This window comes from Balaenoptera ricei, chromosome 19 (assembly GCF_028023285.1).
Source record: "Balaenoptera ricei isolate mBalRic1 chromosome 19, mBalRic1.hap2, whole genome shotgun sequence".
NCBI classification, from domain to species: domain Eukaryota; kingdom Metazoa; phylum Chordata; class Mammalia; order Artiodactyla; family Balaenopteridae; genus Balaenoptera; species Balaenoptera ricei.
In genome coordinates, this window is record NC_082657.1 from 48,043,999 (window position 1) to 48,620,714 (window position 576,716).

General features: G+C 41.9%; 1 protein-coding gene and 1 long non-coding RNA gene across 8 annotated transcripts; one reads left to right on the forward strand and one right to left on the reverse strand.

Annotated features, from left to right (window-relative positions):
* The first annotated feature begins 37,063 nt into the window (after positions 1 to 37,063).
* Positions 37,064 to 289,054, forward strand: ZFHX3 (zinc finger homeobox 3). Of its 3 annotated transcripts, none has more exons than XM_059905642.1 (10): positions 37,064 to 37,173; positions 123,387 to 126,178; positions 131,582 to 132,078; positions 185,613 to 185,844; positions 239,337 to 239,444; positions 265,954 to 266,087; positions 266,239 to 266,439; positions 276,036 to 276,138; positions 277,420 to 282,822; positions 286,871 to 289,054. In XM_059905642.1, exons 2-10 carry the CDS (start codon positions 123,433 to 123,435, stop codon positions 288,496 to 288,498), a joined length of 11,052 nt encoding a protein of 3,683 aa, XP_059761625.1. In that variant the 5' UTR covers positions 37,064 to 37,173; positions 123,387 to 123,432; the 3' UTR covers positions 288,499 to 289,054. The 3 variants fall into 3 exon arrangements, with proteins under 3 accessions (XP_059761625.1, XP_059761626.1, XP_059761627.1); XM_059905643.1 differs by lacking the exon at positions 37,064 to 37,173 and adding an exon at positions 47,622 to 47,916; XM_059905644.1 differs by lacking the exon at positions 37,064 to 37,173 and having other exon boundaries at positions 124,919 to 125,002; positions 125,154 to 126,178.
* Positions 280,935 to 453,878, reverse strand: LOC132354058 (uncharacterized). Of its 5 annotated transcripts, none has more exons than XR_009499165.1 (9): positions 453,683 to 453,878; positions 298,557 to 298,703; positions 290,532 to 290,693; positions 288,312 to 288,499; positions 286,333 to 287,993; positions 285,757 to 285,840; positions 283,995 to 284,691; positions 283,763 to 283,906; positions 280,935 to 283,227 (listed from the first exon to the last, which is right to left on the reverse strand). It is a non-coding gene; the product is annotated as an uncharacterized LOC132354058 (long non-coding RNA). The 5 variants fall into 5 exon arrangements; XR_009499164.1 differs by having other exon boundaries at positions 280,935 to 281,271; positions 281,755 to 283,906; XR_009499166.1 differs by having other exon boundaries at positions 280,935 to 283,898.
* Between the last annotated feature and the right edge of the window lie 122,838 nt (positions 453,879 to 576,716).

Genomic DNA, 576,716 nt, shown 5'->3' on the forward strand with positions numbered 1-576,716 from the left:
CCAATCCATCCGTCCCCCACCCCCTCTCCCCCTTGACAACCACAAGTCTGTTCTCTATGTCTATGAGTCTGTTTCTGTTTTGTAGATAAGTTCATTTGTGTCATATTTTAGATTCTACACAAAGTGATATCATATGATATTTGTCTTTCTCTTTCTGACTTACTTCATTTAGTATGATAATCTCTAGGTCCATCCATGTTGCTGCAAATGGCATTATTTCATTCCTTTTTATGGCTGAGTAGTATTCCACTGTGTATATATTCCACATCTTCTTTATCCATTCATCTGTTGATGGACATTTAGGTCGCTTCCATGTCTTGGCTATTGTAAATAGTCCTGCAATGAGCATTGGGGTGCTGTATCTTTTCAAATTACAGTTTTCTCCAGATATATGCCCAGTTGTGGGATTGCAGGATCATATGACAACTCTATTTTTAGTTTTTTGAGGAACCTCCAAACTGTTTTCCATAGTGGCGGCACCAATTTACATTCCCACCAACAGTGTAGGAGGGTTTCCTTTTCTCCATACCCTCTCCAGCATTTGTTATTTGTAGACCTTTAATGATGGCCATTCTGACTGGTGTGAGGTGGTACCTCACTGTAGTTTTGATTTGCACTTCTCTAATAATTAGCGATGTTCAGCATTTTTTCACGTGCCTTTTGGCCATCTGTATGTCTTCTTTGGAGAAGTGTCTATTTAGGTCTTCTGCTCATTTTTGGATTGAGTTTTTTGTTGTTGTTATTGCATTGTACGAGCTGTTTGTGTCTTTTGGAAATTAAGCCCTTGTAGGTCACATTATCTGAGGCAAAACTTTAAGCACTGATAGGGAAAAGTGTCCAAGAGAGATTGTTGGGTGAACAAAAAAGCAATTTGCCAAACAAGAGGTTTAGTATGATTGCATTTTTATAATAAGAACACTAAAACTACACACACACACACACACACACTCACTCACTCATTCACATTTATATGCACATAGAAAAAAAGTTTGGCGAAATACACATGAAACAGTTACAGGACCATTCTCCAGAAATTCCTCAAGTCCTGTGGAAAAACCACCCAGCTCCATCCCTCAAGTCCTTGGGCTGGCTGTGGAGGGTCCTCTGAGCACCTTGTGCTGTAACAACAGAGGTGCCTCCAGCCAGGCAAAAATCTCAAGCTGGTGCCCTTCGGCTTGTTAGCTGCACCTCTGCGCCTGCACCACCAAATCTCCAGGAAATGCCCCCTAGCATGGCCTGCCACTTCCAGGCCCACACAGTGCCCCTCCCCATAGCCACCGGGCCTGTGGGGCAGGCAGGGTCATTACTGAGTTCCAAGAAGGGAGTGTTTATTATTGTTGTCAGTTTGATGCTGATCCCAAAAGGACCTAATCAACAGGTAATAAGACCTCATGGGAGCGATTAGAAACCTCAACTTTAACCCCGTTATAACCACAGCAGAGACGACTAGACTCACTGCAGGACTGTGCCCCTTGCGAACAGGGCCTGATGGGGAAGAGATGGATGGGGAAGTAGGAGGGACAGCCGGAGAGGTACTGGTGGGTGTGCTCAGGGATGGGCTGAAAAGGGAATCTGGGAGGAGAGGGCACATCTAAAATTGAGTCTGCCCAATAATATCCATCATCATCATCATCATCATCATCATCATCATCATCATCATCATCATCATCATCATCATCATCTTGCTTAACCGAAGAGCTGTGCTAGGTACATGTGGTACAAAAGTAAATAAGCCAGGGTCCTGCCGCCAAGATGCTCACAGACATGAGAGTAAAGACTTGCAATATGATAGGAGCTACACTACAGGATAGGTTTATTCAGGGCACAGGGCTGGTACAGAGGCGGGAATTATCACCCTTGTTGGGTGAGTCAGGAAAGGCAAATGTGTCAGTAAAGTGATATCTCATAGTATGTAGTCGTGACAGCGTCTGGTGGTTGCCTAAAGGGCCTCCATTTAGACACCCGCTTGTAACATGGACCTCTCTGTGTCTTCGAAGCTTCCTTAAATCCTTTTACTTTCTTTGTAAGGCTGGATAGAAATAAATAAAACTAAGTAGTAATTAATTTAAAAGTATATACTTAAACACTTGCTTTTTGGTGTTGCAAGTGACTCTACTGGCCAACCAGTGAGATAGAAAGTTAGAACTAAAGTGAGATAGAAAGTCTCATCCATTAGCAAAACTTAATAATGCCTGATAAGATAACAGTGTCATGACCATTTCTCATTACCCACATAGTGACAAAGTGTGTTGTTACATAATTATCACATGAGAACACCCTTGGAACGGAACCGACTGACTACGCACAGGCACACCGCCATCGCTGTCGATGGATAGTTGATAGATGTTTTAATTACTTAACGTTTCCAAAGCAGGGCCTCTGTGATGAATGATGGAAACAAAGAAATGAAGTCACATCTGCAAAGGCCAAATCAGCCCCCAGTTTTTTCCAACTTGCGTAGAATTGCAACAGTTTTTCTGGTTATTGTTGCACAAGATTTTGCATCTTGCATAAAACTAGCTGCAAATGTCACATTGGCCATCTTGATTAGGCCCAAGAATACAATAAACAGGGTGAAATTGGACAGCAGGATGGCAGCCGTCTCAGTGCTCAACCTTTCATGGCCCTTAGAGAAGGAGAGTTTGTACATTTGCAACTTGCTTACTCCTGGGTTCCCACTCTCCTTTTGTTAGAACAAAAGTCCTGGAAACCAAAAGCTGACACCATACAAAAACCAGTGTACATTTAAAGTCTTCGCAGAGCTGGTAAAGAACTTCAACTTCATTAAATGGAAAATTATACAGATTCTTCTTTCACAAACATTCATCCAGGGCTTCCCTGGTTCTGCAGCGGTTAAGAACCCGCCTGCCAATACAGGGGACATGGGTTCGAGCCCTGGTCTGGGAAGATCCCACGTGCCGCAGAGCAACTAAGCCCGTGCGCCACAACTACTGAGCCTGCACTCTAGAGCCTGCTAGCCACAACTACTGAAGCCTGCGTGCCTAGAGACTATGCTCTGCAACAAGAGAAGCCACCGCAATGAGAAGCCCGTGCACCGCAATGAAGAGTAGCGCCCGCTCGCTGCAACTAGTGAAAGCCTGTGGGCAGCAGCGAAGACCCAACGCAGCCAAAAATAAATAATAAATAAATAAATAAATTTTAAAAAATAATAAATTAATTAATTAAAAAAAATTCATCCAGCCACCTAGCCCCTGGCACTGGGTGCGGGGAAAAAGAACAAGATCCTTGCCCTTAGAGAGCTTGCACTCTAATTAAAGGAAACAGAAATAATCAGAGCATGATGAGAAAGGTCAGGCAGCAGCAGAAGCTCAGGGAACTAAGAGGAGACAAGCCTAACATGACTTGGGGAAAGGGGTCTGGGAAGACTTCAGAGGGCCATGTGATCTGGGTTTTGCATGATGGAGGGGATTCTCCTGGTTCTGGGGCTGGTGTTCCAGGCAGAGGGGACTGTGTGTGCACAAGCACAGAGGTTGGAGACGGTAGGTCAGCATGTACATGGTGAAGTGAGAGAGATGAGGAGTCAGAGGGTAGACTGAATCCAAAGAAATCTCAATCTTAAAGGTCTTGAAGGCCACGAGAACAAATTTTGACCTACAAGACCAGGGAAGTGTTTTTGTTTGTTTGTTTGTTTTTGTTTTGTAGAATTAGCAAACAGAAATTGTTAACAAAAAAAAAAAAAACCAGTGGCCGAGGATATATTTATGTAAGAATTTGTGTCACCAAGCACAGTGAATGGCTGGGTATTGTAAGCTGATATCTGGTGGTCACGGTCCCTCTGCAGGACACTTACATCATCTCATGTGCTCTCAGAATGGCCCAGTGACAGACATATTGGACAGGCCCCTGCCTTCAGGGAGCACACAGTCAAGTGAGGGACAAACTCCACAGTGTAATGATGGAAATGAACATGAAACACTGTGGGAGCACATTGGGGGACAGAGGGCAGGGTTGAAGGGACGGCCAAGGAAGGCTTCCTAAAGTCAGTGAGACTTGAGCTATGTGTTGAAAGTTGACTGGGACTTAGCCAGGTGGAGAGAGTGCAGAGCAGGTCAACACCTCAAGTCAGCTGCAGCCCAGAAGCGGTTGTTCTCTGGATGCTCTGTTTGTTCCCACTAATTTTTTTTTTTAATTGGAGTATAATTGCTTTACAATGTTGTGTTAGTTTCTGCTGTACATGCAGTGAATCAGCTATATGTATACCTATATTCCCTCCCTCTTGGACCTCCCTCCCCCCGCCCCGATCCCACCCATCTAGGTCGTCACAGAGCACCGAGCTGAGCTTCCCGTGCTTTATAGCAGGTTCCCACTAGCTATCTGTTTTACACATGGTAGTGTATATACGTCCATTCTAATCTTCCAATTTGTCCCACCCTCCCCTTCCCCCTCCTATGTCCACATGTCCATTCTCTACGTCTACATCTCTATTCCTGCCCTGCAAATAGGTTTACTTTACTCTGTATGACAGACTCTAGGTCCATCCACATCTCTGCAAATGACCCAGTTTCGTTCCTTTTTATGGCTGAGTAACATTACATTGTCTATATAGCTAAGTCTATGAACTGTAAGTCAGCCTGCCTTAATTGGTGAGCATTTTTCCAGAGTCCCTCAAAAAGAAAATGTCCTCAGCACTTCACTGAGAGATTTGCCCAAATGGTCATATTTAAATCCATACGTAGTACCTAATTCCAAGGTGTGGAAACTAAACACATCATTTTGCCCCATTATTTTGGAAAGAGTTTCAGTGGCTGTCCTCTGGAGACCCACCTAATGCTCCAGGTGGAGACAGATGTCTTTCATAATCTCCCCTATCAATTGACTTTGTGCCGCAGAGACTTGGCCAGTTCTTCCTTTGAGGTCACATCACCAAATATTCCATGAGAAGCCATGAGACAAGGGGTTTGGCAAGAGACATCAGGAGACCCCCCCAGTTACCTTGGGACTTTAGCCAAATCACTAAACTCCTGGTCTTGGTTTCTATGTCTTTCTCACAGTATCCACCAGAACAACCCTAGTTTGGTCCGCAGATCCAGAAAGATGATCTTATGTAAAAAAAAAAAAAAAAAAAAAAACCTCTGTAAACAAAAGTTGTTATTTCATCAAACCCAGAAAATGGTCATCAAGCTCTTAGAATTTTCCAAGTACTGTGATTGGGACAGAAAGAGTTATGAGACATAATCCCCACCCTGAGGAGTTCATATACAAAAACAAATGAACTGTCATGCAACATGAGATGTGCTATCATAGAGGGAAGTTCAAAGTGCTGGGGAAACATGGATGAGTAAGTGTCTGCAAACTGGTGGGGGAGGGAGAAGAGGGGAGGGGGAGGGAACTTCTGTAGGACATGACTCGGGGTGGGGGGAGGTGAGGGCCATCCATCTGCTGACCATTTTTTAATTTTTTTTTTCCTGCTCACCAGCCGAACTCACAGAAATTAGGAAAAGAAGAGGGAAAGAAACTAAATGAAGCTCACAGTTTGGTTACTCGCTAAGGGTTTTAGTGAGCAGTTTGATGGTGAAATCCTGGAAATTACCAACAGTGAAACCGAAGGCTTCTCTCCAAGTGTCCTTTGTCCGAATTCTCCTTGCCCCCATCCTCAGGTGTAATGGGCTGATTATTATAGTGAGATGGTGAACATGTAGCTAACATCTCAAGTCCTCAAGACAATGTTCCCAGGAAAAGGTATTCCACTGAAGGGACCCCAGATCAAGTAGAAGCAAAAGGTCCATTGCAGTAACACCAAGGCATGGCAGGTGCTAACGGCAGACTGAGGGACCCAGATCAAGCTGAGCATGTGACCTGTTCCCACTCCCTCCCTACCCCCAGCCCCACTTCTGTTTCTGCTGGGAACAGGATGCACAAAGCTCACCTCTTAATATTTCCAAATAATGCCGCTTTAAGAACCTGGTTGGCTGGTGTGTGACAAAAGTTAAAAAAAACCCTGACAACAAAAATTACTATTCAAAGTAAAGTATTATTTTAGGGTGACATTATTTTTTAAATTCACATTTTTTGTTTGTTATAACATGTAGCAGTTCTGTGAACACATAGATAAGAGGATACAATAGATATTTGACAGTGTAGTTCTCAGAATATTTGCATATCCAAGAGATTATTTCAGCAAGTATACTTAGACTGACCCTATTAACCATTCATAATATTTTGTCTTGAATCCAATTCACACTCTGTAGACATGTCCAATTCACATTTCAGCTCTTATGCTGTTTTCCCTCTTAGACTTTATATTAGGAAGTAAATCCATAACATCAAATTTCATGACAACCTCTGCTCTGGCTGACATGATTGAAGGGAAATTTCACTCATGCCAGGTTATTCTGTTTCTTAATTTGTTCTTTATCATACTTGTGAAGCAGCGTGTTTTATCAAGTCCAATATAGAGAATGGAACCTACTGGTGCAGAATTCACAACTGGCACCAGCCTCAGTGACGCCAGAAGGTGACTACAAGAAGTGCTCTTAGGTGGCAGTGCTGACAGGATGGCTGGAGAGTAATTACCAGGCATGAATGGCTTTGCCACGTGTGCCCAGGCCAGCTCTGCCAAGCTAACAGGCAGAGCATTCAAGATGAAGGTAGATCAGTGTATATAATGGCCAATGACCTTTAATGAAAAAATGTATTAGTCCCTGTATACTAGGGACTCAGTTTGTTATAGACCAATTCACAGCCAAAAGCCAGAAACAATGCTCATAGACAAAAGCTAGAAACAACCCAAATGGCCATGAACAGATGAATGGATAAACAAAATGTGGTATATCCATACAGGGGAATATTATTCAGCCATAGAAAGGAATGAAGTTCCCATACATGCCACAACATAGATGAACCTTGGAAGCGTTATGCTCAGTGAAATAAACCAGACACAAAAGGACAAATATCGTGTGATTCTACCTGTATGAAATATCCAGAATAGGCAACTCCATAGAGACAGAAAGTAGATTCGAGGTTTCCAAGGGCTGAGGGCAGGAGGGAGTGGGGAGTTGATGCTTAATGGGTACAGAGTCTCTTTTGGGGGTGATGAGAAATTTTGGAAATAGTTACTGGTGAGAGATATGCACCATTGTGAATGTAATCCAGTGATTCACACCACTGGATTGTGCACTAAAAAAACAACCATACAATGGCAAATTTTATGCTATATATATTTTACCACAGTGAGAAATTAAATAATTATATATATAATTACTTAGTTAATATATATTTTTAAAAAGCTGCTTTCCTAACGTCAGGAGGTTGAGGGTTGTGTTCTCAACTTCTACGTACAGACGGAGGGAAACAATAAGCCCCGCTTCAGATGGTCACGGGGCCCCTACGGTTCTAACGCTTACAACCTCCTGACATTAGGCTAGCTAGCAGCATTGTTAAACATTATTTAATTAATATATAATTATTTAATTTTTTTATTGTGGAGATATATGTATATATATCCACAGGTAAAATCTAAAACCAGACAATCGATTTTTTTTGAAAAAACCATGAAAGCGGTACACGGGAAATTAAGCAAACTGAAGGAAGAAAACACAGTAAGCCGCCATCTCAGAGCTACACAATTCAGACTGTCCCAGAAAGAAATACCTCTCTTATCTTGCTCTTGCCTGGGCTTCCCTGTGGACGTGGGTATTTGTTTACAGCACATACCCGTGGCCGCCTTTCCAGACCTCATCTCCCACGTTTGGGGCGACGGCGCCTGTCTCCCCTGGCTGAACGCTCCTCTGTGCCAGCACGCCTGGCGTGAGATGAGGCTCCAGAAGCCAGCTTGCTCCTGGACGTTCTGGAGGAGCAGTGGTAACACGATGTCACACTCTCTGCCTGCTCCTGGCCCCGCTTCCTTCCCACCATCAGAACATTGGCTTCAGCTCCTACCTACTGGGAATTCTGTGTTTTCACTGGTTGAAGAGCCATGAAGGGCCCCCCGGAGACGGCCTGTGGAAGGTGGGGAGGTCTCCTGAGCTCTCGGGCCGTGAAAGACCTGCCTGCCTCTCAGCCTCCAGTTCCTACTTGTTGCCAGAAGGAGAAAGGGCTAATTTCTGGAACCGTTCCGGGAGCCCAAACACAGCACGGGCAGCAGGAGCAGGCGGGCGGGCAGTAAAGTTTCCAGATCCCGGGGGATGTAATCACATTCTCCAACCAGGTGCTGGCAGGCAGGCTTGTGGCTTCCAACCTTCTTGGCCCGAGGCCAGAGTTTCCAGGCTTCCCTCCACCCTTGAGCTCCTTCCCATCATCTTTCCAACCAGAAGCTTGTTAACTGTTTTCCTGTGCTTTTATCCAGATTTCAAGGCACCCTCTGTGTGTTAAACTTCAAAGAAAGTTTGCTACAGTAAGTGCAACGCTGTACCAAGGGCAAGCTCCAATCAGCTCTGTTGAAAATGGTTTTGTTCAAATGAATGGGGCTGGGACTCTTTCCTCTCCCCCCTCCCCACCCTATTTCTTTCAAATGAAATTGCATTTGTGTCTGGATTAAGTTGCCTGGTATCAATCCTGAAATTTTTAAAGATGAAAAGCAGAACAGCCACACAGTATTTAAAATGTGAAATGATTACAAAATGGCACCGGGCCAATGTTTATGAATCATTGAATATGATCATAAAATCATAAAAAATAATCACCAAAAGGTAAATAAATTACCCAGCTTACTGCTTATTTTCACGTAGGGTCTGACACAAAAGCAGCAGCCATGAATGATTTATACCTGTTTTAACAATAATACTCATTTTACTGAAAGATGGTCAGCACTTGGGCTGCTGTGGGCAGCATGCCAGTTGTCGAAAGGTTAATGTTTCAGCAGCAATACATTAAATTATGAATAATACCGGTCCCAAAATGGAAGGTTATTAGCTCAGTATGCTTAATTAGCCCAGCTAGAACTTTGCCATCAAGTAGCAGTGCCCATTACTGCAGCACTAGCCGTGATGGGAAATGGCAGCTTTGGGACTCTAATGCCAGGAGCGGGGGCAGGTAGAGGCAGGAGGGGTTGGGGGGGGGTCCTTTATTTTCTTTTCACTCAGGGCACCATTATGAGAAGCATCTCCGAAGCTGGTTTTCAGGCTTTTGAACTCTCCCGTGAAGTCTTCCCAGCAGGAAAGAGCAGAAATCACTTGGGAGGGGCATGGTACTTAGTGTTGCAAGCCATGATCTGGTTCCACATCTGCTTGTTGCTGCTTAACTTGGGACCTGCCAGTGACACAGGGGACCATTCACAGGCTGGGCCAACCCATCAGCGCTCATCCAACATGGGCATTTATTGAACAACTACTGCCTACCAGGCAGGCACGTGCAAAATGGTTAATGAGACCAACACGTTCTTAGGTGTAAGGGAGGGGAGAGCCCTTAAACAACCAGCTATGCAATTAGTGCCTTAATTACAGCCACGTGACAGCCAGGAAGGGCAGGCTTAGAGCTCCAGCACCTGGGCTGGAGTCAGGGTAGAGGTTTTGGGAGAAGGCTTCCTGAAGGAAATACCATTTGCTCTGATCTCTAAAGGGTGAGTAGAAATTAGCTAGCAGAACGTGCAGGAAAAACTCTTCCAGGCAGGGAATAGCTAAACCATGCCAGAGTCTCCAGAAAGGACGGTGCTAGAGAAGCATGCAGGCCCTGCGTAAAAGGAGTATTGGCAGCGCGTTTGCCTGCCAGGGCCTTAAAAATGCTATTGAGCACCTAGTTTGTGTGGGCGTGTGAGTCTGTGTGTGCGTATGTGTCTACACATGGCCTCACAACCACCCGACTTCCTCGCCCCATCCTGGCTTTGCCCTGCCAGGTGCTCCAGTTTAAAACTCGCAGTTTACAGCCAGGGGTACGGCCAGGACTCGCCCATGCCCTGCCGGCTACATCCCCACTGTCTGCACCACCGCCCTGCTCTACTTAGTACTATTAGTAGCTTGTTTTCCTAAGCCCTAAAATTCATTTTCTTTTCCCGCCTCGCTTCCAGAAAAATAAATAAAAGTGAACACATCACTCATTTAAGACGAGGAATGGAATTTAGGTTGCGTTTTTCTTTCTATTTTTATGATTAGTTAGAATTTTCCTGGGAACGCCGCCAGGAGGGCATTATGGTGAGATAATGTCCTGTATTTAATCAGTGCTGCAATGGTGAACTGTGTTCTGTGGGGAGAAGGCGAGTTAACGCATCCTTCTCTGTCTTGTGTGTCTTCAGGATACCACGGGTTAGCCCAAGATGAAGACAAGGCCGAGAGGCGGCCGGGCTCGGGGCTTGTGTGACGGCCCACGGGCGGACAGGAAGCCGTCGTGACTCTCTTCATGCAGGACCCATCAGCCTTGAGAGCCCTGAAACCCCCAAAAGAGCGGAGTGAAAGAGGCCCCCAAAGTGACGGGCCTTGGTCCTGCATCCGGGGGACACTTCGGCCGTCTTCCTCCGCAGCCTTCACACAGCCTGTCGGCCCGGACACGCTTCTTGCTTTCACGCGGGCCTCCCGCCCCTTTGCAACCCGCCCCGACACCACGTGCGCAGGGGAAGCACCAGGCTTCTAAGTGCACCTGGAGGTCAGCCACAGGTAGGACAAATTGGCTCCTTCACTCCGCGCGTGCGAGGCCGTCCAGAGACCGCCCCCCCCCCGACCCCGACCCCGGCCCCCCGCGGGAGGCGATGGTGGTGGTTTACAGGTTTGCGAGTGGCTCTAGTTTTCCAAGATGGTTGTTCCATCGCTGAAGAACGAAAGAATCCCTGGCAGTGGTAAAATAGAAACAGATATCTTAGAGAGATGGCTTAGTGAAATGTCTCCAAGGCAGGAAAGAGGAGAATGGATTTAACCTCAAGGAGGGGAGCCTGGCGGATAGGCGGATGGATGCAGATTGTCCTTCCTGTGCAGTTAGCACGGGTGGCCGGGAAGACAGGAGCGTGGGGTCACACAGAGCCTTTTGCATTTACTGTCGTCCCTTATTAAATGCGGGGTCTGCGGGAGCCGACTGTCCGGGGAAGGGCAGTGGAGAGCACAGGGTGCCCCAAGCAACCCATAAATAGCAGGGTGAAGACAAAGTGTGTACTGCTTAGCCTCATGAAGCCCATATAAGTGCTCTCCCAGGGTGCGAGAGAGCGGGAGCGTGCGGGAGCCGGCCTGCCCGTGTCCGGGGAATGGGAGTCCCAGACCCGCTGTTCGCGCTTGGCTTGACTCTATGAAGGCGTCTATTTGATGGAACGTACTGGAACAGTTCATAGCCAGCCCAGCAAACCTTGTGTGGAGACAGAGCTTTCTTTTTCTCTTTCCTTTTCCTGTTTGCAGCGAGAATGAGGCCTTTCTCTTCTCGGCCCTTTGCTCTCCCCAAAGTTGTCTCACGAGGTCATTGCCAGCTGACAGACTGCCTTTCAGTGCAAGGTTTGGATGGAAACAATGCCCTGTTTTCCATCAGGGCCCAGGGCTGGTGAAGCTCTGGGCCTATTCCTGACCAGGATGCCCTGTATTTAAATGGGTTATTGTTTTAGCAGGGCTATCGCTTTCTATAGACAATTTGGTCTATGTGATGCAAGACTTGCTTCTTCTAGTTTGTGTGTGTGTGTGTGTGTGTGTATATATATATACATATATATTACCATATATATGTACATATATATGAACATACATATACACATACATCAATACTTAGTGGCAGAAAGGTGGTTTAAGATCATCATGTTTACGTTCAAGCCAGGTTCGGCCACTCACTCGCTGTGTGTCCTTGGGCAACTTACTTACCCTCTCCAGCCGGGCATTAGCATCCTCAGTTCAGACAAGTCTACCTACAAGATCCCTTCTCGTTCCAACATACTTTGACTCTGCGATTGCAAGATATTACATTACCATGTTCAACGACGAGCTTAAAAGCACTTTCTCTGAATAGCTTATCCATCGACAGAACTGATTTCTAAGAGCAGTGAAGGATGTTTGCTGAATGTTCTATTGAATCTCCTGAACGCTGAAGTTAGTGGTTTGCAGAAATGAATGGCAAGGAGTGGAAAATAGAAGAGATCTGTGTTGTCAAGTTCGGAGATCTTGAAAAATCCTCATAGTTGCACTCAGGGTTGTCAGCTACAATACTCTTTGTCACCAACGGATAATATTTGGAGAATTAAGAAGCACTTTCAAAAGCTGCATATTGAGGAATATCTGAATGAGGACCCAGCTCTGCAAACTCTTTCGCTGGATGAGGAATAGCCAACAGATAAAAGCAATTCACCAAAACTAAGGTTAACTATTTTTCATTATTAATAATTATCAAATAACGATAATATCACATATCGGAGGCCTCAGAGGAAGCTGGTAGGACAGTGCCGGAACTTAGCAAGGCCCAGCCTCTGGGGTGCTAGGCGCCCTCTGGCATAGCCAGCCGCGGGCTGGTGCTGGCTGGCTCTGCAGAACTGTCGCCAGCACAGAACCATGCACTGGCCTTTCAGGAAGCTAAGTGACTAGCTGGGCCAAGAAAGAGGGATTCCCCAGGGTTCTGCCAGTAGCTGCACTGGGGATCACAGCCCTGCAGCCACTAACAACCATGGCCCACTCCTCTGTAGATCTCCCGAGATGGTCTGTCCCAGGCTGGCTGGCCAAAATCCCTTTTGGAAGAGCCTGACACTACCGTCTGCCTGCTTAGAGGTCTTTACTCCTTCTTTAACCTACTTCTTTCCTTCCTTCCTTCCCTCCACCAGCATTGATTGAACATATACTATACACGGTAGGCACTGGGTAAGGCACACAGTACTCATGTACTTAAACAAATGGTCCCTGAGCGCAAAGTACTCTCTGCTTCACGAGTGAGAGAATCAAGTAGACAAATAATCACCAATATATTTTAAATAGAGTTACGTACACTGAACTTGGAGAGCACAGAGCAGGAAGAAAGTAGCTCAGCCTAGAGGGTGTCTCAGAGGAGATGTTTTGGGTAGGTATTGACAGAGAGGGAGAAGGCATTCCCAGCAAAGGAAACACAGTCTATTGAGAAATCACGGGTAGATATTTTGTGGGTCACATCTGGGATTTAGGCAAGAATCGAGGCTGGAGATGAGTTCAGGGATCCGCAGCCTCAAAGCAACCACAGCCTGGGTTCAGGAATATTTCTTCATCCTTACACCCTGCAGACAATTGCCCAGGCCTGGACATTGGTGGGGGAGAATCTCCAAACCTTTCCAGTCATTGGTAAAAAAAAAAAACCTGATGATCATTATTAAAGCCTGCAGTTCAGTCTCTCAGGGTGACATCCTGCCTCAGGCTCTGTGTCTGTAAGGATGGGAGCTCTGCCTGGTTCACTCATCCTATCCAGGAATGAATCATGAGTCAGAGGACTTCTGAGACCTGTACCCTGATTCCTAACAGTACAGTCAATGCAGGGTCCATGGATAGTGTGGGCACCACATCCATGATTTAATCACAGTGGAGTCCTTGATGTTTCTTGCATTACACTTTTGATTTTTTTAAATTTTAGTTTTATTGGAGTGTAATTGATTTACAATGTTGTGTTAGTTTCAGATGTACAGCAAAGTGATCCAGTTATACATATACATATATTCATTCTTTTTTAGATTCTTTTCTCATATAGGTTATCACAGAATATTGAGTGGAGTTCCCTCTGCTATATAGTAAGTTCTTGTTGATTACCTATGTTATATATAGTAGTATGTGTATGTTCATCCCAAGCTCCTGATTTATCCCTCCCCTTTGGTAACCATAAGTTTGTTTTCAATATCTGTAAGTCTGTAAATAAGTTCATTTGTATCTTTTTTTATATTAGATTCCACATATGAGTGATATCATATGATATTTGTCTTTCTCTGTCTGACTTACTTCGCTTAGTATGATAATCTCTAGATCCATCCACGTTGCGGCAAGTGGCATTATTTCATTCCTGTTTGTGGCTGAGTACTATTCCATTGCGTATACGTACTACATCTTCTTTATCCATTCCTCTGTCGATGGACATTTAGGCAGCTTCCATGTCTTGGCTATTGTAAATAGTGCTGCAATGAACATTGGGGTGTATGTGTCTTTTCAGATTATGGTTTTCTCTGGATAGACCCTTTGTTCAATGATATAGTTGATTTCATGTTGACCTAACTCTCTCCTTTTTGATTTCTCCTTGGTAAAAGATATGCATTGATTGAAGAGATGCAAGTGCATACTAAAGATGAAACAGCACCTTTGCCTTTGGAAGTAGGTGTATGGCTATGCAGCCTCCTGAGATCCAGGCCCGGGGCTGTATTATATCCATAGGCAGAGGCCCCACCCAAGCCTAAGCCTTCCCATGAGCCACACCCTTCTGCTTCCGGCTCTCTCTGCCTACACCCCTCCTCCACAGCCCTCCTGTAGAGATTAAGTAGAATGACCTCCCTTTCAGGACCTATGCAGGGCCAAGACTCTCCAATGACTAGCCAACGTGGCCAGCACACTAGGGGTTAGAAGACCACCCTTCTTGTGATAAGACAAGCTCCTATTAGCAGTTCTATCTTCTGAAACAGTTGTCTCAATATTCCTGATCTCCTGAGCCTATACATTGGATGGCCTTGAACTTCAAGACCTCCTTGTTAATGTTTTAAATCTCGTGTGATTACCTGGATTTGTGGTCCCACAACCTACTCTGAGCCCTAATCCTCATTTGCCCTGCTCATTTCTCCCTTGTGCTTCTCCATGCCTAGACTTGACACTAAGACAGACTTCATCCAGGTGACTCCTCTTGTGTTCCAGGCTATATGTAATCAATGCAGATGGTAAGTACAGGTATATGAAATAAAAGAAATGGAAGTCTGGCTTGGTTGATAAACTTTCTTGTCCCTTACAATTTAAAACATTTTCTGATCTTTGAACCACATTAAATCTCATAGGTTATTAGAATTTGGTGACACTTACCACTGGAAAGAGCCCAAATATTACTTTGACATGAACAAAGTAATCTTGTCCATGAAAGAAGGTGTATGAATGCCATTTGCTTATAGAGTCCTATGGGGTTCTTGTCTGTCATCCTCCATTTTTAATTAGAACTGTAATCATCTCTCAAGAGGCACCTGGAGGCTTCATTAAATCTACCAGCTTCCCTATGATTATAAAACTGGCGAGGTTTAAAATCTTGGCCATATCAAAAATACTAGGAATTTGGGGTAAATGTATCTGTCATCTAAGGGCTGTAGGTAAAATGAGTTCCCCTTTCATTCCTATAGAACCGAGACTTTCCTGCAGTCAGCAAAAGAACCCAGCACACTTTGCAGTTGGTACATTTGCTTCACGTCCACCTTACATTCCTGGAGCCTTCCGTTGTCCAGTTACATCTTTATTAGCTGTTGCTCATAGCCCTTTTATGACCATGAACGTGGCTCATTGATGCGTCTTGCATGATTCTACTGAGCCTTCATTCTTCCATCTGCAGAGAAGGAAGTTGCCCTCTGAGTGGGGTTCACCAAGGCTCTTTCCAGTAAGCTACTCTGAGGTCAAACCTATAGCTATCAGGAGCATTCTAGAACCTCTCCACTTCCATTCAGGCTGCCATCCAAACCAGTGCACTAGGTAGGGCTTCCAGCCTTGGTACCCTCACCTCACCATGGAACTGCAAAGTATCTTATAGTGTTTGTCACCTGTGAGTTACTTCACAGACCCACAACAGGTGATTACATGACCCTTTGTAATGAACCAGTCTTTCCAGACTTGGGCCTAGAGGCATAGCTATAGATCAGGGATTCTCAGTAGTGGTATTCTTTTTTTTTTTTTTTTTTTTTTTTAAATCATTTAAAAAAAAATTTTTTTTTTTTAAAGGAATTCCTTTATTTTTTATTTATTTATTTATTTATTTTTGGCCGTGTTGGGTCTTCGTTTCTGTGTGAGGGCTTTCTCTAGTTGTGGCGAGCGGGGGCCACTCTTCATCACGGTGCGCGGGCCTCTCACTATTGTGGCCTCTCTTGTTGCGGAGCACAGGCTCCAGACGCGCAGGCTCAGCAGTTGTGGCTCACGGGCCCAGTTGCTCCGCGGCATGCGGGATCCTCCCAGACCAGGGCTCGAACCCGTGTCCCCTGCATTGGCAGGCAGACTCCCAACCACTGCGCCACCAGGGAAACCCAGTAGTGGTATTCTTGATGCTTTTTAAAAAATTTTTATTTTATATTGGAGTACAGTTGATTAACAACATTGTGTTAGTTTCAGGTGTACAGCAAAGTGATTCAGTTATACCTATACAAGTACCTCTTCTTTTTCAAATTCTTTTCCCATTTAGGTTATTAGAGAATATTGAACAGAGTTCCCTGTGCTATACAGTAGGTCCTTGTTGGTTATCTATTTTAAATATAGTAATGTATACATATCAATCCTGAAAATTTTTATTGAGATAATTGCTCCTGGCATTTTGAACCAGATAATTCTTTGTTGGTAGAGAGAGGCTGTCCTGTTCACTGTAGGATATTTAGCCACGTCCCTGCCTCTACCCACTAGATGCCAGTGGCACCTGTCCCTCAGTTGTGACAAGCAGAAATGTCTCCAGACATTGCCAAATGTCCCTGGGGTAGGGAGGCAGACACACCCTCGAGTTGGGAATCACTGCTCTAGACCTCATGCTGTGTGGGGCTATGTGACTCTTCCAGTGGAATAATGTTCCGGAGTACTTGTGGAATCTTCTCTGGCCTCTAAGAAACAGGAAAGACAAGACCTGACCACGAGGGAAGTCACTTGACCCAAGGAAACTGCAAGATTTTCCACCATTCATTTATAGTTTTTTACCCTCACTATCTTATGTATCAGAGAATTACTCAGATGTATTAGCAGTTGTGATGTAGGGAGAAGCTAGATTTCCTTGTCTAGCCATCTCATGTCCTACGGAAACACTTGTCTCTGTCATCACAAGAGGTCTTGTTAGAAAGCCCGTAAGAAACTTTATCTGCTTGTTATGCTGACTTTGGTGGTTCCACTAAGCCAAGGGTTTTTGGAAACGCCGTTTCCTGTGTCTCATTTGGCCATTGCCACAGATTCTAGTAAAGTTGTGATGTTTCAGAAACTATGTCATCATTTCTCAGTGTTTACATCACACTTCATTTCAAAGAGAGCCTTTATTCTAACAAGCTCATTTGAGTGAGTAGTGACTAAGAGCAACATCTGGGCCTGTGGAGGTCTGTCCAGGCCCACCACTTCCTTCGTGCCTAAGAAGCGTAGTCTCCCAATATTCACTGCAGAGTCTGCTTTCATCTTGCACAAAAAGTGAAAGTAAATCAGTGGGAATAAAATGTAAAATCCATTCATTCACTCAAAGAAAAGTTACCAAGTAGGACGCTGTGCTAGTTACTGTGAGATATTTAGAGACACATAAGGCACAACTTCAGAGTTCAAGAGCTCTTTGTCTAGTAGTAGAGTCAAATGTGGACAAGAACATTCACAATACAAGTCAAGGGTCCTAGAACCTAAGTGCCATAGGTGTTCAGAACAAGGTCATAGGAAAAGAAGGTGGATTCTGAACACTGCCATCCTTTGCCTGGCCACAGATTCTAAAATGCATGTGTAAATGGCCTGTGAGAATGTTTCATTTCCCTCTTGGACAGGGTTAGTATAGACCGGTGGATCAAGGAAATATGGAAGACAAAAAATAGCTGGGCTTTCCTGAGGCACTTGGCAAATGACAAGTTGTCCATTTATCTCATGGGAAAGAAGACAAAGTATGAGTTTGTTAGTAATTGGTTGACTGTCGTCATTGGTGTCAATGTAAAGAGAGATTCCCTGTGCTATGACCTTAAGGTTTTTCATCTTGATCCATGTGTGGTTGTCATAAAGTCATATGTTGAGGATGAAGAACTCAACAGATTTTGATAAGTTGGGGCAATGCAGCAGATCTAACAAGATAAAACATAAAACAAGAAAATAGAAGGGCTTGTCTTGAATCTGAAAACCCATCTGCACGAAGAGAGGGGCAGGGGGCCAGACTTGGCAACAGATGTTTCCCCCAGATTTTGTGTGCATTAAGAATCATCTGGGGGACTTCCCTGCTGGCGCAGTGGTTAATGCAGGGGACACGGGTTTGAGCCCTGGTCCAGGAAGAACCCACATGCCGTGGAGCAACTAAGCCCGTGAGCCACAACTACTGAAGCCCGCGCACCTAGAGCCTGTGCTCCGCAGCAAGAGAAGCCTGCGCACTGCAATGAAGGGTAGCCCCTGCTCGCCGCAACTAGAGAAAGCTTGCTCGCAGCAATGAGGACCCAATGCAGCCAAAAATAAATAAATAAATTTATATTAAAAAAAAAAAAAGGGCTTCCCTGGTGGCGCAGTGGTTGAGAATCTGCCTGCCAATGCAGGGGACACGGGTTCGAGCCCTGGTCTGGGAGGATCCCACATGCCGCGGAGCAACTGGGCCCGTGAGCCACGACTACTGAGCCTGCGCGTCTGGAGCCTGTGCTCCGCAACAAGAGAGGCCGCGACAGTGAGAGGCCCGCGCACCGCGATGAAGAGTGGCCCCCTCTCGCCGTAACTAGAGAAAGCCCTCACACAGAAACGAAGACCCAAAACAGCCAGAAATAAATAAATAAATAAATAAATTTATTAAAAAAAAAAAAAAAGAATCATCTGGCATGCTTGTTTAAAGTGTGGATTCCCAGGTGTCACCCTCAGATGGTCAGATTCAACAAGTTTGAGGTAGAGCCCAAGAATCTGCATTTATTAAGGCTCCTAGGCCATTCTGTGGTAGAAGCTCTGTAAGCCACACTTTGCAAACCACTGTCTTGAAGGTCTGAGTTGATAGGAAGAGAATTCAACAATGGTTTTGAGTAAAGTGTGATGAGGAGAACAAAGGAGGTAAGAACCCTGCTCTACTGGGCTAGGCAGAGCAGATGTGAATAATTTACACTGAATCTTGGGCCATGACCCTTGAAGAAGAGAATCAAACTAGAAACAGGGAGGCAGAGGGACTCAGAACCAGGTGATGCAAAGAATTGTTGAAGGAACTGACAGTGCCTAGAAAGACCAGAGAGAAGAGGACAGAACCGGAGAAAGGTGATCTGCATAAATTTGCTCTGTATGGCCTCACAGAATGACACTAGAATCAGTGTGCAGGAGCTACGGGGGAATCAAGTTAGGCTCAAAATAGTGACCATCCTTCTCCAATAGGCAGATGCGCACAGGGCTAGAGGTGTTTAGTCATGGACTGGAGAACATGTTTAAATGATTCTTTTAGGAAGTTGGTGGTAAAAGGAAGAGTGGGACGTTGAATAGGTGGTAGGATCGAGGGAAGTTTTGTTTGTTTTATTTCATTTTTAACAGGAGAGAATAGAGCATGTTTAGGTTTCCAAATAAAAATGGATGGATTAAAGAAAACTAGGAGTGGGATGGGGGCAGGCACATGGCGGGGACGGGAGTAGAGAGAGATAAATACACGAAGAAGCAGGGGATTGGATGGACCTAGAAGGGTTGGGCTCTAGAGCCCAGGGAAGATTTGCAGTGGAAGCAAGCAGAATAGAAGAAAGGATGTAATGGTTAAGGATCCAAAGGCATTTTATAGTGGAAAAGGGGGTCCGTGCAAGGTACCTTAGGGTAATGCAACGGGCAAGTTGAAGTTCATTCCAATTATGGTTTCAAGAAACAAGGGGTTGAAATGTGTTGTCCAGAGTTAAGAAAGAGTAGGGTTGGTGAGGGCTTGAGGAATGTGGAAGAAGAGTGGAGTAGCAGGTTTGTGGAATTCGTTGAGGAGCCAGCAGCCATCCGTGATTGGCTATTGCATTGTAGAACGTTTAACAGGGTACATTCAACTCAAGTTCTTTGCATTCCTGCAGTGTTGATCAATCCAAAGGCTTCAGTGAAGAGAGCAGGCAGCTGGGGGTAACATGGGCTGGGAACTGGCCTGGTGGACCCAAGAAATGATTAAAAAAAAAAACAACAACTTAAACTTCAGGCTCACAAAAATTGGTAAATACCAAGCTTTGACCTGTCAAGGGCAATGGGGTTTTCTTCTTCAGAGCCTCTGAATAAATAAGCATCTACCTCCACGAAACGTAGAAACTCTACACTCTAGAGATACTTACTCAGAAGTACTCAAGATATTTGAATTTTATTTCAAGAATGTCACCTCTGTGCTCCCATCTTGGTCTTTACAGAACTGGGGCTGTTCTGACTTTGAGATGGTATCATGCAGCGTGTGTTCTAGAAATAGTGGGCTTTTACTAAGCCCTGAGATTTTAGGAAGTGTGCAGACCCTATGGCCACTGTAATTTATGTTAAGAGGTGTAAGCTATGAGGCTTCTTATATGTTTTCTTCTATTTTTCTCATTTACTTCCTAGTGGATTTGCAATATATTTATGGAAAATAATGGCTTTGACTTGCCTGAAGCTTGCAAGATTGACACAATTGGAAATTCACCATAGCTGTCTTTGGCCTTGAACCCATTCAATTCAGAAATCTTTTCAGATAATACCTAAATCCGTGGGGGAAAACTGAAAACAGGCCTGTCAAAGTAGAGGTCTTAAGCCTTGACCATTTGCTTCCTCGTTGTTTTTTCATGGTCAACTTTTAAATAGTCCTTAAACGCTGGTAGAAATACCTTCTTTTTTTTTTTTTAAGTAAATTCTTTGCAGGGCAGACGTTTTTTATAAGGGAATCTCATTATTGGCTAAAATCATGGGAGAGTAACTTTGTTTTTAAAAACTTGGCAGGACTGAAAAGAAGCAGGATTAATGCCTCTATTTTTAAAAAGCAAAAGGGAAGTTCATAATGTCCTAATCTGGAACTTTACCTGAAAAAAAATCACCAAATCATTTCTAGAATAATCTATAGTGAATACAGTGTTGGGAACCTATATCACTTGACAGAATAAGTCCTGTCAAACTGATTCATTTCCTTCCATGAAAGAGTAACAAGATTTTAGTAGATTGAGGGGAAATGATAAATGTAATCTATATTTTATTTAGCAAGATGCTTGAACCTGTTCCATCCAACATCTTGGTCGATAAATTCAGAAAATTTGGGGATTGCATTAGATGTCCAGGGGGCAACTGAGCACCTATCCTGGGGTCTGGATTTAATGGCACGTCCCTTTTGAGAGGCTCTGCAACAGAGGAGAAGTTACCTGATCTGCTTTAAGAGGAAGAAATGATGGCAACTTACTCCAGAAGGACCCTTTGAGTCCTGAAAAATGTATCTGATGTGTTCATCATTCATGGTTTTGATTATGTAGATATGCTCAGAAGATCAGTTATGAATATGTATGTTTTTGTCAAGTAAAATGGATGCTGGCCGCTCACAGTCATTCATATATCCTGCTTGTACATCCTTCTGAAAATTCCCCAAGAACTTCCTGACAGAACTGGTTCTCAGGCTTCTCTGTCACCAAAGGGGAGGGGGAAAAAATAAGAGGAAACAATAACTCTGAAAGCAAGTGAGATGTGTGGAAATAAATCTGTCAGACTCTGTAATTCCAAAAGGGAAAGATACTTCTGGAAATTCTATTCCAGCCTAGGAAAGAGTCTGTTGCTAGAAATGGTGAGGATATTATGCTGATGATTATTTCTCGGATGTACATATGCCCTCTGCTGCAGGGAACCCAAGTACCTTCCTAACTTGTGTCATTTTTTAACTACTAATCTTCCCAAGACCCCACCTGAGGAAGTCTGGTGGGTGCTTGAGCTCCTCATATTTCAGTAACTTTATGGCCGGAATTGGGTATATGAGATACCTGTATATGGAGAAAGTTCGTCCTTGATAATATATCTTAATCTCTGCCTCATTTCCCAATACTAACAGATTTAACCCAGTGCCCAATAATACCTAAAAAGAGTATTTTAGCTTTGTTGAGGGCCCTCTAGTTTTATGCAGCACTTTCACCATCATTCGATCTTCACACTCCAACCCAGCAGTGCAGACAGGCCAATAGTATTGGGATAATGTTCAGCATTTCTACTGTGTATTGAACACACGCCATGCGTCAGGCATTGTGCTAGACACGTTACATGTACCATCTCATTTAATCCTCCAACAACCCTGTGGGGTGTGTGCTGTGATCTCCATTTTACCGGGAGGAAACACACACGAGGATCAAGTGACTCACTGGAGGCCATCCATCCCTTAGTGGCAGAGCTGGGACTAGGACCCAAGTCTTATGTGATCTTTCCGCTCTCTACATTTTAAGAAAAGATCTTGATTCTTCCAGGTAGTTAAGGAGTTCTTTCTCATATTTGTTTACCTTTCTGTATGCTTTTAAATCTGTTTATTGATTTCTATGTTGTACATCACTGCAATGTGCATCCATCTCTAGCTCACCATCTTTCTTCATGCCTTGACCATAAGGCACATCTGTCCTGAGCTGCCAGCATCATCTCCCTGATGACCTGCCCTGAGCAGATTAGGAGAGAGAGTCTATCTATGGTTTAGGTACCAGCAAAGTACTTTCTGTTCTGTGGTCATTTGCCTTAAGAGCGAGAAGTATTAGGTAACTAACTCATGTTTTTAAAAATAGGCTGATGATAAAAAGCGATTGTCAATCCACTTTGTGTTATTGTTATGCCATCTTGGCCCGGCCCACAGGCTCAGCAGTTGAGATTGTTTCTTTTAATAAGTAATACTAGAGTAAATATTTTTTTAAATAAAAATAAAGAACCAGATCTCAGAAAAACACTCAGTGGAAGTCTTAAACGTTATTCATTCATTCTGTCTTTGTTAAGCATATCTCTATGCCCAGAACTGTTTTCATCCTGGAATCATTAGCAATTCAGTGTCATCTCTGTCATCCTCATCGTCGTCATCATCAACATTATCATTAATCTCCTCTTCACCATGGGCACATCACTGAGTACCAATTAGCACCGTGGGCATTTATGGAGATGTGTACAGTGTAAGCGCCATATGGTGCCTACCCTTGGGGGAAGCAGGTGGGGTGACCCATAACAAGAATACAAATCTATTCATAAATGCATGTGCATTTTCACGTCATCACAGGTACTGAGTAGTGAAGCAAATGGGTCTTATGGATGCTGTTTTGCCGCCTGTATAAACTAATCCAGGAAGTCTACCCAGAGAGCTGCATATGAGAAACTAGATGAGGTTGACTTCAACACTGGGCCAGGGGGCGGGGTCCACGTGAGGAGGTGAGCCTGAGCTAGACTCAAGGATGGGGAAAGGACTTCCCACACATCCTTTCCCAGATCCCTCCAAGTTGAAAGTTGCCATATTGAAAGATCGAGAACACTTTTATGTTTTCTGCATAATTCCCATCGCCTTATGTCACCTCTCTCTACCACTTTGGGCTTCGCTTGGGTAGTGTAAAGTCCGTGCCACAGGCTTCTCCAGCCCACGGCCGGGAACCTGTGCTCCATCTTATTCTTTTGTACTTTAAGTCAGGGAGGGCTCCATAAATATTCATGGAGATGATAAGAATGGCATTGAGACTCTCAACACCACTTTATGCAGGTTCTAAAACCACAAAAATCATTGACTTGACCCACAGAGCTATCTGCCTAATTGACAACTCAAAACAGCAAGTCCTTGGCCTATAACATTTGGAAGTTAAAATTAGAACTTCTACAACATATCGAAAGTTCTGGATTTCCAGCATGTCTGAAGAGGATTTAGATCCTGACGTGCCTGAAGAGACACATCTATAACCAGACCTACTGAACCAGACCCTTCTGCCAGTATTGTACACTGATCTGTGACAAGGCCTCCAAAAGGTAACGTCATAATACTTGAATGCTCTCCTTGCTGGCTGCCAAGGCCAGTTTAACAGTATTGGAAGTGTTTCTCCAGAAACAGGAATGCATCTGAACATTGAAGACCAGTACTCTTTTAACGTTGAAAGTCCCTTCTCTAGATTTTACTAGGGTCCTCCAACAGGATGTTGTATTTCTGATTTTCCGTATAACCTGGTGGTAAACTTGCCCACGAAAGCACGTCCTCCCTTAGAGTCCCACCTTTATGCGTGTTGGGGATTATGAGTTCTCACCTTAAGTAATGATTGCTTAATAACCTCACTTTTGCGTGACCGTCCCATTCCCCCTTCTACCTCACTGCCCCATCCCGAACTCTAACATGTATGAACTCAGGAGAGAACAGCCTGGGGTGGAAGGTGGGAGCAAAAGGGCAGGTGAGAATCTGCATTCTGCCCCTTGGCCAGGCCAGCCATTCCCTGCGATCGCCCCGGTTGTTTTACCCTCCGGCCTCACCACCTCGTGGTCTACTTTTGAGGCAGTTTCCAGGGACATCACATCTCCACCTTTCTGTAAGGATAAATAAACAGTTTGAGGCTCTCGTGTCTTTATTAAACATTTCCTCTAAACGGCATGCTTTGGCTGTGTGCCCACATGAACCAAGAAAGCTTTCTGGGAGCAGCCGAACCCCAGAGCCCGGCCACACGGTTCCTCGTCTAAATAGCCCTTTGAGCAGGCAGGAGGCAGCTGCGCTGATCTCCGCCCTTCCTCCCTGACTCCTGAGTCTTCAGAACTCCCTGGGTCCTGGGCTGGAAGGGTGCTGAGAAGCCTCCTGGGCCCCTGGCAAAATGAGGAACAGCAGCCGAGAAGAGACCACGACCCAGTTACAGGTGCCGCCTCTGCACAGGCTGCTGGGGCCTGTGGTCTGGCTGTGGGGAGGGAAGGGCGCCCCTGCCTGCAGCAGTGGTGGAAACGCGGGAGAGGAAAGGCAGAGAAGAAAGAAATAAATAAGGCCTGTTTGACCAAACCCCCAACACCTAAATCTCTAAGCCCACTGGAGCAGGAAATTGAGTGGCTGGACAGAGCAGCCTTGCTCTGCCCTTCCCCCATCCTTGGTCTGGAAGGTTTTCTAGGCCTTACAGACTTTTTTTTTTTTTAAGAAATCTCCAACCTATAGAGAAAGAGGAAGTGTATTTTTAAAACAGAGTGAAGACTCAGTAGCCACAGATCTGAAAGAGAATGAAAGGGGAAGAAAGGCTTGTGGAAGAAGGGAAAGGAAAAGGGCCTACAGAAGAGGGTCTGTGTGTGTGTGTCCAAGACAGCTTAGGAGACAGCCTACAAGGAACAAGAAAACAAAGGGAAGTGTGACACGAGAAAGACAGAGAAATAAGTGGGAGCAGGCGTGAGTGGTGGGGGGAGGAGGCCGGTGGCGGAGAGAGGCGGGCAGAATGGATGCCGGAATGCGGCCGAGCTGGGAGGGAGGGAGGGAGGGAGGCTGCACATGTGTGAGAGAAAGACAATGATGTCAGCATTTCCTTCTGGATTGGTCACATGGTCCTTGCCAGGTAAACAGACTGGAAATAGACTCCATAAAGGCCGAGCCTGCTGGGGGAGAGTGGGAGGCCCTGCCACTTCACCCTTTCCTCTCTGTGGCGTCCTGAACAAGCCGGTTTTTTTCATGTTTGTGACAAGGTGGTCTCGGAGTGGAATTGCATTTTTACGAGCCAAGGAACATGACTCAGGGAGGGAAAGCTATTTGCTTTTATAATTAGCTCAAGGAGTTAAGAGACATTTTGATTTTAAAAAAGAACAGAGGTGGGGTGAATATAAATTTAAGCTCAGATGCTGTGTCTTGGGGGGTGGATTGCTTATCCTCATTTGTCTCCTTTGGAAGAGGGTCAGATGGGTCTCGATGAAGGATGGATAGGAAGGCTGCAGTTTAGAATGAAAGGATCAGATGCTGTGATTATCAAGATTAGGAAAAAGAAAATGCTAACAGACTCAAGGTGAATATATTAAAGGAGTGTGATACAGCTCAGTAGTGACCATGGTGCCACAGGAGGAATGGAGACCCCGTGAAAGAGATGAGGTGAAAAAGACAAGTTACTGTGACTTTCAAACAGAGTTGTTGTCGTTGTTTTTTTCCCCAAAATGATGGTTCCCAACCCAAACAGGGCAGAGCATTTTAGAATGGCAAAAGCATGTCTGGAAACTTTATCTGTAAAGCAAAGTGGATGGAACAGGTAATTTTTCCACTTGGAAGGCTGTAGAATCCAAAATGGTAGGGGTGGGGAGAAGAACATGGCTCTTTCTTCAAATTCCTGGAAATAGGGCCTTTGCATCATGTTGCAATAGCTTATTTAGGTCATTCTTTGAATAATTTTGAATTGAAAGGAGCTACCTTATTTTGGTCATAATTTTCTACGTCCTTGTGGAAATTTGGCCAAAGCCTGTGGGAGGGAGGGTGGCCAACTGTCTCAGTCTTCCAGGGTTGAGGGCATTTCTGGGATGCAGTTTTAAATCTAGGATAGTCTTGGGACCAGTTGGTCATGGTAGTGGGAGGCCTAGTCTAGTGGACATAGAAATAATAATTCGTCCCCACCCTGCTCCACCAACAAACAAAACAGAACTCTTTCACTCTTTTTCTACTCATTTCTTCCTCTCTCCCCCATCATTCCTTCCCCTCAACTTTTCTTGATCCTTTCAGAGCAGGGACCCCTGCAAGACGAATTTGAGCGTATGTGACTGTGTACCTGGACTTGGGAGCCGGCAGAATACAGCTGAGGTGAGCAGTTGGCTTTAGTTACCCCTGGAAAAAGGAAGGGAGAAGAAAACGTTCACCCTTGCTGCTTCTGCTTCCTCCCTGCCTTCCGCTTCCCCCATTCATTGGAGGGGGGGGAGGGGTCCATCAGTGCTACAAGTGTACTTTCAGCCCTTGGGTTGAAAGATAGATATTTGATACCCCTCTCCGTTAACAAAATACGTCACTCTGACAAGACTCCCAGCCCAGAGTTATTTTTGCAGCATTATGTAACTGGATTCCCTGGTCAGGAGGACTTCCTTAACAAGGCTTTCAGCAACCCCTCCGTGGGGGCCTGGCCAGTCCTGCCCAATTACGCACACTCACTCTTGTGCAGTTTCCGCCCAGGTCAACCCAGTGAAAGCCAGTGAGGAGACGTCAGCCCTCGCTGCTGACCTGCTCACCGTATCCCCATGCTGTAGAGCCCCTAGAAAGAGTGTTTCAGTGCCTGGTGGCCAGAGTTGGGGGAAGACTCTCCCATGGCAAACCTCAATATCCACACAGCAGGCATTCTTGTTCGGAGGGAGCTGCAGGCTGGCTGCAGCACAGACCCTCCCCTGTGCCTACGCTTCCACCCGCCCCACCAAGGCCCGCAAAAGTGAGCTCCTGGGGCCAGCCCTGAAGGGACTAGGAGACACTCCAAAGGCCTGCCATTTGGATGTCGCTGCCGTCTCTTCTTCCCGGTCTTCTGGATTTCCTCATATTTGTTCATGAGTAATTGGTCATCTGATCATCCCTTCCTGTTAGGCTGCTGACTCACAGAAGTTAGAAATTTGTCTGAGCTTCAGACACAGTAAGAAAATTTACCAAGAAAAACAAAAGGTCGGGTATGAACTTCTCCTGGTATGGCCACCGTAGGCCTACAAATCCAGGGGTATACTGGGCAGCTGTTTCGGGGTGACAGCATGCTGCCGTCCTCCTGGGAGCTTGTTCATGCTGTTGTGTTTCATTGTCATTTCTGTCTTTTGGCCTTGAGACAACATCCTCCATGACCTTCAGTAGCCCGTCTCCTCGCCTTGGATCCAGTCCGGAATCCATACCAAAACCAAAGAACCCATCCCACAGTATTTTTCTTTCCCTCCCCTCAGCCCACGGCACCTCACCTCGTATCTCTCTTTTATTTTCTCTTGAGTCCCTGGTTCTCCTATCTTAACAAGAGGCAGACGGTATAATAGAAATAGCTTTAAAGCCAGATGGAGCTGGGTTCACATTCAAGCTAAGCCCTGAATAGCTGTGCGATCTTCATCTCTGAGTCTGATATTTCTCATCCATAAAATGGGACTAATAATACCCATTTCCCAAGGCCACTGGCAGAATTGAATACAGTAACCTATAAAGTGCCTTCCAGGGGACCCACACATAGTAGGTGCTCAATAAATGGCAGGCCTTCAGGGAGGGAGGAGGGAGGAAGAGGAAAGCGCCAGTTTGCCAGGTTCCTGAGAGCTAATTTCCATCTCCTTTCCTACACCATCGATCTCCCACGGGAATGCCCTTTTTAAGGCTGCTGAAATGAGTCTCACTGTCCTTTGTTGGGGGGCGTGGGTGCGGGAAGCAAAGAAATGCTCGTGGTCTCAGCCTCTCAGCACACCAGCACAGGGTCCCTGGGATAGAGACCCCTGTGGCTGGTCCTTTTGGGAAATCTTCCCAGCCTGAAGGATCTGTCTTCCCCCCACGCCGGCCCCCCTTATAACCAAGGTCTCCCTGCAGACCCCTCCAATGCTAGGCATTATGTTCAATATATTAGCTCTGGTTTTGTCTGCGCCAAGTTGCAGGGGCCACCAAGTACCCAGAGCAAAGGGAAAAGGGATGAGTGTGGTGTCTCACAGAGTATCCGCCTGTGTGAACCAGGTGGAACCGGCACGTGAGGGATGCTGAGGGCAAACTGAGGTATAAATAATGGGGAGAGGAGGCAAGAAGGTTCCCTGGAGGCGGGGGTGGGATGGGAATAGCCACCACCCGGGGGCACCTCTCCCTGAAGGGCACAAAGGCCAAGAGCTAGTGACTTTGGCTGTACCTGGAGTGCGGGCTGGGCAGGGTGGAGGAGAGCCTATGGCAGCCGCACCACTGTTCCAGTTGGCAGAAAGCCCTTCCCTGAAGACTGTGAGTTTAACCTTTAGCATTCAAGTGTCGGAGCTTAAGTGTCGTTATGAGCAATTCTTCCTGCTGCAGCGTTCCCAGACTGCGGGAAGAGGGGTCGGCAGAAATCCACCCGCTTTCCTTTTTCTTCCCAGACAAAACGAGAGGGAGGGAGACACGCAGAACCAAACACGCAGACACAGGCACTGCTCAAATCGGGCCCTCGCTAACCCTAAACATCCAGTCCCATCCCCTTGGCCAGTCTTGTTTCTCCAGGCCTGAGTGTCTCCCAGGGGGTCCCCCACTCCCAGCTCCCCTGGGGCTGTGGGGTTCAGAACCACCCTCTGGCCCCCCAAGCCTCCGCTGGGAGTGTTGCCTGGGAACCCCGCCCCTTGCTCTCTGCAGCTGGATCCAGGGCCCCCAACTGCCCCCAGCTTGGTGGCCCGCAGGTTGGGGTTGGGGCACCTGTGTCCTGAAAGAAGCTGGGAAGTCTGGCGTGGGCGGTGGAGAAAGGATGCCGTCGAGCGGCCCGGGGTGGGGAATGGGATGCAACGGGGACAGGCGCTGGGCCTGGGCGTCTCAGGCCAAGCGCAAGAGGTGCGCCCGCCGCCGCCACGCCCTCTCCTTCCCAGGTGGCTGCCGGCGCTGGGCGTGGTGGTTTTCTGGGGGGGGGGGGGGGGGAGGGGGGCGCCTCGCAGGGTAGCTCCAGTTGCTCCGCGGGGGGTCATTTCCCCCCCCCCCCCCCCAGAGCCAGCCGCCGTGCTTTGCGCGCACCTGTGAGGGTTGCCCAGGTCCCAGGGCAGCGGTTCTGCGCCGTCTTAAGTTCCCCAGCTGGCCTCTCCAGGGGCCTGAGCGCCCGGGCTTCCTGTCGGGAGCTCGGAGCCGGCGGGAGAATAAAGCTTTCCCGAAATGGGGCTGGGTGTGCCAGACTTTAGGGACGCGAGCCCTGGCTCAGTGAACTGTGTGGTCAGTGTCTCGGGAAACTGTCGGGATCCTTGAGGTTGTGGTTCATGGGAAGGAGGGAACAGCGCAAGGTCTCTACCGAGCCCCGGGGGAAGGAGAGCAGCGGTGAAAAGCGTGCGCCCTATGCCCGGGCCAGAGGAAGGTGGCGTCGAATGTCCCTGCTGCCCCACTGGGCCTTGGAATTAAACAGGGAGGTGGCTGCGCCCACAGGGGACCGCTGTCTTGCCCGTTGCCCCGGCACAGGCTGGGCCCGCAGGACATCCGCGGGGAGTCCAGCTATAGCCAGAGCCCCCCGGGCCTGGCGTGCACTGGACTCTTCGAAGCCCGTGGGGCCGCGCGGCGCTCTCCGCCCGCCGGCCTTAACCAAGCGCTGGTTCCAAATTTCGTGCCATCCGTGTGCAGGAAGATTGGGTTTGCCTTTTTCTCTATTTCTAAGAATAGGAAACAAACGAATTGGAAAATTTTTGCTCTGGAAAAATATCTGTTCGATGTCGTTTGGTGCTTAAATTGTCCTTGGATTTTTTTTTTTCCAGCTTCGTTTGAAAAAAAAAAGAAAGTTGATGTGCGTCCCAAACCTTGTTTCTCTTTAAACCGTCCCCTTAGACGTGCAGTCGGTTGCTGCAGATGTTTTCTGGGGCAAAGCGAGTGAAATGCAATGGGAGGGGGGATGAGGACTGGGACTCTCTCATTTTAAATCCCATTACTGTCTTTGAGGAGAAGCACAAAAAAATCAGGAAAAGATGGTTCGTCCCCCACTGATTTCCCTCACTTCAAAGATCTCCCTCACTCCTTAAATCAGAAATATTATGGCGCTAGGTATTTATCAAGAAAAAAAATGCACATGTTTCTTCAGAATATGTACACGGTATAGGTCCCTTTTTACATTTCTCAGCAAAAAAAAAAAAGGGGGGGGTGGATATCAGGCACTCAATTCCTTGGCTATTAAACAAGCCATGCCTGCAAGAAACGCAGGCATCGGGGGAATGTTCAGCCTCGCATCCCTCCATTAGCGCACGCTTGCGTGTCTGCGTGTCAACAACGCACGTGCTACCATGGGCACCGACTCCCCACGCCGGCCCCAGCAGGCTCTGGGCAAATGGGTGCTAGGTCCCAGTTACGCGGTCGCCGCCTTGCTCCCCAGCCCGCCGCCCGTGCCTCTCAAGGATCCCTTTTTCTGCCTCCGTCTGGCGAGTCGGAAGCCTCGATCATTCCCCGCCAAGTAGCCCTTGGAATTCCCTAAAGCGCATGTAGCCTGACCGAGGGTCTCTTGTCCTCGAGTTGTTCACTTTGTTACGTTAAGATGAGGTTAGTTCTCTCTCTGCTTCACCCGCCCCAGGCTTTAGATGTAGTGCAAACTTCTGGTACCAGGTCACCAAAAGGGGAGCCAGCGCTTGTCAGTGGTGTGGGCGGTGCGGAACCTAGGAGAGCCACCAGCTCCGAGGCGCCTCCTGCCCCAAGGCTGGAATTCAGATTTCTATTGTAAAGAAGCCGAGGAAACTGGGAATCTGACTCAAACCCTGGAACTGACTAATTGCCCTGCATTTTCACAATGCGCCATGTATGCGAAATGAAGGGCAGGCTTTATCATTTGGAACTCTTTCAAGGACCCGGGCGCTCCAAGTTTGGGGCTAATTCTTTAAAGGTTTTACTTCTGAGAAATAAGGAGAAAAGAATGAAAGAATGAAATATACCCACAATCCATGTACTGGGGATGGCACTCAAGAGTAGGTTGTGGTCTCTTTTGAATCGGGAGTTCAAAAGGAAAAAAAAAAAGTCTGTTCCCTCCCCCTTGCCCCAGGGATGAAACCTCTCTAGATTCTAGCGGCCAATTTGGTTTGATTTCCGCGGTTTGGAGGCTCTGGTGGGGTAAAGGGCGGCGGGGCTCGGAAGACAGACCTCAGCTGCCTTCTGGACCAGCTGGTCCGCTCTTGGCTCTGGAAGCAGAAGCTGAAATCGGGGTGATTCACCCTCGCCCTGGCAGCTGGAGAGAGCGTCTGGGGAGCGCGACGCTGAGCCTCCCGGGCCGTGCCCTTGTATGTGGACCTCCTAGCTCCCTCCTCTCCCTATCTACTCTCGGCACCCCCCACCTGCCTGCTGTCCCCTAGGGATCTAGTTCCCCTTTCTGTCATTTCGAGCCAGTTCTTTTCCCACCAGAAACTCCTTTTTCTTGGAGTAACTTTCCAAAAGAGCTGTCGTTGTCCTGAAGTCCAACCTTGTGGGGGTGGATTTGGGAAGCCCTTTCTCAATTAAAGCTCCTTCTCTGGGCACCGTGTACATGCCCCTACAGTCCCTAGGACATCACCTGGGCACTGAGACCCACAACTTGGCTCACCCGGCCCAGCGCCAAAACAAAAGGGGACTTCAGTCGCTTTTCTCTTTTCCAGTGAAACGCCTCAGAAACAAATCTGAATTTGGTTTTTGGTTATCTTGCAGGCATGAAATATATTTTCACAAAAGTATTCTTCAGGCTGCCTTAGATGCGGGGTGGGGGGGAAAGCTTTTGACCAAGAATACGGGCACAAAGCAAGAAGCTGCAAGTAATGGACACCACTGTGTACATCCGCTCTTGACTGTGAGGAGTGCAACCCGAGTCTGAGGGACTGGTGCCAGCATCCAAAGTCCCCCATTCTGCCAAGAGCACCCCTGATTTCTACAAACAGAGAGCATTTTCTACCCAGACCTAGCTGCTCACCATCTGGTGCCTTAAGAGCAAACTTTCTGATTTGGTGGTTGAGGCTCAGGGCACCGTGGTTTCACCGTAGGACAGAGTTGCGGGTGGAGCAATTCTGGACGCTCAGAAGCACCTCGCCCTGCACCCCTAGGAGAAAGGGGGGAACTGTTCGATTTGTCTGGGGGTCAGGAGGTGGGCTGGGGGGCGCGGGGAGGGAACGGATGTATGGAGCGCCAAGTGCCGGGCTGCCTCTGTCTCCTGTTTCTCCCGCCCTACCTCATCTTCTGCCATTTCCAGAGGCAGGAGAAAGGTGATCTCGGACTTGACCCCTAAATCACAGCTGCTGGTGGCTGCACCTCGCTCCGGGATGAGCGCAGCCCCTTCCCCGGGCTCGAGCAGCTTAACCCTTTCGTCCCCGCGGCGCTCAGGGGCCGACGGCAGCGGCGCCTCTGACCTCGGCACTGCGGTACAGCCCGCCTCCTCCGCGCGGCACCTTGGATCCCACTAGGAGACCACAAAAGGGCGAGACTGCGGGGCGCTGCAAGCCTGGGGCACGGGCCGGGCGGCCCAGAGCGCTGCCGGGGAGCCGGAGGAAAAGCCGGAGTTAGCGGAACGAAGAGGGATGTTTGGATCGTGTTAACTACCCAGACAGATGCACTTCGGCATGTCTGCATTTATGGAATCCATATGTTGTCGTGGCAAATGAGAGGACAGCAACACGTACATACAATAGACTTAGAATAACAATATACATTCAGAAAGGGACCGCACATTCTTCACCCTGCAACCCTTCTCTTAGATCTAGCTCTGGAGTTGTACGGAGAGGCAGCGTTTCAACCTCCCCTGCCTCCACACGGGCTTTTCTTTTTCCTTCCTCCTCCCTTTTTTGTTTTTGTGTCCCCAGTCCCCCAGCAGAAGAGAACCCAGGGCCCAGAAGCTAGGCTCTTTGGGAGTGAGATCTGCTAAGATCAAGTCCATCTCCCTTCTCCCTTAAAAAAAGACTGGCCCATCGCATGTTTTAGCCCTTGGAGCAAATAATAGCTGCTCACATTGAAAACTGACTCTGAAAATTGCAGGGGAGCAGATTCTTAATCAAATTTGCCATCCATATCTTCATCATTAAACCAACATTTCTATGTTATAGTTGCAAAAAAGTAGCTTCAAACAGATCTGGAAACAGAAACCCTCAGCCGGAGAGCACAGCTCTGTACAGTACCTGCATTTATGTACACCTTGTATATTTGTGTGCACATACATTCATGTGCACACAGAGGCAAAGACATCTAAAGTCATTCAAATGTATATTTATGTACTCATTTATGCATATATCTTTGTGGTTATGTATACATCCATTCATTTGAGCAAGAGCCAGGGAAATATACATATCAATGCAATATTTAGCCTACATTCCACTTTCCCTCCCTACTGTAAATGTCTTAAAAACAGATTGGTCTAAAATTTTCTGTCCTCTTGCCAGCTTAATGAAGGATTTAGATTCTGAATTTCTTGGTTCCTTTTTTCATTTTGTACATAAATAATCCATATAGATGCTGGATTATCGCCTGAGCATTATTCAATCATATGAGCTTGGTACCTCTCCTCCTTATAACGAATTCACTCAGTAAAATTAGCATAAGTATTTACCAGATTAAGCTGACATTTTCCTATATTGCAACACGAAATACATTTATATCCAGAATTTCCCTCAAATCGCCTATACCACTGGAGAGACTGATTTCCTCCATGCCGTTTTGTATATGATACAAGCTACAAGTTCGCTTCTAGTACTAGTTACATTTTTAAAAGAATATAAATGCATAGCATTTAAGTGAGATTTCAACATCTACAAGGAGAAATTGAATTCTGGTACATCTTCAAAAAATAAACTAACAGATTTATGAAGATTCATGAAGACAGATAAATAGGAAGCAAATATACTCCTGAGGGTCTGAACAATTTTCCTTACCTGACGTATAATGGAAAAATTCAGAATTTACCAGTCTTCTTTCAGTCAGCTACACTTTACACTGACCTGCACTTTGGACTGAAAGGGAAAAAAAAAAAAAAAAGATTAACTGTTGCCAATGAAAATTTTAAAATAATAATCAGAAACTGGACAAACTGAAGGTAAAAATATACAATGGCTATGATAAAGATAAATATTTATTTAATCAAAGTAGAAGTTGTGTTTGGGCTGTAGGAATGTTTCATCCTTCCCTTAAAAAAAAAAAAATCAAGAAAGAAAAAAGCCAGAGTCTTTGCAGACTCCTGGAGAGTTCCCATTGTCCAGGGCTATCGAGAGCCCAGAATGGCATTAACCTCACAAAAGACACATTGTGCAGGGGACAAAAAAAAGCCCCTTCTTCTACAATAACTTTTAGCTTTTTTATTTTTAGAAAATGACAAAGGTTTTGCAAGCACTGACTGGTGAAACCTGTAGCAAGCCAGGCTGGACTTGGCTTTATTGATCTACTGTCCCGCGTGGAAAGCAGCCAGGAAAAGTTTGAATGGCAATCCAGATTTGGCTCATAGAGAGGAAACCCCCGATTTTTCTAAATGTATTTTTTTCCTAAATAAAACAGCATTATTCCCAGAGTGAATTCAGAAGGATTAGATGAGGTAACCCTGCAAAATCCTAAACCGGTTTTCTCCTCTTAGTCTTGACTAAGAAGCTGCATGCACTTAAGAGCACTGGAAAATCTCTCAAAATGAAGAATTCCCTTGTAGTCAAACAGATTTCCCGATTAATTCCCCAATTCCTTCTAAAATAAATAATCCAGCTAGGCTGGGACAAAAAAATTTTTTTCTCTAAAAAATATGTTTTAGTGCGTATTCTCTCTCTACCTGATGTTTACAGAGTTCACGAATAATGCCTTCAAAAACATAAATGTTGTTTTTACATTTGTGTGCAGATCACTTAAAGTGCAAATTGCATTTTATTTTATTCCAGACATTGTAATTTCAATGGTACTAGTTCATATTTAGAACTTACATAAATACATACTTGTCATTTAAAAAAAATCTATTGCAGTAGCAGTGATGGTAAGGCTAGGATTTGAAAGGGGGGGAGAAAAAAGGGAGAGAGAGAGAGAGAGAGAGAGAGAGAGTCCTGTTCTTCCTGCGTTTGTTTGCTTGCTTTTTGGAGGTATCATACACCCGCCTAAGTGATGGCTTTGATGTACTGGGAATCGGTACAGTAGCAGGGTCCCTGGTTGCTGTCTTTGATTCTAGGGATCTCCTTTGGGCTCTGGTGGGATGTACCGCTCCTAGTCTTTATCTGAAATCCATCCTCTCATTTCAAGCCCTTTGGCTTCGAGACTCTGCTCCAAACTCTTGGAGGTAGCTATGAGACTTTTTTTTTCTTTTTCTTTTTTCTTTTTTCTTTTTTTTGGCATTTAGGGAAGGGGTATGTAATCCGCCTCCCCCCATTCTAGACCTTTCCTCGCTATTTAAATATATTGGCTTTCTTTCTTACGAATTTAGTCTGAAATTATTTTTCACTGCCTTTATTACATCCCTGCTTTTGATGGCAAAATAGCTTCCTGTGTTTTGAAAACATCTGCTTTCCAGGTTTTACACGAGAAAATTGATTTTACTTTTCTCTTAAGTCCAGAAAGGTAGAAAGTTGGACTTGTTTCCAAGTGCAACTTTTCCTTTTCTTGTCTTTCCTTGAGTTACCCCCTTTCAGTTCTGATTCACTTTCCCCCTTTTACTTCTAATCATCACTCCCCCCTTCCCCTCTCCTAAAGAACCAGAGAAGATTGATTGCGTCTTATTTCAGAGGACAAAATTAACATATTATATCTTTTTTCGTCTGGTCTATGGTACGGTTAAAGTTTTCTCCATTTGTCCTCTGATTTGGGGGGGGTAATTTTCCTCCTTTTAAAAAAAATCTCCGATTTGCAATTTAAAGTGGCCTCTATTCTAAGTCTCTGCTGCTTCCCCGCTCTTTCACTTAAATCTTTGCTTTAAGCTGTCCCACTCCATTATTGCCCCCCCTTACTCTTCTTTGAAGATGCTCTCTTCCTATTTAATTTAAACATTGCTGCGTTTGCCTAAAAAAGAAAGAAAAAAAGAAAGGGGGAAAGAAAAAACAAGAAAGAAAGAAAAGAGAGAAAAAAGAGAAAGAAAAAAATCTTTTAAAAAATCTTAGCCAGGTTCCTATTGTTGCTTCTCTGCATTTCTCTTCTCGGTGTGTGTGTGTGTGTGTGTGTGTGTGTGTGTGTGGTGTGTGTGCGCGCGCGCGTGTGTGTGTGTTTTTAATACATGCATAAACTTTTGGTGCCTCTCTCTCTCTTCCTGGGCTCTTCTCCCATCCTCTCTTCCTGCTCTTCTCGCCCTGCTCATCACTTTCCCCTGGTTTTTTTTTTTTTTTTTTCCCTCCCTTCCTCCCCTCTGCCTCCCTCCACCTCCTCCTTTTCTTTTTTGCTGAATCTTATTGATCCAGAAGGTGGCTAATTAGCCCTTCCCGTCGTGCCTGGGTAATGAAGCACATGCGCACTGAATTAATCACAGCCATTTTTTGCAGGAAACTAATTAGCAGAATAAAGATCCAAAGACTTTTTTTTCTTTTCACTCATCAGCTCCCACTTCCAGCGCGTCCCCTCCGACCGCTGCAGCCGCCGCCGCCGCCTCCTCCTCCTCCTCCTCCTCCCGGCCGCAGCCGCCGCCGCCACCGCCTGCTTTGCATCCCAATTACAGCCTAGAGCCGCTGCCGCCGCCGCCGCCGCTTCTCCTCCGTGGCCCCTGCCCGCTCCGGGGGCTGTAAACTCCCCGCCAACCATGCTGCTCGGCGGCAGCGGCGGCGGCGGCTCCGGCTCCCCGGCTGCGGCCGCCTCCCGCCCCGGGCTCCGCCGAGCGCGCTCCAGCTCCGCCGCCGCCGCCGCCGCCGCCGCCAGCAGCGCGTCCTCCGCCGCCGCCGACCCCCGCCAGCCGCCGCTGCTGCCTTGATGGGCTCCGCGGCCCGAGCGCCTCTTTTCGGGATTAAAAGCGCCGCCAGCTCTCGCCGCCAACGCCGCCGCCAGCAGCGCCTCTGCAGCCGCCGCCGCCGGAGAAGCAACCGCGTAAGTGGCAACTTTTCCCTCTTTTTTTTTTTTGCCGCCGCCGCCGCCGCCTGCTCCTCCTCCTCCCGCCGCCACCGCCCGGACGCGGGGCTCCTCGGGGCGCCCGGGCTGCTTTGCATGGGGCTCGTCCTGCCCCCTCCCGGCTCCCGCGCCCGGCCGCCGCCGCCCGCGCTCCCCGCGCCCGCGCCCTGCTCGCTCGCTGCGTCCCGCTCGCCTTCCCCCTGCGCCAAACTTTCTCTTTCTCTTCTTCTTCCTCCTCCTCCCGCCGCCGCCGCCGCCGCCGCCGCCGCCGAGCCCGGGCCGCCCCCTCCTCCCGGCCCCCGCGCCACCGCCGCCGGCGACCCCCGGGAGGGTGGAGGCGCCCGGGGCGAGGCCCGCGCGGCGAGTTTGGAGGCGCCGCCGGGCAGGGCCGGCCGGGGCGCGGGCCGAGGGCGGGAGGGCGGCCGGGGTCCGGGCGCCGAGACAAAGGCGGCGGTCGGCGGGGGGGGGTCCGCGGTGCCGAGCTCCCCCGCCCTCGGCCCCCAACTTTGCCCCACCCCGGGAGGCGCCGGGGCCCCGGGCTGAGCCGCGGCGCGGGGCGCGCACCCGGCCCGGAGCCGTCGCTGCGGCTGCCGCAGCTGGCCGGCCGGCCGGGCGCCTTCCGCGCCAGGGCTCCACTTGCTGGGAACGCGGCCGCCGGGCCGGAGCCCCGGGGTCCGAGAGCGGGCGAGGGGGCGAGGCGGCAGCCCGACCTTCTCTACCTGCGCGCTCTCCGCCCTGCCCCACTGGCAGCGCCGCGAGCGCCCTGAGGGGCCTCTGCCCTGGACACTAGGGGCTCCCGGGGGCTCGGGGCTGCGCCGCCGGCCGGTACCAGACCTCGCCTGGCCGGCCTCTCCTTGGCCAGCTGAGTTGAGAGACATCAGAGGATTCCTTCTTCTATTTTTTTCCCCCTCCCTTGTTTTTTGTTTCTTTCCTTTTCTTTTTCTTTCTTTCTTTTTCTTCCTTTTTCCCTTTTCTTTCTTTCTTTTTTTTTTTTTTTGCTCACGCGAATCTGGGATTGTTTACGTTCCGTTCCCCACTTTCACTCTCGTCCTGTTCCACTCTTCTTCTCCATGTATTTTCCCCATTAGATGCAAAAATCACGTTCCTGAATTTTGCATTATGCATTTTCATGTACATCTTTTTGCATATCTATTGCAGAGTAGAGCTAAGTGTATTTTATGCCGGGTATTTAAATTGTGTATGGACTCAGTAGGCTCCTTGTGGAGCTGTTGAAAAAATACATTTTACTTTGCAAATTAATCTGTTGCTCAGACTCTGACTTTTGCAAAATGTTGTGCAGTTCCTTCGACTGTGGCAAATTCTTTGATTACAAGTGCTTGCAAAAATCACCCACTCTTAACTTTTCCCCCTTGTTGCTTTGAAGTAGGGTAAATATGACAATTTTTATTGGTCTCAATTATTGAAACTTGATCTATGGACTATATGGAAGAAGGAGGCTGATTGCCTTTTTCTGGCCTCCAGTTCTAGTGACTTTTAAAAGGGTGTTTGTTAAGTACCTTTGAAGAATATGACATACGGTGATCGCTTGGCTGTAATGCAAATTACAGAACATAAATTCACTTTGGAATTAAAAAAAAAGACTCGAGCCCTTTCAGTGGGGACACTTGAGGATTTATTATGTTTTTTAAAAAATTACTTTTTTCTCCCTAGTTGGGAGAATGGCTAGTTCCAGACCAACTTATTTGGAGGTCTATGGAAAGAGGCTTGGGAAATGGGAGAGGGGAGAAGATTGATCACAATCTGCATAATCGATAGGGCAGCCTGCTGCAATCTTGTACCTACATTTACTGTAAATTTCTACAGTATCTGCAGCGTGGGTGCTCCAGTGCCTTGCTCGGCTTCTTGGAGCAGATTTAGAGGCAGTACAAGCAGAATTTACTGCCAGCCCTCCGGAATAATATAGGGGAAGGCTACTGGATTGTGGCTCATTTTAAACCTCCTTCATAGTACTGTACATTTTTTTTTGGTGAATCTGTTTACATGTGAGGGTTTCGGGTACTGAACCCCCAAAGTGTAGGTATCCTATAGGTTGGGAGTGGAAAGTATTGGAAGGGGGGTTAGGAGATGGGAATTCACTTATTGAATCACCACTTCGGGGGTCCTCTGCTTATCTTATAATGTGAAATATCTTTAACAAGTGCAAGGAATTTAGAGTGAGGAATATGAGAGAGTAATACACCAGAGACTGAAGCAGTGTGAAAAGTAAGGATTGCTGTGTGTGTGCATGAGAGAGAGAGAGGGGAGAGAGAGGGGAGAGAGAGGGAGAGAGAGAGTGAGGGAGAGAGAGAGAGAGAGAGAGAGAGATAATACAGACACTTATCTTATAGTCAGACTTGAAAGCTTGGTGGTAGGTGAATCCATATTTGGAGATGATTTTGAAATAGTCTAGCAAATGGTGCATGAACAGGATTTCGTAAAAAGTGTGTAGGGAGTCAGTTTTGAAAGGATTGCCGTTCGGGGAGATGAGGTGTGGGCAGGAAAACCCACTCTAGGCCAGCAGCCTTCCTCTGTCTGTGTGTCTCTTCCCTTCCCCCTCCCTGAGTTCTAGTTTTTAATTACTTAATGCTGAAACGCACAGGGCTTATATAAATATTTGCAAATGCTCTTTCCTATTGATTTCTCTGGATAAACTGCCCTGCTCAGGTCCAGAGAGGAGGCAATTCAGATCTGTGGACTTTTTAAACATACAAAGTCTCTGGAGGAGGGTTGGTTTGTGCACGTGTGCGTTTATGGGTAGAGTTGTAGACGTGAAGATTTTGGGGGGCTGCAAGGAGAGTTCAGGCTCCTCTGGGCTGGAGCTGGCCCCAAGGCCTGGCAGTTCTGACAGATGCCTGTGTGTGTGTGTGTGTGTGTGTACGTGTACGTGTGTACAGGTACATACTGTGCGGGGGGGGGTCTACCCTGGGGGAGTCTGAATGCATATGCACTTACAGCACCTCCCCCCCGCCCCCCATTAAATATGGAGCAGTTTTCCAGGGCTCGGTGACTGCCTTCTCCTCAGGGTCACGTTGAGTTCGAATCTGACCTAAGGTGCAGGAATCCTGCAATGGGGAAATAAAAGAATATATAGAATGGGGTCAGGTCAGCTGCTCAGAGGCCAAAACCCCTACAGCTGCTTTGATTTTATTTTTTTGTGTATATTTTAGGCTCCTCCTGCCATGTTACAAATTGGGCCTCCCCCTCTCAGGTGTTTGCTCTGTAGCTTAAAGGCACCAGAGCCTCTGCCTGCTTAGATGTCTGCTTCCAGCAAGAACAGAAAACCCACGATACCAAATCCAAAACAAAACAGAGGAAGGAGGGGGAGGAAAAACACCCCTATTGAGTTCAGGCAAATAAGGTTGGGTCTCCAGATCCGATTACAAAGCAGCTCTGAATATGCAAGACAGCACACAGGACCTGTTATTCCAGTTACAACAAACTATTAAAAAAAGAGAGAGAGAAAAGAAGAGGCATGTTTAGGTCGTAATTTGTTAGTACAAGGAAAAGAATCCCACATAAAGCTGCCGTTTTCCCCCCTCCCTTTGCTGGCTTCACATAGAATTCACTCACCCTTTTCCGATTTGTCTACTGTATAGGTTCTTTTATTAAAATCTTTGGGTTTAGGAAGATCGCTGCAAGCAACACATTTTCTGTATTTTTTTTTCCTTTATCTTAGAGGAGAGTTGGCAGGGGTTCTGTGGTTTGCAGTTACACAATATGTTATCATGTTTTTAATCACTAAATCATTGCAGTGGTTATAGATTTACAGTCTTGGGGTATTACAGAGAAGAGCAAGGCGGCTATATGTATGCTTTTAAATTACACCAATGTAAACTGAGTACAGCAGCTGTGAATATGGTCGGCAGACTTCATCCCTCCTCCACCCCCAAGCATCTTCGTTCTTTTTCCCTCTGTGATTTTTTTTTTAATTGTTCAGTTTGCTTAAAAGAACCATCCCCCCTCCTATATTCCTTTTCTCTTCATCCTCCCCCACAAAATATTTTTATTTCAGACTTCTGACCCAAGGTAAGGTGGAATTGAAACTCTTGAAATATGACTTTGGATCAGGGAGTATAGTAATAATAATTTAAAAAGTGGATTTCCTAAGAAATCCTCTTGGTTTTCATACCCATCTCCTGTAGAGGGATGGAGGGCGGATTGCAGATCGTGAGGTGGGGTGGCCAGAGTGGAGGGAAGGCAGGCTTGTGGCGCTTGCCTGCCTGGAATCTCCAGTGTCCTGTCACTGTGAGCCCGCTTTCAGCTTCTGTTTTTCATATTATTATGTAACAGAATCCTTGGCAGCATTAAAAATTCAGTATTACAAGCTGATTGTAATGCTGCCTCATTAGACAGCACTGCCTGGCCTTGTATTAAGTGAAACACAGAGCATGGCTTTTAGATTATAAACACCAATAAATATTAAGGGTCAGCAGAAGGGGGAAATAGTCAGCTGGGTTTTTGGCCCCTTCTGGTTTTATATCCCTTCCCATCTTCCCTTCGTCATCCCCCCTCCGCCCGCCCCTCCGACCCTGGGCCTTGATAACTGTCATCTGTTTTCTTGGGATGCTGATGTGTCGACCTTGGTGACATTTTAGGAGGGCTTTTTATAGAGTTATCTTGTATACACAAAAGGTTTGGAAGTTTGTTTTGTTTTGATCTGCAATAAACAGGCCCTTCACTTTGCTGATGTCATTTCCGTTCATATTTGAGTTGTTTATTGTGCTTCTTCGCAGGGCCCTCTCATCCCTACCCCCACCTTGCTTTTCAGCCAGAGTCTGTGGCCGCCTGGGGAAGGGGGAATGCGTTCCTAAGCTGCCAGGTCTGGGTTCAAAGGCTGAGGGTTGCGTGTCACTTGTGTCGTCCTAGGGTTCGCCCGCTGGGGAAGATGTTTCTAGCTTCGAATCTGGTTAAGCACTCCGACATCCACTTGCCCTGGTATTTTCATGGCATGCAGTGATTCACCTCAGCTTCCTTTCTTTGAAGCACCCCCCCGCCCCGCGCGCGCGTGCACACACACACACACCCCCACACACACCTTGTCTATGTCTTTAGGACATCCTTATTGCCCACATCTCCATGCAACGCCCCCCCCCAAAAAAAACACCACCTAATCTCGTAATGATGACTTTGATTCAGTTGCAAATCTGAAGCTGGCTTTAGGGACTTCATGCTGTGAAAAAAAGAAAACGTTTCCAGGCGTTGCCCCACAGTCTCGCTGCAACCCCGCACCTTCTATCCCTGTTCAGTTTTTCTTTTTCTCCTTTTGCATTTTTCTGTTCCCTGCCTTTTCATAGATGTAAAGGCTATTCTGGTGTTACTAAAAATGACCGTAATGACCAGTGTCTCTTATTTCTATGTGATCCACAATCGGAATACCCCCTCCTCAAAAAAAAAAAAAAAGAGGGTGGGGAGAGGAAGGAGGAAAAACTGAGTGTGTAGACCCCCAAGGCTTTCCTCTAATAGGATGATGGGTTTTAGGTTAAAAAAAATATTATTGTTTTGTTCTTTTAGGTTTAGAAATAATAGGGGGAGAGGGAAAAGCAGTCATTAGGAAGTTCACTGAGCTGCTTTCCAACTAAGACGGGTGAAAAATGAACCTGCATTGACACTTGGCTCCATGTGAAAGCCCCAGTAACCTCTCCCCCCTTCCGTTGCCCTGGCCTTTTGTTCCTGGAGAACGGAGCTAAGGTGCTTTTTCTCCCAGACCAAAGGCAGCAGGCAAGGAGTCCCCTTGTGTGCGCATCGCCTTTAGATGGCCTTCTCATGGTAATTGTCAATGCAGACTCCCCCAAACAATTGCTCCAGGGAGACACAAAAGCAAAAACATTTGTCCTATTTTTTTAACCTCTTTGTTTTAGATTTTTTTTTAATCCATTCTTTAAATTTCACAGTTTCTATTTGTCTGCAGAGAGACAAACGGAACAGCATGAAGCAAGCGCATTTTACCATAGGCCTCACTGGCAATTGGAATGGCCTCAATAGAAATCCAGATTCTTAAAACACTGGCTGACTTGGAGGAGATGTGAAATTTCAGCTTGGGGCTCTTAAGTGAGATTAGCACAGATTTTGAACAAAAATGCACTAAAAGGAACAGATAAGACAATGGGATGCTGGAATCATTTAGGGGAAGTGTGAAAAGGGTCACCTTTTGTTTATCTCTTAGGATCCTGCCCCAAGAAGTGGTCGCTTGATGGGAAGGAATTGCAAATCCAAATGCAATTCTTCATTTAAAAAAAGATCTGATTCTGGTCGTTGTGCTATTGGTGTGTCGTTTCAGTGTTGGTTTTAAAGCACTGAACCAGTGTGGGGACTGCTGGTACGCACTGTGGGATTGATGCTGTGTTGAGAATTTTTTTTTGAAACTGCGATTGATATAGAGAGGCCATATCCCCTCCCCCCTTTTCTTTCCTCTCCCGTTTCCTTTTTCCTTTCTTCTCCCTCCAACCCGCTTCCCCTCCAAGAATGCAGTGGTTTGCATCAGGCTGAGGGCAGAGGGATGTGTCAGACCGTGGGGATGGCCTGTGAACAGAATAGGAGTCCACCTCTCTTCCCTGGCCCTGAACAAAGCACCTCTCTCCTGTAATGTATGGGCCCTGATTGCAGTGTTGTCCTTAAGCATCTGTCTGCCTTTTTTATTACAATTCTCAATTTCAAGATTTAGAAACACAAATATAAGAATCCCCCTGGGTATAAAAGTCTTGCATGGCAAATTCTCTTTGCCCTTTCAGAAATAATATTTTTGTTTAAAAAAAAAAAAAAAAAAAAGAGCGCAAGCTCTTTACCTGATGTCTTGAAGCTGTTTTAGGGCAAAGTCTTTGTTTTTGCTTTCTGAAAACTTGGCCTTTGTAACTTAAAATTGAGGAAAGCTCTTCTCTATCACAGGTTTAAAAAAATGGTTCCTCATTTGTGTTTTTTCTAGATGTGTCATTGACAGCTTTAGGGTCTGAGCTGAGGAGGGTGGGGAAGTGAACCAGATACGTTTCCACCTACGATTTGGGGGGTAAAAATTAATCTAGGGAATTAGCGTTGTAGCGAGAGATGGAGACCTTGAGGTTTGTGACAGAGAAATGTGAATCAAAACATGTTAGGCCTTGGCACACCAGCCTCCAGCGGTTCTGAAGGTGAGCGTGGGCTGTTCTGAGGAAGGCCTGCATTCTGTACCATACCCAGGAGGGCCTGGCCACGCAGTGGGTACCAGGCTCCTAAGTATAACTGCCTAGAAAGGATGGGGTGAATTCAGGACATGCAGAGCAGTTCAGCTCCAAATGGATCCTTGCTTATTTCAGGGACTTTTGTTTTTGTTTTGTTTTGTCTTGTGCCCTCTTCTGGCTTTTTCTTTGTTAAAGCCTCAGGGTTATTTAAGCACTAGTTTTAAAATCAACGTGTATGTATAATTTAATAAAAATAGAAGGATCTGAAAGAATACACAAATCCGCCTCAACCCAGTTGTGCTGTGAAGATAGAGCCCAGGTTTAGCTAGAAGTCAGCGGGCTGACATTCGCTGTCTCTTAGCTCAGAGATCATATTTACCTTTGCTGAAGTGAAAGGAACAGCATTGGCGAGTGAGTGTATATGTGGAGTGAGTGAGTGAGAGAGAGAGAGAGAGAGAAAGAGACAACCAGTTTGGCTCGGATGGGATCTTTGTAATTTACCAGCCAGCTAAGTAAGCATTAGGGGGCTGGCCTCTGGCTTGGAGAGTGGCTAAGGGGAGGAGTGAGGGAAGGGCTAGCATTGCCTGATTTATTTTTAAATATTTATCCTTTTGGCTGTTGCCAGTTACGCTTTCCAGATGAGACGAGACTAGTTATGGAGAGCTGGAAGGAAAGAATTGCCTTTTCTGAGAGTGGGTTTATTTGTCAACAGTTTTCAGGACGGAGAGCGCCGGGCTGTCACTGCTGGGTAGGCCGTAGGTGTCACGTCAGGCAGCTGCCCTGGGAAGAGCTGGGGCCTTTCAGAGCTGGGGGACAGAATTTGTAACATGTATGTCAGAGAAACTGTTGATTCCATATGGAAGTGCAAAAGTTGCAAATTCCCTCTGAAAAGGTATTGTTTTGATTAGCGATGGAAATAAGTTTTGGTCGAGGTAACACACCCGCTTTTGTGTGATCCTTTATATTCCTGATGATCTAGAGGCCATAGATTACTGGCCTGTGGATTACCTGTTAAATTTGTGTCTGTAACAAAGGCAAGCCTGACCAGGCCTCACTGTGTCTGTAGCTGGTGTCGGATTAAGATAAAGGAAAGGGACTCAGGGTCACTCTCAGCTCTACGTGTCAGGACTCTGAGGTGCAGCAGGCAGATGCAAGTGCCTGCCACTTGGGACAGGCGGTTTCAGGACAGACCCCCTCAGAGCCTTCTGCCCAGAACCTCCACATACTTCCAGGTTGCTTTGTAGCTGGTTCTTTGGGCTTTCTAGCTTTCACTGTATTGAAAATATTTATCTGTTGGCCCACCAGGTTCATGATGTCACCAGATTAGGTTTTCCCCTGTTAACAAAAGTTAAGACAGAGCAGCAAAATTCGATTTTCTGGGAGTATAAACATTTTCGTATTGTCGTTAATTTATCTGCTGGGCCGTGGGTTGCTTCCAGGCAAGAATGGGGGCCTAGAGTCTTCATTCTCCTGAAGACGTTTCCAGAGACATCTCTGAGTTGTGTGCGCCGCGTTACTTGCGTTATCGCTAGCATCATCATCTACGTGTATTATTCATAGTCACTTTTTCAATTAAATTATTCATTAGTTTTCTTTAAGGTGTTCTCAACTCATGTGGCTAACATAAATAATAGTGTGTTTTGAAAACACCACCTGTTCTTGGGCCTGAAGTCAGGCGGTCTGGAAACAGCTCTGCAGTGGCCATACTCTGGTTTACAAAATCATCCTCCACTTTCCTTTTCCTATCTTCACTCCCCCCCACCCCCCCACCCCGTCACTCTCTCATGTGTGACAGAATTTGGCTTGTGCTCTCCTTTGTCCCTAATCGGACATGATTCCCTAGAGGCAGTCTTTTCTCCCTGGGCCCTAGCTGGAAAAAAATTTTTTTTTGGAGTCTCTTTTTTGGACTAAAATGTAGAGAGGGGTTGTCCTTCCCCAACAGGTAAGATAGTTACGTTAATCTGAACCCGAATTATATTGTGCAAAATGCCTTCTAGTTTTCACCATCCTTTTCTCCTGCATCAGTGTGTGCTTAATGCTAATACGATTCCATACATACAGCTCTTCGCCTCGTGAGCTTATTATATTTCTAACACTTGCACGGTTCATTATTGTGCAGTCAGAAAGGACTCTCAAGGCTCTGGGGCCAGCCTGGGTGGGTGGCTTTCAGAAAGGGTAAAAGCAGGTGCCTTTCTGTGCTGAGAATCGGGAGTAAATTCAGACCGAGCGTGGGATTCTGGCAGGGAGGACAGGGGACTTCCGGTGAGATTTCTGTGGCGCTGCCTTTTCATATCGGAATGGAGAAGGTGAACCTGGGGAGATACAAAAGTGTCCAGCGATTACTTTGACTACCTGGGGTAGCCGCATTAAATTTGACCCGGGGGGTAGAATCTTCCTACGCAGGGCATGATCTGTGCCCTTATCTGTGGCTTCTTAAGGCATCTTGTTTAAGACCCTAAGGTTAACTGCAGACTGCGACTTTTCTTCCTCTCTTTATGTCTCTTTTTTCCTTTTTCTCCCATGAAAAACTCTATCCTTAAACTCTCAGTGGAGAGCAGGGGATGTTTTTATAAGTTTCTGCAGCTGAAAAACAGAAGTGCTTTGTAAAGCAGTTAATAGGATGGGTGTGTGTTTCAAATAAATTCCTGTCCACATTGGCTAATGTCCCCATGCTAGAGTGGCCTGGCAGTGACGTGGCTGGGGCCCAGAGACCGATGGCTTCTGTTCGGAGGCCCCAGGCTCCTTCTTGTGGCCGAGGGCATGTCCCTTTCTTCTCGCCGTTTTCTAGGCCGGCCCCTGACTTTTGATGAGTGAGGGGTCAGCGCCTGGGGAGGACCGTGCTTTGTTCCCGCCGGGCCGGTTCTCCGCGCCGCGCAGGCCGAGCCGCCCGGGGCTCCGGTCCCCGGGCGCGAGGTTCGGCCTGCCCGGAGGCCCGTGCTCGGAGCGCGGCCGAGTGCTCGGGCCTCGCGCGCCCGTGTGTGTCCCCGTGTTCCCGCGGGCGCGGCCGCCGCCGAGCACCCGGCCTGCGCCCGGCACGACTGTAGATGTCAGGCTTTGCCCGGGGAGCCGAGCGGCGGCGGGGCTGTGAGTTTCAAATTAACCTTCCGCTTTGTTGCTGTGTAATGCGGATCCCCGAAGGCCCCCCGCCCCGCCCGCCCCCCTTCCCCGGGCGGTGCGCGCTGCAAACTGCGAGTTGAGCTTCATTTACATAAAGCGATTCCGGGCGGGCGGGCGGCCGAGCCGGCAGCGGGCAGGCCGGCGACCGGGACGCGAGCGCCGCGCCCCGTGGGTGAATCTCCGCCGCGCGCTCGGGGACCCTCCCTCCCGGGGAGGGGCGGCTGCCAGCCCCGGCCGCCACCATGAGCCCCGCTCCCCTGCCCCGGGCCCCCCCGCACCCAGCCAGAGCCACCTCGGAGCCCCGGGGGCAGCGGGAGGTGGGGAAAAGGCCGCCTGGGGTGGGTAAGTTCGGGGCTCGGGTGCCGCTGGAGTTTCCCATTGTCGCGCCTGCCTCAGCCCCCGGACCCGCGAGTGCCTCCTCCCTCCGGAGGTGTGCGGAGCCTTTGTGTGCCAGGTGAGTGCAGCCTCCCTCCCCCGCCCGCCCTCCGAGTCCGCGCAGCCGGCCTGGAGCTGCGGGCAGGTGTAGCGAGTCTTGGCTGAACTTCCCATTCTCTTGGGGCGTGTGGGGGAAGGGCAGGCTGGATGCACCTGAACTACTAGGACTCCAATTGGAACCGACCTGGGGCGAGAGCCTCTGAATTCTGCTGGGCACGGAGTACAGACCTTCCTCCTTCCCTCCCTCCCTTCCATCTTTCCTCCCCCCCTCCCCCTCCTCCGGCCTTCCTTATTTTGCTTTTGGATTAGTTCCTGCCTTCTGAATATTTGCGGTGCTGGTGTCATTTAGAAGTTTGAGTTCCTCCGCCTAAAAATGCACCCTTTTCATCGCGAGAGAAGTCACTGGCCAGTTGGAAACAATGTAAAGAACGGGCTTATTGGGGAGTAATTAAAGGGAGAATCAGAGTTTGGGAGCTGGAAAACACCTTTGGAGATCGATTTGTCCACCCTCAACTTTGAGTCTGTTGGCACTCTGGAAGAACAGAGCAGCGTTCATTTCCGTGGGGAGGGGGGTGGGCAAGAGGGAGAGCTGAGACGTTTGTCCTGTTAAAAGAAGAGGAAGGCCCAAGTTAGGTCAGTAGCAGAAAAAAAAGTAATCGTGGCAGTCTAGAGGGAAAAGAACTTTCTGGAAAATGGTCCTTTTTGCTTTGGATATACCTGTGTTATAATGATGGGAAAATGCCTAGAGGGCAAAGATCACAGCCCATGCCTGGTGTAGTCCGAGAGTGCATTGCCTGGCACAGTGGTGCACAGTATATAAACTGGTTTAAATGAAACTGGCTAGCAGGTGAATCCAAGAGGGTCCTCCCCCCTCTCCCCGCCCTACATTTGTGTCCTTTAGCTGGCCTTGAGGACTCTAAAAGCCACTGACAGATAACCTCAGAGAGGACAGATGGCCCCACTTGGACACAGGGAGAAGGCCTCTCCCTCAGGCTGGGGCCTGCATGGTGGAATGCATCAAGGCAAAGCAAGGAAAACAACCTTAAGCCTTGAAGGTAGATAGTGAGAAAGTTACACGTTATCTTATTTCATTCCCATGCTTTGAGATCCTTGGGGAAAGGTCACTAAGTAAATAGAGTATAATTTAGAGCTCATGCTAGCTGAGGAACTTCGTTGCTTTGCCATCGAGCAGCAGGTGTGTTTGTAGAGTTGGCCCCTGGAGTCCCCTCATTCCTAAATTCAGGAGGTGTCAAACCTTCATGTTCTTTTAATGGCTGTGGTTTCTGGATAGGTTTCAAGGGGAAACCCTAAAAATCACGAGCTCCAGTAGGCTGGGCTGGAGAGGGAAGCCTGAGTGAGAGGGCAGAGACTACATGGGAGAGGAAAACATACACCTTCCAGGGTAACCTGATCAAGAAAGGCCGAGGCCAGGAACACGGGCCTGTTCCTTGTTATCAGAACAGCCACTAGCGGCATGAGATTCTGATTCCTTCTTGTTACCCAACGCAAAAAGCAATTAGGGGACAGAGGTGGTGGAATGTGAGGGAAGTCAGGAGACTGGGGTTCTGAATAATTTAAGGGTTTCAAGAATAGGGTCATTGGAGAGAGGTACATACCTGGATGTTTGCACACCTGTATTTGTGTTCATTCTCTTTTGTGGAGACCCCGAAGGCCCCCTTTCAGAGGCATGTGGCTATGAAGGCCAAGAGAAACTTTTCCTCTCCCCTTTCCTTAAATTACGGGACTAAGGAGATTGTCTGCGTTTAGTTTCCAGCATGTTTTCAGAGAGCGTGTAAGTGCCTCTCAGAATGGGCTAGGGTCACACTTTGTTCTTTTATTTAATTACACAAGTATTATTTAACAACATGGGGCAGATGCAGAAGCAAGCACTTTTACACTTTAAAATCAGTCCTTTTGGAATCACAAGGAATTAAGTGACTTGGAGACCTTCTGTCTTGATGACATGGGTCACCTCCCTTTGCCAGCTCTCTTTTGAAATGGCTGCATTTTCTATGGGATAGAGCTGCTATTTTCCAGTTCTCTGGAGAACAGTTTTGATTGACAGGGGACTATTGAGAAACACTTGCTAACTCTTCCAAAATAGAAAAAAATCTGAGCTGCTTCCCCAGCCACCTGAAACTTTAATTTTGGTTTTTCCCTTCCATCTTTTATTTGCACAAATGAATACTCAGGGAGAGTGGAAAGGACCCAAATAAAACAGTATTCTCAGCAGGCCTCTGTTTGGCTCTTCCCAACAGGACAATGCCGTGCCTGCCTTCTTGCTGTTTTGGGGTTGGATTTAACTGCTGTATCAGCTCTGTGCCAACTGGACTGCCCAGTGGCAAGGCGCTAAACTAAGCAAGATTTCAGTTTTCATCATTATGACTTTAACTGATGATTAGTAGACACTCCCAGGACAGTACTGGCTCACCTTGGGTGACCCAAAGGTTGTTAGTTCATTAGAATAAATCTGTGATTGCAGGCTACTAGTAAAGTCTTATCTGGGACTGGTGATGATTTAGCTTGGTTCCTTCAGTTCTAGTCACAAGTGGTGTCCAGAGAGCATGTCCTTATTTTCACTGTGTGCTGTTGTTCCTTTTGCACGTTGGGCTTTTTTTTTTGTTTTTTGTTTTGCTTCTGAAGTGTTCAGAGTGAGAGGCTAGAAATATTCCAGGGCCCAAAGCATATCTTTATCTAAGAAATAATTTTTATTGCAGGGTTGCAACAGTCTCATGTTAAAAAGTAAATATTTAAGTGACTAAGCCACATTTAATAAAAGGGTAGGGACTTGCTCTAAGGGAAAGAAAGTGAACTGTCTTCACACCCACTTTTTAGAGTAGCTTAGGGTTTGTCTCCTCCTCTTACAGGGGAGGCAGTGGTGATTCTGGCCTGAAGAAACTTGCAAGCTCCATCTCACACTTCCCTGTATTACAAAGATAATGCACCTGATGCTGAACGTTAGTAACCTCAAGAAATACAGTATGTGTTGTGGTTTATACTTGCATTTGTTATTAAAATGGTTGCTTGCTCTTAGCCTGGCCCATTTCTGTAGTGCTTGGGCCTGTTGGCCTTCTCTGGTTCCCAAGGCTGGTGTAATTCACCAGGATAGGGGCGTTACTGTAAAAATACAACGTGAAGGCAGATTCCATTACAGTGAACTTCAGAGGGCTATCGAAATGTTCTGGTATGAGATTTTGGTTGTAATGGTGGCTGTTAGAAATCACAGCAGAGCGCAGAACTACCGTCCTCTGCCTGGGTTTGAAACTGTGGTCAGGGAAATGGAGACCTAGTTTTAATAGAATCCAGATAAGGGAATTCCTTTGCAGGAGCTAATCTCAATCAAATATTAAAAGGTGCCTGTTCTGTCCAAAGCAGTGTCCTGAGTCCTTAGACTGCTCAAATTGAGGAACAAACACACAGAAGCTAAGATTGAGTCAGACTGCCCCCAGGGAGAGACCCAGGCAAAAATCTTGGCTCACTGGCAAGCCACTCTCAAAATCCAGATTAAGGAGGAAAACTACAAAATCAACAACTGTCAGATTTCTTTTCTATATGATTTAAAGTTGGCTGCCAGATTGTTCTCTTTGAACATGTGCGAACTGACAGTCAGATGTTAGAGGGTTGTTTTGTTTTGTTTTGTTTTGTTTTTAGCTAATAAAGTAAATGACTCATATGAACAGGAACTGGGGAATTGACAGCAGTATTGTGCTAAAGCTTCAGAAGCAGTGAGGCAACTTGAATGCTTTTTTCTGGTTTTCATTCTTTGGGGCAGGGGACAAGATGGTGAGGACAAGGCAGTGAGTGGTCTAGCAGTGACGGGTGTGTTTCTAGAGAATTCTTTGCCTAAGGAAGGTGGCTTGGCTTACTTGTCACTTTTAAAGGTGATTTTTTGTTAGATGTTTCCGCCCTTCTTTCACCCTTAATTCCTGGAATTTCTTGCTTTTTGCAAGGATAAGGGTGTGAATAAAAATAGGGAAAGAGACATAGAAAGTTTGCTAAGTGGCAAATTTGACTTCATTTCAGAATAAGACTTCTGTGCTGTTGGTTTTAATCCCAGACAGGGCCTCTTAGCAAAATGCCTGGGCTTAATCTGCCTTTTGGGTGAGCCCTTCTCCCTTCCCACAGGAGGGTCACCATGCAGTCTTGTCAACATGGGGATTAATGCACGGGAGGTTTTGATGTGTACCCCTCCAGAGAGGCCTTAGCTGGCCTCCTGGGGGTGGGGGTGTGTCTTAGGTGATTCAGCTGCTTATTCTTTGAATTTTGGTATTAACACATGTGCCGCCTCCAAGATTTTTCCATCCTCTTCCCTCCCTGAAGTCAGTCTGAGGCTTCCAAGGAAGGGAGGAGTGGGGTATGCAAAACATGTGCTCCCTTCCCACCCGCTGCCCCTTCTGGCTGCTGCAGGTTTGGGACTGAAGCCATCAAACCCCCCTTGCAGGCTGCTCCTCATGAAGATGGGGAAACCCCCGAGCCCTCTCTCCTCCTATTCTGCTAATCACATAATGGCCTTGAAGGCTTTCTTACATGATTATCTTGTCTTTAATTTTAAGTGGGTCTTTTGGGGCAACAGTTGGGAGTTTGTGGAGTATCTTCTGTCATCTGTAGGCAGACTCTGAACTGGGAAAACTGGCTCCATCGGACGCTGTGAAAAGACGGTGGAATTTTCATCTGCTGCCGATTTCACGCACTGTCCTGAAAGTGATTTCGGCCACAAACCTTTGATCTGAGAGTGAAACTTGCCCCCCCTCGTGTGCTTCTGGAGGCAGGAGTTGGTGGCTGCTCAGACCTCCTACTCTTTGTGTGTGTGAGTGTGTGTGTGAGTGAGTGAGTGTGTGTTTGTGTGTGTGTGTGTGTGTGGTGGGGGTGAGTTAGCTAAAGAGAAGGGCTGAACTACTTGTGGGTCTTTGGTGGTGGGCGAAAAAGCAATTTTGCTGGGTTCTTGGTTGTGCCTGATTTTATCCAGGAATGTGACTGGAGAAAAATTCTTCTGGGAGTCTATTGGTTGAGCTAGATTTTGAATGAGAACTGTTGCCCGTGCACATCTCTGTTGTAGGCTCTGCATTTCCATATGAAAATTCCAGTTCACAGCCGGCTCTCTGTCTTCTTTGAGTCTCCTTAGTGGAGAGGCCAGAGTCAGAGTCAGATGAGCTGAATGAAGACAGGGGGGCTTAATTCGATACTTGAGTTCAGGCCTCATCTGCCCCCCCCCCAAAGTTATATATATCCCTGTTCAGATATGAAGTCTCGATCCAGTATATAAAAAGCTCTGTTCAAGAGTTTAAACTCCTGTAAGCCTGTAAGAAGTACATATGTGTAGCCGTCAGCTTACTTGCTTTCCACACTTATGGTTTCGGAGCGGCCTATTTTGGACAGCTTTTCTCTTCCTGACATGTTTGTCCAGTGAAAATATGCTAAAGAACACGTGTGTGCCTTTTTTCTCCTCCTCAGCAACTTTCCTGTCTTTTTTTTTTTTTTTCTTTTAAACAGTTTTTCTTAACTGCTCAAACAATGTAAGCCTCTTCCACCATTTCAGGCCCTCTTCCTAAAATGCTCTTTGGCTCGGGGCCTTGGTTCTTAATGTGCATTTGGCTGGTAGGGGGAGTGGTTTTTGCTTTCCTTGTAACATTGCCGCGTTTCCCCGTGGAACATCTGTGTCGTTGCTAAAGCGTCAAGTCAACTTGTGGATGCTTAAAGAAGAGGCCCGTGGATTCAGTGTGTGTTAGAAGGCTGATGTCACTGGAAAAGCAGCTGCTTTCAAACTGCTCTTAAAATGTAGTTGCAGGTAAAGAATGGCAGGGGTGAAAATTCTGGGGGTTCCCCCACTTTTTCAAAGAGGAGGTGAAGCTGGTTTTTCCTGCAACAGGTATGAAACCAGAGGTAGAGGTATCTTTGGGGAAAGCAGAGAACTTTTACACCTTTTGGGAAAGGACTGTCAGTTTATTTTTCGCTTGCTGGGGAATCTAGTGTTTGTCCAGACGTTGGAGATATTGTCTGATAAAGGAAATCCTGGTGCAAACTCCTAAGTGTCTAATTGGAGGAGGTGCGATCTTGCTCATTGGTGAAAGAAATGAGATAATTACAAAATACAACAGGGTAGGGTTCAGGTCAGGATCAGAGTGCTGCTTATGAGTCAGCCCTTGAAATGGGGGTGCTGGTGTCCACACTCTGTTGTCCTGGGAGAAGCAGAGATGAATCAAATGAGCCTGCTTTTTGGGAATTCTGTTCTGCACTCTGCTCTAGTCTGGGACCCCTCTGCTGGGGTCGTAGGCGTAGGGCCTGGCTCTGTTCCAGCCTGACGGTGTGACTGTGGACCCACCATGCAACCTCTCTGAGCCTTATTACTTCCTTTCTCTGCAAAATGGGCATAATGCACACCTCACACCTAAGAGTGGGAATGAAATGAAATAGAAAACAAGTCTTCCCGGTGCATATTCGGTAGCCTCTCTACAAATGTTAGTTCCCATCCGCATGTCCTTTCCTTTATGTTTCTTTTGTCCCCGCCGACGGCCCTGGCTCCCTTGTTTCCCAGCACCCTGGAAGAAAGAAACTAAAAGGTCCAGTGTTTCTTCTGTTCTTCCCTTAGGGGCTGGGAATACAGCCAACTCTTTTTGACATCCTGCAACTGCGATCAGGAGTGAAAGGGTCTGAAATTGACACAGTGTCCCCATCCTCCCCAACCCTCCCCTCATGTGCCCCCCCTCGCCGCCCTCCCCCCACCCCCCAAGCTGGCAGGCGGCCTTCGAAGTGAGCAGCCCACTCAATGACCCACCTAGAGAGGCCTTCCCGGGCTGGCTTGTATATGCTAATAGGCCTGACTTGTCCTGGCTTGTTTGTCGTGATTTGTGGAGGCATTTATATGCAAATACTATCAACTTGCTGAGTTAATTATCATTTGCCCGCCCCCCCCCCCCCCCCCCCGCTGCCTTCCTGCACAGCTTCCCAGCCGGGCTCCGCGAAAGGGGCTGTTCACATTCATCCTGGAGCTCTTCCTGTCTTGGCCTCCTCCGTCCGCTGCCCTGTCCCCTTCCTGTCCCTGCAGGCCCGCTCACAGCTGCCTCGCTGCTCTGCCGCCCGGCGCAGGAACCTCTGTGGTCTGGGCTGGGGAACTGGGCATGCCAGTGGCTTGCCCAGTTCGGAGCCTCCGCGAGAGGCGTCACTCTGCATGCGGTGCGGGGTCAGGCTCACGTTGCACGGAGCTTTTAAACCCCATTTTCTACCGAGTAGCCTGAAACACAGCTGCCCAGACCTTTCAGCCCTTGAAACTCAGTTCTCAGTCTGGTGAGAAAATGAATATAGTTTTTAACGTTATTATCATTACTTTCATTTTCCCACATCGTGAATACCACTGAGACCTGTACCCAATCCTGAGCCCTGCAGAGAAGCCATTTTGCAAAGGGATGCCCCCCCCTCCAGCCCCCCCGCCCCTGGAAATCTGAGTATTAAAGGTGTGGTTTCGTGGACCTCATCTAGTCCTTGCCCGGTTGTGTGTGGGCATGGTTGACATTTGGGTTTGATAATTTTTTGTTGGGGGGGGGGTGTCCCTCACTTCTTCAGGTCAGATGCCAGCAGTGCCCCCCTGCCCCCCAACTCCCAATCAAAAATGTCTCCCGGAATTGCCACTGTCTCCTGGGGAGGAAGAATTGCCCCTCCCCCCCCCCCCCAGTTGAGCACCACTGGGATAGACATTGCATTTGCTTTTCTTGGATAAAAAGAGGGCAGCTTCCTCCCACCTCCAAGTTAGACATACTTGTCAGGCATCCTCTGAGATAGTGATTTGACATAGCTGATATCAGATGTTGCCATTTGCTTAATTTTATGGTCTTTTTAGCATCTAAAAATTAAGACTCTTTCCTTTTAGGGCATGGTCATGGGCTGGTGTTTGAGGTTGTAACATTTTCGTCCCCTGGAGGGCCAGCCCATAGAAATAGAACCCATATGTAATTGTACACTTTCCAGGCATCACGTTAATAAAAAGTAAAAAGATACAGGCGGAATGAAGTTTAAAATGTCTTTTTTTGCACAACCCACAATATCCCCACAACATTCTCAGCTCAGCAGTTGGGACTCGCCCCGTTTCCAGAGCTCAGGAGCAGTGTATGGGCAGTGGCCACCATACTGGACAGGTCAGCCCTATCTGGGATCATTCTGGTGGTTGCCGCCATATTGGACAGCTCAACGATATCTAGGATGATTCATGCCCTTTCCAGCTGTGGGATCAAACCATTTTCTACAGTTCCTGAGTCTGGGAGAAAGTTTTTTTCTTTCCTTAAAAAAAAAAAAAAGGCTTTGTGTTTATTCTGTGCAGCGTAGGGCCTTGGCTGCACAGATGCAGCTGTGTGGTGCGGAGGCCGAGGCAGCGGGGCCTCTAATCTCTCGGGAAGCTCCCCCGGCCTCCGTGGGGGAGCACCCTGGGCCGGGCCTGGGAGGAGGATAAATAATTCCGAGGGCTCAGTGTCCTCTCTCACACCGCACAAACTAATGGTTCGGGTTAATTTTGTGTACAAGGTCCCTTTTGTTGGAGAAGGGGGTGAAAGTCCGCAGCTGTGACCGGAAACAGGGGAAGGGCCTACTGGGATGACCTTGTTTCGGAAAGTCTAAATGGAACACTAATGGCAGAGATCTAAGACGGGTGATGTATGTGTGTGTTTGACTGGGCCTAAAGATAAGGTGAAGAGTATTTTAAAAGTTACTTTAGTGCAACCTCCCAGATAACCATAGGCGGGAGGCCAGTTACAATTTATGGCGAGCTGGTAGTCAGGCCTGTGTCTTGGCCTCATTTTATCTTTTGAGTCCAGGCTCTGTAGCTTAACTGGTGGTGCTCTGTTTGTTTATTTTATCTTTTTTTGGAGGGGGGAGGGCAGTGGGGGCTGGTCAGGTTTTGCAGTGAAGCTTAGTGGCATTTTATAATGCACAGAGAGCCGTTCATATTTCTGCCCCTGGGTGCTTTGGGACGTGTCACTCCTTGCTGTCCCTAATAATAATGTCCCCTGGGCGTTGCACTGTAGAGTTTCCAGTAGCCCGGAGTGCAGGCCCACCCCTTGCACGGTGACACAAGCTTGCCAAAGATGTGACCAGGGCAGGAGGTGTGGAGTCCTTAATATAGCCCCGAGCCCCAGGTTTCTTTCATCTCTGAGGTCAGTCAGCCTTTTCCTGTTGCCTCTAGAGGCACTGGGCCGGCGTCACTGGGCCGGCCGGCATACCCGGCACGCTTTGCTAGTGAACAGGGCGGCTTTGGGTGGCGAGTTCCTGGCTGTTTCTGGACAGCAGGTGCTCCAGGGGTATCTTCCGACACCCGATGGGATCCCTGCACTGAGCCATTTCCTCAACGCTCCCTTTCTTAGAACTTAAAGAGATCCCAAAGGTTACGAAGTCCCCACGACTGGATGCTCTCCTTCCTACCCCAGTATCCCAAGGGAAGGACCTTGCAAACTGCTCCCAAGCTTTGTTCTTGGAAAATGTATGATCTTGAGCTCGTGGGGACTCTGCTCCCCATGATGCATTTTATCATCGGGTTGCAGCATTTGCAACAAAATCTTGCGTATTTCTTATTTGCACTTTGACTAGGTACAGGTTTCTTTGGGGGGGTTCTTTCCTGAGGGGCGGTAAGGATAAAATAGGAAGTTCTTCTGAGTTTTGGACCTATCTACAAAAATAACCTCTTGATTGGTAGATTGGAGTAGGTTTGTGGATAACTTTTTTTTTTTTCTGAGGGTGGTTGATGGCGGTCTAAGGTTCCTTCAGACTTTTCATGTTACCAGTCCCGTAAGCCACTGCCATCTGCTTTAAAATTTTTATTTTTTCATTTTAAATCCTCAAAGACAAAGGGACCTGGAAGCTCAGACTTGTCCTGCCACATTCCTGAGTAATTTGGTTTTGATTAACCCAAGGAGAAAAGTTGGTTTCTCCTAGCGACCGAGGGGATCAAAGCACCAGGAGGGGCAGTTCTAATACACGCCGTCCCCCCTCTTCTCACTCCCCCTCCCTGGGCGTTTCAACCTTCCCCCTCTTTAGAAAGCCTGAGCAGCAGTTATTTCCACTTTCTGACTCTCAGAGAAGTGGAAGTGTGTCACAGAGCTTTGGATGGACAGACTGGGGAGAAATAGCTCCCCCCCCATTCCTTTCTTCCTAAACTCCTTTTCCCCCCACAAAGCTGCAAAGCACATTCCTGTGCTAATCCTGCTGCTGGAGGAATGCAAATGGCTGTAATTGTGTGCCCCAGGATGGGCCTTCCGCATCTGTGCAGCTTTTCTTCTTTGAGGAGGTGGCTAAAAAGTTCATTTACATGGAGAAATGAGACTGGCCTGTGATCCCTCGTGGTAGGATGGGCACTGTCTCATAGGAGAGGGGCCATGTCTGTGTGCTCTGCCCCTTGCTCCCCTTCCCTTCCCATTTTATAGCGTGTGTATGTGAGGGTGGGGTGCGGCTGGGTACCAGCCTCCTGCTGGGCATATTTTATGGGAAGGGCAGTTAAAAGAGAGAACTCTGCTCTCCATAGTGAGAAAGGCAGCTGGAGGAGGAGGCAAGCCTTGTAATGGGCAGTCCTTGTATTACACCACAATAAACAACTTTTTACTATTTTTCAAAGAAGATGATTGGTCTCGGACGTGACTGATAACATTTTGAAAGAGGGTGTGTCACTCCACTGGCCTTGTCTAGCTTCTGATGCACATCTGACCTTCTACCTCCCCCTCCCCCAACCCATTGCCAAATGGCAAGTGTAAGTGATTTGGATACTAAGATTTTTTCAGCACAATTAGAGGTATCACTTGGGAGTCCGTACGTTGTAGCTTCAGGCGGGGATGCTCAAAATCGACAAGAAAATTCTGTCTCAGTCCTATTCAAGAACACTTAACTCCTGGCTGAGTCTGAAGTTGAAAGACAGACTGAGTTTCTAGAATAGCACCATCCAATAGAAGTACAGTACAGGAGTTACATATATAATTTAAAAATTTCTAGTACACACATTAAAAATACTAGAAGGAAACCGGTGACATTAATTTTATTTATATTTTCTGTAGCCCACTCTATCTGAAATGTTATCATTTTAACATGTAATCAATATAAAGAAAACTATGAATGAGACATTTTGCATCCTTAAAAAAAAATCCCACGTGTATTTTATACTTAGAGCGTATCTCATTTCGGACTAGCCCCCTTTCCCCGGCTCAGTACCCCTGAGGGGCTAGTGGCTGCCTGTCCACAGGGCAGGGCTGGCATTTCAGGATGCTGCGCTGGGCTCGTCTGAGGCATTCGATTGGTGGAGCCGAGTCAGCCGCCATCTCTCGTGACCAGCTGCTTCCACTTACTGGGGTTCAGGGGTACAGGCTGCATCTATCTACACAGTTTCTTCTGTAAAAATCGCCCAAGTCTGCTGACATCCTTACGGGATTGTTAGGAGGCAAAAAATGTGACGTTGCTGCGCAAGTGTTTTTTAAACTGTTTCCTGACACGCAGGTGGGTGGAGGAAGTACCCACCTGGCTTTTGAAGGCCATTCCAAACAAAGAACAGCAGCAGTGGCAGCAAGGTGGTCCCAGCCCCGTGGGAGAGGGCAGGACAGCCTTCACATGTTTGAGTTCTGGTGGGTTTATTACAACCGTCTTATTGCTTTACGCGTCACCCCTTGCTTTTTTTGTGCCCTCAGAGTGGCATGGCTGCGGGGAGCTTCTGGAAGCCATCCGCTTCACCCTGTCCGCGGTGGCTTACTAGCCTGTGGTGGGACGGGGACCTGGGACGTGTGGGTGATCAGTGCACTAGTGCACTGTCCTCTCTGACACCACACAGGCTTCCTGGTTGGTTGACCTGGGCCGAGGCGGTGTGTTGCTTGGAGGGGCCTGTCTTTTGGAAGCTCCCACGCTGCCTAGGCGCTGCTGTTGCTCGTCTCCAGTCCCAGCAAAAGACCCCTTCTCTTCTTCCCTTAGTGTTGGTTCGAATTTCTGACTTTTCACGTTATCTTGATGCCACACAGCGGAGCCCTCTTTCACCGTCCAGGGCCAGTGGTCTTCCCTAGTTGGAGGTGGAGAAAGAGGGAGGCAAAGGGTGATAAGGAAAAATCAGAAACCGCCTTGCACATGAGGATAAGGGAAGGGATATGACAGAGGCAAGAAGTCCCACCCTAGACTTTTTTATTTTTTTAAGGCTGTTCATACGTTTCTCTTGTTCGCTCCTGAAGGGACTTCTTCTCAAAGTTAGAGGATTTAAGTCCTACTGACATTACAGCCCCGATGAGTAAAGCAGCAAGGATGGCTTACGCCTGGCTTCTGCTGGCGGAGAGAGCAGCTGTAAACCTGTCCCACAGAGGATGCGCCTTCTTGCTCAGTGGCGGTTAAGTGCTGGGGTTTTCTCACTATTGATCTCAGCGTTCCTTAGTCGATGCGTGTGATAAGAACAATCTTCCTTCACCATCGCTGTGCCCAGGGCACACAGCCAGCCTCGGCCAATCCGAGGCCCTCCTCCAGGAGGACAGTGGGAGGTGTGCCCCTGGTAAGCTGAGAGGCGGGTGTGGGTTTGGGGTTTTAGGGAAGGAGGTATCTAATTCCCTCAACGGGCCGGCCTCCTGTGCAGGCAGGAAAAAGCCTGTGAAAGTGTGAGGTTGCGTGGCCCCGGCGCCGGCCTGTGCTGGGGCTGGAGGAGTGCAGCGGTCTGACCTTGGGTGAAAAGTTCAAATCTGCATTTAAAAGGAGTGCCAGGACCTCCCCCCACTTTTACCCCCAGTCAAGTTGAAACTGTTTGTGTTTTAGAGGATATGGTCAGGCCTTGCGCCCGGACATCAGACAGCTCCTGGTTCCCTTGTGCCACAACCTGCCGATGCGGGAAGCTGTGTGTGTGTGTGGGAGGGTCTTTTGTAAGATGTCATTCTTGGGTAACAACAATTCTTGAGGGACACCACCCCCGACTGGGCGCCTGGGGGAGTCGGAAGCTTGTTCCTTGGTCTGACGCTGGGTGTTTAACCCCTTTCCCCATGTGCTCTTGGCAAGGCCTTTCCTTTTCCGACCTCCTCCCTCCAAGGCCACTGTGGGTGGTGTGGAGGCGCTGGCAGGCCTGGGGGAGGGGGGAGGGGGGAGGCAAGGTGACGTCTGGTGGCCACGGTCCCCTCTCCAGGGAGGGGCTGCTCCCTGTCTTGGCCTTGTGGTTTCGAATGCTCTGCTGGGCCCGACTGGGGCTAGTCGGCCAGCCTCCTCCTCCTCTGTGCCCATTGGCAGTCCTGAGCAAGGGGTGCTCTGTACTTTTCTGGAAGCTTCTGTGGCCTCACTGGGTGGAATCAAAATGGGGCCGCACGGGGTCAAGGAAGGCGCGGGCTTGGGGGTGGGGAGGAGCAGGGCTGGTGGGGTGGGAAGGGGAGCCTGGCCTCCACCGGTCTTCAGTCCAGGAGAAGTGACAGAAGTGCCGTGGCAGCCTTCTTCCCCTCCCCCCTCCCCCCATCCTGCTACCCCGCACAGAAGGGGGTCTGGTCACAGCCGCCCGGAAACCCCTGCACTCGGGCCCTGATCTGTTTACTCGAGCATTAGGTGAATGTAAACAGTTCAACCTCTCCGATTTTATATCCCTAAAGGGTCTGAGTGTGAATACAAATGGGTATTAGGCCCCTGCGGTTTCAATGACTGTCCCCACCCGCTCCCTTGCTAACTAGCAGGTCTTTAACCTGCCCAGAGGAAGATAAGGTCCTCGGCAAAGCCCAGGGCTCCGGGCGCCTCCTTTTTCTTTTCTTTTTGGTTTTGAATGCTGAGATTTAAAAAGTGGTTTTGGGAGGCCTCCATCTGTAGGAGTAAATGTTGAAGAGAGCAGAGAGAAGGGCTTCTGTTAAGGGGAAGTCTGTAGTTATTTTGATCTCTTATTTGGGGAGGAAGAGAAGTTTTCTGTGTTCCCCTTACTTTGTCAAAAGCGCTTGTGAATGTTGACTCTTTGGTTAAAGTAATACTTTTGCACTGATCAGGTGGTATCGTATATCTTTGTTTCATTCTTTCTGAATCTTTTTTCTTATTTAAAGCCTAGTTGGGAACTTAGGCTTTTGGACACTCCTCCCTGTAAGAAGGGTGATCTCTAGGGAAGGATCTTTCAGGTGGGTTTAACACATCTTATTTTCTCCTCGACTGGGGTGGGACACATACATTTTTGTTTTCTTCAGGAGATCATGGGAACTCAAAGTCTTGAGGGTCATGCCAGGTCACTTTACTCACAAGGTTCTAGAATATACATTCTGTTAGGGAGCTGGCATTCCTTCTGAAATCCCAGCACCCTCACTCCCCCACTCCTGACTTCTCCCACTCTACTCCCCCTGCCCCACCCAGTTCCAATAAGGGGCTCCCTTATTTGCAACCAGAGGGCCGTCATGACCCGCAGAGGAAGGAGCAGAACGTCCCCCCCCCCACCCCCGCCTCGTACGTTTGCGTTCTGGTTCATGTGTTCAAGGCCCGGGCAGTTCTGTTCCTGTGGTGGCTCTGAGTCCAGTCACGCCATCACAGGGGCATTTTAATTAGTAGTGCCTTAGTCATTAGTGAGTTATTGTTTTTGTCTGGAAACGCTTAAGTACTGTTTACTTGATGTCTCAACGAAATGCAAAACAGCAATTAAGCAGAAATTTGTTGTATGAGGCAGGAGCCAAAATGGATTGTCAAAAGCAGGTCGTGGTTCCTCCAGACCAAGTAAAATCGCTCTTCCCTTTGGCATCCTGATAACTGGAATGCTCCAAGTCCTCTCTTTCTTCAAGACCTGCCCCCTGGAGTTATCTGATAGAAATACTCCAGAACGTCGTGTCTTCCTGTGTCCTGCCTTCGTTGGTGTGGATAGTTAGGTTTGGTGAAGTGTTAATGTTTACCTTTTTCCTCCCTGGGCTTTTTGTCCACTACCTGGGATATTTCAAAACCCTTTCCAATGAAGATTATTATTCGTGAAAACTTGCATATCCTTGTGTGCTGGTTGATGGAACTTGAGTCTGTTTTCTTTATGCTTCTTGAGACCAAGTGCCATTGTTAGTCTGATAGCTACTTCGCGACCCCTTGAGAGGGTTGGGATGCTGGGATAGATATCCCTTTTACGTAAGAAAATCTTTTTTATAGATTGGTGAAAAAGAAGCTAAAATGAAGAATTCTGGCTGAGGCGGAGCCGGAGAGGCACTAGAATGAAAAGAAAACAGGTGCGTGTGAATTGCCTGCAACTTGGGCAAGAATCATTGACCCCCAAAGGGAGGAGTAGCTCCTTGCTGAGACAGACAAATAGACAAATGGCCTCTGCTTTGGTAGGATTCCCGCCCCCCAGAATCCAAGGTTCATGGAAAATGGAATCATGTGAGAAGGCTGAGGGGCCATCTAGGGGGTCAAGTTAACTCTAAATCACATCATCCTGGCTTCCATTCCAGGAGACAGGTTGATGTAAAAACTCTTGGTACCAAGTTCGTCATTGGGGACCCCAGTTTCTAACTGGTCAGGCTCTTGTCACTCCCTGTCTCTCTCTCTCTCTCTCTCTCTTTTTTTCTTCTTTCCCCTTCAAACAATATCTTCTGACTTCCAGATTTCTGATAAATTGATAAGAGGCATTGCGTGAGTCAATAGAGCTGTAGACACTTTGCCAATATAACCCTGGCTCTATTGATCTGCCAGTAAATTAAAGTCTTACTTAGAGGCTGCCGATATTTCTAATCTCCTGCCTCACCAATTACATCCTCCCAGCTACCTGGAAAAGGGGACTTGAGCCTTTGAACCTTTATTTGTTGTTGTTGCGAGCGGGCCGCTGTCCTTCCACGGGCCTGGGGGCGCTTGCCTGCTTATCAGGTAGGAGAAGGGGGAGCATGGAGGAAAATGAGCCAACTTAACTCCTTGCCTGGGATCGGTTTTCATGCTACAAGGTTCATTAGTAAAAATTTCTGGAAAACAAATTCCATCATGGTGGTCACGAACATTTTATCGCAAGTCTGCAGGTCACTCTTACCCTTGACTTTGCCCCAAGTTTGGAGGTAGAGAAACTTGAGAGTAGCTGCTATTGGGGGTCTCCCTGGCATGTTTCCTGGCTCGCTCTCACTTGAAAAAAGTGCCGACAGCTTTCCTCTTGCACTGAGAGAGAAGGAGAGTTAGGATCAAAAGCTGGATTATTAGTGTTTGTCACTTCTAAAAAATGCCCAAGAGTTTGGAAAAGAACAGAGGAGGGGTGCCCAAAATAGGAATGGCTGGAGGCCCACGTATGTGCTTGCTGCTTTTTTGGGTTTTGTTCTGTAGCCGTTTTGCGTTCTCATTGGAGCAGAGGCCCAGGGGAGAGAGAATTCCCTTCTTTGTCCATTGTCACTCTTACCCATGGTGTCCCCTCTGCCACTCCCCTCTCTGCCTTCTCACTCACTCGTTTGAAGTCAAGTAACAATAACAACTGCTTCAAGAAGTCACCCTGGAACAGTGGGGCTCGTCCAGTTCCCTCCTGGGGTGCCCACTTTCCACGATGGCGGTGGGAGCAGATCATTTGTCTGATAAGCTCTTTCAAGTCCTGTTTATGTGGTTGACTTCGGGAGGAAATCTCCAGGTAAATGCTGTGTTCTCTCTAATACTCCAGAGCAAAAAAATCAATGGGCGGGATAATTTCTCCTTGTCCAGCACACACTTCTCATGTGTTTCTTTCCCGAGCGGCGCTCAAAAAAATTTCAATGATAAAGCCAGTCCTGGAGTCCCATCTCTTCCCCCAGCATTCTTCAGGAGGACGCATGAGGAGGTGCCTGGATCCCCTTTAGGAGAAAGAACAGCTCAGACCCTGGGGCCTGGGGGGTCTTCCCTCTGCCTTCTTCCTCTGCTTACCTCTCACATGGGAGATTTGAGTGCTGAGCTAGGGTCAGGTAGTGTGGGAAGCTTGGTCCATCCGCTGGCTGAGTTAGGGATGGACGGAAGGTGCGCCCGGGGGTCCTGGGGACCCAGGAACTGGGTGTGAGGCGTTAATGGCCTCCCCTTCTGCCAGAGGGTGACTGGATTGGTGGCCCGCGGGGGGGCGGCAAAGGATCCTGCTTCAGGGCTGGTTAGGTCGCCTGGAGACAGCCTCCCCATGCGTTCCCTTGGCTCCCTTGGGCTGAGTGAGTGAAGAAGATGTTAGACAAGGAGAAACCCCAGGAGGTTGGGATTGACTTTCCCCTTTGTTTGGATTGCATTGTATTGTAGGAGGTGTTTAAATCTTGTTCACACCTGTCGAGGCTGAGGCCTGGCTTTGAGAGCGGTTTGTAACAAGACTTCTGTTGTTGTTGCCCAAAAGGTTTCTAGCTCACCATAGAGGAACTTTATTGTAGCAACTTGTTAATGTTCAATTAGGCAAATTCTGGGTGCCCCAGGGCAGTGGAAGGGCATGCTGGCTCTCCCTGGCTGCCCACGGCCCCTGTCGGCAGGGATGGGGCGGGAGACGCAAAGTCTTGGCCGCGGGCTCCTCCGGGGGCGACAGGTGGGGCCTTGGCTGAGGCTGCGCAGTCCTTCCGAGGCGTCTGAGGTTGGTGGCGGGGGAGCGAGCAGGTTGATGCCAGCCCTTCCGTGTAACAGTCTTCTCCTGTCTGTCGGCACTTGCTGGCTCTCCCACTCCCACCCGCAGGTGTGGCACCAGCTGTGCATCATGCCCAGTCCTCCTGTGGGTCGGGAGGAGGGAGGGAGGACCCCAAACCTCACGTGTGGCGGCTCCGGCATCCTGCTGTCCCAGGCTGTGGAACCCTGTTATCTTTCAGAATCTGAGCCTGCCTGGCCACATCTGGGGATGTTCTCTGGCTTTGGTCCTGGCGTGATTCCTCTTGAATGACTGTCCCATACCTCGATGGGCAGTGTTTTCCAGCTCCTGGTAGACTGAGGTCTTGACTGTGGAAAAGGAAAAACAGGAAGCGCATTTCTCTTATGGGAGGTTTTCTTAGAGGTTTCTGCCCCATGAACATGGTGGGCTGACAGTTGTCTTTTCACAGTGGAGGAGAAGAAGCTGGAGCTTGAAGGGATTGGAGTTGTGCTTCTAAAAAAGGCAAAAGGGAGACGCTCAGAGGGTTCCTACTCTATCCTGTCCTCCCCTGGCCCACTGTCAGGGTGCACCTGGGACCTGGCAGCCGGGAAGGAGGTGGGAGGCGGGTGTGGCTTCCCCACCGGGGCAGGGAGTCTTTTGTGCTGGTGAGGCCTGGCTGTAAAATATTGGCCCCCGTGGCAGCCTCTCGCCACGCTGTTGAGCGATGAGGAGTGCGGGGCAGCCGGCAGTGTATTAAACACTAGTTGAGCACAGGAGGGGCAGTATATCACAGGAGAGAGATAAGCAAAGTTCTCTGATAGTGGATCAATAAAGGTTAGTGACATCATATCTCAAAGTGAGAGAACCTGCTTTCTGCACAGCCATTTATCAGATCACAGCCTGGAAGGGCCTTAACCCCTTTGTGGCCACATTTCTTCTTACTGAACACAGAGAGACAGAAACTCCTTCTGGGAGCTGGGGGGTCCACTCACCCCAACACTGTATTTAACGACACTGTTAAATACACGTGTGCTGGTTTTGGACATAAATGCCTTCTGCAGTTAGCATATTACTCCCACACTGGCTTGGGCGTGCCCTGTGCGTTTATGGAAAGTTTCTTAACTTTGAAATTTGTGCAGAAATTCCCATTAAAAGGCAGTGCTTCTACAGAAGTCTTAAGACTCGGCCAGCGTGTTATGGGTGCACAGCTGTATTGATGTTGGACACTTGGGGGCTGGAGTTTGTGTTTGGTGTCGGATGGTCAAGCAGTTTCACTGGACGAGACTATTACAATTGTAATGAGCCTGAGAATGATTTGCCCTTTTTGCCTGTGGTGTTCTAGATATTTACAAGTCTCCCAGTGGGCTGGGATCGGCAAACTATAAGCCTGCAGGCCAGATGTGACCCAACGCCTGTTTTTGTATGGTCTTCGAGCTAAGAATGGTTTTTACCTTTTTAAATGGTGGGGGGAGTCCAAAAAAGAATGTTATTTCATGACACATGAAATTACGCAAAAATCGTACTTGTGTCCGTAAATAACATTTGGAAAACAGCCAAGCTTGTTCGTTTACGTGTTGTCTGTGGTGGCTTTCATGCTACAGTGACAGAGCTGAGCGGTTGCAGCAGAGACTGAATGGCCCACAAAGCCGAAAATACTTACCTAGCTCTTTACGGAAAAAAGTTTGCCAATCTCTAGTCTAGCCTCTAATATCAAATCCACTGCTAACTAGCTGTGTGACCTTAGGTAAGTCACTTAACTTCTCTGTTTCATTGGTCTCTGTAATAAAATCTTGTCTCTTGCCTACTCCAGGGTGTTCTGAAAGTCAAATGAAAATTGGTGAGAGATGCGTTTGAAAAATAGCTTGTGTTTGCACGGTATTTATTATTAAACTAGCAGGACCCTTCAGCATGTAAATCTATCTAAGACTGCTAGGATGTGGGGACTTGCCTTGTTGAAACCTAGTACCTGGCGTGATAGTTAGAGCTTGTCTCATCCCTGCGTTGTGTTGGGTGAAGTTTGAGTTTCTTTGTCTCTCTGAAAACTTGAAGACATGCAGCTTCCCAGAGTGAACATCTTTTGCTTTGCAAGGGAACATCAATTTTCCTCAGCGACTGCTGAGATTTTTATCCTTAAAGAGTTGGATCACTTTTCTTTCCTTCCCACCGGTGATTTATAGATGGAGAGAGCAGGCCTTTTCCTGTAGGTCTCTGGCTGTTTATCTTTTAGGTTGGGCTCTGACAATATGCTGGCTGGGTTGTTCGCATTGGCCGGGGCATTTGGGGGCGAGATGCCAGTTCCAGGGCCCAGGGGTGGTTGGGGGACGGGGCAGGCCGGAGATTCCAGCCCAAGGCTAATGGGCTGATGTCCAAGTGGAAAGTGTATTTTCATTGAGGAAGTGTAGGTATTAGTGGAGCCTGGATTACTGTGTGATTGTGCTGTCAATACTGCCGTATTGAGTCTGTGAGAGCCCGCACAATACGGGGAAACACTTAGCTCACTACTGCTGCTTATTGAGAAGCCAATAGCAATTTACTTGCTGACACTTGACATCAAATCCGTTCCCAGAGGTGGAGCTCCCGCAAACGACAATGGAGCTCCGGCTTATTCCCGGGGCCCTCCCACCTTGGGGGCCCGGCGGGGGAGCGATGGGGGAATGCTCCTGTTTAACTTTCAGAGCTGACAAGACGTTTTCTTCTCCTCCTAATCGCTCTTGTCCGCGTCTTCTTTCAACAAGTGCTCAGTGGCCCCCTCTTCATTCCTCCTTGGGGTGTGAGTTTTCTACATGTGGGAACTGTCTCCTCCTCTTCTTCACAAAAAAGTTGGTTCCTTAAAATGGATACGTGAGGAAATCATATGAGGGACAGGGCCGAGCAGTGTCTTTAGGAGATGGGCGGGCATCTGGGGGAAGGCCAGGAGGGTGCTGCGTTGGGGAGTAGAGAGACCCCGTGGTACCCGGGGCAGGGGGCTGGGCCTCCCTGTGCCCAGGGGCTTGGTGGGGGGGCTGGGGAGGGGGGGCGTGTGACTCCAGAGCTGCTGGGATCGGGCACAGCTGGACACTCCATTCCTTCTGTAACTAGTCGTGTGGGGTGTGTCTGCAAAGCGTACCGCTGCTTGATGTAGTGTTTTTACATGGCCACGTCATTTAGATGCCTTCAGACCCCAGATTCTTCTCCCAATAGTCAGCTTTCAAATCAGGGCAACTGGATTCTGGGAGGCATTTGGGGGTGACCAGCCCACGGCTCGCATTGGCTGTTCTGGCCTCACAGAACGCCGATACCACTGAGTTTTGTCTCTGTGTCCCCGTGCCTCGGGGCCCAGTCCAGAGATCTCTTTCCTAGTGTGTTTTACATGGATTTTTCTGCAGCCACGTCCTGCTGGTTGGGTGAAGGGAGAATGAGGCTTGCGTTGTGATGGTTGGAGAATCTCAACCCCTATCACCGTCACCGTGGATGGTGCTGTTGCCTGTGGGTGGGGGAGGGAAAGCAGGGGGAGGAGGCCCAGGCCTGTGGGATATCGTGAGGCTCCGTGGAGACCGGCCAGTAACTCCCTGGAGTCTGCTGCCTTCACATGGAAGGTACCGCCCGTGGGAGATTGCCCTGCCTCACTCCTTCCTTGTCCCTCCCTTCTCCTACCTTTCCCTGCTCACCCGGCCTCCTCCTTCCTCTGCCAAAGACTCAGTTATTTCATTCACCTCAAGCAAAGCAGAGCAGCGTGGAAGTGAGATGAGGGGCCTCTGACTGTTTTACCTTTTCTCCAGTGACCTGGATCAGACCCAGCGTCTGATGCCGATCAAGGCAGCCTGTGCCTCTGCTCTTGGTGATGCACCATGCCGGGGACGATGCTATTTAATTATGATAATGCTTTGTTATAGGATAACTTTCTCTCAGAAGATGACAGCACTTAAAGGAGGTCATTCTACCCCGTTTACAGAAAGCTGGTGTCGTTCCCCGCACCCCCCAACCTTGGGCCTGTCCAGAAATGGATGTGTCACTCAGAGCTCTTCTGCTTTCTGTCACCGCCTAGCATAGATGAAGTCACATTGCCTTGGACCGACACGATGGTGTCTGCTGTAAGAGTGACCTTCTGGTTGCTCCAGGCTCCGGGATCAGCGTAGGTGGGGGCAAAGCAACACGAAGTGCGCCTGGTGGTTTTGAGGTTGTGGACCTGATCTGTGATTCCACCAAACTTCAGATGCTCTCTTTAACCCTTGCCGAAGCCCTGCTTTCTTTAACACAAAGGGACCGTCTTGAAGGATGCCTTAGGGGTCCTTCTCGGTCCAGATTACCATGGGAGGGAGTCCGGAAGGTGCCTGGACCTGGCAGGGGCGGCAGGAAGCGTTCTCGTCAGCACGGCGACATTGCCCCAATTCCTGGGGGAGGTTGAGCTCGATCTGGCTGTTCCTCGGCTGGTGGTCTGGGTGGATTGAACGGCAGGGGAAGGTCCACGCAGGTGGCCGTGCTGGTTCCTGACCAGTGTGAAGATGGGAAGGCCTTGGCTTTGTCCAGGACGGGTTAAAGGCTTAGGATCAGGTAGGTGCAGGCTCACACGCCTTCTGGAATTAAGGGTGGGACTTTGTGCATTCATTTTCATCTTCAAGAGACTCTCCAAAGTCTGCAGCTATTACTCTGACACCTGCAGTGAAGACCTGTGTTTTAGTAACGTCTGGGGAGTTGGCCTGGTGTGCTTATGTCATTTCAACTTAAGTTTCTGGGACTTGGCCCTTTTCTTCAGCCTCATTCTCACAGGCCCCATCCCTTTGTGGCTGGACTCCTGCAGGTTCTGAGGAATCTCCAGTCTACCCATCCTCTGCCTCCAGGCAGCCTCTATCTGGAGATTTCAAAGCCGTGGCCTGCAGGCAAAACCTGGCCTAGAGACGAGTTTTGTGCAGCACCTATGGTATTTTAAAAATAGACATATTTCAACATAAAAATCTGGATTGGAACCTTCTCCTGGAAAAAAAAATGGGGGGATTTGGTACTTCTCGGACCTTGAGGGCAAAAGCCAGCTAGAGCAGTGACTGCCCCTCTTAGAAAGGACGTGTGCTTTTTAGGTCGCCAGGGTGGGTCCCTGTCACAGGTGTACCTTACACCTGGCTAGCTCGCTCACCTATGTTCCCTGCTGGTCCTTGTAGGTATGTGCTTTCTGGGGTCACTCTGTGTACACATTACCACAGAAACTCTGTTGCAGTGGTTCTCAAAGGGGCCGATTTTCCCTTCCCCTCGTCCCAGGGGGACATGTGACAATGTCTGGAGACACTTGTGATTATCATAACTTGGGGGGAGATGCTACCGGGATCTGGTGGGTGGAGGCCAGGGGTGCGGCTAAGCCTCCTGCAGTGGGCAGGACAGCCTCCCACCCCCATAAGAACCGTTCAGCCCAAGGCGTCGGTAGTGCCAAGGTCAAGAGACCCTGCCCTCTTTTCTTCCTCCTGTTCTCCTGATCAGGAGCCCACAGTGGCTCCTCGATCGATGCCTAGCATTTTCCACCTGCCTGCAAGGACTTGGGAGCCCTGTGGCCGTGGGGCCAGCCCCTCCCCGCTCGGCCTGCTTGCCCCACTGAAGCTTCCAGGGTCGGGGCTGCGCTCCACGTTGCTGCCGCCTCTGGCCTCAGGCTCCTGCCTGCCCTTGACCTTTTGTCCACTTTTTCATCAGATGTTTGAGGACGTCTCCACTGTTTTAGGCGCTGGCACTCCTGCAGTGGGGGGAGGGAACCATCCTTGTCTTCATGGAGCTTATGCTCCCTCAGTATACGTAATTAGTAAGAAAAATGCAGTGTTTTAAAAGAGGTTAAATGCTATGGAGAAAAAGCCGAGCAGGGGAAGAGGGAGTGCCGTGGAGGACAGTGGTTTGCGGGTGAGGAGGGCCTCGGGAGGGGACGACGCAAGAGCAGAGGCTGGAGGGAGTAAGTGATGGAGAGAGTTCTGGACGGGGAGAAGCTCCTTCAGGGATCCTGCGTGGAGCGCGCCTGGCGTGTCTGAGGAGCAGCAGGGAGGCCCGCGTGGCTGGAGCGGGTGTGGGAAGGGGACGGGGTATATCCTGTAGGGCCTTGAAGGCCACTGTGAGGCTTTCCCCTCTGCTCTGAGCCAGGTGGCCGTTGCGGGGGGATTCGTCCGCAGGAGTGACGTGACCAGGCTGGCACTGGACAAGCTCCCTCTGGCAGCTGTGCTGGGCGGAGGGTGGGAGCACGGAGACCAGAGGGAGATAATTGCAGCCAGCTGGGCAAGAGGCGGCTCTGGCCAGGGCCCTCGTGGCGCAGGGGTGAGAAGTGGTGAGTTAGTGTCCTGTGGCTGCCAGAGCGAACACTCATAAGCCGAGTGGCTTACAACAGCAGAAGTTTGTTTTTTCACGGTTCTGGAGGCTCCAAGTCTGAGATGAAGGTGTCAGCAGGGCCGTGGTCCCTCTGAAGGCTTAGCCAAGGGTCCGTCCTAGCTTCCATTGGATGCCAGCAGTCTTTGGCATTCCTTGGCTTGTAGCTGAATCCCTCTAATTTCTGCCTCGGTCTTCACATGGCCTTCTTCCCTGTGTGTCCTCTTCCATTCTGAGGGCACCAGTCATTGGATTTGGGACCCACCCTCATCCAGTATGACCTCTACTTAATCATACCTGCAAAGAGCCGATTTCCAAATAAGGACACATTCTGAGGTTCTGGGTGGACATGAAATTTTGAGAGACACTATAAGCGGTCACCCTTTGAATGTATGTCGAAGGTGGGGTGTGGGGCAGGAGAGAAGGTGGAGGAGTCAGGGATGCCTTGAGTGACCGAAGGATGGCTGTGAGCTTGGCCGGGCCCCTCGCCCCGGAGCCGCAAGCACCACCCGTGGGGTTGCATCTTTCCTCGTGGCTCTAAGCCCCATCGATGTTTTATTGAGCTACTACATGTGCACTCGGCGTCACTGTTTAGGACCCTGAGTTAGCCACTCAAGTATTAAACTGTTTAATTCTAAATAAATTCTAAATAGAAGGGAGAGGTGTCACATCTGTCTGAGGAAAACGGGAAAGGAATTTAAGAGGCTTCATTTTTCAAAGCCCTGGAGCCTGTGTCCATTCCACTAATCCGCACAGTTGTTCTGTAAGGTATGCAGGGTTGGGACACGTCATCTTTTCTGGAAAAACCGAGAGGCTAAGTGTCTTAAGAGGATCACCTAGCAGTTGGTTCAGATCTGACTTTGAACTCCAGTGGGCAGGCAGGGCATCAAGTGGAAGAGTGTTGGGGGGATGGAGTGGGGGTGGATCGTAGGGAGACGGTCTCTGCTCCCTGCCCCCCGCCTCACCCCAGGATGGCTCAGAATCCAGACAGAGGGAGGCCTCAGAACCACCTGAGTGCATGATGGGGACTCAGCCTCTGAGGGCCTGTATGAGGAAGGGAAGCACGAGCTGTACTCCTCCTCTTCAGATGAGCGGGCTTTTCCATAGTTGGCAGAGTGTGTAGAGAAGAAGGACAGATCAAGATGAGCTTCTGGCCGGAAACTATTTCATGTAGGAACCAGACATGCTGCAGGCAATTCTCACGATTGGTTTGTTGGCTGGTATACAGGTGACCCTACCAGGAGAATGTCTTGTGCTCTCAAAGGCTCTGGTGTTTGAGAAACCAGGGACTGGATTCGTGCTCTGCTTTTACCTAACTGTGTGACCTTGGGAAAGTTACTTGGACTCCCTGGGCCTCGATTTCCTTGTGGGCAAAATAGAATCGGTGCTAGTACCCATCTCACAGGTTGTCAGGAGAATGAAACCAAGTGTGCAGCTAGAATGTTTACTGTACTTCCTGGTGCATAAAGCTATAGGTGTTAATTGTGCAGTTACACTTCATGCTTTGTAATGTTGTCCCCACTTTTAGCTAGATAAAATAAGAAAGAAAAGGACCATTGACCATGCCTGTGACTCCCTAACCTTACCCTTAAACTAGTCAACATTTGAATGGAAAAATGTCTAGCCCACGTAGGACAATCACTGAGTCGAACCCAGCATTGGAGGTCTGAACTGATCAGTGCCACTTGATTTCAGTTTCGATAACGTTATTGCCGAGTCCTGGTTGACAAGCGCTGCCGAAGTCAGCATGGTGGGTCTGGCCTGGGCGGCTGGTTTCTCAGTGGTTTATTCCACGTGTTCTACGTTTCCCACTTTCTGTGTGTTTCAGAAGCTGTCCCATACCGTGAGGCCATTCCTGGCCCTTCGGGCTGTGTGGGCAATGTTTTTCTTTCCAAATTTAAGATGGAGACCTTTTGTTTTGAAACTCCTTGTAAGAAATCAGAACTATATCTTTATTTTTTCATAGAACGATAGCAATGTTGGGCCTCTTTATGGTTTCCCTGGGCAATCTCCCTTTGATCTGATCTGAAATTTGGTCTCGATCACCAGGGAAATGTTCTTCCAATGTAAAGTTTTTGTATGTGGGTCATTATATTTATTTAAACAAATTTTAAAATAAAGTATCCTGACATCTCTGTAGAGTAATCGGGGTGTTGGTGCCTCTCGTACTGGTGACAGTGGCCTTTCCCACGTTTCTGGGGTGTCCTCTTTCTTTCTCTTACATGCTCAGCTCCCAGACCAAGAATGTGAAGGGTCCGTGTGAGATGTTGCAGGGTAAAGTGGATTTTGTCTTTCAGTGATGATAAGGAGTGGTGATAGTCAATTTCCATGGAATGTCCGCAGCTCTTTCGAAAGGTTAAAGAGGTCGGTTTCCGACCCAAGCAGAGTTGGAACGTACATTTTTTTAAAAGTGTTTATGCCCTGCCAGGAATGGCAGACAGCCCTCTCATTTTTCTTACCAGCGGACTAAGCAAATAAGCAGTCCCAGTTGTGGGTAGATGGAGGGAGAGATCTTGAAAAGGCTGTAGAGAGAGGGGATGGGGTGGGTGAGCCTGAGCGTGTTATGAGAACCGGGGCGCGGGGGCGGGGGCAGAGGAATCTCTCTAGGAACTGGGTCAAGCCTTGGATGGAGCAGTTGCTTCCTGCTCGTAGTGATGACTCACACTCTCCAGGTTCATGCCCTTTAGAGCAGGAAGGTCTACACAAGGAAAATGTTAACCTGAGGGTGCAGATGCAGGCGGTGTGGCGCAGTCGCCCGGGGTCAGTTCAGGTTTGGACAGGAAAGTGCTGCTCCCTCCATGCTGCAGTGAGGCTGGGAGGGGCCCGGGGTGGGGGTGGGGGTCTGGGCAGAGGCTTCAGGTGGGCACACTGGTGGGGAAGGATGGGTGTGTGTTTAGATGTGGTGGGAGGGTGGCAGTGGCCGATCAACCACACAGCTCATGGACACACACACACACACACACACACACACACACACACACACGCTGGTGCTGATTGAAGATTCCAAGGCCCTTCTGGGGTTTAGTGTTGTGCCTGAGGGCCACTTTCCTGGGTCTTTAAAGATCAAGTGGGAGTGAGGCAGACATTTACCGGCTGCATTGGGCCACTTCCCAAGATCAACTGGCCACAAGATCCTTGCCTCATAGGGATCGCTTTGTAAAGTCACAAGCCGATTGAATCCCAGCTCTGACTGGAGACAGGCTGAGAAAGTGCCAGATGTATTACTGTGTTGCTCTCACGTCCAGTGACGGTGTTCAGGACTCTTGGGTGATGCGTCTGATCTCGTGGAGCGCTAGGTCTCCTGGGCGCGTGTTCCTGGAAAGCTTGGTCAGAGTCTTCGTGGAGCCAGAAACTTGGGCACCAGCAGTAGGGCACAAGCAAAGCTGGATGCCGAGTTAGTTTGGGCTTGGCTTGAGGAGGATAACCTTTGAATGAGAAGAATTGTAGCTTTGGGGATAAAATCGTGGCAGAGGAGGATTGGGGAGTTCAGCGCTTAGAATTTACGGAGACTGGCTTCTGTCTTCAAGGGAAAGAGCGGCTTCAGATTGAGAATGTGGCAGCACACACCAAGCGTGGGTTGATTTAGCTCAGGAGCCCGTAAAAACTTCAATTAAAGAAAATTCTCATCATTTATTGCCTAAAGTCAGTTTTTAAAATAAGATTAAAACTCATGAAAACATAGGTCTTCCCTCCCCAACCCCCTTTAAAAAACCCAGAATTTTCTGGCTAAATTGGGGAAATCCTTCCCAGAAAAGAAGGAAGTAAAAGTAGGGGCAAAAGGAGGGTCCGAAGACCTGGATGGGAGCTCTGTGCTGGCAGCAGGCGTCTTGGCCTGGTGGGCTCATGGCCCACCTCATCCGCAGCCCATAGGACAGTCCCTGGCACACCGGAGCCACTCGGATATTTGAGTGCATGGGTGGGCCGCTCCCTAGACAGGCTCCGACTGGGGGGTGCTAAGCTGGAAAGGCTCTTTGTGCGGGACCACGATTTCTAGCACCCTGGAGTCAAAGAAGTCAGCTGCAGATCAGAGAGCCTCAGGCTAGTGTGTTGAACAGAAGAGAAGGCAGTCTTGAGACATAAGGGCAGCCGAGCCATAGGTGGGGAGCCCAGGGAAGCGCAGTGGAGAAAAGTATCAGCAAAGCCTTGGGGGCTTGGCGAGGGGAACCTTTGGGATGGGGACTGGAAACCATTTGGAGCACTTTCAGATACTCCTTCTAAGTATTCCTGTGGCCAGTGGAGGATGTCTTCTGGGACATCTTCTCATACCCGCCTCCCTGAATAAAAACAAAATCAAGATGCCCACCCCCACTCCCGTTAATCCGAGCGTAAAAGAACCCAAACCATGTCTTGAGATCACAGCTAGTTGCCCATCCAGCCTTTGGTATTCCTTTGTCATTTTTAAAGGCGCTTTAGAGCAAAAGAAGTATTCATCTAACTCTCTGGGGAGTTGAAATTGGGTAGGGTCCCAAGTGAGCTCATATTGTAGTGGAGAGATTCCGCCCCAGAGCCACCCTGCCCTCACCAGGGCGTGATCCCACATCCGTGGGCGGCACAGAGAACATGCTCGGTTCACGTAGAGGTTACAGAGTGGCTGTAAATGGACATTCGTATAGAAGAAGAGGAAATTACTGGAATCAGAGCTCTGGTGCAAGGGCTTTAAAAGAAGGCCATAAATTAGTCGTAAGAGCTAAGGAAGATGGGATTCTATTTCTAGGGCTGGTTTATTTTGAGGGGGGCATAAGAAGAAGCAGTAGATAAAGAAAGAGAAACTGGTCAAGGAGCATAAAGATTTTGAATCTTGGGCAAATTAGACGCCAGTTTTCCCAGAATTCACCTTCTCTTGGACTTTGAATATTTGAAGCTGCATCTTTGTTAAGCAGAGGCTGAATGAGAATCCTTTGTGGAAGATGGGTGAATTTTTTTTTTTTTTGACTACTTCACCTTGTTTCAAGTAGCTCCTTGTACATGTGCACTGAAATCGCATGTTTAAATCCTACTGAGGAAGCCTAGTTACCCTGACCCTAAACATTGTAACACAGTACTTCATGTTACCTGTTAAACAAAAAGGAAATGGGCCAGACTGGGAGAGAGTAAACAACTTGGAGGATTGGGAGAATTAAGTAGTATATGGGTGTGGAGGGTTAAGCGGAAGGAAGGTCTAACTTGTGATCGAAAGCAAGCCCAGGTAGACTGGAGTAGGAAGACCCTGGTGGGATCCTGCTTTGCACAGTCAGTGAGAAGAATGCACTTTGCGCGGAGGCCAAGGTGGAGCGCAGACGCGTTTCATTGCTCTGCGGCAGGATAGCCTCCACTCTCCATGTGTGGCCGGTCTTTGTGTGGCACGTTCAAGGCGCCAGGCCTCGATTTGGTCAACAGTGGCCTGTACCTGTGTAGCGTGTGAAACCCAGTCCTGGAAAGCTGGCTCCTGCAGGTGTTGGGCAACTGGGGCCGGCCAGCAGCCAGCTTCTGCCGTGTTTGGCTGCCTGGCTCACGCCTCTCAGGTGCTGGCGAGATGGCGAGATCCAGTGGCCCCAGGCTACCACTGAGGTGGGCAGGACGCCACCACCTTCCCGAGCCTTCCTCCTCTCTTTGTCTGCGTGAGCCCAGTGGGCATGGGCCTGGGCTTTCCAAGGCTTCAAGCTGGCTGCCTGGCATCGAGGTGGGACTTCAGGCCGGCCCACTTGTGGGATCCGTTGGGCGAGGTTGGCTTGGCCCGGCTTCTGTCCGTTTGATAAAAGGAACTTTGGATCTGGGGATTCTTGCCTGTAGATTTTTTTTTTTTTTTTTAGTCCAGTATCTTCTATTAGATAAAATCAAAATATCGTACACATATAGTCTTGTTTTAACTACTGGTCTTCTATTGTTCTCATGGTTTATTGTGGATATTTATGAATCTCAAACACAGTAGGCTAGGATGGGAGTCTTTTCCGTCTAATGCTAAGATGTTCCACTGAGCACTACCCTCAAGTCCTAACCCTGGCTTATGGCATCGGGGGCCTTTGGGTCTCATTTTTGGTGATGGAGAAGGAGAGGATTCAGCTGGCTCTTCAAGTCCAGAGAGGAAGGTTTCGTGGATCCCAGTGAGGATGACTCATCCTTGAAGTTCAAGGGCGTTCTTGGTTCTGTGTGTTTATTATCACAGCCCCCTTTCTCCAGAAGGGTCGTATCAGTTTCCTATTGATGTCACTGCAAATTATTGGTACCCCAAACTTCATGGCTTAAAACAACATCAGTTGATCGTCTTACTGTCCTGGAGTCCAGAGTCCAAAATCAGTTTCAGTGAGCTAAAGTCAAGGTGTTGGCAAGGCTGGTTTCATCTGGAGGCTCTGAGTAGAGAACCTGTTTCCTTGCATTTTCTAGATTCTGGAAGCTGCCCCTGTCCTTGGCTCATGACCCTTTCCTCACATCACACCACCTGTTGCTTCCATCATCACATCTACTTCAGTCTGACTCTGAACTTCTCCTGCATCCTTGTTATAGGGACCCCTGTTATTACATGCGCCACCCCCCATCATCCAGGATGATCTTGATCCCGTCTACAAAGTCTTATTTGCCATTTAGGGTAACACGTTCACAGGTTCCAGGTATGAGGACAGAGACATCTTGGTGGTGCTGTTAGGCAGCCCACCACAGGGGTTCTTGGAGGAATCGGTGCAGTCAGCAAAGAAGGAGAGGCCCACACGGACCCGGATGGAGTTAGATGGCAAAGCTCAACCAAGTATCCCTGTGGAAACTGAAGCAAAGGATGCCTGTTCTGGCAAAGGAGGTTCCCTGGGGAATGAGTGGGAGGCTTTGTGGTGAAATCTGTTAGCTTCTCTCCTCGCCAAATAATGTGATATTGTTTTGTTAGATTGTGGTGAGGCGCCAAGAGTAGTATTTGAGAGAGAGTTTACAGAGGGTTCTTGAGGAAGAATCCTAGAGATGTACGATTAAGAGCAGAGGTTCAGGGGGGCCCAACAACACTGCGAGGTCAGTCGTAGGGTGCAGTAGGCAGCGGGGATGGGTGGGCTGGAGGACTCCCACCCCACTGTGTTTCTTGCGCAGCTCCTCAGGCTGGGTGCCTCCCCTACGTGAGCGCCAGGTCTGTGGCATGTTGTTCCTGTGTGCTCGGGTGGTGGGCCTAGTCACCGGACCATGGCTTTTTTGGCAGCCTCAGAAGGAAGCATGTTCATAGAATGGGGACATGTTTCTAGAACCACCATGGATACATTTTCTGCTAGAAGTGATAGTGCAAAAGGCACTTCATTCCTTGGCCAGCCCCTGGTGGTATTAGTTTGAACTATGTGGAATTGCTCTTTTTTGTATTACATTAGAGTGATTAAATATCACTATGGAGGAAGGTGTTAGGTTCTAGGTAAAGATCTTAAAGGAGCAATTTTGAAACAGGTGTAGGGTAATTAGTGCCCAGATCATGTCATACATGCCAGGATCTCAAAAACTTGAGGTCAGAATGATTTCTATGACATTCCTCTTTTTAATATCCAATTGCCAAGATTAAGAAATAAGTGGCTTCACCCGAGCTCCAAGGAGGACTTACGGGATGGAGGCCAGTTGCTGCCCTAGCACGTGGCCACCGTCAGACACCTGCCGTGGGCTTGGGCCGTGACCCGGTACGGAGGTGGGTGGAGCTGAGATGGTGACACCAGTGCATCGTGGGGTTAAACGGGAGTTCAGGGCTCTCCGCCTACTGTTGGTTGTACCTGTTCCACCAGATGGGTGGTGCTGGAGAACTGAGGTCGAGTTGTCAGTCGGCGGCGGTGGCTTCAAAGCGTAGTTGAGAAGACTGCTCCTTCAGGCGCCTCTAGTTTTAAGTGGCGGTGACGTCTGATTGTAGCTTGAATGTGCTTGATGAGCTAGTAGCATGCCTCTCTCTGAAGATGGTATTTCAGTCGTGGTGGAAGAGGCACGCTCCTCAGGCCTGGACAGCAGCCGCTGGCTTCTGCTCCTTGATAGACTCTCACCTGGTGCCACTGGAATTCGTGCGAAACACCCAAGGAACACCCAGAAAGGGCATCCCACCAAATCGAGTTGAAGGGCGTCTTAATTCTCCTCGCATCATCCCAGCATTATTTTGGGGGTGGGTTAGCTTAAATCTTAAAACTCCATCCGGGGGACTTGTGACATTGAAATGCTGTGTGTTAGCCGGAGGGTCTATGACTTGATTTTAATGACTCCTTATTTCGCGTGGAGCCCGTGTGCCAGACAGCCTGCCCGTGGAGGGCGTGGTTTCCAAAGACGGACACGGAGTGTTCGGCCAAGTTGAGACTTCTGGCTGCCAGCTCCGTCCTTTTATGAGGTGCCTAGAGTCGGTTCCCCCGAGAGGAGGAGGCCGAGATGAGGTAACCGGGCTCCGCAGGTCAGCAGGGGAGGTCCTGCTTCGGGGCGACGCGCGGGCAGTCTGATAACGCAGCATTTTCGCTTTAATGCATCTTAAATGTGGATTATACTATTAATTACTGCTGGACAAAAAGGGATTAGTGCAGCTGGCCTGCTGTCCCCCTGTGCACTTGTACACTTGCCCTGTGCTCGGAGCGGCCAAAGGGCAGTAGGTTTTCCTGTCATCTGTCTTTTGTTTTAGCAGCAATGGCTGCTGAAGCTCCTGCGCTCACCAAGTCAAAAGGGAGTGAATGGGGCGCCGTGCAAAGTCCTGAACTCCATTTTGGTACCGGGGCGGTCGGTGGAGGTGGGGCTCTTTCCTTCCCTGGAGTTGGGTGTTCTTCACCAGGCTCCGCGGGTGTCTGTCTGGTTGGCTTGTCCCCAGGAGGGAGAGCCTCTTAGCTGTCAGAGGGCCTTGCCCAGTGCTTCCCACGGGGCTGCGCCTCCATGGGTGCTGTCAGTGGAAGTCCCAAGGTGCTGCGTCCTTTTATGAATTTCTTAAAGGGCCCAGGAGAGTACAGAGGATGGCTGTGACCTCTGCTGCTGGCCTCCTCTAGTCCCACTGCCAGGGTGGAGATCTTAGTAGCCAGCAATGAGCTCATACCTTGTAATTTGAGACACTCTGAATTCCTCAGTCTTGCTTGTACCATCTTATGCTTGTATAAAATGGTATAGATTTTAAGTGATCTATGATTACATTTTATTTTTTTTCCCATATTCAGGCTAGTATACTCATTTTTCATCCATATGGAATGAATTTTTTTTAAATAGATGAGGCATTAAATAACAACATCTCAGTAATAATACTCCCAGGAGTACATAACGCGGTAGTGTTTGCAATTACACACAGTGTAATCTGTTGTGTGTGCAGGCGTGTGGGCTTTCTATTTACTGGCATCCTTCATTATATGGTAACATAATATACAGAATTTCCCAGTTGCAGAAATTAGAAAGTGGAAAACAGATTTCTTCAACATAAATTGGAAAACTGATTTACAGAGTTGGGTTATTTTCTTTTCTTTTTTCTTTTTCTTTTTTAACTTGGTATTGCAAAGTTTGTGGGAAACGAGTTGACAGTGGCATAATGCTTAAAATCATCACTTAATTGAATTAATTTGGGATTTAAATTCATTTTAAGTAATAAGATAAGACTGCAACAACCAAGATGCACAATATGGGGCATTCCTAAAATGGGAAAGCCGTGGTGAGGAGGTAGAGGAAACTGGGAAGTCTGCTATCTTCTTAGCTGTACATTCAGGAATTTCAGGTTTCAAAATAGTAGCCTGATTGAAACCTGACTAAACGTTTTTTCTTTCTTTTTTTTTTTTTGTACTTTCTTTGCCTTGAAGCTCTTAGTTCTTCTGAACTTGGAGATTTCAGAATTAGAGATCATTTTTTTCTCTTCCCTTTTCTAGCCCCAGATGTTTATCATCTTGGAGCCAAGTCTTGCTTAATAAAACCGATCTCTAAATTTCATCAAAGTATGGAAATTTACTTGGTTATATACTTAGTATATCTGGGATGGTTTCATTCCATTTATTGAGAGATGGCTTTACTTTTTAAATTAATTTTTAAAGAGGCAGTACATGCTCATAATATTTTCAGAAGGTACAGAAGAGAGTTCCTTTTCCCTCTCTTCCCGTGCTGCCTGCCCCTCAGTCACTCAGTTCCCCAGAATCACCTGCTGTTATATCCCTTCTGTAACACATATACTTGGATACAGCCATCACAGCTTTATATAAGTAGTTTTTTTTTTTTTAAACTAAGCATTAAGTAGTGTTTTCTGCTTAAGAGTTTTTTTCCCCCTTGCCAGAGTTTCTTCATATTCTTTCAGAGATGTTTTTATCCTCTATAGAATACTTAATATTAAAAATATTAATGAAATCCAGTTACTTGAAAATTAAGAAATATTCTCCTGTATCACCTGAGTCAAAGAGGAAGTACTGTTACAGAATCGTCAGGAAATACTGAGAACTCTATGTATCTAAATGTATGGGTTGTTACCAAAGTTTTATTCAGGGATGCATTCATAGCTTTAAATCCTTTCATTATTAAATAAGAGAAAATGAAAATAAATGAATTAAGTATTCAACTTAAAGTTGGAAAGAATAAAACGAGCCTAATAAGGTGGAAGTGATGTCAGTGAGTTAGAAAACGAAGAAAACATTGAAGTGATCAGTCTAAGAGCTATTTATTTGGGAAAAAGTCAAGGAAATAGACTAAACCACTATCATGTCTAAGAAGAGAGAAAATAAACAAAATAAACAACACTAAAAATGCGTTGACGCGATAGAAAAAAAGAGTAACAAATTAAAAGTTATATTTGAAATAATTATTTTATAATATAAAAATAAAATATAGTAGCTTAAAATACAGCAACTTTGAAAATCTCAGTTGACATGTCTGTTCTAGATGAATCAGAAGTCTGAGTCTTTAAACTAGGAACTAGGGAAGAAACTAAGCATTAAAAAAAAAATGATACTTCCAAAGAGGGCTCTGGATGCGTGCAGTTTAATGGATGAATTCTTTTAAACTTTGGGGGACAAAATAGGTAATTGCTCAATAAACTGTTTCAGACCATAGAAAAAGAAGTAAAGCATCCCAGTTGATTTTACAAAGCTAGCACAACTCCGGGAACCAACATCACTGCAAAGATTACACAAAAATAAGGCTGAAGATTGAGCTCAGGCACGAGTATAGATGCAAAAATGCCAACTAAAACAGTCACAGCTTGAATTCCACAGTATTTTAAAAGAATCATGACCACATAGGGTTTATCCCAGAAATGTAAGAGGGGCTTAAGATTAGGATGTCTATTCTCCAAATACATGGTGTAAGTAGAACAAAGAAGAAAAACATATATCCAAAAAGGCATTTGGTAGTTCTCTATTCTTATTTCTAGTTTGCTGAGAAATTTTTTTAAAAACTTCACAACAAAGAGATTGCATTAATTCAATGAAGAAACCAGCAGCTCCAACAGTTGGAGACTTAATGGTGAACCAAAAGAGGCAGCATAATGAAATTGGGGATAAAACAAAGATTGCCCATTGTACTCATTTCTTTTTCTTGCCTTGTTGCATTGGCCAGGATATACAAACCAAAGTCAAATAATGTTTAAAAAGAAACAATGTAAATTATTTGCAGGTGTTACTGTCTTCCTAAAATAACCCAGGACACATTCACATGGAATTAAGTACAGAGTTCAGTTACAAAGTAAAATTTCAAAAATCATTAGCTTTCTCGTATACCAGGAAAACTCACTTGGAAAATATTAGAGACCACTCAGTGGAATGGAATCAAATAGAAATGTGTCTGGGAAAGGTAGCATTTCAAATAAGTGAGGGGAATTAAAATAATAACAGCTCGCATTTTCCAGTACTTCTAAGTGCCAGGTGTTATGTTAAACACTTTTTTTTTTTATGTTAAACACTTTTACATGAACTCATCTCATTTAATCTTCACAAGAATAGTATGAGGTGGACACTACATATAGTTCCTTTTCATAGAGGAGGAAGCTGAAGTTCAGAGAGTTGAAGTAGCTTACCCAGTCACGCAGACTTGAACACTGATCTGATTGGCAACAAAACCAGTGACCTTCATCACTGTGCTTTACTGTCTCTAGTATTATGCAATTATGCAGTAAATAATTATAGGACAGTTAGATAAACAAATAGGGAAAACTTAAGTTGGAGCCATTCTTCATAGTGTATGTTACCATACATTCTGCATGAATTAGAGAGGTATAAGTAAAACTAAAATCACAAAAGAGCTGGAAGATAAAGTATAGGTGAATATTAATCTGAATGTGGGGCAGGGAGGGATATTAGGCCTGACTCTTCTGGTAAAGAAATCACAACAGAAAAAACTGATTTACTACATTAAAAAAAATTCTTTATGCTGGTCACTAATAGTAATATTTAAAGGCATATGACAAACTGGGAAAAGATATTGATGACATGTAATTGACAAAGTTTGTCCTAAATATCCTTAATATATGAAGAGCTCTTAAAATCAATGATAGAAAAAGATAAGAGAAAAATGAGCAAAGAATACAAAATGAGCAAAGAATACAAATGGACAACTTATATAAAGAATGTATTTAGATTGCCCATTTGAAGAACCAAATGATAGCTCATTGGTTTAACTTATTTGTTTACTAGCAAGATTGAGCTTTCTTGTTTTTTTCAACCAAGATTTTTTTATAGAGCAAATACCCCGTTATGGTGAGGGAGTGGAAAAATCGGTGCACCCTTTCTGGAGGGTAGTTTGGTAGTGTATGTCAAAAAGCTTTAAAATAAGATTTATTTAAATTTGTAGCTTGTCTCACCATGAATTACTGATTCTTCTTACTCTGTCCTATCTTTTCTACCATAGCCTATTTTGCCTAATAAAATACTAAATAGTACTGTTTAGTATTATTAAAATAATTTTCTAAATTAAACTTAAATAATTTTTAAAACTTAAAATAATTTTTAAGTTTATTACCCTTGATTGTCTCCCCTGCTAGAATATAAGCTTCACAAGAAGCAGAGATCTTTGTTTTTTCACAGATTTATCCCTGATGTCTAGAATAGGACTGGTGATCCAGTACCTTCATGTGTAATAAAGAAATCACCAATTGTGCAAGAGGAATTTATAAATAAAGATTTTCATTACACACATTTATAATACTGAAAAATAGCAACCATCTATATCTCTCACAGGGGATTGATTTAAACTGTGGTGCATCCGTATGGTAGATTCTTATGTGGTTTTTTAAAGCTCCTGTCTCATGGTTAGGAATGTGGGGAAACAGTGATGTTAAATTACATGAAAGGAGGCTGTGTGTACTATAGGACTTCAATTTAATTTAAAAAATATGCATAAGGGAGAGATTGAAGGATACCTATAACAGAATATTAACTTGAGTGGTTACAGCTAGGTGGTAGAAGTACAGGCTACTTTTAATACTTGGTTTTCTGAACCCTGAGTAGTGAATATCTGTTACCTTCATAATAAAAAATACATATGTCTAAAAGTTAGTGAGAATGTAGGATCACTTGAATTCTACTGGTCTATGGCTATGTCTAGAAATATTTTGGAGATTATTCAATCTTGCGAATTAGCAAGAGCCTAATTTTTAAAAAGTCAGCAATAATGCTTCACAAAATGTCCTTAGGCTACTTTGTCTTAATTATTTATGATCTTAACTGTAAGTGTCTAGAGTATGTGTTTGTAAAAATAGTGGAAGTCTTAGTCAGTGATGTGCAAGCTTGTGGAGTCCTCCTGGAGATGCACGAACACCTCTGCCTATTCAGCTTTCTTGACGGAAATGTTGCGTTGTCTTCCTGATGTGTCACAGAATTTCAAAGTACACTTAGATTGCACGTCAGTGTGAGCCGAGGATGAGGATTTTCAACTCCCACGTTAACCAAGGGGCAAACGGTCTACCTGCTGTGACCCACCACTGTGTGGAAGGACTTTGGGGGATATGCATAGGAGAAGCTGCCAGGTTAGAGGGGACATGTCAAGTGGGGACCAGCTGCCACAGAATGTTAACATTGGTGCCAAAAAGAGAAGACCAGGGCTCCTGATGACTTTTCCTAGCCAGCAAATCAGAAGTATGTTCAGTATGTTTGGGCTGAAGTTTCCCAGATCCCTAAGAGTCACATGCCATCTTGGCCAGCATTCGAGTTCCATCTCTGCTGCTTTATGACTGTGCGTCTCAGTTTCTTTATCTGTAAAAGGAGAAGGTTACATTAGCTCCTCTCTTCACTGTGCTTTCAGATCTGCATTCTGAAGGAATCCCGTGTCTTTTTATATTAAAGCATGTATTTTAGGTATGTATGTGTCATCTGTGGTGATGGAGAGGCCCAGTGAGTATTGTCATTTCCTAGCTCCGTGGGCCCAAAAATGAGCTTGATAGCTGAAGCTGCGTGGTGAGGGGAAAGTGCCTATAAAGGATCAGTCTAGCCTAAGTGAGAATCCCAGCTCTGCCACATACTGGCCAAAACTTTCTCCTTTTCATTTGTAGCATGGAGGATGTATTCGTCATCTACTGCTGCATAACAAATTACCCCTGAACTTAGTGGCTTAAAACAACAAACAGTTATTATCTCACAGTTTCTGTGGCTCAGAAATCTGGGTGTGGCTTAGCTGGACCCTGTGCCTCCAGATCTCTTGTGAGGCTGCTGTGAAAATGTCCACCAGGGCTACACTCTCATCTGAAGGCTTGGCTGGGGAAGGACCTGTGTCTGAGCTCATTCATGTGTTTTTTGACAGGATTCAGTTTCTCGTGGGCTGTTGGATTGGGGGCCTCTATTCTTGTTGGCTAGGGGATGCCCTCAGTTTCTGGCCACATGGGCCTCTCCTTAGAGCAGCACACAACATCGCACTTGGCTTCTGTTAGGGAGAGCATGGAGTGTACGGAAGACAGAAGCTACAGTGTCTTCGTAACCTCATCCTGGAAGTGACCTCTTGGTAGCCTGTTGGTTAGAGGTGCATCACTGTGCACAGCCCACACCGAAGGGGAGGGGGCTACACAAGGCTGTGAATACCAGGAGGTGAGATCAGAGGGGCCTGCCCATGAGGAGTTGTAAGGACTGAGAGTGGAGGTGGTCTTTTAAAGTGTCAGGACGTCTTAGGCGCTCAGAATTAGCTCCTACCCCCATCCCTAACCCTTGTTTAAGAACTGCTTTTCTTAAGGATAGTCTGTGAGGTTGAGTGGAGTAGGTTAAAATGGGGCGGGTAGTCTCATTACACGATCTAATGTCTGTTCACCGTCTTCTTACACTGAAGCCTTGAAGTGTCTGTTGGCCAGTCTGTTAGACCCATGACTCCTCATCCCACGTCTGCTGGTGGTGGCATGTCTAGCGTAATTTGAGAGGGAAATGAGTGTTTGGCCGATGAAAAGTCCAGTGTGTGTTTCCGTGGGTTAGGCAGCTATTTGGGGGAACGCCCGGGAGCTCTCTGGGAGCCCATGGGTCAAAACAGAACAGCCCTCCGAGGCTGCCCCTTTTTGTGTCTGAATGCCACCACCTCTGGAGTCGAGGAGGTCTGCCTGGCACCCCCTCTGGGTAAGGGACACTCCAGTGGGTTGAGCTTGGGTGCCAGACATTGCCACAGCCCTAGGAAATGAGTAAGAAAAAAAAATCCAAAGCAGAGACCTCCCCCTAGAACAAGCTGAGCTTTGTGCGGAACAGGCTCCAAATATGAAAAGACCATTGTTCCCGGATGGCTTTTTAATTAATGCTCACCACTCACACCCATCAGCTCGCCAAGAAGAGCCGCCTCCTTCCTTCCTCTCCCCGCGTGCTCGTCCCCTGCTCCTCTTCCCAGGGCCCTGGGGACAGGTTGAGAGACCCTCGGGGGTGGGAGGATGCCAAGAGCAGGGTTGACAGAGAGCCTTCCCCTCTTTCCTCCTGCCGGGCTTAGAGGGGGAACCCTCCACCTGTTGGAGAGCAGCCCTCTGCGTTTCCAGGTTCAGGAGCCAGGCTCGTCCCCTGGGGGCTCCTGGAACAAGTCCCGGCCTCTGCCGTTCCAGTCCTTCCTCCCAAGCTTCACGTGCACCTTCTCTTGCCCGAAGCCAGAGCAGCGAGCCAGAAGTGAACAGTTTTCTGTACGTTTCAGTTTTCTTTTGGTGCTCCTGGTCTGGGAGCTGAATCTGGATGGATGAGCCTGCAGAACGTCTTTAGCTTTCTAGTAGTGCTTTCTAGATCAAACCCTCTACTCCTCTGGATAGGGCGGATGTAAGTGCAGGGAATGGGGCTGATCTGGGAGACGAGAATTCTACCGTTGCACTGCCAGTGCCTTAAGGGGCTGATTTGGGAGTCGCTGCGGGGGCAGTGCGTCTGGTGGCTCAGTGGGACCCCCTCCCCACCCTCTGTTCCAGCCCTGGCACTGGGAGGTGTGCTGGCCCAGACCTGACTTGCATCATGATGAGAATCCACGCAGGCTGGGCGCCCTGTTGGGGTGCAGCGCTCAGGACAGACGCGTCACCTCTGAGCTATGGTACTTAAAGTAGCTCTGTGCCACTCCTGCACAGATCTGGACTGCACAGATCTGTTACCAAGTTTTCTGGTTAACAGTTGCTGAGAGCACGGCCTCAACATTTTTATCTTCTGTGGAAAATTTTCCTTCTGTTTACAGGCAATTCCCAAACCCGTGGATTTGTCCTGTGCCTATTTATGCCTTAGGATTCCACAGACGTGCCCTCAGTCGATTATTCTGCATAATTTTGTATCTATGGTGTATACACATCTTGTGCAACCAGGGCAGAAATAATTCAGTGTGATCTTGAGTTAGAAGTGGGGTCTGTCCTAGCGGAGAACACATCAACAAGGAGCCATCGATGTGGGCGCCAAAGAGTTAAATACACGTCACCGGGAAGATGGTGAATTTGCAAGTTACAGGGTTACAAGGATTTTAAATTAGGGAACCCCAGGGGGTTTACTTGAATGGTGGACAAGCCCTGGAGAGAAGATCTGATTGACCAGATAAGTAGTACACGATTCCTTGAAAATCAGTTCACTCCAGTCCCAGCCAGCTTCAACTTCTTGACATGTCACCCAAACGTAATTGTAAATGCCGTGGGAAAGAATCTTGAGTAGGGGTGAGTTCTGTGAAGTCTGTGACTGGGAAAAACAAGTATGAATTATTACAGTGAGGCCAGATTAGAGTTGTGTTTTAGGTTCTCATCAGCAGAGGATGGCGACGCTTTTGAGACTCCTGCAGTATGGTAGCCGCCAGCCACGTGTGACCACTGGGCACTTGAGATGTGGCTGGTCTGCGTTGAGCTGTGCTGTAAGTGAACACGCACAGGTTCGCAAGACTTAGTATGAGAACAAGGGAGGAGATACCTTAGTAACATGTAGATGGATTGCACTGGAAATATTTTATTTTATTTTATTTGTTTATTTTTGGCTGCGCCACACGGCATGCGGGAGCTTAGTTCCCCAACCAGGGATTGAACCCGTGCCCCCTGCAGTGGAATCACGGAGTCCTGACCACTAGACCGCCAGGGAGGTCCCTGGAAATGATATTTTACACATACTGGTATTAAATAAGACATATTTCAATTAATTTTACTTGTTTGTTTTTTCCCCTTTTTTTAACATGGCTACTAGGAAATTTAAAATTACATACATGGCTCCCATTTTAGATGAGGGATTTTTTTTAACATCTTTATTGGAGTATAATTGCTTTACAATGGTGTGTTAGTTTCTGCTTTATAACAAAGTGAATCAGTTATACATATATATATATCCCCATATCTCTTCCCTCTTGCAACTCCCTCCCACCCTCCCTATCCCACCCCTCTAGGTGGTCACGAAGCCCCGAGCTGATCTCCCTGTGCTATGCGGCTGCTTCCCACTAGCTATCCATTTTACGTTTGGTAGTGTATATATGTCCATGCCACTCTCTCACTTTGTCCCAGCTTACCCTTCCCCCTCCCCATATCCTCAAGTCCATTCTCTAGTAGGTCTGTGTCTTTGTTCTAGATGAGGGATTTAGATGAAGGATGGCTAAACAAGGGAGACCCAGAGATATGCTGGTTTTGGTTCTCGGTCAGTGAACTTTGAGGAAAGTCAAGTCTGGCTTCAGTTGGGAGTACTGTGACTAACGCCACGGGAGACGATCTGTGTTTGCTTTTGGGGTGAACCCGTCCTAGTCAGAAATTGGTTTAGACTGTGTCCTCCTGGCTGTGGTTGGACTGTGAAGGGATGAGACAGATGCTGTGGCCGGGAGAACGAGTCGCCCCAAGTACCTGGGGAGGCCTGAGTGCCATGAGATGCGCAGAGGCTGTGGGCCTTAGCCATGGCAAGCCCTCGGGGAGGTGGGGGAGGGTGATTACTCAAGAGCTGGAGCAGCCCTCCAGGGTGCAGAGCTCTTGCTCAACGGTGAGACCTTTAAGGGAAGACACCATTGCTCAAACGAACCTCTGGACCCTCTGAATCCAATCGTTCCAGTTTACACAGGCCCACGGGCAAGACAGCACCGATTAATTCTTCGGTGGTATTAAGATCTTACCCCACAGTCATGGACAGGAGTCCCAGAGCAGTTCCACATACAGCCTGTTTGTGAAGTTGTGCCTTTATATAAAGCAAAGCTAGATTCCTGTTGGCGATTTCCTTTCTCAGCAGGGTTGGGGAGGGTCCCTTCTGGAGCAGGGCCCAACAGTTCTCTTTCTGGAGCACCAGGTCTTGACCTCCTGCATGGAGGGAGCCCGGGAGGCTTTCTCGCTGACAAGGAATGTCCAGCCTCGCTATTGGCTTTTACCAGCTGAGGGGTCAAGGGTTCACCATCCCAGTTGTCAGTAGTAATATCTAGAGGGCTCGCAAAGCGAGATTGACCTTAAGCTGCTTTTAAGTTTGTCTTTCTTGTGATCCTGCATCCAGAGTACTGGTCAAACCAGTCCGTATCTGGCTGATTATTATCAATAAAGTAAACTTAACTCTGTGGCCAGAAACAGTTTCTAGCATCCAGCAGCTTAGATTTACCCGGTGAAGCTGCCATAGTGACTGAGGTTTGCATTTCACGGAGGGCAGTGCCTGTAAAAGTGAGAAGTCGGGGCCATTTCTGCACAGAGGGGGGGACCAAAACCCGCACCCCTCTTGTAGACGCACAGCCAGTTCCGAGTCTTTCACTGGGTTGGTCTCTTTTCATAGAGAGTCTACGGATAGTTGTTAGCATATTGGTGCTTGAGAATGAATGGGTAACCGTGTGGGCTGTCGATTCCTACCTTTATTATTGAGAACCTGTGTGGTGCTGGCTGGTGGTCTGCACACAGTTTGCAGAAGGTAAAAAGCCACAGTCCCTGCCTGCCAGGAAACCATGTCTAGTTGGACTAATAATTATCCACACAAAGTATTACGTACAGTGAAGGGCACAGGAGAAGCAGAAGAACCTGTGAATAAATATGCATAGTGAAGAGGAAGGCAAGGATAGCACAGCGCCTCTTGAACAGAAAATTGAGAAATTCCGGAGCCTAGTGTTTATTTGCATTTTCAGTTTGCACTGTTCTCAGATGAGCCCATTGGCCCTCTTAACAATCTCGGAGGTCGCTTACTCTGACCAAGACATTCCTGGTATTTGCTGGTGAGCTGCCAAGGCCCCTGTGAAGTTATGTGATTCACCCAAGGTCATGCAGTTCGGGAGCATCAGGACTCCGCGTGGGGCTGGGGCTGATTCTTGGGTTTTTGCTGCACACCACGCCACATCCCTCGCCTACAGTTTCCGCAGAATTTTGGAGAGCTCTGAAGGCTGACTGGTCGCCTCTGTGTGTTTCACATGAGAGGAATATGGGGGCTGGCCTCGGGGAGAAGAATATGACAGCTGTATTTGTGAGTGCGATCAGAGGGTCAGAAAAGGTGTCCATCAGAGAGGTTTGTGCCAGTGGTTTAATTTCCTTTATTTCAGGACTGGAAGTTATTTAAATTACTTTATAGACTTCCTGTTTCCTTGCAAGAGCTCATTAAGTCCAGGCTGAACTGCGCCTTGCTGTAATGGAGTGCCTGGACCCGCAGTTCCCATTCCGTCCTCTGGGGGCCCCACGTTGGCGAGGACGGGCTGAGGTTGGAGGAGAGTCGGGGCAGCCCAACCCTTTCACTAGACATCCAGTTATGACTTGACTGACATTGGTGGTCTTCCTCAAGGATAAAGAATTACCCGGCACTCTGGACTCTATAGGCTACTTTCTGGACTTGTCCATTTCACCATTATGTTATGGAGAAGAGGGAGGCCCGTCTCATCTGGCCATAGGACCTTGCCTACATTTTTGGTGATTAGATGTGATGTTAGAAGCTGATGTGTGTGCAGTAAGGCTGAGGATTTCCCTGGTGATCAGGAACACGAGGCGGCGTAAGTGTGGATTACCTTAGCGCTCTCTCTGTTACTCGACGGAAAAGGGTTTCCGACAGGGATTCCAGAATCGCACTACAGCTTTTGAACCCTGCTCAAAGGCAACTCTTGAAGAGATGTGTATTTGACTAGATGATTTACCTTTAAACTTGCCAAGAAGAGAATTTGTGGTGACCAGGAAACACCCCTCGGCCCTTGTGCATCTATAACTGCTCCATCATGGGGAAAGCTGCCCCTACATTCAGGGCTGAGTTTGTGGGCAGAGTGCTAATCGGGAATAATAGCAACAACAAACAGGTGTTAGGAGGGAGCATAAATGGTGCCACCATCTAGAAGCTGCCGCTAGCTCCCTTTGTGGACCGGCTGTGATGCAGAGAACCGTGCTGCTTGCCTCCGTGCACCTGGGGACAGGTGGGGACGGTGGAGGTGGATGGGCCGCCACATCCAGGCCTTCTTCCACTCAGTGCATTTTACTTCTTGGTTTGAAGTTGTGTTCTGCGCTATATATCCTTTTTTTTTTTTTTTTTTTTTTTAAATTTATTTATTTATTTTTGGGTGTGTTGGGTCTTCGTTTGTGTGCAAGGGCTTTCTCCAGTTCCAGCGAGCGGGGTCCACTCTTCATCGCGGTGCGCGGGCCTCTCACTGTCGCGGCCTCTCTTGTTGCGGAGCACAGGCTCCAGACGCGCAGGCTCAGTAATTGTGGCTCACGGGCCCAGCTGCTCCGCGGCATGTGGGATCTTCCCAGACCAGGGCTCGAACCCGTGTCCCCTGCACTGGCAGGCAGACTCTCAACCGCTGCGCCACCAGGGAAGCCCCTATATATCCTTTTGGTACTCAGTATATACTCCGTTTCAGCAGGTCCAGAAGGTCTATGGGGGAATCCCACACCTGGCAGTTGGGGAGGGGCATCTTTTCTTACTAACAGCCAAACAAGAATCTTTCTAAAAAGGGAGGTAATACAGCGACTTAAATGTAACCTGAGTCCGACTTGCGTGCCTAAGTGCATGCTGTCTTAAATATTCATTTACGACGTTAAGGTTTGTAATTTCTTCATAAGGAATTTTAAAATAATAAAGATGACCTGGTAGGCAAAATTCACTGGTATTTTCTAAAAGCTTTTGATAAGGTTCCTCATAAAAGATTAAGAGAACAAAACCACAGTGTGGCGAGAAGTCCTTGTTGTGGATTGAAGAATGGTTAAGTCATAGGGAACAGCAGAATTGTGGTGGAGACCCACTGCTTGGCGCGGGGAGGGGTTAATAGAGGGGTGTCTGAGTCTGTCGCTGGGGTCGGAGTTATTAAGCGTATTAACTGTTTGGAGAAGGAAATGGAGGGTGAATTGGTGCAGTTGGCTGCTGCTACCTTGGTTTTTGTCACTGGTTTCAACTCGGAGAGTCTATACCGCCTTGAATCTACTGGGGGGTGAAGCGGTGCAGGGTCAGAGGAAATGAAGTTTGCGGAAGCCTGTGACGTAACTCAGATCCGGCAGAAAGTCTAGTCCACACGGAAGAGCTGCGGCGCCCCGTGAAGTCGCTGCCTCTGCTGAGGAAAGAGGTCCAGGAGTTATCACGGGCAACAGCAGTTCAGTGATGTGGCTTTTTTGGTACAGAGCAGATAGAGGAAATGGGGATGGGGTGGAGTTGGAAAATAAAGGGTTTCCTTTATTTTTGTGCTGTCGGGTGTCTTACTGTCCTGCTGTATAGGAAGGAGGGACACTTTTTCAGTCTTTCTGACCATGGTATCTTTTGTGCAGTTAGGTTTATTTTTAGAGTCACAGTAAGGGCCGTCCGCTGTCCATGGACATGCTGCCTCTTGAGTTCTCGGTGGGGACTCTGCACGCTACTGTGAAACACGTTACATACACTTGCAGGCTGCTAGTGGGGTCGGCCCGTTGGACAGGTCTGGTTGAATTACCAGATCTGAGCACATGATCATGCAGAACCCTTAGGGCAGGCTACCAGCCTGGCACCTTGAATATTCTTAAGTTTGAGGGGGGCACCTAAAGATCCTAAGTTTGAGGGGTGCGCTTTTGGGAGTGAGTGCGTGCAAGCCAGCTGTGGAGCTGCCCTTGTGCATCCTGCCTTTTTGCATTTCTTTTTGCTACCTCGTTAAGGCTACTTGCTGTGATCCTTCTGTGGCTGAAATGAAAGTTTCTTGTGCAGGGCCATCTGCCTCCAGAGCTGGTGCTTTCCTGAATGGGCTCTTCCAGGCAGGCCATGGATTCCTTTCTTCACCCCTCTTCTTTATTTGCGGATTTCCTTTTGTAGCTGTCTCTTTCCCCGGGCCCCACTTTTAATTAAAACCTGGAAAAGTGCTGGCCTCCCTCAGAAATGTTGCTGAGTCCCTCCTTTTGGCTGTGAGCAGATGCCTCTGTGTGGATTGGGGTCCCCAGCAGCCCCCCACCCCATCGCCCTGGGGGAATTTTTGCAGTCTTGGTCCAGCATAGTTAGAAGCTGCAATTACTACTTGGTAGCTAATTACCCGGCCTCACATTAGATCAGTTTACAGAGGGAGCTTGGAGCCTGTCAGCGAAGGTCAGCCTGAGGTCCTCTCGCTAAACAGCCCTCTTGTGATAGCTGTACAAGGAAAAAGGCATTAAGGGGGAAGACTGGGGACCAGCTCCAGGCTGCAGGGTCCTTGCTGGGGTGGGGGGGAATGGGAGAGGGAGAAGAGCCATGGCTGACTAAAGGGGTCACGGAGGCTGGTAACCCTTCTCACAGCCTTCCTCAGAGAGCCTGGAGGAAGGTGCGGCCCTTTCATTGAGAGGCTGTGCTTTAGAGAGGGCACGGTAGATACACAGGGGAAACCAGGATGTGCCCGCCGCTGACTTTCAATGCTTGACTCTGTTAGAGAGGTTGGTTCAGCCACACACAGCCTCTAAGAGGGGAAGTAGGGCCTAAGAGAGAGCTCCCCAAATGTGGAGTGTCCTTTTTGTTATGTCTTTTTACTACCTGTATTACATCATTTGCTTAGAAATTTTTCTTCTTGTGGATTCCCCTATTAAAACCATAAATACCTGCTCTAGCATCATCCCAAGCAGTGATATCAGAAGAATCACAGGTTTGGGCTAGTTGTATTGGCTCAAATAAACATTAAGTAGGTGACGATTCAAATTTAAAATGTTCACTCACGCATCACCTAGCCTATGGCCAGTGGTGCTTGTAGGACATGCTGGAAAATAATGGTGTGAAAGACACCAGTCCAGAAGTGTGAGTGTTTGTTTTCCAGGCCAGCATTGCTTTCTCATGAGATGTGAAACTATGGGTGAGTCTCCCTGCTTCTCTGAACCTTAAAAATGAGGATGCAGTCTCTCTTAGATTTTATGCGAATGAAACAATTTTATGCACAGTCTGTGTGTGTGTGTGTGTGTGTGTGTGTATAAAGGTTAATAACTAAAACATATTAAGCATTTACTGTGCTAAATACTTAAGTGTCTTATTAATCCTTACAACCATATGGGGCAAATATGATCTCTACACCCATTATAGGTATGATGAACCCAAAGTAGGTTAAGAATTTGCAGCTTCTCAATGGCCTCTGTGCTGGAATGCCAGCTCAGGGCATATGCTTGTAGCCTGTTGTATACTATACTGTACTATACTATGTATAGGGATTTTTATTTATTTATTTATTTGTCATTGACCCACTTCAAGGTGTTAGTTTAGAGCCCCTCTGACAGCTGCTTGTGGGGTGTAGCATTAGATAAAAATCATTTGACGTGAGAAGTGGAAAGATTAGAGTGTTCACCTCCTCATGGGTGGATCTCTAAATTTCCTCAGCAGCTGTGGCACGGTCCTTAGTGCTCCATTCCGGTCGTCTGTTCAGCCCTTCACTGGTTGGGACAGGCCTGGACTTCACCGTAGCTCCCCCGCTTCACATCAGGGCCAGATCAGTACGCAGTTGGTGGGCACCCGGCAGGCAGGGGTACGATGCGTTATGTTGATAAAGGGCTTGCAGCCCGAGCCCTGGGCTTCGGAGCAGTTTCAGAACTCTGTGTTCAGTCTCACTGCAGGTACGCGGTGTCTCCCCAGCACCAGAGGCTGTGGCACTGCCAGGACCCTGGAGGACACTGTGCCATCCTGACCCTCCGAAATAGTCGAAGGACGGTGGGTGCTGGGAGGTGTCACGTGGGCCCCTCCATCACCTTGAGTGGCACTGCTGCCCCCTACACTATTGTGGTCAGGGCTGTGTGCCCCTCTTTGGATTGGCTGAGTGTGAAATGAGCCCTAGCATGTTTTGTTTTGTTTTTTTAAATAATTTTATTATTCCTTCTTTTATTTCCGAAGTCTTTTTTTTAAAAAAATTATTTATTTATTTATTTAGTTTTGGCTGCGTTGGGTCTTCGTTGCTGCATGCGGACTACTCTTTGTTGCGTTGCGCAGGCTTCTCATTGCGGTGGCTTCTCTTGTTGCGGAACACGGGCTCTAGGCGTGCAGGCTTCAGTAGTTGTGGCACGTGGGCTCAGTAGTTGTGGCTCGCGGGCTCTAGAGCTCAGGCTCAGTAGTTGTGGCGCACGGGCTTAGTTGCTCTGCGGCATGTGGGATCTTCCCGGAGCAGGAGCCCCAGCATGTTTTGATTTGTATAACAAATGTGCAGAGAGGAAAAGAACCCCGGGTATTTTTTAAGTTAGGAAAGTTCTCCTGTCGGGGTTATTGAATGGGCTCTGGAAGCTCTGTCAGCTGAAGGTTTGGAGGCGGAACCTAGGCCTCTGCCACATGATTCCTCTTCTCTTCCTGGGCCCGGGGAGCCCCCGGCCTGCGTGTGAAACATGCCTTACAAAACTATTTTACTGAACTTCCACCCGCTGGGTGCTGACTAACACCACTTCCCCTCATATAACTTCACATTTGTGTAATTAACATATAATTTGATACCTGGAAACTCATGCTGGGTGGAGCTGGAAAGGATTACTCAGCTTTTAGCAATCCAGACTCTTGGTTTATACAGCGCATGTGCTGCGTCCTGGTTCTGCTGTTACTGCTGACTTGTTTTACCAATATCCTTGCTATATTAATCCTTCCTTCTGTCCTGTGAAGATGAGTGGAAATGATGATACAGTGTTTTTTTTTGTTTTTGTTTTGTTTTTGAAAGGAAGACTAGTGACTTTTATTTGCATCTGAGACACGGTCAGAACAAGAAAATGTCACTGTTGCCTAAGACATGTTGGGGGCAGGTAGAAAAGGGTTTTCTGGGCTGCAAGCTTCCATGAAGATCTTAATTATGTCTTCTCTCAGGCCTGTCTACAGCAGCCCCAATTATTCCATGAAGGCACCACTGAGATCACAGCAAGAGAAACCAACATTCTGGAGATCTCGCTTAACAATTTTTCGTCATTGCTTTTTCTTACAATACTACAGTGAACTACTGATAAAACACTGGCAGCATGAAAATTTGGCCCCAAAGTGCCGCCAACAGACCTTTGGCAGTGGGGAGCCGTGGTCAGCGAGCCAGACCCGCGTGGGTGACGCTTCATTCCCTCCGGCCGGGGTCAGGGGGCCTTTCCCCCTTCGCTTGAGGTGCGAGCGAGGGGATCGGGGCCGGGCGCGCAGGCCTGGCCTAGGGCGGCACCTGAGCCACAGGGCAGGGGGCCGGCAGCCGCTCCCCGAGCGCGCTCCTCGCCGAGGCCTGACTACCAGCGGTGACAAAAGTGTGCGCCTTGTTCGGAGGGCGGAGGTCAGGGGCCCTGCGCCGCCTCCCGCCTCCCGGCGCGCGCGTCGCAACCCTTATCAGGCCCTCCGGGACCCGGGACCCGGGACCCGGGACCCAGGACCCCCGGAGCGCAGGATGCCGGAGCCTCCGAGCTCCCGGGCAGGCAAAGGCCGTCCGTGGCGTCCTCGCTCACTCTTAATATTTTAACAACTCAAGGGTTGTGGACTGCCTGCCTCTCGAGCAAACATGTTCTTAACTTTCTTCTCCCATCGGCTGGTGGAGTTCAGTGGTACCATAGTTTTTACTTCCCGTTTCTTCGTGAAGGCAGTGCCATCAGTATTAAAAAAAAAATGCAGTAAGTAATTATCAGGGAAGAATAAAGATGAAAAATTAGGACGATTTTGCAATTTAAATTTAGAGTGTATGCTGATGGTTATAAGTTTTTTTTGAGAAATTACTTATTGTGTTGACATGTATTAATGTGGGGGGGGGGAATCACAGTTCTTAATATACGTGATACCTGCCTACTGAAAGATAAAAAGGCTGGGTGAACTCTGACCCAGAGCTGAGAATCAGCATAGTTGAAAGCCAATCAGGATATCTTGAAAATAAATCTGAATGTTCACATGCCTTGAAAGAGGACATTTAGTGCAGCACAGATGGAAAATCGTATCTGATGTGAACTCAAAGGAAGGAAAAGAGTGAATCCCTTAAACATCAGTAGTCACAGCTTTCTGATCCAGCGGGTTGAGGAGGGTCCAGAGTCCCGGTCCCAGGTGAGTGTGCTACAGGGGAGGCGGGAGTGGGGAGAGTAGCCCGGAGGCTAGCCGTTTGTTCCCTTCCATGGATGGTGCTTGTGAGTCTCTCAGGGTTTGAGAACTTGACTCTGGAAAGCTTCTAAATTTGTTCCTAGTGGGTTGATTTATTTTGTTGAGGTCAAATTAGAACTAATGGCCCTGATGGTTTACAATGCTCCTAAATGGTTCTTAGCACTTAGGAGGGCTTGGCTGGCCGTTGTGGGCGGGTTTCCAAGTGTGGACCGTATCGTTCCAAGGGTGTATTTTTTGTTGAAGTTTTTGTTGAGAGTACAACTTATGTGTGTGAGTGAGGTTAAAAGGTAACAGCAGAATTAGTCACACTTAATATTCAACTTTCTCTTGGTATCAGAACCAGGGATGTGTTTGTGAACACGGGCCCCGTGGGCATTTGGTGCGTGAGCAGGGCATCTAGCTGGGAGTTAGTAGTTGATGACCGTTTGTCCTCTGCCACTTTGCCTAGGAGTGTATCATTCATGAAACTCAGTAAGAGGGAAGCCTCAGATTTCCTCCTGCCATTTCTGGTTGCCAAGCAGTTCCTGTAAGAGCGGGTAACCAGGTTAAACGAATCTCGGTGCATCCCTTCCAGCCATGCTGTGGTATCTGTGAGTTCATGGCAAGGTCTTTGGCAAGGGGATTATACTCTACATAAAATTGGCTCCAGTCTCCTGATTTCTGTGTGATTGTGAGTAGGCAGAGCAGACAGGTGTCTACAAAGGAGCTGCATGTCTCTACTGGTCCACAGAATTAAACCGTGCATGTGTGCGCACACAGGCAGGCTCCGTGGGCAGTGATCTCCCAGAGCTGCTGGGGGCAGCTGACTCGGGAGAGAATCAGGAGGGTCAGGGCTAAAGTGCCTAAGCTGAGGTCGTGGTGCAAGGTCAAGACAGGAGCATTGGTTAACGATTTCTCCATGCTTTGATTGAAAAGAAAGAAGCTGCCTCCAAATCATCTTTCTTTGGCTCATCAACTCTCAGAGCAGTGCCCCTAAGTTGCAAATGTGGTTTTGAAGGTCAAGTCCAGTCAAATTCTGTTAAGGGTAAAATCCTGATGGTCACTATGGCCTGAGCCAGCGTTATTCAGGGCTGAGTGAGAAATGGGGGCTTCTATTGCTAATGGCATAACTACTGGCTTCTTCTCAAAACTTGGGTTCCTTTTTTTCTTCTTGCACACTCTGAAAACACACTTTTAGTATATTTGCAAGCTTTGCATCCTGAAGCTGCCATACTTACTCTCAGGACCCAGTGAGTTTTCCCTAGAACAATTTGAAGAGCATTAATGCTGTCTGTGAGATGCTTACTTCTGTTGAGAAACATTTCCACATTCATCTAGTTCATCTTGAAAATAGTATCACAGCATGTGAAAATACTATCACAGTCATCATCAACAGTGCTATTAATCCAAAGACTTGGGTCTCAAGGCAGATAGCTGTGTTTATAACCAAGGTGTTAATTCCACTGTTAATAAAACGGAGCTGTTGCACTGGGCATGAATAGAACTCGAGACATGAGCCCAGTGTAGTAGCCAAAGTCACCCCTGAGTTGTGTTGGCAGAAAGGCATTCTAGAATCAGCATTTGACTGTGTTCAGTTGGTTCCGTGGCCACCAGGTTCTCCAGAGAAGTTTTAATTACAAACCAAGGTGATGTGGTTTCTTAAACGTGCTGTAACAAATGGATGTTAGCTCAAGAAGCCCTGAGCAGCCCCCTCCATCAATGAAACCCCATAATTATCGCATGGCGGGCTTTGAGGAGGAAATCTTAACGCCCTGAGTGTCTAGTCGGCTGTGCTTCCGGCCTCCCTTTCCTGAAGTTGGGGGCAGGGTGAGGGTGTGGAAGGTGAGCCCTTTCCTCAGAGGCCCCTGAGAGTCATGACACACCCAGGACAGGCTCTGGTGCTGTCCCAGGGAGGAACATATTCATAGCCTGGGGGTGAGGTCTGCTTTTTGGAGATGGGCCAGGGGTGGAAGTTTGGGAATGGAAGATCTTGAAACGGCAAATCTTTATTAGTTTTGTAAACAGCTTTAGGAAGCACTGGGAGCATCTTGCAGGGACCCTGCAATTATCATAATAAACAGTTTTATCATCTGCTTGGCAATCAATACTGTGGCTTATGCTGCTTTAGTATCTCAGTGGTATTGATTACCTTAACAACTGTGCTGCGGTCAGCTTCCATTAACCCCTGCTCTGCCGGCAGGGCCTGTGCCTTCCCTGGTTGGATGGAAGACTGTTCTGGTTCCAGCCCAAGCAAGTGCCAGAATTTGAAGGCCTGCCAGGGAGTCATACACAGCTTTTATCTCAAGGTGCCCAACAGAAGGAAGGGTTTTAAACAGGGAAGCTAATGCAACTTTTAAAAGGCATTTCGTGTGTGTGTGTGTGTGTGAGTGTGTGTGTGTGTGTGTGTGTGTAGACAGTGTATAAAACAATTATAGCAGTGGGGTTTCAACTGTGACTCGGGAATTTTTCAGTGTTAAGAGCTAAAATCCTGATTCTTCCGTGCCTTGGCTATGTCTAGTGGTCCTCTCTACTCCACCCCACCCTTCTTCCCACGATGGAACTGAGGACTGCAGTGCTGACGCCCTTATGTAACAGGCATTCCTGGGACGCTTTGAGCACTTTGGTTTGTGTACCACATTTTACTTTTAGAGAGAAACCGCTTACTTGGGGACATCTAGTTCTAGGATTCAGGTTCCTCCGGACCAATGAGTGTCTGAAGTGAAATGGTTGATCATAAGATGACAGAATGCTGGAGATGGATTTTGGTGCCACTTTAGATTATGTCACTCTCACTGGCTATCTCCTGTCTCTGGTCTGGTTCATGTTTACATCTCCCTTTTCTCCTGACGAAACAAACGCAACAAGGATACTTAGCTCTAGGGAGCAACTGGGATGGAGTCCCCAGACCCAGCCTGTTGTTAAGGGTTAGGTAGTGGTAAGTGACAGTCATCCAGACACTTTCAGGACAAGATCTTGGTAGCAGCAGTCGGGGTGATGGTGGTTTGTGTGTGTGTTGACTTTCTATGTCGTTTTTGTCTTGTAACTGCTATATTTTGTTTTGCTTTAAATGAGAAATACGTATATTTGTGTATGCATATGTATGTGTCTGTATATATATATGCATGTATGTATATATGTATTCATATATAAAATGAGTATAAATGAAGCTGGGAGGGAGGTGAGCTTGCACACCATATCCAGCAACTTAACCCCTTTGGCCCAATTTTAATGCAAGCTGTCATGGGGGTCTTTATAGACCAAACAACACAGGTGCTGTTCAACCTGAGTGACATTGACCTCTAGTGAGAAGCCAGGTACTACACCTAGGAGTCAGTTTTAAAAGTTGGTGAGTTTCATGGAGTCTCTGGGGAGTGGAGGAGGATGAGATGGTAATAGTTGGACCAGGGGGAGGGCGAATTGCTTTGGCAGCTGTCACCTTCCTGCCCTTCTCGCCAGGCTGCAGCCTCTGGCTTCCTTATCCCTCATGGTTACCCAAGAGGATCCAGGAATGGAAGTTTATCAGATGGAGAGGAGGCCAGTAGGTATGTGATGAAGGCAAGGGCTGCGGACTGAGCTTGGAGAAGTGTAGGTAGGTATAGACAAGAGGGTTGTAGGTGTATGGGATTCCAGGTCATGAGATTCAAGTCCCAAGCAGAAAAGAGTCCACATAAGAGAGGGTCAGGAAGCCAGACTATAGAGTCTGGGCAGCAAGATGTAAGGCTGTAGACTCTGTCTGGTGAGGCCCAGGGTAGTAATAGCAAGACATGACTGTGGTATCCAGCCACAGGCTTGATGAGCAGGGCTGAGCCCACAGATGGCAGTGAGTAGATAGGCCTGTGCAGGTGAGAGAATGGCCCCAGAGAGTAATGGTGGGAAGTTGGTGGGAGTGGTCCTCCTGACAAAGTTGAAGAGTCTACCCAGGGCCATAGCTTAAGCAAGCTTTCCCTCCTGACCCCACCCTACCAGGTCACCCTCTCTCCAATTGGGATGTCAAGGGATCCCCATCACTGTCTTGTATTCTGGACCCACCCACTTCTGTCCTCAATCTCTCTTTGCGCAGACTACCTTGGTTGCACAAGTTGGAAGGTTTTATTTTAAGCATAATGTTCTTCCTAAAATGTCAGATCAGTTAGGCTTAGAGGGTGGGCAGTGGTTAAGTTGACCAAAGTTCCACTGCTTTCCATTATGATAGGGACTGTAGCTCAAAGGGCTCCACTGTGACAGAGGCAGAGGGTAGACCAGATGGCCCTTACCTATAGAGTAAGCAACATTCATGATGGGGATGAAACCCCCATTTTTAGTTTTATGTAGATTTGTGCACTTTGATTGGGTTATAATGCAGTAATACTGTGGCCCAAACCACCCTTTGCATTACCCCACTGGTCTTAACTCGAACTCTGCATTGATACTAGCTCTTCTAAGTTTGACTTCATTCATGAGGAGCTCCTAGATGTTGACAGCTTTTTACTTTGCTCTTTTCACAAATAGCTCTTTGAGCCATGTGGTCAGACTTTACGGCAGTAATATTGTCTATGTGGTAGAGAATGTTTTAGAGGGAGTCACATTCTGTGTAAAATTTTAAGACTTAATGTCTTGCATCAAGGTTCTTGGCTGTGTGGAGCAACCCAGTATTTGGTGTTATTTATAACTCTGCTTTTTAGGTGTGAGCAGAGCAGTGACATATCTTTTTCTGGGTCTTTGGTGTACTCAGATTTTTTTCTCATTTAGAAGATGAAATGTGATCTTTGAAGGGTTTGGAAAGACGATTCTTTTTCGAGAAATGATGTCTTCATAGAGAAAAGAACACTGGAGTAGAAACTGGAGAATGGATCCTGGTTCCTGATTTGCAACTAACCAGTTGGTGACCTTGGGAAAGAATGACTCATAGTAGTTGCTCTAATGTTTTAGAATCTTTTTAAGCCTGTAAAATCTGAATTATGGTTCCTAGTCTGTCTACTTAACAAGACAAGATTGTTGGTGGTCAAATGAGAAATGAATATAAGAGTGTTTGAAAATGTATAAACCACCATATAAATCAAAGAAGCATTGTTATTTGTTCCTGGGGAAGTTGGTGCTGGGTGTGACTATTTTCTTGGTCAAATGCTAATGCTACTGTGAAAGTTTTTTTGCAAAGAGTATTTCCCAGGAAGCTGTAGCATGGTGATAGATGTGTGTGGGCCAACATATGGCAAGAAGCCCACTTATCATTGGGTCATCCTACTTGAAGATGAGCACAAGAGAACCAGCCCAGTGGGAACCAGCTCAGTTCAGACTTTACAAAGCAATTAAGGTGACTTATATAAAACATTCATACTGAGATGAAAGACAGTGAGCTCAAAAACTATGGTTGTAAACATCACCTCATTTTGTAAATTCACTGGAAGTGTTTAAAATTACTTTTTAACCCACTAAATCAACCAGTGGAGGCTTTTAACTTATCAGTGGATGTGTTTTTCTTAATCAGAGTTTGACTCCATGCTCTAAATCAAGCTCTTATGTAATCTTAGGCTGTTACATTGGGCTCATTTTTGCCCAGTAATGATAGTGATAGTTGCCATGTATAAAGTGTCAGGGACTGTGCCCAGAGCATGATGCATATCATCTCTTCGTGTATTAGTGGCAGGGTGGTGCCTCGTACCTTCTAAGGGTAGGAGTAAGGGTGGGGTCAGCAAATGGTGAGTTTTGAACAAGATTTAGAGGAAGCTGGGGCCTAAAGTACTTCTTTGGAAGTCCTTTAGCTCTTCTAAAGAAAGAAGAATTCCTATTTCCTTGAAAAAAGGCTTAGCTTGCCATGAATATGTCAACTCAAGGCTGAGACGCTTGGCTCTGGCCAGTGCAGTTCTTTTTTCAGAAGGTGCTCCTGAACTGGGTAAAGACAGAACTTTCTTTTTTAAAAGGAAAAAAAAAAAGTGTATTGTATAAACAAGAAAATAATATGATGAACCCCATCACTTAGACTTGACAACAATTCACTTTTTGTTGGATTTGTTTAACCTTTTTGTTCATTGGCTTTGATTTTAGAGCTAATGAAAGATATCATGATGCTTCATTATTTTCTTAGGTGATAATAATATTGTGTCAACATAACAAAATTAACACATTCTTAACATCATCAAATCCCAAATTGTTGTTCAAACTTACCTGATTGTCCCCAGAATGGCTTTTTACAGTTGGTTGGTTAGAATGGGTATCCAAATGAGGTCTACCTAGTACATTTAGGTGTTTGGTTCTTAGATCTCTTAATCTAATTCAGCCCCCTCGCCCCCAACTGTAGCCTCCTCCATATGTGCCCCCAAAACCAGCCCATGGATTTTGAAGGATGATGGGGAGTAGCTACGTGTGGTAGCAAGGGCACTGTCAGTGTGGTGTGAAGAAACCCAGGTCCTATTTCTAGCTCTGCCACTGACCAGCTGTCTGACCTTGGATAAACCACCAGCACTCTCTGGGGTCATTATTCTCGTCCATCAAAGGAGGCAGTGAGACTGAATGGCCTCAAACCGAAGCCTTCTTATTATGACCTCCTCGAAGGTACTGCTTGCTACCTAGTCCTTATCCCAATTTTTGTAATTGAGAAATTGTTGGTGCTAAATAATCCTGAGCGATGGACTTGTTCTTTTTCTCTTGGACATTGTGAATAGTGTACCTTAAACAAGGCTATTATGTTTTCCTTCTGGACTTTAAGAAAGCTTAGAGCCACATTTATGGCTCAATGTGTTGGTTATTATTGTATGCATTTTAAGCTTCATTTTTGGCTCAAGTTTCCCCCACTGTTGTTTTTTGTTTCTTCTCTTGCCCTAGCCTCAATTTATGCTATCATGTTGTATTGTGTATTTTTGTAAGCAGTGTGAATAAATGACTGTGTGCTGGGTATTCTCACGTGACTCTGACCTCTCTGCAAGCTCATTCACCCAGGGTCCCTGTCTTATGTAGTCTCTGCTTTGTAGAGCCACAGCTTAGGTGCTCAGTAAAAACTTACTGATAGATTTTCATTTGACATATTGTCCTCACTTACGCATTTCCATTTTTTTTTTTCCGTTTTAGTGGTGAACAGTTGTTTGGAACAGTATTAATTTTGTGTGTGTGGCCTGGTCCTTCTCTGATTCACATTTTATGTGGCAGAATGGCCAAAGGAGGAGGTCTGGTGAGCCACCGGGCTGATGATTGTTTTGTTTTGTTTTGTTTTGTTGGTAGAACTTGTCTTTTTGAGTAGCCCCTTGCTATTTTTTCCCCTTGGTGAGTGAAGCAGTATTTGCTGGGCAAACAGTTGGGGAGGGGGTGTTAACTGCTAAAACAGTAGCCATTCTACGCATTCTGAAGAGTTCACCTCTGGTTCCAGCCTTGGACGCAAGGATCGCTGTTGTTGAGATGTGTAGGGTGACAGAGGTGGGTGTATCAGTCAGTCGTCTGCTCTACCTGGCAAAAAGCAGACCAGGCAATCAGATGTGCTTCATCCTAAGACTCACGCGTGAGTGGGCGAGTTCTCTAGTGGGCGAGTTCTCTCGTTGGCTCTCACGCAGCCTGCCTTTGCTGTCAGGGAGGCTGTGCTAATACTTAGTAAGTCATTGGTCCCAACTGGCTCTCTCCCTTACCTCCCAGGACCTCTGCTTCCGTGACTGTCCAGGAGAGAGAAGGATGTTCCTCCAGCAGCATTAGGGGAGGATCTGTGTCTGTGCTTGTTGAGCCCCTGGCACACAGTAGGCGCTCAATAAATACATGGTCAGTGCCTTCAGGAGCATCTCTGTGAGTGGTTGGGAGACATATTTACAACCATTGCTAGTGGCCTCCTCTTTTCTTGTTTGTGACACTTGGAAAGGGAGCCGTTAAGCATTGGTTTTGAGGGGCTGTGGGGCGTGGTTTTGAGGGCTCCTCTTCTGGGTCCCTGGATGACTTCTCTCTCATCCGCAGAGAACTGCGGTGCCCTTGTTGGTGGAAGGAGTCCTGCCAATGTTCCTCTCCCAGCCAGACACCCTCTCAGGCCGGTAGCGCGGCCCTGATGCTTTCATTCCCACGAGGAGGAGGGCGCTTCCGAGCCTCTGCTCTGTGCAGACCTAGTCCAGAGGAAGGCAGGACCCCTGGGGGGTCCTGGGTGTGGCGAGGAAGTTGAGGCCCATGGCTTGCAAGTTTTCTTCTAATGGAATTTCCCATCACTTACTGCCCTGCTGATTTCTGATCAATGAAAATGAAATTGCATCACCTCCTCAGAGGCTCCACGTATGCCTGCTGCTTCCAGCTGTGTCAGTTCCGGTAAAATAATCTCATCAGGCGTGCGAGAGGGTAATAGGAAATAAAAATAAAAACCCGCAATTAGCAAGAGGCCTTGGAGCTGAGTAACACTTTCCATCCCAGAGGCAGAAGGGCTGGGGAGTGAATGCTTAGGAAAGATTCCCTTTAAAAAAAAAAGAAAAGAAAAATTCCCGGTCTTTTTCTTCTCCCTTCTTTTTCCCTCCTTGCCCTGAACTCTCTCCCGACCCTTTGGGTGGGGACGGTTTAAAACTGTGCGCAGGTTTCCCCTGCCCTTCGTGTGAGGTCAGTAGAATTGCTCCGTGATGGGCACACATGAGGGTGGCTTTTGCTTTTCTCTCTCCCCACCCACCCCACCCCAGACAGGCACCAAAGGAAATACAGAAATTTCAGCTTCTTCCACTGACCTGTGATAGGAAACCAGACGGTTGAGGGGGGACAACTCGAAGCCGAGTTAAAGTTGGGAAACAGGCTTCTCAGAGCTGGTTCATTTTAATTCCTAGACTTTAGGCTTCAATTATCAGCCCATTAAGAACCAGATAACCGCTGCGTTATTCCCTGGAACTTTCAGGACCATGTCGTGAACACGGGGAGGCTCTGTCGGAGGGCGATGTTTGGTTGTGTGGAAGCTGGAGCGTGGGGACAGGCCCGCTCCAGCACCTCCGGAAAGGGCTGGGGGAGGGTGAACGCTGCCTCTGAAATATTCGTGTGTGTGTGTGTGTGTGTGTGTGTGTGTGTGTGTGTGTGTGTGTGTGTGTGTAGCTTCTCAGGTCACTGGCTCCAGCCTAAAGGGGAACTGAGGCCAGAGACACCAGGGTGGGGGGATGCTCAGGGCAGGTGACGATGAGGGAACCTGTTGGATCACCTGAGAGGAGCCAGTGGAAGTGAAATCGCACCATGTCTTGTCAACGTCCAAGGAGAAGAAATGCTTACGTGAAGTCCGGTTCAGTGGTTCTGGCATTTTTTCATAAGTTATTTGGGGGACAGCATGCCTTCATCCTGGGCCATCAGGAAATGGTCCATCTCAGACATGGACCACTGACTCTCATGCAGGTTGAAGGTGAGACCCTTGAGAGGGATGAGCACGGCTGGGGGTTGCGGTAGGGGTGGACCCAGGTGTGAGCACTGTGGTGTCCCCAGCACCATAGGGGCTCAGGGTAATGGCACAACTCGCCAAACCATGAGTTGCAGTAGTTGAGCCATGTTTCTAAATGCAGTGGACATCAGAGGTCCTTACTGGCCACATCTGGTTAATAGAAGGACAGATTCTGGCCTTAGAGCAGGAGGGCTCTGGAATGGGGGGAGTGGTAACCTGGATAACTGTTGATACCGTGAATCCAGCAGCACGTGACGCTCTGTGTCTCTCCCTGCTAGCACCCTGCCCTGGATGGTCGCCGCCGTCCAGGTTCTTACTTTGCATGTCTGAACTCTAGTGAGAGCAAGCTAGTAGGAGTCTGTATTGATAGGAGGGATGCTGTGTATATTGTAGGCACTCAATGAACATCTGTTGTGTGAATGGATAAAAATCATTAGAGCAGCCAGTGAGTTTCTGGCTAAGCATGATTCACAGGAATTTAGAGCTAAGACCAACGGGGCCAGAACCCCAGTAGCCTCTTTATTATTGTGGCCTAAGAAATTGGCTCTGTTAACCAGCCAGGTTGGATTCCCCCAATCTCAGCGTGGCTTAACGCTGCGATCTTTCGGAGCTGCAGAAACAGTTTCCGCCAGCTTGCTCTTGTTCTGGCGCTGTCCAGGATTAGGGCTGCGGGCTGGAAGTTTTGGTGGGAAGAGCCGAACTGTAGGGGTGAGAGGAGAGAGGGTGCCACTTCAGAAGGAAGCTGAAGTTCTCAATGTTAACGTGCAGTTTTCATTTTGTGTGAAAATGATGTTTGTGTGTTTGCACCGATACGTTTCTGTTCTCTGATCTTAGACACTTAGCACAGGGTCTTGATCTACATTGATAACTTTTTATGACTTGAACTGGCAATTCCCCCCCGCCCCCCACCAGGGATCAGACCTAACCAGGGTGTTCAGGAAGCCATTAAGGAAAAATATGTAACCACACTCATTCCCAAACTCAATTGTTCGGTCTTAGCAGTGCTTGGATAACAGACTTTCAAGCATAATTAATTCAAGTCCTATTTAACGTGGCCTTGGTGGTTCTTCACAGCAGCTATTGACCCAAAAGCAGCATTTGGAGCAGCACGAGGAGAAAGACCGCCTGGGCCATTTGTGCTGAGTTTGTGAGGGTGGCATTGTTACCCTCAGTCACTTGGCTCTTCGGGTGGCTTCTGGAAGGTTGAGGAAGTGCAAACGCTGGGATCCTTACACTTGAAGAAGAAATTTTCCTTTGTTGTTTTGCCTAATTCCCAGGGCCACTCTTTGAAGTGGCCAGTGGTAAATAGGTCTCAATGTGTTTTTCTTGATTAAAAGTAACGGTGCAAAGAATTGGCTTCCTAGTTGCCACGTGGCATGGAGAAGGGGCTGTGAAGAGTAGGACACGTAATTAAGTTTCACTCCCCGCACACCCACCCACCCAACACCTAGTTGGCTTTTTAAGCTTTGGAATTTGGAAGTCCTTCAAACACACTCAGGGCGAACAGAATCTGTACCCTCTTTAGTCCGTCCTGAAATCCTCCAAGGTCACCATGACTGCTGTTCCACTTTGCCATAAGGAAGGGAACTGAAATGTAAAATAACTCCTTAGGCCTCTAGGATTTAAGGACTACCCAACAGGAAGTGTGCTTCTCAAACCTTCAGTTGAGTACAATGAAGCTGTTGAGGAGGAAATTCTGTGATGGAATTGCCATCTACAGTGTACTTTCCAAATAGGGAGCTAGGGAGATGCCGGCCGCACACCACCTAGAGGGTATCAGCCGAGGCGCCCCCTTCCTGAGGCCTGGGGAAGACCCCGTGCACTGGCTTTCCACCCCCCTTGGTGCACTTGCCAATGGCTGGGCTGTACAACCTCCATTCCTGCTTTATTTAGTGGTGCCTCTTGCTCCCTGCTGCTTGAAAAGCTGTTTATGCTAACGAGCCAGGGAAGATCTGAAGACCTCGCTGTGCCTGCACTGGTGAGAGGCCCTGTGTGTGTGTGTTGCCCCATTAATGAGCCTTCGAAGGGCAACCCTTGTTTGTCTTGTCATGGTGCCAACTCCGGAGCCTTGTGCCAGAGTGCGCTGCTGATGGCGAGCCCGCCATGTGGCGTTCTTCCTGCCGGGAGGAAAACACACTCCTTTTTCAGAGTCACTTTGGAGATGCGCGCTGAGGGAGACTTTCCTTCCCCAAGGCCACCTCTCCCCTCACCCTTCCCAGGCTTCCCGATCATCCCTGAACGACAGACAGGTGGCAGAGTTAGCGGAGAGCAGGAGTTCCTCTATCTGGGAAGGTTGGATGGGGTTTCCCAGGTGCTGCCACGGGACCAGAGAAAAGCAGCTAACAGGTTATTCATTTGTTCTTGCATAGATCTGATCTATACAAAAGAAAGCTTAAGGCCCGTGGCTGCTTCTACCTGCATCCTGGAAATAGCAAGTGCAAACAAAGAATGTGCTCAACTCAGTTTCTAGTGGGTCTGTGCAGCTTGAACCCCCGCAGTTTCTCCTGCTATTCAAATTAAATGTTCTGCTGACCAAGAACTACTTCATAGGAACCTCTTACCCTAGTGAGCCTAGCGCTGATAGCTCTTTCCATGAGGCAGAAACCTTGTCCATACCTGATTCCCCTCACTCTCCCCTTGAAACCCAGAATTATATTTAGGGACTTGCTTGGCTTCCTGGATTTCTGTTTCATTGACCGTCTATTTAAGGTGGCTGGAATGAGGGCCGCCTCTGTAGACTTCAGAGCTTTCGGATATTTGGAATAGGAAATAATAAATCACAAAATACTGAGGTACTCAGGTGTCGTACCTGAGCCTCAGAATTAGGATGAATGGGTCTTTGGTGATCAATTATATGTAACGTTCAGATCAACACGCTCCCACTAACGTTATTTAAGATGTATCCTAGAGAGAGGGAGTGCTCTTTCTAATCAAGCTAATCATGTTTTAATTCAGTTAAAACTCAATCAAGTTTTTTATCCATCCTGCACGCTTTTAACACTGTGCTAGGAGATGAACAGAATTATAAGCTGATGTTTGCCTTCAAGCAGCTTATCGTCCATTTGTAGAGATAAAAGTACCCAAGCTGCAGCAAGGAGGGAACGTTTTAGTGTCAGTGTGGTGGTGATTACTGTCGGAGTTCAGAGAGGAGAGAGTTTTGTGGGTTTGAGTGACAGGAGGGGAGTTTATTGCCTCTGTGGAACTGGAGCTTGTGCTTCTTAAAGGACGTCCAAGGTTTGGATAAATGTTGAGGAAGAGAGAGAACGTCCACAGGGCCTGGGGCTGCAGAAACAGAGGCAAGAATGTGACGGTGGGGAGGAGACCCTGCTGTTGGGGAAGTGAGAGAGCTGATTGATTAATAGTGTGGTGGTCGATTTCAGAGTGTTTTAAAACCAGTCTGGAGAGCATCAGTTTGAATATGAGTATCAGCTGTCTCTTGCCTGGGACAGGCACTGGGCGAATATGACGGCGGGAAGGCTAGAGTGATCTTCCTTTTCTGTTTTCTGGAATCAAAGATGGTACCGAGAGTTCCATCTGGGGAGCCCAGGGCGTTCAGTGAGGGGCAGTTCCACTTGGACATGTTGAGCCACGCTGAGTGTGGAGTGATGGAAGGCTAGCCGCTTGCAGACATCTTGCGGTCTGCTGGAAGTATGAGATGCATATTCAAGCGATAAGTCAGGAATGGAAATTTTTGTTTTGGGAGTCAACTCATAATTTCAGTAATTGAAACCACAGAAGTAGTTAAGGTAGTTGAGGTACAGAGATAAGAGCAGAGAGCCAAGGGGGAAGAAAGAATGATGGTGGTTAAATACTATAGAACAGAGAGGAGAGACTTCTGTGGGTTAATGTAAGAGGGAATTTTATCAAACAACTGGAAAAGTGCATCCATGGAGGGCTGAAGGGATGGGAAGAGGGGCAGGCAGGGTAGAGGTTGGAGAGGTAGGAGGAGAGCCAGAAAACCATGTCAGAGAAGTGAAGAGGGGAGAAGATTTCAAGGGGACAGTCAGCAGTTTTGAATGCAGGGGAGATTGAAGAGTATTGAAGAGAGGAAAAGAGGAACAACTATTGGTTACCCCAAGAAGGGCATTGGTGACCTTGGAGAGAGGGCCGAATCTTGGAGACATGGGGCCTTCTGACCCCCCTGAAGCAGTGTCCAGCGCCCCCTCCGGAGAGCCTGAGCCTGTATCCTGGGGTGGGGCCCAGCGTCTCTGTGTATCTCCGCTCAGCTCTGTGGTTGGGTGTGCTGCACAGCAAAGCTTGAGAACTGTTGCCGTGAGGCGGTCCAGCTCCCGCTACGCACACAGAGCCGGAGGAGCCAGCTGGCTTTAGAAGATTAGAGTCAGGGAAGTGAAGCCATGGGCACAGTCCACTTGCTTAAAGGAGCTGAGATCCAAGGGAAGGACGAAGCAGCATTGTGTGCTTGGCGGTGTGAGTGGTCAGGCTTCCATTCAGGAGCTCACGTGGGAGTGGAATATGGTGGCCGGTCAAGTGGGACGGGTGGCCAGTAAAACCCTATGAAGCCCTCTTATTAATCATCATGGAAAGGGCAACACACCCCTGCCGTAGAAGTAACAGGCAATTAACAAAAGAAATAGAAATTGCCAATAAGTATCTGCAGATGGGTTCTCTCTTACTAGCAAAAAATGTATGTTAAAATGAGATGCCGTTTCTTGCCTGCCAAATTTACATTTCTTTTTTAACAAAATAATACCCACTATTGATGAGGGTGCAGGAAAATTGAGGCTCGGGTGCCAATGAGCATGAGTTGGAAAGGCTTTCCTAGAGGGCCATTTGGCCTATGCCGGGGAGCCTGAAATATTCCTAGCTTTTGAGCCAGCAGTTACACTTCCAGAAATACGTCCTAAGAAAATAGAGATGGAATGTTATGGGTGAAAGCCTAGGTTTTAAAGTAGGAAGGAAGGCTTACCTGCTTTCGAAGGCTGACTTAGCTAGTATGTGACTTGTATAAGGTATTTAACCCTCTAACCCTCAATTTCCTCATCTGTAAAATGGGCTGTTGAAAGGATCGAATGAAATGATGTCTATTTAAAAAGTGCTTAGAACCATGCCTGGCCCTACTAAGAGGGTAGTAATAGAGCTGCTACTTATTTTTATTATTTTGTTATTATATATGCACAAAGATTTATGAGAGTTTATTGCAGCGTTAACAGCAAAATATTAGGGATTGCCTAAATGTCCAGTAATAGAGCTTAGTGAAATTATGCTATGTCCATAGGATGCAGTATGTATGCACCCATTAATTCTAAGTTACGAAGAATGTTTCATGTCATGGGAACAGTTTAATGCCTAAATTAAGTTAAAGGGGCAGTCCACTTAAGGAGCAGTGTGATCTGAGGTTGGTAAAGATGTGTTAACTATCGATACATAGAAGAAAAAAACCTAAAAATTTTCTACCTCCCAGTGGCTCTCTGGCTGGTGGGATTATGTAGGTGATTTTTATTTCAGCTATTGAGCTTTTCTGCACATACCCCCAAATTTTTAAAATACCAAGTTCATACTCCTTTAGTAAGAAGAAATTATTTAAAATAAGTCTAACATGATGAGATGCCAGAATGAAACTGTTAACGGGCCAGATGGTACATTTTACATCATTTCCTAGCTTTTGCTCCACAGCCCAGTAGGAAAAACAGAGAGATCAGAAATGGGATCTTTTAAGAGGGATTTTTAGGAAATCAGAGATGAAAAGTTTTGGGTGCTGGCAAAAGAAGGCACTGAAGTAGTACACTCAGTGGGGGAAGGTATCCAGTTCAGTGGGGAAAGCACTGAGGGATGGGCGAGGACGGAGAGGCTGAGATACGCACCTGTCAGGTAGGAGGGGCAGTTGATGCAAGAGGGAAGTTAAAGGGGCTGCATTTGGTGGAAGGAGGGGCTGCTTCACATCTGGGAGGAGTGGGGATCCATGTGTTATGGTGCATAAATCCAGGTCAGGAGAGAACCATTCAGGCCAGAGGTGGACAAAGGATGCTGGCCTGTAGTCCTCAGGATATGGTAGAGAGGTCTCAGGGTAGACACTGAGGTAAGTACCTAAGTGTTGGGATAGCTGGTTAAATTGCCCCAAATCCTTTTTTTTTTTTTAAGAAAAACACAGAGAATTAAGTAATAGCTGAGTCATTTCACTTTTTGTTACTGTATTCCTGGGTTTGGTGTTTTTGAACTGAGTGTGTCCGGGTGTATAGTAACAAATTCTCTTCCCCTAAATACCAGCTCATCTCTCCCAACACCCGCAGCCTGGGCTCCTAGACCTGGCTCTGCTTATGATCTCACGGCTCCACTGGAGCCAGAATAATCACGGTAGTTGTGGATTCCCTGCAGAATGGACTGAGCTAGCAGTTTTCATTTCCAGGCTGATTTATGTTCACGCTGGAAAGAGCACAGATGCACTTATTAGCAAACACGAAGCCCAGGGCCTGGACAATTCTCTGGGCCTTCCGGGCAATGGTCCTCCTGCAACACAAGAGACCTGTTCCAGCATGTGTGTGTTTTCTGACCTCGCCATAGTTACAGAATAATTCTTAAGGCTACTGGGAAATTGCTACCAAGAGGATGGAATCTCACCGATTTATGGTTTAACACTTACTGACTTATACGCAGCAGCAATATACAAATACAGTTATTGTATAAAGCACAGAATGGAATTGGATATGGTTCTTCAGTGGCTTCCAAGCTAAACAGATGAGGGTATTATTTCTTTGCCCCTTGAATGAGGTTTCTACTTATCTCAGAATCTAGGTTGCCCTTGGCTTTTTTTTTTTTTTGAGGCCAAGAGGATAGTTTATTCATTGTTGTGTATTTTCGCTAATGTGTTTTAGTCTAGGTTAAGCAACACCCACCCTCTGTAGGTCGCTGGGGTTCTTTTCTGTGGTGGCTGCTCCTGCCATTATATTTAGAATTGCTTTTCACCAAGTTAGGGAAATCTGTCCTGAATCAGGATCATGGGTGTCTTAGTAAATAGAGTGTGTGTTACTTGCAATTCCGCCTGACTTAGAATGGCCGTTTGTCTCCTCCAACCAGGGGGCTCTATCTAGGACCTCTCGGCTGAAGGAAGGGAAGACCAGTTTTCTCTGTCTGTCTGCACCTCCCCGTCCAGCCTCGCAGCCTCACTCCTTTCATGAAGCTGTGCCAGGAATGGATTTCAAATGAAGATAAGGCTAGGGGATCAGGCTGGGTTGGCTGTTTGTAGGTATTTTGGGAGGTTCAACATGTAGAATTCCTGCACTGGACAATTTCTTTTTTCTTTTTCTTTTGATATAATTTCAGATGTACAAGAAAGTTATAATAATAGGACAAAGAATTCTAACATACCTTTCCTCCAGACCCCCCCACCCAAGTTAGCATTTCTAAGTTCTGTTTGTATGTTTGTATTTATGCAGGTCTGTACAGACACACACTCTTACACGTTTTTTTCTAAGCAGTTTGAAAATCAAGACATCATGCCCCTTCACCTCTAAATGTATCAGTGTCTATGTCTTAAAAACAAAGATATTCTCTTATATAACCATACTGCAGTTATTAAAATTAGGAAATGAACATTCATCTACTACTATTACCCAATCTACAGATCTTTATCAGATTTTGCAAGTTGTCCCAATTGTACCCTTTATAGGGAAAGAGAATCCAGATTCTTTGTTATGTTCATTGGTCACGTCTCTTTAGTCCCCTTTAATCTGTCTTTCTGCCTCCTGACTGACATTTCTGAAGAGCCTAGGACGTGTTTTTTTAATAGATCTATTTATTTTTATTTATTTATTTATGGCTGCGTTGGGTCTTTGGTGCTGCGTGCGGGCTTTCTCTACTTGTGGCGAGCGGGGGCTACTCTTCGTGCTTCTCATTGTGTTGACTTCCCTTGTTGCAGAGCACGGGCTCTAGGCGCGCGGGCTTCAGTAGTTGTGGCACGCGGGCTCAGTAGGCACCTAGGACATTTTGTAGACTGTCCCCAGTTTGGATTTGCCTGATGCTCCCTCCATGATTAGACTCAGGTTTTGCATTTTTGGCAGGCATGTCAGGGAAGGGATGTTGTGTTCTTCTCAGTGTATCCTCTCAGGAGGCACAGGATGGCTATTTGTCTCATTCCTGGTGATCCTAACTTTGATCACATGGTGAACGAAGGTGATGTCTGCCAGGTTTCTCCACTGTAAAGTTACTGTTTCTTCTTCTGTAGTTAATAAGTGTCTTGTGGGGAGATACTTTGAGACTGTGTAAATATTCTGTAACTACTCAAACTTTCATCCACCAGTTTTAGTATCCATTGATTCTTTCCTGAATGGGTTATTATGATGATGGTTACCAAATGGTGTTTTTCTAAATCCGTAATTCCCTCTGCATTTGTTAGTTGGATTTCCACCCTAAGCAAGAACTCTCCCTTCTCCCACTTTTTTTTTTTTTAATTTATAAAAGTATGGAATCATGGATTCTTATGTTATGTATTGGGTGACAGTTCTTTACTCCCATGTAACTTTCTTGCTCACATCGTCCCAGGTTCAGGCAGTGAGAGCCCCTGCAGCCTGCTCCTGGGTTCTTTGGTCACACTCTCTTCATTCTTAGAGCACTTCCTTATGTTCTGGCTCAGAAAGATGCCCCACGCTCATCCTGCACTCTCCCTGCCCCAGCCCAAGAACCGGCCAGTTCTACAAGGAGACCTGGTTTCATTTAGAGGAGAATGGGTACACCACACATTTCTTCAACTAAGAGGAAAAGAAAGAATGTGTACAGGGATCATCTTTTTTTCTTCCCTCTCAAAGTGTTATCATTTCTCCTACTGTCTTAATTTTCCCCATGGTTTTTTTAAGCATCTATTACATCTTGGATGTGGACAGTACAGAGGTGAATGAGACATGGAACCTACTCTCAAGCTGCTTTCAGCCTAGTGGCAGAAATAGACCAGTCAACATATAATTACAGCAGTGCGATAACCCCAGAATTGCAATGTGTCGCCATATGCAAAACACTATGGGATCACAGAGGAGGAGGTTAAAGCTGATAAAGCTGACTGAGCAACCCGATGGATCACTAGGAATGAATAGAATCTTCGCATTTCAAAGGACCCCAGAGGCTGCCTGATGGAACCTCCGGCCATGGCAAGATGTCTTTTTTCTCCATTCATGAAACCAGAGTCAGCATTCCATTTGGGAGCTTTGATAATCTAGAGAAAGATTTTCATTTATATTGAGTTGAACTCTAATTTTTTATAAATTTCTCCTCATTACTCCTAGTTAAACCCTGAAGCTAAGTAGAAGACGCGGAACTAATCCTCAGTGTACGTGGCAGGCGGGCCTTCGCGTGGCTGAGGATAGTTGTCTTGCCCTGCAATGGGGACCCCTCTTTTCTTTGCTCTTGAGCTGATCGTGGTCAAGCCATTCATTTGTCAGTACCCCTCTTACGAGATTTCCCCATGTGGCTCCTAACATTCTTCATGCAGGCAGAGAAAATGATGGGGCTGTGATCCTGCTGAGTTTGAACAGGTAGAGGTACCCCCTGTAGCCCAGAGGCCACATTTACGTCTTTGGTCACCATGTCAGCTTTGGGCTGCCACTGAATTTGTAGTGAAGTAACACCTCCAGGGTTTCTTTGCATGAACTACTGTTAATCCAAGTCTCTTCCGTTCTCTGTTGGTTTTACTGCTTGCCTGAACTGAAATACAAGGCTTCCTATTTATCCTTTCAAAATTTCATCTTGTTTGTTTCAGCCTGTTGTTCCAACTTATCGAGATTTTTTTATTTTTTAAGTCCTGATTCCACTAATTAGCATATTAGTTAGTCCTCTCGACTTTATTTACTTTGCAAATTGGTGTATGTGCTTGGTCTTGTCTGCCCCTCAGGTTGTTGATTTAAGTGAAGGGAACCAGGGATAAGGCAGGAATTAAGGCATGTCCCCAGGCACACTGACCTTTGAGTGGGTACTGTATATCCTCCTCTCCCCCCCCGCCCCGCCCCCGCCACCCCATGCTGCGTGGCATGCAACATCTTACCCCAACCAGGGATCGAACCTTGTGCCCCCCTGTAGTGGGAGTGCAGAGTCTTAACCACTGGACTACCAGGGAATTCCCTGAGTGGGTACTTTAGGTAACGGCATCCTCCAGCTTTAAAGTCAGGCAGACTTTATTATTTGAAAGACATTTTGCTACCCTAGATACAAAGAAATGATAAACTTTGGGATACGTTATTAAAATCAAAAAGTACCCCCTACTGCATTTCTCAGATCATTGAATCTAAGTGAAGCTGCTTTTCAGTTTATTTTATGTGGATTTTCTTACTGAACCTGCAGCTAATTGCTAATTCCTCAGGACTTTTTTCTCCCCAGATGCTATTCAGCAACTGTCGACTCTGTTCTAAAACTGTGAGGAACTTGCAGTATATAATCTATAACGTATCCTTTTAAATCAAATATATATATTTATATTTACTTTATCCAAAATGATGACACACATCACTCCTTCCCCTTCTCTTGTTTTATATTACTTCTGAGTGCTTTTTCATATTTAACATTGTATTTATTTGTTTGCAGTCTTTTCCCCACAAGAATGTAAGCTGAGACCTGTCTATTGTTGATTCCCTAGCATCTGGCACATAATAGGTGTGCAGTAAATGTTGAGTTAATGAATGAATGAATGAGTACATTTCTAGATTTATAGTTTCTGGAATCTGCCTTTTTTTTTCTTGAAAGAAGTCAGGATAATGGGCCTACCATACAGTTCTTTGCAACAGCAAAGAACTTTTATTCCCTTCTCTCCTCTATGAAGATATCCAAGTAAGAGAGTCCATTTTGAACTCTCCTCCCCCTCCACTCCCAAGCAAAAAAAAAAGAAGGGCGTGTGTATGAACTGGCAGTGTTCCATTACATAGCAATCCTGATAGCCCATGATCTTAGAACAGTCCCTGGTACCTAAAGATTGAATGTGAATGTCAGATGTTCTGAAGTTCTCCTTGAGAAACAGACACTAAAGAAAAACATAGTAGAGTGGCAAAGAACACAGACTCCACAGCCAGACTATGGTTTTGTCATTTAGGCTGCATAACTGGAGCAACCTCAGTTTTCCCTTCTTCAAAATGGGGATAAAAATAGCACCCATCTCACTCAGGACTTCTCTGGTGGTCCAGTGGTTAAGACTTCGCTTTCCAATGCAGGGGGTGCAGGTTCAATCCCTGGTCGGGGAGCTAAGATCCCACGTGCCTCACAGCCAAAAAGCCAAAACATAAAACAGAAGCAATATTGTAACAAATTCCATAAAGACTAACAATGGTCTACATCAAAAACAAAAAAAAAAAATTAAAAAAAAATAGCACCCATCTCATGGAATGTTATGAGCATCGAGGTGGCATTGAACCCACAGGCCTTACCATGATGCCACACACAGGAAGCGATGACTTCCCTTAAGATGATTTTCATTTTAAAAAGCCTTGGGAAATAAAGGCGCAAAGGAGGAAATGAAGTAGCCCATAACCTCATCCCTTAGCAATTACCGTTGTAAAATTTTTTGATATAAATCTCATGTATTTCCATATGCAGACCTGTATAGGCTTTGTTCACTCAGCATCCTGTGTGATCATTTTCCCATGCCCGTAACTAGTTTCTTTTAAAAATGCTATTTTTTAACATCCTATGGAACGCTATGCACTGTAATTTATTTAGAGAGTACCTTGTTTCCCCAGATTATTTCCATCTCTTTTTTTGGTTATGAACATTGTGATGAATAATCTTATATCTCTATGCATTATCTTGGATTGTTTCCTGGAATGGGGGAATTGCTGAGTCAAAGGGCATGTGCATTTTTGAGGCTTTTGATACCCACTGCCAAATCGCCTTCAGGAAGCCGGTGCTCATCGAATCCCCCTCCAGCAGACCAGGGAGTCCCCGGGAGCCCTCCGGTTTACTTCTCTCTGGCGATGCTGCATGGGTTATTCACGAGGCGGGGGGGCAACAGCTTCTTGCTGTCTCTGCTCTTCTTTGTTTTTCTTTTCTTACCCTTTGTTTCCTTTCTTGGTTTTCTGCCAAACTGCCTCTTGTGAAAGGACCGCCTAATTAACCCTGTGCTAATTAACGATTTAAAATTACACAGTGCGACTGTTCATGTTTAATTCTCCAGGAGCTGGCGCACCAGTGGAGCCCCTCCCCGTCCGAGTGACTGCACCTCCCACCCCGGCTTCCCTGTAACTGTTGCGTGGAGCCCAGTTCTGTCTCCTTAAGGGAATGGGATAAAGCTGTCACATCACATCTTCTCAGTTGAAAGAGGGAGATGGGGGGGGGGGGGGGTGGCGCCCAGGATGACAGGGTGGAGTTTTATAATTTTAAACCATCTTTGAAAAATAAAGACCGATATTGGCAAAGATGCAGGGGCTTTACAGGTAGGTTCCAAGGAAGCTGTAACTTGTGAGAGGAGAAGACGTTAGAACTTTTCTGTGCAAGATGACTTCTCACACGGCAGAGGGAGGTGCCCAGCAGAGAGTGCGAGGCTAGATCCCTCCTGTCTCTTCCCTTTAACTCTCTTACTGGAGAGATGTGCTCAATTGAAATCTAACTGAATTCTTAAAACCACACACACACACAAAAACCCTTGCTGCGTACAACACTGGTGGTCATGAGTAGAGCACGTCTGTGTTTGAAGGGGATTTTGGGGTGTAAATGGCTGGAGGGAAGCAGGCTGCAGGAGGGGTTGCGGGTTTGTGGTGTGTGAGCTGGCCCTGGTGGTACTGGAGGATGAGGAGGGGTGCAGAGCCGCGGGTATGGGGGCTGTGAGAGCACGGGGACCCGCTGGATTCCCAGGCTGCCCTCCGTAACTGAAGATCATTGATTTTACGGGAAACCGTGTTTACAGACAGAGTGCCGATCGACCTGCTGAGTTGACTTCTGCCTCCTTAAGTAAGAACTATCTTTTTCTTATTGACTGGCTGATAAACAGAGTGAAAGGAACTGCCGGCCGGGTAGGAGAGTGGTAGAGGGCCTGAGGTCCTGGAGCTGAAGGATGGGGCAGGGCTAAGAGATTTCTTCATCTCTGTGCTCTGGTCCCCTATTGGCCACCCGCATCCCTGCGCTTCCCAGGGACTGGTGGGCGGGCCCAAGACTGACCCTGCGTGGTTACCTACCAGTGCAGGTCCCAGGCATGGAGGAGCTGGTGGTCTGGTGAAGATGTTGTAAAACAGAACGTGTCTCACTCAAGCTTTAATAATGCACATCCCCTGGGCATTTGTATTAAAAATGCAGATTCTGATCTGAGAGTCTGCGTTTCTCACAGGCTCACTGGTGAGCTCACTGGCCCTGGACCACACGTGACTTAGCAGAGTTGTAAGAGCTTCTGATTGCCCTGGCCAGCAAGCGTTGAAAGGAAGCCCAGAACTGGTGCCTGAGGTCCAGAGTGGGATCCTTCTTTCCCACCAGCATCTCAGTGGGCTGTCGCCCCTGCGAATGAGTGGCCCCCTGTGTGTCCCCTCGCGTGGGGCTAGCGTCACCGTGACAGGCGCATCTGTCTTTGCCTATAAGGTCATCTTTTCTTGACACCTTTTGCTGAGGAATAGAAAACAAAGTTAGGTGAGTTTTTAGAAGTCCCAGTCCCTTAGCTGGATGATTTGTGGAGGAGGAAGAAGAAGAGAGCAGAGCAAGAAAAGCCCACCAATTAATTGGTAAATGCTTGCAGGTTTCTTAGCCCAGTCCAGGCTGGAGAGGAGATTGGCTTTGCTGTCGATACACAAGTCCCTGGCGAAGCATCAAAGCTGTTCTCCTTTATCAATCGTGGCCTCCCCTTCCCGCATGTTCCTGTAACTTACCAAGCATTTATGACATTGATTTTACAATCGGGCTGTTAACCCTCCCGCCCCTTCAGGCCTGCCAACCTTTTTGGCCTGAGCTGTCAATCAGATGTCATCCAGCCAATTATGTGCATCCTTAGGAAGAGCCACCCTGGATTCTCACCTGTATCCCAGCTGAGCCTTGCGAGGAAGTCTCATTGCATTTGCTGTTTGGTTTGGTTATGTTATCTTTGTTTAAAGTCAATATGTCTTTTCTAAGGCACACGGAACCTTGTTGTAATGGAGTTTGAGGTTATATGCTGAGAGGTGGGGTGTGTGTGTGTGTGTGTGTGTGTGTGTGTGTGTGTTTTAAACAAAACGTGACCCGTTCTTCCGAAAAGTTGTTTCTCCTGAGACTTCTGGTAAACCTGCCTCCCCCGTCTTTTCCCGAGGGGGAGCTATTGGCTCACTGTGCAGGCGAGAATCAAGCAATGAAAAAAGAGTGGGAAGATGGGGGTTGGTGGGGAGGGAGACCAAACCCAGCCAAAACCTTCATCCACTGTGTGTGAATGAGATGGTGAGTGGAGAAGCAGCCAAGTGTTCTCCTGGAAGGAGGTGTGGCGGGAGGGTGGCCTGGGATTTGCAGCGAATGGTCAGGGCCGTGCGAGGAGGCGCTGAGTTGCCTGCTGGAGTGGGGCCGGACGGAAGAAATACTCCTGTGATGTTTTTGCCACAGGAGCAGAGCGGTGGCGGGTGATCTGATGTCTCCCTCCCCAGGGACGCAAGGTCTCAGAGGGCAAATTCAGCTTAGTGGCACTTTGGAGTCGGAAACGGAAAAGCCCCAGGGCTGAAGGACAGCTGCTTTGGGTAGCGACTAATAACTAAGAGGCAGGTGTGGAGCGGGGGCTGGCGGAGCCCAGCTGCCATCTCGGCTCGCCGCGAAGATCCTTGACAGCAGAAACCACCCAGCCAGTGGTGAACAGACAGGCTCACCCAGACAGGGCGAGATCCTCTCTGCTGGCGGGGAGTCGGCCCGTTGAGAGTCTGGGCGGTTCTTAGAAACATCAAGCTCACGTTTTGCACCTACATATTTTGAGTCTGAAACCAGCTGAGTCACAAGCAAGGGTGTTCTGTGGGTTGTAGGGACGGGATGGGAATTGGGAGATCCGCCTTCCTCAGCGCCCGGATGGCATTGGCCTCGTTTTTAGATTTAGGCCCTCAGTTTTACTGCTTGTAAAATGGGACGATGTCTCCCAGACTCGGAGAGGATGAATGCAGCCGTGGGCCCTTTTGGGGGCTTCGCAGAGCTCGTCCAGGCCTGCACGCTTGCCCTTGAGCCCCATAGTCCTCAACGCTTCTCCGTGAGCTTCTCAAACTAGAAATCTGGTCAGTAAGAGCAACGGCACAGCTTCGCCTCTAAATCAAATGGCGTATCCCCTCCCAGGTTCATGATCCTTCCTCGAGGGCTGCGAAGTCTTCCTCCTCCTGTCTGTCCTTCCCTGGCGTCCCCCGGGCCCCCAGGCAGTGCGGGCAGCCGGGGTGGCTTTGTGCTGCGATCTGTGTGCAGCGGGGCCGCTGTTCTGTGTCCTCGGCGGGGCCTGGCGAGTTGATGCGGTCCTCCTCCTCCCCTGTGGCTCATCGCCCGGCCCCGACTCTGACGCTGTGCTTGCAGAGAACACAGATTCGAACCCGTCTCCAGGGGTAGAGCTGCCGACAGTCTGAAGACAAAGAGGGATTCTCCTGATGCCCCTTTCCCCGCACCTCCACCCCCGCTCCTGCCACGCACCCCGGCCATGACACCCAGGGGCGCCGCCCACCCTCTGCGCCTCGACGGGGTGGGGCGACGGCCGGGGTCCCCACTGCCCTGTGGTCTCTGTTGTGGGTGTGGACAGAAGCCTGTTAGAGCGCTCTGTGTGGGACCTTAGCCTCGGCCCTCCTAACCTCTTTCCTTTCTCTCTCTCTTCCCCCTCTCTCCCTCCTCTCCCCCTTGCCTCCGCCCTTCAGGTCCGATCGGTACTGGGTGCAATGACAGCTCCACGCAGGCCTTACCATGGAAGGCTGTGACTCGCCTGTCGTCTCGGGGAAGGACAATGGGTGCGGTATCCCTCAGCACCAGCAATGGACTGAACCCAACAGCGCCCACCTCCCCGACAAACCCAGTAGCATGGAGCAGTCCGCAAGCGAGAGCCACGGGCCCCTGGACGGCCTGAGGGCCCCCTTCAATGAGCGCCTCGCGGAGGGCACCGTCCCGGCCGGCCCCGCGGCCGAGCCCGCCGGCAAGGAGGTCAGCTGCAACGAGTGCTCGGCCTCCTTCGCCAGCCTCCAGACCTACATGGAGCACCGCTGCCCCGGCGCGCGCCCCCCGCCGCCCCTGCGGGAGGAGAGCGGGGGCGACAGCAGCGAGGAGGGCGACGAGGAGAGTGACGTGGAGAACCTGGCCGGGGAGATCGTGTACCAGCCGGACGGCTCGGCCTACATCGTCGAGAGCCTGAGCCAGCTGACCCCGGGCGGGGGCGGGGGCGGGGGCGGGGGCGGCAGCGGGCCCCTCCCGTCGCTCTTCCTGAACTCTCTCCCCGCCTCGGCGGGCAAGCAGGGGGACCCTTCCTGCGCTGCGCCCGTCTACCCACAGATCATCAACACTTTCCACATAGCCTCATCCTTCGGGAAATGGTTTGAGGGCCCAGACCAGGCTTTCCCGAATACCTCAGCCCTGACGGGGCTCAGCCCCGTCCTGCACAGCTTCCGCGTATTTGACGTGCGACACAAAAGCAACAAGGATTACCTGAACAGTGACGGCTCTGCCAAAAGCTCCTGCGTATCCAAAGATGTTCCCAACAATGTGGACCTGTCCAGATTTGATGGCTTCGTGCTCTATGGCAAGAGGAAGCCCATCCTGATGTGTTTCTTGTGCAAACTCTCCTTTGGGTACGTCCGTTCGTTTGTGACCCATGCGGTGCACGACCATCGAATGACCCTGAGTGAAGACGAGCGGAAACTTCTTAGCAATAAGAACATCTCCGCTATCATCCAAGGGATCGGCAAAGACAAGGAACCCCTTGTAAGTTTTCTGGAACCAAAAAACAAAAACTTTCAACTCCCTTTAGTTTCCACCGCTAACCTCATAGGCCCCGGACACAGTTTTTATGGTAAATTTAGTGGCATTCGAATGGAAGGGGAGGAGGCTCTCCCAGCCGGCCCTGCCGCCGGCCCCGAGCAGCCCCAGGCTGGTATCTTGACCCCCAGCACCCTCTTGAACCTTGGCGGGCTCACCAGCTCAGTCCTGAAGACCCCCATTACCTCAGTCCCCCTGGGGCCTCTGGCCTCCAGTCCTACCAAATCCTCAGAGGGCAAGGACTCTGGGGCAGCAGAAGGAGAGAAGCACGAGGTGGGCGATGTGGATTGCTTCTCCGAGAAAGCAGAGCCGGCCGAGGAGGAGGCCGAGGAGGAGGAGGACGAGGAGGAGGAGGAGGAGGAGGTGGAGGAGGAGGTGGAGGAGGAGGTGGACGAGGAAGAGGAAGAGGAGGAGGAGGAGGAGGACGAGGGCTGCAAAGGACTCTTTCCAAGCGAGTTGGACGACGAGCTGGAGGACAGGCCCCCCGAGGAGTCTGGGGCCGCAGCAGGTAGTAGCAGCAAAAAGGACCTTGCTCTCTCAAACCAAAGCATTTCTAACTCCCCCTTAATGCCTAATGTGCTCCAGACCCTGTCGAGGGGCGCAGCTTCTACTAGTTCTAATTCCGCTTCTTCCTTTGTTGTCTTTGATGGTGCGAACAGGAGGAATCGTTTAAGCTTTAACAGTGAGGGCGTCAGGGCCAACGTGGCAGAGGGCGGCAGGAGGCTGGACTTTGCTGATGAAAGTGCCAATAAAGACAATGCCACAGCACCAGAACCAAATGAAAGCACAGAGGGGGACGATGGGGGCTTCGTCCCCCATCACCAGCATGCTGGCTCCCTCTGCGAGCTTGGGGTGGGGGAGTGCCCCTCGGGGAGTGGCGTGGAGTGCCCCAAATGCGACACGGTCCTGGGCTCCTCCCGCTCGCTGGGCGGCCACATGACTATGATGCATTCTCGCAACTCGTGCAAGACACTCAAGTGCCCCAAGTGCAACTGGCACTACAAGTACCAGCAGACGCTGGAGGCGCACATGAAGGAGAAGCACCCGGAGCCGGGGGGCTCCTGCGTCTACTGCAAGAGCGGGCAGCCCCACCCTCGGCTGGCCCGAGGCGAGAGCTACACGTGTGGTTACAAGCCTTTCCGCTGTGAGGTGTGTAACTACTCCACAACTACCAAAGGCAACCTCAGCATTCATATGCAGTCCGACAAGCATCTCAACAACATGCAGAACCTGCAGAACGGAGGGGGCGAGCAGGTCTTCAGCCACACGGCTGGGGCGGCGGCGGCGGCGGCCGCGGCGGCGGCGGCGGCCGCGGCCAGTATCGGCAGCTCCTGTGGGGCCCCCTCGCCCACCAAACCAAAAACCAAACCCACCTGGCGGTGTGAGGTGTGCGATTACGAGACCAACGTGGCCAGGAACCTCCGCATCCACATGACGAGCGAGAAGCACATGCACAACATGATGCTGCTGCAGCAGAACATGACCCAGATCCAACATAACCGCCACCTGGGCCTCGGCAGCCTGCCCTCGCCCGCGGAGGCCGAGCTCTACCAGTACTACCTGGCCCAGAACATGAACCTGCCCAACCTGAAGGTGGACAGCGCGGCCCCAGACGCCCAGTTCGTGATGGGCGGATTCCAGCTGGACCCCGCCGGGCCCATGGCCGCCATGACGCCCGCTCTAGGTGAGGCTGACTCCGTGTGTGTCTGTTCTGAGGATGGGAGTTAAACCGGGGGAAGCTGAGAGCGGGCCGAGATCGTGTTGACTTGGTGGATTCTGTCGAGTCCTGTGGATTTGGGGGATCTTTATTTTCTCGAGAGTTGTTTTGTGCTCGACTTGAGCGTCCAGCCCTCACGTCTTTTTCTCAAGAATCCCTTGAACTCTGTGTGAGCCTGTGGAAGGTGATTTGCGTTCAGCAGAGACGTGGTTGCACTCCGGCTCCGCGGGCCGGGATTAAAATATAAGTGTTTCCTCTAGTTTTTGGCTTCGGGTCAACTTTCCCTTCTGTTCCCATTCCCCCTTTCTCTGTCCCTTTCTCGATTTGAAAAATTGCCACAATTCCCCTAAACTTTGGGGTTCCATTAAATATTTATTGAAATGTACAGGAAACGGTAGCTGGAGTTTTAAATAGGGACAGTCATCTCCGGAAGAGGAACGGGAAACCGTAGTGTGTCTTATTTAAATAAGCCAAGGCTGGTTCTGAGCTGACTGGGAGCCACCCAGATACGTTTCTCAAAGCTCTCCAGTGTTTTCACCAGGACCTTGATGAAAGAGATGGGTTCTTTCTCTTTCTTACTTTGCATGAGTTGCCAGTGATCAGTATAGTTGGGAATTAGATGACCCTGGGGCGCCGTGAGGAGTGGTGTGATAGATGAGAGATGACTAAATGCTAAAGTTGTAAATTAAAGAAAGCCCAGTTTTAACATCAGATCCCGGTTAACGGAGCCTTTGTTGCCATGGAGAACACGGCTCTATGTTAGAAGACGCGGGTTGGCCGTTTTACCGTTGGCTTAATAGAGCTAGAACGGGACCAAGAGGATAGGATTTGAATGCCAAAAGCCATGACTCTTTCTTTGTTTAATTTTTAAAAAAGTATTTTATTGGAGTATAGTTGATTTACAGTGTTGTGTTAGTTTCAGGTGTACAGCAAAGTGAATCAGTTATACATATACATATGTTCACTCTTTTTTTTTTTTTGAAGATTCTTCTCCCATTGACAGAGTATTGAGTAGAGTTCCCTGTGCTATATACTAGGTCTTTATTAGTTATCTATTTTATATATAGTAGTGTGTATATGTCAATCCCAATCTCCCAATTTATCCCTTCCCACCCCCCACACCCCCTGGTAACCGTAAGTTTGTTGTCTACATCCGTGACTCTACTTCTGTTTTGTAAATAAGTTCATATGTACCTTTTTCTTGGATTCCACATATAGGCGATACCATATGATATTTGTCTTCCTGTGTCTGACTTACTTCACTCAGTATGACAGTCTCTAGGTCCATCCATGTTGCTGCAGAAGCCATGACTCTTTATGTACAAAGAATCATGACCATTTCTGGGGGAGAGCTTCTGTAGCAAGAAAATGTACAAACCAGTTTCGCGAGGACCAGTGTGATGGTTGGGCCCCTCCTGCCCCAACTACGCGTGCCTCGGACACACACTGCCTGGTCTTCATTCCCTGATCCCGCTAACCTCCTGAGACCAGCAGTGATGTCCTGAATGAAACAGGATACCCTTCCTGACATGGGAGTGAGTTGTTCTCGGCAACAAAGCGTGAGCAAGTGCCTTTATCCTAGGATGGCTTAGGTTCATGCCAGAGGGCTAAACCTCCCCAGTAGGCACGTCTTTATTCGTGTGGTGTTGCAGTGCTAATTGCTGCTGATGAGTTGTATTTCACAGCATTTAATTTGTTGTTCCTACCATGCATTTAAATTTGAATCCTTGCTACTTTAATCTTGTATTCTGTTTTGGAACATTGACCTGTTGATCTTTTCTTGCCAAACAATTTGAAGATGTTTTACCCACTGGATAATCATGGATGCATAGAGATCAGTCATCTTATCCGTCCCCAGAGTGAACCACAGGGGATGCACACCTGGGAGTGGCATCAGTACTCGAAGACTTTTCACTTTTTAAAGCCTATGGGAATTGGGGTTTTCTCGTCTGGAGGTTTAAAATCTTGGGGAGGCAGATCTTGGAGTAAATCAAAGATAATGTTAAGTGGAATGAAGACACAGAAAATGGATGGGTTCATACTGGGTCACAATGAAGACTTTTTAATTACCTTGAAAACCAGTAATTCTGACTAAGGCTTGTATTGAGTGGTAGAGAAATAGTTTGCTTTTAACACCTGCTGTCTGTGAGTCTGCGGGGCATCATGCATTCCGGGCAGATGGCAGATGCACATACATAGAGGATCCAGACTTCATTTCTTAAAGAGAATAGAGTGATAGAGTGCTTCCTTCTGAAGACCTTACCCAGGTAGCCAAGGAGGGCCCTGAATTCCCAGTGTCGCTGCTTGTCAGCCGATGTGAGTCTCTGGAGACCTCCTGTGCCTGCCTTAAGCCACAAGAGCCGTCGAGGTGGAGTGAGGGCGACAAATACTTTATGCCGGAAGCCGGCGTGGGTATGATAGGACGTGTCCACTTGGACCCACAATTTAAGTCGCACGACCTCTGTAGAAGCCAACGTATACAAATGAAAAGAGCGTAACTTTCAGTTCTGTCTGCAGCTCAACTGATTCTTCCTCAGGCCGTTTATGAGAAGGCTGCGGGCGTTATTAGGTATTACTGGGCTCTACAGGGGGAAGGTAGTGTGTGTGAACTACACCCTTGCTTACACAGTTAATGTTCGCATACTGCCTTTGACAGAAACTTCTCCTTCCTGTTATCAAACAGATGCTGATCCTGGGGATGCTTTCTTCCCAGAGGCCTTCAGGGAAAAGTTCGGCACCCTTGGTCTGGTCTGGTTGAATTTGCCTCCATTTGTAGACCAGATATTAGGCTTGAGGCCAGATGAACATCCTTCCAGACATTCCTTTGGACTACAGTTGAGCACAGCACCGAAAAATGGGTAGCTTGCCAAGGCGTCTACATGTTTCCCGAGCAGCCAGCCAGCCACAGGACACCTACATGAGCTTTAAGAGCTCCTCTGATTCTGCTTTTGATTGTAAAAGGTGTCTTTTAATCCCTCTGCCTCTCTGAGGGTGTGCTCATGGGCGGGACTCAGGTACCAGGGTGTCAGCTTCCAGCCTTCAAGTCAGGTGTGTGGGGAGATGGGGCCCACTCCTCTCCAAGACCATCTGTCCGGCATGATTCAAGAGTGGGCACCCGCTAAGTTCTCAATGTGGACGCTCTCCTCCCACCTGCTTGTGAATTGGGTGAGGTTCCTCTATTTCTTGGGGGCTGAATTAGTTCCTTGCAGCCCTAGGATTTGTAGGATTCCAAGCCCTAGGGGTGTTTCTCCAGGGTATAGTTCTCAAGGGAGTTTTGGCTTGCCTGTCGCCCACATTTCACTGCTTCTCTGCTTCTGTCTTTGATTTGCATTTCATTTTAAGAGCTTGGGATGGCAATAGGGACCTATTTCCTCTGCGTGTTCCGAGGACTTCTCATTTTCACTCAGGCATCCAGCAAGTGACAGCTGAATTTCTCTTTAGAGCAATATTGATGTGCTGAGGTTAAATTTAAAAAGTGAAAAAGATCTGATGTTTCAGGTGGTCGGCATCAGAAACAAATATGTGTTTGCTCCTTGTCTTCCCCTCCGGGCAGTTTCTGCTTTCACTGAACACCGCATGTGTTTCACGGATGCTGCCCGGCCTTCGTCCCCATCAAGGGATGGAGCTTTTAGGCTTTTTTCCCCTGTCTCTTTTTCTCTCTTGTCCTAAAAAGAATGTCACAGTTATGGCTCCTCTCACCAGGGGAGATGGCAAGAGAGAAGACAAGCAGCAAGCTTCCCCAGTCTTCTGACACGCGTGCGCAAAAGATTCCTGTGTCTTGCTAGACTGTCCACAGGCTTCAGATGCAGCCACTCTGCTCAGTCAAGTCTGTACTGAGCTGCTCGCTCCAAGTGCCTTGTGTAGCATAAATAAGAAAACCTTTTTTTTTTTTTTTTTAAATAATAACGTCTTTTCCTTGATTAGCCACTAACTTGGATTCTAATCAGTCATTAAAAAAAAAAAAAAATAACCTCAGCCCAACCACATGTAAAAGGTCAAGTTTAAATATCAGTTGGGGAGTGACAGGGGCAGACGTAATAGCTGAAGCGTGCGTATGTTTAGGGGAGAGGCGGAAAACAAGCCGGGGCTCGGCGTTCTGCTTGACTGTTCGCTTCTAGGTAATGGAGGGAAGGCTGCTCTTTCCAGGCCTTTCCCGTGCTATAAATAAGAGCTGAAAGTATCAATTTACCGCCGGTGAATGAGAGCCGGTCCCTGGTTTACGCAGGGCAGTGATGGACTGAGAAAGAGCAGGGGTGGAGAGGGAGGAGCTGAGATTTCTCAGACCCTTTTTTTCAGGACTGTGAGCTGACCTTTGCCTTTCACTGTCCATCTTAATCCAACTTCCCAAACCTGTAACATTTTGGCTGCTTTTTACCTTGTCTGGCACATCAGACGTTTGAGCCTCTGAGCAGGGGCCTATGTACCCTCTAGAGGTTCAACAAGGAGAAGACTGGACCCTCGTCCTAAAGAGGCTACACCCTGATGGGGACACCGGCCAGCATGAGGCTCTGTATGTGGCTGAAATACGCCAAAGGAGAATGTGACATGTCCCATAGTAGACCTACATTCCGCGCCGCGTAGGGGGCTCATGGAAGGGAAATGATCGTACTCTTGGGGAGGTGTGGGAGGAGCCAGTGCCACTGACAGGCAGGTAGGCTGTTGACCAGTGGGGTGTGACGAGGAATAGGGAGATCATTCCCGAAATCTCAGATTTAGAGCTGTGCTGTCCAATACAGTAGCCACTAACCTAAATGTAAATGAATTAAAAATAAATAAAACTAAAAATTCAGTTCTTCAGTTATACCTTAGCCATATTTCAGTTGTCCAGTAGCCACACGTGACTAGTGATTTCCACACTGGACAGTGCAGATACAAAATGTTTCCATCTTCGCAGGAAGTTCCTGTTAGATAGCACTGCCTGAGGTAAATTCTGGGCCCACTTCTGATTCACCATGAAGGCGTGGTGTCTTCAACATTTCAGGGACTGGAGTTTCAGATTCTGTTATGTCCAGTGAATGATGCTTTTATTTCTGTCTTTTCTTGGGTCTGAGCGAGGAGCTGAATTGAAATATTCAAGAGATTAAGTGGTTCCTACGTTCTTCTAGGCGTTCTTTTCCAAAAGAAGAAACAAACAAACAAACAAACATACAGCCTTCCGCACGTTTCAGAATGTCCGTAGGAAAGATGTGAACACATCAAGTTGATTTTTTGTTGCAGTTTTTCCCAGTTAGTAGCACCTTGCAGTGCTTGGAATGGGATCTCTTCTCTGCTGGAACCTGGGTTGAGGGTGGGGGAGGGCCGGTGGTGCCTCAGTTAGGGCTGCCGCTGTGAGCCTGGCCTCTGATTCTCTGCCCTTCTCCTTCCCTGCAGTGGGCGGTGAGACCCCCCTAGACATGCGGCTCGGGGGCGGGCAGCTGGTGTCAGAGGAGCTGATGAACCTGGGCGAGAGCTTCATCCAGGCCAACGACCCGTCGCTGAAGCTCTTCCAGTGTGCCGTCTGCAACAAGTTCACCACGGACACCCTGGACCTGCTGGGGCTGCACATGCACGTGGAGCGCAGCCTCCCTGAGGACGAGTGGAAGGCCGTGCTGGGGGACGCGTACCAGTGCAAGCTCTGCCGCTACAACACGCAGCTCAAGGCCAACTTCCAGCTGCACTGCAAGACAGACAAGCACGTGCAGAAGTACCAGCTGGTGGCCCACATCAAGGAGGGCGGCAAAGCCAACGAGTGGCGGCTCAAGTGCGTGGCCATCGGCAACCCTGTCCACCTCAAGTGCAACGCCTGCGACTATTACACCAATAGCTTGGAGAAGCTGCGGCTGCACACGGTCAACTCCAGGCACGAGGCCAGCTTGAAGCTGTACAAGGTAAGACCCAGGCTGTCTCTGGAAGGGGAGTTCATTGGATCCCCTGGGTGACGGGGAGGGCTGGGGGTGGACAGACACAGAGGGGCTGGTGGCTGGCTGGCACCCTGGCGTTGGGAGGGGAGCTGGCAACCTGGCGGTGGGCTTCAGCCGGGCACTGCAGGGTCTGTGTGTGGGGTGCCTCATTTGGGGGGCAGGTTGTGTTTCCAGCAGCCCGATACTGTACATTGTTTCCTTTACCCTCCCACTGTCTTTAGAACTGGCTTTCCTCCTACCTCACATTTGCCATTTCCCTAGTTCTGGCTTTGCCTTTGGTCTCCTGTGTTTCCCCTCTCTCCTGCAGGCTTTCTGTTCTCCTTTTCCATCTGGTTATTCCCCGTTTTTCGGTCTCTTCTCCCCGGATGCCCCCTGGGGTTCTTTGTTTATGTTTGTTCATTCATTCATTTATTCAACAGGCACACGTTAAGCCCCAGCCATATACCAGGCCCTGTTCTGGGCCTACATCCATACACAAGGTTGACAAAAAGTCCCTTTCCTCCTAGAGCTTCCATTCTTTTGGGGGGTGGAGGGATGGATGAGAAACACAATGGCTAAATTAGATGGTAGTAAATGCTGTGGGGAAAAATAGGGTCAGGTGAGGGGCCCCTTTGTTCTTTTTCGCTCTGCTTCCCGTGTTCTATGCCTCCTTTCTCTTCCTCGTGTTTAAATTTTCCTTCTTCTTGCCGGGCTTCTCCCATCCTCCTCCTCTTACTCTGTCCTCCCTGCTTCTCCTTCCTTCCTCACCCCATCCTTCCTTCCTCACCCCATCCCTCCTTCCTCACCCCATCCCTCCTTCCTCACCCCTCCCTGCCCCCTTCATCCTTTCTCTCAGTCCGCAGACGGTAACAAGGAGGAGGTGCTCGGATACTGTAAATAGTCCTTTCACTGGCATGGCAGAATTGCTCCAGACGCTTCTATTGATTTTCACTGGACTTAAAGCCTCACCTTTTTCTCTAATCATCTCATAATGGCTTTAGTATGAACAATCAGGTACCAATCGCCATAAATCTGCCCAGCCTCCCTCTACGTCCCTTCCACACCCTCTCTCTCTCTTTCCATTTCCCTCCCTGTTATTGTCAGTCTCTCTTCTTTCCTTTCACACCGTTTCCCACATCTCTGGGCCAGCGAGCGCCAGGTTTCCCCTCACCCTGAGCTCCTTCATCCCCTTTCTGCTTATGGTGATTTTAAACGGAGACTCCAAATAAGGAAGACTCTCATCCTCTCCCCATATCGGCCTCTGCTGAGATTGATACGTGTGATTCATTTTACCATTGCTCATTCTCAGCTTGTCAAGAGACCTGTGTAACATGGATGAGAAACCATTTTAGGGAAAGGAGGAGAAAGCAGGCATGAGGTAGTGGGAATAGAATGTTCTGGAATTGACTGCTGACTCTGGCACGGATGGGCTCAAGCATTGCAGAGGGGAGGGTCTGGGCACCAAACAGTCACTCTCACCCCTTGTCCTCTGTGAGCAGGGCCCTCCCTGGATGGCGTCACCGTGTGCCACCCTTGGAAGGAAAGGCTCCTTGCCATCAGTTTAAATCGGAGGTTTTCATTGGCCACAGGGTGGTGCCGGTGTGGTCACGAAAACCTGATGGAGAAACCGGTGGAAAAAAGAGTTTCTAAAGGACCCGACTGAGTGAAATTAGTACAGAGGACCCGGTGTGGCCCTGGAAGGTTGTATGCAGCTTTGATGGAGGTTGTTTAGAGGTGGCACGAAGCTGGCCTCTTCCATCTGAGGAAAAACATTGCCTTTTAGATTATAAAATGCGTGGGGTGGTGATTAACTCTTCATGCTATGGCCTCCAGTAAGAGTGGACCAGCCCTTGGATTTGCTTCTGAAGGGCCTGGAACCTGGAGGATTCGCTAAGTACATACCTTTTTGGTCCCCGGACCTCGTGCACTGGTCACACCTAGAGGGTCGGGCTGTGGTGGTTTCCAGGGCGGATGTGAGGGAAGCAGTTTGAGTGTTTCCGTTTGTGCTTTGCTGAACTAGCTCTGGATGCTCATCCCCTGCCTTAGTTTTCTCATTTTATGTATGTATATATATTTGTGTGTGTTTTTGAAGATGGAGGAAACTCCTGCTCCAAAAAGGCAGCATAGCAGAAGCGTAAGTATTGGGATGCAGGGTAGAAGGTGGGAACCAACGCTTAGAGGGGAGGTGCCCAGGCAGTGCGTTTGGCTGGCACATCTTAGGGGTGACTTCCACCCACATTCGGGGCAGAATCCCCTGTGTCAGGAGCCGAAGGTCGTCAGTCTGGTCTCATTGGGTAACGAGTGTCCCCGTGACTCCGCTGTGGGGGTGGGGAGTTCTCCCACCCACTCCTGGATGTGACCCAGAAACTTCGCATCTCAGTGCCTGCCCCGGGCCTTTCTGTCGTACAGCGTGACTGAGATAAACTCCTCTTGTCCCCGAGGGGGGTCCCTCTCACAGGGTCTTGTGAGTCCTCGGATTTGGGGTGGGGCTTGGAGGTGTTTGAGAGTCAGTTTTTCTCTAGGCCCTGGTGTGGCCTGTGGTAAATGGAGATTGATTGCATGTTATTTTTCCTCTTGCTAATGTAATCCATTAGCCCAGCACATGCATAATCAGTTTAGAGCACAGTTAACTGGATATAATCGAGTTCTTTACTGTCTGCTAGAGAAACAGCTCCAGATGCTGCTGACCCGGGGAGGGCACCCGGCTTCTCACACGCGGCCCTCCTCACTAACCCCTTCCCCAAGGCCTACCCTGACCCCCGCCCCGCTCCCACGCCACCCACCCCATCTTGGTCCCCTGGCAAATTACTCATGATCGGTCGGCGAGATACCCGCACTTGCTTTCTGTTGCATCTGCTCAAGTGGTCGTGATGCATCCGACTTCCTCGTCGGTCTCCCAACCTCTTTCCCCTCCTCTTCCTCTGGCATGCTGAAGGCGACAGAGCAGCGGTCTCGGGAGATGCAGGCAGAAGTGTAGCTTTCCGGTCTGTCCTTGGACACACTGGTCCAGAGTCATTTCTCTTGGTGTCATAAATCCTGGCATGTACGTTGCTGGATTAGGACTGAGCTGTCTGAAAGCATGAGATAATTCCTAATCTGGACCCGAGAGGGTTGGGCTAATCTGCAAAAAGGAGAAACTGGCGATACTCTCTCTCTTGCCTGGCTGGAATTGTCTAGTTTGGATTATTGTGTGAGAGCAATTTTTAAATCGAGATTAACGTTGTTCATCGAATTCTTCCTCCCTGCCTCCTGGAAGTGAAGGGAAGTGTGGGGGTCAGCTGGGGAGCCCCAGGCATCAGATGGAAGCTGTTTCCTTTTTTCTTTGCCCCCAGGTTACTTTTCTGAAGTGCTCGTGATTAAATTCCTTGAGTCTTTTTTTTGGGTCTTAAATAGCGGTGGCTCTGGTCCAGCCCCCAGTGGTCGTATGTCCAGACCCTCAGAGTTGCCGTTATGGGCACTGTGATAGATTGACACAGAGACGCAGCGGGAAGGCCAGGGGCCCCAGTCAGGCTTAGAGGCTGAGCTCTTGGTTTTTTGCCTATAGTGATTCATCTGAGCCGGAATGGAAGTGTGTTGTGGGAAAGATACTTGTCTCTCATTAGGGCTTGAGCTCCAGAACGGGAATTCCTCACCTTACTGCTTTCCCACATAGATGTTTCACTCTTCTCCTAGAGGACCTGCTCCCAGGCCCCTGTCTCCCACTCCTTCCCCCCACAGAGATGCGGGGTGTTCTTGCTTGTCTTAAATAGGGGGGCAGCAGGTACTGATAACGACTGCCCTCCACTCTCCTCCATGCTAGCACAGATCCTGAGTCCAGTTTGTGGGTTCAGAGCTAGTGGGAGCTCTTCTGTGTTTATCTGGACTTGCCTGCTGTGTGGCTTCCCTGGTGAGCTCTCTGAAATTTGTAGTGTTTTCCGCTTGGGGGAGGAGGGTGCAGAAAGGGCAGTTGGAGATCAGTGCACACCTGCCAACTATTAGAATCTGTTTTTCACTTTGATGTTTTTCTTCACCTGAGAGTCATTGGGATGGAAATCCATCAACTTGAGCAGAGAGATTAAGACCCCACCAGAATCTATTACTCAAACAGTTCCCAGCTGAGTTTTCTTTGATTGGGCCCAGCCCAAAAGTTTCATATTAATCTTAAATTATACACAAAGAAGGTTGTCTACCACAGGGTTGAGTCTGGGCCCCATGTGAGCTGCATCGGGCCAGCTAGGCAAACCGAGGGGGAGACGCCAGATCTATTCGGTTTCAAGTAGGAGGTAGAGTATGGCACCAACTGATTGAACAATACTTACCCAAATTCTCCACATAGTGGGCTTTGATGCTTGCCATCCTGTTGGGATTATTCGAGGTAGAATGAAGGAAGAAACCCTCTGTCAGACTCTGCATTACTTCAGAATCCATCTTCTCAGTTCTTTCCCTGACGGGGTTCACTCTCCCAGCAGGGCAATAAATTCACCATAGGATGGATGGACAGATTGGAAGATGTACCAACAAGTCAGACAGAGGTTTGGTTTGCAATTTGCATTCTTCATGCTCCTTTATGGGTGCACGGGGTGGGGGTCTTAGACACACATCGGCACGCTTCATGCCCACAGATGGTGACCGGCAGCCTTTGTCTTGCTTGGAAAGCAAAAAGCTGTCCCTCCTCCCTCCTCCCTCCTCCCTCCTCGTCCTCTCCACCCTGGTGTGGCTTCATGTTTGAAGCCCTGGTACAGGTGCCATCTGGTTTCCATTGTCACTCTGGAACCAGTTTCCTCAAACCTTGCTTTCTCATTAGGTCGACTATTTTTTTTAAGTGCATACTTATGCCTTCTCCTCTCCATACCTTGGTGCTTTCAACCAAAAATGAAAGGCAGGGAATGTTTTCCTGTGGTTGATTTAGAAGGTGTGAAGGGCCAGATGTTTTGGTAAATTTGAACACGTTTCGCCTTCATGCCCTCCATCTCCCAGAGCAGCTGGGGGTCTGAAGTTCATTTCCCTCACTTGATGGCTGGGCTCGCGGGATGGGGGGCTTCTGGGGCTGGGCTGGGAGACTGCGTGCACATGGGCCCCATGGTCACCACTGGAGAGCCCGGGGGGGGCTCTGGCAGTGTTTCTGGCCACACGATAACTTCAAGGGGACTCTAGGAAGGTTGAAAAATCAAATCTTTTTTGGAGGCAGGGCTCGTGTTGGGACAGATTTTAATCCTTCACTGCTGTAGGAATTATGGCCAACATATGATATAGGAACGTGTGGCCATCGCATGGCCAGTGGGTGCAGTGTGAAAGATCGGCACCTCAGTGCAGTCCTGCCCTCCCTCCAAAACCATCCCACCCACCTTCATCTGAATCCCTCTAGTGGGTGCCATTTCATTCAACACATTCATTCAGCTGATTGGCTTTAAGCACAAGCTTTGCCTAGATCCCTCTGGTTACTGCGTTATACACACCTTCATGTCAAGGAGGTTGGGTCATTGTTACCTTTTGGCTCCACGCTTTAGATAACCAAATAATGGAATTGAAATCTTATTAGGTGTGCCCGTTTTTTTAAAAGTCCAGCAGTAAATATGCTACCTGTTGAAAAACCAGTTTCATAACCATTAACCATAACACTTTCCCCTTTTTTCCAGATGCTTTTAGTATTTTTATTTTCTCTCTTTTTTCCCCTGCATCCTTTTTGTGGATGGTAAAGAACTGATCAGACCCCTTTAGATTATTATTGTATTCTTAATTATTTCTTCAAGACTGGCATCCCATGTTTACCTCAAGTGTAAGCTAATAATAAAATGTGGATTCCTTATTTTTATGGTAGAAATTATTAGTGTGAGTAATGTGTGTTCACTGTAGAAAATTTGAAAAATCCAGGGAAGTATAAGAGAAAATAATCATCAGCCTAAACCCCATCATATGACAACATATTTTTATTTCTTTCTTTTTGCATATAACAAGATGCATAAGTCATCTTACAAAATTGGAATTATGCTGCATGTATACAGTATTATACCTCAGCCCTTACATCTTTAAGTATTTTTCAGTACTTTTTAGAATGGAAGTCCTTTTTCTACTCTCCAGCTCTGCTCTCCAGAAACAAATCACTGTTGTTTAGATGATCTCCTTTTGGTTTTTTTTTTCCTATGCTTATACTGATAGAAATATGTGTGCCTGTGTGTACACATACATACTGTTCACTTAAGAAATCTTCATAGACACATGCTGTGCTTTCGGCTTGCTTTTCTCATATAACTGTTTATCCTGAAAATCATTTCACGTTATTACATACTGATCTAGCTCACTCTTTTTAGTGGCTACATAGATTTCCATTTACTGACCAGGTCCTCACTGATGTACATTTATGTTACCTGCAGTTTTGATCTTACAGACAGTGAGGCGTAGGGAACACCTGTGTTCATACATCTCTCTACACTTGAGCTGTTCCAAGAAGTGGGCCTGCTGGGTTCCAGGGTGTCATGCCTGTAGATAGAGTACTTTCTAATGGCCCTTCAGAAAGAAGACCCTGTCAGAATATTATTCACATTGTTAAGAACATTTTAAATATTATTAAGTTTTAAGTATTTTAACTATTTTAAACATTTCAAGTTTTATTAAGAACATTTCATCCCCTCCCTATATTAGGTGATGCTCAAACCCCCGCATGGTGACCGACACTACGTTATTTTTTTGTTTTCATCAGATTGGCAAATTTGTTCCAATGTGGGTCTCTTTAACTGTTAGATAGGGTGAACGTTTTTTCATGCATTTATTGGCTGTTTGAATTTTTTCCTTTTAATATTTTATTTATTTATTTATTTATTTATTTTTGGCTGCGTTGGGTCTTCGTTGCTGCGTGCGGGCTTTCTCTAGTTGCGGCGAGCGGGAGCTACTCTTCGTTGCGGTGCACGGGCTTCTCATTGCGGTGGCTTCTCTTGTTGTGGAGCACGGGCTCTAGGTGCGTGGGCTCAGTAGTTGTGGCTCGCGGGCTGTAGAGTGCAGGCTCAGTAGTTGTGGTGCCAGGGCTTAGTTGCTCCGCGGCATGTGGGATCTTCCTGGACCAGGGCTCAAACCTGTGTCCCCTGCATTGGCAGGCGGATTCTTAACCACTGCGCCACCAGGGAAGCCCGTCCTGAATTTTTAAAGAATATTTATTTATTTTGCTGCACCGGGTCTTAGTTGTGGCACATGGGATCTTCGTTGCGGCACGCAGGATCTTTAGTTGCGGCACGTGGGATCTAGTTCCCTGACCAGGGATCTAACCTGGGCCCCTTGCATTGGGAGCGTGGAGTCTTAACTGCTGGACCACCAGCAAAGTCCCTTGGCTGTTTGAATTTCTTTAGTGGCTTTCCTTTTCATAGCCTTTTCCCTGTATTCATTCATTCATTCATTCATTCATTCAGTTCATTCATTCATTTTGGGGGTTTGGTCTTTTTTCTGATTGGTTTGCAAGAGCTCTTGGTTTATCAGGGCCAACGGTCCCTACTGTGCTGTGGATGCTGCAGAAATTTTTCCGAGTCTTTTATTCATCTTTCACTTAGCTTAATGATGTGCTTCAGCCTACAGAAACTTTTTCGTTTGTATGTTGTCCAATCTGCATCTCTGTTTCTTTATCCTTCTAACTCTTCTCTTTTTCCAGGGAGGCTCTCTCTCGCTGCTCATGTTATAAAATAATAACAGTAATAGCTAGCTCCTATACGACACTTATCGCAAGCAGGTACTGTCATACCTGCTTTACAGGATTAATTGATTTACTCTTCTCTTAACCCACCTGTTTTCAAATGGGGGAACCCGAGGCAGAGGGCGTTACAAGTCACCAGCTAGTGAGTGTTGTTGGAGTGGGTCTTCAAACCCAGGCAGGTGGGCACCACTTGATTGATAGTTTCTTCAATACTTTCTCCCCCTGTTTAAGACTTTAATTTATGAGGAATGTATTTTGTATATGGTACATTGTAGGACTCTGTTTTTGTGTGTTGTGTGATTTAGGACCATGTTTTCTTTCAAATTGGATGGTTGGTTGTCCAACAGATTCTTAAATAGCCATTCTTTCCTTGCTGATGTGAAAAGCCCTGTGTATCATCCCCGGTCTGTAGATCTTACAGAGCACCTCCCGAATACTTCGCAGATTTGGGTCAGTCCACGCATATTTCTGGAGTATTGCTTGTCGAAAGCACTGAGACACAAGAAGAGGGAACACACAGGCGGTTCTCTTTTCCAGGCATGTAAAGCCCTGTGGATAAGATTTCTTCCTCTCTCCTTTTCCTCTTCCTCTCTGGTGCATTCCTCAGGGTGAAATTTCTTGGATTAATTACCTTCATCTCAAATACACCGGGATGAGAGAGTCTCCAGGAGAAAAGGGGGCTTGAAAGAGGGACCAAATTTTTTATTGTTTCTTAATGGAGACTGTGGGTCTCACCTTTTTTTTCCTTTTTTTTTTTTTTTTTTTTTTTTTTTTTTATAAATAAGACAGAGAACAAATACTGAAAGTCTGAGAATTTCCCTTTTCTGAAGTTCTTACTCGGATAGCATGGGGATAGTGTGGCTGTGTCTGCTTATTTCCAGGAGCAGCTGTTTTCAGCTACTGGTGACAAGTCTCCTTTTGGATTCCAGGGAAGGTGTGCCGTGGCCCCGACTCAGGCTGAGGAGCGGGGTCGTCTAATTTCAGAAAATCCAGTAACTACCGCTTTGTCGAAATACTTGAAACCCTCCCACGTCCACTCTCCCCCGCCCCACAAATCCTTGAGCTCAAAGCCCTAGGCCTTCTTGGGAAAGAAAAATCTCAAACTATCCATCCCCTCCAGCCCAGCCCCGTGGAGAGGAATAAGCCATACTACTTGTGGAGTTCTTTGCACGAATGCCACCTGCTGTCTTAGGGTGGTCTGTAACCCTAAGAATTTTGCTGCAAATATTCCATTGCCTCCACATTCCAGAATAATCCTGTGTGTTACAGTTTCCCCAGGTAAACCCCATCTGGAGGAAAGTGGTGCCAGCTAGCAGGGGGCAAAGACCTAAACCCAATTTTGAGTCCTTTCAACTTGCTCAGGACTTGGACTAAAAGGACAAATTTGCATACATTTAGTCCCAACAGGTGTTTCTGGTTCTTTGTTTTGAAAGGGAAATTGTAAGGGAACAATTAAGCATTGTCAGGAACGTTGTCAGAAGGCAAGAGTTTTTAAAGAATTACGTAATACACCTGAACCATAGTCTTTATTCCTTTTTCAACATAACTTGAAACTCTAAATGCTATTTAAGTGTAGGGTGGGAAAGGCTGTTGCTATGAAAACCCTTTCGGTAGCACTGAGTCATTTAATACTTTAATATTTAATAAAATTAGGTTTCCAGCACTTTTTTTTTTTTTTTAAAGCAGCCAGGTTGTAGGGTGAACGTTAAAAATGTTAAAGACAAAAAAAGTCTGTTGCTCACAGAGATGTTGGAGGTTATTGAAACCAGCAACATCAGCCTGGTGACCCTGAGGAGCGTTGAAAAGACCACAGCAGGGACCTCGGGGTCAAGTTGCCAAATGTAGCAAATAAAAATGTGAAATACCCAGTCAAATGTAAATTTCAGACAGACAACAAATAATTTTTTGTTATAAGTATGCACCATAAAATATAATTATATTTACTTATCTGAAATTCACATTTACCTGGGCATCCTGTGTTTTCTCTGGTAACTCTTCCTCTGGATGATGAAGAAATTCTTTCCTAGTGTCCTACCAACTGGCCCGGTGGGAGCGTAAAGAGAGATAAGTGGCTTCCTTGTTGGTAAAGCCTCTGTTTTTTTTTTTAAATGGGTCCCAACAAAAGAGGAAAATTACAAAGGCCTGTAGTGATGATTTCCAATTTTTGTTATTTATAGAAAACTCATATCAGATTTTCACATTTTGTACATTAAATAAAGTGCTTTTCCTATAATGAAATCTGAAATTTTCTCCAGAGCTACTTGTTAAGATCTGCTTTTCAGTAATTTTTTCATTATTTCCTTTTATTTGAAGTGCTTTCATGTTGCACAGCGAGACGGACGGCAGGATGCCCAGGTCAGTTCGTTGCAGTCTTGCCAGAGGCTTCCACTGTCCTTGCTCACGCTTGACTCCTTGGGCCTCTTTCTGCATTGTTATTTGTATGTAAGTGGTAGAAATTCACAGCCCTTGAGCATCGGCTGTTGTACTTGTGCCCTCCCACAGGCAGGACTCTCCGAGGAGACGCTGAAAGTGGGTTTGAATCGCGACTAATCATCAAGAATGATTAAGGAACCTTCTCTAGGGTCTGTATCCTCATTTTGTAAGAGGCAAACTAGTTAGAAGGTTAGAAATGTTTATCTACCGATAGTATTTGATTTGTAACATGTTAATTAGCAGGGCAGGTTCCCAGTCCCAGGACGAGGGCCTCCAAAGCATATCTGGTCTCTTAGGTCAACAGTTTTAACCACCATTTCGTTTGCCGGGTCAGCCTGTGTGTTGGAATGGCGGGGAGAATTTCTCGTGTCCTTGCTGTCTCTGTTGAGTCTTTCTCTTTCTCTCTCTGACCACAGGCTCCTTCTTGAGGATTGTTGGGCCCTTGTAGCCGCTTCTGAGCCAACCTCTGGACTTCCCTGGGTGACGTATCACACCAGGTTGTCCTTCTTTTCCTACAGAAGACAGGGCCCTGTGGCCCCTGGTTCTGGGATGGGAGTGTCCCTGCACCTGTCACCCTGATTTGCTCTCCTGCTTCTGGTTTGGACCCCAGCACTTAGGACACCATTCCCTGGTTTTGTCTATGGGACACCAATAAATGGGAAGGGGATTTCTCCCTCTGGGTCAAAAACATTTATTGAGTCTGATTTTGTGCTGAGCCCTGAAGTAGGATTTTTGACTCAGGCTAATAAATCTTGTAACATGTTACTTAAAAACCTCTTTTGTGTAGGGAGCTCATAGTGAGTGGCACACGCTGGGTGTGTGTTTTACCTCCAGCGTCCGTGCTCTGGGATGGGGACCCCAGCCCCTGCATCTGTCTGTTTGCCTTTCACGTTGCTCTTGCTTCTGAATCTTCGTCCTTTTGGAAGAGTGCCCAGGGAGATATGCCCAGGTGTAGTTCTGAGTTAGGAGAAAATCACTTTCCAAAAACCTGGGGCACACAAGTCGTACCTGTGTGGGGCTGGAACTTTTTTCTGGTCTACCCTTACTTCCTTTCTCTCTTCTTCCAGCCAAAAAGCTGGAAGGATCCCACAACCAAGCACAGCCTTGCTGATACCTGCCCTCCTGTGACAAGTAGGGAGGACAGAATCCTGAGTGACCTCAAGGCTTTTCCAGCAGCATTCTGTCCCCCTTAACTGTTGGAGGAGCACCGGTGTCCCCAGGCCGGGGGTTGGTCTTGTGGTCTTGCGCACATATGTGGATTGTACTCAGTTCCTTTTTTTGGCTTTTATGTTGATGTATCTTAGGGCCTTTGGGACAGTGGGAACAGTCATGTCGGGATTTGGTGTTTGCTCCCGGGTTCCCTTTGGCCCTTAGGAGGGAGGGCTGGGTCACTGCGGAGAACCTGCCGATGAGATGTGGATGTCGGAGCTCCTGGAGATCTAGGAGAGGCTTTGATTTTATTTACGGCAGAGGCTGGCCTGGTGGCATGAACCCCGTCTCTCTTTGGAACACGTTTTGCTGATTTAAAATAGGACTCATTTGAGTTCCTGACTCCTTGTGAACCTTTGACTGGCGTGGGCCAGGAAGGTTCTCTGAGCAGCATCACGTGTTTCTCCTGCACTCCGCGTATGTGTGGGGGGGATAAAGGGTCACCCCAAATGGTCACCCCCGTGCCAGGGTGGTTTTCAGGGTGATCTGCCCCCCTCTGCTGGGCCTTCCCGTTTCTGGATCTCCCTTCTCCCACCAGCTCTCTCGCTTTCTGAAATCATTAAAGGTAGATGGAGCCTGGGGAACATTCCTAGGTTCTTCCAGGCAGCTGGGCCAGGAGGCGCGCGTCCCGGGACCGTGATGTCCTCAGTGTCCTAGACGTGAGTCAGTGAGTGCGACCCTGCAGCCGGCTGTGCTTTAGGAAGCGCTGTGGCGAGCGATTTGGCTGGAGGCATCTGCTTGTGTGTGTTTCTTTCACTTCTGGTTTTCAGATTAGGATCCAAGCATTTTTCATTATTATTATTTTTTTGTCCAGTCTGGGTTTCTGTTAGTGATGGCCACAGCTGCCAGTGTGGGAAGACCAAACCATTTCTCCAGGGACAAGAGTTCTGTAAAGTCAAGTCCAGTCTCGTCGTGTCCAACTTTGAATCCGTATCCCACCTCTCCATCTCCATCATCTTGCTGCGATCGTTTGCATTTCTGGGCCTTCGCCACTTTGAGTTTATCCAGAGTTCAGGCTCGGGGCATCTGTGGGTTTGTTCTGAGGTGGCGAGTTCTTGAGTCATTCTTCCTCTCTGACTTTTTCCTCTCCGATGTTCTAGCACCCAGAGGACCCCAAAAGTCACCGAGACACTCCTTCTGCATTCTCAGTGCCTCCCACAAACGCTGTCACATGCTTTTCTGCCTTGCCTAGTCTACTCTTTATTCCTCTTGGTACATGGCATTTGGAATAAAATCTCACCTGGGGAGGTCTCAGACAGCAGCGACAAAGCCCAGCTCCACTGAGGGGAGACTAATTACACAGCTAATTAATCCAACAGATGTCACTGTAAATGCTCGTTTCTTTGTAATTTGGATCTACATCACTGAGATAGGCTTTGGGCCCCGCTGGAAATGTCCTTTTTTATCAGACTTTAAGGAATAGCATATTTCCGGCCTCGCCTTTATGCTCTTGTGACACATCCCTGGTTTTCCAGAAGGCTCTCCCCCACTACTGCAGCCACAGATGGTATCTCTGCCCTGAGTGCATGTCACACCGTTTGCCACCAGGCTTGTCTCTTGTCTCATGTTGTTAGTTTGTTTCTCCAACTGGTTTGTAAACCTCTTCAGAATGTCAGCTGCCTTAACCGGTGTTTATCTCTCGAGAATGCACCACGACACAAGACAAGCAGACACCCAGAGATGGTCACCAGTTTCTTTCCCTTTGCTTCCTTGTCTTTCCTGCAAGCAAGTTTGTTTGTGATGAATGCAGCTGAAGAGTGTTTGAAAGGGACCATTTTGATATCAGATGGTGAAGAAGCATAGAACACCTGTGATTTGGTTAGTGAAATCGAAAAACTCACAGATGGAACAACCAAAGGGTTCTTGGAGGTGGGGGAGGGGTGTCAGGAAGCAGGAGGGAGGTGGTGATTTTGTTCCCTCCCTGCTCAGTGATATGAGTGGAACAGACAGGATGCAAGGCTCTGCTTTCTGCAGGCGGCCTGGGGGCGCTGTGCGCCATCGCTGGTGGTCCTGGGCCGCAGGCTGGCAGCCTGTGCCTGCAGAAGCTGACTAGTTCCTAGTGGAGTATTGCCACCCGCCCGAGGCCGTGATGACTGAGTTCTGTTTGCTAACGTCCCCTTGACCTCCCTTGGTCATGCCCGCCTGTGAGTGAAGTCACAGTGTCCCCTCCTGGCTTCCGTGACACCAGTCTTCTGGTTTGTCTTGTCCCTCTCTGGGCCGTCTCCTTGGTCCCCTTGCTGGCTTCTCTTCTGTTATTTACAGTAAATGCTAGAGTCCCCAGGGCTTGGCTCAGGCCCTCTTCTTTTTTCTGTTTGTAATTCTCCCTAAGTGTCATGCTCAGCTTTTAAACAACATCTCCCTTCTGGTGACACTGGAATCACGGTCTCGAAGCCTGGGCTCTCCTTCTATCTGCCTCTGTACTGAGCCCTTCCGGTGAATGTCTGATAGTTGACTCCTCAGACTTAGCATGGCCTGAAGAGAAGTCTTGCTGACCATGTAACTCCCAAGCCCCTTTCTCCCCTGGGCTCCCTTGGTCAGGGCCATGCCAGTCTACCATTTGTTCAAGCCTGACAGCCGGGGGTTATCGTGGCCACCTCCTTTCACTCCCCTGTAGCCAAATCATCACTACGTCCTGCTGACCCCACCTTCAAAATATGTTTCCACCACCTTCCCCGTTGTCTCTCACTGTGTCAGCTCTGTCCTGGCCGCTACTCATGCCCCTTAAAATCCACTCCCCATGCAGTGATTTCATGAAGAGGAAAATCAGGTCATGTCACTCCCCTGCAAAGACCCAACAATGGCTTTCCATCCCACCTAAAATAGAAGCCAACCTTTCTACCCTGGCTAACAAACCTCCTTGTGACCTGGGCTCCACCCGCCATACCAGCCTCATCTTATAACACCCCCTCCCCTTCCCATGACACTTCAGCCACACTGGCCTTCTCACTGTTCCTTCAGCGGGCCAAGCTGGTACCTCCTGCTGGGCCTTTGCACTTGGGGTTCCACTGCCTGGAATGTGCTTCCTTGACCTCGACATCCAGCTCTAGTCCTCAGGGAGGCTTCCCCTGACCACCCACTCTCAACTAGTGACTGAGAGTAGCTCCATCTGAGTTTACTTCTCTGCGTTGACAGTTACTATCTATTTTTCTTATTCATTCATTTATTTATTTGTCTACCAAAAGATCGGCTACCTCGGTTGTCTTACTAATGGCTATATCCCTGGCATTTAGAACAGTGTCTGACTCCAGCTCAGTATATACTCATTGAATGACAGAAGTACTAGCAGAACGTGCCCATGGTTTCTCCTCTGCTCTAGGATCTAGTATAGCAGTGTAGTCTGAACACTTGGCTTTACATAATTGAGAGTCCAAAAGCACATGTCAGAGTAAACTGGATGTCATGTGTGGACCAGAGCTTTCCAGAGCTGTTTATAAGCATGTTACTTACCGTCAATTTTGTGCAGCTTTTTTCTGTATTGACCCACTGGGAAACAGTCCTGGGACTATTGTGCAGCTTGTGTCCAAGTATTTTGAAAATTCCCACATGCAGCTGGCCTTGGCTCCGTGTCCCCAAATTCTACCAGCCAGAATCACACCTCTTTTCACTCAGCAGTCATAGAGATTGATGTTGAGGTAGAAAAAGTGGTGGCACTTTCCTCCTACTTCATATTATAGTCTATTTTTATAGTGGTCTTTTTCCTCTACTCAATTACAAGACCCTTTACAGCAGGATTTGTTTATTCTTATCCAACTTTGTATCCTTCCCAGTCCTGCAGGTATTAGATAGTCAGTCAGTGTCAATTGAAGATTTGATACCAAAGACAAAAATCTAAAATATAGAAACTTAAAGATTAGGCTCAGTCCTGAAAAGGCTGCTCCTTCTGTTTCCTTAGAATCTGCTCTGTTCACTCTCCAACTCTTTGTGTCTAAATGATGCTGGTTAGCCCCATATCTGGTTTTCTCCAGGAGAACCACGTGGCAGAATGTATTCCCAGTAAGAGAGGAACTCCAGTCTCCTTCTCTCCTCCTGCCCCACGTTCAAGCTGCACATCTTTGAACACCTTTAAGGAGCAGGATAACGTACTGGCTTCTTTAGGGCTGTGGTCTTAAACTTTGTAAACTTTGTTGACTAGAATACAAAAAGAGATACATTTTAATTGGTGACCCAGCACATACATATAGAGAGATATTTTATATATGTAGCTGAAACAAAAGTTTTACAAAATAATTTTATCCTTACTACATGTGCTGCATTCTGATACTTTCTTTTCTATCCTATTCCTTTTTTTTTTTTTTTTTTTTAACACAAATGCTGGTTGTATTCATGGCATGGATTTTATGATTCACTAATGCAATGACTCTCTACCCAGGGAGGAGAGGCCTGCCTGGCCCAACCCTCAGAGATTCTGATTTCGTAGACTGGGGGTTTCTAATAGCTCCAGGTTCAGAACCACTGCACTGAAGGATCAGGAACTGCAGTTTGAAAAACATTGTCATGCAGGACACAAAGAAGAGTTGATCGGTGCTGGCAGATGTGTACACCAAAGTTATCCAAGTCTGGAAGGAGTTAGAGGGAGAGAGAAATCACAGCCAATTGGTTAGATCAGAACAGACCTCCTGGAAGGAGGGAAGCTAGAGTTTGTTTGGGCAAGCTTTGAAGAGGGAATGATCACATAGACGGGCAAGCTGGACAGAGGACAAAGGCAGATTCATCTCTTCTACATACTAAACCCGAGGCCGTAATTCTAAACTGATTTTTGTTAACTAGTCCTTCCTTTCATGCAGTGTGGTGGTCACTATAACTTCCCCCAAAAAAATCAGTGTGAGCCAAACATTTCCTACTAGTAACACACTGGAATTGGGGCCTCTTCAGTATTGTATTAGTAAGGAAGTCTGCTCAAATAATCTGTTAAAATAATAAAAAATATTTTTAAAAAGTACCGCATAAACAAATATTGAACTATAGTTAACACCATGTGTGCTAAAGTATTTGCGGGGACTGGGGGGGCAGGTGTAAAGTGTATTTGTCTGCAGTTGACTTTGAAATGCATCAAAAATGGAAGCTTCATTGATAAATGGATAAAAGGATATTATATTTATAAATATATAGCGCAAACTAATATATATACACACATATATATGTACATATACATATACAAACTAATATATATACACATATACAGACTAATGTGTGTGTGTGTGTATGTATGTATATATATATATATATATATATATATATATATATATATACACAGAGCAAAGTATTAGTTTTAGCATCTGGGTGATAAGTGTCTAGTATATGATTTTTTTTCAACTCTTCTCTATTACTGAAAATTTTCATAATACAACATGAGTGTAGAATACTAAAACCTGATGGTTAAGTGGTATTTCTACTCTGAAGTCCACACGTGGAGGCTGCAGGTTCACTGTGAGGTCTCTTCTCCACCCGCACTGTCCTCCCCTCTGCCTTCCCACGCAGATGTTCTGTTGTGTCTCTGAAGGTAGGGCTCAGGTATTTCTCTCTTTTTCAGGCAAGCACATATATTTCGCTGGAGGCAGAAACCCTCCCAACTGAGAGGTCTCAAACCACTGCAGGAGAGGCAGTGGGAATTGAACAGGCTCTTGGTCATTCCAGAAGTTTCAGATGCTCACTAGATGCCAGGCGCTAGAAAACTTCCAGATAGGCTGCCCACGTGTCTGAGGGGAAAGCCAGGTAGCTCTTGGGGTTTTAAAGAGAGAGGGGCTCCCTGGTGTCAGGCTGCCTGGGTTTGAATCTTAGCTCCCGCCCTTCACAGATGTGTGGCTTCGGACGTGAAACTTAATCCCTCTGTGTTCTTCCACTGTGAAACGGGCTCCTGAAACGACCTGCCTGGTCGGACTATTGAGCGAGTTAAATGTGATCCTACGTGGGACGTGCCTGCAGTGTAGTCGGCACACGGCACAAAACAATTTGCTCTTCTCTAACAGTGCCACTTTCCTGCGTTAGATTTTCCGTTGTCTTATGTAGACCACATAATTGAAGTTATTTTATAATTTGGTTTTCATTAGTTTTGAACTTGGCATGCTTTTTGTTTGGGGGACAGAAAGGCTGGTGGGTTTTTTTGGTTTGCAGGAGGGAGAAAGAATTTCCCTGGAGAGATGTGACCAATGAATGTGTAGTGAAGACTTTGGGCAAGTAATTTAACCTCGGTCAGTCAGCTGTGGTCCCATCGGAAGAATGAGGGGCTGGGAGGGACCACTGAGTTCCCTTTCAACACTAAGAGTGTGTGTCTGCAGGATTTTTTTTTTTTTTAATGGAATACATCAGTCTCTTCTATGTAGTGCAGCGAGAAGTGATCTAGTGAAGTACTTAGGAAAGTTAGAAAGTGATCCAAGTCCAGCTTTATTTTGGCTACTCCTCCTTCGACTCCTTCTCTGAGACGTGCCTAACAGGTCTTCAGCTGGGAGAGGAAAGAGCAGTGAAGTTACTTTTACCGACATAATTTTATAATGTTGTCCTGCCTAACCTGGGGGACCTTGGGGACTTCAGAATTTGATTTTTTTAAGCAGGCCTACCCTGCCAGCCCCAATACACCCATATTTCCCTTGCGTGACCAAAACTAGGTGCAAGTAAGAATTGAGGCTTGGAAACTGGTTCAGAGTACACGGCACACTCAGAACTGTGGTCTCTGTTTTTCCCCTTCCCTTATATACATTATTTTCTGATTAAAGCTAATGCAGATTCACTCTAAAGAAATTATAATCCAGAAATGCACAGCATGGAGGGCAAAGATTGAAAAGTGAAGGTTACATTCTAGTTAAACGGGAATGTATTTGGCTTTGGCGTCTCTTTAACGTCTTGTATTTGTGCCTGTTTATGTTTTGTAACCTTGGCAATACCACAGACTATCGTAAAGGGGGAACAGCCTCTGAACACAAATGAAGTATTAGCCACAGCTGCAAAGCTGCCTTACCCACCTTGCCTAAGTGAGTTCATTTATGTTGAAAACCACAGTGTTGGTGGCACGGATGGCTTAACATTGCCTTAGGACTCTTCTTTCAGTGTTTACATTTGTGTCCCTGCTTGTGGCTGTACCACCCCAGCCTCCATTCACTGTAGCGAACACCTGCAGTCAAGTACATAAAACGTTTCCATGGCAACTGTTTGTTATCCATTAATTTACAATATTCCAAAATTTTTCTTCAGCTGAAACTTTTTTTTTCTTTAAACTGTGCATTCCTCCTCTTCCTTTATTTGTACATTGGAAGTTAATCTCCAAGTTATGGATGTTTTCTCCCTACCCCACCTCTTTTGAAAGCTGATTTTTTTTTTTTTTTTTGGTTATGGCTAAACTTGGGATCTCTGATTACAGCTCTGAGTCAGTAAGTGGGAAGAGAGGCCTCCCTCCTTGATTTGAAAGAAACAAGACTTAATGTGAAACAATCTTTAACATCTGAAACGATGTGCAAAGTATGTGCAACAGAAAAATCTCACCAAGTTCATTGCCTGCCTGATGATTAGATCAGCATGAGCGGATCTGGCAAGTATACTTGGGAAACAGAGCAGCTTTTTGTCATTTGAATGGTGAATTTAATGGCTACTCTTGAAGACTGCGTTTGGGCAATGTACGTTTCACGCTGGTGTCCAGAGGCCTGTAAGGAATGTATCCACGGCTGATGTTTGGGAACACCTACGAAATGAAATGCAAATCAACGGCAGTAACGTGCTAAGGTTGCAAATTTGGACACAAATGAGGAAATGCAAAAGGAAGTTTTGCATAGCAACACTCACTTCACATGTGATGATTACTACTAACTATGGTATTCTAATACGCAGGATGTGGGGCATCATTATGCCACACAATTATTACTCCTTGGGTGAAATTTTACATTTTATAACTATCGTATGAGAGTCTTTTGCATTTCTTACACGCTCGGATGTAGGTAATGATTCTGTCATTTATCTTCAGTATAATCATAACCTTCCTTATTTTGGAAACGTACAGGCATTATCTTTGTTTTCCTCCCTAGTAGGTTTTATGGGTATTTCTAAATGTTATCGACTCTGAGCAGTTTTTCCCAGTTGACAGTGGCAGGTGAAGGCAAACGCTAGTTTGGTTTTGTTGCTGGACAGCTTGAATTAACTGTTGTCTTCCTAGCTATTTCAGTTTTGAAGTGTGTCCTGGTCATTTTGGGCGTTAGGACTTTTGCTCCTTGTGTCCTGGTCCTTTTGGGTGTTAGGACTTATGTTGGCTTCCAGATATACTTTGGACTGAGAAAGCCTGTCTGTAAGAGTAGATCAGACAGAGTTCATTACCCTCCCCCCCCCCCCCCCCGCAATTTAAAAAATAAATTTACTTTTGTTTTCCTTTGTTTTCCTCCAATTCTAAATAGTTTGGCAAAGATTTTTAAGAAGAACCTTACAGAGACCACTCCTCTCTCATGGAATAATATGAAGAGTGGACAGGAAGCTGTGTCTGTAAGGGGAGTAGGTGTGAAGTATGTTATAGAATATATATGTGTATAGATGTGTATTTTAAGTGACGCTTCCTTTTCCTCTTCTCCCCCTCTTCATGCTGGGGGTCTTGGAGCCCAGCACATCCCTGTGACTGCAGTTGATTCAGCATAATTGATGCGGTCTCATTTCCCACAGCTGATGAGGATTATATCAGCTCGGTTTAACAGTCTCATTTTCTGCTCCCAGTGCACACTTGTTTTAATGTGTTTCAGCTAATGAGGTAGAAGAGAGAACAAGGTGTCACTGTTTATACACAGACAGTGAGCTTGTGTGGAGAGCCCTGCTGCAGCCCACGTGGCCCTGGGTGTCCTCAGGGGCGGGTCCCACAGAGCAAAGCCACCTTTTGGGAACATGTTTTTTTTGTGGCTAAAGATAATGATCATTAGCCATAAGCTTCGCCAGATAGTCTTCTTACTACTTCTCTCTTCTCGGTGTGTCTCTCGTGTGTCATGATGAGAAGTTAAAAGTTGTCTCAGAGCTCAGGGTGCAGTCGAGGGCATTGATCAAAACCCACGCCCCCGCCAAAAAGCTTCGTTAAACTCCAAGTTCCATCCCCCAGCCCCAGGCCCCTAGGTGGACCCTTCCCCACTAACGGTCAGTTCATTTGAAGTAACTCAAGTGAGACCGTTTTCAGAAGTCCAAGAGCAACCATACCTGTGAGTGGGGAACGCTGAGAGTCTGAAATAGGCACTAAGAATTTGTATTTTATGAGCTATGGGTCAGAACAGTGTTATTGGTAGGGATGGTGGAAGAGATGGAAGAAACTTCCAGGGTGATTTTCTATGAGCGGGGGTCTGGTCTGGGTCATGACTTGGCTGTTGCTTCTTCGGGAGGTGGGGCGCGCCGGAGGTTGGAGGCTGGTATAATCGAGGTACAGATGCTGCCGCCCTCCTTCCCTCCCTCCCTCACCCCTTTCTTCAAGCTGCTTGGTGAGCAGGTTCCTGTCTCAGGGCAGCCAGGAAACCGAGGCTGGTGGGCCTTTTGCACGCATTCAGATCTCCAGCTTCTGGACACGTGGGAAATAAAGGGGGTGTGAAGGGGGCGGGGGCACAGCAGAGGGGACCTTTCCCTCTTTGGGACCACCCTGAGCCCCTTTGTGGAAGGACACACTCTCGTGCCTCCGACGCCCTCTCCTGCCATGTTTCACTGAAGTCCTTTCCTTTCCCTCTCTCTGTCTCTCTCTCAACGTGGAGCGCCCTAAATGGTTAAACCTGTCCCCTGGCCTTGGCGTGGTGCCAGCCCCATGGGGCGCTGCGCCGGGCCGGCTGAGGCCCCCAGCACATCCCGCCTTCCCGAAGGCACAGCAGCCGTGGGTTTCAGCAGGAATTAAACAATTACTAAGTCTTGGTCCTCCCCACCTTCCGTGGATTGACTCTATAAATTGTCAGCCTGTTGACATTTTAATGCGAATTATGTCATGTGGTATCCCCTTTGATTTCGACATGCCTCAGTTTGTAAATACATGAGCCACTGAAAGGCTTGTGGTTAGTGTACACTCCGGAGGCCTCGGGGTTTTTGGTGGGGGAGAGAGCGCGGCGGAGCGCGCAGTGCTGGGAGTGTGCCTGGCGTGGGAAGCCTTTCACAGCTACCCCGGGCGGCTTGGAGGGCAGGCGGGCTGTGCACGGGCCCTGCTGGGAGCCCCAGCGCCATGCTGCTGGCCTTCCGGGGCACCAGGAAGGCCACCACTGCCTGTGGTACCAAATCACAGGGTATTTTTATCACACGCATTGATGGCTGAGCGTCTCCCCAAGGTTCCCGTGCAGCTCCGCTCCGCCTTTTGTGAAGCGCGTCACCTCACCCCGCCCCCAGCACCTGGAGAAGAACTGACTCATTCTAGATAAGAGAGCAAGCCAGGAGGGCAAGGGAGCGTTACCCGCAGCAGGTGTTTCCCTGGAGAAATGATTCCAGAAGGCTTTTTAAGGAAATGATTGATGGCGGTTGAGAAGTTGAGGAAGAAGAAAGGTGTAGAGTAAGGATGATTAAGATGTAGAGAGGAAAGAGGAAGACTCGCCATTTGTGCGGGAAAGGAACGGAAGATTCTGAATGTTCAGCTCCCAGAAGTGAAACTAAGGGAAGAAATATTGAAGTAGATTTTAAGAGGCAGTTTTCCAGTGAGAACAGTCCAGAAACCCTGTGCTAGGACTCTGCTCCAGCTCACTGTTCTTAACACCCTATTTTCCAGCTTCTGATCTCTCCTTATTTCCTTTAAAATTAATAAGCCTGGAGGCGCTGACTTCTTGGCGATGCCTTGTCTGTAGAATGTCAGTGCTCAGAAAAGTTAGAATTAGCCATTTTGAGATTGGATGTGTTGTGCCTGGAGGTGGTTGGCCGGGATGACATCATCGATAGACCCTAAGGATGGACCAGAAGTAGGAACGCTGGTTTCTGCTTTGTCCACAAGGGGCATGAAATCATTCCTCCTCCGAATCCAGCAACTGCTGGGCCTGCTGTCTGTGTTGCATTTTGGCTGACTTACAAATATGTCATGGGATCTTTAATGGCCATGGGTGGTCGGGACCTATTTCCCACGTGCTGAGTAATTCCAGTTTCATGTGTGAATAATGCCCATATTAAAGCAGTTTGAGCTACACATAATCTGAAAAGGAAGAAAGGACCCAAATTCCTGTTGATCACAGACACTTGCAGCTCATTGATTTCTCCAGTAACTTCCGTGAGGTCTGGGAAAAGTTTTTTTTTTGGATGGATTCTAGATCTTAATTCATTTTTCAAAAGTTGTAACACAAACAAGTGTTTGGAAAGTAGGGTTGCTGCCGAGATCCCTTCTTTTGCCGCCTCCATGGATTTATCTGGCTTTTATTACTTGGGGAAGGAAGTGAGTAAGAGAGTGGGATGGAGTGAGAGAGACAGGAAGAGGGAGTGCGCGCATGTGTGTGTGTGTGTGTATGAGACAGAGAGAGAGAGAGAGAGAGAGAGAGAGAAAGAGACTGCTTAGAAGCACTGTTTAGTTGGTTATCATGAGAAATTATACTTGGTCCCTGTCCAACATCTAGTTAGAGTTTAGCTGTAAGAGTATATGTGAAATAAAATGACAAGACATTATAAGCAGCATGGCCCATAAGAACATTACTCCTTGCTAATCAAAAAGTTCCAATTGATGTTTTTTTCCAAATTAAAAAAAAAAAACAACAGAACAGCGGCTTCCAGCCTTTAAAATGAGCCCTGTGCTTTGTGAAAAGATCATAAAATGTTGCTTGCAACAGGTACATAGGTCTTGGTTACCTGCCTCCTCTATATTAGTCAACTGTTTATATGGTAACAGTTGGAAACATACTTTCAGACACGAATTTAGGGCCCTTTTCAATAACCTGACATGTATTCTGTAGCTTGCTTGGGAGTGGGAGCCTGTGCGTCTTTTCATTTCATTCTTGTCTTCCAGAAGATGTAAAACTTGTGATCCCTGCCCGCCCTTGGCTGGTGCCCATTCCAGCCCCCTAGAAAATTGGTCTGGGATGGATTGGGCCACAAGGTGACAGTTGGTTTCTCAGCCTGTAAATGAGACGAATCCTGGGTGATGGTAGAATTGCAGATGAGGGTATCAGTGAATTTGCTTTTGCTCCTTTCTTCCTTCTTCCTCAGTCTTAGTTCTTCAAAAATCAAGGCAACTCAAGGTGTTGCGGAAGGTAATAGAAGGACCCAGGAAGCGGGTAAGAGTTGTGGGCTGTATTTTGGCACAGGTGGGGACTGGCATCCTGAGAACCTCCATCCTTCACCAGCGCTGTGTGTCCTCGACATTGCACTGTGGTTGGAGCTGTTCAGTCTGACCTGTGACATGCTCGTACCCCGTGAAATTTTCTGACACCCCTGGGCTCTAGAACTCTCTTGCCCTATACAGAGTTAGGGGCCCCGAGATTCCTTTTTTTAAATATTTATTTTATTTATTTATTTTCTTTTATTTATTTATTTCCTTTTGGCTGCGTCGGGTCTTAGTTGCAGCATGCGGGATCTTCGTTGAGGCATGCGGGATCTTTCGTTGTGGTGCACGGGTTCTTTGTTGCAGCGCGGGGGCTCGTCTCTAGTTGTGGTGCGCGGGTTCCAGAGCGCGTGGGCTCTGTAGTTTGCGGCACGCAGGCTCTCTCGTTGAGGCGTGCGAGCTCAGCAGTTGTGGCTCGCGGGCTTAGTTGCCTCGCAGCATGTGAGATCTTAGTTCCCTGACCAGGGCTTGAACCCGTGTCCCCTGCATTGGAAGGTGGATTCTTTAACACTGGACCGCCAGGGAAGTCCCCTTTTTTAAAGTCTAGCTAGCTAGCTGAAGGAATAATTGATGAGTAAAAATGCACAGGACTCGCAGTGACCAAGCTGAACTCGGAGCTGCATTGATGGTGGCCGAGGCTTGCTCAGAAGGAAGAAGCCGGCCAGCCGCTGGGCAGCCGGGGAAAATGGGCAGCGACTGACCCATTTCTATAGCACAGCCATGGCTTTGTGTTCACTCCACATTCCAGCTTGTCCCGGCCCCACAGGTTATTTGCATAGCACACAAACAGCGGATTGTACAATGCATACAGGTATCGCCGGCATTGGCAATGGACCACAAACATGAATGGGATCTGTGTGTCCCTGTTGTAAGACCTTCCCAAACCACCCCCGCTACTTCCTGGACAGAGTTCAGACCTGCTGGGGGGTGGGGGGAGGGCGGTACCCGACCCATCTGCGATCTCACTTCTGAAAATGCATTTATAGAAGGGGTAGGAGGAGATGGGATTAAAATCCTGCAGGAAAGAAGTACCCCAAGGAAGAAAGCCCAGGAGGTTAGTTTAATAAGAAGAGAAAAAAAAGAGGGACGTTCGAGGGAGGCGGGGGATGAATGAGAGAGTGAATGAGAAGGGTTTCTGACAATTAACTAATTCTCCTTGCTCTAACCCATGACAGAATTAATCACACATTAACACACTGACAGCAAAATTGATGTCATATGCAAATTAATAGTGCAGGCTTGGCATTCAACAGCCTGTTGGCTTTTTAAGGCTGGCATTGTAGTTACACCCTCTGGCTGCAGCCCACAGGCTGCTGCATCGGTGCCCACCCCACCCCCCAGTCAACCTGAGAATACCCAGTGCAACTTTGGTGGAACCGAAGCGACATCCCTTCCGCTGACTTGAAACAACTTATGGCAAAACCCATCAGCCATTGCGACTGTTTGCTTCTCATGGAGCGAGAAGAGTCAGGAATAAAACAAGTGTTGGTTAGGAGCTCTTTGGTTCTTACCTCCACCGTAGTTTTCCCAGCAGTGACTACCCTTGTAGGAAAGCAGAGGTAATTTTCTTGAAACACTCCTAGGAAGCTACTGTCGTGTTGCTTTGGAGATGCCTTCATACGAGACACCTTGGGTTGGAGAGTTGAGTTTAGAGCCCGGTCAAATCTAACGTCATTCTATCAACAGTTTTTTGTTATGAGCTGCAAAGTGAAGATCGTCTTGTGTGGCTTCCAAGAGGTTTAACCTATTGAAACCAACTCTAAAAGAGAAAATGGGAGCCTCTTGATGTTACAAAATAAATAACCAACCAGAAGAAGGAACAGTCTGTCTCAGAACATTCTGATGGCTGAGCTTGAGTGCCTGGGGCAAGTGGGATCTAGCCCTGTTAGCGCTGATGACTAACCCACTTGTGAATTCGCCATCTGGGATAATTATTATTTTGACACTTAATGAGTAAGAGCATCACGAAGCAGGCGTTATATGGAACCTAAAGACATGATCCTGCCTGGGAGGCATTCCGGAAAGGACGAGGCAATTCAAACTAGGATAAAAACGGTCAACTGTTCATGTTGATTTCGAATGAGTATTGGCATTTTCTTAGTGGTGCTGATTTCCTTAGGTTTTTCATTAGCTCCCACTTCATCTACTACCAGGGAGAAGGGACTTGAGATTGATGAGGTCAGGACAGAGATCTGGGCAGCAGTGTTGCTGGCTGTGGGATAGTGTTAATTCCTGGGTGTGCTGGTGCTTCTTTTCATTGCGTGTCTAAAACAGCCCGAGACTGACTGCCCGGCCTAAATCAGGGCCATAGAAATGGGGACCCTAGAAAAATCACTGACATAATACTTGATTTTATAAATGAAGTGAGGAGTTTGCCTGTATCAAGGATATAGTATATCCCTTCTATCCCTGATACCCAGATGGATGGACAGATGGATGGATAGATAATGGATGCCAGTTACATATATGTATGTAACATATAAATAGATATACATATAAATACACGCACATATGTGTATATATTTGCTGTAATTTTTATGTATGATATAGTGCCTTAGATACTCCTAATTTCATCCGTCCTTACAGTGTCTTTACCATAGATGGGCTTAATACTCATACCTAAGGGACTTGGTATGGACAGAGCAGGAAGCTAGATTGGGGAGTGGGATTCTGGTTTGTTCCTAGCTCTGGCATGTACCAGCCTCGGACCCTGCCCGGGTACCTTAATAGCATCTGTAAAATGGACCTGTTTGCCTCCCAGAGTTACTAGGATTGGATATTCTGGTAGATGTGAAGGAGTTCCAAAAACAGTACAGCACATAACAATTGAAAGCAAATTTCTTATGATTAATATCTGATCACACAAGATAATTTCATAGATGAAAACCAGATAATGGAAAAGCACCTGGAGTAACAGTGTGCTACGGCCGTATGTGCCATAAAATGTGCTCGGCTGCACCCATGCTTATCTGGCACTAACTTTTACTCCAGTCCCTTTGTTGAAGGTGACGACCCAATGGACCTCCTTGCTGTGACATCCAAGGCTGGCCTAGATGTTGGCCCTTTCCTATACGTGCTGTAGAGTTAGGGTAAGTCCTCGTGTCAGTCATCACTCCTCCCACTTGGCTTTCGTTGGCATAATGGGTTAAGTAGAATGTGGTGAACTTAGGCTGATAGAGAAGGAACGGTTGACAGTGCACAAAGGGAAGGTCCTTTGTCTGGAACAGGTGGGCCCGAGCTGGTGCCATGGTTGGGAGATGAGGGGGACCTAAGCCTGTTTAGCAGAGGGTGATGCCAAATGGAGCGGGCTTGTCAAATTAACTGCAGAGGGAAGAATTGGGGTGCAAAGAGAAGAGTCAAGACGTGGGTGCCTTGGATATCACTGCCTGGGATATTAAAGTTCTGAGGACAATGGGGTGTGCCCTTCTGGTTATCACATCCCTGAAACGTGGAAAGGAAGTCTGCTGTTTCTATCCCACCGTGGCAGGGTGTGAGGTCGCCGGTGTGAATGTGTTCTGCAGATGCTGCAGGGCCAAGGAGAAGGAAGTGAGACCTCCTCCGTAGCTGGTACCCCAAATGCCTTTCGGCGGAGCTTGGTTTGGGGGCTAGTTGCCAGGGGCCCTGGGTCCTGCCACGCCTAACTGGGAGCTGGGCCTGCTTCAGTTTTGCATCTGTGCCTGTGGCCATTTAAATTTTTCCCTGGATGCTGTCTGCTGCCTGCAAGGGTTGCTAGGAAACCGGCAGAGGCCTATCTTCTTCCTTAGGGCAAGGCCCTACCAGCTTCCCGGGGCCTGGAACCGGCATGAATCACAAGCACACAAGAGCCAATCCAGATACACTGGCCTCTCTCTGCCTTGGCCCTTTTCTTCAAGACGCCTTGCCTCCTTCTGGCACATGGTGGCCATTTGCAGCATGGTAGCGTTCAGGGGAAGCCAAGCCACGTCAGCTGTCTCTGTCTTGCCTGTCACCTTGGTATTCAGATGCCTTGATCAGGGGGTGGGGGTAATCCTAAATCCAAACGACAGTGAGGTTCCCTCTGATGATTTTTCTAAGGCCTTTCTCAGGTCACACCTGAGCAGCCCAAACCCCCTCAGCTCTCTGTCCCCCTCTGTCTACTGCCCCATGGTCTCTTGGAAGAGCCCCCTGTATCTCCTGCTTCTCCAGCAATGCCTCGTGCCTTCTGAAGGAAAGAGAAGCTGGATGCATTTGGGCCATGGAGTCCCGGAGGGAAGTAACCGGTCTCATTTCTGTTACGGGCTCGTCCAAGTCCCTAGAAGCCGCATCTCCTGGAGGCTCTGCTGGTTGTTGCCCTGTTACCTGCCTGTGTCGGAGCCCGGTGCTGGGTGTGGGGGGAGGAGGAGAGGGCCAGGTATGGACTTCAGAACTGGGCTCTGGAGTTAAGAGGCAAAGAATGCCCATGCGTTCTGCAAGGGGGTTTTCTTCTGATCTTTGTTGGATTGCTTTAAAACTTAAGAAAGTTGTCTTCTTCCATTTGGAGAAACTGCTCTGCAGGTTCCACACAGACTGGCAGTTTTCCCCCTAAATGTTTATCATCTTCCTAATTGTGAGGGAATCCAGGGGCCAGTGTGTCCTGTTGGTGAGCCTGTAGTTTAGTGTGATTTTCTGCCGATGTGTATCCAAATGTAAAGTGGCCTTAGTCTCTTATGAGGCACTCCGACTTATGGTTGTTGACATGTTTGAAATGCTCCTCATTACAGCGTTGTTTAATTCAAGGTTTCTTTTCTTTTCTTTTTTTTTTAAGTTGGTAAACTGGTCATTTGGACTGCATAAAAGCATTACTGCAAGTTCTTGCTGTGCATTACTATGCAGCTGTTAAAAAAGATGGTGCATATGTATCTTTTAGTTGGAAAAATGGTCTCAACATAGTATAAAAATGTTACATATATAGATTATTCCATTTATGTGAAATTGTGATGTATTCTGCATATAGATTAGAGATGGTCAAGATGGATATTGGCCAGAAGTGTTCATCTTAGTGACAGCATTTGGTGATTTTTACTTCTTTTGTTTCTTTCAATATTGCCTTAAAAAAAAAAAAGATATTTCTTAAAAACCTATTAACGATTTCACCTTTCCAAGGGTTTCTGAACCTGATTGTGCATCAGAATAGGCTGGTGAATCCTTTAAAGTACAGTTTCTGGAGTTTTGCCTATGAGTTTGACGTGAGTCTGGGCTGGGGAAATACAAGGGATCTATGTTTCTGACAAGCTCCTGGTCCTTGAAGGGCATTTAGGAAGTACTGACCCTGATGAAGGAATATCCTCTAGAAATACCTCTAACCAGTAGTCATCGAGTTCTCTTGAGTGTTTCCACTTTCTTTACCTACAGGAGTCTAGGGGCACCCCTAATTGTTAGAATTCTTTCTGTTGAGATACTGTCTACTTTGTTGCCTGCAAGGGTAGAGACAGTTGTTTCTTGTTCCACTCCCAAAAGAGCATCTTCCTGCTGATGTTATTCATTGTAGAACGTAAGTGATACTGTGTGCATTTCGTAACAGGCTGCTTTAAACTTTGCCATGTGTGCTTTTTTGATACCCCTAAATATTTCTCTGTCACTTGATTTTTTGTAGCTGCGCAGGGCAACCTGGCAGGAAGGTGCTGTAGTTTCTATTTAGCTTTGTGCTCCCACCTCTTTTTGTCACTTGTCCCTGTGTGTGTCCCTTTTCCATTCAACTGAGTGCACATCTCTGGTGTTTCTAATTTTTCCTATGAAACGGTTTCCAAGGTCCTTATCATCCCTGTCACCTGCCTCTGACGTGTTTGCCTGTGGATGCGTCTCCTGGGTGACGATGCTTATTGTGGGATGTGGTCTTCTTGGTTGAACCTCACTGGTTGGTTACAGAGTCTTTTCTCCTTCCTTGATATAGACACCGAATCATTAACTTTCTGTTCTTTTATTAAGAAACCAAATCAAACCCTTGGCTTCTGTGGAACGTGTGGTCCCCTGAAATGAGCAGGGTTTTTGTTTTCATGGAGTTGACAATTAAACCAGGCCTCTCTGCCCCCTGAACCTGAGGACAGGACTTGACATTTATTGCTGTTTTCCTTCATCCTGTTGATTGTGTTGTCTCAGTGCTGGCCGCCGTCCCACGTGTGTAATATCTGGAAATGTGACTGTAAAGTTGTCCTCTCTTTCTGTGTATATATATATTTTCGTTTATTTATTTTTATTTTTTATTTTTGAGTTCAAAAGTATTTCTTGTCTATTGTTTTTTTTTTTTAAAAAAAAACTTCTAGAAATGCAGAGAAGCACAGAAGGGAAAATCATCCCTAATCTCACCACCCAAAGATGGTTTTAATTTTAAACATTTTGGCATATATAATTTTAGCCTTTTCTGTACAGATGGGATATTATTATTTTTTAGAATTTGAACGGTGCTATATCTTGTAACTGGCTTTTAACTTTACGATGTTTGATTTTTTTTTGATGTCACTAAATATGTTTATACCGCATGATAATAACTGCACAGTGCACCACTGTATGAAGATGCCGTGGTTTATTTAGCTGTCCCTCCACTTAGCATTCATGTTGTTTCCAATATTTTACTATTATAAATAATATTTTGGTAAATATATCATGTAAATAAACAAATTAGAAGAGCTCTTTCTGTATAAAAACCGCTAAACGTGTGTTTGTTCACTGTTACAGTTTCGTCCGTCCATTTATCATTATCTTTTACTGTTTATGTGTTTTGAGATTCCCAAGTTACAAATTTTTATGTAGTGAAGTCTTTTCATTTCTGCTTCCTTCCCCTTTGTTAAGCTTAGAAATCCCTTTCCCCTGCCAAGATCGTGTTCACTTATGTTCGCTGTTAGTTCTTCTATGGTTTCATGTTTTGACACTAAACTCCATAATCCATCTGGAGTTTATTTTGGTATATGTTGTGAGGCAAGGATCCCTCCATGTTTATTTTTTTCTCAATTAGTTATCCTGCCCAGCCCCACTTACTAAGCAACCCACTCATCCTTTCCTGCAGCGCTTACACATGCCACCGTATCACACACTAAATTCTTATTTGGATCCGTTCCTACACTTTTCTCTTGTTTCATTAATTTGCCTTCACTTGGGCCCATACAGGACTGTTTTAATTACTTTAGTTTCGTATTGCCTAGTATTAAAGTATTATGATTCTCATCAGTCATCTTCTTAAAGTGTTTTAAATTTCACCTGTTCATTGTTCTCTTATGACTTTTAGACTCATGGTTGTGGGGTTCTTTTTGATAGGCAGGACTTCTGTCTCTATTCGCACCTTACTGGAACTGTTAGACAAGAGAGGTCCAGTGAGATCGTTGTGATCTCCTGTAGACATTTTCCTCCAGGTGGACTTTCATTCAGGATCAGTGTCCTTTCAGCCACATTCATGTCCTTTCAGTATGGTAAGAGGCACCCTACCATACTAGAATCAGATCCTCCTGTTTCCTGATTATTCACAAGGATATCATGAGAGACAAAATCAGATGCCATTAATCTCTAATACTCTGCTGACCAACCAGTTCAGTATTAGTCATAAGAGCAGTAGTGGTATTATTTGGGGGGGAAATAAAGGGGAGAGTTAAGGAAAGAAAGATATTAGCCTCTTGTTCTGCACTTGGTGAACGTATGTTTATTTTTCTAATTTTTTAATTTTTTTAAATTTATTTTTTAACTTTTTATCTTATATTGGAGTATAGCCGATTAACAATGTTGTGATAGTTTCAGGTGCACAGCACAGCGACTCAGCTGTACATATACATGTGTCCGTTCTCCCCCCAGACTCCCCTCCCATCCAGGCTGCCACATAACATTGAGCAGAGTTCCCTGTGCTGTACAGTAGGTCCTTGTTGGTTATCCTTTTTAAATATAGCAGTGTGTACATGTCAGTCCCAAACTCCCTAACTATCCCTTCCCTCCACCCTTCCCGCACCAGTAACCAAAAGATCATTCTCTAAGTCCGTGAGTCCATTTCTGTTTTGTAAATACAGTTGAACGTATGTTTACTTCTAGCGATTCATTACTTTTCTAGGCGCTTACAAATATCTGCTTAAGTGATTTTAGGTTTTTGCCACACATCATGCTCCAGTCTATAAGTTTCAGGCTTTGGTGCCATGAAAAATTGGGAAATGTGCCCCTCTTGAATATTATTTTACTGTTTCTGACTGAGGTAAAACCTTGAAATGCATGAGAAGGAATACATTGAAATGTTATGCAGTTACCTCTAGGATGGTTGGTGATGAATGTTTTTTTTTCTTTTTTGAACAGCCCTGAGAACCATGCCTGGCACATAGTAAGCATTCAGATATCCGCTGTTAACAGCACTCCTCTGCATTTGTGTTATTAATTTATTTATTTGCTTGCACCAGGTCTCAGTTGCAGCGGGCGGGCTCCTTAGTTGCAGCTCGCCAGCTCCTTAGTTGCGGCACACGGGCTCCTTAGTTGTGGCACGTGGGATCTAGTTCCCTGACCAGGGGCGGAACCCAGGCCCCCTGCATTGGAAGCGTGGAGTCGTATCCACTGCGCCACCAGGGAAGTCCCAGCACTCCTCTGCATTTAATAAAATATGTCTATGCGCTTTTCAAATGCACACTGAGACTCCGTCTTGAGAGAAGGTGTTTCTGTTTTCCTCTTAAGACCTAGCTCGATGGATGTGTTTAAACAGAGGCCGACCGCGCTGATCTGGGAAACTTACATGGAGACAAGCACCAAAGGCTGTACCTTCTGTTCCCTGTTCTGTAATTCTTGGTATTGACAGAAGACCTGCTGTCTGCCCACTTGTGAGGTGGGATCGGGGTGGTGTTAGAATTGACATAGTTCTGTATTAGTGGCATTTTAAAGGCAAATTTTTGCAGGTGAAACAATTGGAGAACAGTACAAGCAAGAGTTAATGGAGGAGAAATGAACGGGATATTTAGAGAAGACAGTGGTGTGGAGCGGACATCCAGGAAAGGGACATTTATTGCTCCCCGCTTGCTTCTTCGTCGTTTTTCTCTGTGGCGAAAGATAATGGTAAAGATCAGTGTGGGAACTGAGTAATGTGGGCTACTGGGGAAGGCGGCAGCTGTCCACATGTTCCTGGTTCCTTTCTTGTTTTTCTAGAAACAGCTCATTTCCTTGTTTCTTTTTGATATCAGTATATCAAAGAGTTAATGGTTGGGATTAAACAAGCCCACGTTGCAGATCGGGCAGGTCATGGGCCAAGTGTCTTCCCCCGTCTGGGTGGTTGGTCTCTTTCTGTCTTATATCCTCTCTCTCCCCAGCCAGACAGACTTGCTCCAGCCTTGACCTCTGTGCTCTGTTGCTGACTCCAGAAGTGTCTTCTGAGGGTGTTACAGTGAACCCTCAGAAGCATAGGAATAGTCATTGTTATTGGGGGAGGAGATTTCCAAGCTGGTCTCTGTGACACATGGGCTGGGATATCAGTAAGCATTGTGGTCCATGGATTTTGAGCGTCTTCTATGCCTGTGGACGGAGAGGTCCTTTGACGAGCTCAGGTGTCCTGTATTCCCTGCCTCTCTCTAAAGGTAAAGGAGGACTGTCTTCTGTTGAAACCCTGCCCCCACCGCCCACCCCAGAGCATCTTGGTTTTCTTGGGCCTACTTAGCCCGGCAGTGTTGATCCTAGGAATGCCACTGTGGGTGTGCCTCTCTCCAGAGAAGCCTCTGTCCCATTTGGGTCTTTTTTTTTTTTTTTAATTCATTCATTCATTCATTCATTTTTGGCTGCATTGGGTCTTCGTTGCTGCGCGCAGGCTTCCTCTAGTTGCGGCGAGCGGGGGCTATTTGTTGCGGTGTGCGTGCTTCTCATCGCGATGGCTTCTCTTATTGCGGAACACCGGCTCTAGGCGTGCGGGCTTCAGTAGTTGTGGCGCACAGGCTCTGTAGTTGTGGTGCATGGGCTTAGTTGCTCTGCAGCATCTGGGGTCTTCCTGGACCAGGGCTTGAACCCATGTCCCCTGCATTGGGAGGTGGATTCTTAACCACTACACCACCAGGGAAGTCCCCATTTGGGTCTTGACATCTTGCCCCAAGTCACTCTTCTCCATGAATTACACTTTGCTGCTGCATTTGACTGTCCTGAAATTTTGGAGTTGTATACTGAGAAGCAGGATCACAGAGAGCTCTCTAGACAGCATGATGTCTAGAGCCAGGAGGCCAGAGTTCGAATCCTGCCCCACCATTTACTAACTGTGTGGCACTTCATTCCCCTCCTCTTGACTGTGGGCTGGACTTAGTGACTCACTTCTGGTGAATCAAGTATGGAAAGGGAAAGAAAGTAACTTGCCAGTGGAGGAGCCTGGCAGGATCACCTCCTCTGAGTGATGAAGGTTAACCTGACCAGTGATTAGTCATGTTGATGTCATGCCCTCCCCTGCCCCCCCCTGCCCCCACCATGCGATGCAGTAACCTCAATCAAATCTTGAGAAAACATCTGACAAATCAAAATTGAGGGATGCTCTACAGACACCTGACCAGCACTCTTCAAAAGTGACCAGGTCACCAAAGACGAAGGAACTGGCACGGATTGGAGATTAACATCTAAACTCTGTGTGGGATCCTGCTTTGGAACCTGGCACAGAAAAAAGACGTGAGTGGAAAAACGATGTCAATACATAAAGTCTATTCTTCAGTAACAGTATTGTACCAACGTCTATTTCTTGGTTTTGACAAACGTCCCGGATGTTAAGACGGCAGATGTTAACAGCAGGGGAAGCCGGGTGCGGACACGTGGGAACTCTGTACTATCCTGCTCTTCTGTCCATCTAAAATTATTTCAAACTAAGAAGTTTTTTTTAAAAAACCAAACAAAAACAACTAAATAACGCATCATACGTGTTTGTTTGAAAAATGAATCATCGGTTTTAAAGAATGTGAAGTTAAAGTGGAAGGCCCTTCCCCGCCTCCTGTTCTCTGTGGCCACGCCTCTCAAGGGCAGCAACTGTGAACAGTTGGTGTTCCTCCCAGACCTCCTTCTAAGGGCACGTAAACGTTTGTATTAAACATCGTAAAAAGCCTTCTTTTACTCCTATTCTGCTTGTATGCCTTAGACGTTTTCCAAACGTTTTCATTTTAGTACATCAATTTTCCAGATTCCTTTTTGGACACATTTTGGCTCTTCCATAAGACTTATTTAAAGCAGTGTTTGTTTAGCCAGCGCTTAATTTTATTTTCCACTCAGACTTCTAACCCACCCAGGTCCCTTTTATATTGCCTCTGCCCTTGCCCGTCTTACGAAAGCCTCCCAAATTAGCATCATCGGAGAATTTAATTAACTTGCTGTTTACTAACCCTCTCCTTTCAAGATAATTAATGAGGATGTGAAGTGACACTGGGTCCGACACCGCTCCCGGTGGCACCTACCCGGGCGGGCCCCGTGGGGTGGCCATCTCCCTCTTGTTTACCTTTAGCTGCGTGGCCACACTAGGTGCAGGTACAGATGGCAAATGTTTGCTCAAAACCAGGCTTTCCTGCCTCACCTTTTATCCACCCGTTTTTCTGCCTTGTTAATTAAACAAAGCCTCATTTTACTTAGAATGGAATGCTTATTTTTGTGTGTGTTATTCCCTAGACAAGAGTCTACATTACTGGGCTTGAAATTAACTAGCTGAGAGAGTCAAGTATTACAGTTCCCTTTTGTTTCTGTGAAGGTGCCAGCATAGCATCTCCCTGCCCCCAACTTTCTCTTTAATCCAGGAAGGAAGAGGTTATTCTCCACCTAGAATTCAGTGCTGTCCCTGGAACCTTCCAAGACGTGGAAGTGTTCTATATGTTCTCTCACGTGGCAGCCACTAGCCACGTGTGGCTATGAGCACTTGAAACGTGGCCTGCGTGGCTGAGGAACGGAACTTTAAATTTTATTGAAATTAATTCAAATGGGTGTCATCACAAGCGGCTAATGGCTACCATATTGGACCACCACTCTTTGATCTGCCTGGGCTTATCTGTGGCAGATCTGAAATTCCTGGCAGTTTCTGTAGCCTCCCAAGCAGCTTTCTTCTCTGACGGAGAAGGTAAACTGATTTCTCCATCACATTCGGCAAGCTGTGATTAGGAAGGTAAGTTTTCCGAGGGAAAAAGATGTTACTTTCTAAATCCACATGTAAATGACTTGGATTATCCGTGTCACTGAGCGCTTCATTCATGCAGTTAATTGAGAATTGACAGTGTCCTTTTCCCTCAATTACTTCCTGATAGTTCCATGTGTTACAATGGGAGGAACATGGAGCTGTTTTCAAATAGCTATGTTAATGTCCTCATTAATTTTACCTTTTCCTACCAATTAACAAATATTAACTCCTGTGGCAGAACTAAGTTGGCTTCCCTCACGAAGCCACATTCATCCTGAACACCCTTATCGCCCGAGCGCGCTGTAGCTCAGCTTTTCGCCTTCGGTTTTGTGGTCTGCCGCTCCAGCAGAGGCGCTGGTTTTCAGGGGGATCTTTGCACTGGGTTATTCACAGTGTAGCACAGTGTGGCGTCACCAACGCCAATCCAGGATGAGACGACCTGGGGTCGACTTGCACGGCCCCCACTCACAAGCCCCATTCTCTTTTACACATGGCACAGCCCAGTGGAGACCAACCCAGGTGCCCACGGGGGCTGCGCAGGCATCATACATGGGTGCTAGTGCTGCTTGGACAGCACCTGCCCCATCTTATCCAGATAACTGTAAAACAGAGTCTGAAAATCTCAGTTGCATGGGAAAGTCACAGATTTTAAAGTGTTAGTCATGAATCAAGAATTTTTTAAAACTCCCAAGAATTTTGCAGCTCATACCCACAGTCTCCCCAGTTGCTGCCAGTTTGTCATCTTCGGCGTAACTCTCTCCTCTGTCCACGAGACAGTGAAGAAAGGCATCTGTATCCCCTTAATTTCACAAGGTAGTTGTGAGAATCAGTTGAAATAATGAAGGACCAAACCCTTTGAAGTCTCTATAAGGCTACATAAACATAGATGGTGTTACTGAGAGAATGTTTAAATATTTTATTTCTCTAAATCCAGACTTCTTGATCACTCATTGTTGGATGTCAGAATCATTGCTGGCATTCTCCTTTTAAGAGATGCTTAGGAAAGAGAAGCGTGGTGTGCAGGATGATACACAGGAACGATCATGACCTGATTTTTCACCTTTTCGTTTTGCTCCCTGGCTCTTTAAACATGGATTATTTTCATCTGCTAGAGGGCACAGAGGACACCTGCATTTTTATTGTCATTAGCAATTCCGTCATTAGTTTGGTTAAAAGTTGAATCAGTTACAGGTATTGTTTAGTTCTGAATAAATGTATAACCTTAACTCTCACTCATGCGGCATTGTTCACGGTGGTTGTAGACTGAGATGTGGAACTTGAGAACGGGTACCGCCAACTACAGAGCACATTTACACGCAAGTTCTTACGTTCAAATGCCTGAAAACAAGGATGAAGCTTAACTGTTCTGGAGTGATTTCATAATTCTGAGTTAAATGGTACTTGAATTACTACTGACCTTCAGTTTGAAACAGTTTACTTTTATAACAAGTTTGCATGTCTGGCTCTTACTGAGTTTTGACAAGTTGGAAGGAACTTATTTTGCTTAACAAAGTGTGTGTGTGTGTGTGTGTGTGTGTGTGTGTGTGTGTGTTCGTTCTCCCCTCTTCACTGATATTCTGAATGATTGGGTAAATTTTTCTCAAAGTTTTACATCAGGGCTTAGCACATGGCTACTAGATGGAAAAAATCCAGCCAGTTATTTGTTTTTATAAATAAAGTTTTATTGGAACACAGTCCATCATTGCTTTTGTGCTCTGGTGGCAGGGTTAGGCAGTGGTGACAGACCAGATGGCCCTCAGCCTAAAATATTTACTGTCCAGATATTTAGAGAAAAAGTTGGCTGACAGTTGGTCTAGATGATAGAAATACGTCTTTTAAGAGGTTGTATTTTTATGAATTCTGGGGAAATTGTGGACTAAGAAATTATTCTCGCCCCAATCCACCCTTGAAAATGCAGTTGTCAGCTCTGTCGGCTCTGGTGTATTTCTGTGATCTTAAGAAGTTGCTTATCAGGATGCAATGACCCTGGTTTCATGGTAACTAAACCTGCATCAGCTTCCTGCTAATGTACTGCTAGTCATTTTATTCAGTAGACTGAGTAGCTTTCAGTGTTTCTATGGGAAGGACACTGCTCATTAACGGGTATGTTCAGCCTTCAGTTTAGCTAAAATCTGAATGCTTTCTCAACCTGAAACAGTGGGCATTATTCTAAATGTTAAGTAATATAGCTCTCCACAAAGACAGAGTGCTTCCCAGGCATTACAAGCTGTGCGCCATCGTCATTCCTCACCGAAATGCTGTGAAGTAGGTTCTTCGTGTTGCCATCCAGATTTTATCACTGAAGCGGGAAAGGGTGACTCGCTGAAGGTCACATAATAACAAAGCCCACTGGCAATTCGTGTCATCTCGTGAGTCATGTTGGCGCTGGGGAATGCAGCTGACACCAGTGGGACTCACACCCGGGGCTAGCCAGTCCTCCTAACCGGTTTCTCCCCGGCAGAACCGATGATTTCATTAGCGAGGTAAGTGAACGGGTGATCCAGTAATTAATTCGTCGTTGTCTAGACTTAGGACCCCAGTGAAATCAGATGGTGGGGAAGGCTTGCTGAGTCTTCAGGTGCCCCCTCCAACCGATTCTCATCACCCAACGTTTTTTCTTTTAATTCTGCCTGACCATTTATGAAGTACATTCACATTGATTTACTCTCTGGATCCTCAACGGCCCCGCATCGTGTGGCAACCTTATTCCACGTTACACTTGAGGAGGGGGCGCGGTGTCAGAGCCCCCTCTCCCTCGCATGGCTCCCAACTCCCAAGCCTGTGTTCTCGCTGCGGGATGACCTCACTGCTGGGCACGCGGTACGGGGCGCACGGTCCCTGCCTTCGGGGGCCTTCCAGTCTCGGGGGGGGAATATGCCACGTACGTAAAGCCGATGACCGTCGCTCAGGGTTTCAGACGTGCCGTGAGATGGAGGCTTTGAGTTCAGAGGAGAAAGAATCACCGTGGACAGAAATAGGGGCGGAGATGTGATGCTCAGAAAGGGAAGTAGGATCTGGCTGAGCTGGGAGGGAAGTGTGCCCGGGAGGGAGTGGCGTGACCCAGCATCGCACACGCGCGTGCGCACACGCACACAGACACGCACACGCGCCCGAGAAGCCACTGAGGGACTGAGTCAGTAGGCAGCCGAGCTGGCTGGAGATGGGTGTGGTGCAGCGGAGGAGAGGGTGAGAAGATGCCCTGGTGGAGGACCTTTCTCACCTACAGAGAACGATGGAAACAATGTTTAGAGAAGATTTGTAATCTCTCTCATTGTTGTGAAGGAAACAGGAAGCAGGAACGTGGATAGACAAACGGGAAATGAATGAGTCCAAAGGTGGAAGAAAGACCGCTGTAAAAATATGTCTCACCACAAACCGGACTGGCTGTTGGTTCCTCTGGCCTCATGTTATTATAGAGTAATCTGGAAAGGTCATTGAAAAATTTGTATTTTAATACTCTCAGCCTTTAAAGCACCTGCTAAAAAGAGTATCTATAGTCTGTATGAATACAGAGTAGCTTCCTGGATTTGAGATTCCACAAAGATGCCACCTAACAAATTGAGGTGTGAATGAGTGGCCGTATCCTAATACTGTGGCCCCAGGAGGCAACTGCAGGCCGGTTTATATCCAGATGTCACCATGCCCCCGTCACACAGTCCCTACTAACATGCGCAGTGCGTGCCAGAGCATCCTGGTGCCCCAAGGCTGGCAGGATCTCAGCCATCCTCTCCCTAGTCCTGCCTTTCTCCAGCATCCTCTAGACCCGCCTTAAACCCCATCATGCTGCTCAAAGAAATTTCCCCAGTTTTCAATTTTATAGATGCGGTTTTCTGAAACTTGGATTTCACTGAGGAAGATCCCTCATGGTTCTCCAGCAGGTTTTGTAAACCATCAATCTGTCCAGGATGAAACTGTGCCTCCAGCAGGTCTTCTACTGTGGGTCCTTCCCACCTCACAGTGGTTCTTGGATGTGGAAATGGGGAAAGGATGTGTTGGTCAGTGTGGGCTGGTTGATGAAAACCCTCCGTGTATTTCACCATTTAAAAATACGATTAAAAAAATACATCTCACTGACTGCCCTCACAGCCACATTCTGTTGGGAGGTTGAGAGCAGAACTGGGAGATGGTATCCCTGGACCAAGGGTCCAGGGTCTTGGAAGACCCTGGGGAGGGTCTGTCGTAAGTGGGACCAGCCAGTCAGAAGGCTGGCGAGCCCAGAGCTTGGGCATAAACCGGAAGGGGAGGGGGGCACAGCTGGGTGTTCAGCTTCTGAGCCCGTGTGGAGAATGGTTCCTTCCTCACAGGTCCCAGAACTTGAAAATTGATGAAAGTGTAAGACGTAACCAGTTCCTTGGGGTCCAGATAGCAGCAGTTCTCAGCATATAGGAGGACAGGAAACTCGGGAAGAACATAAAGATGTATGTGTCTGTGTGTTTGTTTAAAAAAAAAAAAAGTCCTAATCCTGATTCTTCAAATCTGGAGACAGTCCAGCTGCTCTGTCGTGCATCCTGGGGGTGCCACTCGGCCACCTCCTCCAGATGTCCGAGCACTGTCACGTCACTCCGTTGTCTCTCGTAGGATCTTATGTTTAGAGCTAAACTATGTACTCAGTTGTTTTCATCTACGGAGGCGCGGTGGACACTTGTGAGCTCGTCCTCGGGGTTCTCATGGCCGAGTTACTCCCCCTGCGAGGCATCTGCCCTGTGTGCTCTCCACCCGCGTCTTCTGTGATCGTAGGTGTTCTAGCTGTTTCTCAGTGTCTTCAAGTCTTGCAGCTATTTGTCAGTTTAATAGTAAAAGAACTCTCGTAAAAGAGGATAGCGATGTTAAACCCATGTAAATACAGCAAGGGGTGTAGACGAAATGGAGGCTAGAACGACAGTGACCGACTAAGCTGGCCTCTGGCTGGGAGACATTTGGCTGATTTGGAGGGAGGACGGCCCTTTTGCGATCCATATACTGAAATAACGAAGTCACTAAATACAGCCATTTGTAGTCATTATCTCCTGCCAAAAACCCTTATTTAAACGAGCGGCGTATATTAGCAAACGTATTTGTTCCCTCAGCCCCAGCGTCCCATCTGGGTCATCAAGGACTGCAGAGCCCCGTGTGGAAGTCCAGGGAAGCATTTCCTGAAAAGAATGACTCACGGTGGGCTTGGGTGGGATCACCTGTGCTCTGCCATCCCAGAGGCGAGGAGACGGGGTTCTGGCTCAGGGGTGATGGGGAAAGACTTCAGGCCGAGGCGCTATCTGCCTCCTCTGGTGGCTGTGCAGCCTTTTAGCAGGTGGAGAGGGTGTTGGGGAGAGTTTCCAGGCAGGAGAGGCGCCGAGACCAGAAAGACGAGGGTTGGTGGTTGAGGTGGCAACTGCCAGCCGTCTAGTTGTATGTGGGGCATGGCGTGGAGTGGAGGGTTGAAATCTGAGATGGAGGAAGGGGATTGGACTCAATTAGCTAGGTCTTCAGTGGCCAGCTGAAGACTGAGAGCAGCAGTGGGGCATTAGAGGAGATTGTTTGTTTAGACTTTCAGCCGGCCATCGCTCAGTACCTGCTGTGGGTTGGGAGCTCTGCCCAGAACCGAGATAGAAAGTTGTCCCCACCTGTGAGGTGCTGTCGACAGTGTGGCGGAGGAGCAGGGGGCGGTTTGAACCACAGTGAGATGAGTACAGTGTGGACCCTGCTCCTGGCGGTTTGCCGGCCCAGAGGAGGGAGAGGTGGAGCTGGGAGCTGGGAAGGGCTTCGGAGAAGGAGTGGCCTGGGAGCGGGGACTTTGCACAAGGGAGGGATCTGATCTCTAGCTGTATATTTATTTTCTTTTATTCTGCTCATCCCCATACCTTTAAAAAGACTGTTATTCTCATTTTACTTCATTCACATTATGCAACTGTTAACTTTTGAAATTCAGTAGTGTGACCCACTCCGTGATCTTTTCCAACTAATAAAAATGGAGTTTTCAGATGGGTCTCATTCCTTTGGTTTCATTATTCCCAGAGGCCTTGCATTCTGGAGCAGATGGGTGGTGGGCCCTGATGCAAACCTCAGGGAACATAGAGGTTTTATAGATATATCTTGGGCACTGAACTGTTTCTGATCCAGAAAGGACCAACTTGCTAACTTACTCATCCTCTAAGACGGTGGTTGTCAAATGAGCTTGCATCGGAAGCGTCAGATGAGCTCGGCCTGCACCCTCGAGGCTCCCGTAGACCTGGACAGGGTCTGAAAGGTTCCTAGGAAGTGCTGACGCTGTTGGTCCAGGGCCCACACTTTGGGAACCCCTGCTCTGTCTAAGCCATGCAGCCACTGGGAAAAGGCACTGCTGTATTCTTGGTGGAATGTTCCTTTACATGACCCTTTCTTAAGGACTTCCCCAGTGGGCTGTCTTCCTAGCCAGTCACAGCAGGAACAAGGGTGCAGACACGCAGTGCCCTCCAAGGGAGAAAAGATGGCTCTCCAGACTCCCCAGGAGCCCTCCAGGTTATCCTCATGGGAATTCAAACTCCTGCAGAGCCTGTGCAAATTGCAAAGATGCTGGGCCGGGTGAAGTGGGATTCTAGACTCTTTTTTTTTAAATTAATTTTTTAATCTTTGGTTGCATTGGGTCTTCGTTGCTGTGCACAGGCTTTCTCTAGTTGTGGCGAGCAGGGGCTACTCTTCGTTGAGGAGCATGGGCTTCTCACTGCGGTGGCTTCTCTTGTTGCGGAGCATGGGCTCTAGGTGGGTGGGCTCAGTAGTTGTGGCGCATGGGCTTAGTTGCTCCTCGGCATGTGGGATCTTCCCAGGCCAGGGCTCGAACCCGTGTCCCCTGCGTTGGCAGGCGGATTCTTAACCTCTGCGCCACCAGGGAAGCCCTGGGATTCTAGACTCTTGACTTTCCTCCTCCTTGTCTGTGAGGGCTCACCCATTCTCAGGAACAAAACTCGATCTCAATAGCTGACATCACCTGTGAAGAGTAGCAGATTTGTTCTTGTCCGGCTTCAGTCCGTGGCCCCCCATTGTGGCTGTCAGAAACCAAGATTCAGCCTGGTCTCCCTTCTCTCCTTCTGTGAGAGGCCCCTCTTGTAGTCTGGAAACGGGGTGGGGGGGATGAGGGCCCTAATAGTGACAGCCCACGGGAAACCAGCAGACACCCAGAGATCCCCCAGCTCAACGGGTGCTCCCGTGCTTTGAGCTCACACCCATTGGAATGATTAATTGATGTCCTCCACTCTGCTGGACAATTAAGGAAAGCAGGAGAAGGAGGGAAAAGTCTTCAGTTGGACCTAATTTGGCACCATATTGTTTTCTGTTAATCTATTTTGTTTTCTGTCCGTCTGTCCCCGGGGACGGGTGCCTTGCTGCTTGCTGAAGCATGCATAACTAATGTCCTCATTAAGGGCTGATCTGTTTATCAGGGCCATGCGAGGAAGCCAGCCTGCCAAACCTAGGTGCAAGCAGGGGGCTGTTACCTCCCTCTGGGCCTTAGCCCCACCTCATTAAGCTGGTCCGGGCTATTGATTGGGAGCCTGTGTTTGGAAGAGTCTTACTTACTCCATGCATTATCTTGACAGATTGATCAGACCTGATTGAGAACCTCTTAAAGGAACGAACAGCTGTAATGGGAAAGTTGGACTCTGTCATCCGTTAGGATGATTCTGGGAGCAAGAAGAACAAGTCTGACATCTTGGAGCAATTGTATTTACAATTAACATGGCTGAAAACGATTGCCTCTATTGATCCCCCCTTCCTGCAATTACAGCCCCATTGTTTACATTCCAGCACTTCAGTTATAAAAAGGAAATTCAATAATTATTGCATTATTTAAAGTTAAAGTGCCACAGAGTTTGCTGGCTACGCTTGCTGGTTGATTTAACGTTCAGTAAAATCCATGCTGAGCTCTCCATCTTGAGGCCGAACAGTATCGGCTTTTAATGAGACTTAAAAAGGGGGGGAAGGAGAGCAAAACCTAGTGTACAGGGTGTTTGTCTGGGTTATTTATGGGGGGGGGGAGTGGAAACCTGAAAGCAGGGCAGAGAAACTAGCCGTGTCATCTTTCGCAAAACTGTGTCCCCTCTCACCACGTGGCCGTCCACTCTGCAGCCAGCCGTCTCCTGGTCTCTCGGCTCCACTTCCTCAAAGAAGCATTTTTCTCTTTCTACTCTCTCGGTCCCTTGTCCCCCTCCCACAAGTAACTTATCTTCCTCAACCTTCAACAAAATCCAGATAATTTAAGGAGAAAGGGTGAAATGTCTTAGCAGCCAGAATGAGCGACATCAAAGGCATTTGTTTAGAGGGAATTTTTCTCTCGTGCCTGGTCACTTTCCCATTTTCTGTTTCAAGGGAAGAAATGAAATAAAAATTAAGCCCCTCTTACGAGGAAGAAATCAGCCCTGTGCGTGCCCACTGCCCCCTGCCCATCTCATGCTGGCGGCCTGTGTTCTTCTCTCATAATGAAGGTGATGAGGGTATTAGAGCTTGCGCTCGAGCTCGTGGGAGCTCAAGAGAAACCTCCAGGTTGGAGCCCCAACCAAGTTCATGCTCTCAGCAGCAGCAGCGAGAAAGTTCAAGAGCATGGGGGGAATTTTAAAGACCATTTTATTTTTCTCATATTTGGTGGAAGCTCTCCCGTGGGCTCGGTTCCAGCGAGACATCTGGATAGGTGCGCTCAGCAGGGTGCAGGGCTCGCAAGGAAAAAGTGATGCCTCATGCCTCGCCATCAAGAGTCACGCCTTCAGCCACAGCCCCACGAAATTTTAGACTGCAGGTGTGAAAGGGGAGAGGAAGATGAACAGAGCCAGTTCCGACTTTTATGAAGTATCTGGAGCAGGCCAGTAGCAGGCAGCTGCTTCCGAGTGACTTTTTCATTAAAGGGGTAAATTCTTGTGTGCAGGCGTTGCATGATGTATCGAGTGCAGTTTGCTAGAATCTGAAATACTCTTTGGGAAAAGGCGGGCAGTTCGGAAGTGTTAGGCCTTGGAAATTTTCCTTTGTACGGGGGAATGTCTCCATGTATTCTGACTTAGGTCTCTGTTCTGTGGCAGTTGCTGTCCAAAGCAGCTGTTCTCAGAGTGTGATCCCAGACCAGGGGCATCAGCATCCCGCCAGGAAGATTGTTAGAAGTGCAAATTCTCCATCCTTACCCCAGACCCGGTGAATCAGAAACCCCTGGGGTGGGCCCGACACTCTGCGGCATGACGCACCCCCCCCCCCCCCCAACCAGGTGCTTCTGATGCACGCTCCAGTTAGAGGACCGCTGAGCTGGAACACATCTGCATCATTAACCACCAAGCCCATGGCGGTGTACCTGCCAATCAGAGGTGAGGAAGCAAAATCTGGTCTCAAGGTAGAGAGATGATGCCTGTGCCAGATATTCAGGTAGTCCTTCACACCTTCTGAGTGATCTTCACATTTGTTTGCTCATGTGGTTTTTAAAATTGCCTCCAAGGAAGACAGGGCAAGTATAAACATCTGTATTTTACAGATGAAGTAACACACCTGTTTTGACCACCAGACAAGTATGTTTTTCCTGCTGTGTTGACTGTCATGGGGTTGGAGATACAAATAAGCAAATCCTTCAGAGCGGATTTGGGGAATCGGCGCCATGTCTGCAGCCTTTTCAGCAAAGTTCTCCTTTCCTGGTTCTCACCTGGGATGTTGGCAGATGTGATAAAAGAGCAAGGGTTCTGATTTTCATTATATTGACACCTCGCGGGCAGAGAGATCCAGAGAGAACAGATGGGGTTCTGTGGCAAGGACATGGACCTGGGGTGTGATCCTGGCTCTGCCTGCACCAGCTGCACGACTTGGGCAAGGGACTTAAAATAAAAATTAAGCACCTCTTGTAAGGAAGAAGTCGGTCCCGTGTGTGTGCAATTTCCCCTCTATTTTATAATTTCTGTGCATCGCAGTTTCTTTATTGTCAACGAGGGATTCTTCTTTGGCCTTGGGGGGTGGTGTGGGGGGGGGTGGTTCCCAGGGAGGGGGCAGGATAGATTGGTCATAAGGAGGGAAATGTCAAATAGGTAAATTCAGTAGACATTCATTTCTATTCCTAATCCCCAAAGCTTAACTAGTTTGAAAGATAATGATAGTAATAATAATAGCCTTGTTGATTCTGAAGGCAAGCCGTACATCAGGCACTGTATTACACACTTCGTATGAGTTATCCCGTTGACCTCTCCCAGTGGTGCTATGAGGAGCTTCTGTTACTGTTCCAACATTGCAGATGAGGCAACGGAGGCCCACCCCGTGTGTGTAGTTTGCTGAAGGGAGCACAGAGGGAGGGTTTTCCCTGGCCTGCCTTAGTCCAGAGTTCACCTTAAACCACAGTTATGACAACAGTGTGACATGGAGTTGAATGAGGACCAGCTTGAGTAGCATATATATGGCGGCCTTTGTTTTGTGTGGGGACTTATACCTGTGAGAGCTGGAAAGTAGCGTAAGGGAAGAAGCACATCTTAATGAACTCACTGTTACCAGTGCCCTTGGAGAAGGGCTGATCTTCAGATCCAGGGAGCTTTGGGTAGTTCCTGGAGGATAGTCAGTTTGATGTTAGCCTTGTGGGACCTGCTTGATTGTTTTCCCCACCACATACCTCCGTTGGCTTCCGAGTTTATGTAGATGCTCATTTGACCGTCGTGGAAACTAGCCCTTATTTTGCTTGAGACCTCAGGCTCCGATGGGCCCTTTCCTTAGGGAGGACTCCTACACACCTTATCAGCTTCCTCTCTGTGTATAGTTACGCCACACTCCTTTCTGGAGTTTTCCCAACAGAGGGAAATGAAATCTGTTAGGGATGGCATCAACATTCCACAGGAGTCCATGCTTGTATTTTTCTAGAAAAGATTTCAAAGCCAAGGCCGATACAACCTATAGATTGCAGATTTATGCTTATTTTTTCCATAGAACTTACTATACTTCTGTCAAGGAACATTCATCTTGAGACTTTTGAATGAGGAAATATCATTCATGCAAGCGAGGAGATGCAGGGCTAGAAAGTCTTGACTCTGGCCTTGGAGCTCGGATGCTGAGAGCGAACAGTCATGGCTTGTTCCAGGGCGTGAGGAGACTGGCCTAGAAACTGGAAAATAGGTCAGAGCAACGCAAATGGATTGATCTAAGGGAATATTTTTACTTCCTTTCACGGTCCCTTGTAAATGGTGGTTGGGGCTTATATCTTACGCTGTCTGCTGGGCTCCTGCAGTGAAATAGGACTAAATTAACAGGTGCCGAGGATGAGGGCATGAGTGGGTGAAAAGCCAACATGAAACAGAGAATACGTATATATTTAGGTTGACCTTCCGGAAGCTTTCCTAAGAATGCGACATTAAATTTGGAACTGTAACACAACCCCTGATTAAAAAGATTAACCACCCCCATTCTGGATTGCATTACACCTGAAACAATTTCTTTTTTAGGCATTCAAAGTGAATACCCGGGTCTGGAGAGTCCCGTGTTCCAGAACGCACCCCGTGGTCATTGCAGTGTAGCTGGGCAGCCGTGGGCCTGGCCTCCAGGCCTGGGTTCCTGTCCTGTTTCTTCCATGCTCTGTGGGACCTTGGGGGCAAGGAGTCACATGACTTCTTGGAGCTTTGGGTTTCTCCAAGGACAGGAGCCAAACGCTGCCCACGTCAGGGTGTCATGAGAAAATTAAATGTGTGAAGGTGCTTCCTCAGCAGTAAATGCCATGCACGGGTATGATGGTGAATTAACACCTGCTTCCTTCCTCCTTATTTCATCTTACTGGGTAATTAGCAGCTTCGCTCTGGACCCTCATCTTCCTGTTCCTTCTCACTGGAAGTGTTGGTGAGACTTTCATAGTCCTCACCCCAAGCCCCGGGCTTGCTGTGGCTAACAGTTTTTTCCCTCCAGAGGCCTGATGCAACAGCAGCCTGTTGCACTGGGGACCTCTGTTTTATGGATTGAGAGGCTCTTCTCCCTGCCTGTGCCGGGTTGCACTTCCGAGCTCCACAGGCGTGTCAGGGGCCTTTTTGGACGCCCGCCGTGGGGCTTCCTCTCTGTGATGCGGGAGGTGTCTGGTCTGCCGCTTGCCCGGAGGGGCGCCTGGGAGCTGCTTTACCCCGTCAGGGAGCTTTGCTGTTTGCTTTGCCCTCCGTCCGAGTACAGTTGCGTTGTATCCATGGGAGGATGTGGTGAGCGGGGTGGGCGTTCGTGTGTTCATTGTAACAGTTATCATTCCCCGAGGAACCTTCGTTTGTGAATCGTGTGTTTTCATTTGTGAGTGTGCGTGTGTGTGTGTGTGTGTGTCAGAGTGTACTTTGTCCATTTCTCCTTTAAAGGGGAGGCTTTGACAAAACCTGATCAATATTTTGCATTCCATGCATGAAGAACCAGATGTTAGAAGTTTCCTATTGTTGGGGAGGAGGAGGGAGCCGGGGCCCCTCCAGATTTATAGAAATCAATGTCCTCTGACAGAACTTGGTTAGTTTTCCTGGGAAACAAGTAACAGGAACACATTTTTTTGATTTTCACGATGAATTATTTTCTAACAAGAGCCCTCTTTTCGTCTCTTGGACTTTCATGCGTTGGCCAGGGTGGGCGAGCCCAACATGTTAATGGGGTGGAATCCCACAAATAACGTGGGCTGGCTCCTTTCCTTTCTTTTTTAATTATTAATTTGCTTTTTGCACTCGGCCTCACGTGCCAGGCCTATTATTCAAGGCAGCTCTTGTTGTATTGAGGTCTTTTCTCTTCCAAGTTCTTCCCTCGGAACCAGACCCAGAAGGGAAGACGTGGGACATTGGATGTTTCCATGTCAGCCGCACAGGAGTGTCGCCTGCCAGCTAAACCAGGACAGGACGAGCGTTTTAAATTATAAATGCTCCGACAGGATCAGACAGATGGACAGGAAAGGGTCCCTGACCAGTGTGAGGGAGCCCCGCTTGCTCATTTCCAGCACAGGTGCTGCCCACCTAGTGTGTGTGAATCCAGTTGCTACTCGATTGCTGTGAGGACAGTCTGTTTTCTGCCGCACGGTGGTCAGTTGGAGAAGTTGGAGTTTGTTGGGCTCTTTCTCCGTTTCCATTTATGAGTCACACTGGATACTTATTCCCTTCTTGTGGGTCCTTGTACTTCTCTGAGCTTTCAGGAAGTAAATCCTCTTGCCACGTGTAGAAGTTTCTTTTGGTGGAAACAACAGTACACTTGCAGTTCATATGACCCAGTGTTTTGCAGGCACTTTAAAAAACAGCCAGTGAGATTGGGGGAAAACAAGGAAACCCTAGGCGGTTCAGGGTTCACGGTTATAGGAGAGGCTGGCTGAACCGAGTGAGTTTGGTTGGACCTCGGTTGCTACTCTTCTTTAGCTGGGTAGATCTCCCTTTCTTGATTTACTAGTTGGTCCTGCTTATTCATTATTCATTGGTGGGTAGATGTTGATTTTTCTTGAGTGAGCCAGTGATTTTCACCGGTCCAGCTGGAGGGTGTATTCTCACAATGGTATTCACACTAAAGGGGTGCCCTCCTTATATCCCTTGGCCTGTCTGCCAAGTCACCACCATCACTGCCTTATTACCTGCAGGGTCATGCCCTAGGGTAGGGCATAGTCTCTGTGTGTGTGTGTGTGTGTGTGTGTGTGTGTGTGTGTGTGTGTATATGTGTTTACATAGTGTCTCATGTGTTGTAGATGCCTAGAATTGAACCAAAACCAAACCCTGCTTGATGGGCTCAGTGGCCAGTTTTCTTTGGGTCCACGTGTAGCACACTAACCACAGTTGAAGTTATTGTTCTGTTTTCTTTTTTCAACTGCACACCTGACCCAGTAGAGGTGAGCAGTTAAGAATCTTGAGCACAGAGTAAAGAAATAAATGGAAAAAGCCAAACAAGACCTGGGTCCTCTTTCCCAAGGATGGGCAGCCTTTGTGAGGGGGAGAGTGTTGGGGGAGTCCAGTGTCTGCGTGGGAGAAGAATTTCCTGCCTGCAGAGGAGAGCAAGAACTCTGAAAGGAGGCAGGCAGCTCCTCCACTGAGTGTTCCACTGGGATTTGTGCCTTGGTGGATTCTCCATATATTACAGTGAATTTAATTAAATACATTGTGATCCCAATTGAGGGTATTCTAATTAGCTGGGACAGGAACAAATCATTCTCCCTCTTTCTCCAGATGAAAACATCTACTCTCTTCTGCAGGGAAAGCATGTCCTTGGCTGACTGGCTTGCCCCGTAGAGTCCCCATCGGCCTCTGCAGCCCCATCCCCTCCTGCTGCGTCTTATTAGGCAGGTTCCAAGGGTGGAATTCTGGGGATGGGCCAGGGCATCTTGGGAAGGAGAGGGTGCCTGGCCAACAAGGTCAGGGCATTGACCCACTCAAGACCTGGGAAATGACCAGATGGTGTGGAGAAGGTCACAGAAGTCAGGACCGAGGACCCCGCTGCTCGCTTTGGGCCCCCGTTTGCTGGAGATTGGACAGCCTGAGAATTACCGAGCTTACAAGATGTGGTGAGAACAGGAGCTGTCACATGCAGGTAGACCTCAAGAGACTCCAGTTGTGAGTGGAAGTTTGGGTTGGGTATAATAACCTTTATAAGCAGGTGTTTCCTAGGATGGAAAAATAGTTTATTCTGGATTTTTGTGTGTATGTCTTGAAGAATGAACTTGGAGTGCAAAAGCAAGTTTGGAATTTTGAATTATGCTTCTGTGCAAGTCTCTAAGAGAGGACCCTAAATGTTCCCTGCACTGGGATCAGTGGGAAAGGCCGTGGCTCTGTTTTCCGCACTTCCTTTTATTCTTTTCTCTACCATTTGTAGCATGTAACCATTTCCCTTCCAAAATGGTTCTCACATGGCAGACAGAAGAATTCCTGGTGGCAGTAGAGACTGCCGCTGACCACCATGAGTCAAGTGTAGTGGTTTGGGGACATCATCCTTACACAGTTATTTTTTAAACAGGAGTCCCCAGTATCATGTTTATTTTAGTTCAGGATTTATACAGCCCTGTCACCCAGGAACCCATGGATTTGAGGACAAAATACATCTGACATCCGACAACTCCCATCCAACACTTTTTGGCCATGTTATTCTCTCTTCTGGCTCAGAGACTGGAAACCCCAGCTGTTTGGAAAAGAACCCTCACATCCATATTAAAATTTTATGTTTAAGATTCAGAGCTTTAGTGCAAGGAAGTCCTGTTTCATGGGAAAGTAATGAGAATTTGGGGTTAGGGCATTAATGGTACTTGCTCTGATTTCATAGTTCATGATACCACCAAAATCCCTCGACAGAGCTTACTGCTTTAGATGCCATGGGTATTTTCCCTGTTATCTTTCATTCAGTCAGTTTTTGTTGAAACTTTAATAAATGTCATTCTTCTGGTCTTAGTGATCCAAGACAGCAGTTTCTGGCTCCTGTACAAGTTTCCCGTTCCTCAATCCCAAGCCAAACTCTTGCTCCCAGGAATATCCTGGTGCAGTTTTTGGCTTTCGGGGGTCCCTGTGGAGAAGTCGGGGAGAAAGAGCATAGACGAGCGCATCATTTTCCTTTCCACCTAGCCCCTCAGACTCTCCTTCTCCCCAGGGTTGCAGCCTCCAGAAAACGTTGCTTTGGTGCTTTCCATACTCCTGAAATCCTCTGTGAGGAGCCTTATGTCAGAGGCAGCAAACTGAAGATAAACGATTAAAAAAAAAATCAGCTCAAATTTATTTCAAGAAAAGTAGCTTTATATTTTCAGTTGTTATAATTTGACAGTTAACACTGAGCTTGCTAGTTCTTCAAACTCCTTCTGGTTGTGATTGTTCTAGGACAGCTAGTACGGGGCCGGGGCAGGGAGGGAGGATATTGCTTTGTTCCAAGGTTCTGCACTTGAGTGTGTTAAATCACCCATTTCGAGGACAGAAGGGATTGTTCTCTCTTGGTACCGGTGAAGCCCTTCACTCTGTTATCTGCAAGTTGGCCCCAGAGCAAAAGTTATTATAGTAGTGTAGTTTTTCTACAGCACTCTATTGTTGCATTCGTATTTCCTCTTCCAACGAGGTCCAAACGTGCTTCTGGAATGTTCACACTTTTTCCGTGAACATAGGATGTGTGCATGTGAGCACGTGAGCTTCAGAGCCGTGTCATCCAATAGGAAGTGCTGCTAGGGCCACTCTGGTATTTTCAGTATTAGGCAGAGTGCAGGACATTCTGACTGCTGTGCTTTCTGAGTGTCTCACCATACAGTGTGGACAAGAAAGATATCCAAGCAGGACCAGAAACAGTTATGAGGCATGGGCATCAAATAGAGCAAGTATGGTCAGAAATGAGAGGGGCCGGACAAAGACGTCCTGAGGCATTTATCGTGTACTCTGTGTGGTCCCTTGGGCCAGGCTCTGGGGACTAGAGGTGGGGATGAAGGTGAGGAGAAAGAGGGATGGACAGGTGGAAACATGAGCCCATAAAATACATTATCTGAACTTCCTCCTCCAGAAGGATGCTGGGGGATGTGAGACCCAGCTTCTAGTTCTCTCTCCCACTGACTAGCTGGGTTACCTTGGGTCAACCACTTAAACTTTTTGGAATTGTTTCTCCTGCTTTATGTGCACCCAATAGAAAAGTTCCCTCTTCCCCTAAAATGAACCATTTGGAATGAAGAAGGCGGCCTTCCTATACCAGGAGTGTGTCAGTTCCCTAATTGCTAATAAAAAGGGTCCATAGCTTTCAGCTATATTCTCAAAGAGGCCCCGAAGGGATGTGAACATTGTGCTTGGATAATCTTTAAGCCTTCTCCTAAATGCAGAAGTCTGGAGTCGGCTAACTGTTTTCCATGGCCTCCACTGTCTTGTGCATCAGACTTTATTCCTGTGTGTGCCTGCTTCCTGCCAGCTCTGGGGCTTCTGTGTTCTGAAATCAGAGTACTGTGTTGACACAAACACAACACAGAGTGTAATTTTGACCATCTGAGCACTAAGCCAAATGACCTTGAGATGTTGACAGGGAAACTAGTCTGGAGAAATTTATTTTTCTGTCTTTTTTTTTTTTTAATCCAGGGGAAAACCTAATTTTGGGTTCTCCGAATAGTCTGTAGTTCTAAATACAAAAACTTGAGTCATCTTTCTTGTGAAATAGCCAAACAGCAGCTTTGGCTCTGTGTTACTGACCTAAGATTCTATACAGGTAAGGTGACTATGTGGACCATCCCCTAAAACAGGGGCTGGTCACTTTTTCCGTAAAGGGCCAGATAATAAGATTTTAGGCTTTGCAGGCCAAACAGTCTCTATTTTTTTTTTTAATTTGTTTATTTATTTATCTATGGCTGTGTTGGGTCTTCGTTTCTGTGTGAGGGCTCTCTCTAGTTGCGGCGAGCGGGGGCCACTCTTCATCGCGGTGCGCGGGCCTCTCACTGTCGCGGCCTGTCCCGTTGCGGAGCACAGGCTCCAGACGCGCAGGCTCAGTAATCGTGGCTCACGGGCCTAGTTGTTCTGCGGCATGTGAGATCTTCCCAGACTAGGGTTCGAACCCGTGTCCCCTGCATTGGCAGGCAGACTCTCAACCACTGCGCCACCAGGGAAGCCCCAAACAGTCTCTATTGCAACTATGGAACTCTGGTGTTTAGAGAGCAGCCATAGACAATACACAAATTAACAGATGTGGCTGTGTTCCCATAAAACCCTATTTACAGAAATAAGCAGCAGGGTGGATTTGGCCTTTGGGCCATAGCTTGCCGACCCCTGTTCTAAATAAAGCAGGACACTTTGGAGAGTGGAAGGAGGAACCTTTAATTATTGTGCCAGGAAGACCAGTTTTATACTGGGAGGGTCGGATCCGTCAGCGTTTTCAGCACGCTGACGCGTGTGAGGGAGACGGGAACGAGAGCCAGCTTGGTACCGGTGAAGCCCTTCACTCTGTTATCTGCAAGTTGGCCCCAGAGCTGCTGGGGAAGGACCCGCTGGGAAAACCAAGCAACCCCCGTGAGGGGTCCTTGGGCTGCTGCCAGGGCATGGTGGGCTGGGAGTGGCTAACCCGAGGCGTGTCCCTCTTTATCACCCCTGTAGCACCTGCAGCAGCACGAGAGCGGCGTGGAGGGCGAGAGCTGCTACTACCACTGCGTCCTGTGCAAGTACTCCACCAAGGCCAAGCTCAACCTCATCCAGCACGTGCGCTCCATGAAGCATCAGCGCGGCGAGAGCCTGCGCAAGCTGCAGCGGCTGCAGAAGGGCCTTCCGGAGGAGGACGAGGACCTGGGGCAGATCTTCACCATCCGGAGGTGCCCCTCTACCGACCCCGGTGAGTGGTCTCGCGGGCATGGGAGGCCTGGGGCCGCCCGGGCAGTGGCCTCCTGAGGGCTGCGGCTTGGTGCAGCTGGCCCTCACGTCCATTACCAGCCTCACAGGTGACCGCTGTGTTCTGAAGGGGACACGCAGGGATTGTTGCTTTTCCCATTTTTTAAAGGAACTTAGCACCACACTTTTCTTCAGATGTCACAAGCCGCTGCCCAGGGAGCAAGACAACAGACGATGTTTTGTCCCCTCTCCCCACATTCTTCTGAGGTGCGCTCTAGATTCAGTGTTTTGGTTCAGATCGACATAAAGCAAACGCTAAACGATGTCTTGCTCAGTGTTGAGAATGGGCAGTGTGTGACCTCGAGTCTGGTCTGTAAGAATGAACTTCAGAGAAGATCGAAACATGTGTTTGTTATAAACATTGTGATTGTATTTGAGAGCGACCCAGTTGTTCCTGGCTCAGTGCTGGCTGTTACTTCACAAAGAGGGGGGAGACCTTCCAGGGGAGCTCACCCCACACTTCCGCCTCCACCGTGTCCTCTCACCCGCCGTCCCCTTCTCCTTCCTTCCCTGTGTGACTCGTACTCCCACCGGGACCTCACTCGGTAGAATCTCCCCTCTCTCTTATTTTTTCACCCTTCCAGTCCCTTTCTCTCTGGTTGGGAACACAGGACAGTCACCTGTCTCTTTAAAAACCATTTATGGTTAAAGCCCTCCCTTAATCCTGTGTTCCACTCTCTCTCCAACAGCATCTTCAGATTCTTGAAAGAACACTCTGTGTTGGTCCATCTCCTGTTCACACGTCAGCCTATCATAGCCCGTTTCCTCTCGTCATCAAACCATCCTTGAGAAGGTCACCACTGACTTCGGATTTTCTGAGCCCAGTGGCTACGTGCTGAGCCTTTTTCTTTCTGTGGTCTTTGAAATTGCTGCCCATTCCCTTCTGGAAGCGCCCTTCCCTGGACGTGTTTCTCTCTTGTCCTCCTGCTGCTCCGGACTATCCTCCACGCCACCCCCCAAGCCCCCGCCCCACACCCCGGCTCGTGGTCCTCAGGCTGCCCTACGTGCCGTCATCACCCGGGCACTAGGCCTGGCCCTCGGCTCCCAGCCTCTTGAAACTTTGTCTCCTGGTGTTGGCACGTGCCCTTCACACAGCTTCCTGGACCTCTCATGGGTGCCACCTCATACACGCTGGGCTCACAACTTCCCCTGCAGACCTCTTTCTCCTTCCGAGGGCATGCTGTCGAATGACCTAGCCGGGCTGCAGACTCAGGCCTTTTGGTCTCTCCATTGCCTACCGCATCCTCTCAGCCTCTCACATGTCGTGGCCATGTGGGGACTTTAATCCTAATGTTGTCATTCACATTTTTATGAAGTTTTTAAAGGCAAAAAGTTATATAAACCTTACTGTGAAAAATGGCATAGCCCCTGCCAGTCCCATTCCCCAGAGCACCGCCTTTCAAATTTAATTGTTCCTTTTGTTACTTATTTCCGTATTTCTTAACGAGCTTCTACTACTATTTCTTGATCAAAAAAAATTTTTTTTGGTAAGTTGTACACATTATCTATTGGCTTTCTACTCCAGAAGATGGGGATTTTACTAGTATGCCATCGTGCAAGCTCACACACTCATACCACTCACACACATACCCCCCATAATCCATATGCACTCTCTCTTACACATACACACACAGACACGGTACCCACACACCCCGGCGCCCTACACATTCAATCTTCCCCTCCCTTCATCTTCCATTATGATTAATAATTTGGGGGCATATTAATATTCAGTGTTTTTATTATTCTGACTCTATAAATATTAATCACAGCTGAGCCATGTAGAGTTTTATAATTTCATTTACCTTCTTGTACAACTTTTTTGTTTTCCCTGGTTTTCTAGGTACCTATGATTAATTCATAGCTAACTCTCTGCCAGAGTAGATATTTTCTCATCTCCAAAGGCTCTGCTGTATCAGTTTATCTGTTAGCTTTGTTTCCTCCTGGAGACATCCCTCCCGAGCCCTCATGGACCCCTCTGCCCATGGCTCTTGTCTCCATCACCTGGCTGTAGCTTTGCTCCCTTTTTCCGTATAAATGAAACCGGATTCTCCAGTGATGGGATATACCAAAATTCGAGAATGCTTCCCCCCTGCTAGAGTAGGATTATCACAGAGGAGGGGCCAGTCCTCCCGGCAGTCAGTCTGAATTGTTGCTTAGGGAAAGTACTGTGTGGGTACCAGGATGATTTTTGTCACCTCCAGGTCACTGCAAGACTGACTGTGCCTTCCCATGTGTATTGTAAATGCCTCTTTTGGTTAAAGTTCAGTCTTAATCTCTGGGGCTTGTGCTTCGTGTCTGACCCCATGGCTCTGCATGTGAGCCAGGGACGGGGCCCAGCACCCACAGACATGCCAGTGCCATCCAGCTGTGGGAATCCCTGCTCCCCACTGGGGCATTTTGTCCTGTTTGAGCCTGCCATTCCCTATTATTCTGCTATTAAGTCATTTCACAGGATTCTCCTTCCTCTGCCAATATACTCAGACCTATTTATTTCAGGGTTTAAAATTTTTTTTTTCTTTTTTTTTGCGAGCTCTGCATACATCATTGTTTCAATCTTCCGCTAAAAGCTGGTCCCTTTCGCCCCTCAATTCTTTCTTTCAGTCTGCTCAGAATTCCCTTTTTATTAATGAGGTGCCCCAAACTAAATAGTGTACAGCTGCCATTTCACCCGGGGTCTATGGACTGGAACAGACAGTTCCCTGTTTTATAATGTAATACTCCTATTTATGCAGTTGCTCTGGAATTGCTTTCTTACACCATTGCCTTCTGGGTTTCTCTCATTTAATGCGTATTAGGGTTTTTTTTTTTTTCCTCCTCCCGAAGTGTATGAGCAACTTTAGTCTAGATGATAGACTTCCTTTCTGTATTTCAAAATCCTTTTGTATTGTCTTTGGCCTGGAGTCATGTTTTTGCTCTCCACCCACCTCCCTCCCAACCCTGCACCCCTCCCACTCGTACGCTCTAGCTACGTTTATTTATACTCTTTACTAATGACAAAAGGGACAAATTATTAGATAATACTCATACTGGCATTAACAGTAACTCGGTTCTGTTTAGAAACTCCTTTAAGATAACTCATCTTAAAATACATCCTTTTCCCTCCTGCCGGGAATTGACTCTTAAAAACTTCTTGGAAGAATGTCTTCAAGAAAAGGGACATTGTGGGCCTAGTAGAATTAATACATTGAAGGTCATCAGCTTCAAGTTTTGTAAACACAGACTTTATAAAATACAGGCATACCTCCTTTCACTGTGCTCCACATACTTCATTCTTTTACAAATAGAAGGTTTGTGGCCGCCCTGCATGGAGCAAGTCTGTGGGCCCCGTTCTTCCAACAGCACTTGCTCACTTTGTGTCTCTGTGTCACATTTTGGTAATTCTCGCAATATTTTTTTTTTTTTAAAGAAATCTCCATTTTAATTTTTATTTATTTATTTATGGCTGTGTTGGGTCTTCGTTTCTGTGCGAGGGCTTTCTCTAGTTGCGGCAAGCGGGGGCCACTCTTCATCGCGGTGGGCGGGCTTCTCACTATCGCAGCCTCTCTTGTTGCGGAGCACAGGCTCCAGACGCGCAGGCTCAGTAGTTGTGGCTCACGGGCCCAGCCGCTCCGCGGCATGTGGGATCTTCCCAGACCAGGGCTCGAACCCGTGTCCCCTGCACCGGCAGGCGGACTCTCAACCACCGCGCCACCAGGGAAGCCCCTCTCGCAATATTTTAAACCTTCCACCAGCAAAAAATATTACGACCCCCTGAAGGCTCAGATGATGGTTGACATTTTCTAGCAATAAAGTATTTTTTAATTAAGGTATGTACATTTTTTAGACATAATGCTGTTGAACACTTAATAGACTACAGTATAGTGTAAATGTAACTTTTATACACCCTGAGAAACCACAAAATTCGTGTGACTCGCTTTATTGTAATACTCGATTTATCGCAATGCTCTGGAGCCGAACCTGCAATATCTCTGAGGTATGCCTGTATTCCCAGTTTTCTCCTCTGGAACGTAAGGATTGGGACACTAATCTTCAGCTGGAAACATCATTCATGTAGCATAGGGCAGCCTCAGGGAATCTTTGGGCACCTTTCGGGAGCCCTGCCTATTCTGACGCTAAGCCGCGTGTAAACGGTGGTGCTGTCTAGGGTTTTCGTTCCTGGTGTTCTGTCATCGTCTGGTTAAATGATGGTGTTCTCTCTCCTTTCCTTCCTTTTCTTTCCTCCTCTCTTATCCACATACAAGAAAGTTTTACACAAAAGCCATCAGAAATAACTTCCTTTCCTCCTGTCAGCCCAGGACCTCAGACCCCAGTCTCCTGTCGCCTTCTGCAGGGGGCAGGGCTTCCCTTGCTGAGGCTGATGGAGTGGACTCTGCCGTGGATTCTTCCCAGTGGGTGACAGAAATATCACTTCTTCAAATCTTATTTGTTAACTTAAGCCCACGTGTTTTCCAATCAGTCAGGCTGACCACGTAGCCTGCCAACCCACATGGAAGTGTGGAGAAGGAGAAATTGTGAAGGTCTCCTCTGCCCTTCAGAACTTTGTGGCAGTGGCAGGGATTTACACCCACCACAGGCCCTGTAACCCCTTGAGAGGCCTCATGACCAGACGTAAAGCATCTAGGTCCTGCCCTGCTGCACCAAAGGACTGAGTCTTGGTTGCTGACCATGGGCTAATAAGTAGTCCACCCTCCCCTACACGGTCCTGCTTGTGGTCAAGCTTCACCCTTGCATCAGTGGGCAGCCTGAGTCCTGTATTATGTTGTCTTTAACCGAGGGTGATGGTCTTTGTCCATGCTACAAACACACATGCGCACACGCACATGCGCGTGCACACACACACACAGCCTTCCCATTAAAAAAAAAAAGTCTTTGAATTATACATCTCAGAGAAAAGAAAGTAACCAAACTAGATGAGGTTCACTGCATCCCAACATTTTTTGTGTGTGACCTGATCTTTCCATTTGTGGCTTGAGTGTATTTTCTGCAAGAGCAAGTGTTCTCCTGACTTTGTTGGGACTTGGCTTTTCTGTTTCATCCCCACACACAGATAAAGGAAGAGAAAGCCTGTTGTTGTGGCCACACCCTGGGTTATATCTCCCAGTTGCTGGCTTCGGCTGTTTGCTTCCCCTTAGTTGACCAGAAGCTCTTGCAAGATGGAAAGCTCTCGTAGGTGAATCGTGTGTAGGATCAGCTTCCCTGTTTGCTTATTAAGAAGGCATTTCTGGCTCCCGGGTGAAACTGTAGTTAATTTCACTCTATCAGTGCCCTGGGCTTCCAGAAGACAAGAGGTGCTTTGTGTTTCTGTCCTCAGCCTTCCTCTCCTTTTCCTTCTCCTGTTTCTCTTACCCTCGCCTTAACTCCCTCTTTCACGGAGACGTCGACCTCCGAACATTGCACGGAAGTAATTTAATGATTCTTCATTGAGCACCTACTATGTGCAAGACTTTGAGTTGGGGGCACAGCTGCTGCTCTCCTCTCAGCTTTTGATGTGGATACACTGCATAATATGCCAGCCCAGGCATCCGGGGCAACTGGACGGTGGCTCAGTTTACAGAGAGCACGCTCATTCAGAGTTTAGGGGAATGTTTTGCTTGGAGCGGAAGACGGCGGCCTCCTTCACTGACACATCTTTGGCACTCAAGGTAGTGAATTCCTGGGGTCAGGGAGGCAGACACAGCTGGCCAGGTGATGATGTGGTTTTGGTGACAGCCTTTACTGGAACACTCACCGGCTTCACTTGATGGGTTATTTTTTTGAACCAACTTCCAGGGAGTTCTGCTTAACTCGTACAGTTTAAGAGAATAAGAAAATGTACTGTTTTCCACTTTCTCATTTGTTTTTGTTTTGATTTTTCAAAATTGGCATAAGGCTGCCTTCTGAATATGAAAGGCATTTTTTTTTTTTTTTGGAAATGGCTAAATTATATGCAATTTCAGTGTAATTTTTCTTATAGCACTAAAATATGTTGTGGCCGGTTCTGCAGTTCTGAAGCACTGTTTTCATAAAACCAGAACAGTTATGCTCTTTCCTTTTTCCTTCTAAGTGTCTTGTCCATGGGGTTTGGGAAAAAGTAGGGGTAAAGTATTTCTAACTAGAAAAGTTAAATGTAAAAAGAACGTCAGAACAAATCGGGGTGACTGAAAATTTAAGCACTCATGGAGGAGTAGAGAAAGTATGACTTGATCTGTTTTACATCCATTCCCTGATGAAGGACTGTTTGGACAAAGATTGTGAATTTCAGTGTGCTTTTTTAGAAAGCTGCTTTTCAGTGCAGGGATAAAGAGACATCATTATGTAGCGACATGGAAAGAGAATATAATATTGTTAAATGAAAAATGGAGTTTACAGAATAGCGTATAGTTTGACTCTAATTTTTTTTAAAGCTTTTAAACTAACCATTCTAAGCATAGTTTGTAATTGGCATTTCTGGCTGTTTCATGGGTGGGATCTAATAGAGTGTCAGGCACATGGCAAGAGCTCAAATAGTGGTGGAGCTCATTGACAGAGGTATTAGCAAAATTGCTCACAAGAAACCAAGGGGTGAACCTTGGTTGTCTTTTGTTCATGGAGATAGTTTTCCGTTTGCCAATATAAAGTATACGTAGTTTGATTACTGTCTGATTTGCTTGCATTTTGCATCTACATGAAGAGGACAGGAGTACTTCTTAGGGTGTGTACTGTCTTGTTTTTCTGTTGGAACAGAGTTCCTGATTTGCCTTAATTAGTCCTCTAACAATCTACAAAGGTCAGCGCCAATTGCCTGTTCATTTACATTTGTAATTGTGATGGCTTCTGATTACATATTCCTTGTCTTTAGTCCTTCCTCTAAGTATATGCTAGTGTGTCCTCCCCTCCTCCCACGCATATGTGTGCATGTGCAGGCGTGCATGTGCACATACACACACAGACACCCACACCCCAGGCCAGTGTAGAAGCTAAGGCTCTGTCTCTTCATACAACACAGCTTTGTAGTGATGGCACTGTCTTCCCTGGAACGTCAGAGTCTGTTATGAAGAGGCATCTTGGAGAGGCTGTTGCTTCTAAGCTAGGAATATAATGAAGCCAGAGTCAGGGAAATTACGTGGATACCAGGCAAGAAGTCCAAGAGCCATTATCTAGGAGCTTTCTTGAACTGGGTAATTAAGGGCAATTAAAGTCTTCTGCTTGCTCTCTGCAAAGTATGCTAATGATCTGGTGTGTTGGAAGGTGGACATGGGCAGAGTGCTGGTTCACTGCTGTCCCGTGCTCCTGGTCTAGAGGGGTCCCTCTGGAGACGATGTGACATCACCAGGATAGTCCTTGGGCAGTGGGTTCAGGGTCTACGACCTCCCACCTACTCTGTTTCCCCTCTGTCTTCGCCAGAAGAGATGAGCATCTGCACCAAGACATTCCACCTTTTAGAAATTATCTGAGATCTGGCTGCAGTAACCTGAGTTGCAATGATTATCATTTATTCGCCCTTTGATATTCTGGATCCACCATTTACTAGTTGCTTTATTTTTATGGGAGGGTCAAAGCTGTCGAGGTTTTTGGGTTTTATTTCAGTATATAGCACTGGAGCATACGTTGCCTATATATTGGGCTGTATGTATGGCTAGACATTGCCTGCCCGGTTAGCCCTGTCCTCAGCTGGGGGCTCTAGTTGTCTTGCGTGCTGTCCCCTTGGGTAGGTAGTGGTGTGTGCCCTTATCGCCACCCTGCCCTGCCCACTCTGAGAGGTAGCAACACTGGCTGCTCCCTTCCAGGGAGGGTGATACCAAGGGGCACAGCAAAAAGATAAAAGAAAAAAAGGCGCCTGCTGATGGTAACTGGAATTAGGAGAGACTGGGGGTCCTTTTGGAGGGGGTGGGTATTGAGGGTGAGCGTTAGGGGTCTCTTGTTTAGGGTTGTGAGCATGTCAGAGAGCCCAGAAACACAGGGACCCCCAAGGGAGACAGAGAATGTGATGACACACCAAGTATCACTTCAGTGAAACTTTTCTGCCAAGTCACCTTTGAAAGGGGTATCCAAGGAGCCTGAAAGTTTGCAGCTTGACAGATGAACAGGGCTAGCTAGCCCGTGAGTCGGTGTTTGCGCTGGGTTGGGGTTAGGGTTGTGCACCTGGATTTCCTGTGGGTTGGGGGTGGCGGTAGCGGGATGGAGCGGTCACCATCTACTGTCCTCCACCACGTGGGCAGATCCTCGTCCCAGCCTCTGCACTTCACACCTCCTGTGCTGCCCAAATGTAATTTTTCAAGAGAAAGGAAGATTTGTACTTGTTTTGCCTTTAGGAATGTCTAAAGAATCCATTTCTTGGGCTAGTTATATTAAACTTGTTCCTGACCTTGGTAGGGGGCCAGGGAAGTAGAACACGCATCTGTCTCTTTGCTTACAGAAATAGCTCAAAGCCTTCTTCTCAGAGTTATAGATGTTAAGGAAGAAGCCCCTTCAAACTGTGACCCAATTAGGAGAATTAGAGTCCCACATGATTTTTTCAAACATTGACTCGCAGCGGAAAGTTTTCTGGCCTCCCAAATCAGCATAAGCACTGTCCAGAGCCCCCTGGTGGTTGGGTTTCTAGACCCCTTGAGAGCAGCACGGAGGCTCCTCCAGATTCTCTGTCTGCCCGCTCTGTGCGGCAGCCGCAAGCCCCCCCCGTGGCTGTTTAAGCTTAAATTAATTAGGGTTAAATAAAAATTTAAAGTTCAGTCTCTCTTGTCATACTAGCCAGATTTCAAGTGCTTCTTAGTCACATGTGGTTCATGGCTACCTTGGTGGACAGAACAGATTTCTGGAACAGTTCAGAAGGTTCTGACGGACAGCGCTGGCCGGCTGTGAGGGCGCATGACACACTTACCCTGGCTCTGGGTTCCTCGCTGGGATCCTGCAGGTCCAGGCTGGATTTGGGCTGTACTTTCCATAAAACTCTTTGGCTTCCGTTTTAAAGAATATGGTGCCTACCTGCCACCTGCTTTCTGCCAGGCTGTGTAGGCTGTATTCTTTATTGCTTTCCCATTTCTCTTTTTGCTTTTTTTTTTCCCCCTCAGTTTTTCTCAGTATGGGAGAAATATGTTTTCAAATAGACATTTACTTTTGGTTTTGCCACTTTAGCCTAATCCATTAGCAGTTCTGAGGGAGTTCGGAAGGACTTTGTAAAGATGTATCCTTCAGAGTGGTTGTTAAAGGGCTTTTTATAGTTTTATACCTCAAGACTATATCTTGAGACCTTTTGTGTGTTTGTTAATAAAAAGAGCTATTTATTGCTTTTAAAAGATCCTTGACTTCTGCTCTAATTAGAATATTAAAAATTGGACAGTATGTGATTTTTCTTGGAAAAAGCCTGTCTGTTGTTTTAACTCAGTTTTATCCAGATCTGTTGTCCTCTCATGAAGACACAAAAAGAATCTATGTGCTTTTCTCTCACCATTTTCCTTGGTTTAAAATCCTCTGCTTAGGACAGAGTTTGTCCTTTCAGACTGCCTTAGTTTGCTTAGAGCTGCCATAACAAAATACCGTAGGCCGAGTGCCTTAAACAACAGAACTTAATTTACTCACAGTTCTGGAGGCTGGAAGTCCAAAGTGTTGGCAGGTTTTGTTTCTCCTGAGGCCACTTTCCTTGGCATACAGATGGCTGCTTCTCTTCTTCCATGGCCTTTGCTCTGTGCTCAGCCCTGTGTCTCTCTGTATGTCATAATCTCCTCTTCTTATAAGGACATCAGTCGGGGTGAGCCCTAATCCAATCTAACACTCATTTTTAACTTAATCACGGCCTTAAAGGTGTTTCTCCAAATACAGTCACATCTGAGGTGTTGGGGGTTAGAGCTTCAACGTATGAATTTGGGGAACACATTTCAGGCCGTAACGTTGACTATCTGACATCTGAGGCCAGTGTCTTGTTTCTTTTTCTGTGGTCCTTTTGGATGTGGAAGGAGGGCGGGAGGTGGAGGTGGGCGCAGAGGCGGAGGGCGGTGGAGAGACCCTGGACGCAGCCCTCCTGCAGCATTGTCAGTACCTGCTGGTCCCTCCGTAGCTTCCTGCTCCCGGCGCTTGGTCCTCGAGGAGGGCCTTGGCCTGTGAAGAAACAGAGCAAGCTTCTTGGCCGGGGACTCCAGAGGAGTCCCCTCGTTAGGTCAGGAAAGGGGTCAGAGCACTATGCCCACTGAGCTCGTTGAACCAGGAGTCTTTTCTCACCTGTCCTGGCACAGCCTCTGCTCAGACCTTCCACTGATGAGCCCCAAGGACACAGCCAGCGCCAGGCAGGGATAGTCTCGTGCCTGTGAAACTTGGCAGTCTGCGCCTCGGGACAGCTTGCCCTTGTCGAGGGTTCTCCGGTAGGCTGTCACGTATGAGGCTCTTGTGGGAGGGTCTATAGCAGTAGTGACTCCTCCCTGTCACCCACGGGTGCTTTCAAGGACAAGCACGGCTGCCTTGTGGATTTGTGCATGGTGTTCAGTGGCCCTGTTTGGGTTTTGTCCTGGCTGGAGTAAGTGCCCACCCCCGCCCCCTAGACCTTGCCACCTTCTGTGACCTGCTTTGGTAGAGAATTCTATATGGTGTCTGTTGGCTGGGCTTCCATCCAAAGCATTTTTTCGGTTGCCGGAAGTACGTGCAGGACTCTGACTCCACGTGGTTTTTACCTTATCTGTGTCAGATCCTCCAGGGTGAAGGCCCCAGTGTGTGAGCTTTCACCCGTTTCATTTAGGGCCCACCCCTCACACGTGTCCATAGGGCAGGTGCATCCTCTTCCCCAGCCCTCCTCTTTCCCAGATGCGGATCTGGGGTGCAGGTTTCACGGCCGACCTCCAGAAGGGCCTTCCTCTGCAAGAGTGTAAAGCAAGGCACGTTCACTGCTTCTCAGCCATCATAGGTCTCAAGTCTCCAGGTTCCCACTGTTCCAGACTGTGCTCAGTGCCACGTGTGACTGGTAGCTGCTGTATTAGACGGTGCAGACAGAGGAAAGCATGTCCTTCGGGAGGTTCTCACGGATGGTGCTGCTGTAGACAGAGGCTCAGGGCAGCGCTCTTCCCGGTGTGTCTTGCCTCCTTCCTGTGGGCTGACGAACTCAGCCAAGGGACAAGCAGCGCTTTGCCCCAGGGACAGGGTTCTTCATATCCAGAAAGGAGTATAATCCACTGCCGGATCCTCTCAGGGTAGAAATGAAGAAACCCGTCAGACAGGTGAGAGAAGGGGCAGCAGTTATTTGTGACTCTCCAGCCAGCAGAGCGTAAGCCTCGGTTTTCTCCGAGAACTGGAAATGGTGTGCGCGGTTTTCCTAATATTCAAAACCCTTTTGTGATTTTCTTGTGTGAGTCAATCCAAGAAGGACTGAGGAACCACACAGAATGGAAGGGGCAGCCCTACCCTGGTGGGCTTGGGCGGGAGTCTGTACGAGTGGTTCCCGGCCCGTCCCCGGGAACTGTGTGAGGCGCTTAAGAGATGAGGATACGGCCGGCCATCGGCCATGCGAGCGTGTGTCCGCCCCAGACATTTTCATGCTGCTTTCGTAGTAGATGTGAGCTGGAATTTGGGTTCGTGGGTCTTGAATTATTAACAAAGCAATGAAGTCTGTGTAGGCAGTTAAATTTAGAACAAAATCAAAATTGGGGTCGTGATTTTTGAAAAAGGGAGGGAAAGAAGGTATAAGGAGGATGGGCAAGTGCTGAAGAGTTTGGAAATGAAGAGGCGAAGATGAGGCACAAGTAGGGAGAAGACAGTGTCTGACTTGCCTTGCTTCTTTTAGAAGAGAACCACGGCAGGGGAAGCAGTGACTGGTTTGAGGCCAGAAGTGGAGCTCTTTAATCCTGCACGCATGGGCGTGTCCTTAGTGTGGCCACACACGCTCTAGGCTCTGGGAAAGCCGCCCGGAGAGAATGCAAAGTCTGGACTTTTCCCTCTAGTAAGGGGGAGACAGACACCAGATAAACAAGTAGAGGATGTCAGGTGTGCAAGGTGCTATAAATATAGAGCCAGGCGGGGCAGGGTGTTATATAAGGCGCTCCGGAAAGGTCTCTGGGGAGGTGACATCGGAGCTGAGTGGGAGCAGCCCTGGCAGAGGGCCCAGCAAGTGCACAGCCCCTCGGCTGGTTGGAGGAGCAGCGGGGAAGGCGGGCAGAGGGCTGGCGAGCCGGGAGCTGTGGTCCAAGCAGCCCGGTCCTGTGGACCCTGGCAGGATGCAGGGGGATTTGGAATTTGCTCCCATCAAGATGGGAAAGGTCAGAGCAGGGGAGTGGCAGTGCGACTTCCACTGTTCAGGTTACCATGGAAACTTGACTTGCATGTCCACTGTTGTACAGATGTGAGCTGTCTCCCTCCCCGTCATCCCCAAGTAAAGGAGCCCCTCAGGCAGGGAGGAGAGGGGGCACCACAGGGTGCAGTCTCTGCAGGCTGCTTGTGAGCCAGGATGACCGCAAGGAGAAGGGACTATGTTGACCTTGAACTGCTTAGAAGCCACTTTCTGGGATCAGCGTAGCTCTTTGGAGTTCTCTGGTTTAGCCCAGGGGTCAGCAGTTTTTTTATAAAGCAAAATCCATTTCTGGTGAGTCATCACACAAGTGTGAAGCACAGGACAGACTCGTGTCCTGTAGACTCGAGGAAGGGCTGTCTCTACTACAGCGTAAACACCGTATGTGAGGAAGGAGAAACTGGCTCTGGGCAGGGTACGTGTTAGGATGACTAGAGCGAAGTAATAACCTTCCGTCTCCTCCTGCCCTCCACCTTCTGAGGGGCGTTCACATTCCACACAGCATCTTGGTGTGTCAGAGGGTGATGTGTATTTCCTGGACAAGAATTCCATTTCACTACTTAGTATCGTAATCCAGAAAGTGCTCAGTGCCCTAACACCTGTGTTCTCTTTTTTTTTTTTTTAATTATTAGCACCTTTTAATTATTATTTATTTATTTATTTATTTTTGGCTGTGTTGGGTCTTCGTTTCTGTGCGAGGGCTTTCTCTAGTTGCGGCGAGCGGGGGCCACTCTTCGTCGCGGTGCGCGGGCCTCTCACTGTCGCGGCCTCTCCTGTTGCGGAGCACAGGCTCCAGACGCGCAGGCTCAGTAGTTGTGGCTCACGGGCCTAGTCGCTCCGCGGCATGTGGGGTCTTCCCAGACCAGGGCTCGAACCCGTGTCCCCTGCATCAGCAGGCAGATTCTCAACCACTGCGCCACCAGGGAAGCCCCACCTGTGTTCTCTTGGTGTCCCTGGTGCTGCGTGTCCAGAGGTCATTATCCCGTTCTGGGAGGCTGATGACCTCGCTCTGACTTGCCTGTCTAGCCAGCCTTTGACAGACAGGCCTGATCTAATTCTGCAGCCATTTTTTCTCTCCGTGGACATGTGTCCAGACCCCAGGCAGATCTGAAGACTCCCTTAGAACACATAAGACCAGGAAGATTTGTGCCCTACTCTACTGTTTTCTCTGGGCTTTGCTTTAATCAGGAATGCAGACTGGGGCGTGTGTGTATGCGTGTGTGTATTTCCAGTAGATGGTGTGCAGGTGCAGGGCCTTCATTCCCTTCTGTGAGTCAGTATTACACGGCTAAGTAAATTTAAAATGGGAAATAGTGATTCTTTTTCAATAACGGGGGTCACTCCTCCCCGCTCGTGGCCCTGGTCCCTTTGGGATTGTCAGGCTCGCATTGAAAGGGCCCTGGAGGGAAGGATGTTGGTATATATCATGGATATTTGGAAAGAATGTTTCAGCTACACCTGGCTGCCGTGTGTGAGGACAGATCTAATTTATTTTAAAAATTTGGCCACAGGCAGCTTTTTCTGTCTGTTTCTTTGGGGCAGGGAGGTGGGGACCGGGATTGGAGAGCAGCAGCAAGCTATGGTTTGCATTTGTTTTCTTCCAGATTTGACCAGCCAGCAGAAGAGAGATTATCTCTAACGGATATGAAAGGTTTAATCATTTTAATTTTGTTTTTATTAAAGTTTATCATAACTTTTTCCCCCAACGTGCCCTGGTAGAACAGAGGGGAGAGAAGAGGAGGTAATATAAATATACACAAACCCCCAAGCACTTGGTTAATAAACTCTCTAAGGGGAGGGCCCACGTGGGGAGGAAGTGGCTGGATGGCTGGGGACAGTGGTCTGACCGGGGCATGCCGTGACAACCCTGAAACGTGGCCGGCATCTCCTAAGCTTCCTGGCCCCCCTCCAGCAGACACTTGCCATGGGGAGCTCTTGGTGTTCATTAAAGAGAGAGAGAGGAAGCTTCAACTCTTGTCTTACTCTATCATGGTTCTCAAACGGACTGGATCCCCAAGCCATTTCTAGCTATAAAGAAGCCTAAATTTATAGAGAATAATAGAATTTGCTTAGATTCTTCTACCCCTTATCATAACAATGAAATGTGTGAACCTGGATATTCTGAAGACTTACTTTAGGTCAAAATCCCTGAGGTGTAGTGTATGTTTTATGAAACAGCAAAGTTGGGATAAAAATAGTCTCTAGTGTTTGGGGTAGGAAAACTGTCCTGTGCATGATGGTGAAACAGAGCAGGTAGGATCCTAGAGGAATGGGACTGTTGGCTCATTTTCCGTTCAGGGCAGTAAAAGAAGCTTGTTTCAAAGTGAATTGTCCCAAATCACCTGGGTGTGGACTGGAGTCCCCCCTGGCCTCAGCTCAGTCTTCCCTCTCGTCCGTGGCTGGAAAACCCCATGGAGGCATGACTGTTTGGAATCCCATCACCTACACCAGGTGGGATGTCGCATGGCCTGGGAATGATGACATTGTGTTCACGCCTGTGTTCTCATCGAGGCTGGAAATTGGACTTGCGCACTTCAGCCATTTTTTAAAGCAGTGGGATGAAAGCATTGTCATCTCCTTAAACGTGACTTAAGCAGGTAGCTCACTTAACCTTAATACATACCAGTCTTGAAATTCTGGGATACGTTGAGGCTTTACAGTACTTTCTCTGCCATTGTTGGGTGGGGGGGTTCATCAGTAGAGAAGCAGCTTTCCTAGTGGCGGCTGAGACTCCAGTTCCTCGAATCAAGCAGAAACTGCACTGAGGAGGGTTCGACCCAGCCGCTAGCGTGAGTGAATGACTTGGCCCCTGGCAGGCCGTGTGGGCGGTCACATGCTCCATACAGGTTCCCTTGGGGTCTGGGGGCTTCCATGAGGAGCTGTGTTGGGTGGAAGGCTTCCTAAACCAAGTCTGTCTTCTGAGAAGGAAAGCCAGAGCCAGAGGCTGTCCCAGGTTTGCAGGCATCTGTTGTGCCCAGCAGGCTGTGTCCAGGCAGGAGAGTATACCAGTGAGAGCGCAGCAGCCTGTCACTTTGGAATTGTCTTATGAGAGTGACTTGAACCAGTGAGGGGCAGCTTTCTTGGTCACTGTCAGCTGGGGTTGTGTGAACAGTAGAAATGCACAAACGCAGGCCCATGTCATTCCCTGCAGGCTCTTACCCACAGTTTAGGCAGCCCTCCATGAGAGGAGGAGAGACCTGGCTATTCCACAGAATTTCTAGTTTGTATATGAGGTCTTAGTCCCATATTTTCAAAGCTGTGTAGACTATGAAGACAGTAGAAGGTGGGGAAACAAAAATACATCTCTTCTTTTATCTCACAGCATTCAGCTGTGAGTTGCAGAGGCACCCCAAGAGTGCTTACTTGAATTAGGGGCTTCATTTTCCCTCACATAAGCAGACTTGGGAGGAGAGTAGTCGAGTGCAGGAGTGAAGGCCACGCAGGGTCAGCAGGGACCCAGCTTCCTTCCATCTTTCCACACAGCTGTCCTCGTCGTCTCAGGATGGCCGCTCCATCCGTGCTCTGGGCGGGAGGAAGCGGGAAGGGGAAAGCACAGGTACCACCTGAATTCGCTTCTTCAAAGAGCTTTCCCCAAAGCATCACCCAGTTACTTCCTCCTGCATCTCATTGGCTGGAACTGGTCACATGACACTCTCTGGGCACAGAAGAAACTGGGAGATGCAGATTTTAACTGGGGGTATTGCTGCCCCGAATAAAATGAGTGCTCTGTCACAAGGAAGAGCAGTTATTAGGAAGGCAGATAGGAGCCTCTGCCACACATCTTTTAAAAGATAAGGAGGGGATTAAGTCAACTGTGTTATGAAAATGTGGTGGAAATCTGGGTAGCCATTAGGAATAATGTTCTTGATTAATATTTAAGGATATCGAAGAAAGTTCAATAGACAGGGAAGCAAGACCCAAAATCATATATAATTGTCCTAGTTTCCTTTAAAGTATATATAAATATATTGAGATGTTATCACTGATTATGGGCGATTTTTACTTCCTTCACACTTTTTGTATTTTCAAGATTTTCAACAGTAGGCACTTATTGCTTTTATGATCAGGGGGGAAAAAGGCAAACCTTAAGTGTAAGGAATAGAGAACTTGGTAATTACTATCTTGTATATGAAATATACTTGATGGAAAAAATAAAATGAGTAATAAAGGGGAAAATCTATAAACCTGTAGTGATAATGGAATGATGATGAGTAACTGTAGTGCTATGGATTCATCAAGAACAAATCCCATCATGCTAATAAGATAAAAGGAAATAATGTATGTCAATTCTCATTGCAAAGGGAAGTTGTATTGTGCAAATGCAAACTTATATTCTGGAGGCTTTAAATGTACTTCAGAAACATTCACCATCCTCTCCAAGCGTCGTTTCAAGGTGACTCAGGGGCCGTTCTTTCCCCCATTTTTACTCTGGAAGTACTGGGGCGTGTTGAGCTTTGCAGTTGTTTAAGCCCCTGTTAGTGTAGACACTAGTTTCTGTGGAAAAGTAAGAAAGAAGAGGAGAAATGACCCCTGCCTATTGTCTTTCGGGAGGATTTCACACACACACACACACACACACACACACACACACGCACGATTAACACAGTTCAGGGTGATCCATGGTAATCACTAGATCGTAGGGCAGGGCAATTGAAGATCCTGGGCCTTCTGAGGTGTGGGGAATTCTTGGGTTGAACGACTAGGGAAGCTCCAAGAAGCAAGCGAACCTGTTCCTGGTAGAGTAAGATTCTCGGCGTTCTGGGCGAGTTCAGGAGTTTGGTCGGGGGCCAGGGAGCAGGCCATTCAGCCAGACAAAGGACCCTGGGCAAGGACCACCAGCTGTAGACCCATTTCCTTCCATCATTTGTATCTGGCTTCCTCCGCTCTCCCCTCCACCACGCCAGTCTGCCCCTTTGAGAGGCAGATAGGATTGCAAGTGTGAATATCATCGGTGTATTAAAAACAAATACATCAAAACTACTGTCTTTTCCATAACCTCCTTATCAAATTCTGAGCCTAAAGAGAAATGTTTACATGCGTTGAACCCTGACTAAAAGAAAGACTAATGAGCAGGGATAATATATTGATTTCTGGGCTGTATGTGTTGAGGGGAACTGCAAATGCTGGTGAAAGTTTTGTTTTTATTTAACATTTTCATTAGTAACTTGAAAACAAATAGTAAATGAAATTTGCATACAATCGAAAATATTTATGCAGTAATGTGTGTAATTGCCAATACTTAAGAACACAAAAATATATATAATTGGACTAAAGATGTTAGGAATCTTACTGTATTTTATTTTCAATTTGTAGGTTTGTTTGGTCCATGGTTGTTCAGCAGTTAGTTGTGATTTTGGTGTTTTTGTGAGAGGGGGTGAGCTCACGTCCTTCTACTCTGCCATCTTGTCTCTGCCTCTCAATTTGTACTTTTTAAATTTTTTTATTTTGATGTAATTGCAGACTTACAGAAAAGTAAAGAGTAAAAAGAATTCCCATATATCTTTACCCAGATTCCCCAAATGTTAACATTTTAGCACATTTGCTTTCTCAAGCTCTCTCGCTCTCTCACACACACTTACTGTCTTCATACCTATGTAGGATACACACACACACACACACACACACACACACACACACACACACACGGAGGTATACACATTTTTATTTTTTCTGCCCATTTAAGAGTAAATTTCAGACATGGTGCCATTTGATCTCCAAATATGTTAGTGTGTATTTCCTAAGAACAAGGACGTTATCTTACATAACCACAGAAAAATGGTCAAAATCAAAAAATTAACATTGATACAAAACTACTAGGTAATCTACAGATCTTCTTCAGATTTTCCCAGTTATACCATTTATATGAAAAAAATCCCAGATCACAAGTTGTATTTGGATGTCCATCTCTTTTAAAGTCCTGTAATCTAGAACAGTTTCTCATTCTTTCCTTTGTCTTTTACAGCCTCAACATATTTGATGAGTATAGGTTAGTTAATTTGTAGAGTGTCCTTTAATTTGAGTGTGTCTGATGTTTCCTTATGATTAGAATCAGACTTTGCATTTTGGTAGAAATTCCCCAAAAGTGATGTTCTTCTTCCTAGTACATTGTATCAGAAGGGACATCGTATTGATATGTCTCTTTATTGGTGATGTCAACTTTGATCAGTTAGATATGGTGACAGATAGTGATTACTTTGTTATGTTAGTGAAGAGTCAGTAGTTATGATGATTAGTTATCCATTGTAAAGTCACTATTTTCCCCTTTGTAACTAATGAGAATCTAGTGGAAGGATACATTGAGTATATTCAATAAGGAATTGAATTTTTAAATGGGATTATTTGGAAAAATGTATGGTAATAAAAAATCAATAGGTAGAAATATTTGGCAAAAAGAAAGAAGTATAGTCATTAAAGTTGATTTTTAAAGCTTATGTATTATTTACCAGTTTCTAGAGGATTAAGTAATTTGACAACCCAGAATATTGAAAGAGTGAAAAGAATTTTCAAAAATGCCCCTGATGGTAGAGTGAATGAGGAACACTGAAAGGAACCAAAGAAGTGGTTCTAGTGTAAGAAGGAAGATAAGCGTCAGCTTGGCCAGAGCCTGAAGAGCAGGGTCTTAGGAATGTGAAAGTTGGGACTAGGGTAAATCTGAATTCATTTCTAATTCCACTATCTTTGGAAAACAAGCACCTCTTGACCTCGTCGGTGTGCTCGGATGTGAGTGGGCCTCTGGTCGTGGAAAGCTCCAGCAGGCTGGGTCGGTAGCCGAGTGCAGCGCGCAGAGGGGAACGTGGGCTTCTGGTGGGCATCCTGCCGCGCCGCGTGTCTGGTTGCCTCCTCCGGTCCCGCAGTACTTTACCGTAAGCCCTAGTGAGGGCACTTGATGAGCTTTCCTTTCCTCTCTGCTAAATCGAGTACAGTTCTCCGTGCTTGTTCCTTTCCTCTCCGTCTTCTCCCCTGTCTCTGAGGGGCGCGGGGAGAAGGCCCCTCTGCCCGGGGATGGCTCGGAAGGCACGGCCTCCTTCCTCTTACTGGCTCTGGTGGAAATACGGCCTCCTCATTTTTCTTCTTCTTGCATCAAATTGTGGTCAGCTGTTTCTCCTGTCCATTCTTAGAATTCCTGCCCCATGCTTACCTGTCTTCCTTTCTGGAGGGGATTATTCCTCCCTTCATCTTCAAGGCTGTACGTGCAGTAGGGCCCTGTCTCCCCGACTCCTTAGGTGAACAGAGGTCTAGTGAGCCCTTGGTGGCGCAAAGGAGACGGAGAAGCCGAAGGGGAACGGGACATGCTCTGTGCCCCAGGGGGCTCGCTGTCTAACAGGAAAAGACTCCTAAAAAGACCACTGACGTGGACTCGGCACACTGCTGATGTGGCAGCGCGTAGAGGGCACGGGCCGTTCTCTGTGGCCAGTGTGTGAAGCGTGAGCAGGTGGAGAGGGTGGAAGCAAGTCCCCAGTGGGGCTGGGATGGCCCGTGTTCTCCAGGAGAAAGGGGGTTTGGACTTCTCTCTCGGAACCGGGAACCGTGAGATGCTTGTACTTAGCAGAGTCATGGGACCTGACCCTGTTTTAGGCAAGCAGTGCTGGCTCCTGGGTGGAAGGTGGAAGGGTTTGAAGGTGAAGCTCACGTGAGGTGACAGGTGAGGATCTGCGCTAATGGAATTGGGGAGGGCGGATGGTGGTACGAGTGAGGTACTCAGTTCTGTTTAGGTGGCTCCGTCTGGGAGACATGGAGAGAAGGCAGCTAAGGATGATTGTATGGTGTCTGGCGTGGGTCCCTAGGTGGGTGCCGGCGCTCTAAGTAGGAGAGAGCAAATCAAGATGGCGGTGTGGGTAGGAAGGGAAGTTGTCGTTGAAAGCACTTCATTGGCCTCCTCTCCCAGTTTCTTAATGAATATAATGCTTAATCTGTACCACAGCGTCTTACACGTAATTATAATTATGTACTGTTTATCTCATATTGTTCCGAAAAGATTTGACAGCCTTGTCTGGCTGATTATTTCATATCTGCTGACTGTTCACCCCTAAAATTGTAAACCTCTGTGGAGCAGGGACCGTGTCTTCTGCTGCTGGCGTGGCACCCGGTCCAGGATCTGGGCCGCTGGCGAGCAGCTCAGCCAGTGTCCTCTCGCTGGATCCCTCTGGGTCCTGAGGTCAGCTCTGAGCCTGCCCTGCCCCTCACACTTACTCTGCTGCGTCCCCACTGCTGCTGTCTTTTTCCTGCGTCTCTACACCTTCACCCCCTTGCGATCTTTAGTGAGAACTCGCCAGAAGAACGACCTGAGCAGGTTTGTGCACTGACCGGGGGCACCATCCGAAGAGGAAAGCTGCCACCTTGACAAAAAAGTACTGCCTGGTCATGTACAACATCATTTCTCTCTCGTTTCTGCGAAAGATCGTACTCTCCCTGGGTCCGCTGCTTTTCACCTTGGCTAGAAATTTGACAGGAAATGACTACATGTGCAAAAAACAGATGGTCCGTCCAAAACAAATGTGGATTACAGGTTTAATCTGCTGTCAGCACCAAATGGAGGAAGAGCTGAGCTGCCTGCTCACTTGGCTCCAAGGGGGCACCAGCTCACAGCAGCGCCACAGCGCTGCTCCTTACGGCCCGCAGAGTGGGGCGTGTTTTGTCTTCCGAAAGGTTTTCCGTGTGTCTCTCCATCCTCTGGATAGAAGGGGGACACACTCGAGAGCCAGTACATGTCTCCCGACTCAGGGTGACCCAGAACGCACCTCTCTCGTTTGATAAAGTGCACCTTTCCTTTGTTCTCTTATCTGGGTGATGCTATTCTCGACTTTCCCCGACCCTGCTTAAGAAGTTCTGGTTTTTCTAAATTTAGTGAAACTACTCAGGGTTATCACATAACATGCTACCCTGCTGTCATTCGCTGTGTCGAGTAGAACTAAGGGTGTGCTTTTCTCAGCAGAGTCACAGATGACAGGTTTCTGGAACATTTAGGGCTGGGGCTAAGGATGCCGACCAGATAGTCTTATGCTGGGTTAGTGAGACTTGACACCAGACCCTCCAAACTAAGGAAAGCAAGACATGCTTACTATTTGTAAAATTGCAATGTGTGTATGAGGGGTTGGGAAATCCCACAGCCTATAAGGATGAGACTTCCCCCTCCCCAAAGACAATGGCGACTCATATTCTGCAGAACTTCCTTCCAGAAAGACTATAATTTAGGGAATCTGGATACTTAATGTTTGTCCTGTCATCCCCAGGTCATTTTCTGACTTCAGGGAGAGCTGGGCTGCAGGTTGGCGGGGCTGTGCTTGTATCAATGATGGAGACAGGGAGGAGGGGACCAGGGGGGGGGTTCCACGAAGAAAGGTCGCTCTTGTACACTGAACATTTCCAAGAGCTAAAACCGCTTTGAAGAACCTCTGGGTTAGATTGAAAAAGCCCCGTGAATGTGCTCAGACCTTCTGCTGTGACCCAGCGCCCACCTCCTCTGCTTCTGCATCTCCTCAACTCCAAGGAAACATCTAGGTTCTCTTCCTTTCTCTCGCAGCAAACCTTGGGGGACCTTAGGATCAGACCTGGTTTCGAGACCTTTTAAAAGTCACATGGTAGTTTAGATCCTGGCTTTTCTGTGCTGGCTGACTTTGGTCAAGTTACATAATCCGGGGATTCTTGACCTTTCCAGGTAATCTGATACACGAAATGGTCCCTCACCCCCCAAAAAATGCATGGATACAAAAAATCCCTTGTGTTTACTTCAGGGACCCCCAATAGCACACCTCTAAAGCATCAGTTCTTTTATCTGTAAAAGGGGCACTCATGCACAATTTGGGGTCTGTCTCAGTAATTCTCATATGACAGTTAAGTGAGAGAAGACACATAAAAGTTTCATCCTTAACATGAAGTCTGGCACAGAGCTGATGCACGTTCTTTCTGTCCCTCATTCACTCTCACTCTCCTCCTCTCTCCCCCAAACGGCTGTGCCTTGGCCTATAGTACATTTGCCAAGGCAGTAAAGTTAGTCTCATTTCATTTGGGGATCATTTGTTAGGATAGAGCCCTGCCAGATTTTCATTTTTTTTCTGTCCACAATGATTTCTTTGTTCCTTTTTTTCTCCCTCCTCTTAGGGCATCTCATGGCCGGAAGCGTCGCATTATCTTTTTGGTCTGCAGCTTTCACACACCCATTTCTTTCCTGTAGGAGGGGGTTGAGCTCGGAGAAGCTCCGTGTCTGTTTCTTCCACTCACGTTGTTCTGGAGTCATGCAGAATCTTCATGGTGGCGTTTCCTTTACCCTCGAGGGCAGTGGAAGCCCTGCTCCACATTTCATGCTTCAAACAAGCATGAATGGCATAACTATGACCTTGACCCGCAGGGCACACGGCTCCACCAAGGGATGGAGATACTGGGGCCATTGGTGGAATTGGGAAGAGCCGGCCCTGGCGGTGGGAACACTCGTTTGTTATGGGTGGAAGGTGACCCTGACCTCAACTGTAGCGTCTGGATATTTCCAAAAAGCTTGCCGTGTGGATGATCGATGGCTTTCATTCTTGATTCAGAATCTGAGTTAGGCCACAGTTGTTGGAACTAGTAGTGCTAATGGCCACCGCCAATGTGACTCAGTGACACTGGAGCCATTTGCGAGGTCAGTCATCCACCTGACATGATCGGACTTCCCCGTAGGTTGCCTAGTATGCAGTTTGTCACACATTCCTGTCCTCATAGAGGACATACCGTTTCAGGGAGTGAAAGACAGAAAACTAGACAGAAACCAGTTACACCTATTCTTGTGCCACATTTTTAAAACACAAGGACTTTCGCGTTCTTGCATCTTTTGCCCCTTGGTGACTTCACTTTTTTCAGATAGGATTTTTCTCTGATGTGATCTTCCAGTCCCAGACTCTGGTTTGCAGGGAAGCATTTGGGGCTTCCTCATGGGTGTCAGGTTGTTCTCTTGCTTTCATGAGACTGAAATTCCTGAAGTGTAAGGATTCACTGGTGTAAGGAAATGTGTGTGTGGGTAGGGAATGGTCTTGTTTTACAGACTCAGAGGACTAACATGAGGTCCCACTTGGGACCCGTCCTCTCGTCTGGAGCTGCAGGGCTGCCCGCGTGGCCGTGCTGGCGCTCAGCTACAGTGAGGGGGCCTGTCTGCGTCTGAGGTGCTGCCTGCCCTGGTCCTGGGGCTTACGTTCGCTTTGCTCTGTTACTAATGTGAGTGTTTCCACCACATGCTTAGAGGAAAGACCTAACGTCCCTTTATCTTTGCTGCTATTATTCTTTATAGAGACATTTAAATATGGAGAAGGGGGAGGTGCTGTAGGACAAACAGTCTGTGACAAGACAGCCCTGTAGCTGTAGGGACCAGTAGGTACCAAGGCACTTCCAGAAGAGCCGTGTGGATGTTCACAGCACAGGGGATGTAGGTGTCTGCCAGCCGGACGTGGGTTTGCGTCGTTTGAATGGGAAAGGGAAGAGCAAGGTGTACGCTGGCTAGTTGCTGTTGGCCAGGTAAGAAGAAGGTGAAGAAAAGTGGTGAAAGCAGGGTTTGTAACTTGGGAAAACACTGCGAGGCTGTAAAGGCAACTTGAGAGATGTCAGAGGAGCAGCCAGATGTGGGTAAAGATCTGAAAAGTAAGGGTGACTGAGGGTTTAGCCAAAGGCTGTCCTACGGGGGCAGGGAGACCCACAAGGTGGCAGCTCCAAAGGTGACTTAAAAGTTTATAAATTATGAAGGAGGTGGAAAGGGACAAGTTTTTAATATTGATTAAGTGATGAAAAGGGAAAACAAGAGTGAACTTAGCAAGTTTTTTTTTATAGTTGTTAAATATGTGGATCTGCAACTTCCCACAGGAAAACGGGGACATTCAAACTAGTACCTGATGAATCAGGAAGGGCTGCCCGAGCATCATCCCAGCCCACTCCCTCCGGGGGCCCCGCTCGGACAGGCTCCACGTCTCCCCCAGCTCTAAAGAGAAGGTAGATTTTCTGGCTGGGAATCTGAATCTCTTAAAAATAATGGACAAGGAGCCCAGTATTATTTATCTAAGCAGGGAAGGCTGAGAGGGAGGACTCAGTCTGAAGAGAGGAGGAATGCCGTGCTTTGGCTGCCGGAGAACAGAGTTCTTCCCTTGCCCTGCGAGGGGTCGCAGACATCCGTCACGTGGAAGAGGCGGGCAAGTAAGAACTCTTGGCCCGTCAGAGCCCCCAGGTTTGGGCCTTTGAAATAAGCTTCTCTCCTCCTTGTTTGTGTTGTCATTTGTCACCCATTTCTGTACACCGTTCTCTGAACCTCTTGCCTCGGAGCAGGTACCACCTCTGGGGTTGGGTCCTCCTGACATAAACTCTCCTGACTTCAGGACCATGAACAAGCAGCAGGCAGACAGATGTGTTCTTATGTCCCTGACCAGAAGTGGCCATAATCAAACTGTCCCTGACCAGCGTCCTGCGGGTTCTTGTGTGGCCGGGCAACTCTTTGTAGACTGCAGAATGGTGTCGGTAAAACTCACTCCTGCCCTGGACTCCGCCTGTGTTCTCGTGAAGATGGGGAGCTTCAGCCTGTGGTCTTGTCTGCTGCAATTCACGTGAAGTTAAAGCTATATTTTAACTTCCCTCTGTGTCTATATTTCCCTCAACGGGAGACAGAAAAAAGTGGAGCCTTGTTGATGGACCAGCAGATTTCCAAAGATTCCCACCACAACTGAAGAAGGGAAGTTGCAGAAAGACAGCTGAGGTGGTGCTGGGCGGTGGTCTTTCGTCTCATGCCTCCATGTGGCCTCACTGAGACGATGATGGTTGTCATGGAAACCCACACCCACAGACAGGCCTTTGCCCCATTTCCACCCACAAGGAATGGAATGCAGAGAACTCTCCTGCCTTCTGGACGTGGAGGGAATGGCTGAGTTGGTGAGAGGGAGAAACAGAGGATTGGTCCAACTGTTTATTCATCTGAATTGGATGTTTCTGGGGAGAGTAAGTCAGCATCATCTTTTTGGTAGAAATGCCTTTCTGTGGATTGCTTTTTTTTTTTTTTTTTTTTTAAGCAACCTTAAGGTGCAAGTTAGTTCTCTTTTTGGAAACGTGAAGTTATATTGCCTGGTTGGAGGCAGCCAGTCAACATGTGGAGGGCTTGCAGGGGTGCAGGTAGAAGCCAGCGGGGAGAGCGCGTGGGGGTAGCCTGGGAATGTCCCCGAGTGGCCAGCCTTGCCTGTCTGCCAGTGAGGTGGCCTCGGGAGCCGAGTGTGAGAAGCAGGCAGAGGCCGAAGCTGAGCTGGGCATAGCTTTCTAGATTAGCTCCCTGCAACTGCCCTGTTGGGATTGGCCTGGAGCTGAGCAGGAGGCCCGTCCAGCTTTCTGGAAGCGGAGCCAGCCCTGCCTGCCGGTCAGGGACCGTTCTGCCCGTGCCTCTGCCCTGCACCTCGCCCAGGTTGCAGCAGCTGGTGCCCAGACGGGGCAGCGTGGCCACGTCTCTCCTTTCCTCTGCACAAATTGGAAACGACTAACCTTGCCATATTTAGTGCAGCACTGACGGCCACTTGCCTCTAAGGGGTAATCATGCAGGCATAAATTCGGAAAGTTGCTAAGCTATGAGCAGTCTTATGAGCATTAAAAGTGTCCTCTTTGCCAGAAAGGTCATTCATAACTTGGCTACCCTGCTGATGTACAGTCAGTGATATTGATTGATTAATGTATAAAAGCACCAGATCCATTTGCTTCTATGAAAGCGAATAAAGTGCAGTCGACTCTCTCTTTATTTTCACCTCATCCTTTTGTTTGAAGGACATTTTTTTCCCCTTCTCGTTTGGCCGGCTAGGTTTAAGGGGGTTACAGAAAGCCAGTTTCTGCCAAGTAATATGTTCACAAAGGGAACATTGATTCACATCAGTGTCGCTTGAATTACCCTTAAAGGTTTGCCAAGGAGTTGCTCTTATATTAACCTTCTGTTCGCGGAGGAAGAAATAAATAAATAAGTCATAAAGTGAAGTTCGTTGCTTTGGATTTAGTTTTGGAACTGTTCTAAAATAATTTCTTCCGTGGCTGATTGGGTTGAAGGGCATTGCCCAGAAAGTTCCCTGTTCGTTTTTGAGGTACAGGCTGGGGTGGGAATAAAGGGAAGCGAGCCCACCCCCCTCTGCCTGAGCCCTACTGGGCACCAGATCAGGGAACAGAGGCAGAATTTACTTCCAGGGTAGAGATTAGTTCTGATTGGCTGCCTTGCCTTCAGGCTGAAGCGCTGTGGTCCCCTTCCTTGCTGTCCTAGGCAGTTCACACAATCAGGTGATGGAAACAGCAAGAAAGACCCTCCTTTGTCTGGAAGATGAAGGATTCTGGAAGGCGACTTGGCTTCTCAGCTTTGATGGAATGAGTTAGTTACCCAGTCTTGAGGGTCATCCTAAATTTCCTCGTTCTTTACAAACCTAGCAGGGCAGTAGCCTAAAGCTGGGGAAAAAGAACTCCTCAGCTTTTTGTTTTAACCTCCAATTAAGTGTGGTTAGTTACAGTTGTTGTTGTTTTAATTTTTCCATTAGGCAGGCAGTCTGGAGACTTTCCTGTTCTTGAAAAACCAAAATGGTGTTGGTGGATTCTGAAACCCAGAGCGTATTGATTCCCCTGTAATTCGGTGAGCCTTGGGTATTATATGGGGTAGAGCATTTTGCCAATAATGGGCTCTGTTACTAAGGCTTCTTTCAATGACTTGATGAGAAAGGCCTGGAAGATAGCCCCACACTGGGCACATGTGAGGACATCCATCAGTGTCAGCTGACTGGCCATCTCGGATTCTTCAGCATCTGGCATGACCATTTTCAGAGCAGGAAGCATTTCCAAACAGTGTTTCAAGGAGGCTGGGAAGCCAGGGGAAGGTGGAATTCTGGAACATTGGCTGCACTGAGCTCCCGGGGAGGTGCTGTCTGAGGCATGGCCTGCAGGTGCCAGTGTGGAGCTCCCGTATCAGCTGCTCCGGCAGGGAGTGAACACTGGTCAGTCTGCACGTCTGTTCTTCTAAGCCAGGCCCCGTGCACTTGGCGAAATCTCCCTTGCCAGGCCCAAGCTGTTCATTCACAGGACCCGGCAGAAGGTGGCCGCCTTCTTTCTCTCAAGGCTCCTGCAGATGCTGGAAGAACTAGTTTTAGGTTAGTTCGCGCAGCTCTTGACCTTGGAGAGTGTTGATGGCTGGGAGCCACAGAGGACTTTTCTCTGGGCTTAGGGAGCATCGACACCTCAGTCTTCCCTGGGAATCGGGGCCCTGGGACCCACATGCACCTTCCCTCTGCCCTGGGCGGCCACGACCCAGTAGTGTAAAAGCGGCGGGCGAAAAAGTAGATTGCTGTTTTTCCCCTCCCAGAAGTGGTTTGGGAGTTTGAAGATTTCTAAGCCCCTGAGAATCCCTCCTAGTTAGAAGGAGCCTCCCGGTGAGCTAGCTGCACCTGTCCTGTGCTTTGGTAGAGAGGCGCTTCTTCACTTGGGGGCACCGGAAGGCCCCCATGGCGCCCCCCAGACACTTTGAGTGATCTCACCTGTTCAGCCGGGGGTCGTCCAGGCTGCTGATGGCTTGTGGTCCGTCCGCCCAACGCAGATGCTCGTGTCAGTCTCACCGGCTTCTTCGTTCTAGAGCGAAGCAGGGAACCACAGGCAGACAGGTCCAGGGTCTAGCTTTATAGTCACACGTACACTGTGTCATGAGTTTCTTCCCCTTCATAACAGCCGGAGCTCTAAATGCTTGCTGCCAAGCTAACGCCAAGACCCTGGGGAAGTGTTGGCCCATATGGGGAGCCACACTAACTTTATGTAATTGTTTAATTAAAACCTTGGTTTTCTAATTGCAGCCTAAACACAAGTGCCTTTTGTTAATGAAAGGCAACCTCCATACTTGGTGCTTTTGTGCACAGCGTTTCTTCCCCCCCCCCTTTTTTTCCAACTTGAAAATCGCCATTTAAGTTCCCACCGTGGGGAGCTGGCAGGTGGCGTTTCTCGGCACTGGGGGAGACGGTCCACAGTTCCTTTCGTCCGTCCTCGTCAGCATCTTATCTCGGCTGTGGTTGCCTTTCTGATTTCATATTGCAGTGAATCAAATTTGAAAGCCCCTTCACCTGCTAGAATAATCAGAAAGCCAGAGAGAAAAACCACCAAGTTTCTGTGGCGTAAGCATTATTTTCCGTATTCCTGGTGCAGGAGTTGAAACAGATACGTTTTCATGTTTGCTCTTTAAAGGAGAAACCTTCCCTTGATTTCCAGATGAATCTTGGCACCTTCCCCCCCCTGCTGAGGTGAAAGGAGCTGGCTCAGAGGATATACTGAGAAGGAATCCATTTTCTTTCCTCTGTCTCTGCAGAATAAATTAGAATTTGCCTGATTTAATAAAATGGCTTCATCTCCCTGCCGTCTTCGCCATCTCCAGAGTATTCCTTCTGCAGTGGCCTGCTCTTCTATAATGGATCTCAGCGCCGTATCTCCTTATTACAGGGTAGTGGTTTCATATGTAATGCTTTCCCTTGCACTCTCACGCAGGCACCGTGTCACACATGTGTGCACACGCCAGCTTTGGGGGATCCTGATGGCTAAAGATGCAGACATTTGTCACCAGACCTCATTTTCCCCATTGTCTGGCGTGATGGTTTATAATTGATGTAGAGGTCGGTGCAATTTGTCGTCCGTCTGCCATTAACCCAGCCTCCTGGAGTTGATGTGACCACATCAATGTGTGTATTTTGGGGGGAGGAGAGAGAGGTTGAAGATGGAGGTTTGCAGCGTAAATCTTCTCACTCTGCCCCAGCTCTTTCTCTTTTTAACTGGAACATGTTTATCTCTGTGTGTGGTGGAGTACTTTGCTATCTCCCTGTTGCTCTCAGATGGACTGATGGAAGTTTGTTGTTGGAATTGAGGATGGTTTTTCCGTTTGGACCTCCCCCTACCCCTTAAATTTGTGTTTTAATTTCTATTTCCTAGGTTGATTTTTTTTTTTTTTTTTCTTTCCTTTCCATTCTGACACTAATTATGCCAGCTGCACTGGGAGCCCTCACTGCTGGGAGGTACCCAGCTAAGTGTTAAGAAGGGTTTTAAAAACAGGCTGAACTCTTTCTTAATGAGGCTCAATCGGGCTCTCCTCCGGGTGGTTTTGTTTTGCTGATCTGTCAGTTTTTCAAGGATTTAATTGCACTTTTTTTCGTATTAGTCTTTGAAATTGGCCTATACAATCTTGCTATAAAATAACATTTTTTTTTAAAGCAAAAAGTTAGTAGCTTTTGTTTCCCCTCTTTTATGGTGGCTGGGAATTTTACTTTTTCACTTTCATCTCTCAGGACCATCTTCTGCCAGCCACTCTTGGGACCTAGCAGTAGTGAAGAGCCCAGAATGGAGTGGCAGGAAGGGCCCACAGAGGCCACAGAGCCTGATCTCCAGGCCTCACAGGCAATTTCCGCATTTCTTCGGCTTCTGTCTTTGGGACTTTGATAAATGCAGCTCGGCTTATGTCTCCGCTGCTGGGTCTGCTCTGGGTCAGGGGCTGGGAGAGGCACACCGCTGTTTCTTGAGGCCCGGAAGTGACAGATTCCATCCAGCGGTGTCAGGCCAGCTAACCAGCATCTTGAGTCTTCAACCGTGGGAGGTGGAGGAAAGAAAGAGTCCAAAAGACAGAAGGCAGAAGTCTCCAGGCAGGGGAGGGGGAGAGAAGCAAGGCCATAGCCTTTATGCTATTATCTTTATGGCGTAGAAAAACATGCTTGAAGCAATCAGCATGAAATTCTTAATTGCTTCACTTACTTCTGCGCTCCTCATGGGACAGATTGTGCAAATGCCGGAGCTGCCAGGACCCTCATGTTAGCACACTGTCCCTGCTGCACACACTATTTTTAACTAGTGCTTTGTTTTGCACTTTCTTTTTTCTTCCCAAGGATGCTAATAAACAGCAGAGGCAATAAAGAGCTGCTCCAGCCACCCTGACAGCAGCTACGCTTCTTAGGCCGCGTGCCTCGCTCTTTCTCCCTGCCACCCTGCCTTCTGCTTCCTCTCTCTGGATTTCTTCTTTCCCTCCCATTCGGTCTGAGTTTTGGCTTTAAAAAAATTTTTTTTTTTTTTAAATTTTTGCTTCTGAATTTATCCTGTGAACAAACCAGTTTCCCTTTTCCCTTTCCGCTCCCCTGAGCCTGACTTGCCTCCGTCTGCTCCTCTCTCTTCTGATGTGTATCTTCCTCTTTGAGATTTCCAGTCCCCTCTCATGAGGATGTAAAATCCAAGAACCAGATCTCAGAGATTTCAAAATAAAATAAAAGTAAACTCTGCTTAAAAAACACTTTAGCGGGAAAGCCAGGCTAATTGTAAATCAATGGGTCTTAAAATGCAGCATCGATCTCCAGTTAGAAGTTTGAAGGGGAAAGCAGTAATTACTGCACCAGAAGGTAGTTTTTCCTCTTAGTAAGTTCTGGGCAGAAAGAAGGCTCATTAGGGCAGCACTTTGGAATCTGAGTAATTAGTTTAAAAAGTACTTTTGTGGTGTTATTCCCTTGGCTAGAAATTATTGGAGTCGTCACAGATTTATAGCTCAATTCTGATAAGATTTGATTTATTATTGTGTTTGGTGTGGAAGAACCTTGATACAAAATCACCCAGGTGAAGATTCAGGAAAGTGCGGGTCAGAGTCTTGGGAGCGAAGAGGCTTTTTGAGTAGGGGGGGCTTGATTCTTTCAAGTTTCCGGCTGTTCACTGAGTGTTGAATACGGCCGACTTGGGACCCTAACATGGGAGCCAGTTAGACCAGTCTTGGCCAACCTTGCCGTCCCTCGGCCGAGCGAGCAGAAACCTTAGTAAAGAGAGGTGAGTTTCTTGTCCGAGTGCCTGTTGACATGAAGGTTCAGTGACCAGGTGGGGCATAACGCAGCCATCCTCTGTCACCCAAGGCAGGTCTGCTGGAGGGTAAGTTCCATGAGGGCAGGAATGTCTCCTTGTCCAGTTGGATCCACAGTGTCTGGGACTTAGCTGCAAACTAATGGATATGTTTCATGACTTGGCAAATAACTACATGAACAGACAAGTCTTCTTCTCTTAGAGAGAGAGCTCCTAAGCCCTTGTCTTTTGTGGTGGTGGGGGGGGAGGGGAAACTGCCACGGAAGCTTCTTTCTGGTTAGGTTATCAGCTGCCTCTCTGAGCAGGTCACTCTTGCAGACCAAGCAAATGGCCCTTTCTTAAAGGGACTGGGTTTTTGCTTCCATGGAAGGTCATCAAGAGGTCATTCTGCTCCTTTATGTTTTTATTGCAAAGAAAATACACGACATGAAACAGTACTTTTACGTCAACTATGATCTCACACCGAGGCGTAGCTCGCTCCATTTTGCCGCAGTATCTTTCCCCTGCCAGGGTGGTATGACTAGTGGGTTAAATGTACATCAGAGTGCGTTATCAACTCAGAGCTGTGAGCTTTTAAATTCTTACTAGAAACTTCAAGTTTTCCACGTTCTTTCCCGGAGAGGTTCTCTGAAGTGTGCCCTCCACTGTTGATCTAGTATTATATGTAAGATGGAACAGTGGTTTGTAAACTTTTATTAGTGGAGCCCCCTTTCTTAAAAAATGAAAACTAATTTGAACCCACTAAATAATGTTTTTTTAAAAAGCTTTGTAACTATAGTTATTTTAGGAGTTTAGATTTGTAATATTTGTGCATCAAAAAAAAAAAAAAAGAATAAAGCAGAGCCGATCAACATTTTGATCAAAATTAAGAGTTATGGAAGGTAGTTAAATAGTCTGGACTAAGCTTCTGTTTTGTTTATGTATTTTGTTTTGGTTCCATTATTTTACAAGTCTTCATTCATGTGGAGGAGTAGTTCCAAATGGTAATGGTTTTCAGCAGTGTGCCTGGTAATCTAAATGTCAGAAGTTGTTTTACTCGGAGGTCTACACAAAAACTAGTTAACTGAGCCACACAAGTTAATGCCCTGGCCTCCAGTGTGTTAAATTTTGGCCTATATCACATTTGAGTATGTTTATTATAACAGCGTTTAATAATAACCAGTAGATTTCTTTGATAATGGCCATTCTGGCCAGTGTGAGGTGGTAGTTTTGGTTTGCATTTCTCTAATAATTAGCGATGTTGAGCATCTTTTCATGTGCCTCTTGGCCATCTGTATGTCTTCTTTGGTGAAATGTCTATTTAGGTCTTCTGCCCATTTTTTGATTGGGTTGTTGGTTTTTCTGATATTGAGCAGGGCAGGAGTAGAAACGCAGATGTAGAGAACAGACATGTGGACACGGGGTGGGGGAAGGGGAGGGTAGGATGAATTGCGAGACTAGGTTTGACATAAATACACTACCATGTGTAAAAGAGATAGCTAGTGGGAACCTGCTGTATAGCACAGGGAGCTCAGCTCAGTGCTCTGTGATGACCTGAATGGGTGGGATTGGGGGGAGGGGGAGGGAGGTCCACGAGGGAGGGGATATATGTATACATATAGCTGATTCGCTTCACTGTACAGCAGAAACTAACACACCATTGCAAAGCAATTATACTCCAATAAAAAAATAAATAATAACCAGTAGCTTAATAACCAACTTAAAATGGAACTAGATTCAGAATTTGCAGAACCCCTGCAACATCATGAGATTCCCCAGAGAACAGTTCAGGCACCGTTGCACTACAGGACAGCTACCCTAGAAGTACACTGGGACTCTTGCCATTGGAAGAGCCTAAGGCTGTTCTTGCTGAAAAACATCACCGTGGTGTGGAATGGCTGATGAAGGGCCCCTCGTCTGGGTGTCCCCCTGCCACCTGAATCAGGTGACTGCTGCCACGTGCGGCCTCGTGGCCCCTCCTCTCTCTGCTCTCTGTCAGTCTCCATCCTGAGAGGATGTCGCCCGGCCGGGGCGTCTCTCTCCGGCCCCTGCCTTGGTCTGTTGAGGACTCGCCTCTGTGCTGTGAATATGGAAGAACTGCTGGTTCACGTGGAAAAATGTCACTTTACGTTTATAAATGAGAGGAAATATTTCTACTGTTTATGCTAGAAGCCCCGAGCCGTGCTTTCAAACTCTGAGAATTATGTCCCTCAGCGTGGCCTCGTTGGCCTCCTGTGCTCTGTCACTGCTCTACCCAGAGCTGCTTTCTTCCTCACCCCCCATCTGCTTTTCACCACTTCTTGTAGCTTGTACCCTCTCTCCTTGAGTTAAATGTTTGTGCTTGCAAAGCTTATTAATAGCACCAGCACCGCTGAGTGGAGTAGTGATTTGCTTCCCCTTTTTAATTTAATTTTGGCTTTCAGAAACAAATCTGGAAGAATATTTCAGGCTGCTCCCTTTTGAGGCGAACTCCAGTTAATCCTTTTAAAGCACGTCTTGGGGGGTCAAGTATCCCCCACGTACTCTCCCAAAGCCATAGGCACTTCAGCTCATCCCCTTTGCAGTGGCATACATGCCCCGGTGGTCGCTAGTCATCGGTGGGGTCCAGCTCTAAATCCATGGCTCTGGAACCACCTGACACCCTATCCCTGAGCCTTTTCTAAAACAACCTACCTAAAGACATGTTGCTGCCCAGGGAAATTTTTTTCCCCAGCTGTGACTTGACAATGATCCTAGTGCTGTTCGAAGGATTTATTGAGCACGTTTCAGCAAACATCAGAATGCCACTTGTGTGTGTCAATTTACTGGTGGTGATGGTGGGGCGGCGGCTCCTGTGTGACAAGCCCTTTCCATACTGGAGCTTGGGATTTAAGATGGGCAGGCAGTGATTTCATACAGAGTCCGTCCGTTGGAGGCACTGAGTGAGGTGGATGCCGGCAGGTGTGGTCGGCAGGTGTGATTGTGGACCGGGGGTCTGGGGCGGCTCCCCCAGGTGTGCGGAGGGCGGATGACGGTGGTTTGTGTTTTCAGGCTGGTCCCGTCATCGCCTCTCCCAGTGCCTCGTCTAGAAACTTCTCCCGATGCCCGCAGTCCTGCTGTTTGCTGTAACTGTCCGCAGCCCCTCACACCTGTCCTTCTAGCTTATGTATCCTGACAGAGAGCGGCACTCTTGTCACCAGAGAACATGGAAAGGTGATTTTCGAATGAAAGTGGAGGTGGGGGGTAGGTGTGATTTTTGTTTGTTTGTTTGTTGTCTTGATAGTTGAGCCCCAAGTGGCAGAGAGACGACCTGAAGGGGAGTTGAGAACCAGGAACTCTGCGTGAAGGGGCGCCTGGCGTGGCTTTGTCTCCTATCTCTGAGCAGCGCGGGGAGCCAACGGCAGCCGCCGGCCAGGAATTGATTGCATTAATTGATATGCCAATAAGAGAGCTTGTTACATCCGCCATTGGTTAGGAGGCCAGCTAACAAGTCTGCTGATCAATGGCACCAATAAAGATTTCATCCATTAATGAGCAACATGGTAATTAATGTTATCCATAAGCCAGTTAGCCTGGCGAGCTGTCGCGCTGGTTTGCGCCGTGAGTGGCGGCACCGGAAGTGGCCGGGCAGCCACCCCGTTCGGGGTGGAGTGGGGCCTTCAAGCAGGATCACGGGCTGTGAGAGAGCCTCAGACTCCGGAGGGTTTATTCCGAGTGGAGCAAGGAAGGAGAACCTGGAGCGTGCAGAGCCCTGGCTGAGGAGGCCGGCGGAGTCCTTGCTGGGCCCCAGGCTGGAGCGCAGCTGCGCCCGCCTCGTCCCCCATACCTGCTGGGACGAGAGCGGGACGCACTTTTCTCTTCCAGCCCCTTTGGCTGCAAAGCTTTCCCACGCGAGTCTCTCGGGGCTCCTAGGGGCGTGATGGAATGAATGAGTCCCCGGGTCACTCCGGTCCCAGCTGGGCACGCTCTCCCCAGGGACAGCCCCCATCAGTGGCTCACACGCACTGCCCTGAGCTCCTGGAGGGTGGGCCGTGGCCTCTTCTGGGAACCGTGAACAAGTGGTGAAGTAACTCACATCCCCCCCCACCTTGCCCCAGCCCCCTGCCTCCGTGTTTCACCAGGAAGAAACATTTTGCTAGGAGAAAGAAAGAAAGGAGAAACAGATGATTTGAAGCCATGCCTTTTTCCTTCCCCCTGGTTTTCTGAAATGACATCAGTGGGTTGTTTGCCAAGCATAACCTGGCAGCCCGGCGGCTCTGCCTGACTGCCTGAGATTTCTGGGGACTGTGCAGCTCGCCAGCTCCAGCCGTGGCTGCGTGCCAAGGTGACGTTCAGTGACTAAGCAGAAACGAGGGAGAGGGAGAGAGGGAGGAAGAAGGTATGTGTGGTTGGGGAGCTGGGGGGGAGAGAGTGGTCCCGGGGCTGGGTGTGGCGTGGGGAGATGTGGAGGCATGTCCGGGTCACCCGATCAAGAGGGCGGGTGTCGGGGACGCTCTGGCAGGCCAGGGAGTGTCCCTGTGGCACCGGGTGGGGGCAGGGAAGGGGGGTGTGCAGGGCAACAGCCGCAGATTCAGCCTGGGTGGTGGCCAAAGGGGTCTGACTTGGGAGGGAACCGAATAAGCCGAAGCAAAGGTGACAGCCCCGAGGGCCTGGAGCTATTGAGAAGGAGGCTTAGAGAAGCTTTTATCAGCATCAGGCCCAATACTCCTCAGCGGAGTTTCCTTTGCATTGTTAGGTATTGACCCTCAGAGACCCCTTGTGGGTTCCCTAATTGAAAATTAATACTAGATCAATGCCATGGGCAATTTGCATATTGATCATAAACAACTTTGAAGGCACCAAGTGTGCGCGGCAGATCAATAGGGCTCCTGAGTAGGCTGCAGAGGGAGCACCTCCTAGTGCAATGCACTCCGAGAAAGGTTAATGATTTGGGAAGTTCCTAACTGCTCAGCGCAGGGAACGGCCCCCATACCGCACAGCGTCAGCGAGAGCGATTAGTACGGGGCCCCAGCCGCCTCCCCCCGGCCACCCCCGTCCCCAGCAGAGGGGAGGATGGCTGAGCTGGTGTGAGACAAGGGCTGGCCCTGGGTGTTTTTATAGTTGCCTTTTTTGGTGATGGATGAAGTCTTGGGGCAGTTTATTCTGGGAAGTGTACTGTAGAAGGCCGCAGCCGAGTTAAGGCTCCAGTAATTACTCTGGCCCCTTCCCCAGCACACGGTTCTCCCGATGACTTGAATGGAATGAAATGGGGACAGGGCAACAGCTCCCTTTACCCAGCCTCCTCCGCAGGCTTCCCATCACTGGGATCCCGAGCTCGTGTCCACTTTAAGCTGTGATGGGTTTGGCCCCGTTCTGCATCCTGTTCCATTCACCTCCCAGTTTCTGGCTTCGGGCTCCTCGCCCATCACTCACCCTCCCCTGCTGTGTGCCTCCATGTCCTGCTCTGGCATCAGGTCTCGCCTTTCTGGTCCATTCCCAGCAGGCCTGGGAGGCGCTGGATTCCCAGCAGGCCTGGGAGGCGCTCCTCCAGGTGGCCCCCCTCACCTGCCCCCTGTTCGCTTCTTTTGTTTTCCTCCCTTTCTCCCTCTGGCTCAGATCGGCTCCTCTTGTCTCCTGGCCACAGAAGCAGTGTGTGGACCAGCTACCCTGTAGTTGCTCTGGATTCCCCCATTAATGTTTACAACGAAGCCCAGAACACTTGAGAACCTGACCGCTGATTCTGTCTTCATGCTCCCAGGGTACCTTGAGATGGCTGGTCTGAGGATCGGGGCCAAAGGCAGCCTGAAGAGACAGGTGATGCCTGGCTACCTGGCTCCAGCCCCGACGGTGGGGGGTGGTGGTGCCGGTGGTGGTCGCTAGGGGGAGACGCCTCTTAGGTAGTGGCGAGTAGAGCGGACTTTTTTCCGCAACAGCTCAGCTCCCACCCGCACCCCTCCCCGCCAAATTCATCTCGTCCTAAGAAGAGCTAGCGTTATAATAGCAGCCCTGTCAAGGTCACGTCGCTTTAGATGGTTATTAAGTTTGCAAAGTGTGTTGAAATTCATCGGTGTGGAAGGGCACTACGGTTTCAGAGAAGGGACATGCAGAATGGTTGGTGGATGAATTTCTAGGTTGGAGCTGCAGCCCTTCGGCGCCGTGAGTCCTTCACCCCGTCCTGGCGCTGTCCCTTCACCTTCACAGGGAGGTGCTTTGGACCATGGTGGTCTGGTGGGTACTTCTGGCGTATGGCCGTCAAGCCTGTCTGCGTGCTGCCGCATCAAAGGATGGCCCATGTTCCCTTTCTCCTCTTGGCATTTCGTCACCTCAGGGTCGGCTCCTCCTCACCCCCCAGGAAAGGGAAAGGCTCAAGGAGATTTTATCTGTCTCTGCATTTATGTATTACATGTACACATACTTAGAGAAATACGGTAGCCTTTCCCCCGGGAAGCGCTCCCAGGGCAACTGCACAAGCTGTGTAGGTTGTCCCCACACGCACAGCCCCCTGCTCTGCTGAAGGGGTTGAGCGAGGACCCAGGCCACCCCAGATCTGACCTAACAAACAGGGCGGCAAGTCCGGGGCTATATCTGCCCAGAGGGAGGGGTGAGGAAGGGGAGCCCTTGTTCCGATTTTCACACGAGTACCTACATGTTAGCAGTGCCTCTGGCCCAAGGATGGCAGACAAGGCCTGCAGGAACTTGCCCCCAAGACCCAGCTGAGCTCATCTCTGAGCCCCTCCCCCTCCGCGCTTGCTATTCTTCCGGCAGCCCAGCCCGCCCCCCTCCTTGGGCCCCTGCACTCGCTGTTCCTCGTAGCCTGGAAGGCCTCTTGTGCTCACACCCTCACTTCTTGCAGGTCTGGGTTTGAGTGTCTCCTTCTCTGAACTTCCTCTATGAAATAACCCCTGGGATTCCTTTTGTCCCCTGTCCCTGCTTTCTTCTCCTCCCTCATCAGCGTCTCATAATATGTCCACTTGTCTCGCAGCTTTTTGTCTATCTTGCCCCCCACCTTCTTCCTCCCCCTGCTCCTGGAGAGCAGGGGCTCCTCCTGTCCTGTTCACAGCTGTATTCCGTGCCCAGAATAGGTGCTCCGTGGACGTGCGACGGGCGGGTGAGTGCACGGACGGCACAAGCAGAAGTGTAGCTTCTCCAGGGGCGCCCACGACGGCAGCTCTAAAGGGAGCCAGTTAAGAGCACGGGCCTTGGCATCACCTCTGTGGCCTCTGCCAGTACTTTAACCTCTCTGAGCCTCCGTTTCCTCATCTGTGACATGAGAGTAATAATAGTGTCTGCTTCACTTGAGTGATGACTGTACTACTACCATTATGATTATTATTAGATAATAATGACTTAAGCAAATGGAGGCTTTCAAGGAGCCTGTTGTTGGTTTTCACGATAAGGTCCTTTGCAGTGAAGGATTTTACCCAGGCAGGAGAAGAGGAAGGTAGCCAGCATTTTTGTGATCAGTCCCACTTTGCTGGTCCCTTCCTTCTTCTCTTCCCAATCAGGGCACTTGTGATTATGTCAAAGAAAATGTCACGCAGGCCGAAAGCTCCTGGGGCAGGATGAGGGTGACCTGACGTGGAATGTGGGAGCTCACGGAGGTGGAGGTGGGGGTGGGGTGGAGGGTCGCGGGAGGCTGGAGAGCCCCTGTCAGCTCGATTCTGGGCCGGGTGTGGCCGCAGCCCCGCCAGCCCAGCGGGCAGGTGCCGGGCCGTCCCCGCGCATGTGATTGCTTCATTACGGGTAGCCTTTCATTGGCTTGGCTGCACTGTGCTGATGAACTGAGACTGGGGACAAGAGCACGTAATTGAGGGAAATAAATTCCCATCACAGGCCTGGCTGCAGCCAGAAGTGAGTGTCCACGTGTGTGTGTGTGCATGCGGGTGGGTGGCCAGGTGTTCGTGTTCTTCCCCGGGTGCACCTCCCCTGCCTTCCTTCCCTTCCAGAGCCTCCTGGGCACTGGCTGTGGGCCCCGTGAGCAGCGTCCTTCCAGACCTGCCTCTGTTTCCCCTGCTTGGAGCCTCTTGCATTCCGCAGCACGGTCTTTTCATCCCCCTGAGGGACAGGAACCTGCTGGGGGCTGGGGGTGGTGCACCTGTTCGCACACCTGTTCTTTCTCTTGTTCAATCCATCTCCTTTCGTCTGTTTGTTTGTTCACCTTCAGTCCTGTCTGCGCCCTGTGCTTAGATCTCCATGAAGACGGAGAAGGGGGAGCTCTGGTGCTGCCCTTCTTAATTGAAATCGCATTTCATTCATCTGGGGAATGAGGCAGAGGAGGGGGTGGAGCCGTTTTCCACCGGCAGCTGATTCTCCACGAGACCTGGCTTGAAGATACCAGCTCCACGAATACATAGCACGATCTTAAGAAAGAATTTAGGAACCAAAGCCATTTGCATAAAACTAAACTGAAAACCACATAACCAGCCACATGATTTTAACCACCCCACACACACACACACACACACGCAAAAAGTCCTACTGTAATGCATTTTCTCAATACCAGGAAATTAGTGGCTCAGGTCACCAGAGCATCTGAAGCTGGTCATTACTAATCAGTCGTTTACAGCAAAGAGATTTTTTCTTCTCCTCCAGTGTTTTCTGGGCCTTAAAAGACATTTCCTGGAATCCTGACTGAAGTCAGTGTGTGCAGTGGGCTGGCGATTCGCATAATGGCTGGCCTGGGGTGGCAGGTTGCCTCCGTTACAAAGAAGCACGGGTGGCGTGAAGGCAGAGCAGAGAGAAATGGAGAGCCCTCACTTGACACCCTCTGACCTCAGCCGGTGGAGCTGAATGCTGGAGAGCTGGGACTGAAATTGCAGTCACTTTAGATTATTTGGAGTGAGGAGAGGCAGGGAAAAAAGGGTCTGTTGACTACAGGAAGCTGAATTCTTCCTCTGCTGAAAAGCTTATTAATGGAAGGGGAAAAAGCAATTACTTGGCTTTTGCTAGTTCTCTGTGGCAGGGATTCAGGGCTGCAGCAGCCCCTTGGACCTCACCCTGGATCCAGAGTATCTCTAATGGGCACCACCCCAAGCCATTTGGGGGCAGTACTTCTGGGATCCCCCTCTTCCAGAAAGAGTGTGGAGGCGGGGGGAGGAGAGAGAGAGGGAGAGAAATGGAGGGAGAGGGAGAGAGGCAGACTTGTCCTGTCTTTAACGTGATGGTTTTCCTTTGGGTACCACGTTGCCACTGGCAGGAAGTTAACAGGGTACTATTTGCTTAGAAGCATGCATATCTGTGTTCTTAGGGGCTGGTTTTTGGTTCGTTTTGGTTTGGGTGAGGCCATTTTTATCCATGCTGTGCCTTTTATCTCAAAATATAAAGCAAAACTAGAAGTTGCTTTGAACAGCTGTGGCACCACTATTAGAATCCATTTGCCTCAATATCACAGCTTCAATTGAGGAAGATTCGCGAGGAGCCGGCGTCCAGGGAGCAGGGTGCCGGGCCTCACCTTGCAGTGTTTGTCTGGCTGCGTGAGTGTCACCATGACCGCTTGTTCCCTCCATGGCTGGTGCCCCTTGGCCGCCTTTGGAGACCCTCCTTTGGGCTATCTCACTGTGTGGTCTTGGAGCCCTTCCCTTCTCCAGGCTCTGGTCTCCTAGTTTGTAGAATTGAGGTGCTTCAGCTCCACCAAATCTCTCAAAATAAAGGCAGATCCCTCTGATGACCAGGTTGCTGCAAACAGCCATTATTTCTCTTTCCTAAATCTGTTTTACTCGTGTTCGTGCTTTTATGCCTTTTCCTTGTCTGGACTACCCTACCTATTTTATATTTTATATATTTACATTTATATCGTTTTAGAATTTCTAAAGCACACAAATTTTTGATTTCACTACCTTAGTTGTATCAAGCTAAATTTTATACACCTCGATTTTTTAGTCCATTGACCCATTTTTGTCTCCGTTCTTCAACTTCGTTTTCTTTAAGGCCCAGTTTCTGTCATTTCGTTTCTCCTAGAACAATTCCTGTTCTTTCCAACCTGTCACCAAAGTTTTTTAGTAGTTGAGTCAGTTCATAGACTAACTCTTTTCAAAAATTGAATTTTTTCTGCCATAATATGTATTTAAGATACACTCTTAACCTACGTTTTTTTTTTTTTTTTTTTTGGAAAGTATCTCATTGGTTACTGTCTAAATCCTCCTCTTTATTCCTCCTTTTTTAAAAAAATTTATTTATTTTTGGCTGTGTTGGGTCTTCGTTGCTGCGCATGGGCTTTCTGTAGTTGCGGCGAGCGGGGGCTACTCTTCATTGTGGTGCGTGGGCTTCTCATCGTGGTGGCTTCTCTTGTTGCGGAGCACGGGCTCTAGGCGTGCAGGCTTCAGTAGTTGTGGCGTGTGGGCTCAGTAGTTGTGGCTCGCGGGTTCTAGAGTGCAGGCTCAGTAGTTGTGGCACATGGGCTTAGTTGTTACGCAGTCTGAGGGCTTCTTCCCGGACCAGGGCTCGAACCCGTATCCCCTGCATTGGCAGGCGGATTCTTAACCACTGCACCACTAGGGAAGCCCTCTTCCTCCTTTTTATGTTTAAAGATGTTGCTCCATAAGTGAGGAATCATTCACTTTTTCTTCCTAATCGTTGGACGATCTAACCTTTAATATTGCATTGCATTTTGGCTACTTTTCATTCACACCTTTGGCTTATTTGACTGCTTTTCTTGCTGTAAATATTGGCCTTACAAAATGAAGCAAAAAATTTTGCTTGGTGAGGGTTCCTTTCCTTATTTGCTCTACTTAGGGTCCATATTCACTTAGAAAAAATTGTCCACTTTTGAAAGTTTGAGGAGGATTCTAACTTAAGGATTTCCCTGTGAGAGGTTTCTGGTACTTTCTCCTCAGCTGCAGTGTGCACACAGAAGAACTTAAACCTCCAAAGTTGTTTCTTTAAAATGTAAATGTGGGCTACAAACTTGTATATCTCCCTTATTCCTACCTGTCCCAAGAACCAACTCTTTGTCTCAGAATCGCGCTTTCTGCCCAGATCCTCGATGACTTTCTCATTTCATGGCAACATTTTCTTTCTCTTTGGTTTCATGTTTTAGTTGTTTACAAATGTTCCCACCATTAAAGAGAATGGGTGTGAGTCTAGAATTTAAGTTCTTTGTTTGCCTTGGTGATTGTGACTGTGTGTTTTTTTTTGTTTTTTTGCCTTGAGATATATTGCAGGATAAACTTGGGGGTGTGTAATGGATGCTTTGCTTTTCAAAGGATACCAACCTGTTCTTAGGTCTAAGAAACACCTTATGGGAGGAAAAGCTGAATAGATGCTTACAGGGTCTTAAGGCTGAGACTAAAATACAGTTAGTAGCTCTGGCAGATTTGAGGATGGGCTGCTGTAGCTAAAATCATTGTGAGAGGGCAGGTGTGGTGGCGGGGAGGGGTGGTATCATTTTGTTAAACCGTAGAAAAGGACCATTTCATTGTACAGGATCCAAATTTTTAAAATATAGTCTTTATAGTCAACCATTGGCATAACTTTGGAAGTTTCTAAAAAGGAGGAAGAAGATCCAAGAATTTTCTTTCTCCCTTTGGGCACAAAAGAGCTATACAAGGTGCATGTTAAAAATGACCACAATTTAGCAGTTCCATCTGCTTTTTCTCCCATTAATGCGGGAAAGCTCTTGAACATGAGCCTTTGGATTTTCTCTTTACCTCAGCTTCCTGCTTCACTTTCTTTGCAATTTCCTAGGAAATGTCAACTAAAACATGTTGCTTCTGCTGCCCGGTTGTTTCAGGCTGAAGCCGATTTGGGGACTTGATGGTTTTGGGCACTGGCCAAGTTTTTGACTCTCCACGTGAAGATGCATCCTTCAGTGTCTTGGGTGTGACCGTAAAAGCTCGAGTCAGAGGCAGGTTCTTTGCTGCTTGTACCAGGTGGTGAACACGTGGTAGTCACCTGAGGACTCCCCAGCGTGCTTGGAGGTGTAATACTGTTCTGGGCCACCACCAGGTTCATGTGCGTTTCTAGCACTGCATTCTGGGATGTGTGATGCTGTTACGTTTGCGGTGACCTTTGTGTAGCTTGGGTCTGGCCAAGGGAGGGCAGGGTTATTAGCCAGTGCTTTTCTGGGTACAGCATTGCCTGAAGTCAGCCTGATGTCTGTTTCCCAGATTTGGTTTGGAAAGTGTAAGCCTTTGTTTGTGCTTTGTTTTTATGAATCAGCTGGTTTTACCAGCTGCGCATATAACTGGCCTATGATCATGCAGAGTGAAGCTCATTGACAGTCAGCCCGTCACACTGCGGTCCATGGATGGGAGTAGACTAATATTTCTGCATGCATCCTGTGCTTCACAGGGCAAAGCTCTTTTCTTAATAGGCTAGAGACCCTTTGGACGGTGTGGGCTTCAGTGAGGCCACAAAGGGGCTGGAAACTCGAGTCCCACGTTTGTGTGTCATGTGACTCAAACCCCTGGTGTCGTGGTTTTATCTTTCTCCGTTGAGTGCTATTCATTTGGTGAAATGTTTACCTGTTACAAAATGTTTACCTGTTTCTCTTTCAGTTTGCTTTTTTGCATGTCCTGTCCCCAAATATTCCATCTTTCCCTTCGGCGCTGTCATATCGTGTCTCCCCCGCATTGTAACACCTCGGGTCTGCACGGCCACCCCCTACCCCCCTCCTTGCTATCATTCCCGTATAGATTGCGTCCATCAGCATTGGCGTTCCCGTTACCAGAGCCGTCCCACAAGGTTTCACTTATACCCATTAGGTTCTAATCACCATCATCTAATATCACTTCTGGTACATCCTGTTCATTTCCCATACACCTTCATTTGTGTATAGATGCTTAAGTACACTTATAGGCCTGCCTTGACTTTTTTTTTTCATCTATGTATTTCCAACATTTTCCAAGTAAAAATAAATAAATTAGGAAACACCTCATAGGTTTTGTTTTGTTTTGTTTTGCATTAAGCATAAGATCTCTCTCTGACAAGCCCAGTCAGTTTTGACTCAGAAGGTGATACCAGCCTTCTTTAATGGAAACTGTTAATTTTTTTAATTTACACTTTTTCTATCACTCATGTGTGTTTATGTCTCTTGTCTTCTCCCCTCTAACCATGGAGGCCTGGCAGTGTTTATTTCAAACCGGGTGTTATTGAAAGATGGTTGCTTGTAGGGACTGCTCAGTCCTCACACCTGGAATGTTAAAAAGCTTTCAGGCAGATCTGTTGGGTTGAAAAACGTCCCTGTCTGTAGAGGAGGGGGGATGAGGGGGGAAGTGGTACCCCACCAGAGAGGCTTCCCTTCGTCACCCCCATGTGGTCATGACCCCCCAGTTCTGACTATACATCCAGACACCTTAGATGATGCTTTCAAATCCACAAAATGGTTTATTCTGATGAGCAGGCTTATGAGGCCATTCTTCCTCCATCGAGACCCTCCTCCTTCGCTCACCCTGGCTTTTCTCGCCTTTGCCCATCAGATATTCTGCCGTTAAGACGTTACCATTTACTTTCTGCCCTCCGCCTCTCTTTCTCAGTAGCACGCCGAGTTAGAATCAGTACTTTTCTCCATGACTTTGTTTTTAACGGATGGGGGAGTGGGGAGCCACTCTTCTTGGTTTCAAGGACCTTCTATTTTGCTCGCCTCTTCTTTCCAGAACATTCCAGTTTGGTGTGAGGTTAAACTGTGCAAAATACTGTTTGAAAGAAAGGAGAAAAAGAGAAAAGGACTTGTCAAAATGCATTTGTTAGATCACGTTTTAAATGAAGTACAATTGAAGGTAGTTTTTGTCCAAAGAAAGGAAAAACCCCTGCAAATCCGCTGAGCTCCCAGAGAGCGCACCTCCTTTGTCGTCGCCCTGACATTGAAGTGTAGTTTTTCATGGTTATTTGGACTGGAAAATGGGGGGGAAGGGAAAGATGGGCCTGCGATTATTTCCCATAAATGACAACACAATCACATCACGCTCCGCTACAAACATGCTCGGGGAATTTGCCTTTTTTACATTTCATGTGTGGAAGTAGCAGCAGCAATCACGGCTTTGTAGAAATCCAAGGGAATTAATCCCCGCTGAACCCGGTGTTCTTCAGATTCCTGGGACATAGCTGGATTTCTGGTTTAGTGTGGATTCTGAAACCATTTCAGGGCTTGGGTTTGTATTTTACAAACTGGAACTCACATCTTTCAGTTATTTAAAAAAAAAAAAAAAAAATCTTCCTGGGAATAGCCACCAGGCGAGTCAGCGACATATTTCGTTCCGTTGTGCTTTGTCACCGCACATTGGCTTTCATCCTTTCTGCACTTCTGCAGGGGGCAACCCAGGTGCTTTTGCTGAGAACACAGATAAATGGAACCGGTTGCAATACCGGCTCTAGGTGTTTCCTCCCTTTTTCTCCTCTCGTGACCCCACCCACCCCCTTAATTCTAGCACGGTTTTGACAAGCTGTTCAAATGACCCAGTGGCTTTGCCCGGAAGAGGAGAAACGGCACACGGGAGGACAGCTCAGAGTGGGGCGGTTTTCTCCCGGAGGCCTAGGCCGGCCGTGGCCGCTGTGGACCCATAAAGCGCTCTCTCGTGCCCACGCTCATGTTAGAGGTGAGGCCGAGCGGCAGGCAGATGCAGAGGCTCTCCCAGGCGTGCCTCCTGGTCCTCTCTTTCTCCCGCAGGGCTGCGCACACCGGCTGCAGCTTCCCAGGCCTCCTCAGGCTGCACAAGCCCCATTTTTCTTGTTTCTATCAACAGTGGCCAAGATCTTCAAATATACAAAAGCGTAAATGGTCTCTATTCCCCAATTAGTCATTTTAATAATACCCGGCCTTGCCTTCAGAGTGTTGATTCTTTTAGCCTGGCGCCAAAGCCAGGGGCAGTGGGATGGGGGCGGGAGAGAGGGGCAGGGCGGGTGCGAGGGCCCGCTTCCCCACCCCCGCCCCGCCCCGGCTTTCCTGGCTTTGCCCGCTGTGCCTGCAGAGGCTTCACCTCGGCCCCGTGCCAGCGAGGCTGGCGGCCCTCTACCGCCTCGCACGCTCTGTCCAGAAACTCCAGGCACGGCGGCCCCAGGTGTATTCGGTAAATGAACACCTAGTGGTGCAAAGAATTCTTGTGGTAAAATGGTCACTGAAGGGATCCACGTGAAAAAAGAACATGTCACTGGAGGGTGGGAGTGGGTCTGATCTTTTCCAAGTCCCCTGTTCCTCTCCCGCTCACATCCTCTTGCCTCTCAGAGGACTGAAATTCTTTATACATGACATCTTCGAGAGGGCAGTTGTGTTTAAAACAGCTGGTTGGCACTTTGGTCACACTTAAAACAAAAAAAAAATCCCCTGGGGTGGGGAGATCCCTGTGGGGCTACCAGGCTGACCCCTGACCCTTCACTCCAGCTGGTGGAGAAGAGTCCCCAGCCAGCAAGATGGCCTGGCCTGGTGGAGAGCTTAGACGGCTGAGGAAGTGGGAAGCGCCGAAGACAAGGGCGACCTGGAGCGGGAGACCCACCTCTGCCTGTCCCGTGCTCTGTGCCCCAGACCTGTGGGCGGGTTTGGAGGGGCCGGGCAGGCGGGAGTGCAGGAGGTCAGAGTGCCTGTCGTCCACCTGGAGAGCATACTGTTCACCGAATGCCTTGGACTCCGTTAGTGCACTGGAGTTCTCATGTCTGCTGGGGAAGAAATGGCATCTTATCCTGAGAAGGTGGGAAAGTATCACACTTCTGATGCATAAAGCAGTGCCCCAGCCTTGGAGCCCCTGCCTGCTCCGCCTTCCTACCCTCCTCCTTCACCCCTGCAAGGATTCCTGCCTGGACTGTGTTAGTTGTATCTCATAGTGTTCCGCTCACCAGTGTTGACTCGGATCCTGGGCCCTTCATCTTGTGATTTGACTTTTTCTTCAATTAATCTATACCCTGTTAAGAGGTAGGAAACGGAATGGACAGTGTTTGCCAGCAATTAAAAATAATATTCAGAGGATTACCCGTAAAGGACTCCCAGGGAGGTGTATAAGTTCCCTATTTTATGTGCATGGTGAGAACATGCAGTCACCTCCACCAAGATGCTAAGTCTAAGGACTGATGTGTTAAAAGAACAGTTTGCATTTGTGGTAGGCAAAAAGTACCTTGATTTAAGGGAGAATTTCTGGGGCTGTGGTAGTGTCACTCAGAAAACCTAATGGCTCGAAGCTACCTCTCAGGCAGTTTCCAGCCACGTCATCGGGGCTGGAAAGACACCGTGGAGCAAAACCACGGCATTAACATTTGGAAAGCGTGTTTGGGAATGTTGCGGAGTAGATGATTGCATCCTGAGTCTGGGAGTCACTGTGTGTTTGCGGTATAGCCCAGAGCACATGGAGTGTCACCTACTGATAGGACCTGCGGTCACCATCCGGTGAGACCACACTTGCCAAAAAGTGTCACGAGGGAGACCAGCACACTTAGCGGCCATTCACCTCTCCCTCTGCAGCCTGGAGAGGGAAGGAGAGCTAGGGTGACGAGCTGGGGGCAGCAGAGCCGTCTTCTGTCACCAAGGCAGATCACATCCTGTTACAAGTTACTCTTGTAGCAGAATTTTAATGCACTGGATCTTATTCGAGATAAGTGATCTAGACCTCAGCTGTCATCTTTCATATTGTAGGATTTGATTTGACCTCTATTTGCAAAGTAAAGCGTACACACTTTGTAGAATACGTCCTTCCGGCCATTAGAGGTTTCCTGTGGATAACAAGAGGCCGAGAGGGTTGGGCAAGCTGGACGGCTCGGCCTTCATTCTCCAGTTGTTACGGTCAGTGCTGCAAGAGGACCGCCGATGTAGGCCAAGGTGTCCTACAGTGAGTCTCTAGTTACAGGAACAAGGGGACAAGACACGGTCGTGGAATCCCTCCGCCACCACCATGGAGGCTCCAGCAAAAGTAGCCGCCACCCTCGTGTCCCTCCTGCTGGTCAGAGTGTGCCGGGCCTTTCCCGCCCACTTCGGCGGTTGTCCTTGGTTAATTAGGTTGAAAATGGGGAAAGGAAGAGCTTTAACCCTATCTTCAAAGTAAGCAGATTGGTTATTTTGTTTTTCAAAGAAGAGGTCCGATATACAATTAAAACTTGTTTCTGGTAAACCTCATTCCAGGAAAGATGAGCTTTTAACAAAAGGCTTTTGACAGCTGCAGGCTATTTCATTTTTTTTAATGCCGAATGAAAAATCAATACATTTTTCTGGGTTATACATATTCAGAACAGGCCTGATATTTCCATTATAATGGAAAGTGGGTGTCTGTGCACATCTCGCCTGTCAGAGCTGCACTGCTGCATTTTCCAAGCCACTGCTAAATATTTCAAACCTGATTTGATTGTGGTTCATGACAGCTAATGTTTCTCAGCTCTTGAGCCTGCCAACAGGCAAACGCACTTTAGTTTACCGCCCCCCACCCTCAAACGTTGCTCCCCGCAAAGAAAAGGGAAAGAACAATTTCATTCTTCAGGGATCCCAGACCAGCGTATTATTTAAGTAACGCGGTCGCCTGAGCCCTGGGTACGGACACCCTGGTTCTTAGGAGAATTTCCAAATTTCTATCATGGAAGCCCAGTGGGGGGCTTTGTCAGGTTTGGGGGGAGGTTTGACTTAGTCCACATTATCCTGTTAAGAGTTAGGAACAGTTAGGACTAATCTCAGTCATTGATGGACTCCCCTTCCTTCGCGTCTGTTAAGTGACTTGTAAAATACGCCCAGCGGACACGGACCTCAGCCCTAGTTATTTGGTGAACAGTATCCATTTTTAGCAGCTGGTGCTTTTTTTCCCTGGGTGCCACACTCGGAGTGTGCGCGGTGGTGGCGGGTGCTGACTTTGTGCTGATGCCACCTCTGTTTTTGCTTCTGCCTCGTGCCCCTTCCACAGACCAATTTCCAGGTTGTTCATAAAATCGTTGCAAATCCCCGTGGGGTTGCCAGTTGGCACACACACCTCCTTCGGGAGCAGACGTCACCACAGATTGGGAAGTCATGCAGTCGCCTTCACCAACGTGATAAGTGTAAGGTATGTGAAGAGAACAGTTTGCATTTGGGGTAAGCAAAACCACCTTGACTGAAGGGAAATTTTCTGGAGCTGTGGTATCATCACCCCCAAAACCTAAGCTGTCCTAGGCACCCTTCCCTTTTAGAATTGTATTATCTGCTGAAATTCTTAACACCTGAGGGCTCTGCCCTTAACCAGGAGACATGAGTGAGTGCTAGTGAGCACTGTATGGGAGAAGCAGTTGTAAAAAAGAGGTGGTGATGGAAATAGATTTTTTAAAGGCCTTCAGCCGGTCTTTTACATGAAAGTTGAAGGCAGAAGGGACACCAGACTTCACAATTATTCAAGATGTGCTTCTATTTCCCTAACCCTTTAACATGAAAATATAGCCCAACAGGAGGGCTGCCCGAATTTGAGGGCTACTGTGGGGTTTAGCCACGAAGCAGGCGTCTGTGGTGGGGGTGGTTTGAGGCGCCTCGTCTGGAGTGTCCTGAAGAACAGACCTTCGGTCGGAGCGGGGTCTGCTGCTTCCTGCTAGACCCAGCCGGGCGTGGGGATCCGAAATGACCTCCTCACCCTGGCCCTGGCTGCGCCCCTGAGAAAGCATTCCTGGTGTGTTCCGGTTGGGTTCTGAAATAGTGTTCAATTCTTTGGGGAGAAGAGAGTTTTGATTTTTTTTTTTTGGCCTTAAAAATGGCACAGTGGCTGTTGTCTGTCTTGGGGAAGGAAAGTAACTTTGTCTTCTGAGGGAAAGACAGGATTTTCCAGATAAAACCGGCTTGTCGTCCATCAGGTCTTCACTTGTTCCCACCATCTGTCAGTAGCTGATATTATAGGGGAAAAAACCCCAGACTTCTGTAATGACCCCAGCCAGTTGCCACTGACTTCACGGGGGAGAAAATGCATTCTGTGGTCGGCAGGGAAAAAGCCTCCCCTCTGCTCTGTGCTCTACGAGCGAGTGGGTATCAAATCTACGTTCCTAAAGGGAACGTGGGCCACCCAACCAGCCGCGGGAGCTCAGAGTGTTTCGGAGCTGGATGTCATCCTGCCCCTGGTTCCCACGTGTTCTGGCGTGGGGAGACTCAGGCCCTGCCCATGGGTGCCCAAGGCACTGGTCTTAGCGAGGTTGCTGGAGGCTTTGGGGACCAATAAAACATACCCCACCTACAGAGCACTGTGGGCCCAGGCTGTCCAGACGAATTCATAGTTTATACCTCTGTTTCTGAATCGTTATCTCTACCTTTATTGGTATTCAGAGCTCACAGTTTTCTGGTTACTGTCAGCCTGGGCTTTCATGCATTTTAAAGAGCTATTTTTTCCTCTTGCTGTTGATGATGATGGTATCAAGACAGATGGTGTAACTGCTTATGAATGTCCTATTTTATTTCCCCAGGACCAGACAGTTCACTTGAAGACGTGTATTATTTCCACATGCTCAGGTTAGGCCGCCCAGACGGTGTCTGCCTCCTGCAGCTAGCTGCCCTTCCAGGCCTCGCCATGCAGAGGGCGACACCTGTAGGTCACATGTGGAACTGCAGGGGAGCACCTGCTTGGCTGAATGGGACCTGGTTTTCTAGCTGGGGGTGAGGATACTGATCTGCTTGTAAAGGAAGCTGGCTTGTCCAGGAGTTTCTTAATCATTTCTTCTTCCACCAAGCATATAACAGCTTTTTGGTGTTTAATATATCAGAAATGATAATATTAAATCTAAAAACTTAAAGAGAAGAGGACTTGGTTTTTAAATCTTTAAGAAAAAAAGGAGAAAAAGAAGCAAAAGAAGTTCCTGAGTTAACCTCTATCATCTGCCCTCTCACTGGAGCTCAGCTGCCTTCACTTTTCTGCTTACAGCAGGGCAGGGAGGGAAGAAAGCAAAGACCCAACTAGGCTCATAGAACGAGGGCTCTGGGAATAGTCACAAAGGGCCATGCGGTTTCCTTGCTCATTGCATGAATGATATGCTTATTCTTCAGTCTCTTGTCTCTGGGTAGATTTGTTCAGGAAGGTTCAAAGAACTGAGGTCAGTGCCAGAATGACCATGAGTTCTTAACTCTCTGCTTGGGTGGCTGCAACCACATAATACATAAGGAGAGAGGCACTGGCCTTGGAGCTAGCCTCCCAGTGGGTAAGTTTTTTCCCTCCTCTGCAGAGCAGCGCCCTCAGACACTGTTCATCACATCAGGGTGTTCCCTATTTTGTAGGTGTCAGACTCTCCATCTAGGGTGATAATGTGTGTGTGTCCTGGAGAGGAGGGCCTATTGAATCATCTCTTTGTATAATCACATTTGATTAATGTATGGATACAATACAGATATTTTGTATCGTAGGATATATTGGGGCAGTTGAGTATGTTTTAAGAGAGCTAGCTACTTTGGGTAGACTCAACTTGATATTGATTGACTGAATGCTGGTATAACCTTTCAAAGATGGATTTTGTAATTACAGTGTTGAATAGTTTTAACAAAAGCCTAAAAATGTGCATTGAACATCCTGCCTGAACATAATTAAGATGGTACATATAGCACATTGTGTAACTTGCTTATTATAGCTCAACTAACACTTCGTGTATATTTTTTTCTCCACTGAAGGATGTACCATGTTAATATGGTGCTGTATATCTGACTGACTTCAAACCAGGTTGCCTGATTTTTCTCTGTTTGAACTAGGGGTGGGCGTGGGGAGACTTGATGTTAACTTGACTGTGCAGTGAGACAGAAAGGCAACATAGAAATTATTTGTGCAAGCCTCTTAGTTGGAGAGGAAAATAAGCAGTATCTCCTCTCACCCATGTTCCCCATGACTGCCTCATACATCCCCTCTTGGTGGTAATGAAGACATGTTCCCTAATCCCTAGTTCCATTTTCCAGCTCTTGGTCTTCCAGTGTCTTTTTGGGAAGAGTTAGGAAAATTTGGGTCTAAATAGATACTTTCTTCCTCAAGTGTTTTATATACCCTCTGAGGTCAATTTACTTTGAACTCTTTTTACTTCCTTTGTGAGATGAAATTTAGAAGCTATTTTCTGGAGGGTCAGAGGGTACTACACCTTGAAATGTTGAAAAGTAGAGTTGGGGCTAGAGGGACCTAGGGTGATGTTGGAATAACTCCAAGTTCATGGACCTAGATTGGACCGTCACCTCTGGTCCCGTGGATCTGGTCTAGCGCTGGCCTCGGGTGACAGACGTGGGTGGCTGGGTTTCAGCGTCTCCGCACTCAGGAAGGTGTGCTCTTCAAAGTCTCCTAATAATTTAATCATCAACCCACCTTGGTTTGCCTGCCTTATTCATTCATTTAGCCCTTTCTTTTTTTTCTTTTTTAAACTTTTTAAAAAAGTTTTATTTATTTATTTTTTTGGGTGTGTCGTGTCTTCGTTTCTGTGCGAGGGCTTTCTCTGGTTGCGGCGAGCGGTGGCCACTCTTCATCGCGGTGCGCGGGCCTCTCACTATCGCGGCCTCTCTTGTTGCGGAGCACAGGCTCCAGACACGCAGGCTCAGTAGTTGTGGCTCACGGGCCCAGTTGCTCCGCGGCATGTGGGATCTTCCCAGACCAGGGCTCGAACCTGTGTCCCCTGCATTGGCAGGCAGATTCTCAACCACTGGGCCACCAGGGAAGCCCAGCCCATTCTTAATGAATGTTTTAGATAATGATCCCGAGGGCCAGGAGATCAAGGGAGAAATGTCTCACTTCCTTTCCCTCAGCAACCAGAGAATCATATCCTCTTCATTCCCACTCCAGCAAGTAAGTGACATTTTACTTCACGAGTAACCTAATGTTGGAAATGACCATTCTTCTCCGTTCACTAAAGCATTGTGTGTTGAGCTGGAGAGAATTTCCTTGGTTTGTTTTAAGCCAGTGGTGGGTAAAGAATGGAATGACTTCAAAAGGGAAGAGTACGATTCTGATATAAACTTTTTCTCCTTCTCTACAACTCTAGCTTCTCGCCACGGATGCCTGGCGTGCCCACAGATGTTTGTTTTCTAGACCTCTTCACATTGATGAAATCATATCGCTGATATTCTGTGACTCTTCAGAATATGAATGACTGTAAAAACGTCCCGCCACGGTCTGGCAGGTGCACAGGCACCGAGAGGCCTTATGAGGGATCAAAGATTGGGTCTAGTCTAGTTCAATGCCAGTTCGCAGTGTGGTAGGAGCTAGGCAAGAAGCAAACCTGTGGCTCCTTTTTTGCGTTTGCAAGTGTAAAAGACTTGCATGCGATTTCAGATAATCAGATGGAGTTATTTCCTCAACAGGATTGGCTTTTCAATGAGAAAAGCTCAAATGAGGCATTCAGAACCCATCTGGAAATACCAAGTTTCCGCACGTCTAGAGCAAGTTGTGGTCTCACGCCAACGAGTGGGGAAGGAAAGCCCCCGCCGCTTACCCAGACCTCGCATTGTCCCTAGTGCGGTCGGCATCTCAGGGGCCACTGGGAGGGGAGGCGGGACAGTCATTGGCTGCCTGTGTTTTGTGGTTGGCACTTCTTTGCAGTAGGAGGCAAGAGTCCTTCATCTTCTGTCTACTTTTAATCCTTGACATTTTGTTTTTCTTCTCTTTCAGAAGAAGCCATTGAAGATGTTGAAGGGCCCAGGGAAGCGGCTGCTGACCCCGAGGAGCTTGCTAAAGACCAGGAGAGTGGAGGCGAGAAGGACCAGAGCGAGTGGGCAGGTAGGCTGTGTGGCTGCCCTCCAGCCCCCGGTGCTTCTCCCCTGGCCGAGTGAGGCCGGCAGGTCCGGGGCAGGCGCATCCTTGATCCACCCACAACAGCTAGGCTGGTTCTGTGTGGGTGGGACATGGACTTTATTTTTGCTATTTTTCAGTAGTCACCTTCCTTCTCCTATTATGTTATATTAAGGAATTTTTAAAGTTGTTTGAAATGGCCCCCAAACCAGCTTGTTTATCGAGCGAGCATCCAGGTGTTTGGCCCTGTCCTAGGGGCTGCTTTGTTTTGAGGTCACATTTCTTTGGCACCTCCTCCCCGTTGTTGTTTTGCCCTTGATGTGATTCTTCCTCCGTGGAAGGTCCAGGGCCCCGTCCCACCTGCTCCCAAGCCCCGTGGAGGGATTTGCTGTGTGGAACTGGATCGGTGTCACCCCTGAATCTCTAAGGAGTCAGCAGTGCAGGGTGGGCTTCATCCTGCATGTGGGGGCCTGGGCAGCTCTGCGCGTTCATGGTGTCCTACCTGGGCCTCAAAGGGGAGGCAGGCAGTACAGCCAAGGCAGGAGGATGTCTTACCAAAAGCAGGAGAAATTGAAGAAGTCAGGAAAGGAAGTGCTATTTCTGGAAAAGCTGGTGTTGAGAGAAGGGGCGAATGACCTTCTCGCAAGATGATAGGATTTCTGTATCAAGGGAAAGAATTGCTGAGACTGAGAAGAAGAGCTTAGGTCTTTTTTGAGGAGGAGCAAAGTCTTTTTTTTTTTTTTTTTAACATCTTTATTGGAGTATAATTGCTTTACAATGTTGTGTTAGTTTCTGCTTTATAACAAAGTGAATCAGCTATACATATACATATATCCCCATATCCCCTCCCTCTTGCGTCTCCCTCCCACCCTCCCTATCCCACCCCTCTAGGTGGTCATAAAGCACTGAGCTGATCTCCCTGTGCTATGCAGCTGCTTCCCACTAGCTATCTATTTTACATTTGGTAGTGTATATATGTCAGTGCTAGCAAGGCCATTTCTGAGAAGACTTATCGGGACAGAGAAGTCTCCCAGAAACCACCACCATAATTAGAGGAAATGATATGACAAGCAACAGAAATTATTTTATTTGGTCAACCTAATTCTAACTGCCTTCCATTATTAATATTGTAATACTTTTTTTTTTTTTTTTTTTTTGAGGAAATGTTTACCTTCTGGAGTCCATATTGGTTGGGCCTTTGTTACTTTTCCAGGCATGACTGTTCTTAAATCATGTTCACTGTTGGCCTTTACTATTTAAACAAGGTACAGAATCTTGGAGAGAGGCCAGGGGAGAGCAATGAAAATGACTGAAGGCTGAGAAATATTGCCTCTAAGAAGAGGCTGAAAGAAATTGGGGCTGTTCAGCCCAGAAAAGAGAAATTGGAGTGTAACAGCTTCTAAGTATTGGTAGGGACCCGGCCCCGCAGGTGCTGTGCCGCTGTCCTGCACGTCCTGGGCGTCCTGGAAGCTGAGGGACCGGACGGGCACGCTGGACGAATCTTACCCTCTGTGCTGCTGCTCACAGTCCCCATTTGAACTGGGCTCTGTGGTGTCCAGAGGCCTTTGCTTGAGCTAATACTGAGGGCCACAGTGAGCTAGCTCCCTAGGAAGATCTGGAAGGTGGGACCAGTGAGTAGGGGATGGAGGCCTTCCGCGCTCGAAGGCCATTGAGTGTGTGGGGAGGATTGTCCTGTGTTGCTTCGCATGGATCAGGATCCCAGACTTTGCTGTGATATTAAGATGATGAGATCTAAACAAACTTTGCAGGCAGCAATGTTGAATACACATCTGCCTGGAGGAAGTGAGCTGGGGAAGAGGATTTCACAGACACAGTTTGAAGACTGAGTCACCTTCCAGGCCAATCCGTCCTTTGTTTTCACGATTTGGGTGCCTGGTTTCCTTTTATTTTATTTTATTTTATTTTATTTATTTATTTTTTGGCTGCTTTGGGTCTTCGTTGCTGCACGTGGGCTTTCTCTAGTTGTGGCGAGCGGGGGCTACTCTTCGTTGTGGTGCGTGGGCTTCTCATTGCGGTGGCTTCTCTTGTTGTGGAGCATGGGCTCTAGGCGGGCAGGCTTCAGTAATTGTGGCATGAGGGCTCAGTAGTTGTGGCTCACAGGCTCTAGAGCGCAGGCTCAGTAGTTGTGGCGCACGGGCTTAGTTGCTCCGCGGCATGTGGGATCTTCCCGGACCAGGGCTCGAACCCGTGTCCCCTGCACTGGCAGGCAGATTCTTAACCACTGTGCCACCAGGGAAGCCCACGGGTGCCTGGTTTCTAATCCTGCCTCTGCCATGTACTAGCTCTGTGACCTCACTGCAGGTACCTTTCTGTGCCTCAGTTTTCTCCCATGAGATGGGCATTAAGAAAAGCCCCCACTTCCATGGCATTGCTGTGAGGGTTATTTGAATATGGGAAGCTTGGAACAGTGCCTGGCATATAGTAACTCTGTATCAGGAGGGTGCTTTTGGTTTTATTTTCAGTTTAGTTAAATAAAATGAGGAAACCTAATGGCAGTTTCTCTTCGGGTCCTCCCATTTGAATGCAAAACTGTTGCCAGGCAGTATTTTTTTGAGAAGCTGAGGGGAACAACATAGAAGGATTTCATGGGATGGTGCAAATGCCATGTGGTGCATGTTTCCTGCATTCTGTGTGCTAAGGACACTGAGAGAACAACAAGAAGTAGCAGCCATCCGCAGAGCTCTTACTGTGTGCCAGGCTCTGTGCCGGGCACTTTGTATGTGTTACTCTAATCCTTACACCAGGTTAGAGCGAGCTTTGTTGGGGGTGGTTCAATTAAATCTCATTCGAAGTGTTTACAGTTCAGCGGGGACGTGTCCTCACAGCACTGGCAGACGTGCTGGGCAGTCAGGAGACTGCATGAAGACTTGAAACGAGCACCCAAAAAATCCAGTGTCTTTAATAAGGCTCCACTTTCTCATTCAGTCATTCAAGGAGCATACTTAATCTTTATCCGTATGAGAGAGAGAGGGGGAATGAATAACTCAGGGATGCATCTTGCCAGTTGCACAGTAGTAAAGGGCGAGGGGAAAATTCTTCCCTGACTTCTGCAAGCGATCCTCTTTTGACCTGAAGCATAATTTTGTCTATATTCTTTGAGTGTGTAATGACAGGCTTTATTAAGGTGCTTGGGCCGATTTGATCTTGGAATCGATTTAGGTGCCAGCAACCTCTCCTGAGCTTTCTTTGGGATCCTTAGTATTTTATAAAAAATGTCTGCGTTTGTTCCATTCACTCCCTAAATTGAGCTCTTCCTATCTGATTAAATGTGTTGGGGAGTGCTTCCTCCCGGCAAATAAATAAATAGTGATTTCACAATTTGTCCTGTTGATTAGTGGCTGCTCAGGATTCAGATTAATAATATTTCAAATGGACCTGGATAATTGGCATTTTCTCAGCTATTGATTATGTAGTTTGGGGTTTGGTGCAGGAATGGATAAGCTTTACTAAAATATTTTTTGTTACTTATTTTTACATTGGAATGGGATTCCTGATTTCCATTTATTCATTTCTTTATTCATTCATTCATTCCTTCCTAACATTTATTTTATTCTTTTCTTTAACATCTTTATTGGAGTATAATTGCTTTACAATGTTATGTTAGTTTCTGCTGTATAACAAAGTAAATCAGCTATATGCATACATATATCCCCATATCCCCTCCCTCTTGCGCCTCCCTCCCACCCTCCCTATCCCACCCCTCTAGGTGGTCACAAAGCACCGAGCTGATCTCCCTGTGCTATGCGGCTGCTTCCCACTAGCTATCTATTTTACATTTGGTAATGTATATATGTCAATGCTCTCTCTCACTTCCTCCCAGCTTACCCTTCCCCCTCCCCGTGTCCTCAAGTCCATTCTGCACATCTGCGTCTTTATTCCTGTCCTGCCCCTCGGTTCATCAGAACCATTTTTTTTTAGATTCCATATATATGTGTTAGCATACGGTATTTGTTCTTCTCTTTGTGACTTCCTTCACTCTGTATAACAGACTCTAGGTCCATCCACCTCACTACAAATAACTCAATTTCGTTTCTTTTTACGGCTGACTAATATTCCATTGTACATATGTGCCACATCTTCTTTATCCATTCATCTGTCGATGGACACTTCGGTTGCTTCCATGTCCTGGCTATTGTGCATAGTGCTGCAGTGAACTCTGTGGTACATGACTCTTCTTGAATTATGGTTTTCTCAGGGTATATGCCCAGTAGTGTGATTCCTGGGTCACATGGTAGTTCTATTTTTAGTTTTTTAAGCAACCTTCATACCATTCTCCATAGTGGCTGTATCAATTTACATTCCCACCGGCAGTGTAGGAGAGTTCCCTTTTCTCCACACCCTCTCCAGCATTTCTTGTTTGTAGATTTTTTGATGATGGCCATTCTGACCGGTGTGAGATGATATCTCATTGTACTTTTGATTTGCATTTCTCTAATGATTAATGACGTTGAGCATTCTTTCATGTGTTTGTTGGCAATCTGTATATCTTCTTTGGAGAAATGTCTATTTAGGTCTTCTGCCCATTTTTGGATTGGGCTGTTTGTTATTTTGATATTGAGCTGCATGAGCTGCTTGTAAATTTTGGAGATTAATCCTTTGTCAGTTGCTTCATTTGCAAATATTTTCTCCCATTCTGAGGGTTGTCTTTTGGTCTTCTTTATGGTTTCCTTTGCTGTGCAAAAGCTTTTAAGTTTCATTAGGTTCCATTTGTTTATTTTAGTTTTTATTTCCATTTCTCTAGGAGGTGGGTCAAAAAGGATCTTGCTGTCATTTATGTCACAGAGTGTTCTGCCTATGTTTTCCTCTAAGAGTTTTATAGTGTCTGGCCTTACATTTAGGTCTTTAATCCATTTTGAGTTTACTTTTGTGTATGGTGTTAGGCAGTGTTCTAATTTCATTCTTTTACATATAGCTGTCCATCTATGCACCAGTTATTGAAGAGGCTATCTTTTCTCCATTGCATACTCTTGCCTCCTTTATCAAAGATAAGGTGACCATATGTGCATGGGTTTATCTCTGGGCTTCCTATCCTCTTCCATTGACCTATATTTCTGTTTTTGTGCCAGTGCCATACTGTCTTGATAACTGTAGCTTTGTAGTACAGTCTGAAGTTAGGGAGCCTGATTCCTCCAGCTCTGTTTTTCTTTCTCAAGATTGCTTTGGCTATTCGGGGTCTTTTGTGTTTCCATACAAATTGTGAAATTCTTTTGTTCTAGTTCTGTGAAAAATGCCATTGGTAGTTTGATAGGGATTGCACTGAATCTGTAGATTGCTTTGGGTAGTTTAGTCATTTCCTCAATGTTGATTCTTCCAATCCAAGAACATGGTATATCTCCCCATCTGTTTGTATCATCTTTAATTTCTTTCATCAGTGTCTTATAGTTTTCTGCATACAGGTCTTTTGTCTCCTTAGGTAGGTTTACTCCTAGGTATTTTATTCTTTTTGTTGCAGTGGTAAATGGGAGTGTTTCCTTAATTTCTCTTTCAGATTTTTCATCATTAGTGTATAGGAATGCAAGGGATCTCTGCATTAATTTTGTATCCCGCTACTCTACCAAATTCACTGATTAGCTCTGGTCGTTTTCTGGTAGCATCTTTAGGATTCTCCATGTTTAGTATCATGGCATCTCAAACAGTGACAGTGTTACTTCTTCTTTTCCGATCTGGATTCCTTTAATTTCTTTTTCTTCTCTCATTGCTGTGGCTAAAACTTCCAAAACTATGTTGAATAACAGTGGTGAGGGTGGGCAACCTTGTCTTGTTCCTGATCTTAGAGGAGATGGTTCCAGTTTTTCATCATTGAGAACGATGTTGGCTGTGGGTTTGTCATATATGGCCTTTATTATGTTGAGGTAGGTTCCCTCTATGCCTGCTTTCTGGAGTTTTTATCATAAATGGGTGTTGAATTTTGTTGAAAGCTTTTTCTGCATCTCTTGAGATTATCATATGGTTTTTATCTTTCAATTGGTTAATATGGTGTATCACATTGATTGATTTGTGTATATTGAAGAATCCTTACATTCCTGGGATAAACCCCACTTGATCATGGTGTATTATCCTCTTAATGTGCTGTTGGATTCTGTTTGCTAGTATTTTGTTGAGGAGTTTTGTATCTATGTTCATCAGAGATATTGGTCTGTAGTTTTCTCTTTTTGTGACATCTTTGTCTGGTTTCGGTGTCAGGGTGATGGTGGCCTCGTAGAATGAGCTTGGGAGTGTACCTCCATCTGCTGTATTTTGGAAGAGTTTGAGAAGGATAGGTGTTAGCTCTTCTCTAAATGTTTGATAGAATTCGCCTGTGAAGCCATCTGGTCCTGGGCTTTTGTTTGTTGCAAGATTTTTAATATCAGTTTCAATTTCAGTGCTTGTGGTTGGTCTGTTTATATTTTCTATTTCTTCCTGGTTTAGTCTTGAAGGTTGTGCTTTTCTAAGAATTTGTCCATTTCTTCCAGGTTGTCCATTTTATTGGCATATAGTTGCTTGTAGTAATCTCTCATGATCCTTTGTATTTCTGCAGTGTCAGTTGTTACTTCTCCTTTTTCATTTCTAATCCTATTGATTTGAGTCTTCTCCCTTTTTTTCTTGATGAGTCTGGCTAATGGTCTGTCCATTTTGTTTATCTTCTCAAAGAACCAGCTTTTAGTTTTATTGATCTTTGCTATTGTTTTCTTTGTTTCTATTTCATTTATTTCTGATCTGATCTTTATGATTTCTTTTGTTCTGCTAACCTTGGGGTTTTTTTTGTTCTTTCTCTAATTGCTTTAGGTGTAAGGTTAGGTTGTTTATTTGAGATGTTTCTTGTTTCTTGAGGTAGGATTGTATTGCTATAAACTTCCCTCTTAGAACTGCTTTTGCTGCATCCCATAGGTTTTGGGTTGTCGTGTTTTCATTGTCATTTGTTTCTAGGTATTGTTTAATTTCCTCTTTGATTTCTTCAGTGATCTCTTGGTTATTTAGTAGTGTATTGTTTAGCCTCCATGTGTTTGTATGTTTTACAGTAATTGCTATCTAGTCTTATAGTGTTGTGGTCGGAAAAGATACTTGATATGATTTCAATTTTCTTAAATTTACCAAGGCTTGATTTGTGACCCAAGATATGGTCTATCCTGGAGAATGTTCCATGAGCACTTGAGAAGAAAGTGTATTCTGTTGTTTTTGGATGGAATGTCCTATAAATATCAATTAAGTCCATCTTGTCTAATGTGTCATTTAAAGCTTGTGTTTCCTTATTTATTTTCATTTTGGATGATCTGTCCATTGGTGAAAGTGGGGTGTTAAAGTCCCCTACTATGATTGTATTACTGTCGATTTCCCCTTTTATGGCTATTAGCATTTGCCTTATGTATTGAGGTACACCTATGTTGGGTGCACATATATTTATAATTGTTATATCTTCTTCTTGGATTGATCCCTTGATCATTATGTAGTGTCCTTCTTTGTCTCTTGTAATAGTCTTTATTTTAAAGCCTGCTTTGTCTGATATGAAAACTGCTACTCCAACTTTCTTCTGATTTCCATATGCATGGTATATCTTTTTCCATCCCCTCACTTTCAGTCTGTATGTGTCCCTAGGTCTGAAGTGGGTCTCTTGTAGACAGCATGTATACGGGTCTTGTTTTTGTATCCATTCAGCCAGTCTATGTCTTTGGGTTGGAGCATTTAATCCATTTACATTTAAGGTAATTATTGATATGTATGTTCCTATTACCATTTTCTTGATTGTTTTGGGTTTGTTATTGTAGGTCCTTTCCTTCTCTTGTGTTTCCTGCCTAGAGAAGTTCCTTTAGGATTTGTTATAAAGCTGGTTTGGTGGTGCTGAATTCTCTTAATTTTTGCTTGTCTGTAAAGGTTTTAATTTATCCATCGAATCTGAATGAGATCCGTGCTGGGTAGAGTAATCTTGGTTGTAGGTTTCTCCCTTTCATCACTTTAAATATGTCCTGTCACTACCTTCTGGTTTGCTGAATTTCTGATGAAAGATCAGCTGTTAACTTTATGGGGATTCCCTTGTATGTTACTTGTTGCTTTTCCCTTGCTGCTTTTAATATTTTTTCTTAGTATTTAATTTTTGATAGTTTGATTAATATGTGTCTTGACATGTTTCTCTTTGGGTTTATCCTGTATGGGACTCTCTAGACTTGAATATTTCCTTTCCCATGTTAGGGAAGTTTTCAGCTATAATCTCTTCAAATATTTTCTCAGGCCGTTTCTTTTTCTCTTCTTTTTCTGGGACACCTGTAATTCGAATGTTGGTGAATTGAATGTTGTCCCAGAGGGCTCTGAGACTGTCCTCAATTCTTTTCAGTCTTTTTTCTTTATTCTGCTCCCTGGCAGTTATTTCTACCACTTTATCTTCCAGCTCACTTATCCCTTCTTCTGCCTCAGTTATTCTGCTATTGATTCCTTCTAGAGTATTTTTAATTTTAGTTATTGTGTTGTTCATCACTGTTTGTTTGCTCTTTAGTTCTTCTAGATCCTTGTTAAATATTTCTTGTATTTTCTCCATTTTGTCCAAGATTTTGGATCATCTTTACTATCATTACTCTGAATTCTTTTTCAGGTAGTTCGTCTATTTCATCTTCATTTATTTCGTCTTGTAGGTTTTTATCTTGCTCCTTTGTCTGTAACATATTTTTTTGTCGTTTTATTTATTTATTTTTTGATGGGTGGGGCTGTATTCCTGTTTAGTGGTTGTTTGGCCTCAGGCGTCCAGCACTGGAGTTTGTAGGCAGTTAGGTAGAGCTGGGTCTTGGTGCTGAGATGAGGACCTCTGGGAGCCCTCACTCCAATTAATATTCCCTGGGGTCTGAGGTTCTCTGTTATTCCAGCAGTTTAGACTCTGAGCTCCCACCACAGGAGCTCGGGCCCGACCTCCAGCCTGGGAACCAAGATCCCGCAAGCTGGTCACTGGGGATTCCTCCTATCCCCTTAGGTGTCCGTGGTCTCCCACCGGTGCCTGGTAGGTGCCCTAGTTATCCTGATTTCCTTTGTTATGTCTGTTGTAATGGACCCTCTTTGGGCTTCTTTTATTTAGAAGTCAGGTCTTTTACCTTGAGTGGCAGCAAGACAAGCAGGATAGTGATTTGATGCATGAGAGCATCAATCCCACGGTCAGTGGTTGGGTCCCTGCCACATGCGGGGCAGCGGGCAGAGTTCCACTGATCACAAGTTCCTTGAGATTACAGGCCTTGCCTTCAGGGAGCGTACAACTCTACTGGGTATTTCAGGAACACCCACAGTCATCAAACGGTATTACTATAGGTCAGTGCTGTGTCGATAAAAATGTTCTGCATCTACACTGTACAGTACAGCAGCCACGAGCCACATAGGGCTATTCAGTACTTGCCATGTAGCTAGCATCACTGAGGAGCTCAATTTTAAAGTTTACTTAATTTAAAATTAATTTTACTTAATTTAAATTTCAATGAATTTAAATTTCAGTAGCCTGTGGCTAGCAGCTACCATATTGGCCAGTGCAGGTAGAGATACTCAGAAGGAGCAAAACCAACTTTGAAAGAGTGTGTCTGTAGTTCTCATTGTACTTTCCAGTTATTATTCAGGCTACATTAAGCTGTAACTGCGTGCCAGATTACACCTGTCCTGCCCAGCCGACGTGCCATGAATGGTCACAGATACCGATCTCCATAGCCCTTGGGTTGGCCTGCGGAGGCCGGGGGCTGCTCAGGCCAGGGGCAAGTGCAACTTCATCTGTTGATACTAATTAGCTATGGTTTTCTGTGTGTGCTGCCATATGAAGAAGAGTTGGGCAGCACTGCTTTGTATACGATTATTTCATTTGATTCTCACCCCCAATGCTGTGAAATAGATACTGGAAGGAACCACCCCCTTGTCCCCCCTCCTACCATTTTGCAGATCAGTGAATGGAGCCCGGGAGAGCTCGAGCAAGTTGCCGAAAGGCATACGAGCAGGTTCGGCTTTGCATACTGGCTCTTCCACGTGCTCTTAGGACAGAGTCCAAGCTCTTAGGAGTTCGTTATACATCTCTCCAAGAATGGACTTTTTCAGTCTAATCATTTGATCCCGTTTTCACCCCCATTCTGAGTGTAGAGAACAGCACTCTCCTAAAGTTGTGCAGTGGGAAACAGTAACACGACTGCCACCTTTATGTTCGAAATGAGTGGGGCTGTCAGCCATGAACGTGACTCATAGTAAGGCAGCGTCGTGCTCAGTCTGAAAGCAGGTTGGTGAAGTGGAAAGAACTCTCTATATTTGGAGTCAGGAAGCCCACCACTTAGCCCATGACCTTGGCCTCTGGGAGCCTAGGAACACAGACAAGTGACACCCACCAGCCGCAGCCTGGGTTCCATGATGGGACGTGGTGGCACATGGACAAGTACCTAGTAGACACCTCGGGTCACGTCTGCTCAAGGCAAGTGTAAAGTGCTCCTGTGGGCCACCAGAGGGTGCGGAAAGGGTCTTTGATTCAAAGCCTCTTCCCTAATGCACAGCCGTTTCCACCATCCAACTTTGTGGTTTTCTCTTTTAAAACGTGAAAGCGATCGCTTGTTCTCTTTTAGCAGTGTGGATTTAGTGTGTGTTGTAGATTGAAGAGCCCCCAGTGTCAGCAACTGAACAATAATTAATGCAGTGATTATCCAATCAATCATTAATTGCTATAAATTAAGTGATATACAATTAATGTAATGCTTTATCACCAATAATTAGGGGAAAAAATTGAACCCTTGGCAAAGAATCATAGCAAGATGGTTATTTAAATCCTGTAGCCGCCATGGTTTCTAGCCACGGAGCACTAGGCTGGGTCTAGTTAAGCTAATTTGAGACAAGATGACCTGGGGGATATTGGCACTTTAAAAAACAAACAAAGATGGGGCAACACTCCAACTTAAAATGACAACATGTGATAATGCTTCAGAAATCCCGAACTGATGTCCATGTTTGTATTTTTGTAAAATTTTGGTTTAGAATTGTAGTTTGAGCACTGCTTTTCAAGGGGAATAGCTTGAAGGGATTTTATTTTATTAATTTCTTTAAATCCATGATGCTCACCTAACACACAGCAATTAGTGCAGCGGAGCACCCCTGATTTGAGTCTCTGGAAGACTGCTATTAAAGGAGGCCTTAATGGGCTGGCAAGGTCTGGGCGACTGTTAGGGAAAAGTGTGTTTATGGAATATGGTGCTGGCAGGCATGATTTCAATCGGATTTGACATGTTTAACATAAATGTATAGTGTATGGCTCTTGCTGCGTATGAATAATTCCTGCAGACCCACTGCCTTTCTAATTACTGAGGTTGAAAAAAAGCAGGTCAGGAACATCCTGGTGGAAATCTATTACCAGCCCTCCCCCTCTTCTCCCTGTTGTTTACAGCTTTGTATAAATAGGGATGCCATTGTATGGGGAACTAAGTGCCTGAAATGTAATCTGTGGCAGAGAAAGGAAAGGGGCTGAAACAATACTTTTTTGAAAAGACTGAGTCCATAAAGACAAGACAAGGCATGTGCTGAGAGGAAGCACTCTGCACTATGAGAAGGCAGAAGCCCAGGGCTCAGGGCCCAGTCCTGCCAGTGAGATAAGCCACGTGAACTTGGTCTCTGGACCTCAGTTTCACAATCTGTAAAGTGGCAGGTTTGGACTAAATGGGTTCTTGCAGTTCTGGAACTTATTAAAAATATGATTGGAGGAGGGACAGTTGTACAGTAGTGTAGAATCTTGGAAAACATTAATTTCTAAGGTCAGAATGCTCATAGTTTGCAAGGATGTTCCTGGTCTCTGGCTGGTGGAGAGAGCGTGGATCAGGAGCCTGGATAGAGTTCCCATGGGCCCCCAAGCCTTCTTCCGTGAAGGTTTTAGATAGTACCACACGGTCTTTCTTGGTGGGGCATCAGAACACTGAAGCTCTCACCTGGTCCACTGTTACTGGGGCCCATCTCACTGAGTTGTCAGAGCCCGGTGATGAGGACATCAATCTTTGGAGACTCTTTGGAGACTCACGAGGGTGTCTTTGAGTGGCTCCCCATGTCCCAGCCCCGTCGTTTGCTGGAAGCTAGGCCATTCACTGCCTCTACGAAAATCATTTTGGCCTAATTCTGTGTCCTTTCAGACTTGGTTCCATCTCTTCACCTCACCCAAAAGTAGATTTGTCTTTGCAGTAGGGTACGTGTGAGGGAATGCTGGGAGCCTGGCCTGCATGTCCCCTTTGTGGTTCCCGTTCTTGCCAACGGAATCCATTTTTGGTTTTACGTTTTCACACACAGATGGGAAGTGTGTGGCTAAGTCGGCTTTTCCAGAGTCCACTTGTTCCCTTCCCCCACCTCCACTCCCCACGCTCTTTTTTTTTTCCAGGCCACTTTCAGTATAACTTGGCTGCTTAAGTCACTGCAGGCAGAATTCTGTCTCACAATTGAAAACAAACCATCTGAACTATTTTTATGTTGAGAAGCAAAAATAGATACAGGGTATGGCGTGTATCTGGACTTGCCCGAATTCCAGTAATTCAACCGTCTTGGCTTTGAGAATTTATATTTAAGTCACAAGAGAGATAGGCATCACATCAGTTGAGCAAATATTTTTTGTGCAGATACCTAATGCAGATACGGGAAATACAAAAAAAGTAATTGGAACTCACTTTCTAGAAAGGACGTTATATGCAATCATATAACTATGGTAACAGTGTAGTGAGAATTATCATCAAGGTATAGATAGACAGCAGTGAAAATGTAGATTAAGGAGCAAATTATTTTTCATCGTAGAAAATAACTTAAAGATTTGCATATTATTCTTGCTACACGGCCATGTTAATCTTCTTGCTTTGTTTCAGTTTTAGCTTTTGTGCTGTTGGGGAAAGCACCTCTGTTATTAGAATCATGATCATGATTCTAAAAAAAAATACCATGGTGCCTTTCTCATGGGATATCAGAGCACTTTTCTCAGGCTCTCACATTCTTCCTGGGTCCAACATTATCTTTATTTAGTTCTAGAGAACTAAAACTCATCGATGGGGAACTCCTAGGTGTCAGATTTGTGATCAAACTGCAATTTGCCTTCTGGCTCAGGGATATACTCCCCCGATTATAAAGCTGAAGAACACATAACCTAGTAGCTTTCTCTTACTATACGAAGATTGGAGAAGACTTGAAAATCCTGTTTCTCTAGTTGTCAAACAGAATTGTCACCTCTTTATGGTCAGGGCCATGTGGCATTCATTCATTTTTGTTTTTTGTTTTTTTAAAAGACTGGTTTTTTTAGAGCTGTTTTAGGTTTACAACGAACTTGAGAGGGAGGTACAGGGATTTCCCGTACACCCTCTGCCCTGCTCCCCACCCCCCGACATGCATAGCCTCCCCCATTATCAACATCACTTACCAGTGATGAACCTACATTGGTCCATCCTAACCATCCAAAGTCCAAAGTTTACCTTACGATTCACTCTTGATGTACATTCTGTGGATTTGGACAAATGTATAATGACATAGAACCATCATTATAATATCATACAGAGTATTTTTATTGCCCTAAAAATCTTCTGTGCTCTGCCGATGCATCTCTCCCCAACCCCACATTCATGCATTTTTGTAATCCCTAGCATCTAGCAAGTGCTTAATACTGTTTGGATGTTTCATTAGCAATCAGTCGGTAAAATAGCATAACCATAAACACTTTAAAGTGCAAGTTATTCAAACCTTTCTGCTTTTTAGATATTAAACCCATGGGGTGAGTAGAATTCTTCCACGTTGACTTACAGAAAAGGCGAATTCAGGGTGTCTTTGCGTGTCCTTGAAACCAGGCCTCTCCCCTCACTCTGTGGTTATGTGGCCGCACATGCACCTGTATTATTTACCAGAGATACTTCTAAATATTAAACCATAGCCAACAAATGTTTGAGCTCTCACTGTGTGCTTGACTCTGGTGGGCTTCATGTGCGTAATCTCTCTTGCCAGCCTCCCAGAAGCCCTGTGAGTAGACGTGGTCCTCCCGCTGACAGACATGGAAGCTGAAAGTCCAGTGTAGTCAACTGAAACGCTCAAGGTCACACAGCCGGGACTTGAGCCAGGTTGTGGCAGCCCTGCAAGCCATGTGCTGTGTTCCTTCGCGGGGGAGGGGGTGCGATGCCTCTGTGTAAAGAGAACTTGGCCAGGGAAAGACAAGAGTTACGGAGGAGTGGTGCCCCCGAACTGCCTCCCCCGCCCCTTCACTCACGTCGGCAGTCCTGGGCCTTTGGAGGCTGTGAGCAAACGGAGCGTGGTGGTGAGAGAAACGCTGACGGAAACATTACTCGGTGCGGGGCTCCCTCTCTGTGCTTCCCGAACTCCAAGAGGAGACGTTTCCAGTCTGCTTGGTACTTGAAACCTACAGGGGAAAGTGGAGAGTCATTCCCATTTTCCAGCCCTTCTGGGGACCTGAGTGACGTTTTTCTCCCCCATTACAGATTCTCACGCTCCTGCTGAACCTGAACGAGCGAAGAGAAATCCTCGGCGGGTCCTGGGGAAAAGTTGATTTGTAAGGGTGCGGAGAAGTTAAGGGCAGGGCTCTTTGTGTCTGTCACCATGCTGGACCCAGATTGTATGTTTTTATTGTCACAAGTTCCATTTCACTCTTAAAATTTAGTTAAGTATCTTATGAAGATAGGTTTGGAATGGAGAAAAAACTGGAAGAGTATCCTTCTAGTCTAGGCTCTGGGAGTCTGTGCCGTGTTGGGGCTCAGAGGCTCTGACTAACCTAATTAATATTTGATTTGATGGATGAGCTTCTGTTAATTAACTGCGACCTGGTCCCAGCATGACCCACATCACCTCTTGTTTTGACCTACATCTCGCACCTCTGGACTTTTTCTATTAGTTCAAGTGTCTCTTAGGTTCTCCCTGTTCTAGTTTTTTCCAAGTCCTTGGTTGTCACAATCCTGTAATGAAGCCAGAGGGCAGAGTGATAATGCAGACCCCGAGGTACCCGCCGACCGTGCCCCATCCTCACCGGGCACTGTGACCACAGCTGCAGATGGCATCTGTGCACAGCTCAGGGGCTCTGCAGGGGAAGACAGGACACTCTGGGGAAGCTGATAAGAGGCCACAGGCAGGCAGGCTGATTTGATACCTCAAAGTGAAGAATTGGGTCTTGGCCCCTTTGGTCCCTGGCTTCTGGCACAAGCCGGGCTCAGGGTGGCAGCCCAACGTTTAGAAGTTTTGAATACTCCGACAGCTGATGTTGGTCTAAACGAAGTGGTGGCTGGTGGCTCTGTTTTGACTGGTGGTTCATTCATAAACCTGACACAGAGGGAGTAAGGTATCTTGAAACTGAATTGCGGGATGGCCTTTTGGGAGCGCAAATCAGTGTAGTTAAGCAGCCTTATGCATATTTCAACAAGGAATTAGTACAACAGATTGATGCCTCTGATGTGGGACTCAGCACTACTTTTTCCCCGAAGATGCAGACAAGCAGCAGCAGCCAGCACGCAGCACGGGCCCGCCATCGCACCTTGGCCGCTCGCTGGGAAGCCATAGCCTCACCCCCCATTCCCAGCGTGCTGACTCGTGGACACAGGGGCCGGTGTGGGTCTCTGCATCCTTCCCAGGGCCGAAGCAAAGGGGGCCTCGGGCTGGTGTGGCCTGCAGGTGCCAAGACCTGGGAAGCCAGCACCAAAAAGAGGTTTCCTCTTCCTGCAAAGTGGAAAGAGCCCAGAGGCGTTTGTCCTTTTCACAGAGGTTCTCCAGGACACGTGGAAAGACTGAGACTTTCATAAGCAAGGCAGTCTGTCATTATTCTGGATTACACTGCTAACAGAACACGTAGAGGTTATTCCTTCTGAATTTCTGTCTTTGAAAATGTGTCTGTGTTGGTTTAGAGCAGGCAGGTTCCCTGAGGGACAGCCATATTTAATCTTTCACCTTTGGCCTGAGGGGGAAAACATTGGGCTTTGAGACCAGGCCTGGCTTTTGTCCCCGAGTGTAGATGATGAGAATAGCATTTTCAGCACGAGTCATTTGAAAGTGGACGGCCAGATCCGCCCACGCCTGCAGGCCCCCTTATTTAATTCTAGTCCAGTCACAAGGTGGTATGGTTCCTACGAATTACAGAAAGCTTTGGCTCTGACAGCGGTTCTCAAAGTGTGGTCAGACCACCAGCATCACCTGGGAACTCACTGGAAATGCAGATTCTCTGAATCAGACCTATCCTAGGAGGGTGGGGCCTGCCTTCTGTGTGTTAGCAAGCCTTCCAGGGGATTTCTGACTCACAGTTGAGTTTGAGAATGTTGGGGCTCTGACCGCTGTGACATGCGTGAAGTTTGAGACTTATGTCTCCTTTAACCGGATGGCAAGGCCATGAGCCCCCGCCGCGTGAGGAAGGAACTGAGCTTTCCTAAAAGACAGAAGTGTGTAGAAGAGGCACAAGTCCTGGTCTTGGCCGATGGAATCCCGGATCGCAGGAGTGGGAGAGGAGGAGACATGTGGTCATGATGAAGCGTGATCAGAAACCCAGAAATCTTTTTTTGTTTTGTTTTTTTTACCAGCTTATGATTTAATGAAGGGTATGATAAAAGATACAGATGAACAGTCAGATGAAGAGATACATAGGGCAAGGTCTGGAAGGATCCTGAGTGCAGGCGTTTCTGTCCCCACGGAGTTCGGGTGTGCCAACCTGGAATTTTTAAAACTTTTGGGATTTTTATGGAGGCTTCATCAAGTAGGGATGATGGATCATTAACTCAGTCTCCAAGCCCCTCCCCTTCCTGAAGGATGGGAGGTGAGATTGAAGATCCCAAGCTTCTAATCATGGCTTGGTTTTTCTGGTGACCAACCCCATCCTGAGGCTATCTGGAGCCCACTCAGAGTCACCTCATTGGAACAAAAGATACTCCTGTCACCCAGGAAATTTCAAGGGATTTAGGGGCTCTGTGTCAGGGGGCAGACAGTGAACTCAGGCAATGAAACAAGGATTCCCTTTCCCAGGTTCAGCTACTGATGCTTCTTGGGATGACAGCCCCTGCCTCCTCCTGGGGCGGCCTTCCTGGGATCAGCTTCCAGCCTCTGGGGCCCCCTGTGGATCCCTCTCCTTCTCGCTACTCCCTTTTCCTCAGCCTCCTTTTCAGTCCGTCTGCCCTTTCTAAGATTCTTCTTTTCGCTCCTGTCTCCTCCTCAAGTCCCATCTCCCAAATTAAGTGTCACACATAGAGGCTAGCAGAGGGAATGAAGGAATGCCCGGTATCAGGGGAGGGTGGGGCAAGCCAGAGGGCATGGGGCATCTGCTCCAGCCCATGGCTACTGCATAGGAATGGAGATCCTGTTGCCAGATTTTTCCACTTATCTGGAGGTCCTTGTCCTTCTGCTTTGTATGAAACTCCCTGTTTTATTTTATTTTATTTTATTTTATTTTATTTTATTTATTTTTGGCTGCATCGGGTCTTAGTTGCGGCACGCGGGATCTTTTGTTGTGGCGTGCAGGCTCCTCTCTAGTTGTGGTGCGATGGCTTCTCTCTAGTTGCAGCGCACGGGCTTAGTTGCCCTGTGGCATGTGGGATCTTAGTTCCCTGACCAGGGATCGAATGTGCATCTCCTGCATTGGAAGGTGGATTCTTTTTTTTTTTTTTTTTTTTAAACATCTTTATTGGAGTATAATTGCTTTACAATGGTGTGTTAGTTTCTGCTTTATAACAAAGTGAATCAGCTATACATATACATATATCCTCCCTCTTGCATCTCCCTCCCATCCTCCCTATCCCACCCCTCTAGATGGTCACAAAGCACCAAACTGATCTCCCTGTGCTATGTGGCTTCTTCCCACTAGCTATCTACTTTACATTTGGTAGTGTATATATGTCCATGACGCTCTTTCACTTCGGTCCCAGCTTACCCTTCCCCCTCCCCGTGTCCTCAAGTCCATTCTCTACATCTGCATCTCTATTCCTGTCCTGCCCCTAGGTTCTTCATAACCATTTTTTTTTGTTGTTAGATTCCATATATATGTGTTAGCATACGGTATTTGTTTTTCTCTTTGTGACTTACTTCACTCTGTATGACAGAGTCTGGGTCCATGCACCTCACTACAGATAACTCAGTTTCGTTTCTTTTCATGGGTGAGTAATATTCCATTGTATGTATGTGCCACATCTTCTTTATCCATTCATCTGTCGATGGACGCTTAGGTTGCTTCTATGTCCTGGCTATTGTAAATAGAGCTGCAGTGAACATTGTGGTGCATGACTCGTTTTGAATTATGGTTTTCTCAAGGTATATGCCCAGTAGTGGGATTGCTGGGTCGTATGGTAGTTCTATTTTTAGTTTTTTAAGGAGCCTCCATACTGTTCTCCATAGTGGCTGTATCAATTTACATTCCCACCAACAGTGCAAGAGGGTTCCCTTTCCTCCACACCCTCTCCAGCATTTATTGTTTGTAGATTTTTTGATGATGGCCATTCTGACTGGTGTGAGGTGATACCTCATTGTAGTTTTGATTTGCATTTCTCTAATAATTAGTGATGTTGAGCATGCTTTCATGTGTTTGTTGGCAGTCTGTATATCTTCTTTGGAGAAATGTCTATTTAGGTCTTCCGCCCATTTTTGGATTGGGCTGTTTGTTTTTTTGATATTGAGCTGCATGAGCTGCTTGTATATTTTGGAGATTAATCCTTTGTCTGTTGCTTCGTTTGCAAATATTTTCTCCCATTCTGAGGGTTGTCTTTTTGTCTTGTTTATGTTTTCCTTTGCTGTGCAAAAGCTTTTAAGTTTCATTAGGTTCCATTTGTTTATTTTTGTTTTCATTTCCATTTCTCTAGGAGGTGGGTCAAAAAAGATCTTGCTGTGATTTATGTCATAGAGTGTTCTGCCTATGTTTTCCTCTAAGAGTTTTGTAGTGTCTTGGCCTTACATTTAGGTCTTTAATCCATTTTGAGGGTTTTTTTGTGTATGGTGTTAGGGAGTGTTCTAATTTCATTCTTTTACATGTAGCTGTCCAGTTTTCCCAGCATCACTTATTGAAGAGGCTGTCTTTTCTCCATTGTATATTCTTGCCTCCTTTATCAAAAATAAGGTGACCATATGTGCATGGGTTTATCTCTGGGCTTTCTATCCTGTTCCATTGATCTATATTTCTGTTTTTGTGCCAGTACCATACTGTCTTGATGACTGTAGCTTTGTAGTATGGTCTGAAGTCCAGGAGTCTGATTCCTCCAGCTCCGTTTTTCTTTCTCAAGATAGCTTTGGCTATTCGGGGTCTTTTGTGTTTCCATACAAATTGTGAAATTTTTTGTTCTAGTTCTGCGAAAAATGCCATTGGTAGTTTGATAGGGATTGCATTGAATCTGTAGATTGCTTTGGATAGTATAGTCATTTTCACAGTGTTGATCCTTCCAATCCAAGAACATGGTATATCTCTCCATCTGAGAAACCCAGCACTCTTTATCTAAACCCTGGTTAAAAAGAAACACCTGGGTGAAGGGGAAACGGACCTCTCTGTACTATTCTTGCAACTTCCTGTGAATCTATATTTCCAAATAAAAAGCAAACTAATAACAACAACAGAAACAACACCGAAGAGCTTCTGGTTTTTCAAAGTGCTGACCTATCTGGTTCATCTTTGAGTTGGAGGAGAAAAATAATGAGCCATTCCCCGAGTAGCAGTAATACCCATCTGTAGTATAACTCAAGTTTTCTTTGAAATCCTTCATGGAAACAGGAAGACATGTCTGGTAAGTGGATGAGGCCTGTGTGTCTCGCTCTCCCTACCTAGGCATGTTCTTCTCCTTTTTGAGTACTTCTCTAAAATGCTTTCAAGAGACATGCAGGAGCAGTCTAGCCTGCACTTAACTGAAACCAGGACTGTGTTTTAAATAGAAGGTTCTTACCCTCACGGGGCTGGACTCTGGGCATGGAAGGGTGTAGAGACCCCGATGGGTGCGCCTTCGCCGTGCACAGACTCCTCGATTCCTCTTTGAATCATCTTTAAGTGCTTGGTGGGAGGCAGAGCCGTGCATGTTTAGCGACCAAGTTGGCAGCCGAGCAGACCCTTTAAAGGAACTGTTGCTCTCTGTGTTAGGGAGGGAGAGAATTTAGCTAGCTCTCTGGTCACTTCTCAAGTGCAGTAGCTCTGCAGGAGATGTGAGTACGAAATCCTAGCCTCTCCTCTGGGGAGGGAATTGCAAGCAGATGCCAAGAGCAGCTCCACATTCAGTGACAGTATGAGGATCACAAGTCCAGAGCACAGACTGACCCTCTGGAAACTGTGCATTTCTGCTTTCTAGAGGGGAGTGTGGGGCCTCTGAGAAGCTGAGGGGAAGGGGCTATGGAGAGGGCTCACTGCCCCTTTCATTTCATTTTCATTATGAGCTGAATGACCATTTTCCGATCTGGTGAAGCTTCTGTGACTATCGTGCTGGGGTCGTTGTCCCAACTCAAGCACTGAGTATGGAGCTGTGTGAATGTTTTTTTTTTCTCCTTAGTCAATGGAGATAAAAGATTGCTGTAAATTTCTGGGGCAGGTGGCAAGCTGGTTTACGGAACACAAGGCGATGAGAACCTCTGGCTTACGGAAAGTAGCATGAATTAATAATCATTTAATTGGCTCCTCCATTATGTTGCTGGTTTGGGAGATGGAAGTTTAGATGGAGGGGCTGTCAGTGGTACTTCAGCTCAGAGTCTGATGGTTGAGAAGTGGGGCTGGAGGCTGCCTTTGGCCTCTCCACAAGGATGACATGTCAGGCAGCATCCCAGGGCTTCAGTGGGCTCACCGTGGGGTCCCCAGAAGGAAGGGGGTAGGGGGTCAGCATCTTGGTGAACACCACTTCCGAGAGCCACTATGCCATGAAGAGAAGAAACGCAGAAGAAACTTCTCAGTAACGTGGGCAGCTCAGCACATGCCCAGGATCTCCCCACGGGAGGACTCTGGCCAAAGGCGGGCCTGTGGCAGAGAATGTCCACCATGCCAACAGCACCAGTGGTGTGCTGAGTGATGAGAAGGTCAGTTTTGCTCATGGAACTGAAACTTCCAGTACTTTTGATTGCCATGGAGGGCAAGTTGATGCCTTGGCAAATGATTAGGGAAAGCCAAAAACTGTGTACCTTAAGGTTCCATTTCTACTTCATTTCCAATTTTTCTTCAGGTTTCTTTTTCAGGAGGCAGCAACTCCCCGCCTTCCCTTGCTTCAGAGTTGTATGACCGCATCACTAGGTGAGAAATGAGGCACGTGTTGGCATTAAGTCTGCTGGCAGTACATGGTATTGCAAGTACAGCTCCCAAGTTTTCTGTCAGCAAAATTTCAGTGACTCAGATTTTAGTTTATTAGTGAGGATTAGGATTGGGTGAGAATTTGTTCTAGGAAAAGTGGTTTTATCAGGTGAAGTTAAAGAGACTGTGTTTCTACCATACTTGACCACTTGATAAGCCCCCTAAATTATACTCTTCTTACCTATTCTTCTCTTTTTTAATTTACTTTTTATTTATTTCTATTTGGCTGTGTTGGGTCTCTGTTGCTGCACACGGGCTTTCTCTAATTGCGGCGAGCGGGGGCTACTCTTCATTGTGGTGCGCGGGCTTCTCATTGCGGTGGCTTCTCTTGTTGCGGAGCACGGGCTCTAGGCGCACGGGCTTCAGTAGTTGCAGCATGCGGGCTCAGTAGTTGTGGCTCGCAGGCTGTAGAGCGCAGGCTCAGTAGTTGTGGCACGTGGGCTTAGTTGATCTGTGGCATGTGGGATCTTCCTGCACCAGGGATTGAACCTGTGTCCCCTGCACTGGCAGGCGGATTCTTAACCACTGCGCCACCAGGGAAGCCCCCTTAACCTATTCTTTACAGTTAGTCACCTCTTACCTGAAACCTTACTAGGCTTGTTTTAATTGTTCTATATGCTTAGAACATAATAAAACCACTTCTTGAAAACTGTAAACAAAACTTGCATGAATTCATATTGGCTCTCTTCTCTTCCCTACTCCCTCTAATTAATATGACAAGAGGGGTAAATTTTTAAGCAATTATTTTTAGAGGTTAAATACCCCAAAGCAAATATGTTAAAAACAAAGGATATCTGGAAGTTGACGTCACAGAAATGATTTTTGTTTTTCCTGAGGAAGCCATGCACTGACGACTGTGTCTTTCCCTTTGAAATGGAATTCTTTTGCTTGGAATGTAGAGGAACCTAAGAGAATGAAATGGAGAGTCATGAATCAGGTCTGCCTCTCAGTACTTGCCTTCGTCAGATATAGTGACCAGCCCATCACAGTTTAAGGTGGAATGGTGGCTTTTGGCCCAGAAAGTTGACTTGGAATTTTCTGTACTCCATAACCAGGACATGCCAGTTCCTTTTCCTGCCTCACCAGCGAGTTCAGTGGGGCAACCTTAACTTCTAACAAGTTGAGCAAGTGTTTGTCCACTCCTTAGAAAGTTTGCATGGCGAGGAGTCCGCAGCTAACATCCTGTCAGGCTGTGCTTGGGGTTTGACCCTGCATTCCCCGATATTGTCCCAGTATCCCTCCTGCCTCGCTTTACAGGGTGTGTAATCGATGGCACTCGCATGATTCCTTGCCACGTTTTTAAACCCTCTGAAGTGCCAGGAGCCCAGCATGTTGCCTGTGGAAGATTCATTGCGATTTAACACATATTTTCATATGACATAGCTGCCAAAATGAGGAAAGATTGCTTTAACCAGCAAAGTAAAAAAACCACCTGATGTTGTGAACAGTATGGATCCAAATATCAACCTTTTCATGGACAGTTGAATTTAAATGCTGAACTCTTTAATTATAATATTAAAAGTAATATAACTACATGACAAACTTAGAAAATGGGGAGATGGTCCGTGATGCCATCACCTAAATATAGCAGTCATTTTCTTCCAGTCTTTTTTTCTAATACCTATTTTTTACGAAGCTGTATCACTTTATAATGCATACATTCTTATTTTTTTTCTGATTAACATTCTCAAGGATTTTTCCACATTGCTATCATATGTAATGTCATCTAATACTCAATAGAGTGGCTGTACCATTGTTTACTTAACCGTGCCCTGTTGTAAAATATCTAGATTGTTTCCAGTTCGTTTTGTCATTGCTGTAAAAGCCACTACAGGTAGTTACCCTTGAAGTTGTTACCAGTATAATCCAGTGGTTCCAGGCACTGTTTAAACTATGGCTTGTCCCTGGAGCGCATCTATTTGTGTTTCACTACTGCGACGTCATAATGGCTTTAAAGTGATCAGTAATTAATTTTAAAAGGTAATAATGTTTTCTAGACTGTGACATCACTCTTGGAATTTAAGTTAGAGTTTCGAAAAGTCTTCAAAAAAGAAAACCACAGTACTTTCCCTCTTGGTATTCGTACAACCTCATTTACTTATGCCTACAATGTATGCTAGTGACAGAACTAAAGTAGAAATTGATTTTGGGACTCTGGCCCTTTTGAAGTTGTTCAGAGAGAAGAAGCTTGAGAAAACCTTAGACCGTCGTTGTCGGTAGTAAACCCTCTTCCAGCCTGCTGATGGAGAACTTGTGCGACTGTTTACCCATCTACAGAAATTTTATAAAATCTCTGGTACCATGTTTTGATGGGGATTGACGTTTTAATGTCTGGGGTCAAGCTAGGAGGGGCCTGTCAGCCTCGTTAACCTAAACTCTTTGGAGCAGTCCTCACATCACCCAGGGAAGCACAATGGAATTGTAACTGGGTGTTAACAGACTCCGACATAGGAAAGGCACGGCCTTATCTTTAGAGAAGAAGCCTGGCGAGCTGCAGGTGGCTAATGTCCACTTCTAGACAGATCTGATCTAATAAAGATGCAGATTGCCCCAGATGGAAGGGAGATGAGCCCCGGAAGGTTTTACACCAGTGGATGCAGTATTTCATATCATAGCAGAGCTGCTGTGTTACTCCAGAGAAAGAGGAATGAGTGAGCAAGTGCTGATTTTATTTTTCAAAACACTTTAGAACAGCTCCTTAGCTTGAGCTCACAAAGGAAGCTTTAGAATTACAGAGCAATTTGAGAGTATGAAAAAAAAAAAAAAAAAAAAGGTAATAGAAGTCCCCCTCTCCATGCAGGGGGAAAGAATAGTGGCTTCTGAAACGAGAATTCTCACCTCTGCAACCTCGTCACCATTGATCACGCGTTCAGCATTGAAGGACGAGGGTGGACTCCGGTCCTGTGAGGACGCTGATGCTGCACTGGGTTACACCGGGTTTGCTTTGCAGGGAGCGGGATGAGTCGGGTGGTCTCAGCCTCCGCGCTCGTTCATCCACACTGCTGAGCAGCTGCACGGCTGAAAATCATTCTGAAGGGGGGGGGGGGGGTGTAGCAGGCAGGTTGAGGGCGTTGACAAGGTAGTGTCATGGTCCTGTAAAAGCAAGTGTTGTTTCAGGTCAGGCAGACTAACAAAAAGACGGGGATGGGTGCTTAGAATAGCATCTGTATCTTGGCTTGCCCCTAGGGGAAGGAGGAGCGGAGAGCGGCTCTTTCCTAACTGTAAGCCCCGAACCTAACCTAATCCTACAGATTGGAGGTGGAAATGGGGAAGGTGGAGGATGGCTCTAACAAATAAGCATCTGAAGTATCATCTAATGTCTCCACCCGCCCCATCTTTAGAATGCCTGTGAAAAGCTATAGAAGAGCTAACATATAGAAGACAACCAGTAAGCAGAAATGAAAAATGATGGAGAATAAGGAACCTTCTGGGGGCTGGAAGCTCTTACGTCCCCGAAACATTAATTAAAGACTCCTATTGTGGGAGTGTTCAGGCAGGGGCCCATCACACTCCGAGGTCTAAAACCTGCGACGCGAGGTTTCGCGGGATCAGGTCTGCCGGGGGCTGGGAGACGGGAAGTGGGCCATGGGGGAACCAGACTAGAATGTTACAGCACCTAGTTAATCGGCAGCCAGTCCATCACATTAAATATCCAGCCGTCATGTATTACCTCTCAAGTGAAAATGAATAACTCCCATTAAGAAGAAAATGGGTTTGAAGTCGATTCGAGACAGATTAAAGTACTGTTATGAATGTGTGTTGGGAGGAGGAGGGGTCCGTGTGTAATATGCTTGTCCTTGTACTTTTTAAATAATAGATGTTCTACAAACTTATGTAGACCAGGTTACCAAGATACTGGGGTTAAAGATCAGAAGATGTGCATTCTGGGAAGAGCATCAACTTCCTGGAATATTTCCTGCATCTCGCTTTTTTTTTTTCCAAAATTATTGTGTGGCCTTATGATTTTAATGAATAAAATTGATTTTTTACAACTGTTTATTAAAGCACACATCTGTAATGACAGCATCTTGGGTATCCACGTCAGAACAGATTTCAAAGCTGGAAACACATGCTAGATCACTAGGCTGGATGAGACAGAAAGCAGTTTGACCAAAGAGTAAAAATGAGGCTTTCTAAACCAGTGACCTCAGTGCTGAGTCAGATGCTTTTTCAGTGAGGTAGGGAGGGTAGTGGGTATGTATTGTCTCACTACCATTTTCAGGATTTTTCTTCTTACCACTTGTAGCAAAATTCTGAAAAATGGAGTTCCCGTCCAAAACAAGTGAGAGAGCCAGCCTTAAGATATTGACCAGGTTTTGGAATGACCACATCTGGACCATTTGGAGATTTGTGTTTATACTGGAGGAGCCCTGCTTATTTTTCCTTGTTAAACCCTTTTAGCCCAGCTGTTTTCTAATCAAAATCTTCCAGATCCCTTTCCATGCTTCAGAGAACTCCTTCCGCCAACACTTCCATGCTCACTGTTTGCTGCTTCAGTCTCATGTGACTCTCCTTCCTCATTGGTGTTTTGGTGTTTTGGTGGAGTGGGGTGCAGAGGGCATGTTTCTGGCAAGCAGAGAGGACACTTTCCCTCTGAACCACCCACTCTGAATAAACTCTTATGTCTGGAGCACTGGCTCGATTAGAAGTTGGAGTCACGCCCTATCTAGTTCCACTCTTCAGTTACTTCTTCCCCAGAAGCAAGTAGCTGAACCCAGACTTGATTTTTTTGCACGTATTTGTATGCAGATATCCGTGTAAACCTTTCTCGGGTCCGTCCCATTTATCATGTCTCCTGTGCTGTGCTGTGCTGTGCTGTGATTTCAAGAGCTGTGACAATAAAGTTGGAAGCACATCGTTTATTACATCCATGAAAGCAGAGTGTGTCTGGTACTTGGGTTGACTCGTGGTTGGCAGAGCAGTTGGTGAGACTTTCCCACCCACCCTCATAAGCCAGCAGATTGTGCCTTGACTGGGGGAGGTCAGAATAGACTGTATGTAGCTTAATCCAACTCAGAGCCTTTTAGTCCATTTCTGTACCTTTTTTTCTTAGTGTTCAGTTGTTAAAGTTGTGTAGTGACAGAAATTCATGGGGGACAAAAAGAAACACTTGCTTCTTTTCTAGCATGCCTGATAAATCAGTCCGGATGCTCATCCTACTTTAATTTTGGTATTTCAAGAAAATCCTGTGCTATAAATGAATGTTGATTTTCACCCAACGCAAACCCTCTGGGAGCTGGCCTGGTCTGGCTGCTGTATTACATCTTCTGCTTTTTCTTCCAGCATCATCAAGCCAAGCAGAGAAGGAGCTGACAGATTCTCCTGCAACCTCCAAACGCATCTCCTTCCCAGGTAGCTCAGAGTCTCCTCTCTCTGCAAAGCGACCAAAAACATCAGAGGAGACCAAAGCAGAGCAGGTGAGGCCAGAAGCGGCTGTGCTGGTGGGGGAGTGTTCCAGATAACTGGGGGAAGGGGGGAGTGGAGTCTCGGGTGGGCGGGCTTGGGGCGGACACAGTTGCGGTGGGAACTGAAGATTCAGCCGGAGGGGTGGCTGTGTGTTCCCCACAGATGTACCAGTGTCCCTACTGCAAGTACAGCAACGCCGATGTCAACCGGCTGCGGGTGCACGCCATGACGCAGCACTCGGTGCAGCCCATGCTCCGCTGCCCCCTGTGCCAGGACATGCTCAACAACAAGATCCACCTCCAGTTGCACCTCACCCACCTCCACAGCGTGGCGCCCGACTGCGTGGAGAAGCTCATCATGACGGTAAGGCAGCTGGGAGCAGGACCTTGGGGCTTTTCTTTCCCCAGCGGTCCAAGGTGATGCAGCAACATGGGCAGGACACTGTGTTGCTGGATGCGAGAGCCAGTGCAGAGTTGGAAATGTCAAAGATAGTCCTGTGACCTTTGTTCACCTTAGACTTGGCCCGACTGCGGCCCGAAGGGCTGAATACATATGCATTTCTCAACATCCCTTATCATTCCTCTCTCCCCTCAGGACGCAGAGGCCTATAGTAGCTAACCATTTACATGAAGAAGTTGTTATTCAGATTCTCCAAACCTTTACCGAGCAGGTCATCTTCTAGGTTGCTCTTAAATTCATTATGTCTCATTTCATCATCACAACCACCCTGTTCTATTTAAAAAGTTTGACACGTTTACATTAACGGCTGAGGAAACTGAGGCTCAGAGAGGTTAACTGACTTGATGCCCCTGCAAGTGGCAAAGTTGAGATGTGAGCCCACATTCTCCAACTCGCAGAGTGTAGCCCTGTGACGTGGGAGTTTCTCAAGTGGATGCTTTCATTCTCAACGCAGGAAGATGCTCAGTTGGGTAGCACGTGGCGAGTCATGAACAAGGGCTTTGCATTTTGAACATGATGTTGCGACACCTGCGGGGCATGGCTCTAAGTGGCCACTGTAAACATGGCCCAAAAGATTAGTATAAGGATTTAAATCTAATGCAATGTGAAAACTTCTCAGACTTCTACAGGCGATACCAATATCCTGCATTCTGTGTATGCTTGGGCTGCTGGAAAGCCCTTTCCTGATCACTAGAGGGAAAACCACCAAAGAGAAAAATTCTCACCTCTAACTTCCTTCAACAGTGGAGTAATAAGTTAATTTGATTGCCTTTTCGTGTGAAGATTCCCATGCAGGTCACAGACGTATAACCTCTAGGCATTTCCCATTCCACTTGGTTATGCAAAATTAATAACATTGTAAGTGATGTTTAGTCGTGAGGAACATACATTTGATGATGCATCAAGAGAACCTTAGCAGCCAATGGCAAGCTCTAAGGTGACCTAGCATGAGTTTCATTTCAAGTGTAAATTCACTTCCCATGGGTATTTTCAAATAGACAGACTGGTGAACATTGTTGAAAGGTTCTCTGTAAGTGGAAACTTCCTTTTGTGGATGGGTGGGCTTCTGTTACAAGTTTCCCTGGAATTCTCTCCAGCCTTGGAAACAACAAGGGGGATTTTCCTCAGGCCTCATCATACTTCCCACAGATGGCCGGGAACCATGGGAGCCTGAAGAAACAGGAAGAGATGTGGGGAGGGTGGCATTTTCAATACATCGTTCTTCTGCTCTGGTGATTATTTTTCCTGTTTAATATCAGTCTGGTCTAGGAAATGTGAGCCTGTAGTAATCTGTATGATTGGTTTACATTAGACAGTAAGTTTCATTTATACATCCCTAGGGACTACTATATAAATTATATTTCAAATATCCATTGTTTGTCCTACTTCTATAACAGCAACAGTATGGTACATTCAAAGTAGCAAGTCTCTTGGTCATTATGAATCTTCATTAATCAGCAGAGTCTTTGAGAGGAGGATGGTACTGCTGTGTCTGCTTGGGTACCAATCCCTAAGATATTTTTGGGTGTTACCCACTCAAGCAGTGATTCTCAACCTTTTTTTTTTTGGAGACTCTGGTGAAAACGATTCAGTAGCCTTACTGGGTATTCTGTGCACACTAAAGTTTGACAACTACTATTAAGAACTCTTTCAAATATTCTCCATGTACAAAATTGTGTGTACGATGCCAGAGAGCATAAGGATACCCTAAAATCCATCCATGGAAACAGGTTAATAAACCCTATTTGAGAAGACTCCCTAAGAACATAATTATGTAGGAGAAACACGCTCCCTAAAGGGGCTGTGCTTGGCACCTTGTACAGGAACCCCTGTGTACCTACCTCATTTGCCCATAGCAGACAATGGAGATGTTTTCTAAATATTTCTGGAAAAACGTGCAAATTGTGGGAAATGTGCTGACTATAGGAAGTTCATTTGCTAGCAACAAGAGAAAGTTAATGGATTCAGAAATAAAGTTGAAAGTTGTGGGAAATGTAATCATAAGGGTTTTACACTTGATTTAGAGGCGTATATAAGGATGATTTGGTACCCTATCTTTGCATGAGAAGATGTAGTTACTGCATGGCTGTCAGTGTTGAATTGGTTTCTCAAGTCATGAGGATGGTTTGCATTGAGCTAAATGAAGCAATTCCATCTCGATCCTTTAGCAGAATCAGCAGGAAAAGATGAGCAACCAGGGTTAGAGGGGAGTTTGTGGCCATACCTTGGGGTGAACCCAGCATCCTATTTGAGGACTGGACTGCTGATCTTGGTCTCTACCCTGACAAATTAAATAGTTGCCATTGTCCTTCCTCTGAAAAGTTTGGTGTTAATAAGAAATTTGCAATTGTTTTACAATTTACAAGTGTTTATAATGAACCTGTGGTTAGAATCATGCCCCTGGAGGATATTTTACAGCAATTTTATTAGAAAATTGGCCAAGGGAAAGTATTGGCTTTCTGACGATGTATCTGTTTGTTCCTGGCCAACTAGAGCAGGAAACTCTGAGAAATGCCCCTCAAATCAGAGCTCCATTTCCTAAACCATATCATTAAGGAATGGTCAGTGTTCAGTCATTCATCCTCCAAGAGGAGAAAGTTATGTCTGCTTTATCCTTGAGTGGCTAGGATGAATGGCAGTGAGAGGAATGAATCTTCTTCCTTGCCAGATTGTTTGACTGAGTTCACTGCCTTTGGCTGCAAACTAGGAAAGCCCGGCAAAATCCACCAAACAGACAACTCCTGGCAGACATGGGGTATGTCCAAGGTATCTAAAGCTATAAATTCTGGTAAATACTTTTTGCTGTCTGGGTCCAAGGTCCCAGGATCTGGCTTGAATTGGGTTTCAGTCTCTCTAAAAGTAAATTCCACCCTGATAAATGGAAATAGATTACTTTCTATACAATGTCTTTCCGTTCAGTTGTAAATGGAGAGTGTTTTGAGGAGGCTTCATTTAATAATACCTTATCAGACAGCTTTCAGGAACCTGCAGTGTCTAATATGTCTGTTGCTATGGTAACAGCTGCTTGCTTATGCTCTGCATCTCATATCTGTGTCTTCCATGGGCCCCCTTCTTTTTACCGATGAAGGGGCTTGAAAAATATTCTCCACTGGGAACAATTGCAGCTCTGGCCCTCAGCTATGGAAACTGCACCCATACCACTTCATTCTGCTTGGCCTATTGGAAACAGAGCTCCAAAGGGTGTCTTTACACACGTCATATGAAAGACGGAAATCTATAAAGCTTAAGGCGGTGAGACAGGTGCCCCTCCAGACCCAACTGAGCGACCCGCCCCCAGTGTCAGTTCCATAGAATTCTCACCTATTTACAGAGAAGTCCGAGATTCCAAATTGGTGGTGGGGATATGGGAGCTGCTGCTTGTGCCCTCCTTTTTTTCACGGTTTTAGGGGAGGAGGGTTGAGGGCATAGGGGACAGGTTTCTGGCCCCTAAATGAGAATGGGGGAGACCACCTACAATGCATATCAGTAGCCTTAAATTATTCTGATTGATCACTGCCCTTCTGAGTGGCAGGACACACCACTGGGATCCCGGCGCATTAATACGGGGGAACTGTCTTTGTTCCCCAATCACTTAACAAAGTATGACCTCATGGCAGAGAAGGGGGGTTGGCTCTGGAGCAGCCCAGGAACACCTTTTTCTCTAGCCCTTCATCTTCACGCCCTCTGGTAGTCCTTACTTATTCTGTACGTTTTGTACATGCACGGATTCCCCTTGGCTGCTCCTGGACCTGCACTGCCTGCAGGTCCCCTCCACCCCCAGCCCGCCCCAGCTGTCTGTCTCCTGTGATGTTTTCGGTCAGCATCTACCTCTGCTCGTCGTGTGCCTGTGCATCCGAGTCTCCAGATCAGGCTGGCTGTGCTTGGCCCCCCTGCACTGGGGGCTCTCGGGTGGCCAGCGGCCCTGAGGCTATGGCACCCACTTGGGTACCAGCTCTCACTTTGTCTCCATCTCAGAGGAAGGTAATGAAAATAATCGGGCTTCATTAATTCCAAGCCCTGTGAGATGATAGCCATTTGGAGCCTGTTTGCCAATTAGATGGTCTAAATTAAAAGTGACCTTGGTATACTGCCGCTGCTTGCCTCTCCGAGTCTAATGAAGCTTTTCTCTCCAATTCAGTCCCCTTCTCAGCTCTTTTTTCTCTCTCACTCACTGTGTGTGTATGTGTGTGTGAACTGTTCATATGTTTCCTGTTCTCCCACCTACCTCCTTTTTCAGTCTTTCTCATTCTTAGATTTTAAAATCTGGTTCAGGGCTGCATTTGTTTCTGGCCCATATGACTTGTTAATATGGCCCTACAGTTCTTCCTCTTGGGTTTTAGGTTTAAGAAAAACAAAAAAAGATAAGACAACGACATAGAAGACATTTTAGAAGGGAGACAAGACAAAGAGAGAAACAGCCCTGTAGACTCCGTGGTCCAGCGCCCAGCCTGGCACATTTGGAAGGTAGTAAAGGAAAGGAGGGAGAAACCTCTGCAGCTCTCTCTGCTGCCGTGAGTTGCTGGGCTTGCGGGCTGCAGACGTGCAGAGACCAGCTGGCAGCCATCGAGGTCAGGGGAGGAAGTGAGCAGCCAGACCCTCCCTGGCGCCGTCGGCTTTGGATCCCCCACTAGCTAGACTGCTCAGTTCTGGAAGCGGTTGGCTTTTAACTCCATGCTTCAGTTTTTTGAACAGGACCAGTGCCTCATTCACAAGGTGTAGAGACTGGCCAGGTCTGTGCCAGGAAGGCCTGTGTCTGAGGCTTTCCCTCTTTCTTTCCCTCCATCTGAGGTTCTTCATTCTATTTTTTTTTTTACTGAAATATGAAGGATTTGAGTCTCCTTGGGAGTCTAGGTTTTGGCAAATGTATACTTTCACTTGGAATAGAGAGCCTTTCAGAAAGAAGCTCTACTCAGGCGAGCAGTGCCAAGGCTGTGGGGATGAGGGTCTCAGAGAAACCAAGTTCAGTACTTGCTCTAAGAAAATACCTTTGCTTTCCGGCACGTGGAACTTGTTGGTTGCATTGATCTAACCTCAGAGAGGGTGGCCTTGAGAGGTGAATTTGCATGAACAGTCCCGTTAAGAATTTAGCGAAGTGTATATACCCCTTGGCTGCTCAAGTTGTGGTATTTGGCCATTTCATATCCATGACCCAGAGAAAGCAAGGAGTGGGGAGGGCTCCTTATAATTCCAGCTTCTTCTGTCGAAAAAGAGTCAACATCCGTGGCCCCTCCCAGATGTCACAGTGGGGACCAGACCCGCATCTAAGACTCTGGGTTTTATAAGGTGTGTCCTTGGGGCTTTCAGGCCCACTCACCTCATAGAAACTTGAAAGGCGTTAGTTAAGTCATAATCCAAAATAATGGTGAACTGAACAGGAGGTAGGAACTAGGTATTTACAAACCCACGTCACCTTTCCTAGTAGTTCAAGGGCAATTAACTTGAATCCAGGAATTTCCCTCGAGGGAGCCTGTGATTTCCTGAAATTATCTACAGTAGTTTGTTTTAAAAGTATTTTCTCTAGGAGCCTGCAACTTTCATCAGATTTTCTAATGAGTTTATGATCTCTAGAAGGGTAGTTATTCTGGACGTGAGCTTCTTGGACACAGGGACCCGGTCTTGCTCTGTCTCACAAGCGTGCAGCACGGGGACCTTGTACAAAGTTTAGTGAATGATGGTCAAATGAATGGATGAGCAGAGTCATTTGAGGCCCTTCCTTCTCATCAACTAAGTTGTTTTGGAATGGCTTAAGCGTGAAGATTCTTAGTACCAGTGTGGAGCTCTTCTGTTTCTATCGTCATATGTGTGAATTGCTTGAACTTGAAGATTTTCAGCATCAGAGCAGAACTCCACATTTCTCTAGTTATATGTGAGACTTGTTTACTTGTTAGGAAGGTACTGCACCTGTTCAGATGATATTTTCTTCCTACGTTCCCATCAACTCTGCATGCTTGACTTGGCTCAGAGGGCTGAGAGGAGCACATGTGGTATCCAGATCATCACCACGGAGCTGCTTTGCGTGGTCACGGCCACCGATCTTGAGAGGCTCACATTCTGAGGAAGTAATGGCGCTAAGCAATTGAATTTTCTTACCAGAAAAACTTTGACTTTTGGTTAAAAGTCTGTTTTAATAGTCTGAGGTCCCCTCTATACATTAATGAGTAGAGTATGGGGGAATGTAACTTAACATACTCAGTGTTTATGGGTGTAAGATTATTGGAAGAATCAATCTACATGGATGTCAGTGTAGGAAGTATAGGTGTTTAGACTGATTGTGTACTATTGTCTGGCCAAACCTAAAACTTTTTGTTTGGCTTTTGAGTCTGTGGATGGGAGGGCTGGGGCAGAGAGAGTGAATGTGTAATGCCGCGTACGCTGTCTGTGCAGGGGAGCTGCTGGCAGCATCTAGTCCTCCGAGGGTCTCTGTGGTTTGGGCACGTTTGGGGTGGCTTGGTTATGACGCTGTGGCCAGGTTTTGTCCTCTTACACACTGGCATGCTCTGACGCTCCTAGTGAAAGGGAAGGTCTTTACAGAACTCTGCCCAGCACTGTTGAGCGACTGCCTTTCCCACGGACTTTCAGCCGGTCCTTCAGAGGCTGGCTGGGATAGACTCAACCTTCCACACTGTGTGGCAGCCAGATATGAGTGGGAAACAAGGAGTGCCAAGGCAAGTATTGAAGGAACTCAGCCTTTGGCCAACTCTCATTTTCTTCCGTGAGCAGAATTCCTCAGTGAGCCATTGGCAGGACCGTATTTTTGGCTCTTTACAAAAAAGCGTGGTAACTTTGAGTGATGAGCTTGAGAAGCTGGCAGGAGAGGGAGGAGTGGACACAGACACGGGAACATTAGCGTCCGAGAGCTGACGTGGGGCCCTCCAGCGTCCTGCACAGCCAAGAGGCTTCCATCGCAACCTCTCTGTTCAGACCCATGCGCAGACAGACCCCACCAGAATTTCTAGATCCTTAGGATTCTCTTTAGGGGTCTTCTTCTTTGCCTTTTGGGAATTTCTTGCCCATTAAGATTTTATATACCAAACCTTTTTTGTTTGTTTTCAGGGAGAGGTAGAGGTTGGGTACACTATAGATGAGAAGATGCAGGTAGATAGAAGTAATTATGTAAACACGTATGAGGCAAGACTTAAGGTTTGGAGGCCCAGATTAAGATGCAGAGGAGCATGTGAGGTTGATGATTATATTTTGGGGAGAGTTAATTGATGGAAGGTGAAGGCAGACAAAGAACCGCTGCTTACTGCCTTCTTGAATCCCAATCAGGAATTATGATTAAAGTCGCGGCGAGACAACAGAGGGCTGATGAATTGGTGTCTTTTTTTTTCTTTCTTTTTTGCCGTCATTCACACTTGATTGACTTCAACCTTTCAAGTGCAAAAGTCTCTCTTTTCCATTATTATTCATAGCCATCTGAGTTTTTCTAATTAAAGTGTATGAAAACAATTACTGATCCGTCGTACTGAGTCTGTTAGAGGGGATGTCTGCCTTACTGTAATGTGTATAAAAAGCCCACAGTTTTCTATAATGATGTGCAGCTGAGGTGTTAGATAATTTTATTCTTTTTTACTCTGTAGGGCTTTTTTTTTTTTTCACTTCTCATGATTCATTTTTCATAATTCCTAAAGATCCCAGGAAAGGACTGATCCCGCAGCTACAGCCGAGAAAGGAGGTGTGGGGGGAGTCTTTTTTCCTTTCCCTTTCTCCCCCTCTTGCCCCCAACCTCGTGCTTCCCCTCGGTCGAGGACTGTAAATTAATCGGTGACCTTTCACTTCTTGGATTCCCGCTGGACTCCCCAACCACACTGGTCAGAAATGCTTTCTATTAAAAAGAAAATAGATGGAATGAGTTTGGCAATCTCCGCTCCATTCCTAACGATTCATCCACAGCTAGCCGTAAGCAGCTGCTGGCGAGCTTTGTGTGAGGGTGCAGATGTCTGTGAGAGCAGGGATTCTGTGTCACATTCACCTGCCATGCACCTGCTCTTCGTAAACGCAGTGTTTCTCAGAGCCCTTCTCCGTAGTGCCTGTTGCTTAATTTTTGCACCTACGGGCATCCGGGTTGCTGAGATTATCCTAATACCCTGAAATGTATCGAGGAGTTACCTTTTTGGATTTATGGGGACAGCTGTCTGAGTTTCCTCTAGGAGTGGAACCTACCACGGATGATTCTAGTGAACATGTCAGCAGTGATCTTGAGCAAGGCCAGGATCCTCAAACCGTTAAAAATTAATAGTCATTTATTTTAAATATTTTAAATTTTGAACAGTAATCTAGGTGTTCCAATCTTTGTAACAGCAAGTGAAGATACTATCTCAATAGTTGTGTTTGATGGGAAAGTAATGCCTCCAGGTGGGGCTGGGCGCCATGTAGAAAGGTTAGTGGTGACTGTAAGTTTCTGTTCCTGTAACCTCAGGGTCAGTTTACTTCTCAGGCTGTCATCAAACGGGGAACGATTTCTAATTCATTTGGGAATATCATCGCCAACTACCTTCCCATCCTATAGTAGGCAAAGGGATATTGCTTCTTCTTAAATGAAGAACCTTTTAGCCTTATGTTGGATATTGAGGGCCTCCTATCACGTTAATGGAGGGCAAATGATAACTTGTTTGGACAAGCTTGTGGCCAGATGGCAGGAAAGCCTGGAGAAATAAATGCCGAAAGATCTGACCTTAAATTGTAGCTCTTTTGACCCAGGCTAATTCTGGAGTCGCTGTATTGGGAAACAACAGCCGTGGCCAAGGTGGGGCTGCCCTGTTGTAGAATGTAGGGTGCGGGGCACCCTCTGTGGCTGGGACACTGGCCAGAAGTCCCCTCTGATGCTGTGTACCTCAGGCAAAGACCCCAGGAGAAATCCTGACTGAAGTGAGTCATAAGAAATGCTCATCTGCACTTGATCTCAGCTTGTAAAGGGTTACAAAATGTTGTTTCCTGGAGAATCTGCCAGTGTGTCTGCGTGTCCTTAGCCTTCCCTTTGTTCCCTTCTCTTCTTCTCACCCTTTCCTTCGCTCTTATTCCCCTCCTCTTCTTGCCTGAATACATTCTGAAAACAGTACTACAATGCTCCCTGCTTCAAGATTACAGTGTACTTTACTAGGTATGATTTAATTAGGGCCCTTATTATGTTTTCAGCAGCTTAAGGTGGGCCTTTCAACTTATCTACCTAATTGGTTGCACAAGAAGTTTCACAGCCCATGACAAAACATTGTCAGTGATCAAAGTCAAAATTCTGCATAAAGGAAAAATATTAATAATAAGATTATTCTTCAAGTGTGCACTGCTAATTATGTCCAGAATGTAACCGTAGAAACGCTTTTGACGGATGTGAGCTTTGTCTAATAAACATGAATCTTCAGTGAGCTATGAAAAGTGACACCTCCAGCTTTACACTGGTGAAGGCTAATTTTGCTTATTAAATAATTTTAACACATTTCCCTATTTTGTGTCTCTTTCCTCGCCCTTTGGCTCTCCTCGCTTCTCTACCGCTTGCCCTTCAGGTGACTACCCCCGAGATGGCGATGCCCAGCACCCTGTTCCTCCCAGCGGCTGTTCCAGATCGGGACGGGAACTCCAGTTTGGAGGAGGCAGGAAAGCAGCCTGGTTAGTGTCATTATTCTTGACCCCTGAGAAGAGTAAACAAAATGAAACCTGGGGCCAAAATTTTCATGGAGCAAGAGTGCCAGGAATTCTTTACGATACTCCTAAAAGCTGAACGTAACTTTGCAAGGGATGAGGGGCACCGTTGTCAGCTACTTGATACTCGGGTTCTTGGCATGTATTTGTGTACACACTTCGTATGGTTTGAAGTGAGAAAAAAACCAGGTGAGAACCAGTGGGGTTTTGGTGGACACGTGTCCCCTTAGACTATACAGCGAGGAAGTGACTAACCAGAGAGTCAGCCAGTAGACCCATGACGTATCACCCTAAGCCATCAAATACTCCCTCTCCGAGGACTTAATTATTAGGGACCTGTGGAGCACATGGGTGATCTCAGGGCACTGGATTAGTTGTCTTTCTAGGTGCTATCTATCTGTGCACAGAGCTCTTCTCTGAGACTTCCAGGAGTGCCTTATGGGGGGCAGCGGAGAGGTGCATTTGGAAAGAACACTGTTGTAGGCATAGATGCTGCTGGTGCCCCACGGTGGGTCCTAGCTGGGCGGGGCCTTAGACCTCTGTTTATGAGTCTCTCCTACATCTTTGACACCCTGTCAGCAGCTAAGGTTTAAGTAAGTTGGGAAGAGTTACACCACACTGCTGCCCCACCGTGTCTCCCTTGTGATTTTTCCATATTAGGCAGTGTACAGCTGACCCAAAAAAGGGTCAGAATATTTATGGGTGTGATGATCTCACTGTAGAAAAAAGTTTTAATGTGTTTTCATAATTGGCCACTTGAATGTTCTTTGCTTATTGAATAGAGAGGACAGTCAAAAGTCACGTAATAACAAGAAATGATTTAATGCCTAAAAATATATACATGTCCCCAAATTTCTTATATTACAGTGGATAGCGGTTCTTACAAATTCCCCACAGCTTAGGACAGCATTAATTCACATATTCTATAGGTCAGATCCATGTAAAGGGGGTATCCCTTCAAGCCAGTTCTCGAGAAGTTGAAATGAATATTGTTTAAAAGACAGATTTGTGCTATGGTATAGGCCTACTAGCAGTTGAGGCTTTTTGTATTTCCTTTCCTTCTTCTCTATTCCTGTGCACCTGCTTATATAACACGTGCTCTCAGCGGTGTGGGGCTCTGTGGAGAGTGTGTGTCTGCAGGTTGGTTGGGTATTTCCCTCATCATGAGACTCTGTGTTCATGAGGCCTTGCTGGGTAGACAGCTCTAAGCCTTCTTTATCATTGGGCTTGATTTTTTTTTTTTTCCAGAAACCTCAGATGATCTGGGAAAGAACATCGTGCCCTCTGCCAGCACAGAACACAGTGGCGATGTGAAACCCTCTCCTGCTGACCCAGGCTCTGTGAGAGAAGATTCAGGCTTCCTGTGCTGGAAGAAGGGGTGCAACCAGGTTTTCAAAACTTCCGCCACTCTCCAGGCGCACTTCAATGAGGTCCACGCCAAGAGGCCTCAGCTGCCCGTGTCGGATCGCCACGTGTACAAGTACCGCTGCAACCAGTGCAGCCTGGCTTTCAAGACCGTGGAAAAGCTGCAGCTCCACTCTCAGTACCACGTGATCAGAGCTGCCACCATGTGCTGTCTCTGTCAGCGCAGTTTCCGAACTTTCCAGGCTCTGAAAAAACACCTCGAGACGAGCCACCTGGAGTTGAGTGAGGCCGACATCCAACAGCTTTATGGTGGCCTTCTGGCCAATGGAGACCTCCTGGCAATGGGAGACCCCACCCTGGCCGAGGACCATACTATAATTGTTGAGGAAGACAAGGAAGAAGAGAGTGACTTGGAGGATAAACAGAGCCCGACGGGCAGTGACTCTGGGTCGGTACAAGAAGACTCGGGTTCAGAGCCAAAGAGAGCTCTACCTTTCAGAAAAGGCCCCAACTTCACCATGGAAAAATTTCTAGACCCTTCTCGCCCTTACAAGTGTACCGTCTGCAAGGAATCTTTCACTCAGAAGAACATCCTGCTAGTGCACTACAATTCTGTCTCCCACCTGCATAAGTTGAAGAGAGCCCTTCAGGAATCGGCAGCTGGTCAGCCAGAACCCACCAGCAGCCCTGACAACAAACCTTTCAAGTGTAACACTTGTAACGTGGCCTATAGCCAGAGCTCCACGCTGGAGATCCACATGAGGTCTGTGTTGCATCAAACCAAGGCCCGGGCAGCCAAGCTGGAGGCTGCAAGTGGCAGCAGCAATGGCACCGCGAACAGCAGCAGCGTCTCCCTGAGCTCCTCCACCCCAAGTCCTGTGAGCACCAGTAACACCTTTACCACCACCAACCCAAGCAGTGCTGGCATTGCTCCAAGCGCCAGCTTACTGAGCCAAGTGCCCACTGAAAGCGGAGGAATGCCGCCCCTGGGGAATCCCAGCGGTGCCAACACCGCTTCCCCTTCAGAGCCCAAGGAAGCCAATCGGAAGAAGCTGGCAGATATGATCACATCCAGGCAGCAGCAGCAGCAGCAAGCACAGACCCTGGCCCAGGCCCAAGTTCAAGCTCACCTGCAGCAGGAGCTGCAGCAGCAGGCGGCCCTGATCCAGTCCCAGCTGTTTAGCCCCACCCTCCTTCCTCACTTCCCCATGGCCACGGAGACCCTGCTGCAGCTGCAGCAGCAGCAGCATCTCCTCTTCCCCTTCTACATCCCCAGCGCCGAGTTCCAGCTCAGCCCCGAGGTGAGCCTGCCGGTGACGGGCGGGGCGCTGGCGCTGACGGGGGCAGGCCCAGGCTTGCTGGAAGAGCTGAAGGCACAGGTGCAGGTCCCGCAGCAGGGCCATCAGCAGGTCCTGCAGCAGCAGCAGAGCCAGCTCTCTCTGCCCCAGAGTCACTCTGCCCTCCTACAGCCCAGCCAGCACATCGAGAAGAAAAACAAATTGGTCATCAAAGAAAAGGAAAAAGAAAGCCAGAGAGAGAGGGACGGTGCTGAGGGGGGAGAGGGCAACTCGGGACCAAAGGAATCACTGCCAGATGCCGTGAAGGCCAAAGAGAAGAAAGAATTGGCCCCAGGGGGTAGTTGTGAGCCTTCCATGCTCCCTCCTCGCATCGCCTCGGACGCCAGAGGGAACGCCACCAAGGCCTTGCTGGAGAACTTTGGCTTTGAGCTGGTCATTCAGTACAACGAGAACAAGCAGAAGGTACAGAAGAAGAACGGGAAGACTGAGCAGGGGGAGAATCCGGAAAAGCTCGAGTGTGACTCCTGTGGCAAGTTGTTCTCGAACATCTTGATTTTAAAGAGTCATCAAGAGCATGTTCACCAGAATTACTTTCCCTTTAAACAGCTGGAGAGGTTTGCCAGACAGTACCGAGAGCACTACGACAAGCTGTACCCCTTGAGGCCTCAGACCCCCGAGCCGCCCCCGCCGCCCCCGCCCCCACCGCCACCCCCGCTTCCGGCAGCGCCGCCCCAGCCGGCCTCCACACCAGCCATCCCCGTGTCAGCGCCACCCATCACCTCGCCCACGATTGCGCCGGCCCAGCCGTCCGTGCCGCTCACCCAGCTCTCCATGCCCATGGAGCTGCCCATCTTCTCGCCACTGATGATGCAGACGATGCCGCTGCAGAGCTTGCCAGCCCAGCTGCCCCCTCAGCTTGGACCTGTGGAGCCTCTGCCTGCGGACCTGGCCCAGCTCTACCAGCATCAGCTCAATCCAAGTCTGCTCCAGCAGCAGAATAAGAGGCCTCGCACCAGGATCACGGATGACCAGCTCCGAGTCCTGCGGCAATATTTTGACATTAACAACTCCCCCAGTGAAGAGCAGATCAAAGAGATGGCAGACAAGTCCGGGTTGCCCCAGAAAGTGATCAAGCACTGGTTCAGAAACACTCTCTTCAAAGAGCGGCAGCGTAACAAGGACTCCCCTTACAACTTCAGCAACCCTCCCATCACCAGCCTGGAGGAGCTCAAGATCGACTCGCGGCCCCCTTCGCCAGAACCTCAGAAGCAGGAGTACTGGGGGAGCAAGAGGTCTTCAAGAACAAGATTTACTGACTACCAGCTGAGGGTCCTGCAGGACTTCTTTGATGCCAATGCTTACCCCAAGGACGATGAATTTGAGCAACTCTCTAATTTACTGAACCTTCCAACCCGAGTCATAGTGGTCTGGTTTCAAAACGCCCGACAGAAGGCCAGGAAAAATTACGAGAATCAGGGAGAGGGCAAAGACGGAGAGCGGCGGGAACTTACAAATGATAGGTATATTCGAACGAGCAACTTGAACTACCAGTGCAAAAAATGTAGCCTGGTGTTTCAGCGCATCTTTGATCTCATCAAGCACCAGAAGAAGCTGTGTTACAAGGATGAGGATGAGGAGGGGCAGGATGACAGCCAAAACGAGGATTCCATGGACGCCATGGAAATCCTGACGCCCACCAGCTCCTCGTGCAGCACCCCGATGCCCTCCCAGGCTTACAGCACCCCAGCACCAACGGCCAATACAGCTTCCGCTGCTTTCTTGCAGCTTACATCAGAGGCTGACGAACTGGCCACCTTCAGTTCAAAACCAGAGGCGAGTGATGAGAAACCAAAGCAGGCTGAACCTCCCAGTGCCCAGCCAAACCAGACCCAAGAAAAGCAAGGACAACCAAAGGCAGAGCTGCAGCTGCAAGAGCAGCCCGAGCAGAAGACAAATGCAGCCCAGCAAAAGCTCCCGCAGCTGACGTCCCCCGCTCCGTTGCCCCAGCCTCCTCCGCAAGCGCCACCCCCTCAGTGCCCCTTACCCCAGTCGAGCCCCAGTCCCTCCCAGCTCTCCCACCTGCCCCTGAAGCCCCTCCACACGTCAACTCCTCAGCAGCTGGCCAACCTACCTCCTCAGCTAATCCCCTACCAGTGCGAGCAGTGCAAGCTGGCGTTTCCGTCGTTCGAGCACTGGCAGGAGCACCAGCAGCTTCACTTCCTGAGCGCGCAGAACCAGTTCCTCCACCCCCAGTTTCTGGACAGGTCCCTGGATATGCCTTTCATGCTGTTTGACCCTAGTAACCCACTGCTGGCAAGCCAGCTGCTCTCTGGGGCCATACCTCAGATTCCGGCAAGCTCGGCCACTTCCCCTTCAACTCCCACCTCCACGATGAACACTCTGAAGAGGAAGCTGGAGGAAAAGGCCAGTGCCAGCCCTGGAGAGAATGACAGTGGGACGGGAGGAGAAGAACCTCAGAGAGACAAGCGTTTGAGGACAACTATTACACCAGAACAGCTAGAAATTCTCTACCAAAAGTATCTCTTGGACTCCAATCCAACTCGAAAGATGTTGGATCACATTGCGCATGAGGTGGGTTTGAAGAAACGCGTGGTACAAGTCTGGTTTCAGAACACCCGAGCCCGGGAACGGAAAGGACAGTTCAGGGCTGTGGGCCCAGCCCAGGCCCACAGGAGATGCCCTTTTTGCAGAGCGCTCTTCAAAGCCAAGACTGCCCTGGAGGCTCATATCCGGTCCCGTCATTGGCATGAAGCCAAGAGAGCTGGCTACAACCTAACTCTGTCTGCGATGCTCTTAGACTGCGATGGGGGACTCCAGATGAAAGGAGATATTTTTGATGGAACTAGCTTTTCCCACCTACCCCCAAGCAGTAGTGATGGCCAAGGTGTTCCCCTCTCACCTGTGAGCAAAACCATGGAGTTGTCTCCTAGAACTCTTCTTAGCCCTTCTTCCATCAAGGTGGAAGGGATTGAAGACTTTGAAAGCCCTTCCATGTCCTCAGTTAATCTAAACTTTGACCAAACTAAGCTGGACAACGACGACTGTTCCTCAGTCAACACAGCGATCACAGATACCACTACTGGAGACGAGGGCAACGCGGATAACGACAGTGCGACGGGAATAGCAACTGAAACCAAATCCTCTTCCGCGCCCAGTGAAGGGTTGACCAAAGCAGCCATGATGGCAATGTCCGAGTATGAAGATCGGTTGTCATCCGGTCTGGTCAGCCCAGCCCCGAGCTTTTACAGCAAGGAATATGACAATGAAGGTACAGTGGACTACAGTGAAACCTCGAGCCTTGCAGACCCCTGCTCCCCAAGCCCTGGTGCAAGTGGGTCAGCGGGCAAATCTGGAGACAGTGGGGATAGGCCCGGGCAGAAACGTTTTCGCACTCAGATGACCAATCTGCAGCTGAAGGTCCTCAAGTCATGCTTTAATGACTACAGGACACCCACCATGCTAGAGTGTGAAGTCCTGGGCAATGACATTGGACTGCCAAAGAGAGTGGTTCAGGTCTGGTTCCAGAATGCCCGGGCAAAAGAAAAGAAGTCCAAGTTAAGCATGGCCAAGCATTTTGGTATAAACCAAACAAGTTACGAGGGACCCAAAACAGAGTGCACTTTGTGTGGCATCAAGTACAGCGCTCGGCTGTCTGTACGTGACCATATCTTTTCCCAACAGCATATCTCCAAAGTTAAAGACACCATTGGAAGCCAGTTGGACAAGGAGAAAGAATACTTTGACCCAGCCACTGTACGTCAGCTGATGGCTCAACAAGAGCTGGACCGGATCAAAAAGGCCAATGAGGTCCTCGGACTGGCAGCGCAGCAGCAAGGGATGTTTGACAACGCCCCTCTTCAGGCTCTCAACCTTCCGACAGCATATCCGGCCATCCAGGGCATTCCGCCCGTGTTGCTCCCCGGCCTCAACAGCCCCTCCTTGCCCGGCTTTACTCCATCCAACACAGGTGGGTTCTGCTCCTGGTGACTCTCCCAGTATTAAATAGCCGCCCAATTAGCGCTTGTTCTATGGCTACCACACAAAACCTCCGAGTGTTGGCCTGATAGGAAGCTTCCCTTTTCTAGTTCTCTAACAGCAGTGTAAAACCTCAGGTCCCTTCCACTGAGTCTCCCTAGAGCTATGGTGTACATGACTCTTTGACTTGCCAGTTCAAGGATGGGGACCTTGTGGTTGGAACAGGCTCCTGAAACCATTCTCGTGCCTGGTGTTCAGTAACACCACCAGGGTGTGTGTTATAGGCATGAACTTCAGGGTTCTGGCGTACTAGATCATGGGGTATTTTCAAGACAGCAGTTTCCATTATAGACCCTTCCATTCAGTCCTTGTGGAAATGCAGATCCCATCTCGATGTCTGTTGAAAATATAAAACATTTGAATGTCTAGCTAATCCTGGATTGTGCCTTCTGGAAATTGGTTCAAGAGAATTTAAATCAACTCTTTGCCTTCCTCTGTGGTCCCACCTCCTTTTTCAGAGACGTGCTCTGGCAGGAGAGATGCTACCAGGAAGACGCTCTCATACGGTAGAGCCTTACCCCTGGGGTTCTCTTCCAGTCAGAAATAGGGTGTTAATGTTAGTGTTTTTTGTTTGTTGGTTGGTTGCTTTTGGGCTGCACCACGCGGCATGTGGGATTTCAGTCCTCCGACCAGGGATCGAACCTGTGCCCCCTGCAGTGGAAGCACAGAGTCTTAACCCCTGGACTGTCAGGGAAGTCCCTGGTTTCTAATTAGACTGCCTTTGTACTGGAATGCACTGACCAGGAACTCGTATTGGGCACTGTGGTTCTGAATTATGACATGTTATAGTCCTCTAGACAGACAAAAATGTTAATGGTAACACACCTTCGTTTTCTTCTGCCCGTTTCCCTTTCTAATTCAGAGTCACGTACTTGGTAGTTATTTTTCCACTTCGTAGGGAGTGCCGCGGTTCTTCCTGTGTACCTCTCTTGTTCCTCCTCCTCTGCCCACACCCGTCTTCTCTGAATCCAGCTGTCTTCCCTAAATTGGACTTTCACTTCCAGGATCCTGTGAGACTGAGGCACAAGTTAGCGGGGTCCCTCCACAGCCTGTGTTGACCAGTACACATTCACCAAAGGAGAGCCCCTCAGAGTGCCTCCTTACCTTCAAAACATGGCCCTGTTCCCAGGGGTTGAAGTGGTTCTGCTGCTTCCCAGAGCAGCCCTGGTTTCTGGTTGAATTAAATCCAAGTTTTATAATTTTGGCAGTGTTTTACAGAACGTGAGGGGCTACCACATTCCAGATCCCAGTTTCTTAACCAAAGAGAAGAACAAGAAAAGAAAGCATTAAGATTTAGAAGTCGTTGCTTACATGTGCTGGCAAGTAATGTCACAGAATGATGTTAAAAGTCAGCTAGACGTAAGCCAAGAAAGCGACTATGGAAGGTGGCTGGGCACTGAGCTTCCCTTGCAGCCTGGGACCTTGGAAGAGGGGCTTGGGAAGGCCCAACATTTCATAGTAATGTGAAAATATTAGAATCAAAATGTCTGGTCTATTCCCCTTGTTTTACAGATGAGAAAACTGAGGCCCAGAGAGGTCAAGACCATTCAACGAGCTAGGGTAGGAGCCGGGCTCCCGGTGCTATTACTCCCTTGAAGGCCTCTGGGCTCCCAGTGCTCTGTACTCCTTCCACAGCAGCCAGTATGAGCCAGTCAGTCAACAGGTGTATGTTTCGTGCTACTCAGGTTCTGACCACTTGACTCCAGGTAGGAGGACAGATATGCTCTTAATCATTCAAGGCAGCCAGGCCCGCCCCAGTTACCACCGTCTGACTGTACCACAGCTCCCAGGAGCACTGCATCTGGAATTAGGAAAGAAAGAACTTGTGTTTAATATGTCAGGCCCAATGGTAAGCTCTGTCCATATGAGCTTCCATTTAATCCCTACATCCATCTACTGTGGAAAGCTGAGGTTCCAAGCAGTCAACTAATAGGCCCAATATCACACGGCGATGTGTGTCAGCCACGGTCCATACCTCGTCAGTCCGACTCCAGGAGTACGTGACTCAGCCTCAGGGGGATGAAGTGGCTTGTTTGGTTCTGATCTTACAGATGAGAAAACCAAAGCCACAGAATTATTGTGAGAATGTATTGAGCTACTTTATCTCACATGGCTAGTGCAGAGCCTGGTAAATAGCAGAGGTTCAGTACATGTTTCTTAAAATTGAATCTCTTTTGTGCACTGTCAGTTCAAGATAGGGAAAGTCAGTTCTTCTCTGGAAGCCTGATGCCAGAGGGATGGGGAGATCAATAGGCGGTTCCTTCTCTGCCCCACTGATCATTTGGCTCTGGCTACAGCTCCAACCTAAAACTTGGAGCAAGCCTGTTGCCTAGAAATAGACGAAGCCATGTCCCAAGTTGGAATTCATAATCTGCTTTGTGCCACTTTAACCAACAAGCCTTTACTGAGTTTTTCTAAGTCACACACATCTTCTCCTCTGATTTCAGTCCCTTAAGTGCATTCAGGAAATTGGGTGACTTAATTTCAGTGGTCCCTTTCTGCCATTTTGGAAGAGTAAATTAATGATGTTATGTGATGCTGAGGGGAGCATCCTACTTGGCTATCCAAAAGTTAATGCCTGTTATTTCTGGGACTGGCAACTTGAGGCAACCTTGTTCTCTTCACCCAAAATCTGAGGGTTTTTTAATGCAGTGTGATAGCCCAGGGAATACTGCACCACTGGAGCCAGAAATCAACATTGTCTTCACGTGGGTTGGGCTTCAGAGTGTTTTTTCTCATGAAGACAGTGACTTGTTTGGAACCCCACCCCAGCTTTCTTGCTGAAGGTGGTCCAGATAAAGTAGTGAGGGGCTGTGGGATTTCTGATTTTACATTTTGGTGTCCTCTGAAGAGAAGGGATGCATACCGTCTAGGGTCTTGGATGTGGTCAGTGCTGTCCTTCACCGCCACCTTGCTAGTCTTCATGAACCAGCAGCAGCCCTCCATCACCCTGAAACAAAAGATTCAACCCAGGAGATAGTTATGGGTCAGGGAGGAGGTTAGGCTCTGGGACTGGGTGAAGGCTTTACAGGTAGTGGTAGATTAGGCCTGAGTGTGACTGAGGATGGGGCTGTGCCCTGCGTGCGCCTGGTGACATGGTCTGCCACCCATAAGCAGTGGTGCCTGGGGTAGGTTGTGATGTCTTAGGAATTGCTGGTGCCAGCACTTTGACATTGCTTTTCTCCTCTTCCTGTGTCTGCTCTCTCAAGCATCTGCAGTCCTAATCCTCCTGTATGTCAGTCATTCAAATAGGGGCAGGAGAAGAAAATGCTCATTTTTCCGGTGGACTACAGAATCCTATTCCTAGGTGGTTACATTTTTCAGCAGATCTGTTAAAGCAGATCAGCTGAGCCAAAGCAGTGCCACTGTTGACCTTGAATGGATTGTTTTCATTTCTTCCCGTTGCTCCTCCTCTCTGTGCCCTCCTAACACATCCATTCACCTGCAGCAGTGGAGGTCAGAGAGGCACATGTGTAGAGCCTGTTGTGTTTGTTCAGGTGGTCTTGGTGCCTGGCCGGGTTTCTTGCTTTCGCTCTCTTCTCCAGACAGCTTCTGGTGGGGCCTCTTGACCGTACTATCTCTGTGGGGCTTTTGATGAAGGCCATTGGTTCAGATGGGTCCCGGCTGGCAGCAGCTAGTCTGGGGGCCTCCAGACTAATTGCCTTGGGCAGAGTGAATGGCAGCTGGGAGCACAGCAGAGAAAACATGACCGAGTGGGATGGGTGTGGCACGTTGGGCAGAAGGTGTTGGAAGTTGTTTAGCTGGTATGGGAGGTATGGGAGCTGACCCAGGGCTGGGCCCGGATTAGAATACCGGCTATCCAACCTGGGCCTGGCGGGAAAGCCGTTGGATCAACAGGATCCTCCAAGTTCAAACCTTGAGCTCTTAGACCCTGTGCCAGTGACACAGGTGAAACATCTTGAGCACCAGCCTCAGCACCCCAGAGTGACACGTGATTTCTCTGTCTCCATTCCTTTCAGCTTTAACGTCTCCTAAACCGAACTTGATGGGTCTGCCCAGCACAACAGTTCCTTCCCCCGGCCTCCCCACGTCTGGATTACCAAATAAACCGCCCTCAGCGTCGCTGAGCTCCCCCACCCCAGCACAGGCCCCCACGGCGACGGCCCCTCTGCCAAGCCCCCAACCGCAGCCGCCGCAGGCGCAGCCGCCGCCGCCAGCAGCCCAGCCACCACCCGCGCCGCAGCTCCCGCCGCAGCAGCAGCAACAGCAACGCAAGGACAGAGACGGTGAGAAGGGAAAGGAGAAGGAAAAGGCACACAAAGGGAAAGGGGAACCCCTGCCCGTCCCCAAGAAGGAGAAAGGAGAGGCGCCCACGGCGGCCACAGCCACGATCTCAGCACCGCTGCCCGCCATGGAGTATGCAGTGGACCCTGCGCAGCTGCAGGCCCTGCAGGCAGCCTTGACTTCGGACCCCACAGCGTTGCTCACGAGCCAGTTCCTCCCTTACTTTGTACCAGGCTTCTCTCCTTATTACGCCCCCCAGATCCCCGGCGCCCTGCAGAGCGGGTACCTGCAGCCTATGTACGGCATGGAAGGCCTGTTCCCCTACAGCCCTGCGCTGTCGCAGGCCCTGATGGGGCTGTCCCCGGGCTCCCTACTGCAGCAGTACCAGCAATACCAGCAGAGTCTGCAGGAGGCCATCCAGCAGCAGCAGCAGCGGCAGCTGCAGCAGCAAAAAGTGCAGCAGCCCAAAGCAAGCCAAACCCCAGTCCCCCAGGGGGCTGCTTCCCCAGACAAAGACCCTGCCAAAGAATCCCCCAGACCAGAAGAGCAGAAAAACGCACCCCGTGAGGTGTCCCCCCTCCTGCCGAAACCCCCCGAAGAGCCAGAAGCAGAAAGCAAAAGTGCGGACTCCCTCTACGACCCCTTCATCGTTCCAAAGGTGCAGTACAAGTTGGTCTGCCGCAAGTGCCAGGCGGGCTTCAGTGACGAGGAGGCGGCGAGGAGCCACCTGAAGTCCCTCTGCTTCTTCGGCCAGTCTGTGGTGAACCTGCAAGAGATGGTGCTTCACGTCCCCACGGGCGGCGGCGGCAGCGGCAGCGGCGGCGGCTCGTACCACTGCCTGGCGTGCGAGAGCGCGCTCTGTGGGGAGGAAGCTCTGAGTCAACATCTCGAGTCGGCCTTGCACAAACACAGAACAATCACGAGAGCAGCAAGAAACGCCAAAGAGCACCCTAGTTTATTACCTCACTCTGCCTGCTTCCCCGATCCTAGCACCGCATCTACCTCGCAGTCTGCCGCTCACTCAAACGACAGCCCCCCTCCCCTGTCGGCCGCCGCCCCCTCCTCGTCCTCCGCTTCCCCCCACGCCTCCAGGAAGTCTTGGCCGCAAGTGGTCTCCCGGGCTTCGGCCGCGAAGCCCCCTTCTTTTCCTCCTCTCTCCTCATCTTCAACGGTTACCTCAAGTTCATGCAGCACCTCAGGGGTTCAGCCCTCGATGCCAACAGACGACTATTCGGAGGAGTCTGACACGGATCTCAGCCAAAAGTCCGACGGACCGGCGAGCCCGGTGGAGGGTCCCAAAGACCCCAGCTGCCCCAAGGACAGTGGTCTGACCAGTGTAGGAACGGACACCTTCAGATTGTAAGCTTTGAAGATGAACAATACAAACAAATGAATTTAAATAAAAAAATTAATAACAAACCAATTTCAAAAATAGACTAACTGCAATTCCAAAGCTTCTAACCAAAAAAAAAAAAAAAAAAAAAAAAGGAAAAAAAAGAAAAAGCGTGGGTTGTTTTCCCATATACCTATCTATGCCGGTGATTTTACATTCTTGTCTTTTCTTTTCTAATATTAAAAAAAAAAAGAAAAAACTTAACCCTGTTACATTGTGTCCTTTTGAAGGTACTATTGGTCTGGGAAACAGAAGTCCACAGGGCCTCCCTATGTCTTTGGAGCTTAAACCCCTTGTATATTTGCCCCTTTTCACTAAATGCCCCACGTTGATAGCACAGAGGAGCCCGGCATGCACTGTATGGGAAAGCAGTCCACCTTGTTACAGTTTTAAATTTCTTGCTATCTTAGCATTCAGATACCAATGGCTTGCTAAAAGAAAAAAAGAAATGTAATGTCTTTTTATTCTCAGGTCAATGGCTCACACTTTGTTCTGTTTTCAGAATCATTGTTTTATATATATTATTTTTGGGGGTTTTTTTTTTTTTTTTTTTTGGTTTTTGTTTTCGTTCCAGAAAAGATTTTTTGTTTTGTTAATTTAAAAACGGGCAGAAAGTATTTGAGAAAAACAATGTGAACTGCTTTAGCTTTCTGGGGATTTTAAGGATAGCTTTTCTGCTGAAGCCAATTTCAAGGGGAAAAGTTAAGCACTCCCACTTTCAGAAAAAAAAAAAAAACCCACACACAGAGTGTTGAGGACTTGTAGCTTAAAAAAATAAGTTTTAAAAACTGACTTTCTGTATTTATGATAGATATGACCATTTTTGGTGTTGAGTAGATTGTTGCATTGGAAATGAACTGAAGCAGTATGGTAGATTTAAAAGGAAAAAAAAAAAAAACCTTTTGTGTACATTTAGCTTTTTGTATGGTCCAGCTGACAGCTCCTCATTTGATGTTGTCTTGTTCATTCCTAGCAGATAGATTGCAATCTGTTGATTCACCTAAGCTTTTCTCCCCCTTTGTCCCTTAATTCCACTTTCTCTTTCCTCCTCCCACCCTATAATCTCCCACTTAAGGTAGCTGCCTTCGTTTCTTAGAGGGTAGCTGCAGAATTATTTTATAAAACTAAAGAAAGAATTTCAAAGGGTTCTAGGGGTCATTAGGATCCTCACAGATTATTTTTGGTTGGGGAGTTGAAACTTTTTAAAGGCATATAATTCTAGTTACCTATGTCTGTTAGCCTTGTACATTTATTTTTTATTTATCCTTCCTTTGGTTTTTCTTTTCACCCTTTTTTCCCCCTCCTTGTTTGGTAGATGCTTCAAATATTCTTTTCCTAAACTAAAGCATTTGTTTCGGTTTGTGTAATTGGGCTGTGTGCTTTTCTTTTCTATAAAAGTTTTTGGTTAGGGGTTTGGTTTCTGTGTTTTTGTTTTGTTTTCTTTCCTCTCTCAGAAAAAGAAATTTCATGCTTTAAATAAAATCCAAAGACACACCCTTTCACTGCTGAGGCAGAAAAAAGGGAAAGGGTTCTTGTTACTTGAGAATTTGTTTCTGATTTAAATAAACAAGACTTAGTTTAATAAAAGAAAGAGCAAAACAGAAGATTCCCAGGTTGTTATGTGCTGCTTCCGCAAGCAGAGAGGCAGCTGTTAAAGACAATTCCATATACCAAAAGACACACTTTTTACTTCAAAGTTTTGTCCTTGTGTTAGGCAGTCTGAGCAGCGAGTGATCCAGAGCGCAGCCAACAAAGAAGCAGATAGCAATGTACGTACAGAGAGCAAAAAAGGAACCGTGTGTGAGGCACTTGTGTTTATGTTAATATCCGCATTCCTGTAACACACAACACAACGCAACATACACCCTTTCTCATCTTAAAAAAGCGGTCTGAACTTTGAAAGGAAACCTTTGTGCTGCTATAACGTAGATTTTGGAGACAAATAGATGCTTTGCTGTTTCACCTTCATAACCAAACATCAACAGAAAAAAATCTCCCCTTACCCCGAAAGTGTGAAATCCTTCTCCCCTTCATTCTCTTCCTTATGTTTCAAAAGGGAACTTTGAAGACTGTGAATGCAGGTTCCATCTGGTCACCTTTCGGGCTTCTTCCCCAGTGCTGAAGCCGCTCATCGACTTTGCAAAAAGACTGGAGCATTCCAAGATCTGAAAATGAATTTCTTTTTTTTCTCTTTTTCTTTTTTAGCCGGGACTATTTTATTTTTATGAATTTGTTTTTAGTTTAATGAAAGAGTAGATCCTGAACTGTTGTATATATTTCTAACTAGGCTGACTGATGCACAGTGCAAATTCCTTTTTTAATTGTTTTTTTTTTTTTAAGTAGAAATACTAAAGAATACCATCTAACTATTCATACCAGTATCCAGTCGTAGCATAAGGTGTCAAAAAACAAGTACGCAAAACATTTGCTGTTTTAACAAGCTATTTCTTTTAACAAGAATTCTTGTATTTCTCCCTGTGTTTGAGATGAACATTTTTAAATTTTGAAGTTGTACAGTTTTTTGTTTTCCATTATTTTATCTTGTTTGTAACTCTATGAAATATATATATATATATATTTTTTGCCATTTAACTGTTGTATGTTACTCTGTGTCTGTATCATATAGAAAAAAATTGTTTGTTTTTGGTTCTCTATGTGATACCAATTAACAATTTAACACTAGTTTTACCTGTCAAATTCTGCTAGGTCTTTTCTGAAAACTTTGTTTTTAAAAATGGTAACTGTTTGGTAATAGTGCAATTTCTATCCCTTTCCCTCCCCCCCTCAAGTTCATTTCCTTGTAATTTTGCCACCCCTCCCCAAAGTTTTTTTTCTTTTTTCCTTTCTTTTCTTTTTTTTTTTTTTTTTTTTGAGCTACCATGCCATCCTCCCTCTGTGAGGCAGAGTGACTGTCAGTGTTTCTGTTATGCCATGCCTCGACCTGTGGGTGTGTTCGGCAATAGCAAGGTGGTTGGGTAGACTGACTAAGCATGCTTCTACCCACCACTGTTCCTCAGTGGGGTTATGTGAGTGTTTCAACCTGGAGTGGGTTGCACACTTAATGCTTTCCTCTACAAGTATACCGCCCACATATACGTTCATTCAAAAAAAAAATTCTTCTCAGCATTAACCTAGAAGTAGCAAAGCAGTCGGTGATGGTGAAGCTTAGAGGTCAAACACGAGCTACTTAGATGCCTGTGGGCTGGCATCCACCATGGCTGTGACCAGTATCATTTACAAAGCATGAATTCACTACAATGCTCAACTGTTTAGATCGGTCCCACTCGGAGAATTTACCCCTGTCTGCTGCATAGTCCACAGCTGAATAGGATATCTCAAATCACTTTTTGAATTAGTTCTTCACCTCCATTGATACTTCATATTTTTGGTTGGTTGTTTTTTTTTTCTGAATCTCCACAGTGTGGGTTGGTGCCAGACACCATTCAGTCATAGCACCAAATGGGCCCGCAGAATGGGAGTTATTTCCTCCATCCTCCAAAAAGAAACTTAAGAAGGAAACACATAACACACACCTACACATGCATACACACACACACACACACACACACGGAAAAGTTTAAGTCTAGGAAGTTTTATTTTTAATTAAAAGCTATTTAAAGAGATGAATGTGGCCAAAGTTTTACACAATTGAAAATCAGGTAACACAGACAGCACGTGTTTAAACCTGAGTTTATCAGGCATGGCAGGAAGTTGCAGGAGAGAGAGGCAGAGACCCAAGCCAGTGCACTTGATGTTCATGGACATATTTTTTTTTAAATAATAAATTAAATTAAAACATTTTAAATAGAAGCATAAATTGAGTTGGTTGTTTGTTGGCGCTGAGATACTGCCCACTGTGAAACAAAGCTTTGACTAGTTTGTTTGTTTACTTTCTTCGGAGGGGAGGGGGGCAAGTTTGGGTAGGAAAGAAAGCATACATGAACGTGACCCTGAGGTGAAGAGGTATATGAACAGCCTTTGCAATGTACAAAAAAACAAAAAAACAACAAAAAAAAAACAAAAAAAAAATAGAGCAAGTGAAACCAAAAATGATGTTCTTGGTGTTTTTCTATAATGTAGTCTTGTTAGCTTTTTTGTTACTGTAACAATGCTGATCTCGAACTGTACCAAAATACATGGAGACTAACAGAACCACATGGAACTTTCAAACTGAAAAAATTTGTCACAAAAACTTTGTTGTCATAGTTAAGTTGATTGTAGATGGTAATTGAATATACTCCTTTGAAAATATTTCATCAAGTATGTTTCCTGCTCATTGTGATACATTAAAAAAAATATGAGCAAAAGTTCTTGTCTCTGTCACCAGAGTTTGTGTTTGCATGTGTGAGAAAGAGGTTGATGGCTGGCAAGGTGTAAGTCTGAACAGTATCCTGAGGTTGTGTGGCCAGGGACACTTATTCTGAGGTACACAAGCTCTCTGGTGATTCTAAGTGTCCTTGTATCTCCTGGCACTCATGAAAGTGCAGGAAGTTTTGGTGATGGTGCTGACTAACTTATTTCTTTGAGAAGGGTAAGCCTGAGAGCTTGGATGATATTTGGCCCCAAAGAGCCCTAATAGCATTTCTACTTTTAATTCAAATGTTTATATGAGAATTTTAGATACCTGGGACAACCACAAGCAAGGAAGTTTTGCTGATGATGGGGAAAGAGGTAAGTTTAACTTCTCTGAAATGGGAATTAGATCCAATGTTTATGATGGAAGGATATGAAAGGTGAGCTGAATTAAATGGATGATTGACTACATTTACCTTTCCTAGCAAAGGATTTTTTAAACCCCTGTTAGAGCAGAATTTGAGATAAGAACAGTGTTCAAAACAGTAATAGCATTAGTAATTCCTATATACAAGAGGAAACTTGGCCCTCTTATCAAAAACCCTCCCTTACAGCAGAAAATGCATGACATTCATTAATAGGAGTACATTCAAGATCAGGCCCAAAGGCCTTCCATTCATCTCTAATTTATAGCCAAAGCCCATAAATAATTTACACAACTCTAGCAGTAGGCCTGGATGGCACTGCAAGCTAGCTGTGTTCTTGCAAGGTCTGCAGCATCTGCCCTCAGCCAACAGGGGTCTTTTCTACCCCAGGAGTTGAGCTCTGAAACCCTCTTCTATTGGCTTAGACAGCCATTGTCCACCAAGTCTTTTTTCTTAGTTCCTGCAGCAGGCATTCAAGAAGCAGCAGTGACCCTATTAACTCAACATTTCAAAGAATTCTACAACTGGTACAGGCATTACTAGAGCTCAGAAAGGAAAAGTTGGTTCCCTCACTGGTAGCTGGAACCTCTATGCCAAACAAGTAGTATCACTGTCCCTAATGAAACCCTGCTCTTTCCCCAGGCATTGCACCTTTCTTTTGGGTGTTCCTGCAGAAGCAGATGGCTTCTACCTCAATGTGTTTTCTTGGCTCACAGTTATGTCACTGATCTTTCTTCTGACCCCATGAAAAGGTACAGTATGATAAAAATTGTTCAGACCCAAAGCCACATCTGCCTTTCTAAGCTATAATTATTTTAGGGTCTGGCAGGATCACACTGAAATGTTTTAAATGGAACTAGTTTTGCAGCAAGGTTTTGCTGCTTCAGCTCTTTGGAGGAAGGTGACTACAATTCAAATTTTTCTTAAGGTAAATTTTTAACAAGAAAATAAGCACCTAAATTACATCGAGAGAGGGCTGGGTAAGGGACTCTTTCTGTTACTGAAAAAGCTTTATACTAAAGGGGAAAGAAGTCTTCCAGTCTGGCTTCAATACCATGTTCATGTGGATATTAGTCTCCTTGGAATTAATAGTCTTCCCCCCCTGGAAAATGTGAAACGGCAACATCTTAGTACAGCTGGCTGATATGTGTTAGTCGGGTAGCTGTTTCTAATTTCGATTTAAAGAAATGTCTGTAGTGCCTAGCTCCTGTTATAGACTAATGACCTTACAAATCTCACTTTTAACAAGTTTTGACTTTAAGTTACAAGAGCACAAGCAGTTTAAGAGTCAAGCTGAAGGATGAGAAGTTTGCATCTGCTGCTCTGCTCTGCAGCCTTAATTACAGTAGGACAGATGTGCTTGCTCAGTCTCTGTACATTTCTGCTGGGGGTGGACCAGCCAAGGCTCTAGCAAAACTTGCAAAATTAGTGCTCTCAGGGCCATTAAAATAGACAAAGCTTTCCATTACCTTTATTTCATAGCAAAGATGGTGGGTATTTCCCTTCCTCCCTCCATTCCCTCCTCCCTCCTTTCCTTCCTTCCTTCTTCCTTTCTTTCCTCTCTTCCTTCCCTCTTTCATTCTTTTCTTAACTAGAGGCATATATTTTTTAAATGTCTTATCATGTAGCTTAGATTCCTCTCAAGCTATCTTCTCGAGTTTTTCAATTCCAGGTGCAAAAATAAATTTGTTCTTTATCCTTTATGATTGCTTAATTTCTTATCTATATGGAACAAAGAGACTGTTTAATCCAATTTAGGGATCCCTTATTAATATAAGAATGAAGGGCTTCCCTGGTGGCGCAGTGGTTGAGAATCTGCCTGCCAATGCAGGGGACACGGGTTCGAGCCCTGGTCTGGGAGGATCCCACATGCCGCGGAGCAACTAGGCCCGTGAGCCACAACTACTGAGCCTGCGTGTCTGGAACGTGTGCTCCCCAACAAGAGAGGCCGTGATAGTGAGAGGCCCACGCACCGCGATGAAGAGTGGCCCCCGCTTGCCACAACTAGAGAAAGCCCTCGCACAGAAACGAAGACCCAACACAGCCATAAATAAAATAAATAAATAAATAAAATTTAAAAAAAAAAGGATGAAAGCTTTCAGATGAACTGTTTTACTCTTGGGGCAAGATCCCTTGGCCTGAGAAATGAGTGCTAAGAAACAACAAAGAGTAGCAAGTGACAAAGGCATCAGCAGACATTCTCTGCCTTCCATAACACCAAAAGCTGCTTTGGACACTCACTCTGCCTTGCCTTCCTACGCTCAATACACTGCTCTTTCCAAAAGCCCCCTTACGCATTGCTGCTGTCTTTTAGACCCCCTCTGTAATGCTTTCTATTGGCTTGACACTTAAAATATTTTGTGAAGTTTTGTAAAATTACTTCTTGCTGCTCAAAATGCTCCATAAAGTAGGCAGAGTGGGTGACATTGATCCCAGGTGGTCAGGAGAGTGAGGTAATGAGTGAGGGGAGAAGACACTGACCATGCGTTCAGCCTCTGTCCAGTGTCCCTTCTCCCCACACAGCATTAGGAGAGTGGTCGAGAGAGTGGGCTTGAGTCAGACTGACGGGGCTCCACCACTGTAACTTGGATTGCATTATTACTCCCAGTGTAACATGAGGATAAGGGTACCTGCTTCATAGGTTTCTTGTAAAGATTAAATAAGTTAATATCTGTAAAATGTTTCAAACACTGCCTGGTACATACTGAGTGCTGAATACCTGTTGCTCCTATTATTGTCAGTAATAACTCTCCACTTCTTTGCTGTAGGTCCCTTGTAATTGCAGCTTTTTTCTTTTTAATTAATTAATTATTTTTTGGCTGCATTGGGTCTTCGTTGCCGCGCGTGGGCTTTCTCTAGTTGTGGTGAGCGAGGGCTACTCTTCGTTGTGCGCAGGCTTCTCATTGCAGTGGCTTCTCTTGTTACGGAGCATGGGCTCTAGGCACACGGGCTTCAGTAGTTGTGGCACGTGGGCTCAGTAGTTGTGGCTTGTGGGCTCTAGAGTGCAGGCTCAGTAGTTGTGGCGCACGGGCTTAGTTGCTCTGCAGCATGTGGGATCTTCCTGGATCAGGGCTCAAACCTGTGTCCCCTGCATTGGTAGGCGGATTCTTAACCACTGCGCCACCAGGGAAGTCCAGGAATCACAGCTTTCTAACCCTTGCTTTACTTCACAGAGGGTTTGGGGACTGCAGTTATATAAGTCAGTCCCATCAAGCCTTTGCAATATGTTTATAGCTGATGTTTCCCTGTCTGTACATATCTCAGAGGGTGTAGAGATTTTTCAGGGTGTTTCTGCTCATGAGTTGTACAAGAGGACTGTACTGAGTCTGTGCTTCAGTCTTCTCATGTCCAACTTCTAGTGATTAATTTGGTCAGAGGAAAGGATGGCTTATAGTTTGCTTTTGTTTGCAAGAATAGACATTCCTGCCTCACCATGCCTTGGCAGGTGAGCACTTAAATGTCTGGGTTTACAGAATAGAGTAAATGGAATAGCTTGTGACAATCTGCTCGCTGCCACTGCCTGTTTTGAGGTGGTTTGAATACACAGGTTGGGAGCAGCAGTATCTAAAATGAGACTGTGAGAGTGAATGAATTGTACATGAAACAAAATTGAAAGAGGAAATCACCAAAGGAATGCAGCAAGAGGATCTTTTTACCCCAAAACACAGGAAGAGCTTTTAAAAATACTATTATTCTAGTAAACTGCAAAATAAACATCAGGAAGAGGCATGGGAACAACTGAGTAAAAACTACATTAGCCCAGAGAAAAGGCTTGAGTATAGCCTCTGCATGTATGAACCCATCAGTGACACAGGCTTTAGGAAGCTATGGCTCTGTGAACTTTCTCCATTTTTAATCAGAAACAGTGATGGTACTGGCAATAAGATTGCTGATACTGGTATGAGAGGGCTGGTAAAGGTTATGCAGTATGACTGGTGAGTCATTTTTCCTTTTCTCTGAGGATAATAACATATAAATGAAGCTTTGGCATATTGCCTGTAGATAGGATATTATCATACAGCATCTGCCTTTGATTTCTTTGTTATATGGTTCTAAGTTTGATGTTGTTTGAATAGTTTTCAAAGTCTGATTTGTATTCAGCTAAACTTGTTTCTTTCAGTACTGTAAAGATGTTGCTCCACTGTTCTCTCATTCGAATTGTTTCCAATAAGAAGTCTGCTATCATCCTTATTTTTTAATGTACTTTTTTCCTCTTTTAAGATTTTTTTCTCTTTATCACAAGTTTTATCACATCATGTTATGATGTGCCTTGGTGTAGTTTCATTTATGTTTCTTGTGTTTGGGATTTGTGGAGCTTCATGGATCTGTGAGGTACTACTTTTTGTCAAAATCAGAAATTCTTCAACCATTATTTCCTCAAATCTTTTTTTTTTTTTCTTTTTCTGTCTGCTTCACTCCTTCTCCCCTTCACCTTCAGGGATTCCAGTTATATATGTATTAGACCATTTTAAGTTAACTCATAGCTTACTGATGCTCTGGTTTGGTGAAGTTTCTTTTTTTGGAGGCAGGGCACTCTTTACTCTGTGTGCTTCTTTTTTTGGTAGCCCATACGGGGAATGAATGTGCTTCATTTTTGACCTTCCATGTCTCTACTTAATTTTTGAACATATCACATACAGTTAAAATAACTGCTTTACTGTCATCCTCTGCTAATCTATGTAAGTTCTAAGTTGGTTTGATTATTTTCCTCATTATGAATTGTGTTTTCTTGCCTCTTTAGAAGTCTAGTAATCTTTGATTGGATACCAGTTATTGTGAATTTTACCTTGTTGAGTGCTGGATATTTTTGTATTCCTATAAATTTCCAGTTTATTCTGGGATGTGCTTAAGCTACTTAAAAACAGTTTGACCCCTTCATATCTTATTTTTAAGTTTTGTTGGGCAGGACCAGCACACTAACCAAGGGCTAATTGTTCCCCATTACTGAAGAAGGAAACTTCTGAGAACTCTACTCAAATGGTCCATGAACTTTTTCTGACCCTGTATGTGCATCAGGTGCTGTTCCCTCTTACCTTTTGGGCTGGTTCTTTCTCAGCCTCAAGTAGTTTCCGAACATGCATGCACTGGTCAGCACTTTTGTGAATAATCATGGAGGACCCTGTGAAGATCTCCAGAGGTCTCTCTTCTCTGGTACTCTGTCCTGCAAATTCTAGCTGCCTTGCTTTCCCCAGACTCACCTTTATCTCCTCAGCTCAGGGAGTCTGCTGGATTCCACCTAGGTTCCTCACCCTAAGTTGTAACCTGGAAACTCTCTTTAAGGCAGTAGGGTGGGATAATCAAAGGGCTTACCTTATTTGTTTCTCATCTCTCAGGGATCACTGTTCTTCACTGTGTGGTGTCCAGTGTCTCAAAAACCATTCTTTAATATATTTTGTCTTGTCTTTTTAGTTGTTTCAGCTGGGAAAGGTACATCTGGTCTCTATTGCTCCATCTCAGCTGAAAGTAGAAGTCAAATATAGTTTTTAGATATATATGGTAAGAGTCCTGCATACCTTTCTAAGTTGCTACCTATGCTTATGAAATTTCCCAAAAGGTGTGAATTAACTTAGGACTCTGATTTCCCCAACAGACTTCCCTGAACATGATGGATGCTGACTCACTCTTAGGATCAAAGTTTGAAACTGCTTCATCCTTTTGCTTAATCACACTGATGAGCAGTGAAAGAAATGTAGGTAAATGCATAATTCTGGCCACTTTTTGCCTTGCCATAATGCCACATAGAGTGGAAAAACCAGTTGTTAGGTTTTCAAGTTGTCAGCCCATGAAGCAGAGGTATGACTGACAGTAAAACACTATTTCAGCTCTTCCCCCTTGATATAAGGGTTATCACTATTCATAAAGGTAATTCAAGTAAAAAAAAACCACTTTTATTTCAATGACATCCTTCACACAGATCATTTTTCAGGCTAACTAAATGTGGCGCAAGGAAATCCATTAACTTGGAAGTGTGGTTCTTACTCTGAGATGAATTCATTGCACTCAAAGGGCTTACCTTATAACTAACACAGAAGAATGCTAAAAATTTGGCCTCAGCAGACACTAGCCATTCTTGTGGAAGTCAACTTATATTTGTTTGTTATGTTTATTATTTTGGCAGAAATTTGATCCTACTTAAATTGGTAATATAATAATACCTCCATGATAAGTGAAAAACTTAAGTGTTAACTCATTACCTGCTTTCAAAACTCTCAAGATTTGTTCCAGGGTACCCTTCCCACTATGCTTATCTGCAGAAACTCTGCTCCACTAACACCAGTCTACCTTCCAAACACACCCTGTACTTTTCCCTCTATACTTAAAGCCTTAACTAATGTCATTCACTAGATGACATCTATCTCATCACATCTGTCCAGTCCCTTTTCTGAAAAGATCAATGAAACTAAAAGCTGGTTCTTTAAGAAGATAAAATTCATAAACCTTTAGCCAGGCTCATCAAGAAAAGAAGGGAGAGGATTCAGATCAATAAGATTAGAATGGAAAAGGAGAAATTACAATGGACACCACAGAAATACACAGGATCATAAGAGACTGCTACAAGCAACTATATGCCAATAAAATGGACAACCTAGAAGAAATGGACAAATTCTTAGAAAGGTACAATCTTCCAAGACTGAACCAGGAAGAAATAGAAAATATGAACAAACCATTCACAAGCACTGAAATTGAAACCATGATTAAAAAACTCCCAACAAACAAAAGGTCCAGGACCCGATGGCTTCACAGGTGAATTCTATCAAACATTTAGAGAAGAGTTAACACCTATCCTTCTGAAACTCTTCCAAAAATTGCAGAGGAAGGAACACTCCCAAACTGAATCTATGAGGCCACCATCACCCTGATAACCAAAACCAAAGATACCACAAAAAAAAAAGAAAGAAAATTATAGGCCAATATCACTGATGAACATACACACAAAAATCCTCAACAAAATACTAGCAAACCGAATCCAACAATACATTAAAAGGATCATACACCATGATCAAGTGGGATTTACCCAAGGGATGCAAGGACTCCTCAATATCTGCAAATCAGTGTGATACACCACGTTAACAAATTGAAGAAGAAAAACCACATGATCATCTTAGTAGATGCAGAAAAAGCTTTTGACAAAATTCAACACCAATTTATGATAAAAACTCTCCAGAAAGTGGGTATAGAGAGAATCTACCTCAACATAATAAAGGCCATATATGACAAACCCACAGCTAATATCATATTCAACAGCGAAAAGCTGAAAGCATTTCCTCAAAGATGAGGAACAAGACAGGGATGCACACGCTTGCCACTTTCATTCAACATAGTTTTGGAAGTCCTTGCCATGGCAATCAGAGAAGAAAATGAAATAGAAGGAATCCAAACTGGAAAAGAAGTAAAACTGTCATTGTTGGCAGATGACATGATACTATACTATATAGAAAATCCTAAAGATGCTACCAGAAACTACTAGAGCTCATCAATGAATTCCGTAAGGTTGCAGGATACAAAATTAATACACAGATATCTCTTGCCTCACTATACACCAACAACAAAAGATCATAAAGACAAATTAAGGAAACAATCCCATTTACCATCGCATCAAAAAGAATAAAATACCTAGGAATAAACCTACCTAAGGAGGCAAAAGACCTGTACTCTGAAAACTGTAAGATAAGAAATGGATGACACCAAAAGATGAAGAGATATACCATGTTCTTGAATTGCAAGAATCAATACTGTCAAAATGACTACACTACTCAAGGCAATCTACAGATTCAATGCAATCTTTATTAAATTACCAATGGCATTTTTCACAGAACCAAACAAAAGAATTTTAAAATTTGTATGGAAACACAAAAGATCTCGAATAGCCAAAGCAATCTTGAGAAAGAAAAATACAGCTGGAGGAATCAGGCTCCCTGATTTCAGACTATACTACAAAGCTACAATCATCAAAACAGTATGGTACTGGCACAAAAACAGAAATATACATCAATGGAACAGGATAAAAAGCCCAGAAATAAAACCACACACCTATGGTCAATTAATCTATTACAAAGGAGGCCAGAATGTACAATGGAGAAAAGACAGTCTCTTCAATAAGTGGTGCTGGGAAAACTGGACAGCTACATGTAAAAGAATGAAACTAGAACATTCTCTAACACCATACACAATAATAAACTCAAAGTGGATTAAAGACCTAAATGTAAATTGGACACTATAAAACTCTTAGAGGAAAACATAGGTAGAACACTCTGACATAAATCGCAGCAAGATCTTTTCTGACCCACCTCCTGGAGTGATGAAAATAAAACCAAAATAAACAAAAGGGACCTAATTAAACTTAAAAGGTTCTGCACAGTGAAAGAAGCCATAAGCAAACGAGAAGACAAGACACAGAATGTTAGAAAATATTTGCAGATGAAGTGACTGACAAGGGATTTATTTCCAAAATATACAAATAGCTCACACAGCTCTATGTCAAAAAACCAAACAACCTAAACAGAAAATGGGCAGAAGCTCTAAATAGACATTTCTCCAAAGAAGACATACAGATGGCCAAAAAGCACATGAAAAGATGCTCAACATCAGTATCAGAGAAATGCAAATCAAAACTACAAAGAGGTATCACCTCACACTGGTCAGAGTGGCCATCATCAAGAAGTCTACAAACAATAAATGCTGGAGAGGGTGTGGAGAAAAGGGAACCTTCCTATATTGTTAGTGAGAATGTAAATTGGTACAACCATTATGGAGAAAAGTATGGAGGTTCCTTAAAAACCTAAAAATAGAACTACCATATGATCCAGCAATCCCACTCCTGGGCATATATCTGGAGAAAACTATAAGTAGAAATGATATATGCACCTCAGTGCTTATTGCAGCATTATTTACAATAGCCAAGACATGGAAGCAACCTAAATGTCCACTGACAGAGGAATGGATAAAGAAGATGTGGTACATATATACAATGGAATATTACTCAGCCATAAAAAAGAATGAAATAATGCCATTCGTAGCAACATGATTGGACCTAGAGGTTATCATGCTAAGTAAGTCAGACAGAGAAAGACAAATATCATAGGACATCACTCATATGTGGAATCTAATTTTTAAAAATGATACAAATGAACTTATTTACGAAACAGAAACAGACTTTCAGATATCGAAAACAAAGTTACCAAAGGGGAAATGTGGGGGGAGGGTAAAATCAGGAGTTTGGGATTAACACACACACACTACTATATATAAGACAGATAATCAACAGGACTTACTGTGTATCACAGGGAACCCTACTCAATATTCTGTGATAACCTATATGAGAAAAGAATCTGAAAAAGAATGTGTATATGTATAACTGAATCACTTTGCCTTACACCTGAAACTAACACACATTGTAAATCAACTATACTCCAATAAAATTTTTTTAAAAATTGGTGCAGCCACTATGGAAAACAGTATAGAAGTTCCTCAAAAAATTAAAAATATAACTACCATATGATTCAGCAATTCCAGTTCTAGGTATTTATCCAAAGGAAGTGAAATCACTATCTCAAAAAGATATCTGCACCCCATATTCACTGCAACATTATTTACAATAGCCAAGACATGAAAACAATCTAAATGTCCATCAACGGATGGATGAATGGATAGCAAAAATGTTATGTATATATATGATGGAATATTATTCAGCTATAAGAAAGTAGGAAATCCTGCTATTTGCAACAACATGGATGGTAACCTTTAGGGCATTATACTAAGTAAAATAAGTAAAAGAAGGACAAATATCATAAGATCCTACTTATATGTGGAATCAAAAAACCAAACTTAAAGATATAGCAAACAGATTGGTGGTTGCTAGAGGCTGGGGGAGTGGGTGGAATGAGTGAAGGTGGTCAAAAGGTACAATCTTCCAGTTAGAAGACAATTAAGTCCCAGGGGTGTAATGTATAGCATGGTGACTATAGTTCTGTTAACAATACTGTATTGTAAATTTTAAAATTGCTAAGATAGTAGATCTTAAAAGTTCTTACACAAGACAAAAAACTGTAACAATGCGTGGTAATGGATTTTAACTAAACTTACCTTGGCAGTCATTCTGCAATATACCCATATATGAAATCATTATGTTGCACACCTAAAACTAACAATGTTATATGTCAATTACTTCTTAATAATAATAATAAATAAATGAATACTGATCATATAAAAAATAGCTGTGTAGGTTTTTAAAATACATAGAATTTAAAAACACAACAGTAGCACTTAGGTCTGAAGAGGGTAAATGGAGTTAAAATCCTTTATACTTCTTGTATTGTCCATTAAGCAAGTGAAAGTACTGATCCCCATTAGGCTTTTGTGTGTTAAGAATGATGGTTTTAATTTTTTTTTCCCACACACACACACTGTATTTTATTTTTACAAGAGATAAATAGACTGACACCAAGCATTGTACATGGATGACCACAACAAAAGCAACAATGATTGCAATTACCAAACATGAAACACACTCATACTATGTCATAATATTGACATTCAGTCCAGTAATCCTCCACTGTAACAGCTCCTTTACTTTGCAGTGAAAATTGATTTGTATATTCTTTGCCTCTGAGTCCTTGTGGGATTTTTTTTTTTTAATTCAAACAGAAAGTCACAAAAATTATACTCATCCTCATCAGTTCACTCAGTCCCATGTAATTAATTTTTTTTTATCTTGATCTTTTGTTAGCACTTTTATGAGTTCATCAGTTTTTCATTAGAGTTCTGAAAATGCTTATTCATTCAGTTCAGCAGTATAGTCAGTTACCTGAAACCTGTACTTGTCAGAGTCTTTTCCATGAATTTCTTGAAGATGAAACCCTTTTATAGGAACATATTTGCAAAAGCATCAGAGTACACCTAGAACTGTCTGTAAATGACAAAAGACTTAAAAATGACCATGGTTGAAGATTTGATGAAAGTTCATAATAATGCAGTTGGCAAGAAAATTCGTTATTTCTGAGATATACATTTTAAAGTAATAACTAGGATTATGACTTATAACATTATACCAGAACATATAAGATTTTTAGAAATTTCATGTAATGTCTGAAACATTTATATTAACATATTTCCATACAAATAACCCAATGAAAGTTTAGTATTAGTTGTTTTGTTTGTTTGTTTATACTGCAGGTTCTTATTAGTCATCAATTTTATACACATCAGTGTATACATGTCAATCCCAATCGCCCAATTCAGCACACCACCATCCCCACCCCACTGCAGTTTTCCACCCTTGGTGTCCATATGTCTGTTCTCTACATCTGTGTCTCAACTTCTGCCCTGCAAACCGGCTCATCTGTACCATTTTTCTAGGTTCCATATACATGCGTTAATATACGATATTTGTTTTTCTCTTTCTGACTTACTTCACTCTGTATGACAGTCTCTAGATCCATCCACGTCTCAACAAATGACTCAATTTTGTTCCTTTTTATGGCTGAGTAATATTCCATTGTATATATGTACCACAACTTCTTTATCCATTCGTCTGTTGACGGGCATTTAGGTTGCTTGCATGACCTGGCTATTGTAAATAGTGCTGCAATGAACATTCGGGTGCATGTGTCTTTTTGAATTACGGTTTTCTCTGGGTATATGCCCAGTAGTGGGATTGCTGGGTCATATGGTAATTCTATTTTTAGTTTTTTAAGGAACCTCCATATTGTTCTCCATAGTAGCTGTATCAATTTACATTCCCACCAACAGTGCAAGAGGGGTCCCTTTTCTCCACACCCTCTCCAGCATTTGTTGTTTGTAGATTTTCTGATGATGTCCATTCTAACTGGTGTGAGGTGATACCTTATTGTTGTTTTGATTTGCATTTCTCTAATAATTAGTGATGTTGAGCATCTTTTCATGTGCTTCGTGGCCATCTGTATGTCTTCTTTGGAAAAATGTCTATTTAGATCTTCTGCCCAGTTTTGGATTGGGGTGTTTGTTTCTTTAATATTGAGCTGAATGAGCTGTTTATATATTTTGGAGATTAATCCTTTGTCCATTGATTCGTTTGCAAATATTTTCTCCCATTCTGAGGGTTGCTTTTCGTCTTGTTTATGGTTTCCTTTGCTGTGCAAAAGCTTTGAAGTTTCATTAGGTCCCATTTGTTTATTTTTGTTTTTATTTCCATTACTCTAGGAGGTGGATCAAAAAAGATCTTGCTGTGATTTATGTCAAAGAGTGTTCTTCCTATGTTTTCCTCTAAGAGTTTTATAGTGTCCAGTCTTACATTTAGGTCTCTAATCCATTTTGAGTTTATTTTTGTATATGGTGTTAGGGAGTATTCTAATTTCATTCTTTTACATGTAGCTGTCCAGTTTTCCCAGCACCACTTATTGAAGAGACTGTCTTTTCTCCATTGTATATCTTTGCCTCCTTTGTCATAGATTAGTTGACCATAGGTGCGTGGGTTTATCTCTGGGCTTTCTATCTTGTTCCATTGATCTATGTTTCTGTTTTTGTGCCAGTACCATATTGTCTTGATTACTGTAGCTTTGTAGTATAGTCTGAAGTCAGGGAGTCTGATTCCTCCAGCTCCGTTTCTTTCCCTCAAGACTGCTTTGGCTATTCGGGGTCTTTTGTGTCTCCATACAAATTTTAAGATTATTTGTTCTAGCTCCGTAAAAAATGCCATTGGTAATTTGATAGGGAATGCATTGAATCTGTAGATTGCTTTGGGTAGTACAGTCATTTTCACAATGTTGATTCTTCCAATGCAAGAACATGGTATATCTCTCCATCTGTTTGTATCATCTTTAATTTCTTTCATCAGTGTCTTATAGTTTTCTGCATACAGGTCTTTTGTCTCCCTAGGTAGGTTTATTCCTAGGTATTTTATTCTTTTTGTTGAAATGGTAAATGGGAGTGTTTCCATAATTTCTCTTTCAGATTTTTCATCATTAGTGTATAGGAATGCAAGAGATTTCTGTGCATTCATTTTGTATCCTGCAACTTTACCATATTCATTAATTAGCTCTAGCAGTTTTCTGGTGGCAGTTTTAGGATTCTCTATGTAGAGTATCATGTCATCTGCAAACAGTGACAGTTTTACTTCTTCTTTTCCAATTTGTATTCCTTTTATTTCTTTTTCTTCTCTGATTGCCGTGGCTAGGACTTCCAGAACTATGTTGAATAATAGTGGTGAGAGTGGACATTCTTGTCTCGTTCCTGATCTTCGAGGAAATGCTTTCAGTTTTTCACCATTGAGAATGATGTTTGCTGTGGGTTTGTCATATATGGCCTTTATTATGTTGAGGTAGGTTCCCTCTATGCCCACTTTCTGGAGAGTTTTTATCATAAATGGGTGTTGAATTTTGTCAAAAGCTTTTTCTGCATCTATTGAGATGATCATATGGTTTTTATTCTTCAGTTTGTTAATATGGTGTATCACATTGATTGATTTGCGTATATTGAAGAATCCTTGCATCCCTGGGACAAATCCCACTTGATCGTGGTGTATGATCCTTTTAATGTGTTGTTGGATTCTGTTTGCTAGTATTTTGTTGAGGATTTTTGCATCTATATTCATCAGTGATATTGGTCTGTAATTTTCTTTTTTTGTAGTGTCTTTGTCTGGTTTTGGTATCAGGGTGATGGTGGCCTCACAGAATAAGCTTGGGAGTGTTCCTTCCTCTGCAATTTTTTGGAAGAGTTTGAGAAGGATAGGTGTTAGCTCTTCTCTAAATGTTTGATAGAATTCACCTGTGAAGCCATCTGGTCCTGGACTTTTGTTTGTTGGAAGATTTTTAATCACAGTTTCAATTTCATTACTTGTGATTGGTCTGTTCATATTTTCTGTTTCTTCCTGGTTCAGTCTTGGAAGGTTATACCTTTCTAAGAATTTGTCCATTTCTTCCAGGTTGTCCATTTTATTGGCATAAAGTTGCTTGTAGTAGTCTCTTAGGATGCTTCGTATTTCTGCGGTGTCTGTTGTAACTTCTCCTTTTTCATTTCCGATTTTATTGATTTGCGTCCTCTCCCTCTTTTTCTTGATGAGTCTGGCTAATGGCTTATCAATTTTGTTTATCTTCTCAAAGAACCAGCTTTTAGTTTTATTGATCTTTACTACTGTTTTCTTTGATTCTATTTCATTTACTTCCACTCTGATCTTTATGATTTCTTTCCTTCTGCTAACTTTACGTTTTGTTTGTTCTTCTTTCTCTAGTTTCTTTAGGTGTAAGGTTAGACTGTTTACTTGAGATTTTTCTTGTTTCTTTAGGTAGGCTTGTATAGCTATAAACTTCCCTCTTAGAACTGCTTTTGCTGCATCCCATAGGTTTGGGGTCGTCGTGTTTTCATTGTCATTTGTCTCTAGGTATTTTTTGATTTCCTCTTTGATTTCTTCAGTGATCTCTTGGTTATTTAGTAACGTATTGTTTAGCCTCCATGTGTTTGTGTTTTTTACGTTTTTTTCCCTGTAATTCATTTCTAATCTCATAGCGTTGTGGTCAGAAAAGATGCTTGATATGATTTCAATTTTCTTAAATTTACTGAGGCTTGATTTGTGACCCAAGATGTGATCTATCCTGGAGAATGTTCCGTGCGCACTTGAGAAGAACGTGTAATCTGCTGTTTTTGGATGGAATGTCCTATAAATATCAATTAAATCTATCTGGTCTATTGTGTCATCTTAAGCTTCTGTTTCTTTATTTATTTTCATTTTGGATGATCTGTCCATTGGTGTAAGTGAGGTGTTAAAGTCCCCCACTATTATTGTGTTACTGTCGATTTCCTCTTTTATAGCTGTTAGCAGTTGCCTTATGCATTGAGGTGCTCCTATGTTGGGTGCATATATATTTATAATTGTTATATCTTCTTCTTGGATTGATCCCTTGATCATTATGTAGTGTCCTTCCTTTCTCTTGTAACATTCTTTATTTTAAAGTCTATTTTATCTGATATGAGTATAGCTACTCCAGCTTTCTTTTGATTTCCATTTGCATGGAATATCTTTTTCCATCCCCTCACTTTCAGTCTGTATGTGTCCCTAGGTCTAAAGTGGGTCTCTTGTAGACAGCATATATATGGGTCTTGCTTTTGCATCCATTCAGCAAGCCTGTGTCTTTTGGTTGGAGCATTTAATCCATTCACGTTTAAGGTAATTATCAATATGTATGTTCCTATGACCATTTTCTTAATTGTTTTGGGTTTGTTTTTGTAGTTCCTTTTCTTCTCTTGTGTTTCCCACTTAGAGAAGTTCCTTTAAGCATTTGTTGTAGAGCTGGTTTGGTGGTGCTGAATTCTCTTAGCTTTTGCTTGTCTGTAAAGCTTTTGATTTCTCCATCAAATCTAAATGAGATCCTTGCCGGGTAGAGTAATCTTGGTTGTAGGTTCTTCCCTTTCATCACTTTAAGTATATCATGCCACTCCCTTCTGGCTTGTAGAGTTTCTGCTGAGAAATCAGCTATTAACCTTATGGGAGTTCCCTTTTATGTTATTTGTTGTTTTTCCCTTGCTGCTTTCAATAATTTTTCTTTGTCTTTAATTTTTGCCAATGTGATTACTATGTGTCTCGGCGTGTTTCTCCTTGGGTTTATCCTGTATGGGACTCTCTGCGCTTCCTGGACTTGGGTGGCTATTTCCTTTCCCACGTTAGGGAAGTTTTCGACTATAATCTCTTCAAATATTTTCTCTGGTCCTTTCTCTCTCTCTTCTCCTTCTGGGACCCCTACAATGCGAATGTTGTTGCGTTTAATATTGTCCCAGAGGTCTCTTAGGCTGTCTTCATTTCTTTCCATTCTTTTTCCTTTAGTCTGTTCCCCAGCAGTGAATTCCACCATTCTGTCTTCCAGGTCACTTATCCGTTCTTCTGCCTATGTTATTCTGCTATTGATTCCTTCTAGTGTAGTTTTCATTTCAGTTATTGTATTGGTCATCTCTCTTTGTTTGTTCTTTAATTCTTCTAGGTCTTTGTTAATCATTTCTTGCATCTTCTCAATCTTTGCCTCCATTCTTATTCTGAGGTCCTGGATCATCTTCACTATCATTATTCTGAATTCTTTTTCTGGAAGGTTGCCTATCTCCACTTCATTTAGTTGTTTTTCTGGGTTTTTTTCTTGTTCCTCCATCTGGTATATAGCCCTCTGCCTTTTCATCTTGTCTATCTTTCTGTAAATGTGGTTTTTGTTCCACAGGCTGCAGGACTGTAGTTTTTCTTGCTTCTGCTGTCTGCCCTCTGGTGGTTGAGGCTATCTAAGAGGCTTGATGGGAGGCTCTGGTGGTGGGTAGAGCTGACTGTTGCTGTGGCGGTCAGAGCTCCGTAAAACTTTAATCCACTTGACTGTTGATGGGTGGGGCTGGGTTCCCTCCCTGTTGGTTGTTTTGCTTGAGGCAACCCAACACTGGAGCCTACCTGGGCTCTTTGGTGGGGCTAATGACAGACTCTGGGAGGGCTCACGCCAAGGAGTACTTCCCAGAACCTCCGCTGCCAGTGTCCTTGCCCCCACGGTGAAACAGAGCCAGCCCCCGCCTCTGCAGAAGACCCTCCAACACTAGCAGGTAGGTCTGGTTCAGTCTCCTATGGGGTTACTGCTCCTTCCCCTGGGTCCCGATGCGCACACTATTCCGTGTGCGCCCTCCAAGAGTGGGGTCTCTGTTTCCCCCAGTCCTGTCGAAGTCCTACAATCAATTCCCACTAGGCATCAAAGTCTGATTCTCTATGAATTCCTCCTCCCGTTGCCAGATCCCCAGGTTGGGAAGCCTGACGTGGGGCTCAGAAACTTCACTCCAGTGGGTGGACTTCTGTGGTATAAGTGTTCGCCAGTCTGTGAGTCACCCACCCAGCAGTTATGGGATTTGATTTTACTCTGATTGCGCCCCTCCTACCGTCTCACTGTGGCTTCTCCTCTGTCCTTGGACGTGGGGTATCCTCCTTGGTGAAGTCCAGTGTCTTCCTGTCGATGATTGTCCAGCAGCCAGTTGTGATTCTGGTGTTCTCGCAAGAGGGAGTGAGAGCACGTCCTTCTACTCCGCCATCTTGGTTAATCCCCCTCGGTTTTAATTTCTTTTTTTAAGTTTCATGTATTTATGCATTTGTAGTCAATATTCAAAATATGGCACAGGAAGAGCTGAATGTTCAATCAGTTCAATAAATAGTCCATAAATTGAGAAGGCATTCTTGCCATAGAGGAGAAATCAGCATTCAGAAAGAGAAACAAACATTTAAGTTTTTTTTTTTTTTTTTTAAATAAATTTATTTATTTATTTATGGCTGTGTTGGGTCTTCGTTTCTGTACGAGGGCTTTCTCTAGTTGCGGCGAGCGGGGGCCACTCATTATCGCGGTGCGTGGGCCTTTCACTGTCGCAGCCTCTCTTGTTGCGGAGCACAGGCTCCAGACACGCAGGCTCAGTAGTTGTGGCTCACGGGCCTAGTCGCTCCGTGGCATGTGGGATCTTCCCAGACCAGGGCTCGAACCCGTGTCCCCTGCATCGGCAGGCAGACTCCCAACCACTGCGCCACCAGGGAAGCCCCCCAAACATTTAAGTTTTTAATTTTCATAACTTCGTTAGCAAAATAAAATACACCCACTAGCCAAACCTCAAACTCTAGTGCCTTCTAAAGAAAAATCCTTGAGTACTACAGACTTATTTTTAAGTCAGATCTACTGAGGTATAATCTACACACAGTAAAAATCATCCTTTTTAGGTGTACAGTTTTATGAGTTTTGACAAATGTATATGTTGGATCACCACCACCAAAATCAACATATAGGATATTTCCATTACCCCTGAAAAGTTCCCTCCTTTGTTGTCAGTCCTCTCCCAATCCCCATCTCAAGCACCACTGATCTGTTTTCTTTCCCTATAGCTTTACCTTTTAGAGAAGAATATAATATAAACAGAAGTATACAGTAGGTAGCCTTTTGTGTCTGGTTTCTTTCACTAAAGGATAAGGTTCTGGAGATCCATCTATGTTGTTAAATGTGTCAACAGTTCCTTTTTTTTCATGGAATAGTGTTCCACTCTGTGGCTATACCATGATTTAGTTACCCATTCACCAGCTGGTGGATATTTGGGTCTTTTCCAGTTTGGGACAATTTTTAATAAAGCTGCAATAAACACTCATGTGCAGATCTTTGTATGGACATATGTTTTATTTTCTCTTGAGTAAATACCTAGGCATGGGATTGCTGGGTTATATGATAAATGTAAAATATAACTTTATAAGAAGATACCTCTGGTAGACAGACTCTAAGATACCCGCAATTATCCCAGCCTCCTAGTATTTATGCCCTGTGTAATACGATTCCCTTGAGTGTAGGTGGGACCTGCTTCTAACCAACAGAATACGGCAAAAGTGATAGGATGTCACTTCCATGATTATATTACATAAAATTTTAACTTTCGTCTTGCTAGGAGACTTCCTCTATTTATTCTCTTTCTTCTTGGTTCTGATGAAGTAAGATGTCATATGAATTAGCCCATTAGCAAGAAACTGAGGGCAACCAACAGCCAACAATGAACTGAGGCTCTCAATCTGATGGCCCATAAGGAACTAAATCCGGCCAACAACCACATGAGCTTGAAATCAGATCTTTCCCCATTTGAGCCTCAGATGAGACTCCAAGCATGAATGACACCTTGACTGCAGTCTTGTTAGAGACCCTAAACAGAGGACTCAGTAAAGCTTAGCCCAGAATCTTGAGTCATAGAAACTCTGATATCACACATGTGTTGTTTTAAACAGCTAAGTGTACATAATTTATGTGGCAATTGATAATTAATACACTGACGGTTTTCTAAAGTGATAATACCAATTTACATTCCCATCAGCAATGGGAGTTCCACTTACTTTGCACACCCACTAGTACTTGGTAGTGTCAGTTTTTCTAAATTACAACCATTCTAAAATGTGTGAACTGGTATCTCACTGCAATTTTGTGCTTCCCTTATGACTAATAACTTGGACTGTCTATTCATGCGCTTATTTGCCATCCATCTTTTTATTTTACTAACATTGTATTTTGAAGACCAGAGCTTTAAATTTCAAGACAATTTGTCAATTTTTCTTCTGTGGTATGTACTTTCTGTGATCCAAGAAATCTGTGCTAATCTAAGGTCACTTTAGCCTTTTAAAGACTTTCTCCTACATCTTCTTCTAGAAGTCTTAGAATTTTAGATTTTACATTTAAATCTATGATTCATTCTGAGTTATTACTTTTGTATAGTATGTGAAGCATGGGTTTTGGGGTTCTATTTTTTTTTTTTTTTTTTTTTTGCATATAGATGTCGAATTGTTCCAGTACCATTTGTTGGAAAGACTATCATTCCTCCATTGAATTACCTTTGCATCTTTGTTGAAAATCAATTGACCATATATGTGTGGTACTATTTCTGGACTCTATTCTGTATCATTGATCTCTATGTCTAGCCAAATCGACACTGCATTGTCTTGATTACTATAGCGTCTTACTAAGTCTTGAGATCAGGTACTGTAAGTCCTCTAGCTTTGTTCTTCTTTTTCAAAATTGTCAATTCCCTCTAATTTGATGTATATGATTCAATATCATACCCATCAAAAACTCAATAGGCTGTATTGTAGTCATTTCAATAACCTAATTCTAAAATTTATATTGTGTTATGGTCTAAATCTTTGTCTCCCCCCAAAATTCATAAGTGGAAAACCTAATGTCCAAGGTGGTGGTAGTAGCCAGTGGGGGTCTTTGGGAAGTGATTAGGTCATAAGAGCAGAGCCCTCATGAATCGGATTAGTACCCTTATAAAAGAGGCCCCAGAGGGCTAGTTCACTCATTTGCCACATGTGGATACAACAAGAAGTCTGCAACCTGGAAGAGGGCCCTCGCCTGACCGTGGTGGCCTCCTGATCTTGGACTTCTAGCATCTAGAACTGGGAGAAATAAATTTCTGTTTGTAAGCTACCCAATCTGTGGTATTTTGTTATAGCAGTCTGAACAGACTAAGACATGGAAATACAAAAGACCAAAAAGAACCATAACACTCTTGAAGAATAAACACGTAGAATATCTTGTTCTATCAGATATAAAGGCTTGTAATAGAGCTATAGTAATTAAAACAGTGTGAATAGATGCATAGATGGACAAACAGAACATAGAATAGAGAGCCCAGAAATAGACCCACACATATATGGATACTTAACTTATGACAACATTCAGAGCAGTAGGGTAACAATGGTCCTTTCAATAAAAGGTACTAGAAAAACTGGGTATCCATGGGTGAAAAAATATGAAACTGGACCCCTCTGTAGCATCATTTTCTACAGATGGATTATAGACCTAAAATCTCTTTCAGCAAAACAATACAAAATTTTTAGAGGATAATATAGAAGAATATTTTCATGAACTTGGGGTAGGGTGGAGATTTCTTTTTAAAAAATCATTTATGAGAAAGGGAGATGCTGATAAATTTGACTGTATTAAGAACTTCTTCAGCATATCAAAAGACACTAGATAGAATATGAAATGTAAGCCACAGAGGAGGAGAAGGCATTTGCAACATGTATAACTAAACAAAGTACTAGTATTCCCATATACAAAGAACTCCTACTAAAGTCATTAAGAAAACAACAGACAAGTGGATAAATGGGCAAAAAACCTCAACAGGCACTTCACAAAAGAAGAAATTCAAAAGGCCGATTAACATCTGAAAAGATAATCTCATCAGTAATCAGGGGAATACAGATTAAAAGCACAACGTGATACTATTACATATCCACAAAATTAGCTAAAAATCTGACAATACCAAGTGTTGCTATTGATTTTGAAAACTCTTAAAAACTAATGTGGGCATGTAAATTGGACAACACTCTGGCATTATACAGTAAAGACAGAGATATGCATGACATATGACACAGCAATTCCATTCCTATTTGTATAACCTAAAGAAACTCACCAACAGGTACTTGCTTGCAGTACAAAAACATTATTCTAGCAGTCCTTTTTGTGAAGACCCCATACCGGAAATTCTTTTATTCATAGGTCAAGACTTACAAAGTAAAACTTTAAAGAAAAGCAAGAATGTAATTTCCATGAAAGCCAGGACAGTGGTTACCTCTACTCTAAAGGTGGTGATGAGAAAGGGGCATGTGGAAACAGGAAGGTGTTTCTGCAGTTCTGGGGTTCTATTTCTTAACCTGGGTGATAAGTTTTTCCTTTATATGATTCGGTTAAACTGTGCTTTTAAGTATTTTAAGCCCTTCTCTGTATATGTGTATGTTTTCCACAGTAAAATGGATTTTTACATATACAAGATGCAATACAGGTTGCATAATAAACTAGAGTTTATATATAGAAATAAATAACAAATATATTTATTTTATACATATAAATGTATAAGAGTGTGTGTGTGCGCAATGAGTATCTCTGACAGATTCAAAAGATAATAGAAACAGTGGTTGCTTTTGAGGAACTGGGGGGTCAAAGATGGGAGAGACTTAATTTTCATTTTATTTCCTTTTTACTGTTTGAATTTTATACCAAGTATATTACTTTTACAAAATGTGTTTTAAATGTTATTTAAAACATAACAAACAACAAAAGAAAAATTACATCTTATACTAAATGAGCCTAATATTACAGTGGGCCAAGAAAGTGGGTTCATCTCAGGTTTACTCCAGTGAAGAAGAGATTCAGATGCAAATGCTGCTTCTTTTAAGTAGCCACTGTTTACCTCTTTGGGATGCTTGGTACCAGCTCACATCCCTGGTTTTAAGTATTTTGGTACAGTGACACCATAATGAGTTTCATCACAAACTAGTGATGAAAAAGTCACTATGGTTCTGGGAAAAACAGAACCTAAACAGGTGACTTGATGAGGCTTAAAAGTGTGTCACTGACCTACTTTGGGTTTGATCTTGATGTTTATTGGTGATGAAGGCATCTCTCTCCCGTAAACCTGACAATTTACTCCCACCCATATCACTTGGATATAATGGCAAAGTAAATCCACTAACAAGTGCCCAGAATCATGAGGTGGCTGGCACACTTACAGAACTTAAAAACAGTTCCAAGAGTTTCCTTAAAGTGTTCTGTTCTTTCAGATTGCTATAAGTGACTTACAATGTGTTTTTTAAAAAACACTCAGAAAAACTTTTCTGTATGGCAATACTCATAGGAGGAAAGATTGAGACAATAAGAAGGAAGCTCCTATTCAGTAATATGTTTAGTAATTTAGTAAAACTTAATAATTTCAGTAACGTTTTAATGCTAGGAATATGAAGGAAAGAAAATTTTATACAATAGTTAAAACCGATATAGCTGAGAATACTTCACTTAATCCTCTTTCCTAAAGGCCCATTATGATATCTTTTGTTTTCATCCAGTTCCAATCTCTTGCCTACTCCTCAGCTTGCTGTATCAAATCCTTTTATGATGAGGACTACACGTACACGTTCCTCAGCTTGCTTGCTTGTTTTTTTCTTTTCTTCTCCTCTCCCCTCCCTCTCTCCCCTTCCCCCCTCCATCTTCTCTTTCTCTCCCTCCCTCCCTTTCTTCCTTCCTCCCTTCCTTCCATGTATGTGGTTTGGGATCCCATTTCCAGTGACTGGTTATAAATACCCTTCCTTACAATACACTGAGGAATACACTTTTCTTCTTCTATATATTTTTACAGTTAAAAGTTCAAGTAAGGTAGTCATGCTGCTCAAGACTTTTGGTAGACGTTCTTTTGGTAAAACATACAATAGCATAGTGTGATAAAGATAAATGAAATAAATCTACTGAAGGAAATGAAATATTTTCTGAAACTTCACTTCTTAACTTTCTTTTTAAAGAGTAATTTATGTCCTAGTTTGTTTTTTTTTAATTTAAAGGTCCATTAGATATAAAGACTGCCTATATTAACATAGAAGCAACTGTGATTCTCTAGCAAGAATTTACAAATGATTTCCTACATTTTGGTATCTAATTATAACCATTACAGCTAAAATTTATAAAGGTAAGCACTCAAGATCAAAGCATCCCAATTTATTCAGTTTTAGGTTTGGACTCAGCACTTTAAAGCCATGTTCTTATTTACTGAATGCCGAGAAGTGAATCACTGCAGATTCTTGACTCATGTGGTTGTGAATTCCATCAAAGGCCATTCCTTGTTTAGATACAAGTGAGATTCAAAGGTCAAGTGTAAATTTTTTAAGTAACCACCATGTTCTTGTCTTTTCTACCCTAACCATAAGAAATTATGAACATTGTCAATCTAGAATATGGCCTCCTCTGATTGCCCAAGAAGAAGAAAATGTAAACCCCAGTGCTAATATGATATTCTAATCTATAAAGCAACAGATCTTTCAGGACTCTAGGAAATAGCCAGAGGGCTGTCAATAGGAGCACCAAACCCAGGCAAGACATCTAGGACATCCACTCTGGGTTAATCTCTTAGCTTTCACAATAGGAGAACATATCAAAAAAAGAAAAAGAAAAGGAAACCAGCAGATATACTAGGGACAATGGAATATCATGTCTAATTACAGGAGAGCTTTGCTTATCCAGTGGCCCCTTCAGATAAAACCTCCTTGAGTTTTTAATGTGTTTTGACAGGACACCTGCCTGAAATCTTGCAGGACATCACTGAAAAGGATCTTCCTTGGTCTTTATTAGCAAAAGATTTTCATAGTTGCCAAATACAAAAGGAAAATGACTAGCTTAGACCACTGCTGCCCTTTATTTACTTCTTAGTTGCCTGGGGCATTTCTGGACCCTCTCCAGGATACAGCAACTGCTCCACACCTTCTAGTTTGTGCAAAGATGAGGACTAGAGCAACAGAGGAGATCCTCCTTGTAAGACATATTTCTTCCCAGAGAAGTCTGTGTTTCTTTATGTTTATAACTGTATGCAAAGGAGCTTGGAATTTGAGAGATTGTAAAACATGAAAAAGAGTTTGCAATCTGCCACATTCTAGTACTTAAGGCTCCCAAAGAAGCCATGTAGTGCATCTGACTATCCTCCAACAAGAACTGTCCTCTGATGTGTCTGAAAGAAAGGTGACCATCATGTGCAGACTCTTCATGGACTGGCTCTCTATTTGGACAGCTGCATAATATCGAGATCTCTGATACCCTGTCTGGGGACAAAATGTTCTCAGCTGTGCAGGTACCAGGTTATCCTGGAATACAGTGAAATAAAACATAAAACATTTCTTTTTGTCTATTGGGCAGAAAAATGATATTGCTTTGTTAAAATCTGGTTTGTTTCCCTTTTCTGTTACCTAACCAGTTCTTCAACCTGGAGGTGGAAGTGATTGAGACTTTAAAAGGCTGTGTTACTGGTTGTTTTTTCTAATAAGCACAATGGTTTACTCCCTTTGGAGGCAGGGGCCCCATGTAATGAGTTGATGCTTCTGTTAACTCTAAGAACCCTTAATTATTTCCACCATTTTCTCCATGTGTTTCCTTTGCTGACTGTATGAATCAGAGGCAGGCTGCTGGTTGTCAGAGACTGCAAAAGTCAACTGGCCTTCCTTGTTGGCAAGGAACTGAATTCTGCAGCGTCTGAATTCATGGACAGAGTATCCTGTCTCAGAGTTAGTGCAGCACCTTCTGTTTTTAGTTTACTGGTGATCGGGGCACATCACAAGAACTTGGAGTGCAGCTAAAGCCAAATCAGACTTGACAGAAAATTATTAGCAGGGTACAGAAGGAAAAAAGATCCCCCTTCCTTTCTGTAATCAGGTTAATATGTGCATGGAATGTTTCACTTTAAAAGGTAGTGTGTTTTGGCAAAGCTAGTTTCTTCAGCAGAATTTCAGTTCCCATTATTCGAGGCTATCCATTGCTGCTCTGGCAGGGCCTTTGATCAGTAAACTCAGTGGGGGAGAAGGGCATAGGCATATTAATAACTTCAACATGTGGCCCTTCGGCCCAGCTGTACCCTTGTCTTGGAAAAAGGCCAACTGGAAAGGGTTTTCTTAACGTGACCTATGTATGCATATTTTGGAAAGGGGTAAAGGGAAGATAGGGGTTCAAAGAAGAAATAAAATCTGGTTTTATGGTAGTTCTTTCTTTCGTCCCAGTTCCCTACTTGGGGCATTCTGCTACTACATATTTGGATCCTATGGACTCTGGCTCCATCCTAGACTTTTACTATCTTCATTCCTTCTGCTATAATGTTATAAAGATTAAAGCTGTTGGTTTAATTTACATACTGGCTCAGGCAAGGTTAGGGAGAGGCAGGAGGCTCTGTAAGAGTCTGCTGGGATAAGAGATTAATGGGAACCAGGTGCCTGAAATGGGAGCCCAGGGCCCATTTTGCCAGGACTGTATCTTTTGCCCTTTCCCCCCTGCATTGGTATTTTTGACTGTTTTATTTTAACAATCATAGGCTTTAGGCCTCATTAAATTACTGCCACAGACTAGAGCTCAGCCTGCTCTTTCAGTGTGTGTTTCCTTGTATTATTTCATTTTCTTCTTCTGGGATGTTCATTTGCCAAGTATCCGTGTCTGGTCCTCAAAAGGTTCCTGAGTGACTCTATACCATAGTCATGGAGAGCAGGCTTAGCTCATCACAAGTGGCTTTTCAAAAATGAACTCAGCTGACATTCATCTATTGTCCCCTCTCTCTCCTCCTCTTCCTCCTTCAATTTTATTATATCCTTACCATTTCCTTGATCCAAATTTTCCACCTTTCTAATTCCCTAACTGTCTGATACCAACTTGTCACAGAAGATTAGCAGGGAATGATCCCAGGGATGGGATGTGATACCCAAGAGCACTGTATTACCTAGGATACAAGTATGACGTCTGTAAAAAAGGCCAAAATAACAATGGTTTAAACAAGGTAGCAGTTACTTTTTGTGTCATGTAACAGTCCAAGCACGAGCAGCAGTGGGGCTGAAAAGGTGGCGCCATTGTCTCAGATACCCTGACTCCTTCTCTCCTGTTGCTTTCTTATTCTCAACACACAGCTTCCATCATATAGTGTAGGATTGCTTCTCCAGTTCCTGTCCTCACAGCAGGAAAGGAGAAAAGTGAGGGGAGGGCATGCTCCTTCCATTTTAAAAGTATTAAGTTGTACTTACTACTTCTTATAGTCTACTGTCCAGAACCTAACCACCTGGCCACACTTAGCTGCCAGGGAGATTGGGACATGAATTCTTCAGCTGCTGGTTTTCTTTGCCACAGAAACCTGCTTAGCATTTTGTTTCAGATAACTATGGGCATTGTGAAATTGTGAAAGTTATAAACTGTACTAGCACAACTATGCTATCTTCTTGGAAAACGTGAAAATTAGAAGAAAAGAACAGGTAATAGTATGATGGTTATGTTTTGCTTGTTTTTGAACTACTGTTCTCTGATCACCTCAGTCATTTATTCAATCAACAAAGTAAGCATGCCAGATACTGTACAAGACTCTGGGCTTACAAAATTGCCTTTAACAGAGGACTTGCCTTTATGTATCTTCCCAGGTAAAGCAGTCAGACAAAAATGCCGATGTGCATGAACATGGAACTTCAGGGGGACTTTCAAAAGGAGTTTGTTCAGCAGACAAAAGGAAAAAAGTTAAGTAGGAATGGGATAATTAAAAAATCTTATATGTCAGAATAAGAAGATTCAAATTTATCCAGTAAAAGACGATAGTGAAATACCAAAGATAAATTACCAAGAAATAACATGAATAGATTTCACTTTCAAGGGTATGATTCTACTAAAAAAGAGTTACTTTATCAATTTGATTACATGAAAAATTTTTTAAAAATCTACTTGGCGAATAGATCAGATCAAGATGGCAGAGGAGTAAGACGTGGAGCTAACCTTCTCCCACAAATACATCAAAAATACATCGACATGTGGATCGATTCTCAAGGAGCATCTACTGAACGCTGGCACAAGACCTCAGATTTCCAAAAGGGTAAGGAAATCTCCACGTAACTGGGTAGGACAAAAGAAAAAAGGAAAAAAAAGAGGAATCGGGATGGGACCTACGCCCCTACGCCCCTGGGAGGGAGCTATGAAAGAGGAAATCTTTCCACACCCTGGGAAGTCCCCTCACTGGCAGGGAAATCAACCAGGACAGAGGGGGAGCTTCGGAGCCTCAGAGGAGAGCACAGCAACCAGTCTGCAGAGGGCAAAGCAGAGAAAGACCTGCACAGATGGTTGGTGCTGCTGCCTGGCACTCCCCAGCCTGAGACACTCCTTGGCTGGGGCGGGCGGGGGCTGGGTACTGAGGCTCGGGATTCGGAGGTCAGACCCAGCGAGAGGACTGGGGTTGGTTGCCTGGAGACAGCCTGAGGGGGCAAGGGTGAGGTGCGGCACAACTGAGGGAGTAAGGGAAGAGCCTGGGCCCACCAGAGAGGCAAGGTGCCACTGTGGGGGGTTGTGGGAGGAGAGGAGCGGGACCACCATAGGAGCTTCTTTCTCTGTGCCCTCTCTCAGGCAGCAGGGCACCGCCTACATGAGCTCCAGGGGCAGTCATGAGGCACTGATGCCATCTCAGACTCCACAGGTGGGTGCAGAACGCCGCCACCACCAAGAGTCCTGTGACCAGGTGGCAACCATTGCCCCTGCCTCCCCAGGAGCATGCATGGGCCGTGCACCTGCTCACCCCCTATCAAGAGGATAACAGTCAGCATAAGCTGAGGAAAGAGATGGCAAGCATCCAAACCAAAAACAGCTCACAAACCAAAAAAATACTAAACCCACACAAGCTACGCAGAGACATTCTCACGTATAAATAGCCCTCCAAAACTACAGTAGATAATTGTTTCTCCTAAACTCACAGAGTAAGAGAAATAAAACCAAAATGAAGAAGCAAAGGAAGCACTCCCAATTAAAAGAACAAGAAAGGGACTTCCCTGGTGGTGCAGTGGTTAAGAATCCACCGGCCAATGCAGGGGACATGGGTTCGAGCCCTGGTCCAGGAGATCCCACATGCTGTGGAGCAACTAAGCCGGTGCGCCACAACTACTGAGCCCACGCACCACAACTACTGAAGCCCGTGCACCTAGAGCCCGTGCTCCGCAACAACAGAAGCCACTGCAAGGAGAAGCCTGAGCACCACAACAAAGGGTAGCCCCAGCTCACTGCAAGTAGAGAGACTGAGCGCAACAACAAAGACCCAACACAGCCAAAAAAAAAAAAAAAAAGACCAAGAGAATTCCACTGAAAGAACTCAGTGAAACAGACCTCTTCAGTCTAATAAACACCAAAGTTCAAAAAGGAGGTAATGAAGATACTGAAGGAATTAAGAAAGGCTATTGAAAGAAATGCAGATTAGTGTAAAAAGGAACTAGAAACTATGAGGAGCCAAGAAAACCTAGAAAATTCATTTGCCAAGACGAAAGCTGAGCTAAAGGCAATAAATAGCAGAATGAATAATACAGAAGAAAGTATAAGTGATCTGGAAGATACAATAATGGAAATTACCCAATCAAAAAAGCAGACAGAAAATAAAATGAAACCAATGTAAGAGACCTATGGGGTAATATAAAGCATGCCAATATACACATAATAGGGGTTCCAGAAGGAGAAGAAAGAGAAAAGGGGATTGAAAATATATTTGAAGAAATTATGGCTGAAAACTTCCCAAACCTAAAGAAGGAAACAGATATCCAGATACAGGAAGCACAGAGTGTCCCCAACAAGGTGAACCCAAACAGAACTATAACAAGACATATTATAATAAAAATGGCAAAAGTTAAAGAGAGGATTCTAAAAGCAGCAAGAGAAAAACAAAGAGTTAATTACAAGGCAACACCCCATAAGGCTGTCATCTGATTTCTCTACAGAAGTGCTGCAGGCCAGAAGGGAGTGGCAAAACGTATTCTAAGTCTTGAAAGGGAAAAATCTGCAACACAGAATACTCTACCAAGCAAGATTATCATTTAGACTAGAAGGAGAAATAAAGAATTTCTCAGACAAGAAAAAACTAAAAGAATACAGCAATACTAAACTACCCTAAAAGAAATATTGAAAGGTCTCCTCTAAATAGAAAAGAAGCGGGTTTCCCTGGTGGCACAGTGGTTGAGAATCTGCCTGCTAATGCAGGGGACACGGGTTCGAGCCCTGGTATGGGAAGATCCCACATGCCGCGGAGCAACTGGGCCCGTGAGCCACAACTACTGAGCCTGCGCGTCTGGAGCCTGTGCTCCGCAACGGGAGAGGCCGCGATAGTGAAGAGGCCCGTGCACCGTGATGAAGAGTGGCCCCCGCTTGCTGCAGCTGGAGGAAGCTCTCTCACAGAAACGAAGACCCAACACAGCCAAAAAGAAATATTAAAAATAATAATAATAAATAAATAAATAAATAGAAAAGAAGCAAGAAGATATAGGAAGGAGGAAATCACAACTGGAAAGTAAATCACTTAAATTAGCCAGTATACAGATCAAAAAGAAAAAAAAAAAAACCTATTTGTGAAAGTGATGAAGAACACAAAGAACTGCAAAAGGATAAACATGAAGATGTGAAAGGACATGAAAATCATAAAATATGGGGAAGGAGAGTAAGAAACTGTAGATTCCTTTGTTTTTTTTTAAGAATGTGTTTGACTCTATCAGTCCAAAGCAAGCAGATATAGGAAGGGGTTAATATACTTGAAAAACAGAGAAACCACAAATCAAAAACATACAACAGATCCACAAAAACCAAAAAGAAGACAACACAAGCATCAAATAAAAGAAAATCATCAAACCACAAAAAGAAAAGCAAAAAGGAAAAGGAACAAAGAAGAAACATAGAATCAACTAGAAAAACGTTTAAAGGGCAATAAATACAGATGCATCAATAATTACCTTAAATGTCAATGGACAGAATGTTCCAATCAAACGACATAGAGTGGCAGATTGGATTAAAAAACAAAATCCTAGGACACACACAGATTCAAAGTGAGGGGATGGAAAAAGATATCTCATGCAAACGGAAATGACAAGAAAGTGGGAGTTGCAATACTCATATCAGACAAAATAGACTTTAAAATGAAGGGCTTCTCCTTCTTGCAAGGGCACCGGAATCACAATGAACTGCTGAACAATCATCAACAGGAAAACCCTGGAACTCACCAAATAAGATACCCCACATCCACAGACAAAGGAGAAGCCGCAATGAGACGGTAGGAGCGCAATCATGATGAAATCAAATCCCATAACCACTGGGTGGGCGACTCACAAACTGGAGAACAACTATACCACAGAAGTCCACCCACTGGAGTGAAGGTTCTGAGCCCCACGTCAGGCTTCCCAATCTGGGATCCAGCAACAGGAGGAGGAATCCCCAGAAAATCGGACTTTGAAGGCCAGTGGGATTTGATTGCAGGACTTCAACAGGACTGGGGGAAACAGAGACTTCACTTTCAGAGGACACACAAAAAGTCTTGTGTGCACAAGGATCCAGTGGGAAAGAGCACTGACCCCATAGGAGATGGGGTGTTGGAGGATCTGCTAGTGTTGGAGGATCTCCTGCAGAGGCGGGGGATGGCTGTGCCTCACCGTGAGGACAAGCACACTGGCAGCAGAAGTTCTGGGAAGTACTCATTGGCATGAGCCCTCCCAGAGTCTGGAATTAGCCCCACCAAAGAGCCTGTAGGCTCCAGTGCTGGGTTGGCTCAGGCCAAACAGCCAACAGGGAGGGAACACGGCCCAACCCATCAGCAGACAAGCAGATTAAAGTTTTACTGAGCTCTGCCCACCAAAGCAACACCCAGCTCTACCCACCACCAGTCCCTCCCAACAGGAAACTTGCACAAGCCTCTTATTTAGCCTCATCCACCATAGGGCAGACAGCAGGAGCAAGAAGAACTACAATCCTGCAGCCTGCAGAACGAAAACCACAATCACAGAAAGATAGACAAAATGAAAAGGCAGAGGATTATGTCCCAGATGAAGTAACAAGATAAAACTGCAGAAAACCAACTAAATGAAGTGGAAATAGGAAACCTTCCAGAAAAAGAATTTAGAATAATGATAGTGAAGATGATCCAGGACCTTGCAAAAAGAATGGAGGCAAGGATCAAAAAGATGCAAGAAATATTTAACAAAGACCTCGATGAATTAAGAACAAACAGAGATGAACAATACAATAACTGCAATGAAAAATACACTAGAAGGAATCAATACCAGAATAACTGAGGCAGAAGAACGGATAAGTAACCTGGAAGACAGAATAGTGGAAATCACTGCCATGGAACAGAATAAAGAAAAAAAAATGAAAAGAAATGAAGACAGCCTAAGAGGCCTCTAGGACAACATTAAACGCACCAACATTCGCATTATAGGGGTCTCAGAAGGAGAAGAGAGAGAAAGGACCGACCCGAGAAAATATTTGAAGACGTTATAGTCAAAAACTTCCCTGACATGGAAAGGAAATAGCCACCCAAGTCCAGGAAGTGCAGAGTCCCAGGCAGGATAAACCCAAGGAGAAACACGCCAAGACACACAGTAATCAAATTGACAAAAATTAAAGACAAAGAAAAATTATTAAAAGCGACAAGGGAAAAACGACAAATAACATACAAGGGAACTCCCATAAGGTTAAGAGCTGATTTCTCAGCAGAAACTCTGTAAGCCAGAAGGGAGTGGCACGATATATTTAAAGTGATGAAAGGGAAGAACTTACAACCAACAATACTCTACCCAGCAAGAATCCCATTCGGATTTGACAGAGAAATCAAACACTTTCCAGACAAGCAAAAGCTAAGAGAATTCACCACCACCAGACCAGCTTTGCAACAAATGCTAAAGGAACTCCTCTAAGCAGGAAAGAGATTAGCAACTTAAAACAACCTTGTACATATATAGACTGCTATATCAAAACCTCTTGGGAAATTCGGTGACCTTGTGGGGCCGCCGCAACACCAGAAGCAGATATTCTGACCCTGGCTAAAGCTCCCATCCGGGCTCCAGCTCCAGCTCCCACTCCTGCTCCTCCTCCAGCTCCAGCTCCTGCTCAGCCCAAATAGCCTCCACCAGCCTCTGCTTTAGGAAATGAAAATGAAAGCACCTATGGGATACAACAAAAGCAGTTCTAAGAGGGAAGTTTACAGCAATACAATCTTACACCAGGAAATAAAAATCTCAAATAAACAACCTAACCTTACACCTAAACCAACTAGAGAAAGAAGAACAAACAAAACCCAAAGTTAGCAGAAGGAAAGAAGTCATAAAGATCAGGGCAGAAATAAATGAAATAGAGACAAAGAAGACAATGGCAAAGATCAATCAAACTAAAACCTGGTTCTTTGAAAAGATAAACGAAATTGATAAACCTTTAGCCAGACTCAACAAGAAAAAAAGGTAAGGGACTCAAATCAATAAAATTAGAAATGAAAAAGGAGAAGTTACAACTGACACCACAGAAATACAAAGGATCATAAGAGACTACTATATGCAACGATATGCCAATAAAATGGACAAACTGGAAGAAATGGACAAATTCTTAGAAAAGTAGTCTCCCAAGACTGAACCAGGAAGAATTAGAAAATATGAATAGACCAATCACAAGCACTGAAATTGAAACTGTAATTAAAAAACTCCCAACAAACAAAACTCCAGGACCTGATGGCTTCACAGGCGAATTCTATCAAACAGAGAAGAGCTAACAGCTATTCTTCTGAAACTGTTCCAAAAAATTGCAGAGGAAGGAAAACTCCCAAACTCACTCTATGAGGCCATGATCACCCTGATACCATAGATATCATACCATACCATAGACACCACAGACACCACAGACAAAGATATTACAAAAAAAGAAAATTACAGACCAATATCACCGATGAACATAGATGCAAAAGTCCTCAACAAGATACTAGCAATTTGAATCCAACAATACATTAAAAGGATCATACACCATGATCAAGTGGGGCTTATCCCAAGGATGCAAGGGTTTTTCAGTATCCTCAAATCAATCAGTGTGATAAACCACATGAACAAACTGAAGAAGAAAAACCATATAATCATCTAAATAGATGCAGAAAAAGCTTTTGACAAAATTCAACACCCATTTATAATAAAAACTCTCCAGAAAGTGGGCATAGAGGGAATCTACCTCAACATAATAAAGGCCATATATGACAAACCTACAGTTAGCTTCATATTCAATGGTGGAAAGCTGAAAGCATTTCCTCTAAGATCAGGAATAAGACAAGGATGCCCACTATCACCACTTTTATTCAACACAGTTTTGGAAGTCCTAGCTATGGCAATTAGAAGAGAAAAAGAATGAAAAGGAATTGGAAAAGAAGAAGTTAAACTGTCACTGTTTGCAGATGACATGATACTATACATAGAAAATCCTAAAGATGCTACCAGAAAACTACTAGAGCTCATCAATGAATCTGGTAAAGTTTCAGGCTACAAAATTAATACACAGAAATCTGTTGCATTTCTATACACTAACAATGAAAGATCAGAAAGAGAAGTTAAAGAAACAATCCCATTTACCACTGCATCAAAAAAGATTAAAATGCCTAGGAATAAACCTACCTATTGAGACAAAAGAACTGTACTCAGAAAAGTATAAGATGCTAATGGAAGAAACTGAAGATGACACAAACAGATGGAAAGATATACCATGTTCCTGGACTGGAAGAATCAATATGGTCAAACTGAGTATACTACCCAAGGCAATCTACAGATTCAATGCAATCCCTATAAAATTACCAATGGCATTTTTCACAGAACTAGAACAAAAAATCTTAAAATTGTATGGAGACTCAAAAGACCCCGAATAGCCAAAGCAATCTTGAGAAAGAAAAATGGAGCTGGAGTAATCAGGCTCCCTGACCTCAGACTATACTACAAAGCTACAGTCATCAAAATAGTATGGTGCTCACACAAAAAGAGAACTATAGATCAATGGAAAAGGATAGAAAGCCCAGAAATAAACTCACGCACCTATGGTCAATTAATCTATGACAAAGGAGGCAAGACTATACAATGGTGGAAAGACAGTCTCTTAAACAAATGGTGCTCAGAAAACTGGACAGCTACATGTAAAAAAAAATGAAATTAGACCATCTTTAACACCATACACAAAAATAAGGTCAAGATGGGTTAAAGACCTAAATGAGAGACTGGACGCTATAAAACTCCTAGAGGAAAACATAGGCAGAACACTCTCCAACATAAATCGCAGCCATATCTTTTCTGATCCATCTCCCAGAGTAATGGAAATAAAAACAAAAATAAACAAATGGGACCTAATTAAACTCAAAAGCTTTTGCACAGCAAAGGAAACCATAAATAAAAGGAAAAGACAACCCAGAGACTGGGAGAAAATATTTGCAAATGATGTGACCAACAAGGGATTAGTCTCCAAAATTTACAAACAGCTCATGCGGCTTAATATCATCAAAACAAAAAGCCCAATCGAAAAATTGGCAGAAGACCTAAATAGACATTTCTCCAAAGACATACAGATGGCCAAGAAGCTCATGAAAAGATGCTCAACATCACTAATGATTAGCGAAATGCAAATCAAAACTACAGTGAGATATCACGTCACACCAGTCAAAATAGCTATCATCAAAAAATCCACAAACAATAAATGCTGGAGAGGGTGTGGAGAGAAGGGAATCCTCCTACACTGTTGGTGGGAATGTAAATTGGTACAGCCACTATGGAGAACAGTATGGAGGTTCCTTTAAAAACTAAAAATAGAGCTATCATATGGCCCTACAATCCCACTCCTGGGCATATATCCAGAGAAAAACATGGTCCAAAAGGATACATGCACCCCAAAGTTCATTGCAGTGCTGTTTACAATAACCAAGACATGAAAGCAACCTAAATGCCCATCTACAGAGGAATGCAGAAAGATGTGGTAAATATATACAAGGGAATATTACTCAGCCATAAAAAAGAATGAAATAATGCCATTTGCAGCAACATGGATGGACCTAGAGATTGTCATACTGAGTGAAGTAAGTCAGACAGAGAAAGAGACATGTTGTATGATATCACTTATATGTAGAATACAAAAAGAAATTATACAAATGAACGTATTTACAAAACAGAAATGGACACACAGAATTAGAGAATGAACTTATGGTTACCGGCGGGGGTGGGGAAGGGTGAATGGAAGGGATAGTTAGGGAGTTTGGGATTGACATGTACACACTGCTAGAGTTAAAAAGGATAACCAACAAGGAACTACTGTATAGCACAGGGAACTCTGATCAATGTTATGTGGCAGCCTGGATGGGAGGGGAGTCTGGGGGAGAATGGATACATGTATATGTATGGCTGAGTCACTTTGCTGTGCACCTGAAACTATCACAACATTGTTAATCAGCTATATTCCAATATAAAATAAAAAGTTTTTAAAAATTTAAAAATTAAAAAAATAAAAATGACAAATACTGAATCAAAAAAATAAAATAAGACAAAGGCCTTAAAGAAAGATAAAGAAGGACACGATATAATGGTAAAAGAATCAATACAAGAAAACTATTTTACACTTGTAAACATATATGCACCTAACATAGGAGCACCCAAATACATAAAACAAATACTAACAGACATAAAGGGAGAAACTGATGGGAATACAATAATAGTAGGAGACATTAACACCCCACTCACATCAATGGACAGATTTTCTAGACTGAAAATCAATAAGGCAACAGAGATCCTAAGTGATACAATAGAATTGTATATTTTCAGGACATTACATCCAAAAAAAAAAACCCAGAATACACATTCTTTTCATGGAACATTCTCTAGGATTGATCACATCCTAGGGCACAAAACTAACCTCAACAAATTTAACAGAGTAGAAATTATTCAAGCATTTTCTCTGACCACAGTGGCATGAAAGTAGAAATCAACCATACAAAAAGAAATGAGAAAAAAAACGATTACATGGAGACTAAACAACATGCTACTAAAAAACCCAGTAAGTCAACAAGGAAATCAAAAAGGAAATTTTAAAATACCTTGGAACAACAGACAATGATAACGCAACCATACAAAATCTATGGGATGCAGCAAAAGCAGTTCTTAAGAGGGAAGTTCACAGCAATACAGGCCTTCCTCAAAAAACAAGAAAAATCTCAAATAAACAACCTAACATACCACCTAAAAGAATTAGATAGTTAGGGAGTTTGGGATTGACATGTACATACTGCTATGTTTAAGGTGGATAACCAACAGGGACCTACTGTATAACACAGGGAACTCTGCTCAATATTTTGTGATGACCTAAATGGGAGGGCAGTTTGAAAAGGAGTGGATACATGTGTATGTGTGGCTGAATCACTTTGCTGTGTGTCTGAAACTAATACAACACTGTTAATCAACTATACTCCAATATTAAGTAAAAACTTTAAAAAAATAAAATAAAATTTAGCTTTTGGCCAATTCTATAAATAAAGTAAAAACCATTGAATTATATTTTAAAAAGAATTAGAAAAAGAAGAACAAACAAAACCTAAAGTCAGCAGAAAGAAGGAAATAATAAAAATCAGGGAGAAAAAAATTACAAAGAGATTTTAAAAAATAGAAATAAAATCAATAAAACCAAGAGCTGGTTCTTTGAAAGGGTAAATGAATTTGACAAACCTCTGGCCAAGGTCACCAAGAATAGAGAGACAACCCAAATAAACAAAATAAGAAATGAAAAAGGAGAAATCTCAACTGATACCATAGAAATTAAAAAAAAATCATAAGAGGATACTATGAACAATTATATGCCAACAAATTTGATAACCTCGAAGAAATGGACAACTTTCTATAAACATAAGCCCACCAAAATTGAATCAAGAAGAAATAGATAATTTGAACAGATCAATCACTAGAAATGAAATAGAATCTGTAATTAAAAAAATTAAAAAATAAATCCCTACAAATAAAAATCCAGGACCAGATGGCTTCACAGGCAAATTCTACCAAATATACAAAGAAGAACTTATACCAATCCTTTTCAACCTCTTCCAAAAGATCAAAGAGGAGGGAACACTCCCAAAGACATTCTATAAAACCACTATCATCCTGATACCAAAACCAGACAAAGATACCACCAAAAAAGAAAATTACAGGCCAATATCTTTGAAGACTATAGATGCAAAAATTCTCAAGAAAATATAAGCAAACCAAATCCAACAACACATTAAAAAGATCATACACCATGACCAAGTGGGATTCATCTCAAGTTCATAAGGATGGTTCAATGTACACAAATCAATCAATGTAATACACCACATTAACAAAAGAAAAGTCAAAAATCACATGACCATCTTAATAGATGCAGAAAAAGCATTTGACAAAATTCAACATCCATTCATGACAAAAACTCTTACCAAAGTGGGTATAGAGGGAACATATCTCAATATAATAAAAGCCATTTATGACAAACCCACAGCCAATATAATACTCAATGGTGAAAAGCTGAAAGCCTTCCCGCTAAAATCTGGAACAAGACAAGAATGCCCACTCTCACCACGTCTATTCAACATAGTATTGGAGGTTCTAGCCACAGCAATCAGGCAAGAAAAGGAAATTAGACAGGAAAAGTTATCCAAATTGGAAGAGAAGAGGTAAAACTGTCACTATACGCAAATGACATAATACTATATACAGAAAACCCTAAGGACTCCACACAAAAACTACTAGATATAATAAATGAATTTATCAAAGTAGCAGGATATAAGATTAACATTCAGAAATCAGATGCATTTCTTTACACTAACAAAGAAATATCAGAAAGCGAATGTAAAAAAAACCATACCTTTTAAAATTGCAACAACAACAACAAAATACTTAGGAATAAACCTGACCAAGGAGGTGAAAGACTTATACATTGAGAACTATAAAACATTAATACATGAAATTAAAGAGGATTCAAATAAATGGAAAGATATCCCATGCTCTTGGATTAGAAGAATTAATATTGTTAAAATAGAAATACTACCCAAAGCGATCTACAGGTTTAATGCAATCCCTATCAAATTACCCATGACATTTTTCACAAAACTAGAACAAATAATCCAAAAATTTATATGGAACCATAAAAGACCCAGAATTGCCAAAGCAATACTGAGGGGGAAAAAAACAAAGCAGGAGGCATAACTCTCCCAGACTTCAGACAATACTACAAAGCTACAGTAATCAAGACATTATGGTATTGGCACAAAAACAGACATACAGATCAACAGAAAACAATAGAGAGCCCAGAAATAACCCCACACACCTACGGTCAATTAATCTTCAACAAAGGAGGTAAGAATATAAAATGGGAAAAAGACAGTGTCTTCAGCAAGTGGTGCTAGGAAAATTGGACAGCTGCATGTAAATCAGTGAAGTTAGAACACACTCTCACACCATACACAAAAATAAAGTCAAAATGGCTTAAAGACTTAAACATAAGACATGACACCATAAAATTCCTAGAGGAGAACACAGGCAAAACATTCTCTGACATAAATTGAAGCAACGTTTTCTTAGGTCAGTCTCCCAAGGCAATAGAAATAAAAACAAAAATAAACAAATGGGACTTAATCAAACTTACAAGCTTTTGCACAGCAAAGCAAACCATAAAAAACAAAACAAATGTACAAACAAAAAAAACCCCTAAAATACAACCTACAGGATGGGAAAAAGTATTTGCAAATGATGTCACAGACAATGGCTTAATCTCCAAAATATACAAATAGCTCATACAACTCAACAAAAAGAACACAAACAACCCAATCAAAAAATGGGCAGAAGACCTAAATAGACATTTCTCCAAAGAAGACATACAGATGGCCAGGAGCCACATGAAAAGATGCTCAACAACACTAATTATTAGAGAAATGCAAATCAAAACTACAATGAGGTACCACCTCACACTGGTCAGAATAGCCATCATTATAAAGTCTACAAATAACAAATGCTGGAGAGGGTGTGGAGAAAAAGGAACCCTCTTATACTGTTGGCGGGAATGTAAGTTGGTGCAGCCACTATGAAAAACAGTATAGAAAACTAAAAATAGAACTACCATATGATCCAGCAATCCCATTCCTTGGCATATACCTAGACAAACTATAATTCAAAAAGGTATGTGCACCCCTATGTTCATAGCAGCACTATTCACAATAGCCAAGACATGGAAACAACCTAAATGTCCATCGACAGATGAATGGATAAAGAAGATATGGTACATATATACAATGGAATACTACTCAGCCATAAAAAAAACAAAATAATGCCATTTGCAGCAACATGGATGCAACTAGAGATTATCATATTAAGTGAAGTAAATCAGAAAGAGAAAGACAAATACCATATGATATCACTTATATGCGGAATCTAAAATATGGCACAAATGAACCTATCTACAAAACAGAAACAGACTCACAGACATAGAGAACACAGTTGTGGATGCCAAGGGGGAGTGGGAGAGGGAGAGGAATGGACTGGGAGTTTGGGGTTAGTAGATGCAAACTATTACGTTTAGAATGGATAAACAACAAGGTCCTACTGTACAGCACATGGAACTATATCCATTCTCCTGAAATAAACCATAATAGAAAAGAATATGTTAAAAAAAAAAAAAGGTATATATGTGTATAACTGAGTCACTGTGCTGTACAACAGAGACTGTCACAACATTGTAAATCAACTATACTTTAAAAAAAATCTACTTGGCACCAACATCATGAACAAAATCAAAAGACGAACGACAAAGTGAGAAAGATATTAACCACACGTATGACAGACAAGGGGCTAATTTCCTCATATGATAATAATAACAACAACAATAATAACAGTAATAATAACAATAATAATAATAAAACAATCTAAAAAACAATAACACAAGAGAAAATTACCCAAGGATATGAACAGAAAAAATAAATTACTAATGGAATTTATTCATTAGTAGTATGCTACAGGAAATATGCACAACCTCTCCTAAAAGAAATTAAAATAAAAACTTGACATATTACATCCAAAGTTGCTTATACACCTTATTGGTGAAGGTCGTGAGTCTTGTTAGCACTCAGAGCAAAAAGGATTAAAGGATTAAAATAGCTCCCAATGATCCCTGCTTCCTGGTATTGATGCCCCTGTGTAATCCTCTCCACTTAAGTGTGTGCTGGACCTAGTGACTCTCTTCTAACCAAAAGAATATGGCAAAAGTGATGAGATATTATTTCCAAGATCTAATTACAAATAATTCTAACTTCCATCTTATTCACTCTCTTGCTTTCTCCCTCACTCACTCTGAGGGATACCAACTGCTGCATTGTAAGCTGCTTTTTGCAGAGGCCCACATGGCAAGGAGCTGATTATTTCTAGCCAATAGCCAGTGAGAGAACCTGAGGCCTGCCAACAGCATGTGAGTGAGTTTGGAAGTGGATCTTCCCACATTTGAGCCTTAAGATGACTGCAGCAGCAGCCAACAATTTGATTGCAGCCTTATGAGAGTTTCTGAGCCTGAGGAGTTAGCTCAGCCACACCAGATTCCTCACCCACAAAAACTGTAAGATGATAAATGATTGTCAAAGAGATACAGCTTTGGGACAATCTGTTACATAGTAATAGATAACTAATACAGATTTTCATAACTGTGGAACTGGGGTGCTTCCTTGGCTTTGGAAGCAGACAGTGGGCAGAGGCTGGAAAGATTTTGAGGAGCATGTTAGCGAAAGCTTAAATTGCCTTGAATAGACTCTTAGTAGAAATATGGACTTTGAGGATGCTGCCATTAAGGGCACAAAAGAAGTGAAGAACATGTTAGTGGTTATATAGAAAAAGAGGGATCCTTGTTAATGAGTGGCAGAAAGTTTAGCAACACTGTTGCCTTCATTAACATGGAAAGCAGGATATGTGTTGAGTGAACTGGGTGACCTACCTGAGATTCCCAAACAATCTGCTGAGATTACTACTTAATTTTTTCTTGCTGTCTATAATAAAGATGAGAGAACAGAAAGATATATGGAAAGAAGAATGGTTAAACAAAAATGAATCAGAACTGGAGAGTTATGGTAAGATGGTGGAGTAGGAAGCACCAGGAATTCATCTCCATACCTAGACAACATTTGTCCTGGAAGAATCTGCTTGATATAACTTTTGGAACTCTGGAGTCAATTAAAAGGCTTGCAGCTTCCATAGGAAGACTTGGACAGTAAATTACAATAATTTAGGCCAATTTCAACTCTTAGCTCAGTAGCAGCTACCCATTGCCCACCCCCTAAACCAGTGGCAGGCAGCCATGTACATGTTCAAGGAACAGCTTGCAGGTAACTTGCCAGAGCCAATGTAGGTAATAAAAACCCTGTTCTCCAGTATCAAGGATCTATGCTCTGATTGCTGATTTCTGCTTCTGATTGCAAAGGTATAGACAAAGAGATGGGTAGCCATTGTTGTAACCCTCACCACCACTGCTGCAAGCCCATCCCTTTCAGCTGAAGTGGCTTCTAGGAGATTTAAAGGGTGGGTCCATTTCCCCCCTTTCATTTTTGTCTCTCCCCGCCTTGTGGAGCCAGACATTTAAAGACTAGAATATTCAGAAGCAACCACATATAAAGGGGAATTTAGAAAGTCACTGTACATACCAAAGGAAAGGTACAGACTCAGAAAAGCCTTGAGAGGACTTTATGAAGTTTATAATTCAGGCTGATTGCTGACACAGAGGTAGGCTATAATTTAAAAAACAAAAAAAGCAAACCCTGGGAAACAGAAAGACTCTTTTTAATTAAATCAACAGACTGTCCACTGAATCAACAGCAACTGTCTCTGACAAAGATCAAATGACAGGTTAACCAGACAAAGATTTTAAAGTCAAGAAAATGATGTATGAACAAAGCGGAACTATCAACGAAGAGAAAGAAAATGTAAAAGAAATGAAAAAGAAACTCTGGGCTTCAAAGTACAATAACTGAAATGAAGAATACGCTAGAAGGATTCAAAAGCAGATCTGAACAGGCAGAACACAGAAATCAGTGAGCTTGAAGATAGGACAGCTGAAATTATTGACTATGAGGAACAGGAAGAAAAATGGCTGAAGAAAAGTGAACATGGCTTAAGGTACCTGTGGGACACCATTAAGTGGAAAAACATACACATGATAGGAGTGCCAGAAGGAAAAAAGACAGAGAAAGGGGCAGAGAGAGTATTTGAAGAATTAATCATTGAAAATGTCCCAAATTTGATGAAAGAAATGAATATAAACATCCAAAAGGCTCAACTAACGCCAAGTAGGAAAAACTCAAAGACGATCAGAACAAGACACAATGTAATCAAATTGTTAAAATCCAAAGACTAAGAGAAAATCTTGAAAGCAGCAAGAAAGAAGCAACTCATCACACATAAAGGATCTTCAGTAAGATTGTAAGCACACTTATCATCAGAAACTTTGGAGGCCAGAGGACTGATATATTCAAAGGTCTGTAAGAAAAAAAACTGTCAACCAAGAACCCTACGTCCAGCAAAACTGTCCTTCAAAAGTGAGAGAGAAATTAAGACATTCCTAAATAAACAATAGGGAGTTTATTACCACTAAATCTGCCCTACAAGAAATGCTAAAGGGACTCTTTCAGTTTTAAATGAAATGACACTAGACAGAAACATGAAGTAGTATGAAGAATTAAATATCTCTATAATGGTGAATACACAGGCAATTACAAAATCTAGCATCATTTCAACTTTGGTTTGAAATTCCACTTTTTATTTTCTATGTAATTTAAGAGACTGATACTTTTTATATTAATTTTTAAATTTTTTATTCAATTAATTTAAAACAAACAAAGGACAAAAATAGTTCACCTATTTTAAGAAAACAGTTACTAGTCTAAAAGTTAGCATTATTGTAATTTTGGTTTGTAACTCCACTGTTCGTCTTCTACACAGCTTAAGAAACTAATGCATGATAAATTATTAGCCTATGTTTTCAAAGAATGTATAAACATATAATACTGTAATGCCGGGAAGTGAAAGGGAGTGTGGACAAAGCTGTACAGGACTACAGTTTTTGTATGTTATTGAAGTTAGGCTGGTATAAATTCAAATTAGAGTGTTATAACTTAAGGATGTTAAATGTAACTCCCACGGTAACCACAAAGAAAACAGCTATAGAATACAGAAAGAAATGAGAAGGAAATTTTACTTAAAAAAATACACAAAAGAAGACAGTAATGGAGGAAATGAGGAATGACATACCTGTAAGGCATACTGATAACAAAATGACAGAAGATGGATATCATAGAAAGTATCTTCTCTAACCACAACAGGAAGATTTAGAAATCAGTAGGAAAAGGAAAACTGGAAAATTCACAAATTTGTGGAAACTAAACAACACACTCTTAAACAACCAATGGGTCAAAAAAGAAATTACAAGGGAAATTATAAAATACTTAGAAATGAATGAAAACCCAAATACAACATACTAAAATTTATGTCACACGGTGAAAGCAATGCTAAAGGAGGTAATTGATAGCTATAAATACTTAAATTAAAAAAGAAGATCTCAGATCAACAACTTAACTTTATAGCTTAAATGAGAACAAAAAGAAGAACAAAGTAAACCCAAAGCTAGCAGAAGGAGGGAAATAATAAAGATTAGTACAGAGATAAACAAAACAGAATAGAAAAACAATAGAGAAAATCATTGAAAAGTTGGTCCTTTGAAGAGACTAACAAAATAGACCAACCTTTAACTAGACAGAGTAATAAAGAGAGAGAGAAGACTCAAATGACTAAACTCAGATATGTACGTGGGGATATTACTACCTATTCTACAGAAAGAAAAAGGATTATAAGAGAATACTATGAACAACTGGATGTCAACATATTGGATAACGTAAATGAAAAGGACAAATTCTTAAAAACACACAACCTATCAAGAATAAGTCATGAATAAATAGAATATCTGAATAGACCTATAACTATTAAGGAGATCCAATCAGTAATCAAAACCTCCAGAGGAAGAAAAGCCCTGTATCTGATTACTTCACCAGTGAATTCATCCACACATTTAAAAAAGATCTAATACAATCCTTCTCAAACTTTTACAAAAAATGGAAGAGGAAGGAACATGTCCTAACACATTCTAAGAGGCCAACACTGCCCTGATACCAAAGCCAAACAAAGGCACTTCAAGAAAACTAAAAACTAACGTTCCCTATGAACACTGATGCAAAATCCTCAACAAAATACCAGCAAACCTAATTCAGCATATTAATTCAGCATATACCCCATGACCAAGTGGAAATTATTCCTGGAATCTAATTTACTATGAAAACTGATTAATGTAATATACCACATTAACAGAATAAAGGGAAAAAACCCACATGATAATCTCAATTGATACAGAAAAAACATCTGACAAAATTCAACACCTTTTAATGTTAAAAAATATTCAGCAAACTAGCAATAGAAAGAAACTACCTCAACATAATAAAAGTCATACATGAAAAACCCAAAGCATACATTATACTCAATCATGGAAGACAAAGATTTTCCTCTAAAATCAGGAACAAAGCAAAAATGCTTGCTTTGGGCACTTCTATTAAATATAGTACTGAAAGTTCTAGCCAGAGCAATTAAACAAGAAAAAGAAATAAGAGCTATCCAGATTTAAAAGGCAGAAGTAAAAGTATCTCTGTTCACAGGAGACATAATCATATATGTAGAAAGCCCAAAATATTCCACCAAAAAAACTGTTAGAAGTAATAAACAAATTCAGCAAAATAGAAGGATACAAAATCAATACTCAAAAACCAGTCGTGTTTCCACAGTCTAACAGTGAAGAATTTGAAATGGAAATTAAGAAAACAATTCCATTTACAATAGCATCAAAAAGAATAAAATACCGTGCAATTAACTTAACCAAGGAGGTTAAACACTTGTACAATGAAAACTACAAAATGGTGCTGAAAGTAAAGAATTTCCTGAAAACTATGAGACACTGCAGAAAGCAATTGAAGTAGACATAAATAAATGAAAAGATACTCCATGTTCATGAAGAGGAAGAATTAATATTTTTTAAATGTCCAAACTACCCAAAGCCATTTATAGATTCAATGCAATCCCTATGAAAATTCTAATGACATTTTTCATAGAAATAGAAAAACCAATCCTAAAACTCATACAGAACTACAAAAGATCCTAAATAGCTGAAGCAATCTTAAGAAGAACAAAGCTGGAGGCATCATACTTCCTGATTTCCAACTATATTACAAAACTACAGCAATCAAAACAGCATGGTACTGGCAAAAAGACAGACACATAGACCAATGAGACAGAATTGAGAGCCCAGAAATAAACCCATGTATATATGGTCAACTAATGTTTGACAAGGGAAACAAGAATATTCAATGGGGAAAGGATAATCCCTTCAGTAAATATATTGGGAAAACTGAATATTCACACATAAAAGAACTTTGACTCATATCTTATAGAGCTCACAAAAATTAACTCACAATGGATTAAAGACATAAATGTAAGACCTGAAACCATAAAACACCTGGAAGAAAACACAGAGGAAAAGTTCCTCAGCATTGGTCTTGGCAATTACGTTTTGGACATAATACCAAAAGCAAAAGCAACAAAAGCAAAACTAAACAAGTGAGACTACATCAAAATAAAAGGCTTTGTGCAGCAAAAGAAATAACAAAATGAAAAGGAAACCTACAGAATGGGAGGAAAGATTTACAAACCATATATCTGATAAGAAGATAATATCCAAAATATACAAAGAACTCATACAATTCAATAGCAAAGAAACAAATAATCTGATTAAAAATGGGCAAAGAACCTGAATAGACATTTTTCAAAAGAAGATATACAGATGGACAACAGGTACATCAAAAGATTCTCAGCATCACTAATCATGAGGGAAACGGAACTCAAAACCACAAGGAGATATCACCTCACACCTTTAAAATGGCTACTATCAAAAAGACAAGAAATAAGTGTTGGCGAGGATGTGGAGAAAAGGGAACCCTTGTACACTGTTGGTGGTAACGTAAATTGGTGCAGAAACTATGGGAAAAAAGTATGGAGGTTGCTCAAAAAATTGAAAATAGGACTACTATATGATCCAGCAATTCTGCTTCTGGGTATTTATCTGAAGGAAATATAATCACTATTTCAAAGAGATATTTTGCACCCCCATGTTCACTGCAGTATTTTTTACAATAGGCAAGATATGGAAATAACCTGTGTCCATCAACAGATGGATGGATAAAGAAAATGTGATACATACACACAATGGAATATTATTCAGTCATAAAAAAGAAGGAGGGACATCCTTTGTGGTGCAGTGGTTAAAAATCCGCCTGCCAATGCAGGGTACACGGGTTCAATCCCTGGTCTAGGAAGATCCCACACACTGTGGAGCAACTAAGCCTGTGCACCACAACTACTGAGCCTGTGCTCTAGAGCCCGCGAGCCACAACTACTGAAGCCTGTTCACCTAGAGCCCATGCTCCACAACAAGATAAGCCACCACAATGAGAAGCCCATGCACCACAATGAAGAGTAGCCCCAACTTGCCACAACTAGAGAAAGCCCGCGCACAGCAACGATGACCCAACGCAGCCAAAAATAAATAAATAAATAAATTTATTAAAAAAAAAAAAAAAAAGAAGGAAATCCTACCATGTGAGGGCATTATGCTAGGTGAAAAAAGTCAGACAAAGAAAGACACTGCATGATCTCACTCATGTATAGAATCTACAGGAACCAAACTTGTAGAAACAGAGAACAGATTGGTGGTTTCCAGGGGCAGGGAAAATGATTGAAGGTTGTAAAAGGTACAAACTTCCATTTAAAAGCTCTGGGGATCTAGTACAGCATGGTGACTATAGTTCACAATACCATATACTTGAAAACTGCTAAGAGAGTAAATCTTAGGAGTTCTCAGTACACACGCATACACACAGTGGTAACTAGGTGGGGTGATGGGTGTGTTAACTACCTTATTGTGGTAATCACTTTGCAATATATACATATATCAAGTCATTGCGTATATACCTTGAATTTACACAATGTTTTATGTCACTTATATCTAGAAAAAAATAGAAATTAAAGAAGACATAAATAAATGGAAACACATCCCAAGCTCATGGATTGGAAGACAATGTTGTTAAGATGTCAAAGTGATTTACAGATTTGATCAAAATCCCAAAGATTTTTTGGAGAAAAAGAAACCTAAAATTCATATGGAATCTCATGGGACTCAGACTAGCTAAAAAAAGTCTTGAAACAGTACAATAAAGTTGGAGGACTCACACTTATGATTTCAAAATTTACTACAAAGCTGTAGTAATCAAAATACTGTGGTACAGAAATAAAGACATACATATAGACCAAAGGAATAGAATAGAGAGCCCAGAAATAAACCCTCACATATATGGCTGTCATAGATTGGATTGTGTCCCCTTCCCAAATTCATATGTTGAAGCCCTACTCTTTCATATAAATGAATTGGAAATAGGGCCTCTAAAGGGGTGACTAAGGTTAAATGAGGTCATAAATGTGGAGTCCTAATCAGATAGAACTGGTACCCTTAAAAGAAAGGGAAGAGATACCAGAGCACTCTCTCTTCCACGTGAGGGCACAGCAAGAAGGCTGGGATCTGAAAGCCAGGAAGAGAGCTCTCACCAGAACCTGACTATGTGGGCACCCTGATCTTGGAGTTCCATCCTCCAAAACTGTGAGAAAATAAATCTCTATTTTTTAAGCCACCAAGTCTATAGTATTTTGTTAAGTGTGTCTTACCACAATTAAAAAAACTTTTTTTAAGGAATCAGAACTTGATGGTTTTGAAAATTGTAGCCTCCCCAGATTTAAAAGAAACTAACATTAAGAAATAGCCTCCAAGAAAAGTTCATACTGTAGCACTGCAAGGAGAGCCCTGGCCTAAAGGTGACACCAAGGTGTGAATGTAAAAACCTTTGTTAGGCTATGAAAGATAAAAGGTGGTACCTTCAGAGGACTATGAAGAGTCACACAAAGGGCCTTTTTAAGAAGATTAAGGGTGTGTGTGCTTCACGGATCCTCTCAAACAATAGGATCTCTAGGAAGCTGAAGAGCTTTGTCCTACAGATTCCTAGGAGATAAAGAAGGGCTTATCTAGAAGAGTTTTCTGGTTGTGACTTTTGTTTAATGAAGTGAACCCTAATGACATTCACAGGGGCCCCACACTTTTTTTCAAGAATTATTACCAGCAAGAACTCAGCCAGCTTGATCTGAAAGGGACCAAATGAAAAGTACAGTAAAAAATAAAAAAGAGACCATTAGACCCTCCCTTCCCCCCCCCCCCCAAACTCTACTGGCAGGAAAAGCAGACTGAAACAACTTCTTTACTGTAACCAGTGGTACTTTTCTTGAAAAAGGAAGGATAACTCTCAGGGTGAAACCAAGAAGCCCAGAGAGCAAAGTCAAAACCTATGGAGAATCATTAGGTCTTGAGACCTAATCAAGGAACTTCCAACATTGGTCTAACTGGATCTCAAAATTGCAATGGACCAGAGACTCTTCTGTGTCTCCCATATCCCTCTTTTTTGAACAAAAAATGTCCATAGTGGTTTTCCTATGCCTGCCTCACTATTGTGTCATGTGGATGGGAAGGAACTTTACAGATTGAGAGGAACTGTAAGAGTTGTACTTAAGAAATATGCCTGACTGTTGGTGGGAATGTAAATTGATACAGCCACTATGGAGAACAGTATGGAGGTTCCTTAGAAAACTAAAAATAGAACTACCATATGACCCAGCAATCCCACTACTGGGCATATACCTTGAGAAAACCATAATTCAAAAAGAGTCATGTACCACAATGTTCATTGCAGTTCTATTTACAATAGCCAGGACATGGAAGCAACCGAAGTGTCCATCGACAGATGAATGGATAAAGAAGATGTGGCACATATATACATATATACAATGGGATACCACTCAGCTATAAAAAGAAACAAAATTGAGTTATTTGTAGTGAGGTGGATGGACCTAGAGTGTGTCATACAGAGTGAAGTAAGTCACAGAGAGAAAAAACAAATACCGTATGCTAACACATATATGTGGAAGATTAAAAAAAAAATGGTTATGAAGAACCTAGGCGCAGGACAGGAATAAAGATGCAGATGTAGAGAATGGACTTGAGGACACGGGGAGGGGGAAGGGTAACCTGGGACGAAGTGAGAGAGTGGCATGGACATACATATACACTACCAAATGTAAAATAGATAGCTAGTGGGAAGAAGCCACATAGCACAGGGAGATCAGCTCGGTGCTTTGTGACTACCTAGAGGGGTGGGATAGGGAGGGTGGGAGGGAGGGAGGGAGATGCAAGAGGGAAGAGACATGGAGATATATGTATATGTATAGCTGATTCACTTTGTTATAAAGCAGAAACTAACACACCATTGTAAAGCAATTATACTCCAATAAAGATGTTTAAAAAAAAAAAAGAAAGAAATATGCCTGAAGAGCCTCGTCTACAACAAGGTGTGACTTGATGATGAGGTTCTGAACTATGAGCTGATGCTGTAACTCGATGAGACTTTGGGGGATCTGGGAGTGGGGATGAATATATTTTGAATGTGTGAAGGACAGGAGTCACTGGACATAAGGAAGACTATAATAAACAGCCTCTAAAATGATCCCCAATGATCCCTGCTTTGTAATATTTATGCCCTTGTGTAATCCCCTCCCTTTGATTGTAGGCTGTACCTAGTGACCCTCTTCTAACCAAAAGAATGTGGCAAAGTGATGATGTCATCTGAGATTAAGCTACAAAAGAATTCTTGCTTCCACCTTGGTCATTCTCTCTCTTGCTTTTTCCCTCACTCACCCTAAGGACACCTACTACCATGTTGTAATTTGTCCTGTAGAGAGGCACACGTGGCAAGGCACTGATATTTCTAGCCAATAGCCAGTGAGGACCTGAGTCCTCATAACAGCCAGGTAAGTAAGGCTGGAAGCTGATCTCTCACCGTTGAGACTTAAGATCACTGCAGTCTTGGTTGACACCTTAACTGCAGTCTTGTGAGAGACCCTGACCCAGAGGACTCAAACTGTGCCAAGATTCCTGATCCAGAGAAACTGTGAAATAATAAATGTTTGTTGTTTAATACTGTTAAATTTGGTGGTAATTTGTTATATAGCAATAGATAACTAATACACCCATAATAAAGATCTAACAATCAGTAATATTTATGTTCAATGTGTACTCAATATACATATTATATTTACACTACATATATACATACATAATAAAGTCTTTTTTCTTTTTTTCTTAAGGGATAGTTTATTTACAATATTATATAAGTTTCAGGTGACTATACTGTCTTTTTAAGAATCTTGAACATTCACAAAAGTTATTAAGCCCTCAAAAAAAAAATCAACAAATCCCAAGATATAGAAATAATACAGATAAAATTCTCTGATCAAAAGGGGAAAAACACCCTAGAATATTTTTACAACTTTCTTAACAACTCTTGGAACAAAAAGGAAATCAAAACCAAAATTACATAATTTCTTTCTTAAAAATAACAAAAGAGCACATATCAGTTCATATAGGATAACCACAGAGCTCAGAAAAAAATATGTAACCTTAAATATTTATGTTAACTTATAAGTTATTCAAAGAAGAATAAAAGTTTAAGTTCCCAATTCAAGAAATTAGTGGGCACCAACAAACCATTTAGCTAATAAGTTGTCTAAACAAGAAAAAAGGTAGAAATCATAAATATAAAAATTAGGATGGGGAAATAACATTTTATAATAAATACTAGTCATTATGCTATACACCTTAAAATATGCAGTACTGTATGTCAATTGTATCTCAATAAAACTGAAAGAACAACAATGGGGAAACAGATTCAGAGGAAATATAAAACAAATTACAACAAATTACCTTGTTTAACTCTATATATTTGAAAATATTATTGAAATGGATGAATTTTTAGGAAAAAATCATGAAAATGTACCTCCAGAGGAGAGAGCAAATCTAAATGGATTAAGTACCATAGGAAAAGAAAACATTTTTTTAATTATCAAAGAGCCACTCTTCCCCCTCAAAATGTACCAAGCCAAGAAGTTTTCAGTAGTTCACTTTTCACCACTATTATTTTGCAGTATTATAGAGTAGCTGATGCAATTAGGTGAGAGAAAGAAATAGGTCTTAAAAGCAGGAAAGGAAAAGGAAAAGCTGTCATTATTTGTAGGAAGTACAATGCCTATTAGACCTTTTCAGGTTCTATAGGTAACATATTCCATGACTAGAAATAGTGCTCTGGCCTACATATTAGGTAATAAAGAAGGCTGCCAGTTTTCAATGAGTCCAGGAACACGAAAGAGCTCTGTAGAAGGTACAGGCTGTGGTGCAAGTGGCTCAGCCACTTGAGTCATACAATCCAGTAGACCACAGGGTGTTGTAGGTATCAGTTTTGATAAAGGGTGCAGTGTGTTTGTAGCAAGCTCTAGGGGAAGAATCACAACGTAGACCCTGAGGTTCTAGAGCAGCCATGACTGCTGTAGCATAAAATTACATGATTTTTAAATAACACCTTCTGGCATGATACTGGAACCTGACAGATCGAATATTTGACCACAGGATACCTAGTGACTGTATATCCAGAACTGCTGAACCCAAGTCATAAAGTTAAGTTGGCCTACCAGTAATCCATTATAAGATATAAATAGGACATAAAGGATAATCACGAGCAGTACCAAAGGATACACTTAAGTTGCATGAGCAGGTAGACCAGACCCCCATATCATCCACTATAGTTCACCAGAGCCCTCCCTTGCTCACATCTATGGCCTATGTACAACCCATGTACAATACATCCATATACAATACACCTATGTAAAGCATGTGAAGGAGGTGGATAAAGCCTGAACTTTGAGGTAATTAATGGTTAGACTCAAGCCCAAAATGGATGGTAGTTGCATTACAGCCTCATTCAAGGGCAACCTTTAAAGACAGTGGAGAGAGACAATCTTCCCAATGGTCAGAGCTTCAGGCAGTGGTCACCCACTCTGTACAGAAGAAGTGGCTTGTGGTAAGAATATGTATGGACTAATGGGCAGTGACAAATGGCCTGGCCTATTGGTCAGGGATCTGAAAGGTAAGACTGAAAGACAAGGAGCCCTAGGACAAGGCATATGGATAGGCCTATGAGAGTAGACATGAAGTGTAAAGATCTTTGTATCACACAGTAGCATTCACCAGGAAGCATCAATCATGGAAAGAGCATTAAACCACCAAGTAAACAAAATGACTTGGTGAGTTAATATTACTCCGTTTTTGTCATAGGCCATGCAGTTCAATGGGCCTATGAATAAAGTTACCAGAGTGGCAGAGATGGAGGCTATTCATGGGGTCAGCATCCCAGACTCTAACCAAGACTGATATAGCTACTGTTGTCTCTAAATGTGCAAGTTTCCAGCAACAGACACCAATACTGAGCCTTCAACATGGTGACCAGCCACTGGATGTAATGTTGATTACATTTCATCCTGGAAGGGCCAGCTGGTTTTTGTTTTTGTTTTTTCTCATAGGAATTGATGATACCTATTCCACATGTGGGTTTGCCTTTCCTTCTCTCAGGGCCTCAGCCAGCACTACTATCTAAGGGCTTAAGGAATACCTATTCCATAGGCATGGAATCCCACACAACATAGCATCCAACCAGGGAAGCCACTTTATAATAAAGGGAGTGTAGAAGTAGGTCCCTGGGATCCACCTGTTGTATCATTCATTGTACCATCTAGAAGCTGCCAACCTAATAAATCATTGGAAAAGACTGCTGAATGGTAAAGCTAAAGCAACACCTCAAAGGCAATACCCTTCAAGGATGCGGAGCCATCCTCTAGATCATGGTATACACACTGAATCAGAGACCTTTATGTGGTGCCTGTGTCCTCAGTAGGACACAGCATCCAGGAGACAAAGAGTGGAAGCAGGAGGGGCTCCCACATACCATCACTTTTCACGAATCCAGGGGATCTTGTGTTTCCCAGCTCCACAAATCTGGGCTCCACAGAGTTAGAGGTCCTGGTCCTCAAAGAGGGAACACTCTCACCAGGAGATATAGCAAGAATTCCTTCAAACTGGTATTCTGGAGCTACAGACTACAGCTGCAACATGAGTACTTTAGGCTCCTTGTAAGAGGAGTCACCACCTTGTCAGGGGATAATGACCCCTTGAACAACAGAAGAAAATAGGGTGTCTGCTAAACAGTGGGGCAAAAAGGAACATGTGTGAAATTCAGGTGACACAACTGGGCATCTCTTGATATTTTCTTGCCCAAATGTGACTTAATTGTCAAGGGCAATCCTTAGCCTGAGATGAGTATGGTTAGCAAGGACCCAGGCCCCTCAGCAATGAGGATTTGTTTGAGGTCACCCTACCAAGCAAGTCAGTGAGACAAGCAGAGCTGGTAGCTGAAGGTGAAAGGAACTTAGAATGAAAGTGGAATTTGGAGACAATGTGTACCCGTTGTAAAACTGAGACCAACTTGCAACAGTGAGGTTGTAGTTCATCCTGCTGATTTCCCTATTCGAAGTTTCCCCTCAGGAATAGAGGCCCACCGGAGCCCTGGAGGAGCTGCTTTGTATTATTCATGGGCATAATACAAAAGGTGAACCGTGGCGGGCATGGAGATGCACTGCTCAGATTCTTGTTTATGAAAGAATCTGCTGCCCAGTGAAGTCAGCTGACAACTGCCAGCTGTTAGTTTCAGCAGGGTCTGCTTCAGCTTTTGAATCAAGGTCATGCTTTTCCCAGTGCAGTGCCTGAGGAATGACTGAGTAAAGCAGCAGTAGCTGAAGGCATATTCTTCTCAGGGCACTCCCAGCAATGACTGGACTAGGTGGTGGTACCAGTGCCTAGCCAACGCCTGACAAATGCAGGACTCCTCTAATAGGGGATCTTTGCTCTGGAGCCCCTCATAGGGCTGACAAAGACTCAGTCAGGTCAATATCATAGACTAATGCCCTCTCTCTCCCTGCCCAGCTGAGCTTCTTCCTCTTCCTTTCAAAGGTGTTATTTGCACTCCTAACTCCATCTTAGCAACTGCTTCTCAGGGAACACAAACTAAGTCATTGATGTAAGCCTGATATTTTTTCTCCTTATAAGTGACATAAATTTTTTGCCTAACTATCTGAAGGATGCATTCATTATTTTTTGGAATCTTATAACTTTACTAGGATAAAATTCATTTTGGGTCAATTTTGTCCAACATAAAGAGTGTGGCCCTTTCAATATGAACTAGATTAAGAACTTTCATTTTGGGAGTGTTTCTTAAATTATATCTTTAAATATTTGTTCTATTTTCTTTTTGATTTCTTATCTGGGACTACAGTCATACATGTGTTAGAACTCCTTTGTCTTGTATCTCTCTCTCCTTCAAACTCTTTTAAACTAATTCTTCATTTTTATTTAATGTTCAATCTTCTCATTTCTATCTTCTATTTGCTTTTATGAATGTTAACTCACTCTGTGTTCCTTTCAATGTTATCTTCATCCAGTTCTTTTCTTCTACTTCTTTAATTATAACCAATATTTTATTTCCTTCTGTTGTTTCACAATCACTTCACTGCATTCTTGCATTTATGCTTTGTGGTCTTCATTCTAGAAGTGATTTCTTCATTCTTCATCTTTTGTTTTTTATTGAAATTATTCCTTATTTACCTCCTTGAGCACCTTAAATATATTTACCTTAAGAAATCAATTCTGTTTAGAGTGAATTCATATTGTGATTGTTAATTTGGTTGGTTTCTTTCAGATGAGTAAACTTGTTCCTCTGTTTGGAATTTTTAGCTATTTTGAGGTTTATTTCCACCCCACCTCTCTTCCTTCAGTGTTCAATCCAATCCCTAATCAGGCAGGCTTATGTTTACCTCCACCCAAATCCTGATCCCCCAGTTGAGAATGGTGTCTGACAATGGCATGTTAGGATTCCTGCCCCAGGAAGTTGATATGGGGAATATCCCTGATGCTGTCACAAAGCTCACAGGAAGCTTGGTTCTGCTCTGGTTATGAGAATTTATCTTCCCCCAAATGTATCCTGAGTTATCCTGAAAGGCACAGCCCAACATAGTGACCAGAAACTTTTTCCCCCAGACTTCTTTCATGCAAAGATCGCTTACTCCAGCCCCTCAATTCATGTTGTGATCCGGGATTCACACCCCTGGTTCAGATGGAGCACCTGAAGTGCTCCTTATCTCACAGGAGCTACACTCATGGCAAATACTGCTCTTTTGTTTTTTAAACCCACAACACAGAAGGACACTGACTTCAGCTCCACTTACCATTTTGCTTTTCTATGTTTGGTCCACAGAGATATTGATTTGTTTCGAAGTTTACCTCTGTCTTTTGATGCTTTAATATTTTACTGAACATCGCCAAGTGTTGGAGAGTTTCATATCGTAAACTTAATAGGTCATTGTGACTGGAAATTCCCTAAAGGTGGCATTTAAAATAGGAAGCTTTTAAGAAACGTTTTTGGACAAGTGAAAGAGCATTTGGGAAAAAACTGACTCGGATCCCTACCTCATATGTCTTATTAAAATAAATTTTTGGTGAATAAAAGATAAAAACTTTAAAATGAAGCCACTGAGTTATAAAAGATTTCTTAAAGAGGACACAGAAAGTGCTAAATATAAAGGAAAAAACAGACTCACCAGAATGCTGGTGAGGGTGTGGAGGAACTGGAACTCTAAGACATTGCTGGTGGGGGTAGAGGATAGTAAAACGGCTTTCGAAAACTGGTGATATCTACTAAAGCTAACTGTAGGCCTATCAAAGGTCATATCGGTGAAGTCATAGCCCCAGCCAAAGTCACATAGTAAGGAAGCGGAGGAAATGATGTCTATTTGATATCTGAGCCTTTGTTCTTTACTGCTACTCTGCTCTTCCACCATAACCCAGGTCCTTCTAAAAACACAGCAGTGCCTTAAATGAACTTTATTTCTTTTTCTGGTTCAATGTTACTTGAATCTGTTTAAAATGGAAACCCTTATCATAGCCTGGCCCTTGGTTGATTGTGGGGGTTTACTAATAAGCACCTTAACAGAAGCGTAGAACTCAAGTACTGGATCAAGATCAGAAGCAACAAATAAGATCTTAGAAGTTGTTATTTCCTGATGTTAAGTTCAATATCGTCCCTCCCAATACACATCAGCATTATTTTTTAAAACTGTTTTGTCTTGCTACTATTTGTCTTGGTTGTAGCCCTCAGTGTCCAGAATGTCCTCATCTTCTTCCCCTAACCAAAATTCAAGGCCATGGTCTTGCCTAGTATTTCTGTTTCTGATGTCATCTGCCTATTATCTCAGAGTCCTTTGTAGTCTCATATTTGTGAGTCTACTAAACCTAACGGTATTTTATTACTTAAGGATCTCATCTGAAATCAGTTACCTGGAATTCATCATAGTTTTTTTCTTCTAGAAAATTCATTTCTAGAGTCAAGATGGTGGAGGTGTAGGAGGACATGGAATTCACTTCTCCCCACAAATGCATCAGGAATACATCTACAAATGGAACAATTCTCACAGAGTTCCTGCTGAACACTAACAGAGGACCTCAGACACCTAAAAGGACAAGAAAGATCCCCGTGTAACTGGGTAGGATGAAAGAAAGAAGGGAAAAGAGAGACAGGAAGCAGGACAGGATCTGTGCCCCTGGCGGGGAGCTGAAGGAGAGGTTCCCACACCCAGGGGAGTCCCATCACCAGCAGGGAGATCAGCTGGGGGAAAATGGGAGCTTCAGGGGCTCAGACGAGAGTACAGCAACCAGTCTGTGGCAAGCAGGACAGAGTGAGACCCACACAGAGGGTCTGTGCCACAGCTCTGCATGCCCCAGTCTGAGACGTGTGTCCACCATCGCGGATGGGAGCTAGGTGCTGGAACGTGGGATTTGGACAGCAGTCTCAGGGAGAGGACTGCTGTTGGCTGCAAAGAGACAGCATGACAGGACAGGACTGAGGAGCTCCACAACTGGGAATGCTCGTGGAGGAAGCCTGGACTGCCATAGAAGTGAAGCGCCATTGTTGAGAGACGCGCAAAGGGCGAGGCCGCCACTGCAGCCTCTCTCCCCACGCGCCAGCCCCTGCCTATGTGGGCATTAGGAAGGGCTTCCGTTGGGGCAGGGGCACTCACAAGCCCCCAGCTACCGCCTTCTCCACCCCCGCCCCGCGAGGGCAGGCTTGCGTGCCCCCAGCCACCACCTACTCTGCCCACTCCTGTTCAGGCAGGCTCATGCACTCTGGAGCAGACGCCTGTGGCTGGCCCACAAGCACATATGGGACTGAAACCACAGCTGAGCCCCAGGGGCAGTGCAACTAAGAAAGAAGGACTGAAATCTCTCTTGTGGCTGAGTGAACTGCAGATTTACACCCCCAAGACTGGCTTTGTAAACTCAGCGTCTACAGAACATCTGAATGGACGAGTGCTCCCACGGCCGAGACGGATCTAGCTTTAGCAGCTGTGGACTTTGTGGGCATGTACACGTGGGGGTTGGGCCAGGCCAGAGTCTGAGCTGCCTCCAAAGTGCCCATAGCAGGTCCAGATCCATGATTATTGCAATCCTGGGACCTGACTTCAGTGGATCTACGCTGGTAGACTGTTGAAAACTATGCCGGAGAGACGCCAGGGCCAACTGCAGGCATATTCACAGTTAAGATGGGGCTGACAGCAGCACCAACAACAGTGTAATCTGAGAGCTCAAACAATGGGTGAAAGATGACACAACAGAGCACACTTACAGGTAAATACCTCCAGAGGAAGAATACTCAGTGGCTTCTCTTCCAGTGGGAGGGCTCCAATCCCACCTACCTTGTACTGCAGATCAGAAACACAACTAAGAAACAGATCTGGGGGCTTCTACTCCAACAACTAGGGAGCACACCCTGCCCCTGACAGGTCAGTGACAACCACAGAGCAAATGGGAGGCACTGCTCAATATCCAGTGCAGGCTCTGGACACCACAACATGTCACACCCCCTATCAAGGGGATAATGGCCAGCATACAGTGAGAAAAGAAGTGGCAGATATCCATACTAAAAACAGCCCTTGCACCAAAAAATATTAAACCCATGCAAGCTACACAGGAATGTTCTCAAATAAAAATAGCCCTCCAAGACAGTCTGAGTGTCTGGCATTGAGAGGAAGAACCTCCATAGCATTTAGCCTTGAAGGCCAGCAGGGCTGGAGTGCAGGAGCTCCACAGGGCTTGGGGAAACAGAGACTCCACTCTTGAAGGACGCACACAAGGTCTCATGTGCACAAAGACCCACCACAAAGCAGTATCTCCATAGGAAACTGGGCTAGACCTACCTAGGGGTCTTGGAGGGTTTCCTGGGGAAGCGAGGGTCAGTTACAGCTCACTGTGGGGGCAAGGACACTGGTAGGAGAGGCTCCAGGGAATACTGATTGGCATCAGCCCTCCCATAGGTCCTAATTTTGGCACCAAGACCCAGACCCACCCAACAGCCTGCAGGTTCTAGTGCTGGAACGCTTCAGGCCAAAAAACCAACATGATAGGAGTGCAGTCCCATTCATCAGCAGACAGGCTGCCAAAAGTCATACTGAGCTCACAGTCACCTCAAAACACACCCCTTGGCACAGCCCTGCCCACCAGAGGCACAAGACCCAGCTCCACCCACCAGAGGGCAAGCACCAGTGCCTCCCGCCAGGAAGACTGCACAATCCCCTGGACCAACCTCACCCACCAAGAGGTAGACACTAGAAGCAAGAGGAACTATGATCCTGCAGCCTGTGGAAAGGAGACCACAAACACAGAAAGTTAGATAAAATGAGAGGACAGAGAAATATGTTACAGATGAAGAAACAAGATAAGAACACACAAGAACAACTAAATGAAGAGGAGATAAGCAATCTACCTGAAAAACAATTCAGAGTAATAATAGTAAAGATGATCCAAGATCTCAGAAAAGGAATGGAGGAATAGACCGAGAAGATATAAGAGATGTTTAACAAAGAGCTAGAAGATTTAAATAACAAACAAACAGAGATGACCAACAAAATAACCGAAATGAAAAACACACTAGAAGGAATCAATAACAGAATAACTGAGCTAGAAGAACGAATAAGTGAGCTGGAAGACATATTTGTGGAAATCATCCCCACAGAGCAGAATAAAGAAAAAAGAATGAAAGGAAATGAGGACAGTTTAAGAGATCTTAGGGACATTAAACGCACCAGCATTCGCATCATAGGGGTCGCGGAAGAAGAAGAGAAAGGGAAAGGGCCTGAGAAACTATTTGAAGAGATTAAGCCAAAAACTTCCCTAACATGGGAAAGGAAAGAGTCATCCAAGTCCAGGAAGCACAGAGAGTCCCATACACGATAAACCCAAGGAGGAACATGCTGAGACACATAACTAAAAAAATTAATACAAAAAAAATATTAAAAGCAACAAGGGAAAAGCAACAAATAATATATAGAGGAATCCCCATAAGGTTATCAGCTGATTTTTGAGCAGAAACTCTGCAAGCCAGAAGGGAGTGACACAATATATTTAAAGTGTGAAAGGGAAAAACCTACAACCAAGACTACTCTACCCAGCAAGGCTATCATTCAGATTTGAAGAAGAAATCAGAAGCTTTACAGACAAGCAAAAGCTAAGAGACTTCAGCACCACCAAACCAGTCTTACAACAAATGTTAAAGGAACTTCTCCAGGTGGGGAAAGCTCACTGGTAGAGGCAAACATACAGTAAAAGGAGGAAATAATCCACACACAAATATGATATCAAAAGAGGCAACCATAAGAATAGGAGAGTACAAATGCAGGAAATGGCAACTGCATTTGAACTTAAAAGAACAGCAACTTAAAACAACATTGTACATATACAGACTGCTATATCTAAACTCAAGGGAACTGCAAACCAAAAACTTAAATAGATACACAAACAAAAAAGAAAAAGCAACTCAAACACAACCCTAAAGAGAGTCAAACCATAACAGAACAAAAGAAGAAGGGAAGAAAAAAAAAGACCGGAAAAAACTCATCCAAAACAATTAAGAAAATGGCAACAGGAACATACATATCAATACTTACCTAGAATGTAAATAAATTAAATGCTCCAAACAAAAGCCAGAGACTGAGTGCATGAATACAAAAACAAGACCTGTATATATGTTATCTACAAGAGACCCACTTCAGACTCAGGGACACATACAGGCTGAAAGTGAGGGGAGAGAAAAAGATATTCCATGCAAATGGAAATCAAAAGAAAGCTAGAGTAGCAATACTTATATCAGACAAGATAGACTTTAAAATAAAGACTGTAACAAGAGATGAGGAAGGACACTTGGATCAATCCAAGAAGAAGATATAACAATTGTAAATATATATGCACCCAACATAAGAGCACTTCAATATATAAGGCAAATGCTAACAGCCATAAGAGGGGAAATCGACAGTGGGGGGACAATAACGGTGGGGGATTTTAACACCCCACTTACACCAATGGACAGGTCATCCAGACAGAAAATCAATAAGGAAACACAGGCCTTAAATGACACATTAGAAGAGATGGACTTGATATTTATAGGGCATTCCATCCGAAAGCAGCAGAATACACTTTCTTCTCAAGTGCACACGGAACATTCCCCAGGACAGATTACATCTTGGGTCTCAAAACAAGCCTCGGTAAATGTAAGAAAATTGAAATCATATCAAGCATCTTTTCCAACATCAACGCTACTAGATTAGAAATCAACTACAAGAAAACAAACTGTAAAAAACACAAACACGTACAGGCTAAACAATATGTTACTAAATAGTCAATGGATCGCTGAAGAAATCAAAGAGGAAATTGAAAAATACCTAGATACAAGTGACAACAAAAACACAATGGTCCAAAACCTATGGGAGACAGCAAAAGCAGTTCTAAGAGGCACGTTGACAGCAATACAATCCTACCTCGGGAACCAAGAAAAATCTCAAATAAACAACGTAACCTTCCACCTAAAGCACAGAAGCGGGGCCAAAACCGAAGCTGAGCTCCAGGGGCAGTGCAAACAAAGAGGAGAAAGGGAAATCTCTCTGTGGAGCCTCAGGAGCAGCCTATTAAATCTACAATCGGCTTGGTAAACCCTGCATCTGTGAAATATCTGAATGGACAATGAGTGTTCCCACAACTGAGGCTGTGGACTTTGGAGGCAAGTACATGCTGCAGTAAGGCCAGGTCAGAGTATGAGCTGGCCGCAGACTGCCCACAGCAGGTCCAGGGACCTGCCGAGAAGTACTGGAGGATTTCCTGGGGAGGCAGGGATTGGCTGTGGCTCCCTGTGGGGGCAAGGACACTGACAGCTGAGGCCACAGGAAAACATTATTACTACTACTATTCTTTTTTCATTTTTTTCCGTTGCTGTCTTTTTTTTATTATTCTTTCTTTTTAATACATCTTTATTGGAGTATAATTGCTTCAGAATACTGTATTAGTTTCTCTTGTACACCAAAGTGAATCGGCCATATGTATACATATGTCCTCATATCCCCTCCCTCTTGAGCCTCCCTCCCATCCTCCCTATCCCACCCCTCTAGGTCATCGAAAAGAACCGAGCTGATCTCCCTGTACTATGATGCTGCTTCCCACTACCTATTTTACATTGAGTAGTGTATTTATGTTCATGATACTCTCACTTCACACCAGCTTCCCCTTCCCACCCCGTGTCCTCAAGTCCGTTCTCTATGTCTACATCTTTATCCCTGCCCTGCAGCTAGGTTCATCAGTATCATTTTTTTTTTTTTTTAGATTCCATATATATGTGTTAGCATATGGTATTCGTTTTTCTCTTTCTGACTTACTTCACTCTGTATGACACACTCTAGGCCCATCCATCTCACTACAAATAACTCAATTTCATTTCTTTTTATGGCTGAGTAATATTCCATTGTATATATGTGCAACATCTTCATTGTCCATTCATCTGTCGATGGACATTTAGGTTGGTTCCATGCCCTGGCTATTGTGAATAGTGCTGCAATGAACATTGTGGTACACATCTCTTTTTGAATTATGGTTTTCTCAGGGTATATGCCCAGTAGTGGGATTGTTGGGTCATACGGTAGTTCTATTTTTAGTTTTTAAGAAACCTCCATACTGTTTTCCATAGTGGTTGTATCAATTTACATTCCCACCAACAGTGCAGGAGGGTTCCCTTTTCACCACACCCTTTCCAGCATTTTTTGTTTCTAGATTTTTTGTTATGGCCATTCTGACAGGCATGAGGTTATACCTCATTGTAGTTCTGATTTGCATTTCTCTAATAATCAGTGATGTTGAGCATCTTTTCATGTGCCTCTTGGCCATCTGTATGTCTTCCTTGGTGAAATGTCTATTTAGGTCTTCCACCCATTTTTTAATTAGATTGTTGCTTTTTTTGACATTGAGCTCCAAGAGCTGTTTGTATATTTTAGAGATTAATCCTTTATCTGTTGTTTCATTTGCAAATATTTTCTCCCATTTTGAGTTTTGTCTTTTTTGTCTTCTTTATGGTTTACTTTGTTGTGCAAAAGCTTTTAAGTTTAATTAAGTCCCATTTGTTTATTTTTCTTTTTATTTCCGTTACTCTAGGAGGTGGGTCAAAAAAGATCCTGCTGTGGTTTATGTCAAAGAGTGTTTTCCCTATGTTATCCTCTAAGAGTTTTATAGTGTCCAGTCTTACATTTAGGTCTTTAATGCATTTGGAGTTTATTTTTGTGTACGGTGTTAGGTAGTGTTCTAATTTCATTCTTTTACATGTACCTGTCCAGTTTTCCCAGCACCATTTATTGAAGAGGCTGTCTATTCTCCATTGTATGTTCTTGCCTCCTCTGTTGTAAATTAGGTGACCATATGTGCGTGGGTTTATCTCTGGGCATTCTATCCTGTACCACTGATCTACATTTCTGCTTTTGTGCCAGTACCATACTGTTTTGAATACTGCAGCTTTCTGGTAGAGTTTGAAGTTGAGGAGACTGATTCCTCCAACTCCGCTTTTCTTTCTCAAGATTGCTTTGGCTATTCAGGGTCTTTTGTGTCTCCATACAAGTTTTAAGATTTTTTGTTCTAGTTCTGTGGAATATGCCATTGGTAATTTGATAGGGATTGCACCGAATCTGCAGATTGCTTTCGGTATTATAGTCATTTTCACAGTATTGATTCTTCCAATCCAAGAATGTGGTATATTTCTCCATCTATTTATGTCATCTTTGATTTCTTTCATCAGTGTTTTATAGTTTTCTGAGTACAGGTCTTTTACTTCCTTAGGTAGGTTTATTGCTAGGTATTTTATTCTTTTTGTTGTAATGGTAAATGGGATTGTTTCTTTAATTGCTCTTTCTGATTTTTGTTGTTAGTGTATAGGAATGCAAGAGATTTCTGTGCATTAATTTTGTACCCTGTAACTTTAGCAAAGTCACTGTTTAGCTCTAGTAGTTTTCTGGTGGCATCTTTAGGATTTTCTATGTATAGTATCATGTCATCTGCAAACAGTGACAGTTTTACTTCTTCTTTTCCAATTTGTATTCTTTTTATTTCTTTTTCTTCTCTGACTGCTGTGGCTAGGACTTCCAACACTATGTCGAATAATAGTGGAGAGAGTGGACATTCTTGTCTTTATTCTGATCTTAGTGGAAATGCTTTCAATTTTTCACCATTGTGTATGATGCTTGCTGTGGGTTTGTCATATATGGCCTTTATTATGTTGAGGTAAGTTCCCTCTGTGCCCACTTTCTGGAGAGTTTTTATCATAAATGGGTGTTGAATTTTGTCAAAAGCTTTTTCTGCATCTATGCAGATGATCATGGTTTTTATTCCTTAATTTCTTAATGTGGTGTATCACATTGATTGATTTACATATATTGAAGAATTCTTGCATCCCTAGGATAAATCCCACTTAATCATGGTGTATGATGCTTTTAATGTGTTGTCAGATTGTGTTTGCTAGTATTTTGTTCAGGACTTTTGCATCTATGTTCATCACTGATATTGGTCTATAATTTTCTTTTTTTGGGATGTCTTTTGCAGATTTTGGTATCAGGGTGATGGTGGCTTCGTAGAATAAATTTGGGAGTGTTTCTCCCTCTGCAAGTTTTTGGAAGAGTTTGAGAAGGACCGGTGTTATCTCTTCTCTAAATGTTTGATAGAATTTGCCTGTGAAGCCATCTGGTCCTGGATTTGTTTGTTGGAAGATTTTTAATTACGGTTTCAATTTCATTACTTGTGATGGGTCTGTTTATATTTGCTAATTCTTCCTGGTTCAGTCTTGGAAAATTGTACCTTTCCAAGAATTTGTCCATTTCTTCGTGGTTGTCCATTTTATTGGCATATAGTTGTTTGTAGTAGTCTCTTATAATCCTTTGCATTTCTGCAGTGTCAGTTGTGATTTCTCCTTTTTCATTTCTAATTTTATTGATTTGTGTCCTCTCTCTTTTTTTCTTGAAGAGTCTGGCTAAGGGTTTATCAATTTTGTTTATCTTCTCAAAGAACCAGCTTTTAGTTTTATTGATCTTTGCTATTGTTTTCTTCGTTTCTATTTCATTTATTTCTGCTCTGATATTTATGATTTCTTTCCTTCTACTGACTTTGGGTTTTCTTTGTTCTTTCGATAGTTGTTCTAAGTGTAGGGATAGATTGTTTGAGACTTTTCTTGTTTCTTGAAGTGAGATTGAATTGCTGTAAACTTCCCTCTTAGAACTGCTTTTGCTGTATCCCATAGGTTTTGGATCGTCGTGCTTTCACTGTCATTTGTTTCTATGTATTTTTTAATTTCTTCTATGATTTCCTTAGTGTTCTCTTGGTTATTTAGTAGTGCACTGTTTAGCCTCCATGTATTTGTATTTTTTGCAGTTTTTTTTTTCTTCCTGTAATTGATTTCCAATCTCATAGCGTTGTGGACAGAAAAGATGCTTGATACGATTTCAATTTTCTAAAATTTTCCGAGGCTTCATTTGCGACCCAAGATGAGATCTATCCTGAAGAATGTTCCGTGTGCACTTCAGAAGAAACTGTATTTTGCCACTTTTGGGTGGGATGTTTTATAAATAACAATTATATCTATATGGTCTATTGTCTCATTTAAATCTTGTTTTTCCTTATTTATTTTCAATTTGGATAATCTGTCCACTGGTGTAAGTGGGGTGTTAAAGTCCCCTACTATTATTGTGTTACTGTCAATTTCTCCTTTCATGGTTGTTAGCATCTGCCTTATGCACTGAGGTGCTCCTATGGTGGGTGCATAAATATTTATAATTGTTATATCTTCTTCTTGGATTGATCCTTTGATCATTATGTACTGTCCCACTTTAAAGTCTATTTTATCTGATACGAGTACTGCTAATCCAGCTTTCTTTTGATTTCCCTTTGCAAGGAATATCTTTTTCCATCCCTTCACCTTCAGTTTGTACATGTTCCTAGGTCTTGTAGACAGCATATATATGGGTCTTGTTTTTGTATACATTCAGCCAGTCTGTGTCTTTTGGTTGGGGCATTTAATCCATTTACATTCAAGGTTAAAATTGACATGTATGTTCCTATTACCATTTTCTTAATTGTTCTCGTGGATCTTTTTCTTTTCTTGTGTTTCCCACCTAGAGAAGATTCTTTTGCATTTGTTGTAAAGCTGGTTTGGTGGTGCTGAATTCTCTTAGCTTTTTCTTGTCTGAAAAGCTTTTGATTTCTCGGTCGAATCTGAATGAGATCCTTGCTGGGTAGAGTAATCTTGGTTGTAGGTTTTTCTCTTTCATCACTTTAAGTATATCCTGCCACTCTCTTCTTGCCTGCAGAATTTCTGCTGAAGAATCAGCTAATAACCTTATGGTGATTCCCTTGTATGTCATTTGTTGCTTTTCCATTGCTGCTTTTAATACTGTTTCTTTGTATTTAATTTTTAATAGTTTGATTAATATGTGTCTCAGAGTGTTTCTCCTTGGGTTTATCCTGTATGGGACTCTCTCTGCTTCCTGGACTTGATTGACTCTTTCCTTTCCCATGTGAGGTAAGTTTTCGAATGTAATCTCTTCAAATATTTTCTCAGACCCTTTCTGTTTCTCTTCTTCTTCTGGGACCCCTATAATTCGAATGTTGCTGCGTTTAGTGTTGTCCCAGAGGACTCTGAGTCTGTCCTCAATTTTTTTCATTGTTCTTTCTTTATTCTGCTCCTTGGCAGTTTTTTCCACCATTTTGTCTTCCAGCTTACTTATTAATTCTTCTGCCTCAGTTATTCTGTTATTGATTCCTTCTAGTGTATTTTTCATTTCAGTTATTGTGCTGTTCATCTCTGTTCGTTCTTTATTTCTTCTAGATCTTTGTTAAACATTTCTTGTATTTTCTCAATCCATGCCTCCATTGTATTTCTGAGACTCTGGATCATCTTTACTATCATTACTCTGAATTATTTTTCAGGTGGATTGCCTATTTCCTCTTCATTTATATGGTTTTGTAGGTTTTTACCTTGCTCCTTCATCTGTGACATATGTTTTTGCAGTGTCATTTTTTTTTCTTTTTTTATGAGTGGGATTGTGTTCCTGTCTTACTGGTTGTTGGCCCGAGGTTTACAACACTGGAGTTTGCAGGCTGCTGGGTAAAGCTGGGTCTTGGTGCTGAGATGAGGACCTCCATGAGACCACACTCCAATGACTAGTCCCTGGGGTCTGAGGTTCTCTGTTAGTCTAGTGGTTCGGACTCAGAGCTCCAAAGGCCAGAACTTCGGCCCGACCCCCGGCTTGTGCACCAAGATCCCTCAAGCCGCGTGGGGCGGCGGTTCACCTGGGGGTTCCTCCCGTCTCCTTGGGCATCTGGGTCCCCACCAGTGGCCTGCAGGTGCTCTAGTTGTGGGGAGACGAGAACTCAGCATCTTCCCGCAGCACCATCTTCTGTGTGCTCTTCTATTATTCTTTTATTTTTATTTACTTTTCTTTTTAATACATTTTTTATTTTATTTTTTTCTATCTGTACTGTACTTTTTTTATATTGCATTTTCTCCTTCTTTTTGTTCTTTTCCTTTCTTTTGCTTTATTTTTATCTTTTTAACTATATTTTCCATTTTTCTATTTTTACTTTACTTCTTTGTTTTGTATTTTTCCCTTTGGTTTTCAACTTTCATTTTGACTTTTAATCATTTTTGTGTGTTTCTTGTACGCTTTCTTTTTTTTTAGTATGCTTTCTCTGTTTGGTTTTTGTTTATGTTAGTCTAGTTTTTAGTGTTTATTTTCATTTTGAGGTTTGTTTATTGGTTTGGTTGCTCTCTTCTTTTTTGTTTTCCAATTTTTTTTCTTTTCTTTTTGTGAGTGTGTGTGTTTCTTTGTGTTTTTGTCTGTTTAGTTTTGCTTTTATCATTTGTCTTGGGATCTTGTATGTTCATTTTCTTTTCTTTACTTTCTTTTTCTGCTGTACCATGCACCTTGCAGGGTCTTGGTGCTCTGGCCAGGGGTTGGGCCTGAGCCTCTGAGGTGGGAGAACCGAGTCTAGGACATTGGACCACCAGAGAACTCGCAGCCCCAGGGAATATTAATCAGCAAGAGCTGTCCCAGACGGCTCCATTTCAACACTAACACCCAGCTCCACCCAAAGGCCAGCAAGCTCCAGTGCTGGATGCCTCATGCCAAAAAACTAGCAAGACAGGAACACAACACCACCCATTAGCAGACAGGCTGCCTAAGGTCGTACTAAGCTCACAGAGACCCCAAAACACATCCCTTGTCACAGCCCTGCCCACCAGAGGGATGAAACCAAGCTACACCCACCAGAACTCCCCCCACCAGGAAGCCTACACAAGCCAGTGGACCAACCTCACCCATCAGGGGCAGACACCAGAAGTAAGAGGGACTACGAACCTACAGCCTGCGGAAAGGAGACCCCAAACACAGTAAGTTAAACAAAATGAGAAGACAGAGAAATACACTGCAGATGAAGGAGCAAGGTAAAAACCCACAACACCAAACAAATGAACAGGAAATAGGCAGTCTACCTGAAAAAGAATTCAGAGTAATGATACTAAGGATGATCCAAAACCTCGGAAATAGAATGGAGAAAAGAAACGTTTAGCATGGACCTAGAAGAACTAAAGAGCAAACAAACAGTGATGAACAGCACAGTAACTGAAATTAAGAACACTCTAGAAGGAATCAATAGCAGAATAACTGAGGCAGAAGAATGGATAAGTGTGCTGGAAGATAGAATGGTGGAAATAACTGCTGAGGAGCAGAATAAAGAAAAGAGAATGAAAAAAATTGAGGACAGTCTCAGAGACCTCTGTGACACATTAAACACACCAACATTCGAATTATAGAGGTCCCAGAAGAAGAAGAGAAACCGAAAGGGTCTGAGGAAATATTTGAAGACATTAGAGTTGATAACTTCCCTAACACGGGAAAGGAAAGAGTCAATCAAGTTTGGGAAGTGGAGAGAGTCCCATAGAGGATAAACCCAAGGAGAAATACTCCGAGACACATACTAATCAAACTATTAAAAATTAAATTCAAAGAAAAAATATTAAAAGCAGCAAGGGAAAAGCAACAAATGACATTCAAGGGAATCCCCATAAGGTTATTAGCTGATTCTTCAGCAGAAACGCTGCAGGCCAGAAGCAAGTGGCATGATATATTTACAATGATGAAAGGAGAAAACCTACAACCGAGATTACTCTACCCAGCAAGGATCTCATTCAGATTTGATAGAGAAATCAAAAACTCTACAGACAAGCAAAAGCTAAGAGAATTCAGCACCACCAAACCAGCTCAATACAAATGTTAAAGGAACTTCTCTAAGCAGGAAACACAGGAGAAGAAAAGGACATACAAGAAAAAAACCCAAAAACAATTAAGAAAATGGTAATAGGAGCATACATATCAAGAATTACCTTAAATGTGACTGGATTAAATGTTCCAACCAAAAGACAGAGACTGGCTGAATAGACAGAAAAACAAGACCATACATATGCTGTCTACAAGATACCCACTTCAGCCTTAGGGACACATACAGACTGAAGGTGAGGGGATGGAAAAAGATATTCCCTGCAAGTGGAAATCAAAAGAAAACTGGAGTAGCAATAGGCGTATAAGGTAAAATAGACTTTGAAATAAAGAATGTTACAAGAGACAAGGAAGGACACTACATAATGATCAAGGGATCAATCCAAGAAGAAGATATAATAATTATAAATATATATATGCACCAAACATAAGAGCACCTCAATACATAAGGCAAATGCTAACAGCTATAAAAGGGGAAATAGACAGTAACACAATAATAGTGGGGGACTTTAACACCTCACTTACACCAAAGAACAGATCATCCACACAGAAAATTAATAATGAAATACAAGCTTTAAATGACACAACAGACCAGATAGATTTAATTATATTTATAGGAAATTCTATCTGAAAACAGCAGATTACACTTTCTTCTCAAGTGCACACAAAACATTCTCCAAGATAGATTACATCTTGGGTCACAAATCAAGCCTTGGAAAATTTAAGAAAACTGAAATCGTATCAAGCATCTTTTCTGACCACAACTCTATGAGATTAGAAATCAATTACAGGAAAAAAACTGTAAAAAACACAAACACATGGAGGCTAAACAATACGCTACTAAATAACCAAGAGATCACTGAAGAAACCAAAGAAGAAACAAAAAACACCTAGAGACAAATGACGATAAAAACACAATGACCCAAAAATTATGGGATGCAGCAAAAGCAGTTTTAAGACAGAATTTTATACCAATACAATCCTACCTCAAGAAACAAGAAAAATCTCAAATAAACAACCTAACCTTACACTCAGAACAACTAGCAAAAGAAAAAAGAAAACCCAAAGTCAGGAGAAGAAAAGAAATCATAAAGATCAGAGCAGAAGCAAATTAAATAGAAACAAAGAAAACAACAGCATAGATCAATAAAACTAAAAGCTGATTCTTTGAGAAGATAAACAAAATGGATAAACCTTTAGCCAGACTTATCAAGAAAAAAAGGGAGAAGACTCAAAGCAATAAAATTAGAAATGAAAACCTATAAGTTACAACTGACACCTGAGAAATACAAAGTGTCATTAAGAGACTACTACATGCAACAATATGCCAATAAAATGGAGAACCTGAAAGAAATGGCCAAATTCTTAGAAAGGTATAACATTCCAAGACTGAACCAAGAATAAATAGAAAATATGAACAGACCTATCACAAGTAATGAAATTGAAACTATGATTAAAAATCTTGCAACAACAATAGGCCAGGACTAGATGGCTTCACAGGTGAATTCTATCAAACATTTAGAGAAGAGCTAACACCTATCCTTCTCAAACTCTTCCAAAATTGCAGAGGAAGGAACACTCTCAAACTCATTCTACGAGGCCAGCATCACCCTGATACCAAAACCAGGCAAAGATATTACAAAAAAAGAAAATTACAGACGAATATCACTGATGAATATAGATTCAAAAACCCTGAACAAAATACTAGCAAACAGAATCCAACAACCCATTAAAAGGATCATATACCATGATCAAGTGGGATTTATCCCAGGGATGCAAGGATTCTTCAATATACACATATCAACCAATGTGATACACCATATTAATAAATTGATGAATAAAAACCATATGATCATCTCAATAGATGCAGAAAAAATTTTGACAAAATTCAACACCCATTTATGATAAAAAACTCTCCACAAAGGGGGCATAGAGGGAAGGGAACCTACCTCTACATAATAAAGGCCATATATAACAAACCCACAGCAACCATCATACTCAATGGTGAAAAAATGAGAGCATTTCCTCTAAGATCAGGAATAAGACCAGGATGTCCACTCTCGCCACTATTATTCAAGGTAGTTTTGGAAGTCCTAGCCATGGCAATGAGAAAAGAAAAAGAAATAAAAGTAATACAAATTGGAAAAGAATGACTTTGGTAAAGTTACAGGATACAAAATTAATGCACAGAAATCTCTTGCATTCCTATACACTAACAACAAAAGATCAGAAAGAGCAATTAAAGAAGCAATCCCATTCACCATTGCAACAAAAAGAATAAAATACCTAGGAATAAACCTACCTAAGGAAGTAAAAGACCTGTACTCAGAAAACTATAAAGCACTGATGAAAGAAATCAAAGATGACATAAATAGATGGAGAAATATACCATGTTCTTGGATTGGAAGAATCAATACTGTGAAAACGACTATACTACCGAAAGCAATCTACAGATTCAATGCAATCGCTATCACATTACCAATGGCATTTTTCACAGAACTAGAACAAAAAATCTAAAAACTTGTATGGAGACACAAGAGACGCCTAAGAGCCAAAGCAATCTTGAGAGAAAAAAGTGGAGCTGGAGGAATCAGACTCCCTGACTTCAGACTATACTACAAAGCTGCAGTAATCAAGACAGTATGGTACTGGCACAAAAACAGAAATACAGATCAATGGAACAGGATAAAAACCCCAGAAATAAATCCACGCACCTATGGTCAACTAATCTATGAAAAAGGAGGCAAGGATATACAATGGAGAAAAGACAGTCTCTTCAGTAAGTGCTGCTGGGAAAAATAGACAGCTACATGTAAAACAATGAAATTAGAACACTCCGTAACACCATAAACAAAATACACTCAAAATGGATTAAAGATCTAAATGTAAGATTGGACACTATAAAACTCTTAGAGGATATCATAGGCAAAACACTCTCTGACATAAATCACAGCAAGATCTTTTTTGACCCACCTCCCAAAGTAATGGAAATAAAAACAAAACTAAACAAGTGGGACTTAATTAAACTTAAAAGCTTCTGCACAGCAAAGAAACCGTAAACAAGACGAAAAGACAACCCTCAGAATGGGAGAAAATATCTGCAAACAAATCAATGGACAAAGGATTAATTTCCAAAATACACAAACAGCTCATGGAGCTCAATATCAAAAAAACAAACAAACCAATCAAAAAATGGGCAGAAGACCTAAATAGACATTTCTCCACAGAAGACATACAGATGGCTAAGAGACACATGAAAAGATGCTCAACATCACTAATAATTAGAGAAATGCAAATCAAAACTACAATGAGGTATTACCTCACACTGGTCAAAATGGCCATCATTAAAAAATATACAAACAATAAATGCTGGAGAGGGTGTGGAGAAAAGGGAACCCTTTTGCACTGTTTCTGGGAATGTAAATTGATACAGACACTATGGAGAACAGTATGGAGGTTCCTTAAAAAACTAAAAACAGAACTACCAAATGACCCAGTAATCCCACTACTGGGCATATACCCAGAGAAAACCATAATTCAAAAAGACACATGCACCCCAATGTTCTCTGCAGCACTGTTTACAATAGCCAAGACATGGAAGAAACCTAAATGTCCATCTACAGAGGAACTGATAAAGAAGATGTGGTACATATATAGAATGGAATATTACTCAGCCAGAAAAAGGAATGAAATTGGGTCATTTTTAGAGACATGGATGTACCTAGACACTGTCATACAGAGTGAGGTAAGTCAGAAAGAGAAAAATAAATTGTATATTAATGCATATATTGTGGAATCTAGAAAAATGGTACAGATGAACTGGTTTGCAAGGCAGAAATAGAGACACAGATGTAGAGAACAAACACATTGACACCAAGTGGGGAAGGGGGTGGTGGGATGAATTGGGAGATTGCAATTGACATATATATATTAATATGTATAAAATAGATAACTAATGAGAACCTGCTGCATAGCACAGGGAACTGCACTTTGCTGTACAGTAGAAATTAACATAACATTGTAAAACAACTACACCCCAATTAAAATTTAAAAAATAAATGAAATAGAGATGAAGAATACAATAGAAAAGATCAATGAAAATTGAAGAAATGGACAAATTCTTAGAAAGATACAACCTCCCAAGACTGAACCAGGAAGAAATAGAAAATATGAAGAGACCAATCACAAGCACTGAAACTGAAACAGTGATTAAAAAACTTCCACCAAACAAAAAGTCCAGGATCAGATGGTTTCACAGGCGAATTCCATCAAACATTTAGAGAAGAGCTAACACCAATCCTTCTCAAACTCTTCCAAAAAATTGCAGAGGAAGGAACACTCCCAAACTCACTCTGTGAGGCCACCATCACCCTGATATCAAAACCAGACAAAGGGCTTCCCTGGTGGCGCAGTGGTTGAGAATCTGCCTGCCAATGCAGGGGACACGGGTTCGAGCCCTGGTCTGGGAAGATCCCACATGCCACGGAGCGACTAGGCCCGTGAGCCACAACTACTGAGCCTGCGCGTCTGGAGCCTGTGCTCTGCAACAAGAGAGGCCGCGACAGTGAAAGGCCCGCGCACTGTGATGAAGAGTGGCCCCCGCTCGCCGCAACTAGAGAAAGCCCTCGCACAGAAACGAATACCCAACACAGCCATAAATAAATAAATAAATAAATAAATTTATAAAAAAAAAAAAAAAAAAAAACCAGACAAAAATATCACAGGCCAATATCACTGATGAACAAATACGCAAAAACCCTCAACAAAATACTAGCAACCAAATCGAACAACACATTAAAAGGATCATACACCATGATCAAGTGAGATTTATCCCAGGGATGCAAGGATTCTTCAATATCTGCAAATCAATCAATGTGACACACTACATTAACAAACTGAAGAAGAAAAACCATATAATTATTTCAATAGATGCAGAAAAAGCTTTTGACAAAATTTAACACCCATTTATGATAAAAAAAAAACTTCCCAGAAAGTGGGATAGAGGGAACCTACCTCAACATAATAAAGGCCATATACGACAAACCACAGCTAACATCATTCTCAGTGGTGAAAAACTGAAAGCGTTTCCTGTAAGATCAGGAACAAGACAAGTATGTCCACTCCCAGCACTTTTTTTTTAAATTTATTTTTTATATCAGAGTATATTTATTATTTATTTATTTATTATTTATTTTTGGCTGTGTTGGGTCTTCGTTTCTGTGCAAGGACTTTCCCTAGTTGTGGCGAGCGGGGGCCACTCTTCATCGCGGTGCGCAGGCCTCTCACTGTCGCAGCCTCTCTTGTTGCACAGCACAGGCTCCAGACGCGCAGGCTCAGTAATTGTGGCTCACGGGCCTAGTTGCTCCGTGGCATGTGGGATCCTCCCAGACCAGGGCTCGAACCCGTGTCCCCTGCATTGGCAGGCAGACTCTCAACCACTGCGCCACCAGGGAAGTCCCACTCTCGGCACTTTTATTCAATATAATTTTGGAAGTTCTAGCCATGGCATTCAGAGAAGAAAAAGAAATAGAAGGAATCCAAATTGGAAAAGTATAAGTAAAACTATCACTGTTTGCAGATGGCATGATACTACACATAGGAAGTCATAAGACGCTACCAGAATACTATTAGAGCTCATCAATGAATTTGTTAAAGTTGCAGGATACAAAATTAATACACAGAAATCTCTTGCATTCCTATACACTAACAACGAAAGATCAAGAAAAGAAATCAAGGAAACAATACCATTTACCACTGCATCAAAAAGAATAAAATACTAGGAATAAACCTCCTAAGGAGGCAAAAGACCTGTACTCAGAACACTATAAGACGCCAATGTAAGAAATCAAAGGTGACACAAACAGATGGAGAGATACACCGTGTTCTTGGATTGGAAGAATCAATAGTGTCAGAATGACTACAACCAAAGCAATCTACAGATTCAATCCAATACCTATGAAATTAACAGTGGCATTTTTCACAGAATTAGAACAAAAAATTTTATAATTCCTATGGAAACACAAAAGACACTAAATAGCCAATGCAGTCTTAAGAAAGAAAAACAAAGCTGGAGGAATGAGTCTCCCTGACTTCAGACTGTACTACAAAGCTTCAGTCATCAAAACAGTATGGTACTGGCTCAAAAACAGAAATATAGATCAATGCAACAGGATAGAAAGCCAGAAGTAAACCCACAAACCTATGGTCAATTAATCAATGACAAAGGTGGCAGGACAATGCAACGGAGAAAAGACAGTCTCTTCAATATATGGTGCTGGGAAAACTGGACAGCTACATGTAAAAAATATAATTAGAACATTCTTTAACACCATACACAAAAATAAAATCAAGATGGATTAAAGACCTAAATGTAAAATTGGATACTATAAAACTCTTTGAGGAAAACACAGGCAAAACTCTCTTTGACATAAATCGCAGAAAGATCTCTTTCGATCCATCTCTTAGAGTAATGGAAATAAAAACAAAAATAAACAAATGGGACCTAATTTAACTCAAATTTCTGCACAGGAAAGGAAACCATAAGCAAAATGAAAAGAGAAGCCACAGAATGGGAGAAAATATTTGTAAATGAAGCGACCAAGAAGAAATTAATCTCCAAAATTTACAAACAGCTCATGCACCTCAATATCAAAAGAACAAACAACCCAGTCAAAAAATGGGCAGAAGATCTAAATAGACATTACTCCAAAGAAGACATACAGATGGCCAAGAGGCATATGAAAGTATGCTAAACATCACTAATTATTAGAGAAATGCAAATCAAAACTACAATGAGGTATCACCTCACACCAGTCAGAATGGCCATCTTCAAAAAGTCTACGAACAATAATTGCTGGAGAGGGAGTGGAGAAAAGGGAACTCTCCTACACTGTTGGTTTGCCAATGTAAATTGGTACAGCCACTATGGAGAAAAGTATGAACGTTCCTTAGAAAACTAAAAATAGAGCTACCATATGATCCAGCAATCCCCCTCTAGGGCATATATACAAAGAAAACATGTTTCAAAAGGATACATGCACCCCAATGTTCATTGCACTGTTTACAATAGCCAAGACATGGAAGAAACCTAAATGTCCATCTACAGAGGAATGAATAAAGAAGATGTGGTACATATATACAATGGAATATTACTCAGCCATTAAAAAGAATAAAATAATGCCATTTGCAGCAACATGGATGGACCTGGAGATTACTATACTAAGTGAAGTATTTCAGAGAAAGAGAAATATCATATGATACCGCTTTTATGTGGAATGTAAAAAAAAAAATGATACAAGTGAACTTATTTACAAAACAGAAACAGACTCACAGACTTAGAGAATGAACTTACGGTTACAGGGGGAGAGAGGGGAGGGGAGGATAAATTGGGAGATTGGGATTGATATATACACATTACTATATATAAAATAGATAACTAATAAGGACCTACTGTATAGCACAGGGAACTCTGCTCAACATTCTGTAATAACCTAAATAGGAAAAGAATTTGAGAAAAATATATATATGTATACGTATGACTGAATCCCTTTGCCGTACACCTGAAAGCAACACAACATTGTAAATCAACTATAGTCCAGTATAAAATAAAAAAATTTTTTAATTCATTTCTGTTGCTTATCAGGATCCAGGAAATCTGCATCACTGAAATCCTAAAATTTGTAATCCTTGTGGTCAAAACTTCTTAAAACTTTCCAAATATTTGTCATTCGGACAATGTTAAACTTCTGCTTTCCTTTCCAGTCTATGTATGTCCAATCATACAGAAGCACCAAACCTGGGCATCTAAATATTCCTGTGATAATTAATATCGCCACATTGATCTGATGAGTTAACACATCTTATCAATGTCACATTGGAGCCTAAAAGGCACACATGGAATGTTCCATTAAAAAGCAGTAGCTTAGAAACTATAGAAGCTTACTTTGTGTTATTTAATAATAGTAATATTCACCCTGGAGGTCCCTCAACTACTTAGGAATCCCTTTTAAAACATTTTAAGAATACTTTTTAAACTGCTGAAAAATTTTAGATAGCACCTAAGAGAGAAAGAAGACTCTCAAATTCCAGTAAAAGGCCTGAATATTTCAGTCTGCTGGAACAAAGTGAAACAAAGAAATCTCCCCAGATGTCAACCTCTGCCCTGGAGATCAAGAGGCTTGGACATGGACAGGAGCAAGGAGGAGTGTTCCTCTAAGTTCTGAATCTGCAGGAGAGCTTTTTCTTGATTGATTAAAGAAGCAAAAACGGCTGAGAATTAAAGCAATCTGGCCAAATGAGAGAACAGGTTCATAATGACTTTTTCCTCCTCCTTAAGACATTTTATGACTATTTCGCACATGTGGGAATACACTGGCTTCTTCAGCACAATCTTCATTTCAGAATTTGAATCTGTGAAGAGTTCTTCCATATGAACGACATGCAATGAAGACTAAATATTTTAAACAGAAGTTAATGCTGCATTATGATAAATCACAAATAATTTCAAATATTCAATAATATACATTTATATACATGCATATTATCACACTGCTTTTTATCAAAGTTTGGTTCATATTGTGCTATATACCCTAGTGCTCATATTGATTCAAAAAGAACTACTGCCAATTTCCTTTGTTCCTCTTTGTTGTCTTAGTTTGCACAGTCTGATATAACAAAATACCATAGACAAGGTGGCTTATAAACAACAGAAATTTATTTCTCACAATTCTGAAGGCTGAGAAGTCCAAGATGAAGGCACCAGAAGATTTGGTGTCTGGTGAGGACCCCAATTCCTGACTCACAGACAGCCATTTTTTTACTATGTCCTCACATGGCAGAAGAGATAAGGAATCTCTCTGGGGTCTCAATTATAAGAGCACTAATCCCATTCATGAGCGGTCTACCCCCATTACTAATCACCTCCCAAAGGTCTCATCTCCAAATACCATCACACTGGGGATTAAGTTCCAGCACATGAATTTTGGGGGGCCATAAACCTTCAGTCTATGGCAATTAAAAACAATTGTCCTGAAGCTCAAGTTTCTTGCATTTTCCTATGTTTCTGAGACCTCTGCCTCACCTGAGGGTTCTTCTTTTTGCCTCTGAGCCTGGTGCTAAAGCGTTCACAGCAATACAATTCTGAGTCAGGGGCTGTAGAATGGAACCAGCCAGAAGGGTCTGACTGAAGGCAGTGGATATCAGGTTCTGAGGTAGGACAGCAGTACCCAGGGATATCCTTCCTGGAACCCACCTTCCTCTACCTTTGGCCACTTTGGAGATCAAACTTCCAGGTGGACCATTACTAGTTTTGTCCTCACTCATTCTTACAGAATAATAGATGTTACATATATTTTCTTTTAAAAATAAAAGGAAGAGGAGAAGGATATTTCTTATAAGTATCACTTGTGCTGTATGTTATTCCCTTTGCTCTCTTGATCTTCATCACAGTCAGAGTTCATTTCTACCCTTCTGTGACCGGCAAGTTTCCTGCAGAGCCTTCTCATACCTCCCTGGAATTCTATTTGCCCCCAAAGGTAATTAGGTCAGCTCTTTTTCTTTTTTTAATACAAAGTAGAAAAGTGAATGCCAAAAATTTATAAGAAGCACTAGATAATTATTAGAAACATCAGTTTCCACCTCTGACCTACTGAATTAGAATCCATGAGAGGGACCCAGGAATCTTTACTTTTAATAGGAACTCCAAGTGATATTTTCATTAGGTAACTTTAGGACACACTGAAGAAAGTCATAGTACTTCTGGTTTTATATATGGGATGACCATATAATTTACCATCTAAACAGGACAGTTTTGAAAGGAAAAGCAGGGCTGTTAATAATTCATTGGCCCAACTGGCAAAAACTGGGACAATTCTGGGCAAATCAGGACACATGGTCATCCTAGTTATAGATCACTATCTTCATCTCCACCTAGATCCTTTATTTCTGTAACAATTTTATGGAGACATATTTCATATATCATGCAATTCACCTATTTAAAATGTCCAGTGCAATGTTTTCTTAGAGTATATTCAGAAAGTTTTATGACCATCACCACAATTTTAGAACATTTTCATCATCCCTGAAAGGAACCCTGTAACCTTTAGCAGTCACTCTCACCTCCCCATGCCCCTTCCCAAACCCTAAGCAACTACTCTTCTCATTTCTGTCTCTATAGATCTGCCTGTTCTTGAAATTTTCTAGAAATGGAATCATATGATAGGTGGTCTTTTATGACTTGCTTATTTCACTTGGTATAATGTTTTCAACGTTCCATGTTGTAGCATGTATCAGTACTTCATTCCTTCTCAGTGCTGAATAATATTCCACTGTATGGATATACCACATATAGTCATTTATTCATCAGTTGACAGACGTTTAGGCTGTTTCCACTTTTTGGCTATGAACATTTGTGTAGAAGTGTTTGTGTGGACATATATTTTGATTCCTCTCGGGTATATACCAACACCACCCCCCTTTTTTTGTCACCCCTATCTTGGAAGACTCTAATGAAGAGTTTTCACAAGCCTTGTACAAGAGCAAGAAATCAGTAGGAAGGACTGAAAGGCAGAAAACTGTTACTTAGATTAAATGAAATAGCTATTCTGTTTCAAAAATACATTTATTCCGTTTCTAGCAATGACCCAAATACCTGTTCAGAAATTAAAGTGGTTGAGAAAGAGACACAGGCAGGGAAGGAACTAACCTTAAGGATCAGCAAAAATCCCTGCTGGGCTACCAAAGATCCTTCTTTCAGAGTTTAAAGCCATTCATTTAAAGGCAGATGGACTAATACATCAAAGCTAATATAATAGTTGCAAAAAGCTCCTGGGTCTTTGTTCTCTGACCAAATATTTGCATTCTGTGTCTTGAATCAAAACTTTTAATTTCTCGTGTTAATGGTTTACTCACTGATGACTTCTTTAATTTGGTCTTTTTCATGACACAGACAGGCTAAGCTTTCAGGAGATGTGTTTAACCTTATAAAGATCTACACATAGGTGTAATGGTCTTATGTGAGGAGAGACACAGTAAAGTTAGTTGTGTTAAAGTAAAATCAATACCTACAGAAGAGAAAATTAGAAAGAAACTGCTGGTTTTCCTTTCCTCTTTTTTTTCTTTTTTCCTGTCACTAGTCCGTACAAGGCTGGAACTCTAAGAACCATTATATTATAAAAGTCTCCAGGTTTCCATTCTAATGGGTTCCAGGTTTTCCTGCTATGGGGATGAAACTAGCAGACTTGAGTAAATCCTTATTTATTTGTCCCAAAGGCCAGGCAGTACTCTTTCTTCTCTGGTGCTGGTTTCTATTCACTCTCTGCCTCTTCTCAGGTTCTTTTGCTGCCCATCATTAATCTTTCAAGCTACAGCTGGTGGGTTCAGAACAAAACCATCAGAGGAACTGAAAAACGAAATATTTACCTGCAGCAATGGGGAAAAAGGCCTATCAACCTTGTCCCTTCAATGAGATCACATTTTTATTTCATTTTATTCATTTTCTAGATAGAAGACAGAATACATGCATACACACATACACACACACACACATATATTCCCTCTTTGTGTTAATATATTATTTTTTTTTTACTATCCATCCTCATTTGTAATGAGGTGTAATATATAGAGCTCAGTTAGTTACCATGGAGACACTAGTCTTCTGTTTCTTATCACAGAGCCACACTATCGTCTGGTGTCAGCCAAGGAGGGATGACAAAGGCCTCCCCAAGATCCTAGCCCTGCAATTACTGAGCAATCAAGCACCTCTTTTAATAGCGTACATCCAGGTATACATGGCACCTCACTCAGCACTGTCTTCTCTTCTTCCTTTTTAAACTTACACAGCAGGATGCAGTTACCAAGTAGAGATATCTTCCTCTGTTAGATGGTCTGTTTATTCAGGATTTCAATGATATTCTTTGGTTTATCTAATAAAGCTTACTAGCTACCATCCTCTTTATTTTGAAATCTCCCATATTTTTTAACTTCAACAAGTATTATTTCCTTCTGAAGATATACAGTGATCTTCCTTTTAAGTGTTAATCTGTTTTTATGGTTTGTCATTAACTGATGAAATGAAGGAGTGGATAAATGAAAATCAAAGTCTCTAAATTTCTTCTTACTCCAGACTTTTCCCTATCTTCTCTAGCCAAATCGCTAAACCTATCAACAAAAAATTTAAAACGTGAATGACTGGTGTTCATTCTTTAGCTTCTGGTGTTCATTCTTTAGCTTCTGGTGGTGGTATAAATGAGAAGCTAAATGGATCAAACACATATAATAGGAGAAACAAGAAAAACTAGTTTTTCTTCAAGGATTTTTAACTTATTTGGGGGTTGGCATGACTTCTCCAGAGAAGACTGACTCTGGAGATGCTCTGACTCAGATGTTCTAAACTCACTTGGAAATCTGCGGTGAAACAGGGTATAGAGGTATGCCCTGAGGCATTCTAACTGAACTCAGTCTGTTATTGTATTATAGATAGGCTTCTTACAAGAACAGCTAAATTTTGCCTTGTGTAGTATCTATGATGCTATAAAATATACAGTTGTCTTTGATTCAGTTCAAAAGGTCTAAAACTTTGCTAACATGGCCTTTTCCTTGGAAGGAGGAATGTTCAGGTGTTTTAAAAAGCATGATTGGGACACTTCCTTGGTGGTTCAGTAGTTAAGAATCCACCTGGCAATGCAGGGGACACGGGTTGGAGCCCTGGTTTGGGAAGATCCTACATGCTGCGGAGCAACTAAGCCTGTGCGCCACAACTACTGAGCCTGCGTGCCACAGCTGCTGAAGCCCAAGTGCCTGGAGCCCGTGCTCCAAAACGAGAGAAGCCACTGCTATGAAAAGGCCGCGCACCGCAATGAAGAGTAGCCCCCGCTCGCTGCAACTAGAGAAAGCCCGCATGCAGCAATGAAGACCCAACACAGCCAAAACTAAACTAAAAAAAAAAAAAAAAAAAGCATGATCACTGTTGGGTGGGGAGAAATGGAAACAATGAGAAACTAAAAATGTCTATGATATGGTCACTGCTCTAAAAAAAACTTAAACTGGGAAAACAAGCCTTTAAACTTATATGCAAGGCTCAATAATATGAATTAAATAGCAAAAAGTATCTAACAGCATAGTGGGGGGAAGAACAAAGATCAACCAAGTCCAGAGTTAGTAAGATTTACTGGAAGGGGTGAGATTTAAGATTGGTCTTCAAGGATGAAAGAAGAGAAAAAAGCATTTAGGCAAGGAAAATAGCAGATGCTAAAATGTGACAGTGGGAATGATCATGGTCTTCTCAGAGGACCATGATCACATTAGCATTACTGAAACAAACTTATTCTTGAGTTTCAAGAAAACTTCTAGAATCAGTTCAGATGATGATGTTAGTTTCCTCCTATTATATGACCACCTCCAACCCCACAAAGGTTCTTCTATTCTCCCTTTACTAGAAAAGCAAGAGAGAGAGAAAGAGAGAAAAGGGAGGGAGGGAGGAAGGGAGAAAAGGACAGGGAAAGATGGAAGAGGTGGGAAGAGAGGAGGGAGGGGGAAAAAAGAAAAGAAAAAGGGAGAGAGAGAGAGGGAGGGAAAGAAGAGAAAGAGAGAACAACTGTACTCAAAATTACACAATAAAGAAACAAAAAGCAGAGGTTGCCAATTTTTTTTTTTCAGGTAGAGAACAAAGTGGGTTTCTGCAGGCAGAGTATGAACACATTCTGTGTTATATGATCCCCATATGCCAGGAATGTCATTAATTAGACAGAAATGAATGACCAGAGACTTGCCAAATGCAGCTCAGGAGATCAAGGGCTACATACTCACACATTTTCACCTATGCTCTGGAATCCTTGGCATAGCTACACCGTGTGTATAGGTTTTGTCAGGAGCTTGACAGGAGCCTGAATTAATACTAGGTTTTTAGTAGACCACTGGTTCCTGGCATTTTTGTTACCAAAAGATGGTCTCATAAATATACAATTTCTTTCAGCTGGACACTGAAGAGAAAGATATTTGATCAGTGGCATGAGCTGAGGGAAAAGCCAACATAAAGCTTTATTGGGGCTCTTTGAAGTTTGCAGAAAAGGTTTACTGGGAGGTGACTGGAAGGAATGAAGATGTTCATGATAACAGTAAGTGCTCCATAAACATGATCTATTCTATGTGCCTACTACTATGCTAAACACGCTGTGTGCACGATCTCATGTAATCCTTACAACCCTGAGATCAACCTCCACATGTTATAGATGAGGAAACTGGGGTTCAAGAGAGGTTACATAACCTGCCCAAATTCACATGTGACATTGACCTAATGGAACATAATGGCCTGAATCTATTATAACAAAGGCAGAATTTGTTTCAAAAGATATAATTACTATAGTATGTATTTCTTCAGCATTTTCCTCTCCACCATTTTCTTTGATAAGATTATAATGAAAAGGCATAAAAGAAATAATCTCTATTTCCTTTGTAAATTTTATCAAAAAGTAAGCATTGGGGAGAATATTTCTGAATAGTCAAAGAAGGAGGAATGGAGGCATGGTATTCGAAGGTAAAGATTTCTAAGGACACTAAGGGAAAGTGGTAAAACAGTCAAGATAATTCTGTTCTTTAAAATGGTTCATCTTGCCTTTTTAACTATGAAAGGACACATGCAAAAATAAAAATTTATAAGTAAAGAGATTTTAGCATTTCTTATCTTCTCTCATTCATTTGTCATGCTGTGGCTATAAGATTACAAGTTCCAAGGATCTTTACTTACTATATGACTTGGCCTTCTTGTCATTCCTTGAATAAGCCAAGTGTGTTCCTGTCACAGAGTCTTCACAATGCTTGTTCCCTCCACCTGGAATTTATGGCAGACTTCTCAACACGCATGGCTCTGGTTCAGCTATCAGATCCTCAGATTGACCTCTCCTGACTAACCTATTTAAAATGTTTCTCCTTGTTCCCTGCCCACAACTCACAATCTTCCTCACACTCTATTTCAATAGCCTGCTTTTTTCTCTTCACAGCACTTAACACTTTCTGAAGTTCTTTATTAATTCATTTTTGTTATGCATTTTTGTTTTATTTACATATTTATGCATAAAATTTTATGTTTTAGTCATTACTATTTTTCTAGTACTTATAAAAAGTAGTTGGCACATAGTATGCACTTGGTAAACATTTGTTGAGTGAATGAATGACCACTATATCCATCAATGGGAAGGGGACAATCCTAAAGGAGATACGTTTGGTGATGCTTCACAATGTAGCAAGTGCTTACACATACTTCAGTAATCAATATCCCACAGGAGGTTATTCTGCATAACAACTAGTTATATTAAAAAACCTATAAACCAGGGAATTCTGTTTGCTATCAGAAGTCTTATTTGCTTGAAGGCCCTCAGCTCAATTTAAATTCTTGGCATGGTTGTGTGCCCAGCTACTGCTCAAATTCCTTTCAAAGCACTGGTAAGAAGGACAGTCAGTAGAATGTAGAAGAGTAACAAAATGTGTTATTTCAAAGAGTTTTGGAGTTTTTATTGCCATTTCCAACAGACAGTAAAGTTCTTGCTTTCATTTGCCAGAAATGTCCCTGAAAAAAGTGAAGTTTTTATTTCTGCTTTTCGGACTAGTACAAATTTGCTGCCCTGAATAGCTACAAGATAACATCATGTGCTAGAGACTGAATATTTGTGTTCCCCCAAAATTTGTATGCTGAAACCTATTCCCTCAATGTGGTAGTGTTAGAAGCTGGGGCCTTTGGGAGATGTTTAGGTCATGAGGGCAGAGCTCTCATGAATGGGATTAGTACCCTTATAAAGGAAACCCCAGAAAAATCCCTCACACCTCTTGCCCATGTGAAGACCGAGAAAAGACAGCCATCTGAGCCAAGAAGCAGGTTCTCACCAGACACCAAATCTGCTGATAACTTGACCTTGGACTTCCCAGTCTCTAGAACTGTGAGAAATAAATTTCTGTTGTTTATAAGCCACCTAGTGTATGCTGTTTTGTTTTAACAGCCCAAACAGACTAAGACACCATAGCTAACAAATGAAAACAGGCCGGTTAGAGCAGGTAATTTTTTTTGTTTATAACCAAGAGTTAATTTTGAATTTTCTGAGTACTCAAGGAGGGAATGGCATCCAGGGCTGAGAATTCAATCTCACACTCTTGGGTGTTCATATGTTTCCTTTGTTGATTTATCTAGGAATTTGGAACGTGCCCATCATGGGTTCCATCCCATTCCAGTTTCACTGGCCTGATGTTATACTGAAGAATTAGCAGCCTGAATCTGTCTCTTGCCGCTCAATCTCCCACTACTGGGCTTGGCAAACCCATTATGTTTGGATTTGGCAGAAGATACAGGTAGCAAATGGTTAACCTTAAGCTGAGAAGCAACTATGTTTCAAAAATAATTACTGGCATTTTTGCTGCCAAATGATTTTTTTGTATGTTTTCATTTACAAAATAAGGCTTAGGTAACAAATATCAATATGAAAGTCCTATGTTGGAATTGACAAAGAGAACCCAGTTCCTTCCAGTATCTCCAATGGCAGTCTTGACGTTTTTGGTTAAATTGATGACTGAAGGATTTTCCTACTGTCTTTTCTTTTCAACCAGAGGCAGAGACTACAGTTCACAATGACTTCCATCCAGATTTCTGCTCTTAATTCATCAAGGAGTTCTGTTTCATTTTTAGGATATCACACATTGTTTCAAACCTTTTTTCACTATGGGAAATGAAAACAGATGTCGACTTCCTTGGACATATCTGGTGGAAAAGAACCCCGCTTTTGGTGTAGTCTCCAGTCACAAGAGCCCTTCCTAACTGACTGCTCATTACTAATCATTGTATTTTGTGGATTATTGTGCAAATGTATATCCCATTATGTATTCATTAATTGATAATTTTTAAAGATTTATAAGTTGTATGTTTATCTTGGAAACATTTGTAGCAATTTAACTTTAAAAACTTGCATTGTGGTTCATTTACCTGAAAAGGATGTCTTAAGTAAAACATAGTGTTCAATGTTTCATATGAAATTCTTTCAGGGAAACTTTCGGCCCTTTATCATCATTCCAGGACAGGTGTAAAGTGAGAAAGCTGATAGAATCAGCACAGAGGACAACATTTAGTGAACTACACAAAGGCAAACAATATGGTAAAGAGACCCTTAATAAACCCAACGTTATCAGGACTGCAATAGAATATAGAAAATGGCAGTACAAGAATGCATCTTTGAACAGCTATGCAAAGCCTTTCAGATCACCCAAGTGTAACAGAAGTCTCATCTCCAGCTTCCGTCGTTACTAAAGTTGACAAATCCTGGCTTGCCACCCTCCCTTCCTTTTTCTGTTTTAAGTAGCTGGTATTTTTTTAATAGAATATAAAAACAAATATTAACAGAAAGAAAGAATATCAACAAGATGTGGTAACATCCAAGAGGTACATATATTAGCAGAAAATGGTAAGTAAAATGAATAAAAGGCCAAATTATGGTCCTTATCCTTTAAGTATTTTTATCCTCATTCTATAAGAATGTATGCAAGAAATTATCATTATAAATTATGACTTATTTTTAAACTTTATTAAATGTTTTCATTAAAAAGTTAGTATGTACAATATTACTGATGATTAAAATAAGTACACTAACATTCATACAACCAAGTGAGGATTTTCCCTTACAGTGGGGAAAATTACATATTTATTCCACTGATAAATGTACTATATACATTTTTTGTTTTCTAGCAAATTTCTTCTGGAATTGCCTTGAGTATCAGTTTCAGAAGCCACAGACAAAATCCACCTAACTACTATTAAAATTCATCTTTTTTGTTATATAACTAAAAATCTCCCACCTTTGTCACTAGATTTATTTCCAAATGACTCTTGATTGTTTCAAAAACAAAGATACTCTCAATTCAAAAGCTTTAGAAGTTAGTATGCATGTGTCATTAGGGACCTTATGATATCTCTTGCATCCATCTTTTCTTTTTCATTCCCTCAGTCAATGTCCCAGTCCAAGCCCTCATTTCTCCTTCCAAGACCTCTCTCTTTTAACTAATGTCTTTCTGATGATCAATTATGCACAGTACCACCAAGATCATCTTCTCAAAGCATAACTCCTATCTTTTTGCCCTCTTGCTCAAAAACTTTCAGTGGCTTCCAGGGAAGATTCTCCACTCTCTCACCTTCTAACACTTACATAGTACTTGCTATGTGCCCAGCATTATTCTAGGTGGTTACACTTATTATTCTTCAAATCAACCCTGTAAGGTAGGTAAAAATATTATCCCCATTTTACAGATGAGGAACCAAGACACAGAGTTCAAATCACCTGTCAAAGAACGCAGATAATATGTTTCACTACAAAGATTTTTACCCAGGGATTCTGGCTCCAGAGATCTATCTCCCTGTTTTTTTTCCTAGCTTAACTACTATTCATCATTCTCTGACCAAACCAAATGCTTTTCTGCTTTTGGGACTTGGTTACAATTTTCTCTGTGCCTGCTGTCCACATCCATCAAGTTCCATCTGAGATGCTATCTCTTCCGTGGAACTCACTCAGATACTTCTTCTACAAATAGAATTTGTACATACATTTTAATTTGTACATACATTGCTAAATTATAACTCTTGGAGGAGTGGAACCATTTCTTATTTTTCACTGTCCCCTTTCAGCACTCAGTTACTAACAGATGGAAGATTGGCAGGCAATTGCTATAATTAAAAATAAATGAACTACTGATGGGTGAAATCATGATGATAAATAAATTAATAAATAAATAAATAAACACACACACACACACACACACACACACACACACACACACACCCCATAGGCAGTCAGTACATGTTAACTGATATGAAAAGATGAGTGTATTCAAAAGACTGTACTGCAGGCTCTGAAGGCAATTCCAGAACTGTTTTGGACATTGATGTAATAAAAATACAGCATCCCAAAAGAATAACTGTAAAAAAACAACATATTTTTATGGAGTCACTCAACTATTATTATTTATTGAGCACCAACTACATGCCAAGCACAAGAGATATGAAAATACAAAAAAAAAAAACTTCTAGTGGGTTACACACACACACTCACATTCACAATCCATCTAGCCTCCTCAAATTCTTGAGGAATGACGCCTTAATGACGAAATATAATTGAGAATATTCCTGTGCCATGAAGTCTCTAAAAAACTTACCAACAGGGCACAGGTCTCTCTTCAGTGGAGATAATCAGGAGGAACCCAAAGAAAAAGTTATAAAAACAATGAGATATAATTCATACACTCCCAGGGACTTGCATGAAGAAAAGGTCTATGATTCATGTATTTTAACGTGTAATAACTATTATGTATAGAATTTCTGGGAATTTGAGATTCTTGGGTAGGAGATGCTACAGTAGTTCAAAGTATGATGAAGATGATAGCTTTGCCATCAAAATACAGCATATATATATATATATATATACCCATATATATATATATATATGGGTATGTTTGAAGCTGTGTATTTCCTAGATCTTTACATGATAATATCCTCAAAAGAGAAGTCTAGGACATTGAGAACTGCAGATTTGTCTCCTTTATTTCCACAGATGTCTGCTTCTATTTTGTGCCACTCTTCCTCTTATTCCTATGGAATAAACTCAAGCAAAATGTTCCTTTTCCTTAAGTTTTCATTTATTTAATTAAGATGATTTTCTACATGATTGATTATAAAGGCCATAATTATACTATCAAATTCCTGTCAAAATAACAATTTAATGTAAAATGTTAACACTTGGCAGTGTTTAAATCTAAAACATAATAATAAAAAAGAAAACTCTGGGGGGCTTCCCTGGTGGTGCAGTGGTTGAGAATCTGCCTGCTAATGCAGGGAACACAGGTTCGAGCCCTGGTCTGGGAGGATCCCACATGCCGCGGAGCAACTGGTCCCGTGAGCCACAGCTGCTGAGCCTGCGCGTCTGGAGCCTGTGCCCCGCAACGAGAGGGGCCGCGATAGTGAGAGGCCCGCGCACCACGATGAAGAGCGGCCCCTGCACCACGATGAAGAGTAGCCCCCGTTTGCTGCAACTAGAGAAAGCCCTCGCATGAAACGAAGACCCAACACAGCCAAAAATAAATAAAAATAAATAAAGTAGCTATTAAAAACAAAAAAACAAAAAAACTCTGTGTATGAATAAGGTGAATTTATTCAGGCTATTTATTTCCACTGGAGTGCAAAAGAAAGTTATGGCTACCTTATTATTTACTATCACACACTACTGTAAAGAGAAAACGTTTATAAGTTGTTAGAAATAGCAGATGGCTGTGCCAAACTAAGATCCTTTCTGACATGTTTATAAAGGGCATCAGCTATTATGAAACCAGGAAGGACAGTATGACAAGAGAAGAATATAGCCCAAGCGAGGTACACACTAGCAGGTAATATTTATAGTTAAAATGTTTGGGAAAAACAGAATCAGAGGATCATGGGGCTAGAAGGGGATTCATTAGAATCTTCCCAAGGGGTGAGAGACAAGATGGCAGAGTACAAGGACGTGAGCTCACCTCCTGTCACAAAAACACCAAAATCACAACTAACTGCTGAAGAACCATTGACAAAAAAAGACTGGAACCTACCATAAAAACATATTCTACATCTAAAGACAAAGAAGAAGCCACAACAAGATGGTAGGAGCGGTGCTTTCACAATATAATCAAAACCCATACCTGCCAGCTGGGCGACCCACAAACTGGAAAATAATTATATCACAGAGGATCTCCCACAAGACTGAGAGTTCTGAGACCCATGTGAGGCTACCCAGCCTGGGGGTCTGGCATTGAGAAGAGGAGTCCCCAGAGCATTTGCCTTTGAGGCCAGTAGGGCTCAAGTGCAAGAGCTCCATAGGACTGGGGAAAACAGAGACTCCAGGGTGCGCACAAGATTTCATGTGTACTGAGAGGGTGTGGAGAAAAGGGAACCCTCCTACATTGTTGGTGGGAATGTAAACTGGTACAGCCACTATGCAGAACAGTATGGAGGTTCCTTAAGAAACTAAAAATAGAGCTACCACATGACCCAGCAATCCCACTCCTGGGCATATGTCTGGAAAAAAAACATGGTTCAAAAGGATATATGCACCCCAAAGTTCACTGCAGTGCTGTTTACAATAGCCAAGACATGAAAGCAACCTAAATGTTCATCTACAGAGTAATGGATAAAGAAGATGTGGTAAATATATACAAGAGAATATTACTCAGCCATAAAAAAAGAATGAAATAATGCCATTTGCAGCAACATGGATGGACCTAGAGATTATCATACTAAGTGAAGTCAGACAGAGAAAGACAAATAACATATGATATCACTTATATGTGGAATCTTAAAAAATGATACAAAGGAATTTACAGAACAGACTCACAGACTTCAAAAACAAACTTATGGTTACCAAAGGGGAAAGGTTGGGGGGGAGGGATAAATTAGGAGCTTGGGATTAACATATACACACGACTATATATAAAACAGATCATCTACAAGGACCTACTGTATAGCACAGGGAACTCTACTCAGTATTCTGTAATAACTTACATGGGAAAAGAATCTGAAAAAGAATGTATATATGTATATGTATAACTGAATCACTTTGCTGTACACCAGTAACTAACACAACATTGGAAATCAACTATACTCCAATAAGAAATAAAAATTAAATTAAAAATTTAAAAAATAACCTTTTCATTATGCATAGGAAAACAAAGAATCTTCTCTTTTCTTTGGGAACACATGTACACAGCTATTCTAGGTAAATTAAGAATATTCTTTGTGTCTAGCCTCTCTTAGGGTTGGAGATTCTATCATTCTCTTTGGTTATCCATATTGTATTTATGCAACATTTAAGTATATTTCTCTTTTTCTGTCCTGAAGATGCACAAGAACGGGCAACCATCCTTTCTGTAACAAGAGCCTTCCTGTACCTGAAGATAATGCTTAATCACTCATCAGCTTTATTGTCTCAAGAACCAAAAAAAATTAACTTTTTTAAAGTTGTTAGAGGATATGGTTTAATGTTGACCCACATATCACATCCAAAAACCTGAAGGAAGTGAGGGAAGAGGAAAGGAATAATCAAAAAGAAAGGAACAGCAGGCCAGATGAAATAGGAAATAAAGGCTAAAAGGAGAGAAGAAAGAAAACATCCTTGACAGACTTCAAAAATAATATCCGAGTGCTTATCATATGCAAGGCACTATGTAGAGGGCTTTATACAATTGTCGTATAGCTAACACTTAACTGAATGTGTACCTCGTGTCAGGCATCATTCTACATGCTTTCCATATATGAGCTCACATAATCTTCACAATATCCCAAGGGTAAGATATTCCCATATTTCAGATAAGGAACTAAAACACAGGCTCATAATTCCTTCATATTCTTGGTGTGTTCTATGAAGGACATCATTATTTCTATTTTATAGATGTGAAAACTGAGTATCACATTAAATAACATGCCCATGATCAAAAGAGCTGGTAAGTGATAGAGCTGGGTTTTTTACCAAGAATTCTCTGATTCCAAAGTACCTACATGTCTAACTTAAGAGAAGAAAGAAAATAGTAATAACAATAAGCACAAGAGAGTATATCACATGCCTGGCACTATTCAAAGAGTTGGGGAAATGGGACTCAAACCCAGAAGTCCAGTCCCAGAGCTGTGCTCTTCCCACAACATTATACTGCCTCTTGTAATTAAAATATATAATGGGAGCAACTGTTTGGGATCATGAAAAATAAGAATGGTCTAGTAAGTAAATATACACTGTTACTACTATATAACTAATATTTCTTGAACACTTACTAAATACTTCTGGTAGACATTGTAACATGCCACCCAGATCCCCCTCAGGAATGAAGGACTTATTTCACCAGTTGATGGGAGTCCTAAAAGAAGACAGCCCTCAACTGTCAGCTCTCACTGAAAAAACTTACCTGTGGGGTTGGCTGAGGTCTTTGTTGGGATGCAGTACAGCTCATTTCCCACAGGTGTTGATCCAAAATGCACTTCCTAATAAATAATAAACATCCTGAATGTTAAGTTTGACCTGAGAGTTTGCTTCCCTAGGAACCCAACCTGAAACAACATTTTACAGAATCTCTTTTAATTCTCACCATCCTATGAATCAGGTGCTATTATCTTCGTATACTCATTTTACAAATGAAGACACTAAGGCCTAAATTTCCCAAGGTCATAGAGCTGGTCAAGGATGGAAAAGAATTGGAACAGAGAATGTATAATTCTGGAGGCTGTACCCTCAACTTCTACATGACTGTATATATAGAGACAGGCTCTATATACAGGCTATATATATAAAATCTCTCTCTCTCTCTCTCTCTCTCTCTCTATATATATATATATATACACAGACTGTATATATTGAGACTTGTCATTAGTTCAACATGGATTTAATACCGAGGGGAAAGAGGCACTCTGAGTACTCTCAAATCTTGAGGGAAAAGAAATTTAACATTTATGTGTAAAGCATAGGTAAGAATAATGTTCGTAGTTGGAATGACTGAAATGTAAACCAGGTGCCCTGAAAAGGAAGACTGGTCAAGAAAATAGTCAAACAATTTTTACCTCTGTGCCTTCTACAATTTATTTCTTAAGGAGAGAGAGCTAAGGACCAAAAAAAGTTCCCATATGAAAGAGAGGAAAATGTTCAATTAAAGATATACCTTATATATTAAATTATCTTAAATTCAAAGAGAAAAGGCTTCACTCTCCAATATGCAATGTTTATCATCTGATACATCTATCTAGCATCTTTCCTCATGAGAGAAGTTGAAAACATAAAATGCCAGCATATGACCCGGACTTCAATGAAAAGTTACAGGGTATGATATCTGTTCACAGTATTCTAAAAGATATGGGGCAGTGTTAAAAGATGGGGTGGGGAGAGAGGAGTTGAGGTGGCATAGAGCCATAGCTTTTGCCTGAGTTATGCTATTCAATCACAGATTTTCTCCAATGTTTTAAATTCCAAGTACTATTAGCCATCTTAACTTTTTCACTTTTTCCAGGACAGATAAGATTGAAGACATAAATCCCTTGACTCATACGTAAGCTTAAATTGTGTAGAATCCACTTTTTAAAATTACACTTTTTTATGGGCATGGATAATTCCCCATATTTCCAATGGAGGGAAGGGAAAAATTACAACTAAAAAAAAATTCAGTATTAAATTTATCCTCTCAGTGCTCATGTGTCCTGGGTGCATCTTTGATTTCACTCAAAACCTAAAGTAAATCTAAAACACACCCAGAACATAAGAGGGCCTGAAAAACCAAGTTCAGAGAAAATGGGATGCAGTTAGCAAAGATTACATGCATCAGTGAACTGTAGTAAATTGAACACTTTTAAATGCCAGAGGTTTTCTCTGTGAAACTAGGGGGTTTGAAAGGAAAATCAATAATGTTGGGAAAGAGAAACCCTCTTTACACATCTCTAATTAGTCATAGCAGAATCTGGTAGATTTCCATATTACAACTGGATCAAACTTGTGAAATTGGTTTTGATCCCAGACTCATTCAGTACCTCTTCCAGAAGAAGCTCCACTCAAGACAATCAAAGGCTTTTCAACCTTGAATGATCCCCAACATCACTGTTTTAGTGTGCATCCATGCTATATTATGTTCAGTGTCTGTGTAATGTTGCCTCCAGCAAATCTCCCTGGAATTACCCTAAAAAAGCTCCATTTATAAGAACAGGCAAAGAATCTTCAAACTGGTCGGCTTCAACTTTAGCTTGAGCCTTCAAAATCTATATTGTAAGTGAAACCAGGCATAAAGAGGCACAGTTCTTCAGATCTTTCATTTTTTTAATAAATCGAATAAATATTGGCCATATTGTTTATATTAGGGCACGAACCCCTCTGTAAAGCCACTGCTTAAGTCTAATAATGAAATAGGTAAAGGGTTTCTGTATTTTTCTGAATAATCAATATCAAAGCTGCTGATGCAAATTTATTTGAACCCCAGGGAGCACATCCTTTGAAGTTCTGGGAAATTTTTAAATATAGTGTGCAAATCAATAAGTGGACAAAAACATCTCTGTCAATGTGTTCATTTTTATTTGGAGAGGAAATATATCTTTAAATGTAATCTCTTTCTCACTCCCTCTATGAACCCTTTCCCCAAATCATTTCTTTTACAAAAGAAACTCATGACTGTCAGCTGAACATAAAACATTCTTTTTGGCCATAATTAGAAGTGGTGTAGTGTCACCTCTCTGAAAAGGATGACTCCTCAAGCCTGAAAGACAGTCTGCCTGTTTCTACTCTTTTGTAATACTCTCATGCTTTTCTCTTTTCCCATCATTTCACATCCAGTTTTGGAGCCTTAGCTAACTGGTATGGTTTGAGGGCATTTTCAGAAGGGATTCTACCAGTCTGGTTTGGTGGTATGTGCTGTTTTGAATGGGATGCATCTATGAGATTAAAAATATATTTTTTCATTACTGCCTATTTTCACAGTCCACTAAGCAAAAACACAGAACAATTCCCCCCCCCCCATTCTCCCTTTCTCCTCTTTTTTCCCCTGTGGAGTTCAAATTAAAGAAAGGTGAAAATTGAAGCTGCTGTAGGCAAGGCGATTGCAACATGCATATTTGATTTTTATGATGGATCTAAATTGCTGAATAAGGCCATGGAACAAAGGGAGACTGCAGCTTCCTGCCCATCACACGGCAGCCACTGAATGCAGAACAAAAGCTTCGGCCATTAAGGGCTCAGCAGGGAGACACATTATATAAATGACTTTGTCTTTTTTGCCCCCTCCCCCCACCACTGGGTGCACTGGACAGGGATGGTGTGTGTGTGTGTGTGTGTGTGTGTGTGTGTGTGTGTGTGTGTGTGTGTGTGTGTGTGTGTGTGTGTTATGATTTGCCAGGGCAGGAGATAAGAAATCCTGGAAGCAGCAATGGGAATAGAAAAGGTACAGCGTATTATGACTCAAAAAAGCCATGCTTTACTCACTGGACCAGTGTAGCTCTGAGCACTGTTGGTCAGAGCACCACCAAAGATAACCACTTCTCTGAGAAACTTGGTGTCTTTTCAGAACAACCTGTAGCTTTTCTCTTAACTATTTCATTTCTTTCATCAGGAATGATGAAGCATAAAGAAAAACACTTGGAAAAAATATGAAAGCCTAGAATTCCAAGGTAATTGCCAGACCTGCTTAAAGAACAAACTGACATAGTTCATTGCAGCACTAATTTCCTAAGAAGCTACTACTTTTAATTCTTCCTTCCAGACTCACAGTTTTTCTTTTGGCAGTAAAAGAGAACTATGTATCAATAAAAATCATAAGCCATCACATAGCTGAGTCAACCTGTTTTTAAGAGGCCTCCTGTGGTGGTGACCTGAGTAGGTGCTACTGTTTTTCCTGGCTCGAAACACCAGCAATCCTATACATACACATTTAACAATCTTTGCGTAGAATTGGTTTTGTAGGATTTTAGTGTGCTCCACAGAGGTGAATTATTTTATTATTTCTAATATCACTGTGAAAGGTAGGGATTAGGACAGATTCTCTTTGCAGGTTCTAGGTTAAAGAACAGCGTGATTAAGTACATTGAAGGTGACACACTGAGTTAGAGGCAGGCTAAGAGTGAAACCCAGGTCACTGGATGCTCACTTCAGGCCTAAGTATCACTGTATGTTTCATGAGCTCAGTGGTAAGTTTCTATTTCTTAGTACAATTCAGAAGTTATACTAAGATGTTCCGACAGTCCTCCAACTCTCTTATATAGTAGAGAAAACAGTCCCACTGTGGACCAAAGTAACTGAAAGTCAGTGTCAGGTGCTGCAGAACTAGAACTGAGGGTTCTTGCTAAGACTGAATCCCAAAGACAAACTCAACATAAGGGCATATACATCCTTAAGTAACCTAACGATAATGGAATTGTGTAAAGCTAGCTAAGCAAAATGCCATTCGTCATATACATTACTACTCTGTCTCAAAATGGGCAATTCATTTAAAATAAAGTAGACTCTTATCACTTATATGAAAGCTGAGGGACAGACAGTGGGTTATTACTGTAGAGTAATTCAGTTCTGAGCTACAGAGGTCACCAAGCTACCTTTTTACAAATTCTTTTGGGTCTTACTCTAAGATGGTTAAATTCCTTATTATTGGGTAGGAAAAGGTCTCTCAATAAAGACTTCTTAATGGATTAGGATAGTATTGAGACTTACACTTACTGATAGTTTTAAGCAAATAGAATGAATAAACAGTTAAGGGGAGTCCCTAACACTACACGGCCAGAGGTGGGGGGTGATAGTATGGATAAAGAAGCAGATGGATCAGTTTAGTAGAGAAGAGACTGCTGAATAGTTATCCATTTCTTTATTCATTTATTCAGTTATCAAATATTCATTAACGGCCTACTATGATTCTATGTGCTGTGGAATCAGTGTAAGACACGGTTCCTGCCCTAAATAATAATCTTATATGTGGTTAGGGGTTGTGGTAAAGATATTAAATAGTTATATAAATATCTACATAGATTAACATATGGCAAGATATGAAGAGGAAGAGCAGTGCTCTATGAGAATGTTAACTGGGAGGACCTACCTCATCGGCGGGGGTCAGGGATGGCTTTAATGAAAATGAGACATTTAAGCTGAGGCAGGAAAGAAAAAGTTAGATATGCTCTAATTTTGTACATTTCACCTTCTGAGGTACATCTCAAGATATCAATTTAAAATGAGAGTCAAGGAAATGATGTATTTCTTTAGGTTTTCATATACCTTCACTTCTCATTTATCCTATCAAAAAAGAAAACTTCATTACTTTGCTTAAAAGTAAAACAAAATACAAATTTGGCTATAGGCCTCTGGCAATTTAAATTTATTTCAGAGTAAGAGCCAAAGGCCAGAAGGCTTTAGCTGCACTATACAATATGGTAGCCATACATGACTATTTCAACTTAATTTAATTTAATTTAATTTAAAATTAAGTTCTCCAGCTACATTAGCCACACTTCCAGTGTTCAACAGCCACTATACTGGACACAATTGCAGCTAGGGGCTATTAAAATTAAAATTAAATTAAACTAAGCACTGAGTTCCTCAATTGTACTAGCTATATTTTGAGTGCTCAATTTCAAGTGAATAGTGGCTATCAGTGGACAGCAGATACAGAACATTTCTATCACTGCAGAAACTGCTATTGAGCAGCATTACAAGAGTATGTGGCACCTTGTTGACTCTCTAGTCTCATTTTCTACCATCCTTGTTTACACTACCCTAGCCATGCTGGAATCCTTGCTGATCCTTCAGTATACCAGGTATGATCCTGCCTCAGGACTTCTGCATAGCTTAGAAGGTCCTACCTTCCTCTCCAGCCACATCTTATATAACAGTCTCCAGCTGCTTTCTGTATCCTTAGCCATGCCAGTTTTCTTTCTATATCCCTCATTTTCCAGGTCTCCTTTATCTCAGGACTTTGCAAATATTATTACCTTTCCTTGGAAGGCTCCTCCTTCCTTACTTTACCTTTCCTTCAAATATCAGCTTACTTATTTCATCAAGAAAGCCTTTTCTGACTAGGTCAAATTCTCTTCTTACAAACTCACATCCTTCTCTTGCATAGTGCTTATTACAGTTGCAGGTTTACTTTTATTTATGTCATTTTTAATTCATGTCACATACTTCATATCCACTGAGAGTTCCATGAGAGCAGGGACCATGTCTGTTTTTGATCACTGTTGTATTCTCAAAAGGTAGCAGAATGTATGGAACAAAACAGGAGTGTAATAAAAATCTATGATTGAATTATCAATGAATGAATGCTTGGGGAAGAAATAGCCAATGGTCAGTTTAAAATATATATGCTGTCCTGCTTCTTCCATGCATGTCAAGTACCCACATTTCAAAGTAAGAGTATAGACAGTGAACAAAAATGAATGATGGGGAATGTAATAATTTCAGAAGTATGAAGTACTTCTTTCAGATTGATAAAAAGTACTGCTCCCCCAAAGGATAACAGAATTAGTTTAGGTATAATTTGTATTCTTTTTGCTTATCTGAATTTTCTAATATTTCTCCGTCATCACATATTAGTGTTGTAAGGACGTTATTTTTTATTGCAACACCAAAAATTATTATACTCCAACGCATCAGAAAGCCAAAATACCTAGGAGGTACAGTGGTTAAAAAGAAGAGTACTTTTTTTTTCCTGCCAGACAAACCAGAGATGAATTCCTCGTTCTGAATTTTGCTGGTTCTGTGACCTTAAGCATATCATCTCAACTCTCTGAGCCTCGCCTTTCAAATGAAGATCATAATAGTATTCACTATACAGGGTGGTTGGGAAGATTTAATAAGATAATGGATATAAAACATTCAATAAATGGTAGCTTAAAATGTACATGCTGAAATGGCCATATTTAAAGTGTCATGGCTAACTAAGCAAAGATCTCAATAACTATTTTGTTTCTTAATTATTAATTAGAAAGTAAAAGATTTTAGGTCACAGATTCCAAGTTTGGCATTGCATACTGGATTTGCTCCCAAGTTATCTTTCTTTTGAATGTGACCGGTCCACATACTCTAGGAATTCAAGGTAATTCCAAGCAATTAAATTTATTCAACTTGTTCAACAAATATTTTTGTGTGCCTCCTGTATATCAGGCACTGGGTTACGGATGATATAGTTAGATAAAGATATTACTACATCTCTTTCAACGTAAATAACCTACATGATGCCTGGGTGAGCATCTAAGATGAAAATTTAGTTACCAACTGTCACAAACTATTTGCATTATACTGGTACGAAAGTATTTGAATAAATGATTTTTTAATGAGTGCTTTTTATAGATGTGTGAAAAGTACTTTTATAAGGATATTCTCTTAGCACTGTGTTTATACTATTGAATATTTAAGTGCCCAATAATTGTGGCTTAGTTACATAAGTGATAATAAATCCATATAATGGAATACTATGTAACTATTAAAAATGCAGTGGTAGAAATATATTCACTGGTATGGAAAGAAATTTATGACATGTTGGTAAATCTAAATGATATAGATTTTAAACTTTAAAAGGTTTCAAAGTTGCATGCTTAGTAAGAACCTATTTATATAAAAATTCCATAGTGTATGTCTATGTAAGCAAAAAGACTGAAAGGAAAACATCAAAATGTTATCATTTTCTATATCAGTTGTTCACAAATGTGACTGCATATTAAAATCAACAGGGGAATTTAAAAAATAAACTGATGTAGGGACACAATTAGAAATTCTGATTTAATTGGTCCTCTAAGGGGCCCAGGTGTTGATATTTAAATTATGCACTCTAGGTGATTCCAATGTGCATCTAGGATTGAAAACACTTTTTCCTAAGTGGTGGACTATATTTTATTTTGGTATCTTTTTTTCTAAATTATATACATGAGCATTATAGATTATTTATGCAATGAAAAGTGATGTCACAAGCAGAACACTGTTAATATTACTATAGGTTGCCAAATAGTGAATTAGGATATATAGTAAGGTTCCTCATTTTTTAATTCCTGAATTTGGTTAGTTATGCCTTTTTCAAAAAAAACGATGAGTTTATGATGAGTCTTGCCTGGGAATAACATCAATTTTAATTATATCAAGAAACAACTTTTGCCTTTGTTGATTTGTTGAATGTTTGTTCATTACTTTTTTTCTTCTAGCTTCTTTTGGTTTTAATTTGTTCTTGTTTTTACCTTCTTCAGATGGATACTTAGATCATGAGTTTTCAGTTTTTCTTCTTTTCTAATATATGCATCTAAAGCCAAAATTTTCCCTCTAAGAATGCTTTAGCTATACTCTTACAAGTTTTGATATGTAATATTTTCATTATTATTTATTTTAAAATATTCTCTATTTTTCCATTGTGATTTTTTCCCCTTGAGACATGGGATATTTAACAGTATATTTTAAAATCTCCAAATATATGAGACTTTTCTAATTACCTTTATGATATTCTTTTCTAGTCTAATTCCATAGTGATCTGAGAAAATACTGTACTGTTTCAATATTTTGACATTTTTTGATAATATCTGTGTGGCAGGACTACAAATTATTCTGTGTGCACTTAAAAATAATGGGTATTATAAGTCAGACGGAGGAATACAAATATCATATGATATCACTTATATGTAGAATCTAAAAAAATATACAAATGAACTTATTTACAAAACAGAAATAGACTCACAGAAATAGAAAACAAACTTATGGTTACCAAAGGGGAAAGGGAGGGAGAGGGATAAATTACGAGTTTGGAATTAACAGATAGACACTACTATACATAAAATAGATAAACAACAAGGACCTACTGTACAGCACAGGAAACTAATATTCAGTATCTTGTAATAACCTATGATAGAAAAGTATCTGAAAAAGAATATATATCTATATATATCTGAGTCACTTTGCTATATACCTGAAACTAATAAAACATTGTGAATCAACTATACTTCAATAAAAAAATATTTAATAATGGGTATTATGTAGCTGTCATACGCATTCTGAAGTTTTACATACAAGATAAATAAATCAAGTTTGTTAACTGAGTTGTTCAAATTTTCCTTCTATTAATTTTTGTCTGCGTATTCTAAAAGTCATTGAGAATGGTGTGTTAAAATCTCCCACTGTAAAGAAAAAAAAAAATCTCCCACTGTGATAATGAATTTCCATATTTCTCCTTCTGTCTTATAAATTTTTGTGTTCTATATTTTGAGGCTATGTTATTAGGTACATACCTATTTAGAATTATTTTAGCTTCCAGGTGAATTAAGTATTTTGTCAAGAAATGTCACTGTTTATAACTAACAACAATATTTTTAAATGACTTTATATGATCTTAATATAGCATTCACATATTTCTTTCGATTAGTGTTTAAATTATTTGGTACACTGTATTACTGACCCTAGTTCTTCACCCCTTCCAGTGTCTACATCCTTTGTCATGTGACTGCTCTTCCTTCCACTAGAGGCAGAGTACCTCCCTGAACTTTGCCTTTGGGCTCAGTCATAGGACTCTTTTTGGCCTTGAGATGTTAGTAGCTATACTGCATACAAAGACTTAAAATGTGCTTGTTCAGTTTAACTTTCCCATGCTTCTACCATCATCCTAAGAATATGCCCTGACTATACTGGTGGTCCAAGGAAGAAAACCTGATCTTTACTCAAATTCCAGTTTGGAGCCAAGCTAAGCCTATCAACTCCTCCCAAGATGTCTGAGAAGAAATAAATTATTTTTGTTTTAAGCCACTGAATCAGGGACATTATTGTGGCAAAAGTGAACAGATATAGAAGATGGTTAAGATATAAGTGGGGTGCTCCAGTAGTAAAAACCTAAAATATGTAAGAGTAGATTTGGAACCAGGAAGCAGGTAGTGAGGAAACTGTAATAAGACGCTGTAAAAACGGCAAGGAAATCATTAAGGAAGACTAGGAAAATAATGACTCATGTAATGGCAAAACATTTTGTAAAAATGTTGCATGGGATTATCTGACAAAAAATTATTTAATAAACTTGGGGGAGCTAATAAAAGGTTGGGGGAGTAGAATTTGAGGGAAAATGTTAAATGTACAAAATGTTTGTTTCTAGCTGTACCTGGTCAGATTATACAAGAAAGAGATTACTTCAGAAAAAAAGTGGTCTGTTTGCAAGCAGAATTAAAGAGACTACAAATTGCCCAGACATTTCAGGATTGGAAAATAAAACTTTCTTATCCAATAAAAGCTGTAGCCATTAAGAAACAGCTTCAGGGAGAAGACCAAACCCAGGGTATCAAGTAAAGAGCAAATCAAGGGCATGGCTATTAGACTTTTTGTTAAGACCTCTGGAAGAACTGAAGAGGTGCCCTGCAAATCATCTCCATGGGAGGAAAAAGGTGACTTTCAGAAATATAAAAGGCATAGTCCCACAAGAATGTGATGCACACCCGAGTATCTGTAATTCAAGTGTGGAGAGAAGAACATGTCTCAAAAAGAATTGTGGGGGTGGGAGAGGATCAAGATGGCAAAGCAGTAGGACATGGAGCTCACATTCTCCCACAAAAACATTAAAAATACACCTACAGGGCTTCCCTGGTGGCGCAGTGGATCAGACTCTGCCTGCCAATGCCGGGACACGGGTTCGATCCCTGGTCCGGGAAGATCCCACATGCCACGGAGCAACTAAGCCCGTGCGCCACAACTACTGAGCCTGCACTCTAGAGCCCATGAGCCACAACTACTGAAGCCTGGGCACCTAGAGCCCGTGTTCTGCAACAAGAGAAGTCACTGCAATGAGAAGCTCGTGCACCACAACGAAGAGTAGCCTCCGCTCACCACAACTACAGAAAGCCTGTGTGCAGCAATGAAGACCCAACACAGCCAAAAATAAATAAATAAATAAATTAATTTTAAAAAATACATCTACAAGTGGAACAGTTCACACAGAACATCTACAGGACACTGAAGGAAGACCTCGGACTTCCAAAAAGGCAAGAAAACCTCCACATAACTGGATACAACAAGAGGAAAAAGAAAAAGAAGGAACTGGGACAGGGCCTGCACCCCAGGGAGGGAGCTGTGAAGGAGGAACGGTTCCCACACCCAGGGAAGTCTCCTAATCTGCGGGAAGATCAACCTGGACGGAGGGGTGCTTTGGAGCCTAGAAGTAGAGTGCAGCAACTGGTTTGTGGAAGGAAAAATGGAGAGTAACCTGCACAGAAGGTCAGCACCACTGCCCTGCACTCCCCAGCCTGACACACTCGTCTGTCGGTAGGGTTAGGGGCTGGGTCCTATCCCAGTGCACAGAGAGGACTGAAGATGGCTGCACAGAGACAGCCTGAAGAGGCTGGACTGTGGCAACTGAGGGTGTACCCACCAGAGAGGCAAGGCACCATTACAGTGGGGCACATGAGGAGAGGAGAGACCACCATAAGAGCTTCTTTCCCTGTGAGCATTCTCAGGCAACAATACCACCCAAAGCAGCACCGGGGGCAGGTGTGACTTGCTGCCACCATCATGGGCTCCAGGAGTAGGCACAGGCCACCGCTACAAGACCCACGAGCAGGTGTCAAGCGCTGCCCCTGCTGTCCCAGGTGTGCACAAGGGCCACTGTACTTGCGCGCCCCGTACACTTGTTCATCATCATCGGACAACCTGCATCTATTTTATACTTTCTTTCAATTTTAGTGCTAATGCCAGTAACTAGCATTATTGAAAACAAGTCCCCAAAATGAACAGACTTTGTAATATAACACATTACCCTGGTCTTGTAAACCAAAAAAGGAGAACGACACACTTCCCTAAGACTCAAGGAAGAAGCCCTAAACTTCACCACTAGCACCCAAAGCTGAAATTCTATTTAAACTATTCCCTGAAATTATAAGACATTCACAAAATTACAGTACTATGTCAGTATTAAAACAATCCATTTTATCACGCACCACTATGTACATCGTGCATGTCTGCACCACTCAAGGGGATAACGGCCAGCACACACTGAGGAAAGAGGCAGAAAGTGTCCAAACTAAAAGGAGCCCCTCAATTCCAGAAGACATGGTTGAACAGAAGGATTTGAACTCACCTCCTCCCACAAAAACACCAAAATCACAACTAACTGCTGAATAGCCATCAACAAAAAAGACTGGAACTGGACTTCCCTGGTGGCACAGTGGTTAAGAATCTGCTTGCCAATGCAGGGGACACGGGTTCAAGCCCTGGTCTGGGAAGATCCCACATGCTGAGGAGCAACTAAGCCCATGAGCCACAACTACTGAGCCTGTGCTCTGGAGCCCACGAGCCACAACTACTGAGCCCGTGTGCCACAACTACTGAAGCCCGCACACCTAGAGCCCGTGCTCTGCAACAAGAGAAGCCATCGCAATGAGAAGCCCGTGCACTGCAACGAAGAGTAGCCCCTGCTCACTGCAACTAGAGAAAGCCCACGCGCAGCAACGAAGACCCAACACAGCCATAAATAAATTAAAAAAAAAAAAAAAGACTGGAACCTACCAAAAAACATATTTTACATTCAAAGACAAAAAAGAAGCCACAGGGAGAGAGTAAGAGGGGTTCTTTCACAACATAATCAATCCTAAAACCACCAGGTGGGTGACCCACAAACGAGGAAATAATTATATTGCAGAGATTATCCCACAAGAGAGAGTCCTGAGCCCCACATCAGGCCTCAGCATGAGGATCTGGCATGGAGAGGAGGAACCCGCAGAGCAATTGGATTTGAAGGCCAGTAGGGCTTGAGTGCAGAAGCTCCACAGGACTGGGGAAAACAGGGACTCCACTCTTGGAGGGCACACACAAGGTTTCATGTACACTGGGACTCAGCACAAACCAATAATTCCATAGGAGCCAGGGCTGGACTTCCCTATGAATCTTGAAGGGTCTCCTGGGGAGGCAGAGGTCAGCCATGGCTCACTGTGGGGGCAAGAACACTGGTGGCAGAGGCCCCAGAGAATATTGATCAGTGTGAGCTCTCCCAGAGGTCATCATTTTGGCATCAAGATGTTGCCAGACCAAAGAGCCTACAGACTCCAGTGCTAGAATGCCTCAGGCCAAACAACCAGCAGGATAGGAACACAGCCCCACCCACCAGCAGGCAGGGTGCCTAAAGCCATACGGAGTTCACAGCCACCTCTAAACACACCCTGTGACACAGGCCTGCCCACCAGAGGGACAACCCCATTTCTATCCACAAGTGGGCAGGCATCAGTCCCTCCCACCAGGAAGCCTTCACAAGCCTCAGGACTACCTGACCCAGCAGAGGGCAGACACCAGAAGCAAGAGGGGAGATGATCCAAGAGCCAGTGGAAAGGAGACCACAACACAGAAAGTGAGACAAAATGAGACAGCAGAGAAATATATTCCAGACGAAGGAACAAGATAAAAACCCACTAGAACAACTAAATGAAGTGGAAATAGGCAACCTACCTGAAAAAGAGTTCAGAGTAATGATAGTAAAGATGATCCAAGATCTTGGAAAAAGAACGTAGGCACAGATCGAGAATTACAAGAGATGTTTAACAAAAGGCTAGAAGATTTAAAGAACAAACAAACAGAGATGAACAATTCACAACAACTGTTGTGAAAAATACTTTAGAATGAATCAATAGCAGAATGACTGAGGCAGAAGAATAGATAAGTGAGCTGGAAGACAGAATCGTGGAAATCACAGCTGCAAAACAGAATAAAGAAAAAAAGAACGAAAAGAAATAACAACAGTATAAGAGACCTATGGGACAACATTAAATGCACCAACATTCACATAACAGAGGTCCCAGGGGGAGAAGAGAGATAGAAAGATCCTGATAAAATATTTGAAGAGATTACAGTGGAAAACTTCCCTAACATAAGAAAAGAAACACTTGCTCAAGTCCAGGAAGTCCCAAACAAGATAAATCCAGGGATAAACATGCTGAGAAATGTATTAATCAAACTGACAAAACTCCAAGACACAGAAAAAATATAAAAAGGAGCAAGGGAAAAGCAACACATAACATACAAGGGAATCCCCATAAGGTTACCAGCTGATTTTTCAGCAAAAACTACGCAGGCCAGAAGAGAGTGGCACAATATATTTAAAGTGATGAAAGGGAAAAACCTACAACACTCTACCTAGCAAAGCTTTCATTCAGATTCAACGGAGATATCACAAGATTTATAGACAAACAAAAGCTAAGAAAATTCAGCACCACCAAACCGTCTTTACTTCAAATCCTAAGGGATTTGGCACAACTAGAATCAAGAAAATTATGAATGGGAAAGCACACCAGTAAAGGCAAACATAAAGTAAAGGTAGGAAATCATCAACACACAAATATGATATCAAAACCAGCGATCGTGACGAGAGTACAAAGGCAAGATATTGGAAACGCATTTGAAAATAGGAGACCAGAAGCTTGAAACAATCTTTACATATATAGCCAGCTATATCAAAATCTCATGGAAATCACAAACTAAAAATCTACACTGGATACACACGCAAAAAAGAAAAAGCAATCCAAACACAATACTAAAGGTAGACATCAAACCACAAGAGAAGAGAACAAAAGAGGAAGAAAAAAACCTTCAAAAACAAATCCAAAACAATTAACAAAATGGCAATAAGAATATTTGTAATGGACTTATGATTACCACGGGGGAAGGGTGGGGGACAGGGATGGATTGGGAGCTTGCAATTGACATGTACATACTGGTATATTTAAAACACATAACCAACAAGGACCTACTGTATAGCACAGGGAACTCTGTTCATTATTCTATAATAACGTGAGTAAGAAAACAATTTGAAAAAGAATAAAAAGTTTGAAAAAAGAATATTCATATCGATAATTACCTTAAATGTAAATGGATTAAACTCTCCAACCAAAAGATATAGAATGGCTGAATGGATACAAAAACAAGACCTGTATATATGCTATGTATAAGAGACCCACTTCAGATCTAGGGACACATACAGAATGAAAGTGAGGAGATGGAAAAGGGTATTAATCCATGCATATGGAAATCAAAAGAACCTGGAGCAACAATACTCATATCAGACAAAATAGACTTTAAAATAAAGACTGTTATAAGAGACAAAGAAGGACACTACATAATGATCAAGGGATCAATCCAAGAAGACGATATAACAATTGTAAATATATATGCACCCAACATGGCAGCACCTCCATATATAAGGCAAATACTAACAGCCATAAAGGGAGAAATCGACAGTAACACAGTAATAGTGGGGGACATTAACACCCCACTTTCATCAACAGAGAGATCATCCAGAGAGAAAATCAATAAGGAAACACAGGCCTTAAGTGACACATTAGACCAGATGGACTTAATTGATATTTATAAGAGCATTCCATTCAAAGCAGAATACACTTTCTTCTCAAGTGCACATGGAACATTCTCCAGGACTGATCACATGCTGCACCATAAAGCAAGCCTCGATAAATTTAAGAAAACTGAAATCATATCAAGCATCTTTCCTGACCACACTGCATGAATTTAGATATCAATTACAAGGAAAAAAACTGGAAAAAGCACAGACACCTGGAGGCTAAACAACATGCTACTAAACAACCGATGGATAACTCAAGAAATCAAAGAGGAAATAAAAAAACACCTAGAGACAAATGACAATGAAAATACAATGGTCTGAAACCTATGGGACACAGCAAAAGCAGTTCTAAGAGGGAAGTTTATAGCAATACAATCTTACCACGGGAAACAAGAAAAATCTCAAATAACCTAACCTTACATTTAAAGCAACTAGAGAAAAAAGAACAAACAAAACCCAAAGTTAAAAGAAAACTAACCCTAAAACCCTAACTCTAACCCTAACACTTTGAAAGAAATCATAAAGATCAGAGCAGAAATAAATGAAACAGAGACGAAGAAAACATTAGAAAAGATCAATGAAACTAAAATCTAGTTTTTTGAGAAGATAAACAATCTTGATAAACCTTTAGCCAGACTAATCAAGAAAAAAAGGGAGAGGACTCAAATCAGTAAAATCAGAAATAAAAAAGAAGTTACAATGGTCACCACAGAAATACAAAGGATCATAAGTGACTACTACAAACAACTATATGCCAATAAAATGAACAATCTAGAAAAAAATGGACAAATTCCTAGAAAGGTACAACCTTCCAAGACTGAACAAGGAAGAAACAGAAAATGTGAACGATTTCACAATTACTGAAATTGAAACAGTGATTTAAAAACTTCCACCAAACAGAAGTCCAGGACCAGATGACTTCACAGGTGAATTCTATCAAACATTTAGAGAAGAGTTAACACCTATCCTTCAGAAACGTTTCCAAAAAATTGCAGAAGAAGGGCCTTCCCTGGTGGTCCAGTGGTTAAGACTTCGCCTTCCAATGCAGGGGGTGCGGGTTTGATCCCTGGTTGGGGAGCTAAGATCCCACGTGCCTCAGGGCCAAAAAACCAAAACGTAAAACAGAAGCAATATTGTAACAAATTCAATAAAGACTTTAAAAATGGTCCACATCAAAACAATCTTACCAAAAAGAAAAAAAAAAAAAAGTACCACTAAAACTGCAGAAGAAGGAACACTCCCAAGCTCTTTCTATGAGGCCACCAACACTCTGATACCAAACCAGACAAAGATACCACAAAAAAAGAAAATTACAGGCCAATATCACTGATGAAAATGGATGCAAAAATACTCAAAAAAATATTAGCAAACCAAATCCAACAATACATTAAAAGGATCATACACCATGATCAAGTGGGATTTATCCCAGGGATGCAAGGATTCTTCAATATACTCAAATCAATCAGTGTGACATACCACGTTAACAAACTGAAGAAGAAAAACCATATGACCATCTCAATAGATGCAGAAAAAGCTTTTGACAAAATTCAACACCCATTTATCATAAAAACTCTCCAGAAAGTGGGCATAGAGGGAACCTACCTCAACAAGTAAAGGCCATATATGACAAACTCACAGCTAACATCATTCTCAAAGGTAAAAAGCTGAAAGCATCCCCTTTAAGGTCAGAAACAAGACAAGGATGTCCACTCTCAGTACTTTTATTCAACATAGTTTTGGAAGTCCTAGCCATGGCAATCAGAGAAGAAAAAGAAATAAAAGGAATCCAAATTGGAAAAGAAGTAAAACTACCACTGACTGCAGATGACATGATACTATACATAGAAAATCCTAAAGATGCTACCAGAAAACTACTAGAGCTCATCAAAGAATTTGGGAAGGTTGCAGGATACAAAATTAATATACAGAAATCTCTTGTATTCCTATACACTAACAACAAAAGATCAGAAAGAGAAATTAAGGAAACAAACCCATTTGCCATCACACCAAAAAGAATAAAATACCTAGGAATAAACTTACCTAAAAAGGCAAAAGACCTGTACTCTGAGGAGTATAAGACACTGATGAAAGAAATCAAAGATGACACAAACAGATGAAAAGATATACCATGTTCTTGGATGGGAAGAATCAATATTGTCAAAATGAGTATACTACCCAATGCAATCTAAAGATTGAATGCAATCGCTATCAAATTACCAATGGCATTTTTCACAGAACTAGAACAAAAAATTTTTAAATTTGTATGGAAACACAGAACACCCTAAATAGCCAAAGCAATCCTGAGAAAGAAAAACAGAGTTGGAACTTCCCTGGTGTCCAGGGGATAAGACAATGCAGGGGGCCCAGGTTCGATCCCTGGTCAGGGAACTAGATCCACATGCTGCAACTAAGAGTTCACATGCCACAACTAAAGATATCATGTGCTGCAACTAAAGGATCCCACATGCCACAACTAAAAGGTCCTGCATGCCACAACTAAAGAGCCCACATACCACAATGAAGATGCTGCATGCGGCAACGAAGATCCCATGTGCTGCAACTAAGATCCAGAGCAGCCAAATAAATAAATAAATAAATATTAAAAGAAAGAAAGTAGAAAGAAAGAAAAAACAGAGCTGGAGGAATCAGGCTCCCTGGCTTCAGACTATACTACAAAGCTACAGTCATTAAAACAGTATGCTACCAGCACAAAAACAGAAATATAGATCAATGGAACAGGATAGAAAGCCCAGAGATAAACCCACACACCTACAGTCAATTAATCTATGATAAAGGAGGCAAGAATATACAATGGAGAAAAGACAGTCTCTTCAGTAAGTGGTGCTGGGAAAACTGAATAGCTACATGTAAAAGAACGAAATTAGAACATTCTCTAACACAATACACAAAAATAAACTCAAAACGGACCAAAGACCTGAATGTAAGGCCAGACACTATAAAACTCTTACAGGAAAACACAGGCAGAACACTCATTGACATAAATCTCAGCAACATCTTTTTTGATCCATCTCCTAGAGTAATGAAAATGAAAACAAATATAAACAAATGTGACCTAATTAAACTTAAAAGCTTCTGCACAGCTAAAGAAACCATAAACAAAACGAAAAGACAACCTCAGAATGGGAGAAAATATTTGCAAATGAAGTAACCAACAAGGGATTAACCTCCAAAATATACAAACAGCTCATACAGCTCTATGTCAAAAAAACAACCCAATCAAAAAATGGGCAGAAGATCTAAAAAGACATTTCCCCAAAGAAGACATACAGATGGCCAAAAAGCAGATGAAAAGATGCTCAACATAACTAATTATCAGAGAAATGCAAATCAAAACTACAATGAGGTACCATCTCACACCGGTCCAAATGGCTATCATCAAAAAGTCTACAAATAGTAAATGCTGGAGAGGGCATGGAGAAAAGGGAACCCTCCTAGACTGTTGGTGGGAATGTAAATTCATACAACCACTATGGAGAACAGTATGGAGGCTCCTTAAAAATTTAAAGTAGAACTACCTTATGATCCAGCAATCCCACTCCAGGGCATATATCTAGAGAAAAGCATAATTCAAAAAGATACATGCACCCCAATGTTCAGTGCAGAACTATTTATAATAGCCAAGACATGAAAGCAACCTAAATGTCCATCTTCAGGGGAATGAACAAAGAAGATGTGGTACTTATATACAATGGAATATTACTCAGCCATAAAAAAAGGATGAAATAATGCCATTTGCAGCAACATGGATGAACCTAGAGATTATCATACTAAGTGAAGTAAGTCAGACAGAGAAAGACAAATATCATATGATATCATTCATATGTGGAAACTAAGTTAAAAAATGATACAAATGGACTTATTTTCAAAAGAGAAACAGACTCACAGATATCGAAAACTAACTTATGGTTATCAAGAAGAAACGTGGCAGGGAGGGATAAATCAGGAGTTTGGGATTAACGTACACACACTACTATATACAAGATAGATAACCAACAATAACCTACTGTATAGCACAAGGAACTCTACTCAATATTCTGTTATAACCTACATGAAAAAAGAATCTGAAAAAGAATGAATATATGTATTACTGAATCACTTTGCTGTACGCCTGAAACTAACACAACATTGTAAATCAACTATAATCCAAGAAATTTTTTTTTAAAAAGAATATTGGGTGCTGTTTTTCAAATATAGAGTTGATCAGAATCTAATATGAAATCCCAGGCAGTTTTTGAGAGAGATGAATCAGTAGAAATGCTGCCATCCTGAAATAAAAGGAATTACTATATACTGAGGTGTAAAAAGACTTCTGGATACCACTACACACCTATTAGAATGACAAAAATCCAGAATAGTGACAACACCAAATACTGGGAAGAATGTGGAGCAACAGGAATTCTCATTAATTGGTAGTGGGAATGCAAAATGGTACAGCCACCTTGGAAGGCAGTTTGGCAGACTCTTACAAAACTAAACACACTCTTATCATATAACCCCTCAATTGTATTCACTGGTATTTACTCAAAGGAGTTGAAAACTCATGTCTACAGAAAAATTTGTAATACAGATGCTTATAGCAGCTTTATTCATAATTACCAAAACTTGGAGTAACCAAGAGCCATTCTCTGGCAAATAGATAAAGTGTGGTACAGCCAGACAATGGAATATTATTCAGTGTTAAAAAGAAATGAGCTGTCAAGCCATGAAAAGATATGGAGAACCTCAAATGGATAATCACTAAATGAAAGAAGTCAATCTGAAAAGGCTTTCCACACGCTGCATGATTCCAATTATATGATATTCTAGAAGAGACAAAACTACAGAGACAGTAAAAAGGTCAGAGGTTGCCAGGGGAAGGAGAGGGAGGAATGAATAGGTGGAACACAGAGGATTTTTAGGGCAGTGAAAATACTCTGTATGACACTATAATGGTGGATACACATCATTATACTTTTGACCAAACCCATAAAATAGACAACAGTAAGAGTGAACCCTAGTGTAAACTATGGACTTTGTGATAATGCTGTAGCAATGTAGGTTCATCAGATGTAACAAATGTACCACTCTGGCGGGGGATAGTGATAATGGGGTAGGGCTATACACGTGGGGAGGGGGTATATGAGAAATCTCTGTACCTTCCTCTCAATTTTGCTAGGAACCTAAAACTGTTCTAAAATATATAAGGTCTTAAAAAAAGACTTCTGTGGCAAGAGGATTCTGGGAAGATAGTGAATTAAAAATACTCTACCAGGAATCTTTCTCTCCACCTAGGTAACAACTGCAGTGACAGAATATGTCTGATGTAACTATTTTGGAACTATGGAATCTATTTGAAGGCTTGTAACTTCCAAATGAATGCCTGAACAATAAACAGCAGTTAATTTTGGCCAGGTCTTATTACAGTCGCAGTACCCATCCCCCACTCCCCAGTCCCATGGCAAGCAGCCTTGCACGTGTTCCAGAGAGCAGCTTGTATGTAGTTTGTGAGAGTCATGGTGGGCAATAAGGAACCTGTCCTCCAAATACTGGGGACATGGGCTCTGATTGCTGCTCTTGACAGTGGAAGGACAGATGCAGATTCAGGCAGCCATTGCTGTAAGCCCCTCTACCTCCATGTGAATTGACTGCCAGTGATTTAAAGGGCTCACATACTTTTCTCTCCCTTCATTTCTGTATTTTTCTCCCTTTGGAAGCCACATATATAAGGAGTAGGAAATTCAAAACAAACTATATATACAGAATTTAGAAAGTCATGGCATAGGCCCAGAGAAAGGTGCAGGGGAAAAGACCTAAGAAGAAGACCTTAAGTTTACATCTCAGTCTGACCCCAACACAGAATCAGCCTACAACAACAACAAAAAACAAACAGCAAACCCTGGGGAAGAGGGGGAATTTAACTTCCAGAGTTACTACATTATAGGATTCTGTTTTTGTCCAGTTTTCAACAACAACAAATCACAAGGAATACAAAGAAATAGGAAAGTATGGCCCATTCAAAGGAAAAAATTGACAGAATATACTATTGATATATGATGTTAACAGAATAAAGGGGAAAAAACCCACATGACCATCTCGATTGATTCCAAAAAAAGCATTTGACAAAATTCAACATCCTTTCATGATAAAAACAAACACTCAATAAACTAGGAATAGAAGGAAACTACCTCAATGTAATCAAAGCCATATATGAAAAACCCACAGCTAACCTTATCCTCAATGGTGAAAGACTATTAGCTTTTCCTCTAAGACCAGGAGCAAGGCTAGCATGCCTATTTTAGCCAGTTCTATTCAACATAATACTGGAAGTTCTAGTCAAAGCAATTAGGCAAGATAAAGAAATGGAAACAGAGAAGTAAATTTATCTGTTTGCAGATGATATGCTCTTAAATGTAGAAAATCCTAGAGATTCCACACAAAAAAAAAAGATAGAATAAACAAATTGAGCATAATAGCCGGATACAAAATCAACAAACAAACATTAGTGGCACTTCTATACACTAACGGTGAACAACCTGAAAAGGGATTTAAGATAATTTCGTTGGCAATACCATCCAAAATGCTTATGAATTTTAACCAAGGAGGTGAAAGATTTGTAAAAGCAAAAACACAAAACACTCCTGAAAGAAATCAAAAACGACATAAGTAAAAAGAAAGGCATCCCATGTTCATGGACTGGCTACTTAATATCATTAAGATGTCAACACTACCCACAGTGATCTACAGATTCAATGTAATACCTATCAAAATTCCAATGTTGTTTTCTGTAGAAATAGAAAAATCCATGCTAAAATTCATATGGAATCTCATGGGACCCCTAATAGCCAAAACAATCTTGAAAAAGAACAAAGTTGGAGGACTCACACTAATGATTTCAAAACTTACTAAAGCTACAGTAATCCTAACAGAGTAGTACAGGCTAAAAGACAGACATATAGACCAACGGAATAAAGTAGAGGGCACAGAAGTAAACCCTCACATATATGCTTGCTATGGACTGAACTGTATGCCCCTGAAATTCATATGTTGAAGCCCTAACTTCTCATGTGACTGTGTTGGACATAGGGCTTTAAGGAGTGACTTAGGTTAAATGAAGCCGTAAGGGTAGAGCCCTGATCTGACAGACTTAGTGCCTTATAAGAAGAAACATTACAAGTCTCTATCATATGAGGACACAGCAAGAATATAGCCACTTGCAAGCCTGGAAAAAAGCTCTCACCAGAACCCAACCAGGCTACACCCTGATCTTGGACTTCCAGCCCCCAGAACTCTGAGAAAATTTCTGTTGTTTAAGCCACTCAGTCTATGGTGTTTTGTCATGGCATCCCGAGCTCACTAATACAATGGTCAAGGATGCCAAGACCATTCAGTGGGAGAAAGGACAATCTTTTCAACAAACAGTGCTGGGAAAACTGTATATCCACATGCAAAATAATGAAGTTAGACCCTTACCTAACACCATATCCAAAAATTTTGAGTTCAAAATGGATCAAAGACTGAAACATAAGAGCTAAAACTATAACACTCTTACAAGAAATATAGGACAAAAGTGTCATGACCCTGGATTTGGCAATGATTTCTTGTATATGACACAACAGGTACAGGCAATAAAATTATAAATAAACAAGCTGGACTTCATGAAAATTTAAAACTTTTGTGTATCAACGGATACTATCAACAGAGTAAAAATGCAGCCTACAGAAAAGGATAAAATATTTGGAAATCACATATCTAATAAGGGGTTAATATTGGAATACATAGAAAGCTCCTTATTAAGCATATTCATTATGAAATCTCTGTCTAAAAACTATTATCTGACTCATCTGTATAAGTCTCTTTCTATTAGGTGTTGTTTCTCTTGATTTTCTATCAGGTGGTTTTACCTTTTCCTGTGCCTGTTTTTTATGTTGACTGAGCACCAATAAGTGTATATAAACAATTGCAGAGAGACAGTTGGCAGACTAGGATAATTTTATCTTCCACTATAAAAGATTTAACTTTATATCTTGGAGTGGGTAAGGGCACTAGCAATTTTGTGCCATCTAAATCAGATCAAGATTTGAAATAATGTGAAGCCTGCTTTCAGTCCCTGGGTAGGCTGGTCTATTTCAGGTTCATCCTTCCTCTTAGATCTAATCAGGTATTATCCCCTCTATGTTTGAACTCCAGGTTTTCCCACAGGCTTCATGATTCTGAGTATCTCTACTTAGCTTCTCAGCCTTTTAGCCATCTTTATTAGAAATGACAGATATTTGGGTCTGCAGGAAATGGCAGACACCTCTGGGGGAAAAGCACTTCTAAATGCCAGATTCATCTCTCTTGAATGAACTCTGACTTGGTCTCATAGGTTTCCACTATATTGTTAGCATTACAAGGTCTCAAACAGATTTTTTGTTTCGATTTCACCCAGCTTTTCTAATTGTTCTCAGTAGGGGAGATGGTCCAAACTACTTGGTCTACCATTATTACTAGAAGCCAAACTCCATACCTTACTTTTTAAAAGCATATTTAACTGTCAAAGTAAATTTTCACAAACTGGTCTGCAGATCATTTATGTAAGTATCATCTATGATGCTGGTTTAAAATGTAAATTCCTGAATTCTCTCTCTAATTTAGCTGAGTCAGAAATGCACTTTTAAATAGCATCCCAGTTCACTGGGTACCTACTGACTATATGTATATTAAAAATGAATAACTGGAGAGATACCTTTATTTATACAATGATAATTGACCAGCTAGTCATTAAGTAAGTACTACTTAACAGAAGAGTTAAGGGAAGTATTTGTCTTCTAAACAAAAGTTACCAGTATAATTTGCATCTTTAAAATGTTATTAGGTAAAAGTAAGGAGAAATACGAAGCAAACTTCCATAGTTTCAAAATGATCTTTCTTAAATGGGTAAGCAAATATAGTGGCAAACTTTGCACATAAAAAAAGTTACCTTTATGATCTTTTATTTAAATGTAAACTGTTATTTTAAAACATGATTAGGAGATCTGTATCTCTATGTGTAAAATATGAAATGTAAAGATACAAATCAAGACAATCTCACCTCATTAATAAGATAAAGATATGTTATAATGAGAAACTATCCAATAACAGAAACCATTTTATCTTTTCTGTACTAATTAGGGCTTTTTATTCAGTGAATTGTGAGATCAAAGAATTATAAGATGAAGATAAATGGTAAGGGTAAACATTATAGAACATATTTAAAACTTAGCCTAATGAATCTCAGTTAAAATTTCCTAATGGTGAGCTTAAAATTTAATGTTTAGGAAGAAATGATAAACAATTTTATTCTCTTACATATATAACCCCCAGTGGCATGTTAGACACCTTATATTTCTTCTTGAAATTTTAAATGTTTACGGCCAGTTCTCATTTAGCTTTTGCTTAGCCAAGCCTTACACAGTAACTTGTATTAAACCTGACTGAAATATTAGTTTCTTTTAACTCTTCAATGTCTGAAAATATAGTTTCATTAATTTCCTTTATTAAAATCTTCAAAATGCAACACAGTTTTCTTGTATAGTCATGCTGAAAGAAATAGAAGCACATAACTATATTCCTTCCAGTTATATGCCATATAATTTTTCATATAATTACTACTTTACCAGGTAGGAACATTTTAATCAACTTTATTTCCCTAATATTTGTTTCTACCTATTACTTAGTCATTTTCATAAAAGTTCTGCACAGTCTTTGATCTTTTAACCCAGTCTAACCGTAACACTTCCCAGCACTCTATTCATCCTCTCAGAATCTTCGTCTCTGGTAAAAAAAAAAAAAAAGATGACTTTCAATTGCGCTGCCCAATCCTCATGGGATTCTGCCTCTTTAAACCAATGTGTTTTTTCTTCCTGCTCTGTAACTGCCCTCTTTATAAAACTTCCTATGAAACATTTTACAAACACTAAATCCAAACTATTGTGTTACTAGGGAAAAACAGAAAGCCAATAAGATTAAAAGAGAACAACCCAACTACCTGATGGTCAATTCAAGTTATTCAGGCCAAGCGTATTTTGCTTTGGGATGAATTGTATGAATTGGCTGTTTATTTGATTCTGAATTCTACATATAATTGTATCATGCATGATCTGCTATCCCCCAAATACTACTCTTGAGTCCATAAATTAATCCTCAATAAGAAGCTTCTGGGCATCTACAACATTGAGTTTGAGAATTACAATGTGGGTTTAAAAAAAAAATTGTGTTGCTTAACACATTTTAATTTATGTGCTCAATTTTCTTGTACTTCCTGGTACTCCCATTCTCATTCCAGCCCAATTTATGTTTCTCAATATTAAAGTCAGGGAATCTATCATTTCCTCTCATACAGACAAAGACTGTGTCACTCAACCATACGTGAAGGACTGTATTTACCAAGATTTCCAGTAATAGTCTCTACTTGTCCTCATGAAAATAACCTACAGTGGGGAGAACACTACAGTGCAGAGAACATTAACAGAATAATCTTTCCTAGTTACGATGTGAATTAGGTAAGAAGACAATGCTGGGGTGAAGGCTAGGAGACAATAAATGAAATCATTATTATTAAGTAAAAATTAGTTAATATTTACTTTGGTAAAATTTCATGCCTGAGGGGAAGTTAATTTTAATGGATTTGGTTCACATTTTTCATGGAAATATTATTAAGAGAAAAATCTCATGGGAATAATGTCAAAATCAATGAAATTAAAATGTTGAGAAAACTTGCCAGGTTAGAAACCCATTGCTATGGCCATAAAATTTCATGTGTCTCTCACATTTCCTTTCTTAGGCTCAGAAAAGAGCCTAAGACTTGAATTAAGGGCTTAGATGTTTTTCTTTTCTCCACTCTGTAAAAATGAGGAGATAAAGGAGGTTGAGAGGAATAGGACTGTGTCCTCCCTTGCCTCTATGATGCCACCTCCAACATAAAAAACGAGATGGTGGCTCACCAAGGAATATTTAAATAAAAAGAATCAAAACAAGTCTGTAAAACACTTGAGGCATTTTAATTGCACTTTTTGTTTGCTGTATATTTTTTTCCTTTTTTCAGGGACTTGCAGTGGGAAAGGAAGCTGTGCCCCTGAGAAAGAATTCTCAGTATGCACCATGATTTGTGCTACCTTTGAGGCCTCTGCTCATTAAGAACACCTATGAGTTTCTTCTTTGTTTTTTAAGAGGGCAGAATCCAGTAATAACTCAAGCACCCAGACCTCTCCCCAGACATCATTTTTAACAGTCCAAGAGGAGCTGATTCAAGGTCAGAGGTCATAGACTTTGCTCCATTTGCCAGCTGGCAGTAAGCTCCAAGGACAGAGGGTGCAAGAAGCGTGACGATTCCTCAAGATGCTCATTCACAGAGCACTGAGAATATCCCCACGGATACCTCAGAAATACTCATTTTATCTCAGTTTGGTGGGCTGGGAGAAAAGGGGGTCAATTTTCTGGGGTAGCTTTGCAGATCTTCACATGCTATGATCCCATCTCACTGAAACTGACTTTATTTTACACTAGCACAATAAAGCTTAAGAGAGGATAAAAAGTTTCTATTATAGATAAACATTATCTGCCCTGTGACTCAGAACAGAGCAACACTAACTAAAAGGCAAACATCTGGAACCTCAGTTAAGGCAGAAACAGTGGCTAGTGTAAATACTCTATCTAGAATGATAAGGAAATTTGCAAACAGAAGGAAATGGTGATGTTAAAACGTTGATCTACAATTATTTTGGATGAATTCTTTTCTCTCTCAACTTATTCCCCAGTTTTTGTGCACTGGCCCTGTACCACATTCAGAATTTGACTGTTTTTCCTTTCCTAAATGGCTAAACTGAGATGTTGTGTGTAAGAAATGGAAAGTGACAAGATATGACTGAAGCATTGGAAATCAATCCAAACTAAATGTGCTTCTTAACTATAAGTGAACAGTTGAAAACAATCCTCTTTTATAGCCATGGAGATAAATACTCTGTTTTTATTAGGAAAAAATTGCTTTGGACTGAATAAAGTCATTTGATTAACAAGTCAAAGCAGATGGTTTATTGATGTTTCAGAAAGGAGTTTACAAGGTCTAGTGAAAAAAGAGACCCAGCTCTGAATTAACAAATTACCCTGGTATATAGGACATTGACAGTTCACTGCTAATAGATTTATGGGCTACTGCTGGATGTTTCATCCCTATTTGGTTTATTATGATACAATATTGGGGCATGGGTAACCTATAGCCTTATTGCAATATACTATATTGACCTTTGACCTTTAGGACCTGACAGCAAAACTATGTATTAGATTTTTAATTTGTCTTAATCTAACAGGATCAACATCACTGTTGTGTGGTTTACTTTGAAGAGGCTATTCAGTGTAACTAACACAAGGCATGCCGGCTTGGGATTTGCTAGAACTCAGTAAGCTAGCTCTCAGAGGTTATAAGAGTCACGTAGATAAGATCCATAAGTCATTGGCAAAATGGCATGTGGTTTGAGTAAAAAAAAAAGTGTCTATAAGGAATCTCACTGTTCAACACAGAAGGAAGTTATTTTTGTCTCTTAGGAAGTTTCAGACTCTGTATTTGAACATAAATCTTTTGATTTCAATGAACTTAATCTTTTAAAAAATCAGTTTAATTTTTTATCTCTATAAGTTCTTTTTTTAAAAATCTGCCTGGATATTTGATACTATCTTTTTTTTTTTTTAAATAATATGACCTTATTTATTATTTATTTATTTATTTATTTACTTTTGGCTGTGTTGGGTCTTCGTTTTTTTTCTGTGCGAGGGCTTTTCTCTAGTTGCAGCAAGCGGGGTCCACTCTTCATCGCGGTGCGCGGGCCTTTCACTGTCCCGGCCTCTCCTGTTGCGGGGCACAGGCTCCAGACGCGCAGGCTCAGTAGTTGTGGCTCACGGGCCTAGTTGCTCTGCGGCATGTGGGATCTTCCCAGACCAGGGCTCGAACCCGTGTCCCCTGCATTGGCAGGCAGATTTTCAACTACTGCGCCACCAGGGAAGCCCCGATACTATCTGTTCTTTTCTCATGTTTTCCATTATTTCTGGAATTATTTCCATTAAGTATTTAGAACAGTTATTTTATATTCTCTAATAATGCTATTATTGGAAATTCTTGAGCATCTGCTACTGCTATGTTGTGTCTGTTGATTCTTAAGATGGACTACTTTCTTTATTTTCTAATTGTGGGTTACGCGCTCATTTTTAGTGGGGTTCTGTTTTTGGGAATCCCTGGATGAGGGTATGTCTCTCCAAAATTTTTGCTTTTGATTTTTATAGGTGCTACAGGGATCTTTCCAGCCTAGGTTGACTTCTTATGACAGTTTCTTAGTCTGGGAATTCCTGAACAATGCAAGCAATGTAAATTTGATCCCAAATCAAAATGAGGGTAGGTCTGTGGCAATGGATACTAAGGAGAAACTAGATATTTATTTTCTCTCTGTTTCTTTCTCTCTCTCCCCATCCTCTTAATCCAGAGCCCAGGGCTAGTTGGACAACTTTTCTTCAGCTCTTACTGTCCCCAAAAGAAGATTTTTTTTAATGTTCTCCCTCTCGCCTGAGATGTCTTAGAGGATTTCACTTTTATATATGGTACTCTTAGCTACAATTCTGTGCCGTTCACAGCTCCAAGTCCTACATGGCACTTAAAACTTTAAACCCTTGGGTACTGAGACTGGCAAACTGCTCCAGGCAGCTACATGTTGGCTCACGCTTACTCAATTTCTTTATAATCTTTGTTTTGGGTCCCTGGAATATAATTTTTCTTACTTTCATATTAACCCATTTATGCATTCAAAAGGATTTTTAAAATAGTTTACCCAGAAATATCTTATAGCAGTTTTCAGGTTAACATATCCACCAAATTGTCAGGATTGGAAGTCAGAATCTTGTTTTAGAAATGTCTCTTTTCACATAAATAAATAAGGTAGAAGCAGGTAGGAAACTCAAGGCTCAGAAAATTTGTCCTACCAACTTTATTCACTTTATACTTGTGAATAACCTGATTTATTGCATTAGCCTACATATCTCACAATTGCATGTTTCTTCTATTCAGTCTTTTTTAAAATATCCTGGATATTGTGTTCAATATTTTGGGACAGCATATAGAATGACACACTAATGACAGCATACAGCACTTTCTAAAACTCCCATGCAAGGCAACCTACTGAATGGGAGAAAATATTTAAATCATATATCTGATAATGGTTTAATATTCAAAATATATAAAACACTCATACAACTCAATCACAAAAATAAACAATGTGATTGAAAAATGGATAGAGGATCTGAATAGACATTTTTCCAAAGAAGATATACAGATGGCCAACAGGTACATGAAAGGATGCTCAACATCACTAACCATCAGGGAAATGCAAATCAAAACCACCAGGAGATATAACCTCATACCCATTAGAATAGCTATCATCAAAACGACAAATAACAAGTGTTGGCAAGGATGCAGAGACAAGGGAACACTTGTTCACTGTTGGTGGGAATTTAGATTGGTGCAGCCACTCTGGGAAAGAGTGTGGATATTCCTCAAAAAACAAATAATAGAAATATGATATAATCTAGTGATTACTCTTCTGGGTATACATCTAAAGGAAATGAAAACACTAACTCAAATGGATATACGCACCCCAGTGTTCGCTGAAGCATTATTTACAATAGCAAAGATGTGGAAAGAACCTAAGTGTTCATCATCAGATGAAAGGATAAAGAAAATGTGATATATATATAATATATATATAGACATTATTCAGCCATAAAAAATTAGGAAATATTGACATTTACAACAATATGGATGGACATTGAGGGCGTTACGCTAAGTGAAGTAATTCAGACAGAGAAAGACAAATACAATGTATTTCAACTTATACAAAGAATCTTTAAAAAAAAAAAAACTCATAGATACAGAGAACAGATTGGTAGTCGCCAGATTTGGGGAAAATGGGGTGGGGGGCAAAATGGGTGAAGGAGGTCAAAAGGTACAAATTTCCAGATATAAAATAAATAAGTCCTGGGGATGTAATATATAGCATGGTGACTATAGCTAATAATATTCTTTTGTATATTTGAAAGTTGTTAAGAGAGTAGATTTTAAGATTTTTCATCACACAAAAAAAATACTATGTGTGGTGATGGTTGTTAACTAAACTTATCATAGTGACCATTTTGCAATATATACAAATGTCAAATCATTATGTTGTACAGCTAAAACTAATGTTATATGTCAATTATTTCTCAATAGTAATAAAAACAATCCCTCCTATCCTTGAAATACAAGATCTGCTTTAAGTGGCCCAATTTATGTAAATTATCAAATCATCGAATTTTCATGGTATAGTAAACATTTAGCTTGGCATGGTATTTTCAAAGGGATTTTACATGGAGCATTCCAAATACGGAAATCATTGTATTTAACGAGCTCACAGATGTATTTTAGAAATCTGCAAGCCTTTAAACATTTCTGCTTTTCCATAGGAGCAATGACCAACCAATAAATACAATTAATGCTTCGATCTTTGTGGCTCCCATATTCCTTACTGCCATAATACTGGATATGACAATCTCCTTGTGGCATAACATATTTTGACACTACAGATTACTAACCAAAAGATAATAAAAAAGAAGTGATAAAGGGTAAGATTGAGAATTAAAGTTTTGATAGACATCCATACTCCTACCAGACAGAATAAAGATTGAAATGGGGATAAAAGGAAGAAGCCAACAAGGAATAAAATTAGAAAAAAAAATTGATGAACTAATACATTTATCATAGGTTTTCTTCCAGGAGATCACGGACATGTTTCAGAAAATGTTAATTTTATGGCATGTTCTTTAGTATAATATATTTAAATTATTTTTCCTACTCTGTGCTTTTGGAATAGAACTTATTACAAAAATGAGAGAGAAACCACTTACTGATAAAGTAATTCAAGGGCTCTATAAAAACTGTTTTTGAAGTACAAGCAATGAAGTTATTGTTGCCTTAACCATGTGATGAGTGAGACTATATCAATGACATTCTTCTGACCTCTTCTCTCAAAATTTTGCTTTGAGCATTCCTTGGATAATAAGGGAAAAGCATTCATTTAGCAAAAATGTCATTTCAAATTTTAGTTTTGTAAATATGAAAGCAAGATTATTGAATTGAATGGGAAAATTGGTACATTGATAATTCTATTCTTGCCCATTAGACTATCCCAAATAGCTCTTGCTTAGTAACTCAACTTGTTATTTGGGTATGGGGTTCTTATTCAACTTTGACATTTATACTCATCATCTGACGACTCCTGCTTATGGTTCAGTCTCTGGTTCAAAACACACACACACACACACACACACACACACACATACACACCTTACATACTTTATACTGAAGCTTACACTCAATTCTGCCATTAGTTTATTGTTTTCTGCTTGGTCCCCCCAAAATACTAAGAATGAAAGTAGGGCAGTTTAAAGAACATGTCCAAGAAGTTGTGACATTTTATTACTAAAGCTAGAGGAAGCAATGGAATAGAAGAACAGGTGTTGCCTTTCAAAAATTATCCCACAAACTCAATATTAACTCTGGTGCAAGAACAAAAACTCACTCCTACATTTTGAAAATTTGTCTGAAAGAAAATGAATCAGATGATGTTTTCCTTAGGAAAATAAGAGGAAAAGCCTGAGTTATTCTGAATTGGTGGAAGGGAAAATATCAGAAATCCGGAAGTACATGTTAATTTGTATCAAATTTTAGCTCTGCAGTGTTGCTAAACATCATCTGCATCTGATGGTGACATAGTGATGAATGGGACATGAATACATCTTTTATTGCCTCTCCCAGTTTTCTTTAGTGATTGGTGGACAGCTGGATACAGGAATTCTTATGATTTGTTCTGTGGCCTTTTTTCAACCCTCTACTGTAATAGGATCTGCAGAAATAATTTAAAATGCTGAAAGATAATTTAGTGTTTTCTCTATGCCTTCTCTCCTCCACCTCCTTTACACTTTCCACAAGCACTAGGTACCCTCCAAGTGAACTAATCCTACTGTAAAATATTATTTCTGTTCTTCATTCTTCTAATCTATCAACTGTCCTCAGTTTTATTTACAAGGCTTTAGATTAACTGTGATGGAAATCACTGTTCTTGATTTCTGTCTTTTCTTCAGACTTTACTCTTCTCATTTATTCTTTTAAAAACTGCTATTTTTTCTCTCTCTCTCTCTCCGCTTTTCTGTTTGTCCATGAGAGTGGTATTATATAAATATAGAATTGTAGAATTTCAGTTTTCATTCTCTCAAGATTTTATTCAAGAATTCTTACTCTTTGGAAAAATAAACCCCAATTATCAGTATGGTTTTAAATATCTGGGTAAATACATTTTTTGTAAACAAAAATGTTTATTTTATAATTGAAAATTGAAAGTGAACCTATAAAGTAATAATAAACAAGACTTGTTAAATGATATAGCCCACCCAAAATAAACTGTAGGATAAGAGGAGACGTGAACAGCTAAGAAGCTGAACTTATTGCTAGGTGACTCTGGAGCACAATCTGCTATGGTTCAAGGACAGAACACTGATAATGTGATACCAAGTCTATAGAGTTAGCCTTAAACAATGGAGGGATGCAAACCTAAGCATTTCTGCTTCAGTGAAACCACTTCTAATGAGATCATAAATGTGTTTCAGAAAGAAAGTGAAGCATTTCAAATTGTGTGTATCTTTCAGATCTGAACTACTTGTCATGACTAGGGTACCTCCAGTCCTTCCTCCTTTTAAGCAATCTTTAGGAGTTGAGACATGCTTATGGAGGAATATACAATGAGCCTCCAAGTCAAAGTAACTCCGTTTTAAGAGCGAGAGTTGTGATAAAAGGCACACACAGATATAAGTGCCAGTATAAGTGATACACTGAATAACTGTTTGGGTTAATGAAGTTCACCAAGTAGCTCTAGGAAGAACCATAATGCTAGCCCAATTTCCGCCACTCCCAAATTGGCATAAATTCCCTTTTATCAGTTGCCCATGGCTTGTCTTTAATCTTGAGTTTTAACCTCTAAAGATAAATGAAAGCGTATTTAAAGGCAGGAAAAAACTTGGGGGTTGTAGTCACAAATTAATCAAATTTATGATGTAAAGGAGGGTTGCAGTTACAACTGTATGCTTTTTGAAAAGCATACAGTTAAAATGAAGAATATTATAAATGAAATGAATAAATGAGAAATGAATTTTAAAAACTGTATAGGAAGTAGAAAAGGGGAGAATGAAAGGACATAATATGCTAATCATCAAGGAAAGCAGACTTAAAATAGGAGACAAAAAACCAAAACAAAATAATGCTCAATATGGCAGTTCAAGGAAATCAAAAGGGATTAAAAATAGATTCAGAAGAGAGTGGGATAGGACACTACAAAGCACAAAAAGTGAGATCTGGCAGGAATGTTAAATAGCTCTTTTGCTTAACTTTCTGTAAAAATGTTAATAATAAGAAAATTAAGAACATTATACAAGACACCAGCAATTGCACCCAAAAGTTGAAAAAAACTATAAACCTAAAGGGTTAATAAGGAGATTGTAAAGAACAATTTATGTAATTATATTTAAATCTACAGTTTTGTATGAAGTAGTCTCAAGAATGAAACTATGGAACACCCATAATTAATCTTGGAGTCCAGTGTTAAACCCATTATCAAAGGACAAACAAAAAACAGACAGACAAAAAGATTCTACTTCCACATTCTCAAGATAACAGAATTTGAAACCTTGTGTTACATAGCCTGGCATAAGTTCCATGAAAACTATAAACTCACTGCTAATTCATATGTAAAGAGCGAAGAGAAAGATGACTAATTGATTACTAGCAACCCGAATTTTTCCTAAATAATCCTTATCAAATAAACCACATAGGATTTTCATAAAACTTGGAATTTACTTAATGACAATTTAGAATGGAGAGAGCAAGAATATTTGGATATCATGAGGCATTTTGCAATACTGACTTACTATTTTAAAAACTTGTGATAATGAATAGATTCCAAGAAAATAAAAGTATCATGGGCTCATTTCTATATGACAGAGTCTGTAAAGGTGACACTGAAGTCCCAGTATTTCATTTTGGTCACATATTGCCTGATTACATGCAGTTGTAATGAACTGAGTGCAAAAGAAAGTGAACTAAAAGCTCATCATACCGTATGTTAGAGTTTGATTAATAAGCCAGGAATAAAGAATAGTCATCTATGGTGAAAGGAATAATAATAGAAAAACTGTGAGAAATGGAGTTAAACCCTACATTACTTTCCCTTTTTATCAGTGTCTAAACTAAGCATTGACTCTTTTTTTTTAAGTTAATAGAACACATATCCTACTCCTAGATTTTACGCACAAGGAAAAGATGCGATTCTTTTGATATTTCTTATCAAAATTTTGTGGAAAAGATAGAGTAGTATGGGAGGAAATGAGTTGGGAAGAAAAAAGAAAACATTTTAAACTGGCATTTAGAGATATTTGTAGAACTCAGGGATGCTTCAGAAATCTAAATGGGGACACCAATTTGAAAGATATTATAGATTCTATTATGAATACCTTTAATAAATGTCAACATCCCTATAAAGGAAAGTAACAATAACTCAGTGAATTCAAATTATGATGAAAAGATCAGAAGATAAACACTAGATGAAGTTTTCCAAATGATCTAAATGGTGTTACATTTTGTAACTCAAAGTTTGGAATACTTGCTTGCTTTTTTTCTACATAGTATAGGAAGTGGATTACAATAATACAAGAAAGAGTGTAGAGATCTCATTTCACGATTAGAATATGTGAATGACAATAATAATAGAATGGAAATCTAATGTCATAATTAGGACAATTCCATAATTATTTTAATATTTGGCTCTAAATAAAAGTATGAAAAATAAGCAGCAATAAACTGTAGTTAGGAAAAAATTCTTAGGGAGATTCTCTGAAGAGACAGAACAACTGAGTAACATAATAAGATGAAGACAAAAATGGAAGAGCCAGACTCAAAACAAATTACCTATTTGTTAAAGTGAAATAGTAATCATATCTTTAAAATGATGAATTTCTGAAATAACTAGACAAAATGAGGCAATCAGTAATTCTAATCTTAATTTTCATAGAAGTAGCAAGAAAATATCCCCCATCATCTTCCAAATGTTCCCTAAAAATACTTTTCAGAATCTAGGACAAACCCATATAGTAAGGTAATGTAAGTTTATGTAATGACTATGGTTCCTAAACTTAATTCATTACCCAAAAGCAGTAGTAGAACCTGATAAATTAGAAAAAAAATTTACACATATCATGAACGTCAGATCCATAGTAAGTTATAAGAGCTCCTAGAAATCTCTAACTTTCTGAGATTTGAAGGGTGGTGAACAACTAGTGACTCCCACAAATATACTCTGGCATTACTTCTGGAAACTGAGTACCATGCTGGTTCAGCTATAGGTATGACAAAGTATGGCAAGTCTCATGTTATACTTATATCATAAAGCCTGTTTATACATTATGACTATATTGATTATGTTCAGAATGGAATGTTGGAACATATTCTACCAAAATCTACATGAAAAACCAACATCAGAATCCAAAAAATCCAGGTCTAGCAGCAAATTTCTTGACCTATATCATACCAACTCCTTTTCCCCTTAGGTCTTTATTTCTAAATCAGAGATGTACATACAAGTGTTTGTGTATTTTAACTGTTGTCAGGACTGAAGTTTTACAACTTCAGAATTACTGTAGTAGCAAAAAAGAGAGTATTTCTCATCTTTGTGCACATTATAAAGAATCCAGAGCTTGTGTTATACTTGGCAGTAGTAAGGATGTTGGAAATAAACATATTCTACATTTAACCAAAACCTATCTTGAAGTTTACAAATATAAAATACATTTTAACAATATAGAGTTTATTTAACGATGCCAGAGTTACATGAGATTATCCCAATCCATGCCTATATAAAGATCAATATATCACAGGTGATGACAGCTCGAGTAAAGCAAGAAGAATGATGAAAACGGACAATGATAGCTAAGCTTCAGAGTGAATGAAACACACAGAGAAATCTTAAGACTTCTTAGAGGGTGGATATAGATTTTGACTGGTTTATTATGGAGAGGATCAAAAGTCATAGGCTAAATGGGTCTTAGGATGAAATCTGAAGAGTCAGGAAGACTACTCAATACTTCTTTTCAAAGGTGCTTCCAGGTGGTGGGACAAATAAGAGAAATCTATCACCTACCATGATACAAAGATTAAAGGAAAATCCAGAGAAATCTGGAAATTTGCAAAATGAAATGGACTAATAAACTCTTGCTCCTGTAAAAAGCAAAGGAAACAGTTCAACAATTTAATTTCACTACTGTTTAACCAAGTTTGCATTCAATTGTAACAAACATCTTGCTGCTCAGTTTTTCTGTTTTACAATCCATCATAAAAATTATTTGATGGAAATACAGGAAGCTGGTAAAGTCCGGAATTCACAGCTGTCATTTTAATGAAGAATATTAGGGAAATGATTAAAATGAAAGATAATTGACCCTACCTAAGATCAGGAGCCCTTCTCAACAATAAGTAGTCAAAATGGCTCCTAATATTTTGACTATAACATGGTGAAAGATTTCAAGATAAAAAGACATGCTAGGCAGCAAAGAACTCATGGTCAAGGGAATAGTCTTAGTTTCTAAGGAAGCGATACAGATGTTAAGACTAAATAAAAATTTTTAAATAGTAACTAATGGCATCTAGGATGACAAGGATATTGAGGAATATGAAGCTTTCTAAAGAAACTAATTACATTCCAGATGAGCAAAATTAGTAAACCAGATTCTTCTATGCTTTAAATTGGTGGACATGATCAGTTTACTATCTGTTGTTGAAGTGACTGTAGAAATGACAGCTATGCCTCTGACAGATGGGTGAGAATAAAATTATGATAGAGTTACCTCAGGAATATAAAGAAGGTATGTTCTTGGAGTTTGCTATAAAAATATCTAAGACAATAATGAACAGTATGAACTGTTCAGGTATAGAAGCATCATGCCCCTTTTTTATTTCTTATCATGAAGTTTTTCAAAGAATTAATGATAAAGGTGCTTATGTCTAACCTTTTAACCTCTCCATCCTTCTGGTATTTGGAGTTCTGAATTTAATGAGAGTTAAGATTAGGCTTTCTAATAATGAATAATGTAATACCAAGCATACCACCTAGGCAACTAGAGCCCAAATTAAGGGAGTTCTTATTGTACTTTATATATTCTTGCTGTACATTATATGTGATATTTGCTATATTTTATTTTGAAGAGCTGTTCTCTAACAGTGGGGAGATTTATTGAAAGAAGTGAATGGGTGATATTCTATTTTGTTTTGTAAAGATTTCAGAACAACCAAATTGTGTTTGTACTTACAGGTATTCAAGTAGCCAAACGATTAACACAAAATATCCTCAAAGCATGAGAAGGGACCTTAGAAATGATTTGGTCCAGTCTTCCATCCAGTGTAGGATTCTCCTCAGTTTCTCAAAAACCAAAAAATCAATTTATTTTATGGTCTAACACCCTTTCACCAACCACGTGGGGGTGGTCTTTCCTTCAACTCTGTGCTGTCCACGATGTTAGTTATAAAAGGAGGAGTTTGAGACAAGATCTCAAATATTCCTTTACACTCATTGATTCTCATATATTTGCTGCCACCTGGAACTTACTGAGCTTAAACATTATGTGTGCTCTCATGATTATGAATATTTTTAAGTGAAAAAGTTAAAGAAGTATTCTTATTCTAAAACCATAAAAAATGAAGGCTCATACAGAGTTTTTCATGTTGAGCAAACTTTTAAAAAGCATCAAGACTTTCCAAGATGGTGGAGGAGGAGGAGGACGTGGAGTTCATCTCTCCCCACAGACGCATCAAGAATACATCTACACACGGAACAATTCTAACAGAGCATCTGTTGAATGCTAGCAGAGGACACCTAAAAAGACAAGAAAGATCCCCACGTAACTGGGTAGGATGAAAGAAAGAAGAAGAGAAGAGGAAGAGGAGAGGAAACGGGACAGGACTTGCACCCCTGGAGGGGAGTTGGAAGTGAGCAGAGGTTCCCGCATCTCAGGAAGCTCCCTCCCTGGTGGGGAGATCAGCGGGGACAGAAGGGGAGTTTCAGAGACTCGGAGGAGACCAGCAACCGGCCTGTGGCAGACAGGACAGACTGAGACTTACACAGATGGTCAGTGCCACAGCCCTGCACACCCCAGCCTGAGAAGGGTGTCTGCCAGTGCACACAGGGGTGGGGTGCTGGAACATGGGGCTTGGAGAGCAGACCCAGGGAGGGGACCACTGTTGGCTGTGAGGAGACAGCCTAAGGGGATGGGAGTGAGGAGTTCTGCAACTGGAAATGCTCATGGAGGAAGCCCAGATGGCCACAGAAGCGAAGTGCCATTGTTGAGTGATGTGCAAAGAGGGGGGCGGCCACTGCAGCTTCTCTCCTCACATGCTGGCCCCTGCCTCCATGGGCAACCAGGGAGGGCTCCCACAGTAGTCGGCTCGCATGCCACTGGCATCACCTCCTCTGCACCGCCTCCCCTCCCCCACCGCTCGCTATCCCAGCACCATCCTGCCTGGGCGGTCCATTCACCCCGACTGCCGCCTGATGGGCTTGTGCATTACCAATCGCTACCTTAGCACCTTCCAGCCCGGGTGGCCCACTCACCCAAATTGCTTCCTTGGCTGTTTCCTGCCTGATGGGCTCCTGTGCTCCGGCAACCTCTGGAGCAGACTCCAGTGCAAGGAATACAGGCAGAGGTGGGGCTGAAATCAGAGCTGAGCCCCAGGGGCCCTGTGACTAAGGAAGAAGAGCTGAAATCTCTCCTTACAGCTGCACAAACCACAGAGTTACACCTCCGCAGACAGTCGCCTAAATTCACCACCTGTGAAACATCCAAAAGGACAACAAGTGCTCCTGCAGCTGGGACAGGTCTGGCTTTAGCAGCTGTGGGCTTTGTGGGCATGAACACACGGAGGTTTGGCAAAGCCAGAGTCTGAGCTGTCTCCATAGCTCCCACTGTGGGTCCAGGTGCACAACTACTGCAGTCCTGGGACCTGACCTCAGTGGATATGCACTGGTGGCTTGGTGAAAACAATGCCTGAGAGTCACCAGGGCCAACTGCCAGCATATCCACAGATAAGGTGGGACTGAGAGCTTTGTCAACAACAGTGTACTTTGTGAGCCCACACAATGGGTGAAAGGGGACACAACAGAGCACATTCACAAGTGAAGAGCTCCAAAGGAGGAATACCCAGTGGTTTCTCTCCCAGTGGGAGTGCTCCAATCCCGCCTACCTTGCACTGCAGATAAGAAAGAAAGCTAAGAAACAGATATGGGGCCTCTACTCCAACAACTAGAGAACAGACCCTGCCCCTGACAGGGCAGTGACAACCACAGAGCAAAGGGTGTGCCCTGCTCAATATCCAGGGTAGGCTCTGGTCACCAAAACATCAGTCAAACCCCCTATCAAAGGTGTAATGGCACAAGCCTCTGGACCAACCTCACCCACAAGGGGGCAGACACCAGAAGAAAGAGGAACTACAATCCTGCAGCCTGTAGAAAGGAGACCAAAAACACAGTAAGTTAAACAAAATGAGATGACAAAGAAATATGTTGCAGACAAAGGAAAAAGATAAAAACCTTCAAGAATTGCTAAATTAAGGATGATATGGGGGGCTTCCCTGGTGGCGCAGTGGTTAAGAATCCGCCTGCCAATGCAGGGGACATGGGTTCAAGCTCTGGTCTGGGAAGATCCCACATGCCACGGAGCAACTAAGCTGGTGTGCCACAACTACTGAGCTGCACTCTACAGTCTGCGAGCCACAACTGCTGAAGCCCGCACACCTAAAGCCCATGCTCCGCAACAAGAGAAGCCACTGCAATGAGGAGCCCGTGCACCACAACGAAGAGTAACCCCTGCTCGCTGCAACTAGATGAAGCCCGCGCACAGCAACAAAGACCCAACACAACCAAAAATAAATAAATAAATAAATAAATTTAAAAATAAAGAGAGGATATAGGCAACCTACCTGAAAAAGAATTCAGAGTAATGACAGTAAAGATGATTCAAGGTCTCAGAAAGAGAATAGAGGCACGAATTGAGAAGATACAAGAAATGTTTAAAAAAAACACAGAAAAACTAAAGAACAAAGAAACAGAGATGAACACTACAATAACTGAAATGAAAAATACACTAGAAGGAATCAATAGCAGAATAACTGAGGCAGAGGAACGGATAAGTGAGCTGGAAGACAGCATGGTGGAAATCACTGCTGTGGAACTGAATAAAGAAAAAAAGAATGGAAAGAAATGAGGACACTCTCAAAGATCTCTGGGACAACATTATAAGCACAAACAATCGAATTATACAGGTCCTAGAAGAAGAAGAAAAAGAGAAAGGGCCTGAGAAAATATATGAAGAGATTATAGTGAAAAAATTCCCTAACATGGGGAAAAAAATATTCACCTAAATCCAGGAAGTGCAGAGAGTCCCATACAGGATAAACCCAAGGAGGAACACGCCAAGACACATATTACTCAAACTAACAAAAATTAAATACAAAAAAAAAAAATATTAAAAGCAACAAGGGAAAAGCAGCAAATAACATACAAGAGAATCCCCATAAAGTCATTAGCTAATTTTTCAGCAGAAACTCTGCATGCCAGAAAGGAGTGGCATGATATATTTAAAGTGATAAAAGGGAAAAACCGGGCTTCCCTGGTGGCGCAGTGGTTGGGAGTCTGCCTGCCAATGCGGGGGACGCGGGTTTGGGCCCTGGTCTGGGAAGATCCCGCGTGCCGCGGAGCAACTGGGCCCGTGGGCCACAATTGCTGAGCCTGCGCGTCTGGAGCCTGTGCTCCACAACAAGAGAGGCCGCGATGGTGAGAGGCCCGCGCAGCGCGATGAAGAGTGGTCCCCACTTGCCGCAACTAGAGAAAGCCCTCGCACAGAAACGAAGACTCAACACAGTCATAAATAAATAAATAAATAAATAAATAAATAAAAGAACGTGAATTTCTAAAAAAAAAAAAAAAAAAGGGAAAAACCTACAACCAAGAATACCCTACCCAGCAAGGCTCTCATTCATACTCAATGCAGAAATCAAAAGCTTTACAGGGCTTCCCTGGTGGCGCAGTGGTTGAGAATCTGCCTGCCAATGCAGGGGACACGGGTTCGAGCCCTGGTCTGGGAAGATCCCACATGCCACGGAGCAACTAGGCCCGTGAGCCACAGTTACTGAGCCTGCGCATCTGGAGCCTGTGCTCCGCAACAAGAGAGGCTGCCATAGTGAGAGGTCTGCGCACCGCGGTGAAGAGTGGCCCCCACTTGCCGCAACTAGAGAAAGCCCTCGCACAGAAACGAAGACCCAACACAACCATAAATTTAAAAAAATAAAATAAAATAATTAAAAAAAAAAAAGAGGTTATAAAAAAAAAAAAAAAGCTTTACAGATAAGCAAAAGCTAAGAGAACTCAGCACCACCAAATCTGCTTTTCAACAAATACTAAAGGAACTTCTCTAGGCAAGGGAAAAAAACATAAGGAGGCCACAACTAGGAACAAGTAAATCACAAGTGGGAAAGCTCAAGCATAAAGGCAAAGATATAGCAAAAGAAGGAAATCATCCATACACAAATATGATAACAAAACCAGCAACCATGAGATGAGGAGAGAACAAATGCAGGAAATGGAAACTGCATTTGAAAATAAGAGACCAGCAATTTAAAACAACCTTGTACACAGACTGCTTTATCAAAACCTCATAGGAAATGCAAACCAAAAAACTACAATAGATACACACACAAAAAAGAAAAAGCAACCCAAACACAAAACTAAAGATGGTCATCAAACCACAAGAGAAGAGAACAAAAGAGGAAGGGAAGAAAAAAGACCTATAAAAACAAGCCTAAAACAATTATGTAAATGGCAATAGGTACATACGTATCGATAATTACCTTAAATGTAAATGCATTAAATGCTCCAACCAAAAGACATAGAATGGTTGAATGGATACAAAAACAAGACTCATATACATTCTGTCTACAAAAAACCCACTTAAGATCTAGGGACACATACAGACTGAAAGTTACGGGATGAAAAAAGATATTCCATGCAAATGGAAATCAAAAGAAAGCAAGAGTAGCAATACTCATATCAGACAAAACAGACTTTAAAATAAAGACTGTTACAAGAGACAAGGAAGGACACTACACAAGGGATAAATCCAAGAAGATATAACAATTGTATATACATATGCACCCAATATAGACGCACCACAATATATAAGGCAAATGCCAACAGCCATAAAAGGGGAAATTGATAGTAATACAATTATAGTGGGGGACTTTAACACCCCACTTTCATCAATGGACAGATCATTCAAACAGAAAATTAATAAGGAAACACAAGCCTTAAATGACACATTAGACCAGATAGACTTCATTGACATTTATAAGACACTCCATCCAAAAGCAACAGAATATAATTTTTACTCAAGTGCAAATGAACTTTCTTCAGGATAGATCACATCTTAGGTCAAAAATCAAGCCTCGGTAAATTTTAGAAAATTGAAAACATATCAAGCATCTTTTCCGACCACAACGGTATGAGATTAGAAATCAATTACAGAGAAAAAAAAACTGTAAAAAACACAAACACATGGTAGCTAAACAATATGTTACTAAATAACCAATGCATCACTCAAGAAATCAAAGAAGACATCATAAAATACCTAGAGACAACTGACAAGAAAAACATGACAATCCAAAACCTATGGGACACAGCAAAAGCAGTTCTAAGAGGGAAGTTTATAGCAATACAATCTTACCTCAGGAAACAAGAAAAATCTCAAATAAACAACCTAACCTTACAACTAAAGCAACTACACAAAGAAGAACAAACAAAACACAAAGTTAGTAGGAAGAAAGAAATCATAAAGATCAGAGCACAAATAAATGAAATAGAGACAAAGAAGACACTAGCAAATATCAATCAAACTAAAAGCTGGTTCTTTGAAAAGATAAACAAAATTGATAAAACTTTAGCCAGACTCATCAAGAAAAAAAGGGAGAGGACTCAAATCAATAAAATTAGAAATGAAAAAGAAGTTATAATGGACACAACAAAAATACAAAAGGTCATAAGAGATTGCTACAAGCAACTATATGCCAATAAAATGGACAACCTAGAAGAAATGGACAAATTCTTAGAAAGGTACAACCTTCCAAGACTGAACCAGGTAGAAATAAAAAAAGTGAACAGACCAATCACAAGTACTGAAATTGAAACTGTGATTAAAAATCTTCCAACAAACAAAAGCCCAGGACCAGATGGCCTCACAGGTGAAATCTATCAAACATTCAGAGACGAGTTAACACCTACACTTCTGAAACTATTCCAAAAAATTGCACAGGAAGGGACACTCCAAAGCTCATTCTAGGAGGTCACCATCACCCTGATACCAAAACAAAGAAAATTACAGGCCAATATCACTGATGAACATAGACAAAAAAATCCTCAAAAAAAGACTAGCAAACCAAATCGAACAACACATTAAAAGGATCATACACCATGATCAAGTGGGATTTATCCCAGGGATGCAAGGGTTTTTCAATATCTGCCAATCAATCAGTGTGATACACCACATCAACAAATTGAAGAAGAAAAACCATATGATCATCTCAATAGATGCAGAAAAACCTTTTGACAAAATTCAACACCCATTTATGAGAAAAACTCTCCAGAAAGTGGGCATAGAAGGAACCTACCTCAATAAAGGCCACGTATGACAAACACAGAGTAAAAATCATTCTCAATAGTGAAAAACTAAAAGCATTTCCTCTAAGATCAGGAACAAGGATGTCCACACTCGCCACTATTATTCAACATAGTTTTGGAAGTCCTAGCCATGGCAATCAGAGAAGAAAAAGAAATAAAGGGTATCCAAATTGGAAAAGAAGAAGTAAAACTGTCACTGTTGGCACTTGACATGATTCTATACATAGAAAATCCTAAAGATGCTACCAAAAAGCTACTAGAGCTCATCAATGAATTTGGTAAAGTTGCAGGATACAAAATTTACACACAGAAATCTCTTGCATTCTTATACACGAACAAAAGATCAGAAAAAGAAATTAAGAAAAAAATCCCATTTACCATCACATCAAAAGGAATAAAATACTGAGGAATAAACCTAGCTAAAAAGGCAAAAGACGTGGACTAAGAAAAATACAAGACACTGATGAAAGAAATAAAAGATAACCCAAACAGATGGAGGTATACCATGTTCTTGGATTGGAAGAATCAATATTGTGAAAATGACTACCCAAGGCAATCTACAGATTGAACGCAATCCCTATCAAATTACCAGTGGCATTTTTCACAGAATTAGAACAAAAAATTTTACAGTTTGTATGGAAACACAAAAGACTCTGAATAGCCAAAGCAATCCTGAGAAAGAAAAACGGAGATAGAGGAATCAGACTCCCTGACTTCAGACTATACTACAAAGCTAGTCATTAAAACAGTATGGTGCTGGCACAATAACAGAAATATAGATCAATGGAAAGGGATAGAAAGCCCAGAAATAAAACCACACACCTACGGTCAATTAACATACAACAAAGGAGGCAAGAATATACAATGGAGAAGAGACAGTCTCTTCAGTAAGTGGTGCTGGGAAAACTGGACAGCTACATGTAAATGAAAGAAATTAGAACATTCTCTAACACCATACACAAAAATAAACTCAAAATGGATTAAATACCTAAATGTAAGACTGGATACTACAAAATTCTTAGAGGAAAACATAGGCAAAACACTCTTTGACATAAATCACAGCAATATCGTTCTGTATCCACCTCCTTGGGTAATGAAAATAAAAACAAAAATAAACAAATGGGATCTAATTAAACTTAAAAGCTTCTGCACAGCAAAGCATACCATAAAGAAAATGGAAAGACAACCCACAGAATGGGAGAAAAATATTTGCATATGAAGCGACCGACAAGGGATTAATCTCCAAAATATACAAACAGCTCCTGCAGCTCTATTTCAAAAAAACCCAAACGACCCAATCAAAAAATGGGCAGAAGATCTAAATAGACATCTCCCCAAAGAAGACATACAGATGCCCAAGAGACACATGAAAAGATACTCAACATCACTAATTATTAGAGAAATGCAAATCAAAACTACAATGAGGTTATCACCTCACATTGGTCAGAATGGCCATCATCAAGAAGTCTACAAAAAATAAATGCTGGAGAGGGTGTGGAGAAAAGGGAACCCTCCTACACTGTTGGTGGGAATGTAAATTGGTACAGCCACTATACAGAACAGTATGGAAGTTCCTTAAGGACCTAAAAATAGAGCTACCACATGACCCAGCAAACCCACTCCTGGGCATATATCTGGGAAAAAAACATGGTTCAAAAGGATACACACACCCCAAAGTTCATTGCAGTGCTGCTTACAGTAGACAAGACATGAAAGCAACCTAAATGTCCATCTACAGAGGAATGGATAAAGAAGATGTGGTAAATGTATACAAGGGAATATTACTCAGCCTTAAAAAAGAATGAAATAATGCCATTTGCAGCAACATGGATGGACCTAGAGATTATCATGCTAAGTGAAGTCAGACAGAGAAAGACAAATATCATATGATATCACTCATATGTGGAATCTTAAAAAATGATACAAATGAATTTATGTACAGAACAGAAACAGACTCAGAGACTTCAAAAAGAAACTTATGGTTATCAAAGGGAAAAGGTGGGGGGTGGGGAGGGATAAATTAGGAGTTTGGGATTAACATATACACACGACTATATATAAAACAGATAATCAACAAGGACCTACTGCATAACACAGGGAACTGTACTCAATACTCTGTAATGGCCTATATGGGAAAAGAATCTTAAAAACAGTGGATATATATATATATACATATGTATGTGTAACTGATTCACTTTGCTGTACACCTGAAACTAATACAACATTGTAAATCAACTATACTTGAATAAAAATGTTTTAAAAAGATAACAAATTTTTAAAAAAAGCATCTATTTTACAACACTTAATAAGCATATGTAGTCATCCTGAAAAAGAGATTTCTTTATTTATTATTCTGAAAGACTCCTTGCCAATGGGTGATAACATCTTGGGGCTACCTGATTTATGCAGTGACCATTAGAATATTGCCTTGCTAATGGAATTCTGATCTGTAGTTTATTTATTTTGGTTGTTATTTACTCAGATATCAATTCCAATACTCTCCTCAGATGTTACTCTTGCTTATGCTCTTTGTTCTATGGCTGCTGGTGGGGGTACAAGCATGTATTTGCAAATAAGGCTTGCAGCATTGAGGTGTAGATGTGACAGAGGCAGAAGTCAGTTTTGACAAGCAATCAAGGAAGCCTATACATAATTTAATATAAATTAAAATAAGAACATATTAGAAAGAAGCAATTTGTAAATTTAATTTGGGAGAGAAGGAGGAAGATTAAAAAGAGTTAGGGAAGCTGCTCTGAGGCTTAGTGTAAGTTATATATCTGAGGAAGGAAGTGTCACCTATATGGGACATGAAGTAGATCAGCAGTTATCAATGGAAAGACTAGTAAAATAGCTCAGTACAATTTGCTGAAGATCAATATACTTGTCTGCAGTGTTCTAAGGCTTAATCATTTTTATTACTACTTCTACTTTGTCAACAGCAGTTAAGTACCAACTTGACACAAAATGAGTTCTGTCTACCCGATGTCATTTTACTAGAAGTATGAAGAACGGACTATTTTATTCTTTCTCTGTGGCATGCAGTATATGTAGTCATAATCTTCAAAATCACTATGTCATAAATTCATATCTACTTTGTTATTCATTTTCACCCTTAGGTCTTTTTGACCATTTGACGACTTTCAGATTTCGCTCCCTTTGAATACCTATTTTTATTGTTTTTCTCCTAAAGCACTTGTAGTTTCTATTTTGAAGAGGCAGAATCTCATTTTGTTGTTTTCATTCCATATTTCTAAGCTCTCTGGGTACCTTTATATTGCTTTGCTGCCCTTACTGTTGTTTGCATCACCTCCCAATTTAATATCATCTGTGGATTCCATTAACATTCATTTTACTCCCTATTCTACATCATTAATGCAGCAGCTATATAAGATAGGACAAAACACTGATCTCTGCAGCACCTAGACATATTCCCCAATTTGATACATTTTCCACTTATGGTTTATCAATATTTTTTATGGTTCTCCAGCCAGTTTTGAATACATGTGACTCTGCTTATATCCAGGACCATCTGAGTTAATTGTGCATAGATGTCATGAGATACTGCATCATAGGCTCATGAAATTTCATAAATACTCTATCTATGGTATTTTTTTCATTTACTAATATTATATATAGAAAACTCACATTCTCAGACTACTAGCTCAATGTTTATATTCTAGCAATCTCTACATATTTATTTCTCTTTTAATATTTGCACCATTACTTTCATGTAATGACTACAAATGACACAATGATTTTTAATTTTTTAACACTCTTTAACTTTTAATTTTGGAATAATTTTAGACTTACAAAAAAGTTACAAAGATAGCAGAGTGAGCTCCCTTATACGATCTAGGACACCACATTGCAATTAGTGGTCATGTCTCCTTAGTCTCAATGATCTGTGACAATTTCTCAGTCTTTCCTTGTTTTTCATTACCTTGACACTTCTGAGGAGTGCTGGTCAGATATTTTATAGAATGTCCCTCATTTTCGGTTTGTCTAATGTTGTCTCACAATAAGACTGGGGTTACAACTTTTTGGGTAGACTATCACAGAGGCTAAATACCCTTTACATTTCATCATACTGGGGGTATATGGCATTAACATGACTTATCATCACTGGTGATGTTAACTTTGATCACTTGTTTAAGGTGGTGTCTGCCAGCTTCCTCCAGAGTAAGTTAGAAATTTTCCCTATCCACACTCTGTCCCATGCATTCTCTGTGAGGGTTATTATAATGCCCCCAAAGGAATAAAAGTTCTTGGGGGGAAAATTTACTTTTTCATGCATAAAACATGGATATACATATAACACATAAACAGATATAAAGTATATTTGTGGTATTAAAAATTTCATCAGGAGTGTGGGGGAGGGTGTTAAGCAAAAATGTCTAAAAAGGCTCATGTGTGTGTCTGTGTGTGTGTTTGATGGCGGGGGGTGATAAAAAAAAGAAAAAGAAAAAAAAGGACTAACAGATTCTTCTCTATTCACTGGAATCAAGTTACTAAGCCCAGCCTACATCCAAGCAGAGGGAAATTAAGTTCTACCTCCTAGAGAAGGGAGTATCTACATATGCTATTTGGAATTTTTCTCTAAAAATATTCTTTTTTTAAAAGTCAATTTTGGTCTATTTTCTGTCAATAGCTTGGGTCTGTGTATTAGTTTGGGTTTCCCAAAAAGCAGATGCAAAGATGGTATTAAACATGCAGGAGACTTACTTTTGAAAGACAACAAAGTGGGAGCAAGGGAAGGCAAGAAAGCCTTAGGATACCTGTGATGGAATAATGGAAGGATGGAAGACTGGGTAGGAAGAATCTCAGACTGCAACACAGTTCTAAGAAGGTTTTGGCCCAGTCAATTGGGAGTCCTTTGCAAAAATATTCCATTAAAGGAGTCCTATATCTCATAGAAAAGAGCCTGGATTACAACCTCCACCATATGGGCTCATGGCCTGGAAGGATCACTTGGGAATCATGGCCTTGGCATGAACTTGGGAATGGGTTCTAAAAGACAGCAGCACCTGCAGCCATCAATCAATTATGTTCCCTACAGCAGGAGGTCGAAGTAGTACATTTTCATGGCCACTGCAGTCGATAATTTTACACAGTCTTATTAAAACACCAGAAATTATTTTTGAAATAATATTACCTAATTCCTTCCCCATTCTAGGAGGTATCTTTTTACTTCTCTAAATATAGCTGCATATAATACAACAACCAACAATTTCTTAGAAACCATACTTTTGTTTTTCCATTTAAAAATACTGCTTTAATGATTTCTGGCACTCATAAGTAGTTAAGTATCTTAAACTAGATAACTCTCCTGACAATGACAATTATAAATTCCGACTAAAAGAAAACAACTATTTGAAGGCACTGTGGAGCAATCAATAGCAGGTAGAAGCTGAAGGGGATATGACCCTTGAAAGAAAGGAAGCCAATAAAATAATATCTACATTTTTTCTGATTTTTCTGGTAAGATTATTTCCTTCTCTGCCTGGTGCATGTGGAACAGAGCTTAATCAGAAAGCAGCAGTTTTGGGGGCTGAGGAATAAGAAGTTAGAGTTTGAGGCTGCTGGTGCACCTGGAAGTTGAAAGAGGAAGTCTCCAAAAAAGGGAAGCCACTGGGGATTGAGTGAGGGGGAAGGGTAGCTCCAAAATCTGTTTAATACCTCTCCTCAAATGCTTGGCTGACTCCTGAACTATGCATGTACAAAGTGATAGCCAAGAAACCTAGAAGAAAGCAACAGCTAAAAGACTAAAACAACTAAGCAGAAATTACAGCAGTTTACAAGTGATGATGAGTCAGAGTTTGGAAAGTGAATTCCTAAAGGTAGAGGGTCTTGGTAAACACCTCAGACTTTCTAGAAACCCCAGAAGGGGCAGAATTTAAAAGTAAGGTCCATGCCTAAGACTAGGAGAAAAACTGAAATAGATAAATTTGAACCAAGTCTAAAACCAAGCCTCCACAGAATCAATAAATTCTACCAGTAATTTAACCACCTTCTAGAACAATATTCAAAACACTCTTCAGAGGAAGATAACATAATCAAGTTGTTAAACGTATTATCCACAATGGTAACATACTATCAAAAAAATCACAAGCTAAGAGAGAACTTGGGAAAATACAACCCATAGTCAAAAGAGAAAAGTCAACAGAAATGGACTCACTAACAACCCAGATATTGGGATTAACAGACAAATATTTTAAAGTAGTTATGATATATGTTAAAGAATGTACTGGAAAAACAGGATATAATAAGTAAAAACATGAAGAATTCCAGTAGATATAGGAAAACCAAAAATAAAAATCAAATGGAAATACTAGAACTGAAAAATATAATATCTGAAATGATTAAAGAAAATCACTGAATGGAATGGCAGATTGGATAGTGTAGAAGAAAGGCTCAATGACCTTGAAGACAACTCAATAGAAATAATCTAAACTGAAACACAGAGAGAAAAAAAGTATGAAAAAAAATAGCAGATCATCAATAATGTGTGTGTTCAAAATTAAACAATCTAGCATGCTTATAATTGGAGTCCCAGAGGGAAAGGAGAACGAGAAAAGTGCAGAAAAAATATCTGATAAAATATTGGACAAACTTTCCAAAACTGATTAAAACATAAGCCTATAGATCCAAGATGCACAGCAAACCCCAGGCAGAATACATAAACATAAAACCACAACTAGGCATATCACAGTCAAACTGCTTAAAACCAAAGATAAAGAAAAAAAAAATTTTTAGTAGCCAGAGGTGGGTGGGATGGGGGAGTCTATCCAGGGTAACAATGATAAAAATGGTGATTGACTTCTCATTACAGATTACACAAGACAATAGAACCACATCTTTAAAATGATGAAGAAAAAAAATATCAGCCTAAAATTCTATTGTCAGTGAAAATATCCTTCAAAAATGAAGGTGAAATAGATATTTGCTGATAAATGAATAATGAGATAATACATTGTCAACAGACTTGCACTACAAAAAATGCTAAAGGGAATACTATATTAAAATTCAGACCTACAGGAAGAATTAAAGTAGTAGAATAGTAAATATATGGTAAATATAAAACGCTCTTTCTTACTTTTCTTAAATTCTTTAAAAGTCAATTGACCTTTTAACAAATGGTGTTGGAAAAAAATGTATATTCACAAGCAAAAGACTTAAGTTGGACACTTACCTTACACTACATATAAAAATTAGCTCAAAATGGCTCAAAGACTTAAACATAAGAGCTAAAACTATAACTCTTTTAGAAGAAAAGACAGTGGAAACCTTCACGATATTGTATTTGACAACAATTTCTTTGGTATGACACAAAAGTACAGATAACAAAAGTAAAAACAGATAAATTGGATTATATCAAAATTTAAAACATACGCACATGAAAGGACACAATCAAGTGACTGAAAAGGCAATATACAGAATCCAAGAAAATATTTGCAAATCATATACCTAATAAAGAGTTAATATTCAGAATATATAAAAAACTTCAACAACTTAACAACAAAAACCAAATATCCTGAATAAAAATGGGCAAAGTGCTTGAATATACATTTTTCCAAAGAAGATATACAAATGGCCGATGAGCACATGAAAAGAGGCTCAACATCACTTATCATTAGGGACATACAAATCAAAACCACAATGAGATGCCACATCATATCCACTAGGATAGCTACTATGACAAAAACAAACAAACAGAAACAGCAGTCCTAGAAAGGAAATCCTCACACACACTACAACATGGATTAACCTTGAGAACATTATACTAAATGATATAAGCCAGTCACAAAATGACAAATACAATTATGATTCCACTTATATGAGGTGTTTAAAGCAATCAAATTCATAGAGACAGAAAGCAGAATGGTGGTGGCCAGGGACTTGAGGGAAAGGGACTGGAAAGTTGTTATTTACTAGGCATAGAGTTCCACTACTGCAAGATGAAAAGAGCTCTAGAGAATAGCTGTACAACAATGCAAATGTACTTAACACTGATCTGTACACTTAAAAATGGTGAAGTTGATAAATTTTCTGTTCTTTTACCAAAATCTTTTAAAGTCGATCAACTGCTTAAAGCAAAAATAATAATATATTGTGGAGTTTATAATGTGTAGATGTAAAATACAAGAGAAAATAGTACAAAGGATGGGAGGGAAGTAAATAGTATTACACCCCTGTAAGGTTCTTACCTTGTGAGTGAAGTAGTGTATTAATTTGAGGTAGGCTATTACAACTTAAGTACAGGCATACTTTGGAGATATTACAGGTTCAGTTCCAGACCACCAAAAATAAGGAGACTATGGCAATAAAGCAAGTCACATGAATTTTTTTGTTTCCCAGTGCATACAAAAGTTATGTTTACAGTAATCCCCTACACACGAACGAGTTCCATTCTGAGAGCGCATTCGTAAGTCCTATTTGTTTGTAAGTCCAGTAAAGTTAGCTGACTAACACAATCGACTATATGGTACTGTAATAGGTTTATAACGCTTTTCACAAAAATAATACATAAAAAATAAACACAAAAAGTAAAGAAAATATTTATAATTTTACTGTACAGTACCTCAAAAAGTACAGTACAGTAGGACAGTACAATAGCTAGCATACAAGGGCTGGCATCGAGTGAACAGGCAATAAGTGTTACTGACTGGAGGAGGGAGAGTAGGTGGGAGATGGTAGAGCTGAAGAATCATCAGCAACGGGAGATGGAGGGCAAGCTGCAATTTCACTCACGCCTGACAACGACGGAACGCACATTCGCATCTTTGAAAGTTTGCAACTTGAAGGTTCGTATGTAGGGGACTTACTGTACACTATAGTGTAGTCCATCAATTGTGTAAGAGCATTGTGTATAAAAAAATGTACATACATACCTTAATTTAAAAATACTTTATTGCTAAAAAAATGCTAACCATCATCTGACAATGCAGGGTTGCCAAAAAACTTCAATTTGTAAAAAACACAGTATCTGTAAAGTGCAAGAAAACTAAGTGTGATAAAACAAGGTATGCCTGTACATGTTGATATACTGTAATCTCTAAAGTGGCCAATACAATAACAACACAAGAAAGTATGACTGAGGATCGAGATAGGATGGTGGAGTAGAAGGACATGAGCTTACCTCTTCTGATGGAAATACTAGGGTCATGACTAAATGCTGAACAACCACCAATGAAGAAATGCTGGAACCTACCAAAAAAGATACATTACATTCAGGGACGGAGAGGAGGCCACAGCAAGATGGTAGGAGGGGCATAATCGCGATAGGAGCAAATCCCAAGCATGCCGGGTGGGTAACCCACAAACTGGAAAATAATTATACCACAGAATTTCTCCCAAAGGAGTGAAATTTCTGAGCCCAACATAAGGCTTGGTAGCCTGAGGGTCTGGCAACTGGAGGAGGAGCCCCCAGAGAATCTGACTTTGAAGGCCAGTGGGGTTTAATCGTAGGAATTCCACAGGACCAAGGGAAACAGCGACTCGATGCTTGCAGGGCACACAAAGCGTCTCAAGTGCACCAGGACCCAGGGAAAAAAAGTGGTGACATCATAAGAGACTGGGCCAGAATAAACTGCTAGTAATAGAGGTCTCCTGCAGAGGCAGGGAGTGGGGGGCAGCTGTGACTCACTGCAGAGACAAGGACACTGGTGGTGGCAGTTCTGGGGAGTACCCACTGGCATGAGCCCTCTTGGAGGCCACAATTTTCTCACCAAGACCTGGCACCATCCAACAGCCTGTAGGCGCCAGTGCTAAGATGCTTCAAGGCAAACAATCAACAGGGCAGGAGCACAGCACCAACCATTAGCAGAAAAGCTGCGTAAAGTCTTCCTGAGTAAACAGCCGCCAGACAAATACACCCCCTGACACAGCCCTGTCCACCAGAGGACAAGCCCCAGCTCCACCCACCAGTGGGTAGGTAACAGTCCCTCCCACCAGAAAACCTGCACAAGTCTCTTAGACAACGTCATCCACCAAGGCACCGACAGCAAAAGCAAGAGGAACTACAACCCTGCAGCCTAAGGAACAGAAACCGCAATCACAGAAAGTTAGACAAAATGAGATGGCAGAGGAATATACCCAAGATGAAGGAACAAGATAAAACCACAGAAGAACAACTAAGTGAAGTTGAAATAGGCAATCTAAAAGAATTCAGAGTAATGATAGTAAAGATGATCCAAGATCTTGGAAAAACAATGGAGGCACAGATTGAGAAGATACAAGAAATGATTATCAAAGACATAAAAGAACTAAAGAAAGAACAGAGATGAACGACAGAAAAACTGAAATAAATAATACACTAGAAGGAATCAATAGCAGAGTAACTGAGGCAAAAGAATGAATAAGTGAGCTGGAAGATACAGTGGTGGAAATCACTGCCACAGAACAGAATAAAGAAAAAAGAATGAAAAGAAATGAGGTCAGCCTAAGAGACTTCTGGGACAACATTAAACACACCAATATTTGCATTACTGGTCCCAGAAGGAGAAAAGACAGAGAAAGGGACTGAGAATATATTTGAAGAAACAATAGCTGGCAACTTCCCTAACATGGGAAAGAAAACACTCCCCCAAGTCCAGGAAGTGCAGAGAGTCCCAGGCAGGATAAACCCAAGAAAAAGCAAGCAAAGACACATAGAAATCAAATGACAAAAATTAAAGACAAAGAAATAATATTAAAAGCAGCAAGGGAAAAGCAACAAATAACATACAAGAAAACTCCCGTAAGGGTCTCAGCTGACTTTTCAGCAAAAACTCTGCAAGCCAGCAAGGAGTGGAATGATATATTTAAAGTGATCAAAGGGGAAGAACCTACAACCAAGAATACTCTACACAGCGAGGCTCTCATTCAGATTCGATGGAGAAACCAAAAGCTTTACAGACAAGCACAAGCTAAAAGAATCCAGCACCACCAGACCAGCTTTACAACAAATGCTAAAGGAACTTCTCTAGGTGGGAAACACAAGAAAAGAGAACAAAAGAGAAAGGGAGAAAGAAGACCTATAAAAATGAACCCAAAACATTAAGAAAATGGCAATAGGAACATACATATTGATAATTACCTTAAATGTAAATGGATTAAATGCTCCAACCAAGAGACAGGCCAGCTGAATGAATATAAAAACAAGATCCATATATATGCTATCTATTAGAGACCCACATCAGACCTAGTGACCCACAGAGACTGAAAGTGTGGGGATGGAAAAAGATATTCCATGCAAATGGAAATCAAAAGAAGGCTGGAGTAGCAATATTCATATTAGATAAAATAGACTTTAAAATAAAGACTGTTACAAGAGACAAGGAAGGACACTATATAATGATCAAGGGATCAATCCAAGAAGAAGATATAACAATTGTAAATATTTATGAACCCAACATAAGAACACCTCAATACATAAGGCAAATGCTAACAGCCATTAAAGGGGAAATCGACAGTAACACAATAATAGTGGGGGACTTTAACACCCCACTTACACCAAAGGACAGATCATTCAGACAGAAAATTAATAAGGAAACACAAGCCTTAAATGACAAATTAGACCAGACAGGCTTCATTGATATTTAGTGGACATTCCATCCAAAAGCAGCAAAACACACTTTCTTCTCAAGTGCACACAGAACATTCTACAGGATAGATGACATCTTAAGCCAAAAATCAATCCTTGGTAAATTTAAGTAAATTGAAATCATATCAAGCATCTTTTCTGACCACAATGCTGAGATTAGAAATCAATTACAGGAAAAAAACTGTTAAAAACATGAACACATGGAGGCTAAACAATGTGTTACTAAATAATCAATGGATCACTGACGAAATCAAAGAGGATATCAAAAAGCACCTAGAGACAAAGGACAAGGAAAACACGATGATCCAAAACCTATGGGACGTAGCAAAAGCAGTTCTAAGAGGGAAGTTCATAGCGATACAACCTTACCTCAATAAACAAGAAAAATTTAAAGTAAACAACCTATCCTTACACCTAAAGCAACTAGAGAAAGAAGAATAAACAAAACCCAAAGTTAGTAGAAAGAAAGAAATCATAAAGATCAGAGCACAAATAAATGAAATAGAGATGAAGAAAACAATAGGAAAGATCAATGGAACCAAAAGCTGGCTCTTTGAAAAGATAAACAAAATTCATAAACCTTTAGCCAGACTCATCAAGAAAAAAAAAGGAGAGGACTCAAATCGATGAAATTAGAAATGAAAAAGGAGAAGTTACAATGGGCAAAAATACACAGGATCATAAGAGAGTGCTACAAAGCAACTATATGCCAGTAAAATGGACAACCTAGAAGAAATGGACAAATTCTTGGAAAGGTACAACCTTCTAAGACTGAAACAGGAAGAAATAAAAAAAAGTGAACAGACCAACCACAAGTATTGAAATTGAAACTGTGATTAAAAATCTTCCAACAAACAAAAGCCCAGGGCCAGATGGCTTCACAGGCAAAATCTACCAAACATTTAGACAAGAGTTAACACCTTCCCTTCTGAAACTATCCCCAAAACTTGCAGATGAAGGAACACTCCAAAGCTCATTCTACAAGGCCACAATGACCCTGATACCAAACCAGACAAAGATATCACACAAAAAAAGAATATTCCATGCCAATATCACTGATGAACAAATACGCAAAAACCCTCAACAAAATACTAGCAAACCAAATCCAACAACACATTAAAAGGATCATACACCATGATCAAGTGGGATTTTTCCCAGGGATGCAAGGATTCTTCAATATCCGCAAATCAATCATTGTAATACACCACATCAACAAATTGAAGAAGAAAAACTATATGATCATCTCAATAGATGCAGAAAAACCTTTTGACAAAATTCAACACCCATTTATGAGAAAAACTCTCCAGAAAGTGGGCAAAGAGGGAACCTACCTCAAGATAATAAAGGCCATATATGACAAATGCACAGCAAAAATCATTCTCAATGGTGAAAAACTGAAAGCATTTCCTCTAAGATCAGGAACAAGACAAGGATGTCCACACTCACCACCATTATCAACATAGTTTCAGAAGTCCTAACCATGGCAATCAGAGAAGAAAAAGAAATAAAGGGAATCCAAATTGGAAAAGAAGAAGTAAAACTGTCTCTGTTTGCAGATGACATGACACTATACATAGAAATCCTAAAGACGCTACCGAAAAAACTACTAGAGCTCATCAATGAATTTGGTAATGTTTCAGGATACAAAATTAATACACAGAAATTTCTTGCATTCCTATACGTTAACAATGAAAGATCAGAACGAGAAATCAAGGAAACAACCCCATTCACCACTGCATCAAAAAGAATAAAATACCTAGGAATAAACCTACCTAAAAAGGCAAAAGACCTGTACTCAGAAAACTATAAGATACTTACGAAAGAAATAAAAGGTGACACAAACAGATGGAGAGAGATCTACCATATCCTTGGATTGGAAGAATCAGTATTGAGAGAATGATTGTACTACCCAAAGCAATCTACAGATTCAATGCAATCCCTATCAAATTACCAATGGCATTTTTCATAGAATTAGAACAAAAACATTTACAATTTGTATGGAAACACGAAAGACCCTGAATAGCCAAAGCAATCTTGAGAAAGAAGAATGGAGCTGGAGGAATCAGGCTCCCCGACTCCAGACTATATTGCAAAGTTACAGTCACCAAAACAGTAGGGTACTGGCACAAAAACAGAAATATAGATCAATGGAACAGGATAAGAAAGTCCAGAGGTGAACCCACAAACCTATGTCACCTAATCTATGACAAAGGAAGCAAGAATATACAATGGAGAAAAGACAGCCTCTTAAATAAGTGGTATTGGGAAAACTGAACACCTACATGTTAAAGAATGAAATTAGAACACTCCCTAACACCATACACAAAAATAAACTCAAAATGGATTAAAGACCTAAATATAAGGCCAGATACTATAAAACTCTTAGAGGAAAACATAGGCAGGACACTCTTTAACATAAATTGCAGCAAGATATATTTTTATCCACCTCCTAGAGTAATGGAAATAAAAACAAAAATAAACAAATGGGACCTAATTAAACTTAAAAGCTTTTGCACAGCAGAGGAAACCATAAATAAAATGAAAGGACAACCCTCAGAATGGGAGAAAATATTTGCAAACGAAGCAACCAACAAGGAATTAATCTCCAAAATACACAAACACCTCATGCAACTCAATATCAAAAAAAAGAAACAACCCAATCAAAAAATGGGCAGATCTAAATAGACATTTTTCCAAAGAAGACATACAGATGGCAAAAAATCACATGAAAAGATGGTCAACATCACTAATTATTAGAGAAATGCAAACCAAAACTGCAATGAGGTATCACCTCACACAGGTCAGAATGGCCATCTTCAAAAAATCTACAAACAATAAATGCTGGAGAGGGTGTGGAGGAAAGGGAACCCTCCTACACTGTTGGTGGGAATGTAAACTGGTACAGCTACTATGGGGAACAGTATGGAGGTTACTTTAAAAAGTAAAAACAGAGCTACTATATGATCCAGCAATCCCACTCCTGGGCATATATCGGAGAAAACCATAATTTGAAAAAACACATGCACCCCAATATTCATTGCAGCACTATTTACAATAGCCAGAACATGGAAGCCACCTAAACATCCATCAACAGAGGAATGGATAAAGAAGATGTGGTACGTATACACAATGGAATATTATTACTCAGCCATAAAAAAGAATGAAATAATGCCATTGCAGCAACATGGACTGACCTAGACATTGTCATACTGAGTGAAGTAAGCCAGATAAAGACAAATATCATAGGATGTGGCTTATATGTGGAATTTAAAAAAAGGGTACAAGTGAACTTATCTACAAAACAGAAATAGTTACAGATGTAGAAAACAAACTTATGGTTACCAGGAGGTAAGGGTGGGAGAGGGATAAACTGGAAGATTGGGAATGATATATACACATTACTATATATAAAACAGATAACTGATAAGGACCTACTATATAGCACAGGGAACTCTACTCAATACTCTGTAATGGCCTATATGGGAAAAGAATCTTAAAAAGAGTAGATATATGTATAACAGACTGACTTTGCTGTACACCTGAAGCTAACACAACATTGTAAATCAACTATACTCCAATAAAAATTTTTTTTAAATTGCCGCTTTTAGAAAATATATTGACAAATATTAACCGTCCCACTGGAGAACTCTTTCTAGATATAAGGTTTTAATATGAAAATTTGCATTATAGATATGATGCCTCATTCTTCAGATAGTTCTAATTTTACCATATGTCATGGTTATATACAAGAGAAATCCATACTAATATCTGTTCTATTAGTTATCTATATTACAGATGTTTTAAAAATGCTTCCAATGAGACAAACTATCAGTAGCACTTCTCCATGAAAAAAGGAAGATGATGGTACAAAACCAAGAAAATTTCTTATAATTGATTTGTTTTGTAGGGGGATTTTTCTTAATGAATTTTTACCCTCGTCTTCTAAATCAGGTCTCACTCTTCTCCAGTTGTTTCCAAGGGCTATATTTTTTCAATTTATAGACTTTACGGAAATAGAGGGTAAAAAGACAGATTACGTAAATTTCTTGTTTCTTTTGAAATTTATTTATATATCAAGCCAAGTCCATAGTAGCAAACAGATTTTTAAGTGAAGTTATAGAGGAAGAAAATGGAAATTAAAGCATTTCCCGTATATACTTCTATGTAATTATACCCCTCCCTTTTATAAACACTTGGTATAATGAAAAATGCTTGTGGACCATTCCTTGTTTTCCTTCACAAACATGTTATAATTTCTTATTTGGTTCTCATCTTGGTGCTAATACAATAGATTACCTAATATAAATGGGAAGTAAATTCTTTTTAACGTTTTTTTTTCTTAGCTTGGAAAGCAAGATTTTGTATTTATAAGTCACGTACAGTAATGCCATAAATTTGCTTCTGTGCTAAGATCAAATTCACCCTAAGAAAGTAGCTATAGTTAGCATGTAATTTATATTTATGATCTATTTCAGGTAAACCTGATATTCCTAGGCATTTGACATTTTTAGCTGTGACACTTCAGTAACCTTCTGTCAGCAGCAACGTAACAGAATGAAAAGATTAAAAAAAGAATGAAATTGGCATTAGTTTGTCTAATATGCTGATGAGAGTGATGTAACTGATGGATGATGAGGGCAAGTAACTGAGCAGTGATTCAGATACCCAAATCTCCTTCATGTGAGGATTAAAAAAAAGAATGGCAAATATTCCATTATGCAGACTAATAGCTATAGTATACAGCCATCTCCCCCTAGTTAACAATTTTTGTTTAGGCATCCACCCTTTAAAAAAGTGACAGAATCAAAAACTTGGGGATAAATCTTGATTTGTCTAAGCCTGTTCCTAGGTAATTCATAATTCCTTTTTCCTTGCCAGTGATCACATAGGAGGTGAGGATGTAGCCCAGCCAATGAGTCATGGAGGCAAGTGTGCTGGAAAGTTTTGGAGAAAGATTTTGTTGTTTTTAAAAAGAAACAGAGATGAAGAGATGGTGTTTTTTCTTTTGCCGAACTCTGTTTTGACTTGATTAGAATGAAGCTGCAGTGGTCATCTTCTGACCATGAGGAAACCTAGTCTGTAGACAAGGGCTAACACTTTGAGGATACCAGAGTGAAACAATGGAGAAGATTTGGATCCTGATGATGCCACTGAGGAGCTGAAATAACCAACCTGGGAGCTATCTTATCTTGAAACTTCTTACTTCAGAATACATTTTAGAAAATTTTGAGTAATTTTGAGGTTTAAAATTTTTTTTATTGCAGTTGAAATTACTCTGAAATGTGTACTTACTAGGTATCTAGTATTATGCTAAGTGCTATACCTGGATTATCTCATTTAATACAATAAACCTATGAGCTAGCTATTGTAATGCCCATTTAACAGAAAAGGAAATTTTGTCTCATATACTTAAATCACATTACCCACAGTCACATAGCTAATAAATGGCATAGTTGAGAATTCAAAACATTTTTACTTCAAAGTTAGACTCTTAGATACAGTATCCCTTGAGCTACTGACTCAACGTTCTTTTATCAATATAATTCCACAAAAAATTACTGACAACATATTTTGGGGTAGGTACTGTGCTAATCTCCTGAAATTTGTATTCAGATAAAAAGTTTTTTCAAGGAAGCATTATCTAAGATTGTACATGAGAACAAATATTAAGCCAACTCTACCAACAGGCCTGGTAATAGTGTTTTCTATTTGGTAAGTAACAGCCTCACTAAATAAGTAATATGCTTTATTTATTTCTGTAGCTTTAGTTTTAGAGTGGCTTGGAAAGCAGGGCAGACTGCAAAGATCTGTGTTGTGGTTTGGAGAGGTATGAATCACTTCTGTCAGGTCTGCATCTGTTGGGATATATAGGAAGGTCACCTTTGACTAATGGGAATTCTCAAGAGTGTAGCAGCAATCACATGTTCCAAGTGACTTAATTCTAATTGCAATCATGATATCCTTAAGGGCCTACTTAGAAATCACTAATTACTAAAAGTAAACAAATGTTTACTAAGTATTTTACTAAAGAACACAGAACTGTGCTAGATGTAGGAGACAGAAGAGAAACATGAGCTATGAAATACTAGCTATCGTCAAGCAGTATACACATTCTTGTTTGGGAGATGAGATTAACCCCCACAAAATAGAGAAAGATGCAAGGAAGTATCTATCATCAAACTTTTATTTATATGATAGTGAAAATTAGTTCAGAAAAGAGAAGGGATCTATAATCAGTTGCCAAATGTATATCTATATACCACCTTGCAAATTTCAAAAAGACTTCATGTTTTCTCATGTGATATTCACAAAATTGCATAAAGGTAGAAAAGTCAAATAATATTTAATTAATAATGACAACTACCATTAATGCTAATCTCCAATGGATCAGACATTGTGTAAGGCACTTTTCATTCTCTTTTTCTCATTTTATCCTCATAAGAATCTCATTTGGTAGGGACTACTGTCCCCATCTCCAGATGCTGAAACTGAATTAAATGAACTGACTGAAAATATACAACTAATAATTCACGCAGTTTGTACTTAACACTAACAATGCAAGTTGATGAGTTCTACTACTGAATTTTGCCAATACTGTGAAATCATGAATCTCCAAAACCTATACATACCTTGTCTATAAAGAAAAAATTTCCTTATTTTGTCTGAAATAGCCTGAAACAAAACTTCAGTAAGTCTAACCTTACTTTAAACATCACTTAGATCACTGTGAAGAAATTTTTAAAATGTAGGTCAGTCTGGAAGAGCCAGTGCTATATCCTCATCACACCAAATCTACAACAGCCTCCAAGGCAGTTAGGTTGGGACTAAATAAATGGGGATTTTTCCAGCCTCTCTTACAGTTAGTTGTTGATGAGAAGGTGATGCCAGCAGACAAATATAGGGGTTTGTTACTGTAGCACAGCCTATCTTATCCTATTAAAGAGGCAATATTAATTATGTTTTTAGAGTTATTATTTCAATAGATAATGTTAAATAGGTCATTTGAATCACGCTGTTTGTATAACAGAAGTCAGGTACTCTGTTCTTACTGGGCTTCCAGATTTACTATTACTTAGATACTCTATATTCTGGACTCTCAGCCTCACAACCCCAGCTCAGTTAAGCCTAATCGACCCGTAATAACTAGGCCAGTGCACCAAATTCTTCTGAGAATGATTTGTATTTGAAAAGTATCTCATTAATTCATAAAATGAATACCAAAATAGTCCTGATGCATGCTCACTATATTTTATCCTCAAAAAAAAAAATCTATTTAGAAAACCTAAATAAGATTAAAATAGGAACAAAGACTCAGAACAAAGAAAACTAAAGGCTTTTCTCATTAACTTCTAAGTTAGAGCAGTGATTCTCAAAACCAATACTTACATTGAATTCTTATATATATTATACATTAATTTTAATTGTGTTAAAATACACATAAACATAAATTTTACCACTATAACCATTTTTTAAGTGTATGATTCAGTGGCATTAAGTACATTTACAATGTTGTGTGATCACCACCACTATTTTCAGAATGTTTTCATCATCACTCCAAACAGAAATTTTGTATCCATTAAGCATTAACTTCTCATTTGCTCCCTCTACTCCACCTCTGGTAACCTCAAACCTACTTCCTGTCTTTGTGAATCATACAACTTTTAGAATCATAAAATATAGGCCTTTCATATATGGCTTATTTCACTTAGCATAATATTTTCCAAGTCCATCCATCATGCAGCATTTTTCAAAACTGCATTCCTTTGTATGGTATAATAATATTCCATTGTATGGATATACCACATTTGTTTAACCATTCATTTGTTGATGGACACTTGTTTTGTTTCCACCTTTTGATAACTGTGAATAACACTTTTATGAACATTGGTGTACATGAATCTGTTTACGTTCCTGTTTGGTTACATACTTTGAAGTGGAATTGCTATGTTTAACTTTTTGAAGAACTGCCAAATTGTTTTCCACAACCACTGTACTATTTTACAGTTCCACCAGCAACGTAAGAGTGTTCCAATTTCTCTATATACTTGCCAACACTTTCTTTCTCCCTCTCTCTTGCACTTTCTTTCCTTTTCTTTTCAATAACAGCTATCCTACTGAGTGTGAAGCGGTATCTTATTGTATTTTTTTTCATGGTATATCACTCTATTTTAGATATTATATATGCATTGATAGTTTCAAAGTTTTTAGAATACAGTTATTTCACATCTTATATTTATTCCCACTTATTTGATGTTTTTAGTGCTATTCCTAATTGTTTTCAAAATTTATTTTTCTTCTTAATGTTTGTATATAGAAATACAATTAATTTTTGAATATTAAACTTGTTTCAGTTGACTTTGCTATTACTTTTAACAGTTTATCTGTAGTGTTTTTTAAAATTTTTCTATGAATAGAATTTTATTATTTGTGAATAGAACAGTTTTTCCTTCAAGCCCTCTCCAGTTTATAGGCCTTTTATTTATTTTTTCTTACCTTATTGCACTGACCAATTCTTGTTCAATAATAAATGAAAGTACTAATAGTGGGCATTCTTACTGTGTTCCCATTATTTAATAAATGGTACTGGGAAAACTGGACAGCTACATGTAAAAAAATGAATTTAGAACATTCTTTAACACTGGACGCAAAAGTAAACTCTAAATGGATTAAAGACCTTAATGTAAGATACTATAAAACTCTTAGAGGAAAACATAGGCAGAACACTCTTTGACATAAATTGCAGCAGTATCTTTTTCAATCCGTCTCCTAGAGTAATGGAAATAAAAACAAAAATAAACAAATGGGACCTAATTAAACTCAAAATCTTCTGCACAGCGAAGGAAACCATAAACAAAACAAAAAGACAACCCAAAGAATGAGAGAAAATATTTGCAAACAAAGCAACTGACTAGGGAATAATCTCCAAAATTTACAAACAGTTCATGCAGCTCAATATCAAACAAGCAAACAAACAAACAACCAATCAAAAAATAGGCAGAGGACCTAAACAGACATTTCTCCAGAGAAGACATACTGATGGCCAAGAGGCACATGAAAAGATGCTCAACATCACTAATTATTAGAGAAATGCAAACCAAAACTGTAATAACGTATCACCTCACACAGGTCAGAATGGCCATCTTCAAAAAATCTACAAACAATAAATGCTGGAGAGGGTGTGGAGGAAAGAGAACCCTCCTACACTGTTGGTGGGAATGTAAACTGGTACAGCTACTATGGGGAACAGTATGGAGGTTACTTAAAAAAGTAAAAACAGAGCTACCATATGACCCAGTAATCCCACTCCTGGGCACATAGCCAGAAAAAAGCATGGTTCGAAAGGATACATGCACCCCAATGTTCATAGCAGCAAGACATGGAAGCAACCTAAATGTTTATCGACAGATGAGTGGATAAAGGAGATGTGGTACATATGTAAGGGAATATTACTCAGCCATTAAAAACAATGAAATAATGCCATTTGCAGCAACACGGATAGACGTGGAGATTATCATACTAAGTGAAGTAAGTCAGACAGAGAAAGAGAAATACCATATGATACTGCTTATATGCAGAATCTAAAAAAAAATGATATAAATGAACTTATTTACAAAACAGAAACAGACTCACAGACTTAGAGAAGGAACTTATGGTTACCAGTGGGGAAGGGTGTGGGGAGGGATAGATTGGGAATTTGGGATTGACATGTACACAGTGCTATATTTAAAATACATAACCAACAAGGACCTACTGTATAGCACAGTACTGGTTCAATACTCTGTAATAACCTAAATGGGAAAAGAATTTGAAAACTAATAGATACATGTATATGTATAACTGAACCACTTGGTTATACACCTGAAACATTGTTAATCAACTATACTCCAATATAAAATAAATTTTAAAAATTCAGATTCATGTGCTTCACCTTGGACCAGCCAAACAGGATTTCATACATAGAGTCCAGCAACCTGCTTATTAAATAAACACCTCATGTTAATCTTAGCCATACTGTTTTGGGAACTATTGCAACTATCAAGTTTCATCTAATTCTGTATATTCTATCTTTTCAATGTTTCTCATCCATTTCTCTCCTTTCCTATGGCCTCTACCCTAGTTTAAGTCTGCTTCATCTCTTAGCTGGACATCTGTAATAGGATTTCCTTGCCTCTAGGATATTTTCTACTCTAATTCATCCTGCACACAGGGGCCTTTTTAATCTTACTAAATCACAGCTCCACTCATTTAATGTGACAAGAACTTATTGAGAGCATACTATATACCAGGTGCTCTAGGGCAGAAGGTTCTAAGTGGGGTTGATAATCAGAATCATTAAGTGGGAGAAACCTTTTAAAGACAGAGATTCTCTAGCACTCCTCCAGGCCTACTAAATTAGAAACTATAGAGCCAGAGTTGAGAAAAGTTTACTGTTAAAAAGTTCCCCAGGTGACTCTGATACTTTTGAGCAACACTAGACTGGAGCATATAAAGATTAAAACATTCTTCTGTATTTCAGATTGTACTGGGGGAGTTGTGAACATATGCAAATAACATATAACACATTGGTTAATGTGTTCCAAGTGCTACAAGAAAGAGTAATTCTGATTGCATTAAACACTTTTAGTAACACGCCAACCTGGAAGAAATCTTTTCCTCCTCTAATTTCCCACAGTACTTTATAATTCTCTTATAGTCTCATTTTTATCTTGCACTATAATTATTTTTGTATATGTCTCCTGTCCTTTCCACTTGTATTTGAGATCAGAACCTTGGCCTTATCAGAGCACATAATCTGACAAAGAATTTTTTTCAGAGTTCTAATTTATTTACAGGATAAAGCTGTATCCCCCAAAATACTAAATTATGCATGGTTATGCATTTAATAAATTATCTCAGAAATTGGATGTCCTTGTAACTCTTGGATATATGTGGCCAAATTTATGGATTTTAATCTCAGCAAGGCACTTAGTAAAGTTCCTTCAATAAAGCAGGTACTCAATAAAAAAGTTATGTGTGAACCAATGGGATCTAGGGAAAATGTCTTTGGATATGCAAAAACATACTTAGTATGTCCAGTATCTACTTAAGAGGTTATAGATTCCAAATGAAATAATATTCTGGTGGTTTTTGCAAACCAGATCCCTATGAGCCAAAACCAATCAGCTTGTTTTTGTTTGTTTGTTTGGATCACCCGGTATTTTGTTGGTGTGCTGGGATGTGTGTGTGTGTTGTGTTTTTTGTTTTTTGACAAATTTTAATTTGAATGACTTTGGGCAAATATTCTCTGACTTACCACAGGCTCTCCCACTCCCTATTACCTTACACTAATCTGATGTACACAATTATGTTATCTATAGGTCTAAAGATGAGAGTTCTAATGATGACAGACAACTGCTCCCAATCATTTCTTCTTTTTGAGTGTTGGTTATTGTTACGGACTGAATTGTGTCCCCCCTTAAATTCGTATGCTGAAATCCTAATCCCCAGTACTTCAGAATGCAACCATACTTGGAGATAAGGTCTTTAAAGAGGTAACTAAATTAAAATGAGGTCTTTAGGATGGGCCCTAATCCAATATGTCTGATGTCCTTATAAGAAGAAATATGGACACAGATGTGTATGTCCGTGAAGTAAAGACCATGTGAAGACAGAGGCAAAACTACATGCCAAGGAGAGAGGCTTCAGAATGAAATCAACCCTGCTGACACCTTGATATTGGACTTTCTAGCCTCTAGAATAGTGCGAAAATTAATTTCTGCTGTTTATTCCCTCAGTCTGTGGTATTCTGTTACAGCAAACCCAGCAAACTAATACAGCTACCAACTATACTTAATACTAATCTTAACTTAGGCATTTTTACATCAGAATTATGTTCAAGTCATTCTGGCAGGTACAGTGGTGAATACAACTCTAAGCAGCTTAGAATCTAGCAGATGAGGCAAACTATATGTAAGATACATTCATCAACATAAATGATAAAAATACTACCAGCCCTAAAGAAAAAAAAGCCAAATAAAGAGTATATTTATAATTCTATAGGTGTTCTGGAGGGAGAGAGTTAACTATGGGTTACAGCTCAAAAAAATTCAGAATGTGACCTGGGTCTTGAGAGATTAGTAAGATTCAACCAAGCAGAGGGGAGAGGCCATTTAGGTGAGAGGAATGGAGAGTACAAAGTCAAATGCTACTATAGAGAACATTGTTTCTCCCAAGTAAATCTAACTTAGATTCAGGTCTCCTTTCTTGGCTTTCTAAACTCTATAACCACTATATATTTCTAATTAATGCCCTAAATCCTTATAAAATTTAGGCATTTTCCCCCTGCAGATAAATAACAGTATAACTGACTTTGTTCAGTATAATACTGACATCCAAAGGATGGTCTGGTTCATCTCTAAAGCCTCTTGGGCTTCTGCTGAGAGTTGGTTTTATTTTCATATGGTCTATGAGGGCAATAAGCAGCTCACAGAACATTCTCTTTTGAAATCTGGCCATTTTTTGATCTCTTGCTTGTCAAATCTCATCACAGTAGATGGCTCCACAGTGCAGGTGGCCTGTGTTTTCTTAAGTGCCTCTTCTTCTGAAGAATGTGTTACTCTGTTCATTAATGTTTCATACCTAAGTATTCTAATATATTTAATTTCTTATTTAATGAAATTTCTAACCTTCAGGCTGAGTAAGTTATTTGGAATGTTTCATCCAAGCTGCTGGAAAAATGCTCAATAGCAAGGAGTTTTAAAGATGGAATTTTAAGAAAGGGGTTGGCAGGAACCTAAACACATATGGATCTAAGCTTTCATAAATGCTTCCCTGTCTTAAGTGTAGAAGAAGAAATTCTTCTCGATAAGCAGATAAGTTCTGCTGAATTTTTCTTTTAGATTTTGGAGACAAGAATTTAACAACGACTTTTGTTTTGTTTAAAAGATGTGTTTCAAAGCTGTAAGTTTTTTTTTTAAGTATTATTTGTCTGTAGAAAGCCTTACTTCTCCTCCATCATTTCAACAATGCTTACTTTCTTCCATAAAAGAGAGACTTATGTGAGACCATTATCGCCAAAAGAGATACACGTTGAACCAAAGGAGCCATGCATAGCACCTGGTTTCAATTATTTTAGATTCAAGTGATGATCTAAGAAAGGAGGAGCCTCAGCTGAATTAGTTTGATTCCTGTAATGGTCTGGACTCAAAGCACCTGCCCATCTTACCATCTAACTTCAGACTTATGGGAGATTAAGAACTTAGAGAAGCTTTTAGACTGTTACATAAAATTTTAAAATTAAGCTCTTTAATACCCGGTTTAGATGAAATTTGACGGTCAGAAATAACTAGAATTTTAAATTTAACCATAACTCAAGTTGCACCCAATATTTAAAGACTACAAACTGTGTACGATACAGTAAAAATTCACACGGTAAACCATTACTAAATGTTTAGAAATCCAAATTTTCACCTTTTTCTGTTTTTAGTACCCGCTCCCCGGGTGACAAAGTGGACTCAAGTTTCCGTTACCCCTTACCCAACAAGGGGTGGTGGTACTACACGCTTACCTTGGGGAAACAACTTGCACTTTATAACTGGACAGGAAAATCGTTTGGTGAGAGAGAAGGCTAAAGGAAACGGAGACCGGTGGCGTGACCGTAGCACAGGCCCGCGGTTACTCTTCAGGAGACGGCCTCAGCCCCAAACTACCTGGACCACCTAACAGGACCGCTTTTCCCGCGGCGTCTCACCTTCCAGCTCTAAGTCACCACAGCCCGCCCACCGGAAGCCGTCGTCATGGCAGCGCTGTTTGGTCCCGCCCCATCCCTTCGCCCCGCCCACCGCCTTGTACGCTTGCGGCCAGCTGGGCTTCGATTGGCCCATCTGTCCTTCACTCTGGGAGACGTTCCGGGCTGCGAGGCTCTGGAGCTCTTACTTGAATTTGTGGCGCGGAGAGTTTGTGAGGTAAGGAAGGCAGCTGGGCGTCTTGCTGGAGCCAACAAACTGGGTGGTGAGCGACCCTGAGGGGAGAAGGACGAAAAGGGCGGCCGAGGTGCAGGGATGCTGAGTCAAACAAGCCGCCTCGAGATGGGGGGCTTCAGCCGGGCTGCTTCCCTCCCTGAGGCAGCCCCTCTGTTCGCTTCCTCGCAGCCTCTAGGTTCTTCTTCTCACGTCGTTTTCCTCGCGTCTCAGAGACAACGCGCCCGCCCCTCTTCTGTGGTCCCTGGAGGGAGGCTCCCCCTGACGCTCCCTTTTCGTCTTCTTTCCCGAACGGTGTCTCTCAGTTCCTTCCCTCCCCAGTAGCAACCCTCCGACCCTGTCGTGCTTACACCTTCCCCAAGCGTACTTGACTCCCCCCGACCTCTTTCGTAATTATATCCGGCTCTCCATCACCAGCACTGTCAGAAACTTTCTCCCTGCCCTTGACAGTGTGGAAAAGACTCCTGAGCAACCTGGGGAGCGCCCCACATCTCACAAACTGAGTCCAGAATGTTCCTTATCAAGGAATAGGATGCTGCTGTCCGCTTCTTCCCAGCTGGGATGTAGTAAAGGTCCCGTGGAAAGCGGCAAGTGCAAGCGCTGTATAAAGCGCTACAGAAATGTAAGATCTTGTCCCAGTTGCTGACTCTGAATGATTGGATTCCTGTCGAAAACAGGATTATTTTGTTCTTGGTCCGACCCTGTTAACACATACGTTTCGTTTTGGCGTTATGAATACTCTCCAAACCTTAAAACAGAACAAAGCCAATAGGTCTGTTGGGGTACAGTGAAACTGAGGCTTGATCGGTAACATAAAAAACAAACAAGCAAAAAAACACTGAAAAGTGTTCTCTTCATTAACCTTCTGTGTCTATTATGATCTGACTCCCCCCACTACACCCCCATCGATTGAATTTCAAATTGAAATTCAGACCCACTTAAAGAGTTTTATAGTATAAATGGACATCTTTTCCTATATCCCTGTCTATGACTATGCAGATCTTCTATTTTCTTTCTAATCTGATCATTCAACTTGATTTTCTGTATGTCCAGCCTCTGGAACAGAGGTTCTTAACTTTTTTTTGGGGGGGGGGGTCATAGTCCCCTTTAAGAAGCAAGGAAAACCTTGAATCTTTTGTATATAATATGACACATACACACAAAAATTTTGTATCAATTTCAGGGTATTTTAAAGTCCACTCTGAAGTACCGATTTCCATAGGACCTCAGTCTAGTTCTAGAAGTGTATTTATATTTCTTAAAAAGTAGAAATAGTTAAACAGCCAAAGCAGCTAAGTGCTTTACTTCTTAAAAATGGCCGTCATTTAACTTCTGAATTAAGACTTGTTCTGAAGAAAGTTGGGGTGGGAAAGCTTGAAGAAGTTGTATTAGTAGCACCACTTTCAATTGAGCACTGGGTTAAGAATTTTAGAGAAGTCACTGAAATGCTTTCTAAAATTAAAGGAAGGCCATTCACAGATGAGGGTATGGGCACACAGGCATATAAGAAGTAAATTGGCAAGATGTTGTATCTTTTTGCATTAACATAAAAATTAGGAGAATACTTGATCAACATCAAGAGTTAAAATAATTTTTGTGCCTTAATGTTTTGGATGTCTTATAGTAAAATGATTTTTATCGTGAAATTCCACTAGCTTGTTCTGAATATAATTTATATCATCAAGCATTATTTTTTCACATTAGAACTTTAGTTCACCTGAAACTTAGTTTTGTGTATGATGTGAGAAATGGTTTTAACTAAAAATTTTTTGTTGTTTTGTTGCTGTTTGGAAAACATTGGCCCATGAGCCAAATCTGACCCACTATCTGGTTATGTAAATAAAATTCTGTGGGAACACAGGTACACCCACTTGTTTACTTGTTGTCTGGCTGCTTTTGTGCTACAACGTCAGAGTTGAGTAGTTGTGACAGAAACTATATGGGCTTCAAAGCCTGATATATTACTGTCTGGCCCTTAACACAAAAAGTTTGCCAACCCCTGGAATAGGACATCCTTTCCTCACTGAATGGATAATGTCATGTTCCCATACAATTTCTACATACATATATGTGTGTGTATATATATATATACATATATATGTGTGTGTGTGTATGTTTGCCTTTGTTTTTGAGCTTTTCTAGTCTGTTTCATTTGTCTCGCCCTGCACATATAACATAGTGTTTTAAATTACCTTATCTCTAAACTAAGACAATATTCAGTAGGTTAAACTGCTCTCCTTACCCCCTATACCAAGTTGTTCTCTTGTCTTATTTATTCTTGGCCCTTAGATCTTCCATATTAATTTTTATGATCAGTTTATTAAATACCATGAGAAATCTTCTTGGGGTTTTGATAGGAATTGCTTTGAATATACACATTAATTTGGGAAGAACTGTCATCTTTACAATATTCAGTCTTTCCATCCGTGAACATAGTATATCCTGATTGTTTTTATGTCTTTTAATGTGATCTAAAAATTTTTTTCTTTAGAGTGTTCCATAAGGGAAATTGGTCTTGGTTTTGCTTTCTTGTGATTTTCTGATTTTAGCATTAGGGCAGTGCTGTCTGACTTCTTTAAATGATCTGAGATGTGTTGTATTCTTCTCTGTTTCTTGAAAGATTTTGTATAGGATTGGTATTATTTTTTGTTAAAGATTTGATAGAAAACACCAGTGCATCCATCCAGGCCTGGCGCTTTCTTTTTGAGGAGGTTTTAATGAAATTAGGAAAATGAGAGTAAAATCTATTGGCCTACATCTTACCATTTCTGGCACTCTATCTCTTCTTGTAGATGCAAGTTTTCATTAGTTTTCTTCAGTCTGAAGAACTTCCTTTAACATTGCTTATGGTATGGCTTGTTGGTAATGGATTCTATTAGGTTTTTTTTTTTTTTTTACTTGAAAAGGTTTTTAGTTCACTTTCATTTTTGAAAGATTTATTTTTAAGCTGGATATATAATTGTGTTTTTTAGTACTTTAATATTCTATTGTCTTCTGTCTTGTGTTGTTGTTAGTAAGATATTTGGAGTCATTCTGATCTTTGTTCTCCTGTATGTAATGTGTCTTTTTTCCACCCCCTGGCTGCTGCTTTTTATAAAAGTCAGTTTTTTTTAGGCTTAATTTACATATGGTAAAATTCACTCTTTTTAGGAATATAGTTCTATGAATTTTGACAAATATAAGCAATTGTGAACTACTACCATAATCAAGATATAGAGTATTTCTGTTAGTCTATAAAGTTACCTCATGCTCCTTTATAATCAATTCTCAGATCCCATACCTATCCCCTAGCAACCACTGATCTGATATCTGCCACTATACGTTTGTACTTTGAGAACATGGTGTTAATGGAATTCTGTAGTATGCAGCCTTTTATGTCTAGCTTCTTTCACTTGGCATAATGCATTTAAGATTCATTCATGTTGTTGCATGTATCAGTAGTTTATTCCTTTTTGTGTGTGAATAGTACTCCATTGTACATATGTACCATAATTTGTTTATCCATTAGCCAGTTAATGGACATTTGGGTTGTTTTCAGGTTTTGGCTATTAGTAATAAAGCTGCTATAACCATTTACCTACAGGTCTTTGTGGGACCATAGATTTTTATTTTTGCTGGGTGACTACCTAGGAATGAAGCTGCTATGTTATACGACAAATGTATGATTAACATCCTAAAATACTACCAAACTTTTTCCCAAAGTGGCTATTCCATTTGTTTTCCTATCAGCAGCGTATAACAGCTCTGGTTATTCACATCAGCTCTTGGTGGTGTTAGTATTTTAAAATTTAACTATTCCATTCAGTGTGTATTTATGTTTCATTGTAATTTTAATTGCATTTCTCTGATAACTCATGATGTAGAGCATCTTTCATTTATTTATTTGCTATATGTATATCTTCTATGGTGAAGCATTATTAAAATCTTTTGCCTATTTTTTGGACAGCTTTATTGAGTTATAATTAAGGTACAACAAATTGCATATATTTTTTTTAATTATTATTTTTTTATTGGAGTATAATTGCTTTACAATGTTGTGTGAGTTTCTGCTGTACAATGAAGTAAATCAGCTATATGTATACTTATATCCCCTGCCTCTTGGACCACCCTCCTACTCCTCACCCCCCCCATCTCACCCATCTAGGTCATCACAGAGCACCGAGCTGAGCTCCCTGTGCTATACAGCAGGTTCCCAGTACCTGTTTTACACATGGTAGTGTATTTATGTCAAACATAATCTCCCAATTCGTCCCACCCTCCGCTTCCCACCCTGTGTCCACATGTCTTTTCTCTACGTCTACATCTCTATTCCTGCCCTGCAAATAGGTTCATCTGTACCATTTTTCTAGATTCCACATATATGCATTAATATACGATATTTGTTTTTCTCTTTATGGCTTACTTCACTCTGTATGACAGACTTTAGTCTAGGTCCATCCACATCTCTACAAATGACCCAATTTCGTTCCTTTTTATGGCTGAGTAATATTCCCTTGTATATATGTACCACATCTTCTTTATCCATTCATCTGTCATTGGACATTTAGCTTGTTTCCATGACCTGGGTATTGTAAATAGTGCTGCAGTGAACATTGGGGTACATGTGTCCTTTTGAATTATGGTTTTCTCAGGGTATATGCCCAGTAGTGGGATTGCTGGGTCATATGGTAGTTCTATTTTTAGTTTTTTAAGGAACCTCCATACTGTTCTCCATAGTAGCTGTATCAATTTACATTCCCACCAACAGTGTAGGACGGTTCCCTTTTCTCCACACCCTTTCCAGCATTTATCATTTGTAGATTTTTTGTTGATGGCCATTCTGACCAGTGTGAGGTGATACCTCATTGTAGTTTTGATTTGCATTTCTCTAATGATTAGTGATGTTGAGCATCCTTTCATGTGTTTGTTGGCGATCTGTATATCTTCAACAAATGTTGAATGAGAAATGAGAAATGTCTGTTTAGGTCTTCTGCCCATTTTTGGATTGGGTTGTTTGTTTTTTTTTAATATTGAGCTCCATGAACAGTTTGTATATTTTGGAGATTAATGCTTCGTCTGTTGATTCGTTTGCAAATATTTTCTCCCATTCTGAGGGTTGTCTTTTCATCTTGTTTATGGTTTCCCATGCTGTGCAAATGCTTTTAAGATTAATTAGGTCCCATTTGTTTATTTTTGTTTTTATTTTCATTACTCCAGGAGGTGGGTCAAAAAAGATCTTGCTGTGGTTTATGTCAAGGAGCGTTCTTCCTATGTTTTCCTCTAAGAGTTTTATAGTGTCCAGTCTTACATTTAGGTTTTTAATCCATTTTGAGTTTATTTTTGTGTTTTCTGTTAGGTAGTGTTCTAATTTCATTCTTTTACAAGTAGCTGTCCAGTCTTCCCAGCACCACTTATTGAAGAGGCTGTCTTTTCTCCATTGTATGTTCCTTCTTCCTTTGTCGTAAATTAGCTGACCATATGTGCATGGGTTTATCTCTGGGCATTCTATCCTGTAACACTGATCTATATTTATGTTTTTGTGCCAGTACCATATGTCTTGATTACTGTAGCTTTGTAGTATAGTTTGAAGTCAGGCCTGATTCCTCCAGCTCTGTTTTTCTTTCTCAAGATTGCTTTGGCTATTCGGGGCTTTTGTGTTTCCATACAAATTGTAAATTTTTTTGTTTTAATTCTGTGAAGAATGCCATTGGTAGTTTGATAGGGATTGCATTGGAACTGTAGATTGGTTTGGGTAGTATAGTAATTTTCACAATATTGATTCTTCCAATCCGAGAACATGGTATATTTCTCCATCTATTTATGTCATCTTGGATTTCTTTCATCAGTGTTTTATAGTTTTCTGAGTACAAGGCTTTTGCCTCCTTAGGTAGGTTTATTCCTAGGTATTTTATTCTTTTTGTTGTGGTGGTAAATGGGATTGTTTCCTTAATTTCTCTTTATGATTTTTAGTTGTTAGTGTATAGGAATGAAAGAGATTTCTATGCATTAATTTTGTATCCTGCAACCTTACCAAATTCGTTGATTAGTTCTAGTAGTTGTCTGGTGGCATCTTTAGGATTTTCTATGTATAGTATCATGTCATCTACAAACAGTGACAGTTTTAATTCTTTTCCAATTTGTATTCCTTTTATTTTTTTTTTCCTCTCTAATTGCTGTGGCTAAGACTTCCAAAACTATGTTGATTAACAGTGGCATGAGTGGACATCCTTGTCTTGTTCCTGATCTTAGTGGAAATGCTTTCAGTTTTTCACCTTTGAGAATGATGTTTGCTGTGGGTTTGTCATATATGGCCTTTATTATGTTGAGGTAGATTCCCTCTATGCCCATTTTCTGGAGAGTTTTTATATCATAAATGGGTGTTGAATTTTGTCAAAAGCTTTTTCTGCATCTATTGAGATGATCATATGGTTTTTATTCTTCATTTTGTTAATATGGTGTATCACATTGATTGATTTGCATATATTGAAGAATCCTTATATTCCTGGCATAAACCCCACTTGATCATGGTGTATGATCCTTTTAATGTGCTGTTGGATTCTGTTTGCTAGTATTTTGTTGAGGATTTTTGCATCTATGTTCATCAGTGATATTGGTCTGTAATTTTCTTTTTCTGTGATATATTTGTCTGGTTTTGGTATCAGGGTGATGGTGACCTCTTAGAACGAATTTGGGAGTCTTCCTTCCTCTGCAATTTTTTGGAAGAGTTTGAGAAGGGTACGTGTTAGCTCTTCTCTAAATGTTTGATAGAATTCAGCTGTGAAGCCATCTGGACCAGGACTTTTGTTTGTTCGAAGATTTTTGATTACAGCTTCAATTTCATTACTTGTGAAAAATCTGTTTATATTTTCTAATTCTTCCTGGTTCAGTCTTGGAAAATTGTACCTTTCCACGAATCTGTCCATTTCTTCATCATTGTTGGTTTTATTGGTGTATAGTTGTTTGTAGTAGTCTCTCTTTTTTTTTTTTTTAAATAAATTTATTTATTTATTTATTTTTGGCTGCGTTGGGTCTTCGTTGCAGTGCACGGACTTCTCATTGTGGTGGCTTCTCTTGTTGCCGAGCACTGGCTTTAGGCGCACGGGCTTCAGTAGTTGTGGCACACGGGCTTCAGTAGTTGTGGCTCGCAGGCTCTAGAGCACAGGCTCAGTAGTTGTGGCACACGGGCTTAGTTGCTCCACGGCATGTGGGATCTTCCCGGACCAGGGCTCGAACCCGTGTCCCCTGCATTGGCAGGCAGATTCTTAACCACTGTGCCACCAGGGAAGTCCTGTAGTAGTCTCTTATAATCCTTTGTATTTCTGTGGTGTCAGTTGTGATTTCTCCTTTTTCATTTCTAATTTTATTGATTTGCGTCCTCTCCCTTTTTTTCTTGATGAGTCTGGCTAAAGGCTGATCAATTTTGTTTATTTTCTCAAAGAACCAGCTTTTAGTTTTATTGATCTTTGCTATTGTTTTCTTTGTTTCTATTTCATTTTTTTCTGCTCTGATATTTATGATTTCTTTCCTTCTACTGACTTTGGGTTTTCTTTGTTCTTCTTGCTCTAGTTGCTTTAGGTGTAAGGTTAGAGTGTTTATTTGAGATTTTTCTTGTGTCTTGAGGTGAGATTAAATTGTTATAAACTTCCCTCTTAGAAATGCTTTTGCTGTGTCCCATAGGTTTTGGGTTGTTGTGTTTTTATTGTCATCTGTTTCTATGTATTTTTTTATTTCTTCTTTGATTTCTTCAGAGATCTCTTGGTTATTTAGTAGTGCACTGTTTAGCCTCCGTGTATTTGTGTTTTTTACAGTTTTTTTCCCCTGTAATTGATTTCTAATCTCATAGCATCGTGGTCAGAAAAGATGCTTGATGCGATTTCAATTTTCTTAAATTTTCCGAGGCTTGATATATGACCCAAGATGTGATCTATCCTGGAGAATGTTCCGTGTGCACTTGTGAAGAAAGTGTATTCTGCCACTTTCGGGTGGAACGTCCTATAAATATCAATTAAATCCATCTGGTCTATTGTGTCATTTAAAGCTTGTGTTTCCTTATTTTCTGTTTGGATGATCTGTTCATTGGTGTAAGTGTGGTGTTAAAGTCCCCTACTATTATTGTGTTGCTGTCGATTTCCCCTTTTATGGCTGTTAGCATTTGCCTTATGTATTGAGGTGCTCCTATGTTGGGTTCATAAATATTTATAATTGTTATAACCTCTTCTTGGATTGATCCCTTGATCATTTCGTAGTGTACTTCTTTGTCTCGTAACAGTCTTTACTGAGTTATATTGAACATAAAACAAATTGCATATATTTAATCATATAGTTTAATAAGTTTTGGCATACACCTATTAAGTCATCACTACAATCAAATTAACGTACGTGCTACAACATGGATGAACCTTGAAAAACATGCTTAGTGAGTGAAGCCAGTCACAAAGGCCATGTATTGTATGCGTCTCTTTATGTAACATGTCCAGAATAGGCAATCTGTAGAGACAGAATGTAGATTAGTGGTTGCTAGGCACTGGGATGGGGAGAATGGGGAGTGGGTATGGGGTTTTGGGGGGAAATGATGAAAATGCTCTGCAATTAGATACTTGTGATGGCTGCGTAGGTTGTGAATACTCTAAAAACTTACTGAGTTGTACAGTTTAAAGGGCAAATCTTGTGGTATGTGAATTATGTCCAATAAAGCTGTTCAAAAAAAGGGAGAAAACTACTAGTTGTAACCCATTAGTGGATTGTTCAAACAGGATTGTTTATAATTGCAAAAACATGGAAACTAACTTAATGTCCATCATTAGAAGAATGATTATAAAAATGGTTGTATTTTCTCAGAATGAAAAAGTGAAGAAGGTATTAAACTAACAAACCAGAGAAATATGTATCAATATGATGAACCTCACAATCATAGTTTGAGCAAAAAAAAAAAAAAAGATTGCCAAGGAATCTATAATATGTATAATACCAAATTAAAGTTTAAAAAAATATATAACACTACATAATTTAGTAAAAGTATAAAAAACAAGTATGGGGATCATAAACATCAGCTTCCAGGTAGTAATTTGTTGTGGAGATAACTTGTGGTATGAACTTGTAGGGAGGTGGGGAAGAGAGGAAGAATGTCATTAAGGGAGAAATTATAGAGTGCTTAAACTGTATTTGGCAATGTGTTATTTCTTAAGCTGTATGGTAGATATGTAGAAGTTTTACTTGATTTTTATTTTTAAAATATTTCAAATAATTTTTGTAGGAAAATACAAAGGACACAACAAAATGGAGGTAGAATGTGGAAGGGATATAGAAACTAAAATTTTTTTACTTATAAAAGAGCACAATATCAAATGTACAACTGAGGAAAGATAAGAACCAACCGAGAAAAGGATGTTGGGGGAGGACGAATTGCTTTCATGAGGTCATAATCATATAACTTCTTTTAAAGAAGTTGTGGTTTCTTCTGGGAATACTACCCTAATCAAAAATGTAAAGTATGATGACCTGGAAGCAATTGCACTAATGTATATTTTGGAAAGCAGTGCTACTCTCAGAAGTCAAATCAGTGCCTTCTAGGAGACTTTTGAAACTATGAAATAATCTCAGAGAGAGGAAAACAAGGATGTGGGGTTTGAGGAAAAGCCATAAGGAGATCTTTCTTACATGGCATAGGAATTTAGTTAAAAGGTTATCACCTAGTCAGGAGGTCCCCTGAGAAACAGATTACACAGCTGAAACAAAAGGGTACTTGAATGGTTTCTAGTTTATTGATATCAGGCCCCATTCTGGTTTTAGGGAATTATAAAGATTTGATCCTTGTCTTCAAAAAAGACACTAATTTATCCTAACTATACCGTCAAGCCCGTTACCTGGGAAGAGAAATTTTTGTAGGGCTTTATAGAAGTTCAGGGCGCTAGGGTCATTTAAAAATCACTATCCACAGAGATAATAAAGCAAACAGGAGGCCCAGACCTGAAGAACATGGATAGGAATTATTAGAACTTTGTACAACTTCCTAAATTTAGAGACATTTTCTGGTGTGGAATGAATTGTGTTCCCCTGAAATGTGTGTTCAGGTCTTAACCCTTGGTGTTTGTAAAAGTGATCTTGTTTGGAAACAAGGTTTTTGCAGATTTTATCCAAGTTAAGATGAGGTCATACTGGATTAGGATGGGTCCTAATCCAATGTCTGGTGTCTTTATAAGAGAAAGAAGAAGGAGATTTAGACCAAGACACAGAGAGCAAGAGAGTAGATACACACTGAGGGAAGATTCTGGCCGTGTGATGATGGAAGCAGAGATTGGAGTTATGCAGCTGCAAACCAAAGAACACAAAGGATCGCGGGCAACCACTAGAAACTAAGAAGAGGGGAAGAGGGATCCTTCTCTAGACTCTTCAGAGGGAGCATGGCCCTGCCACTACCTTGACTTCAGACTTCTAGTCTCCAGAAGTGTGAGAGAATAAATTTCTATTGTCTTAAACCTCCCAGTTTGTGTGGTAATTTGTCACCACTGTCCTAGGGAACTAATAATACATTCTGCATCTTCATTACTTTTGCTAGGCACTACCTAGTTCCCTACAGCAATTAGCAATAAAATACTTAAAATGAAAATGATTACTAGACTTGCTTGGTGGGACATAAATTAAAAGAAAAACCAAAACACTAGGTGGGTAAATTTTCTTGTTCTTGCATAAAGGAGGAAAAGGTAACCTAAAATGCCCTCTCCCACAAATATATATATATATATATATATATATATATATATATATATATATATATATATATATATATATATATATCATATAAAAGGAAAGTCCTCAGGGTCCAGAAACAATTAAGGTGCTGGGAAAAAAAAGCAATAAGCCTGTAGGCTGATTAAACTGCTATACTGAGAGTAAGGAGATATAGGTCTCAGTATTTGAGGGGCTTGAGTTTTAGAGGCATACAGCCTCAAGAGATGAGATCTTGGAGTCCTTAAGAGTCAAGTGGTTAGAAATCAGACCCCTACTGTAAAACTCTTAGAGGAAAACATAGGAAGAACACTCTTTGACATAAATCACAGCAAGATCTTTTTGATCCACCTCCTAGAGTAATGGAAATAAAAACAAAAATAAACAAATGGGACCTAATGAAACTTCAAAACTTTTGCACAGCAAAGGAAACCATAAACAAGACGAAGACAACCCTCAGAATGGGAGAAAATATTTGCAAACGAATCAACGGGCAAAGGATTAATCTCCAAAATATATAAACAACACATGCAGCTCAATATAAAAAAAAAAACCCAATCCAAAAATGGTCAGAAGACCTAAATAGACATTTCTCCAAAGAAGACATACAGATAGCCAAGAAGCACATGAAAAGCTGCTCAACATCACTAATAGAGAAATGCAAATCAAAACTACAATGAGGTATCACCTCACACCGGTTAGAATAAGCATCATCAGAAAATCTACAAACAACAAATGCTAGAGGAGGTGTGGAGAAAAGGGAACCCTCTTGCACTGTTGGTGGAATGTAAATTGATACAGCCACTATGGAGAACAGTATGGAGGTTCCTTAAAAAAACTAAAAAAAAGAATTACCATATGATCCAGCAATCCCGCTACTGGGCATGTACCCAGAGAAAACCATATTTCAAAAAGACACATGCACCCCAGTGTTCATTGCAGCACTATTTACAATAGCCAGGTCATGGAAGCAACCTAAATGCCCATCGACAGACGAATGGGTAAAGAAGACATGGTACTTATATACAATGGAATATTACCCAGCCATAAAAAGGAACAAAATTGGGTCATTTGTAGAGACGTGGATGGATCTAGAGACTGTCATACAGAGTGAAGTAAGTCAGAAAGAGAAAAACAAATATCATATATTAACGCATATATGTGGAAACTAGAAAAATGGTACAGATGAACCGCTTGCAGGGCAGAAATTGAGACACAGATGTAGAGAACAAACGTACGGACACCAAGGGGGGAAAGTGGCAGGGTGGGTGGGGGGTGTGTATGATGAATTGGGCGATTGGGATTGACATGTATACACTGATGTGTATAAAATTGATGACTAATAAGGACCTGCTGTATAAAAAAAATAAATAAAATTCAAAAGTTAAAAAAAAAGAAATCAGACCCCTGCAGTTTACCCTTTTTAATTTAATATAATTACTAATGTATTAGTAATTATAAATGTATTGATACTTACCATTTACTCTTTGTTTCATCACTTCATTCTGGTTTTTTTTCCTTTCCTTTCTTTCCTTTTGTTGGATTGATTTTTTTAAAAATTAATTTCATTTCCCTCCTCTTCTATATTCTTGATTTATCAAATCTATTATTAACTTACATTTGCTCTCATATTTTCATATTTTGCTATTACTTTGTATTTTAATTTTTAGATATTTTAAATTCCCTAAGATATTAACATTATTGTAGTTTACCTTTTTTGTGACTTTTCATTCCTTCCTGTGTCTCCTAGCTTCCATTGGTGGGATCATTTTCCTTCTGCCTGAAGAATGCCCTTCAGTATTTATTGAATGTGGATTGTTGAGGACACAGTCTCACAATTTTTCATATGTTTTATGTTTTTCAAAAACAAAGTCTTTGTTTCACCTTCATTGATGAAGGGTAGTTTTGTCAGTAATGGATCAATAGTTCAGTTTTCCCATCCCTTTGAGGATGTAATTCCATTATCTTCTGGTCTCTACTGTTTTTCCTTAGAAGTTAGCTATCAAACTCATTTTTATGCCTTTAAAAGAAACTGACCTCTCTGAGATTTTCCCTTTTTGATTTTTAGTTATTTTAATATGGTGTGCCTAGATTTATATATTTTTCATAATATATACTGTTTATCCTTTTGTAGTGTTGAATAACAGCTTGATAACTTTCACCAGTTTTGTAAAATTCTTGATCAATATCTTCTCAGATACAGCTTCTTCCCCGTTCTCTCCCTTTACCCCAATAAATTCCCTGTCCCATTTTCAATCATTTTCCATCCCTTTCCCTCCAACCTTAGGCAACCACTGATGTGCTTTTTGGCTTTATAGATTTGTTTTCATTTTAATGTCATATAAATGAAATTTTACAGTATGTACTGTTTTGTATCTGGTTTCTTTTTCTCAGTATTATATTGTTGACAGTAAGTCATATTTTAATGTGTATCCGTATTATAGTATTTATATATATCTATATCTATATATTATAATTTGTTTATCTATTCATATGTTGATTGACATTTGGGTTGTTTCCAGTTTGAAGCTATTATGAATAAAGCTCCTATGAACATTTGTATGCAATTGTTGGGTAAATACCTAGGAAGTGGAATTGCTGGATCATACAGTAATTGTATGTTCAGTTTTATAAGAAATGATCAAACTGTTTTCCAAAGTATTTTTGTGATTTTATGTTACCTTCAGGAATGTATGAAAGTTGCAATTCTCCACTGGCAGTTCCATTGATTGGAACTGTCAGTCATTTAAATTTTAGCCATTCTGGTGGGTATTTATTTATATCTCACTGTGGTTTTAATTTGTACTGTACTGATGTCTAATGACGTTGACCATATTTTCCTGTGTTTATTTGGGTGTCCAGATATCCTTCATGATGTGTCTATTTAAATATTTGCTAATTTAATAATTGACTTGTTTGCCTTCTTTTTATTGAGTTTTAAAATTTCTTATATATTCTGTATAAAAGTACTTGGTCAATTACATATGTTCAGAGTATCTTCTCCTAGTGTGAGATTTGCCATTTCATTTTTTAATGATGTCTTTTCAAGAGCAGAAGTTTTTAAATTTTGATGGTGTCCAATTTATCCATTTTTAATTTTATGATTCATGCATTCTATATCCTAAGAAATCTTTGTCTACCTAAAGATCACAAAGATATTCTTCCTGTGATTTGTAGTTTTAGCTTTTACATTTAGGTCTCTGATCTATTTTGTGTTGATTTTTGTGTGAGGGAAGTGTTAGGATTAATTTTTTCCCTATGGATATCCAATTCTTCTAACACCATTTTTACCATTCCCAATTAAATTATCATTGCTTCTGGTAATGGAGTACCACCTTTTTGCACAACCCTTCTGCAGTAACAATTATAATCTGTCAAAAAGATGTAAGTTCAACTACTTGAATACAATGGAGAACAACCAAAAGCCAGCAGAAACTGGAGGAGCATCTGCTTAGAAAAGGAGAATGGCACTGGGTGAATTTCCCATGTCTTTATAACCTTTTTTTCCCCCCCATGTGCAGGCCCAGGTAAAACTTGAATAGAATATTGACAGGCTTTTAGCTTGAACAACCAGACAGCAGGATTTGGGGTAACCTCAGCAGCTGGAAAGTGAGTAGGGGAGTGACAGATCCACAAAGGGAAGCTCTAAATTCTGTTTATAAACTCACCTGTATCATCACCTGACCCCTGAACTGGACTTACATGAGACAGTTTTCAAGCAGTCCAGCTAAACCTAAAAGATCTGAACAGAGATTTCAACTATTACTCATCACTGTAAAAACAATTTGGTGGTTGACTTCAGACAGGTTAACTGCCTGTTGCAATAAAAATATCAGTATTCTTCAGAGAACCACAATATAATTGGGAATCTCTACAACACATCATTCAGAATGTCCATAATATAGTCAAAAATATCTAGACACACAAAGCAACAGGAAAATGTGATTTTTATACAAGAGAAAAGGCAGTCAGTGGAATCTGACCTCAACACGATTGAAGTGTTGAATCAGTACACAAGGATTTTAAAGGAAACATCACAAATATGCTCAGTAGTATAAAGGGAAATTTGCTTGTAATAAATTAAGAAGTAGGAAGTCTCACCAGAGAAGTAAAAACTATTTTTTAAAAAGTGGTGGTGGGGCTTCCCTGGTGGCGTGGTGGTTAATAATCCACCTGCCAATGCAGGGGACATGGGTTCGAGCCCTGGTCCAGGAAGATCCCACATGCCATGGAGCAACTAAGCCCGTGCACCACGACTACCGAGCCTGCACTCTAGAGCCCACGTGCCACAACTACTGAAGCCCGTGCACCTAGAGCCTGTGCTCCACAACAAGAGAAACCACCGCAGTGAGAAGCCCGCACACTGCAACAAAGAGTAGCCCTCTCTCACCAAAACTAGAGAAAGCCCACGTGCAGCAACGAAGACCCAACACAGCCAAAAATAATCAATCAATCAATAAATATATTTTTAAAATAAAAAATGGTGGTGGAGGGGAATTCTAGAGTTGAAAATTCGGTACTTACTCCCTCCCCCCGCCCAAGAAACATCACTAGAAGGGCTTAACAGCAGATTGGAGTAACAAGAGACAGTGAACTTGGAGAAAGACTAATAGAAATTATCCAATGTGAAGACAACAGAAAGAAGACTAATCAAAAGTGAACAGAATCTCAGGGACGTGTGGAATAATATATCTAATATGCAACTAATTGGAGTCCCAAAAGAAGAGGTAGAGAGAAACAAAATGATGTGAAAAGACAATGAATGAAAATTTACTAAATTAGTTGAAAGATATAAATTTACAGATTAAGGCGTACAATGAAAAGCAGGGCAAATACAAAGAAAAGGAAGAAAGGTTTAACATTATAGTTAAACTGTTTGAAAAACAAGGTTAAGAGAAAGTCTTGAAAGCATCTAGAGTAAAGGGACATGTTACTTATAGAACAAAGCAATATGAATTAACATTCATTTTTTATCATAAACAATAGAGTCCAGAAACCAAAGGAATGAGGTCTTTAAAGTATTGAGAGAGAAAAAAAAAGCCTTATTCAACTTTCATTGTCTTCAGCAAAAACATCTTCTGAGAATGAAGGTCAAATAAATCATGTTTTAGATAAATAAAACTTAGAGAATTTTCTGCCTACAGGTCTTCGCTATAAGGAATGCTAAAGGAAGTTCTGAAATACCTTGGCAACTTTGCTGAAAATCAATCAACCTAATGTGCATTATTCTATTTCTGGACTCATTGTTCTGTTCTGCTGATTGATATGTCTGTCTATTTTACAGCTACCATATACTGTTTTGAAATTAGGTATAATAATTCTAAGTCTGTAAGACAATATCTAGTACTGTCACTCTTCCAGCTTTTTGTTTCTCTAAGAAGACACCTTTGTGATTGCTGGCCCTTTCCCACATAAATTTTAGAATCAACTGGTCAGTTTCTACACGAAGTTTTCTAAAAACCTGTTTGGGATTACACTGAATCTATGTTAGACCAACAAGTTGGTAATTATCCTAATAAGAAATATGATTCTTCCAATCTATGTGGTATCTCCTTTCATTTATTTGTAGTGTCTTTAAATTCTCTCAGCAGTGTTTTGTAGTTTTCCTTGTATAGATCTTGTGCAAAATTTGTTAAATTTGTCTGAGAGTAGTTCATGTTTCTTGATAATATTGCAGATTTTGTTTTCCTTTAATTTTTTTGCTAATTGCCATTATTTAGGAATGCAATTGATTTTTTGTATTAAAATTCTGTGACCTCTCTAAAATTCACTACTAGTTCACATTTACAAAAACTTATCTATGTTTTACTTCTTTCTTTCAAATATGTATGCCTTTAATTTTATTTTATTTATTTATTTATCGTTATTGCATTGTCTAGGACCTCCAGTGTGATGTTTAACAGAAGTGAGGGTACATCTTCACCTTATTCTTGACCTTGGGGAAAAAATGTTTAGTCTGTCTTCATTAAGTATGATGAAAGCTATAGCTTTTTCATAGTTGTCCTTTATCAGGTTGAAGAAATTCCCTTTCATTCCCTATTTTGCTTAGAGTTTTTTTTTTTTTTAATTTTTATTTATTTATTTATTTATTTTTGGCTGTGTTGGGTCTTCGTTTCTGTGCGAGGGCTTTCTCTAGTTGCGGTGAGTGGGGGCCACTCTTCATCGCAGTGCGTGGGCCTCTCACTGTCGCGGCCTCTCTTGTTGCGGAGCACAGGCTTCAGACGCGCAGGCTCAGTATTGTGGCTCACGGGCCCAGTTGCTCCGCGGCACGTGGGATCTTCCCAGACCAGGGCTCGAACCCGTGTGCCCTGCACTGGCAGGCAGACTCTCAACCACTGCGCCACCAGGGAAGCCCTGCTTAGAGTTTTTATCACTAACAGATGTTGAATTTTGCCAAATGGTTTTTCTGTGTCAGTTAAGATGATCATATGGTTTTCTTCTTTATACTACTAATATGGAGAATTACATTGATTTTTAACTGTGAAACCTACTTTGCATTGTGGGAATAAACTCAACTTCATTATGAAGTATTATTACTGTAATTATTTTTATATTGCCAAGTCAGATTTCCTAATGTTTTGATAAGAATGTTTATGTCTAAGTTTGTGAGGATTATGGTTCTCTAATTTTCTTCCCTGTAGTGGTTTTGTATGATTTTGGTATTGTTGATTTCATAAAATGAAATGGAAAGTGTTTCTTCCTCTTTATTTTTAAAAAAAGTCTGTGAGGAGTTAATGCTATTTCTTTCTCAGTTGTTTAGTAATATTAACTGAGTGGAATGTGCAGAGTTCCCATATATCCCCTGTTTCCACTTATGCACAGCCTCCCTCACTGTCAACATCCTGCACCCAGAGAACATTTGTTATGATTGATGGACCTACATTACATATCATTATCACTCAAAGTCCATAGTTTACAGTTTGTGTTCACTCTTGGTGTTTTGTATTTCATGGGTTTTGACACAAGTATAATGACATGTATCCACCATTTTAGTGTTGTACAGAATGTTTTCACTGCCCTAAAAATCCTCTGTGCTCTGCTGATTTATCCCTTCTACCCCCAACCCCTGGCAACTACTGACCTTTTCACTGTCTCCATAATTCTTTTAATTAATTAATTAATTTATTTATTGATGTATAGTTGATTTACAATGTTGTGTTAGTTTCAGGTGTACAGAAAAGTGATTCAGTTATACATGCATAGAGATCTATTTTTTTTCAGATCCTTTCCTTTATAGGTTGTTACAAACACTGAGTATAGTTCCCTGTGCTATACAGTAGGTCCTTATTGGTTATCTATTTTATATATAGTCGTGTGTATATGTTAATCCCAACCTCCTAATTTATCCCTCCCCTCCACAACCTTTCCCCTTTGGGAACCATAAGTTTGTTTTTGAAGTCTGTGAGTCTGTTCTGTTTTGTAAATAAATTCCTTTGTATCATTTTTTTTAGATTCTACATATAAGCAATATCATGTATTTGATATTTGTCTTTCTCTGTCTGGCTTACTTCACTCAGTATGACAATCTCTAGGTCCATCCATGTTGCTGCAAATGGCATTATTTCATTCTTTTTCATGGCTGAGTAATATTCCATTGTATAAATAAACCACATCTTCTTTATCCATTCATCTATCAGTGGACATTTAGGTTGCTTCCTTGTCTTGGCTATTGTAAATAGTGCTGCAGTGAACATTGGGGTGCTTGTATCTTTTCAAATTGTGGTTTTCTCTGGATATAAGGCCCGGGAGTAGGATTGCTGGATCATATGGTAGCTCTATTTCTAGTTTTTTAAGGAACCTCCATATTGTTCTCCATAGTGGCTGCACCAATTCACACTCCCCCTAAAAGTGTAGGATGGTTCCTTTTTCTCCACACCCTCTCCAGCATTTGTTATTTGTAGACTTTTTGATAATGGCCATATCGTACAGAATGGGAGAAAATATTTGCAAATGATGCAACTGACATGGGATTAATCTCCAAAAATACAAACAGCTCATACAGCTCAATATCAAAAAAGTAAACAACTCAATCAAAAAATAGGCAGAAGTTCTAAATAGACATTTCTCCAAAGAAGACACACAGATGGCCAAAAGGCACATGAAAAGGTGCTCAACATCGCTAATTATTAGAGAAATGCAAATCAAAACTATAATGAGATATCACCTCACACTGCTCAGAATAGCCATCATCAAAATGTCTCCATAGTTTTACCCCTGCAAAATACCATATTGTTGGAATCATACAGTATGTAGCCTTTTCAAATTGGTTTCTTTCAGTTAGTAATATGCATTTAAGGTTTCAACATGTCTTTTCATAGCACAACAGCATCCACCTACTGAAGGGCATCTTTCTTACTTCCAAGTTTCGGCAATTATGAATAAAGCTGCTCTAAGCATCCAGGTTTTCTAAGCATGTGCAGGTTTTTATGTAGATGTGAGTTTTCAGTTCCTTTGGGTAAATACCGAAGAGCACAGTTGCTGGGTTGTATGGAAAGAGTATTTTAGTTTTTTAAAAAGAGACAAAACTGCCCAGCTGTCTTCCAACGTTGCTGTACCATTTTACACTTCTACCAGCAACGAATGAGAGTTCCTGTTGGTCCACATCCATATCAGCATTTGGTATTATCAATGTTTTGGATTTTTGGCATTCTTATAGATGTGGTTTCTAATTGTTTTAATTTGCAATTCCCTGATGCATTATGATGTTTAGCATCTTTCCATATGCTTTTTTGCCATCTGTATATCTTCTTTGGTGAGATATCTTTTCAGATCTTTTGCCTCTTTATAAATGGGGTTCTTTTTTTATGGTTGACTTTTGGGAGTTATGTTCAACAACTGTCTCTGGTTGGTTTTGACAGATTCTCTCAGGGGAAAGCACTTTTTGTACTAGTGAGCTCTGAGTAAGTTCACATAATGACAGCCTTACATGTGGAGTCTTTCGTGTCCAATAACGACCTTTCTCTGGGAATGGGGCTTTGAAAGAATTCCAACTTCTTGGACTGCCAGACTTGACTGTGGCTGTTGTTTTTCAAGACTCCAGTGGAGCTGGGGATGGGCAGATGGGCAAAGGGCAAATTAAAATGCCACAAAGTTCATTGTTCTTATTTAGCTCTTTTTCTTGAATAATCATTCCCTAGATTGCTGCATGTCTTTGGTTAATTTCTAGCATTTTGAAAAAGTTGATTCTGACAGTTTTTGCTAGTGTTCTCATTGCTTTTATGGAGGAAAGGTTTTTAGAACTCTTTACTCTGAGATTTTCAATGATATCCACTGTCCTTTTGTGAACAGTGACATAAAATTTATTAGTTAGTGCTGTGAGATCTGGAAGAAATTCCTTGCCTGTAGAACAAACAGGACAACAAGAGCTCAATTAAATGACCAGGGAAGGTAATATAAGTATATCATGTCAGTTTATAATTTTATGGGTGCTGGATCTAGATGAGCCAAATTTTACTCTGCAAATAATGAGTGGTTAAATCTCATCAGCATATAACATATAATGGTTTATGTCCTTTAAAATGAAATGAGGAATTACTATTTATATAAAAACTAATCTAATATCCTCTTCCACCTGAACTTTTTTGCTATCTGGAGTGTCTTTGGAAGAATAGGTATGTTTGTTTGTTTGTTTGCCCTGAATATTTTATAAATAGCGTAATATTTAAGGTTACTGTCAGCTTTTCATCTGAATTTTCTAAATGTGTAGCAGGGACTTTTGATTCTTTATTACTAGATTTTTTTTTTCTCACTATTTGTTGCTATATATGGAGTATTATGTGGAGAGAAGAGGGGATGATTGATTTGTGAATGATAGGTTGACCTGGCTAGACAAGTCACGTGTAGGTCAGATTGTTTGAGGGTGACCTGCTAATGTTGTGGAAAGATTTCATTATATTTTTATATTTTACTGGGTTTAATTATATATGTAGGGCAAATGAAAGGTGTAATATAGTTGGTTTTGTGGGTTTCATTCAGTATGATGGGCATTTATATTATAATTACCTATACTGAAAATATTGAGGAGAGGGTTTTAAAATCTGTCTACTTTTTATCATCTTTGAATTTTACACAAAACTACAAAGTAGTTAGTCATTTAAAATTCTAGATTTCTTTTGCCCTACTGTGTCTGATTAAGTTATATTTGAGATCTAAAAGTTAGAAAGACAGTTTGCTTTTGTCTTTGGATATATTGTGAAGTCTAAAATGTTTCATAGTTGTAGTTACATCTCCTAAGTTTATAGGATATGAATTGGGGAAATGGATGGTGGAGCTGTATTTGAATAGTTTTCTTCCATCTGGTGTTATTCTTGTTATACTATTAGCAACTATTTTAATAAGTGGAACTTAATAAAATGTAGACCAATCAACTTTTCCGAAGGATAAATTATTATAGGGCACCTAGCTTTTTTTTTTAAAACCATCTATATTTGATGCAGATCATGTACTTAGTAAATTTGTAGCTCTAGGACAAGTGGCAGGAAAACAGAATTTCAATATTTTGTGTGTTGGTTGTTGCAGGCTCCGTTTAGAAGGCATTGCAAGGAAGAAAGCTCAGATAAGAACTGTCAATTTTTTAAAAAACAGGCATGAAAGGAAATTTAAAGGGACAGTAATGTTGGGAGGTGTAATTGTTTTTTAATACTAACTTCTAAAAAATAAAATTTATAAATGTATCGAGTGACAAAGATCAATTAAAACTTGTCTTTTAGCAAGCATCAAATCAGGGATATGACTTTCACAGCCAATGATAAAACCTCAAACTTGATAAAGTTATCAAGCTGTCTCAGAGTGAAGTTCGACTATTGCTATGGTATCTATTCAATTTGTTTCCATTAAACAGAAAATCTTATGAAAAAATCTCTGCCTCTGATCCTTGATAGACCTAAAATTATCATAATTAGGAAGAGAGATGGAAGCCAGAGGGTCAGAAAATAAGAGGTACAGCAACCCTAAAAATGTTTAGAAGAGAACTGTAGATGTGGCTGTTGCTAAGAAACTGACTAAAACAAAATACATAAGAAGCCAGACAACTTTCTGAGAGAACTGTGTATTTTGGCTTAGTAGATACATCCCAGTTTTTCAAAATGGTTGCACCAGTTTGCACTCCCACAAATAGTATATTAGTCAATCTGATTGACTGATAAGTCAAACAGTCAAATAATGTATTAGCTAATCTTGTGGAGGTTGTAATAGTGGTTTAATTGGCATTTCCTTGATACCTAATGAAGCTGAACATATTTACATATGTTTTCTGACTATTTGGATTTTTCTTTTTTTTTACTGAAGTGTCTGTAAATGACCATTTCTCTTGTTGTTCTGATTGTTCACTGTGCAATAAAGTGTGTCAGGTACACTAATCTTAAGTGTACAGTAACATTTTTTACATTGTTTTATATATATATTATATGTATATGTGTGTGTATGTCTTCAGATCAAGCTGTAGAACAGTTCCAGCATCCCATGATTCCTTGTGTTCATTCTCAGTTACTACCACCCCCTGTCTTCCCATAGATGGCCACAGTTCTAGTTGTTATCAGCATCAATCAGGTTTTTTTCCAATTTATTTTATAGTGGTAATATATACATAGTATAAAATTTACCATCTTAACCATTTTAATTATAGAGTTCAGTGATATTAAATGCATTCATAATCTTCTGCAACCATTACCACCATCCATCTCCATAATTCTTTTCACCCTGTAAACTGAAACTCTATACCCATTAACCAATAACTCCCTCTTTCCCTCTTCTTCCAGCCTCTGGCAACCACCATTCTACTTTCTGCCTCTGATTTTGACTACTCTTAAGTACCTCATATAAGTAGAATCATATAGTATTCGTATTCATGTGATTGGCTTATTTCACTTACCATAGTGTTCTCCGGGTCCATCCATGTTGTAGCATATTGCAGAATTGCCTTTTGGCTGAATAATATTCCACTGTATATATATATATACCACATTTTGCTTATCCATTCTTTAGTCTGTGAACACTTCAGTTGCTTCCATCTTTTAACTATTGATAATAATGCTGATGAGAATATGGGTGTATAAATAACTCTTCAAGACTCTGCTTTCAGTTCTTTTGGGTGTATACCCAGAAGTGGAATTGCTGATGATATGAGAATTATATTTTTAAATTTTAGGGGAACGGCTGTACTGTTTTCCACAGTGGCTGTACTGTTTTACATTTCTACCAACAGTGCACAAGAATTCTGATTTATCCACACCCTTGGCAACACTTATTATTTTCTGAGTTCTTTTTTTTTTATAGTAGCCATCCTAATGGGTATGAGGTGGTATCTAATTATAGTTTTGACTTGCATTTCCTGAATGGTAGTGATGTTGAGCATCTTTTCTTGTGCTTATTGGCCATTTGTACATCTTCTCTGGAGAAATGTCTTTTCAAGTCCTTTGCCCATTTTTGAATCAGGTTGTTTGTTCTTTTGTTGTTGAATTTTAGAAGTTCTCTGTATGTTCTAGATATTAATCTCTTATCACATATATGATTTGCAAAATTTTCTCCCATTTTGTGGATTGCCTTTTTACTCGATGAATAGTGTCTTTTCATGCACAAAATATTTTAATTTTCATGAAGTTCAATTTGTATACTTTTTTTTTGTTACCTGTGCCTTTGGTGTCATATCCAAGAAATCATTGCCAAATCTAATGTCGTGAAGCTTTTGCCCAATGTTTTCTTTTAAGAGTTTTATATTTTAGGCCTTTGATCCATTTTGAGTTAATTTTGTATCAGGTAAGGGTTCAATTTCATTCTTTTGCATGTGCATATACAGTGACCATGGTACCATCTGTTGAAAGGACTATCCTTTCCCCATTAAATGGTCTTGGTACCCCTGTCAAATATCATTTGACCACACATTTATGTAAGGGTTTATTTCTTGGCTCTCTGTTCTATTTCATTGATCAATATATCTGTCTTTATGCCAGTACCACACTATTTTGATTACTGTAGTTTTGTAGTAAGTTTTGAAATCAGGAAGTGTGAATTCTACAGCTTTGTTCTCCCTTTTCAAGATCGTTGTGGCTATTCAAGGTCCCTTAAGATTCAATTTGAATTTTAGGTTGAGTATTTCTATTTTTGCAAAAAATATCATTGGGATTTTCATAAAGATTGCACTGAACCTGTAGATCACTTTGGGTAGTATTGACATCTCAAAAATAATAAGTCTTTTATTCCCTGAACATGGAATGTTTTTCCATTTATTTGTATTTTCTTTTAGCGATATTTTCTAGTTTTCATTGTAGAAGTCTTTCAACATCTTGGTTAAGTTAATTTCTAAGTATTTTATGCATTTTGATGCTATTGTAAATGGAACTGTTTTCATAATTTCTTTTTCATATTGTTCATTGTTAGTGTATAGAAATGCAATGGATTTTTGAATGTTGAATTTGTAACTTGCTACTCTGCTAAATTCGTTTATTGGTTCTAAAAATATTTCTGTGGACTCTTCATCTACTACATGAAAGATCACATCAGGACTTCCCTGGTGGTCCAGTGGTAAAGAATCCACCTTACAATGCAGGGGACATGGGTTCAATCCCTGGTCACAGAATGAGATCTCACATGCTGCGGGGCGACTAAGGCTGCATGCCATAACTTTGGAGCTTGTGTGCCTCAACTAGAGAGCCTCTATACTGCAAACTGCAGAGCCCATGCTCTCTGGAACCCACACGCCACAACTACAGAGCCTATGTGCCCTGGAGCCTGCGCACCACAACTAGGGAAGAGAAAACCCACACACCACAACTAGAGAGAAGCCCACGCATCACAGCAAATAGCCCGCACACCACAACAAAAGATTCCACATGGCTCAACATAAAAGATCCCATGTGCCACAACTAAGACCTGACGCAGACAAAAATAAATAGAATAAATAAATTAATAATAATAATAATAATAATAAACTATATCTTCTTAAAAAAAAGAAAGATCACATCATCTGTGAACAGAGACAATGTTACTTATTTTCCAATTTGGAGGCCTTTTTTTTCTTCACTAAATGCTCTAACATCCCTTAGTTTTGCTTGATTGTGAACTTCATTTAAAAGTATGTACTACTTTGTGTCTAGTTTATTTTACTTAAAATACCATGCCTATAGCCGTATTTTATTCTTTCTCATTGCTGTGTAATATTGCATTGTATGACTGTACTACAGTTTGTTTATCTCCTCTTTTGTTCATACACAATGCAGTCGTTTCCAGTGTTTGGCTATCATTATTCAAGAAGCTATGAATATTCCTGTACATGTCATTTTATAGACATATATACTCATGTTTTTTGTATGTATGTGTATGTATATATGTATGTGACTGTCTGTCTGGAGAATTGCTGGGTCATATAGCAGGAATGTCTTAGCTTTAGTAGAAATTGCCAAACAGGTTTCTACAGTTTTTTTTTTTTTAATTTTAACATCTTTATTGGAGTATAATTGCTTTGCAATGTTGTGTTAGTTTCTACTGTATAACAAAGTGAATCAGTTATATGTATACAAATATCCCCATAGCCCCTCCCTCTTGCGTCTCCCTCCCAACCTCCCTATCCCACCCCTCTAGGTGGTCACAAAGCACCGATCTGATGTCCCTGTGCTATGTAGCTGCTTCCCACTAGCTATCTGTTTTACATTTAGTAGTGTATTTATGTCAGTGCCACTCTCTCACTTGGTCCTAGCTTACCCTTCCCCCTCCCGGTGTCCTCAAGTCCATTCTCTACATCTGCGTCTTTATTCCCATGCTGCCCCTAGGTTCGTCAGAACCTTTTTTTTTTTTTTTTTTAGATTCCATATATATTTGTTAGCATATGGTATTTGTTTTTCTCTTTCTGCCTTCACTCTGTATGACACACTCTAGGTCTATCCACCTCACTACAAATAACTCAGTTTCGTTTCTTTTTATGGCTGAGTAATATTCCATTGTATATGCCAAACAGTTTTCTAAAGTGGTTGTACCAATTTATAGTCCCACTTATATAAGAGTTTCATTTGCTTCACATCTTTCCCAACGCTTGGTATTGTCATTAATTTTGACTGTTTTGTTTAGTGTGTCAGTTTATATTTACCCTTCACCAAAGACTTTTCTAGAAAGCTTTAAAACTACCTGGTGAAACAATCTTTTTTTTTTTTTAATTTTATTTATTTTTGTCTGTGTTGGGTCTTCATTGCTGCACGTGGGCTTTCTCTAGTTGTGGTGAGTAGGAGCTACTCTTCATTGAGGTGTACAGGCTCCTCACTGTGGTGGCTTCTCTCTTTTTTTTTTTTTTTTTTGAATTTTATTTTATTCATTTTTTTATATAGCAGGTTCTTATTTGTTATCTATTTTATACATATTAGTGTATACATGTCAATCCCAATCTCCCAATTCATCACACCACCACCACCACACCCCCCACCACTTTCCCCCCTTGGTGTCTGTACGTTTGTTCTCTACATCTTTGTCTCTATTTCTGCCTTGCAAACCGTTTATCTGTACCATTTTTGTAGATTCCACATATATGCATTAATATAGAATATTTGTTTTTCTCTTTCTGACTTACTTCACTCTCTATGACAGTCTCTAGGTCCATCCATGTCTCTACAAATGACCCAATTTCGTTCGTTTTTATGGCTGAGTAATATTCCATTGTATATAAATACCACATCTTTATCCGTTCATCTGTTGATGGGCATTTAGCTTGCTTCCATGACCTGGCTATTGTAAATAGTGCTGCAATGAACATTGTGATGCATGTATCTTTTTTGAATTATGGTTTTCTCTGGGTATATGCCCAGTAGTGAGATTGCTGCATCATATGGTAATTCTATTTTTAGTTTCTTAAGGAACCTCCATACTGTTCTCCATAGTGGCTGTATCAATTTACATTCCCACCAACAGTGCAAGAGGGTTCCCTTTTCTCCACACCCTCTCCAGCATTTGTTGTTTGTAGATTTTCTGATGATGCCCGTTCTAACCAGTGTGAGGTGATACTTCATTTTACTTTTCATTTGCATTTCTCTAATAATTAGTGATGTTGACTGTCTTTTCATGTGCCTCTTGGCCATCTGTATGTCTTCTTTGGAGAAATGTCTATTTAGGTCTTCTGACCATTTTTGGATTTTTTTTTTTTTTTAATATTGAGCTGCATGAGCTGTTTATATATTTTGGAGATTAATCCTTTATTGATTTGTTTGCAAATATTTTCTACCATTCTGAGGGTTGTCTTTTCATCTTATTTATAGTTTCCTTTGCTGTGCAAAAGCTTTGAAGTTTCATTAGGTCCCATTTGTTTATTTTTGTTTTTATTTCCATTACTCTAGGAGGTGGATCAAAAAAGATCTTGCTGTGATTTATGTCAAGGAGCGTTCTTCCTATGTTTTCCTCTAAGAGTTTTATAGTATCTGGTCTTACATTTAGGTCTCTAATCCATTTTGAGTTTATTTTTGTGTATGGTGTTAGGGAATGTTCTAATTTTATTCGTTTACATGTAGCTGTCCAGTTTTCCCAGCACCACTTATTTAAGAGACTGTCTTTTCTCCATTGTATATCCTTGCCTCCATTGTCATAGATTAGTTGACCATAGGTGTGTGGGTTTATCTCTGGGCTTTCTATACTGTTCCATTGATCTATATTTCTGTTTTTTATGCCAGTACCATATTGTCTTGATTACTGTAGCTTTGTAGTATGATATGAAGTCAGGGAGTCTGATTCCTCCAGCTCCATTTTTTTCCCTCAAGAATCCTTTGGCTATTTGGGGTCTTTTGTGTCTCCATACAAATATTAAGATTTTATGTTCTAGTTCTATAAAAAATGCCATTGGTAATTTGATAAGGATTGCACTGAATTTGTAGATTGCTTCAGGTAGTACTGTCATTTTCACAATATTGATTCTTCAAATCCATGAACATGGTATATATCTCCATCTGTTTGTGTCATCTTTGATTTCTTTCACCAGTGTCTTATAGTTTTCTGAGTGCAGGTCTTTTGTCTCTTTAGGTAATTTTATTCCTAGGTATTTTTCTCTTTTTGTTGCAGTGGTGAATGGGATTGTTTCCTTAATTTCTCTTTCTGATCTTTTGTTGTTAGTGTATAGGAATGTGGAGATTTCTATGCATTAATTTTGTATCCTGCAACTTTAGCAAATTCATTGATTAGCTCTAGTAGTTTTCGGGTGGCATCTTTAGGATATCTATGTATAGTATCATGTCATCTGCAAACAGTGACCGTTTTACTTCTTTTCCAATTTGTATTCGTTTTATTTCTTTTTCTTCTGTGATTCCTGTTGCTAGGACTTCCAAAGCTATGTGAATAATAGTGGCAAGAGTGGACATCCTTGTCTTGTTTCTGACCTTAAAGGAAATGCTTTTAGTTTTTCACCATTGCGAATGATGTTTGCTGTGGGTTTGTTGTATATGACCTTTATTATGTTGAGGTAGGTTCCATCTGTGCCCTCTTTCTGGAGAGTTTTTCTCATAAAGTGGTGTTGAATTTTGTCAAAAGCTTTTTCTGCATCTATGGAGATGATCATATGGTTTTTATTCCTTAATTTGTTAATATGGTGTATCACATTTATTGATTTGCTTGTATTGAAGAATCCTTGTATCACTGGGATATATCCCACTTGATCATGGTGTATGATCCTTTTAATGTGTTGTTGGATTCTGTTTGCTAGTATTTTGTTGAGGATTTGTGCATCTATATGCATCAGTGATATTGGTCTGTATTTTCTTTTTTTGTAGTATCTTTGTCTGGTTTTGGTATCAGGGTGATGGTGGCCTCGTAGAATGAGTTTGGAAGTGTTCCTTCCTCTGCAATTTTGGAAAAGTTTGAGAATGATAGGTGTTAGCTCTTCTCTAAATGTTTGATAGAATTCGCCTGTGAAGCCATCTGGTCCTGGGCTTTTGTTTGATGGAAGATTTTTTTTTTTTTTTTTTTTTTTTTGGCTGTGTTGGGTCTTCGTTTCTGTGCAAGGGCTTTCTCTAGTTGCGGCGAGCGGGGGCCACTCTTCATCGTGGTGCGCAGGCCTCTCACTGTTGTGGCCTCTCTTGTCATGGAGCACAGGCTTCAGATGCACAGGCTCAGTAGTTGTGGCTCACGGGCCCAGTTGCTCCGCGGCATGTGGGATCTTCCCAGACCAGGGTTCATACCCATGCCCCCTGCATTGGCAGGCAGATTCTCAACCACTGACCCACCAGGGAAACCCCTGTTGGAAGATTTTTAATCGCAGTTTCAATTTCATTACTTGTGATTGGTCTGTTCATATTTTCTATTTCTTCCTGGTTCAGTCTTGGAAGGTTATACCTTTCTAAGAATTTGTCCATTTCTTCCAGGTTGTCCATTTTATTGGCATAGAGGTGCTTGTAGTAGTCTTTTATGATGCTTTGTATTTCTGCAGTATCCATTTTAACTTATTTTTCATTTCTAATTTTATTGAGTCCTCTCCCTCTTTTTCTTGATGAGTCTGGCTCAAGGTTTATCAATTTAGTTTATCTTCTCAAAGATCCAGCTTTTACTTTTACTGATCTTTGCTATTGTTTTCTTTGTTTCTATTTCATTTATTTCTGCTCTGCTTCTTCTTTCTACTAACTTTGGGTTTTCTTTGTTCTTCTTTCTCTAGTTCCTTTATGTGTAAGGTTAGATTGTTTACTTGAGATTTTTCTTCTTTCTTGAAGTAGGACTTATTGCTATAAACTTCCATCTTAGAACTGCTTTTGCTACATCCCATAGGTTTTGGATCGTCATTTTTTCGTTGTCATTTTTCTCTAGGTATTTTTTGATTTCCTCTTTGATTTCTTCAGTGATCTCTTGGCTATTTACTAACGTATTGTTTAGCCTCCATGCATTTGTGTTTTCTACGTTTTTTCCCCTGTAAGTTATTTCTAATCTCATAGCATTGTGGTCAGAAAAGATGTTTGATATGATTTCAGTTTGCTTAAATTTACCGACGCTTGATTTGTGACCCAAGATGTGATCTATCCTGGAGAATGTTTTGTGTGCACTTGAGAAGAAAGTGTAATCTGCTGTTTTCAGATGGAATGTCCTAGAAATATCAATTAAATCTATCTGGTCTATTGTGTCATATAAAGCTTGTATTTCCTGATTAATTTTCTCTCTGGATGATCTGTCCATTGGTGTAAGTGAGGTGTGAGGTCCCCCACATTATTATGTTACCGTTGATTTCCTCTTTTATAGCCGTTAGCATTTGCCTTATGTATTGAGGTGCTGCTATTTTGGGTGCACATATATTTATAATTGTTATATCTTCTTCTTGGACTGATCCCTTGATCATTATGTAGTGTCCTTCCTTATGTCTTTTTCACATTCTTTATTTTACAGTGTATTTTGTCTGATATGAATATTGCTACTCCAGCTTTGTTTTGATTTACATCTGCATGGAGTATCTTTTCCCGTCCCCTTACTTTCAGTCTGTATGTTTCCCTAGGTCTGAAGTGAGTCTCTTGTAGACAGCATATATATGTGTCCTGTTTTTGTATCCATCCAGCAAGCCGGTGTCTTTTGGTTAGAGCATTTAATCCATTCACATTTAAGGTAATTATTGATATGTATGTTCCTATTACAATTTTCTTAATAGTTTTGGGTTTGTTTTTGTAGGTCCTTTGCTTCTCTTGTGTTTCCCACTTAGAGACGTTCCCTTAGCATTTGTTGTAGAGCTGGTTTTGTGGTGCTGAATTCTCTTAGCTTTTGCTTGTCTGTAAAGCTTTTGATTTCTCTATCGAATCTGAATGAGATCCTTGCCAGGTAGAGTAATCTTGGTTGCATGTTCTTCCCTTTCATTACTTTAAATATATCATGCCACTCCCTTCTGGCTTGTAGAGTTTCAGCTGAAAAATCAGCTATTAACCTTATGGGAGTTCCCTTGTATGTTATTTGTCACTTTTTGCTTGTTGATTTTAATAATTTTTCTTTGTCTTTAACTTTTTTCAGTTTGAGTACTATGTGTCTTGGCGTGTTTCTCCTTGGGTTTATCCTGCCTGGGACTCTCTGCACTTCCTGGACTTGGGTGTCTGTCCTTTCCCATGTTAGGGAAGTTTTCAACTATAATCTTTTCAAATATTTCCTCGGGTCCTTTCTTTCTCTCTTCTCCTTTTGTGACCCGTATAATGCGAATGTTGGTGCATTTAATGTTGTCCCAGAGGTCTCTTAGGCTGTCTTCATTTCTTTTCATTCTTTTTTCTTTATTCTGTTCCACAGCAGTGAATTCCACCATTCTGTCTTCAAGGTCACTTATCCGTTCTTCTGCCTCAGTTATTCTGCTATTGTTTCCTTCTAGTGTATTTTTCATTTCAGTTATTGTATTGTTCATCTGTTTGTGTGTGTTGTTTAATTCTTCTAGGTGTTTGTTCTTTAATTCTTCTTGGTCTTTATTCAACATTTCTTGCATCTCTCAATCTTTGCCTCTATTCTTTTTCCAAGGTCCTAGATCATCTTCACTATCATTATTCTGAAATCTTTTTTTGGGAATGTTGCCTATCTCCACTTCATTTAATTGCTTTTCTGGGGTTTTATCTTGTTCCTTCATCTGGTACATAGCCCTCTGCCTTTTCATTTTGTCTATATTTCTGTGAATGTGGTGGCTTCTCTTTTTGTGGAGCATGGGCTCTAGGTGTGCAGACTTCAGTAGTTGCAGCACGTGGGCTCAGTAGTTGTGGCACATGGGCTTAGTTGCTCTACAGCATGTGGGATCTTCCTGGACCAGGAATCAAACCTGTGTCGCCTGCATTGGCAGGCGGATTCTTAACCACTGCATCACCAGGGAAGTCCTGAGGATCTTTTTATTTACTTGTTTTTTTAATTTCTACTTGTATTGTGTGATCAGAATATTTTTATATTGTTTCTACTTTATGGAACATATTGAAGCTTTCTTTGAGACAATACATTTGGTCAATTTTTGTGAATGTTTCATATGTACTTATTAAGGAAATTACTTGTAATGGGAGTTTAAAGATAAAGATATTGAGATATCTTGTTTAGCATATATTTCCATGTCCTTTTATATTTTTTGTACACTGGTATTGAGTTTGGTAAGTTGATGTTTTGTATTTGTTTTTTTCTTTTTTGCATCTTTACTTCTCTTTGATTCTATTTTATCATGGTACTCACTGTGTTATTTGGTACATAGATATTCCTAACTATTATATATTTATTTTGAATTGGTCTTTAGATCATAAAATGTTCTTTTTTAGTATGTGACGCTTTTTGGTCTCACCTCTACCATGTCTGATATCAGAATTGCAATACCTACTTTCTCATTGTTTCCATTTGCCTTGAATAAATTTATTTCTTGTATTTTTACTTTTGAATTACTTTATTTTAGATGAGTTTCTCTAATACATTGTAGAGTTGTTTTCCGTTGTAAGTTGATTCAAAATTGTGGGGTTTTTTTAAATTGGAAAGATTAATCAATGTACATTTATTGTTATGATCGTGTGGTCACTATTCTAACAAAATATTATATTATTATATATGTATTTATCATTTGTATTACATTTCCCCTCTTTCATTTTGTAGTATGTTCCTCCCTTTTTGTATTTTCCTTGGTATTTTGGAAGGTTTGTATTTTTGTTCTAGTGGTTATCTTTATACTACTATTTATAATGCCGTTATTTTTGTCCCTTTTTCGTTTACTTAGGATTTCATTGTTTGGTTTGTCAGATTAAATAACATAATTTGATTCCTACCTTCCTACTATCTTCCTTTGTGGGCTGCTGCTCAGTAGTCTGATGCCGATTTGATTTTGCTTCCTTTGTAAGTGATCCCAGAAGACTTTTTTTCTTATCTTTAAAATCTATTATGTATTACAATATGTCTCAGAATTTTTTGTATCAGTTTTCCCAGATCCTTCTTAGGCCTTTTTAATATTCACGTCTTCTCTTATTTCAGTTATTGTTTTTTTCTTTTGTATTATAGTTTTAAATATTAGCTCTTTAATTTTATGTATGTTGGATCCTCTTTCTCTCTCTTGTATGTTAACACTTTCCCCTGATCCTTGTTACACTCTTGCTTCATTTTGTTTTGTTCCCTGGCTATTTTCATGCTTTTGTTCAGTGCCCCTTATTATATTTTCATTCAATCCTATTCTCTCTTGAATATTTTATAATTCTTCATTTCTAAAATAATTTTTTTCTTGTGCTCAATTTCTTTCATGAGACCAGTTACCTCTCATTTTGCATCTTCCTGATATGAAGATTTTTGCCCATTTCTGGTCTATTTCTGTTTTGAATTATTGAAGTTTGTTTTGAGGTTTTTGAAAAAAATCTGTAAATACTTTAATAATATATTGTTCAATTTGAGATATTATTGTAGTTTATGGTTTCTTTTTTTCTTTCTTTTTTCTTTTGGGAGAGGGGTGTTTATCAGCTGAAGAGTTTTTGTTCTCATTTTCTGTATTCTTTTATAATAATTTTTTACAGTTGTTGCCTGCTGTTTTGTAATCAGTTTTTTTTTTTTTTAAACATTAGCTTTTTTTTTTTAAAACTTTGGGTTTATTTATTTATTTATGGCTGTGTTGAGTCTTCGTTTCTGTGCGAGGGCTTTCTCTAGTTGTGGCAAGTGGGGGCCACTCTTCATCGCGGTGCGCGGGCCTCTCACTATCGTGGTCTCTCTTGTTGCGGAGCACAGGCTCCAGACGCACAGGCTCAGTAATTGTGGCTCACGGGCCTAGTTGCTTCACGGCATGTGGGATCTTCCCAGACCAGGACTTGAACCCGTGTCCCCTGCATTGGCAGGCAGATTCTCAACCACTGCACCACCAGGGAAGCCCTGTAATCAGTTTTGAAAGTTTTATTTTTCATGACCAGCAACAATAGTTTATATAGAAAGTGGTGAGGGAGTTTACAAGGTTTCTTAGTTCAAAAGCACCCTATTCTATTGCTATAATGAAGTGCAGTATCTCGAATCTATGGTGCATTTGTTTGGGAGGGTGAAACAGTTTTCCTTTCTTTAATTTTGTGCTTCCTTTCATTTCTGAAGGATCATTATTTTTTTTACTCTCTTGTTTTCTTCTTTCTCTTTACCACCAAACATCCAAGGAATATCACTTTTAAGTCACTCACTGTCCTCTCCCCTAGAAGTGGTGCTTCCCCAAGACTGTCACATCTATTTCTTGAAATTGCAAGCCTCTTCCTTTAGATTCCATAGTAATCAGTGCTCTGATCTAACAAGTCTTAGACCTATTTTTAGGATTTCCCTACTTCCTGCTGCTTATTTTATCTGTACTGGGTCAACCCTAAGCCCCTGTTTCTCTCTCCTCTTATCTACGTAGTCTGTATCTCTCTTTCTCCAGCATGGGCTTTAGAAATAGTTGCTGGTTTTTAGTGTTCATTTCTCAACTACACATGTTTGAAGTTTATGGTAGTCTTTGTCTCTTAGCTATGCTGTAGATGTAGATTATGCTTTTTCACTCTGTTTTTATTTTTAAAGTTTTGTTGAGATTATGTGGCGGTATTTGGATTTAGGTGGTTGCCCTTACTTTATGGGAGACTGGAGTATCTTCTATTTTCTTGAACATATTAACCTAAGATACTTTAAAGTCCAGGTCTAATAACTCCAATCTGTATTTTCTGTAGGTCTGTTCTTTTCCTTTTCTGTTCTTTTCTTTAAATCTTATTGTGGTTTTGTCTTCCAGTATGCTTAGTAATTGTCAGAGGAATGTCACACATTGGATGTGATATTCTGAGGATCTGGATGATATTTACTTTTCCCAGAGAGGGTTTAATTTTGCTTCTGGCAGGTAGGTAGAGTAGAGACAATTAAATTTAATCTAATCTGGGATTGAGTTGATATATAGCTGGGTTTCATTCTTCTGATACGTTTCTGGTTTACTGCTAGCAGTGCCCAGACTTCAAAAAATTTTCCCCCTATATGTTATTACTGCTAACAGCTCTGCTTAGCTTCTTGGCCTCCTGTCTGAGGACTGGCAAATGACTTAATAAAGCCCATGCTGAAAGTTGAGCTTACCTCTCTAAATTTCTCTTTTGTACTTCTTGGCTGCCTTTGGTAGCTCTCTAATGCCTTCACATTGTTGTTTTCCATATTTTACCTACGTTCTCTAGTTATTTTTTATTGGGAGTGTTAGTCTTTTCTGAGATAATCTGCAAAAGCCTCTTCACTGAGTTTTAAAATTTCAAGTACTGTGTATTTAATGTGTATAAATGTCTTGTGAACATTTTATGTCATGTGTTTTTAATCTTCTTTCCTGTGAAGATATTTTTACACTTTAAAAATTATTTTAAACATATTAAACATGGTTATTATATAATCTATGTTGGATAATTCCAAGAAATGAAATCCTTGTAGGTTTGTTTTTAACTGGTTCTCTTTCACAGTGCCCTGTTTACTTGTATATTTAATAGTTTGTGCCACCAGATAACATTTGTGTTTTTTGCATTCTGGCTTGCATACCTCTTTGTTTATTTCTTTTTTTGGACCCATTCGTGTGATGTGAACTTGACATGTACATTTACTTGAGTGCTAGGTTGTGGTTACAACTTGTTGCTTTATGTTGTCCCCTGTTTTGCTCATTTCTAAGACAGCTTTCCTTACAGTCCCTTAAGCACAGACTCCTGGATAACCTTTACTTTGAGGGGGTAACTCTTTGAGTTCCCAGCTTCTTGGGAGGACAGCCTCTTGTTAGACTCTTAGGTGGTACTTGTGTTTGTTTTCTATCCATTCCAAACCAGATCTGTACATTTTAACTCTGGTCAAAATGGGGAAAAGCAGATTCAGCACTCCACCGACCTTCACTGAGTGTCCACTTTCATTAGATTTTGTATTTGTAATTTCATACTATTTTTATCAACTGGGATGATTTAAAGATGTTTTTGTATATTACTTTGCATTTTTAGTTGTTTTCAGTGATGGAGTTGGTGCAAATATTTCTGTTATTCTAGGAATTTACTTGTTCTCTACATTGCCTGAAACAACTTTCTGTTTGATGATAAAATTTGGAAAGCCATTCCTAGGAACTTTCTTATTCTCTTACCATTTTCTTTCCACTAAGCATCCACATACCCACACACTCACCTACCCACTCACACCTTTAAAAGGAGACAGATTCTTCTACTTTTTAAACTTTACTTTTAGGAAAAGGTTTATGAAATTCATCTAGTGTTGTCTGTAAAGTTGAGTTTTATTTTTTGGCGCAGGAATGTAATTATTATGGGTAACATTTTTAGGCTCTGTGAAGCCCTTGAATAGTTTACAGAAGGAGGTGATTTAGGCTACAATGAATAAATCTGGGATATTTCTGTTATTCTAGGAATTTACTTGTACTCAAGTCATATTACCTTTAATAGTGAAAAATAAATAAAGGTTTAACATGAAAAGCAGGAATAGTCTCCCTTTCTATTTATGTCCCACCCCTTAGCTCTCCATTTCCTGAATGGTTAGAAATATGGTAAATTAATGGAAGTTTTTTGAGAGTTTGTATAATTATGTGATTAAGTTTTATAAGTAGTTTCAGAATTTATTTTCTCTTTCTTAAAGCATGAATACCCCAAAGACAAGGACTTGTTTTAAGATGATTTAAATAGTTTCCTTTTACAGAAGATTTTATGTTAGTTGATGAAGAGAGATATTTTATGGTAGAGTATTACATAACTTTAGTGTTCCTTTAGTATTTGGCTTTATAAATGAATATGAAAAGCGATTATCTCATAACATTTTTAAAATTCACTTTCTTCTTCCCCAGAAAGTAGCAAAGCAAATGAAACCATCATTCTTTTCTAATCTTCATGAATAATTTCTAACTGGCCCTGAGTGAGAGGCTGTTTTCAGGGCCATCCCATGGTATCTACAAAGATACAGTTTAGACCTTGCAGTTTAGCCTCTGTGAAAATGCTGCTAAATTACCGAAGTGAAGAGAGCTTACACTTAATCTTTGGATAATTTCAGTGTGGACTTTAGAATGAAGCCACTAGGGGGAAAAAGGTTCCTTGTTAGAAGCATGAAACCTACTGACTGTATCTTGGCCAGTGTTCCCTTTTTTCCAGTAAGCTGTCTGCTATACAGAGGTGTATAACCCTAATGGCTTGTTGTATGCCATTAAAAGGTATTGTACACTCATAAAAGAATGACATTTTGATCAATGCTGTTAAAAGAATTACTGTCTTGACACAGAAAAGCTTTCCTGCTGCAAGTTTAAAAATATGCCTTTAAAAGCTTTTTATTGAATACCTTTGCTTCCCTCAGAAATGTGCCATTTTGGCATGAGGTTACCCTGAAGTATTACGCATCACAACTTAAATACAAAACCTCCTACTTACCTTTAAAAGTAGCAGAGTTTAGGTATTTTCCTACCAAATGGAGCTTAAAGACATGGTAGCATCTTAAACCACTCTATCTGATCTAAAAATAGAATTTTTGTAAAGAGAAAGCTGAAAATTAAATTATTACTTTTTATTTTGTGAGGTATTGATTTTTTTTCATGATATTTTGTTTAAACTTTGTGGTTTTAATTTCCCTTTGGATTTAGGAATCATGCCTTTCCACCCACTTCAGAGATAGATCTTTTCTAATCACCTGGGAATTGGTTCTCTTAAATGGTGATATGTTGGATGTATTTTTCTACTGTTTCTTTTCTTTTTATTATATTTTTGATTAGAATCTTATGAAAACCATGTCATAATAGACACATGGTTTCTTCTATGCACAGTTGGTCTTCTACAGATTTTCTAATGTACTAATTCTATAATTTTAGCTTTATTTCACTATATGTAATACTTCTGCTATTACCTAATTTTTGACTTTATACCATATTTTCTGACTTGTGAACTGAGCGTTTTAAAATCCAGTACCCTGAAAACCACAATTTTCTTAAATAACTCACTATAGAATGATTATTTACTTGATATATTTTAAGTTTTGTACTTTTTAAATTTGACATTTAACCCCAATCTAATGAACTTTACATACGTGAGCATATTTTAAGATAGATGGCATTGATTTTTATAAAGCATGTTGCCTTTGTTGTCTGTTTTACTTGTAAAAGCAGGTGTTTTGTTGTTGTTGGTGGTGGTGGTGGTGGTTGTTTTTATTATTCACTACCCACTAAGTTCCAGGTGATTTATATATAGTATCGATAAAACTAAAACTTGTTGCAATTATTATGTGCCATGTTCTGTGCTAAAGTACTTTCCATGGCTCAGAGAAGTTATATAACTTGGTCAAACAACAAGTAAGTTGTGGAGTTAAGATTCAAAGGTTGATAGTGTGACTCTCAATTATTGTGCTGTTCAAACCCTTTTTATATGTTATTTATTTGTTCTAGGTGGTATTATCCCCATTTTACGAATGAGGAGCCTGAAGCTCAGACAGAGTAAGTCCTTTGCCCATTGACACAGAGGGAAGGAGTGACAGAGCTGGCTCTGTTAGACTTCAAAGTATATTTTCTACTACATAATAGTAGTTATTTTTCCTTCATCCTTCTCATCACACCTCACCTTAATTATCTTTGTGTGTTTGAAGATGGTTTTTATTAGAAATTTTGGAAAACGAACTTGTCTCATGGTTTTCACTTATGATTTGGAGAGAAGCATCTCGAAGAGATAGTTGGAGCAGGTATCAGGAGACTTGAATTCTTGTATTATTTCTGATTATGGTCATATAACGTCAGACAAATCACCTTTTGGGGGTCTTAAACATGAGGACATTGGAGTGGATGATTTTAAAGGTTTTCCCAAACTCTAAAATGTAACTTGACTCTGTTTTGATTTAATGTTTATACTTGTTCTCTTTAGTACAGATAGAACTTTACCACCTTTATTTTAGCCCATTAAATATTATATTTTATTAAAGTTAGGGTGCAAGGAGCTCTGATTTTTATTCTCTACTTGCACTATTATATCCAATGTTGAAATTCAATAATGGAAAGAAATGCCATGTAAAGAAGTAATTAATTTTATTATAAGGACACTCTTTTAAACTATTCAAGATTCTCTTAGTTTTTCACTCAGAAAGAATAATTCTGGAAATCTTAATGTTATAAAAGGAAATAAATTGTTTTTAATAGAAAATGTTTCCATCAAAGAAGACAGGAATGGGTGACTGCCACCTTCAAGGCACTTGCAAGTTCTCACCTGTACAATATACTAATAGCAATTATAGTTATAAGTAAGTTTTATTGGGAATTAATTTTATGCTAAGCATTTTATATACATTGCATTATTTAATACTCATGAAAACCCTATGATGTACGTATGATTAGTATTCCCATTTTACATAGTAGGAAATGGAGAATTGACAGGTGAAGCAATTTCTCTTAAAGCTACAGTGTTGATAAGTGGTGAAGCTGAGATTTGAACCTATAGAATGCCAGAGATTTTCCTCATATTTACAAAATGGAACATAATTGTAAGAGCTTAACCAATGATAATGCTTGTCAACATATGAATATGAATGAAACATGTAAGTTTTTAGGAAAGAGTGGGTCTGATGACTTGTGATGAATGGCAGTTTCTAAGTTCTCAGATTTGATCACTGCTAGTTACATATTTTATTGATATAGTCATAAAACACATAATAACTTTTGGATAATTTTATAACACCCCTACTTTTTGAAGAATTAATAAATTCATTATAAGTTATAGGAAAACATTCTTTGGGGTTTGGGATGTGGATGGTGAGTGTGTGGAGGTGTATGCACACAAGCACACGCATGTGCATGGATTGGGAGCTGTACATTAGGGTAGCTAATCATCCCAGCTTGCCTAGGCTTGGGTTTCTAGATCATGGAACTTTCAGTGCTAAAACTAGGAACCTTGCAAAAACAGGTAACAGACAAGTATATATCTACATATACATGTATGTATATGTGTGAGTGTGTCTCTAAAGTAATGGTAGTAGTTGAGCTACAAGGAATCCAGATCTTATCAAGCATAAAATAGCTCTGAATTCAGTGCCTAGACTGTTACTTGTCTGTTTTATTAACAGAAAGCTAAGTCTCCTGTGTTTTCCCCGTTTCAGATAACCTTTTCTTGTCATGAAGAAATTAATTTCTTTGTTGGAATCATTGCAAGTAAACTTGATAGCAGGAGTCCTGTTATTGAGGCAGCTTACACAGTGATTTGCTAAGTACAGCCTCTTCATAAAAGGTGAAGCAGAAATCGATTTATCGATCACTACCAGGATTTCAGTAACCCGTTGAACTACCTGATTTTTTCGCCTTCTCTTAAAGCCTACTATTTTTATTTCTCTTTATACCTTGCATTTAGTTGTTTCCTTTGGAAACATTTTTTACATGTATTTTCACATCATGTAAACAATTTTTTGTGTGTATTTGCTTTTTTCTAGAGTTTGAACTGTAAAAAACCCTTATTAGATTAAACCACATGAAATTGCCAAGATTTGGCTGTTTTTGACCTATAGCAATGGCATCGTCATATGGTTCAACTAATAGTTAATTCAACTTTTGGTTATTTGAAAATATTAGGCTACTAACCTAAATCTAAGCAGAGTATTCCATTGAAACCCTGTTTAATGTTATGGAGGAACTGAGATGAACTTTGGGCTTATTACTCTATGCTGCCCATTTGCTAAAATTACATTTTAAAATGTATAACTCATGTGGAAAAACTGAGCATTGCACAGCCATTAATGTTAGACAGGCATTTAAAAATTTATTTTAACCAAAGGTTAAGACCAAATTTAACCATTTTCTTTCTCAGAATTTTGACCCATTATATTAATTTTAAGCTATAATGGGTAATGTAAAAGATTTTTTTGGAAGAAAAATGCTCCTTTCATGGAATATGATTTAAAATTGTTGCTGTATTACCTTCTTGGATTATTTAGCCTTCTAGAACAAACACAGGGTACAACTATTAATTTTTTTGAAGAAATGGAGCCAGTTACTACTTGTCTCAGCCTCATATGCTATCATAATTTTGAGATTCTCGTGGTATGTATAAAATTGTACATGTGAATTTTTGATGTTAAAAGCATACTTTTTTTTTTTTTTTTTTTTTTTGTCTTTTGCCTCTTTCATCCCACATTTGTCTAACACTTGGCTCATAAAAAGGGAAGGGATCCCTTTATGGTTCCTAGTTGTGGATACAGTAAACTAAGCTGACATGAGCAGTGATTCTACCTTATAAAAATAATAAACTAATATAGAATTTTAAGGAATTAACTACAACTTTAAGACATTTGCATCTCTTACACTCTTTCAGTGACCTGGGAGATAGATATATCTTTTAACAGTATTTTGCAAAATTGGAACTCATATCTGGGTCTCATTCTTTTTCCCATCATGATATTTCTTAAAAACTTTTGATGGTGTCTTAATATATCTCTTGATCTGCCTCTGTCATTGATATCAAATATTTTGAGTGCTCTCTCTTACTGAAGTATTGTACTCAACCTTATGTATTTTTCACAAACTGTTTTGTTTCTATTAAAGAGTAATATGCATGAATCGTGGTTTGGTAGGTCTTTTCAGGAATAAAGCATCATGATTATCAAGACTATTTAAAAAATAGTTTCCTAAGTCTTTAGAATAGAAATCATTCACATTGTTATAAACTATATTATGAGATAATAGACCCAAATATAATGAAACATGTTCTGTTGCTGTAATATATATCTAACTTGAGTCTATCCTTAAACAGTTTAGCTTGAAAAGCTAAAAAACAAGTAAGTGTAAAACAGGGATGATCTTGATCAAATGGGAATTTGATACTATAGCTTTTCTCAGAGACTAAATTCATGGGACAGTTGATTAGAGGACATGATGTTTCTTGATCACAAAGCTTCTTTGGTCACAAAGATTCACATATTGTAAGTGTACAGCTCAGTGAATTTTTATAACCTGATAACACCTATGAAGCTAGCACCTTGATCAAGAAATAGAACATAACTTGCACCCTGGAATCCCTCTTAGTGCTAGCTTCTAAACTAACATCAGGCTTTATTTACCCAGCTGAATTTTAGTTGAGTATTTAGTTATCGAGATATAAAACTGTCTGAAGAGCAAGACTACTTAATATTTACACAAATTATCCAGATAGTTACATTTTCATCTTTGGCATACTATCTATGGCAATATTCAGTTTAAATCTATAGAAGTTTAAATGTCTACAGTTTCTTTAGTTGCCTTTGTGATTGCTGAATAAGGATTTAGACAATTTCTGAGGATCCTGATTTTTCTGATTAACTACATTGCTTGGACAGTGACTGACATTCAAAGCTGATTTGATTGACCCCTTAAGGTTCTCTGTTTTGAGCTGCTGAGATTACAAATCTCAATCATATGCAGAGAATTTGCCATTCAGACTGACAGTTCTGTCAGGTCAGATGGTACAATTATTATGCATGCTGCAAGTGCATTGTTATTGCTATGTGGGTTTTTTGTCTTGTTTTTTCCCTTAAAATCTAGGTGGAAGCTCTGGTCTCTGAAGATGAAAAGCTAGAACATCAGCTTATCTCCATTTGGCTTTAGTTTCGCTATTGAGTTTCCATCTTTGTGTGCTAAACTATTCCAGTCACAGTCCCAAACTCAGTTTTTTTCACTAATGTTTGTCAGAGAAAGATCTGTCCTCTTTGGAGAGATTGAAATGAGTAATAGTCTTTTGACACTATTGGCAAGTGGTTTTCACAGTCCATGGCAGATCTAATGAGCTACAGCTGCCTGGTTGGAAAATTCAGCTTTCGATCATGTGAAAGGATCCTTGGAATATGGACTTGAGTTTCTGTGTGCATTAAAACAACAACAACACTATCTTGACAAACTTATAAATGTGTTATAAATTGCTTTGTAAGCTATTTTGTAACAACATTCAGAGGTATCCAGTTTCAACTGCAGAAACCTGGGAAAATGAATAAACTATTTGACAAAGGTTGTTTTGCATCAGGAACTGAATTTTTGGTATATTAGTTCTACAAGGTCAGTTGTTCATATTTAAGAGAAAGGATAGTGTGGATTGTAAATATTGATCTTCTCTTCTTGGAGCATCAAGTTCCTTCATATACAACTAGGTATACCATGATATGGGAATAAATTGTATTTCATGGAATCATGACAGAGTGTGATAGGCTTGTGGTTTAGTGGATAGCACAGTATATATAGGCAGTTACACTCAAGGATTAGGGTTGTAACTTCAGTTATTTCTGTTTTTCTGAGAATAGAGAGTGATCTCCTAATGCTGATATAGAAAAGTAACTAAAGCATTTCGTCTAAGCTCATATGAGGAAAGTATTTCATCTCATGGTTGACGGAACCCCTGTTTATGGGCTTGGAGATTCGTATTTTATTAACTTAAATAAACTACAACTTTAATGTGTCAGTTTCAGGAAGGTGTTTTCTTTGAAATGGCTTGATCACCTGTTCAAAGGGGACATTTAGTTGATTATTTTCATATCAACTACAAGAAAGCTTCATGCAAAACCCTGTCTGACCTTCCACTTTGTAAGCATAACTACCTAGTGACCTCTGACATGCAGTTTTTCTTCTGCTGTGGTATTTGGATAAAGGGGATATCATGGCTCTTGAGAAAGAGAATACAGATAAAAAGAAATGCAGAGAGCTCGTTCAAAAACATTGTACAGATCAGTGGCAGTCACTATTAGGCACGGTAATAGTTACAACTATAAAACAGAGCAAAAATTCTTTGAATTTAATATGAGAATCTTGATACAAGGAGGCATGAATCTTACGCAGTCTGTTGTGTGGCACATGGAATGATTTAGGGCATGTAGAGAATTAGCACACAATACAGAATAAGGGTGACAAAACATGAGCATCTAAAACAGGATCAGGATGGGAACACTTCCCTCATCTACACTTTTGAGTAAAGAGCAGTGGGAGTTAACATCAGAATTACATTCTATATTATTTATAATTTTTGGAATAAGTGTTGTATATATTGTATGTGTATATTAATTGATTAGTAAACAAAAAAAAGGAAAGAGGTGGAAAGTTGTGACTTTTCCAGAAGAATCTATAAAAAGCTAGAGTAGAGAAAAGAAGAAGGAGGAAAGTAGTAGATATTAAGATGTTAAGGAAGGATCTTCATTAAGATCATAAATTACATAACACCCCCCCTGCCCCATTTCATCATAGTATTTAATTGAATCCTCCTCTCATTGCCTTCTCTTTGTGACCCAAGTTTTTCTTTTAAAAACTTTATTGAGATATAATTCAATACCATACAATTCACTCATTTAAAATGTACAGTGCAATGACTTTTTTTGTTATTCACAGAGTTGTGCAACTATCACCACAACCAATTTTAGAACATTTATTATTTTCCCAAAATGAGACCCTGTATTCATTAGCAGTCACTCCCTCTTCTCCCCCAATATTCCAGCCCTAGGCAACCACGAATCTATGTGATCCAAGTTTTAAAAGTTGTTGATTTGAAATTCCCTGGTGTCTTCCAAGGACATTCTACTTCACACCATTTGATTGATTACACAGGTACAATCAGAAAACCATGACTGTTCTCTTTGTTGATATGTCTTATAAGTCAAAGAAGGTGACATATAACTGCATTCTTAAATATATAGCTTCTTAAACATGATTTTCAAATGGTTGTTTTTATCATAGATATAGACCTGTTAAATATACCCCTGACTCTGATCCTTAACTTAAAGATTCGGAATATTGATTTTGTCCAAGTCCTAGTTTGTCCAAGTTTTTGGACAAGATGTTCTGACTCATTCTGACAGCATTCCCAAGATACTCATATATAACTCAGAAAACTAATTAGTCAATATAATGTAAAATACATTTGCCCAGGGCACGGGACACTGTATTCCCCCAAACAGCACATTCTCTTCCTATAAGTAAACTATAGGGCAAGCTAAAGTGTCCTCAGTAAGTTGCCTTGCACATATGGAACCAGAATAAGGAGGCTAGTTAGATGGTTCAAACATGGAGTGGCACCACTCTCTTCGTCAGAATGTGGTAGGCAGAATAATGCCCCCACCAACCCCTATAGATACCTGTGTCCTAATCCCTACAACCTGTTACCTTACACAGCAAAGAGGACTTTGCAGATGTGATAAAGTCCTTGAGATGGGGAGATTAGATTGGACACGCCTAGATAATCCACCCTAATCACATTTCTTTATAATGGGAGAACCTTCCTGTGGTGAAAGGGTGATGGGATTATGGAAGAACAAGAGATAGGGCAGTACGGGAAGAGCTCGACCCACCACTGCTGGCTTTGAAGATGGTGGTGAGAGGCCACGTGCCAAGGAATGCTGGTGGCCTCTAGCAGCTGGAAAAGGCAAGGAAGTAGATTCTCTCCTAGAATTCTCAGAAGGGAATACAGCCCTGCTGACACCTTGATCTTAGACCAGTGAGACTCATGTCAGACTTCTGACCTATAAAACTGTACAACAATAAATCTGTATTGTTTTAAGCCACTAAATTTGTGGTAATTGGCTACAGCAGCAATGAAAGACTAAAACACAGACCTCTAGATTTCTTATAATATGGATCTAGTCAGTAAGCCTTGGGCAAGCACACCTTCTCCTAGGACAGTGCAGGTGGGCCTTGCCCATGTTTGCCTCAGTGGCTCTTCTTTCTTTGTATATCAGATGCCTTCCTCAAAGCCCTTTCTTGAATGACTTATTTATTAAAATGCATTTAATAAGAACACAAACTTAAGAGTTAGATGGGCCTGGGTTGAATTCTGGCTCTGCCATTTTACTAGCTGGATAACCTTGGACAGGTGACAATATTCTAAGCCTTGGTTTTTATGAACAAAGTGGGAATAATAATACCTACCCTTTGGGGACGTTTGGAGAATAAAATGACATAATATATGTAAAATGGCACAATGCTTGATAAATAGTGAGCCCCTAATAAATGACAGCTGATATTATCATCTCTTAAAGGTAGAAGGAATTTGCCAATAGAATGCATTCTAACACTTGCTCAGATGTATTAAGAACTATTGGTACAGCTATTATGTTTAAGTGACTAGTCCACAGAATTCTGTTCATAGCCCTCTGCCTCCTGGTACTGAGCCTTTTAACTGAAAAAGGCTTACTTTTGGAAACTTTAATGAGTAAGTTAAGACTACCTTTGGTTTATAGTGCAATATGTAATATCTTTTAATATTTCCTTTCTTCTTAGAGCTAACGTGAAATAGAATGCACTAAGGAAAACCTAGAATTTTGTTTCTACAATTAAAAAAAAATCCCTAATGACTGGAATTGTTTTTTCAGTTTTTTAAATCCCTAGTGCCTGGCAAATGGCTGACACATAATAGGCAGCAATAAATGTTTATCGAACTGAACTAAACTGAGTTCTACGCACTTATTCTTTCACAACCTGTTTTGAGTTCATCTCGTTGCTAGTCTAATTTAGGCCTGTTTTTTGGGCCTTGCCTATCAACAGCAGTTTTGAATGGCTCTTTTTGCTCCTGTCTTTTCCCTCTTGATCTTCCACACTACCACCAAACTAGGCAATGACTGTTGTACAGTATATCCTCTTCTATTTAGTCTTCTTTATCTTCAGCCCATTACATACTGCCTAATAGCCATATTTTAAACTCAATGTTTCCCAACTTTTTATGGCATGGTACACTTAGAAAATGATGATATTTGTGTGGTACACTGGGGTAGGAAGCAAGCCATCTTATGACTGGAGGTTTTGGATTCTAAAGGCTGAGTCACCCTCTCAGTACAGCTGTCACCTAATTTGGGCACACCAGTATGCCTTGGTATACTTACTGGGAAGCTCTGCTTAATCTACCATTTTAGACTGGCTGCAGTTGGAATTCATTCTGTCTTTTACATAGATATTTAATGAGCACTGTTTGTGTCCACACTAAGCTCTGGGAGAAAGGAATTGAGAGCACTGTATCAGGTATTCTCCTACATGAGCCCTCAGTTCCAGGCAGACAAATCTGTTTACTGGCCTCCAAATGAGCCTTCAGTATTCCTCTCGTGCCTTTGCTCATTTCTTTTACTGTTTTTGAATAACCTGTATTTCCTTTGTCATCTCTGAATCTTCCTCCTCTCTTCTCTGTGATGCTGTCCCTAATACAGTTAAAATATGGCAGTTTTGTTTTTTGTATTCTTTTCCATTTGATTACATCATTAACTCAATCAAGTTTGGTGCCCTCTGTAAAGCCTGGATTCTTTCTTTATTAATTCTTATTCACTTACTTTCTGTGTTATATTTGTCAGTATTTTCCCTTTATACATGTGCCAATTGTTATCATGATATTTACCCCGCTCCCTCTCCCTACAACTTTATATCATATAAATTCTGAGAAATATTTAATACTATTACAATAAATATAAAATAATATTCATCATGTATGTGTAGTTATCAGGTAATAGCAAATGTTTTTCAAGCCCATACTTGGACCAGGCATTATTCTAAAAGCTTTATGTATATTGAATGTATTTAATCTTCACAGCAGCCGTATAAATATAAAGTATTTTCATATCTCCATTTTACAAATGAGGAAATTGAGACACAGGTAAATCAACTTGCCAAAAGTTGTACGCTGTTAAGTATCAATGCCAGGATTGAAATGTTATCAGTTACAGCGGGCAGTGTTGACACAGAGCCCTTACGAATAAACATTCTGTAATACTATGCTGCCAAAAAACCAAGTTATTTATATCTGAGCACACCAGTAGGTACTTATACCTAATATTAAACATTCCCACTAAGGTGAGTTAAGCTATATTACAGATAGAAAGAGAAGTTGTAGTCATAAGAAATATACAGTCTGGAGAGTATGATAACATACAATCAGCAAGTGGTCAGTGTTATAGAAATCAAATGTTAATAAGAATATTATTTATGGAGCATCAACTGTATGTGCCAAGAAATGAACTGGGTACTTTACATATATTATCCCATCGAAGCCTTATGATAACACTACTGAGTAGTTGCTATCATCCCTATTTTATAGATGAGGAAAATGAATCTCAAATATGTAACTTGTCCAAAAGTTACTAAGCTGGGAAGTGGTAGAGCTGAGTTGGAACCTGGGCCCATCTGCTCTGTTTTCTTTTCACTGTGCTGTCCTGCCTCTCTGATGGTAGGTGCCCTGGCAGAAGGGCAGGAGATGGGCAGGCTCTCCTTTGTTAGAATGTAGTTAGATCTGTGCTTAATTTTGGAAAAGAGTACTGTGATAATGGTACTTTTTGTCTTCAAATTAGAATTTGAGGAAGGAATATAACTGATATTTTGGAATAGACTCAGTAAAAGCGTTATTCGTTTTTGCTAAACCATTACCTTGAGATCTTGGCTAAGCTTCTTTCCCTTTTTGTGCTTCAGCTCTATCTTGGGCAACATATATGTGCTTAATAGGTATCTATTTATATCCAAAGATGTTTTATGATGTTAGGAGTACTGTTCAGACTCTGGAAGTAAGTAGTAAGTACTACACAAATACTAAGTTTTAGTTCTTAGTCTGAATATTGACGTTTGACACCACCATGTTTTTCCTTTATAGCATCACATCTTTACTTTGCTGTCTTTTTTTTCCCTCCTGACACTGACAAAGAGATTTGTTCAGAGAGAACTGACTCTGAAGATGACACTGTTCATTGTATCTCAGTGGCTTAGGCTCCACATGCAGTTTCTTCTCTGTCTTTAATTAAACTTGTTTTTTTCAGTGCTGTAGCTGGGAGCACTGTGTTGACACAACTCATTCTTGTACAGAACAGATTAAAATGTCAGTGTTCTAATGTTCTCATCTGTGGGAAAAAGAAAATATTTGGGATATTTTATTTATAACTTTTAAAAGACTCCTCTGTGGAGAAAGATTACTTGTAGGCTGGAAAGCCATTTGACAGTTAAAGGGACAGAACTCTTTAATATTAGCCTAACAAAAAGGGGGAAAAAGTATGAAAGCTTACTAAAACTCTTTTCTAGGGATTTAGAACACATTTTTCATTCTCTTTCCTTCTTAATTTTCACTTAATTGTATCTTTTAATTCCCTAGAGTTCTGCTTAATCCTTCTAGATGCTGTGTATGCAGAATATTGACAGTTTCCGCAAAAGGCAGTCATTACAGTAAACACATATATTACGTGGAAGAGGGCTACTAGTCAAGGGAAATGGAGTTGGTGTATTGAGCCTTTAACCTTCAAATCACAAGTCTGAATGTATCTGTTTTCACAATGGAGTCATTAATATTTTCTAGCTAGTTATTGGTGAATAGGCCAGCAAATTCACCGTGCTACAGCTTGAGACTCTTTTCTGCCTATCAGGCATTCACAGGGTATAAGCCACATTAATTAATGCTGGGTGCTGTGCAAATTTTAGAAATCATGGAGTTAGGCTTGCTGCAAATTGATAAGGTAGGCACTTAATAAGAGAGCTAATACTAATAGAACACTTGCATGTATCTGAAATATTGTAAATGTCTATATGTATTGATGTATTGACTGTCTAATCCACACAGCTCTATGAATAGGTGATATTATCTTTGCTGTACAGATGGGAAACTGAGGCCTGTAAATGTAAAGTAACTTGCCCAAGGCAACACAGGAAATGGAGAAGCTGGATTTTGAATCCAGGGAGTTTGGTTCTGTAGCCTATTCTTTTAGAGAGTTTCTGAAAGTTTACTAACTTTAGATATTGTACAATTTGGGGGATTTTACATTGTTAAACCAACACATAATACTGAGTAGATGAAGAAGATAGATATTAAAATGATGAGGAAAGCCCCTTCTTATGTTCATGTGCAAGGTGGTGGCCAGGCAAAATGCCTAGTCTTCTTTGGGTATATCTTATCAATAATTGGCAAAGGAATTATGAATTGTTCTGGTTTGCCCATATAAAGGCAAAAGGTAGCTTTCCAGAAAGGCAGACATTAGCATTCCAAGTGCCCATTCCATACTCCTGGTTTTGGAAGTTAGCTGACCTCTAGCAGAGCATCTGCCTTTCAGACCTTATTTAGAGATTTGCTCGATTTGAGTTGTCCCCTGGGTTAACAGCAGTGGAATCTGTATTTCTTTGGCATTGCTCCCTTCTATGTAAATTACAGATGTTCTCCAATGCCCTTTTGGGTTGCTTTTGGAAAAAAAGAGGAAAGATTAAAAGCTTTTTTTCTTTTTAAAGGAATCTAGCCTAGGTTCTAAGTAGGAGGAAATATATTTACTGAATTTTTCCTCATTTATGTTTCCCTTCAATCTTTGAAACTGCAGCCCTGCTGCTATGGGATCAATTTGTTGGCAAGGGTTATTCAAACATGAGCAGAATTTGTGTCCTCTTTGGATTAAAGTGCTAAAGCCAACAATAACAATTTTCATGTGGGAAATGGTGCTCGATATCCAAGTCAGACTATACTTGGTGGTCTGTAATTTACTCCAGATTAAAAACAAGCATTTGAGAGGAACGAGGGTCTTTTCCCAGGTTTTTGTTTGTTTTCATTTCCAGTCTTTTTGTTACTTTTTTTTTTTTTTAACCTGTTGTTTTTAAATAGACATTGTTTTAGAGGTACTTTTTTGCCTCTTGATTTGGGGGTGGAAGGGGTAGGGTACTTGAACTGAGACATATAATAGAGTTCTTTTTTAAAAAGTTAACATTTATATTAAGGTATAACTTAAAACAGTTGAGTGAACAAATCTGCTTAAATGAATATAGCTTAAATGAATTTTCACATATATATAACTCATTTCTCTTTTCTCCACTTCCATTTTATTCAACTGTTACTCTTTTATCCTGTATGACTGGAGGGAAAAATCACATAATCTTGAAGACTGCTATACTTAGTTTAGATTTTTGGATTTAACTTCATTTGGACCACTGGACCTCCAGGGAAGTCCCTCTTCTTATTCTTTAAAGTTATTTCAAACCTTTGTCACTGTCCTCAGAGTTTCTTTCTTATGACTTACATATTACCTTTTAGCATGTGACTTCACCTCTTAGGTCACCAAAAAGTTGAGGCATTCAGGAGGGAGCTCCCTTAACTCCTGGCAGTCCTCTCATTGCTCCCCTGTATTTATATACCCTTATCTGTTCTTCCTTTCTGAAGGTGTGATTACATCCCTTTTGATCTCAATGATTCACTTTGTCAGTTTATCCCCTTTTTCCCCTTTAGCTTCTCTGTTGACTTCTACTCAGTATATATGCATGGTTGAGACTTCTCAATTAAACAAGTTAATACAAAGTTTGCCCTTGACCTTGAACCAACCTCTAGTTGCTATCCAACCTTTCTTCTTCACCTCATGGTCAAGCTTCTTGACTCTTCTCACTGTCTCCACTTCTGATCTCTCATTTGCTCTTCCTCAACTGTAGGATGGCTTTTCATCTCTTTCTTCACTGAAACTGCTTCTGCCAAAATCACCAGTTTTTGAAGTCCCTTCTTTGATATTTTTTTCTCTGATTTTTCCTTCTTCCTGTCTAATCCCTCCTCAGACTCCTTTTGGGAACTCCAGTTATTTTCCCTATCCCGTAAATGTAGGAGTTTTCCAATATTCGGTCTTTATTTGGACTTACTTCTATTTTTTGCATTTTGTGGACAATCTGGTCCACATGCACAAGGTTTTAATTATTGCCTGTACCTCCTACATTCTGATACTAATTCTATTTTGAATCTCTCTCTTGATCTCCAACTTTCAGACTGACAGTTATATTGGGATATGTCACAGTCACATATGAAAAACTGACATTATTATCTTACCTCAGCATATCCCTTCCCCAGAATAAACCTGCTTCCCTTGTTGTAGTCTCTACCCTAGTTGGTGGCACCTTCTGCATCCTTCTTTAGTTCATAAGTTTTTTTTTTTCTTTCTTTCTTTCTTTTTTTTTTACAATGTTCTGTGCCAGGCACTAGGTTCTGGAGTATAGAACTACAAAGACGTTATGAGATAAGGTCCCTGCCCTCAATCACAAAGACCAATACAGAGAAGACACATGAACAGAGAACTACATTACATTACAATTTAGTAAATACAATGGTAGAGGTGTGTGCCATATGCATTTATAACACAAAAAGGAACATAGAACTCAAATTGTGGATTCAGGAAAAGCTTCTTGGAGGAGGTGATGCCCGAGTAGAGTCCTCAGAAGTAGGAGCTTGCTATGACCCCTCCCTTTCCCTTTTCTCTTCCATTACTTGCTGAGTACCATTAATTCTAGATTCTTAATGTCTCCCAGATTTGTTGCCTCTTTCCTATCACACCTGCTACTGCCTTAATTCAGGCTTCTTTAGGATATAGCAGCAATCTCCTAATGTCTTTCCTTTTTCCATTCTTAGTATCCTCTCCCCCCAGTTGATTATCCACATTGACACTACAGTAAATCTTTATAAGAAAACATTCTGATCATAACCTTCACAGGTTTGACTGTAAAGTAATACATAATTATATGCATATGTCACATTTTACTTATCCATTCATTAGTTGATAGATGTTTGGGTGGTCTCTACTTTTTGGCTATTATGAATGCTGTTGTGAACATTCATGTTAAAGGTTTTGTGTGGACATAGGTTTTCATTTCTCCTGGCTATATACCTAAGAGTGGAATTGCTGGGTCATACGTTTTCCAGACTGTTTTACAAAGCAACTGTGCCATTTTACATTCCTACCAGCAATGTATAAGGGTTCCAATTACCCCATGTTCTTGCCGACACTTGTTATTTTCCTTTTTATTTTTTGATACTAACCAATGGTACTAATACTAATGGATGTAAAGTGGTATCTCCCAGTGTTTTTGATTTGCACTTCCATGATGGCTAAGGATGTTGAGCATCTTTTTATGTGATTTTGGCCATTTGTATATCTTCTTTGAAGAAATATCTATTCAGATCTCATTTTTAAAACTGAGTTATTCTTTTATTTGAGTTATAAGAGTTCTTTATACATTCTAGATACAAATCCCTTATTAGATATATGATTTGCGAATATTCTCTCCCCTTTTGTGGAAGTGTCTTTTCACTTTCTTGTTTTTTTTTTTTCTTCATTTTCTTGATAGTGTCTTTTGAAGCATAAAAGTTTTTAATTTTGATGAATCTCCAAATATCTATTTATTTCTTTTGTCCCATGTACTTTTGGTGTCATATTTTAGAAACCATTGGTCACCCTAAGGTCATAAAGATTTACCCCTAAATATTGTTCCAACAGTTTTAAAGTTTTAGTTCTTATATTTCGGCCTGTGATCTATTTGGAGTTATTTTTGTGTGTATGGTGTGAGGAAGGGGTCCAACTTCGTTACTCTGCATGATATCCAGTTGTTCCAGCACTGTTTGTTGAAAAGACTATTTTCCCCCATTGAATTGTCTTGGCACCTTTGTTAAAAAAACAAAAAACCAAAGAAACCTGTTGACCATAAATGTAAAGGTTTATTTATGGAGCCTCAGTTCTATTTGATAGATTTATACATCTATGCTTATGTCAGTACCACATTATCTTTATTATTGTAGCTTTGTAGTAAGTTTTTAAATTGGGAGGTGTGAATCTTCCAATTTTGGTCTTCTTTTGAAAGGTAGTTTTGGCTATTCTGAGTCCTTTGCATTTCCATGTGAATTTTAGGGTCTGAAAAATGCAGCTGTTATTTTGAAACAGGTTGAACTGAATATGTAGATCAATTTGGGAAGTATTGTCATCATAATATTAAGTCATCCAATCAATAAATGTAGGATGTCTTTCCATTTATGTAGATATTCTATAGTTTTTCAACAGTGTTTTATAGTTTTCTGTAAGTTTTAAATTCTTTTGTTAAATTTATTATAAAATATTTTATTCTTTTTGATGATATAAGTGGAATATTTTTATTAATTTCATTTTTAGATTGTTTATTTTAAGTGTATATTAGAAGTACAAAGAAGGTATAACAATTGTAAATATTTATGCACCCAACATAGGAGCACCTCAATACATAAGGCAAATACTAACAGCCATAGAAGGGGAAATCGACAGTAACACAATCATAGTAGGGGACTTTAACACCGCACTTTCACCAATGGACAGATCATCCAAAATGAAAATAAATAAGGAAACACAAGCTTTAAATGATACGTTAAACAAGATGGACTTAATTGATATTTATAGGACATTCCACCCAAAAACAACAGAATACACATTTTTCTCAAGTGTTCATGGAACATTCTCCAGGATAGATCATATCTTGGGTCACAAATCAAGCCTTGGTAAATTTAAGAAAATTGAAATCATATCAAGTATCTTTTCCGACCACAACGCTATGAGACTAGATATCAATTACAGGAAAAGATCTGTAAAAAATACAAAGACATGGAGGCTACACAATACACTACTTAATAACGAAGTGATCACTGAAGAAATCAAAGGGGAAATCAAAAAATACCTAGAAACAAATGACAATGGAGACACGACGACCCAAAACCTATGGGATGCAGCAAAAGCAGTTCTAAGAGGGAAGTTTATAGCAATACAAGCCTACATCAAGAAACAGGAAACATCTCGAATAAACAACCTAACCTTGCACCTAAAGCAATTAGAGAAAGAAGAACAAAAAAACCCCAAAGCTAGCAGAAGGAAAGAAATCATAAAGATCAGATCAGAAATAAATGAAAAAGAAATGAAGGAGGCAATAGCAAAGATCAATAAAACTAAAAGCTGGTTCTTTGAGAAGATAAACAAAATTGATAAACCATTAGCCAGACTCATCAAGAGAAAAAGGGAGAAGACTCAAATCAATAGAATTAGAAATGAAAAAGGAGAAGTAACAACTGACACTGCAGAAATACAAACGATCATGAGAGATTACTACAAGCAACTCTATGCCAATAAAATGGACAACCTGGAAGAAATGGACAAATTCTTAGAAATGCACAACCTGCCGAGACTGAACCAGGAAGAAGTAGAAAATATGAACAGACCAATCACAAGCACTGAAATTGAAACTGTGATTAAAAATCTTTCAACAAACAAAAGCCCAGGACCAGATGGCTTCACAGGCGAATTCTATCAAACATTTAGAGAAGAGCTAACACCTATCCTTCTCAAACTCTTCCAAAATATTGCAGAGGGAGGAACACTCCCCAACTCATTCTACGAGGCCACCATCACTCTGATACCAAAACCAGACAAAGATGTCACAAAGAAAGAAAACTAAAGGCCAATATCACTGATGAACATAGATGCAAAAATCCTCAACAAAATACTAGCAAACAGAATCCAACAGCACATTAAAAGGATCCTACACCATGATCAAGTGGAGTTTATTCCAGGAATGCAAGGATGCTTCAATATATGCAAATCAATCAACGTGATACATCATATTAACAAATTGAAGGATAAAAACCATATGATCATCTCAATAGAGGCAGAGAAAGCTTTCAACAAAATTCAACACCCATTTATGATAAAAACCCTCCAGAAAGTAGGCATAGAGGGAACTTTCCTCAACATAATAAAGGCCATATATGCCAAACCCACAGCCAACATTGTCCTCAATGGTGAAAAACTGAAACCATTTCCACTAAGATCAGGAACAAGACAAGGCTGCCCACTCTCACCACTATTATTCAACATAGTTTTGGAAGTTTTAGCCACAGCAATCAGAGAAGAAAAAGAAATAAAAGGAATCCAAATCAGAAAAGAAGAAGTAAAGCTGTCACTGTTTGCAGATGACATGATACTATACATAGAGAATCCTAAAGATGCTACCAGAAAACTACTAGAGCTAATCAATGAATTTGGTAAAGTAGCAGGATATAAAATTAATGCACAAAAATCTCTTGCATTCCTATACACTAATGATGAAAAATCTGAAAGTGAAATTAAGAAAACACTCCCATTTACCATTGCAACAAAAAGAATAAAATATCTGGGAATAAACCTACCTAAGGAGACAAAAGACCTGTATGCAGAAAATTATAAGACACTGATGAAAGAAATTAAAGATGATACAAATAGATGGAGAGATATACCATGTTCTTGGATTGGAAGAATCAACATTGTGAAAATGACTCTACTACCCAAAGCAATCTACAGATTCAATGCAATCCCTATCAAACTACCACTGGCATTTTTCACAGAACTAGAACAAAAAATTTCACAATTTATATGGAAACACAAAAGACCCCGAATAGCCAAAGCAATCTTGAGAACGAAAAATGGAGCTGGAGGAATCAGGCTCCCTGACTTCAGACTATATTACAAAGCTACAGTAATCAAGACAGTTTGGTACTCGCACAAAAACAGAAATATAGATCAACGGAACAGGATAGAAAGCCCAGAGTTAAACCCACGCATATGGTCACCTTATCTTTGATAAAGGAGGCAAGCGTATACAGTGGAGAAAAGACAGCCTCTTCAATAAGTGGTGCTGGGAAAACTGGACAGCTACATGGAAAAGTATGAAATTAGAACACTCCCTAACACCATACACAAAAATAAACTCAAGATGGATTAAAGACCTAAATGTAAGGCCAGACACTATCAAACTCTTAGAGGAAAGCATAGGCAGAACACTCTATGATATAAATCACAGCAAGATCCTTTTTGACCCAACTCCTAGAGAAATGGAAATAAAAGCACAAATAAACAAATGGGACCTAATGAAACTTAAAAGCTTTTGCACAGCAAAGGAAACCATAAACAAGACCAAAAGACAACCCTCAGAATGGGAGAAAATATTTGCAAATGAAGCAACTGACAAAGGATTAATCTCCAAGATTTACAAGCAGCTCATGCAGCTCAATAACAAAAAAACGAACAACCCAATCCAAAAATGGGCAGAAGACCTAAATAGACATTTCTCCAAAGAAGATATACAGATTGCCAACAGACACATGAAAGAATGCTCAACATCATTAATCATTAGAGAAATGCAAATCAAAACTACAATGAGATATCATCTCACACCTGTCAGAATGGCCATCATCAAAAAATCTAGAAACAATAAATGCTGGAGGGGGTGTGGAGGAAAGGGAACACTCTTGCACTGTTGGTGGGAATGTAAATTGATACAGCCACTATGGAGAACAGTATGGAGGTTCCTTAAAAAACTGAAAATAGAACTACCATACGACCCAGCAATCCCACTACTGGACATATACCCTGAGAAAACCATAATTCAAAAAGAGTCATGTACCAAAATGTTCATAGCAGCTCTATTTACAATAGCCAGGACATGGAAGCAACCTAAGTGTCCATCATCAGATGAATGGATAAAGAAGATGTGGCACATATATACAATGGAATATTACTCAGCCATAAAAAGAAACGAAATGGAGGTATTTGTAGTGAGGTGGATGGAGTTAGAGTCTGTCATACAAAGTGAAGTAAGTCAGAAAGAGAAAAACAAATACAGTATGCTAACACATATATATGGAATCTAAGGGGAAAAAAAAAAAAGTCATGAAGAACCTAGTGGCAAGACGGGAATAAAGACACAGACCTACTAGAGAATGGACTTGAGGATATGGGGAGGGGGAGGGGTAAGATGTGACAGGGTGAGAGAGTGGCATGGACATATATACACTACCAAATGTAAAACAGATAGCTAGTGGGAAGCAGCCGCATAGCACAGGGAGATCAGCTCAGTGCTTTGTGACCACCTAGAGGGGTGGGATAGGGAGGGTGGGAGGGAGGGAAACGCAAGAGGGAAGAGATATGGGAACATATGTATATGTATAACTGATTCACTTTGTTATAAAGCAGAAACTAACACACCATTGTAAAGCAATTATACTCCAATAAAGATGTTAAAATAAAAAAGTACATTTCTACAACCTTACTTAACTGATTTATGGTATCTATTGGATTTTTAGTGGATCCTTAGGATTTTTGATATGTAAGATCATCTTGTCTACAAATAGGGGTAGTTTTACTTTTTTGCTTTCAACTAGGTGCCTTTTATTGTATTCTCTTGCCTAATTACCCTGGCTAGAGCTTCCAGTACAATGTTGAACGAAAGTGGTTAGAGTAGATGTCTTTTTTTTTCCTTTTCTTGGAGGGAATACATTAAGTCTTTCACCATCAAGTATGATGTTAGCTGTGTGTTTTTCTTAGATTTTCTTTATCAGGCTGAGTAACTTCTATTCCTAATCTGTTGTGTGTTTTCTTAATCATGAAAGTGTGTTGGGTTTTGACAAATGCTTTTTCTGTTTCTATTTAGGTAATCATGTGATTTTTGCCTTTCTATTCTATTGATATGGGTGTGTGTTGATTTGGATGTTGAGCCATTCCTGCATTCCTAGGATGTATCTCACTTGGTCATCAAGTATAATCCTTTTTATGTGCCTCTGGATTTAGTTTGCTAGTATTTGTCAAGGATTTTCTCATCTATATTTTAGGAGACATCAGTCTGTAGTCTTCTTTTCTTGTGATGCCTTTGTTTTGTATTGTTATCATGTAATGCTGACTTCATAGAATAATTTGGAAGTGTTTCCTTCTCTTGAATTTTGGTACAATTTGTGAAGACATAGAATTAATTCTTTTTCAGATGTGTAGTAGATCTCACTAGTGAAGCTGTCAGCCTGGGCTTGTGGGAAGTTTTTAAACTACTAATTCAGTCTCTTTACTAGTTACTCAGAGGTATTCAAATTTTCTATTTCATCTTGAGCCAGTTTCAAGAAGTAGTTTCTGTCTTTCTAGGAATTTGTCCATTTCTTCCAAGTTATCTAATTTGTTGTTTTAAATTGTTTGTAGTGTTTTCTTCAAATCTTTTTTCTTTCTGTATGGTCAGTAGTGATGTTTCCTCTTTAATTTCTGATTTTAGTAATTTAAGTCTTCTCTCTTTTTCTCTTGGTCAGTCTAGCTAAGGATTTGTCAATTTTGTTAATCATTTCAAAGAAGTAGCATTTGGTTTTGTTGATTTTTCTCTGCCTTCTAAAAATATTTTTATTTCATTAATTTCCACTATTTAACTTTTTTCCTGCTTGCCTTAGGTTTAGTTTTCTCTTCTTTTTTCTAGTATCTTATTGTGGAAGGTTGATCTATTGATTTGAGATCATCTTATTTAATATAGGCATTATAGCTATAAATTTCTATATAAGCACTTCTTTAGCTGCATCCCATAATTTTACCCATAATTTTGCTATGTTTTGTTTTCATCTCATTCTTCTAAAAGAATTTTCTAATATCCTTTGTTATTTCATCTTTGATTAATTGACTATTTAATTGTGTTGTTATTTTCCACATATTTATGGATTTCCCAGATTTCCTTATGTTACTGGTTTCTAATTTCAGTCCACTCTGTATGATATCAGTCATTTTAAATTTATTGAGACTTATTTTATGGCCTAACATAAGGCCAAATATTATTCTGGAGCACATTTCGTGTGCACTTGAGAAGAATGTATGTGTTGCTGTTGTTGGGCAGAGTATTCTTTACATCTAAATGTCTCTTTGGCCCTGTTAGTTGATAGCGTTGTTCAAATCTTCAATTTCCTTACTGGTCTTTGTAGTTGTTCTATGCATTACTGAAAGTGGGATATTGAGATCTTCAAATATTATTTTTTTCCCCAAACATTATTTTTTTAATTGTTTATTTCTCCCTTCAATTCTGTCACTTTTTCCTCACATATTTTGTGGCTCTGTTGTTAGGAGTATGTATGTTTATAATTGTTAAATTTTCCTCAGGGATTGACAGTTTTACCATTATAAAATGTTTATATTCATCTCCAGTAATATTTTTGTTTTAAACCGTACTTTGCCTAGTATTAGAATAGCTGCTCCAGTTTTCTTAGGGTTGCTCTGTGAATTTATATATATATTTTTTCCATCCTTTTACTTTCAACTTATTTAAAGTATATCTCTTGTAGAGAGCATATAACTGGATCTTTTTTTTTTTAATCAAGTTTGACAATCTCTGCATTGTCATGATTTATAATACTATATTTGTGCTGTAAATTGTTGGTTGTGCTTCATTTCCTAAGTAAACCCACTAAATACAGTGGTGCTCATGGAAGCGTTATATTGAATACTTTCTGAATTTCTTCCTCTTCCTGTCCCTATTTTAGCATTTTGAATGCTGCCATTGTTAGGTATAGATATATAAAACCAATGTAACTCATATCATGTAGGTTGTCTGAGCAAAAAAGTAAGTTATCTATTAGCTTTGAAACCAGAGTGCTCAGTGTTAGTGGTTGTTGGATCACATTCCTTTGAGTCAGTAAAGTATAGCGTATATATTAGAAGTAAGCAGGACTTTTTTCCTTTAGCAGAAATCTCTCTCTTTTAACCCTAACTATGTTAAAGTTAGAGTTTTGGCTTTGGAGTTGCCAGGAATAACTTTACTTTACATGTATAATTAACCAGATTGAATAACAGAGCAAAAGAACATACTTTATTTCCACACTGTGGTAATAATAAAACAGTTACTAATTTTGGAGCTGCACATTATTTCCATAGTTGGATATGTCTTAATAAGGGAGTGGTTTCCTCTCACTAACCTCAAATCACACCAAGAAACCTGCTTCTGCATAAAGGAGGTTTAACTTATTTTCTAAGCTAAATAATTTTTCAGCATAGGATGTTTAAGTACATATTTTTCTTCAGGCTACAATCTAGAATCTATTAGTAGGAAGGTAAGGTTGAGAATTCCTGCTTTGGTTGATTCAGTGCTTTACAACCTGAACTGTTCCTTGAGGCAAGCTATTTCTCAATTCCATTTTTTCTATCTATATTCTGAAAATAATAAAGACACCATAGCTATGAGGTAACTTCAATGTTATATCCTACTTGTTTAAAATCAGGGACTTTTTGTGGGGTGGAGGAGGAGGGGAAAGTACTGGGAAAGAAGAGTAAAAATATAATTAAAAAATTTTATTATCCAGACTTCTATATAGTAGTGGCATTTAAAAATAAAACTAGAGAAAGGGTTCTTGGTGATATTTCTTGGTTTCCATTTAATTTTTGGTTGAGGATATTCAATGTTCTGTCAGTTTCTTTGCATTTTTAAATAAAAGCCCACCAAAGAGTTCAAATTTTGATCCTTGAGATGATTAGGTACTTATTTAGATAAAGGCTTAGTTACGTATCACCCTCAAATTTAATTGTTTGTTCTGTGTTCACTGGAATTTTGAAGCAAAATCAAAAGAGCACTGAACACTAAATAGGTTTCTCAAGCGGTAACTGCTATTTTTCTTTATGTTGAAAAGCTATTTAGCTTAAGGGAGAAAATTAAAATATCCTGGTAATTACTTTGTTCTACCTGTAGTGTCTTGATAATGATTTATCTTATTCAGATAGAATATGGCAGCTAACACATGATTTCATTTTAACAATTTGTTGGTTGAACCTAATCATCTTTAACTTTAATAGATTTGTATCAATTATATACTCACAGTGAGAATGCCTCACAAAAGGTCTTCTTTCCAAACTACTAACACCTTCCATTGGAGACCAGAAGGCATCACTCACTGCCTATTAGCTGATATTTGTTCCTTATCTGCTATCTTTTTTACATCATATGTCAGTGCCCACTGTGAAAGGAACTAGAAGCCACCTAATCAATAAGATACTCTTAATTTTCTGCCTTCTCTCTCTTTATATATTTTTGAGGTATAATTTATAAACAATAAAATAAATTAAACAAATTACATAAACATTTTATTATTTTTTAATTTAAAGTTATTTATTTTTATTTAAAATTGTTTATTAAACAAATTTACACAAATTTTAAGTGTACACAAATGTAAATACTAACCCAATTTAAGTATACAGTACTTACATCACCTCAGAAAGTTCCCTTATGCCACTTTTCTGTCAGCCAGGAGGTGAGTGTTTCAGTTCCAAACTCCATCTGAATGCTTGCTTTCTTGAATCACTAATGGTACTAACTGTCCCCGGCTGGCTCCCCAGGATGTAGACTCTGAAAGGGAGTTTAGCTTGCAGAGTGTTTATTAAGGAGTGCCCTTGGGGTCAACATTTGTGAAGGCAGGGGAAGAGAGCAGGACTGGGTAGCAGGAAGAGTCAAGCTGCCAGAAGGCCAAATGCCATCCTGGACTGACCCCATGAAGAACTCTGGGCCTTGACTAGCTTTGTAGAGTTATCTGGAGTTGGGGCAAGAGGGTCAAGCCTTTATATTCCCATTTTGATCAGTTGTTGGATGCAGGCTGCCCTGAGAAGAGACTCAACCTTAGAGAATGTGGGTTTCTGCAGTTGAGGCCATCGTAGAAGGACCTGTCAGATGATGGTTGACCACTCTCTCAGCAGCTGGGCAACAAATCCTTCATCCAAGGGGAATTTGAAAAGTATCTCACATTGTCTCTCACATTGCTGTTAAGGAAATTCAAGCTGCTTGGAAGCGCAGGTGTTTTTTATTCAAGTCTAGAAGGAGGAAACCAGAATTAGAATAAAGAGTAATTGATAGCAGCTAAATACTAGAAAATTCATGATTACATTATTTAAAACTTATTCTAATAATATTTTTGAATATGTTTTATGATTTATTCATTCAAGAAATATTTGAGAGCTTATATTAATGGAGACATTTATCCTTCATCTTGGCCACCTACTAGCTGAATCCCTTATATTTGGGAACTCCTCTGTATGAAGCCAAGCTCATCTACCACATTAGAGACTGAAAATGCAACGTTATTGAAAGGGCTGCAGGCCTCAAACCTAAGCTCTGCCAAACAGACAAATTTTTTAATCAGACCTGGTGTTGTGAAGGACCAGAATTTTGTTTTTAATGGTTTGTTGTGCCAGCAGAATAGTGAGTAAAGCCATATCCACTTTCCAGAGATGGCAGTGTTTCACCAGACTCCACTTTGGTGGAGTCAGCAGTGTAAACACCCAGAGCCAAAGACAGTAGTTTCCTCACCAGACTAGTTCTTTGGCATGCTTCTTCGGGTTTTGTTTCTGACTGGGTAGCCTATCTGCTTAATTAACTAGGATTGGTGTCTGTTGCTTGCCCCTCAAAATCCCTGGCTAATATAGCCTACCCTCCACCAAATGCTCTAGGCAGTAGGATTATCATGGTGAAAAGAAAAACGTTTAGTGGGGAGAGGCTGATGGTTAGTAAGAAGATAAATTGACAATATAATTCTAGACTATAAGTAGCACAAAGGAAGTGAACAGGAAAAAGATAAATAAAAGAGGGGAAATTGGAGATGGGGGGCAAGGGATCCTTAAAGAAGGCTAGGAAAGTAAAATGATTGCCCTGAGACCAGTAGGCTGAGAGGAAGAGTGAGCTGGGTGAAAGGGGAAGGGGTGTGATGAAAAAGAATTTTGCAGCCAGAGACAAGAGCATTTGCAAAACGGGTGAGAATGAACTTGACTTAACTGTTCAAGGAACCAAAAGGAGCGTTGTGGTTGTCAGTTGTGTTTGTTTAGCTAATTTAATAGAGTTTCTCTTTTTAAAGAAAAATACATTTTGATATGAAAACCTATGCTGTAACTGATGGCTGTCTATTAACTCTGAAGCAGTACTGTTTAGATCCAAAAACTTGTCTGATTGACTACATTAGAATCACCAGGGAAGTTTTCAATAAGTACAGATTTCTGGGACCCACCCATAGAGAGTCTAATCAGCCAAATTTGTAATCATTAGTGTTAGACTGCAATGTTATATGAGGTAACACTGTCGGCAAAGCAGAAGCTTACTTTAATTTCAGCTAAAGCACACTGGAGTAACAGCGCTGGTTACTGCAAATGCTGTGCATGTCTCATGCATGTGAGATTGGTATATACCCCTTTACTTGATAGACATAAAGCTTTTACCTGACTAGAAATAAAAAAGGGAGAAATCAGTCTTTCTTTCGTTAAATTTTGCCTTTTTATGTAGAATTCTATGCTAGTTGTGTTGTACAAGGTAAAATATATATATATATTTGGAAGTCTAGTTGCTAGCTGTATCTGACAAGGTGAAAATCCTAGTAATTCTCAATAATATTCAGTATTGAATAAAACCCCAGATGCTAATATATTGAATCCTGTTGTGAGGTTATTGTTGATAACAGATTAAAAACTTTTTTTTATTGTCTATAGGACATGTTTTTATCCAGAGTCTCTAAGAATACTATGGATTAGCTTCAGGTTCAGCTAATTTGAAGGGAACCCCAGTCCAGGTTTTATTAACAGATATAATTCAAAGTATATCTTACCAAAGAATCAACCTAATTAAAGAACTCTGAGCAGAAGGCAAGCTGTTTTAATTATGAGGTCATTGATAACTTGGAGCTTTTCTAGGTAAGGACCAGTGTATCCAAGTAGAAGCCATGCTATGCTTATTCTGATCACAATCAGACAATTATGCAATTTTGTCTCCCTGAGTATAAATTTTTACCAAAAAACCCCGTGAATGTTATATTAAAATATAAGAAAATTGTTGTCTAAGATTCTGTGTTTGTCAAACTCAAACTGGTGTCTTGTACATTTTATTTCACTCCCCTGAGGTGGGAATAAACATGACACTTCTTTCTGAAGCATCACTTTCCCTTGATGCTCGTGATATAAAACCTTATTTTTGTATGGAAACAAATATGTATATATTCTAGAATAGGGAATTTATTATTTTCATAAAAATGTGTCATTAATATGTAGTGATTTATTGTTTTCAAATGATTTAGTAAATGTTTTTAAATTTTCTCAATTTCCATTATTGCAAATATTAATTGTTATAATCACATAAACAAACTCTTTGGAGTTCTCAGTAATTTTAAGAGCATAAAGGAGATCCTGAAACCACAAAGTTTGAACCAGAACCACTGGACTAGGTAAAAGACTACTTTCCCCTAACTTAGCTAACATTTAAATATATCCTCACAGCCTTGTCCATGGAAAATATTTACAGCTTCTTGTTTCACTTTCATTTTTACTTCTATTTTCTTTCAGTTTTGCAAAGAGTTAGGTAAAGCAAAGACCTGGACTGGGAATGGGGAGCGAGTAAGGAGGCAGATAAGCGTGTTTCCATTATAAGAAGATAGTTTAAAGTATTGGGAGTTGTCAAAGCATATGTTTTCTTTCTATGATTCTGACTTAAAGAAGTAGTAATTTCTGATGTATTTTAAGCCTAGGCAAAGAAGTATATTTTGACTATATCAATGTTTTATTTTTCTTTAAAAACATTTACTTCATCTTTAAGGAAACGGTGTTTTTAAAATTAATGTTCGTTTTTTTAAAAAATGGTAACTCATTTCCAGTTTTTAGTAGAAGTTATGAGGAAATTGATTCCATTCACTGTATTTGTTTTGCTTTGAAGCCTTCAGGAATGGTTCTGTATATTCTTCAAAAGTGAGATAGATAGACTGATAATCAATGTTAAATCTTTTTTTTTTTTTTCAAACTTTCTGATATAAAAAAAGGAGATTGCTTTCTAGAAAGAACCAATTCTTTTTTCTGAAAGAACTTTAAAAATATAATAATTGTCAGTTGCAGGAATAAATATCCCACCAAAACTCTCATATGTAGATGTAGAAATTTGGCAATTATTTCACCATTATTTGGAAAATTATCTGTGGAAACATTTATTTGCATTTCAAGGGGATGATTATTTTTATATTTTAACTGAGCTGCCATCCTATTCATGAATATGAGGCTTAAGGCATTGGAACGTCTGGGAACCAGAGTTAGATTTTTAATAAAGTCTAACTGTTCTCTTCCAAAAGCAGTAGCGTTAGTGACCACATGTTAGGCTGGGAGTCACCACCAAGAAATGCCAGTAAGTGTCAATGGGTACCACTTGGGAGGACAACAAGGAAATAAAACTACCATGGGGTAAAAAAGTATAAGAGAGAAAAAAAGGAAAAGTGAGGGGTGGTTGTGGTCGAGTCCTTCAGTAGTATCTAGTGAGAATATTCAAAATAATTTAGGGCCATTACGGGTTTCAGGCACTAACCAACAAATAGATAAAGCCAGCAAATCTCTACTGTGATTTGTCAGTTGGCTGGTTAGTCCCCTTGGTCAACATCACTAGCATGCTGTTGATTCCTCTGAGTTGCATGGGTGATATTGTGAGGAGGGTCAGGAAATACTTGATCATACCAGCCAAATATCAGATGCTGGCTTAAGTATTTTGCGTGATATGTTTTTTTAACTGAACTTTTTATCTTGGAATAACTTTAGATTTACAGAAAAGTTGCAAAGATAGTACAGAGTCTGGGTATACCCTTTACCAGATTTCACTTTCCCCTCAGGTTATCATCTTACATTACTGCTTGGTTTCTTTTAATCCTCACAAACAACCTTTGATAGAAGCTAGTATTATTTTGTTTTCTGTAAGAAGAAACTTAGACCATATTCTGAGGAATAATATATCTATTATTTCAACAAATATCTGAGTGCATACTATGTGGCAGGCATTATTTTAGGGTTGGCCATGGGCATACATTGGTGAGTAAGATGGTATGCCTGCCTTCGTGGAATTGTAATATTTATGTCATTTGTTCTGCATAGTACTACGTTGAACTAATTTCCTTTTTGTTTCTGTAGGAAGTCATTATAGGAAAAGCGCTGAAATGTTTATCTTATGGGTGAAGTAGTATTGACTATCGCCCACCACCCAATTTGTTTCCTCAAAATTATGAGATGTAGTTAGCTCAAGGTCTCTACACTTAGCCACCTTCTCAAACTGCTCCATAATGGTAACATATGCCATTTCGGATTTCTGATTATCTGTATACCCAGTTATATTTATTGCTGTATATTGTCATCCTCTAAACATCCTCTGTTGGCTTACAACCTAAAATGCATTGGCTCTGTAGGTAGTATAGATTATGTGAAAATATAGTTCTCAGCATCAGAAGCCTGCGTTAGATTTTCAGTGATGAAATATAGCCTTCAAGTCTGTTAACAGAAATGGGAATCCCATGACTACCTCACCACACTCCTTGCTGAAAATACTACTGTTCCTGAGGGGGGTGGGTCATTGACCTTTACATCCATTATAGAGGTATGGGAGGAGCAGGGAGGAAGAAGTACCTTAAGTAATAGGTTAGCCACAGAGAGACAAAAGAATAATCAGAGCACTTACAAGCTGGAGGAAGCTTATGAAAGAATGGGGAAGTGAGCTTCTTGTAACAGGGATCCCTGCTGTTCTCTATTTTCAGTGCGGCAAAGCAAACCAGGCCCCTATGGAATCTAAAGAATGAATTATGGACCTGAATAGTAATGTGGTAGTGCTAATGATTTCATCAGTGACCATGGCCTTTGTCATTCCGTTTTGGGTGTCTGTGTGTCTGTGTGTGTGCATTTGGGCCAATTAACTTATTAAATAACTTATTTGACTTAAAAAATAAATTGTAGTTTTTCAAGAATAATTGTTATTATGAATTTGGCAGTGTGGGAAATGCACGTTATATGTTTCTACAATCATACTGACTGAACAAACAAATAAGTTACATCATTTTTTTGTGTGTTTAGTCCCATGTACATACTGCTTTCAGCCTAGTCCTTTTTCTGTCAGTCTTTTAGATCTTTCTCCAAATTATTCTATCAAAAACTGAAATTTTCAAGTTTTTTCTCTAAATTGTTTTCCCATTTTCTCCCATCATCCTTTAATTCATTCTCGTGCATTAGTTTTTATAACCTTCTAGAGGCAATCAGATTTCCTTTTGTTTGTATTTACATTTTTTTCAGAAATCTAGATTTTAATCTTTATATTTGTGAGTTTTATTAAGTGTCTGTTGTGGCAGTAATGATTTATAATAGACTCCCAGTTGTCAATAGAGATGTTATACCACTATTAAGTCTAAAAAATATAATAATGAAATGAATATTTCTTCTAGACATGTATTTATAGTTCCTCCAGACCAGTATCTAAGACTTAATCCAAAGTTCAGTTAGTTTTAGAAGAGACATTTTACATCTTTCCATACTTCCTCATCTAAAATATTCCTGAACAGTTTATATGCTTTTCATGCTCTCTTTCTCCCAACTGTACATTTATGACATTAATGTTCTTAGAGTTTAGTGCTTCATTAGTTTTCTGGAATCTCATGGTTTTCTCAAACCTAATTTTGATTTCATACTACTAGCTTTAAACTTCTCTAAGATTCTCTCAAGGGATCCTTGAGGGAGTTGGACTTGTTCTTGAGGCACTCAAGAATGATTATTCAATCTGTTCTTAAGTATGTGATGTGGGTCAGCATTTCATTGAAGACAAATGAAATATCTCTTAGTTTAAGGTGAAAGTCACCTCATTCTCTTCATACTCTGCTAAATACCAAGCTACGAACAACCACAGACCACACGTAGATGGAGATATGATGCTATGCTATGCTAGGCTTCACTACACTACACTGCACTACTTTACACTAAGTGAAAAGTGCAAGGATGGGCTACTGTCCTCAATTTATATGAAGATTTGTGTGAAAGAAATGTACCTCGAAGAGGTGGAGATCCTCCAAAAACCCTCTTCTGCCTAAGGGTGCCCTTTGCTATTGACATTAATTAGCAACTTTGAGCTAGTTTTATGCTGCCCAAAATGAAGTGGAGAATTAATAATTTTCTCTAAATCTGAATTCTCTTCTAGATCATTTGGGACATCAATCTATTTTTTTATTCTTCTACCTAGAGCATGGCCCTTGTGCAAGTGACAGAATTTATATTTCTGTTAAGCTTGAGACTTCTAAGAAATCCCCTTTCTTTTCTACAAAGGGACAATTTAAGATCTCTCACTGAGACTTCCCACGTTGTCTTATGTGCTGAATACTGCTTGCTGAGTTTAGATTGCCAATTTCTGTCTAATGGTTTTATCTTCTAGAAATCTCAAAAGCAAATAATTCTGTTGCCATTTTTCTCAAGGTGTGTATATGCCTTTCAAATATTTGGTTGGAAACAGAAGACTGTTCCTGTCTTGCTCATCTGGGTAAAACTCATTTACTGTTTTTCCTTTTAAACTGTTAGCTCAAGTGACCTTACACACGAGTCCCAGCTGTGCATTAGCATTGCTTGGGGATGTGTTTGTATCTTTTGTCTAAAAATACCCAGCCGGTAGAATTCATGATCCATGAAAGCTAATTGAAACAATTTCTCTTCAAGTTTTGGCAAGCGAAGCATGCATTATAAGCATTAATATCTATAAATTGAATTGTTAATGAATCTAGACACTAATAATGAATGCAATTTTGCAGGCTTAACTAGAAACACTAAAATTATCAGGATCTGGAGCAGAATTTTCAATCATTTTTACTTATTAAATAGCAAAGCTATGCTTTTAATAAGCTAATCATTTTTATTTGACCCCATAGGAGTAGCTCAGTTGATTAGAAACAGGTTTCTAAGTGCAAAACAATGTTGTTTTTCTCTTACTGTTTTAACCGCCAAAGCACTGAAATTTTAAGATGGATATTTGATCTCACAGTCTGTGTCTTCTAATCACATCTGTACATACATTTCAATGCTTTATGAAATATTTACTTACTCCATTTCTCCTACATTAAGCTGTATGTTTGTGTGTATGCATATGTGTGTGTGTATGTGCACATGTGCATCCTCTTCAGTTTTTAAAGTCACTGTCACAATTGGCTTAAACAAATGGTCTCATTTTACATGAAAACATTTGAGAAGAAGATTGCATTATTAAGGTGTAATACAATTTTGAGCGTAATGTTTGCCTGATAGATTTATTATTTTCAGAGCCTTTGATATATATATATATTTGCATTTGAATATCATCTCCTAAAACTTTTGCATAGACCCAGTTTAAATAGCAGCAAAATCTAGTATTGGGTTGGCCAAAAAGTTTGTTCAGTTTTAAGTATAAAGACATTTTTCATTTTCACCAAGAATTTTATTGAACAATGTAGTCACTAACCGAATGAACTTTTTGGCCAACCCAATACATAATGTTAAACAACAATGGAGTGTTTTTCCCCTAGTGCTTGAGTGACTTGAGATAGTAAGTCATGCACTGAAGGGTACATTTAGTGCCTTTCAGTAGCTATATACCAAATAGTTACCAAGTGGCCTGAAAGAGTTAACGCACCTTTCTGTGTCCTTTCGCTTACTACCAAGGAATGACTTAACCACTAGGAAGAATGAAATGGTACTAACTAGGAATATGTGACATCTCTCTCTATATTCTCATGGAGGTGACTGAAACTGGAAGTCAAAGTACCTTTTCTGATTGCTTCTTTCCCTACAAATCTTAAGGATATTGACCACTGCTTTGGCTTGAACTAAAGAAAACTACGATCATAGATTATGATCCTTTGTATTTCTATGGTGTCAGCTGTAACATCTCCTTTTTCATTTCTAATTTTACTGATTTGAGTCCTCTCCCTTTTTTTCTTGATGAGTCTGGCTAAAGGTTTATCAATTTTGTTTATCTGCTCAAAGAACCAGCTTTTAGTTTTATTGATCTTTGCTACTGTTTTCTTCGTTTCTATTTAATTTATTTCCGCTATGATCTTTATGATTTCTTTCCTTCTACTCACTTTGGGTTTTGTACATGTATACAATGGAATATTACTCAGCCATAAAAAGGAATGAAGTTGGGTCATTTGTAGAGAAGTGGATGGACCTAGAGAGTCATACAGAGTGAACTAAGTCAGAAAGAGAAAAGCAAATATAGTATATTAACGCATATATGTGAAATCTAGAAAAATGGTATAGGTGATCTTATTTGCAAAGCAGATATAGAAACACAGACGTAGAAAACAAATATATGGATACCAAGGGGGAAAGGGGTGGGGTGGGAGGAATTGGGAGACTGGGATTGACACATATACATTATTGATACTATGTATAAAATAGACAACTGATGGGAACTTACTGTATAGTACAGGGAACTCTACCTCATGCACTGTGGTAACCTAAATGGGAGGGAAGTCCAAAAGGGAGGGGATATCTGTATGCATATGGCTGATTCATTTTGTTGTGTAGTGGAGAAAGAAACCATACTCCAATAAAAACTAATTAAAAAAAAAAAGAAAGAAAAGAATACTAAGAAGCCAAAGTGTAGAAGTTGAGTCTGATAGTAATTTTTGCTTCAGAGTTTATAGGTTGGAATTTTTGTGTAAAGGTAGCCCGGAAGGGTTATTAGGATTCTTCGGTATTGTTTTTTTTTTTTTTTTTTTTTCTTCAGCATGTTGCATATTCCTTTTTACTACCAGGTCTAAGAATGTATAACCAATGTATATCATACATATTTTCTCAGGAATGTAGTGTGTATTGTATTATCATTTATGAAATTGTTTTCAGGATTTGTCAGCCATCATAGATGTGATAATTACAGGCATGCACTTTTTTTCCCCTAATGACTATTTTCTTTAGTTAACTAAAGCTTATACCTTAATTCTTATATACATGTCTTCATCAAAATGGAAATCGAATAGTCTTAGAGCATTTTGTACCACTCTTCCCAAAAGCTGATGATCAGTCTACATGTATGTGACTGAATCAGCCCAAGAAAATCTTCCTAGCCACAAAGCCCAAGAAAAAAACAAACAACAAAACAAAATCCTTCCTCAAAGGACTGTTTAGAGAACACTCATTTCTTAGTTAATAAGCTTTTAGTACTTTCTGGCATTTTGATCAATATTTTAAAATGTTTTTATTGAATTCAGTCTTTCTTTTCCTGTTAGAAATAAAATTTGGATGGACTATATTTTACATATCAGTAAATCTTGATTAAATGATTCCCTGGATTATAATCCTGCCTGGATTTGACTATCTTAATAAATTAATAAAAATTTCTAAGAACATGTAATTTTAAAACTGTATAGACCAATCTAAGTTCTGATATCAAAATCTTCTCCAGAATTGCCTAAGTCATTTCGCAACCATTTGACATGGCCACTTGCAGCACAGAAATAATACATGCTCCTGAATAAGCAAGAGTTTTTGCCTATTCAAAACTTCTTGCTATTATCTGGTCAATTTCATGGAAATGAATTCCACAGACAAGTCTTAATAGTTAAGATCAACCTATTATAAGTGATTATACTTAGAGCAGAGTAGGAATCTTCTACTTTTCTTTCTTATCCAAATATTTGAAAAAATTTTCTACATCAGTTCAGTTTTCTTGAAGTTTTTACAATATCCTGGTCATGTGATAGTTTACATTAGAAACATGACTTAAAATCTTTAAAATAAAATTTATTTCTATTTTTAGTTAGAAGGAAATGTGCTGACATTATCACTGCAGTATTTGATTTTTACACTAGCTCTGTTTCTCAAAAATGTTTCTTTTAATATCTGCGGTGTTATAAATAGAAGGACCAAACTCTGTGTTATACTGAATGACATACCTCATTCCAAGATAGAGCGGGGTTGAAAGGGTGTCTCTAACACAAACATTTTCTCTTCTTATAAGTGCTTTTGGAAGATAGCATTCTATAAAGGATATTAAAAACAGTAAGTCAAACTTGAACATAAGAATAATTCTTATTGCAAGCTTACTTCTTAAAATATCATCATCTTCATCTTAAAATGTATCCTCATTGTCATTATCTTAAACTATTCCTCTCCGTTAAAATAGTAGGACTTGAGGCTTTGTAATGTTAAAAATCTATTCTGCAGTGCTTATTTTAAAAATACAATGTTAACAGAGTGATTTTAAACCAAATCCTGAGCTATATCTAAAGGTTATGGTCTTACATGACCAAGAACCAGAATTCTCTTTAGATCCTCAGGCCTATGCTTTTCACAGTATCTTTCCATGACTTACATAAGATAAGAAACCAATAGGGACACTTACACATTGCTTATGTGAGGAATCCAGGAAAACAAACACATACAAGAATGGGTAAATTATGAGACTTGGAAATTATGATTACTTGTTAATACTATCCTATTTTTAGAAGTTAACTTAGAAGTACCTTGGGGACATTATGTTCCTTATGACACATTTTACTGTTGTTGTGACCACCCATTGGTTATATTATAGTACAAGCTTTAATGTGGGTTCTAAAACTATATCAGTTACAACTTTATCTTAACTACAGTAGATTAATCCAATATTTTCTCCAATTTCCCATATTATTTCCTTATTTTCAAATAAGTAGTCCAGGGCTTCCCTGGTGACGCAGTGGATAAGAATCTGCCTGCCAATGCAGGGGACACAGGATCGATCCCTGTTCTGGGAAGATCCCACATGCCGCGGAGCAACTAAGCCCATGCACCACAATTACTGAGCCTGCGCTCTAGAGCCCGCGAGCCACAACTACGGAAGCCCACGGGCCTAGAGCCCATGCTCCGCAACAAGAGAAGCCACTGCAGTGAGAAGCTTGTGCACCGCAGTGAAGAGTAGCCCCCCGCCTGCCGCAACAAGAGAAAGCCCACATGCAGCAACAAAGACCCAACAGAGCCAAAAAAAATTTTTTTAATTAAAAAAAAAAAATCAAATAAGTAGTCCAGAAGTAGGCAGTTCAGAGCTGGTTCATCTACTTGAGGAAGTCATCAAAGACCCAGGTTCCTTCTGGTAATTTCCTGTTCTTCCATAGTTAGTGTGCAGCTTTTGTTTTTCCAGTCAAAATGCTTGTTCTGACTGCAGGCATTGTATCTACATCCCAAGTAAGGAGAAAGGAGAAATAACAAAAGGCAAAGTTTATCTTGCTAGCCTTGTGTTTATCAAGAAAGTGAAACTGTCTTCAGGGACTTTCTTTTATATCTCATTGGCTAGTACTGTCACATGATCATGCCTAGTTGTGAGGGAATCTGAGTAGGTGAGTACTTTTTTTATTGAGGTATAGTTGATTTACAATATTATATAAGTTTCAGGTATATAACATAGTCACAGTTTTTAATGATTATACTGCATTTATAATTATTATAAAATATTGTCCATATCCCTTGTACTGTACAATATATCCTTGTAGCTTATTTATTTTATACATAATAGTTTGTACCTTTTAATCCTCTATCCCTATCTTGCTCCTCCCCACTTCCCTTTCCCCACTGGTAACCACTCGTTTGTTTTCTATATCTGCGAGTCTCATTTTTGTTGTATTCACTAGCTTGTTTTTCTTTTCAGATTCCACATACAAGTGATAACATATAGTATTTGTCTTTCTCTGTCTGAGTTCTTTCACTAAGCATAATACCCTCCAAGTCTATCCATGTTGTTGCAAATGGCAAAATTTCATTCTTTTTTATGGCTGAGTAGTATTCCATAGTGTGGTGTGCGTGTGTGTGTGTGTGTGTATACACATACGTACCTATGGAAGGTGAGTATTTTTTAAAAATTATTTCTTCTGTTTTTTTTTAATAGCCAATACAGTCTCAAACTTAAAACATCAAAGTATAGAAGGGTATATTAGTGAGAATCTCCCTTTCATATCACACCTCCTTCATCCTTCCACTTTCATGTACTGCCCCCCCACACCCCCCACCCAAGAAACAGGTAACCACTGGTTTAGTCTCTTTTTTATCCTTCTAGAAATTTTTTAAATGTATATGATTCAAATATGTGTTCTTTTCTCCCCCCTTTTTTAAATATCGTAAGTGGTGCATGAGATAAGTATCTTTAACTGGTCACATAGCTGCCTCAACCAAACTAAACTAAAAAAACAAACCAGGATTCTTTTAATAAGGAGGGAAGGAGAGTAAAAAACATCTTCCTTGGACTGTTTTATTTATTTATTTTTATCTGAGTTGAGTCCAGTATTATACAGATAGCTGTGAAACTATGGATTCTATTTAGCAACTGACAAAGGCATAAGTGTTCTTCAGAACAGGTACCTGTATCATCTGTGTAGCACAACCCTGTATAGAGGAGTTGATCAATAAATGTATAATATAGAGCTCATGATGTCCTTTACCCCATAAATGCTCATCTTCAACGCAATTAATAAAACTAACATTTGGTAAATTTTTCAGACCAGAAACTAAGTGGTCATTCATTTTTCTCCAGCCTCCAGATGCCTCTCCTTCTCTTGTATGCCACATCCATTCAGTCAGTCAGTCAGTCAGTCAGTCCTGCTGATTCTACCTTCAAAAGATATCCCAACCCCTCGACCACCTCTATCCTGAACCTGACCACTGTACCTGTCTCCCTACTTCCCTTCTTGCCCTCTACAATCCATATAATAAACTAAGTGACCTTAAAAATAAATCATTTTCCTGCATAAACCTTTCCAAAGGCTTTCAACTGTAATTAGAATGAAATCCAAAGACTATTCTGAGGCCCATGAAGCCCTAGGTGATAGGGTGTTTGTCTACCTCTTCTTTGTCTCCTCCTATTCCTGCCTCAGTGTCATTGTATTCTCAGTTTTGCATAGTGTGCTCTTGTCCCAGCTGCATGCAGGGCTCTTTATTTGGACTCAGCTTACATGGCACCCCCTGTTGACCACTTTTTAATCATCTATACAACCCTTCTTCCTTGTACTCCAACATTTCGTGTTTCATTCCTCTGTTTTATTTTCCTCATAACACAACTATCTAAATATTATTATTTGTGTACTTGTTAATTCTCTGGCTTTTCCCACTAAAGTATAAGTTTCATGAGTGCAGGGACTTTGTATTGTTTATTTATTCATTCAGCAAAATGTTTGTTGAGTACCTGTTATGTGCCAGATCCTTTGCCATGCAGGGATGATAACAATAAACAAAATGGACAAGAATTACTTCCTTCATAGAACTTTTATTTGTGTGCATATGTGCATGTACGTTTCTGTATGCCGGAGGATAGACAATAAACAGATAAATAAAATATATAGTAGTTTAAACTTAAGTACTTCTATGAAAAAAAATAAATAAGGAAAGGGGATGAGGATCATCTGGATGTTGGCAGTTGTTTTCACTTTCTCTTTGCTATTTTCACACTAATGATTGTACCAAACCACCTAAAAATCAGTGGCCTTTCAACACCAGACATATCTGTGGGTTTCCTGAGGTTGAAATAATCCAGGCTAGACTTGGCTCCAGTTTATGGCTCAGTTTCAGGTATGTTCCATGTGTCTCCCATTTTTCTGGCACCGGTGGAATACCAAATCATGTTATCCTCCATGGCAAAAAGCAGGAGTATAAGAGCCCAGGCCTAGTAGTACAGACCATTTTAAGTCTGCTTGAATCATGTCCAGTAACTTCCCAGTGGCAATAGCAAATCACATGGTCAAGTCTAAAGTCTGGGGGCAAGGTTGTACATCTTGGCCACCATAAAGCCAGAGTGTGGATATGTAATGCTACTACAGAGGAGTGAAAAATTGAGACTGATAATGTAATCTAATGTAAGGTCAGGGAAATCCTTGCTGTCATTTGAGTAAAGTGAGAGGTGAAGGAGGGAATCATGTGGCTATCTGGGTGATTCAGGCAGAGAGAACAGCAAACACAAAATTCTAAGGTGAGACTACTCCTGTCCTGTTAGAGGAACAGCAAGAAGGCCAGTGTAAGCAGAGCAGAGTGAGAGTGAGAATAATGGAGAGGTCAGAGAGATTGTGGAGGATGGTGGGAAGGTAGGCTTGTATATCATGGTAAAGACTTGGGCTTTTCTCAGAACGAGATGAGAAGCCTAAGAGGGTTTGAGCAGAAGCATAACATGATCTGACCAGCGCAGAGCCTGGCATATGATTGCCCAGTATATATTTGTTAAGTGAATGCATGGTGATGACACTTATTCTGACTTAAGTAAGCCTTCCAAAAATAATGAAAGAGAGAAATACTTAGAGAGTGAATGGAGTAAAATAACCAAAGGCTTAGAAATGATAAGTTATTAACAATCAAATAGAAATGACTCACAAAAAGGGGAGATCCTGGTGAGACAGGAGTAAGGTATTGCTTGCCAAGTGAAAGCCATTTGGTGGAATCTTTTCAACCCAAAGAAAAGCCCATTGTGTTTGAAATTGAGCTAGTTATCCAAAAAGTACAAGACTGAACTTGATGGCCATCCTTTTGGGATTCTGAAGGGGTCAGAGATTCCATCATTGTAAAATGATAGGAAGGAGGTGATTTTAGATGGAAGCAATTCACTGCAAATTAGCATATAGTAAGCACTTAAATACTTACAGAACTAAGAATATATTTGAATTGCAACAGTTTTTTGGCTGTGACCCAAAGAAATCAAGCAAGCCTTAATTCTGTTCTATGGCTACTGTTAATATAAGAGACTAAAAGAAACTTGTCAACTTTATTAATCCAGGATATTAGTTCTCTTCCTGGCCTAGTGGGCTAGCTGTCTCCAAAACAGTTTTATTCCTTTACCTTTCTGTCTTCTGTCTGATAGCATTTCTACAGAAGAATATTATAAAAAGATAGAAATTGTTTTACAAATACATAACATACTTAATTTCTGGTTGAATATCCAAACTAGCCATCCATGAAAAATTTTCTTGAACAATATGAAGATTATCTTTCTGAATATCTTTCGCTTAAGACTTGTAACAAAAGTTCAACTGGTCTGAAAATCACACTTGTCTTTCTTTTTAGCCCCTGTATTGCTCTTCTGTTGTTGATCTATTAAAGATGACAGTTAGTCAACAAAGACAAAAAAAGTAAATTATATTCCTTTGATGTCATGAGTGTACTTTAGCCATTATTTTTAGTTTTAAGGGGACCTTTGGTTCATATTCAAACCCAGTCTGGCTTCAGCGTCTGTACTCTATATAGTATACCCTGTACTGTCTCATCACACAAGTTTTTAAACACATTCTTATTGTTATTATACTTACTAATTTTACAATCAGTTATTACTGATATTCACTACCCTGCTATGAATATCCTTGCTCATTTTTGCTTTGTTCACTGCTTCCTCTTGGGTTTGATTTTCTTCCTGTTTAAGTACATCTTTAGTATTGCTTTCAATAAAGGCTACAGATAGTAAAATTTCTTTATAAAAAAATTTCTTTATATTACTTTATAAAAAGTTTTTATATGTCTGAAACTATTTTTTTTCACCCTCTCTCTTATGCAATAGAATTCTAAGTTTACAGTTATTTTTTGCTCCACATTTTGGTAATATTTTCTGTTACTACTGATGAGAAGTCTGCTGTCAATCTGATTGTCCTTTGTAGACAGTGTATTTCTAGAAGGCATCTTTTATGTTTTTCTCTTTTTCCCTTAATGCTCTGTGGTTTCATTATAATGTGGGTCAGAGTGTGATTATTTTTTTTAACTTCCAAATGATGCCTGCTGGGCCTTTGTAATCTGACGATTCATATTTTTCTGCATGTTTGGAAAATTCTCAGCCATTATCTGTTCAAATATTCCTTCTTTAGTTTTCTCTATTCTCTTCTCCTGGTGCTTTCTATATTAGAGCTCTGCATTTTATCCTCCATATCTACTGACTTCTCTTTCATATCCTCCATGTTTTTATTTCTCTTACTGCACTTTGGGGGATTTCTTTCCCCTTATTTTGAAATTCACTAATTCTCTCTTTAGCTTTGTCCAGGTAACTATTTACCCATTTAAATGGATTTTAAAATTACAACATCTGTTTTTCATGCCCAGACATTCATTTTAATATTTGCCTGTTTTATGATCTCTCATTCTTATTTTATCAGTGGTCTTTTTCTTCCCAGTAACTCTTTGGATATTTATAATCTAAAGTTCCTTTGAAATGTTCAGCTACCACTGGTTCCTAGGATGAAATGTCTCTGTAAGTTATCTTTATTGATATCAGACATTTTTAAAAGTAGTTTTCATATAAAAGAGAAACGTGTGTGTGTGTAATAAAACATATATCCATGTACATACTACCCAGCTTGAGAAATAGAACACACCAGTATGTTAAAAGCGCCTATGTGTTGCTCCCTGTTTTATCCCACTTGCTTTCCTCAGAGTTAACCACCATCCTGAAATTTGTTTTAATGAGTCCCCTACTTTTCTTTATAGTTTTTCCAACTATATTTGGATTCCTAAATGACAGAGTCTTTAGTTTTGCTTGATATTGAACTCGATATGCATGGAACCATCTTGCATATATTCTTCTGTGCTTGTCTCTTTAATATATTTACAGTCATATTTGTAAATTTCAGTCATGGTGGTAAATATACCTATACTTTCATTTTCATTTCCACTGCCGTATAATATTTATCCGTTCCATTATTGATGGAAAGTTAGGCTCTTTAATGGTTTATGTTGCTATAAATAATGCTGCTAAGAAAATTTTGCATATGTGATATATACACACATCTAGGCTATATTCTCTAAGCTCTGTTCACTTGGGAATAGGATTACTGGGTTGGAGAATATGTGCATGTTCAGTTTTACTAGAAATTCCAGACTTATTTTCCAAAGTGCCTATAGTGGTTTTGTTTTCACTAACAATATGCATAAATTCCTCTTGCTTGACATTCTGGCAACACTGAGATTTGTTAGGATTTTAAAATATTGTCATTATTTTATGGGTCTCATGGGTCTGAAGTGGTATCTTTTGGTTTTAATTTGCAGTTACATCATCAATAATAAGATTGTCATGTGTTGATGAACCATTTGGGTTTTCTCTTCTCTGATGGGCTCTTCTCTTTTGCAGATATTTCATTTCTGATTGATTTGTGGGGGTTATTTAAATAGTCTGCATATGACTTCTTTGTTGGATGTATATGTATGCATATTACAGACATCTTTTCTTCGGTTATGGCTTATCTTTAAAAGCTTTTTTAATTGTGCCTTGTTTTACAAAAGTTCTTAATTTGCTGTGGTCCAATTATCAATCTTTGTTTTTTAAATGGTACTTTGGTCTTTTGATTAAGAAATCTTTCCCAGTGTAATATAAAAATTCTGTTACAAATTGTCTTCTAAAACTTTTGTAGTTTGTCTCTCACATTTAGGACTGTAATCTACCTGGCAGTGATTTCAGTATATGGTGAGAAACAGGGAACCAGTTTAATCTTTTTCCATATTGAAACCCAACTGTCCCATTGTGAGACTGCTTAGTCTGACCTTTTCTCATTGATTGTCAATGCCAGCTATGTTAAAAATGAAGTTTTCATAATCAGTGGGTCTATTTCTGAGTTCTCTCTTTTGTTTGTTGGTCCCTGTACTGTGACCACTGTGTGTTTATCTTGGCTTTAATAAGTGTTGGTGTTTGGAAGAGGATTTTTGGTAGGACAATCCCCCTAACTTGTTTTCATGAGTATATTGGCCATTCTTTGCTCTTTGCTTTTCCATGTATATTTTATCATCACTTATCAAATTCAAGGAAAAAGCTATTGAAATTTTTTACATTTATAGATTAACTTGGAGAGAATTACTCTCTTTAAAATATAGAACGAACCTTTCTTTCTTTATACATGCACTATTATCTCTCCGTTTTTTTATATTGATATCTTACTGTCCTTTAATAAAGTCTTATAATTTTTTTTATAAATCTTATATATTTTGCTGTATTTATTACATATACCTCTTGTGTTGATATTGCCATTGGCTTATTTATTTTACTGGTAAATACTTTAAATATATAGGTAAGAATAGAGAATAATGTAATGAACACCTATGGACCTATTCCCAGCTTTGTAAAATATTACCACTATGGCTGATTTCCTGCTGCTGCTCTTTCTCCTCCAATTAAGCATTATAAATACAATTACTGTTCCCACTGTGATCCTCTCCTATCTCATTCTCTTCCCTCCCTCCTTCTCTAGTGTTTCACAAATCCAGTGTTTTCATTCTTATACATGTTTTTATATTTCCACTATATGTTTATGTATTTGTTAGCAATATAAAGTATTATTGTGTTTTATAATGTGAATGGCTCGATGTCCTTTATTAAAACAATAGATTAATATTATTATATTAGTAGAAAGTAGTCTCTAAAGAAGGTCTTTCTACCTACAGTATTGGTAATTTGTATTTTGCTCCTAGGTTCTAGCTAAAACATTGCATCTTTGTAACTTACACTGTTTTCCTCTTTGAGAAACCTCTAGAGAGAGGAAGGTATAACATTTTCAAATGAAGGAATATATTTGAGCATAATCATGTATGTTTCCCACAGACATTTCCATATCATATGAGAAATATTTGAGTTAATTATTTTAACTATAACTCAATGAGGTGAAATTTTGCTACCATTGCTTTTAGGCATTTTTAGCTCTTGCCTCATTCACCCGTAGCCCAATTTCTTAAACACTTGGCCAAAATAAATAAATGATAGACAAATAAAATATAACCTAAATTATACATAGTATATTCCAAGTCCACAGAACCAAGATCAGTCTGGTTTTATACATAAATTTTCTCTTTAGCTTTGACACTGAAGACAGAGAAGAAAGGCAAAAGTAGTCACTTTTTTGGTTGGATAATTGCTGATGACTGGAAGTAAATTGAAAAATTTTCTTTATTTATTTAGAAGTCTGGTTCAGCTTTCCCTGGTTGTGGATGTATCCTTTCCCAAAGTTTAAACAAATTCAAGTGATGTTTTGCCTACTTTGAGCTAAATATCAACCCGTGTCCATGTTCAAGAAATGACACATGGATACATATTTGCTTTTTTTACCTACTAATGTAATGCTTATTTATATGACTTTAAGGACTAATTACTGTCCTGCCTGAAAAGAGTATAATAGTTTACCCATGGTTGAAGGAAATAAATATGAGACTTAAATGGAGTACTTCAAGGAGAACTTAAGAATTCATAAGATAAATTTTAAATACTAAGACTTCTGTCACAACACTTTTTCTGTATTAATGGTACTATTAGAACAAATGAATCAAACAAGGACTATATATCTTATGGGTGATTTTAATAAGACAAGTTTAGGTCCTTTATACAAAGACTCATCAAGATGGTAAGTCAGTTTTTGTAGCCTTTTATAAAATATGCTGCCACAAGAGTGATAGAATTTATATTTCTACTTATTAAAATAGAAAAGATATTTAAACCACACCCCAAAAAAGTTAGTTTCATAGGATAGATCCCAGGCTAGGCCACAAAACAAGCCTAGTAAATTTAAGAAAACAAATCACATCGAGCACCTTTTCCAACTACAACGTTATGAGACTAGAAATCAACTAAAAGAAAAAAACTGCAAAAAACACAAACACATGGAGGCTAAATAATATATTACTAAACAACCAGTGGATCGCTGAATAAATCAAAGAGGAAATCAAAAAATACCCAGAGACAAATGAAAACAAAAACACAATGATCCAAAACCTATGGGACTCAGAAAAAGCAGTTCTAAGAGGGAAGTTTATAGTGATACAAGCTTACCTCAGAAAACAAGAAAAATCTCAAATAAACAATCTAAACTTACCCCTAAAGGAACTACAGAAACTACAAACAAAACCCAAAGTTAGTAAAAGGAAAGAAATCATAAAGATCAGAGCAGAAATAAATGAAACAGATTTTTAAAAAACAGTAAAAAAGATAAATGAAACTAAAATCTGGTTCTTTGAAAAGATAAACAAAATTGATAAACCCTTACAGACTCATCAAGGAAAAACAAGGAAAAGGCCCAAATCAATGAAATCAGAAGTGAAAAAGGAGACGTTAGAACCAACACCACAGAAATACAAAAGATTGCTTTTGTATTTCATTTTTTTGTATTAAGAGACTACTATGAACTATTTTGTATTAAGAGACTACTATGAACAACTATATGCCATTAAAATGGACAACCTAGAAGAAATGGACAAATTCTTAGAAATGTACAATCTCCTAAGACTGAACCAGGAAGAAATAGAAGTAATGAAAAGTCCAATTACCAGTAATGAAATTGATTCAGTAATTTTAAAACTCCCAAGAAACAAGAGTCCAGGACCAGATGGCTTCACAGGTGAATTCTACCAAACATTTAGAGAAGAATTAAGACCTATTCTAATCAAACTATTCCAAAAAATTGCAGAGGAAGGAACACTTCTGAACTCATTCTGTGAGGCCAGTATCATCCTGATATCAAAACCAGACAAAGATATCACAAAAAAAGAAAATTACAGACCAATATCACTGATGAACATAGATGTAAAAATCCTCAATAAAATATTAGCAATCCAAAGCCAACAATACATTAAAAGGATCACACACCATGATCAAATGTGATTTATCCCAGGAATGCAAGGATTTCTCAGTATCTGCAAATCAGTCAAGTATGACACACCACATTAACAACAATAAAAGAAGAATAAAACGATATGATCATCTCAATATATGCAGAAAAAACTTTTGACAAAATTCAACATGCATTTATGATAAAAACTCTCCAGGAAGTGGGCATAGAGGGAACATACCTCAATGTAATAAGGGCCATATATGGCAAACCCATAGCTAACAACATACTCAAAGGTGAAAAGCTGAAAGCATTTCCTATAAGATCAGGAACAAGACAAGGATGCCCACTCTTGCCACTTTTGTTCAACATAGTATTGGAAGTCCTAGCCGTGGCAATCAGAGAAGAAAAATAAAAGGAATCCAAATTGGAAAGGAAGAAGTAAAACTGTCACTGCTTGCATATGATATGATACTATACATAGAAAATCCTAAAGGCACTACCAGAAAACTACTAGAGCTCATCAACGAATTTGGTAAATTTGCAGGATACAGATTAGTGTATGGAAATATGTTGCATTTCTATACACTAACAATCAACTATCAGAAAGAGAAATTAAGGAAAATCCCATCTACCATCACATCAAAAAGAATAAGATACTTAGGAATAAAATTACCTAATGAGGTAAAAGACCTATACTTGAAAAACTAAGACACTGGTGAAAGAAATTGAAGACGACACAAACAGATGGAACGATATACCATGATCTTGGGTTGGAAGAATCAATATTGTTAAAATTACCAAACTACCCAAGGCAATCTACAGATTCATTGCAATCCCTATCAAAATACCAATGGCACTTTTCACAGAACTGGAACAAATAATTTTTTAAAAATTTGTATGGAAACGCAAGAGACCCTGAATAGCCAAAACAATCTTTAGAAAGAAGAATGGAGCTGGAGGGATCATGTCCTCTGACTTCAGACTATACTACAAAGCTACAGTAATCGAAACAGCATGGAACTGGCACAAAAACAGACACATAGATCAATGGAACAGAATAGAGAGCCCAGAAATAAACCCACACTGTTATGGTCAATTAATCTATGATGAAGGAGACAAGAATATACAATGGAGAAGAGACAGTCTCTTCAATAAGTGGTGCTGGGAAAGCTGGACAGCTACATGGAAAAGAATGAAATTAGAACATTCTTTAACACCATATTAAAAAAAAAAAAAAGCCCTCCAAATGGATTAAAGAACTAAATGTGAGACTGGAAACTAGAAAAGCCCTAGAGGAAAACAGGCAGAACACTCTTTGACATAAATCATATAAGTATTTTTTTGGATCCTTCTCCTAAAGCAAAGGAAATAAAAACAAAAATAAACAAATGGAACCTAATTGAACTTAAAAGCTCTTGCAAAGCAAAGGAAACCATTGACAAAACAAAAATACAACCTACCAAATGGGAGAAAACACTTGCAAATGAAATGACTGATAAGGGGTTAATATCCAAAATATATAAACAGCTCATACAACAGAACATCAAAAAAACAACTTAATTGAAAAATGGGCAGAAGACCTGAATAGACATTTTTCCAAAGAGGACATGCGGATGGCCAACAGGCACATGAAAGTATGCTTAACATCACTAATCATTAGGGAAATGCAGATCAAAACCACAGTGAGATATCACCTCACACCTGTCAGAATGGCTATCATCAAAAAGAGTACAAATAACAAATGTTGGCAAGGATGTTGAGAAAAGGGAATCCTCATACACTCTTGGTGGGAATGTAAATTGGTACAGCCACTGTGGAAAATAATATGGAGGTTTCTCAAAAAACTAAAAATAGAACTACCATATGACCCAGCAGGTCTACTCCTGGGTATATATCTGAAGAAGACAAAAATGCTCTTTTGAAAAGATACATGCATCCCAATGCATTATTTGCAATTGCCAAGATAAGGAGGCAACCTAAGTGTCCATCAATAGATGAATATGGTAGAGAGGATGAGATATATATATACCGTGGACTACTACTCAGCCATAAAAAAAAGAATGAAATTTTTTTCATTGTGCAACAACATGGGTGGACTTGGAGGGCATTATGCTAAGTGAAATAAATCACACAAAGAAAGATAAATGCTGTATGATATCACTTATATGTAGAATCTAAAAAATGCAACAAACTAGTGAACATAACAAAAAAAACCATACTCACAGATACAGAGAACAAACTAGTGGTTAACCAGTGGGGAGAGGGAAGGGGGAGGGGCAATATAGGGGTAGGAGACTAAGAGGTACCAACTATTATGTATAAAATAAGGTACAAGGATATATTGTACAGCACAGGGAATATAGCCAATATTTTATAATAACTATAAATGGAGTATAACCTTTAAAAATTGTGAATCACTGTATTGTACACTTGTAACATATAATATTGTACCTCAACTATACTTCAGTTTAAAAGAGTTGTTTCAGAAGAAGGTAACAAAATCAGAGATGTGAAATTATTCTAGAAGATAAAATAGAACCTGGCTGTTTAGAGAGCTATAAATAGAGTCACACTATTGTAGTTCTGAATACAGAGGGTAACTTTAATTTTAAATTCTGGAGAATTCAAACATTTTATGCAAGGAAAGGTCAATATTTTTATTTTACTTCCTGAAAATTGCTTTTATCTGGGTTCTTGACACAGTGAAAACACCACAATAACAAGTTCTGACTGCTAGCTTTCATGACTACACTGTGTATGTGGTCATGAAACAATTAGTATACCATTCCTTTTATTCTCCATCATAGATACAGAACAAAGGATACATGGCACCTTGGATGGAATCTGCAGCCTCAAAGAAAGATGCCTGAGTTTGGGTAACTTTATCAGTAAATAGAGACGCCTATTAGCTTGTCCATCTGTACCTTTTTAATCCCTTTAGGAATGTAGCAAAGGAGTTGCCATGTTTGCTTTAGACACAACTGTAAGGGTAAAGAGAAAAAGGTCACAGAAGCTCTTTGATTTTTCTGGCTATCCTATCTAAACAATGGCCTGCTTCCTCAAAGGAGACTCCATATATATGAAAGCCAAACTGTAACCTATCAAGGACCTCTGACTTCAATCCTTCTTGCTTTTCTTCTTATTTGTTATTTCATGATATTTTCTACCTTTTTTTTTTTTTACTTAAATATTTTGGGGGGAATTCCCTGGCGGTCCAGTGGTTAGGACTCCATGCTCTCACTGCCGAGGGCCCAGGTTTGATCCCTGGTCAGGGAACTAAAATCCCATAAGCCACTCAGCACAGCCAAATATATATATATATTTTTTTTGAATAGGGAATGTTTCCACAGTATTAAATTCTAAAGGGGAAAACAATACTAAGTGAAACATAATACTACCCTTGTATCCAAACCACATAGGCCTCTTCTCCAGAAGCAACCACTATCACCAGTTTCTGGTGTGTATTTCCAAGATGTTTTATGTGTATGTGAATATATAAAAATATACACTCATACACACATTTTTTAAAAAGTACACACCTACACATATTATAGTATTCCTTTTATATTGTTACGCACCTTGCCTTTTTAACTTGACATCTCAGATCATACCACAATAGTTCCTATAAAGTTGCTACATTAAAAAAGAAAATGAAGCATAGCATTTTGTTATATAGATGTCTTTATCTAACCAGTTCCTTCATTTCTGACATTTAAGTTGTTTTTAGGTTTCTTAAATTATGAATTCTGTTACAATGGCTATCACTACATGATGATGATTTTTATATATGTATATCTAGGAACTACAAGGTTTAAATGTATGTGCATTTTGCTGGTTTTCTCTTACTGCTATGTTTTTCTGTTTCAATGATGTCCACTCATATATTTATTATTTCCTCCTCTCTGCTTTCTTTGATTTAAATTTGTGTGCTTTTTTTTTCACTTTTTAAGATAGAAGCTTAGGTGATTGATTTTGAATTTTTTTTTCTAATTAAAGCATTTAGAGCTATGGATTGCCCTTCAAACACTGCTTTAGCTGCATCCTAAATTTTTCATATGTTGTGTTTTTATTATTATTTCAAAACATTTTATGATTTTCCTGTAATTTCTTATTTGACATATGTGTTATTTAGAAATATGTTGTTTTAATTGTCAACGCTTGGGGCTTTTTGAGATATCTTTGTGTGATTGCTTTCTAATTTGATTTGGTTTTGGTCACAACACAAACTGTATATTTTCAATCTTTTAAAATTTGTGACTTCTCAAAATTCATTGAGACACAGCATATGAATTGTTGGATGTTCCTTCTGCACTTGAAAAGAATGTATATCCTGAAGTTTATGGGTTTACTCTTCTATAACAGTTAATTAGGTCAATTTGGTTTTTCAAGTTTTCTATTTCATTTGTTGTCTAATTTTCCTATCAAATACTAACAAAGGGATATTAAAATTTCTAATTATGATTGTGGGTTTGTCTATATCTTTATTTCTGTCAGTATTTAGAAATGTATTTTGAAGCTCTCTTAAGAGTTGGAAACATGTTTACCATTGTTATGTCATCTTAATGAATTGATCTTTTATTATTATGAAATGTCTTTCTTTATCTCTGATAATATTCCCTGTTCTGAAGTCTATTTTGTCTGATCTGAATATAACCAATTTAGCTTTCTTATGCTTAATGCTTGCATGGTATGTTTTTTTCTATTCTTTTACTGTTAATCTATCTGTATTTTTATGTTTAATGTGTGCTCCTTGTAAGTATTGGTCCTTGTGTTTTTTATTGTCAGACAGTTTCTGACTTTTAATGGGAATGTTTTGTCCACTTACATTTAATTTAACTTTGAATAAGCCTTTGCTTAAGCCTACCATCTTGCTATTTGTTTTCTTTTACGACCTGCTTAAAAGGTCTTTTCTCTGTTGTTTTGTTTTGTTTTGTTTTTGCTACCTTCCCTGCCTTTTGAATTAATTCATAGTTTTTAATATATGATTTTTTCCCTCTTTCAGCTTATTAGCCATATCTTTTGTATTATTATTTTCAGTGTTTACTCTAGGGTTTATAATTTAATCTTTAGGTTATCACAATCTGCCTTCAAATAATATAGTACATCACATATAATTTTACACCCCCACCATTCTTTGTTTTTGTTAAATTTTATTTATATCATATTATAAATCAACTTTACAATGTTCAAAGAAATTAAGATATGAAAGAAAATATATTTTGTATTTACCCATACATTTTTCATTTCCAACGCTCTTCATTCTTTGTGTAGATCTGGTATTTTCCTTCAGCCTGAAGAACTTTCCTTAACATTTCTTATAGTGCAAGTCTTCTGAAAACAAATTCTCTGAGCTTTTGTTTGTCTGGGATATGAAATTCTTAGAAAAACATCTTAATCAAACTGGAGATTTTAGACAACACCCTTGATGCTTCTAGATAAACTACCCAGTTTACTTGTTTTCCTTTACCCCCCTTTCTTCCTAGCTCCCTTTGAAGCCAAATGTTTCATTTCTAAATTACAAGATGACTCTAACCATCAGATGATTTGGAAAATGAGTTTCATTAACTCTCTCCAGACTACTTCACTTCATAGCCTCTCTCCTCTTTTTATCATTCCTATTATTAGGAATACCAATCCATGTGAAATTCAATGTAGGTGACCTGCTTAAAAGGTCTCTAGTCTCATCAACTTTGAAGATTTGGTCTGGTAGACCCAGCCATCTCACGGCACTACAGTCTGCCCTCTGTATCTGTGGGTTCTGCATTAGTGGATTCAACCAACCACAGATAGAAAATATTCGAAAAAAAAATTCCAGAAAGCTCTACAAAGCAAAACTTAAATTTGCCACACACTGCAACTATGCAATACTATGCCATTTTATATGAGACTTGAGCATCCGTGGACTTTTGTATCCACGCGGGACCTGGAACCATACCCCCTTCCCCCGTGGATACTGAGGGATGACTGTATAGGCCTTTTTAAGAAAAGGGAACACTAGGGCATGAAAAGGCACTCTGTAAGACTCGTAGAAGTGTATTTTAAAATTTCCTGTAACATTGTCTGCAGTGATTAAAAGTTCTATTCTTGTACATGAGCAGTTGAGGCCTTAAAGGAAATTTAAGGGAGGAGTTTTCAAGTTACACAATATTCATTTTCCTATTTTACAGTTAATATCTTTTATCTCTTGCTGTCAAGAAATAACTTTAGCAGAAGTATGTACTAACCAATCTTATCTCCATCAGCTTTAGGAGACTGTTCTTCAACTGCCAGTCTTCTCTCACTGTATATTCAATCTATCAGCAAAAGCTGTCAGGTTTACCTCCAAAATATATCCCAAATCTGACCATTTTTCTTCACCTCTAGTGCCCTCCCTTAGTAAAAATATTTTGATCTCTTATCTAGACGTCTCTAACAGCCTCTTAACTTGTCTCTTTGCTTTTACTCTTACCTCCTAAAAGTCTATCTTTACACAGCAGCCAGAGTCATCCTTTTAAAATCAAAGTCAGATCATATTACTTACTTCTCTGCTCAAAACCCTTTAATGGTTTCCCTTCATGCTTAAAATAGCAGCCTGTCTTCATCATGGTGTACAGTGCTCTGCATAGTCTGGGTCTACCTCTCAATGCCCTGCCATTTTACCCCTCACTGATTCTGCTCCAGACACATTGGCTTTTCCTTGAACATGCTGAACATGCTGCATTTTCTGGGCTTTATTCTTATTGTTTCTTCTGTCTGAATGTTCTCCCAGGTATTCTCAAAGTTGGCATCCTCTATTTACTCAAGCCTCTTCTCAGAGCCATATCACAGAGCACTTCTAAAGTAGCAACTCTCCCACATTGCCCCCTTGCTAGCATAGTTACCTATCTCTTTGTCCCTAATAAATGAAAGAGACATCAAGAACATGTCAGGCTAAGTGAGGATTTCCAGCAGAAGCCCCTTTCTGATCATGTATGAAGTGCACATATACATTTGTTGTGTGTGCGTTTTATGCTTCTTAAGGAATTAGTTCATTACCTAATGTACATTATGAATTATATTACTGACAAAATTACTAGAAAACGTAGCCAGTTATTAGGAAAGTTATCAGAAAACTTTATAAGCTACCTATAGTGAATGTGTATCCCTGCAATATAGAATACATTATTTATGGTTTCATTGTTTCCACCCTTGTTTTTCCCTCTTTTGTTTCACATTTAATTTATGTTCTGCTGTTACATAATATATTTTTTTTCCAGCTGTCTTAAATTCTTTCTGGAGCAAGGTAGAATATAAATAAATAAACCCAGATGTTATAGCATTACCCACAGAAATTTAAGTTGGTAGAAATGCCAAATAAAATAAGATGAGTTCTGTCTTCTGTATAGTCACTGTTTTTAGTTCAACAGAAAAAATACATAGGGACATTGATAAATTTTAATATATGAACTTATGGGAGAGAATTTGTTTTTTTTAGGGTAGGGAACATCTGTGGGATAGTGTGTCCAGCATATCTCTTCTGGAAATTTTTTCCCCATTCATATGTTTAACACGACTTTTGGTCCCAGATATGTACTTCAGGGATTATTTGCCCAAGCTTGGACACAGTTCCTTACCTACCAAGGCAAAGTTAATTTGTCCAGGGGTAGACACATGACTCATTAGTTAGGTCAATGAGAACCTTCCCTAATAATTTTGTGTTTAGGACTAAAACACTATGATTGAAGCTGTGAAATGTACAACTCCCTAGCTCTAGGCAGCCATGTTTCTCTTTATGTGGAAAAAGGCAGACTGCAGTGATGTTTGAAAACTAAGCTGGCCTGTGGAAATAGATATAAGAAAGAGCCTTTACAAGTTTCAGCTGTATCTTTATCCTTCATTTTGTACTTCTTCCTTGTACAGTTTTGCTAAGCCAGTTCAAGATAGTTTTGGTCGCTTGTAACCAGAAGAGTCCTAACTGATAGAGTTAGTTATAGGCAAGGTGAGTAGTAGGAAGTACATGTGGGAAAAGAATCCATATCCTGGGAATTCCCCAGTGGTCCAGTGGTTAGGACTCCACATTCTCACTGCTGAGGACCCTGGTTCGGCCCCTGGTCAGGGAGCTAGGATCCCACAAGATGCACAACGCAGCCAAAACAAAAATGAATTCATATCCTTACCCTGAACTACCTGCACGTGAGAGTCTGCCCAAATATAGAAAGCTGTTATTCCTAGAATTAAATTGTGAAGGTATGCAAATTGATGAGTAGTTAAGAATATGTAACACTTCTCATTAAAACACTTTTCTCCAAACTTAGACTGTTTCGGGTTTTTTGTTTGTTTAATATTATTATTTCAGAATCTCATGCCTATGCTTTTATAGGCAGTAATGAAATCAGAGATAATATTAACATTAGGCTATATTTGGTCATTTTGATGAAAAAACCCTTGGAATAAAATGAAGTTTTGTGTAATGTACCTTGTATCATGTGACTGAATGTTAGCCAAGTCCCCAGGGACAAAGCTTTTATCACTGGCAGAGTGTAGCAGCAAAAACTTTCGTCTTATGTTGCAATCAGCACTTTGTGTTTAACGTTTTAAAATATTTGGCAAATACAACAGAAGAAAGGTTGTAGATGTTACCTTTAATTGAACTTTAAAAATTAATACAGTGAAACAGTGTTCTGATTTTTGCCCTTTGCCATTGACCATATCTGGTCTATCGAGAGTACTTTTCTCAGCTCTATTTTGTTCTTAATGAAGGTAGTGGTATTAAGAAGAAATTATTTGCTCTAAATGGTACTGTAATCAGTTGTATTTTTAGTGTGGTTTTTTCTGTGTATATAATCTATGTACAATAATATTTATATATAATGGTTCTTTATATTACAAGAGGGATTATTCCAATAAACATAACCTCATTTCCACCAATAATCTCAATTTTCCCCCCAAAGATGCTAGATGCCGAATAACTGGTTTAGTTTGTATCTGCTCTTCTGAAGCCCTTGCCAATTTCTAATGGATGTACGAATGAAACATCAAAACAGAGAACGCAAACTAGTCTAGATAACCTACAAAGCAAAAGTTAATTTTTCAGTTTTTTAATTAACTAAAGTCAAAACGCATATTTCCTCAAGCTTCAGAATTAGATTGATGCCATCACAAGGTAAAAGAGGGTCTTTCATGGGAACTAATGACTTTTGACTTCTCTGGGATTAATGTTCCAAGCCATCAATCTATGCCACAGCCAGCTCCATTGAGAAAGTTCTTCTACCCTTTAGGTGCTCTTATGATTTCTACCAAGACAGAAGTCTAGGAAATGAACCACTCTTTTCCCAGTATATCTGGACTAGGAATTTTTGGCAGCACCAACAGAATCTGTGCAAAGATCTTTGTCTGCTGGTCAAGCCCTCTACACTTAACTGAATCCTCAACTTAAACAAGTCCTACTAAATTTGCATCTGTAACCTAGAGCATCTGGTGGGCATAATTATAAAAGTATAGAGTTTAGATTTAAGCAGAACTAAGTAAAAATCATTACTCCTCTCTTTAATAGCTATTTAACCTTGAGAAAATTATTTAGCTTCTTGGTCTTTTCTGATCTACCACAAAATGTTGTTATGAGATATTATATCCAAAGTATCTTCTATAGTACCAGCCATTTTTTGTTTCCCTAACGTTCCTTAATTCACCATGCTCCATATTTATATCTTCATTGTTCACGAGCCCAAATACTATCCCCTGTAAACTCCTTTCTTTTACCTTAAACTGTCATTCATGTAATGCTCTGTGCGTAGTCTTATGATCTTTCACTGCTTTTGCTCCTCCTCATCCCTTCCATTGTGCCTGGTGGAACTGGTCCTATGAGAAAAAATTACCTTAGGTCCTCAGGCTTTTCTCAGAATTATTCCAGTACTGGCTTCTATTTGGAGCTACACCAAGAATTTGACTACCCCTGAATACACTCTAGAGTGGAAACTCTTTGTCTTCTTCATTATATATCCATATGTCTGGGACATTGGTTACTCAGTATTGTTCAGGTTGTTTTTTGTTGCTTATAATTCATCATTCCTCTATTCTCTGCTAAAAATAATCTCCTATGGCACAACTGTCTGTCAACAATATGACTATCTTGCTTTCTTCTGGTCTTCTACCAATCTCCAAGTTACTTTTCCATTTTAATTAAAGGATTATGCCAGGATGGGAGTCCTTTTCCCTAATTTCATAGTATTCTGTGCTTGATGCCATCACTAGACTCAGTGAAATGTTCTGTCTAATAACATAGTCACATAGTTTCTTGACATCCTTCTATATCTTCATGACTCTATACCTGAAATCTTATCTGATATTGTACAAAATCTGGAGATATTGTATAAGAAGTGAATTATTTGCTACATGTATTCCATCTCAGTGTACCCAGGTGAAAGTCTTAACAGTTGCCCTGCACAACGTACCAGGAATCACTGATCACTAGTTTTGTCCTTATTGACAGACAGCCAGTCAGTGAGTGAATCAGCTCTAGAGTCTCATCCTTAGAGTATGCTTTGTAGGGCCACTTATGTCACCAATTCTCTTAGGTTGGGTCCCCTAGAAGCAGAGCTCAAGAAAGAGATTCTTGTGCAGTGATTTAGTAAGAGGATACTCTTCAAAAGAAAATAAGGAAAGCAGGAATGGACAGAAGAAGAAGCTAGACAAAGATGTGGTTTCAGAAGTCTAGCTTCATTTTGACCCCATGGGGAGCTCTGGAGAATGAATGGTACCCCAAAATTATCCTCTTATGGGACAACCCCTCTGTGGGAGCAAGATGTGATGACTTGGCTTTTGTAGCCCTGTATTTGTTACTCAACTGTTGTGGGCCACCCCTAGGTAGTTGACTCATATCACAGATATACTGCATAAAGAGACTCTCATTAACAAAGGGTAAGATTGGCAATCACTAATTTTAATTAGGTTCCTAGTACTCCAATGTAGGATTATAACAAAATTATGTATTTTGTTTAGCAAGAGCCCTAATTATTAGACATTTTGATTGTTTTCATTTTTTCTGTTGTAAACCAGATGAAGATTAACATATTCTCTAAATAATTGAGCATGTGCAATTTTTTAAAAAGCAATAACAAGATAATTGGAAAAATATGAAAAAAACCTAGACTCATCAGCTTTTTATTGTGTAATACCTATATAATTTAAGGATGAAATTTGAGTTAAGTTTTGGTTTAAAAGATGAAAATATGTTAAAGTTGTTACATAGATATAGAGATGAGAAGTGGAAATTAAAATGGAACCAAAAACTATGCAAGGAAAATTTTGATAAGTAAGAAAGAGTAGAAGTTTACGTTTGTTAGAGAATAAATATAGTTCTTATTTTTAGGTACCTGCATACATTTGCTAATCTCTTAACAAATGTATTGACATATAAGACTTGGCTGAAAAGCAGGTTGAGAGATCCTCTTATTGATTTAAGCAGGTGAAATTGGACCTATATGCCATAATTAGACCATAATAAGTAATTTAAGAATGTGTATACACCCATAATTGAGAAAGAGGCAACACCAAAAAATGGTCCAAAAATACGTAAGTGAAGGGGAATGCATTGAAGAAGAAGAACAAGGAGAAGAAAAAAGGTTGTATGTAAAGCTAACCCTAAGGATTTAGGTAAAGGGATAATTAAAGAAAAAAATGATTGCTTTCTTCCAAGATTATTGTGGACATATCACAAGATATTCATTATTCATGCAGGGAGAATGCAATATTTAGAAAAGAGAATAAATTAGTATAAGATGGAAATGGATAACTAAAATGCCTGAGATAGTTAATTCTTGAAAAAAATACATCTTAGCTATAAGGATACTTAGATAACTGTATAAACAAAAAACATAAATATTTTCATAAAATTCATAAAAGCAATTGCCCCTAAGAGAGAGAAAGAGGTGTGCAATTGGAAAGATGTATATAGATAGCTGCTAAGGTTACTGGGAATGGCATTTTTTAATCTGGGTGGTAGGTACACAGATGTTGTTTTTAATATTATGTTTTCAAAACACACTTAGAGAAGTCTGACATATTTCCTCATAAAAATAAAATTAAAAATATGTTTTAATACAGCAAAAAGAATTTTAAATAATCAATAAATTAAAAAGAAATTACAGAACTTCCCTGGTGGCACAGTGGTTAAGAATCCGCCTGCCAATGCAGGGGACACGGGTTCAACCCCTGGTCCGGGAAGATCCCACATGCTGCGGAGCAACTAAGCCCATGCGACACAACTACTGAGCCTGTGCCCTAGAGTCCGCACGCCACAACTACTGAAGCCTGCGCACTCTAGGGCCCGTGTGCCGCAACTGCTGAGCCCGCGTGCTGCAACTACTGAAGCCCACACGCCTAGAGCCCATGCTCCTCAACAAGAGAAGCCACTGCAATCAGAAGCCTGCACACCGCAACGACGTAGCCCCCGCTCGCAGCAACGAAGACCCAATGCAGCCAAAATAATTATTTTAATTAAAAAAATAAAAGAAATTACAGTTATAAATGTAAGGAGGAACAATAGTTTTGTTCAATTCACATGAACCATATTGATCTTGGTTCAACTTATCAATTCCAAAATACTTAAAATAGAAGCATTCTATTAATCTTTATTCATATAATATAACAACATTATCATGGTAAATTGGTATCTAAAATTTAAGCAACTCATTACACAACAACAGAATTTGGAATAAGATATCCTTGTAAGTTTACATCATGGATGTGAGAAAAGCAGAGTGAGGCTTCCATGCCATTAGACTGCATTTATTAAAAACATAGCAGTTGCAGGAGGATAGAAAATTGTCAGTAAAAGCATTGTTATTCTGCTGAGAAACAATCATAATAGTAATTTAGTGCTAATATTAAAAAAATAAAACCAGTGACCCTGAGCATGATTCTGTTTTTGTCCACCATCAGCCACTCCTAAAATAATGAAACAAATATTAAGTGGTAAAAAAGTGGTATGTTCTTAAGAATGCAGCAAGACTATAAACATTGAACAGCCTTAGAATCTAAAAAAATAAAGCATAGAAGAACTTTATTAATGATTTATAAGAGAGGATACATATCATGTTAATTAAATTTACAGATGATGCTAAATTGGATAGTGTTGAAAAAACCAGTGAGGGCAGATAAAAGGGACCTAAAGTGGTTAGAAATATGGGCAGGAAATGAAATGTGATTCAACCTGGAAAAATGTAGCTAATACATCTGGGGAAAAATAATCAGAAACACAGCCATTCAATTGGCAGGATATACAGTACTTGGAAAGCAGTAATACCAAGAGACTTTGAGATGATAGTGGGTAGCAAATTATATATGATCTAGTAATGTAATACGACAGTAAAATCAGTCAATGAGATTTTAGTCTGTATATGCAAAAGCTTCACATTGTATGGCTGGAAGATAAAAGTTATTTAAATGGTACTGCTGAGATCACAACGAGAATACCAGGTTAGGGCATAAATACCTCAAATAAATAAATTGAGTAGTGTTCAAACTGGAAAATAAATATACAATGGGCTTCAGACTTTAACTTGTCGGAGAAGATTAAAATAACAAAACATACAAGATCTGTCTATCTCTGAGTCCAATTTTGATAACATTTCACAAATATTTGAAAGATGTAAACATCATGGAAACCAAGTCAGTTTGAAAGGTAGAATAAGGGGTTTATAGTCAAGTAATGGGATGAAATTAAGTAACGGAAATTTAAGACTGAATCGGGGATATGTTTCCTGACAGTGAAATCTATTAGTCTCTGGAATGGATTCCCTAGAGAGGTGAGGGGAAGTTCCATTGCTCTAGTCATTGGACTAGATCAAGGCTTGGACAACACATTATTTAAAAAAAAAAAAAAGTAAAAACTAATTCAATCAGTTTGCATTGGCAGGACTGCTCACGATAACAATGTTGGGTCTCATCCAATTGTCTTAGATGGCCTCAGACTTCTCTGACATGTTATGTCCTATCATTAAGGAGCTGCATGTTACTTTTATAATGAATGATTTCTAAAAGACCAAATTCATATTTTCCAGCTCATGGACTTCAATTTCCTGGATAATTATTTTTTTCTACCAAGTCATAGGAGTGCTAGAAAACACCCCTCCTTTTCCCTATTGATGAGCTTTGGCCTTAAATATTCCAAGCCTTTTGGAACAAATCAGGTGAGGTAGCTGAACTCTGAAGTCTCACTTATACCAGTGCATTGAAAACATATTTTTACTGCAGTTTCGCAACCACAAATATGCAGTATATAAAAATTCATTCATTTCCTTTTCTCGGTTAATCCACAGAGAGATTTTTACCAGATGGTGTCCTGGAGGTACTATTTACTTTTAGCAAGCAATATAACTGAGTTTGAAAAATATAAAGTATGCACTTCATCCCAACATTAAAACATTCTGTCAGTTGTACTTCTAAGTTATGTAGCCTAAAGTTTGTCTATAATTTTGTTCTGTGTCCCCACTGAGTGAAATGAATGTGGAAGAATTCTTTTAAATGATAATCAATTTTAAACCAAAGTGTGATTCTTCTAAGTAAAAACAAAAACAAATTAAAACTATGTACCAGACTTTGAGGTAAACTTTATATATATGCATATATTTATGTTTTAAGGTATGTATATACACTATATATTTTACATTATTAGTTCTTGTTATTATCTCTGTAGAAAGAAGTAAAGTAAACAGAGACTTCTGTCCTTGAAGTGCTTAACAGAATAGCTGGAGAGAAATATGTGAGAAGCAAATATAGGTGTTATAGATAAATATTAGTAATTTCGTAAAAGCATTTAAATGGAATTGTGCAAATTATGTAGAAGGTGACAAATAGATTTGATTCAGTGGGGTGGAGAATCTGTTGAGGTTTAATAAGAAATGAGCTGGTGAAATGGGACTACAGAGTTGGAATAGACATAGTGTATTAGGGTTCTCCAGAGAAACAGAACTAATAGGATCGAGAGATAGAGAGAGAGGAAGGGATGGACGGGGAGAGAGAAAGAAAGGAGGGAGGGAGGGAGGGAGAGGGAGAGAAAGGGAGTGAGGGAGGAAGGAAGGAAGGAAGACAAAGGGAAGGCAAGGGAAGAGAAGAAAGTGGAAGGGAAGGAGGTCTAGATCACCTATCTATCTATCATGATTATGGAGGCTGGCGAGTCCAAAATCTGCAGAGTTGATGTTTTAGTTCAAAGGCCATCAGACAGGAAGACCAGATATTACAGTTTGGTCATAAGCCACAAGTATAAATAGAGACTACTAATTTGAGTTTAAAGCTATATATCAGTCTGGCGATTTAATAGTTGTTAAATGGAAATGGGGAAGTTGAGAAGATTATTTTGCTTTATTTGGTTTCCAAAAAAGATTTCTTTTGTCTACCTCTGAAAAACCAATTTTGAAAACCACAATTTTATTCCACTTTACTCTTAAATATATTAAAAATATTTTTGAGGGAAATAAATGATCAGTTCTGATTTTGGTATAATTAAAACATATGCAGTATAATATGTCATGTAGAGGTGAGTTACAAACGTTACATAAGTTCAGGTGAGTTGAAAACTGCCCGTTTTTTCTTCTTGACTGAGTAAATAGTGTTGCTCTAGGAAAGCAGCTCTTCTAACATCATAGAATTAGGATACTTATTTTTTAGTTTTGGGGTGTTTACATATTTTTTGTTATAAACAAAATTCAAAAGTCCCTAATCCAACTAGGTGAGAAAAAATAGCCCCACATAACTTAGAGATAAATCTTGACTTTAGAACAATTCATACTTCTAAACAACATGCCTTAAATTTAATCATAGAAGCAGAATTCACTTACATAAATAGAATTCATATGTTTGTATATTACTAACATAAGACAGTTGTGAGCAATTGTTGTATGGTAGCTTGCTGGGTAACAGAGAGTTCAACTTGCAGAGTTTTTACTTAGCTGTATTTACTCTTTGTGTTGCCTTTTGCTGGAACTTCCAGCTTCTTCCATGAACCTGTAAGAGGTTCCTTAGATGCCAATATTAAGAAAGGGCAGGAGTTTGAGTGGGAGGAGTCTGAATCTCTACTCTGTTTAAACCAGGGCAACTCCAGATTATTTTTGCTTTATTGGGTTTTAGCACTGACATATATGCACTACCAAATGTAAAATGGATGGCTAGTGGGAAGCTGCTGCATAGCATAGGGAGATCAACTCGATGTTTTGTGATGACCTAGAGAGATGGGATAGGGTGGGTGGGGATATGGGGATATATGTATACATATGGCTGATTCACTTTGCTGTACAGCAGAAACTAACACAACATTGTAAAGCAATTATACTCCAATAAAGATGTGGGGAAAAAAAAACATCTCTTTTGTCCACTCCTAAAAAAAAAAGTTTTGAAAACCACAATTTTATTTCACTTTACTCTTAAATAATATAAAGATCTGTTGATTTAAATAGTGTGGTAAGAATCTATGAGTAGACAAGCAAATTAATTGATTGCATAGAAAGTACAGAAATAGACTCAAATACGTGTGGAAATTTAGCATATAATAAAGGTAATGTTTTGACTTAGTTTGAGAAGAGTAGATTATTCAATAATAAATGATGATGTGACAACTGGTTAGCCATTTGTATACACATAAAATGTTGACTTTTTGCCTCGTACCTTACAACAAAAATTTCAGATTTAATATTGAAAAATAAAAACATAAAAGTATTAGCAAAAACCCTGGAAGAATTATTTTTTTTAATCACAGATGCTTGAAGTTCTTTCTAAGTAGGACACAAACCTCAAAAGTCATAATGGAAAAGATTAATTAATTTGACTAAACAAAAATAAAAGAAAAAAATTCCACGTTAAAAAAAACACCAGAAGCAGAGTAAAAAGGCCAACTAAAAACTGGGGAAATGAATTAACAATTCTATGTTGCTGATAAAAGATAACCTTGATATATAAGGAGCTCTTACAAATCGATAATAGAAATACCAACAGTCTGATAAGAATGTATACAGACAGGTGATGAAAAAGGAAATATAGGGACTCCTAAAATTCTGAACAGATGAGAACTTTGAATTAAAACTACAAGAGGAGTCCTGCATCATTGTCTATAAATACCAAAAAGAGTGCAAACAAGATAAATGTCCACCAGGAGAGGACTATTTAAAGAAACTCTGATATAATTCTATGCATAATTCCTCATAAGTAGGGAAGTGTTGTCATTATAACAGAAGTCATGGTGATTCTAATGTGATTTTCATTAGCATGTTAATGCTTTGCGCCAAGTAGCAGTGGTTTCAAGTGCTTTTTTATAAACGCTATCTCGCCCATTAATAATGACTGCGGCTTGAACGTTGCCTGGTAGCCCCCAACCAGCCCTGACTGTTGAAGAGCCTACAGGCTGGAAGCTGGGAAAAGGAATGTCTTAGTTTGGGTTGCTCAGAAAAGACCCTGAGACAAGAATTAGAATAAAAGGATTTGAAGACTTTATTTCGGAGGTGATCCCTAGGGACACTGGTAGAGAAGTAGGGAAATAAGTAGTCAATAAAGGATGCGGTATCAAGTTAGAGGAGTCCTGTGTATAAATTCTGGGTAACAGTGGAATATAGTGCTTAAGAGTTATTCTCAAATATAGGTGTAGATTCACACTGAATCCCATCAGTCATTGGTAGACAGCTTTAACTGTTTGTTTTGTTTTTGTTTTAATTCTTCTACCCTTCCAACCAGCTGTGTACAAGCTGTGTACATGAGGGCCTAGGGGAAAGCCTTCATGCTCTGTTAAGCCCTCTGCCAAGAGCAAGAAGGAGGGATGTTTGTGGGGAGGAAGGGGCAGGATGGTGGGAAGGGGAGATAATATCCACTTCTGTAGGCTGTAAGATGGGATGAAATCTGCCACGATAAGCTGCAAAACTGATTGCCAATGCCAAAAGGGCTAGGAGAGAGGAAGCTGGCTTAGTCTTCAAGTCTGCAAACTCCTGTTCTTCAGGGTAATTCCCCACCAATATTTTTCTCAGCACCCTGATTTTGCAGAAACTTGGGTGTTTCAGAACTGTCGTAGCAGAAATACCTGTATTTATTACAGTCATTCAGCTTAGATGGAAAATGCAACTTCCTAGTTCAGGCAGAAATGCTTGTACTATGCAGCTATTCAAGTTTTTACATAGGTCAACCATATATGAACTATTGAAAACATCTCTAAGATAAATTAAGCAAACACACACACACACCCTGTGGAGTAAAACAGGTTGAAGAATGTATGTTTAAGAAACAGCTACTCCCCAAAGATTTATGCTACCCTTCCACAGAGTAAAGTTGACTAAGTGCCAAGCCAGGGACTAAATTTCCCAGCCTCTCTACATCTAAAAGGACCACGTGATTCATATCCAGTAGAATATGTTCAGAGTGATCTGGTGACTTCTAGGCAACATGGTTGAGAAGCAGTTATGTCTTCTCTTCTCTTTCATTTTCCCCTATTTGTTGTTGACGTGAAGACTCTAAAGCCCTGAGCTGTGGCAGAACTTGGGCTCCTGAAGCACACATGGAAGCCTGCCCACTGAACATTGGACTGTCTGTGTGAACTAACCTTTTGCGTTAAACCACTGAGATTTCAGGGTTTAGTTATTGTGGCAGCTAGCTTTACCTTAGCCTAACAGTATGCTGCCATTTGAATGTATCTATAAAACTGAATACATAAATATATGCTTCCTTATGTATAGAGTGTGATTGAAGAAATACATAAGAAACTGAGAATGGTGGTTCACCCTGGGGGTGTTGATTTCAGTTTCAGCATATGAGAGAGACTTACTGTTCATGTTCTGCCTTTTATACCATATTGTTTATATGTAATATCTAGCCAAAAAATAAAGAAAAGATAAATATTTGAACTTAAAAAGAAAGGAAACAGTGAGGGGAATATTAAAGATACTGGAGAAATAGTGAATAATTGAGGAAGTAAGTTCAAATGCAATAGGAGGAAACTGAGTCAAAGGCATAAGTGGAAACTTATAAATCAGGAAAGATTCCTCATCCTCTGACATGCGAGGTAGCAGAAATAACAGTTATATTGCCCAGAACAAGACAAATGCAAGTGAAAACTGTACTGAACACAATTTCTCATCTATGAGATGGACAAAACCCCCAAAGTTTGCAAAATCCCATACCCCTTCACAAGGTTATTTTAAAGTGAATCTCAGGCATATTATTGAATCTATAAATATCCACAAGTATTTCACTATATATCTCTAACACATAAGAACTATTTTTAAACAATCATCACACTACAAATGTTACAATTTCTTATATATCAAAGAAATTTAAAGAATAGCTAATTAGAGTACATTTTTATGAACATTACCTTATGTTTCAGTTGCCCTGTTTGCCTCTCTCCTTATAAAGTGTGAGTTTATTGTGGGGCTTTGTAGTACACTTTACTGATAAATTTTCATTTGTAAATAATTTTATTTTATTTATTTATTTATTTATTTATTTTTGGCTGCATTGGGTCTTCATTGCTGTGTGCAGGCTTTCTCTAGTTGTGGAGAGCGGGGGCTACTCTTCGTTGCAGTGCACGGGCATCTCATTGTGGTGGCTTCTCTTGTTGTGGAACATGGGCTCTAGGCACACGGACTTCAGTAGTTGTGGCATGCGGGCTCAGTAGTTGTGGCTTGTGGGCTCTAGAGCGCAGGCTCAGTAGTTGTGGCACACAGGCTTAGTTGCTCCGCGGCATGTGGGCTCTTCCCGGACCAGGGCTCAAATCCATGTCCCCTGCATTGGCAGGCAGATTCTTAACCACTGAACCACCAGGGAAGCCCTGTAAATAATTTTACCATATACTATTCACCCAGGTACCCAAAATGTTAACATATTACCATATTTGCTTTCTATCATCTCCTCTCCACCCTTTCTCTGAATATATATATGAATTATGTGCATGTATTTTCTTCTGAACCAATTGAGAATAAGTTGCAGACATAATGCTTCTTTACTCCAAAATACTTCAGTACGTATTTCCTAAGAATATTCAGGTACATAATCACAGGAGGAATTAACATTATACAATACTATTATTTAATCTATAAACTTGATTCATAATATACCTATTTTACTTTGTGGTAGCCTTCATAGAAAATAAAATAAATTTTTTCAGATCAAGATCCAATCCAGGATCACACATTGCATTTATTGTCATATGTCTTAGTCTCCTTTAATCTGGAGTGATTTCTCTGTCAGTCTGTTTTTCATGAGTTTGACATTTTTTAAGGAGTACAGGGTAGATATTTTGAAGGATATACTTCAATTTGGGTTTGTCTGATATTTCCTCATGATTAGATCCGGGTTATGAAGTTTTGGCAAAGATATCACATAAGCGATGTGTCTTTCTCAATGTATCATATTTGGAGACATTTGATGTCTTTTTGTCCCATTATTGTTGATGTTAACTTTGATCATTTTGTTTAGGTTATAGTTGGCAGGTTTCTCCATTGTAAAGTTAATTTTTTCTCCCTTGTAATTATTAAGAATTTTGTGGGGAGGTAATTTGAGACCATAGAGGCATCCTATTCCTCATAAAACTTTCACCCACTAGTTGTAACATATATTGATGATATTTGCCTAAATCTATTATTACTTTGCTATTTGTCAAATAGTGATATTCTGCTTTGTAAATAAGTTGATTTGTATTATTTTTGAAGATTCCACGTATAAGTGATATGATATTTGTCTTTTTCTGTCTGACTTACTTCATTTAGTATTATGATCTCTAGGTCCATCCATGTTACTGCAGATGGCATTATTTCATTCTTTTTTATGGCTGAGTAATATTTTTATATATATATATATATATATATATATATATATATATATATATATATATATATATATGTATGCCACATCTTCTTTACCCATGCATCTGTTGATGGACATTTAGGTTGCTTCCATGTCTTGGCTATTGTAAATTGTGCTGCTATAAGCATTGGGTGCATTTTCAAATTAGTTTTCATCTTTTCCAGATATATGCCCAGGAGTGTAATTGCTGGATCATATGGCAACTCTATTTTTAGTTATTTAAGGAACCTCCATACTGTTTTCCATAGTGGCTGCACCAATTTACATTCCCACCAACTATGTAGGAGGGTTCTGTTTTCTCCACATCCTCTCCAGCATTTGTTATTTGTAGACTTTTTGATGATGGCCATTCTGACCAGTGTGAGGTGATAGCTCATGGTAGGTTTGATTTGCATTTCTCTAATTATTAGCAATGTTGAGCACCTTTTCATGTGCCTATTGGCCATTGGTATGCCTTTGGAGAAACAGAAATAGACTCACAGAAACAGAAAGCAAACTTATGGCTACCAAAGGGGAAGGGGAGGAGAGCGATGAATTAGGAATTTGGGGTTAACAGATACACACTACTATATATAAAAAAGATAAACAACAAGGACTACTGTATAGCACAGGGAACTATATTCAATATCTTGTAATAACCTATAATTGAAAAGAATCTGAAAAAGAATAGATACATATATACGTATAACTGAATCACTTTGCTGTACACCTGAAACATTATAAATCAACTATATTTCAATTAAAAATAAAGAACTATCTAAAACATAAGACCATATGGTCAAATAGTAGTGATATTCTAACTCTATTATTCCTTCTACATTTATTAGTTGATGTTCTACCCTAACGAAAAACTTTTCCTTCCCTCCCATTTAAAAATAAATTTATATCAGTATGGTTTGTGGATTTTACATTATTTCAATGCTTATACTGTCCCAAATTTAGCCTGTGGAAACGTTTTCAACCTGGCTCTTGTGTCTCTTTGAATGTCTCCAGAATTTTTTTTATCATTTTCTTTCTTTCTGGTCTAACAAGATGTTCCAGATTTATCTTGTACATTCCTTCTCTCAATCCTTCAATAAGCCATTTCTCCAAGGAGTCCTACTTTCTTTTAATGGTTGAAATCAAGATCTACATACTAGGTATGCTTATTATTACCAGATTGTCAATTCTTCTAGGCCCAGTATTGACTTTTGAATCATGTAAGTATAGTGCCTTTTAAAAATTATAATTTGAAAGTTTAAACCTGAATACACCTGATATCACAAATAGATTGTAAAGCCAGTGAACACAACATCAGGAAAAAATTTTAATATACTGTTTGAAGATGCAGGCTTTAGAGTTGGTTAGCTCTGGGTTCAAATTTATGAGCACCACTTAATAGTTTTGTAATTTCATTTTATTTACCAGCTAATTGGGGATGAATATATATCTCATTGGGTTGTTGTGAGGATTTAATGAGATATAAAACTAATGACACATAACACACATTTAAACATAGCTGTTGCTTTATGAATAACTATATTTATACTTAGCACAGTTTTGAACATTATATTCAGTAAGTACTTGTTGAGTTGAATTGTAATGCTTTTCTCCCTTAACTCTAAGATACATTTCTAGATTCACTAGTACTGCAGTGTTCCTGAGCATTCCCTCAAACCATGAAAAAATATGGAGTCAACTAATTTACAGACATGGGACAAAAGACAAATTGGAGTTGATCTTCAGCTCTAGGATGTTCTGAGTTGAAAGAAACTTGAGGTAACAATGTCTAGATCAGACTTGTTAGATACAGACAAAAGTAATTTATTAAAACCATTTAGTGTAGGTTAAGCCTGTATGTGCCTTATTACTAAATTTCCTCAGGTGTACTATTATAGTATTTTATACTTTGCCACTTTAAGAGTAGAGGATGAAAGCAAGAAGCAGGAAGAATAGCATTGAATTTAATATAATAATAGAACACATGCAGTTTATCATAGGAATAGAAAGGAAAATGTTATTGTAAATTACATTTTCAGCTGGTTCATACTTGACATACAAGGTAGGATTGTTCAAATAGATTCTCATCAAGTTCAGGAAGATGGCAAGTTGACTGCTTTTGCAGCCACAACTGTTATATTTTTTTATTCCCCAACAGTTATGAACTATTTCATATTCAAAATACAGAAGTGGCCACTGATAGAAATACTATTATTGTCACTAGTATTCACTTCTACCCTGCCAAATCAGCAGTATATTGAATGTTTTGGATGGAGAAAAAAGGGCAAGCCACTGCAACTATGGTGGTGGTTAGTCACATATACTATAGCAAAGAACAGGCCTGGAGAAGGACCTTTTCCTTCAGCATAACTCTCTATATAGTTCATAACCTTTTTTCATGATTATGTTAACCAGCAAAAAAAAAAAAAAAAAAAAAAATTCTAATTTATAAAATGGTTACCAACATGAATCAGGTGTTTCTCCTATTTCTCTTTACATGGTTTACCTTGAAGGAATAGATGTTCTTGGGGTGGGTGGGTAGAGTGTGTGCATGTGCATGTGTGTGCACATGTGTGTATGCATTTTAGAAATAATGAAGGAATACAGAAAACATAGATAAAAATTGTGATGGGTAGCTAAAAGTGTTCTTTCTATAGACAAGTAGGCAAAACTATGAAGGGGAAAATAAGGAATTAAGGTAGCTATCATATGAACATTATGTAATAACTATGTAATAGGATTTCATATATATTCTGACAGATTTTTAAAAACTAAGAAATAAGCTAAGATTTTCTTATATTTGGACTTATTTTCTGAGCAGAATGGTAAGGATTAATGGGTTATTGTCTATATGGTACTTTTAGGTACACAGTTAAAAGATATGAAATAATTACTGCTCTTGTAAAAAAGCACTGCCACAAACTTGTGGCAACATTTGCAGCTCTTCTCAGAAGTCAGTGGTGAGTGGTATAGGTTTGTTACTGCTCCAAACTTTTCAGTAATTACTAATGAATATTTCAACTTGCAAATATAAAACTGTAAACTAGATCACATTGTCTCACTACAAAAAATTTGTTAGTGGAATGTTCAGGTTTTCAATTTTTATCTGGATAATATCATCTACTCTAATAGTTTTGTTTTGTTTTTTTAAAGAAATTCACGTTCTTTTATTTATTTATTTATTTATTTATGACTGTGTTGAGTCTTCGTTTCTGTGCGAGGGCTTTCTCTAGTTGCGGCAAGTGGGGACCACTCTTCATCGCGGTGCGCGGGCCTCTCACCATCGCGGCCTCTCTTGTTGCGGAGCACAGGCTCCAGACGCGCAGGCTCAGTAATTGTGGCTCACGGGCCCAGTTGTTCCGTGGCATGTGGGATCGTCCCAGACCAGGGCTCGAACCCGTGTCCCCTGCATTGGCAGGCAGATTCTCAACCACTGCGCCACCAGGGAAGCCCTCTAATAGTTTTAACTATACATATATGGCAACTTAAACCACACCTCACTACCACCATTTCTACTATAGCAATTCAGAAACAACATTTAGTACCACAAATAGACTACACTCTTTTAATTCTTCATACTCTTTGCTCTGCCAGGAACATCTGATTCTCAGAGGCCCCACTATTCCACTTCAGGTCTTACTTAACTAACTTCTACTCATACTGCAAAATAGTTTGCAAACCATCTCTTCTAGAAAGTTTTCCCTGACTACCTGCTACCATTCATGGACTTTCTCCCCATCACCAACATGGATGGGGAGGTGCCCCAACTTTTTATTCTTATAACAACTTCACTTCCGTGTTTCATTTCTCAAAGCATATTGAATAATAAATTTTTGGATAATTGGAGACTACATTGCATTATTTTATTTAATTTTTATTTTTCTAGCTTAATTGAGCTAAATATAATTGACAAATGACATGTTATTTTAAATGGAAAAAAAGTACAACCTATATAACAATCCACTAAGGGTATGTGTAAAACATAAAGCCTTTAAAAACTAACTACTTTTAAAATGGATAATGAACTCAGTGAGCATGTTTGTATGCAGTATGAAATGATAAATGCATAGTATCAGATATGAATTTCATTATCCTTCTATATTGCAAAGAACATGTATTAAAACATAAATAAACATGAAATAATACTTTTAAGATGAATAATGTAAAGTACTTTTGGAATGGCAGAGTAAAGACCTCCAAAAACCTTCTCCTCCACTAAATCAATGAAAACTGTGGTGAAAAATTGTCAAAATAAACTTTTGGAGACATTTGGAATTTAACCAAAGACTTGCAACAATCTGAGGAGCACTTAATCAAGAAGAATGGCTGAATCTCGATATGAACAACAAGCTCTGTGGTGTTTTAACTTGCTTTATACCTATTATCCTCTCCCAAGCTTCATGGTAGCCTTGAAAACCAACACCCTCAAAACCATAGTAGCTGTGTAAACTAGAAACCTAATAGCTAATAAAAGAGGCAGAATGGTTTTGGCATTCTCCAAGAAGCCCCATCCCCAGAGAACTGTCACTATTTGACCTGTCTGACAGCTTCCTTGAAAAGCATTGTTCACAGAGCTTATCTTTATTTCACCTGACTCAGACCTTACCCAGTGAGGAAAGCTCTATTGCTGGGGCATTTGTTGAAAACAGTTAGAAGCAAATCTTTAATATCATAGCTGCCCAAGGCAGTGACATAGTTGGAGCCAACAAAAGGTTGACCAAAATATGTAAATGGAAAATCTGGGGAATGAGATGTCTATAGGATGCTTTGAAAAGCTTGAACATACTCCTGGAAATCTAGAAGGCCATGTTGCACGTGAAGGCTCTTTGCAGGCCCCAGAAATAACTGAGCAGGCCTTAAGATCTCATCTCTGTTTGGTTGTGATGCTCTGTATTAGCAAGAAAAGAAGAAGACAGTGATAGAGGAACGAAGGAACAAAAGAGTTACAAGACCTATAGAAAGCAAATAGGCAAATGACGAACCTAAATCATGTGTTATCAGTAATTACATTAAACAAGAGTAGATTAAATATTTGAATCAATAGAGATTTGCAGAATGGATAAAAAAGCATGATCTTACCATACAATATCTATAGGAGACATACTTTAGATTCAAAGACACACATGTGTTAAATGTAAAGGATGGAAATATATAAACCATGGAAACAGTAACCAAAATAGAGCTGAAGTGGCTATCCTAATAATAGACAAAATAGACTTTAAGACAAAAATTGTTGCTAGAATGAAAACAGGATAATTTATAATAAAATGTCACTCCATTAAAAAGATACAAAAATTATAAACCTATATGCACAAATACAGAAAGCAACAACTGATAGAATTGAAGAGAGAAATAGACAATGCAAAAAATGATAAAGACGTCATATCCCACTTTCAATAGTTGATAGAACAACTAGGAAAATGATTAACAAGGAAATGGAGACCTAATGGCATGACCAACTAACAAGAACTAACAGACATCTATAAAACACTCACCCAACAACAGCCAAATACACATTCTTCTCAAGTGTACATGCAGTATTCTCCAGAGTAGATCATCTATTAGTCCATAAAACAAATCTCAATAAGTTGAAATGATTGAAGTCATGCAAAGTATGTTTTCTGACACATTGGAATGAAATTAAAAACAAGTGAAGGAAATTTAAGAAATCCAGAAATACCTGAAAGGTAAACAACACACAATCAAAAAAAACAAAGGAAATTAGAAAATGCTTTGAGATGAATGAAAATGAAAACAAAACATAGGAAAAGTTGAGATGCAGCTAATGCAGTGCTTACATGGAAATTTATAGGTGTAATGCCTATATTAAAAAACAGACCTGAAATCAAAACCTAATCTTAAAAAGTGATAAAAAAGAATAAACTAAGCACAATGAAGTAGAAAAAAATAAATAATTTAGAGCAAAAATAAATAAAAATATGGAATAGAGAAACAATAGAGAAAATCCACAAACCAAAATTTGCTTCTTCAAAAAGATCAATAAAATTAACAAAAGTTTAGCTGGACTAACAACAAAAAAGAAGACTCAGATTACTAAAATCATGAATGAAACATGATTCATTCCTGAAAACATGTTCAACACTAATGAACATACAGAAATTAAATGAAAATGTAATCTAAGGTAACACTGTAAACAACCATATACCAATAAATTAGACAACTTAGATGAAATGGAAAAATTCCTAGAAAGACAAAATGAAATGAAAAATCTCAATAGACCTGTATAATAAGTAAAGAAATTACATTAGTAATTTAAAAGCTTCCCACAAGCCCAGGCACAGGTAGCTTAACTGGGTAATATACCAAACGTTTAAAGAACATTTAACACTAGTCCTTCACAAATGCTTCTTACCAAAAATACCTGAGGAGGGAACACTTTGCAGTTCATTCTGTCAGGCCAAGATTACACTGATATCAAAATTAGACAAAGACAAACTTAAAAAAATGATGTTGACCAGTATCCCTCATGAATTTAGATGAAAAAAATCTTCAACAAAATAATAGCAAACCAAATCTAGCAACATATTTTTTTAAGTATATGCTCTGATTGAGATTTTATCCAAGGAATGCCAAGTTTGGCTTAACATTTGGTAATCAATGAATGTAATACATCAAATTAACAGAACAAAGGATAGAAACACATGATCATTTGAATAGATGAAGAATAAGCTTTTGACAAAATTCAACATCCTTTCATGATAAAAACATTTAACCAGCTAGAAATAAAAAGGAAATCCTTTAACCTGAAAAAAAATGTATCTATGAAGAACCCACAGCTGACAACATACTTAATGGTGAAAGACTAAATACTTTCACCTAAAATCAGGTACCAGATGAGATTGTCCAGTCTCAACTTCTACTTAACATTGTACTGGAAATTCTAGCAAGTTTAAGCAAAAAAAAAAAAAATAAAAGGCATCCAGATTTGGGGGAAAAAATGATATGAAACTCTCTTTGCAAATGGTGTAATCTCATATATAAAAAACTCTAAAGAATCCACAAAAACAACTGTTAGGTCTATTGAATGAGTTCATTGGGTTGCAGGATAAAAGACCAATATATAAAAATATATTGTATTTCTATACACTCATTCCTACAATGTAGACCCAGTTTCAAAACTTACTACAAAGTTTTGGTAATCAAGACTCTGTGATACTGACATAAGGACACAAGTAGAATAGAATTGAAATCCCAGAAACAAACTCTGGCATTTATGGTAACTTGATTTTTTGACAGTGACAAGACAATACAGTGGGGAAAAGAATAGTATTTTCAATAAATTGTGCTAGTAAAACTAGATATCCACATGGAAAAGAATGAAATTTGACTTCTATGTCAAACCATACATAAAAAATAACTCAAATAACTCAAAGTAGATCATATGCCTAAATGTAAAAGCTAGAACTCTTAGCAGAAAACACAGGAGTAAATATTGATGACCTTGGTTTAGGCAATGGTTTTGTAGTCACCAAAAGCACAGTGACAAAAGAAAAGTATTATGATGTGAATAAAATGAACATCACCAAAATTAAGAACTTTTGTGCTTTAGAGTATTCTGTCAAGAAAGTGAAAAGACAACCCACAGAATGGCTGAAATTATTTGCAAATCACATACCTCATAAGGGACATATATCAGGCATATATATATTTTTAAAACTCTTACATCATAACAATAAAATACACCAAACCACCCCATTAAAAATATGCAAAGGATTTGAAGTTTTTCAAAAGAAGACAAGACATACAAATGGTCGATGAGCCCTGAAAAGATACTCAATATCTTGTCATTAGGGAAATCCAGGTGGAAACCACAGTGAGATACTACTTCATTCCTACTTATAAAGGCTAAAATGAAGAAGACAGACAATAACAAGTGTTGACAAGGATGTAGAGTAATTGGAACCCTACTAGTGGGAATCCTACTAATGGGAATGTAAATGACACAGTCACTTTTGAAAGGAGTTTCACAAAATCTTACTCAGAATTATCATATGAGCCAGGAATTCTACTTCTAGGAATAAAATAATCAAGAGAAAACATAAAAACTTGTATGCCATGTTCATAGTAGCATTTTTCATTGTGTCAAAATGTGAAAATATATGGGAGATAGACATGGAAAGTAAGCCCAGTAAGATTCTGGGAATATATCAAAACTGACTTCCTAGGAACTGGTGGAATCAGCCATTATTTCTGGGTAGATTCTGGGCAGTTGCGTCTTATGTTGAGAGCCGTTATATTGCATTGGGTCCTGAGGTAACCTTGCTTCTGCCATTAGTAGGGTGCCATAAGACTGGTGTTTTTCTGAACTATGAGTTGGGTGAGGGTTCAATATGAATAATAGGTCTCTTCTCTGTACTTTTAATGATTCTTTTACAGAAGCTGTTTGGCCCTATTTCTGTACTGGAACAGATTCTGAGCCTCTTAAAAATGTCTTCAGTAACATATCATGAAAGATGAAATACTTGGGAAGTGATTCTGTTTCAGTTTTTTGGCCAGTAAATTTAGTCTCAATAATTCTGGATTCTTTTTAAGTTTTACCAGTGAAAATCAGAATAGATTTTTCTCCTTAATTTTCAATAACTATAAAAATATGATAATAATGCCAGTTTCATAGATGTAAGGGGTATCATTTATCAAGTGCTTTGAAATTCTAAGATAAAATACTGGAGAATTACATTCCTTAACATATCTAATAAAATATTTTTTTAAGTGAAAATAACCCAGAGTCATCAACTGATGAATGGAAAAGTTAACTGTGATATCTCCATACAATAAAACATTATTTGACCATAAAAAGGGATGAAGTAGTGATACATGCCATAACATGGATGAATCTTGGAAGCACTATGCTTAGTGAAAGAGGCCAGTCACAAAAGGTCATATATTGTATGATTACATTTGCATGTAGCATTGTGTTTCTTAAAGCATTCAGCTCTTTTGGATAGAGATGACTAAGTGTTAATATTATACTTGTTTCATTTGTATCTTTGGTAAGTGGAATAATGACAAATAGAATTACTCCATTTGAGTAGCTATGAAAGGTCGAAAGTGAAGCTTTCCTATTTATTTAGCTGTCATATGTATTGCTGATATAAAGGAAAACTAGAGGAATTTCTTTTAGTGCAGTGTGAAAGTTCATAAGGTTAGAAATAATTTTCATCCTGACTTAAACCCATAGGTAATTTTTTAAAAAGATTTAATTACAGTTGTCATTTCTGTGACTTCTACTGAGAAAACAGTAGGGAGAATACCCCACTGAATGTTCTCTGTCATTCCTGAATAATTATTATATTCTTGAAACAATGACCTTGTCAGGTGACACATATTGGTAAGGCCAGAGAGCACCTGATTTTCAAAGTGTTTGAATTCATGTATGGCAATTTCACCTTTTAATAAAGTGTAACATTTTGACTAAATGAATCCTTTGACTTTTAGTAGTACTCTAACGCTAGCTCAAGTAAGTAATATTTGCCCTTGATATGTTGACTGAAAAACAGAAAAATCTTTTTGAGGAGCTTTACTGTTTGGGGAAACTTTAAATTTATTGGATTATAGCCATTTTTTGTATATTAAAATATATTAACATACTGTAAAAAAGAGACTGATATAAGCAATACCCACTTGCCTATTTTACAGGTTAATAAATTCTTACCATTTTGTCATGATTGCTGCAGAATTTTTAAATAATAATAATGATACCTTACAGGTACAATTCATGTCTTCCCAAATCTCATTACCTTCCTTCTCAGAAGTAGTTCCTACCTTGAAGTTAGTGGGCTTTATTCCTAAGAGTTTTTACATTATTATTATACAGTTATGTATCCAAAATTGTTACATGATATTATTAAGCATGTTTTTGAGTCATAAATGGTATCACACTATGTTTGTCATTCTGCAATTTGCTTTTTACCTCAACATCCTATTTTTGAGATTTATTTTCATTGACACATTTTTATGGTATTCCATTTAAAGAATATGCCCCAATTTATTTATCCATTCATCTCTTCATAAACATTTGGATAATTTCTCTTTTCCTCAGTGAACATTCTTGGGCATGTCTCCTTGTGCTTACATGTAATATTTTTTGCCTGATTATATACCTAATTATGGAATTGCTGGGTATATGTGTATATTTAACTTTATTAGATGTTGCTGAGTTGTTTCTCAAAGTGATTGTACCAATTTACATGTCAGCTCCATCCTCAGCCATTTTATAAGCACTTTATTGAGATATAATTAACATGCCATAAAGTTCACCTGTATAAAGTGTACAATCCAGTGGGTTTTAGTATATTTACAGAGTTCTACAGCCATCACCAAAAGCTAATTTGAGAATATTTTTATTTCATCACTCCCAAAAGAGACCTTGTACCCATTGGCGGTCACTCTTCATTACTCCTACTTCCATTTGCTTATGACCTAGCCAACCACTAATCTACTTTCTATCTCTATAGATTTACCTATTCTAAACATTTGTATGTACGGTACCATATAGTATGTGATATTTTGTAACTGGCTTTTTTCAGTTACTATGTTTTTGAGGTTCATCAATGTTTTAGCATGTATCAGTATTTCATTCATTTTTTTTTCTTTTGCTGAATAATGTTACCACATTTCATTTATCCATCCATTCATCATTTGATGGAATTTGGGTTGTTTCCACTTTCTGGCTATTGTAAATAGTGGTGTTATGAACATTTATGTACAGATTTTTGTGTGAATATATATATTTTTTTTCATTTCCTGGGGTATATTCTGGAATTGTTGGGCTGGGTCATATGATAATTCTATGTTTAACATTTTGAGGAACTGTCAAAAGTGGCTGCACTATTGTACAATGATGGCAACAATATATGAGGGTTCCAATTTTTCCACATCCTTGCTAATACTTGTTATTGTCTATCTTTTTATTGTGATTATCCTAGTGGGCATGAAATGACATCTTGTTGTGGTTTTTGGTTTGCATTTTCTAAATGACTGATGAGCATCTTTTCATATGCTTGTTGACATTTCTGTATCTTCTTTAGAGGAATTTCTATTCAAATCCTTTACCTTTTTAAAAATTGGGTCTTTAGTCTTTATTGTTGAGTTTTATGTGTTCTTTACATATTTTGAATATATATTTCTTATCAGATAAGTGGTTTGCAAATGCTTTCCCCCTTTCTGTAGGTTGTTTTTTCACTTTCTTTATCGTGTCCTTAGAAATACAAAAGTTTTTAATTTTGATGAAGTCCAATTTATCAAACTTTATTTTATTGCTTGTGCTTTTGGTATCATATCTAAGAAACCATTGCTTAAGCCAAGGTCAAGAATATTTACTCTTATGTTTTCTTCGAAGAGTTTTATAGTTTTAGCTCTTATATTTAGGTCTTTGATCTATTTTGACTTAGTTTTGCATATGGTGTGAGGTACGGACCTGCTTTATTCTTTTCTGTGTGGTTATCCCTTTGTCACTGCACAATTTGTTGAACGGGGAATTTTCTGCCATTGAATTATTTTGGCACCCTTGTTGAAAATCAATTGACCATAAATATAAGGCTTTATTTCTGCGATCATAGTAACTGTGTATCATTGATCTATATTTCTATACTTATGTAGTACCACATGGTCTTAATTACTGTAGCTTTCTGGTAAGTTTTGAAATCAGAAATTATGAGTTGTACAGCTTCATATTTCTTCCTCAAGGTTGTTCTGGTTATTCAGGGTCCCTTGCATTTCCATATGAATTTTAGGATCAGCTTGTCATTTTGTGCAAAAAGGCATCTGGAATTTTGCTAGGGATTGTGATGAATCTGTAGATCAATTTGGGGAATATTGCCATCTTAACAATATTGTTTTCCAATTCATGACCATTGGATGTCTTTCCATTTATTTAGGTCTTTAATTTTTTTTCAACAATGTTTTATAGCTTTAGTGTACAAGTCTGCCCTTCTGTTGTCACATTTATTCCTAAGTATTTTATTTTTATTGATGCTATTGTACATGGAATTATTTACTTGATTTTATTTTCAAATTGTCCTCTGTACATTAGTAGTGTATAGAGATACAACTGATTTGTATATATTGGTCTCATATCCTGCAACGTTGCTGAACTCACTTAATATTTCTAATAGTTTTATGTTATTGTTGATTCCTTATGGTTTTGTATACAAAATCCAGCTTAGAGTTTATCCATATTGAGTTTTTAATTTCAGTGACTGTTTTTTCACTTCTAATTTTTTTTTCCATGTCTACCTGTTCTTATTTTATTTCTGCCTCTTTCATTTCATAATTTCTTATTTTCTTTTGCTGGAAATTATTTCTTCCTTTATGTCTTTAAACATCCTAAACTTACTTCTCTTAAAGTCTTTTTCATACTGTTTCAATAAAAATTATTTTATGTGAAGTTAATTTGTTTTCTATGATTTTTTGCTTCTGTTGGATACATTTGTTAAGATTAGGTTTCTGTGAATTTTGGTTTGCAGGCCTATTTTGAATGAGAAGTTTTATGAGTGTTTTTTTCTTTCTATTTGACTCTACTTATTCCTCCCTATGATAATCTTTCGGTTATCTGCATCTGGTTCCCCAAGGCTCCTGTCCAGATGTAGATCTTACAATGACAGTTTGGTGTTCAGCCCAGTGATATTAGAAGTCCTGAAGATTCAGTCACTGAACCATCTTTCATATGAGGGGGAGCCCCACGCCACCCCACAATGTCAAACCCTATAACTTTCTATTCCTTGTTTATGTAAAACCTGTGTCGTCTCCTTTACCACACTGGAGCCTAATTCCTGGCTACCACTATTTCTCTGCAGAGTCCAGCAAGCCAGTAGCCTAAGCACTGCACACTGTTTTGCAGTTCACTTTTCATTCTGGTCCATGAAGGCATATATCTTGTTTATAAGCCTATTAATGTCTTTTGTTTTTAGTTATTTATATTTTATCTCCTTCTACTATGTTTCCTATTTTGAGCAGAGTATGTATGTCAAATTTTATATCAAATTGTGAAGTCACTGTATCTTCATTACTGAAAGCCCAATAGTATTTACTTTTTAAGTTAATTTAAATTGTCAATAGGTTGAAACAAAATTATTTGTTCTTCTATATGGAATGTTATTTTGTTATAATAAAACAAGTCATATAAAGTGAATATTATATTTACATTATCAGATAGGTCTCCCTCTCTTCCATGAAAATCTTTTTGGTAATAAGTATCACTGCTCTATGACAGGCACTGTGCTGAGCATTTCACTTATTTAATCACAACAACCCTACAGAATTGATATTGTTGTTATTATTATAGAAGAAGAAACTGAATGTTAGACTGTTCAAGAACTTGTCAGTCAGTAGCCAGTAGATCCAATATTCAAATCTAGGTTTGTCTGATTTGAAAGCCTGTGCTTTACATCACTTTTTTATGCTTTTATATTTTAATTGTTGAGAAGTTTGCATCCTCTTCTCCCTCTTGATAAATTAGTACAATTTGAATGATGTTTTGGTTCAAAAAATGAAAAAACTTTCTCTGAGAAGGGAACAGACTGGATGTTTTCAGCATTTGGTCAGAGCTTTAGCTAGTGTTTACTGTAGTATAGGATTTCAGAATATGTTTGAGGGATATTCCCTGAACTGGTGGGATCTTTCCTGATAAATTGTCATTTTTGTCATTGTTAAAATTTTCAGAGGGTATCCCATGTTCATGGATAATAAAAATTAATATTGTTAAAATGTCAATACTACCAAAAGCCATCTATATATTCAATGCAATCCCTATCAAGATTCCAATGACATTTTTTACTGAAGTAGAAAAAACACTTCTAAAATTTATTTGGAACCACAGAAGACCCCAAATAGCCAAAGAAATCCTGAGAGAGAAGAACAAAGCAGGAGGCATCACACTCCCTGATTTCAAGCTATAGTATAAAGCTATAGTAATCAAAACAATATGATACTGGCATAAAAACAGACAAATAGACCAATGAAACAGAATTGGAAGCCCAGAAATAAACCCAAGCAGTCAACTAATATTTGACAAAGGAGCCAAGAATACTCAGTGGCGAAAAGACAGTCTCTTCAATAAATGGTGCTGGAATAATTGGATATTCACATGTAAAAAATGTAACTGGACCCCTATTTTACACCACTCACAAAAATTAACTTGAAATGTATTAAAGGCTTAAATATAAGACCTGAAACTATGAAACTCCTAGAATAAAACATAGGACTAAAGCTGCTTCACATGGACCTTGGAAATGGTTTTTTAGATATGATACCTAATGCACTAGTAACAAAACAGAAAATAAACAAGTGGGACTATATTAAACTAAAAAGCTTCTGTGCAGATAAAAAAAAGAAAAAAGAAAAAAGCTTCTGTGCAGGAAGGAAACCATCAACAAAATAAAGGCAACCTATGGAATGGGAGAAAATAATTACAAATTGTATATCTGACAAGGGGTTAATATCCAAAATATGTGAACCACTCATACAATTCTATAGAAAAAAAAAGAAAGAAAAAAACCACAAACAATGCAATTAAAAAATGGGCAGAGGAACTGAATTTTCCAAAGAAGACATACAGATGGCCAACAGGTACATGAAAATGTGCTCAACATCATTAGTCATCAGAGAAATGCAAATCAAAACCACAATGAGATACTGTATTACCTTACATTTGTTAGATTGGCTGAATGGCTGTCATAAAAACAGAAGAAATAACAAGTGCTGGCGAGGATGTGTAGAAAAGGGAACACTTGTGCACTGTTGGTGGAAATTTAAATTGATGCAGCCACTATGGAAAACGGTATGGAGGTTCCTCAAAAAGTTAAAAATAAAACTACCATATGATCCAGCAGTTCCACTTCTGGGTATTTATCCAAAGGAAGTGAAATCACTATCTCAAAAAGGTATTTGCACCCCATACTCACTGCAGCATTATTTACAATAGCCAAGACAGGGAAGCAACCTAATTGTCCATCAATGGATGAATGGATACAGAAAATGTATACACACACACACACACACACACACACACACACACACACACACACAATGGAATATTATTCAGCCATAAAAAAAGAAAGAAATCCTGCCATTTGTGACAATATGGATAAACCTGGAAGGCATAATCCTAAGTGAAACAAATCAGACAGAGAAAGATAAATACTGTATGATCTCCCTTATTTGTGAAATCTAAAAAAACAAAAAACAAATTTAAAAAAACGAAACCAAACTTATAGAAAAAGAGATCAGACATGTGGTTACCAGAGGTGGAGGGTGGGAGGATGGTAAATTGTAGGAAGGTGCTCAAAAGGTACAAATTTCCAGTTATAAGTTAAATAAGTACTAAGGATGTAATGTACAACATTATGACTGTAGTTAACACTGCTGTATGTTATATAGGAGAGTTGTTAAGAGACTAAATCATAAGAGTTCTCATCACAAGGAGAAATTTTTTTTCTTCTTTTTTTTTAATTGATTTACAATGTTGTATTAATTTCTGCTGTACAGCAAAGTGATTCAGTTATACATATATATACATTCTTTTTTTAATATTCTTTTCCATTATAGTTTATCACAGAATAATGAATATAGTTCCCTGTGCTATACAGTAGGACCTTGTTGTTTATTCATTTTATATACAATAGTTTACATCTGCTAACCCCAAACTCCCACTCCATTTCTCTCCCACACCCTCCCTCCCCCTTGGCAACCACAAGTCTGTTCTCCCTGTCTGTGAGTCTGTTTCTGTTTCATTAAAGTCTGTGTCATATTTTAGATTCCACATATAAGAGATATCATATGGTATTTGTCTTTGTCCGACTTACTTCACTTAGTATGATAATCTCTAGTTCCATTCATGTTGCTGCAAATGGCATTATTTCATTCTTTTTATGGCTGAGTAGTATTCCATTGTATATATGTACCACATCTTCTTTATCCATTCATCTGTCGATGGACATTTAGGTTGTTTCCATGCCTTGGCTATTTTCTTTCTTTTCTTTATATTGTATCTATGTGAGATGATGGATGTTAGCTGAACCTATTGCAGTAATCATTCCACAATATATGTAAATCAAATCATCATGCTGTGTGTCTTAAACTGATACAGTGATATATGTCGATTATTTCTCAATGAAACTGGAAATTTTTTTTAATATAAATCAAATCAAAAATAACAAAAAATTTTCAGAGATGATGTTGAGAGAATTTTTTTTCTGGATGTCCATTTTCTTACTTTTATATTGTAAGGTTACTTGTGATTGTGTGTCTTTGGGAACTTTATTTTTTTGGAATAGGGTTAATGTTTTATAATTTTACTTTCTAAGGGAAGTACTAAAGGATAAGAGACAAACCTAATTACAGAAGGACAAAAGAAAGTCAGAGAGTTGGCATTAATGAATTCAGTGATATCTTTGGCAGTTTTTAGCACGATTCCTGTAGTAGGAATCTGTAGATGAAGAATTAAACTTAAATCTTGCATCTGCCAGCACTTATTAACTAAAGAAATATGTAGGTATTTCCAGTAATTAAAAAAGAAGCTTCAGAAGTTTTCACCCTATACTGGATAACTGAACTTAAGGATAAAGAATAATAATGACTGGGCAAAAGTAGTATTGTAAAGGGTTTTAATTTGTAATAAACCGAGAATTAAGATAGCAGGTGTCAGAATCAAGTGACTAAGAAGGAACTACGTATGCCAGTGCTCTAGTAGGCTGATTTTGAGAGTTTTAATGCTAGTTTGGAGTGGAGCATTGGAGGGACATGCTTTCAGTTAGGTTTTTAGTGATGAAATAAGTAAGAAGGAATAGAATAATTCTTAATGGATTGAAACTATCTGCTGAAATGAATCTCTTCCATGTCTTTCCTCTAATTGTGGGAGATGGTTTATTGGAAATCTCAATTTTGAACTACTCAGGTTCTGTATCCCATCCCTCTAGGGCCAGCTCAGCCCTTCATCCTGTCAAAGCAGATAAAACAGAACAGCCTGCAATTTGCTATAAAGGGGTCCTTGGGATGAAGCATTTTAATGTCCATGAAGAGTAGACAAGACCTTCATTTTTAAAGACTCCCATGGAACATTTCAAATGGCATGGATTTGTCTTGTTGCCCTTTGCCAAAATTAATAGATTTGGGCTGCAGACTTGGAGGGAAGCTAAGCATTTAGGTCTGCTTATTATCCAATAATATTTTGCTATATTTATCTTATTTTTGTCAAGATGCCCTAAAACCGACAACACATTGAGTAAATAATGCTTAAATAAGAAGGCTACTAATTTTTAGATCTGTGTCAATTAAACATAGGAGGAATACAGAGTTACAATAATATTATCTTAGAAACTAAAAATCAAGTATAATGATCTAGAGAACAAATTAAATTAAATTGATCTAATTCGGCCATTGTTTTTTAAAAATTTTACTTCTATTTATCAGTCTGGGGTTGAACTGCTTTTCCGATTCCCAAAGGCTATTCCAACAAAGAGCCTTCTGATGAGGAAATGACACAGGGATTGGAGTGTAATAAAATACCAAGTGTGCTATTTTGAATTCTTCTCATGCTTGAGAACAGAAATATCTTAAGCTTTGACAAAATGGTGCAATTTTATATTTTCCATTTGACTACTTTAAAACCTTCATTGTCTTTTAATTAAACTACAGGGGGCAAGAGCAGAGATTAAAAGAAGTAGTACTGTAAAAGGGATGGCTTTTAGCTACTAGTACTTGAGTGAAGACACTACAATAAAGCAAGATGGAGAGCAGCAACAAGTTTTGTGCCTTGAAGCCTCCTCTTCTCTGACTGTGGCAGTAATTTGGAGTTAATTTGTACAGATTCTCAATAAAAGACTTTGTGTTTTATATTCCTTGATTCTTCCTAACATCTCTTCCCAGCTGTTCTTTTACCTTCCCTTTCATGCGATCTGGTGCAGCTTATACAACTAGATGTGATAATGAGGTAAACCAGTTTAGGTGAGAAGCTTGGACCAGGCTCAGTACATGGATATTTCCTATTCATTAGCTCTTTTTACTTTCCACAAAATAACCACCACCTCAAATAGCCCCTTCCTCTAATCTCCCACTTTCTGTTCTTACTGATGAGTGGAGGTCTCCTTCCTCCTACAGTGATTTGTAGTTTCAGCATGGAGTAAATGTTTGGGTTTCTACATTTGGGAATATTATTGCCTGATAGTTCTTATTTTCCTTTGTCTGCACGAAAATTTTTTTCTTTGTGTCTGTTTTTCTCCCTTTGGTTTCTACTCCCCCACATGTCCCCAAGTCCTTCAAGCCAATGAGGCTGTGGTGACACCTTCTGGGCAGTACTGGGAGTGAATTACAGCCATAAGTTCCATGGCGGTGTTAGCATACCATAGATTTGGTGTATACTACGAAATTTAGTTTGCTTCATCAAAAGAACTGATACAGCATTCTGCTTCTGCTCAGTTTCTAAAACCTGTTAAATATTGATGTCATTTCTTACAATGAGCAGGGGTTTGTAGTTAACTAAATAAAAAGGCAGTGAGTATGCCTGCTTAATAAATATAAGGATATGGTACTTGGTTGGGCCTGAAAATAATGTTAACAGAGGAAAAATTAACAATTGCATGTAATTAGAATATCAGCACTGTACACTATTGGTCTTTTCCATGCTCTGATATAACAGTATCATAGCAGTGGGAAAATGCCCTATAAAAAGTCTCGGTAGAAACAAGGTCATACATCATGACCATCCACTGCTGGGACAGCGTAGGATGAAGGTTCTCCAGAGACATTCTTGTCCTCCCATAATGTTCATTAGTTTTAAGAAACATGTAAGAAGTCTTCTATGTAGGTTCTATTGGATCCTTGCTTTTTTCTGATCAGATTTCATTCCTTCCACCTCTACTTCAAAGCTAGTTTAACCCTTGTATTAAAAAATTTTTAATTATAGCTTTTTCATATACAGCATGAATACAATAAGAGATTACTGTTACCAATTTATTTATTCATTTTTTAACCTACCTTTGTTTGGACACTGAACATGCTAAAAGCTACAGTTTTTAAGAAAGTCACTAGATAGTTCTACCAAACCTTATGAAGTTTGTTACTAAGTAATTTCAGAGTTCTCAGGAATCTTCCCTCTATTATCTTCAATAACTCAATAGCAAATGCAGAAGTATCGAGCAACAAAGATGTGACTGGCTGTCAAAGCAGCCATAAAGCTAGCCATCTCTATAACATTACCTTAGGGCAGTGTCAAATGGGAAAGCACAAGACATTAGACATAAGGACAAGGACAACTGGTACAGTTGGTTATACAGCCTTTAAAATGGCACTGCATGCTTATCATAGCTCTTTGCATCATTCTTTGATCAAATATTGCATATTCCATATGTGATATACGCATTTATACTTGGTATAGAACCCAATATTTCTATTACTACTACATAATAAAATCAAGGCATAGACACATTGCCTTGTAATTTTGATTTGCAAACAGATGGTAGAT

Excerpts from the sequence above, each read along its gene's own strand:
- ZFHX3 (XM_059905642.1), top strand. The coding sequence starts at position 123,433 with ATGGAAGGCTGTGACTCGCCTGTCGTCTCGGGGAAGGACAATGGGTGC. Across the intron at positions 185,845-239,336 it reads GTGCCCCTCTACCGACCCCG|AAGAAGCCATTGAAGATGTT; the intron begins GTGAGTGGTCTC and ends CTTCTCTTTCAG. Across the intron at positions 239,445-265,953 it reads GGACCAGAGCGAGTGGGCAG|CATCATCAAGCCAAGCAGAG; the intron begins GTAGGCTGTGTG and ends TTTTTCTTCCAG.